We start from the raw sequence: 567639 nt of genomic DNA, 5'->3' as shown, positions 1-567639 counted from the left end.
AGGTAAGTTATTTTCCAAGAAAATCATTGTTTTGTTTACAATGCAATGGGTACAAAATGTTTTTGAAGGAAAATGTAATGATTGTTTATATGTTCAAATAACCTTTAGGTGATGTGTGCATATGAACTGCTCTGTGTTTTGTGAACGAGAACAGCGAGATAAGGAAACGTTTGCTTAGGAGGTGCAATGTCCTACCAGTCATTCTCCTCTTCTAAAGGGGCTCCAATGGCACCTGAGGGGGAATCTCATGGCTGTCATCCCAGAAAGCTTGCCACACTGATGCCTGGCTACCATCTGCTCCGCATATGAGCGAAAACAGGCAATTGCCTCAAAGAAGGCGCTTCAGTCACACTGTCATTGAACTAATATAGTTTAAGATGTTTTCTGGGTAGCTCTAGACAACATCTAGGTGGAATGTGTAAAAAAAACGCTTTTAGTGAAATGATTGAAAGAAAGGAAATGACTGAATGTTGCATGCGATGTAGGTCAAGCGCCTTTGAAATGTATATGACTAGCCGTGCCCCTGTCTTAACATGCACTTGGGCTCTGACAGTGAAAAAGGCAGAACAGTGGACCCTGTCAGCGCTACACTTCCTGTAAATAACCCCTGCATGCCTTTGGTTTATCATTCCCTGCAAATGATTCCAGGCCCCTCCAGAGTCGACAAGAAATAGCGTTATTTTATGGCATGGAAAAAAAAAGAGGAGATAAAAAGAGAAGCCAGGGAGAGAAAAAAGGGAGATGGGGCTAAAAAAGGTCCTTCAGGGAACATGGTGTAAATGAAGTTCCGGGAATGACGCAGGCAAGCAATGAGGCATGGATGGAAAATATACGCTGCACATCATCGGATAGAGATGCCAGTGGAAATGGCTTCATTGAAGTGTCAGTCCTCATCCATCAATCAATCATCCGCAAGAAACAATAACGCTGCAGCTTGGGGCAGCTTTTATGGGGCTTACTCATGGGTATCGGAAACAGCACTTAAATGTAGTTCTGACACTGGGAGAAAAACAGAGGTGAGGTACTCGGCTTATTCCACATGCAGGTAAAGCAGGTAGGAGCCGAGAGCAAGTGTGCGGAGCTCTGGACAGAGCACTTATCTGACAGCAGAGGTAGGTTTCACCTTTTCATGTCCTTTTAGAAAGCAAACTCAATACAGAAATAATGCAATTAATTCAATTAATAAAAGCTTATGAATAATATTATTGTTTTTTTTATATTATATTCTTCACAAAACATTTGGAAATGCTCTTAGTAACAATGCCAGCATTTAGTCATGACCTTATTAGATGAAAAAGGACGACAGAGACTGATAAGAATGTCTGTGTGTTATTGTTAATTTTAGGGTAATGTTAATGCAAGTATTTGGTCATATAACAATGTATTGGGCTGATGAAGTAAAAATAAGTCACTATAGGAAACAGATGAATGCAGTGAAGACTTACTAATTATGTTTTTTTCTGCTTTTTATTCTTACTTCATACATTTCATAAAGCTTTTCAGAGACAATTACTCTAGTCACTAATTAATTTTCTGATAATAAAATAAAACAAAATATTCCTAATGTAATTGGTTCAGTTACATTATAGAATAGTTTTTGTTTACATTTAATAAACGCCGTCAGAGCAGGAATTCCTGAGGTTCCTCAGTGAATTGGCCCTGAATGGACTGGTGACTGTCCAGGGAGCACACGCCTCTCGGCCCAAATGACAGCCGGGCTGTGCCCCAGCGTGCCAGCGACCCTTATGAGGACAAACGGTGGGGGGTCATTAGGCGGCAGAGCTGCCCGTAAGGTGCCGGGTCAGTAATTCTCCTGGTTCTTACCGGACGCATGAAAAAAACAATATATGTGCTGCTGTTCGACAACTGTTTCCTCATAGGACTTATTTACATATATTATTATTATATCACATAGCCTGTATTTAATAGCCAATCAGAATCAGATCAGATCCCTGTGGTGTTCACTCGCACGTGACCTTAACGGGGGGAAAAAAGAGAACAAAAGCACTTAAAGTAGAGCAACATGTCCTTCAAGGCTAAACTGTATGTTCACCATAATAAACAAGAAATGCTAAATGTTCCAACCGTCGCTTTTGCTGTATGCGAGCCTTTTGATTTCCCCAAACCAAGTCTCTTGACGACTTTTCTGCAACATGAAACATGACACGTCATCCATTATTCTGTACATGTGACTTGCTATCTCAGCCTGCTCCATATGGCCCCTCTTGTCTCCAGACACCCAAATCCCTTTCCTTGGGCCAGGGGCTGTTTGTGTGGGAACCATTACATCGCTGCTCTTCCTCAGAGGAATGGGGTGACGATGATGAGCAATCACAGCTACAGCAGACTCTCCGCCTCAAATTCTGACAGGATATTCAACAATTGACTGTATCTGCTTTTCTGGCCCAATTGCTAATTCATGCAAGTTGACAATCCGGAGGCAACAATTATGAGTGATGAAAGGGCTGAAAATAAGAGGGGAGAGCACTTAAGAGGAAGAATAAAAACATGAAGTTTACTTTACGGAGGACGAGGGAGGTGGAAGATTTGTGAGCTGCATTACAGAGGAGAAAGAGGGTGGATTAACTAAACACGTCCTCAGTCAGAGACGAACGTATCCACCAGCCCTAAACAAGCAAACACACACAGAACAGATGAATGGATGGGAGAGCAAACAGAGAGCAGCATTTGTGTAGCGAGTTGTGCTTTGGAACGGCTCAGTGTGAAGCCTTATTAACACACAAAACCTAATGTGATGAAAGAAACATGATAAGGAGCTGTTAAGACCTCAGGTGTTTTGTGCAACAACATTTCGGGGGAAAAAAACAATCTCAAGTGCATTTGCATGATTTGGTCTAATCTTAGCTCGTCCTGGTGAGGAAACAGTGCAGCATTGCCCGTTAGGGCAGTATTAGGTTAAGGTCTGGTCCAAATCTGGCAACCTTAGCAGTTTTCTGGTGTGTGACTCATCTTTTGGAATATTAATTTAGGGTTTTAGTCGACGTGTCTTAAAGAGAAGGTGCCTGTGGTCACATTTGTTTGCAAGGAATAAAATATAGGAAAAGACCAGTGATGCACATTTTCATTTTAGTTAGAAATTACAGAGAAAAACACAGAGACCAGGAGGTGGAGGAGGAGGAATTTAAAGGGGTCTTTTCCCATCTTGGGCCCATTAAAGGACTTCTGACACGAAGGCGCTCGCAGCCTCGTGGACACAGCATCCACAGTAACAGCGCGTCATGGGCTGTTGTTGACTGGCGTTCCTTGCCACGCATTTGCACTAAGTTTGCCACAGTGTCTGTGTGTATGTGCGTGGGGGGGGGGTGAGGGTGATGCTAAGTGAAATGCTCATTTTGCATTTGTGATTACCAAGGCCCATGGGCGGTATGCACTAATGTGAGCTAATGCAATAGATTACACAGTGCTGGCCCAGGGGAACAGACAGCAAGCAGATGTGGTCTACTCAAAGGGGGAGGAGGGGAAAAAAATCTAAGTTTAAAGTGTTCAGTGTGGTGAAGACTGTCCTTTGCAATTTGTTGTTTACAGAATGTACAGCCGTGATAGGCTTTGTCAGTCCTCTCCTTTCTTCAGTTCTTTAAGCAGACTTAAAACGTGTCAAGGGAAGAACCGCTGCTGTTGGACTACGTTAGTCCCAATGAGTAACGCCGCAGCAGGTGTGTTGAATGGAGACAACACCTGTGTGACATCATCAATTAGGTGTGCAGCAATTGTTTAGTCCTGTGTGATGACACTGACATTATAACATTTATTCACTACAATCAACACCATTGCATTTAAGTTCTATTCCATTTAGCCACAATGTACAGTTTTATAAGAAGCAACATATTTTGCAGGTGTGTTGTTGGATATGCAGGACTCTGATGGGGCTCTTGACTTTGTAAATAATGCCCTCTAGTGGTCAGTATGATTTAGCGATGGGAAAAGAACATTCACCACGACTTGCAGTTTAATGTAAATCAAAATACATGTTTACTTATATTATTTTTTTTGATGATTCATGCTTCTAAAATATAAATTGTTTTGTTTAGAAACTTACTTACATGTGCATTTAATGATCATACAGACTAATACAAGTCTGAATTATTTCCTAATAAGAAGCAAATATATGTTCCTGATTTTACACTTTCAGGGGCTCAAAGTCAGAACAATTTGTCCCAAGCTGTTGGTAAGTGATAGTAATGAATATTGGTAAAAAAAGAAAAAAAAAAAGGTTTTTCACCATTTTACCAACATACATAAATATATTTCTAATCAAAAAATGACCGTTTTTATGGTGTTAACACTCAGATGAACAAAGGCTGTGGGAAAAATAAAACTCATGTAAAGACAGAGAATGAGGCCTGCGACAGACCAGGTGAACCATCTGAATTAAAGAAGCATGAGCCAGCAGTTACTCCCCTCTCACTTTATTAATGAAATGTGTCATACAAATCTCAAACAATTTTGTAATTTTTATATGAGCACACATAATGTCAAGACGACAAATAACTTAACCAGAACTGGCAAAAATACAAAACCTATGCCTCACTGCTTATAAATACGAGTGAACCTGAGACTTGTTTTTGTTCAGTGTAAAATTAATTGAGCTGCCTTTGTATTTTTATCTTACGCCGGTCACAAAAAGGCCACTTAATGACAGTCTAGAACGACTGCTGCCACTTGAAACAAAAACACTTTCAAGAATATGCTTGGACTAATTCCTCGGTAGTGACTAGATCTGTCCAAATAATACAGTCAGCCCATTTAGCACACAAACAGCACTTTAGAAACTTTACAGCATTTTATAACCTATGGATTTGAGACTAACGCCATTTATCCATTTCAAGAGGACAAGTAATCAGGAAATCTGTTCTGTGTTTTAAACTGGGCTTGTAAAAACCAAGTAAATCAAAGAAACACAATACAAACCATGGTACAGTTAATTGTGTGTCACTGGTCAAAATGGCCTCAGACGTTGTGGGACTAGATAAGCTTGTGTTTTATGACAAACATGTCTGTCTAGTCCTACAAAACATCCATTTCTAATAAATAAGACCACTAGGTGTCATATTTCAGCTGACATGATACTACAGCAGCTTTACAAAAATAAAGTCTAGACCACAACATGAGGTAGACCCCGCCAACCAACACAGCGCTCCTTACTCTGGTGTATTTGTGAGCCACTGGGCCAAACAATCAAGCCATTTGACAATTCCCCACTCAGTGTTTTGGAGGAGAAAACAAATAGTGCATAATTACTGCCTGCACATCAGAGGTTAGTTGACAGAGCAGCAGCATTTCACACAAATTATTCTTAGGTTTACACTTAATACAGCTTTTTGTACTAAAAGCTTACAGACATATTTGCATTTTCCCACAAATTATATTTACTATTGTGTCACAGACACCTGCAGGTATTGAAACATTAGTGGGTCCATCATGGTTTCAGTACCAGTTCTGAATGGAAAGATATCATAGTGGAATACTAACTTCAGAGAGTGATGATCTGCACTTTTTTTATTCATTCAAAAACAGAAAAAAAGAAAAATGATGATCTTCAAATCGGAAAACAAACTACATTAGAGAAGACACATTCTGATCACAAAACATCTCACTCTCTAATCAGTACAATGGACATTGTCTCCAAAATAAGGTAGCAGCGGTTCAATATATAGAGGGGAAAAAATAGGACTTCAAACCCCCCCCAAAAAACCTCTTACCATGTTTATATGAATTTTTTTTTTAGGTAGTTTTGTCAGCGCTTCTATAGCAGTGATTAGAAAAAGCTGAGGGCTCTCTCCTTGGCAGGCTGGGCAAAGTGGGTAAGTGTTGGTACAGCACAGTTCTGCCTCCTGAGGAAGAAACCTTTAATGTTACAAGGACAAACTGCTACATTGTGCAGGTTTAAATCGAAGACTGAACTTTAAACACTGCCCTGTCTATGCCTACTTTGAACCAGTTAGCCTGCTACTTACCTGCTCTGGGGTTGGCCAGTCCTCCATGACTGGAGTTAGTTGATGTACTATGATAGAGTGACACCAGGTCATTGGGTGTGTAGGAATGCAAAAGGTTCATCATACTCCAGTCAGTGTCCAAACCGCCTCCAATAACCGTTGATGTATTCTTTACAGGAGCCAAAGCCTCAGAGACAGTGGATGGACCTGGGCCTTGTGATGTGGGTTTGACACTTTTGCCCGACATTATCAACCTGCTGGATCCACCCCCAGCTGGTCTTCTAAATCCAGGTTGCTCACTGGTCTCAGCTTCCCGGCCTGTAGGTGCCATGTACTTCAATCTTTTGCTGGAAGATTCACCAAAATCCATCTGGGGTAGGCTACCAAATTGGCTTGACAGGCACATTCTGGCAGCATCGGAGTGCCAAATGACACCACTTCTAACTGGATAACTCCTTTCGTCTATTCCCAGTCTGTCTGGGAGGCCTGATCGGTCCATTACATATTTGGTTCCTGTGTGCGGTTTCCTTACAACTGCTGTATACCTGGATGATTCCTGTCTGGCCCCGAAATCAATGTTCTGTCTATTGGACTGGGTTTCTTGGACAACATCATGCGGAGGGGCATGGACCAGAGATGGTTTAGAACCTTGAGGTGGGTTAACAGACGTCTTGTCCTGAGGTTTTGCTGTTTGAGGGGGTGGGGATTTGGTTCGACGAGGATGACGCCTGTCAATCACTGAAAGAGGGGTTACATCTTTCCCTTCAAGTGCAGGGGGGCATCCTGTGTAACGCCTTTGTTTCAAACCACACCCAAAACTATTCCTTTTTGTACTGTTGCACTTGTCTTTATGAGACAGCTTTTTGTGCATTATCAGAACCTCTGGGTACATGGTTGTATATGCACAAAACGAACAGGCAATTGGGATTAGTTCATTTCCAGGATCTGCACCAACACCAATGGAGAGAGACACTTTTAAGGACAAATTTAAAGGGCCCTCTGAGTTTTCTTCTTTTATGTTCTCGGTTTCCATCTTCAGATTAACAGGTGTGGGGAACTTTGTGAGCGCCTCTGTAGGTGAGGAGCTAGCAGACTTAGCAATGATTTTCTCATACATCTGAATGAGTGGTTTGCCAGGCTTGCTATCTATGCTATTCTCTGGCATTCCAGTGGTACAAGAACGGACTCCAGGAACCCAAAGTGTTGTCTTTGAGATGGGATTCTCATTGTCATGTGCATGTTTTCCATCATTAGGGGAAGGCATTGAAGGCATGGGTTTGCTAGGGATGTCAACATAAGGTTTGTCCTTGTGGCGACGATCCAGGTGATATTTCAATGATGTTTTCTGGGCAGCAGCATAGTCGCAATATGCACACTTGTATGGTTTTTCACCTGTGACAAAACCAAAAGAGTGAAGTATATAGGTAAAGCTTAAAAAATGATTCTAACATAATTAGAAAGTAATATACTTGTAAAAACTACACAGGAAATGCACTGATTGAGCAAAAAGTCCCCACCTGGATGTAACTAAGCAAATAGGTAACAGCTGTTATATTACCCTAACAGATGAAGTGAACACCGTCTGGTCATGGAAAATATGTTAATCCATTTAAGAAGGGTCAAATTATTGACATGCATCAGGCAAAGAAATTGAGTTAAGAACTATTCGATTACTAGAAACTAAAAAGATAGTGGGGAACCATCATCTTCATGGAAGAGTTGAATGATAGTGACAAGCTATGACTTGAATGACAGTAAGAAAAATATACAGGTGTGTAGCCTTAAGAAAACCACTCATCAATGATGCTAATCAAGAAGGAACATAAAGATTGGACTTTAGAGCAAAAGAAGGTCATGCAATCTGATAAGCTGAGATTCACCCTCTTCCAGAGTGATGGGCGCATTAGGGTTAGGCAGATAAAATGATGCACCCATCAGGAATGGTGCCTTCAGTAAAAGCCTGAGAGGTCAGTGTAATGATCTAGGGTTGCTGTAATAAAAGCTTAGAGCAAGCCAATAAAATATTAGTGTGTGACTTTCCTCTTAGGTGTAGGATCAGCAATGTAATGTGTCCAAAGAATGAGGTCAGCTGACTATCTGAATATACTGAATGACCAGATGGCAAGGGCAAGATGATAATACCAGGATTCATCAGGCTCAGATTGTGAGAGAAAGTATGACTTATCATTTTCTCACAAGGACTGACCACCAGAGTCTAGACCCAACATTGCAGAACATTATTGAAATGATCAAGTCAAATGCATGCTGGAATAAAAGCAATCATTAGTGTGTGACTTTTTTGGACAGTTAAGTAGTAGAATGTACCTGTGTGAGTCCTCAGATGAACGGTGAGGTAATAGCTGGATCTAAATGATTTGCCACAGAAGCTGCATTCTTTTGACCTTCCTTTCGATCGATCAGAACCATCTTCACCTTTGAAAATGACACAAAATGTATGCATTAATACATTAAATAAAATTCACTGGGTGTGTTGTAAACCACATCAATTCAATTTTATTTATATAGCGCCAAATCACAACAAGGTTATCTCACGTAAGGTTTAAGACCTTACACATTTAAACCAAACAGATCATCAAAAGCAAGAAGAGCAACATTTTTCATTTTACCACAAAAACATTATATTAAAACATGCGAATATAATAGCCTGAAAGTTACCTGAACCCAGGTTGTCAGTCAGTGCTGCCTCATCAAAGCCCTCCTCAGATCCTTCCTCTGCATTCTCCATTGAACCAGCTCTCGACAACTTTCCTTCGACAGAAGAAGTTGGACTCTCTTCACCGCCTCTCTCGCGCTTGTGCACCCTGGAATGGAGAACTAACTGGTGGTATGTCCTGAAGGTTCTCTGACACTCCTCACAAGTGGTCGGCCTCTCTTTGTCATTAACTTTTTGCATTAGGGATCTCCGCTGTAGTTTGGGGTTTTCCACTCCAGCCTGCTGCTGAGACTGTTGCTCTTTCCTAAGAGACTCTTTTGCAACCTTGTCGCCTTGACCCTCCTCCTTATCAGAATTGCAGTCTTCATTGTCCGTGCTGGCTTCCTGGCCGATATCTTTAGTATTACTCGGACCAACTGCTATTTTGCCCTTTGTAGCAAGTTGCCAGGCCTGATAAGTGTTAAAGGGATCTAGCTGGGGAATCCATTTTGATGATATTTCCTGTTGTAGACTATTTATTGCAGAACAAGGAACAAGATTCATACTTTGAAGGAAGGCTTCCTGTTTGCTTGTAGATTCAGGAGTGGCATGCATGTTCTCTTTGTCTGGTTCTACCTCTCGATTATGCACTTTACTATGCTCAGCTAAACTGTCATAGTCAGGGAAGAAAAACCCACATACCATGCACATTTTGTAAACAGTGACTACAGACTGTGAAGCATACTCTTGGGTAATGCCATTGATTGTGACTGGGGTCTCTAACTCTTGCTGTGCCTTATTTTTTGATTTTACATGCATCTTCATGTGGTTCTTGAGGAACCACGGCTCTCTAAACCGCCGTCCACAAACATTGCAACAGTAAGTAAAGTAATCCTTGTGTTTCCTCATGTGGGTCTCCAGCTCACTAGCATCTTGTGATACCTGACCACATACAATGCAGCTGTGAACCTCATCTTTTTCACTGGGTAGACTGCACGGTTTTGGCCGAGGTCTCTCTCCTGGGATTCTGAATTCTGCTTCAACTCGAAGCACAGCTGGCTCATAGAAAGTCGTAGGATGCTCAGTTAAAACATGAGGTCCTAGCTCATCTTGGTGAGAAAAAGCTTGATCACAGAACATACAGGATAGCGACACACCTCCAGAGACACCCTTGTCTATGTAGTTGTTGTGTGGTGTCATGCTAGACACAGGCATTGGAATGCTTGCACTGCTATTTTTTAGAATGTCCTGGGCAAGTCCATCGGGGCTCTCCACAAATGGCAGCAATGAGTGAGTCGGCATTGTCCTCTGAGTGTGGAGCAAAAGTGCCGCACACAGGAACACTCTGATTTAGATTCCTAATGATTGACAAAGAGAAAAAAGTTCAGTTTCAGACTCAAAAAAGGATCAAGCAGCTATAACAAAAGATATAAACAGCTTAAAATATACCTAACAGAGAATAGCCCTCTCTCATTGAAACAGGAAATATATCTTTTTAGCAATCAACTGCTAAGAAAACTCATTTCCTCCATATGCATACCACGGGTAAAATGCATAAAACTGTTTTCTTTTTCTTTGCTGCACAAGTTTTTTTCTAACTCATCTTTAGTACGAACAAAATCTCAAAATCATAACATAGTTGATATCGATGTAAACCCAAAGATTAAGTGGTTTTCATATTGCTAATTCCTTTATGTTCAAAACAAATATTTTGTTAACTGCACAGATTCAAAATAAGAGTAAGAGTGTAAATAAAAAAACATTTAAATAACAATCACATTGAATTATTAAGTGGATTTAGCCTGTTAATGTTTTAACATTACATTTTTTAATTTAAAAAATTACATAAAAATATTAAAGATCATTGTTTGATTGCTATTTCTCAATTAAACAATAGCTAGCAACAGCAACAGCAACTCAAAGCTGTTTGTTGACTACCATTGCAGATGTAGTTATACAATATGTTCTAGGTGTGGAACATGTTAGTTTCCCTTTTGGTTCGTAAAACCTGCTTTCTGATTACTTGCTTATGACTTATTCTTCATAGGCCTTTTGCCAGGTACAGTGAAATACAAACCAATTCGTTTGACTGATTAGTAACTGTAGAAGCTGGGACATCAGATATAAAGACTATTTTAAGAGACTACAACCTGTGGTGACATGGCTATATCAATTCCCCCAGTACACTATGTAAACACTGTAGTGTTAGAATTCAGCACTGTTGATGAGGGAATGAGGTGAATCCCTGCTGTAATGTTTTGCTTTCTATATTTTATTAATTTTTTCCTCAACAATATACATGAACGTACATAACGTCAAAAGTTTTTGACTTTGACATGACTTTTTTTGTTTTAATTGTTTTACATTTCAAATTTGCTTCCTTGTTTGTACTTCTGACATAATCCAGGTGAGCACAGGCAACAGTCGATACCAAGGCAGAACGACGTGTTTTTAGGCTCACGCATGCTTTGTGTGGAGCAGCGTTAACGTTAGCCACCTTGTTATTCACGTACATTCCGTTTACGCAATTTACTTGTGATAGGACGCACAAATTAACAGTTAACACCTCAGAACGAAGCTTACGGTTGGGTTTAAATTGATTTATATTTAAAGTAGTGGCTATTACATTACTACAAGTGCATAATAAACAGAGCACGAGGATATGGGTGATTTGAGTCACACTGATTAATATCAATCACGCTTAAACGTTACAGCTCGGAAACGCCATAAAAAGCTAAATTCGGCTAGCAGTATTGTTAAAGTACCGACCTACGGCTATAACAATGTTATTTTCATGACAGCTAAACAGTGCCAACGCGAACCACAACTTTTGTACTTACGTTCTTGCTTAATGACTCGTTTAACGCTGGATTTATAGTTAGCCCACACGAAATAACTCAAAGTCGCCAAGTTGTGATAAGCCATGAAGTGCAGCTCGGGTCAGTCGCCGAGTAACGACACAAACGTTAGCAAACTAACGTTACACTCGTTATCGCGACTTCGACCAAGGTGTAGAAACTCAACAAAAAATACCTACCAACTCTTAGTTTCCGGATTAATAATGATACTGATACTACGAGCGTCTGGAGTGAGTGAGCTTAGCTGCTGGTATGAGCTGCGTCTTCGTCTCACTGCGCGTTGCTGCCGGACACCTCATCTACTCAATTGTTTGAATGTGAATCATATTTGTTCTACTTCGCGAGACCTCACAGTGCAGCTGTTGAGTTCTGACGCGCGCTCTCGGCCATCCTTGGGGGAAGATGGTGCGCGTGCACGGCAGACCCAAAAACCCGTAGGACGGTCACGTGATCGCGAATAACAGAAAAGGATTAGCACAGGCGATCCCCACTGATACACGCCTATATTGCGTGCACGGAGCGCGTGCATCTGTCTCCAATATCCTTTTGATTACGTTCAAAGTTTGAATAACTCATCAGTTGTGTTATCAGGTATGGCAGTATGACATGTATTTGTATTTTCAGTTACCATTCCCTTTACTCACAGTGTTTATTTTTATTTAGTTTAGTTGTTTATGTCTGCACGTGCCGAGCTCTTGCACAGTGTCTCGGTAACCGCTTACACGCATAAACTGTCGCGAAGTTAGTGCTGATTAAAACGAACAGTGTTTGATGTGTGAAGAAGCATGTGAGAAGCTCCTTTAGCTGCTCCTCACGTCACGCATCAGCCACCACGCGGGGTGGGGGAGGGGCGCCTCGAACTTTTCACAGTTACATGAGGGTTTTTGCAGAAGCAGGTTGGTTGAGTCATGATAAATGACAGACTCTTCCTATTTCCACCGCGTGAAACACACAGAAACACCCAGAAGTCGAAGAGTTTCATCCCCCACTGGATTTGCCCTCATCTAAACACGCTTATAAAGCCACAGATTTAGTGGTAATTCATGGAAATGTTAGTTGATCTGGAGGAGAGTGGGGGTATTTTTGTAGCCAAGTGTTAAAGGAGTAGTTTGAATATTTCTTTATTGTATTAAAATAATGGTGTTAAATCATGTCAGGACACATGAGGAGGTTATTGGGTACGAAGAACAGGCTTATTTTTGTGAGATAAAGGCCATCACCTACAGTAACACCCACTGACTAATGTGTAGTTAAATAACAGCCCCTCCTCCACTCTTCAACTCTTTCCAAACAAACAGCTACTGACGGTGGCTTAAAGCCATACATCATGCAATCAATGAAGATATTCAGTTGACTCTGAAGTACACTTATTATTGAGACACAACCCCCCTCCCAGAGTCGCTGCAACGCTTGAAAGGAAAGAAAAAAGTTTATCAGTGACCACTCCCAGCGACAGAACAGTGAACAAAGAATGGAATATTCCGTTTGCCAAATGTGTCTCTGACATGAAGCTGGCTTGTTTTCCCCTCATCCGCTCTCATGTGCGGCTAATTAATGTCATGGTGGATTTTAAGATCTGGTTTTAACGTCCTCCATCCTATCAAACAGGTCAAAAACATGCGGTGTTGGCTGAGAATAACGCAGTAGTGGACATTGTGCTAGTGCAACCGTGACTCTGCATTACATGAGCTGTTTTTATTGTGTTTTATCATTAGGATTCATGCCCTGCTGTACACTGAAATAATTCTCGACCCGCTGCATTACTCTGATTCAGGTTTTGGCATTCTTGCCTCACCCTGAGATCCTGTTACACAAACAAGTCTAGTATGTTAATCAAAGGCACCACATGTGACACATCGAGGCCTCTCACTCGTTTCCTATTGTTCTGCGGCCACAAAGGCCCTGTGAAAGGCTATCAATCTGAAGCAGCAGTATCATGCCTCAGAGTGATTAAATTGCCAAGACATGTTGCAGCTGATTGTAAAACTTCCCCATTTGGCTTCTGATGGTGGTTTGTTTTTTTACTATATGCATTTTTAAGATGATAGATCGTATTGCAGTTACCTCAACAAGTGTCAGACGATGTTTGTTTTACCTGATTGAATTACATTTGTCCTGGTGTTTGACTTTAGGCTAATCTAAGATCATTGTCTCAGGTACACAATCTCTTCTTTGCAGAATGCAACATATGTTTTTGTATCAACCACAAGCAGTAAATTCTAAGGAGGCACAAATCAGCATTTCTGAAAATGAATAATTATGTGTTTAGCCGAGTGGATTAATAACGAGGACTGTGGTGGCTTCTTTGTCAGGAGTAGCTCAGTGCATTGTTCTCCTCTGGAATCACAGGCATAATCCTGGTGCCATCTCTGACAGACATCGATAGTATATAACGTCTTTTCTCACTTCACTCTATAATGTTTATTCAGTGCAACCAGCTGTTATGTTGTTGCTCATGCGAATTATTTTATCAGTCAAAAGCATTTGATTCTATAAAATATATAAATTTTGTAATCTAGAGATTTTTAACCCTATGAAGCATTGCCTCATTATGTCACTTTACTCATTATAAATAGTACAATTAAAAAGTGATTAGTTTTAGAAATCAAAACTGATCTTGATTTCCTTTCAGCGACTGCAGGTCTATTGCTCCTCTAACAGGATGTAACATTCCCCTGAAAGCCCAACACCCCAGAGCATCTGCATTAGAATGCCTTCCTAAGACCTGAAGCACAATGTGCCTATAGGAACCATCTGATTTACCATTGGTTAAGGTGAACAGCATTGTCTCAGGCTATAGATGACTGTATTAATTTATTATCAGTAGCTGTGTCTTTTATATCTTACTGGCCTTTAAAAGTGTTTCACCCTTGCCTGAAAACTTGCAGGCGGTGTCGTGATGCATTAGTGTTGACAGCAGGCGTCCCTTCCTACTGTTCCCTTGTTTCACCCCCATTGCATACTGGTGCATTCACACACACATATTACCTTTATTTCACCAGATCTCTCGCTTTGTTATCACCTGTGATGTGAGTGCAGAAAGCATGAACGAATGAACTTTCATAACTGTGCAGAACGCGCTCCTTCCTTTGTGAACGCTTACATTGTGGCACGGTGCCTGTAGGGACACGCAGCTGCTATCTTTGTCTGCTCCCGAACCCACGTGCATAAAAGGTTGGGCAAATTCCTAAATCATACTTAGAAGTAGAGACACCAGGAACTTGTGGTAAGGTTCAGTGTGAGTTTCGTAAAGACATTTATTACAAAAAAACACTGTTTATCATGATTTCCAGCTTGCTGATATGCTGATTAATTAAATAAATATGGACATTCTAGAAACTCAGCTATGTTTTCTCACTGTCTCAACCTTTGTCTCATTAGAACTGATTCGAAATGGGGACCTTCCATCAGCACTTTGTGTTTAATAATAAGCATTCAGACGTCGCAGCAATATGCACTGCGAATGTGCTGCACTGCATCTAATGTAATTTGCCACTCCACAGGGAGAAGGACAGACAATGGACCACATGTCTTAACTGTACAAGCAGCACCACCCTCGTTCCTCCTTTAGTGCCACAGCAATTACTTTAATGCGTAAATTTAAATGATCGCACCTATTACGGAGCGCAGTGCAAGACGACTGTGGCTTATTGATAACAAAGGAGCAGTGTGAGTTATGTCTGCAGGGGCCGTGACTCACTTAACAGCAGGTGAATAGCGGGTCTCACACCTCAGTGTCTGAAATGCGTCCTTTCACAGACGGCAAATTATACAAGTGACATCATTGAATGTAAATTTCGTTACTAGTTTGTATTTTAGCTGGAATATACATGCCTTAGGTGTGTCTCGTGGAATCTTTCAGTAGAAATGCCCAGCAGTGACCACTCTGTCTCTTCTCTCATCAGCCTGATTTACAAATGACTGTCAGATACCATGACACGAGGTAAGGCTTCCAGTGTGGCTCTGCACCCAACATACTGAACCGTGACTCACACACTAATAAAAATTTTACTACACGTAACCTTGAGGTAACAGGATGTCATGTTTATTTTTTTTTCCAAGTGGTACTTTACACTGATGAAGGACACACAAGTGGTAAACATGTTTATTGTCTTCAAAGACATAAAAATACACATATATTAACTGCACGAATACCAAACTCAAATGACAAAACACCACAAGACTTTAATTAAAACTTTTTGACACACAAAGTGCTGCTGTAAAAATGTTAAATCACAGTGATTTACTGTAAAATGAATCACAATAAAACCATTTCACCAACTCGCATGTTTGTTCCTTCCCTACAGAATAGTAAAGATTGTAATTGTCCCATATGGTCCAATATATGACTGTTAATAGATATATTGTATGTTCTTAACATAAAGGATGAAAGTGCACTTTGTTACATGAGCACACTCCTCTATCAGCTCTAATAGAAGCAGTTGTGATGTTATATACGTGTAAGTGCCATTAGCAATATCATTTCATACTGACCTCTGCTTTGCTGTGACTGCATCATTTCTTTATGGTATTAACTGTAAAAAAAAATCAGCAATGCGACATTGCATTTCCATCTAGCAAGCAGAAAAATGAATATACACAAAAGCAAAGCATGGTGCTGTGTTACTGAATAAACCCAGCGTGTGATGCAGGAGCGAAGCCAAGTCACTACAAATGTCTCTCAAACAGCTTCCACACTAGTTTTGCTACACTTGTCCATACATTTATATGATCACAATGATTTATATCTCAAAAACCACAATCAGTTTCACTCTTTGACCGTTTCCGTTCAACACTACTTGACGCTGTCTGCTCACTTCTCTGACACTCGCTGGTCACTTGCTTTTTATTTACTTATAGTTTTCCTTTGTGATTTAAACACTGACTAATACAAAACAAACAAAAAAAAAACGTTAAAGTGACTTTAAAGGTTGAAGAGATGGGAGAGAAGGATATTTATAAAGATTGAGTGAAAGCTACGAGGAGAGAGAGAGTCTGTGCATGGAAACCAGTTGCATTGGTTTTGGTTTCATTTGGCCTTCTCAGCTGCTGGAGCAACAACGACCGGCTCTGTCTGGACCCCGGCATCTATAGAGTTACGTTTCTGACCCTGAAATATAAGGGAAAAAGAGGTTTTTAAATAGCAGTATGTACGACTTTTAGGACACGTGAAAAGACATGTCACCACATCAGCATCAGTTGTAATGAGTTGTGCTGCCATCTGGAGGATGCATGAAGCCATATGAAAGGAAACAATGCTCTGTTTACCAGGTTTTTAAAGAACAGCTGGATCGAGTTCCTCTTCTCCAGTTTTTTGGGCACGCTGGCTCCAGTGTCTCCAGCTTGAACGACCGCTGCAGGTTGTTTGTTTTCTACAACTGCCTCAGAGGACTTGGCCACAGTCTTTGGTTCCTCCTTGGCTTTAGCAGGTTGGGCCGCTTCAGCCGCTGCAGTCGGGGCAGAGGCTGCTTTCTTGGGCCCGGTCTGAGAATTTTAACACACACAATAATCATAAAAAGACCTGCTGTTTCAAGACCTAAAGCATCTGTGTGTTGTTTAATTCCATTATTAAATGCACATCTGGTGTGAAGAGCCTGTGTGACTATTTCCTCTAGAGACAGTTGCTTCATCCTGCCTGGACTGCAATTCACACAAATTAGGGAATGGATTCTTACTTTAGGCTTGAAGAGATCGAAGGGTGATTTTGAAGCCGGTTTCTTTTCTTCCTGAGCCGGTGGTGGTGGTTCTGGCTTCGCAACAGCCTCGAGGGTGCTAGTTTTTGAGGGATCTAACCTCTTCTCGAAATAGGAGGGAGAAAAATGCACATTATGAGCACGTTTCAGGTCAAAGGCACGGTCGTGATTAAAGCTGACTCGTGTGAGTGCAGGATCTGCCACCTGGAAGGGAAAGAAGGGGTGTCGAGGGTGGGGGATAGTAAGCGTTCCACCAAAAAGACAGAAGAAAAGTCAACTGAGAACTGGTTGAGAACTTAGAACCCCACACCAGCAAAATAGAATATTGCTTAGTGTTCTGTTCAGAAAAGAATCAGGGCCATTATAAAACATTTTTTTTAATTCTGAAGTAAAACTGAATTTTCACTTTTTTCCAAATGTCTTACCCTCAGCATTCAGCCTCTTTTCTTTAATTTCTAGATTTTTGTCTTGGCCTTAATTCTGTTCTGTGTGTCTGAGATTGCCTTCTTTAAGAGGATTTTTCACATTCTGGGAAATGAAGAATTTATGGACGAGAAGCAGATCTATGCAGAAACGTAACACGACATCCTCATGATATTCCCAGTCCCAAAACACCAAACTCCTTTCATTTACCTCAGCTTCTACCACTAGCTGCTGTAAACCATCCACCACCTGCAAGGACGGAGACGTCGCCCTGTTACTTAAAGGCTGAACTCATGGGCTGATCTACAATGATCATGCTTCATATAAAGTTACTGTAACAGAATCATGTCAGACCTGCTCTTTCTGCTGATTTACCTGTTCCACTGACTGTTCAACCTCTTTTGCGATCTCCTGAGGTTCAACCTTGTTTTCGCTCTGAATGGAGGCAAATGAATCATGATATGAAAATAAAAATAACCAGACATTCCACCACCAAAAACCTTCACCGGCAGCTGATGCTGCGTGAAATCACTTTACAGACGCAGACTTAGAAGAGCAACAAGAAACAGGATTTGCTAACGCTCAAGTTACAATTCATTCCAGAGCAAACTGAAACTGCCAGTGAAATCTGTTAAATCTTCTGCAAACAGGTGCCTCTTACCGAGCATTTCACTGCTGTTTCAGTATCCACTTAAATGTCACCAACATAAAAAAGGTGTTAAACTAGTATCAACACCATCCTCATCTTATCAGTGAAGCCTTGTCTTTTTTTTGCACACACACTGAGGCTTAAAACGTCCATTTTTGATAAAGCTTGGGGCTTGTAGCCATTAGTTAAGCTGCTATAGACTTAAACCTTCACTGAGCTCTTCCCTTCTGTTCTCATCGGCACCATCGGACTCTGAGCGTTGTGTCTCTATTGTGCAACCATCCTGCCTGCGTTCGGCTGCTGCCTGTTGCCGTTGCCTCTTTGTCTGCTGTGGTTATTTCTGCTCGTATCTATCTTCTCACCCCAGGTTATCGAGGCAGATGGCCTTGTTTGCTGGAGGTTTCTTCCTCTATAGAGAGGGAGTTTTTTTTCTCTCCACAGTTGTGCTTTATAAATATACTGTCAGGTCTGTAAAGTGCCTTTAGATGACGTTTGTTGTGAATTGCTGCTACATAAATGAAACTGAATTGAATTTTTAGATGCCTTAACCACTTAACTGTTCACATTCACTAAGTTTGGTTTACACCACATTATAATTTACCATTGTACATGAAAGAAGCACTTGAAATGACGAACCTCTTGCACTCATTTACCTTTGGGCGGAACAATTTGCTGAATGAATTCTTGGCTGACTTTGCCTTCGAAGACGCGGGTTCCTTTGCAGCAGCCTTTGGTTCCTCCTTCGGAGCAGGCTTTGCAGACTTGGCAGCGAGTTCGCCTTTGATTTCCATTTTCGGTGGCTCTGGTGGAGGTGGTGGTGGAATAGACATTCCTTTGGGTGCTGCAGGTGGTTCAGATACCTGAGCAACCTATTGGCAGGAGAGAGAGGATGTTAAATAACTTTTTCTGTGGAAAAGGTGGACTAGATGTAATGGATCTTCATCAAAGAACAATTAAATAATACACAACAATTAAACCTTCTCAGGCTAATTAAGACAACTAAAGAAATAAAGTGCAAACAAAGCCTGATCTATCTACTCAATAGAACAGAATAGCATAAATGATACATAAACAAAACAATAAGGAAATTAAATTCATATTTTTAAAGTTAGTTTATTTGTCACCAAACAGCGCCTTCGGGACAAATTATTACTAATTTAGATTTCTTTAAATTATATTTATTATTAACTATAATTTGCTCATATATAGTAGATAAGGTATACATAATGTGGACTGTCAGGAACTGAAACCAGTTTTGCATATTTAATTTACTGCAAAATCTGTTACACAGATTAGACAACTCTGCAGTCTCTGTGCTCACAGTAATGGCTGCTGCTTGTTGGGTCTCCTTCTGCGACTATTAGGCAACACAGAAAAAAACAGCAGTTAGAAAAGTTATATAACTTAACAAAAATCTGCAAAATAAAGTTTGCACATCTTGGATTTTGTATTTAGTATAATTGTAGATTGTAAGTTATTAAAATCCAATACATTGTATATAATTGTATGTATTTATATATTTAAAGAATATGTGTTCACCTGATCTTTTGAGGCATCAGGAGTAGCGGTTTCCTTTTTAGACGTTTTAGTGGGAGCCACCTGCAACAAAGAAAAGAGAAATTCTTCAAATCAATTTCATATCCAAAAAAGAGGACAAGCAAATGCTTAGTTAGCAGTTTTTTGGTAGCGATTGTTCAGTGTTTTCAGAAACAGAATACAGCTAATGCAACTGACACAGATAAATAATTTGAGCCTTTCATGGATTCAGACTCGGGCCTTTATGCTAAGCTAACTGAGGCACACTGAGGTCCCTGACGGGGCGCGCACAATGCCACGCGCTGTTACTGGGACAGTTATTGTGCTCCGGAGATGGCGTAGGCCTGCCCTCGCTCCATCTTCGCAAATCTCCACTTCCAGCTGCACAGGCCTTCCTTGTGAGCTCACACTACGGCCGAACAATAGGCCGCTGCATTCCTGCATGTTCAAAGGCACGGAGAGCATGAGGCTGAGGCCGTGGTAACTCCTCAAAACGGCCGCCGTCCAACAGACAGCAGAGGTTTTCCATCAGGCGCAGTCATCATGGCAGATCTAGTTATGGACACCTTTAACCCCAAAGCTTCATCACCTCAGCATGGTTAGAAAAAGACCCATTCATTTACCAGAACATTTCCATTATGTAAAAGATATAGATTAGATATAAGAAATACCTTAATCGGCAAATTTAGCAAACATACTGATTATGATAATGTATTCAAATCATAAAATCTTCCTATTTGCTTTTCTGGAGCATTCAAATCTTTAAAGCCCATCACTTACTAGTGTTTTGAAGAAGTTCATAACTGAAATCTCCGCGGGGTCGCTCTGCTCCTGCTCTTCCTGAGGTTGGCTGCTGCCGTTGTCGGCTTCTTCGGCGGCTGCGCTCGCGCTTAGCGGCTCCGTTGATGAGGATTCAGGTTGTTGCTGCTGGCCTGCCTCCTATGAAGCACCACAGAGAGTTTAGCCTTTGAGTATGATGTTAGTGCAGCCCAGCTCGTACGCAGGCAGTCAGTGTCTTAATCGCAGCATTGAGATGAGAGCACAATTCCAACCATGCCTCTGCCTACTCGGGGCCGCGCCAACAATCAGCCTTTTATTAATGCTCGTGTCCCACCCCCCACTGATATTCAACAATGCACGAGAGTTATGAATTGAGAATTGTCAGGAAACTCAGATACCTTTCAGTATTTAATGTAATGTGGAAAATCAACAGTAGAAACTATAAAAATATCTATTAAGCTGGCGTGTGTGCATTTGGATATGCTTAGATTTGATAAATTGTCAATCATTTTTTCCTTTTGTTATTAAGGTTTATTGTGATTTTATTGATCATGAAACATACTGTAGAGCACACAATTCATTTTTTCACATGAATGGCATCTATAATACTGCGTCCCAGTGAAGACGGTTCCACTCCAGCGGGTCTGCGCGCTGATGCTTCAGTAACAGATGTACAAGCTGACGGGAACCTGTGGAGGAGATCGTCTGCGTTGGCATTTTGTGAGTCCAGCTCTAAGCTGGTTGTTGATTCATTCTCTGCCTCCCTGTCCAGCGCTCCTCCTCCGCGGCCGCATCCCGTTCCCCGTCTGTATCTTCATCCTCCGCGGTCTCTGGAATCGACGCTAGCCTTCCAGCTTTCGGCCGTGTCATACTCCACTCCAGCTCCTCAGCGGCGCCCGTGTCTTTGACTGGGGTAATCGATGCCTTCACAGGCCTCGCCGCTGCTTCTCCAAAGAGGCGTTCAAAGACCGTTGCAGTGGTAACATCTTCACCAGGATTTACATCATCTGCTGCAGACAGCTGAGAAGTGCTAGAACTGGATTCTAGGTCTTGAGAAAGAAAATTAAATGCTGGTTCTGCAGGATTGGGTTGTAGTTCAGCTGATTCTGCCTCTACATAACACACTGCATCTTCACCAATCTCAACGTAGTCAGGAACACCAGAGAAAATCCCATTAATATAATCCACCACCACTAACAGGGAACTGGGGGAGAGCTCCCACGGCAGAGTTTTCTTTCCACTTCTCTCTTCTCGGCTCCTTTCGCTAAATCCGGTAGCTTCATATTCTCTCTCTATTTGCTCAGATGTTCCAGCTTCTGGATGCAGATGAACATTTTCCTCCAGGGGTTCAATGATGACCATGTTGTCATCTTCTTCTTCACTTGAATCCATTTTCACGCAACCCTACGTTAATGTTTAGACCAAATTTAGGAAAGTTATTCCATTTATAAATCACCTTGGAAAACCATGTACTGAATCACAGAATCTATAAAGGGACTGGATGAAGTATTACAGTTCAACATGTTACTGAGACCTTATTACAGAAATTTTGGCCTTTTGAATGAAGATTGTATCAGGTCTTCTTGTATTGGATGCCTCATATTGTATGTTCCTGTTTCCTGTCAGTTTGTCTGCCTCTAGTGGCTGAAGATTAGACATTATAAATGCAATAGAAACAATCTCTAAAAGAACCTGAAAGATTTAGCAGAAAAAAACACATACTTAACTTGCACATACAGCGGAAAAATAATCTGATTTTTTAAAATATAAACATAAACTGTCTATGTTTTATCTGGAAAAGTCACTAGCGAGCGTGTTGAGTCACACAGGCACCTCTATGTGAATACACCCAGAGGAAACCTGCCCAGCACAGGGAAAACATTCAAACCTGGGCCCCTGAAAAATAAAACCATGTGCCCAGGTCCTTCTAGCACAAAGGTTTTCTATTTTAATATGAAGTATTATTATTGTGTTGCTTTTTTAAAATAGGGAAGAAATCGATCATTTAGAAATGATGCAACCACAAAAGAAGCAGTTTTATGGCTAACTGGGTGTTTTTGATAAAAAATATAATAAGACGTCCTACTCACAAACTGTGGATCAACGACGTTCGTGAGTTCTTCGTCTGAGGCAGCTTGTTTCTGAAGGTTCTTGGCACCAGCTGCTTTCTTTTTAAATATGTTACCAAAGGCCTTGACTTTTTCCTTCTTGATCTCCTCCTTCAGGTTGACGGTCTCAGGGATTTCAGTGACGACCTGAGCCTCCACAGGTTCAGTGTTGGTTTGGACCACCACACCATCGGGCCCAGATGATTCTGTGGACAGGCTCAAAGAGAGGGGCTTGCCATTTTGTTGGACAGTGACCTCACTTTTGACTGTAAATAAACAAATTAAAAAAATACTGTGAAACAAGCAAAACAATTAATCCTCACAAGAAAATCTCAAAATCTTCCTCTGATGCGCAAGATACAAAAATTGAATCCATAATTACAGAATAAGACAATTTACACAGATGCAGAAACAAAACATACACTTACAAAGCTCAAATTTCAAATCAGAGAAATGAGAACTTAGTAATATAATAACATAAACATTCAACAGTCTTATACTACTATAGGGAAGCCAAGTAAAACTTGATTAATCTACCTTAATGTGAATTTGTGAACCTGTTAACACAGTTATTATTGCCATTTATTGCATACTGTATGTACTGTACATAGTACTGTTATATACTTTCATGCAGTGTTGAACTTGGCTATGATTTTGCCTCGTGCAGTGCTAAATGAAGCAAACACACCCAAGGAAGTGGCACCAGTGTGCGCCGGTGGGAATCCTACAGCAATCCTGTTTCTACAGCGACAAACCACAGCATGACAGGTCAAACAGCTGTGCCCCGTGAATGCCTACGCCTATAGTTACATTGGAAGACTCAGGACACAGGCCAGATGGGAGTCACACTGTTTGGAGAGTCTTCAAAAGCTTTAGGAGATTTGCCCAACATGAAATGAAAACATCAGCTGATTTTGGGCTGTCACACGCTGACTCAGAACTTCCTCTCCATAGATACACTGGAGAATAAGAAAAGTCCAAACCAAATTTGCGCTCGCCTACAAATTCTCCAGAGTTGGTCCAAAAATAAATAAATAATAGTGACTGTATCTGAATTTACTTTTAAACTAAATGTTTTAGTTTTTTTAATTATTGCAATAGTAATAATTTACAAATAAAGATGAAACCTCCACTTACCATCTGCCTTCAGTCCATTGGGTGTGATACTTGCTGTGATGCCATTCACTGATCCATTTTCATGCACCTCAGGAACTGACCCATCCTATGGAAAAAAAAATCAGAATTGTTTCTTTTTACACTGTGTCCAGTGGAGAAACACACTAAGAATCACCAAACAGACCCCTGTTCAGCATCCAGCCCAGGTGCACGGGAGCGTGGCTCTTTTGAGACCACAAACTAAAGTATATTATTTAACATGTGGATGTATAATTATTGTTATTGCAGGAATAACCATTATAACAGGAGAAGTATGATTTTACCTTGTTCAGCTCTTCGCTCTTGGATTGCTCGATTCCCATATTTTTCCCAGGTGAGACGTAGACGAGCGCAGCTTTCAGCTTAACTCCCACTAACAAACTAAACAACAGGTATATCGTCTGTGTTTCGGTGCGCGGGAATATAGCACTGTGTGTTTACGTCTACAGGTTTTAGAGATCCACTCACTTTGGTGTCACTCAGACGTCTTGCCTTGTCACGCCTCCAAGTCAAGCCAATGATCTTCTCCTTAGGACATGGAGGGTGTCTGTCCCTGTCAGTGAGAGGGACACGCTCCTGCTCAGTTGTGTGTATATGAGCGGCTGTTAACAGGCTTTTGTAATGTGTGCTTTAAAATGGGTGGGACTGTTTTTAAGTAATTGATGGGATTTCCCTGACATAAAAGCCCGCCATCCAACCCCGCAGCACACGCTGGGTGATCTTCGTAAAAAGCCCACGATTAGCATTGCTGCGAACTCCTAATGGCGGTGAAATACCCAGACAATGTCACAATCAGGATACCCTCCAAACACACACTCAGAGACAGCGTGGTGCAGCACAGTTTTGTTGACAAACGCCGCTGAGAATTAAACAGGATGTGAATTAAGGATATTGGTCTGGCACACTGCCACACATAAAGTGAATATGCTCATACTTACAGCCCTGACGCCTCCACCTAGTTATTTACATTTCAGAGTCGGAAAGTGAATATTTTGATTGTTTCGGTTTGTACAGGATGCAGAGTAAAGGTTTGTTTATGCTATGATGTTTGAAACAGACTAAAACTGGCTTGATATTATTTCCTGTAAAAGCTTTAATTGAAGTTCAAGGAGCATGTTTTAACCACACTCTTAATCAAGACTGACAAAGACTCTGTGATGAAATCATCTGTGTTTAAATACATCCATTTAGTCAGTGCACACAGGACTATCTGAAAGGTCAAAGAGCTGAAAGAGGTTCATTATTTAAATTCATTCTTCTATTTTCTCCCATTTTTATGCCTTGTTTGCTGCCTTTGTGAGTAAATGTGCCTTAAACAGGAGCTTGTTGACATAAGCTTCTTGAAGCTCATCTCATTAAACTCCTGATAACCTCAAAGAACCCAAGCCCAAACACACTGAGGTTTGTATTGAGTTTCGCACTAATGCCTTTGACTAACGCTTACAAGCGTCACAGGAAAACCACTGATTTTTAGGAGAAAACTTTGAATAGTAAAATTCATTTAGCTTATATTAAAATGTGCCCATTATACTGTGAAAGAGCACCGTATCTTTAGTTTCTTGGATCCAGTGAATTCCCTGACATCTTCTGTACTGTAGTTAGTCTGGATTCAGATCACTCCATCATTGCAGATGTGTTCAGTAAATATTTGAACTTGGGTGTGAAACTGTTTGCTGTAGAAATATTTACAGAACAGGAGTTTCAGTTGATACAATAACTGGTCGAACTTAGTGCAAGCAACCTTGCATGTTTTAGAGGTAATTAAGAATAATAGTTAACTATAGGTTGATTATACTTTAGGCTTATAAGTGTTTAAAAATAATGAAGGTGTTATGCCTTATACTTTGAAGGAAGTTCCATATTATTTATACTATATATTATATTATATGAAAGTAGCAAAAATCTAATAACATAAAGGAACCAAACGATTATGATACTTGGCACAATTGACAAAAAAAACACTTGTCGTCTGAACCATTAAAAACACCCAGTACGTTTTGAACCCACTTGATGGCGCTGTCGGCATATCTGTGGTATAGGCCCGACTTTGTGTCGTCGAGGAAGTCAAGTTATTTATGCATTATTAAGGAAGTAAAAGTGTATCTGAAAAATAGATCAGTACAGTGATTCTGATGAACAAATAAAATAAGATTATAAGTACTTCATATGAGTATAACCAGTCTTCAATACATGGTAAAGTAGGTTTTGTTTTTGTTATCCCTGGATCGAATGTGGTAAGTAAAATGATTAATAATAACTTTGCATGCATTACATGAAGTGAAGCCTGCAAAAGCCTTAATAGGTTCAGATTCAAGTAGCTCCTTAATAAGCAAAAAATGCACAATATATAGTAATGAAAAATATTAAAAACATTAAGATTTTTTTGTAAAAGCAAGTATAATAGTCAAATTTATATGGATGAAATAAAGGTAGATTATAAGTATATAATAGTTATATATAGTTATAGTCATATAGTTAGTTCTATTATAAGTAAATAATAGTTAGGCTGTGATTTGAACATACAGGGCTCACTATGTGAATTGTAAATTGTGAATTTGGAGTGAGGGAAACCTTGGAACACACAATTTTCTTACATTTCATTCATACATACATTTCTATTGGTGTTTTTAGTGTTGTTGTTTTAAACTGTTGAGATCCGAGCATAAAGTAGTTCACCTAAACCACAGCCCAACATAGCAGGTGGCGGTAATGCGCCAGATGGTTGTTTGTCAGCAGCCGGAAAAAAAGGAGGAGAAGAAGACGAAGATGGCAGCGATCGTGAAGGGACCTGTAAGTTACAACCTATTGGACTTGGTTATTCTGCTGTAGATTTGTGACACGTTAATTTAAGACGGAAATACTCACGTTTTACTCAGGTGGAAACAAATAGCCCCTGATTACGACTACAGTTGTATTTAAACCCGTAGTATCAACCTCGTGTTTCATTCGCCCTCAGCTGTCGTTAGGCGTTGGCTAATACGCTAGCGCTAACTCACATGATGCCTTTGGCTGTATTAGTCCAACGGCCACTTTCGTGTAGTATCCGATCACTGACCTGCATTAGAAACTGATGAGTGGTTGCTGATAATCACCGCCCGGTAGAGAGGGAGGGTGGTCCACACTGCTAACAGGACGCCGCTCAGGGAGCCGCCTGCGCTGCTTGCTAATGTTAGCCATTTTTAATGTCTAAGTAGCACAACCACATCAGCTTCAACGAGTCATTGCAAATAGATATTTGTTGCTGCTACAGGGACAGAATGTTGTCTTTGCAAAATATTTTAATTGTGTCGCGGTTTTACTCAATTTCAGTAATAAATATTCACTGCACTACAGGGATCATACCTTTTAATAAATAAGGTAAAACAGACAAATTAGAGGAAATTAGAGAGGAAATTATTAGTACATATTTTTCTTTTGTTTGAGAAAAGCAGAGTTTTAGTATTCATGCAATGTAGTATTTGTGCCTACATTTGTCCAATTAGTCCGCTAATACACTGTTGTCTAATAATACTAACTTGTCTTTCTTGCCTCACAGGCTGTCGAAGATGTTAATGTCACTTTTGAAGACCAGCAGAAGATCAATAAATTTGCTAGGAATACAAGTCGCATGACAGAACTCAAAAGTGAAATTGAGGCAAAGAAAGTAAGTCGGTCACATTTGGCGTTCAGTGTGTGGTCAACTGAATTTATGTACCAGAAGTCTGATCATCACAATGAGAATCCAAACACGATACCCCCGTTATTGTTTCCTAAACACACTTACATTTGATCATTCATATATATTTTATTTGGTTTCATACAGTTACTGACGATTTGCTGATGTCTCCTTGCAGAAATCCTTGCAGAACTTGGAGGATGCCAGCGATGACCTAATGATGTTAGATGATGACTGTGTTTTAATCCCCTATGAAATTGGTGATGTGTTTATCAGTCACAGCCGGGAAGAAACACAAGTAATGCTCGAGTCTGCAAGGGTGGGTTTCTTTCTAACTTTTTATACTTTGGTTTTGGCTAACAAAAAACTCTAAGCTCTAACTTTTGGTTGTTATTTTGTAGTAGTGGATTGTGTTTTAGTAACCCTTTCTTGATCACCATTTTATTTTACAATTTTTTTTTTTATTGCAAGAGGGCTGTGTTGCTTCTCCAACTGGTTGTCTCCCTCTGCCCTACCCCAACCCCAACCCCCATGGGCTGGTCACAAAAGGATCTTAAGCTTGTTCTTCTGTCTCTGTATATTCATGTTTTGTAATTAGGAGACACTGGAGCGAGAGATCGGAGGCCTTGAGGACCAAGTATCTGCAATACAGAAAGTGCTGGGTGATCTAAAGGTCCAGCTCTACGCCAAGTTTGGAAACAACATCAACCTGGAAGCAGATGAAAGCTGAACAGCGAGATGCACCCTGGCAGCTGGCCCAGCATGGACTTGTGTCACAGTCACAGGAATTTAGTCAAACAACATACCAACGTGAACTGCTTTGTAACTTCACATATGTGTGCTCAGATGATGTCTGGCCTAACTATGTCAAACAGTTTCAAAGAGACAGGAAAGATAAATATTTGGAGAATAAATGAATACTAACATTTTCTGTGTTTTAATTAGCTCCTTAATACACTTTTACTTTGTTGATCTGGCGTGAGAATTAATTTGACTTGCAAATACATTGATAAGTTACTACCTACATAAAAACCCAATTGTCAACTTGCTGCATGTTTGACTATAAAGGTGGGATAAAATTTAACAAAAGCTCCCTCATTAATACACTAAGTTTCCTGATTTGTTTAAATCAAATCCCCCAAGCGCTGAATCGTAAGAACTTTGTAGTATTAGGACTGTCTTTGGACAAACCTAGGAACACACAGAGAAAAAAGGCATGGAAAGCATGCAAGCTCTACCAGCCAAACCTGAAATCCACCTTCCTGCTGTGAGAAGAGCTCACAACTAAAACAAATTATTCTTGAAATCAAAGCTGATAAATCAAGGTTAAGGTAGATTAATAATTTAACCTAAAAATAATTAGTAGTTTACGGAGAGCTAGAATTGACAAATCTAATAGTTTTAAATCATAGAAAATCACAAATGCACATCTTTAGTTTTTAAAATGTTTATATAGCTTAAATATCTTTGCTCCATTTTATAATTCTTGTCCTGTCCTGGCGTTTATTGCTTCCCAAAAATATCAATACACAAACCTCATTATATTGTGCCCTCTACTGTGGCCTGCACTAGCTAATAAAATGTCTGAAGTTAAAGCGGACTCCTCAGGAGGATCAGGATCTCAATTAACAAGTTTCCTGTCCCGGTAGGCTTTGTGCTGAACATTCATAGCTATGATTAAGAGGAACTCCACCCACACAAGGCTTGTCTTTATGCACAGCTTGTTAAAGCGTGGCTCAGAGGAACACGCATGGAAATGCCTGGACTCATTTCCCTGATGGGCTTGTTTGCATGCTCGGTCCCTCCGATCTTTCTCCGTTTGTTTGTGTCCTCTCGCTCCCCTGCATCTTGTCTAATGACACAGATGTTGATATGTTTGAACTGTGAGAGAGCGTTGGGAGCTATTTGTCGTTTTCTACAATAGTGAATAATTTAAAACACAAATACATCCAGCTTTACAAATTTAATAATTAGGTCAGGTGAGAAATATGTGCAACGAGCAACATAGCACTTACAGGTGCACTATAGGGAAACTGGTACATGTACAGTATGTGACAGTGATTCTTTATTATATCAGCTGTAATCATTGTTGAACTTGACCACAGGGTGTCTCTGTCTCCCCAGTTATTTTTGAGTAAAATTAAAAATTCTTCCAGGATGTTAGATATGAACGCATGGGATAAATACTGTATAGTACAGTCGCATCACAAATACGATCACGCCATAGATATTTACAAGAATCATGAATGGTGTTGAGAAGATTACACAAAGATGTGGATCTTCTTTACAAAATAAACAGTCCCACTACAATTGTTCCTTGTGATATTACACCCCAACACGATCACACCCTCTGCTCCCTCAGCGAAATGCCATCTCTGCTCCTGTTGTGTTGTTTCTGCCAGTAGCTGCCTTGCACAGACTCTGTACTGGACCTACAGTGAAGGATTGTGTCTCTGTACGTTAGCCTAAATGTCAGGAGAGTCAACCCAGACTTTGAGAAATCCACTGCGGCTACATCCATTCTTCATCCGTTCTTCAGCTGTTCTGTGTCATCCAGCTTTTATTCATTACAGAGGAGTAATCTCAACGCTTCTCAGAAGCACAATGCAATTCATAACGTGGCTATTAATACTCTTCCAGACAGCAGATTGGTCTTTTGCTGTGAGCATGTAGGTCCAATTTTCTTCAGCTACACTTTGCCTCTTAGGGATGACTAGAATTATTTTCATGTAAATGTCTTTTATCATAGAGCAGCTCACAGTAGAACAGGACAGGTGATGGAGGGAGACGGAGGGGCATGTCGAGCAGCTAAGGGTGGTCAGATTAAAACAATGGATTACAAAAGATAGTTCTTGGGGTTTAGACACCTTTTCACTCTTCCTACAGATGTTTTATTGTGAAAACACTTGTCATCAGATTAATAGTGAACACAGTCATAAGTGGCAGCCGTAGCTGTGTGCCACTGGGCCACCTGCATGACCCAGTCAACTAGATTTTTAAACCCCGGTGAGTGTGGGATATTAGGGTCCTTAGCCATGACAACTCTGCTGCAAGGTGTTATGAGGAAATGTCAAGTAAGCTACCGAGGGGATCACATTTCAAAGTATAAATCAAGATTGAATTCAGGTGGAAGGCCATGTGTCCTGGGCTGCGAGATGCACAGTGAGCATAACACCTGTTAACAAATGCCACTGATTGTTAGCGGACAAAAGGCAGCTCATAGTTTAAAGAAATTAACCCTTAATAGTCCCACAGTGGGGAAATTCAAGCTGTATTAATTTTGTAAACAATTATTTTCTTCCTTTGCTGTGGACGAGGACTCCGGATTCCTTCATGTGTGGAGGCTCAACACTACACTGGGACCTTCAGTCACTCATTTCATTACTGTTTGTCAAGCTGATCAGCCAAGATAATAAAGGCGATATTCCTCTGTGGCAGCGTATGAATCATCCAAATGATAAAAACAAGGCTTTGCGTGGACCCATCTCTCCGTGAGCATGTGTATGTGTGGTGTCAGTGCAGCAATCAGGACATATAAATGCTTTAAAAACAAATCTGTGTCCCTCAAGCCATTATCCAGTGATTTATTTTAAGATTTGTTTATCTTTCATTTATGATTGACGGGAATTGGAAATTCTCTGCCCAGAATGCGTAAAATGTGTGATGGTCTCAGTTTGTAAGTTTCTATCAGTTGTCTACTTTAATCTGAGGTCTGTAATAGGTAGAGAATATTACTTCACAAACACTATTTCCATATCCTCTACTGAACAATGGACCAAATAACTTAGCATATGAAAGACAGTAGAATGCCTCCAAACATTTCAATGAATATCATTACCAAAGACTAAATTTTTGTCAGTTACATTCTCAAGACCTTGAGGAAACTGACACCTTCAAGCTGTTTGAAAACCACGGAAGCGAATCCTCAAGAGGAGACGGACAACTTGAAACTCAGCAAATATTTGTCTCCGGTTTGTAAAGGCCAGATGGACCTTATTGAATCTATTGAACACTGGTGAGTTTAATTAAAGAAGTGCCAAAGAGGATGAGAAGCTGTACTAACCCGTGCTGATGTTGATCATCATCACTATTAATAAGATAATAAATAATTGCTTGTATATGGTTTGCAACATTAGTTTATCTCAAATGGCTGTGGTTCGAAAATTCATCATTGAACTGTTGCTCTCTGTTATACTTTACATTATTTGAACTAATTATATGCTCATGTCCTCCATCCTCCCATTAAATTATGACTTTTAAAAGTTTATAACTGTGTTAGCTTATTTAAGAACTAAAATGAGATATACACCATTTTAAAAGGTGCTACTACACTGTGGGTTTAGAGATTCAAGTATAATATTTTTTTCCAAATGAACTATTTCTGAGACTGTGCATTTTTCAAATTAGTTATTAGTTCCTTGTAACATCACTTTTTACTCACTAGTTAACTTAAGCATGAAGCACGTAAGCGTTTTGACTTGACGAGTTGCCAACTAGTATGCTGTACCAACATATTCAATTAGTAAGCGCTTATGGGTGAACTAATATATGGGCTCTGATAGCAGTGATATGTTATTAATGCTCAAAAGGATTCCCATAATGTTATAGTTAAACAATAAAATGCTCAGACAATTAATTGCAGTCTGTATGTAATCTAGGAAGGAGTTATCCCATTAATTAAAAAAGATACAAGAACTTAAATACCACCGAAAAGGAAGCTATTGTTGTGTGTTAAGTAGAGGTTTAATAAATAAGCTAACATAGTAAGGAACTTTTAAAAGTCATTATTTTCATGGGATGATGACATTAGCATATAATTAGTTCAGCCTGCTGAATGGCGCTGCTGGCAGTGGCTAAAAATAATTTTGCTAATAAGGTATTAAACTCACATGTAATCCCCCCCCCCCCGTGTTTGCTTTTAAGCATCCAGGCTCAGGGCGCCACAGTCTTGGTGTTCCACTCTCACTGTACACAAACAGTGGAGTGATGACCTCACGAGGCCCTGACAGAAGAAGGATGGATGCCTCAAGTTTACTGTGACAGCGCAATTCAAACTACTCATCCTTCAGCCACTGACTCATCACCGCTGACGCTGAATTAATGAATGGTGTGGCAAAAGCAAGCGACAACACAGGAAGATGTCACATAGTTATTCTTTAGAGTGACTTTTTTCTGTAATTACTATAATCCATTCCCTAAAATGTTTTTGAAAGATACAAATAGATTCATTATCGGTATAGAACAGGAAGAAGAGAAACTAATTGGTCAACATCAATTCAAAGTTTAAACAGGGTAAAAACTGCTGCTTTAATCTGTGTTTTAGTTTAAATCATCATTCAAGTGGTTGATGAATTCAATTAAAAAAGTTAAAACGAGCCTAACGCGCAGATGACTGTGGGTGGAGTTCCCCTTAATCCTGCTTCTGAGACCCTTGTATTAACACCTCAGTAGGTGCTGCACTGTGTTTTCACTTCACTTTTGGTTTCCACACTTGTGCCGGCTCCAGCTGCCAGATCTGGCTCTGACGCGTGCCAGGTAGCTAATGTCTTCCTGCCAATAAATCGCCTATTGAATACTTTCAATTAGGCCACTCAACCAGCTCAGAGGAGAATATCATCAGAAACAGAACGCAGAGGAATGCAGAATAATGCAGCACCGCTGGCTTTAGGTTTCATGGCAAAGAACACAATTAACAAGATCACAATTAAAACCATGGGAATTTTGAGAGTTAAGCGTATATGTATGAAAAGTAATATTGTATGGGCCTGATTTTTCCCCACCTACTTTAAAGCATTTAAAGGAATTTAAATTATAGTAGTTTAAGCAAAACAGAAAAAGTGCCAGATAATCATGAGTTTTGCCTGCCTGTGTACTTCCTCCACTCCCCCTTACCAGTTCATCAGTTCACAACATGACGTACCAGGTTACGATAGTGAAGGCAAAACGAAACTTGATGTGCTGAGCCACTTTGACACAGTTGAGCTGAAATCGACAAACTGAGCTGCACCTAAAACAAAATGCAATTTAATAATGTTCATAAGAAAATAACACTTATGTTAATAAACGAACCAACTGGGCTGTTCGACAGTTTCCATAGGTTCAGAACCCGGCCCTGCCTGGGCCGGGTTCTGAACCTATGGAAACTGTTGGACTACTGCCGAATCAATAACATCAATAGATTTCTTTGTGCATAAAAAAACAACAACAAACAAAAAGTAGCCGCATTCAATTAGCCACAGCCCTCTGAGCTAGGCTTTGATTCCAAGATGTCAGGGTTTTGAACCAACAGCCCAGGAGCCTTGGATAATGTTGACTCTGATCGTTTTGACGTTGAATCTGGTGGCTGTTAGAGATGCTAACAGGGAAGAACCGCCGCCTCATGTTTTAGGTCTTCATTCCCTGCTTGTGTTCGACCGTCCTAATTGTCCGTAGCACCTTTGATCCTGACACAGTCGGCTCTGCAAACCTGTGTCTGATGATGTAACATATTAGTGTAACAAACCCCGTTTTTATCGGTTCCACATCTACAGCGTGTAATAGGTAGTACCCTCATCTGTTTCGATGAGCCTGTCTCTATTATTATTCATCACACATTTTCTCCTGTAAGTGCAATGGTCCCAACTTTCAAAGTCCAAGAACAAAGACTACGCGGTGTCTGGAACAACAGATTTGCATTGTAAGAACATTTCCTCTAATCTTGTAGCGTTCCCTTTGTAGTTTATTGTGTTAGCGACTGCTTTGTGGAAGTACAGATCAATGAGGGAGCGTCTCTGCTTGTACTAAGATAATTAGCACGTTTCTGCTGTTCAGCGATGGAGTTGAACTCACTGCACAGCTCCATTTGATAAAATAGCTGTTGCTGTATTTCACAAGTAACATTTTTGAACATATACAAAAAATAAAAAAATATTTTTTATATTAAATATAATATAAATTAAAGTCTTTGTAATGCTGAGGCATGCTAGACATGTCATTGAGGGCCAAGCCATGCTACAGACACCGCTCTAAAGACAGGCTGTTATGGTGACTGTATTCTAACGATGCTTCTTCACGTAACTGTTTTGCACTCTCCATAAAGATGCTGCAGTTTATTACAATTATTACTTTCCTCTCTTTTCAGGGTGTAACACTCTTATTTGGAAGACACTAGAGCACTATGAGATCTGTCTTTACTGTATAATAAAACGTTCCGATGCATACTTGAATCCTGTGTCTTTGCCTTTTGTGGCAGACATTTAAGTAGGATCCATTAAAAATCCTCTCAGTCAGACACAGGGTTGTTTACGTTTAAATGAACCAATGAGTCAGTAATGGAAAAATAAATAAGTGAGAGCGCTAATAACAGACTGTACTTATCTGTTGGCACGGCCGCTTTAAACAGGGCACTGCCGTGTGTGAACACCAGCGATGAGACGGACAATATTTAACTTTATGAGCAGAACAACACATGAATATTAATAATAAAAATGAGTGAATGGCTGCACAAAAGAAATGCTGCTGGGAAAATTAGAACAAGTCAAAAGCCGAGTGTCAAATCAGGTAAATCAATCTCGATAGATAGATGTAACACATGCATCAATTTCTCTGACAAAATACAGCAGAAACAATACAAACATTTAAAAAAAAAAAGAGAATTTTTTTTTTTTTACCTTGGTCACATTTTTTACATTCAGACATTTTGTCACAAGAGGTCAAATAGTCATAGTTTCTCTCTTCATTCTACCACTTCACAGTCAGTGTGGCTCAATAAATTAAATATTGGACATTTTTCTCTTCATCCTCTCTCATTAAGTTGCTTGACTGTTAAACCTCTATTTTCCTTCAGCTAAATCCGACGTAGCTTTCTCTCGTCTGTCTCCTCCTTTGAGTCATGTTGTCAAGTTCGTAATTAACAATAACAAATTCACTGAAGGAAAAAAAGTCAGTGGTTATTCAGAGTTGCCTCTTGCAGCCGGAGCCCTCTATAATTCCCCCAGCGTCTCCTGGCATATTTGTGGCTGGGTGGAGGTGGGCAGCTTTTTAAGTGTGATAGATGGAGTTTTGTTTCAGTCTGCTGCTGCAGCTTCTTTCTCTGACCTAGCTGTCCCCAGAGAACCTGGGATGAGCCTGAGCCATAATATAGTTCTGCTGAAAGCCCATTGTTGTCGTTCAATCTGTTTTACAGAGAAAAGCTGCCCACCGACTACCTTCACTTACCTATTTTCCTTTTTGGTTGCATGCTGGAGGTTTACTATTTAAATATTTTATGTCTTTTTAAATATCATTAACAAAACTGTGCAGACAGTTATATGCACTTGTAGAAGTTAAGACATTTCTTTCATGTCAAAGTTCAGCTTCATGGTTTTCTATAATCCTATTTTTTTTATTATTTGTAAATGAGTTAATATATGAAAATTGAATGCTCGGCCCAGAACGACACCTGGAAAATGCAGTGCTGAGAATCCACATCATCTCCTGGGGTTTTGCACATCTGTGCTGTAGGACGCATTGTGCATCAACAGATCAACCTGATGTCAATATACCGATGCTTGGGCACGAGATGAGATAAGTCACACCAAGAGAGGTGCAAGTGAGACTGAGCTAGGGATTTTGCCTTCGGTGTGACAGGTGAATGTGCTGGTTTTTTTTTTGAATGCTAAGCAATTGCATGAGGGAAGGGAGTGGGTCTGTCTGAGGCTGAAGCTGAGGAGGTGGTAGATAGTTCAGATCATGAACGTCGTCTTTCTGACCCAGGTCAGGTGTGCTGGTCGTCAGTGCATAGGGCCTGTGATGGGCCGGTGACGTGCATCCTTCCTCCTACCTATATACAGTAACAGCTGACTCTATACCCCACATCTGTCTGAGGATAAAGCAGTTAAAGATGAGCGAGTGAGTGAGAGTTCTTACTGGGAGTGAGGCTGTTTGTGCAGAGTCAATTAACTCATTCTGTGACAGTGGGTCTAAAACAAGCTACACAAAATAATTATATTTTCACAATATTTGTTGTCTATGAAAACGCCACCTGAACTGTAGAACGAGTGAATTGGACGCTTTTGTACTTGGAAATATCTCGAGTTTAAAGCCCTCAGACGACCAGTGCATTTAAATTCTGCTCAGATATCTTAACTAATATATTCAGGATCTGTGCTCATCCTCCCTGAGAAATCCAATGAGAGAGTTCTTTACTCTGTTGACTAAGCTAATTAAGGTTCTTTTTTTAAATGGAAAAAAATGAAAATCAAAGCAACAGTGTGATTAATGAAACTTAAATCACATGCCCTCTAATCATCGTTATCTCAATCTAATGTTGAAACCCTTTTGCTGCCTCTGTGTCATTCAGGGGCTTGCAGTGTGTACCCGTAGGTGAGCATGCTCAGACTAATTTCAGTCCCTTTGGTGAATGGTTCATTATCACAATCTGTGGCTTAGGATCAGGAGCGAGCAGCAGCGTAAAGCCGTTCAGAATGAGCAGGACGCCAGCGGACGGAGGCGGCATGGCCCAGAAATGTAACTGTAAGTTGGCGCTTCTTTTCTACCGTTTTCAACTACTTCACCTGCTCGTACTGGGGCGGTCGGGGCGTGATGAACGACACTACTAACATACTTGGATGACATGTAACACATAACACTCTCGTTTGGTCGCCTCAGGATTCTCACCTTGCTGTGATTTTCCTCATTAGCACTTTTGAGCTCTAATTGTTTCACATCTCGCAATGACTCACTCTTGAAATACTGGAGATAAACAAAGCCATAATCCTTTTAATTGTTCTTTTCTCCACACATTGTCATGCATACTGTAAATGCCCATGTGTCAAAGTTATGTGAAATAGACGAATAGATAATGAAGTTGTATAAAATTATAATCATGTCTTTTAACCAGTCAAGACTTACATGAGAGTATTGAGCCTATTGTGAAACCTAAAAGGAATTTCCTCTTGCAACAACAGGCCGATTAGTCTGACTGGGTTCTTATCCTCTCCCTCCCATACAGTTCAGTTCTCCATCAGGCAGTACAGACCTTCAGATCAGCACGAGGTCACGTCCCTCTTTACCGACGGGGTGCTTGAGCACGTGTACCCAGCTTTCTTCAAGGCCATGCGCCACCCAGACCACGTCGGCATGGCTCTGAGCATTTCCATGGCCGGCTACGTGCTGGGAGGCAGCTCCTACTTTCAAGCTTTTCTCTTTGGCAGTGCATGGGCCGGCCTTATTTATTACTGCTGCCACCAAATCCACCAGGACTACCTAGCGGGGCGAATGCGTACAGACATGGCTGACGTTGTAGCCAACTACCTGGAGAAGCCAGGCAATGGCTTCTGGGTGGCGGAGGCGGACGTCAGAGGCCAGGCCAGGGTGGTGGGGATGGTGGCCGTGGTTGGGAGCACGGCAGAGGAAGAAGCTGAGAAGTTTGATGACTGGAACGGAGGAGTGATGCAGGGAGAATCCGACGACGATGCAGGAGATGGGCGTTTCGGCGAGCTGATGCACACGGTTGTGAAGTTTCCGTGGCGCCACAAACACCTGGGCTCCCAGCTGATACAGAAGGCCGTAGACTTCTGCAAAGAGCGAGGCTACGGCCGCCTGGTTGTGGACGTCAGCTCTCCACAGACAGCAGCCATTAGTTTGTACCAGACGCTGGGCTTCCTCCAAACTTCAAGCCACAGTGACACTCATGCAAACTGGTGGTTTTCCAAACTGGCCAGAATAATTGTTATGCGGATGGAAAAGTTAATTTAACCCAAAGTGGGACGACTCTGTATCTGATGCAAATTGTATTGTACAGCAAGATTATGTCAGTTCATTTATGCTTTGTGGCTCTTTTAGTGCTAAAGTCTCTTTGCTGAGTTTTATCTAGTCTCCAGCTCGCTATCATGACAGTCTGCAAAAAAAAAACACATTAAATTTCATGTTTTTTTTCCCACAAAGAAGCTCTAATGATCTCAGTTTCCTTGTATTTCTACCTGCCTTGATGTATTATGCATACACCTGCACCCCTGACAGCCCGATGCCCAAGCACAGAGAACAATAAGACATTTAGTGAACTTAGTGAACTCTATTTGGAGAAATTAATGAATATAATATAATATAATATAATATAATATAATATAATATAATATAATATAATATAATATAATATAATATAATATAATATAATATAATATAATATAATATAATATAATATAATATAATATAATATAATATAATATAATATAATATAATATAATATATTACAAATGGACATAAAACAAAACAAACTGTGTTCCAATTCAATTAACTGTTAGTCTCTGTCCACTAAGAATCATAAAAAAAAGAGAAATTGTGGGAAAGGTGAAATTTGGTCATTTGGAAGCAGTAGAAGTTTCTTTTAAGCCTCTTTTCAGGGAGAAGTTGAATCCCTTTCCCTCTGAGGAATTAATGCCAGCTGACTTCTAAGACCTCACAACTCTTTGCTTAAAATACCAATGAAAAATGCAATAGTATCAGGACATCGGGAGATTTAAAATTCTTCTGAGCTATAAGAGTGTGTGTGTGTGTGTGTGTGTGTGAGTGTGAGTGTGTGTGTGGCATGAAAAGAGGATAAAGAGTTCAGTACTGGATTGTATTCAGGCCATTGTACGCAAGTGAAATACGCAGATTATCAGTGCCAAACAATAGGAAAAAACAGGTGCTTCTATATTAATGCTGTTACAAAATGTTTACAACACAGAAGCTGTGAAACCTGACCAGTGTCTCAAACATGTAAAGGAGCTTCCTGTCACTTCCTGCTGCCCGAGTGTATTTCCCTTCTAAACTTTCCAGCCACAGCCACTGTGCACAATCAGCTCAACAACTTAGGGTCATTTTTGTAACATAAATTATCTCATAAATTTCCCGGCATTTTCTGGAATATTATCAATTCCGCCCAGTGGCTGCTCGCGTTGAATGAGCGTGTGTCCACTGGCAATAAGCCTGTAAGGAGGCGCATCAAGCAGCCAGTGTGTGCAGTGACAGGTGTGACCTAAATGAGTTTCAGGAGGCAGCTCTATGTGGATAAAGCAGTTTGGCACTGGCACGCTGAGCATCACAGGCCGTGGGGCATCAATCATTCGCGCTGATGCTGTCAGAATAATAATAAAAAAATATGTGTGGGACCAGCGGGCAGGCGCTGAACTAGCCGGAGGAAGATGGACCTCAATTCTGGCCAACCTGTTGTAATCCTCACACAATTACCAGTAAAACCGGCCTCGGGGTAATAACAGCTTGATTGTGATTCCACTCATACAGGACACACGCTCTGCAGATGAGTCAGTCTTTGTTTTGAGGTAATGTTTGACAAAAAACCTTTTGAATCACTCAATTGAAAGTCTGAATTGTTGTACTTAGTGGGAATGGAAAGAATTAACTATTTACAATGTGGTTTAGAATGAAGATTCATTACGAATAAGAAGTTCTATGCTTCACCTCCAGGTCTGTATTTAATAGATATTACATCAAAGTAATGTTCAGACTTAAGCAGGTGTTGAAGTTCAGCCACAGCACAAGGTCATGAGTGGAAGAAACCTGGAGCTTTTTACAAATCAGAAAACATCAACATGAATAATACTCACTATACTGTAGTTCACTACAGCACAGAGCTTTCATTGTGAAAAATAAAATCAGTATTACAGTTTTTATTGATTGCTTTGGCCTCTTTTAAGAAACTCCAATCAGGCTTCATCGTCACTATTCCAGCAGAGCCTCAGACACGTCATGCGAATGTGTAAACCTGTTTGTGTTCATGTACTTGTTTGAAGGCAAAATGAGCTTTTGTTGCATATTTCAAATGTTTTGCCACAGTCAGAGCGTGTCATTTTGACATTGGAACAGCTCTTTAGGCCTGTGTGTTAACTGTTCAGACAATGTGGAGTTTCAAAGAACATCTGCATCAAAGCAATTAATAGAAACTGTAAATCTCAACACTGTTTCAGATTTGTAATAAGACGGAGATGATGTGGATCATTTCTGTGGCAGGAGTCATCATCATCATCATCATTACAAATAGGTTTGACAGTGACAAAGTAGTTTGTTCAACAAAAACTAACCTACAAGTGTTTCACTCTAGTACATGCTGACTAACAAGTCACATGGACCTGCTAACCTGTATCACCTAATGCAGGACTTACTGTACAAACACTATATCATTTATTACAATGATTATTAGGATGAATAAAACAAAATGAACCAAATGCGATGAAGCCACAACCTAACCAAGCTGTCACATTCTGTGCTGGATGATGTCTTACTATACTCACCATCAGTGACATACTGTAAATATGCTCCACAGCCATGAATGTCAGATAACCCACTGAAACCTTTGTGTCACTCCACTGCCTGGACCATGACAAACAGAGACGGGTCAGTTAGGTGCTGAAGTCAATGGTCAAATGTGTGATACAATGTTAGTATGTTGCTACTGAGTTGCCATCATGTTCAAGAGTAAAACTACTACTTAAAGGGATCTTTATAAAACCATCCCCAGATTTTAATTTAAAATTTCCCCATTCTATCTTCCTTTTCTCCACTCTCCTTGACTGCTGTGTAGATTTAACTAAAAGATGGATGCAGCAGATTTGCTTTTAAGCACAATCAGGCCTAATCCCCTGAATACACTTGGATTAATCCAATTACTGTATGCGGTTTCTAAAAACAAAAGGTTAAACCAGCGATAATTCATGTGTGTCCTATTAAGGGCTACAGCCGCAGCAGCTCCACAGTAAAAATACGCAGGCCAGAAAGCAGGTTTGTAGCTTCATACCTGAGGTGGAAAGACAATGAGTAGCACAATGCCGTGGAATGACCTCAGAGCTTTCTCAACATCCCAACAATGTGGCTGAGCTGATCTGTGAAGATTCCACAACCCCGTCTGAACACGGAGCTGCAGGAAGTACGATCTTAAGATCATTACTGCCACCAACTGTTACTAAAACAACGTGATTACTGTCCCATCACACACACTGTTTATTAGGTGTCATAAATAGAGACATGAAAGTTTGTGATTAATCAGCTTAGAAATATTTGACCAGTTCACATTTTGGGCCCTGTTTATGCATAAAAGCTGGAAACAATCAGTTTTAAAGTCATGAAGTACAGGTGGGGTTTGGATGGCGCTGTAGAGGAACCTTTGCTTTCATGTGTCTGTTGATTGTGTCAAAAACTTTATTAAATCCACTTTGATTTAGTGTTGTCTAACATCAACACTGTCTTTGGGTGAGAACAGTGTGAAATTCATTTTTCATGGATGCATGCACGCAACAGCTGGGAGATAATTGGATTTCCCAGCATACCTAATAAGAGGGATTATTTTAAGGAGGATATCCACAAGTGTGTAGCTCAAGTTTACTTAGAAGTCCCTTTTGCTTGTCCTATTTTGATGGGGTGGGTTAAAACGTAACAGCACCTGAAGGCACTCCATCCTCATAACTAAAGAGGCCCTTCCTGTTTGAGATAACACGGATCGATGAGATACTGCAGGCAAACGCTCATCAAAGGATCAGCTCCAGAAATCTGATTGAAAAGCAGTGCTTTGTCCAGTGTGTGTGTGTGTGTGTGTGTGTGTGTGTGTGTGTGTGTGTGTGTGTGTGTGCGTGTGTGTGTGTGTGTGTGTGTGTGTGTTTTAACATCATGACTTAGGACTAATCACCTCAATCAACTCCCCCTGAACTCATTCACTATTTACTGTAGGTTTCCTGCAGGTCTTTCATCCATTGCTACTTGATCACTTGTTTCTGTGTAAGATCTTTTGCACTTGTTGCTGTGATTTGTCTCCCATTTGATAGCGTGTCGTATCCTTTGTTGGTGTTTGTGTTTAGCACTTGTTCGCTGCCTTATGCGTCCTGCCTTGCCCTGCCGTAGTTAGTATTCACTCCATAAGCAGTGATATTTTCTGTGTTTATTCTGCATGTGCGGTGAATTTATTCCATTCCAATTCAATTTCCTGCCGTGCACTGATGTACAGCCCATGCCTCTCTTTATGCTTATTATCCTGTTCTGGAATTCTTTATTATAAAATTCTTGTCTTTATTCATCTGGGTCTGAGCATTCAAGCCAGGTGTCAATTTAAAAAAAATGGTTAAATTCTTAGACTTGGAATTGAGGTTTTAAAAAGTCTGTTTATTGTCCTGTGGTAACAGTATTTTGTTAGTTCTTCCTGTCTGGAATTTGTAGCTTATCTTGATGTGAAGATGCTTAGTCATCCACATGAGGTTGTGAGGAAATTGAGTCATGGCATCAGGAGTTGTTGCTACATCTTAAGATACATTTAATTATACGTCTCAGAGTAGTAACACAGCAAGTAATTCCTATTACAAACTGTGGTTGTGAGTAAACAGGTCTGTCTCTTTTTACACAGTAGCTGCCCTGCTGAAAACATTATGGAGATTAATTGCATCAGGGTACCAGTTGCTTACATTACTGTATATGCTCATATCTGAAAGCCACAGTTAGATTTGCTGGGTTCATACATCATCACACACACTTCGCTGCTTTGCATAACCACTTTTCATCTTTGCTCTGCAGGAAGTTACTTTTAGGCCGAGCTGGTAAACTCCAATTACCTTAAAACATAAGTAACACAACTTCATCTGCATTGTCAATTTGCTGCTTTTCAGAGTTGTGACATTATGCAGAATCTGCACTTCTGCACTTTTAAATAAATGCTCAATTATTCACTGCATGATTCAGAAATAATAAATGTGTTTTTTTTCTGTAAAAGCAGGATATTAGACCTCACTGCAGAGTAAAAGACACTAACGGGTAAAGAATAGGAAACAGGGGAGTTGTGTTAACTGCAAGCTTTAAATCAAAACTTATGGTTCAACACTGGAACATGCATGAGAATGTGATTAGTGTCTCATTAACATTTGAAATTTGAATTGAAATTGAAGGAATGAATGTGGATTTGGATGCAGCTAATGAGTCGTACTAAATGTTTACACCACACTGAACCTTTACCCTCGAGACAAATGTTCCAGACAATGTAAGGCAGCGTCTTGTTTGCTGGGCACCGGCTTCGGTGCGAGGGGACTGTAGGGATTTGGTCAAGGAGGTAATTGGACACAACAACAACCGAAAAATTGATCACAGCTTGCTGTAATTAGGACAAATATGGGCCGATCAATTTCCTCATGTTTCAGGTTCAGCTGCATCTCAGTATACGAGATTCAAAAATTGCAATTGTAGGCCAATCCTTTTACTGTAAACTCTGCTTAAAACGGCTCTGCCATATTTCATGGTAATGAACACAGTGAAGCCAGAGTAAGAGAATGACTGTATGACAGCTGGAGCATCAGAGAACCACTCTATGCAGAGGCAGTGCAGGCCTAATTTTGAATATTTTGAACAATAAATATGGAAACAATCTCTATTTGTCAAATAGGCAGAATTTCAAATGATCAATATAACTACATGCCAGTTATTATAATTTGTGCTGTTGTGCTCCTAATGCCATGTGTCCACCTCTCACATATTTCCCAACAACATTAGAAAACAATAAGTCTCGATATACTCAGCAAAGCATTAATTTCTGATATTCTACACCATAATTGCAGCACATCTGAGATCTCTGAGGCGCAGAAAGAAGGGGATAAATTATTCCCATCACAAATGGCCGAGTGAAATCAGTCAAATCCGGCTTTGATTGATCTTTATATTAGCTCAACACTTCTGAAGTTATTTGACAAGGAAGTGGGGAGACAGTACTTTATCACGCACATTCGGTGACTCGCGGATTAGGCCGCGGCACTGAAGAGAGGTGGGGATAATGTCTCCGACTGCGCTGGTGAGAGTTGCGCTTGAAGCAGGAGGAGCAGACGTGTTGTGGAGTCTGATTTCTCCTGGAGGGGACGGATGTGAGGGTCCTGATGCTGCAGAGCAGGACTCGCCATCTGTTACGTAACAGTACCCTCTCTCCTGTTTGTGGGACCAGATATCTCCACTTACATTATTTACAGTATCGACAATTCCTGCTGTCGCTGCGCATTTTAAGACAAATATTAAAGTGTCAGATTAACGCTATTATTATGTGGGAGGTTGATATTTCGTAAATTATTGGTGAAAAAGCCAGGACAGCGTGTGTTTATATGGTTCACTCTGATTTGTAAGCTCTGTGTCTTCCTCAGCTCGATGTCACTGTTTGCACTGCGCAACAACACAAAACCCAGTGTGAGTACACAACGCGCAAGGTGAGCTGTGATCTCCAAAGTGAATAAAGCAGTTCAGGCAGAGTGTATTGACTGCCTTTGGAAGCTTAATGGGCGATTTAATAGGCCCAGACACAGAAACTACTTACATTTTTCATGATGCTGTTTCTCGGCACTATTAATGTTCGGACAAGCCGGAAAGTCCACACACTATAAGGAACGTGTGGTGGACCACAATTCCACAGTCTCCGAGGATCATTTTCAGGATGGAGTCTGTCTTCGCGAGCGGGGGGCTCAAAGAGGATTTCTCTCCAAATAAAAAAGCACAGAAACACCTGCGCGGCTGGAAGAGGCACTACAGGACGGTTTATGAGGGAGAGCCTGCAGGCTTCAGGTTGCGCGTGATGTTTCCGGCTCGGTCAAAAAAGAGGAGGCTGTGCAAAATCTGTGCACGAATGCTTCAGGTGCATTAAGTGCTGAGTGTTTAAAAAGGTCTTGAACCTGTTTTCATCCGCTTTCTCATCTCCAGTTATGATTTCTGACATGACTTCAAATTTTTCACTCTTTTTTATCTTTTCTATATGTTCTTCTTGCTTTGAATTGAGCCAACGGTGATGTCATGCAATTAGACTGACAGAATCCAACCCTGACAACGGTTGTAGGTTGGATCTGTACAAACCAAATCAATGATCTCCTTGGAAGTACATAAAATAAATAAGCATTGATATAGAAGTCGCATACAGATCATATTCCAAAAAAACTGCACAGGACACATCTTAGTGATCAGTGTAGGAAAGCGTGTGGTTCCTGTACCATTTGCTTAGTTGTTGTTCCACTTAATTAGCTTGCAGCCATTAGCCTCTGGTGAGCCCACATTCAAGTGTCATCCATCCTTTGTGCACAGCTGGAGGGTCCGACTTCATCATGAGGATGAGACCTTTGGAGATTCTTCACTGGGGCCAATGTTGAGCTCCAGTAAGTGAATGACAGCATCTGTATCTACGTGTGTTAAATCCATCTGTGTTGACAGGTCGTAGGCAGACTCTGGACTTGATAAAAGATCATTTTGACAGAGCTGTGATAAACAATGAGAAAAAAGTAATGTATATTTGATGCTACAAGCTTCTGGAATACACACAAGTGATGCAGTGTGAATAATGATTTTGGTCGCAACGGAGAAATAACAAAGTCAGTGCTCTGCAAACTACACTCGTATTTGTCTTCGCGGCGTCTACTGTCGTTCAATTTTGTAAAACAAACAAAAGGTGAAAACGGGAAATAGATTACAGAAGATGAAACGCAGCCCGTCTGCAGACTTGTGTCTCCGGCTGTGCTGGCAGCAATTTCAGCCATCCCAGAAACTCACTCCTCAGGGAATGGATTTAGCTGGATTCTAATTATCCAACTCTAATTTCTAAATCATTTTTTTCTGCCAGAACTAATAATAACAATAGACAGTGATGGATCTGGGGAGACTTAAATATGCTTATGAATAGACAGATTGTGGTGTATTCAAGTTGTCAGACATTAACACCCCCACTTAGACGGCCTTTTGACTTTGAGTGTGACGCACTCAGCGTGATTTACTCCAACTCCAATTAAGAATGAAAACCTTTTATATTTTTATTTATTTTTATATAAGTTACTGTGATACAGCCCAAAACATCCCAGCCTGCAACTAAAGCAGTTCTAGATAGCGGAGACCTTGCCTTAGTCTACAGCTGGGTAAAAGACCACCACTACACACACACACACACACACACACACACACACACACACACACACACACACACACACACACACACACACACACACACACACACACTATTACTACTGTGTATTTAACCATGCTACAAACCCTCCAACAGGACTCCAACCCTTAGAGGTGAACAGCATCCCAGCTACATGACTGTGGGCATTAGTCACAGAGAGGAGCAGACAGCCGGGCGTGTGCTGCTCTGTGTGCTGCTCAGAGACGGACCAGGCTGCTTTGGATCTATTGCTGTTTACCATCTCCGTGTTTGGCAGGGGCTCCTTAGTCGAGACCCTCTGAATAAGCACATCCTCCCGATCCCATCTCAGGAGACTTAATTGTTGCCGGACGCTGTCTGTGATTCCTGCCAAATTGCCAGAAAAGTTCCGCTCCCCTGCAGCTTTTCGTAACCCGGGCGCCGCAGGGTCCCACCGCTGCCGTTCACGTCGCATCATCTGATACATGACAGTGGAAAAAGCTGATGAGACCAAAATAACCAGAAGCTGAGTGGCACCATCAGTCAGATTATGTTCTCGGGGCCGAGCGCACAAAACCACAGCGTCTCCACTGTACGTGCGTCTTAAATTTGCCTCACTCAGCCTGTCTCGCTGATGATTTGTACACTTCATTACCTGGCAGAACTTTGCTGAACCGAAAGAAATGCATTTTGTCATACATATGTTGCTGTTGTTTGGAACTCGAGATAAGGAAAAATTCCTTTTTCTCGCATCTCCTGCATCTGTTGTCTGTAGCGTGAAATAATGTCGATTTTTTTGTGTTTGAAGCGTTCCCACATCCGTGTAATCGCTGCTGCAGCGCAGACGTATTATCACCGTCACCGTCTCACAGAATGGGGAGCAACACCTTCTACACTTGCTGCCTGTGTTGGCTGCAGGTCGTGACTCCAGTGGCAGCTTTTGTGCGGTCAGTGTAAAACCCAAAGTGGATCCAAACATCATTCAGTCATTACGCTGCTGCTGAAAAGTCCAATTTCTCCATCTACTGTATTTCTCGTATTTTTGCACACGCTGGCTACATTTTCTCCAATATGTTCTGCATCACCACCAGAAAATCCAGAACGGATTCACTGCCAGTGGAAATGCCTCAACGTATCACCAGTCTATAGCCCAACGTGAGGCCCTCTGTCTTTGCTAAAGACGCTGCAACATGTGAGCAGAAGGGAGAATGGGCTGAACCTCCAACTGTGGGATCGGCTGAACAAATATTGAATGTGGTTGCTTTGCTGCACATCTACACAGACAGCGTTTGATCCGCTGTCATTTGTAGAGTGAGATCTTAAGTGTGAGTGTAAGTTGCCTCATACTGCTTAGAAACCAGTGGTCATTTAACAAGTTTTAATTAATTAGTCATTCCTATTGCACCGCTGAAGAATTAAAACGCCTCCTAAATTCACTGCTTGATCCGATCTTGATCAGTGTTTCAGGTAAAACCACAATGGGAGTGTGAGAATCATGGCAGCACACAGTGAAACTGACACACTTTTATCTAGCCTCATATTTCTCCGCGGAGCGCACGAGGGAAATGAACTCTCAACATTACAGTAAATAAGCAGTTTCAGTTTCAAAGCACACACCTGAACGCATCGGCCGCGCGCCGCGAACCAAGGAGTTCCTTCTGTCAATCTCCACCCTGTTTATTTGTGTATCCTTCTGTTTATACACTATATATTTTTAACGCTATCTCACTGTGATCTTAATGTATTTCAAACTCAGTTATCACAGTACCACGTTAGCGCGCGAGCGTTGGGCTTCTGCTCCGCTCCACCATATTTGGACACGTTCCTCTTCCTGCCCTGCCCTGCCCTCCCAGTTTCACCAGGTCACTCAACATTCACCTTGGGATTGAAGCATGTTAACCTTTCATCCACTGCACTTCCCCTTCCTGACCCCCTCCACTCGCTGGGGTCAGTGGAGGGACCCGGCCTTCGCGGCCTGTGGGTCCATGCTGAGACAGTCTGACGGGGAAACACTGAGCCTCGCTTATTAACCCGGTTCTGCTTACGCCTTGCAGCCTCTCTGGTTTTGATCCTAGCCTGTGACCCAACTCCGACTCAGGCTCATCTCGTGTGCACTATTGCAAAAATAGACCGTGTTTTGATTCTGGCCTCGCTTCTCCCTCTCTTTCCCCGTCTCCAGTTTTGTCACGAATGGTGTTGGGCTGTTCCCTTTAGTCTGAGAATTGTGAATGAACCGTCCTGGAAAAGAATGGGGCAAATGAGCAAAATGGGCGTTTGAATGCATCAGAGTCATTAATGCACCAAAAGATCCAGAAGGTGGACTTTGCATAATAAGGGCCCCTGAACAAGTGTGTTATGTATGATCCCACTTGGTTTCCTCGTTATAAGACCAAAAATGTAACAAGCTATTATTTGTCCCTGTTGGAAGGTGTTTTTTTGTTTCTTTATTGAGTTAAGAAGGCGGTTGGTTTCTGTAAGGCAGTAAATTGCTTACAAGTGGTTTCTGAACTCACTCTAATCTCTCAATCTGGTATATAGATAGTGCCATAACGCCATGTTTGCTATGTTGTTTCATGCAAACAGACAGAGATAAGGTGCTGTGGCACACAGACATTTGAATCCAGCACATAATTTGCCAACAGCGAGGTCGCTCTGAGCAGAAGCAGGTGAGAGAAAGGCACATTTTATTTTTATTTAGCAAATTATACATGGATATTAACCTGTTCTAAGAGTCACCAGGACGGACGTCACCGGGTCCCAGTCACCCCCAGGGTTTTGAAATTGAGCCCCTGTCATTAATGGAAGGAGGTTTTCATGTGAAAGAGTCAGAGTGATAAATAAAGCCATGTCAATTTACCGACTTAATCGTTGTGACATGCTCATCTCTAGGAAACAGCTGAGAAAATCAGGTTTCAAATCCAGATACTGATTCACATTCGTTTGTTCAGACTCGTCTAACTCTTACAAGGTACTGTGACGTATATTAAGAAATGTTTTACAGTAACTGAGCTACATTTCACATTTTCTGTATTAAAAATTTGTAACCTAACAACAATTAAAAACCACAGGAAGCATAAAAAAGTGTTGTGGTTGTAGTAGTTGTGTAGTTGTGTTGAAGTGTTTTTCTGCCTGCTAAAATCAAGAGCCATCAATTCTGAATTATTGAACGTAAGATGTGAACGCGGTCATGATCATATAAAAATCCATTCAAACAGCTTGAGTTGTTCGGGGTGGCACTGAGCCCAAACAGTAAACAGCCAAAAGGGGAAACTGCCTCGTATTAGCATTTGTAACGTGTCCCGCGCAGAATCTCTGTCATCCTCTGCAAATATCTGAAAAGCTAAATGCTGTTTCAACAAACATATTCTAAAAATGGGAGAATCTGAATGACAGCAGTTGTTGCTGTTTGTGTTGTGAGTGTAACTGCGTGTTCTCAAGACTGTGCACATGAAACACTGAGGCAGAGCTGTTTAACAGCACAACAGCAACGTCTGATCAGCGGTTAAAAGATTGTTTCTGCTAATGAAGCACTAAGTTTTCCTTTAACAAGGTGAAATTAACACCTACAGCTGCAAAAGTTGTGCTTTGCATACTATTCTGACACACGTTGCATCAGATCAGAAGGTCTGGAAAATAAAAGCACTGTTTTTACTCTTAAACAAATCTAATGACTGAATTATGGAAAAGAATATACAATTATAACTAATTGCCTAATTGAGAAGTGATCCACGTGCTTTTGAATATTATTCCACTGATTTTTAAAATGATTAAGAGGCACTGTGATCTTTTGACCAAAAGCATACGTAACCTGCCAAGTATCATGATGATTATTAAAATCAAAGTGATACTTTTCTTCATGTTAGACCGATTTAGAGCAGATTACAAGCCAGCGACCTGTGTGCCGGTCCTGAGCCTGAGCATAAATACAGTAGGAGGGTTGTGTCAGAAAGGACATCCAGCGTAAAAACTTACCAAAACAACCATGTGAATCGTTCGAATCATGATGGGACAAAGCCGAAAGGAAGTACCTTAAGTTCCAATGTTTTAAAATCATGTCATTCACATTCCCAAATACTATTTTCCACAAAAATACTTATAGTAAGAGACATTTAACTCTGGTAACATTTAAATAAACCAGACGTACAGTAGACTTGAAGAGCTCTGCCTTGAGCGATCTCATTCCATCAAGGCAAAGATGTTGGTGCCAGCTGTAAAGGAAGCTCTGAATTGGTTATGGATGACTTTGATGTCTGTCAGGCATCAAACAGCATTGACTAAACAAATGAGTCACAGTTGAACGTCAGTGTGATGTCATGTAACAGTAAAACATGGTTTCACATTTGTTGAAGTGACATTAAAGCTGGTGACAGTGTCTCATTAACCTAAATATTGCAGCAGCATTCTCACATGTTACACACTGCATCTGTACATCCAGCCAGGTGAGACTTCATCGAGACGCGTCTTTATAGCACAAAACAGCAGGTTTTTGAAGACGTGATGGTTTTTCTGTTGAAGGCAACAATCCAGTCTATAAGAAATGACACTTTAATGTTTTTGTCATTAACATTTGCATGGAACATCATTGCTCCAAGTATTTTTCTGCTGTAAGTGCTTAGTTGTTTTCGGTGATGGGTTTATCAAGCGCCTTTTATGTTTGCATCCTAAATCTGAAAAGAGCAGCATATTTGTTTATGTACCATTCACTGCGGTTTTACTTCCCTTTTCTTTATTTCTCTGCCTGCAGCTCTTCTGTTTACTGGGCTTCCTGGCAAAGAGTTTAAAACAGGTGTGAGGCAGTTCAGTTTTACTTAGTCAAAGCAGAAGTTCAGTCAAAGCAGAAGTTCAAATCATCATCGTCATCATTTCCGTCGCCATCGTCATCATCATCATCATCCCACAGCACTAGATAATAATACAAACCTTCACCATCTGATAATCATAAATATTCAGTTGCAAGTGAAAGAAATTATTTGTCACAGCAGGAGTCCTAAATGGTTAAAAGAAGGTTCAGGATTAGTTTTAGTTAAGAAATAAAATCAATATCCTTCTAAGCAACAAATATGCCTAATGCCTTAATTGCTGCTTGTGGACATAATTTGTCAAGTGCAGATTCATTAGGTGACAACTTATGAGAATTAGATCATTATGTTTAGCAAATTTCCTTGACAAGTACTTTGACACCTGGCATATCAACCCACGTTACTTCATTAGAATGGAAATTAGTGCTGTATTAAAGTATTAAGATGGGGCTCTTAGGGAATCTCTACAGGAGACCAGAGAGGGAATGGATTCCTTTCTACTTGTGACCAAAATGGTTCTAATTTGATAGAATTTATTCTCTGTGAAAGTAGTGTTTTAAAGATGTCTCTGCTGCTTAGACAAGTCAAATGCTGACAAATATTCAGTGTGGGACAAATATAAATAAAGAGGTCAGTTATGATTTGCAGTTTACCCAGCTAAGATTTTATTAATCATATGCCACAAGAGTGGGCTTCATGGGAAGAATGATTTTCTTTGTTTGCTTTTTCCAGTTTTATAGCAAAACACCATTGGAGCCAGTGTTACACTATGTTAAGATACAAGTGCAAAAACAATGTTTTTTTATACAGTCAGGAACAGGTTGAAAGGTGAGAGAGGAATGCCGAAATGAAAAATATTCAGCACGGTGGACGTCAGAACCTCACATCACCAAAGTACAGTCGATGTACAACTTACAGAACTTCACAATAACAGTGTAACTAATTCTGAGTTTCTTCCTAAAACCTTTTCAAAAACAAAATCAGATCATGGATTATGTATGAAATTATACCGTTCTTTCATACTCAATCCTTGCAATCAGCTGAAGATGTTTCTGTTCTTTCTAAATGTATCATATCAAGGATCTGACACAAGCCAGCTCACAGATTAGCATTTAGATCAGGGACATCACATCGAAATAGAAGAGAAACCGTCAGGTCTAAAATGCACATTTAATACAAACCAGTCTTATTTACCTTTAAGGAGAGTGAATGAAGAACACCTGGAAGTAGTTGTAGTAATTACAATACTTTCCATATTTGTGACCTTTCATAACCTTCAAGCTTTCTGTACATGAGTCATATTTTAATTGATTATTTGTTCTATGTTTAAAATGGCAGATTGAGTCTTGATCTGTGTTTTTAAACACTCCTTGAAACAATAACTGGAACTAAGACCAGGAGGGACATAATAAACAGGTTTAAATAGAACTGAACAGGACCAGACAGAACTCAACAGAGCCAAGAAGCAAAGCTGGCAAAGACAGTGGCTCACATGACCTGGTAGCGGAGGGGTGGAGCGACATGGAGCATGCCGCAGGGCACTGGTCTGGTCACCAACCAGCAGGGGACAAGGGGATGAAGTGGAGTATTTAACCAGAGGCATTGGAAAAGGCACAGGTGAGTGGAAGTGCTGGTAACAGCTGGCAGAGGGGGAGATCAGAAAGGAGGAGGGGCTTGGGCAGAGGAAGAGCAAAAAGAGGCGGAGCCAGGTGGCAATCATAACAAATGCTTAATGTTTAGGGGTTCACAATAAAGGTAACAACGATCTTCATCATTCCAGCCATGTTAGCGTCAACATGCAGCTCTTGTCCTTCGATTATGCAGCTTGTCACATTCACAAACGCAGTCAGACGAAAAGTATGATATCCTGAGAGCTGGGCACGTCATCTGTGGTTAAAATCATCAAGACGAGGAGCAGTGAACAGTGATGTGGAAGATGACTGGGCCGCTTCTCTCTGCATCCTCCTAATGCAGTCAGTGCTTGATTCTCTGCCACACCCTGTTGCACAAAATTTTTTGGAACGGCTCTAAATGGAGCAGTGGAATGTTTGAGTTTATTTCTCAGGTGTAAATACTGCACAGAACATTGATTTATTTCACAGACCTCCGTCTGTTCCAGACGCCAGATGAGTGCGGTGCTTAAAGTTTATGTTATAGATAGTTTTTATGCATGAATGTTAATCGGATTTTTTATTGGATTCTCAAAATTATGAAGAAATATTTGTCCAAAGTGTCTTTTGTTTGTGAAACACAAACTGACACCTATGACACTGGCTAATGCAACACACATGCTACATTAATAGCGTATGCTGTATTCACTGACCAGGTAGATTGCACTGTTATCATTCACACTGCCCTCCTGCAAAACACAAAGAAAACACATCCATGAGGAATAGAAGGCCATATTGTTATTTCCCTCTTTTATTCTTGCTGTTCTCTTTTTCTGAGAATTGCTTTGCCAAAACTATCCAGCTTCCTCTCCCCAGTGCTCCGTCCCTCTGGATGCTGAACGGCGCGACAGCCGGCTGCAATCTCATCATATAGAGCGACTCCAGTTTCCCCGAGCCGCCCTCCGCTGACCCCAACCTCGGCCTCCGAGATTCACCAAATGAGTTTTTCATTTACTATTCACAAATCAGAATGAGCAGTGTTGCGAACAGAGGTGCTCTGAAGAGCTGCACCGGATCCAGACGTGGCTCAGCATCTGTTTTTTTTGACGTTGATTGATGCTCCGTTAAGGTTAAAACTTGATACATGCTTTAATGCTGTCCTGTCTGGTTTTCTGCGAAGCAAAACAAATTATTTTTTAACGATCAACACTTTGATCTGGCTGATGCATAATGCACCGGCCCTAACGACTCAGCTTAGCAAAGCTGATTAGAGCTGTCTGCAAAGTGAAGCATGCAGTGCTCAATTCAGAGAAGCTTCATTTTGTGAGCATGATGAAGACGCACATACGTCTGACAACCAGACAACTTTAACAATGCTAAAAATGCATAAAAAATGTTCACATAAAATCAAACATTTGCACTTTTAGAAACGTTCAATATTTGATTTTTGACCAATGAGGGGAATGGAGGACGTGAGTTGCAAACACGTAATTTGTTAGCACATAAATAAAAGTGTATTTGTGTATTTACAGATACAGACTGTTCATGTGAAAACATTATTATAATGCTGCTTTAAATCTGCCTCATTCATATCCTGCATCACATTGTACAGTAAATGCCTTATGTCAGCTTCACTGCTAGTTTTTATATAGTAGACAGGAAATAAGTGATTATCCTCTATAATCCCATCCTGTTGTGTTCTGTGTCTCCTGCATAATGAAGCATCTTCACTCCAGTCAGGTATTGTAGAGGTGGATGCCATAACAATAACTGTGTTCATCTTAAGTCCACTTGAGAGGATATGAAAAGCTTTAAACTTCACAAGTGGCGCGGCAACTTCCCAGAAATGAACACTAAGGGCTGTTTATCACGGCCGAATGCTCATCACAAAGAAAAACAAGCGCACTTAATTAAAAATAAGTCAGTTTTTTGTCAGAATGTGATCAATGTTTGAGGTCAAGCCGTGAGTCGATGTCGTTGCTACTGCTCCACATGAGAGCAAACGCTTCCACCGTCAGAGTCAGAGTGACTGGAAACGTCTACTCATCAGTCATGTACCTCTCATAATCATCACTTACTACCTGAAGCACGTAGCTGTCTCATCTGCAGCGTTGTTTACTTATTCAGGAACCAACTGATGCCTCCAGTCGCACCGAGCAGGCGATTATGAGGAATTAGCACCTAAACAACGCGGCGTTGCAGGCACGCTCCTTCTTTGGAGTCAGTGGTTGTACTGTACTTGAAGAGCGACAAAGCAGCGGCTGCATATGAGCAAAAATGATTTTTACAATATCTGTATCTGAGTCTATGTGGCAGCAGATGATGCTGTGATAGCTGTGATTCAACCACTGGTGTCTGTTCAACTCCTCTAGCTTAATAATGATCCACACATATTAATTTAAAATTCTAAGTATGTAATTTACTGTAGTAGAAGAACAGTGAAATTATGAGGTCATGAGTCTCAAGTCCCAAAATCTGATTAGAAAAAAAATGAGTAACTACTGTATGTTTCACTGATGCCTGTTCTCAGTTTAGAGGAGCTGCATGTTTTACCTGGACTAATGCTGAGTTCAGGGGTTGTGTGTCCCACTGGATGCAATCAGAGCGAACACTACGCTGCATATCTCAAACCAAGCGCTGAAACAATTTGAGCAAAGTGTTGCACTGTTACGAGACAAAATATTCAATCATAGCTGGTATTGCCCTGTGAAATGCCAGTAGAAAGGTTAAAATCACACTTGAAATTCCACACAGAACATCAGACATTGTACCACTGTGCTTCTTGAATCTTCTTTCCACAGCTACACAACCATCGCGTGCTATGAAACCCCAGCTACTGTACATTCGGCCATTTTCCATGTCTACTTCACCATGTCAAGTTCAGGATTTCAAATGTGTATTCTTATGTTCATGTAGCTCAGAATTTCATATTTCAGTGTCAATGACACCATAAATAACGAGTTATAAAAAGAAGCTTTTATTTTTCTTACATTGGTGAATACGTTCATACACTGTATTACTGTTTGTCTTCCCATCAGCGTAGTTTGGTTATGTATATTTATTATTTATAATTACAGTTTAACAATCATATTTTTTAAAGCAGACTTAAAGACTTAAAGTAACGCAAAATACATAATTAAGAGGCACAGTCATGATTCAACCTGTGGAAGCAGACACAAACAAAACATACTGAGATGTACTGTACACACAAAAATAGAGTTGTTTTAGATTTGCAAAAAAATCTACACTGTTAAAAAAAAGCAGGCTAATGAAATGTCACTATTGCCATTCTCTAACTTCAAAAAAAGCAGTGTTAGTGTTATTGAAGAAGCCCTGATTCTTTCAGCAACTGTTTGCATAAAGTGGAACTCAGCTCTGGCTTAACATTAAACACACGAGACAAACATTGAGCTGCGCACTCGCCTTCAGTCACATTTAGACGGAACTAATGGGAGTGTACTGTAGCTTATTATTTTATTTGTGATGACTTACAACGCGCCTCCACCAGATTCCCAGTTGATCCACTGCACCAGCATCACATGCTGCAGTGAAGGCAGCAGTGACACGTGCGGATGTGATGGCAGTCACGTACTGTAAGAGCTCATTGAGCTCAAGAGCAACAATTAAGGAGTTTATTAATTTATCAGATACACAGGCTGCCCAGTAGAAGATGTTAATGCTCTTGTGCCCACCACGTTAGACGAGTACTTTATGTACTTATATGTTTACCAGTTATGGTTCTCCTATTCTCAGTTTAACTTTATTTACATATATATTTAAAACAAGATAAAGAGAAACTGATTAAAATATGCCAGATTCAAAATAAACATATTTAATGACTTTGTCTTTTGTCAGTCAGCGATTTAGAAACTGCTGTACAGTGACTTTAAATGCAGTTTATTTAATCCTTTAAAATAATTTTCCAAAACAATCATCTTGGTAAATAACAGTTTTTTTGGCCACTTGAGGGCAACAACACACTGAAAAACACAATGGAATACACCGTATTATTAAGGTTGGAGTTGATGTTCTGAACTTGTAAGCGAACAGTTCCGTATTTACACATCCAACAAATTGATCAGAGCAACGTTAACATTCATGTGGAGCTGTAACACTGGCTTCTAAAAATTGCCTTTCTTTGCAGCTGAACTGCCAAGGTGACTGTTCTTGCTGGTCTGCTTTGCACTGGGAGGATGATTGTATGAATAAAGTGCATTATCAACAGAGCCCCCTAATTAAAGTGTGTGCTTAAGTGTGAGCCAAAACCTGGACCCATCCATAAAGTACAGTATCATCATTGTGTCCAGCCACTCAACAAAACCCAGGCAATAATTTTTTCTCCCTTCAAATGTGCTCAGCAGGAGACATTATTGGAAAATAAACCTTCTACTGTAAGACACGGGATTAATAAACATTTTAACTGCAAACTAGAAATCGTGAAAAGCAAAAAACCCGCTATTAGCACTGAGCCTAAATTATGTCAATATGTAGAGAAAACTGACCTCTGACCTCCATGAACTGAACCTACATATGAGCAAGACATCCAGACTGATGAGTGAAAGAAGTACAGGACAATGACTACATTTTTTCCCATCACTGAATCATTGTAATTGTTTAACATTCCTGTTACAGAAGTCCGAATGATGTAGTGTGAATATTTGGTAGGTCTTTGTCTTCAGCCTCCACGTCTCTGTAGATATTTTGTGTGTCTACTACTTTATTTTTACCCTAGTACCTTCAAAAAGTTGCAAACATTTCATTTCACATTTCTTCATGGATGCTCTTTGATTTAAATATGTTTCGTTTCCTGTACTTCCAGGTACTGTACGTCTGCAGTTCACAGCCCTTCTTCACATTCTGCGTGTTGTGCTTATTTTGTATTCCAGGAACATTTGGCTGGGGGATGTCCAGCGTTCCTTGACTCTTTGGCTGCTGGGCCGGTTCCCTAGACTAATCCATCCACAGTTCTGCTCAACAAAACACATATTGCAATAAGCACTAATCTTCTTTTCTATGAAACAACAATTAATTTGTTCAATCAAGCAACGTCGACAAACGATTTCCGCTAAAACACGCCGCTTTCACTCATCCCGCTCAAACCACCCCTGGTTCCAAACAGAAAACGCCCCCCGTAGCATAATGACAACAGCTGGTGGTGACGAGTACAGTACAACACAGGGAAACACAGCTGAAAACCCGCAAAGGCAGAATTACTTGAATGCAACGGTTGGCGTGAAAGAAAATCCGTATGCTAAACATATTCCGTCAAGTCGGAGTCGGAAAAGTTCTTTTGAGATGTTTTAGTGTTTCTCTGTGCGGCTGCTTGAGTGACAGCAACACAGAGCAGCGACGGGGACCGCCTCTCATCTGGATGGGGACTCGCTTCCAGAGAATGTGAATGATTCTCAAAGGCTGATTTCCTCTCTTTGTTGTAATCCATCTCCATCTATCATTGTTAAGCATTTGGTAAAATCCCACCAATGCGGCAGCAATGTTTTGATTATACAGTGACAACACATTATGAAGGAGTCAGTGTGCTTACAATCGCCTTTTCTTTTACAGCGGAAACACAAGAAAGCCGGAGAACGTTGAGTACTGCCATCCGCCCACCAGGTTCCCCTTCTCCAGCTTTAGATAGACTTTGTCCTCCTTCTCCAGATAAAGGAGAACTCCGTTGGTGGCCGCCTCACGGGTTACGTCTTTGTCACCTGCGAATGCAGAGATGACTGGTTTCCCATTCAACATCAAGTTCACCTGGACAATTGAATGGAGAAAACAATTAGCAGCCAGGACACTCTGCATGGTTCAGCACAGTCTTAATGAATGCTTAAAAAAAAAAAAGATTTAAAAACTTAATAAAAACATGAATGATACTCTGGAGTTCAGGAATAGTGATCAGTTGTGTGTGAGCAGAGCAGATGTGGTTACTTCTCCAATGACTGCAAACTAATTGTGACAGAAATGATTCATGCTGTTCATCCTTCATGATGGAGTCAACAGCTGAAGCTCGGGTTGCTTTGCTGCATGCTGCACGTTTGAGACAGATTACTGATGCTAGTGCAGGAATCCATGTTGGGTATAATCAGACACATGTTTTGGGCTTTAAAGTCAGCATTTAGAAGATCAAACTAAGATCTGGTTCAAAATGAGAAAGCACAAGGGAGACGATCAACCACTGTGATGTAGTCCAACAGTTACTGTATGTGTGCAACAGAATCAGTGTTAAAGAATGAAACATCTGGTACCTGTATGGTTTGACTCTGGTACACTTTTATGACATGGAAGTTAAAACTGTAGACGCCTTTTCTCGGGGACAAAAACACTGATTCAAACGTGAAGTAGTTTCCTATATTCACAAGAATCTGAGAGAGGGAGAGAAAGGACACAGAGACAAAGGTGTTCACGTTCGGCCTCAGGGTTGAATATGCAAACGTGAGATCAGACGTGCACAGACAGCTCATCCACTTCATCCCTTTCCACACGCAAACTCAATGCGTTTGGGTCTGGAACCTGATCCGTTTCTGTTTCTGTTAAGACTAAAAAGTGTGTAAAGAATCAGAGGCTGACCTGTCAGTCACTCATCCACTCTCAGTCATTACATACACCACCTTATCTTTACCAAACGCCTGGAGCATCAGCAGATGGAGCAAAAAAAAAAAAAAACTTCTTTGGGTCTGGTTGGATGGAAGCTGCAAGAGCTCCTCTTATTACCTGCAACATCTTAGACCTTGAATCCCACCTGCACGCCCCCCCCCCCCCCCCCCCCCTTCTCCTCCTCCCCGCAGACTCAGCTTTGACCGAAGCTGATTTCATAGCAACAACACGCACGCTGCACGCATCCGCTCAGTTGCAGTGGCTCATGGCAGCGGTGGCTCGTGTTACGCCGTTCAGACGAGAGGTCGGAGGATCAGCTGAGCGACGCTGCTACAAACACCCGACGCCCAATTGCGTTTACGTCGCGTGATTTGTTTGGGCGCATTAGGTCGGCGAAGGTGCGCGAGCGCGGGCGGGCGCGCGCGCGCGCGTAGATGGCCCGAGGCTGGCAGAGGAGTGCGCGTGCAGACTCCGCAGGATGCTCCCCTTCCCATCCCCTCCACGAACATAATCCAGTCTCTGCTCGCGTGTGATATTTGCGCTCGTGCGCGAACGCGAGCTGCGAAACCAAACTCTTGGGCTGCAGCTGAAATGACATGTCAATGTTGTGCATCACGAGCCATAACTGAGCTATAACGAGCATAAGTGAACAAATAATATTTAGTCATGAGAATTTAAGAAAAGTGTCGGTGTTAAACAGGTACGAAAATATAGTAAACCTTATTTTCAAATACCTATTGAAGGAAACTTTTTTTTAGAAAATGGGTCTTAACCTGGTCGAAGTAGATGATTCTGGTTTTGTTGCTCATCTCCGACGGCTCGTGGTTGTTGCTCCGGACTGCAGAGAAAGCCACCTTGGAGTTGGCGGCGCGCACGGAGATGCCGAGCGGAGAGGACGAAGCCTTCCAGTCCGTGGTCGGGTTCGAGTCGCACACCACGAGGCACTTGCCCTCCAGGACGATGGGCTCCGTGTCATTTTGCGCCCTCGCCACCTCCGACATCACGGTCCAGCTGAGCATCAGTACCAGGGAGTTGACCATGGCTCTCTCTCTCTCTCCCCGTGGCCGCTGTGGCGGCGCCGCTTCGATACGAGACCGTGTCCTGCGCCACGCAAGTTCCCGACTCCTTTCGCTCCTCTCCGCGCCGCACGCGCGTCTGACTTCGTGGATTCTCTCACTGGATCCGGAGATGTGCCATATCTGAGACAGGCGCCAGCAAAGGGATTCTCGTCAAGTACTGTACAAACCGTCTTTCGAAATCGACAATCACCGATTGTTAGGTCTCATTTTCAGCCAGACTTTGTTTGAGGCTCGTGGAGGAGACAAAAGTAGTCCATGTGGAATGTTTTGGGGTAAATTCTTCCAGTCTGAGAGGCGAATGGCTCGATAAATCGTCCACATCCCCTACTCCCACTCCGAAGCACACGCCTGACAACCGCTGTTCCCCGCAGTGAAGTGCTGCGTGTTTGCGCGCCCAGCCACCGACTTTACGCACGCACGTGTGGTAGAAGTTATAATTAACTATCACCGCGTAATTTGCCAAAAGCCTCCACGAGGTCTAATTAATTCTAAAATAACTTTCCAGTAAAGAATACGTTCATTACGTGTGGCAATTGTATGAAAAGCACTGGAAGCAAAGTGTCATACAAATCCAAAGAATAATTATCTTCAGACTGACTTCTTGTGATTTAATACTAGTGAAAGTACAGAATGCAGTGACTCAACATAATGGAACCAAATAACATCTGGCAGTTTTTCACTGTACTGCTTCCATATTTACGACATTCATAAGCATGAATGAATACATCAAGTGCTATAAAATGCAGCAAATGCACAAATCACCCAAAGTGTCCTGTGAAAACATTGACAAAAGATTAAAGATGTGGGTTTATCACCTCTGACCTTGTGTCACTACAGCCTTCAGTAAAGCAGCAGATCAATGTTAATGTCCTTCCTCTGACTTACAAAGTGACACAGTTTGGCTCCATCCCTCACTTTATTTTAATCTAAAACTACCTTGAAGCTTAAAAAAATGTGATTTACTGTCGGAAAACAACAAAGGAGTCTACTTTGTTTTGTTCGGCTCAGTTTGTTCCAGAACTCAGATTTGGGCTGTCACAACATACACATGACAAAGACTTTGCTGATAATTATTGTTTATGCAGCCATTTTTTTTATCACCACCTAAAATCAGTTGATAATAACTTGTACTCACCTGGATGCTGTCAGGGTGATCTGTTTAAAACACCTTTCACTTTTCATGCTTTGTTGAAGGTGATATAAAAAAAATCATAAAAATGTATTAAATGAGAAAATAAACAAATCCCCAACACAAACTGTAGCTCTCAGGGTTCAGGGATATTTTCTTGTTCTCTGTCAATCTATCACCCAGCAGGTTGTTTGCCACTTGGCAAACAACCTGCTTAAATTCGAGAAGTTCCAAATGTGATTTGTTGTCAGACAGTGTTGTTTGTTCTGGCCATCAGTGCGTGTTTAAATAGGATGCAATCTGAGAACATCACAACCCCAACCTGAACAGCTGCCATTTCATCACCCGGCTCTGACGAATGGGCCAGTGCCTAATACTGTGCATGGCAATATGTTTCTATGGTGATAAGGTTGTTATGAACCAAAAAGAAATACTACACACCAGGAAATAAAATGTCCTGAAGGCCGTCTGACGCGAGGACCCTGACCAGAGAAAACGCTTTGGTGTCCTGTGTGAACCTGTGAACAGAGCCGCTGGAAGACAACACTCACTGGTTCATTTTCAAGCGCTGACCTTTGGTTAAAAAGAAGTCTATTTGTGTTGTCACTGATAAGCATCAACACAACAATGGTGAGTGGTCAATACTCACATGCTTCACTTTTTTTGAGTGAACCATGGTCTGCTTTTTGGAGGATTTTTGACAGAAGATATATTTTAAAAACGAATTCATGCTAAAGGTCCAAAAACATCTATAGGCATGTTACCTTTTTTATAATCTGGAAATTTCCATTTTTATTCATTGTTAGGACGTCATACTCTCCAGCTGCCGGTACAGTAGCAGGCTTTTCCTCCCACGTTAGATGAAACTACCTGAGCATCAAACAACCTTTTCAGTTCATCTTCTGGAGCCACGCCCCCTCGTCTCTAGCCACTCCCACTTTCTGGTTGGCCTCAGTTTTGATTCTCCATCCACACTCACCTGTGCCTCCAGTACATATGCAGCCTCTCATTCATTCTGTCAGACCTGACACCTTCACCCACATCGTGTTCAAGCTGCTGTTCTTGAACTCTGAAGTCAGTTTCCTAAAACATACATCAAGAACTCGTTCCCCAGAGCTAATTTTAGCTATTCTAGTGTCCAGTGTCTCTGGCCACACATATGTCTTGTGTCAGTAATCGTAAAAGCAAACGATGAGCTGGAACACGGTAAAATTCTAATATTAATTAAACATTCATTGGATAAAACTGTTATTGAGCACAGTTTTACATTAATTTGCAGCTAGATGGAAACAGTTTAACCCTCACAACCTTCACTTCTGATTGAATTAGATTTAGTCCCAGCTGCCAGTTTAGTGGCAGAACACGCAGTCCAACGTCGCAGCACAGAGTTGCCACCGTGCTGCAACGTTCCTTGGATCAAGCACAAAATGTTTAATGTGACAAAAGGAAAATGAATGTGGTTCTTTGACTGTAGTTCTCTTTAAACATGAATCTAATTTCTCAGAGACAGAAGTGACTTGTGGCATTAATTTCCTGTCTCTTTTATCAATACACAGTTATCACTGTCAAAAATTACCCCATTTTTCATTCATTTGCAATTCTACAAACTAGAACGACAAACAAGATAAAGAGCTGTAAAGAAGACATTTAATGAAATAGTTTGGCATGTTTCCTGCTAATGAATAACACCTTTCTGCAAATGCAGCATTTCAATTAAAATCTCTAGTTTTTCCCCTGTACCTGCAAATGTTTTGATGAGATGAAATACCCAGAACCACAGCATGTTCGGAAAGCAAATACCCACCCAGAGTACCTCAGCCTCAGATGGTCCCTCAGGTCTCCTCTCATTTGTTTCCCCGCCAACAGAAAGCTGCGCTTATTAACAGTACACTTGAGTCTATGAGCGTTTCCTCAAACCGAGACATTTTGAAATCAAATTTGGCAGCAGGAAATGTGAGTAAACATGATGCCTTGCGACGAACGCAGGCCGACCTTCATCACCGTGTATAAATACAGGGGCACGTATGCATAAGGTAGATTTGTTTTGTACAGTATGTTCATTTCAAGCTCAGCATGATGCAAAACAGAATGTATGTAAAGATGCTACATGTGTCTACGCTGTACCATGTGTTTATATCTTGGCTCATGACTCATCATAATATGTGTATTCTGTTTAATCAAGCAGTGCTGCATTCTACAGTACATCTTGAATGGACAACTCATACGAGTTCAGCGCGAGCCCTCTTGAAGTCCTGGACGAACTGAGAAACGATCCCAAAGAGCTCCTGAGAGTCTTTATCCGCTGGTTCTCCAAATTTAACCTGAACAAGACAAAAGCAGAAATGTGAAGTTCAAGTACACTGGAAGTCTGAGAAACTAACATAGAAATGTTCCTGTTAACAACCGCAATCACTCCAATCTGTGAATCGGTGCAAGGACTGTGCATATTTTCTATAGCAAGGCTCTTTGAACATAATTGCATCATACGATGCCTCAGCATGCAATCAGCTCCTTGAGTACATTCACACAATTAGCTGGACATGTACTGCTGAATGAATACTCTCACCTGAGCCAGGAAGGGCGGCTGCCATAACAATGTTGGTAATTCTCAAATCAATTTTTGTCAGAAGAGGTCACAGTGGCTAAGTGCACTAACAAGCTTAAAGCATGCTGTTGACTGTGCAGGTTGGAGGTGCTGATTAAAGTGCAGACTCAAGATGCTGCTCCCTTAATTTATTTGAGCCTTTCTTATTTTTTACTAATTTTTTCAATGCTGTTAGCTGTTTTTTATTCTACTGATGTGAATTCCTTCAAACAAAGCATAACCTCATATACTGTAGGCCTTTAAATGTCAAACAAGTAAGATATGCTGTTGTTTTTTTCATCCATCTTGATACTAAGCTATGATTGCTCTTATTCATTGTCATTTGCATTATTAGAGTGGTCTGATTGATACGTACCTTAGTATATTACAGTATATGCAGCATAGTTACAGCAGGAGCAATAATGTGACAAGAGTTTCTGTTTTGGTGAAATTTTGTTGGAGCGATTCAAAGCCACAAGGCCACCAGTGTTGTGTGTCTAAAACTCCAACAGGTGCCTTTGAAATGATGGATTTCCAAATATAGTAGTCATTTTAGGTTGGAGTGGAGGCTGGTTGTGACAAAGACTGTCACTGGTCAGTGTTTGAGGTAATTAAAGGCCCCATCAAAGTCTGAATGGACGTACAGTTACTGTATCTGGGTGTAGATGGTGGATAATGATGGTGTATTCATTTTACCTGTTGAAGTTGACATATCACTGCTACACAAACTATCAGCTGAGTAGCAACACCCAGTCAAATGTACAGCGCATTTATTGCTGCGTAACCAATGCGTCATTAACAAAAGGTCGTACATTCCTGGAAGTGTTTATTAACCGGAGACCATTTCTCTCGGCAGAATCCCTGCTGTTGATTGGAATCATTGAGGTTAGCTTTAATGGAAACTGAGCGTTTTCTATCACGTCTAAGCTGCACCGTCACCCCTGGCTCTACTTCACAGATAATCTGTGAGCGTTAGGATTAATTTCAGGACGGTACTGTGTGTTTAAAAAGCCCTAGCCAGTCGGGCTCCTGCATATCTGTGATCAGCTAACGGAGCCCCATCACTGCTTAAAAGGCTCTACTTACGGCTTTAACATCTGGACCTAAGGGGAAAAGGTTTGTAAAAATATACTTGATAATCTCAGCTTCCTCTGTTAAACTGACTTTTTTTATTTCTCACTCTCTAAATTGGTTTCTTCATTTCTTAACCTGATGCACTCCACATGCTCCTGGCCTCATTATTTTATCAACATAAAATATTTGTGTGGATCTGTTGATTAAAAAATAATAATTAACGAGGTTAATAAACTGTCAGAGTAGCACCCAAAGTGGCTAAAACCCCTGAAAGCTGTTCCAAAAGCTTCACGTGTAATCTTTGCAGTATTGGCATGACTCTGTCTTCTGACATTTCCTGGTTTGCACAGGTGCAGACGCCTGTCTTCATTAGCATGGCAGTGATGCCAGCTCGTTACTGACACCTGTCCTCTCAATATATTACAACCGCCTAGAATTGTGCCAACGAGTCTATCTGCATCGTTTTCAACAATACTGACACGAATACTGTAAACGGCCTGTGAGCCTCAAGTGCTACTTCTATGGCAAGACGTTGGATAAGTTACAACATGGACGGAAACATGTTACATAAAGTGTCTCCTTCCATTCAATACTATTTCTAAAATCATGCCTCAAGAGTAAAAGCAAGAAAAAACCTTCCAAATCCAGCTCCCCCCAAAACTTTCATGAGCGTGTTCTATGTTTAATAAATCTGCATGTAAGCTTTTCAAGGGCATCATTATGAATTCCCCTTCTCTGTAACAAGATGTGACTAAATATGATGCCTTCTCCCCAACCTGCTTGCTCCCTCGCACAACATCCCCACCCAGCCACTTTCAATCCTTTTCTCCACCGCTCCTGAAGGGCTTTTGTTCTATATTCAACAGTCACACACATAATTAGAAGCTTGTGCCCACGCACCTACAGAGGGACGCAGGTGGATTTGGCTCAAACGCTGAAGTCTGGGTGTGATTCCACTGGGAGAAACGGGGCAAGGTCAGCTGTACGTTGAAAGGCCATGAATACTAAACCACCAGATGCTTCATGGGGAAGAATAATATCGGCTTCATCGCGGAGGATGTTCTCACTTCTTCAATTTGGGCAACGGTACTTGAGACAAATGAGAAGATCGATACCACTCTTATCTGCGGCGTAAGACGCAGCACAGGGGGAACTTTGCTCACCAGCATTCGGGACACATGTCTTCATAGCTCTGTGAGCTTGTGGACACATTTCAAGTACAAGCAGCGTTGTCAACAGCTCGTTAGATGCATGTAAAGTAACTCCTAGTTATGGCTTAAATCACACAAACTCAGATGTAGCTACAGTAAAGAGACGTAGAGGAGTCCCAAACTGGATTTTTAACAATTCCAGTATTTTATTGATTGTCTCCTCACAAATGCAGTCAGATTAACCACATGTAGAGAGTTCATATTGCCCATAGGTGTGAGTGTGTGACCCTGTGATGGACTGGTGGCCGGTCCAGATTTCACTCAAACAAAAGCTGGGTGATTTCTTTTCAGAACTCTCTGCTTTTGTTCGGTTGTGTGGGGAAAACTTCGTAACGCACAGGAATTTAATTGAGGATCCACAGCAGTATAAACACAATTGCCTACCAGGCCTGAAGCTCAAACCTCTACGCTGTTATATCGCAGCACTCAAACGCAGCAGGAAGGGAGAGATGATGATGGATCGTCCATAGTCATAAAAGAAAGTGAAAACGGGCACCACTTTTTGTATTGATTGTTTTTGGTGGGGACTCACTAAAAAAGACATAGCACCTGCTAAAATGTCAAAAACAGGGTTGGGCTCTATAAACCTAACCCTAATCTAACCAGGTTAGTGGTTCCCTTTTATAGACAATGTGATAGAAGAACACACAGAGACCGGCACTTCTCATAAATCTGATCATATGACAGAGGAGGATTTTTTACTAGAAAGCAAATGCTTGAAATACAGTGAGTGCAGTTCTCTGAGAAACAAAACGCATTTACCTGTAGTGTCCATCAGAGACCACATCGTTAATGAAAGCTCCAGCATATACACTGTTATGTTGTTATACCTGTTGCTGAATGAAAAGAGACCTAGGCCTGCCCAATGAGCTTAGAGCTTTTTTTTGGTACAAGGAGACATTTACATTATGATTATGATGTGTCTAGTTCTGAAAACTTGTGCCTGCAATACACTTGTTTCAAGGTAAATAGGATCTATAGGATGATGCGCTGGCAAAGAGGAGGATTAAGATGGACAGAGCGCGCGATGGCCCGACCGATCACAAAGCATTAATTGGATGCTGACTTAGCAGCACGGTCACACCCACCACGCTGTTCCCTGCAGACAGGCAAAAGGCACAGCTCCAACTCACTCTAGTGTGTTAGACCTCATGGGAGCAGCGTGGCTACGTACAGGTTATAAGAGTCCAAGCCAGATTCTCACGGTGCTTCACTGCATGGGGGTGAAATCTGCAGATGACCCCAGAAGCTGAACACTGGAATGCAAAAGCCTGTAACTGCTTCCTGTGCAGGATTTCTTGATGAATTATTTAAATTAAAAAATGCATATTTGTTTGTGACTATATTTCCTGTCGCTATATTACTTGTAGTTAGTTTAGAATATTTAGTGCGTCTGTATCTGTTTACGTGCTGTTGTTAGTTACAGTACATTAATACACAACAGCTGTACAACTACATAAACGCCTCAGTGACACGTTTGCATCTTTTGTGGACTACTAATGGATGTGACATCACACATTAAGGGTCATGATGAACTTGTCTCTCACACTTCCTGGATACAGGAGATATTATCTATTGTTCACTCATTCGCTCAAGTAATAACCCTGGGGAAGTTAGTGTAGCATATTTAAGGGCGTTAGCTCATCGGCGCCTGCCATTAGATGATGTGGAAGCCATATTTTAGATCAGATGCGCTGCTTCCCTATGTAAAGCCTCAAGGACGCCCGGCTCATGAGCAGTAACCTTGGGACCCTTTTCCTCTAAAATATACGGACTCTCCCAGCGAAGCATGACGAGATAAGATGACAAATAATTGAAGAGGGTCATCTAGACACCACGAGAACGGCGAACCATTCATCTCTGAAACTGTACAAAAGAGATATTGAAATAATAACTCAAGGATTACCAGTATGACAGTGTAGAGTTTCTTCATCTCCTCACACGTCTTCGTCAGTGCCGAGAGATCAGTGTTGTATTTCTCAATTGCCATCTGGGGTGTAAGAGAAAAACACAAGACGCGCGCTTAATTTGTTCATTTTGTAATTTTTAAGTTCGTTGTGAATCAAATATCATTTTTTCTGATCTAACTGTCAATAGAGATGAGTAATTCTAATGAGATAACTATTCTATTAAAGCACCAACTAACTGACTCGACCATACTTTACTTCCTGTTCTGTAGATTCTCACATATTTCACATTTGGTTTCATTTGATGGCAAACGCTGCATTGAATGAGTATCGTTACGTTGTAAGTAGACGTGTTCTAATACTCAAAGTCTTTTCTCTTTTACCTTCAGGTCTTTTGTGAAGTTCAGGGGCTGAGCTCCAGCATTTCTCTTCTTGCAGTTTTTCCTGTACTGAATGACTTTCTGCAGTTCATTCTTCAGGACTGAAGCAGCACACACACACACACACACACACACACACACACACACACACACACACACACACACACACACACACACACACACACACACACACACACACACACACACACACACACACACACACACACACGTGGTTTGTTACCATCCATCATATATCACCAGTGAAGGAAATGGCTGCTTTAAATCAGATGCTGTCTCCTGTGTGAGCCTGTGAGGTGCAGTTTTGTGCTTGTGGCAACTGTTTGAATGTCATCATATAGACAGTATATTGGCTGGAGCCCATTTACTCCCTAGACAATGAGATCACTTACGAGAAAGTACAGTGAAGCGGCAAATACAGAAAGATCTAGTAAATGTTACGATCCCACTTCTTCACAATAAGTCGCCTCAGCACAAAGAAGGAAGCTCAGTATTACAGTGATCTCAGCATCTTTTACATCAACAGTAGTAAAATGTGATCCACTCACCATCTACTTCTGCGGTCAAGCCTTTGATGGAAGCTAACCAAAATAAAGAAAGAAAAAAGTAACACACACAGAAACTGCAGCCTTCGCTTAACCTCAGTTCAAATGTACTACAGACACTTTTTTCAGCTTTTGATCAAATCTTGATTAGCCAATACCTCCAGGGACAGTTTCGAATTCTGCCAACTCTTGGGTAAAAGTGGCCAAGCACGGTTCATGCAACATGATCTGCTCCACAAGGGCGTTGAGCAAGGTGAACTTCTTGCCTCTCCCGCGCAGCTGGGAGAGCTGAGGATGAAGGAAAACACAATGAAAGGGGGCACGGACTCAATGCTGCCATCGAAAACTAAGACTAATCACAAACCTTCGTGTGTGTGTGTGTGTGTAGCAGCATAGCAGCAGTAACAATGATGCTTTTACATTATGCTTGCCTCATATAACATGATAAGGACTCTAGCATGCGAGCCATGTTGCATTTGTCATTGCCACATAATTGAAATGCATGGAGGGCATCTCCAATACTGTGATAGGCACTCATAGTCTTTTCTAGGTTATGTTGTTTACCAATTTAAGGTCCAGACAGGCCTCCAAGGGCCACATAAACAAGACATGCACCAAGTATTGATGCTCACAAGTAAAAAACAAGGCCCCCAGAAAAGATCCCAGATAACCTCCATGCATTTTTGTTGGAGGCAGTCAGCCATTAATTTGACAAGAGTCTGTCTCAAGCAGCAACAGTTTACTCTCCTCAATTAGACCTGCAAACACCTCTGAGGCAACACGAGGACTTGGCTTCATTAAATGCAGCGGAGGACTTTTTAGTTTTGTGCCCAGAGCACTGCCCCTTAAACATTCCCAGTAGAGGGACTTGCACACAAAAGAGCGTCTCGAACTAAATCCAAGGAAGGGCAGACAGCACTTGCAAGTCGCAGTGGACGGTGTGCAGTCTAGCAAAATGGCCGCAAACTTTGTGATGATATTATTTGTAGCTGTTTAATGTCTCTGGGAGTCTGTAGAGGTGAGGCCTGTGGTCTTTGTTTTTATCCATCTATCCATCCATCTATCTATTTATCATGTTATTGAGAATTGGCTAGACATTGATCAGACAAGTTGACAAGTTATAATTTTTGACAAGAAAGCCAATAAGCATGGGGCAAATGTCAACTACACATTTAAATGAACTAAACGTAGAAAGTATATACAAATTAAATGCAACTTAAAGGTGATTTGCCTCTAACACAAGCTGCCTTTTGTAGCTGCACATACAACAACTTATTGTGTGTCAGAATTCCTATTTTCAAAGACCTGCATGAATCTGAGCGACCGCAGCAGGAGAGACAAGGGAGAAAGTGAACGAAGATGCACAGAAGCCCTGCTGTGTATATCAATGAGTAGTCTCATTAGCCTATCGCTGCAACTCAATCAAAGGTCAAGGAACAGTGGTGGAGTCGTACTTTACTTAAGGAGGAGAGGCGGAATCCCTTGGCCTTTTCCTTTCCGGCGTTCTCGTTCAGGTAATTGCCGATGGCGAGAAGGTACTCCAGCACCGAAACAAATGACCTGCTGTTGTACAGCTGTGTGCACATTCTGATCTTCTGGTTAATCAGCTGGAACACAAACAGGGGCACACAGCAAATTGATTCTGCTCTATAATCCGACCACATGCAGCCGCTCGCAGTCATTCCACCCGCACAACCATTTGTATCAGGTTCAACCTTTCTGCACCGACACAGTACGGACAAAAATAACTCCAGGCTTCAGTGCTTCACATTATAAAGATGTCTCGCACAGCACCTCATTTGACCTCATAAAATGAATAATCAGGGCCTTGTTGTTACTTAAGATTATTATTTGGTATGCAATTGTGTCAAGTATGAATCTCCCTCTAGAATATTGACCAATTTCCCTGCTTAAGCAGCTCTCAGCACATCCTGTTGAATATGGATAGAAAGGGAAAAAAATGAAAGAAATGGGAGTGGGATTTTAGGTTTTGCCAATACTTTGTTGGAGGAGAGAGGAGTCTGCTGTGGGAATCAAAGTCCTTGACAAAGAGTTAGGTATTCCAAATAAGGTCCATGCCCGCCAGAAAGAACACTCCCACCATATGCTGCTGTTTTAGAAGTAGCCCCAAACCTTCTAGTGGGACAGATAGCGCATCCAGATACAATATTCAGCTGGCATCGTCATTCTTTGCACAGGTTCCTGCACCATAATGGCTTTCCCTCAAGCTCCACCTGCTGTGTGTCCTAGCGGTTGCCGTCCTGTACGGCTAAACTGCAAACATGAGCCTGAGCTTGTTGTGCCCATTACGCTGGTGTTGTGATGCAACGTGCCCTATGAAGCAGAAAAGCGCTCCATTTATTATAGGAAAACAAGTCAAGGAAACGTGCTGAACTGTCACAGTAAAAAAATGAATTTCAGGTCCAGAAGACTTAAAGTAAACGACTGTGAATTGGTTTTTAAGTCTAAGTGATGTATGTAAAATTCGTGGCAGTGTGGCAAAAGTCGACTGTTCAATACTTGGCAGCGTTTCTTCTATTTTTATATTACAGTTTTTCTCAGTCGCTTCAGTACAATTCTCAGATCAGAATGAAATTCTCAAACTATTTGTTCAATCTTCACATCATGATGTCACGTGTGCACATCTTATAAGCAGTTTCTCGCTACTTTGAACAAGTTGCAAATGCTTTGGTACATGCATTCAAATGATTATGTACAATTCACTGCTCTTTGCTACATTATCAAGTGTTTATGTCATGTTGATCGAAATGTATTATATAGTTCAAGGTGCAATAGTCTTACTCCTCAAAACATCTAGTCAGTAGTTCATCGTATAAGTCATTAACTGCAAAATGGTTGACCAACATATTTCTATACATCTTCATGTGTTTTTTTCTAAATCTGTCCTGATTTGATAAATTGCTCTCAGGTGACTTGACTTTCTCTAACAAAGGTGCATCTCAATAATCATCGACTGGCAAGTATATATATATGGCTGGAGCACAACACAAAGTTCTATCTCTGACCATGGTCTGCTTACTCATATTCCCATAATTGGTCCATACAACACAGAGCATCTTATCACCTTTCTAGAAACTCTCTACAGAGATCTCATCCCTGAAGAAGAGAGGGGTCAGAGTGGAGATCGCCTGCCAAAGTATGTGATAGTTTGGGACAATATGAGTTTTCATCACTCCAACATCATCAGGCATCAGGATGGAAAGTTTATGATCACCAGCCACATAAACAAATGACCCTCCTGGCTGCCATTGTCCAGTCTCTTGCAATCATACAAAAAGGTGTAACTTACATTTTACGGTAATTTTCATCCAAACTTTAGCCATAGTTTATGTCAGAACCTCCCTTCAAAGTACACAGTAATATTGACAGCATGACTAAGTAATTTGACTGTCTTGTTCGTAGACAATGACTAAAGGATTTGATATTCTGACGCCACTGACACGTTCAATGACATAAAAACTTATTTTTGAGAGATGAACTAAAGATTTTGAGCAAGTTACAGGCTTTTGCAAGAAATCTAAAGTGTTTTGCTGTTTGTACAAATTGTTCTGAGAAATGCACACACATATTTGCAAACTTCAATTCTGATCTGAGAATTGTACTAAAGCGACTGAGAAAAACTGTAACACAGATGCCTGTAAATGCCAGTGGAGCGGCTTCGCGTCCGCTGATTGGCCAAGTTGAGCAGTCAATCAGAGCGCTCTCAATCAACACTGGATCCACTGAAATCGGCTGAAGCGAGTCAAACAGTGTGGGATGCAGCATAAAGACTGGGCCGATGGCCGTCTGTGTATATCATGACCCGTCCATTTCGCTATAAAGCCAGAGAGCAAGCGTGTTAAAGGCAGTAAAACACACGTCAATGTTATATTGAGACATTTCTGAATTAGAAACAGTGTTTTTTGCCAAAAAGGTTTTCAGCAGCGGAGGAAAAACGTTTGCTGTGGGTGAGACCCTAGTGATGGATAGCCATTCCTCACCAGAGAGAAGTGTTTTATGTCCCTGTTTTATTATCCTCTGCCTTTTTTGTTGTGGAGCAGAGGATCTCATCCACCGCAGGTCCTGGGTGAGTTCAGTGGTTACAATACACAAATGTTTACTGGGGAGAATACATTTGTTGACTGGAGTCAAGGAGGAGGAGTCCTTTCTGAAATCCATAATAAACCTCCTTTGTCTGATGCCATTGTTTAGACTAAGCTCTGTATAATTGTGTCCTAAATGACTAAAAGGACATAAAGTTTAGAAGTAGAACACTGTATTGCGTGATGGTGGCACATGCTTTGTCATAGGTTACATTAACACAAATGAAAATGCTTGATTGAAAAATGTTGTAAATTCTTGTAAAAGGAAATGGAAAGAGGAACCAAATCAAAGAAGATAAAAAAACTAAAAGTAAATTTAATGAAACCGCTAATCTTTCTTTTTGAGTCATCTTTCCAGTCAGAAAGAAAAATTACCGCCACAGTCAACACATTACGGCGCCATCGCTCTCATCCATTGTTCTGCTTCGCACTCGTAGACAGTCAGCAGACGAGAGATTAGGGCTGAAGCACTCATGCTGAAAGGAACAGAAGCTTGAGAGAATCCAAAAATTAAAAGGGAAAAAACAAACAAGAGCAACAACAGAGGCGCTCAGAGGTATTCTTGTCTGAATGCAATATCTTCACACCCTGCAGGTCCCCGATGCCAATAAACAACAATCCTTTATCGGAGTGTTAACAATTAGTTCAACTAATGACAAACGTGGCATGTGTAAGATAGTCACACTGCACCAAGCTGCAACACTTGACTGAGTGTGTCAGGGTTAAAGAAGCACACAACAAAGCCCCTCGTCATGTGCTGTAACTTTTGCATTCCGTTTTCCCTGTTTTTATTTAAGTTTTCAGAGTCCACAATGAAATTCAATTAATGAATTTAGACAGATCCACCTTATAAAAAGCCCAAAGTGGGTTGAACTGTGTTTCCCTTAAGGATAAAAAAAACTTTGCATGTTCTACACCAGCCACAGAAAAGGACCTTGATTTGATTAAGATTCATCTTTTCTTCTCTTGTAAATGAAGAGAGGTGCTTTAAAGTGCCTCCCGTGCTTTCTGATTTCAAGACTCTTTACCGTCCATCAAACAGAACAGAAAATACTTCACCCGGCACTTCAGCGTAAAAGTCAAAGTGGAGGGAAAAAGCCTTTAATGTCAGTTTGTCCCCAGATGTTCTTTTCATTTAAGTCTCAAGCCACGATGAATTTGAACATTAGCATTTGCATTGTGGAATAAATTAGCATGTTCATCTTTCCTGAAGTGGCTTCCACAGCGGCTGCGGTCGCGCCCGCTTTGCCTCAGCTTCCAGAGACGGAGCCGACTCACACCTGGTTTGACCTGTGCTCTGAGTGTGTGTGTGTGTGTGTGTGTGTGTGTGGGTGTGTGTGTGAGGGAGCGAACTCACAGGCTGCAGGTCGTTCATGCTGGTGGGCAGCTCTCTGAGAGTCAGCAGCAGGTTGAGCTGCGTGCTCAGGTTGGGGATGTTGCACATCTGGACGGGGGGGAAAGATGGATTTATTACACTGTGTGCATACAAGAGGAGCGCACAATTACCACATCATCACACATCCTACAGCATTTCCATGCCATTATTCAGAATCATGTAAAAAAAAAATTCAAAAGAATGCTCCTGGGAGATGGAGCCGTTGGATGAGTGCAGCTCGTTCTCACAGATTCCAGTTCTTTAGTGAGATCACCTGAGGTGGGAGGAGGGAGCTGCAGGCCTGTCGACAGGCTGATTTAACAGAGAAACTGAAGGCTCGACACCTTGAAACGATTGGCTGAGCCGCCCGGTCGACCTTTGCGTCAGCGCTAACCTCTAATAAATCACTCCACATTGTCAAAGCGTCTCGCCTCCTGCCTCCTAAAGGTCAAAGGGCATTTGGCCCGATGGCTCGTTAAAGGGGGGCAGTCAGCGTTATAAATGCATCTAATGCAATCAACGGGCTATTTCTAAAAAGAGAACGAAAAAATCCAGTAGGTGTCATTCGCCAGCACCACGCTCCTTGTGTTATCACATTTCCTGACACGTTTTGATTTTCTAATAAGAGGTTAACGGATCACACCGATACCATGCCAAGGTAACACAGGTGTAATTTTATTCCTCCTGGACTCAAACTGTGCTCACAGCATTAGTCACCGGCTAATCACATTCTCAAGTATTTCTCCTGTATTCACCTACATGATGAGATTTGGGCTTTGCAATCAGGTCCAAATGCTCCAACAATGACGGGGACATTCTATTTTGAATCTTCGAGTCCCCCGCAATGGATTCTGGGACAAGCTCCACAGAATTCTCAGCGGTTTTGTCCATATTCATAATTATATTATTATAAGTGAAACGTTAGAACTTTCTGTCAAGTGCTTTGAGTCTGAAAGCTGTAAGCATAATGTTGGTCTCTGGTGTTTCTTCGATTCAGCTGTCACTTCTGTTCTTGGTTGAAGTCATGAAAAATAAGCTTCATTAGGAAGTATCCACAAACCGTACTGTGATCGTTTTTGAGCGGTATACACAGTACTTGAGATAGTGAATGAATGAATGAATGAATGAATGAATGAATGAATGAATGAATGAATGAATGAATGGGTGTGGTTTCAGACAGCAGGCTTCTCCTCAAACAGATTCACAAATGATATTTTATCTTAATTATTATCTTCATTCAAGAGCACATTTATAATGCTGATCAAGAGTCTTCAGCTTTTCCCCTTTCTCTCTTCATTTTCCTTATAAATTATCTAAGTCTCACATTTTTACACTCATGGATTCAAATCCTTGTAAGGGTGTGGCATTGTTTTAAATGTCGCACCCATTTAGTGTCACGCAAGAACAGAATTGTTTCACCATTGTCATCAGGTTTTTAAAAAATATATCATTTTAATTTTCTTCCTGTTTCTAAGAAAAAGACGACTTCTTTTAAATTAAAATAACTCTTTGATTGACAAACACCTTCAGTTGACGTCACATAGAGGACTTATCACTTCAGGTTTTATCTTATTTAGCTCAGGTCTTTCATTTTCATTTATAATTTAATAGGTTTTAAGAGGAGAATATGTTACATGAATGAAAATTGCAGCGCGTTAGATGTGAATATTTGAAAACCGGCCTTAATTGGCAGCCGTAAAAAGAGGATGGATCATGTTGTCTGTTTAACCGGCACAGATGGCGCGTGTCTCCAGAGGTACAGTACGTGGGGTTTCCATCAGCAGTGTCACCCTGTCTCTTAAGCATGAACTCCCTTATGTGCGGTGCGATACACTGTGGGCTGATCCTGCTGCTCGTGTGTTAACGCGCCAGCAGCCCTGAGCCAACCACACGTGGGTCCGATGACACGCCGTCACGCTGGAGGACCGTAATCAGGGCAACGATAAGAACCTGGAGGGAGCTAATGGTCAGTTTTTCTACATTCTGCCTGGGTCATTGTGTCAAAGAGTATAATTCAAAGAGGCGTTTTGGAGCATTTGAGAACAGAAGTGAAGATAGATAGAAGTCCAATCTTCCTTTTAAATCTTATTGTTTTTTTTAAAAAAAAGTTAGAAAATCTCGTAATTCAGGTCAAACCATACAAAGGGGCCTCTCTAGACTATGAGTCAGGTTGAACAGGGCTGTAACGTAGATGCACAGGTCACAGTATAAACTGTTCTCTACCTCCAGCATGTACTGGTCCACGATGTGCAGGTCTGTCACCGGCCCCTTGTACGATTTGTACTTTTCCACATCATCCAACGTGGGGACGTACCTTCAGCGTTAAAACAGAGAAACACGTCTCATCACATGTAGATACGCTCAGATTGCAAAACAGGAACAGGCAAAGAAGAGAGGATTCGGGTCAGACGCAGTGGTTTCCTTGAGTGTAACCTGAGTTTTCTGTGACTTCCTGCATTCATACTACAGTAGTAGGACTGTGACAATGAATGTGATCAGTCAGACAGGTCTGCAGGAACCTTTAGATTATGTTTGAGCAGAAAATTCTCATTCTCAAATTTAAAAAGTCAAAAATAAATATATATATATATATATATATATATATTAATGACAAAAAATTGTAAAACATTTTTATGTGAAAATATTTTACAGTAACAAGAAAATCCGGGCCTGAGATGTTACTGACTCATATGAACAGCTGCTTGCGCTGATGTTGCATTCAAGACTTTATGTTTTTAAAGGCCAGAACAAACAAACGTGCAAGAATATATGGGCCTGTCTTGTGATGGACAACTCAGAGGAAAGAGCCCACTCAGCCAGCGTCAGCCTGGATAAGCTTTAACTTAATGGACGTATGGATATAGATACAAGTTCATTTTAAAAATGTAACTTTCAATTGGCGACATTTCTTTTTCCGTCACATTTGAACCTTTGACCCTTCCTGCCATCATCTCGATTTCCCTTGCTTGGACTGATGCCATTACACTGGCTTCCAATGGCCTTTAGAAAGACAAGTGATTAAAAGCCAAGTGGCGCTGGTGCTCCTCGTCAGGTTCTATAAAGGAACGCTGCACTGATGGGAGCAGCCATCTACTAAGTTGCACTGGATTTGAACCCCCCCGCTTGTCTTAAATGGGACTTCCTGCCTCTGTCATTTCCATGCATTCTGACCTCAAACCAGAGCCATTCACTTTTTCATGAGCCAAGCTACAGCCTGCGCCACTAGAGTAGCACCGGTCATTAATATTGCATCACCTGTTGAGAGTGGTTCTTCCAAGATTGTATTCCTCAGCCCCATGCCACAGCGCATTAAAATATATATTACATTTTCATAGAATAAATAAAACCCTCCACATAGTATATTAGATCGCTAACCTTCCAGGGGAGTCAGCTTCCAGAGTCACTGAGCAACCTGCCAGTAGGACTCCCTAAGCATTTTACCTGCTTTCAGCGGTGGCTTATATTCTTGAGGGCATGTCAATAGTTTCCAACTCCATGAATAACCCGAGATAAAACTTTTATTAGCGTCCCGCTCTGGTAAAAGGCTCCGGCGTCTGCTCTGCTGCGTCCTTTGCACATGTTCTGGCTGTGGTTTTCCGTGTTTCATGTCGTCCTAAAGTTTCCAGAAGTTTTATGGTTGAACATGAACACACGCACACACACGCACACGCACACACACACACACACACACACACACACACACACACACACACACACACACTCACACACGTTTTGGTTTGACATGAAAGGGGTGAACGTGAACCCACAAAGTCATACCTCCTCAGAGAGGTGATGTGCTCATCAGATAGACCTCCATCTTCCTCGCTAATGATGAACAGTTTGTCCTTCAGCTCGCCCGGCTGCACTGGGAAACTTTTGAGGAAAATGTCTGGAAGAACAGTCAAGCAGTAGGTAAGAAAAATAAAGTCAACACAATCAATGGAACATGAAAGCTTTTCTCTTGACAGATAGTTTTCACATCCTGTGATGAAATGACTCAAAAAAAGTGTGAAAGGGTCCTTTGCTTAATTACTTTCCCTCTATGCTTTGGGGAAATGCACAAATTTGCATTTGAGTCAAAGCTGATGTAATTTTTTTTTAAACAGAAAATGCCTCCGCATATTTTAAAAGCTAGAAGAAGAATTCATTAGAAGTCAGGAATTTTAGACATGTTGAGCCAGTTAGACATTCAGGCATTGATGGTTGACACCATTTTCTTTGGCTTTTTGAAAATATCATATTCAATGTTCATTTGTTGGATTGCACAGTTGTCAAACCAGTGCAGAGGAAACTTTTTCTTTAAGTGGAGTTCATGCATTTTTCATGTCATGTCTTTTGTCATGTAGCTCTCCTAATGTTATGGTCTGAAACAAAACCTACACAACGTGTTGCACATGTAACATATTTAAAACATGCACTTCCCAGAAACAATGGTAAATGGAGAAATCCAACTTGAACCTAGGAGTGTTTGCCCGGAAGGGTCTAAATAACTATATATTGTAAATGGAATAAAACAGGACCCACTGCATTCATTTGTTTTCACAGGTGATGGTGAGACCGCGTTTTTTACAGCTGAATAAACTAGATGGATTTTGCAGGTACTAATCTGTAATCAGCCCATGGCCACATCCTTGAAATTAATGACCTCAGACAGTTATTCCCTCGCCAGGATCAAGCGAGACTCCTGTGTCACTTTTCGAACGAGGAATCACAGCAGCCCGAACAATGCCGAGTGCTACCAGTGTCATCAGAAGAAGGTTGGGCCCACACATGCACGCACGCATGCACGCACACACACACACCTACACACCTACACACACGCACGCACACACACACACCTACACACCTACACACACGCACGCACACACACACACACCTACACACCTACACACACGCACGCACGCACACACCTACACACCTACACACCTACACACACATGCGCACACACAGACACACATACACACACACACACACACACACACACACACACACACAACTGGGCAGTGCCCTGGCACATTAGAGTCCCGCTGGGCACAGGAATCCACGGGTGCACTTTTAATTACGAGTGCAACATTTCCACTCGTTAGATCCGCTTGAAGGTAAATGCCCACGTTAATCAGATGCACATTTAAAGGAACGGCGTACATGAAGTCGGCCTCATCACAATCCTATGGATCGATTTAGCCTGAACTCACTGCAGAAAGGCACCTGGGAATCAAACCCTCACACAGTATTTACCTGTACTACCTACAGTACAGTGCATAGTGTTATTTAACATGCAGCACTCTTATATTACACAGTATAATTATATTTTTTACAACTGTGTCCTAGTGTGTCGTCTTTCTTCCTGATCACTAACAGTAGCTGCTGCAGGAGAGGCCGTGAACTCTTGTTGCCCCGGGGTTGTTTGTGATATCGCACTAATACGTGCTGCTTTCTCCACAACTCCTGGGACATGTTAGAGCCGTGTTGAATGCTCTTAATTTGCAGTCCGCCTAAAAATCGACTGGTCCACAAATCGTCTCGTGAGCTTCAGCGTCTCTTGGTTCGAGCCGTTGCGCACGACTGTGAACCTGCATTCGAGATTAGACCGATAATCCCCGATTCTCGCTAATAATCCTAAAGGTTTGCATGTTTTTTATTATTCTTTTTTAGTTTCCTCTCGATTCTTTCCACATTTTAAATCATACGTTGCAGAAACAGCTATTTTTTCCAGGCCTCACAGTCGTTCAAGCTCTCCTGTTTACTAAGGCCAATAATTATTTACTTCAGAATGTCACCGCCTCACCTTATTGCTACGCGGGGATTTCTCCAGGAAGTGCAATAAAAAAAGCAACACGGCTACACTTTTTTCCTGCAGAGCATTTAAGCTGCTATAAATAGGTGCATGGATCCACACAGTGTTGTCCTACAGCACGAACACTGCTAATATTTGCCCACACGTGGAGAGGAAACTACCCAGTGCAGCTATAATGCAGCCTTGAGCCCCAGCTTCTCCATCTGTAAATTCACATTACAGCGTGAGATCCAGTTCTACAGCACCTGGTTCCTAACGAACACTCCTGAGATTATTGATCCTTTACTTTTACATTCACTGTCTGTGAGATTATCTAACAGAAGTGGGATCTGACTGACTGCCGAGCCGCTCCCGTCCCTGGGAAAACAGTGTGATGAGAATCTGCCGCAGTGTAATGGGATCAAACGAATAAATAGTGTGGCGAAGAACGAGACATGAGCTGAATAAACAGCACCAATTTAGGCAGGTTGGTGTCGATAAACATGCAAACAAGCACAGGCAGGGCTTGTGCGAGCGCGCCTGCATGACGAATGCCAGGAGATAGGCCGAGACGCAGAGAAACACCAGTGATTCTTTCTGCAGATTTCGCTCCAGTGATACCGAACGCTGAGGGAATACTGTGTTTTTATCTTGTTCCCAGGCAGACGTCACCTCTGGACTAATTATCTTCTGGTTTTATTATAAAAATACCCAGCTACTTATTCTTCGCTTCGGCCGCTGAACAGATTTGCAGCCAGTGATTTGGTTTTTATATTCAACAGAAGTAAATAATTGACTTTATTATTTTATCTGTATTTTACTGTACTGTAATTCTTACCGTACAAATACTCTCTAGGCCTATGGTAAATTACTTAATGTGGCTAAAAAAAAATACAATCCTATTTAAAACATTTGCTTGCTCTGGTTGACAGGTTGTTTAATATTAGTATGAAGAGCTCAAATATTCTTGTACAAAATACTTAATAAGAAGAAAAGACATGGTTGAAAATGCAGTATCATTATAGAGTAGTAATAGTAGTAGTACAACCTTTCCACGTGTACAAATATCTGTTTGATACTTTAAGTACTACTTATTGATGCCTGCATTTACTTTGTTTGGCTTTGGATGGTGATATAACCTATTTTATTCTAATTTATTTGTCCTCATTCCAGTAAATGCCTACTTCCACCTCCACCGCTGTGTCACTTTCAATCCGGGTGTTAATGGAACCAACGCAGCAGAGACAGCATGACAAGGTTTCCCTTGTTCTTCAGATGTCTATTTTTTTCCACCAGCTCCAAACAGAAGGATGCATGGCCTCAGGTTGCCTGCAGGCTGTCATCACAGCTCCTGACACAGCCCAGGTTTCCAGGTCAGGGAGAGGCGCTAACTCTGAATGGCGCTGTATTCCCTATCAAGACAGGAAATCACTGTCGTCGCAGCTCCTTTCGTCCATTCATATTTTATGAATGTGTGAACTCTAATTATGTCGCCAGTCTGCACTCTCACACTTATTGCGTTTAGCAGCGCCATCGCCAGCTCCACCGCCACATCTGTATCGCAGTGTCTGCGTCTGGGAGAAAAAGTTTCTGAAATGTTCTCCCTTGGCTCAGGTTTTGTTCTGCCGAGTCCACTAACACTAATCAAAAGTGAAAAGCCATTAGATGAGAAATGGAAGATATTTCAGCTCACAATAGCTCTGCATAGGGAAGTTATGGCGCTGCTAGACTGGTGATACACTGCCCCCTACTGGCACACGCAGGCATTCGCAATATATTAGATACAACAAGTTATTATAGCCTCAACCATATTAAAATTAATCTTTTATCACCATTTCACACCAGTTTCCTAAACTGGACAATTCGGATGCAATTTATGAAGAAAAAAAAAGAGTCTGACGTTAACAGTACTGTTGCTGATGCCTACTGGAAACGCTCTCAGTGTGGTGCTGCCCTCTAGTGGCAAATAGGTTAATTTTACATTTATTTATAGGAGGAACCAAGCTCCTCAAGGCAGAATGACGGCTTTTCATTACCTCACATAAATTATATTATTAGCTAAGGAACTTAAAAAGGTGGTTATTTATCCGTTGCTGCAGATATTTATGAGCAACTTCGCCACAGAAGATTTGTTGTTGAGCTACTCACTGAAGTTGTGTGCAATCTTCTGGTTGAGCATAATCTGCTGGGTATTAATCACGTCGGCCACACCAAACTTCGCTAGTTCTTTAACAGCGAACTGCTCCAATAAGCGTGACGTGGAGATCTGAGTCTTCTCGGCGCTGCCTTGTGTCCAAAATGATTTTCCAATCTGCAAAGAGGCAAATGAATTCCCTACAGAGTATGATTAACTTTCAAAAGCTACTGTACACAGCCAGCAAAAAGGGGAAATGAAATCACCATAAAACTGACATTTCTGTGTTGGTCGGTAATAGATTTAAAACCCGAACGAGTCACGCAGATTCATTAGAAATGAATTAGCATGATTACCGTCAGTGGAGCGTGGGGGGAAATGTTACCTTCTCTGAGCTGACTACGTCCCAGTGGAACGCTTTGGTGGTGGGTTTCCTCGAATTGGCTGGGCCCTTAAAGGGTAGAGGGGGTAAAGGAGGGGGAGGCGGGGCCCCGGGGGGGGGGGGAGGCGGCGTCACGGCGGGCGAGCCTGAGTCCTGGGGGAGAGGCTGCGGCGACGGGGGCGCAGGGGCGACGTGGGGGGGCAGGGGCGGAGGGCAGGGGGGCAGCGGCGAGGCAGCATCGCCGGGCGACTTGGGTGGGGGGCGGGGGTGGGGGAGGGGGGCGGCGCTGGGCTCAGCGGAGGAGATGCTGCCGCTCCTGCGGGTCTTAGGAATGGGCCTCGCGTAAACAGCAGAGGAGGGACTGGTGTCGCCAGCCAATGGACCTGCCCCGGAGGCGGAATCCGCAGGTGCACGGTCAACCGGAGGATGAATCACTGCCAGGTTCCCGGCACTAAACCCCCCGTTCGACTCAAGCTCCACGTCACTGTCCTCTCGTTCTTCGCTTATCGGACGGTTTTTCTTCATTTTTCTCTGCGCCGATTTCTTCTTCCAGTCTGAGCACAGTTTGTCGATGGCCTGAACCCAAGCGTTCCGTTCACTCTGAGCAGACTCGGGAGTGGTGTCCTCTGTTATGGGAACTCGGAATCTGCAAAAATAAAAGATAATCTTACTTTTTGACGGTTGTACTCATGGGTGATGCATTTATACCAGTATATGTTCATACGTAGCATTTATCATATTGCTATTATCTCAGACTGCTGACTGTGGTGATATTCAACTCACTGGTATTCGTTTTTGTGTGTGTTCAGGATGAAAGTGTCTGATCCCTGGGATTTCTGTATGCAAGTATCTCCATCTGAGAGGTGGATCACAATGGACTCCGGTATCACCAGCATTGCTTCCCCGTCGACGGGGCTTCGAATCCGCAGGGGGACCAGTGTCAGCTGGCCTGTCAGAAGCTGAGCCTCGTACCTGGAACACAATGGGAACAGGGCCGTTCCAAACTGTTCATATTTCGTCCTTTTACAGACTTATTGTAAGTTAGATGTATTTGCAGGACTATTTGCTTTCTATGGGCCTTATGATAGTGTTACTAGTGCAGTGACACGAGGGCTGAGCCGTACTTCACCCATTTGAACGAGGCCAGGCCACCCCTGTGCAGTAACAGGTTTCCTTTCCGAATGCTCTGAGGCGCTGGTGCTCGTGGACAAGAGTCTGAATTCCTCTCCTCAGGATCAGGATCACCGTATATGTTCTTATAAATGATCTGATTCACAAGTTGCAAAATCTGAAAGAAATCATGACGTATCAGTGTTTGCCCTGCTTATTTTGATATACCATATATTAAACTGTAGTGTTGTACTAGCTGTAGGTCTAAATTCACCTTTTGTTTGTCCTCCAGGGATGTGGCCTCCAGTTCGTAATCATGGCGCCCTTGAAAGGAAATGGTGAACCTGGAGCCCACTCCATCATCGCAACTCTTGACGATGCAGAACGGAAGGTGTCTCTTGACGATGCCCTTCTCTATGCTGCACACCATGCAGTTCTTGAAATCAATCTGAATTGAAATGGATTCATGGTCACATTAGTGCACTGGCATCTAGGCTGATGATGTCCTGCAAAAATATCCTGGCTGTACAGAGAAACGCATTTCCTCAAACCCACCTGAATGACTCTCTTCTGCCATCTGTGGTGACTGTGCTTATACACGCTGAAGTTGTACTGTAGTTGTTCCTGCAAAGACTATTAAGGAACCAAAAAAAAACCACAAAGTCACATATAAACACTAAAAAGGAAACGCTTGAACAATAGTTATGGTTTGTTTCCTTCTATGGTGCAGAACCAGCCGCATTCCTTCATAATTATCGCTCTCAGCAAAACAATCTGCTCAGCGGTGTCTTTATTTTTAAACCAATCCGACAGGCAGAGCAGCATTTAAACAAAGTGACACAGCCTTTAATGGCTGTCATTTTTAAAAAAGACACAGATTCACTATCAGAGTTTCCAAGTATGCATCCATCCATGCATCTTCTACCGCTTAGTCCCATGCGGGGCCGCGGGTGGTTCTGGAGCCTATCCCAGCTACACTGCACAGGTCACCAGTCCATCGCAGGGCAACGCATGGACCGACAACCGTTCACACCTACAGGCAATCTAGAATGAGCCTCGTGCACGTTTTGGACAGTCTTTAAGTAGATGTTTCAAAATAAAGCCACATACAAGAAGCTGCGTGCGTGTCTGGCTCCACGCGCGCTCACCTCGTCACCCAGGCTCTGCTGTCTCAGCAGCTTCTTCCGATCGTTGCTGGCCAGCTTCAGCGCATCCTCGATGGACAGCTCCCCGTTCTTCACCTTGTTCATGATGCTCAGCTGCATTTCATTGGTCAGCTACAACCACAGCGAACCAGCAAACGATCAGAAACATGTACATCATATAGACATCATATCTGGATGGAAAACCCATTGTTTTTACGTTATATTTAAGATTTGTTCAGGAGCTGAACCCCCTGTGCTTTACTTCATATAGGATGAAGTGAAGCGCAGCCCAAACTAATGACTGATTGATGACTATTACAGGGTCATTTCAAATGATGTGAGTTTGTCCATTGCATCAGACTAACAGACGCCTGCCTGTGTTTGTGTTTGTGTCACAGGAACTGCAATGAGGAACCACCGCATTGTAAAATACAATCAGCCTCTACACCTGATAAACACAGTCTACTGTGGGAATGTGGCACCTTCCTAAAACCAGCCGCTGCTGCGTTTCTGGGTAAATGAGCAAGAGTTCCTGTTGTGGGAAACCACGTACAGCAAACAAAGGAGGTTGAATTAAGGAAGTGAGAATGTTTTGACGATGTTTAAGTTATATTAATACGTGGTGCACAGACCTCACTGTAATGACAGCATGCTACAGTGAGGCCTATTCAACGGCCTCAGTGTTGCCTTTGGACTTAAAGCCTTACATACCTACTCACGTGTAGTACTAACATTGTACAAGGGGTCAGAAAAACGTGCTGGACTTGACCAGCCATCGTCTCAATTGGCTCAATTTAAAATCTCACCTGTGGCAAATCCAGCGCCGGTCTTTCCATTCTGGACGAGTCTTTCTTCTTCAGTCCTAAAGTCGGCATCTTGCGTTTGTAGCTTTCACCCCACACGGGCCATGCGTTCCGTGCTGCGGCAGAACTGTCGGCCAGGTCCGCGTCGTGGCGATTCCGTCACGCGAAGTCACTCACCTGCCTCGGAGCCGGCCGTTTAGAAGTGGCTGTGATTTGGGTTCACGCCCACTTTCAGGTCTGGTAGTGCTTCTTTCAAGCAGAAGGTTGCGGAGCCACTCCCACAACAACACAGCTCTCTGACACATGTACTCAGTGAACATGTCCCAATCAGGCAGACAATAGGATCTTATCTGCCGATTCCTAACCTTTGTTCATGTGCACATACAACAGGAAGTAGACAGAAGGATAGAGTGGGTGGGACTACAGAACGTAAGGCTAGCTGCTTCCACTATATTATATTGTTTTATATTAGCAGCTGATTGTAGAGTAGCCCAGCATGTGGAGTTGGCTGCAGGAGACTGGCATCCAGAGCAGCCAGCGAAGGTGCAGAGGGGCTTCAACATAGAGGAGGCCCACAAACTGGTGCTTTCGATGTTTCCTGTAACACTGTTCCCCATTAACTTTCCCTCCTCACATCCATCTGCGTGCTTTGTTTCTAATCCCATCGTTCTCTCTTCTTTCTCTCTAGTCTTGTTGTCTCTATTGTCACGTCTCTATCGTCACGTACCACAATCCGATAAGGCAGAGCATATCTGTGAATATCGTTTTAGACAGAATCAGAAAGAAAGAAAGATCCACAAAGTAATACAATAACCCAGTAACAGAAGAAGGCAAAAACACTACTTCAGTGTAAGTTTAGAAATTAAACCAGGAGGTCTAAATACCTGTTCATTATCTGTTGATTTGAATACATGAACAAAACATCAGACTTATCTAAACACTGAACTCTAACTAGGTACACGGTTTTAACCTCAAATGACCTGGACTAACCCGTGACTAACATGGTGTACCATTATTTACCATGAACAATATAAAAAACATAGAAAGCACAAAACGTGTATGACCTGATTATGGCAGGGTGACAAACCACATGTTCACCACCTGCAGGCACCCACTTCCTGAGGGCAGACAACGTTCAGATATCCAGAACCGGTGCAAACAGACCTCGCTCAGTGACATGAACGCCATTGAAGACCTAGCAGCAGCAGAAGGACAGTAACAGGTGTGAGGAACTGTGAGAAACTGGTGATTCAGAGCGAAATAAGAAAGGGGCGTGGTCCAGAACAGACCAGTGGGCGTGGCTTAGTGTGAGGGCAAAAGAGGGCGAGTAGTATTGACATATTACAGTTTTGCTTAAATTATCACATAACATAATTATTGTTATAATAAAATTCCTCGTCTTCCCAATAGTTGACAAGTTGGCTGAAAGTATAAACTGCCTCCTTCATTGGTTCTGTACAGAATTCTTTGGAACCTTCTGCTTCATCGAAGAATTTTTAGTATGCATTATAATCAATACAGATGTGACTGATCCTTAAAATATTTAAGACAATAAAGGTTTCCCTCTGAGGTGGTGAAACACAAAGTACTTGTCTTTGCCTTACTGTGTTCAATAAAATGATTAGTAAAGTAGATAATAGTAGAAAGTGAAAACAATGCTCACTTATCTCACTGTCACACTATGGGAATTCACTCATAAAGGTCATTTGCATCGACCCCAGTGTCATTTCTCTTTTCAATAGAACTTTATGCAAAAAGTTCCCTTGAATGAGAAGTTTACACCAAAGTAGGAATAAATGCCAGAATGCCAAGAATAAATGTGCAAGTGAATTCTAGTTTCAGCTCATGTGATTGTGTTGGCAAACGAATTGAAATATTGAACGGTTTTACACATGTAATATTATATTTACACGTTCAACACCTTGGACGACAGAGGGACATTCTCACTGATCAGATCATCCAGAAAGTCCCCTTCATGAAAAGTTTACGGGGAACCCCAGAGTATCTGTTGTTTTTAGTGTAGATGCGTTGAACAACGAAAACAATACAACACAATAGTAACTGCGACAGGCAGTGAACACAAACTGATTTCACCGCTTTAATGTGGAAATGTGTACTTTGTTGACCAATGCCTATAAAGCTGGCAACCCATTAACAGTAACTTGGTGGTATTAGTCACGTGGTTCTCGTGCTGTAGCCGATATAAGCCACTAAACCTTTAGGACAGAGCCCAAAAACCGCTCCTTCTGGGCATTTTGTGTCAGATGGGAGCTTTACAGGAAACGGTCAACAGACGTGAGGGGGAATTTCAGGCGCGTCACGCTCCTCCTCCCTGCGCTTAAAGACGGACCGGAGGCAGAGGCGCTCCTGTCGCTGAGCTGCGCGGACCACGTTCAGCTGATGAGAAGATGAGCTTCAAAATGCGCCTGTTTACGGTGACGGTGCTGGCGTCTTGTTTGGTGAGTGAGCCGAATAATGGGGTTCCATCTTATTGGTGATGAATGGAGACGACGCGTTTCGTAATTTGGCATCGGTCAAGTGTTTTTCATTCCTCAGGCGGTTGTCGGTGTAGTTTCTACTCAGCGTCTTGTCTGAATATGAAATCTTGCTCGAAATCCCGTGCGTTATTGCAAAGATCTATCGTGAAACGAAGCCCTTTCAGAACTTACTTTCACTTTCGTTTTCCCCGCAGCCGCATTGAGTAACGCGCGCGTGCCTCCGTCTGACGGGAAAAATAGCGATATTAATAACAATTAATTTTAAAAAAAGCCCCAGAGAAACACAGACGTGCACCTGTGGGAGCAATAACAGGGCGGTGAACGCACGGGACTTTCCGCCCCCTCACGGTCCGCTCTGAGGAAGTGGACCAACCGACGCAGCGCAACTGCGCCATTTTCTCACCGCGGCTGTGCGTTTCGCAGGTGGGGCCCGCTGTTCAGGAGGTATGTGACCCGTCAACGCAGTACGAGAGAGACGGACAGTGCTGCAAATTGTGCGGGCCGGGTAGGTGCGACGCGGCTCCCCGCTACACAACCTGTGACGGAGACAGCGTTTAACGCGCTGCATTTGTACGGTTGTGTTGTTGCAGGTACCTCAATGACACAACAAGGCACCTGTGCTGCACCTCAGTGTCAAGACTGTAAGGACCACGAGTATCAGGACGGCTACACAAGAGACACAAGGTGTAAACTGCAGCCTTACTGTGACCCACGTAAGTACAATTGCCTCCACACAACAGTTCCATGCTGTAAAAATTCATTTTTTGGGATGGGTCTAATCGTGTGTTCATTTCATTTCTTCATATAGACAAGAACTACGAGGTTCCTGACCATGAGAATAGGAAAAAGCGCAGTGCGTGTGTGTGTAAGCCGGGGTTCCACTGCTCCAGTGACGTCTGTTTGTCCTGCGTGCCGCACACGCCCTGTGAACCTGGACACGAAGTGAAGGCTGCAGGTGAAGGATCCTCCAGGTGGTGCAACGTGAGGACCCAGCGCTTGTTTTCAGTTTAAAGTTTGACACAACTGGTTTCAGGTACCCCCACGTCAGACACGAAGTGTGAGCGCTGCCGACGAGGCTTCTTCTCCAATATCACTTCATTCAACAGTGAATGCGCGCCATGGACAAAGTGGGTGTTCAGAACGTCTCATTCACAAAATAATCAGTGCTGGGTTTTTTCCTGTGTTTTTCCTCCCGGCCTCTTTAACTCTGCGACGCTTCCAGGTGTGCGCCTGGAATCCAGATTCACAAAAACGGAACGGCCGCGTCCGACGTCGTCTGCGGTGAGTCGTGTGTAGGCAGCGGCTCCTTTCACTTCTGACACGCTGTCGTGTGCAGCCGTGTGGTCGGAGGTGGCTCCACCTTCAAAGCGAAACGCACAGATTCTCGCTGCAGGTTGTGGTTTAGCGCGTGGCTTTGACACGTCTCACCTACACACGATGTACACACACGGAGCCCAGTAAAGAGTGCAGGGATTGTACAGTAAATATAGTGGAATGTGTGTGACTGTTATGTTTATATTTGTGGTTCATTCTCTCTCTCTCTCTCTTTTCTTGTAGGAGAAACTCCACGGACTCACACTTACCTGTGGATCGTTGGGTTTCTTCTGCTTCTTCTTCCTCTAGTCGCACTTTTCTACTACTTATACAGAAGTACGCTTTTTTTATAAATCCTCTCCTGTTCCATGTTGTATTGTTAAAATTTAAATGATCTCTTCACTCATGTTTCTTGTGTTTTTTATGTTAACCCAGGAAATGTACAGAACAAAATGAAGGTAAGCTACTTTTTCTCTTAGTGACAATTTAATGCTTCTAATATTACTATCATTGGCATCAGTGTGAATGTGAGTGCATGGGTGAATGAGAAGTGGTGTAATTGCCACAGTTGTCACTGTTGTGTATCTGGGCTTCTGAAACACTGTACATTTAGCACAGCTATGTGTGTACTGATGATCTGCTCTCACTGCCAGCAAGAAAGCAAATAATAATATTCCCCATAATACAAACTATCCCACTAAATTTTCAGAAGGCATATTCATTTCAGAAATGTTTATGTTTATTCTTTATTTCCTCTTCTGAAGTAATTTTGTGGAAGTAGTGTAAATATTATTGCAATACAATTGCATGCAAACGTTTACCTGTTTATAATTCACCTAAACAATGACATCGATATATTTTCTTACAGCACTATTTCTCTGACGACTTACATCATGGAAATGAAAATAAAGCCTGCAGAATCATAACCATTGAGCCCAACCAACTGGAAACACCCATTTTACAACAAATATCTCAGGAAGAAGGTTCTTCCTCAGAACCGGTGGAAGATATGGATGAGGAAATCCAGGGACCTGGTAACAATTATACCGACAATGGAAACTATGTGGTGCAAGAGAGAGGAAAGTCAGAAATCATCTCTCGCCAGGAATCCCAAACATGCACATTTACAGACTCAATAACCCCAAGTCTTAACTAATTATCGTTTAAGTCACCTTAAATCCAGTGACAGTGCGCACACACACACGCAATGGTCTTCCCTGGACCATATTGCATTGCATTGTGTGAAGGTTTAAACTGTAAATTGTTTAGCGGAGTGTTCCGTGTTGTGTGGTGTGGTGTTGTAAAACCCTGCCACAGTAGGTGGTGCATGTGGGCGTGACCCTCACAGAGCCTCCTCCGCCTACAATTAGCATCCACCAGCACACGCTGGCCATCACAGCATTACGCTGGTCACTTAGCTTAGCTAGCTCCCCTTCAGCTCCCTCTCACCCACTTGTGGAGCCCCGGTTCCTGACTGCGCTCGCTCCATTCCACGTCCACTACGACAAAGAAGCTGATGTTGAGGAAGTACGGAGAACTGGACACCTTCAACACATGCACGGCTCGTTCGGCAACTTTCTGCGTTTAGCGTTTCTGTGAACGCTGCAAATAAAAAAAAAAATGTGTGAAATGCTATTGCACAGACCAAGAAGAGTATCTGTCAGTGTGGGACAAAGTTTTTCTTATCGACCGTTACACAAAGCAAGAGTTCAGTGTTTTGATTCTTTTTTTATCAATTTTAAGTATTGCGAATACATCACCGAGTATTTGTGACTTATTATTTATGTTATTATGTTAGAGGTTGAAATCCTCAATGTTGAGCTTCTCCGATTTGATAGATTTGAGTGAACGGTCCACTTTCTTCAGAGGTTCATTCCATTTGAATGTGTGGCTACGAGCTTGCTTTGGTTGTATGTTTGTACATATTTAAATAAATTGAGGACAAAAAAATAAAATGACCTTATTCAACTATTTATTTTTGAACATTTTTATTTATAAGAATATTTTAATATAAGTATATGTAAACTTTTTTTTCTAAATAATACTATAAATACACTTATTTGCACAGTAAAAACTGCTCCAACTGTATAACAGAGGCTGTTTGTAGTAGCGCCGGATTTCCTCAAGGTGGCGGTAGTTTCACATTTGTTTGTCTTTGGTTTAAATCATAAAACAGTTCCTCTGGGACGTCCCATCCCAGGATAGAGCACTGTTAAACCAGATAGTAGAAGGACATTACACACATAAGATGTAGACGTTGACCTCAATCAAGTAGAGACTCGAGTTTATTATTAAAAAATCATCAAATGAAGATCATTTTCATTTGTAGAGTATTCATGAAATTTTGAGGCAAAGGTGCATGAAAGTGGGGTCATTTGATTTCGTTAGTCGTCCTTTAGCAGCTTTTTCCCAACGGTTCAAACTCCGTGTCCGATGCCGTCGCTGCGCAAATGGAGCGCAGCTGATGTGATTGGCTGTGAGAAGGAGGAGACGCGGATGAGCGTCAGTTTCTGGTGATGCTCATGTCAGTCGTTGTTTTTGGCTGCACGGAAATGCCACAACTATTGTACTGTACCTTTTTAAGTACACATAGTATAATGTATGTACACATGGCAACACTGGAGAGGAATCAGTGTGACGCCTCCCTCTGCACTGCTTCTGTCTAATTGTTAAAGAAGCAACCCCAAACATCAGTTGATTTTCACATCATGATGATAATGATTGTTTTTGTTTATATTATTATTATTATTATTATTATTATTATTATTATTATTATTATTATTATTATTATTATTATTGACCATAGATCTGGGGCATTTTTATCCTGCTGTCACATGCAAGCACCAGCACCTCAGTTAAACCGACCTCGTTGTAATCTGTCAACTAGAAAAAAAAGCATCATTTCGCTTGAGCTGAGATTTATTTAGGCAAAAATATTTCTTCATGATTAGACAAAGATAACATAATTTACAGGTCGATGCTGGAAAAAATATATCTACACTTATATACAGTAACACCACATCAGTCTTTGGTCTCTTTGGAACAGATTTTCATTGCATTGTAAACTTCGGGAACCAACAATCGGGTTCCTGAGGTTTGACAGTTTAAAGTGCAGAAGATACTGAAAAAGTCTTTTAAGCGTCTAATTCTCAACTTAGACGTGGCTGGTATAACATGACGGAACAAGCAGTCCGGTTCTGGCCCACTCAGCCCACAGTTTCCCGGCGGGATGGTAAATTTGGCTCAAAGGCTTCTTCGCAGTTTCGGACGTGGCGGTCTCCGCCAAGGACCAGATCTTGGGCTTTTGCCCGGCGTTCTCTTTGCCCTCCAGAGCGGACGTGTGACCCGAGTCTCTCTGCCCCTCCGCCTCCTCGTCCGGCGCGCGCTCCGCGCCGCCGTGGTCGCCGCTCGGCCGCGCGTCCCCGGTTTCCGATCGCTCCAACGCGCTGCGCTCGTCGCCACCGGCGTCCGCGCGCGCCACGTGCAGCTCAGCCCCGTCCCCCGCATCCAGCGCGTACTTCTGCAGGGGAGCGTCTTCCTCGTCGCTCTCGCCCTCCTGCTCCTCGTCCTCCTCGTCCGACTTCCCCTTGGACGCCCAGCTGACCCTGTTCTCCTTCTTCAGGCGTCGCCGGGCGTTGGCGAACCACGTGGAGACCTGCGTCAGGCTCATCTTGGTGATGATGGCGAGCATTATTTTCTCGCCCTTGGTGGGGTACGGGTTTTTGAGGTGCTCGTTCAGCCAGGCCTTGAGGGCCCCGGTGCTCTCGCGCGTGGCCACCTTCGCCACGCGGCCCGCGTCCTCCGCCGCTCCGGGGCGGTACGGCGCGTAGAAGGCTCCTCCGCGAGCCAGGAGCGCGTGATGGTACGGAGAAGCGGCCTTCAGGTCGAAGCCACTGCCCTGCAACAGAGAGGGAGGGGGCGTGAGCTGGGCAATCTGACAGATTCATATTTGGGTTTACCTCCAAACTTAAAATTGGTAAAATTGAAATTGAGTCAAATGTTTGAGAGTGGGAAGTTAAACATTTGGAATTATTCCTTGAGGCTTCCGTCACTCCTTGAAGCAGAAACTCACCATGTGTGCCATGTGTCTGTGATGCGGGTAGGGGATGAAGTTGTATCCCGGCAGTCCTGAATACGCGATGGGAACTCCAGCTGCCATCGCCGCCAGATGCTGCTGCTGCTGCTGCTGCTGCTGCAGACCCAGCACCGGGATCTGATATCCAGCCGACATGCCGACGTTCCTGTCCAATAGGAAGTTGCCAAATCCCGTTTGCGTGGCGGACATCTTCCCCGCGTCCCAGATTTCCAGGTTTGAGCGGCGTGCCCGCTCCCTGGGTCTATTTATGCACGGCCAGCTGCCAGCCTGTGTGTGCGGGGGGAGGGAGGGGGTGGGGAGGGCCCCTCGGACCTGACGGACAGCCGCGTTCAAAGGAGCCGCAGGTTTTGCTGACAACAAATCCCATCAAAGGAGGTTCGCTGTTCCTTTTAGCGTTTTCGCGGAGGGTTAAAGACATTGTCAACGCGGCACAGCGAGAGAAGCGAAGTTTCAGCTTCAATGTGTCGATGTGAAGTCAATAAAAGCTCAGCTCATGATGCGTACTTCTTATGCGCAATATGCGCAAAATACAATTTGAGCGTGTTTTTTTTTATTATTAAACTGCGGTTAGCGTGGTTTTACTAGTTTGAAGCCACGTTGTCACATTTAACACTTCGCGTGTCTGCCGCTGATCGGCAGGTAGACTCCAGTCTGACGTCACAGCATCCTGGCGGCCTGTGCTGTGTCTCCTGACACCTCATCACCTACACATCTGTAGGTCTGGGAATTAAATTAACCAATCGATTGCTTTAAATGAGCGCAATAAACTGTCAAAATGCATTTTTACACACGTAAAAGTGTGTTAAACCGGCTTTACTCTGCCTTTTCAATGAAGCACGTAGTCCGTGCTCCTAAACCGTTACGGTCAATGTTTCCCTTTGTTAATTTAATAATTGAATCATAACAAACTAAAGTTTTACGCGTGTTGTGTGGCTGTTGTGAGTGAAGCGCAACGTTTCAATGCCCCTAATTAAACGAGGTTAAGTGAAACAGGTGTTGACTAATGTATATGATAATTATCAGATAACAGCTGTGTGTGTGTGTGTGTGTGTGTGTGTGTGTGTGTGTGTGTGTGTGCGTGCGTGCGTGCGCGCGTGCGCGCGCGCGCGCGGTGGGGGTCGGGTTGTTTGAGATAAGAGAGGAAGATTACACTACTTATTCCACTGCCCCCCCCCCCCCTCTTAAGTTCTTCAAACGGCAGCTCAGTGTTGTGTTCAAAAAAGCACCTCTTCTTGTCTTGTACGCATTTTGATTATTATATTAACAACATATAAAGGTGTATCTTGGGGGGGGGGGGGGGGGGGGGGGGGGTTGATGCCCAAAGCCTTTATGTTTCAGTTCTCATTATATATTTAAAAACCACAGTACACTATACATACCCAGGTTAAGTTTGCTTTATATTGTAACACTTACAGTGCAGTCAGTGTAACTGGATGTGTTCCCGCGTTGCAGTGACAGTGACTTATTCAAAGTCAGACATCTGTTACACTGAGCTGCGACTGCTGCAGGCGTCCTGCTTCATTCAGGTGTTAACATTTGGTTTCTGATAAAACCCTTGTAGCGAGGCGTTGACTCCAGCTCAGCATGACAAGTTTAACATCTAGTTTGTGTAACTGGAATACACACACACACACAAACACACACACAAACACACACATGCACGACTTCAGTATAGAATGGTGGCAACAAAAGGAAACAAAAAAAATTATTAAATATATTAATAGAGATTTGTCACAAAACAAAGAAGTTGGTTCTAACTTTTTTCTCTTTTATGTGTTTATATTTCTATTGCAAAGACACAACCACACTCAACTAAGTGCAAAGAATTCAGCTGTAAGTTTTCTGATGGAAATTTATTTTATTAGCTGATCCACAGTTAAACGTTTATGATAACTGAATAATAATTTCAGTCAATAATTATTTAAAGGTGAAAAAAAGTATTTTACAGCAAAAGGATTTATCTTTTTAGAGTCAGACTCCGTTAAGGATAAAGAAGAAAACATTTGCATAATTGTAGAAAACATTTTATAGATAGAAACAAAAATAATTTATTATCACAGTAAAAACACAAGGCCAGTTCTTAGTCTCATGTTTTATGAATATTAACAAAATATTGACAATAGAATAAAAAATAAAGATTAAATACTTGTGATAATGACAACATGTCATTAAATCAAACCACCTACTGACAGATGCTTTTCTCTCTTTCTTGTGCTGTTTTCTGTTAATCTCCCTTTACCAATATTCCTCACACTTAGTTGCATAACCGTCAGCTGTGGTCGGAGAACGCAGGCGGGAGGAAGCCGCAGACAAACAGAGGGGATGGAGGGGTTGATTTGGGTGGGGTCCACATCCACGGAGCCTAGAGCAAATTTGTACAGGGGCGACAATGGGCGGCGTGGAGCGCAAAGACAAGGAGGCTTATTCCATCAGCTGCACAGCTCACAGCACAAACAGCCCGGGGCCCGGCTTTGTCCTGCCTGCAGAGGCTCCTCACATTCTCTTCCTCTCTGGGCAGCTCTGACACAATGCTGGCGTTGGCCCTTCTCTGACAGGCCCGGGCCGCTCCGTTTGCTTTTAGGATGTTGGCTGTTTACAAGGGAGAAAAGTGACCAAATGGACCACGATTGTTCTCAGCAGCAGGAGAGATGAAACGCAAGATAGCGAAGCATTTATCTCTGATACCACGCTGATGCCTCTGTATTGAAACAGGACTGTATGTCCCACCTGTTTATTCTACATTATAGCTGACCGCGTGTTGCTTAAAGTCCTGGTCCGATGAGATGCACAATGACGGCAGAAGGAGACAATGGATTTAAGTCTGAGCTCAATTACGGGCTATCGCCGACCTGCCGCCTCACAAAGGGACTACACACGCAGTTAGAAAGGCTCATGTGTAGGTGTGAACGAGACGACGAAATCCTAAAGTCAATCCACACAGGCCTCGACACCTTTTACTCGTTAGTTTATATTTAGAGCCGGCGCAGTTCTGGAGGAAGAGAAAGTAAAGATGGGTAGAAACCGAGTTGGAGGAGGAGAGAGGTTTGTTTTATTGAATTTAAATTCGGTCATTGATTTAAATTGAACTCATCCTTTTTAATTTATAATCACAACATTATGAATTAACAAGAGCAATTTAGTAAGAGAAGAGTCCGAGTCACATTTGCATGTTGAACGACACAAAGGGTCATTTGGCTATAGATAAATAATGGGCTCCAACCAGAGCTCCCAGTTTTCCTCCCTAATGGGATTTTCCTGGGGCACCAAACACAAATGGAGGGATGTAAGCAAAGTGTGAATGTTATCAAGCTCTCCCACCTCTTTACTATCTGACCCCCTCCTCACAGACCCCCTTCCACTCTTCATCCTTTGTTATTGCCCTTATCAGAACCATTCTGTCATTCTTCCAAAATAGTAGTGGCACTGAAACCACTTGCAAATTTAAGTATGTCTTTGTTTGGGGCTGGGCACTGTCCCGCCTCCCAGCTCCCTCCTGGGTGCGGGCTGATTGATGGCCCTCCGCTGGGTGAGTGACAGGCGGCGTTGGTTGGCCGCCGACGGCCGGCGTGACAGCTGCTGGTGCTGCTGCTGGTCGCCGCCTGCGTGGGGGGCCCCTAAATGCCTCAGCCAGAGGCCTGGCCCGTGCGCTGGAGCCGCATGCTGCTGCTGCTGCTGCTGCTGCACAGCATCCAGTTAGCTCGGCCGTCCCGTGTAGAGCGGTTAGCGCCGAACGCACTGTTATTGGATCAGAAGGTGCTGCAGACGTTCATACGTGTCACCCCCCCCCCCCCCCCCCCCCCCCCCACAGCTGAGGGAATCCTCCTCTATTAGTGTGGTCTGTTCAGATGGAGGGTCGCGAGACACGAGGTGCTATTTGTTCTGACCACTGTAAAGTCCCTTGAGGCAAGTTAGCGTCTGCTGTTGTAAGATGGAATCAATATCAAAGGGGATATTGATTGACAACCTGTTCAACCTGTAGAAGTTTTTGTGCCATATATTTAAAAAAAAAGAAAACGATGAGGATCCAAGTTTTCATATCAGTCTCCTTATGAGGAATAAAAGTCGCCTTAAGACAAAATGCAGCAAAAAAACATTATTTAAAAAGCAACAAATATATTAAGTTTTTGTTTAACATTAGTTCTTTTCTTTTTTAATTACTAACTTTACTAATTACCATTCACTACATGATTTTTTCATGATTATTTGCCCTATATTTTTGAAGCTATTTTATTTAAGTGGAGTTGTTCATTACATTTATATATTTTTTCAAATTCTTCGGTAAATCCGTAACTTTTTAAATCAGCCTCTAAAATTCATAAGAAAATGCTAATAAAAACCATTGTAACTGTTCATTAACTTCCATGAAGTCTTTACTCTTACTACTTTGATACTTTTTGTGCTAACTAATAAATATCCACGCGTCCTCATGAGTCCCAGAGCAGTTTGTTTTACTGCTGTGTGTTGGAAAAGTGTTTCCATCTTGATATTCTGTTTCTCAAACTCAGTTCCTGCTGTTAACACACTGAGCAGACAGTTGACTCACACAATGTTTTTTATCATTTATCATCACCCTGTGAAACTGAGCGTGTGGTGGGTGGGTGGCATGGATGTAACACATAAAGCGAACAAACTGAAGTTCGGCCTGTATTATTTTCTCCCCGTTGCCTCACAGAGAGCAGCTAATGAGGTTATTGGGCATCTGTGACGTGACATCTACATTTTGGCCTATTTGTGAAACAATGGCGACAAGGAAGCCCGGGACATTGGGCTCTGTGTTTTCCAACTCATAATAACAAAGCCAAGCAGGCGCTGGTGCTAGGCTGTGCTCTCATGGAAATGAGCAACCGAACCAACAATGTAGCGCCTAATCTCTTCAGAGAGAAGAATCAGTTACACAGCAGTATGCACCCGTCGATGCTTTTCATTAGAGTCAGCGTGCTATTGAATCAGTCACTACACTCCCCCGACACACACACACACACACACACACACACACACACACACACACACACACACACACACACCCCTTGTGTGTAGCCTCATACATGTACTAGACACAAGGCAGCTCCCTACAACAGAAGGGGTTGAAATAAGTGGGGCAGAGGGTGGTATGGGGGTGCAGGGCCTCAAAGCATCGGATTAGAGTTAATGTGCCCTCCCTGGGTTATAATCTCTTCAGAGGGGGACTTTGTTTGAGGGGCTTGAGGGCAGTAAGATAAGTATCTATTACAGAAACTCCCTCTTATCCCCTCCCCAACATCCCCGCTTCAAGAAAGAAGCACAAAAACACTTGCCTCGGTTCCCCTCTGTGTCGTCTGATATCTAAGACCTAAAAGCAAGTGCTGCCCTTAACAGCTAATCAGGAATTAGGGTTTAAAGCTGTATGGAGAGTAAGCAGGGCCCATATTTATTCCATCTGTAGCCCACAAAGTCAGGTAGTTAAAGTAAGATCAAAGGCAGCTTTAAAAAAGACAGCCTCATTGTACAGAGAGGAGAGTATTATCACAGGTCGGAGGAGTTGGAGCGTGAGCATCAAAGTTTCAGCAGAGACAGGAGATCTGACTGCGCTGATAATGTGTGACGCAGCGGAAATCAGGAAATAAATATAAAATAAGCATAAAATAGAGTTTAATGGCATAATGTCACAATGATGTAGCAAATAACACACAGCAGCGCAGAATGATTCATGATGAGACTGCGGAAAAGCTGACATTAATACAGCAACGCAAGAAAAAGGTCTAGAATTTGTTGTTATTTCATCTCTTCTGGTTTGTGTCTCAGATGTGAAAGTTCTAACTGTTCCTGTTTGGTCAAAACACTTGGTCTCATCAAATTTCAGGCTGATTTCCTTTCCCCCATGAAATCAGTGTATTATTTTAGTGCAAACACTTCTACTTTTATTATATAACTTTTATTATAAATTCCAAAATATAAAGTAAGTGGCGTCATTTAAATGTGAAATAATTACTTTATTTACTCTGTATAATAATCTTGTATTTGTTTGTCACCTTTCCTTATTTGCTTGGTTGTGACATGACACATCTTGAACACTAATTTCAATTTCAATTAAAAACAACATTTCACTGGTCACAGTTTAATTTCCAGATCCGAATGTTAAACAAGGCCGATGTGCTCTGTGACATAAAAAGAGAACTATCTAAAACCTTTCACAACTGTCTGTCACATCTACAAAACGCAAGGCGTGGTCTCATCTGAAGCTATAAGGCAACATTAACATTTATTAAGACAGACAAATATAAAGTAGTTATTCAAACAATACACATAAATACAGCTGACTGATACAGATACTGTAAACCTGCACCACACAGTTCAAGCACCTGCGTCAGTGATCTCAGCTGTCGGTACTGGACTCTTACCCATAATAAATATTCACCTTCAGTAGGAATATAGTTCTTTGGCATGTACAGGTGCATATTATGAGTCATAATAAATGTGATTTTGTGTGAACTACTTCTGTTAAAAGCAGAAGCGAGTCCCGTTGGTCGTCAGCGGGAGAATTTGCGGGGTCTGAACGGCGGCAGGGCCAGTTGGTGTGACGCCGTCCTCTCCTCCTCTATCGGCGCCAGCTCCTCCGCCGAGCCCCATTTCTTCTTGGAGTGGAACAGTGACACCAGCTTCCTGTTCTTATTCCGTTCTCTGACTTGGGTCACTTGAAACTCTGGAATCATAAGATCTCACTTTAATTCTCTGTGTACATGTAAGTACATCAAGCTTCCATTTTCCGTAAATTCAGATTTATTTTATTTAAGAAAGTCATCAAAACCTCTATGTAGCATTAAAACTAATAGCAATTAACACCTGATAAACTGTTTAGAATTAAGGAGCCAAAAACATGATACTCACGTAGATCACAGTCCTCCTCTGGAACCTCTGGCTCTTTAATGTTCAGGTAATAATAAGCAAGATGGCCACTGTAGTCCCTTAAATTCTCTTTAGCCCCTGATAGAAAGAAGAAAACTGATAAGTAATCAGAGGGAAAAAGTTAAACTACTTCACTGGCGTAATTCAAAAAATATCTTTAAAGAATGATCCATAATTAAAAGTAAACAAAAGTAACTAAGTGAATCCGTAACTCTGCTTTTATCCCATGAAATAATCAAATAAAAACAGAACATACACTCTAAACAATATAATGTAATGTTTAGGAAGGAGGTTTTTACCATATGTGTCTATGAGCAGGTCTACAATGTGCCGATGGCCATGCAACGCTGCAATGTGTAACGGTGTGTAGCCCTGAGGAACAAACACGCTGGAGTAAAACAAAAGGAAAACACGCCCCAAGAAACCGAGTTCTGTCCGGCGGCATGAAACAACACATGCAAACGCCAGCTGACTCCAAAACTGGCATTTGTCCTCAACATGGTGCTGAGCGGGTCCGGTACCTACCCCCTGGAGGTTCCCAGGCCCGAGCACAGCCAGCGAAAACAGCCAGGGAAACAATGCACAAATCAGCAAAAGGTTATGGAAACACCAGATAATGACAAAAACATAATTGTGCGGTAATTCACAGAAAATTGCACAGTTTCACGTCTCGCACGCTCGTACACAGACTCCCTGTTTTTGGGGAACAATTAACGTGACGTGACATGATTTATTAGCGGAGCGCTCCCGCGGCCTGACGCCGCGTGCTGTTGTAATACATTTGCACAGCTGGATCAATTAAAGGCGCATTGCGTCACTGAGGCGGCGCCGCGGGAGCCGGCGTCCAGTCAAATCAAACCTACTGTACGTACCCATCGCATCCCGTAACAACCCGCTACTCACGTGCTGCAAGAAAAAAAAATAAAATAAAAAATCAGTGACATCATCAAAGCTGCAAAACACGTCTGATGTCACTGTCACTTCCTCATCCTGTTCCAACCGGCTCTGGGAGTTTGTCAAATAGCTGCGACGCCACAATAAACAAATAGAACATGTAATGAGGTGGCACTCACCGACTTGGAGTTGACGTCGGCCCCAGCGTCGGCCACCAGCGCTGCCATGTCCCTGTTGCCGTGCTTGGCGGCCCAGTGCAGAGCGGTCTGTTTGAACAAGGAGAGACTTATTGGCAAAGCGCTCGGGCTCGGCTGAAGCTCTGCTCCATTATCAGGTGGTAATTGCTGTAGCATCATTACAAGTTGCCGAGGGCACAGGGCCAGCTGTGCTCAGAGGGGAGTGGACGGATGGAGGGATGGAGGGATGGAGGGATGGAGGGATGGTTTCCTGCCATCTAACGGAGCCTAATTACAAAACAACACGGCCCTGTGCCCACGGCGGGGGGGCCCTGCGGCCTGTCATCGGGGGAAGATTGATGATGTTGGTGTGACCCGCCGAGGGGAGACCCGCCCAGACATCACTGCACCGCTGTCAGCGCGCGTCAAGCGGGGAAACGCGGGCCCCCGAAAAGAGATGCACCCCCGCGTCACAGGATTTATTGAGCGTGGGACTCGAGTCACGGGCAAAACGCATCCACCTGCCGGAGCGGAGCTGTGATCTGCGCTGTTTGTCCACGGTGGAAGCTGCGTAATTATGGGCTATTAACAGGTGAAAGCTGGGTGGAGGGTCCAGTTGCTCCACAACCACCTCCATCCTGTCCTGACCCTTAACCCAGTGAATCACAGTGAATGCCTTTTAAATATCACTCATGCTTTTTAACAGGGGAAAGCAGCTAAAAGCAGCTCTGCCTCAGTTTTGAATCAAAAATAATTCAACGATTTAACCTTAAAGTTAACTTCAAATTAAAATAAAGCCTCTGGTCGGCTTCCAACCTACTGTAAGTAAGAGCTACATGAACCCGCGCTGACTCAGCTGATTCAACCTGCAAACCCTCCAACTAGCAATTAGCTTTTCCACTAGCAGCATCCTTTTATCCAACGTTACATCAAAGCTGAAGCCAAGCACAACGACAAGCGCCAACGTCTTTTCACAAGCTTTAACAAGGCTGGCATCCGGTCCAGAGGCTCCCGTAGGGTTTTAGTGGCCAACGTGATGGCAGCACTTGCTTTGGGTGCATTCGTTTTTTAATCAGAGGCATGAAAGGCTGGAACACGCTCACACTGCTGGTGTTAAAATAGTCCAATACTAAATGCAATGACAGCAGAAAGCTCCGCCGCATCCACTGAAGAGCCAACATGTAGCGACTGCACATCCCCGCGTGTCAGGCGTCTGGGAGGCAGACAGTGATAGACGCTGTCTGGCTCAAGTATCTCCATCTCTTTTGTCTGTCCGCCGTCACGTGTGAAGACAGATAGGCGGCGCTTTGACTGGCACCTCAGCAGGTCTCCCCCGTGGGCCGGAGTGATGGATGAGGCTGAACAGGATGCAGCGCCTTCCCTTCCTGCACCTCTCGTTTCTGCCGGGGGAACCCCCCACCCACCACATCCGTCAGGGACCACTCTGTCCCCGCCGCGTGCCCCCCGCTGGGCGAAAGGACGGCTAAAGAGGTCCACGCATCAACGGGAGACACAAAGGCCAGTGTGCCCGGCGCTCTCCTGGATGCGGAGGAAGACGGAGAGGAGTGATGGGCAAATCATGTACTTACAAACTGTGCGATGGAGGAAGTCCGTCACAGCAGGGGGCGAGGTCCGCGTCGCAGGGAGAGCAGGAAGAGAAGAAGTGAGATAAGCTCTGGATGTGTGGGATTCACTTCTAAGAACTGCTTTAAATATGTTTGAAGTGCACACCTCTAAAATGACCTGATCCCAACAAAGATGTGGCCGAAACGGGAACTTAAGTCCCCCGAGAATGAGGAGTAATCCTTTCAAACGGCCCTGGTAATTTGCCAAACTTAGCTAAACTTCAGTTGGAATCAGAACTCGGAGCATGTACTTTAAACATAACGTGTGCTGGTCTTAAAAACCTCTCAAGAGTCTTGTGACTTTCTTGACTTTAGGCATGTCTCTACACTATCTGTGGCCAAGTCGTCCACCTCTGGTGAACAGGGAAAGGCTGAAGGCTAAAGGGAACATCAAAGAGGCCTGAGGGGGACTTAGCACCTTCCCAGGGACACAACTAACATTGTTCTACAATTAATCCCAGCCTGCTCTATTACTTTCAGATTATCTTTAAGTGGGTGAAGTCTTTGTGGGGCATTAAGGCTCTCCCTAAGCCGCCCACTCCTCCTCCACCTCCCTGCACTTCAATGGCTGCCGTGCTATCTTGTCCGGGTGGGGATGGCAGGGGCTTAGGGCCGCTCTTAGAAGGTGGTCTGCCATGGTCACAGGACAGTGTGAGAACTCTGACACAGGCAAGGGACAACAAACATGAGCTCAAATCTCTTAAGCGAACAGGGAGACGAATAAAAGGATTTGGGTTGTTCAGGGGGGCGCAGGAGCTAAACAGCTATCTTTCATAATCCTTTTGATAGTGGACCTTTGAAATGCATGATCTGGATGTTTCAGCGCCACATTGTCAGGCGGCTGGAGGAGACCTCTGCAGAACGTGCACGTGAAAGTTGCAGAAGCAGAACTGACTGGGACGAAGGACGGCTGAAAAGCAATTTATTACAAGTTGGAAGTGAACTTCCCTTTTCTCGGGACGGCAGAGTGTGTGACGAAACTCACCCCCTGAGAAGGACGGTGGCAGTCACAGTGAGCAGCCGCGGAGCAAGAAAGAAAAATAAAGTCACGCAAAGATGGTCTCATTTCATGAACACTATTCAAGACAGCATGATCATGTGTGCAGCTTTTGTGTCATGCGACATACTCACTGAGGTAAAGTCCTGGTTTCAAAAAGAAAAAGAAAAGAATATTCATTAATATCACATCAAAGGATAATTTAATTTTCTTTTGCACATTTGTATACATTCTTTCTACTTGACCTTTACACTAGGATCACTCTAAGGTCAGGACACTGACAAGTAGACTCATCTGAAGGACCGCACTAGATTAAACTGGGTCATTAGTTCTGGGGCCAATGTTTTACCCCACAAAAAAGTCCTTGATCAGTTCCTGAAGGCCCAGGAACTATGGGATGGAGCATGTAGAGCTAAACGTAGGTCAGAGCCATGCAGCATATCGCACGTCTATGTTTGTTGTCACAGAGATCAGGATGGAGCAGGATGAGATGAGGAAACTAAATCTGCTTGAATAATAAATTAAAATCAACCTCCATATGTCATGTGACTAATGGGCTTAACCTTCCCAGGGCTTGGATCTGCTGTGGAAATGCAAATTCCATCACAGACTCCCCTGGACTTTAGGTCCTGGAACATAAAGGAACTGTGAACTGGAAAGTTCCTGTTTCTTTTTCCACCATGTTTAAAGAGGCGAGTTGTGCTGCACTACTCATGGGGTGTGCAGTATTTAATCAGGCTTGGAATTCTTGCTATGTGTTGTTATTGGTTGCATCAGTGCTGTGGTTGCTGTAAGTTCTATTATTATAATAATTGCATGTATGGAAGTTTCTTGACTCTTGTCTAGCTCAGTGTTTGTCTTTTGCTCGTTGCCTAGAATTATTAGGATCCAGCAGCCAAAGCAAAGGCGCTGGGACCCAATTTGTAGTGAAGTGTAATTATCCTTTAAGAGGCACAACAGAATGGTGCTACCTTCTTGTTGGCCAGCAAGGGGTCCTGCCTGAGCAGCTGTGAGAGGTCAGGGACACGAGCGCCAGCAGCAGAATAGATCCAGTCCTTCTCTATAGGATCCAGCTTCCACAGGGAGAGAAAACGGGTCAGAACACACACACACACACACACACACACACACACACACACACACACACACACACACACACACACACACACACACACACACACAGCTGACGCATTGATGATGATTTTTTTTTTTGTTCAGGACAAGACGTGAGGTGACTTACAGTGACGGCGGGGGGGTCCACGCTGCCCGTACCCTCCTCGTCCTGCTCCGACTCAGACTAGACACAACAACACAACACACAGACAGGTCAGGGTTGAGTGTAAAGTCACTTTCACACGTGGATCACGGCTGTGATGTTTTCCAGCCAGGCCAAAGGGCGTCAGACAGGTAAAGAGCTAATAAGACAGCGAGGCGAGGGCGGTGATTTCACACATCGGGGTGAATGAAGGTCAATCCACTTAACAATTAAACAAAAGCATCGCACCTCCAGTCGGGCCATGTGTCTCTGACACGGTTCTGAGTCCTGGCAGCGTGTAGCGTGGCCTGACCCACGTGTGACTCCTTAGAGGAGGACACAATTTCAGATTGCTGTCAGATCCTGCGGTGACTTAGTGCTAAAACATTCATGCCTTTCATGTGTCCTGCCACATGTCAGCACGTGGAGGGTTAGTGTTCATCCAGGCTGTGACACAGCTTTGTTCCTTTAGCAGGAAGAACAGAAAGCTAAAGAATTTTGGCAAACACCTCATAACTTTTGTGTTTTATTTTCATGCGTAATTACTTAAAGTGCTTTAATTGCCCTCATTTTTACAATGATTCTAGTCTTTCAATAGTTCTTCTCACTGAAAATGCAGAAAAATAGACCATTGTGACGCAAATCACAGCTCAGACTAAACTGAAACTTATCACAAAAGAAAAAGAAAAGCAGGAAAAACACACTAAAAGTCTGGATGTTTTTAAACTTGAATAGACTGTATAACATGATAATTGGAGCCTGATATGAAAAATAAAGGACATTTCCTGCCAAATATTTGAAAAATAAAAGCACCGTTATCAGCCTGAGCTTTAACAGCCACTGCTTTTATGTGGAGCAACTGTCAACACAGCGTCCCAAATTCAGAGTTCAACAGTGTAACTAATACCTGAAGCAAGCACACTTAATCTGATTGCAGTTCTATATTAAACATGCCGCCATATTTCATCTGCCTATTGTGTGTATCTGTCTCTGGGCTCACTCCCAATCTCTTTAATGGGCACAAATGATTATTATCGTTCTAATGAGTTCCAACATGTTGCTGCTTAACATAATAACAAAGGGCTTAATTTAAATGCAGATTTTTTACCGCCTTCTCCCACTGCTGCTTCTCCTCCCACTCACATTCTGCACGGTGGGCTACAAATCCAGGTAATTTACTTAGCACCACCTGGTGGGTGGCGCAGAAATCACTGCAACACAGCCTGAACTTTCCCTCAGTCACTGCTAAAACAAGTAATCAGATGACTTATATATTTTATTTTACTTTACACAAAAACTAGCAAAGGTAGATGAACAAATGCAACATTCTTAGTGTAAAATGAATTTTCTTATTAAAAAGGTTTAAATCCTGAATTCCCTAAACTAAGTGTAACATCCATTGCATTAAATATTATTAAATAAACATTATAATATTTACTTCCGAAATTCAATGAAACAGAAGTATGCCATAAAATTTCACGAAAACTACTAGAAAGTAGAAAGTTCAAAGACCCTAAAGTTGTATTTGACTAAACCAAGTACAGCAGTTTCTATATGAATCATCACTAGCCCAGTCCTGAAATTATTTATTATGAAAAAATGTAAAAATAAAAAAGGTTTCATGTGAGTGCTAAGCACTACAGTACATCCTTGTGCTGGTCTCAAAGCAGTACTGCAAATCCACTATTTTTCTATGAACTCAATAAAAGTAAATGTTAATTCAAGATAAATATTCTAGAAAATTACACTAAAATCTTGGATTAAACACAAATGCTATGAAACTGAAAATCTATTTTTACATTTACTTCCCACATTTTCCACTTTCTCACCTGAACTCCGTATTTTACGTATAGTTGAATTTTCTGGCATACGTAACAACACACACCACAGGTGTAAACAACACACACTGGTAAATGACCACAATATGCAGATGGAGACAAAGCAACATTGCTCCTATTCTACACAAGCTTAACGTTTGTGTCGACGGAGTAAATTAGTTTTTTTATTATATAAAATCTTCTAAGTCTATGATCCGGCATAGGTTTCCTGCAGTAACATTACTGTATGTGACTGTACTTGCAGTGTCCTGTATGTCTGTGCTTCAGCATACAAGGCTCAACCCATCTGACCTCCCCTGTCTCCTGCTGTCCCCTCACCTCTGCAGCACTACCGGGCTCTCCGCTGGACATGGGCTCCTCCTGCTGTTGCTTCTCTTGAGGTGGAGAGGCCTCCGGCATGTCCCACTGGGCGGTGGCCGTGGTTCTGGACGGATTCTGATGTACTTTCGCATCCACGTCCGTCCCGTTGTGTTGCCTGTATTTCTTCTTGAGGACGAGGTACTTCTCCCCCTGACGTTTGAAAACCACAAGATTCAGGTTTTATGAAATGTATCTTCAGTTATTGTGATTTGTTTCTGCAAAAGATTCCTCTACGTGCTCATGCCCCTAAGGAACACAAAGCTTTATCTCATCTAACACATTTATATCCGAATGTTAGTCTATTTCCAAATGAAAAAGAATTGATTCCAAAAATAAAACCAGATGGATAAAGGGACAACCTGCGCAATTATACATTGTTTCATTTTTATGTTTTATTTTTTAAGTGAAACCACTGAACTGTCATTACTGAGTGCTCAGTATTGTCCCACATAATGTCAAAATATTTGAATAGTTTACTTACATTCTCAGACTTCACCACAGCAATTTGATCAATAATGAGCTTGAATTCTTCTCGGTATTTAGCTGCGGGGGAAAATATTTGCCTTAGAGAACTGAAAACAAACAGTTGTGCATAAGTGACAGAGAATAAACCAACATTAAGGTTTTTAGTGGACCAGAACCTGAACCTGGGTTGAGTGTGATTAGACGAGCGAGCTACATGTTGCTCTCGTACTAAAGCATCTGCAAGACGAGCTAAAGGACAACGTTTGCCTTCCAGCACCTGCACAGAAACGCATGGATCCTGAGTCACAGGCAGGTTAATGTAAACCTGCAACCCACAGGCTGCGTTAAATCTACCAGGATTCGTTTGCACAGATAAATTACAGTGTGTTTGGTCAAAAGCTGGATCCGGGAGCAGCCAGAGGCTCCAGTCGGTCCTAGGTGCACATGGACGCGCATCTGAGGACAATTGGAGCGTTTCCTCTTCCTGACGTGCACATAAAGGGTATTTATAGTGGGCCTGAACAACAGGAAATCCAGAAGTTGCTGCTTATCTTTTCTTTTCCTCTCTTTCACAACGGCACCGTGCGTTACACAGCGTAGGTGGCAGTTAGCCATTAGCCAGGGCGCTGCGCTAACGGCCCACAGGCACCAGCCCTAAGCTTTGAGGCCTTTACAGCTCTGCCTCCAGCTATGTAAGTGGACTTAATGATGATTAACTCACTATCATCCACATGCTACAACCGCATGCCACGAAGGGCTTTAAATATCTGGGCACCACTTTTATAATTGGAGCGCTCTGTCAGATGGCCGAGCACGGAGGCAGCTTCCTAAACCTCTGTCAACAACTGTAATGCTGACACAGCATCTGGACACTACATGCTGGCAAATGCAGCGCAAGGTCATTGTGAATAATTATTTCATGAGGTTAAAATACGATTATGTTTTGACTGTGTCAAAAGTAAAGTCACGGTTCAATAGACCCGCAGCAAAATGCTAACCGCTAATGCTTCATGTTGTCTCAGAGCATGTTTGTTTAATATGGCTAACATTAGCTTTTTCTAACAAACTGTAAGGAGACATCTGTGAGGAGCTAATGCCATACTGTCACACTAACAGTATGTTTAGCTACAACAAATTTGATTTTTTCTTAAAATTTATTTTCAATGTAGTTCTTTTGTGTTTCTGCCACAGTCCTACAAAGGAATGGTAAATAACTACAGGAATACACAAATTGCTAAAAAGAGACGCTAATCAATAATATACACGTCTTTTAAGAGCTACATAATAACTACATACTAAAAGTAGCAAAACAACACAACAACATAAAAGCAAAGACAGGACAAAGAAAAGAGACACAAAATGTAAAAAGATGCTAGAAAGATGCATAAAATGACTCCAATTAGTAAACAGAGCAGCTAAATTAATCTGTACAGGCTCATACACTGGATGTCTCACACTTCAGTTGAAAGGCTCTGTCATAATATAGTGTGTATTTCAACAGATTCAACAGAAACCCAGCTGTGACCCTAAAACATCAGTGAGTGGAGATAACAAGCGCAGAGTCAGCAGTGAGTCAGGACAGATTGCATAAGATCAGTGGGTGGAGAGAGACAGCAAAAAGTAGAAAAAAAGCCCAAACGGTCAAAGATGCGCGCAGCTCAGATCATGAACCAACGTGAGCGGATAAACAGATATTAAATGATGACTGTTTCTCACGGGGCCTTCGTGTGACACGGGCCACAGGCAGGAAATGACACAAGCCCCGCTCACAGTCTCCAGGGGGGTTTAATGCGGGCCAGATGTGACGCCTCAGCGTCACATTTAAACAATGAGAGGACTTCGTTCGTCTCTCCTCGACTCGACTCGACAATGATTTACTCGCGGAGCGTTCAAACGTCCCAACGGGAGCGCAGCCGGGCGGAACGCGGGCTCCGACCGCTACTGGGCCGTCGGTGCTGATGCCGCATCCCGTCCTCCGCCACTTACCGCGTAGCTGTGGGTCGCTGTGGCCAATAAAAGGCTTGAACGTCCTCAGCATGTCTGCGTTCCTCACTTTGCCCGGAGCGCCTCCCGTGGAGTAGAAATAATCCAGCAGCGCCTCCTCGCTCACGTCTCCCATCGCGGACGCGCGTTTGCGACCCGGACGCGGTTCCGTCGGCCTGCGCGCAGCTTTTCGCCCCTCTCCGGGTGGTTCTACTCGGCCACAACGCGCGGCTCCGGCCTCATTTCTTAACGGTACTTGCCCAAACTTCACTCCACCCCAGACTCGCTGACCAGCGCTGCGCCTCCTCCTGTTTAACCCTTTAGACGCCGCCGCCGCGCGCTCTCCTCCTCAGACGTGGACTCAGACTCAGAGGACACGCGCTCCAGTGTGTGTGAACGTGTCACTGTCATTCTACTACAGCATAGTACACATGAAGCGCACGGCAACAGTATATATTAGTATAGTATCTAGTAGTTAACACTGTTGGCTCCTGGGTTCGAATCCCACGTCCCCCCTCCGTGGAGTCTGCATGTTGTTTGATTGGAGCGTCTAAATACATGTGAATGAGTGGGTGTCTGTGTATATACAGTATGAGGCCCTCCGGTGAACTGTCCCCCTCCTCCAGCATGATCATGATCTGAAATATGCTCCAGAATACAGCAAAGGAACGGCCAAGGCGATGAGTGAGTGACAACTGGACACAGCAATGTAAACATGTCAATTAAGCCATTCATTAATTCCCATATCACAAATTCAGTATTTTGTATTTATCTTATTCTCTCGAGGCTGATGCACTGTAGCATGGTTATGATTCAGTTGCAGCAATATAACGTAGGAGTCTAATTGTTGATCACGGCGGTCACTTTGAAACTTGTCTCTCATCTTACAAAATGGCTGAGGTTCCAGATGCTCACAAAGATTGAATAACAGAAAACCAAAGCACAACAATGAAGATGAACCAAAACTCACTGTTCAAGGCAGGAATAGAACAAACTAGTAGGAAAATAGATAACTAAAAGCCACTGCATAGTCAAGAAACAAAGAACAAAAAGGTAAAAGGAGACTGAGAAAAAGTAAACACAATCATCAGAACTAACTTGCACCAAATGATGCAAAATACACACTAACAACCTACTGGTGGTCAGAGCTGAGGTGAGGCCAGAACAGAACCCAAAGCAAAGCGTCTCCACAGGCCGGAGGTCCGAGTCCTAACACTAACGATGACCTATCCCATAAGATTCCTGAAAATGTGGTTGAAACTCATTATGTCCTGTTGTTTCCACATTTTCCTAAATGTTTAGTGAATTGACAAGTAAATAACAATTTTCAACATTAAAACCTATTTTTGATATGAATTCGCAGGTCTGGGTCACAACTTGCCCCCCTCACGGCACCCACAGAGACGGTGGCCCGTCAGTTTAGGTATTAACGCAGAACATATTGTCAGATTAATTATGTGATTGCACTGTAAATATTAAATGTGCCCAACTTACATGTTAATCCCTCTGTCCGTCAGGTGTAGTTCCCCTTTGAACGGGTTTCCATTTAATTTAGAATTGAGTGATTTGTATTTGGTGTTTCGGGGGCCGCTGCCCTAAGAACACAATATTGTAATTACAGTAAGCTTCTTATAAGCTGATACAATTATTGAGGAGTTTATATTGTCGTGTAAAAGTGGGACCTTGTGCTGTTTCAATTTAGAAAACAACACAACTTTTACAAGGATAAAGACATTTGATCCTGTGGCATATGCCCCATCTTTGCGGAATGAATTTATGCCTGACAACAGCTGGCGACGCATTTATCACCTCACCACTGCAGCCGTAATAACATGACACCAGAGACAGAGCAGCATCTCTGATTCAGTGGCTTCTTTGCAGCATATTGCTCAGTGCATGTTGACCTCATTCATCTATCATGTGGATGCAGAACTAGACAGACTGCAGGCGACCTGTGATTCTGATCTATGGTCATCTATGGAGACTTCAGCTGTTAGTTGAACTGCATTAAGGATTCAGAGGACATTTTGACAGACAGACAAGCGCATGCAGGGCCCTGGATCTGTTCACCTGTTTCTTCATTGTTTTCAAATGGAGATTTATGTAAACCTATAGCCCGACGTTCCTCACAAACCGTTGGGAGCAGAACAGGGACAGATGTTCCCGTGCACCAAGCGAAGGTCAGGAGCGTCTGTCCGGTGACAGTGTGCGGTACTGATGAAGGGCAGATGTTCACAGGGTGATCCGCTCCATATGGCTGCCGCTTGTCCACGGGCCTTTTCACAGCACGGCCCTTGTAAACACGCTTTAGCTGGCTGTTTTTTTCTTTTCCTGTCCCTGTAAAACACGTCCCAAATCCGATCACCTCGTCCCTCCGAAGGGGATGATGTTGATGAATGGGAATGTGATGTGTAGGGTAGTAGTGGCCTATAAGCCCCCGCTGAGATTACAGGCGGACATCAGCCAGCGAGGCCCGGCCCGGCCCGGCCCGGCCCGGGCACCAGGAAACCGCCACAGATTAAAGAGGGATTGTTTAGACAGACAATAGTGTCTACCTGGGTTTAATCCCTGCCCCAAAAGAGTACAGGGGATTGGCGGAGTTTAATAAACGAAAGTGCTCCTATAATCGGGATTTGCACAAAGTGCCCCTTTGTGTTAATCAGACATTTTTTACAGCATGGTGTTTGACATCTGCCACAGGAAGCGTCCTTAACCCCTCCGCCACCCCAGCTGCACAGTGTGACACATAAACAGCATTAACAGGAAAATGTGGACAACTTCAGCAAGGTGAAACCCGGAGGAATATTTAAAAGCTCCAATCTGGGTAAACCCTTCGTAGTTTTAAGAATCGACAGGGGGCAGACTGATGCCGACCTCATGTCTTATTAATAATTGTGTATGTCACCACACACTGGATGCAGGCAGCCCTCAGCATCACGGGGCTGCAGCCCTCTGTGGCCCGGCCTCACAGCTTCCAAGCAGCTAATAGAACCGGGATGTGTAATTACTTCATTGCAAAAAAATAGAAAGCTGCATTTTAATAATTAAAGTCTGGCGTATCGGCGGCAAAGCATAATAAAATAGTTTTAGAATCAAGGATTACAACATTAAATCCAGACGGGGCCAGATGTAAGGGCGGGAGGGGCCGCTCCGTCCTGGGACCAGATTAAATCAAATATCCCACAGGACCGCGCTGACTTTCTCTCCCCAGCTTAGGGGCTTGTGTGGGCTCAACATGCTGTAATCCACCGATTAGCTGCTATAATCACCTGTAAATACACCTTGGCCAGGAGGTCACTCCGGGCCCGCGGGCGCCGCTGCTGCTCCACATGTGCATGTGTTGCGCTCTCGACAGCGACAGATGCAGCCAGCGTGTGATCTGATGGACAGATGTCCCAGAACTGAACCGCAGCGATCAGCAGTGAACTCAGCTGCATCAGTGGATCAAACCAGTAAAACCAGGAGAGAAATGTTTAGTCATTTTTTTAATCTGTGAGACACATTAAAGTCATTCCTGAAATAGGAAACATGATTTTGGAGCATAGCACATCCCATGCCTGGAAAAAAAATTAAAAATTAAGACTACATCAACAAACAAAAAAGCAAACAAAATCATAAAAGCAAACAGTATAAACAACACGTTGTATATAAAACATAGCCGGAATAATAAATATTACACATAAACAAAAAGAAAAACTAAACAATAGGTAAACAGCGTTAACTTATTTGGTTTCGGCCAGAGTTTGGAAGAATCATTTACATCACTGCTGTGAAAAACTGAACATCAGTGTTAATTTAATTTATCTCATGGAAGAAGTGGTTCATCTAAAGTCAGCTATGCAGATTAACATGAACATCCACCTTTGTATCATAAAGAAACACACACACAGCTCAGGGCCCGACTCTGAGCAACACTTTGTGTTTTCCGTATGACCCCGTTTCTGTTACACACTCAGTATGTTGTTTTAATACATTTAAGATATATGGGGTGAGTGCACGCTCAAGCCAGAACACAGTTTATATATGAGTGAAGGGAAATGCTCAAAACGGCCTCAGGCACCCCATTCAGTCATCGCTTTAGGAAATATCATTAGCGCCACATAAAGAACAGCATCAGTTCAGTAAAACGGTAACAAAGACGTTCATGTCCGTGGTGATGGAGCTGTGGTTTCATCCCTGTCTGGAATCTACTCGTCTTTGGGTGCTAGCGTGTTCACAGGAGATGGAAAACGGCTTTGGTTCAGTCAAAAATCAAGGACTGTGTATTAAAAACCAATGTACATTAACACACCCATCCCAGCAACAGCTCACACACACACACACACACACACACACACACACACACACACACACACACACACACACACACACACACACACACACACTATAAATTTAACATGTGACTATAAATGTAAATTCACTCCACAAAGTGAGTCATCTACATACCATGAAAAGAATAACTGTGCAATTTTCATTTTTTCATATTTTTAGACGCAGATCATGAGTAGTACAAATATCCGGAGGACGTCTGAGGTGCTCCTTTATTTTCTCCATGCGCTGAGAGCAATTTCAAGCTATTCTTTTTATGGAGAAGTTTCAGGCTTCAGCACAACCTCCACTCCAGTGCAGACTGCAGCGATGGGGTTCCAATACCTCCATCGGGTCTTCTCTACCTGCAGGGGGCAGCATGTCCATGCCCTGCACCCCCCCAGTCCACCTTAAGGTTCCAGCCCCCCTAATGCTACTTCCATATGCAAAGTGCAAGCAGTTGAAGTCTCTCTCCCTCTCCCTCTCAATGAAATGGCAAGAAACAAAACAAAAGGTTTGCTATTGTCCATGTGTGAAACTGGAGTCGCTGTCCGAAGAAATGCGACATGAAGGGAGCGGGCGTCCGACGAGAGCAAGAGTGCATTGGTATGTGAAGAAATTCAGTTTATCCGCACACGAGTGTTGTTCCTCATAATGTCCACATGCCACTAATCAGCCAGTTGCGTGGAGTTGGTTATACCTCCCTGGAAAGTAAAAAAGGAAACAGTGAGGCAACTCCATCTTAATGAAAAATGTAAAATAGAGAAGTTGACTCATTATTACTTATTCGCAATGACAATATGCTCAAAGCAGCTAAATACTGTATGAAGCTATAAGCAGAAGCCACTTCAGCCTGAATCTACTCAAACTAACTTCTAACTAACCTAATTTCTGTGTGTTAACTGTGTTATTTTGAAAGAATCTATACTTACGATGCAGTGAGTGTGGAGTTTAAGACCAGAGTGGTGCGTATCCTGTACAACTGAGCTACTGTCAGTTTCTTGTGCTGCTGGGCTGGAGATTTCTTCTTTCTTTGACACGGTTCCCCTGATTCTCCAGCAGGCGCTAACTCCTTTTTCCTGTCCGAGGAGGCAGATGGAGCGGTTTCCCCATCTGAGGTGTTCCTCTGGGACCCGCACTGCCCTGCAGCTCCCCCGTACCGGTCCTCCGCGCCCCTGGGGCTGTCAGAGTGTTTGTCTGAGGGCACGCTCGCGCCCAAGCAGTCATCCGACTGGTGGAGGTCGCCGGGGACCAGCTCCACACAGTTTAGGCCCAGCTCAGAGAGGCTCTTACTGTGTGGCAGCGACGACACGTCCGTGTCTCTACGTTGCGGCTCCACAGAGTTCAGTGAGTGGGAGTGGGATATTGGGGTCTTAACGTGGACGCGCTGCAGGAGGTTGTCCTCGGAGCGAGATAAGGCTAACGTGGACAACCTTTGGAGGCAGTGGAGTCGTGGCTGGATGTGAGGCCGCCTGCGGGGCTTAGAGCAGGACTGAATTACAGACAGCTGGGACCCCAGGGAGGCAGTCTCCTCCTCCTCTTCATCCTCCTCCTCATCCTCTTCCTCCACCACCTCTGTGTCTGCCTCCTCCTGCTCTGCCTCTAGGCCCTCCCCTTCTCCCTCGTCCTCCTCTGTCTCCTCTCCTTCACTCTGGCCAGGCTGCGATTGAAGATCTCTCAGTAAGGACTCAGGTGAGAGGGTACCATAGGCGCTGTCCATGGAGAGAGAGCGACACTGTTGGTCGGGTTCTTTTCGCTCAGAGATTGTGGACACGTCAGAGCTGGAGTCTGCCTTAGTAGTGTCGTTGAAAGTCAGGATGGGGGTCGGAGGCGCTGGTTCATCAGTGTCCATCACTGACAGGGTCTCAGTGGAACCATCTGATTGGCTGAAAGAAGAGGGTGAATTGGTTCCCTTAATCATTGGTTCAAAAGCAAATGAAACAAATAGTGTAAAGGAAACATTAAATTTATAAATGGGAACTTTTTAAGTATGTTTCTATTCAGCATGAACATAGCTTTTTAAACATAACACTTTTAAAACACACTACTGAAGAGTGAAAACCTGCTGTGATACCTGGAGCTCATCTGCTCTTTGTGCCTCATGCATGGGGAACTGGCAGTGGAGTTACTGCTCTCGTCTCCCTCCTCGCCCTCTATACACGTCTTCAGACTGTTCTGCTGCCGCACCACCTCTTCATTGCGAAGCCTCTGGAGCTGATTCTGCACAAGAAATGTACAGACACACTGTGTAAAGCCACATGAAAGTGATAAAATATATACATACATGCTTGGCTACTGCTTAGTCAGTCTCTAACCTGGACATTGCAGATTGCATCTATCCAGCTTCGCCCCTGGGAGGCGCTGTTGGCCTGGAAAGTGTATGCTGCCACTGCACTCCTAAACTCATTGAGGTAGATGAGGATGAATGAACCTACAGAGATAAAGAACAAAATGACAGGTTACACTAAATAAAAAGGCAACTTCTGTTATCTGTTTTTTTTACTAATACCTCCTCATGATTACACCTTCAGACAAAGTAAACAATTAATAAAGTACATATTTACGTTTTTGCTGGTTGCATTTTATTGCAATCTACACTAAATAATTTTCAACAATTGGGAAAATAAGAAATTTTAATATTCTATTATCAAACTTTGCTCCAAGCTTCAAAAAACACATTAATGACTGGTTCCATTCCAAATCCCCATGCGGGCACTCACCAGGGTCTTTGAGCTCCTTACAGACAACATTGTGAATGAGGAGAGGCTGCCGAATGATTTTGACTTTCTCCAGCCTCTTGACTGGCTTAGTAATTAGCAGCAGATCAGTGAACAGGAAACAGTAGACATCCATCTGTTGGGGGAAATAAACTCGAGTTAAACTTGAGTAATGAGAAATAACAAATGCAGCGTTTTATAGGTCGACCGTTGTGTTTAAAATCCAAGGCGGCTGTAAATCAGACGTGAAAAACGCGGGCGTAAGCCGGACGTGCTGTAAAGATAAAGGCTAAAAGTCAGAGTGGCTCTTACTCTGCTGTCCTTGCCCTCTTTCATCCTCAGTGCTCCCTCCAGATGCAGCTGTCGAGTCTCCTCTGGTGAGATTCCTCTCATGGGAACCATAAGATCAAAGCGGTTGTACTCCTTGAGGATCTAAAAATTAAATAAAAAAAACAATTACACATATGGTCCATACAACACAGTGCTTGTTGAAGAACAATGTGCTGTTCTCACCTTCTCCACCTCTTCACTGCTGCCCTCAACGGTCTCATATGAATCTATACGAGCAGAAATGGTGGCCAGCTTCTGTTGCTCCTGGCGCTGGTGCATCTGGGAGTCCACACTGTTGATGAAGCCCTCCACTGTAGCCACCTTTAAGACAAGCTTCGTGTTAGATCTTCCCCATAAAAAAACTTCAAGACACGTTTGCTGACAAAAGCAGCATAGTTTGAATTTCCAGCATTCTCACCATGCTGAGGACAATGTCGCGGGCCGATGGCTCGTCAGTCTTCTTGAGAATGCTCTTCAGCAGGAGTGGATATTTGGTCAGTCGCTGGTGAGGCTTTGCCAGCATATCAGCCAGCTTCAGACGGTTGCACTGCTTATGGGTCTCTGCCCACTGAAGTAGCCCAAACAAAGACAGGAAATATCATGAGCCAAAATAGTGGAAAAACGCTACGGGGGGATGTATCAGTACAGGGTGTACTCGATGTGTGAGAATGGCTGAAAGGCCAGGGAGCTGTGAGAACTGACCGTTATGTAGGTCCTGAAGAGCTCGTTGTCCCTAAGAAGTGTGCGCATGTACTCCATGCAGCCTTCCTCCTCCATGCAGTAACGGATGTACGGCTGGAACCTGGAGCCGAACTGTCCACACACACGCATAAACAAAGACATTCGTCAGAGACATTACTACACAAACAGGAGGAAAAACCTATTTACTCCTGTCTCAGTCAGCAGCCAAAACTGTGACAAACATGTATACGTTCCAGTGTTTGGTCTCAATATAGTAAATACTCAAACATGAAAAGTTCAGCTGCAGCATCTCCATACAACCTCTAGGTCTGCAGAGAGTATACAGTTTATTAATCTTTACAGAAACTTACCGTCATGAAGCCGTGATGGAGTTTAGTCGGGTCCAGCAAAGCCCGGTCCTGTCGGGCCTTTTCCAGCACTGGCAACATGACTTGGGTCCACAAGGACGTATGAAGGCGGACAATCTCCTGGATGTTACTGAAGAGCTTGGCGGGCTCCACCTCCATCAGCAGGCCACTCTCCTGCAGGTTCAGCAGCCGGCAGAGGAACAGCTGGAAAGTATTATGAAATGCTAAATGAATAAATGAAATGAAATACACACTGGTGTACGATGAGGGGAAGCTTTAGTGTCCACAGACTACAGTAGAGGAGACGTCTTTGCACTTACATCTGTGATTACTCTGAGTTTCTTTATGTATGTGGCCTCCGTGTGGAACAGCTCCCATATCGCCTCCTGCTGGTTGGACTGCCGCGTTGTTAACGTCTGAAAACAAAAACATACAGATAAATATGGGCATATAAATATACCTTAGAGTTTTAATACCCTGCCCCTACTGACAGTCTGATACATTCCACTGATTTACACTGGCAGCCTGACTAGTGGTTGTCAAGCTTGGTTACTTGATAGTGTGTGGGACATGTATAATATGTGACATGCCCTGTTTTCAGAGCATCACTCTGAAAACAGGGCAAACGGGAAGCAGGAGGAAGTTATGCAGGTAAGGAAGAGATGGTAAAAGACTGAGAAGTGTGTCACATGAGCATCAGGCCTAGTCATGTGTAGAGGGGGCAGTTTGGGCTGACATTTTCAGGAATGGGATAATTAATAAGTTAATCATAAACCATCTAGACGTGATCTGATTTGTTTTGTGCATGTGTGTGCATACTCTACCTCTGAGTTGTCCAGTAGAGTCTGCCAGCTGTCCTCCAGCACCAGGTTGGTTCCCTCCTCCCCCTCCTCCCAGGAGTCCTGGTGGAAGGAGAGCTGCCGTGGCACTTTGGGGAACCCGAAAACCGTGTAGGAGTGAAGCTTGCTCTGAAGCTGCTCCAGACGGTCCACCTCCTGTAACAAGACAGGGACAATTAAGCAAACCCGGACAAATTGGTTCAAACGAGGTTAATGGCATCACGGTGAGACGAGATAGGAGAGTAATTGTTCATTTCTCTTCTTTGTTTAACAGTTTGCGAAGCACGGTCTGCGTGTTAGCATATAAATCCTGCCTTTGCTGGCGTTTAAATTCTTAAATTCAACAGTAGCAGCCATTCAACTCTTTGTTCAGGCTGACAGGCCTGATGTATTTATGAAAATGAGCTCTGTGCATTGAGACCGCTGTAACAATGGAACACAGGGCAGTGGGGGCAAGAGCTACAGCACGAAGGAGAAGAATAGGGCAAGAATGGGTTTTTTCTTCTTCATGAGTTCTGTTAAACACTGGGATGCTATGCAGCAAAACTGTGACAAATATAAAAGAACATTTTTTAATAAAATAAGTCTCATCACAGACAGTATTAGGAATCATTCAACCCAAACAATGTGGAGGCTACAGGAGTTCCAGGTCACAGAAGATGATCCCTGACCCTGAGGAGGTTTGGGGGATGATGGGGGTGGAAACAGAGACATGACTGACAGATACCGTCTCTATACGACATCTGCTGTCATGAAGGAAGTGGCCTCGGGAGGAAACACACAATGGAGAAGTGTGTCTGGGTGTGACCCCTTATAATAAATGGTGATTACTATTGTTGAAAACCTCTGATACACAATTAAATGGTAAACTGAGACTTTGCTTTGTTGGTAATTATTGGTCTTTTGAGAGAAAGGAGGCAGATTAAGCTGGGGTCTGTTTTAATGAGCAAGTCAACTTCAGATTGTGTGTGTGAGCGTGTTGGGTGTTCTCTTGACTTACACTTTTCCAGAGCTGCTGGCAGGAAAGTATGAAAGCCAACAAGTCAGGAGACTCTGAAGGGAAATTACCTCATCAGGACTCAGGGGAAACAACCTCCTGACCTCCTCCACACTGGTGCTGCCTACTGTTTTGTTAGCCTTTTTTTTCATTAGCAATTTGGAGACACGTCTGGACGACAAACCTGCTGCCCACAGCAGCTTTAACATTTTGTTGTTGTGTTTTTTTTTTTAAATGACTTCATGTACTCAAACAGGCTTGAATTCCCAGTAATCACTTCCTGTCTGATCAGTCATACCTTCCCAAAGGGCCCTGCTCCAGCGTTGGAGCTGAAGAAGCCGCTGAAGCGGCTGGCAGCGCGGTTCTTCCATCTGTCAGGACCGGCTCCGATGCTGGGCAGCGAGCCACTGATCTGTCCCAGAGCATCCGGGGTTGGAATATTCGTCTCCCCCAGGAACTCTGTCATGTTCTTCCTCCGTCGCGCCTGACCCTACAAGGCAGAAAGGACAGAGCAGGTTTCACACAGTGTAAGAGAAACAATGATGGGACACATAACAGAAAATGAAGCAAGGCAGACGGGCATGAGTGATTTTGTCATCTCAACAGGAAATATAAAAGTTTCCAGTCGGACGGTTGGTATGAGACAATACAGGAGAGCGCAAAGTATGCAAGGACAGGATAAACAGGAAGTCAGAGGGGAATTCTGCACCAGGGCTGACATCAGCTAGACCGTTAAAGGTGTCCTAATGGTCAGACACAAACAGGAGCGGGAAGGACAGACACTTCCTGCGAAGACTCATTACATCACAACAAGCAGGCAAGAGCTTGTTCCATAAGAACACGAGGCCCCCGTCTGGCCATTGTTCCCCCTCTATTGTAACCCTGTCAACAGGCCCGGCCGCGCGCCCTCACTCATGCAAGCGCTCACTTTACGAGCGGCAGCAAAGCAAACAAACAGCGGCTATCGCAGTATCTGAGGAAGCAGTTGTTTTTGCCTTTAGCTTGTGTCAGTGCCGAGGAATCTACTGGTGGGGATTGACCCCCCCCCACTTCAAACACAGTGACAAGAAACTTTACATTCCAGGATATGGACACTGTTGTTGTTGCCATTCCAATGACATTCTTGATTTTACTGAACTGACCTGGATTGTGTGTGTTACGCATCCCAAGGTCACCAACCTCGAGGTCTGTAGAGCTCACTGTTAACTATGCTTTCAAATCTCAGTCTTTGAGAAATCTTGCAATATAGACAGACACAGAGACTTACATACAGATGTGCAAAAGGGTCCTTAAGCAAGACACTGAACCCCAAATTGCCCGCGGCGTGTGCATACATGGGTTAATCAGACACTATACAAGTGCAGACCATGTAGATAGATACTGTCAAGAGAAAATGGTGGAAGCAACACACTCAACAGCCAGTGATATGGAAACAAGTAAAATAAAAATCATGTAGTGAAAAAAACTCATCTAGGGATTTTTTTGGTGGAATTATCCGTGTCAGCTGGAAACAGGTGACAGGAAGTGTTTGGTCTCCATGGACAAACAGTCTGGAGCACAAACTGAAAGCTGGTTCATTTTCTCTGCGCTGTCTGCACGATACAGGACCTGACAAAACGTTGGGTTTCACGTCTAAAAACAGGTAATTAAGGCAAAAAGAACCTAATCAGGAGGATTCCTGACAAGGACTCAACGTTCGACTCGAAGATGTGTCGGACAATTTTGAGATTAGATGCTCCACAGATCAGGATAAAGAAAGCAGGTACAGTAGTAACATTCAGTCTAGTCACTGGCAAAAAGCTGTAATTATGGAAACACGGAGACAGAAGCAGTCTGCAGTCGTAACATTTTCCGACGATCACAGTGCTTACCATTGAAGCCAGAGGCATGTCAAAAGTAACAAAAACCATCCTAGTCCTCCAGCTGGATTCAGGGATCACAGCCCATTCTGGATGCCAGCTGTTGCTCTCTGTCAACCGCTAACGTCCTCTCTGTCCGCGCCACGGATCACGCATGCATCCACCCGTCCACACAATGGCAGCAATCGATTCAAGCCGCTGGGAGTTGTCCCTCCACGAGATCCAGCTGATACAGGGGAGATCTGAGATCACCAAGCGGACGCCGCTGCCGCGTCCTGCCGAACTCCGACCACCACTTCTCTTTGAACCAGATGATGTGTCCGTGTCCCGTCTGCAGTGAAACCCTCTCACCGAGGTGCCCAGTCTGCCTGCATTTCATCCAGACATTGGTTTGAAGTCATAGCAACCAGGAGGTTCCTGCCTCATTGTGTGGGGCAGGAAACAGGAGGCAGGGCCGGGGCCGGTCTGAAGGAGGAGTCAGGCTGATGTCCCGCAGGGAGTTCCCTAGTCTCAGCATACATCCTGATGCTTGTGGAGGTGCCAAGTGCTCTTAGGTCAGATGAGGTAGAAATAGACTATTCTCCCTTTGATGCTCAGTTAAAGCAAAACTGGCCTCCATCCCAAGCAATTAATCGAGAAAAAAAAAGATGGTGGCACTTGATTCTTCACTCTTATTTGGACTCTTTTTTTGTTCTATTCGGTCAGTGTTTTGCCTGGAGACCTTTGAACAATGCCAGGCCAGTTGGTCAAAACAAATGCCCCGATAATGGCCTAACGGGAAATTCCCTTTGTTTATTCGCTTGCTTCAGCACCTTTTTTAGGCTCCTCGTGCTGAGCAGATAGGCCAAATCCAGCGGTGCACAGTACGAGCAACAGTAACGTTTCAATGCAATCTGCAACTAGTTTAAAAAAACAACAACAACAAAGCGCAAAAAAAAATGTTTAATCTTTGGATCATGAAAATGTGCAGATTTGCTAATTGTATTGGTTGAATGTCTTCAAAAATAAACACGTTTTGTTTTTTAGGATATAAAACAGGAAATTTACAAAATATGCAGTCTAAATTATTCTTCTAGTATTATAGTATTATATCTTCCCCTATAAAGTAATAATACTGTCCAATAACTCTTCAGCCCAGGCAAACCTGCCCCCACAGTGAACACCAGGCCACTCTAGTCAAGTCTGTGTAAGTGATTATGTTTACAAGGTTTCCCTTGTGCTGGCTGTGTAAACCTGTCAGTCAGAACAAAGGGCAACAGGATCCTGAGCTATCTGTCTTACAAAGCTACTCACTCTGGGAACTGCGACTTGTGGAGAATGTTGAGAGGCAGTCAGTGCAGTTAATGATATCAAACTCTGTGTCCACTCACGTCCTTATCTTATCCTGGGGTTTGTAGTATTAACCTTGGCCCGGAAAGGGAAAAAATCTTTGAACGTGAAAGGACTGTGTTTAGCAGCGACAAAAAAGGCAAAAAGAAAGCATGCCGGCGTTTTCTATGGCCTTTATGTTACTGATAACGGCTCCCCTTGATCAGGTAGGCTGATTAACGATGGGAAAACACTGTCCTTTCTGAAAGACTCACACGCATGCATACACACCTACGCTTGCATACCCAGGAAACAAAAACTAAAAGGACCCTGAGTTCAGCATTTCTAGGCCATTTTAAGGCCTTGTAGTCACAACAAACACTTTGAGTTACTTGACCCGGTCGTCACCCCCCCTAGCACCACCTCAGGTGATTTCAGCCATTATCATACTACACCAAATACACAAAGTGACACTCGGATGGGATTGATGATAACAAAACAAATTCAAACACCAATCAATGAAACATTTTAGAGCTGCAACTACATTCATTCATTAAAGGATAAGTCCAGCTTAAAACAGCAGTCTGGCAGTTATATACTTTGATTGCTGTAATCGCAGCGAACTCTAACTAAAATTTATAATCTCTTTGTAAAAAGCATTAAATACGCTTCATAGAAGGTGATAGAAGGAGTAATTATTTAATTAATGAATAAATAGTATCTATTTTGCGAAGCCCTTTTAGTGTGAAATTCCCATTTCTGCCATTTTCCTGTCAGGATGTGGAAAGAAAAAATAAAAATGGTATTTCTGTGCATCAATTGTGTCATCTGTGAAAAAAATATTCCTTGAATTCAAATAATAGGGTAAATAAAAGGTGGAACATTAAGGACCTTAACCTCTACCGGTCACCGTGGAATTTGCCTCTCCATCCCGTAGTAAGTGAGAGTATTTCCGTGTGAGCATGTGACCGTTTTAAGACACATGAAAAAACTGAGAAATGATTCTTCTTTTTTCACTGTTAAATCTGTATTAATGTAAAAATGTCACATACTGAAAAATGCTGCTTACTTTATCATAGGTTATTACTGCAATTAACTTGTCAGAAAGAAAAAAAAAGTTGAGTTGCTGTTTGTCAATGTGATTGATTGATAGACTGTGTAATCATGAGTTGTTTTACTGATTGCCCCTCTTATACAGAAGAGGCAAGTAACAGTGCTGTAGATGTTAGCAGCAACATTATACAAATCATGAACTCTGGAAAATAAAAATGTCAAATGTTGCAGAGCTCAAAGGAGGGACTGACACCACAAGCAGAATACATGTGACTGCACTACAGACAACTTTGCACCCAGATGTTTAAGCAAACCTCTCACCTGATAGTTGGCTGGTTCTGGGTTCATGTCAGTAGGAAGTGACTCCTGAACCTCTGACACTTGCAGCAGGTCCCAGCTGTGCCAGGATGAGAGGCGACCGAAACGAACCATTTCCCACAGAAACACAAACTTCAGCTAAAAACAACTCTGGAGATCGAAAACTCCAAACGACGGGGCTCCATTTGAAGCAAATTAGCAGAAGTGCAGAGTCCAACTAGTTCTGCTTGGAGTAGCAGTGTGTGCTGCAGGCCAACAGTCACACAAGTGACAACCATAAGTTACCTCCACCCATTAGACAACAGAGGGAAGTGCTTTACTTCACACACATACAGAGTGTTCAGATCACGGCTCCTCCCACACCATAGAAACGGAAGAACCTCCTGAACCTCATGTTTCACACAGAACAGGCTCATTTCACCCACATTGAAACTGTACTGTATGTAACAGTTTACAATATCATAGCAGTGTTTTTTTGCACATTTGTGCATGTGCAGGACAAAGTCTGCAGACAGTCAACACTCAGCGGCTGGATGAAATGGGTCATTAATATTAATGATGCTGCCAACTGGTGTAAACCACATCTAAAAATGATACTTATCAACGTGTTTATTTAATTTTGCACTTGCACAAAGGCAAAAAAAAAATACAATTCCGATTTGAGCTTCCAAAACAAGTTAAGGACAAATGACTTTGTCATGCACGCATACAGAGTTTCCCAGTTGTGGGGTTTCTGTTGCCCAAATAAACACATCGTCTATAGAAACCTGTTTTCATCCGGTTCCTGAAGTGACGCACTGTTGGTAATGCAGAAGGTAAGAATGCATGACACCGTTTCACAAAGAGGGAAATAAACAAATGCACGGCTTCCTCCATCCTAAACGGAGCAGACAGACTGCACTGTATGAGCTGACAGCAGACGAATGAATACAATATCGTTAAGTTGTTACTGTATCCTGGCTTCAGCCGCCACTCCCTTTACTCTCTCAGTGGGAGAAATGCTCATTGTGTCACCATGTTTCTTATGTTCTGAAGGTTTTTTGTCGTGTCTGTCAGCTCAGTTTTCAGAAATGAGTCGAGTGTATTATATAACATCTGTCTCCTGTTAACTAATGTTGATTTTCCTTTATGCGTGTCTGAGTCCAAAGATTCTTTGGTTGCTTTGTGATTTATTAATTGATTACTATATTAAAGCATTAACAGCACCCTCAATTCCTTATCTTTGTTATCTATGTTTTCTGAGTTACATTTTTTATATTTTAATGCCTAGAACAAAAGACAGCTTGACATTATTGCTATTAAAAAAAAAACTTTCAAAGAAGAGCCTTTCACACAGCTGGGCAGAAATATTGTGGTCTGCCTCCAGTATGTAAAAGTTTCCCAGATGTGATGAGAGTCTGTATTTTGGGGGCACTGACACACAGATGCTGGATCCATTACACGACATGTACTCCCTGGGAAAAGCAAAACGATCCAAGTGATCTGATCCTAGACACTCGAGTTTTTACAGTCGCTACATCAACTACATTATCCTGCCTGGGGTTTATGTATTTAACAGTCAGGATCGTGAATTAGCCTGTCACTTTAGTCTTTTTTTTCCTTGGGTTACTGAGGTTACATAATATAACCAGGGCAAACAAACAGGAAGTTGGGATCAATGTACTGGATGGTATTCCTGCAAATCACAAGGTCCCACAGAGATATCTTTATGGCTATAAAGATTGTAAAACGTCATTTAACTTTCTATTCCCAGTAAAAAGAAGGAGAACAGTCTGCGGACCGATAAAGCAGAAAAACCAATTGTGTAATTTGATGAAGTTTGCTGTTAGCTGGAAGTTAAGTCAGCATGTCTTACTGTACGTTTCAGAGATGATGTGATATACTGTCCATGTGCTAAGGGGATGTTTCATTTGTGTTGCAATAAGTACAAGGGAAAGACAGGTGGTGGAGTTTTATGGGATCTATCAGCGGGGTTGGAATGCAGAGCTTCCTATCAGGCAATAATCTGTCCTGATAATCAAGCTCTCTGCAGCCAATCACAGAGCTGCCAGACACTATTAAATGTAACGAACGTGCAATAATAATGTGGAACTATATTAAAAACAAATAAGACCAGGTTTGGCTGCCTGTTCTCTGTAGCCTGGCGCAAGTTACTGTGATACCTGTGATATGTATTTCTTTCATCAAATCTCTTGATTGCATAAATAGCAGACATGCACACCTACTAGTGTGACAGCTGCTGCTACAGAAACACAAACGCCTACAGTACGCATCAAAGAGCTGTCCCCTAAATATTAAAAAAGCTGCAAATAATCATATTTTAGATGCTGATTTAAAAAAAAAACTTTTAAAAAAGTTCTGTAACAATTTAAACAAATGGAACAATTTATAACTTCTGTATTTAAAAACAATAAGTCCCAAGATATTGAGACAGCAATGTGTCCGTCAGACATCATTAGTGCTGAGTACAGTCATGGGCTGCACATTATTGCCCCCCAGAGGACTAAGCTAGAGTTGTTTTTATCAACGATCTTACTGTTATTTCATTCAATAAACTGACTTCTTGGTTTCTGTCAGTTTAACTGTCAGTCATCTATCGTTACCTGTCACGATACTTTCTTGTAATTCTTTGGCAAAATGCCTATAAAACATGTAATTGTTGGAAGTGACGTTTCCCCGCACAAGCAACAGTTCCAACACAGAAGCAGGAAGTCAGAGAGGGAATGACTAGAACTCAGCTTTCCTCAGCAACCTCCACTGTTTATGTCTCTGCTTGATGACTACACTTAGTCACTAACCACCACAGATGGCGTTAAAAGATTCAGCTGAGCCTCTACTTGTTTCCCTCCCTTAAGCGATGATGACGCCATTAGGTCTGTATACAGAGTGCGCACGGAGGCATAATCAAACTCACCTGTGTCAGCCTCAACTTGCCTTAAAGATGTTTACCAATCAGGCAGCATGCAAAGAGACAGGTAGCCACGGCCCGAGTTCACACCGAAAGCTGTTGACTGTTCCACAACATGACAGGAACTGTGAAGCCCGTAGTTTATCTCACACAGACAGAGAGATTAGCACTAATACAGCCGCGCTGAGGAGCGCTGCCATCACTGCCTGGTGACTACATGCACATGCTTGTGTTACTTAAGGGCAAACCCATGACGACATTAAAATGAGTCAAGTGTAAAACACCTGGCATCAGATCATATAAGTGACAATGCAAAAGTTGACTGTACTGAAAATATGCCACTATCAAGGAACCAGTTTCTGGAGAGAACCTATGCAGTAATCTATAAAATGAATTACAGATGTAAAAGTTACACGTCTGCTGCTAATTGGCACAAGCCAGTGTATAAACTACAAAAATGCCTCTTCTGTTTCTCTATGTGTCCCATCGATAGCTAAGCAGGCACACAACAGCGCATTACTGAGTGAACCCATCATCATCCGATTCAAAGGCGTCGCTGCATCGACCGTGCGCATGATGCGTGCGACAACACAGGGAGGTGAAACAAAAAATTCAGAAGAACATTCCCAGGTTTGTGCAATGCAGATAAAGGTAACGGCAGACAATGAGGTCATGATGAGATTACGCCGGCCCAAGGCACCGCAGAGCTGGAGGATGAGGAGGAGAAGCTGAATAAACCAGTGAAGGGTGTGGCAAAACACCATAGTCACAGGGCGTGTGTGTCTGCAGTGTGTGGTTCAAAGGGGCGGCGTGTTTTGGTTTGCGTCTGGAGGGAGGTTTCATGTGTTGGTGAGCTGAACTGTCACATATACAGATATATAATTACTGTAAATCACACAGCTGTGTTGCTCAACCAGTAGCTCACCAGCAGATCTATGCTCTCTTTGCGTCCCAGGGATCCATGCTCCACCCGCTCGCTGCACGGTGTCACGATGTAGGGACTCTGGTTCCCAGAGGGCTTCATGTTGGGCAGGCTGAGTGACCTGGAGTCCTTCACACCCTGCTCCACCTTTAGCTCATCTCCTGGTTTTGCTACATGAAAGAGGAAAAGGACAAATTGTTAAGTAACTATTTGTGGCCTCTAAACAGTACATCCGGGGTGAGCCCCACAGGGTCGGCCTGTGTGGTGCTTGCTCTTCTAGTTTCTAAGAGCAATTAGTCATAATACTGGATATGCAGGATATTGGGACATATTTCATAGGTCATTAATACAGAAACTGCAGCTGCCAAGAACGAGCATCCGTCTCATTTTCCAGTGAGGAAAACAATCAGAGGGCAGAGTCAGTTTGTTGTTGTCGCTACTGACGCACTAATAAGCTTCACGTGAATGTTATATGAACAATATTGCCTATATGAGTAACACTGTTCACTCGTGGGTCTGATGTGATTCTCATTTATTTCCTTTGTCCTCCCAGTCACAGACATGCGTAAAAGGAAACTGGCCAACGCCATCTGTGCTACTCAGCGACTGCTCAACGCCGCAGACAAGAATGGCACAATGCCGCTAACGTACCACGTCTGTGAACACCTACTGGGGAATGCTACGCTAACGCTGGGGACTTTATTGTTCCGCTGAACGTTTGCTGGTCAATCTTTGTTCACCAACAAAAAAAAAAAAACAACAGAGCCATACATTATTTTTTTAGTCGTTACCTTCATACATACATATGTTTACACATTTTAAAATAGGTTTTGGCCACTTTAATTGTCTCCTCATGGGCTGGTCTGCTGTTGTTTCATTTGTTTTCAGACGTCTGCGTGAATATTTGTGTGCTCCCTTTTAAACTTCACAGCTAAACCACCCCAACCAACTTCTGATTTTATCACTACAGCTGTAGTTACAAGCAATATTAAATTTGTTGTAAAATACTTTGCTGGAACCTGTGTCTGATGTTCAGTCAGGCGCTCTGTGGCCCATTGTTCGGTTCGGCCTGTGCAGACCTGCTTGTCTGTCTTAAGGTGAGAGCCATTCCCAAACTGTTCTTTCCTTCTGTGTGCGAGTGATTTTACCTTTGACCTTGAGGTAGTGTCCGCCAAAACGGTAGGCTTCGAACTCGAGGGACAGGGGAGTGTTGGACTGATCCAGGAACAGGTCGACCCGGGACAGCTCAATCCTGTTCCTCTCAAACACAGGCGCTAGAATCTCTCTAAATTGCAGAGAAATTACAAGTGTATAGAGAAGCTGCTGGTAGTGGGTGAAACATTCTGTGGCCATTGCCCTTTTTTCCTCCTACCTCAGTGTTTTCTTTTTCATAGCAGGTACAATTTCTGTGTTTATGTCCACATTGAGGTCAAACTTGAGGCTGAAGCACTCCTTACTGGGGTCCTGCAAGAGGAGGGGATGCACCGTTAGCTCCCACAGGCTGAGGTCATGCTGCATGAGTGCTCCCAGGAGGTCCACATGGGGGCTCCTTCTCACCACACAAGCACCCAGACAAACAGGCAGGGGCCGACAATAATATTTTTTCATTTAAGGAGATTTAAGGTGACTGCCTCCTATGATTCCAGGAAAAGAAATCTGACCTCGGTCTCATGGGGGAAACTTGATTTCTTTTATTTTACAGTCTTCAGCCCAAAATGTCTGCTGCTCATACTCACATCAGTGTGCCTCCGTGGCTTCTTCTTAACCAGCTTCAGCCCCCCCGTTTTACGCTCCCTGTGAAACAGTTACCCACAACAGTGACAGCTTTACTATATAACTTCAGAAGAATCCGTTAAATAAAAAGCTGCTTGATAATATCCAAATTTCTGTCGCTGACACATTTCATGATTGTAACGTCTCCTACACTGTGGACAGTTCCACTGGAAGGCAGGAAAACATAAACATGAAGAACAGCGTGACACACAGGAAGGCTACTGACCCACGCTCAGTGCTCCCCTCGTCCTCTTCCTCTAGGTCAGATTGGGGGCTGGTACGTGGGGGACAGGAGCGTGTGGACACGTTCCGAGCCAGGATGGAGGCTGAGGGTTAAGAACACACAGCAATCACTTCAGTGGTAATAATCTTTAAGGTCAAGTCAAGGTCAGTTTGCACAATTTATAAATACAAATTATTTTTCAAACTATTTGTTTTACTATGTACAGTAGACCTGGCGTCAGTGTAAGAGGATGAAAGTCTACCTTGAGGTTGTAAGTCGAATCGCGGATGCCGGTCAAAGAGCATGTTCTCTGGGTTCTCTGAGTGGGAACGCGAGTCGCATGACTCACACAGGTGAAGAGGGCTCTTGTTATTCAGATCTTGGCAGTCTGGATGGTGGCAAACCTACAGAGGCAGTTACAGAGAGGGGGAGAGAGTTAGAACACCATAAGGCCCAAACAGATCAAAGACCTGCATTACACAGATTTGAAGAGCTTGGTCCAAAGTCCAAATGAAAGAGACACATTTAAAACACATCGCTGCCACGAGTCTTCCTGGTGACTCCCACCATCTGTCCCTCCTTTGGGCAGGAGCGCTAATTGACTTAAGGCTGGGTTTTTCACTTTGTGTACTGGTATGGGACCAGCTTACCCTTATGTAATCCATGTTTTATCCTGAGATCTAACACAAGGAGACCGAGCACAGGTCAGCAGCACATGACTTCCAGGTCGCACAGCTCCAACAGCTCTGTCAGGCGGCAGAAGGCTGCAGGATTAAGACTCTTTCTGTCCTGGGCCAGACAGATCCGACTACCCCCCTCAACGCGCCTCTACTTCATGTCCGGCAGTGATCTGGGAAAGCAGCGGGGAGATCTTCTGCATCTCTTCACTTCGCCCCGCATCCCCGCCTGCCCTCAACCACACCCGCCCCAGGAAGTGAGGATGTATGCGGAGATACAATGGAAGTCCTGCTAATGTACTTCCCGTGATTGTTTCCAATGTGCTTATAAGCAGCAGTGTGTCAGTGCATGTGTGTGTGGATATGTGTTCTTATTCACAGCAGGGGTTGGTGCCTAAACTGGGCTCACCAGTGTTCATGTCAACACAAAACCACGGATATATATAGAGTTAGGCGCCATCATCTCCCTATAACTACACAGTGTTGTTTCTACACATAAAAACGCCGTACCGCATCTAAACGAGTTCAAGAGCAGTGAAGTGGCTCGGATTTGAATACAACAAGCCCGTTCTGCCCCACCCCTGGTACTCTACCGTCATGTTGTGCGGCCGTGTGCAGGAATCTGTGGAAGGCGGCTTCACATCCATGCCAGCGGGCGCCCGGGACCCCAGTAACCATCCAGTCCTGCAGCTCGTCGCTCTGCAGCGTGCCACTATCGAGCCACGCGCCCGGAGCTGCCTTATTAATCCACTTCTCTTAAAGTCTAGCCAGGTATAATCACAGATTGCAACGACTGGGTCACGCAGACAGAGGGGGTGAGGAAGGGAGCGAAGGAGGAAGGGATAACGCTAGGGGAGGGCGAGGAGTCCCACTAACGGCATAAAGCCCAGGAAGGACGGGAAAAAAATGTTCATCCAGAAGCTTTTTAGAAGAACAAAGCCGCCTAATCTCGCTGCCTAATTGGTGCCTGTGTTGTGTCACGGCCATCTGACGCTCTTGCAGAGATTAAACAGCCCCGCTCTGCCAGCCAGGGTCTCCTCTCCTACCGCTCATCCGCTCTCTTCCCAGTCCTCTGCCACCGCCAGCACCAACCCCTCCCTTCCTCACATTCATCCACACAGGATCACTACACCCGAGCAAAGACGCGTTTTAAATGGAAGGAGACAAGTCTGTGTGTGTGTGTCTGTTGTGAGGCTGAGCAAAATAGGACGGTTGCCTCCCCTCACACATGACACACTGCCCTTAGTATAAATGCATTAGAGTTAGTGTCAGAGCTAGTTTTCATAAGGCCACAGTGACGCCACAATAAAAGTGTTTACTGTCAGCACTGTATGACTATCCACCATCGGGGTGATGCTATTTCTAGCTGAAGCAAGCAGCTAGGTCCATCCAGCAAGTTTTATTAACTGACAGTTTTCTCAGCTTTTCTCAGCACATTCCACACGTGTGTACTACAAAACATGACGCCAGCTACAAAACCGAACGCCAACAACAAGACATGAAGCCAACGGGGCATAGCAGCATCGAGACAAAAAGCTCAACGTACAGTAAAACCGTGAAACCAAAGGAGCACATTCTCAGGATATGATGTTAGAAATGATATATAACTGACTAGTAGATAATGGATACTGTAGCATCCATGTACATGTGTATATAGGAGAGTGTAAACTGGTCTTAGGTCTAACTAGCAGCTCTGCAGAGTTTACTTAGTAAACTTTACTTAAGGTAAAAAACTTCTGCCAACAGAACATAATTGAAAATTGAGAAAATTGGCTTGATAAGATTTTTTTTTTTTTAAGACCAAATGTTTTGTCTTAAAACAACCCGTTTTAATCTCAAGCAAAGTTACTTGTTTAGCAAATGTGTCTTATTTCAAGTATTATAAGACTATTTTACGAAAAACAAGACAAATAGACGTAGTAATATTTTGTTTTGCTGAGTGGGAAACCAGACATGGCTAGTTGCTAATTTGCTAATTTATCCAGAATGGCTAAACACAAAATTGAGCCATAGATGTTTTGCATCTATTTCGCTATGAATCTCTGGTGCGAGAGCAAAAGTTGCCAGTAAACCATAATTCGACTCTGGAGTCGATGACGTTCAACAGGCTGAGGAGGAATGATGAGTCTCACCTGCGTCAAAATCACTGAACTGAACTTCCCCAAAGAGCTTCAAGGCAGATGCGAACAAGTCGCAGGCGTCCGTTACAGCGGAGTCTAATTTTCCAAGGGTTGGGGTGACGTCAACGCCAGTGCATGCGCACACGTTTCCATGCAGTGCAGTCAAATGTCCCGTCACACGGAGGTGTTATATTCTACATGAGGTGTGGAGACAGACGGACGGGCAAAGAAGATGCCGTATTTAAACAGCAGTCTAGTTAAACCACCCACACTGAAACTATGATTAAGAAAAGACTATTTAAATGAACCAAGGCACGGAAAGAAACCATAAGCCTGTAATCTGAGGCTCAGAGCTGATACATGAGGATATATAAAGAGATCTGTGCTTCAACTCAAGATATGTGCTGCAAAGTTTGTTTTTCCAATTCCCAACATTCCTATCGGTTGAGACATATGATTGATACTTAGGTCTGATCTATAAGCCAAACTTTTCTGGATCTGAAATGTGTCTGACTGTAAAATAAAGATTGCTGAGTCACGCGTACCTTATCGCGCAAGAGTACAGATTTGTGCAAGACAACATGAGTAACGTGTTGCGTGTGAAGAACGAGCAGCCAGGAAACACGCAAGCACAGGTAGAGGATCCCACACACCTTCATTTCCCTCCTCAACAGCTGAGAACACGCACGCATGCACACACACACACACACACGCGCACACACACACACACGCGCGCACACACACACACACACGCACACACACACACACACACACACACACACACACACACACACACACACACACACACAGCACTAGTCCCACGTGGCGCCTGTTTACAGACCCTTCCTTTCACACATCCTGCAAACAAGGCAACCACATACACACACACACACACACATACACTCACATTCTCTTACAAACACACCCAGAGGCAACTCAATCAGTTGTTCAGCTGTAATTTTTGTTTCAAAGGTGTATCAGGGTAAGTCTCTTAAACATCTTAAACAGGTAAGCAACTTGAAAGCATTACAGCTCCTATTTACAGCGTTGGATTAATCTAATTCCAGCAGAAACGGCAAAAAGGTTAAATACTTCCTAAGTTTTACTAAGTTTTGGTTATAAACATCTCAAAAGTGATTTATAAAAAGGATAAGCTTGTGGCTTTAAAACAACAACGCTGCAGTTCATTTTGGCTGCAATCTACCCACCACATTGTACTCTCTACTACTCTGCACTAGGATGCCTAACCACAACCTTTCAAGCTTGGAAATCCACGGGTAATGATCCTTTCTGTATAAAATTATATGATGCATTGAGGGTAAGACCATGGATAAATTACAGATACAGACTCTATCCATCACAAGGCTGAAACCAACAAGTGAGCTGCTTGGTTCTCATACTTGGTTTAGTTAGACTCTACTGGATTGGACTTTCATCACCTTAAAGATATTTTATCATGTTATAGAGCTGAAAATATATTGGACCTATTCATTTCAGGGTAGACAGTCCATGCTGCTATTTAAACACCTGGAAACTAGCCTTGACAAAAGGCCGACATCACCTTTGTCTGAACCAAAAAGAACACAAACTGCAGCCAACAAACAACAAATGTTCTGCACCTGTGTGAAGAGAAACTGAGTTTCTGAGCAGGGGGCAGGAGTCTGTATATATCATTTAGCAAAGAAAAGCTACTGCATATAAAATATACTGTAAGCTACTGTAACACTAGCTCGCCATGGATGGTTTATGGTTACTGCTCCTCTCCAACTGAGAATGTGAGATCATTTGTTGTCAATGGAACTAGTGCTAATACTCCAGCAATAAAGTCACTGGCAGTGGTTCGACTGCTTCTAATTGTGCAAAACACATTGTAGAATCTACCACATCTTATTTTAGCTGTAGGCTGAAACATTTAGGGTTGAAATCAAAGAGCTGATCAAGATTTAATCTGTTATTTCCTGGTATTTACATCTGGATCTGATACACAACGTAGAAGAGAGCGACTTTTGAGCAAAAGTTGTGGAACAGACTAACACTAAATTAAAGTAGGTCAAAGAGAATAGGACTCAATATTCAATTGCAAATGCTTGGCTTTTAACAATCACTCAAGTCTGGGACACACTGACATCAATAAACATTTGCATTCTTGTCTTTAGCAAGTAAAATACATGATCTATAAAGACCGACCAGTATAAAATAATGAATGCTCCTGATAAACACTAGGAACTAGATTAAAAATAGAACTCAAACTCAAAGAAGTCAAGAAGTGAATGATAAGTAGCAATGGTCTGCTGTTGTGTTGTGAGGCATGATGGGGTATAGTGAGTTGGGCTTTAGGAGGTAGTGGGTAATGTGCAGCACCTACGATGACATCAGCAATATCTCCTTTTTTCCACATTATGAAAAGTGGAAAATCAGAGTTGTACTGTTCTACAACAACACACACAGAAGCACACAGCTGTTTGTCATGGTGGTGCCCACACCCACAGAGCGCACTAAAGCCCCTGTTATTGTTCCAAGCAGTCATCATTAACCTCCACACACAAACACACACTATAGAAACTATGAAATCAAAGTCAACCTGAATCAACACAAAACACAACAGCTCCATATCAGGGACAATGGACAGTAATGTTTGGTTACGCCGAGCACAAACTGTATTGTCTGGGTCCAACTTTCTGTCCAACACTAAAGGTTCTCAATGCATTTTAGCCTTCGAATGACATCCCGATTCGATACAGTGTGTTTAATCGCACAGGACAAGGACTTTGGTGCTTTCCATCACTTGCATCACCAGCATGTTGTAACATGCAAAACATCTGTGATGTAGCAACTGGACCAGAGTCCTGTCAGCTGTAAATTACGTTAGCATTTACACGGTTCCTTGTCAGTCGTGACGTCCTGGCGGCAGCTTTAGGCCGACCCGTCATTGTTGTTTCGCTGAAGAACGTGAAGAACCTGACATTTTCCCCATGGTTTCCAGCGAGTACAAAAGAAAACGCTGCAGCGTATCCCAATAAACACACCCACGCATGCAAATCACCGGTTAGCAGCAAAGTCGTGCACAGTCTTGTTTAAAGAGAATGAGCGCGATGAAGTCAGTCGAACACCCAAACGGGCTCGGGGAGGACGACTCATACGTCTACAAGACCTCAACTAATCACCGGTAATCTGAAGTCAGACACATGTACACATCACCAGTGGATCATAATCTATGACTGGGACAAGCAGCGTCTCATTTTCACAATCAAACACACCAGTGCACCCACTGTTGACCTACATAAGTAGAACATATTACACACGGGCACTGAACCATGTCGACCGCAAATAAAATAACTGTTGTTGATGGATGTGCTTTTTACGGGGTTTCAACCCTGATCTGATTTGAGACCAAAAATACATTAAGTGGTAAAACATTTGGTCTTGTCAGCACAAACCCCCCTACTAAAGACAAAGCAATAAAAATAAAGCTAATAAAAAAAGTTTTATTTATTTTTCCTAGACTTTAGCCTTACTTTTTAGCATTACATGATTCTTTCATCCTAGGCATCCTGCACAAAGCTGCTCATTCTGTTTGGGGTTTAATTGCAATTATATTATACTACAATACTAACTACTGCATCAGCCTTGGTTGCCAGCCAGGCCGGAGGCACCGCCGGTCAAATGTTACAGTCCGTCGCCCTTTCCTTTCGTCTTTTTCATAAGTCCCAGTTCAATTATTGCACAGTATTGCCATTTGCTGGGCCCAGTAGGTGAGACTGAAAGCAACGCTGTGAGCACTGAGGCTGCAGGAGATCAAAGGCGCAGCCAGGGCAGCGTGATTTATTTTTTTCAATAAATAAACAATGCATCTGTTGAGGAGTGGCATGGAAGCGGCTTTCTTGCGCCGCCGCCTGTCCTCTGGCCAGGAGAGGAGACGCGGGAGGAAAGCCAGGGCCCGGCTCCTTCACTGCCTCTGTGTAACAAGGCGCCTGTTCCCCATTAACAAGTGTCCCTCGCTCTGGTATGGTACAATCCCAACACCTCACACATGGATTCACTCAAACAGAGGCACTTGTTCGGTGTGTGTGTGTACGTACTGTGTGCGAGCGTGCGTGTGTGTGTGACATAAAAAAAAAAGATTCTGTGATGATTCCTGAGCAGATGTCAAAAAAGTGATGTCATAACACCTCTAGCATTGTCACACATACTAATAAACTATGTGAGTTTCACAATTTTCCATTTGACATGACAAAGGTGAGGTAAGTTATGAGCTGTTTGCCTTCTGAAGATTAGACCTCCTGAAAACATTTATGGTGCCTTCCCAGATGTCTTCAACTTGATTTACCTTCCTGTTGTGATGAACTGGAAATACATTGTGTGCATGAGATTAATTTATGGATTCCAGACCACTTTTTGCGACTTGCTTGTTTGGTATCACCGGGCAGCTCGGACACAGTGCAGACTGAAGCCGTGCACAGGATTTCATAATGTCGCCCTCCTCTTTGTGGTGACACATCGCTGCAAAGACGTGTTTGTTTTTCTCAGAAGTTGAGCGATTTTCGGTCACTACACGGTGACGTCACTTTCAGATTCACAGTGCGAGACAACCACAGACAGGCTTTCAGTAAAGGGGGTCATCAAGCACAGAGTAGTAAAGGTTTTCCAACTCCTGTAGTCTACATTATAGAACCTTTATCACTTTGAAATTGGAGTTTATTGGCTTAGTATCTCTATTTGGACTCTTTATTGTAATCTGTCACCTCGTTATAGTCAGTCTAAGTCTCTTTAGAGGCTTTGTTCTCCGTTGGCTGTGAATTGGCATCTTGTTTTGATCTTCTTGTTAATTTTTTAATAAAATGAAATGCACTCATAGGCACATTTAAAGAAACAGACCACTGTGTAAAATCCATAAAAAACGCCCTCATTCAGTGTCATCACTTTCACTTCTTCTTATTTAAAGATATTTTCAGGGTCATTGCTGTCATGTTGTCATTTATCATCTCTCCTTCCCACTTATAATAACCGTTTTCCATCTCTCTATAATCATGTAGTGGTTTAGCATCTTTTTCTGGCAGTTTCTTTGCAATAATCTTGTGTAGTTTGATATCAACAGACATGTTAAGATTCTTGTCATTCGGCCTCTGGGCCTTTGCCAGGTATGTTGACTCTTAACTACTCATTAACTCAGGTGAATAGTTGGCTTAACGGTGCATCTATTTACAGTACAACCCCTGTCACAACGTTATCTCTTCCCCCTCTTATCACATACTACACCAACCTTTTCAATCAGATGCCCAATGGCAGATCTAACAGCTCTAACACCTCCAGGTTTAAGCATTCACCACTAAAAATATCAGTAACTCAGAGGAACAAACAATATTTCCTGGAAAATACTGTAACTCCTTTTTAGTGGAGGTAGTCTATGCATTCCAGCAAAAGTTATGTTTCAACATGCACTGATGTTTGCCCAAGAAAATATTACCTCCTCAATTTTCAAAAGCTTTTTCCCTATGTGGATACTTAAGCAAAAGCGAAGCAGATTGAAATGTTCTTTGAATGTTTTCAGGTGTACATCTGCTAAAACACCAGTGACCTCTACCCCAGCACATATTTACACCCAAATGACACATGCCACTGTCACAGTATACCCACAGAAATAAACAAGCTGAAAACCCACTGAATCCTCTTACACCCAAAGAACCTGCTTAACGTGGTTCAGTTCGGAGCGATCAATACTACTGCAAAAGTAAAGCACCACTCACCGGCAGCTGGTCTCCCTCTGCTCTAACAAAGTCAAGTGTACTGACTGCTGTCTCAGGCAACACTGGCTGGACTGTGACGCAACCAGCCTTCCTATCCATAGCTTCAGGGCAGGAGAAAGAGAGACAGACAGGAAGCCGATGAACAAGACCAAAAAAGGAGGAAGTTATTCAAAGTAAGTCAGAACTTCAGCTGAATGCAAATCTGAACCGAGTTCATTCCAAATACCTTTACAGCCCACTCATACAGACAGAAAAATAATTTAAAAATAGCAAACATGAGGGCGTTACAGAGCCTCTAATGGGATGATGTCTAACAGTATATTTTCATTCTGCCTTTAAGGTTTTCAGCTGTTGACTGAACAAAAAAAGGTTTTTGGTCCAAGTCACTTAAAAATCCAGAAAACCACCTAATACACATAATACACTTAGTACGAATAAATTATATTATTCTAATTATATAGAAATGAATGTTAATATTAGTTAAAGCAGAACTTTACTTCAGCAAACCTTTAGCTTTTACAGAGAATAAATAAAAAACTGCACTAACAAATGCAGTGATGTGAAGTGTTTCTAGAAATCAGCATCACACTCTCAGTTCAGCCAAGATAGAAAGTATTACTGTGCCTTCATGTCAGAGGATCATAGACATTATTTACCTGCCATGCAGACTTCCATGTCTAAGGAGGGAAAGCAGCCCCTTTGAGTTTTAGTCCAAGAACTAATTCATATCTCTGGACAGACGATGAATATTAATCCCAGTTTTAGACCCAACTCACTCCTCAGTCCTAATCCTAAATTAATCTAACAGACAGAGACACAGAGAATGTGACAGAGGCAGAGGAGCTCACCCTATTTACTACAGCAGTCAACAGGGAAGATAACACACACACACAAAATATTAACCCCGCCTACCCTCTCAATCACACCCCCACGCGCTTAAACATCCTGGCTGACTCATACACTTCCACCTAAACTGTCGCTATAAATTTATATGACTTTATTTTCTTATTTAGGTCCTTGCTGAACTCTCTGACTTTATTTAGTTCTTCAGATGAACTATGACCCTGAAGAGACAGAAGGTCAGAGGAGTTCAGTTTACTTTAAATGTGCTGACCAGGGGAACAGAGAGAGTCAATCTGTGCAGACAACACACAAACAGCATCAACAAACACACAGTTATAATGGCATTTACTGTACTTGGATTGATTTTAAATAAAAATCCTAAAATAACAAGTTAGTTTGTAACTGTAACCCTGTATTAAGCAGCTGACAATCTACCAGTCTACCATCCAGCAGCTCCCTCGAAACAGCAAAAGAGGGTCAGAGAACGTGTGACAAAGTAATTGCGATGCTGTTCAATTCTGACACTGAAGAGGACGACTTTAGTGGTTTTAATGTGCAGAAGGCAGCGGTAGTTAGTGATCAATGACTTTTGTGGTACACTGCTGTAATTTCTACAGTATTTTACTTTAACCAGCAGTGTTAAATGCAATGCTTGTAAAAAAAACTTTACTGTATTTAATTAGAAGTTAGAAAAATCTTTCTGTGTGTAATATGAAAAAAATCTTTTCATAAATTAAAATGTGATGGGTGCAGCTTAAATTCAGATGCCCCCTATAGTCCGGAAATTATGGTAGTTATCTCTAACTTTTTTGGACAGTTAAGATTAACATTCCTCCCACAATAGTGATGTCATCAGTGTCACCCTGTTTGGGAAATTCTTATAATCCATTATTTACATGATGACTAGCCCAGAGAATATGCGGCTACATAGGCTATTACAGAGCAATGGAACATCCACACAACCTGCACTGAAAAGTATTTTATATTAATAATAAATGGTACATCTAATGTTCAGAGGATACACAAAATACATGGCCCAAATGCAGAAAACAACATGCTTAAACATTTTGTAACCTCATGTTAGTACAAGCTAACAAGGATAAAGCCCGGCTGGCATGACTCAGCTTCTAGACAGTCTTGCCTGAATGATTGGGTGTCTCACCCTAATATATAAATGGGTTTTGGTTAAAAATCTAAGCTTTGTCAGTCCCAGCTGACTCAGTTAATGTGAAATTTATGAAGTTCAATCAATTCCATGAATTAATGTAAGTCAACTTACATCTAAGTCAACACATCATCCCAGTGAAAGTACCACTTGGATGATGTGTTAATATTGTGTTACAGTACCTTCCTGTCAAGAACAGGTAACTGCTCTGACGCCAAATGATTCACAGTCTTACAGTCATCCTCAGCTCCGTCTGGTCTATGACACCTCTTAGGACTGGAAAGTACAGCTGCGTGGATGCTTTGCAGCAGTTTGTGTGTGTTGGTACATGAGAGGGCTGAGAGCCTGTTGCAACCGCCGCAGTGGCGGAGTTCCACAAACATAATCCGCTGGAGGAAAATGAATATGGAAGTATTTTGTGCGAGGAATGATTGAAAACAGGGAAGTTTTTGTCTGTAGGATAATCGTGACAGTTACATGCAAAGCGTGGGAGGTTATTGATCTTTAACATACCTGTAAAAGACAAGTTCAGTTCTTACTTTATTACTGACTTTAAAAGAAGCGTTTGTTTGCCGCTATTGCTTGACAGAGATGGTTTACACAGACCTGTCAGAGTAAACTGAATCACAGAGGGGTGATTAATAGTAAATGGAAAACAATATCCTAATGCAAGACATGTCCAGCCAGTCTCAGTGAGACTGCTGCTAAACACAGCTCAGAGCTGTCTGGAAACCCGCTTCCAGATACAGTAGATCCAACAGATCTGTGATGACTTTTAAATACATTTCAGCCTCACTGAATAGTCTACAAGTCTAATTAAACCTGGATGCATTGTGTGTCCTGTCAAACAAGCTAGAAACTGCTGATTCACCTCCGTTTATCTTGGCACATGGAGGCAGATTCTTTATGAACGTTGCACAAAGCGGACACATTTATAAAACGCCAAAAACTCCCATCTGAATTCTCCAAATGAGGTTCAAAGAGACAGTCAGGACAAATAGCAGATGTTAACGTGTGCCAACTGCACTTTTTCTTCTTTTTCTATAGTAATGTCATGAGTTTCAGTTGCTATTGATAGCCGTGCCGACTGGCGGTCTCCAGTTGTAGCTCACGTACATGAACCATGAACAGCAGCTTTGGTAAATCTCTGCTTCTTGGGTCCGGCACCACCAGACACAGCAAACAGTGATTTGTTGAGTCATCTGTAACATGACGGGTAGTGAGCGGCCTCTCTCGATCTGGTTTGGGTTCTGTTGCAATAAAGATGCTCCTGACTGCCTCTGGCCAGGTTGCAGCTCACACCTCAGCTTGTTTACAGTACATGTACGTCAGTAACCCGGTTTCTCTGCTATGTAAGCACGTAAACCAGATGACATAGTGTCAAGGCTGACTTCATTAGAAGATTTCTTAGACTTAGACAGTTTGCACTGTGAAGAAAATGGGAAAAAAACTTACACAAAAAAAGAGACTCTTCTTAGGAGTATGAACAATTCTTGTAAAAGAAGTCACAGGTTAATTATTTGTGGGTTGTACATTATTGAATCAATACCAAAAAAACATTCATGAACACCAGGAGAGTAAAAAATGGGGAGGCTGATTTAATAGTGTATCATCAGGCATGAGAAGCAGGAATTGCATGCGTGGCCTGACAGTACACCTGAGAACTGAGTGTACTGTCTAACTGTGTACGATGCTATGATGAGTAGCACAGTGTTCAGGGAGCTGCCTGTTCAAGGATACCACATAGATCCTACACTGAACGGCGTCCTTTAGACGGGGTTTTCTCAGTAAACAAAAAGGCAGAGGCCAAACTCATCCTTCCTTTGACAAGCAGCTAGTGTGCAGTGTCTCACTCAAGGACCTGGAGCCAGAAGCGGGGCTCGTAATAAACATCAGCAGAATATTCCTCAAAAAAACCACAGACCAAGGTGGATGAGGAAAGTGTCGAGAAAGACAGAACAAGCATGCAGATGTTTCAAACACATCCTTCACCCTGAAGCAGTGAGACCCTGTCGGCTGAAGGATGCGTTACGATCATGCAGGGTGTTGGTGTGAATGCGCGACACCTGGGGCATAATTCACCCCTACCAGGAAATGACACCTATTTCCTTGTCACCCCCTGCTCTTTGGCATATACAGACAGCGAGCGTCCGCTGCAGTGAGAGCTCTACCTTAGATGCCTTCACGGGACCTCGTCAGTGTCAGTTAGGTGAAATATTGGCCCGAGCAGATCGGTGGGACGGAGGCAAGATGTGAGTGGAACTAGTGTGGTTGTTAAAAGAAACCCACACCGTTCCTCGCAGGGTATGTTACAATGTGCAAGCCTGTACTAACCGGACTGTGATGATACGCTGTGACTTACTCATATGTGACTAAACGGGACTAAAAAGAGAGCATAGCTAATAACTAAATGTGCTATAAACTGTAAACATCTGCTGAATACAAGCCTCTGTCCACTAATATTTCCATTGCAAAATGTCAAATTTAGTTTTTTACCATTCACCAACTTGCAGCCAACAGCACAAAACTTTTCATTCTTTTGCGAGTTCCCTTCTGACTTTTAATAAACACACAGATGAACAGATAAGAGATGAATATGAATGTTCAAGAGAAAGGCAGAAAGGGCGCTGTTAGCCCTGTGCCTCCAGCTGTTTGAGTAGGGAGGGGCGCGTTACCACGGCAACCCACACCTTCCATCTCGTCTGGTTCTGTCTTGTCAAAATTGAGAGGAGGAGGGAAATAAAGAAGACAGAGACAGAGGGGGGGGGGGTGTTTGGGATCTTACACCTCATCAATGCTGAAGTCCAGCTCTGCAGAACAAGCTCAGACCAGCACTAAGCGCAGACAAGGACAATCAGAAATGAATCTCACCACATCAACCAAGCGCTATCGCCGCCCGCTCACGAGACACTTTGACCGTCCTCCAGTTGGGCACCGGCAGACGGGATTTAAATCCCAGCGACTTACACAAACCCACAGCAAAGACTCCCAAATCACAGGGAAGGGACGTGTCGGACCACGTCGACGTCTCCGACTGAGGCGAGGTGTAATGTGGTGACAGCATTAATCTATGGCAGCAGAAGTACAGAGAGAACACCTGGTGCCATATCAGTTATTAAAGTGCAGGTGAACTCATTAGGTTTCCAGGCTGTTCATGCTGTGACTGGATAAGACACAGCCCCATTGGGAGCTGATATATGGCAGGAGGAGCACCCAGAGCAGGCTTGTCTGGGAATACGCTTCTCTCTCTCTCTCTCTCTCTCTGTGTTTGTGTCTGCTCTGTGTCCTGCTGCCAAACCATTATATCAAAGGCACTACTCAGACTTTCAAAAACTCTTTAAAGGGAACCGTTTTCCGAGTAAAAACCTTTTCTTTGATGCGGCTAAATTTGTTTAGTTTGGGGAGTGAACAAAAGTCCAGTGATATATTTATGTTCTATTCATCCTAGGAATGTGTCTCTCACTTAACAAGCAGACTTGACCAAGCGGCGAAGCGAAGCCCGGAGGTCAGGGTTGCCGTGACATTGCCCCCTGCTGTTTAAAGCTAGTCACAGGCAACTATTGCACAACAGAGCTCAGTTTTGCATAATAAACACGGTGTCAGAACAGATCACGCTCCATAATTTTGACTGTTTCATAATATGAAAATGCCAAAACTAACATGACTCACTTTCTTACTGTCGTTGCTTCGCACACGAGAAGCATCAAGAATTGTGACACCTTGGAATTTTCTGTTTATGAGGATCAGCAATGATTAACAAGTGTAAAAGAAACAAAATGATGCATCATGATGTATCAAGTCGCACTTTAACAGCTGGTGAATCTGCATTTGGTCATAGTTGACTGTTAATAGACAGTTGAGTGTTTTCTAAAAATAGAGTTAAGATTAACATACTCATTCTCTTGTAAATAAAACGGACCAAAACACATTTACATCATATCATCATGTACAATCTGCTGTTTATCATATTTTTTGAAGATCAGTGGACCAGGGGATGGGGGTTTTGAATATAAAATTCCACTTCAGAAACCGGCATTAGATCAAAACAATGATAGTGGTATGAAAGCACCATCTGTGCTTCTACTCCCTCTGTCTGTCAGTGTGTCCCGTTCCACGCTAGGCTACAGGTCGTTCCCCAGTCACTTAACATCACAGCACCGACCTTGACCCGAGGATACTGGTGACGTCAGGAATACGTCGCTCTACATCATTTCCTCCGTGTTCCACAGCAGGACAATCCTCGCTAACACATACAATGTGCATATTTAGGTAATCCAGCACATGAATGCCTTGGTTCACACCTGATGCACAATTTTGTGAGCAAATCCTCAAAGCAAAGAATTCTGTGATGAGAGACCGCTGAGTTTCCAGCATTTGTGTGTGTCAGGGAAAGTAGGGTTGGAAGATTGAATAATGAGACCAGCAGGGAAGGGATAGATCAGGTTAAGCCCACTGACTTTCTTCTTCTCTCACTTTATTATTTTTAGTTACCATGGAGAAAAACTATATATAACTGCTTCTCTCTTCATGTGCTGTCTAATCTTTCCATCTTTTCCCTCTTTCCATTGTTTTCACAGAAAGGACAGCAGGGCACAATACCTAGACTTAAGTGGAAAATCCATCTAATGCTCACTTCATATAGGATGGAGTCGTGGGGTCAAAGTTGACAACCCATGACAGACAGACAGACACTGGTTTCCCCTGGTCTTCTGGCTAGACGTCCATTTTCAAAAACCAGCGGCTTCAAAGGAATAATTCATTTCACAGTCTAGTGGCCATGCACAAAGACCCGACATTCACGGCCCTTTTAACACATAAAAGAAGAAAAGCAGCTTTGCCCCTCTGGTTCACCTTCACTCTGTTGTAATAAACACACCATAGAGACGCAATAACCATCCTCAAAGGGCCGAAGCTTAAACGGAGAAACTGGACTTATGCAGACATGTTACAGGGTGATGTTATCTTTATTTAAAGGTTTTAAGTTTCTGTTTAACGCTTGTGGTGTCTTCTGCTGGTTTAGCAACGTAAGTCCTTCTACTGCAGATTTTCTAAGTTCATAACAATAGAATATTTTCATTGCTAGTCAATTAGAACATAAACATAGATCAAACATTTGACATGACTCATAGATTTAATTTCTCATCTTTTTCTTTCAGTTCTGGTCTCTAGTGTCTGGTCAAGACTAACTTTAAGTGGTCTCGAACCAACAAGGGCAGACGCAGCATTTGGGGGTAGGAATATTAAAACCTGTGCAACAACCTTGTGTTTGTTGTGTGGGTTATGGGGCAGAATTAGCACAAACCTGCCTTCAGGTTCGAGTACGTCTTACCTTTGATGCCCTCCGGCGCTCAGGACACTCTGGATGCTGGCACATCACCCACTCTTCCTCTTGAACGGGTTTGTCATCTAAAACAGAACACACAAGTCAACTTGACATCTCACCTTTTTACTACAACACCAAAGCTGCCAGCCAGTCAGCTGGAGATCAATTAACAATTTTTTGGGGAGGGTAAAGCTGTAAGAACACAACGTTGGCATCAATACTGAAGTCACTGCCTGTGTTTATCTAAGGAAGAAGCAAAAACGAAGTGGGGAGAGTGACTATGAGAAGAAACACTTGCACACAGTGCACACAAGAAGCAACTGTATGTCATGAAATGGAAAAGCCGTCGCTGCTTAAAGTGATTTCTTTCAAAGGAAAGCTCAGAGGGAAGAGGGTGTGGTGTTTTGTTGGGACGAGATCAGAAAGAAATGATAAACAGCCAGAGACAGGAAGAAAGTCCATTAAGTGAGAGGAACTCCTGATCCAGTTAGTTGTATGAAAGTGCATTCACCCGGGGGAAGCTCGCTGCTCCGGACTCCAATTCACAGTAACAAATCACCACTCCTCCAAAATCTACTTGACCAGTGAGCCAATGCTGCGTTGAAAGCAAGATGAAAGGCAGTGTTTACATCTAATACTTCTACACGTACACACACATGATAATGATATCATAACAGCGTGCCCCAGTGTTTATCTGTCTGCATAATGAGAATAACAGGCACTACATGCACAGGATCAAGGAGACTCCAGGCTTCAGATAACCAATTCATTGTAATGTTATCCTGTGTATCCCTTTAGTCAAATCAATATTGAAATACCATTACCAAATATTCAGTAATAGGGACAGGCTGCTGCTTAGTGGCTGAACTTTAAGGCCCAACTTCAAACAACAGTTTGCCGTAATGAGATAAGTTGTAAGGCAGCCGCTCTGGGCTCGTGTGCAGAAATAAGTCACCTTGAGTCATCCGCTTGGCATCAGCTACAGTCGCGGGTCAGGGGTGCTTGTCGGGAAGAGGGAAAACACTGTAATTGGTGCATACCACAGAGTCCTTGGCCTTCCTGGTGAGGAGGCAAGGGTCACCATGTCTACGTTCAATCTACTGGAGAGAGCCCGCGGTCTTGGCAGTGGTTCTGTTGAACTGTACTTTGACACCTTGGATTGTTATGATTAAATAAAAAGTAAAGCTGAGCTATCAGAATTCTGTTTTTTCTTTTTTTTAATGGTCATTTTATGCCATTTTTTTCACTTTTTTACTTTTCACTTTTCACAGCAGGTAACAATTAGCTTAGAATTATATTATTTAATGCAGTTCTGGCATATCATACGATTTTGACCTCATGGTGACACTACAGGGCAGGGTTTGCCAATGTTATATTTTATGGGTCATCCTAAGGGGGTTGTGAATGGCGTACCAAATATAAAAAAGTCCCCATCGCATCAAGACATCTCAGTGAAAGTCACAATTTTCAACCTCAAAGTGGTAATAAAAGATGGCTGGTCACCAAAGACAGGGTGGTTCATCATCTGGAAACTAAGAATTTAATTACCAAATGTCATACTAGTCAATCCTATAGATGCTAGTATTTTACACATTTGTAATCAAAGTGTTGGGGTGACTGATCAGCACTACCATCCAACCGTTAGGCTATGCTGCTATCATGGCTAAAGGCCCCTTATAACATTATACCATTCCACTAACACAGACCACCATTCTGTTACACCAATAAGGAGATGCGGAAATGAATCTCCTGTGTCTCTGCTGTGCCTGGAGCCGTCTAAGCACTGACTGCCAAAGGCCCTGAGGTCAAAGGTCGCCACGCGCTTTGTGAGCAGCAGACTGCAGCGGGGGCCTTGGGCTTTTTCAGCAGTGTTTGTCCCAAAAGAACAGAACCTCCTTACCACGGTCAGACTTCACATTCTGTCCTTTTGAGACAAATGTTGCTGGGCTCAATCCCCAAGAGTCAACACACTTCAAGCATCCTTGCTCTATTTGACTCATTTCCAATAAAGACACTTTTGTGTTCATAAAAGCATTTTTTAATTAACACTGAATATATTGTTTAACTGTACACCTACTATACACTGAATCAACATTCAAAGCTGTGATAGGAGTCTTAATATGATACTTTTCATTTATTAAATATTTGATTTGTCCCTCTTAGACTCCTGGGCCTATTCACTTCTTCCTGTTCATACTGTATCTTGGAAACTTCCCTGCTTTCTCTCCCTGATGAACCGTGATTCCTGAACTCAGCACTGCTGAATAAGCCAAAAGCAAACACAAGCGCATGCTCGACACAAACACCCGTGACAGCAGACAATGAGCAATGCACACTAAAGAGACAGTAGAACGTCCCATCTATGCAGGTCTCTGCACAAAGAGAAAAACTGCCTGAGGCTAAGTCCTATTAGGAACCCATGAGTGAGCCAAAGTTTCAAATGGTGAACACAACCAAGATATATTCTCATTTCTCAACCTCCAGTTTCTCATATTTTAACTTTATTACAATTACAATCTTCACAAGCTGTTTTACCCACAGCACACATTAATAATAGTTTCAAATAAGAATGATTATACATAAAACTGGCATCTTATATCTTCATTTAACAGGTTTTTTGATATCCACTGCACCATTAACCAATTGCCAATATGTGCAGCTTACACCTTCATGCCAGGAGATACTGTACATGTGAAACGGATCCTTGGAGACAAACACAGATGGCAAGCAAGCAGGACGCCATACGGAGTGGGAAAACTGGCAAAGAGGTGGTTGTCTCAGCAAACAGACAGGAGCGTTAAGCAGAGAGGAATGTGGCATGAGAAAAGAAAGGCAGCTGAAGATACCGGACATGTTAACATGCTGTGATTAATGGATTTATCACCCGGTCTGACCAATAAGACAAGGGAAAAAAGTTTATTTGTCTTGATTGCAATGACATCTAAAGAGTCAGGTGACTAAACAATCACACTTTTACAAACAGAATTCATCAGAACCTCAGAACATTCCTCAACAGGTGAATGTTTGGAGGCTGCGTCCGATGCAGGGGGTTTAGTAGTGAGGGCCTCACTGCTTTATGTTGTTCTACCCCCTTAGCGGTTAAATCACACACATGTTCATCACAAAGTCTCCCAATAAGCAGCCTCCATTGTTCTCTCTTCACCACCACATCTGAGCTAACCCAAGATCTTCGTGTATAAAACTAAAAAGCAACACATGTAAACTGTTCCAGAAAAGGGCGGAGAGGCTGTCGACTTTATAATTTACAAGTCAGGGACAAACTACATCTCATTTTTTTGGGAGACTCGCTTTGGCATTACTTAATTGCAGTGAACATAGTCCTCATCCTCCAGTTTCTTCATGCATGGAGGTCTGGGGTCTATATGTCATTATGATAGAGGATTAGCAAAAGACTCAGTCTCCTGTCACCATATCTAAGAGAGGCCACGACAAGGATTACAGCATTGCTTAAATGTTTTAGAGCATTTATGTCAGAAAGTACAGTAATTGGTCAAGTACAAATTGATTATTGCATAACAGCACAGCAGACCTGCCTTTTTATGGGCCTTATTAGCACTAAACTCCAAGCAAAACAGGGTCATATTCTGCTATTACTGGAACCCGTGGCTGAATAAGAATTCCAACGTGCACTTGTACACCAAGGATAATATGGGCGGCATATCAAATCCTGTGTACAGCAAAGAAAGAGGGAAAAAGCTAATATTCCGAAATTTCATGATAGATTCCTCTAAAAAGATTATTTCTCACCACAAAATCGCAAGGAATTCTGCTTTTTCTCTGTCTGAAGGTTGAGTGTGCCACGCATCAGTTATCCGCATTAAAGCCATCTCCGGGTCTGAATTCATTAACGTATTGTGCTCGTTGCCAGGTGAGTCAATGAATCAATCAGCTGTTCTCACCAAAAAACGTGTTAGGTTCTTTTTTTTAGGTTCTATGTCGCAAATACAACAGTAAACCTGAGCTTGTATACTGTACGTTCTGAAAGACAACAACCTAAGCTGAGAAGCTCCAAGGCCGAGTTCTCCAACAGAGGTCCGCGTTTTCAGTGGAAAACCGGTGCTTAATTGCATGGTGCAAAGGTAGAGCAAGGATCAAAGCTTCCCTGCTTCCTCTGTGGCATTCCTCCGCCCCAGCAGGCACTGTCCTCACGCTGTAGCCGAATTTTAGGGACCGGGAAGAGCATTCCTCCCCAGACCTATGATATCGCCTCCCTTTCACTAATGGTAAAAGTCAGGCAGCGCAGCGGAAAGCGAGTTCCCCTGCGGCACATCAAAAACGCTCAGAGAGGGGAGACGGAAGCGTTGCAATGTAGGGTTGAACTTCTTCAGTGGTAAATATTTTATGTCAGGCTGGTCTCATCTACTTGTTCCTTCTCACTCTTGTGAGGCTGTCTTCATGCCAGGTTCCTGAGTGCTTTCCACAGGAGAACAAAGCCATGAAAGTGGAAAGTGATTTCCATGATGTGGACAAAATCCTTAGCTTGAAATGCAAGTGAAGCAGATACACAGAACAATACGAAGCAATTTTAATCCACCTTCTGTGTCAGCCAGCATCGTCTGCGTGGATCAGGATTAATCTTAAGAGAGGTTGTATGTGGCCACGTGGTCATGATAGCTAAGGCGAAGGAGACAGGAGGCTGAATACTGCACTCATCAGCATGAAGTACCACCGGCTCATTTTGCTGTGATTACAAGAACACCTAATGATCACTGTGGTAAAAGCTGCCTTCAGGGGTCCTGCCTACCTGCTCCTACAAGACCAGCCCATGAGTGTGACCCCACCTACTGTATGTGGAAACGTCCCATCCACTTAAAGACACCTCACATCAGTTCTGTTCTGCTTAAAGGCTATCAAAAGCGCTTCTAGTTCTCCACAGACATCCGCCTTCTAAAAAATATACAGTAATACTTATTGAAAGTGATTTCAAAGCTAAGGGTGTTGTGTCATCCATACATTTCTACCAAGCCACCTTTATGAAGAAACCATACTTTAGCAATCCATTGCCTTTACATTAAAACTAACTCATCTGTTTCAATGTGAGAAACATCAAACATAAATCCGCCATTTAATCAGATGAGCCAGCTTGTTCCCCAGCTTACCGTAGAGGTCACCGATGATGTCCAGGGAGGAGGACCAGGAGAAGCACTCTATTCCTGCTTGGCTGAGTGGGGACGGCAGGGCCTCCAGCTCGTAAACGCCACGCTTCTTCCAATTTAGGAACATTGTCGCTTCTTCAGTTATAGTAACTAATATAACTTAATTGTTCAAATCAATGATCCCAAACCAATGTGTTGTTCTCACTCAGTGCATAACGTCACTTCATGAGATGTAACACCCAACCAGCCCCTGACCCGCATAGATCTTTTGCAGACAGTCAGTATTTCTCTCTCATTAACCATCGTACAATATCGAACTTGCCAGCCCAGCTCAGCTTCACAACCTGCCAACGGAGAACATGTTAATGATGCAGCCCTCCACCTGCACAATTACCTCATCCAGCTAAACCACAGAACCCTTTGAGAGTTCAGTCCAAGTCTGGTTCTACATCACGGCCGTTCCAAGACATCTAAGAGATTTTCCTTGAGTATAATCCATCGCACCTCCAGGGGACCATATTATTGACTCTAAACCTGGAATAAGCCTCAGTTTTTAAGTAGGAAGCAAGGGATATTATTGACCACACTTCAGTCCGCTCAGCAAAGACAGAGGATGTATTACTGACTAATGCGTCCCAGTCTAAATGGAAAGGTTCTTTTGATGCCTCTTCCTGTTGATTCTGTAGATTCTTCCTCTTGTCATCTTGTAAAAGCCATTCACCCAGAGCTGCTGCACTTTCTAATCCATTTACAGTCACTGACCTAATGCTGGCTAAATCACAGGCGCTGACTGCTAATTGATCCTGCAAATCTGCCCCCAGAAGCAAGTAAAGTTGAGCCTTGACTTTATCCACGGCAAAGTTTCACCAACTGTACAAAACCTGTGTGAGGCAAGCTACTGATGGTAAAGTCCAGTGTGGGATCTCCTGGCAATAGGGGGGCTTTCTGCCCACTCCGTCAGACAAGTGTTGTATTCATGCAGAAGTGAGTTGCATGCTGGGATGGGCAATCTGGGCCAATGGGTTTTTGGCTAAGTGACACAAAGATCTCTTTTAAACCTCCTCCTACATCCAGAGTGGACTTTCTTTATGTCGTGCGCAAAACTGTAAATGGCGGAAATTGTTCTGCATTAATTAGCGCCCTCACCCTTTATGCTCCCTGGAAGATTTATTCCCTGTTATGAACGCAGAAGCTCTGTTGCGAACAATCGCAGTTATTTCTGTGGAGGTACAGTAGCGTGCTCACAATGGCCTCATGGAGATGAGAAGCACCAAACGGACGAGAGGAGAACTGTTTACTTGAAACCAGCAACGTGCAGCGAGACTCGTCACATAGAGACATAATATTTTCCCCAGTGCTGCTTAACAGCTGATGCACTGCTATTATGGCTCTGAAATGGCACAAGAAATACTGTGAGAATATACTCGGCCGGCCGAAAGGAAGGGAGGGATGTTGTCACACAACGACCCACATGTCCAATTTTGGGATAAGAAATTAGAGGGTAGAATGGGAGCCGGTTTGCTGCTCAGCTCTGGGCTTTGCAGACATATGGTAATAATCTGAAGCAGCTTTGAGCACGCGGCTTCCCTTTTGAAGCTTCCCAATCACTTGAAGAGAGCAGTCGTGCAGCATGTGAACTGGGCTGCAAATACAAAGGGCAATTTCCAAAGAGGTTTTAAAGAGCCTCATGCATACATCATATCAAAGGAAAAACACATTTTATAACTTTTGTAAGACCCAAATGTACCTTTTCCCATTGTGATCCTTTTCTTATTTAAATGCATTGTGATCTGATCCAATGATTTTTATTAAGATATGTTACATGAATTGAGAAACAGCCCAGTGAAATGAAAATAGCACCTGCCTAATGGCATGTGGCTCATTAGAGACATTCATCCAGTACTTTGTTTCACTGGCAAAAAAGTGAGGAAAAAACTACACAACATAGTAATAATGACATATTTAAATCAGCAAGTTAGAGTATGAGACTAGATAACAGTGCAGCCAGCAGACAAACTGTGTCCCTAAACATTTTTTTTCTGATATTGTATAAAGCTCTCTTTATTGACACTTGGTTAAATCTCACTGTGAGACAGCAACCTGCACCCAGAAGAATATGACAAATGATGAATTAATTGAAATGTTTTTTTGGTGTTTTGAAGTGTCTGTTAATACCACTCAGATTTGTCTCCATTATATATGACGCCACAGAGGATTATCTGCCAATCATCAAGCATAAAACGTACAAGGTGGAACTGTTCTGTTCTTTGTATTTGGTTCCATCAAAAAAAAATAATACCATGAAACAAGTCATGGCCTCCAAAGCTCACTGAATACATCTCATTTGTTTGATCCACGTGCAAACTGGAATGTCAAACCAGCGAGCTATGTGATTATGGAGTCACCCAAACTCTCAGTCACAATACACCAAGTCTATTGGCCACGATGGAATAGTTAGGGCGTGCACGGCTGGATTACAGGATGGGACCAGCACCGGCCCCGGGGCTTAAAGATTAGAGACACTAAAGGAAGGAGACAGCTAGACAACCATCAGTACTGTATATCCAGTACTGAAATACTATCTATTTGTCATGCCCCTGGTACAACAATGGATTTTTTCAGTACTCCAGTACTCTTTATTCCCTCAAGTAATAGTAAACGGAGCAACATATTACATGTTATTTCCCTCATTCTCCGCATGTTCACTGATCCACCTCTAATTAGTTAAAGTGTGAGACATAAACAGCCCACACCGCCTCAGTGACAGATTCACACTCACTAAAGTATTGATGGGGTTTTGAGAAAGGAGCGCGTGAGCTTTCGCAGTGGGGCAAGGCTGTGAAGGAGCGTGTTGGAGTGTGTGCACTGTAGGGAGGCGGCGTACGAGCTGGAGCGTTGACGGAGTCGAAGGCTTGTGCGTGCCCATGTGGAGGAGGTCTGGGGTTATATTTAGCACGTTGGCCCATCAAACGGGCCGCTGTTAACCCTTCAGCAGCAAAGCCTCGCCTTGGAGCATGTTTAAACTTCCCTGTGAATCCTATCAAGGAAAACATGCAAATGAAATGACGTTTTCCACTCAAAAGGCTCATTAATGCTCCATTCTAAAACATCTCTACTCAGACTGTATTTCTCTCTCAGATGCAAAGTGTTTATTCATGCATTCACTTACATAACAGAGCTTTTCCTGCTACACTAACTAAGAGCTCTGAAAGCACACATTCAGGTTACAGCATTAAAAATGGGCCTTTTCACTGCATGTTCCATGGTGATTGTCTCTAACGTATTGGGGACATAAAAGTGTCACCTAAGCGAACGTGCTAGTGATACTAACAGTGGAAAACAAACTGACACCCCATAACACAAATAGGCCGGGTCAGTCTCAGAGTAGCTCCTTATTGTTATGGGTGTAACAGATCTGCAGTCGAGGCAAAAACCACAGTGTCACTGTTGCAGACACGTCGCCCGCTAATTATCTACAACACTCTTAGTCCTGAGATCTAAACTGAACTGACATCTCCTTTAAATAAATCCAACAAAGTCCAAATGGAACCTTTGTCTTTTATCTGAGCGTTTAGAACAGGCCAACTGGGACCAGTCCAGGATGGAGCCCGTCTCTGGTCCAGTGACAGCTGGGGTGGGCTCCAGAACCCCCACGACCCATTTGTGTGTAAGAAGTTTGAGTAATGGACGGATCTCAACAAACTGAGATCTACTGAAACACAAGCAAATACACTCCTCGGCGTCCCTGGACACCTGAAATGCAGGATCATACGACGGATTCACCTCACAGGAACACAGACCTTTCAGTCGTTCTTGACTGGGTTTTTGAAATGTTACATCCTGAAAAGAAATAACCCCCAAAAAACTTTAGCTACAACCGCAATTTACACAAAATGCAAAAATACAACATGTGAAACAGGAAGGCAGGTTGAACTACAGCACAGATGTACTTGGCTTCATCCAAATGCACCCAACATGAGTGCTTCGCTGCAGGAGAAGGGTGTGGAGGACTGAGTTTATTACTGAGCGACATCGTGTAATTTAACAACAGCCTGTCCTTAAACCAGCAATCACTCTTCGACTTGCTGATAGGAATAATCCCATAATTGAAACAATCTGGTTGAAACTGCAGTGGGGGCTGCTGTTGAGAAGCCAATAACAGAGGCAGCGGGAATCAAAAACACTTATTCCATAAAAGCACAGTTATTGACATGTGGAAACCTGCAATATGCATAAACAGTCATTGTGCTGGTGTGGAGGTTATAAGCAGAAGGATCCATGCTGAGGTAAACGTTTAGTGCTGAGAGTTGGAGAAGGTGCATTTGAGACTATTATGTGAGACACAATGAGAAAGAGGCGCATATGACAAAGTTTCAGATGTTATTTAAATATTTAAAAACAAAATCCCAATTAAATATATGAGGCTGTATTACTTTACAGCGTCCACATGCAAAACAAATGAAAATACAAAGCAGAGCCCAACGGTTTCTGCTTCTCTGTGAGCTGATGCAAAACAGCCGAGTGGGTGAAGGACGAAGAATGTGCTCAGGGCAAAAACGCAGCACACCATCTTTAATTTTAACACGCAAAGAATAAGCAACGTCACAGAACCAGAATGTCAGAGTATAAGTGCTGAGACTGCAGAAGGATATTTCCAAACACACAGAAGCAGTTGGAAGCAGTCAGATCATGTGTCATCCTTACCTGACTGACGCAAAGCAGTGTTTCAAACCAAATGCACGTTTCAAATTGGCTCTGGAGCTGCAGAAGCGTTCTGTCTAACTGACCCTGTCCTGTGAACAACATCGGACTCAGAAAACAAATAAAGGGTTGATGGATCGTGAGACTGGGAGCGTTGCAGTTAGGAGAGAAAAAACTAAAAGTGAGAGGAAACCAGGAAAAGGCAAAAATGCACAGAGAGGAAGAGAGAAGGGAAAAGAGTGCCAGGAAAAAAGTGGAACAATGGGAAGACAAACTTAAAAAGGAAGTTTAAAGTGTGACAAGCGATATGCACACACACGCACACACACACACACACACACGCACGCACACACACACACACACACACACACACACACACACACACACACACACACACACACACACACACACACACACACACACACACACACACACACACACACACACACAAATGTCATGTTTTCTGGTTTCCTCTTAAATACTGCTAAATAGACCTTGTGTTAATTTTTTTTTTCCCCATCAAAGACTGAACTTTGGTTTACAGACTGAATGGACGAGGGTTTTGCGTTTGAGGAAACTAAACCTCGTCTCTTAGAGGCGGCAGCGTGAGAGTGCTTGGCACCGACTGCCCTGCTGACGGCTGCCAGCACAGGTGCTCCACAGGGAACCGCTTTGGGCCCTTATCACAGGCTTTAGCCTTCACCTTCAGAGGTCCTGAGGGACTCTGCTTCATTTCTCTGTCCAACAACAGAGAGCACGTGTACCAAAGCATAACCACAAGTTTTCTAATTCAAAACGAATGTCCCTCTGGGATTAATACAGTTTCCTGATTCTTGACTATGAGCTTTAAACCTGGACAAAACAAAACAAACTAATGAAGGTCAAACTAAGAATCAATAAATCAAGAAAATGCTGGTGAATTAAAGACATTAAAAACCAGAACCAAACATCTAATTACCAACATAAACTGTTGGCACACGCACTCGTGAAAGGATCATGTGCGATTTCTACAGATGCTCCTATTTATGCAGACTGACATTTTAACACAGACACTGAAAACAACAAGCACCGCGCTTTGCAGCGTGCGCTTTTGTTTTTCGGCGGTGGACAGAGACCAGACAAGACATCTGGCCTCAGATTAGACCAGTGTGTTTAAGACAGGCTTAAGACTCCAGTGGCCTGGAACATTGAAGGGTTCCAGACTCAACCAATTAAGGCAGCTCAACCTTAACTCCGTGCTCACTGCAGGAACCTGCGGACTCCCCGTGAATGCGTCCAGACAGAGAGCTGCAGCCCCGGCTTTGATTGCTTTAGCAATTAGCTGAATAATTAGCAAAAATGCTAATATTTAATTGAATTATTGTTTGGACAGCGGTGTCTATAATGTGATGGTTAACATGGTTTATTTGGGGTTTGCACAACACAACTCACTAGTGTGATGGGTTTTGACAATTGTTAAACACATAGTACAGTGTTACAAAGAGTGTGGGACTGGTTATCACTCTTTATTAACAGAGGCCCATTAGAGTGAACTGGGTGTGTGTCTGCCTCCAGCTCACCAGATGCAGTCATGTGAACTAGAATGACTGGAAGAAGCCGTAATCCGCACATCTACGTCCTGGTGGTCAAAGTTACGGCAGCTGCTGTGTTTACATCCCCCCAGGAGTCTGACACTGGAATAAGGCGTCCAGGTGACTCACAATAAGGTGGCGACTGGCCGCTCGCTCACGTACTGCGTTCATAAGGGTCACTTCGTACTTACTGAGTCGTAATCGCAGACCAAGCCAGCTTCTCGGTGGCGACTTGTGCAGAGCTGAATTCATGGTCCGCTCGGACGCGGTCGGTGGCTGAAGAATCTCCCGCACCGGCGGCGGCGGCGGCGGCGGCGGCTCGGACCGTCGGTCGGTGTGGCGGTGGCGGACTCGGACTCGGGCTCGGTCGCGCTAAGCACGCGCCGGTCCTCCCCGCGGCGCCTTCATGGTCTCCCCGTTCCCGGCGTCGTGCTCGTGCGAACGGCGGCGCGGCTCGCGCTGCGGGACGTGGCCGGTGGCGAGCGCGAGGCTGCGCGGTGAACGTATGGAAAGAGTGACGAGAAAAAGCATCCCCCGGGTCCGCGGGACGTCAGCCGGGCGAGACGCTAGCAGCCACTGGGCGACCGCTCCACGTCGGCGGAGCTAAGCCGGTTAATGACCTGTTGCTGACTGCTCGCATGCGAAAAAGAAGCCCCTCGTCGTCCACGAAAAGGTCTTTTGGTGGAGCTGGTTCGGTGCGGGAACCGGATTCTCCCGGGGGGGGGCTTCTCCGTGGTACTTAAAGCGGCGAATCAACGCGCGGTTTTCCCCTCCAGACACTTCACACTACGTACACCTGAATTTGAAGGCATATCGTTCGCTGCTTCGCCCTCCCCGGTCAACCACTGGCGAGCCTCCATTCATTCAAACGAGCCGAACGCACAAAGGCTCGATGCGGTCTCTCTCGCGCCAGTGGCGCAGTGTTGCCGCTAGAGGCGCCAGAGAGTCGACTGGAGATGCGTTCAAGTCCCCAGGACATTCATTGAGATGGGGAATCCATGCAGTAAAATTCCAGAAAAAATGCTATTTAATTTTTATTAAAGTAGGTTTTAGCACAGTGGGTGTTTCAGTTTAAAACCAATTGTTTTAATGTAATATGAAAATTACTAATACTACTACTAATCTACTAGTTTGCTCTGCCAGTGTGTCAGAGGACATGATTTAACATGGCTACTGTATTACCTGAAAAATCCCCCCAAAATCTAAGCTAAAAAGGAGGTTTCACAACCTAATATCCCATTATATGACAGCTAGAGTAAATTTTGAACCTTTACTAATGACACAGATTCTGAATCACAGAACATCACAAATTTTTGTATGTGAAACTTGTTTGCTGCTTTCACTGCCTGGCTAGTATTTACAAGTGTGATTATTTGACCAAAGTATAAGCTGGTGAATAAAACTGTATGTAAAAAAATACAAAGTCTATAGAAAAGTTGTTAGTTTATTACTTGCCATGTTCATGTTTTCAGTGTCACCTACAAATAACAACAGGTTTACCCACTAAGGAATGACACGTTGTCTATGTGACAGTAAACACAAAGGCCTTCACAGTGCCATCAATGATATGTATAGTAGCTAATTGTATGAAGTAGTGAGGATACAAATAAACATAATAACAAGAATGATGCCGTGTATTTCTGTGGGCTGTGTTCGAGGTGTACGTTGTTGAACCGACGTGATTCCTAACCTCTACTCAGTTCGGGACATTCTAAGGCTAAACCTCACTGGTCTGCCCTCGATGTAAAGGGCTATAGGTTGATGTTGTTTAGAGGAAGTTATTACATCCCCACTTGGTTGGGTCTCAACATTCCCTTAAAAGCTCGCAGCTTTCCTGCACCGGTCAGATCAAAACTATAATCAGTGGTGACATATGGCACGTCTCCCTCAAAGCCAGGCTGAAACAGACACAAACAGGTGTAATAAGTCACACTGAAGGAAACCTTTGGACAGATGTAACAGACAAATAAAGATTGACTTGACTTGTCGTCTGACCTGTGCTGTGAGGACACAGAAAGGCAGTGATATGGCTCCTAGCAGGAGACAGTTGACCTTACGTAGAATAGAGGGATCTACGGGTGTCAGCAAGAAGTACAGCCCTCGAGCCATGTCAATACCTCGCAGCACGCCTGGAAACAATATAGGTCATCATGATTAAATTATACTTTACAGTCAGAGGTTTCGCTTCGTTTTCTCTTCCTTTAATTACAGGGTTTACAGCAAACACTGAACAGACACCGGGTGATGTATGACTTTAAGGTGTGCAAAGGTGCCCAACTGACCACTAACACTGACAGTAGCTGAATACTAACCAAAGCCCACACATGGACAGATGGGGGCCTGGGACAGCAGGACTGGACCCCCCCGGCTAGATACTTTTTCTGCTATGCAGCAGAGTCCCACCAGACTGGCATTGGCAGCGAAGAGCGTGTGACTCGGGGCTACGTCACAGTGAATCACACCTAAAGCCACAGCTGTATGCGGCACCTGTGGATACAGAACGGGGATGCGTAGGTGCTAATTAACACAGGTGTTCTGCATATAAAAATAGTTCTGTCATGCCACAATAGAATTTTGAGATGATGTAAAGGCTAATCCCTTGACATCAGGTCTTTTTTAAACATCGGTTTAAGAACAAAAAAATGTTACTGTTATGGTGACGTCACTTCATTAAAAGTACTGTATTTCTCATATACCTGGTATGGGGTAAGGCTGTGTAGAGGTCTAACAGGTCCAATATCAGGGGATTGCAGTTGACTAAGGTAGGCCAGCAATGACAGCTCCCTCTGTTCATTAGAACGCTGATGTTTCCTGTACAAGGTATAACAAGGTAGTATAAGGCACAGATAGCATGAAAAGTGGGTGACTGTGAATTATGAAAGCCTATCGGTGAAACTAAATGACCACAGTGGTACTTACGCTTTTCCTTGGCTTGCCACACCTTTAAAATCTGACTGGACAATTAGGTGGGTGTAGCTTCTGCGGGGACTGTGCGCATCTGAAAACTCGTTTAGAGCGGACTGAGAGGGCGGATGTGTCTGGAAGCCACGTGCTGTCCTCAGAAAATCTGGAGTGAGGGTGGGACACTGGGTGCTGCCACTGTGACCCAGCTGGACAACATGCGAGACTGGGAAGAAGCGAATCATGTCCACAAGCAGCTGCAATCCAAGCCCTGTGGCCAGCAAGCGGGAGAACAGGTTCAGAGAAAGTTTACGAGTACATGTAACATTTGTTGTGTTTTCACTGCTGACCTTTGACCCAGCCCATGGTGTTGATAATGACAGGGGTCTCTCTGCTTTGTGAATGTCTGTGCCACAAGGACTTCAGGGATTCCAGGTAGCGGTCTGGGTCTGACTCACATGATGACTGACCGTAATAGATCATGTGCTCTGGTGTGCACTGGTGTGTAAAAGGAGGGCCTGAAAAACAGATGAAATTAATGTCCTAACCATTCCTCAAATGGTACAGGGAAATATGTATTTACATAAAGATGAGCAATTTAGATAGTATATTTAGCCAAAAATTGAAAGTAAGAGCCACAGGTTTTTATCAGCTTAGCATTAAGTGAATACATGAAATGTGAAAAACTAATGTTTCTGGATGGCTAAAGTATGTCCCTATGTAGAGACAGAAACCTAGTAGTGTGCATGCAAGTAGAATTTTCTCTACAACAAAATACAAAAGAGCATATTTCTCAAATTGTTAAACATTAACACTCATTATTTCTACATGTATGTGTGGATACGCACTAAATTTTAGACAAAGAAAAACAAAACTATGTAACTAAGAACAATTATCCAGCATTGTGTGATTAGTGACGTTATGTGATAAAGAAAAAAAGACCAACCCAGAAGTGGTTCTCTGACCGTTGACAAAGACAGGCAACCAGCAGGAGTGAATTCTGTTTGACCAAGGTCCCCCTCCAAGTAATCTACACTAGTTGTGCTGCAGACATACAAAAAGAAAGAAAAATATATATATATATTTATAAAGTTAATTAAAAAAATTATATTATTATACCTAATAACTATTATATTATTACATATAATAACTGACTTTTGGCTATGTAATAAAACCTGTATAGTAAAACACATGATTTGTTTTTATTTGTCATACAAAGTGATTTATAAAAATAACAATACTGAACACTTACTGATTCAGTAAGGTGTTGATGAGAGTGCGGATAAATGTTGACTTGCCCACATTTTTGGTCCCACACACCAGAATAACTGCACAACCATCCATATCCCCTATGAATGAAAGGCGTGTTAACAAAAGCAAAAGTATTTAGTAAATTAGGACATATCCATAATAAAAGCTTATTGTGCTTGTACACGCTAAAGGAAAAGTCTAACCACATTACAAAAAGTTTCTTGACCTAAAAAAAAACTCACCTCTGCAGGCACTGACAACTGCATTTAGAACATCTCTATAGCTGATGGAGGTTTTCAAGCCCTCGATAGCATTGACCAGTGGAATTATCCCCAAACCATTGAGCGGCGTGTCGAGGATAGCAGAAATTACTTCACTCTACAAACAGTGATGAAGAGCTTCTTGTCAAAAACAGGCATATGTACGAGTTAATCCTGACTCAGGTTCGACTGCAAATGAATTGTTTGTGTTAGTTTACTTGCCGTTGGCGGACTGAACAATGTTTTGAGATTTGTGAAGCTTGACAGAAATCGTGTTAGGGGTGTCTCCATAGGCTCTATAAGAATGATGGAGGAGTTTGACATCACCCTTTTTACCAATTTCTTCCGTGATGCTGCGAAAAGCAGATTGAAAGGGTCATTAGAATATAAAGTCATGCTCTCCCACTAAAACATCCATCTCCAACCATACAAATACTTCACTCTCTTATGTCCACTCACCTGCTGACAAGTACTTTTGGAGGATGGTTCTAGCTTCTGTTCTGTCATCTCTGGTATATTCAGAGTTACCCAGTGCTGTAATTGTCAGTGGACAGTGTGAGGCTGGGGAGAACAGAGGATATGACTGCTGGCCTTCTTCAATGGTGAACCCCATTACCTCTACACGGCCATACAGACAGGTCAAAAAGCACTTCCCACGGAAACACAGGCTCTGCAGGAGAGTCACATATTAGAGAAACTCTACACAAATGTTTTTTTATTCTTCACTAAAGGATCTTGAAGCATACCTGATCTTTCTGCATGACAAGGACAGCGTGGTTGTGCAGAACACCTCTCTCTGCACAGTGATGAAGAGCCTCTTTGTCAAGTCTACCTGGCCGGGCATCCTCCACATCCCTGGAGGTCTCCACACCGTTCCCATGAACGGACTGAAAATATTCATTCCATTCCTGCGAGTCATCAGAGTCTTTGTCCACTGTAAACGCCGAACGACCATTAGCTTGAAATTCAGATGGAGGAGCATTTCTTTTGGAGTCAGAGAGAGACTTGGCTTTTTTCTTCAGTCTCTTGACGGTGGGCTTTTTCTTGACGCAGGCCTGGTGCTCCTGTATGACCCTGGCCATGACCGGTGAAGAAATGAGATCGGAGGAGCTGATGGGAGGCCTCAATCTCTTACCCCTCACATGTTTCCACTTGTCAGATTTTGCTTGGCCTTTTGACTGTTTGGCTTTGCTCACCTTCATAATTCTGTATTGACAAGAGAGAAACATTTATTACTCATTCATCTATTAATATTTCATTATTACCATTACGAAATATCAATAATTACATGGAACTGAATATTTCTAGGATGATAGTTATGGAATTATACTGGCAAAGCGTAGATTTCATTCGATTCTAGCGGGTGAAATTGTCGCAGAGACTAACTCTTCATCTGCGATCATTAAAATGTCCCCTGATCAGCAGACGTAGTTTAGATGAACGCAAAATTGGCGTCAATTTATTCTTCATCAGCTTCTACAACCATATAACATCGCCGTCTGGTTTAAATTCCCATCTTACGACTATTCGTAAGATGGAAACCATGAAAACTAGCTGTTGATTGATGAATAACGTAAAATATAACGGCAACTGTATTTTTATGCATCTGCTGTTGTCTGACAGACAATTGACAGCAAATATAATGTACGGTTTCTTAAGCTAGCAACGATAGGATAGGAAACAACTTCACTGATTTTTCCGATACATTATCAACAGTTACGCCGACTAACACATAAACTCACATTTAAAGACGAATCCGCTGTCAGGCAACAAAACAACATCAATTTCAAACTTAGGTTATCTGGATGAGAAGCCTTTATGACACCAGTGTTAGCTAACCAACATTAGTAGGCTAACTATGTAAAATAGAGGAAACCTACCCCCCAAAAAACACTAAGCTGTAGAGCTCAGCTTTAACAAATTTAAGTGAAAGCGCATAAAATTTAAAAATATATAATTTTGGAAAATCGGCCTGCTGTAAATGCAGCGGCGTTTACAAGATAGCTTAGCAAATCTACATGTGTGAGGTACAAACAAACGCTGTGTTGAGATGGTCGACTACGTTTTTGCCCGGAGTTTTAGTATTTAAAACAATGTGGTAATAGAAAACGTAATCCTTCTATACGTTGCCCGCATTAAAACTAAACATGTGCAAGACTATTTATTCACAAATAATACATTTGTATTCTTTAAATGTTGTCGCTAAAAAAAGTTGGCTTAATTGTGGACAACGTAATTCTTTTCCGGAGTTCGGTCGCATAAACAGCGTCACATCCTCTTCCTCGTGCACTTTTTAGGGGCCTACAAGAAAAGAAAACAAGGTGCTTGTAGCTAGTCGTAGTTATTTAATAAACTGTCTACATAACACACACCGCGGGAGCAGCTTTTCAAGAAACGAGCGTTAATAACCCGTATTCAACGTACGTGGTAATGTGAGTCTCCAAATGCAGCTGTCAGGTGAGTGCCACAGTAAGGGAGCGTCCTAAAATATGTGCTACAAGATAAACGTCTATGTCGTCTTTTATACACTAAACGAAATTCTCTCGAAAGACCTCGAATAAAGGTTCTTGCCTCCTGAAGATAGTAATATTTCTAATAATCTTTTATTGCTCTTCTATGGACATTTGTCTGTCAGGAAACCTTTCTGCACTATAAAAGGCGGAAACTATTTTTTAGCTATTTGTTTTAGTGTAAAACATAAACACACAAGATCGTATTGTGTCTAGACTCTTTAAAATGCTACATACTTGTAAGATACATTTGAGTAATTACCTTGGTTAGAGAATGGCAACTTGTTAAATTGCAACCACTGTATTATAATGTACCATGTCAGATTATTGCAAGTAACTGACTACGTCGGTGTCTGTTACTTTTAAATTTGTCATGCAGTTTAATACAGTTTTAAAATAATTCGAGCTGTAAAAGCAGAACAATAAAATAGTTTTCAAAGCAGTGTCAATGAGGTTGATATTTACTTCAAATGACATCGGCATTTTGTGGATGAACCCACTACAGTTTGATTTTGATCCTGCGTTTACAGATATTTGGAATAATGATGTTAATAATGAGTTTTCTTACCAAGCAGCAGTGGACAGTAGAGCTGGAGAGATGCCTGCACTGGAGAGCACACATGCACAGCGTGTCCTGTCCTCCCTCAACCAGCAGAGGGCAGTGGGGAGGTTTTGTGATGCAGTGTTAAATGTGGGAGACGGGATGGTCTACCTGGCCCATCGCAGCATCCTCGCATGTTTCAGTGAACTCTTACAACAGCCCGGCGTGCCCGCTGTGCCGTGCATGGAGGTTTGCCTGCAGGAGTGCCCCAAAGAAGGCCTGGAGCTGCTCCTGAACTTCATCTACACTGGAGAGCTGGAGTTAAACTGCGACAACCTGGACAAGGTGCAGCATGCAGCGACCAGCCTGTGTATACCAGAAGCGCTTGCACTCTGTCAGCGCTTCAAGGAGACCTCTGTGGATCCCGGGCCTGTCAAACGTAAAAGAGGCAGACCTCGAAAGACTGCACCTGAGACAAGCCTGCATTGTCCAGTCAAAGAAGAAAACACGCTGCCGGTGTTAAAAGACGAGTTCAACTTCGATAGTGCCACAGGAAGTTTAAGCTTGGCCCCCACTGCTACCAGTACCAATACCAGTACTACTACTACACGTTCTGGTCGTGTGGTGAAGGGCCCCAGGCGACTGGTGACTGATGAGAGCCTCATCAGTGATCTTACAGCCACTGACACAAACAGTAGGAGGGTCATTGACATCTCTGTGGAGAAAGACAATAGCGATGCTGTTGTGCACAGTCTGACCCTAGATGAGCCACCTGGTGAAAGAAAGGTACAAAGCATGATCGTAATAAAGTATTGCACCAACCAAGCATGATTTTAAAGATGATTATGGTGTTTAGAATGATTATTTTCTCACATTACTTTCAGATAACTGAACTGCATATCGACATAAATGACAATGCTGGTAGCCAGGTAATCGAAGAACCAGAAGAAGAAGAAGAAGATGATGATGATGATGATGAAGACAATGATGTGGGGAACTTTGAGACCATCACCGAAGGCTCAGATGATGAGTATGTGCCTGTTGATGAGTCCAGTCCCTCAGCCCTGTCCACGTCGACAGCAAGAAAACGCAAGTTCCAGAGTAAAATGGACAAAAATGAGACTGACCCCGCTGTGGACAAAGACTCCAAGAAGGCCTGTGTCCAGTGTCCCATCTGTGACAAAAGCTTTAAGAGCAAATATTACCTCAAAGTCCACAACAGGTACACAGTTTCTGTAGGTTACTTTTGAAATTACTATTAAACCAATAGCTGCTAATAGTTTTTTTCATATAGGCGACACACGGGAGAGAGACCCTTTGGTTGTCACAAATGTGGGAAGAAGTACTTCAGGAAGGAGAACCTTTTAATACATGAGATCAGAGACTGTGCCAAGGTGCAAGTAAGTAAAAAAGAAAACAATGAACAAATCAGTCAAATTAAGCCCCAGGATGCTCAACTCAAGTATGTTGTCCTATTATGCGCTATTCCAGATCTTCAGCTGCCCAACGTGCTCTTCCACTTTTAGTGGAAAAGAAGAACTGCGCTTGCACATCGTCTCCCACACGGGGGAAATGCCTCACAAGGTGCTGCTGTCATCGCCCCAACGTACTGTGGATGACATTAAAATCCAGCTTAATTAACGTGGCGTCATTTTTTTCAGTGTTCAACCTGTACAGAACAGTTCATGCACAAAAAGAACTTGACTCTTCACATGATGAAGGTCCATGGTTATCCCAAACCGCACGCAGTGAGTATTACTAGAACTCTGTGACACCCGCTGTGCAGTAAATAATGCAGACATGTTTTTCACTGATAGTCACATTAGAATTGAAATATATAATAGTGTCTTGTTTTGTAGTGTCCTCAGTGTCCCAAAACCTTCTTAACTCGGACAGAGCTGGGAGTGCACGAAGCGGCCAAACACCGCGGTGAAAAGCCCTTTGTTTGCGAGGAGTGTGGTCATCGAGCATCTAGTCGGAACGGTCTGCAGATGCACATCAAGGCCATTCACAGGTAGCAGAACATTAAAATGATAATAATATACTCATGATGTTTGTGTCTGAGCCCTTTCTTGTTCTGCCCCACAGGAACGAGAGACCTTTCGTCTGTAACTCTTGTGGTCATGCATTCTCCCAGAAGAACAACCTCAACATGCATCTGCGCATTCACAGTGGGGAGAAGCCATACCAGTGTCACCTGTGTGGCAAAACCTTCAGGACCCAAGGTCAGTGATATAAACATACGATTCCCATTATATAAAAGTGTGTGGATGTGAAATAGATACGATGGCTTTAAAACTGCGCCATCTGCTACTTTCGCTCCCAGCCAGCCTAGATAAACACCATCGAACTCACACTGGTGAGCGTCCCTTTAGCTGTGACGTCTGCGAGCAGCGTTTCACAGAGAAAGGAGCCCTCGTTCGTCACAAGGCCAGCAAGCACGAGGAGGGCCGTCCCCACTGTTGTCACATATGTAATAAAACCTTCAAAGGTGAGATACATCGAGCCGATTACATGTCAGTCAACGTGTTGTTTTCACCTGATCGCTCACAGATTGTCTTTGTGCTTTATGTTGTCACCAGCGAGGGAGCAACTTCGGGTTCACCTGCGTCGCCACAAAGGCATGAGGAAGTTTGAGTGTATAGACTGTGGCTACAAGTTCACGCGACAAGTAAGTACAGCTGCCTTTCATTCAACATTAAGTGTGTCTTCCAGTACTTTTCTCTTAGTAATCAGTGCCGGTCACTGTATGGTTTCCCAAACCTTTTGGTAAAGTCTTCAAAATCTGTTTTACCTGTGTTTCAGCACAGTGTGAGCTGTTCTATTACTTGATATATGACTTGTGAACATTTACCTTCCAGGCACATCTACGGCGACACATTCAAATCCACAAACGCACCGAGAACTATAATCCCCGGCAAAGAAAGCTGAGGAACGTGATAGTGCAGGAATCAGATGGAAACTCTGTTGAGAAAGCAGGCAAATCAGACGAAGCCCCACCTGTACCTGAAGAGACCGATTACACCACAGACACCAGTAACGCCCAAGAACCCAACCCAAAGCCTGACTCCATCACTGCTCCGCGTTCTAGCTGCATGATGGGGGCGATGACCGAGTCGAGCGACGGCACAATGGAGGAGGCGATGTCCAACGAGAACCTGGGGCAGGTCCAAGCAGTGGAGAGCTTCTCTGTGCCCGAGGTCCTGCAGCAAACACAGCTGGTAGCGGAGACGTACAGTACGAATCCACCATAGATATGGGGGGATAGTTGGAAGATGTCGAAGGGGTAAGACATAAGGTTTAAAATAGCTGATACTGACTATGAATAAAGGCTACTGTTAATATTATTCTTGTACATGCAAAGAATAAGAAACTACACCAACGTAGGACCACCAAAGCTTTCAGTTGTTTAAACACATGTGGGCTGCATGCTTATGGACTTAGCTTGAATGTTTGGGCTTGATTTATTTCACCTGTTTCCGATCATATGAACTCAATTTGAACTCAGTATTAAATTAACTCCTCCTTAGAATTTTGTCTTGTTTGGGTTTGTTAACCCACACAGGTCGATTCCTGGGGGGACTGGGTGCCTTTCTGTGTGCATGGGTTCTCTCCGGCTTCCTCCTACCATCCAAAAACATGCCAAGTTCATTGGTCACTCTAAACTGCCCGTAGGTCTGAGCATGTGTGTCTGTCTGTGCGTTGCCCTGCGATGGACTGTGGACCTGTCCAGGGTGTACCCCGCCTCTCGCCCATAGATAGCTGGTGTGCCTCCAGCCCCCCCACGATCCCACATATGGGAGAAAATGGATGGATGGATGGATGGAACTCAACCCTAAAGACTAGAAACCATAAAACAGTGTTGCTGTCATAACGATGTGAGGCTTTCCTGCTGTTTGTAACACTTAAATAAATATATAATACGAAGTGGTTGGTAAAGTACTGTACGTTGCTGTTGTTACCAAAGGGAACAAAAAGGTGTCTTATGTGGAACACTACACAGGTTCATGATCTTGTTAAAATATACAACTTTATTAGTGAATGTATTAGCTAATAATAATAAAAGAATATAATGCATTAATCTGTTCAAACTAACTCAGTTTATAACGTTCCAACAGCTCCTCAAATGGACAACAGCAAAATAAACTTAGACCTGCCTGCAGTTGAATTTATCACTCTGTAAACTTTACACAGTACATACGAGTTCAGAATATCGTGTCTTTACAAAAAACGATTCCACCTCACAAACATGAAAGAAAACTGTGCATTAACAAAACCATACAAACACTACTTCATTTAAAGCAAAACTGATTTGACATGAGATTCTTTTGCACTTCCAGTTGAGGGCCGATGTTGCACAAACATTAAATGTTACAGCTTTGGTTGTGACTGCAGCGGCATCTTAAGCAACCACAGCACAGAAAACCAGATCCAGAAACACAAATGTCAAAGAAAATGCTTCATGCACATTTCACTGACTGTTAGAAAGGTGGTGTAACAACCAGGTACAGTCAACATCACATGCAACCATAAGGCAAGGAGTATCACAACCCCTCCTACTAAGAGATGTGTAGAGTCCTAATATCAACTTTTGATTGTCTTTGGAATGTAAACAAATTATTGTTATTTTCCACTAAATTGTTGAATACTCACTGATGTAGCATCCATTCCTATAGCTATGTCAGACATCAGGCTGCCTGGGATCCTTTATAAAGAATCATATGAATACAGCAGAACCACAGCTGAAGCATCTATTTTATTGCGCACTTGTCTTGTTTGTTAACCACATACAGTATCAGCAACCCACAGCTACACCACTGCTAACAGAGATACTGGTACCCCTGGGATTATTGGGGAGTGCCCCAGCTGAACCAGCTGTGTATTTCACCACAGCTGGGACAATTGATTAGGGGAATTAAATTTTCATCTTGTAAAGTGTACAAGAACTTTGTCATATTATTTGCCATCCAGTCTCAGAGCACTAATGCACCATTTACAGCTGGATGGACCATGATTGAGCTGATCAGGAACCGGAAAGATCAGATTCACAATAGGGCTGTATCTACAAATATAGATTAGCAGAACCATATCACACTAACAAATGAAATATGTTGAACAAAAGTGACACTGATAGAACACACTAAACTAAAACTAATATTTATTTTCAAAAGTTAAATTATCTGAAATCAAATTACTGATTTCTTTTAGTAAAATGACTGAAATGATGAATAGGAGAGGTCAACATCCCCATCTCAAGTAACACACGGCAACTTCCCTGAGCTTTTCTACTAGAACCATCCCACAGTGTCCCATTAAAGCTGATCATTCATCAACTCAACAGACTTGAGTGAGTCTCTGCTGTGACGATGACGAGTTCTACGAGGAGGACTACACGGTAAGACGTCTGCTCTGCTGCGACAGCTCTAACGATGAGGCAAACAAAGAGTCCACTGCTGATCGCACAACCAGTGGGCGCAGACCACACATGCATGGTACCAGAATCGCCGGGTCAAAAGTCAGTGCGCTGGGTTGACGTCCTGGTTCTGGTTGAGATTGTTGTTGAGATTGTGGAGCGCTTGATGGCGATGGTGGCGATGCAGGTGAATGGCGTTGGACTCGGGCACGCTGGTCGGCTCAAACGAGCTGGAAACCAGAGGCATGAACTGACGGAATATGCTAACGCTGCCGTGCCAGAAGGTTGGCTGAGGCAGCCGTCCAGCGAGAGACCACGAGCGTGTGGTCGGGTCATAGGCCTCTACCACATCCGATAGCTCAAACGTGTTATCGTAACCACCGGAGACGTATAATTTACCGCCCAGGACTGCCACGCTGCCACCGACATGGACCTGGATAGAAAAAACAAACAAAAAAAAACCACAAATTAAAAGATCAATTAACAAAAAAATGTGCTTAAACGAAATGTATCTCTAAAGACTCCACATTCTACCTCTGCACACCTGGACCAGGGATCATGTTTTTGGTACTATTATTCAGCATTTACCTTAGGACTTACATGAATGGGGCTGACATTGCTATTTATGATGGCGTTACAGAGACGGTTTCCCATCAACCAAGCTGAGAGATATGAAATACAAACCTGGGTCATTGGACTAATTTTGTCCCATTCGTTCTTTAGAGGATTGTAAACATCGACCTCAGCGGAGTCATCCCTACAAATAGAAGCACAGTCAAAGTCAAGGCACTGCCAAGAAAATCATTGCTTAACATGTATTCACGGCCTCGTCAGTTCCTGCTGCATCAGTCACTGATTACCAAACGCCTATTTCTGACCTTTAATGTAATCAATTGTTTAAACAGTTTAGTCTATGTAAAGTAGATAATTAAAAGAAATATATATGATGGATACGTAGTGTAAGAAATGTTCTTTGTCTACCTGATAAAGTAAATGAGGCCGTTGAGGGTGACCGTTTTGGGTGTGAAGGACCATGGGGGCAGCTGTCCACAGTTGACCATTGACCAGCGGTTGGAGTCTGCATCGTAGCTCTGAATGGCCATGGTGTCCTCTCCAGTCAGGCAGCCTATAGCGTAGAGGCGTCCGCTGCACGTGGTGGTGGAGCAGTTGTCCATGGGGTGCAGCATGGCTGGTAAGGCTTCCCAGCAGTCCACAGCGTGGTCGTAGCGCTCTGTGCTGTCGGACGCCACCACGTAGAGCTGGCCTTTCAGCACGCAGGAGCTGTGGTACTCGCGGGCCTTTAACATAGGCGACGCCTCCGTCCACTCGTTGACGCTGGACTTGTAGCGCCACACGCCGTCGTAGAGGCGAGAGCCATCAGAGCCACCTAACGCACACAGTCATGTGGTAACAGACATTATGAATGAAAGATTTACAGTGTTTCCAGACTCTTTTTTTTCCCTGAGGATACTGAAAAGAAGAACCACCTGTCTTCAGACTTTTAGGTGAACCTTTACCACCATGAAATAGAGAACATCCTCACCAGCTGTGTCCATCGGACAGACTCTCCCCACAGCCGTTACGTTACTGAACTTCTAACTCAATATTCCATTGAATATTAGGGCCATAGTAGTTCCCATAAACAACAATAATAATTGTCAATAATACTGTAATCTTGTCATAATGACATGAACCTAATATAAACCTATTTAATAAACCTATTTCAATATTAAACTTTACTTCAAATCCAAATAAAATTCCTGCATCCCATTTGAAATGTAATGTAATGATGATATAAAGTTTAAATAAAACCTAATTCTCAACATGACCCAATCTAACAGTGCTGTCACTGTCGTCAGGACAGTGAGTAAACACTTCTAATTTTACATCAGGATGATTTCTCAGGGCACGCCTTTTTTCTTCAGGACCGGACGGACCCCGCGGTGAAGACGGCGATGACAACACGGTTGCTCTCCTGGCAGCACACCATGTCTCCTTGCCCCGTTCACACACAGCCACCGGCCAGGGAGCCTTCAGTTTATTTATAAGCACTGGTAAATGGCCATTTCATAAGCTGAAGGAGCAGGAATGGAAGTGTACTGACTGGAGCGTTCACTAATATACACAGCAACTGTTACCACTGCAGCCGGACTTTCAATATGGAGGAGAAACATGTGGAATCATTTACATATTTTACAACCTTCTGCTCCGATACTGTCTGCGTGTAGAAAGGTGCTAAATTTCTTACCTGTCACATACATATCGTTTCCGAGCGCAGCGATGCTGTAGCCACCTCCCAGGTGGTCAGGGAACTCTGCCAGGTAGCGCCACTGTCCAGTCTGGGGGTTGTAACAGTCTACCGTGACCAGCTCATCACAGTCCTGGTCACACCCCCCCACCACCACCAGGATTTCTGCCAACCCCGTGGACGGCCGCGGGCGCATGCGGTGGCACGGCCTGTCATGGCGGTCGTACTCGCACGACTGGAAGCTACGGGCTTCATTGACCATGCGGAGGCAGGTGGGCGAAAGATAGACAAGCGGGTCGCTTTCCACGTGAGCCAAGAGGAAGAACCGTCTGACGAAGGGGAGCCGAACCTGCTGGAGCAGCTCAGGCCAGTAATGCAGTCGCCGCTGGAGATCCGCCTTCACCCAGCGCACCGCAATTTGGTAGACTGTCTCCTCCTTGTCCACGCAAAGCTCATTGTCCGACACGAACTCAAGCAGGCGCTTCCACGGCAACCGCTCAAAGTCCGTCCCTTTAGCCAACTCCATGATGTTTTTAAGAACGAAGCGACGGGCGCTGGTCGCCAGCTCTCTGCAAGCGTAGGCCTCCGCAAAGTCCTGGATCTCCAAGCAGTTCGACACATCCAGACGCTGCTCTAGAAAAGCACAACAGGCCTCCTTGACTGAGGGGAACTGAAACAGGTCCGCCGTCTTAAGCAGCAGATCCACGTTGTCCTGAGTCACGGTGACTCGGCCTGTGTAGCAGAAGTCCACCAGCAGACCTAAAAGCTCCGCCGACACTTCATGTAGGACCACCCGGTCCATAGCGCTCTCCCTCAGCGTTCCGGCGAACATGGCTCGGAAGTAGGTGCTGGCAGCGGCCAACACTGTGCGATGGCAGTGGAACTCCCGCCCTTCAGCGCACAAAGTCACATCGAAGAACTTCCTTTCGGCGCGGAGTTCGTGGATGCCGCGCAGCAGGTTGAAGGCGTGAGCGGTGTCGAAAAAAGGCAGGGTGGAGGGTTGTGTCTGCAACACTGGCTTTTCCATCGCGTCTCTCTCTGGGTGTCTCAAACTCAGGTACAGTGGTTGTTCTCAGAATGGAGTTTTCATCTAAAAAATGAACATCAGACACAAGAAAGATCAAAACAAGAAACACTCCACAGAGGCAATTAGCTTCTGTCAGCTCTAGATACGTACAAAAAAAATCATCATTTACAAACTTCCACATTTCACCGATTCAGTAAGTAGTATACAGTATTCAGTAAGTGGTCTACGGTATTCAGTAAGTGGTCTACGGTATTCAGTAAGTAGTATACGGTATTCAGTAAGTAGTATACAGTATTCAGTAAGTAGTATACAGTATTCAGTAAGTAGTATACTTTAAGTAATTAAACTGCAAGAGGTCCAGGCAATTTAAAAAGATCCACCAACACAAATGTGGGAGTTTCTGTACCCTACCTGACGAGTCCGTCACAGTGTACAACAGTCTAGAAAATGCGACGGCACAGATCTGTCGAACGTACCCTGATCCTTAGCTACGTTTAAGAAAGAGAGCTCTGTGGCGCTCTGGGGCTATTAATACACCAGCAGTGTCCATTTCCAGGGAGGGGCAGGGGTGTCAGGGAGAACACCTAGCGTGCCACGGGCTGAGGCCGTGGGAGGATATTAAGCTCCCCCCGAAATGGTATGTCTTTGCAACCAGTCACTGTGAGTAAGTAGCATTTCACAGAACCAGCAGAGCCTGGGCCTCCTCACACTGACCACTGCAGACTGCAGGAAGACATGCTGCTCACTGCAGACATACAGCCTCTGCGTCAGACACTACTGGTCCAGAGCAGGCACTTGGAACGGGAAATGTTATGAATATCATGGAAATCATAAGATCATACGGTGTTGAGTGCTGTAGGAATGTAATGGGTCAATACAACAAGGACAAAACCAAATCAGATGTGTGCAAAGACACTGATGGTTCCCAGAGGATACATTTCATTATTTTAGGCAACCCACCTAATGGTTGCGTAACCATTCATCCTGAGATGAAGTTTCAAATAATGTGTTTTCTTTTCTTCTAAAACTATAAGAAGTTAACATTTTATGCACCAGAAAGCAATGGTTTATGTAATAAAACCCAAGACTGGGTGTTTTTTAGGCATCTGGTAAGGGTGTAAGAATTTATAAAAAAAAAAAATAAATCTATATTTAAACATCAGTTCTAGAGATATTTTTATTATATGAAGGAGATTTTTTTTTTTTTTAGAATAAGAACGGTCAAAACACATTAAGCGGTTTCTAAACGTCTGCACTAGCTTTTAAACACCGGCTCTTATGAAGTCAGTAGAGCTGAGCCGAGACCTATCCAACACTGCAGTCAATATTTGGGGATGATCTCAGAATACACAGGTGTCGCCTTACAGAGATTTGTTTAAAGGTTGTAATAAGTCCTTGGTTCTGAAGCCAAAACGACTTAGACTACATTCCACACTGGAGTTCAACAATGCCGCAGACCACATAGCTCTTTGAGGAATCAAAACTGCTCCACCAAGAGCAGACAAGGCCTCAAATCCCAGACCTACGCTGAAACAAAACCTTCCTAACTTCAATGGAAGGGAAAATCTTTGTCAGAGTAAATAACATTTCCTTACATAGAAATCATGAGTCTTCCTTTAACTACGTTGTGGATGTGATTTATTTCTACCACTTCTTCCTCCTGCAAAAGCCGACAATGTGGCTTCGTTCAGCTACATCTGTTTCATATCTTCGTGTTTGGGCTGATGATGTTTTACTGCGAACGGAGCCATATTCCCTCACAAACCTCCCACACATGGCCAAGCTCGACGCTCCAACGAGACGGGGTGTTTCGCAATTTAAATTCGACGTGCTTACCGAGCGGCTCCAGGAATAGCAGACAGAAATGTACACTCTCCAAGGCGAGACGCAGGGACTGGTGGAGGTGTGGAAACGGCCCCGCTGCTGTGGCCGAGGAGCACAGACAGAGCGGTGTAGCAGCCAGCGTATGAATACAAACCACCACCTCGGCTTCAGAGCACGGCTCTATGGGCGAAAGGGGCTTTGCTGTGATCATAACAGTCTCAAGTTATATTCAGTAAAGAAGCACTCAGACAGCGACGGAAGATGTCTAGAACACCCTGCTTCCAACTGTAACCACATACGTTGCAGCATCATGAATAAGATTGTTACAAAAAAAAAAAAAAAAACACCACTAAAAACAGTCAGTGTGTTTAATTTAAGCTGTAGAAACTCAACCTCATGGCATTTTTCATCTCACATAGAAGCATAAAGAACATAGAGAACAAGGTTTAAAAAAAAAAAAAAAAAAACTATTGCAAACTTCATAACTTTTTTTAGACCTAAAAAAAGTTTCCTTTCGCCCTGCCCTGACTCATGGGCCATTTTTACTCACGTTTGAATTCACTATGACAGAGGCGAGCACCACCTTGATGGTGAACAGGTAGATTGTCCTGTTGATGCTGGTGCCTCACTTTGCACAATGTTCAGACTCAATGATGGTTCTCTTGTATAACTCAGTATAACTCAGAGAGCAGGGTCTAAAGCAGAGGCCCAAACAATTTAGTCCAACAATTTAAGTGACGTGGGTCTTGTTGGATTTTCTATTTAGTTGTGTAAGGTCTTAATAGGATGATCAGTGCGTCATCCATCTCTTGGTGTCTAAGCAAATGCTGCCCATTACCAGCATGAGATTAGCACCAAAAACTATTTACATGCGTGCTTTTTTTGCATATCTGTCACCTTAACATCAACAGTACAGTATGAAACGTACACAATATATTTCAGTCTGCAGAAGGTCGACGTGGTGATTCGTTTTGATCCACACACAGCCCAGGTTTTGACAGACCACCGGCCGTGCTCAAACAGCTGCTCCCTCCTTTTTGCTCCACGCTGCGGAGGCCGAAGCACGAGTGGAGCGACGCAAACCCCCCGATTCAACGCAGCTGAACATCGTTTGGCCATAAAAAGGCAGCCTCACACTCCATTCAGGCTGCATGAGGCTGGCAGCTAACAGCACCCAGCTCCGAGTACAGCGTGAATGTATATATGAACATAAGCTTTAAGCTGAAACCTTAACATCTAGTTTCATTCTAGATGAATACATTCATTGTATGGCTGTTTGGGGAAATTAATTGTTAATTATGTTAGGAATCAGTTTTAGTAAAAGTAGTAAGTAAGTAAAGTGCTCCTTTATCCAATGCATTCCAATAATTTCTGCCACAAGTTATGATTTTGCAGCCAAACGGTGTTTCACGTTCCCCGATGTGTTAATATTATGTGCAACAACCCTCTGGTTCAAAGACATCTTCTATTCCCGTTTTAAGTTGGTCGAGCAGTTGGCGCAGCAGTAGGACAGCATAGCTTTTCCAAACGAACGCAGATTCAACAGACGTGCAAATTAGTCGCTGACGCTATCGGGAGTGCATTTAAAATATGTAATTTGCTTTTAAATCAGCTTGTTTTGTAAAAACGAGGAAACGTGGCTTTGTATGACCAAACCGAAGTTTTCCCTAATTTTCCCCTCAACTGTCGAATCGGAGGCTGGAATCAGACGCTGACTTCAAGCTCCATACCTTTACGTCGTCTATCTTAGCACACGGCGTACATCCTTTAATAATGTGTAGCAATAGTCACGTGTCGCGTATACGATGAGCGCTAACCACGAACGTTAAAACAGATGCTTCTATGTGCGAAGCTCGTAACATCATTTTCCTACAGGACGACGTCGGCGCAATCTGCTCTACGTTTGGGAAAAAAAACGTCGATCGTGAAAACAACTTAATTTAGTTAAATCCACTTACCGGTGTTCTTATCCGCCCAATCCCAATAGAGTGACACTGTAGTAAGTATTTATGCAGCACAATTCCAGCTGAACTGTAAATTGGACGCTTCAGACCCCTGTGGCCTCCTCTGCGCCATGATACCTTGCACTGTGACGAATGTTGCTTTCACGATCTGTCCGAAATATCTAGATCACTATAACGCCTAAACCTGAAGACCATAGTTCAGGTTCAGAAAGGAAACGGTACATAAGAGTTATTAGGTTTAGGTAGACGTTACTATGTTTTACTACAATATGTGTGATGAATTATTGCTAAATTAATAAATTCGTACTGTGTCCATGTCAGAACAAAAGTACAGTAAAACTCCTGTTCATGTGCGTGGTTGCAAGCAAACGCTCAAGAGGACTGTGAACGCAACAACTGAAAAAAATAGCCAAAGGAAAGACTCCTGCTAATTGTGGGGAATAGAACTACATGCAATTACAATAAATAATAACTACTGTACGTCTTTCAGGAGGCTGGTAGTAGTCTAGCTACAATCATTTTACATTAGTTATTTTATATCAATTTACAGTTAGCCGTCACTCAACACAACAGTATTGCTCGTACATACTGTTTTAAAAGCCTTTACTGGCATGTGGCATTGTGAGTAAAAAATCCCAGGATGATTTATATTTAAGTGAAAAAAAGAATGTAATGCAGAAAAGATCTGAAATTTGTGAAATAAATAATAATAAGCATTACAGGAATGAAGGAACGTAATTTTTATTTCATCCAGAACTTGGGCAACAGGTGTGTTCTAGTCTGACAACACAACACTGTTGACTGCATTGTGACATTAAATTATTATTTCTTTATTCGTACATTAGGTGTTCCTATTTGCCCTTTATCCAGCAGAACGCGTGGGGAATATCTAGCAAGGCTTCGACATTGTTAAATTCACAAAACTGTTTCAAATGCATTCCATAGAGGACACGTGTACATCCATCTGTACCTCTGCTCCTCATCCCTCACAGGGGGTTAAGTAGAGAAGAAAGAGATGATGGCCATGAATTCAAAATAAGATGAACACCGTTTGCAGTGCAAATAAAGGTAACCTGCTGTTGAACTTTCTCTGGCCTCATTGTGTCCCTCAGGCTGTAGATGTGGAAACTGCTATTAGACATTTTCCAATAAGGTCACAGTGACATTGTTCACATTAGGAGTTGATAAATGGCCTCTTAAGAGCTAATTCTAATACTTTATCACATTTGACTTGAATCATCATCTTGCTTATGAGGAAGCTATAATAAATAATAAATATTGTCTAAAACACACAGACTGACATGAGCTACACAAACATTTGGCAAAAAAACCCTGTAAAGTCTCGAGGGAAAGTCTGGGTATTAAGGTAATTATGTGACCCGAGGAATAGAGCAGTTCTTCATGATCACCAAAGGTTGAACTCCTTGCCTCTCTAGGCCATGTGAACATGTCCTTGAACCTTGAACAGGAAACTGGTCCTGAAGATGCCATCATACATTAGAAGCTGTCTGTGAACCAGTGCAAATTCTGTTTTACGCATAAATGTTGTTCTTAGTGCATATTTAAAGGTGCATGTGTGTGGCTCTGTGATGGACTGGCGACCTGTACGAGGACACAATGTTCAGAAAATGAGTGAGCGGGCTAAAAATAAATAAATACTATTAACACATGAACCTATTGAGTCACTAGATGGAGACATGTCACAGGTTTTGGGCTATAGCCACATTTAGCCACACATTTACACCAACAGTGCTCAAGACAATAATAATATCTCTAATTTAAAATTGAAAACATCATCGCATGATCCCAGTATTCCAATGCTTCGAGAGCTCCCTTTTTAAATTAGCTGGTCTCCAAGGCGTCCCTCTAAAATAATACATTTTGGAGTTCATGAGTCAGCGGTAAGTCAGTGACACAGTGTCTATACATCATTGTTAGGCTACAAACATATTTTTATTACATTTTCTAATATTTCCTGACTGGAATTCATTTCTCAATTTTTAATTTATGTTTTTGTAGTTTGAAGTTTTTTTTTTAAGCCTTTATGAAAGGTTTTGTGAGATGGAATTAAGTCCTTACTTTGTTCCAACTGCTTTAATCTCTAGCACCCAAGGTATCTTTTTTGGATTGGGATTTAATCTAATGCACATCTGTAATTATAAAAGATCACAAGACAGTTACATTGTCAAAGATGTTGTTAGGCTCCATCAAAATAAAGGCCCAGTGTCATTTTGTCCAAGTCCTCTTGATAACCAAATCTAATATGTGTGATGTGTGATCACAGTAACATAGCTGAGTCAGCCCCTGACTGTCAAGGCGATTTATAAATTCCATAACTTTAATGTCAGCATACGCCTAACCCTAACCCAGCTGGTTTGACAGCCAGCCTCCATCATTTCCATGGCGTCAAGGAGTGAGGGACCTGCTGTGTCAGTTAGTGATGCATAATAATGCCTTCAGTGCCAGTACTCAGACGCCAGATGAGAAGCATCTTCGTGTGATGCTGTGGGATGACAGTGTTTTGGCCACAGTACAGTGTGTTACAATGTTCTCCTGTTCTGCTCACGGACATTGCAATAGTTTATTTATGCAAAATAATGTTTGTTTACAACACATAATATGTTTGCATTAGTTATAATTCAAATATATATAGCATCTTATTAACACTGAGGCGTTTTTACTACTTTGTTCTGTGTTCTAATACACAGTGGAAAGAAGAAAGCAAATGAACTAAAAGGGGCGGGTGAGGTAAATACCCTGTGGCCTCAGGTGTCAGCATGCTCTCTTTGGGTTTTCTATTGGTGTTGCATATTTAAGGGCACAGCACAGTCAGTGCGTAAATTATTGATATGACTGACTGCAGCTCTGAATGTCAATACATCACCCTGGAGACAGAAAGCAAAAGAAACCCTGGTATAGAACTTTGATCGATAGAGACTGAAGAGCAGTTCAAACAGAAGTCCAGCGGAATAACAACACAGACAAAGCAAAAAGAAGCAGACGAGCCGTCAGAAATTAAAAGCATCTTTGCTCATGGGAGACAAAGTTCAAATCCTTAGGCTTGTTACCAAAAAAACTTACATACTACATGTAGCTTTACATAATTCACCTGGACGCTATTATGATAATACTCACCCACTTACGTTGTGTTACAATATCAGAGGTCAGGATGTGCTTCAGTTGATTGAATTCCAAATGTTCTGTTGCACAGTGGTGCCTCTCCACGGGGCGACGGCTTTGAAGGACTCGATCATAATGCACGCTGGGCTTGTTGAATAAATAGGTGCATTGTGTTCGGATCCTGGTTTCGGGGAAAAGCAAAACATCGGATGGCAGCGTAAAATATTAAACAAACTGATCTTCATTGTTCTCTTTGCTGAAGGTGTAAAGTACCATCCAGTAATTCAGGCGGCTGCTACAGTTTTGTCAGCACTCACCACTGATTAGTTAAATATAAGCAAAAAATCAAAAATCAAAATACAAAATCTTTTTTATATGAACTTCAGATTTGTATTATTACTGTGCGTACCATATTATTTGTACTTCAATAATATTTATGATTACCTGCAGCTTAGTGAGGATGATGAATGTTCAGATCCAGCATGCAGTGGTTGTTATGGTGGGAGGCCACCAACCGCATATTTATCCAATATAATTAGGTTCCTTTCTTGGAATTAGAAGCGCAGCCAAAAATAAATAATTTCCATCTGCTGGATAATTCAGACTATAAGCTCTATAAGGTTTGACCCACAGGCCTAAACACATGAATCCACTGTGAACTCGACAATGAAAATCTCAGCTCCACAGAGTTTGTATTTAGGACTCGGTGCCTGCTGGGGAGTTCATCACATCTATCAGACGGGCCTAATGGGCTCCCCTGTGTTCAAAGGTGATCCACATCATCTGTCTGTCAGTGACACATGCATGAGGGTTGTTACCAAAACTGACATTAAATACATATTAAACACAAATACAAATTTATGAAGAGTATAACATACAACACTTCACAATTTTGTTCTCCGCGAGTCTTTATTGTTATTGTGCGTCTTTCTGGTTGCTGGGAAATTCTGCGCAGAAGAACCACACAAAGCACAGTTTTCTACCTGTCAGCTTTACAGCAAGTGGGACTGAAATCAAAATGATGAAATGTGTTTCCCTTTGTGTTCGGTTACCTTACATCGCAGCGAAAGGCTGAGGGAAGCACAAACATGCACATTGTTGGCCCCAGTCATCAGTCCCGGCTCTGCTTGCATTTGCATATTGTAGTTTATCTTTACGCCGCGACCCTCGCGAGGACTAAGCGGCCGAACACGAGTGAGTTTATCTCACAGTTTATGTAATGGAGTTTTTTTCCCCACTGTGGCTCCACTGTGGCTGATGCAGCCTCTGCAGTAGAATGCTGGTTTATTGTGGTTATTACCGTGATCTCGCTTGCCTGGTGTTCACCGCCGACACGAAGATCTGCCGTCTAATCCAATCACACGCTGCTGATTAATGAAGCGCTACACGTGGATGCTATTTTTGCTGCCACATCTGCATCTGCTGACTGCACACTAAAAGACATATATCTGGAACTTGCAAAGTCTTTTCAGGCTTTCATATTGGCTGTGATAGTTTATGCGGCCATTACACAGACCATCAGTGCTCCTAAATGGAAGATTAGAACCCATTTATCCTTCTGAGATATATATTCTTTGGAGATTCCTGGACAGTGTTTTCCTAAGACATCAGGGAAATATTCCGGAGGTTTCATTTATCATTACACTCACTGCTGCTAAGAATAAGCAGTAGCTTCTCCTCCTTGCGCCGAGGACTCCTGACACACTGTATCCGTCGTGTTGCGTGTTTTGCCTCCAAACATGACACAATTAATCATGCTGTCATATAATCTATGCATGAGTGCTAGATGGCCCATGGTTGCCATGCGCAGAGTGACACCGTTAAACAAAGCAGAAGATGCAGACTTATTAAACTCATATGTGCAAAAACTAATTTGCATAATTAGCAGTGACCTGGAGACTTATCCACATGTTGGAGGATGCCCTAGTCATCTTTCCTTACGTAATCCTTTTTCAGTCTATCACTCAGCCTTTGTTGCATTGAGCTGATGGGTTCTTGTTTTGTGGACAGTTCTCAAACCTATAAAAGCTGATGACCCCAAAATTAACACAAAATCCTACCTTACTGCAACTCACACTGCATTAACACTGCTTCTTATTCAGCTTCACACGTTCACGGGCAGCTTAACTGGACACACTGTGGCCATTTGGGGGTCAAGTGTTTTGTCCAAGGACACTTCCACTGCCATAAGCCAAGACTAAGGTCTTCAGAAAATTTAAAATGCTACGGGCAAAGTTTTACGTAAATGACTGTACACCAGCCTTAGCTTCCATTCACAGGCTTCCTGTTAAAGTTAAATCAGACTTTAAGGTGAATCCAATGACCTTTGAACCTTTAAATGGTAATGCTCTGTTTTACTATATATATAGTATATTACAGTATATGTCACCTTACAAACTATACTCCACTGTTCAGTATATGGAACTATTCCCATGGTTAAATAACTCAGTTTGCTGCAGGGCCTATTGCACTTCCTTCCCTTGGAAGAACTTCCCTGCTGAGTTCAGACAGTCGGACTCCCCAGAGTTATTTAAATTGAAACTTCAAACTCATTTGATGCTTTTGAACTTTCAGTTGTATATATTGTTCATACTTGTCTCCAACAGTGGTAACAGGTAAGTCAATTTCAATCCTGGCAGATTTAATTTTCTTTCCCAATAACAATTTCTGTGCACTCGCTGTACATCCGTCCCTCGTCCAAACTACTTGGAGCTTAACCCAGATCATTGAGAGAGGAGCGGGATGCGTCCTGTAGGACAGCCCACAATTAGACAGGGCATTTAGATACTTCAGTTAATCTGACTGTGTGTCTTTGGACAGTGGTAAAAGATGAAGAACGAAGAAAGACAAGTTTCAAAGCGAGCGACTTTGCCCTTTACTTAAAAAAATAGACACATTCATTACATGCAGTTAGATCACAAAAGTGACTCAAAGTTCCCTTATCCAGCATGGATGTACAGTACTAAACAGTAAATCAACAGGTCAGCGTTAGATTCTAGGGTTTAGAGAGTCACAGATGTGACAACGCTTCATGAGTGCGACCGCAACTGAAAGAAATAATTGGATAATTCTATATTTGGCTCCATGTTTGTGCATTCCAATCCCGGACCTCATTTAATTCATCCCGAGGACGTGACTTATCCCTCACCAGCGCCCGGCTGAATAATTTCCACGTACGAGACGCCACTTAAACGGAGAAGTCATAACGGAAAAGCCGATTTCTGCCTCGCGCCGCACTTTGGAGCCCGCTGCTCCCCTCTCTGTGTGTGCAGCGGAAGTGACAGCAACACGGCGGCGCCCCTGCTGACAGAACTGTTCATTTTGGTGCCGTCTGTGGAAAATAATAAGACATTAAACCCTGGGAGGGCTGGAGAGCATTATGTTCCTTGCAGCCTGTTTTCAAATAGCGGATTTGCCTTTTCTTGCACCAAAGGCGCTTACATTTGCCCAATCCCACCTCCTGCCGCATCTGAGGCAGCTGTGTTATTATGGATAGAGATTACTGAGCGGTGGTGGGCAGAAGACAACCTTAACTGATTATTAGGGAAACAAAGGCCTCTGTTGCTAAAGGTGGCCTGCTGGATTGCCTCTTGAACACATTTCTCCTCTTCTTGAATACAGGGATGCTGCACAGCTCTATCTGGTGCTGTGGTGACCTCTTAGAGAGCTTAGCTGGAACTGGAGGCATTTCCTAATTACCTCTTATCCATCACTTGCGGTCAAATGCACCTGCGTTCATTTTCTTTCACGCACATTCATATATTTTTACTGAAAAGGGTTGGAGAGGCCGCGTTAATATTTGCGTGCGGCAGCAAAATAAATCCATCAACTGATCCCACATAATACTTTCAATATTTTTTTAGGATTCAAATGTTTTGGATATCGCTGACTGACGGCTGAGACGAGCTGCCGGATGATCGGCCGCGAACACTTTGAAATGGAATGTGTTCTCAGTTGCAGAGACAACAGTCAAGGCGGTGTTTATCAGTATGGAAGCAAATCTCACGCTGCTGCTCCACAGCCAGACATCCCATCATTCTGCCTCAATGATTTCATGCTCGGGGAGGCTGGGTTTAGAGTGAATATATCAGGTAGGAGAGGACAGTGTGTAACTCTGGCTGCTGGAGCACCTTCTGAACGCAGACTCGCCGTCATGCCTCTGTCCTTGTTCCTCAGCTTTACTGTCTTTCAGGACTGTTAATCTTCTAAATGATTCCATTCGTAATCATAGGATTCACTTATTTACAGTTTCAATAGTTAGAAATTCAGCAAATATATATATATATTTTTATTTGTACAATTCACTGTTCATGAATTTAGTCAATTACACTGTTATAGTGAAATGCCCTCAGTGCATCACAGTTGTACCTAATGTCCCTGAAACATCGCTGACTGAATATTGATGTTTCCCTTTTGCTCCTGCTACAGTCTCCACATTTTAATTTCTTAAGCCTGTGTGGACCTCTAGTTCAGTTGCCGTGGTGACTCCATCACATTTCCTCCTGTGGAATGAAAACAAGCTCATTTAGCTTGTCATCTCCGGCCTCTGTGCTGCTGCACCTGCTCAATACAAGCGTTTCTGCTAGGCCTATAGACAATATGGCCAGGCCATAAACAAGTTACGTATTAGCGGTAGATTGTTCGGTGGGCGTTTGGGACTAATAAAAGAGAAGATGTCTCCTTAATAACTGACACAGTGGTAGCTGTAGCAAGACACTCAGTATAATCACTAAGAACAATCAAGGGTTTATGCTAAGTCAGAAGTTATGTCCTATTTTTTTATGTTATTTGTGTTTTTTTTTTTCTTGTTAAGTTGAAACATTTCAGCCCAACAATAAGTTAAATTAAACAATAACTCTGAACGATAAGTTAAGTGTGAGTAAAAATCAATCTGATGGACCAACTGTCCTACAATGGTACTGTACCATTAAAGCCTTTCAAACTCACAGCCCTGAACTAAGCACTAATACCTTTTTATAATACGGTATAAATAATGTTTCTTTTGATTAACACTGCATACAATCACTGATAACAATGGTTACAACTGTACAAAACACTGGACATATAAGATTTCTACTCTAATCATTTTCATTTGGGTTAGAGCTTTCAGTGTTTATGTAAATGTTCCTGTGAATTGTAGTGTCCTTCAGCACCTTACTTTTGGGCTCCAGCTTTAAAAGCCGACCGTCAATGTCTCAGTTTCTCTGAAAATCCAGGAGAATAGATCAAAGACAGCATTGATCCTCCCTGCCTTCATTTGCTTTAAGAGCAGCTCCCTGTGGCAGTGATCTGCTGTTAAATGGAGATGCTGAGGTTAGTGTGTCCAACCTGAGTGCCCTTCTCTTTTTTGCTAAAGGACACCAGTTTTAGGATAATTACCAATTTCTAAGCCAATTCCAAAGCCACTAAGCAAAACTCATCGTTTGTGTGACTGCGGTTCATGAGGTTCAGCAAGTTGCTTCACCATCTGATGTGTTCTTAACTGTGTTATATTAATGTACTGTGGCATTAACATGATGCCATGTCTCTGTTCCATTAGGTTCTAAATCTGGTACTTTCATAAGATTTCTGTATGAAATCTTATGATTGAGGTTGAACATTTTTTAATGTAAGGGAATGGAAATGTTTGCTGCAAGTTCTTATATCATGTTTGGAGATCAATTGTAAAAGTATAGTACAGGTCTAAATAGTATAAGACATTGCCAAATATTACAGTATATCCAGTTACAAGCAGCAACTAGTTCTCTGATTATTGTTTGCTCATCTGGGTCCAGTTTGTGTCTGGAAAAAGTCCTAAAACACCTGATAACGCGATTGGGAGACACCATCTTTTTGATCACACACTGAATTTGACCAGCGCTCTTACTTTTCACGGAAATGGGAACGAGCCCCTTTGTGTTGAGCGATGCTCTGCGTTGACTGTTTAAGCAACGAGCGAGTGCATCACCAGGCTGTGGGATCCACATGCAGCTGCAGAGCCTTGACTCCACTGGACTCCATCACTCGTGCACGCTGCGCCGACAGGAGCTCAATTAAATACATCACCCCAGTGACACTCAGGACATGTGGAGCTCTGTTCTCTCACCTGGACACCGGAGGACAACGCTGATCTCTGTCCATCCTGCGGCTCATGCGGTTTCCCATTGTGTGTATTTTAAGTCACTGTGAGAGTCCAACAGAAATAGCACGTGTGTTTGAATGCAAATGCTGCAGGCTCGTGTGTAACAGTCACTGGCAGATCTATTTGTTCCCAGATCATCTCTTCATCTGCATTGTGGCTGCAGCGCATCATCCGTCAAATCCTGCTCACACAATTTAAGACTGTTACTAATGAGCTTAACCACGAATCCAAATAGAAACCTTCTCCTCGTCGCCCCTCAGCTGAAGAGGGAGCGTTTGACGCGCTCACGCTGACATATGCCAACGCACGCCCGCTTTATAATATAGAAACCCCCCCCCCGTCGCCCTCAGGAGAAGTTGGGAGGTGCTGGCGATGATTAGCATAGCTTTGACTGAGCCCAGCCTTTGTCTTGCGTTTGTCACGATGAATCAAGTTCAACATCTGCAGCCACGGGCCTGTCGTCGCCGCCGCCTCCGTGGCAAGATTTGCCGCGAACGAAGCCCATTTGCACATCAGACAAAGGGACTCGTGAGCTTCTTCCCCCTCGTTGGCCGCGAAAAATACGAGCGCACCTGCAACAAAGTTATCAATGGGAGCGTCGCGAATCTATTCATTTATAGACAGAACCTCTAATCTGTGGGATCTCTAGGCAGCAGGAATAAACACTTTGAGTCTCCTGGATTACAATTTAGTGCAACTCATAAAACTGAGAACAGTCACCTTGATCGCGGCATTAATACGCCATTAGCTCACAGAGCGCTTCTATTTGTTTTCTTTACAGCTCTGCTTTGAATTATTCAGACGTGGATGCACATTTATGCGAGACGCGATTTTGCGTTCTCTCTAAATGTACTTCATGAATAATTAAGAAAGACCATAAAATGGACTGTACGTTGAAATTTGAGGCAATTAATCAATGTTTTATTCTGTTTAAATTCTAGAGGGTAGCTTCCTGTTTGGCAGCAGCTGTGCCCCAATGAAAGCAACTGGGGATAATGTTTCTTCGTTCATTCGATTCTACATTTATATCTTCAGCCTCCACTGCCTCAGTTAATATTATTGCCTCTGTATGTTATTTGTGTGCTTCAGTCATTTATATATTATTCATCTGATAGCCTTACTGTATGAACTGTGATGTGACCTTTACTTTGATGGGTTATTATTTACAAAGTTGGACCTGCTTCCTGTTGCTTCTTGGCAGAGGTGCATTATTTTTTTTAATAGCAGGTCATTTGCCAGCTGCTTTAAAATGAGGCAGTATAAGTTAACTAGGAGCCCTTTCACGAGCAGCATCATCCGTCCGAGGCGCTCTGCATTCTCTGCAAGACCCCTTCTACATAAATTGATGGCAGCGAAAGTTGTTTCTCTCGTGGTGACGGCGCCACTAAATGGAGCTTGCGCTGAAAATTGAGTTCGATATTTGGCTTTAATAAAAACAAATGCATCACGATTTTGCAACTTTTTTCACTTTGTTTGTCTTAGCTTGTTCTCCCAGGTACTCCAGTGTCCTCCGACAGTCCAAAGACAGGACTGGCAGCCTGTCCAGCGTGTAGCCCACCTCCTGGGGCCTGCAATGCCTACAATGAAGCATCTTCAGAAAAAATGAGCGAGGGAGTGAAAGCCCCAAAGCTAGAACAGAACCAGCACAGGGATCAAAGATGCATTAGCTTTTATGAAGCTGAGTCCCAGCGGATATATTAAGGAAATCAACAAGTCACGCTTGTATCTACATAGTTTTCTACAGTCTAGAGGGTGGAAATCACATTAAAAAACAAACTCATGTATTCAGTTGGCCGTTTATTGTACAGATTGAACCAAGTCTCAACAATCTGTTGTGCTCATTCTCATGAGTTTCATCTGTGAGTGACACTAAGTGTGGGCACTTTTTGTCCCTGCCCTTCATTTGCTCTGTCTTCATACACACACCCTCATTATCACAGGTTGTAAACATGCAGGCATTACAATCAGAGCGGCGGGGGATTCGGCGGGTGGGAGGCGGCGAGACCTCGTAGTCACGGGTGGTTGAGCCCAGGGGAAATTTATCACAGGAGACACTTGACCTGCGGGGACCGGCCGTGTCAGTCGACCTGAGAAAAACAAGCTTAGTGGTTATTACGATGGGCTTTTAGTATGTGCACACAGTCAGAGAGGAGCTGCTGGTGGTGGTATTACACTCAGCTCAAGGGTGGGTTGGTGCTCGGTGATGATGGAGAGGGCGAAGCAACAGCCAAGTTGAGAGTGGGGGTCATTAGGCACAATAGGTACTGGCCATAACTACTGTGTGTTCTTTAATATGTGATGCAATAACACTAATTACTTCATTAACGAGCCTGTAGCATGTTCAGTCAGTTCACAGTCTTTTGAGTCTCCTTTTGACACACACCCATCTCTTACACACACAAGCTGAACTAAACACACCCACACACACACACACACACACACACACACGTGCACGCACGCTCAAGTCTATTCGTGTGCAAACGCACTTGAGAGCGGAGGAAGACGGAGGAGAGGCAGCCGAGGACGCAGGCAAGTTGCATTTGTCAGTGTGTCAGTGTGCATGCCAGCCTGCTGCGTCTGCGTTGGTGGGTGTGTTAGCCCCCCCTTGGCTGAGCGCACGAGACCGAGGATGCAGCTGGGAGCATGAGTTCTGACCGGGAGGAGTATGACATGGTCTGTCAGAAAGCCGTGACCCTAATTGTTGACCTTTGCCTACACAACAGCACGCTCTTGGATCAGGATACCTGTCAGGATTTCCTCTTCCTGCTGTCTGGTCCGAGCTCCGACCAAAAAGAACTAGGTAAGAACCCTAATTAAGTGTTTATGTGCACTAATGATTTCTAACGCTTGCTCCGTGTTGATCAGAGCAACGCAACCTCAGTTCTCAACGATACAGCAGCTGCAATTGTCTGTTTATGCAGTTTACCCTGTTTTACTTTTTGTTACCACATGTGCAGTCGCAGATGATTGATCAGGCAAAGCTTGAGGACTAAACATTCCAAGCTGCTAATACACCCTTAATGTGTTTTCATGACCCGAGGGCGACCTGGAGCAGTAGGTGCATAAAACAGACTCACCCCGACTCCCCAGTCTGCCGAGCTTCTGCACCATTAATAGATGAGCCTCAAGGCTGGCTGATGCCAGCTGATGCTGCGCTGACCGCTCAGGCTTACGCCGAAGAGACACGGCAGCCAGTACAATTTGTGCTACCCGAACGTGTGTTGCTGTGCCTGAGAAAACTCGTACCCGGCAGCTAGAGCAACGGTGGCAGTGTGTTTAATCTGCTTTGCAAAGTTTGCAACACCCTGGGTTTGAGTTTTGCCTAATTCATGAGCCAGCGCTGATGTGCACATCTGTTGCCGTCTTGAGCATCTGTTGCTTTGGCACTTGTAGCGAGCGTCAGCCTGTTTAAAGGAGCAATCCCTCCCTTCATTGTTAATGGAACAGCTCTGCGATTGCGGCAGACTTTGTGTCTTATAGGTTTTTGCGATGTGAATCAGCCTTTAAAACGGTGGGTGAGTCGTGTGAAAGCAGAAAAACAAACTTTCAGCAGAATGTTATGAGACAGAAAAGACTAACAGGACCAAAGAGTGGTGAAGAAGTGTAGCATTATGAATAAAAACATACATGAAAAAACAAAGTACAAAAAGAATAATAGAAAAAAATATTTTGTACCACTATACATAATAATCTTTTCATAATTTCTATGATAAAAGGTTCAATTTAAGTCTAGCGGAACAGATACAGGACTTGGTTGTTTAATACTAATTATAGTATCTGATGCCTGTTCACAATACACAGCATCTGTTCCTCCATTCAAAGAGTTTGTTGCATTAGATCCGATCTGATGTTAGTCTGCGCATTTAGCTTCGTCAGCAGGTGCGCGGCAACAAAAAAAACAAATGTGGAAGATCTTTTAAAGATAGCTCCCTGTTCACAGAGTCCACGTGACACCACTCCTGAGCAAATCCACTGTCACCTCACATCAACCTCCGCGGAGCAATTGAACGTACATCACAGCGCCACTGGCGTCCACGACTGAGCTGTTGGGACATAAATGCCATTGCATGTTATGCTGCCACTGATGCTAATTATGCCTGCCACATGAATGCTAAACGCAGGCCGCCTCTCATAATGCTGAAAGATGTGTAGGTTGGGGGCTATATGTATATAGTTTGCTGTTAATACAATATGCAGCAGTCACATAAGTGATGCCTGACATCACAGGAATTTCAAGGGCCGTGCAGGAATCCATCCATCCTGAACCACAGGATAACGTGTGGAGTGCTGAGCCCAAAGGATTTTTTAACATGACTCTTGACAGTTTGTGCAGGAGCTAGCGATGACTCAGCAGCTTTCAAGTAATGCAAATGAAAAGTGACGACTAGCGGGAACCACACCTGATGGCGGCGAGCCACTGTCGACGGATGCTGTGTTTAAACAGGTAATAAAGCGAATTTCAGAGGCAGCACGAATGCAAACAAAGACAGTGGGAAATCATGCAAATTGGAGCAGACATCTCCTGGAGAATGTTGTGTCCCAGGGCTGCTAATTCACATTATAGAGTAAAAAGTGCAGAGAGGTGGAAATAACATAAAGAATCGTTTCTGAGGAAAACATGATGAGTCTCTTAGATGAGCTACATGAACATTTGGTACATTAGCTGTCAGGAATAAATGCACTCAAACACTGTTACTGTTACAATAAAATGCCTAAGGAGTAAAAGTACAGCTCAGAGTACAGACAAAGCCAGTTGGGTCCAATCTGAACCACAGTAAAGGTCTAGGTTTGAGAATGTACTGGTAGCTTAGCATCAGTCGCTGCACCCGCTTGGTTACGCGGCCACGCTTTGCCAGTGAACTACAAACTTAACCGTGCCGTGGGTGCTTTTCCAGAGAGCAACAGGCTTAAATCACCAGCAGCTGATAGCTAATGCCATGCAAGCTTTGTAAAAAAACAGAAAAGTCTGAAGTGATGTGCCGAGAACGCAACTGACATTGACAGCGGTCTCCTAGCAACGCTGGCTCTCAGATGACAATAAAATGTCCCAGAGGCTTAAAGGTTTAATGAAAAATGGGCACAATAGCCAAACTATAATGATGTTTTACACGCAAACACCTAAAAAGTAAAGGGAATTCACGAGCCACTTTTACAGCACGACATAAACTCACCCAAATGCCTTTCCCCCCCACTTTGCTGCAATCACGGCTGTGTATTTGCATCTTTTATCAATTTGTGCCGCCATCATTTCCCCGCGTCTCCCCGCAACGACGGCAAATTGGCTAAACTCGAGAGATTTGACTGTTTGACTGAAAACCCGCCGCCTTCGCGTCGCACGGCGGCAGTGAACGGAGCGCGTCGGACGTGAGCACGTGCATCTGTTCAGAGAATATCTGCCACCATCACACTCAGAGCAGGAGGGCGAGAGAGAGAGAGAGAGAGAGAGAGAGAGGTATATTTCTCTTCTAAAGTCTAGTTTAAGTAACTGATGATAAAAAGAATAGAAGGGACGTAATTAGAACCCCCCCCCACCACCACCACCACCACTGGCCTGATGCAGCTGGGAGATAATAGCCAGTTGTCTTTATTGACCAATTTGTTGAATCCTGAGCCGGCTGATTGTATTCCAGTCAACGCTGGATATGTTGCCTGGCCTGACCCACCTGCTGCGCGTCGATGCAGGTCTTTTAGTTATTGATGTTCTCTCCAGGGCACTGACAGCGGTTACATTACGTTTCCCTTAAGTCCACGTAGCCCCCGAATGAAAGCGATGCACTTATAACCCACCTTCCACCCGCTTCTCCTCCGAACGCTCGCCCTCATTAACAATTCCGCCCTCATTATCAGCTGCAGCTTTCAGGTGTGTGGGCTTTAATTGACAAGGCTTATTTTTGATCACATTATTTCCTGCACGCCCCGTCTCATCTTGAGGTTTATTAAGCCGGACCTTAACTGGCAGAAGACATTAGGCTCAGCGGATCATTTATTTAGTCCCACTAGTCCGTGTGTGGTATTTGCAGCGATGGATGCTGCAATGCAGGTTGAATCCGAAACAGAAAAACAAGAACATCAAATTAACTGCACTATGGAGATTAGAACCCCATCCGAACCACTTCACCTTTCAATAATTCATACCCACTGTCTACTGTCTTGGCATTTTATTGATACAACATTTCACTGAGGGACCACAAAGGAACACAGGAGACACTGCCTGTTCCTGTTGTGAGAGATAACATGTAGAAGAAATGCCTGTCTCAGCGGCCCAAATGCCAGTCGTCAACGGCTCGCGTTGTTATTGCTGTAATCATTAGAGCAATAAAACGCATTTTACAGTATGGATTCATTAAGCGAAGGTGGGCAGGGACTGAGGTTTTAGATATACAATGTAGCTCCAGGTTTATGTACATTCACCCAGCGTTGTTGGGAGGTACAGTGTTGTGATGACACCATAGGTTAAAGATGTAGGCAGAGAGCAGGGAAACACATTTTTCATTATAACGAATGGGCTAAAAAAAGTGGCTCTGAATGCAAATGAGCTCTTGTTTAAGTCGTCTGTGAACGGCATTATAAATGGGAAACCCTCTTTGCTTTTTATCTAAATCCTTCTCAGGAATTTCCTCCTCTTCCATTTTAATTTCAACACTTGGTTACAAGCGGAGCGTCCCTGAAGGTACTAATTTCCAGTGATGTTATCTGATCCTCAGTTGAGCACCACTATGAATGTCAAATCCATCTCCATGAATAAACCATAAAGAATCCTTCTTGTTGGAGCGAATGGCGCAGACAGCCCCGCTTGGTGTCATGTCTTGTGTAAGCGTTTCACAGATCAATGCTCGCTGCAGTTTCTCCCACAAAATATATCAGTGACATTAATGTGTTGGGAGGCTGACTAATGTAGAAAAGTGCTGTGTCTTTGCCGGCGGTCCCCTGGACAAGGCCTGCTGGGCTGTGGAGGATTACCATTGGATTATTGATTAAAGCATCAGGCATCAAGTGAGCACAGCGTTGAGAGCCTCATGGAATGAAGAGACACAACAGCGGAGGACAATTTATTATTGCCATCTGCTCTGTTGGACCATAACCTCGCACATGATACAAGGCGTTAATAGTCCATTTGCCGCTGCTAATTGCATCAAGCTTTTTATTCTCCTCCTTGGAAAGACAACAAAAATCATCCTATTTAAAAGAGGTAGACAAACTGTAGGCTTAGCAACAAATGAACTTATGTTTACCTTCTTCCCACCATCCATCCATCCATCCATCCATCCATCCATCCATCCAGAAAGAGATCACGCATGTTGTGAGATGTTCATGGAGTGTAAAGAGTGTAGATCATTCATGTTTTAACAGGCTTGAAATCTACAATTAAGCAGAATCTGTCCAAACATTTTTAAATGGCGTGCAGGCTAGCTCTGCATAGCTACTGTTGCTAAGCATTTAATTGGTAGGGGAGGTGTTTGGTGAAAGGTCAGTTGCAAATAAATACACTGTAATCGGTCTAACTTTTTGCCAAGACATTAATGGGGAATTCACATTGAAGGGGAGACGTGGCTCAGTGGGCAGTGTGTTAGCCTGGAAAGCAGTGCATCACCAGTTTGATTCCTCCAGTGTGTCCTTTAGCAAGACACTTCACACTGGCTCCAATGGTAAAGGGAACTAAATGTTTCTGTGACTAGTGGTGAGTTGATTATTTGTCTATGTTGTATAAAGCTTGTTTGGAAAAGGACTGGGTTACGCTACTAGATGATTCCACAGTGTGATCCAAAAACATGTCAGACATTGCTTTCTATCAGTTTTGGCCTCACGGCAAGAGTTTATTTAGCCTCAGCTGACTTCCTCTGATCACTGATGTCGCCCTGACTTTTCTCCTCCTTTCTAACAAAGCAGCTCCTCTGTCTCTGTTTCACAGGCTGGTTCATTTCATGTAGCAGTTTTATCATAATGGCTGCTGAGCTGTCTGTCACGGTGAAAGCTTCAGGGCTCTGGGGCAGACTCTCCTGTCACAGTCTTGAGGTTGATGGTGTAGAATCAGACACGGTGCCTTAAATGAGAGCAACAATAATACAACATAATTCCAACAAAGGCCAAAAGCAAAACTCAAAACATAACACATAGTTTAGACCTAAAAACGTCATTTTAAACAGAAGTATTAATGTATAAATTGCTGTTTTGTTACAGCCATCAGAACTGTTCCACCTACAGTAACTAACAATTACTGCCACCGTCACTCATCTTCTGAACTGCTTTATCCTTGCGAGGGATGAAGGGTGTTGGAGCCTGTCTGCGCTTTAATCTCTGAGAGGCAGCATCCTCGCTGGACGGGTCGTCCGTCCATCACAGGGCTCACACCTACAGGCAAATTCATGTCTCCTGTTCACTGCAGGACTTGGGCAGAACCAGCACAGACACAGAGAGAACATTCAAACATCCATCATTACAACACGCAATGTGTGTGTTGGTACCATTTTCTTCTCAATGTCAATTTCCAAGAACAGGAAATCGTACCAATACAGTACGATGTGACTTTTCCCAGAAATCTTTTATTTACAGTGTCAGTGAAGATTTTTTTTACCTCCTAAATAGCTGCACTATTGACTCATGAACATCAAAAATACATAGAAGGCATAGCTGTCAGTACTTCTATAAGCTTTCATCTGGCAGCAGCCTGGGGGGAAATTCTAATATTTAGACAGTGAAAGTCTAACAAAACCTGTTTTCAGTGACAGCAATCCTGGATGGACGTTGTGTGGTGTTCAGGTTGCAGTTTTTTCTTATATCTTTCTTTTTGGTTCTTGCTCTGACTCTTTCTCAGTACACTCATGCTGCAGTCATGCTGATCACCTGAAGCCAATTAACCTAATTAGTTGTCAAATGATTCCTCCCATCAAATTCAAAATGAGCTAATATTCTCAATTTAATGCTAAAATGCTTCGCTTTCACCATCTGATACCGTTTATAGTAAAAAAAACAGTAAAATTGCATGCGCAAATTTACGCGTATGCAATTTACGCTGAGGCATTATTGGTAGAACTGAACGAAAACAACCAACGTGCTGACTCTGCGTAATGTCTGCTGGACATGTAGTTATGCATCTGTTTGCTAACAAAGCCGCTGACAATATGTCAGCGTGACATTTATTGCACAGGTTGCTCTGCTTTATCCCCAAGTGGCAAGAAAATCTATTAACACCACCCAAAATCAGCTCCGTGACCTTCATTTATCACCGTGTTCGCAGTCAGATTCCCGTGTTTTGCACAGATAGCTGGGTACGAGTAGCATGTGCTTGTGTGTATCCACCAGACTCCCTCGGCCTTAGTGGGGTTTTAATTCCAGAGGTGCCTGCGGGATGCGATATGTTTTCCTTCTACTAAAACCGTAACCACCCACTGGGTATAACAGGATAATGAAAGGCGATGTATTAAAACTTTATACACTAATTAGATAGAGATGCTGCACACACAAATCAAACACAAATACCAGTGCTTGAAAACAATGAGTAATATACATGGATATTTTTTCTGTTGCCACGTGTTTTGACAGTGATGAATGATGTTTCTGTTCGATTAGGTTTAGCAAAACTTTATATATAAGTTAATATATCAGTCTATTAAAAGTCTCTTTTTTAGGTCAATAGTCTTTTGTGTCTTTCTTTAAATCCTGTGTTCACGAGCTACCAGAAAATGTGTGAGTCATAGTCCACACAGAACACATGGCCTCAGGCTGTCCATCAGTGTGGAGCCTATCATTCCCGTTTCCTGGAATCTCTACCGCTTCCTATATTTTGTGTTTTCACTAATACTGCCATTAACTATCCCCCGAGGACACTCCACCCATAAGCAGCAAAATCAGGGAGATCGGGGAGGGACAAATTAAATAACAACCTCATGACAAACGACACAGAGGCTCAGAATCGTGTGTGTGTGGGTGCTTGTGTAAATGTAGGAGCACGTCCAGCTCGTGTGTAAGTAGGGTCAGAATGCACCACTGAGGTGATCATGTTTCATTAAACGTTAATTCCCAATCAGATTTTTTTCCCTTCTCTGCTCAGAATGGGGAAATAGAGGCGCAATCTGAGGTCTGTTGTGACATTTCATCCTGTGATTACATTAGTGGCCTCTGCAAAGCAGCCACTGCCTCGTCTGAAATTATGTTACCTGAGCTGACGAGAATTGATGGAATGACCTTACAGCTTGTCCACCGGCAGAAAATTGCTCCTTGGCTTCACTGAGAAAAGTAAAAAAACAGGAATGTACCTCTGTTGCATTTTTATCACTCTCATTACATCAGTGGAACAAACACAAACCTGAGACTCTTCAGATGAGCGATGAGCTCCTGTAAAACCCACAAAGCCTCTAGAAAAACGCTCCCGGTACAGGATTTTTGATATACAGCCAGACAAGTAGGTATAATCACCTTGTACTTGTACGCTCCGGCACAGTGTTTCATTATTCATCAACTGATGCATTCAATTTGCATATTCACTTATCTGCATATGCGGCAATAACTCTCCAAATACAGATTGTGTTCTTTGACAAAAGTGCTTAAAATTCATTCAGTCTGAGGTTTAGGTACATGTTCTACCCGGAAAACAATGTGGTCAGGATATGCAAATAGCACAAGTGGAACTTTTCGGAGACATATGAATAATTTAACAGGTTCACACGAACAACTTGCAACTTGTGAATTGCATTTTTCACGCTTGTGTCAGTCGTACAGTACCACAAGTAGCAAGAATATCACTATTAGTGCATTTCAATCTGTTTTAGACGCCCGTTTTTCTGTGTGGACAAACGCCGGAGAGCTCAAAACGAGTTTTGATGCTCGACAGGGAGCAGGGGAGCTGACGCGCTGAAAAATGAAATATGCGACCGAGTACCTGGCAAATAAATTCTGACATCCAACGGTATCTGATGCGAATGTCCAGCGAAGCTTCCACACGGGGGCGAAGAGGTGAAAAACCAGCAGCTATAGATGGATTTGACAAGAAGACAGTGACAGAAAAAAAAAACTCCCGCAACACTTGAAGTAAAGCTGTTTTTATATACAGTGAGTGTTGCCGCTGATTTGACCTTTTCCCCGTCTTGTGGAGAAAACTCTGGCTTTGAAGAACAGACCGGCTTTAATCAGTCATTCTGTACATATATGCTGCATTGCCACCATCAGCCCACAGTCTGAGGTTGATATATTAAGAAGACGGCATGACATCCGCTCCACTCCTCTCTTTGTCGGCTTACTCTGGAGCAGCTTCGGGCTGCTTTCTCGCATTTTTGGTTTTTGCACCCGCCAAAGCCTGCGCATCAGAGTGTCTCAGCTCAGGGCATGCGCGTCTGAGGCGTCTGCTGGACGAGCTCGCCGACATCCTGTTGTTTGCTTGCACAAACAGATAAAATCATTTACTCCTTTGGAGATAGCGACGGCCACCCGCTAAACACAGGGCTCCTGTGGCCAAGATGCCAAATCCAGCATGTACAAACGCAGAAACAGGTGAGGAGGTGAGTATCAGAATGACCCTGGTCTTTCTTAAATACAGAGAATGAAACTTCCAATAGGAGGCTCATTTTCACTAATTAGTCAGGACCTGCTTACCTCAGGTTACTCTACCAGGAGCATTTACCCCCCACAACATACAGGGGGATTCAGACACACCAGTTCCTCCACCATGAGAAGGTTTTTATGTGTTCTTTTATATTACTATGTATGTAATATAAATATTTTATTAGCACAGAAATATTCTACACAATCAACTGTGAAGGCACACGAGGTCAACCCACTCCTGCCCAGCGCTGTGCATATATAACATGACAAATACATTTATACTGTTTGTGCACATTGATATTGCACATCATAACAGTTTCCATGCGCAGGCGGCGCTGATTTGTTTGTGCATCACCAGGTAGATGGCAGTCACACAAATCATTTCTCTTCTCTCATATAGTATGAGCCAGTAAAGAAAGACAGACACTGAGCCACACTAATTTAGAGGCTATCAGCGATGACCCCGGGGGTCACTCAGGGAAATTTCTCAATATAAATACGTTTTCCAGATGGCAAATTATCCTCTGTTAGATCAGAGCCCCCATTTTGGTCAAGCTAATTCTCAGCCAAGCGTGTAATTAAAAGCAGAGTCCGGTTCGCCGGGAGTGCGACGCGTGACGTGACAGCGAAGCAGCAGCTTGTACCGTCAACATGGTAACGAACCAAATCAGCCACGGACGAGCCAGTTGGACGAGGACGAACCAGAGAGGCCTGGTTAAGCCTCAGAGTCACTGCTTATTATTACTACAGACCTTCAGTGCACGTGTCATGTGCACGAGGACACAACAAACCCTGATGTGCATTTTAAAGCGTTGCATCATGGGATTAGTCCAGGTTTGGAGCCTCGGGCGGAAGCCAGCCTTTACTGTGCTGGACCCTTTCTGCTGTATTACCGTCATCTCAGTGTGGCTGCTGCAATGGCACATACCTATAGAGCAGCTGCAGACAACCTCTGCCTCAAAGGACATTAACAACAACACAATGCTAGGTACTGCATTACAAAATGACCCCCAACTAAATCCCATCACATCATCAACAAATCCTTCAGTTTCTGAACTCCAGCCCCGAAACTGACCAGCATTTTCTTACCACTCCTTTTATTCCAGTGCTTAGATGAAGTTGATGAGTGCTGAGCTTCCTGTTGCTTTCCTGCCCACACAGATGGCAATAAAATAAATGCATCCTACAGCATGTTTAGACTCAATACAGTAAATGGCACTGGACCAAATGGCGCCTGATACTGAGTTTGTGACTCTGCATTTCCAGTGATTGTGCATTATTTACAGAATGACATAGCATTCACTTGGAGCCGTGTTTGTGGATGGACGTAACTCCTGGGGGAACGGCTACATGCTCCACCGTGTACACGTGCTGGTCCCTCACTGCGACTGTCTGCCCCTGTCTCCATGATGCATGCGGCTTCAAGGTGGCTGCAGACAGGCTGTGTCTGTTTCACAGAGCTGTCCTGCATTCAGAGTAGAGGCGCTCAGTCAAGAGAGGAAAATGGAAATCCCTCCATGGGCTGCTCAGACCTCTGGACGGGGAAGTCCTCCGCTTGAAATATTTAGTAGGATAATGTACTAATGCTCATTATGTTGTTATTGTTAAAATGATTAATAGAAGGTTAATGCCAAAGTGAAGGAGACCATGAAGTAATTTCTCCCTAATTAAAGGAAACTCCCTGCGTTTCCTCAGAGGCTCTAATCGTTCCCGCTGCTTTTGTTTGCAGTCCTTGAGTCTCTCCTCTGACCTCCTTCACATCCTTCCCAAGTCCACGCTCGGCTCCAGGTTCGAGTTGCTGAAGCGTAGAAGGATTTAGATATTTATTCTTGAGCCACCAGTCCCCGAGGAACGCATCTCCAGTGAGTCCTCTGGGCTGAGCTCAGTCGCCTCTTTGAACTCCTCTTGGATTTTCTGGCCGGGCCACCAGCCGTAAGCACATGTGGTTGGCGTTTAAAGGACAGGAGGCCTTTGATCTGCGGGTTAATAGAGATGAAATAATACAGAAATGTATTAGGGCACCACCAACTCAGCTGAAACAATGAACTGTTTACACAGATACAAAATGAACCTTATGAACAACACAAGAAAATGTGTCCAGGTGTGATGCTAATATCATATTTACTGTATGTAGATATTTGTATGTCAGGACGGTACAGTATGGTTTGTGAACAGGGATTTATAGGTCCTTCATGTAGGACCCATGAAGGACCTATGAACTCACTTCCTTGTCCTTCCCTTAAAAACCAGAGCAGAGTGTGCTGTGACACTCTGACCTTTCCATGATGCAGAGAACGAGGATGACACATGAGCTTGTGGCTCATCCTCTTCCATATTTTGTTGTGTTCGTTTTAAATTCTGGTGCTGCAGTGGATGATGAGGATGTTTTCTTATACATCTTAATAGCTAATAATACATTAATGGTGGATTGAACAGCAAACACTGTGATGTCTCACATAATTATACCCACATTAGCAGGGAACTGCTGACAGAGGGCTTCACACACTCTAAGTAAGTCACTCGGACAGGGATTGAATATTCACTCAAGTTCCTTAACATCCTGGGCGGTTGTGGAAGAAATATCCAGATCCTTTACGTGTGTAAATTACAACCCAATTACAAGTAAAGAGCCTGCGAGCAGGATCCCAGTTAAAAAACAGGTGCTATCAGCAAGATGTATTAACTGAAGTAAAAGTAATGTCGCATTATTGTTGTTGTGTGTTGCTACTATTTACTGGTTTAACTGGTTAAGATGGAGACACAGTATCTCACTGACTACTAGAAGCTTATACAAACAATGCAAACTGTCTGGCCGTGAACCTGCTGCTCCTGCTTCTAACTTGACTCAGAGATAGTGGAAAAGACAAGACAGCGAGGGCTGTGGATGTGAGAGTTGAGGTGAGTGTCGTCAAATCCTTCTGTCCGTTACCTGAGTGTAATAAAACATGAGAACGTGAGAGTGACAGACCTGCAGTACTTTTGCTCCAGGAAAACACTTTTACCAGCTCAGACATAAGATCACTTCAATATTAAGACTCCCATTCGTCCGTGTCCTAGTTGCAGTTAAGGTAAAAGTGAAATTCTCATTACTGGCAAATTATTAAATATTATTCCTGCCAAAAATGCAGTGTTTGAGTCCGACTGCATCCTGGGACGGCTTGATGTCACCTCAGCAGGTTTCCATCACAGGATTTTAGGTGAAATCAATCTAAAAAGTAGCTACAGCTGAAGAAAGGTTGTTGAGATTTAAATAGTTTCCTCCATCGCTGATGTTGTGCGTCCTTGACTTCATGGCCTCTACACACAGGAAGCACCAACTGTTATCTCCTTGATTGATTCTAGAGAACTGTTGTGTACCAGGTGCTGCAGTTTGTTTGGCCCCTCGGGTAGAAATCTAATTTACTAAACATGCACATGTTACAGCCCCTGCGGCGAAAGCCTCTCCAGCCTCGTAAGCCACTGGAGCTGCGTTTGTGGTTGCTGCTGTTTTTCACATATTTTATCCTGTTGTGACTTTGCTTTTGGTTGTTCATCACGCTGGGCTGCGTTTTTGTAGCGCTGGCGCGTAAAATGCCACCGCCGTCAAATGTTTACGTCTGAAAACCCGACAAGAAGAAAGGAAATGAGCCGGTGGACGGCCCATAGTGCCGTCCTCAGCACCATCATCATCATCATCATCATCATCATCATCATCAACCGATTCGCTGTTTGCTGATTGTTCTATTTGCTATTTTCTGGCTTACTGGTTCATCTCATGCTTTTTATCAGTTGAAGTTCTCGACAAACGCCTGCTGCATCGGTGCCTCGACTAACTGGCCGTACTGGAGGCTCATCAACACGCTGGTGAGGCAGCATCAACAAGGACCCACATTGAGAGTTAATGAGTTATTTTCTTTGTTTCTCAAATATCATGTATTCTCAGAAATGTGCTTTTCCTGGTTCTTTCTCTGCAGCACCGTTCCCCCTGCTGTAGGTTTATTCCACTGGGCCCATTACAGTGTTGGATATCAATGGCACAGAGATGCACAGAGACGCCTGACAGAAAGCATGTACTGTATGTACAGTAATTATTGTGGACAGGAGACACATACGCTCGTATAGGTCCCAGCACAGAGAATGCTGGGAGCCTGACTTGGAACGTATGGCCTCAGAGACAGTGTGTGCTTTGTTTGCAGAGCCCACAGTCGGGTCGCGGTCCTCATTACTCTTGGACGGAGGGACTACATGCCCGCTTTCATGCAGGAACAGCACAACCACAATTAGAGGCGTTGGGCTCCTTCACAAACAAAGCCTCAATAATGACTCTCTGAACAGAAGTGAATCTGGACGCTTCTGAGCTGATCAATTTCGCCTCAGCTTTCAGCCGTAACCCGCATCGATGGCCACAGTGGCACAGAGCAACAAACCAGGTTTGGATCACGGTCACAGTTGTCACGGGCCAGAAAACCGCTGCAGCTCTGGACCACGGAACCAAACACCCCGAAGTGAAACAAGGCATTTTACAGTAACTGCGAAGCCGATACATGTTATTGCCGCGCTGAGCTCTTAAAGGAACCTTCTGGCTTCTACTAAAATCCAGCCGATGTTTATAGTAAAATTAAAAGTCTAATTTAATCATACACCCAATGCACCTTCTTGTCATTATCTGTATCTAACAGCTTTTACAGGTGTTTTACCATCTGTCTTTTTGTTTCATATTCATCATATTGGTCAAAATGTCATTGTAATTTTTAAATTCAGCAGGTGGCTGCAAAAAAGCATATTTTAAACATTCAAAATCGCTCTAAAGATCTTATTTTAAAGTGGTTAACCAAAAAATTGAATCCTGCTTCAGGAAGAAAATGCTAATTTCATGGATGTCGTGTCATGAATTTAAATATATACACCCCCAGCCTTAATGTGTAATTGAGTAACAAATGAATCATATTTGGTGCAGACACTGAGTTCAGCTAAACGCATTTGGCTAATTCATCAGTCTACCTTTAGCTGAGGCATCACTAACTCCCTGCCTGCATCATTAATGCCCCATCAACTTCCTGTCTGCCCTCTGTCATCCAGCTGCCATGCTGGTTGCTTCCTATAAACCAATCTGTCACGCGTTGTCAGTGTTCAAAGTACAGCGTCGCGCTTGCTGTTTGCGGCAGCGACATCACAAGCGACAAACTTGATATGGATGTAGTTGCTGAATAAATGAAAGCTGGGATGCTTAACCTCAGAATCACAATAAGCTTCTTAGCTTTAAGTGGTTTGTGATGAAGTCACTAGAGTTACCTGCCGACATACAGTAGACAGACTCAGTCTCAGCTGTAACTGAGACGAACCTCAGTATGAACAGTAGCTACATGTTTTAAATATGTGCACGACCAGCTCTGCAACAAATTTAATTATAAATATTAAAAAAATTATCATTTAAATTTTATACTCTGAAAACATTTTTATTTGGCAGTTTTCATTTACCAAATTAAAACTATTGCTAATCCATTTTATACAAAATACATATATTTGGATTTTTCGTGCACGTGTGAATCTTGTCCCTTCAGGGCCTCTGTACCTCGACCAGCGCACTGTTGCTTTAACGTGTCGCCTCCTTGTTACTGCATATTTATTATAGTGCCACGGGGCTTTGCCTTTGAAAGCAAATACACCTGCTGATGTAGTTCTCTCTGTCCAAAACTCAACGTCTTGAAGTGAACATCATAGAATGAACGTAACAAAGTGAAGGAACAGGAACTAGGATCGCAAATTAGAATTGTTGCAAAGTACACACTTTCATACATGCGTGCAAAATTTCAAGTGCAGTAATGTTTTATGCATCTTCCGTGTTGCTTTGCAAACAGATTCCAGGGAGCTCCTGCAGTTGGAGCCTCTGGAAACTGAAGCAGTCTCTGCAGACCAGAGGCTGTTGAGGAACTGATGCTAATCCAAACAGAGGGAAGACTAGGGGGTAGCACACCCCCACCCCCACCCCTCTCCCTCTCCCTCTCCCTCACTCTCTCCCCCCGTCGAAGATTGTAGTGATTGTGCTGCAATATGTCGCATGACCATGGTCAGATCTGCAGGCTGAGGCGCAGTTCCTCGCATGCTTATTAAATCAGTGGCGTGTGTGTGTGTGTGTGTGTGTGTGTGTGTGTGTGTGTGTGTGTGTGTGTGTGTGTGCGTGCGTGCGTGTGTGCGCGTGTGCGTGCTCATCACAGCAGCTCACTGCGAGCTCTATTAACACAGAACAAAGCTGAGTCTTGCATGCGCCACTCGTTAATAAGAAAAAAATCCCTTTTGATGTCCCATTACTCATTTGCCTGATTTAATTTTACTTGGGAATAAAACAACCGTTGTTACGAGCGCTGAATGCGCTACCTGGACATCTATTCAAAGGACAGCTTTGATATTAATGAGGATGTGTTCATTAATATTCATGCTCCTAAACTTATGCATGTTTCTTCTTGTTTTGCTGCATTGTGTGTTGTAGGGAATAGATGAAAATGTCCCTGCTGGGTTTCTCTCTTTCTTCTCACATTCGCTGCATGTTTAGACCCAACAGTGTTCTCTGCTAGAAGTTGAAGTGGCTCGCATTTGTTTCAGCGCCACAAGACTGAAGTGTGAAGCTATTGAGCCTGTCTGACTGTTCGCTGGGCTGAGTGAGGGATCTGCCCCTAGACATTTGCACCACAGCATCCTGCTGACTTGCCTGCTTCCTCGCACTGCCATAGAAACAGGGTTCCAGAGTGCAGTGGAGGCTCATTCTGCTCAGGAGCAAGCGAGGGAGAGGACCGGGAGCGCAGGGTGAGTGGTGGCAATAAAAAAAAAAAAAAAAAAAAAGAGAAAGAGGAGCCGGAGCGCGAGAAAAAAGAGAAGCGGCGAGGAACAAGTAGAAGAGAGACTGTGGGAGAGAGGGAGAGAGTGGAGGATCCAGAGAGGGGAAGTGAGAGGCACTGGTGAGTACGCAGCTGTCACAGCAGATTCAATCAGTGCTTCGGATCTGATGCTTTGAGCCGCTTTTCCCCTTCTTCTGCCTTCTCTGCTTCTTGCCCATTGATTCCTCTGGCTTCGTTTCAGCGCGGCTGACGCACCGGGCACAGGTTGCACGTTGCCAGTTTGTTGTGGGACGTGCGATGCTGAGGCGCAGGCAGATTCGCACTCAGATGCGGAGCGGCGGCTTCGCCTTTGCTAATCACTCATTAATGCTGTTGTAATCTCTGTGTTTACTTTGGAATAATGCGTGCCGATGTCGAGCCCCTTCTCCTTTTTTGCAGCCTTTTGCAGCGCTATCATGGTCTTCTTTATCATTTATGAAGCACCTTGTTAATATTTGATCAGAGCTGAAGTCTGCAGCTGCACTTTCTGTCTCTGTCTCACACACCTCTGTCCCTCCTGCTGTCGGTGAGGCTGATGTGATACATTTACTTGTTGTTATCACAGGTGTTATTAATAATTGAACCCCAGCGTGCCTTCTGTTCAGAGCTGCACCTGTGCAGGCGTCAAATATTAGGTCAGGTCACTGTTTTGTGCGTGTGCGCTTGTTCTATATTTGAGTCCCTGTCTGTTTGTGTTTGCACATGTTTATGTCACTCTTTCTCCCCCCCACCGTTGCCACCCCCCCACCCCGCTCATGCTGGGTTTGATTAACTTGCATCATGACACTTTGATGAAGCGCCAGAGCTGAGGGGCTAATAGGGGGAGAGATGCAGCCCCGTGCCCGTGCGTTGGGGGGGAAACTGTGCTGTTGTGATCGCCTCACTGTTCAGGATTTGAGGCGCGTCAGGTGTGGTCGTAAACCCACATTCCTGCCGTGAGTTATCGCCGTGCACATCTAACGTACAACCTGTTATGTGGAGCTGAAAGTTAATCCCGCTTAGGGTTGTCTCTGCGGTTGGCTGGGATCCCCGACCTCCCTTCACCTGTTCCCGCAGCGCTGTTATACTTCCTATCTCCCCCAGCAGCAGTCGCTTCGGGGGGGGGGGGACGGTGGAATTAAACAAATCCGGCCGAGCTCATCAGATTCCAGTTGCTTCTCGCCGTGACTGGAGCCCAGTGGCTCCGCTGGCGCGTTGTGCATGTGTGCACTCCGCGTGTGACTGGGCGCACGCATGCATGTGAGTAATGTGTAGCTGACGTGATGGTGTGCGATCGGCATCGCCACAGGGGTCGTCTGTTTCGCTTCGTGCGCCGATTCTGGGATCCTGGCATTTCGTCTTCTTTTCTCCCTCCTGTAGCATGTTTTACAACTCCTTGTTAAAATGTCACTCACCGGTCAGGACTGTAAAATGTCCCTATGCGGGAGCTTAGTGCGAGAACAATAGTGCACAGTGGTGTGATAAAGCGGCTGAAGCACAGCTCTCTGACGGGCCCCTGAAGGCATCATTTGTTTCAATACAAAACGAAATTGGTCTGAATTTTGACAACCCCGTGGGCCGGATCAATACCCTAACTGTGTGTGAGGATGCATGAGGACAACGATGCTCTTGTAAACAGGCGGGAATGAGAGCGATTGCACTTGTGTGACGGCATCTTAAATAAAGCATCCTTGGAGGATTGTGTTGTGCTGCATCGCTAAGTAAAAATGCAAATGGCTGTTTTGGTGGAGTCCAATTTGATGAGCTGAAATGACTAATTAAGATCCACGGCTACAGAGGGAGCCGTTCAAAACTGCTGCGACCAGTCAACAGACACTACTCAAACCGGTTGACTCCTTCTCCTATGTTCTAAAGGTGTGAGTTTTTCACATCACCTGTAAAGTCACAGCATAGAATCCGCTGTGTGTTGGTCTGCAGTCATGTATTACGGTCACACAAAGCCTCCGCACCCAATCGGTGACTGGCTTGACCGCGATCTCTGAACTGGCATTTACATTCATTCGACTAATTAGATGCTGCGTTTGATCGCCCCCTCTCTCTCTCTCTCTGCTGCAGTAATCCGTGACCCATATCGCTGAATATAATCTGCTCGTGCAGTCGTGTCAGCTGATCGGCTTTCTTGCTCCGAAGGCCTCCGTAAATCCATTTATTGGCCTGATGTTTCGATGAAAACAAACAAACACAACGGAATAATTCCGTTTGTATCACAGTATGTGTTTAATGAATCCAGGCAGTTTGAGCTGAGAAGGATGTCCGCATATCTCAGTCATGCAGTGAATGAGGAGAGGTCCCTCATCCCCCATCCAGCATCTTAGACTAAGAGCTTGTGACGTTTGTGATCACTTGAGAGAGGAGCGTCGTCCGCCTCAGCCCGCTGCTGGTCACTGACCTGGAACCAGCCTCTTTCTGTACCGCGGCTGCCATGTTGTACAAAAAAGAAAAGATCATGTCATTTACTTAAATAAGAGATATGGGTATTGTCTTTATTTTACTGCTCATAACAATTCCAAAAAACATGATAAATGATGATAATGAATAAAATGATAAATTGCTTCCTCAACAACATTTACATCACTCTTTTAAATCAGATTATGCCTATTGTCTCCTTTTACAGACACCAATGCTCATCAACGTTCTCTCTCTCTCTCTCTCTCTCAAATACAATAATTACAATATTTGTAATATTGTAAACAATACACAAAACATAATTAGTGGTTCCAACAAATCAGTGAGAACAGGTGTTATGAAAACACTATACAGTTCTAGCAAGAAAGTTAACACCGTTTCAATACCACAACAGTGAAACACAACAGAGTGCTTACGTTGTCATGTCCGGGCATAATTTGTTACGTTAAGCTGCAGCACAAACACCAGCAGAGATAATACCAGGACGCCCTGAAGCCACGGTTTCCCCTGGTTCGCTGCACGGACGAATACAAATGTAGGTTTCTCCAAACCCACCCAAGAAATGGAGTGGTTGGAACAGAAATCACTGGAGTGGAAGAAAAAATCTGCACGTGTGAAGGCACTAATGTATGTGTAGCATGTGTGTTCATTTATTTCCACGTCGTATTTGTTAAAGCATGTTCGGCGCCACTCACGCCCACACACGATGTAAGCAGCTTCTGGACACACAATGTACTACTTTGCTTTAATCAATACTCATCAAGATGTAATAGACCGCCATAGGAGAAAAGGGTGGATCGCGCTGCTAATCCTTGCAGCTAACCTGCTTTGATGCTGTTGCCCAGACTCCTTTCCTCTTGTTCCTGGCCTTGATCGGACCGAGGACAGGAGGAGACTCGCTTGCCATTTGTGTTTTACGCTGCAGCAGTATAATGCATCATGAGGCCACTGGCTTCGCGGCACCCAAATGTCAGGCCTCGCTTGATTCAACGGAGTCATAGTGATGGATGCATCATTACCTCATGCTGACTTGTTGTTGGCTTCCATCATTCAGAACCTTACGTCCAAAGGTCAGGCCAGAGGTCCCGCTCCGCCCCTAAGAGATTTGATGTGCTGGCATTTTGTGCTCTGTGAGGGTTATTATTGAGCAAATACAGTCGATGCGTCCTTGAAGAGAAACTTGCCAAAACATATCTCCCTCTCCACTACTGTATGATTCTCCCACGTTATTCTGAATCTACTCCTAGGAATTAAGACACTTTCCACTTTCTCCACATCATAACACGTATAACACAGACTCCCTACACGCGCAATTTAACTCCTAGTCATATTTATTTTTGATGATGATCAATGCAATATATCAGCGCAACGAGCACAGCTCCCATCATGCAGCACAAGGCACTTACACCTTCTGTCGGTGGATCCATTTAAAATCCCCGGTGATGAAAATTATGACCGAAAAGGAGTTAAAGCTATTTTTACAGGGTCAAATATCAGTCCGTTAGTTTTATTCTCATTTGGAACCAGAACCGTCCACAGTGCTGTGGAGGAAGCATGGGTCAAACCCAGCTCCCTCTGTAGTTTATGCAGTGATACAGTCCAACCTGTGCTGCAGATCTCATTTTATGATCTACCTTTCCTCACATAAAATAGATCACGGAAGGTCATAGTCGATATAATATTTTGCAGCTCTTTGTATTGTGCAGTTAGCTGTTGAATGATAGGGAGAGTCCGTGATGGATCCATTGTGCTGCTGAGGGAAATCTGAACCACGGAGCGTAGTCTCCATAATCTCCTCCGAACAAATAACCCAAAAATGAAAAATATGTTGGCTACAGTATAAACACATTATGTTATTTATACAGAGTACACAGCATCTGTCCTGTGCACGGCCTAATGAACCATGCTAGTGCAACTCTGCTGCTCACTTCTCATGGACTTTTTTTTGTATGATTAGATGTTTTTTTGTTGAAATTTGAATATGTCAGTGAAGACCAGAAAACATGACATTTGTGTGTGTGTGTGTGTGTGTGTGTGTGTGTGTGTGTGTGTGTGTGTGTGTGTGTGTGTGTGTCACATGTTCTCGTGCCACCAGTGTTTCCACATTGTCAACTTATGTTATCTTCAACATCAGCTAATCTCAACTAGCGACTCTTTTTTTCTGGGGCTTCTCTTCATCACAGCAGTTATCTGTCCCCATATCTTTTTTCATATCCATTTTTTATGTTTTTCTCACGTCCTTCTCTACAACATGCAAATAACCCCTTTGACCTTAACCACCAAGCTAAACCTTGAATAGCTTTAATCTGGTAAATACAAACGCTAAATGTTTAATGTATGTACGTTATGAATCAGCCCTGTTAGTTTCCATGTTCAGTTGCTTGTTTGTTCATTCAAGCTTCTTCATTCAACATCTACTGTAGTCATGGTTCATTTCTAGCTACTGTAGTTAGTTAGTCTAGTAATTCAACTTGTTAGATTGTATTAGTTAGCCGCGTAAATTGTAATTTTTCCCGCTATCACAGTGATTTTGTATTTGGAATATTACTAAACTGTAGTTTTGATTCCAGTCAGTGACTTTCAGTTCAGTTATTGTGTGAGTCTTAAAACCTGTTTTTGAATGTTTTATTTAATAAAATTGTAACCAGCTCTACCTTTGGGTCCAAACATTTGCCACTTAGTCGTAACAGTATTTCCTTAAACAGCAAAGTGCTACAGTTTTACCTAATCTTGTTTTTCTTGAACCTTGAAACACTAACATGATTTAAAGTTCTGATCCGAGCAAACCTCACATTAAAGAACAATAAGGTTTGGTCACAGGCAAAGTCCTAGAAGATATTCATGGGCATTGTTTTCATCTGAGCTAAAACCCACAGGAAATCTCTAGTGGATTTGCCGTAGTTCCAGTGAGCAGGACTGCAGAGCGTAGAGCAGCAGTGGTTGGTGTTTGTGGGGCTTTTGTCCCAATAAACGCCAGGAACCGTTTGACTCATTGATGTGAACCAACACAAACAGCATTTGTACTTAACACTTGGAAAATGCATCGCAGCGCCAGGCCTAATCTCTATCTGTTTATGCTAATCTGTGATATTGTATTTGACAGTTCACTAACGGTGACTGAGGAGGAACACGATCACTGCACTGCAGCTTTCTGACGGCTGTTAAGGATGTCGATGCCGTTTCGCATCCTGAGGGTGCAGACGATTTCCCACCGGTCTCTCACAACAGCTGATGCATTTTTATTTTAGTAAATAAGACAAATCTCCAGACGTGTCACTTGGCACTGCTCGAAGTACTTGTACTTGAAGTGATAGACAGTTTTAAAACTATTTCAAACACATTTACAAGTGAACTTTTAATATACAGAATAAATCTAATAATATTCTAAACTTGCTTTATTCATTTTTCATTCATCACAGATACACAAAAACATTTAGAATCCATAAATAACTTAGTAATAACAGTAGTAATAACAACTTAATAACTTAATAATAACTGTAGCAACTGTAATGAGAACAAGTTTGTAGTTTAATAATAATAATAAATAATCATTTTTCATACATGTTGTGGCCTATTAAAATGCATCCATTAGCAATGAACTCAAATTTCTGTCTCTTATACTGTAGCTGACACAAACCAAAGAATGACCCCATAACCAGAATATGTAACAAAAAAAATTAAGTAACTATTATTGTTTGGTTGTTAATTTATTGATTCATCAGTTACGTTTAGCCAATTAAAAGGTTCTTTTGGTCCCAATGGACAAAGGGTGGACTTTCACCGCAGTGTGTTTCTAAATGAGCTAATGTCACTGTGCTTTCATTGCTGCATTATTTATACTAATTTAAAATCTATTGTTACTCATCAGGTTCTGTTGCAAATGACTGATCGGTCGTCGCGCCAATATACACTTGTTGTTTGCCGTTTGAAGGCCACGGCGCTCAAACAACGCGCTAATGAGAAATGGATCGAGTCTGCGCTCATTTCTCGCTTTACACGCGAAATGTAAACTGTAATCATCCACCATTTTGTCCCTTTCTTTGAGTTTCAAGTGGAATTAAATTTCCTCCCGAGCAGCCTGTGACCCTCTGCAGTCTATTTCAATATTTGCAAAACAGCCCCCGCTGGTTAAGGGAAACCTGGCCGCCTGAAAGCTGCGCAACAGAGATAGTGGCTCCTGGTCGACAGGCAGGTTAATTGTGTGATAGGACCAGATGTTAAACCTGAACTGAACTCGACAATCACAGCCCAGAGCGAGGGTCCCCTGTGTCCTTTGATTGGCCTCAAAACACAGAAATCCAATCACTCCTGACACTCGGCTCCAGAACATTTACTGGACGCCACATTTCCCAAGATTTGCTCGGGTCAAAACGCATTGAATTTGGTAATGGGGAGGACAAGTTGGATGATTTCCCATGACTAGCCTGTCGAAACTGTTAATCTTTCCTTCCTTAGGTTAATCGCTGTTTTTTAAGTTCTACAGTCTCATAAATTAGCCTTTTATTATATTGGTGGAAAATGTATTGAAGTTGAAGAATCTTCCCCAATCTCCCAGGATGATGGACTGAATTTTTCCTTCCTGGATAAACGACAACAAGCTCTGAACCGTTTGCGAGATTGGAAGCTGTGGAGGTGAAGGGACTCTTTGATTAACTTCCCTCTTTTGGAGGAGATAACAGCTTTATAAGAGTCTCTCCTGGGCGACTGGTGAGTGTGAGCGATCGCACATTGTACCAGCCCTCTGAAGTCCATTAGCAAACTAAGTCATTACATAGTGAGACCATGAGAATCCAGGAACACTAGAGTAGAGGATGTGCCTTTTGGGTGATGGAAAACGAACTGGGCGAACTGGGTGGTCATCACACAGGACTCCAGCCAAAAACTAGGATAAGATAATAACTTTAATAGGGAATCGGTCCAACACTGTTCCTGTGCCCATACATACAGTGCAGTGCTGTCCACAGAGGAGCTCAGAGTAGAACCGCTGCTCAATCAGATATGAAAAATGAAAAATGAACCTGTGAGTCTTTGAGCAGATAAAGAAGGTGCTGGGGAGATCAAGTATCTGGCCTGGGAACAGATGCCCCAGTGGGCAGCACACATGGACCCTCAGTATGAAGCCTTTATGACACTAATGTGCCATTCATTCATTCATCTTATATTTCGCTTCTTTAAGTTAGTGTTAAAAGGTGAAATGTGTTTATGACAGTTCACAGTTTTAGTTGTACAATTGTATGAACAGTCCTATTCACAGTCTTTACTTTAGACTAAGCTCGTTGGCTGTTGGTAAGAAATACTGTACTTCTTCTAAGTATTAGAAATAAATGTACGACCATAATATTTGTGTCCCTCGGCTGCACTAAAATCAGTTTCCTCAACTATTTCTGTGACATACTTTGACACGAAGGAAGGAAACATCATCTTGCCATAAGTGACAGCTTTCAAATATCCGCAGCGTTTTCCACTTGGCCTTGCAGGTTGGAGCTGTCAAGCAGACGGCACGACTGAGCGCACGAACAGGGCAAACGGCTCAATGTGGATATTGCAGAGCCGGTGCACTCCCTAAATAGTTTGTTTGTTGAATTTTAGGCAGTTTTTAATATTGAGATTTTTAAGTTCACATAAGGAAACATTTTCTTTTCTCATTATTGCCAACATATCTGAGCACTCACAAACCAAGGCACAATAGAACAGTGAATAAATGGTCTTTAGGTATTTTATTAAACTTAATTAAGAAAAAACATCCCATATTTGAGGGTTTTCGGTAAACGTCATTCCCACCTTTCTAAAGTGTGTTGTCTTCAGCCTCAGATTTCCTTCTCCAGCTCTTCTTCTGGGGTGTAAATTCCCCTTTGCATGAGGTGGAACTTCAGGCTTTGGGGATCTGGGGGATTATGGGATTTTCTGGTTGCTATGAAAAAGACACCACGGGTTACAGAAATCCAAAAATGGCTGAGCTACCCACATCAAGATTAGAGCATGTTATTTCCCCCCCTTAGGGAAAGAAGACAGGAAAGCCACCGCTGACGGCCTTGAAGCTGTTTGAGAAACATTTGCAATTCAAGAACATTGTAGTAAACTATAAAACCTCCTCTGTGGTGCAGTAAGTTGCAAGTTGCAACTTTAATAAACTTTTCCAATTTGATTAAATGTTGCTTCTTCCTGTTGTAAAAGTGCACTTTTCTAAACCGCTTTAATTTCCCAGGAAATTGTAACCATTAATAAAAGGCAGCTGTGTGTGTGTGTGTGTGTGTGTGTGTGTGTGTGTGTGTGTGTGTGTGTGTGTGTGTGTGTGTGTGTGTGTGTGTGTGTGTGTGTGTGTGTGTGCGTGTGCATGTGCGTGTGCGCGTGCGTGCGTGCGTGCTTGAGCGTGTGTGTGTACTAAGTGTTGGAACAACTGTTTGGGGAAGAAGCAGCACCTCAGACAATACGCCATATGGAACAAAGATGACTTTCTGTTCAGTTAAAGAAAACTGCGATTCACTCACATTTAAATGTTTTTTACAGCTTTTTTTTTACAGTGTAAAGTTAACGTTAGACCTGCAAGGGATGACTCAGTCTTGTCTGGTTACAGACCTGTTGTCCCCTTGGTCTTTTGTCAGCGATCATGGTGGGTAGTTTGACTTGACTTATGTACGGTAATATGTCGACTGTTAATGGAAGCGTATGACAAAGATTAGAAATTTATCCAATTGTCTTCTCATCTCAACTCAAGATGTCATTATTTACAGTACTGTAGGTAAAATATTCACTCTTTTGTTGTATTATTACTGTCACTTAGGTGAACTCACTGTGGTTCAGAATGTGTAACGAATCCTGTCCTCTAGTAGAGACAGCACTGTGACATCTCTGACCTGTGTGTATTATTCTCAGTGGAGTGGACTTTTCCTGTTGGAGGAGTCAGTTCATAACAGCAAACAGAGAGACTGCATATTCACTCTAATGACCAGGTTACTATGGGAACCAGGTTAGATATGAAAGGGACTGGACAAAGGGGGGGGGGTGGATTAAAGCCCCGGGGCTCCACTTTGCTCTCTCACTCTACTTCAAATCCCTCACTCACACACTCATCATCTGAACCGCTTGTCCTCGCGAGGGTCGCCGGCTGCTTCAGAACAGACCTTAAACACATTTCCCCGCGCTCAGAAGCGCCCGATGATATCGCAAATGTGATGCTGCGGCTCCTGCTGTAACGTGAAAAAGGAAAGTTGCCCGAAGTGGCAGAGGAGAGAGAGAGAGAGAGAGAGAGAGAGAGAGAGAGAGAGAGCGCTGCCTCCTCTTCACATCACCAACATTAGAGCTCAGTACCTGAACGCCTCATTTCTAAACCTAAAAGCAGTCGCTGCCCTAAAACATCTTCGATGGGCATCAGATTGAGACTGATTCTTCTTCTACGTGTTGATTGGGAACATTTTTCTCTCTGCTTGACGGACTCTCAACACGTCCTCATGCTTAACTGCTGGATAGTTGGGCTTCTCTCCTCTATGCCGTGGGTGGGATCATTAATAGTAGTCTATGCTAAGCCCAGAGGTGCGTGTGGTCTCACGCTGCCAGGGTCTGCTCCATTACCCATCTGTCTGCAGAGGAAGAACCACGGCTTTCACTCCTATCGAGTGAATCGGGCTCTTTGTCTCCGTCTAACTATCGCCGAGTCATTAGCTCGCTGCATATGTTGCGCGTCTCATCTTCTCACTTGAAGGCACCGACCGGCGTTAGCGGCGCTTCAGCTTCAATTCCTCTGTTTTTGCAGTCATTACCTTAGAAATAACTTATTATAGCGCAGATGCTTCAGGGATGGGGTTCTACCAGTAAACCCATCACTCCCACTGACGTTAGATGGTGACAGATGTACTGTATGATGCGGCTGATAATAACTGAGGCATTATGTTACACCGTTATCACCTTTAACCGTCACGGGAAGTTTCAGAAGTAATAAGTGTAGGTGTCACTTTGCAGCTGTGATGTGAACAAGAGGTCGTTACACAAACGCCCAACTTTCACCTGCAACTCTCTTCACACAGTCATTTTCTAGTGTTGTTCCATTTGTGAGTTTCTCACTGTTTTTGTGACCCATTGGAAGCTACGCCCCACTTTCAGCCAAGGCAGGAGCTTCTGTCTGGAAATGTGAGTTATTAGTATTAATTAGCTAAAATGTTACATAATAAGGCTAAAATGTCATTTTACATCCTCCCCTGCTGCCGTGGATAAAGTAATATGGTCCATTTCCCATTTCTGACCTGCCAATGCGTTGGAGAGCGAGATATTGTCACCAGAGACCACATGAGAGGGTCAACCTCAACGCGGCGTGACGGCGGATGAAGGCTGCAGGAGACGGTCCAGTCAAGGCGAGGCTTTGTGGAGAGCCGTGTGAAATCTCACATGACACGGAGCGGCCCGGGCTGTGGACAGCTGAGAAATCCTCCTCAGGCACAAATCCTCCAGACTTGAAATCTGGCTAAGCTATAAATACGCCTTAGTGGACACTCCATTAAGTTTGAATTTTCAACATAAAAGCTCCAAATCTGTGGAAAATATAGGAAAAAGTTAGACTTATTCTAGTCTTTGGACTTAAAAGCAGTAGTTTGCTATAAAATTTTTCACAGTACTGTACATATGTGTGCAGTTAATTTATTTGACATTTAGTACTGAGCTGTCAGTAAAGATTATATTGTTGTAATTTTGCAGTCTACTGTACTATATGGAGTGCAGTACTGTTTCTCAATAATAATTTCTTACAACAATGATTTTGAAACTCAACTGAAGCACTGGAAAGTTGTTTCCACCATCACTCATTGAGTCCTTTTAAATGATGAGTCACATACTGTACAGCGATGCTCAGATTTGATCCCTGTGAGAAAAGGCTGAAGCCAGTAAATAATAAAACAGAGCTCATTCAAGCCTCCGTGACTGAAGCAGCTCGCTGTCGTGTCAGAAGTGTGTTATGGAGACGGGAGTTCAAGGAGCCTCCGAGAGGCCGGAGAGACAGGTTTCAGGATGACTTATTGTAAATACGCCTGACGAGGCTGCTTGGGGAATGACTGTCTGGCAAAGATTTGGAGAATTCAGTTGTGAATAGTGTGAAAACACGAGCGTCAGCACTAAAATTGTAATTATTTTCAATCAGGCATTAAGTGATTATAGCGAGCCTGTCAGTGGCAAAGCCCAGAGATACTGTGCTGTTAATTTTCCCATCAGCGTCCGTGGATCCTTGCAGAGGATGCTGTCTTCACCAGCTCTGTTTCCCAGGAAGCACGTTCCACATCCTCCTCACTTCTGACTACCTTGTTTCCCCGAACAAACCACTGAAAACGAAAGAATCCAAACACGCTGTGTGTTACTGTTCCGTCGGACAATAATTACTTTTATATGGTCTCAAATATAATTCACAGCTACTGTATTTGTATGTGCTGCAGTTCATACGCATATTTGCATTCTAGACCTTATTGAACATTGAGTTGTTTTGTTTTCTTCTATTTTAGCCTTATAGACAAAAAGCAGACTGTATGAAAGAGAATCATGTACTAATACGTCCCTCTCTTTGTTTTTGTCTCTCTCCCTTCTCTCTCACCCCTGTAATCGCCATCTGTTTGTCCATATTGTGTTATCCTCTGTTTCTGGTCCCTGCGGCTCTGCCACCAGACGCTACTTTTGGCCTCCTCGTCGGTGTGTTCGTGGTCTGTGGCCTGGCGCTGCTGGGCCTCCTCGCGTTCGTCTCCTGGAAACTGTGCTGGGTGCCTTGGCGGACCGAGGCCCGGTTCCCCAGCGCAGCCCCCACGCCGGCCCGTGGCCCAGAGCACCGCCCGCTGCAGCCGCCTGTCCCGCTGCCCAGCGCCCCGCAGCCGCCGGTCTCCATGGCGACAGAGAAGGTGAAGGATCCCATGGGCTCCATGGGTTTTCTGGAGGCGGCGGTGAAGATAAGCCATACGTCCCCCGACATCCCCACCGACGTCCAGCTCTCCATGAGGGAGCACTTCCTGCGCCGCACACAGCGCATGCAGAGGCAAACCACTGAGCCGGCTTCCTCCACCCGGTCAGTCGCACACACTTGTGTATTGAAAAAGGGGGCGATGTGCTTTATGTGTGTGTACGTATGCATTCCCACGTAAAAGCACCATTAATCCGGGATGAAATAGAGAAAAAGAGCGCACCAAGTACTCATAATAGATCAGTAATGGGTGTAAACGATTTAGGCCATTTGGTGAATAGAAAGGTGATTATAATAAATACTGTGCAGTAGATCATGGTGCACTCTGCCTCAGAGGCAGGTCGTTATGCTAAAGCTAATTACGCTATTATGCTACGATATTGAACTAATGGAATACAAAAAAAGATTTATTTGGAGTAATACTTGTTAAAAAACAGACTTAAGTAATTATCTCTGCTTAGTATGACATCATATCAACATGATGCAGTTGCCCTGAGGACCCGTGCTTTTATTAAATATAAATATGTGTAATACTCTTTCTGTTTTACATTGGTTTTTGTTTGGTTTTTAATCTACATGTTTGATTTTATTGTCTTCCCTTCTTCTTATACAAAAATCAAACCATCTCACTGCAAAGCAAAGAAGAAGAAATGTGTTGATACAGAACACATACACTGTAACATATACTGTACTCTGATGGCATTGATCACTTCGTTCAGTTGTGTGACTATTTCTGTCGTCCTGTTGTTTCCGTCGCCGCAGGCACAATTCCTTCAAAAGGCACCTGCCCAGGCAGATGCAGGTGGGGAGTCTAGACCTCGGAAACGAGTACATGGTGGACAAGGATGAGAAGCCCACTGGCATCGGCCGCATCCAGCCGGAGCTCTACCAGGACAAGACCTCGGAGTCGGAGGAATCGTCCAAGAACGGCAGCAGCAAAAACTGCGGCAGGATTAACTTCTCGCTCAAGTACGACTATGAGAACGAAGCCCTGCTGGTCAACATCCTGCGGGCGCTCGACCTGCCGGCCAAGGACCTGTGCGGCACGTCCGACCCCTACGTGAAGGTCTACCTGCTCCCGGACCGGAAGAAGTTCCAGACCCGCGTCCACCGGAAGACGCTCAACCCCACCTTCGACGAGAGCTTCCAGTTCCCCGTGGCCTACGACGAGCTGGCCGCCAGGAAGCTGCACATGAGCGTCTTCGACTTCGACCGCTTCTCGCGGCACGATATGATCGGGGAAGTGGTGCTAGAAAACCTGTTCGAGATCTCGGACCTCTCCAGGGAGACGAACATCTGGAGGGACATCCAGTATGCCACCAGTGTAAGCGTCAACCTTTTCCAAGCAATGATTACTGTATACACTATATTAAGGCTCTGCTGTTTGGAAGATCAAACAGACCTTCGGCGTAAACTGTGCAGGAACCAGACGCACAGACGTGCTTGTTGCTGCACAGCTTGTGTCCTTGTGGCAGTTCACACGTGGTTTCTCCCACACGGAGCCACTCAGGAACTCAACAGCCTAGTGTAGTGCAGCTGAAGTGGCCTGTCCTCACATCAGACCCTCTCACCGAACACTCCAGGGATCGTTCAGTGTCAAAGTGTCTCTATTCCATACAGTGTAAGAAGTAAAGTGAATCGGCTCTTCAGCTTAAAAAGGCGGAATATTAGCAGAGTTTCTTCCACCTTTGCTTCCTGTGACCAGAGTACTGTGTACTCCACCTGTTTGACAATGTGATGTTTTTACTGTAAAGGACTAAAAGCTAAACATGGGGGCAATGAATGGGTGAACCTCCTCCTTCCTGTTATCCTCATATCTTTTTTTTCTGTAGGAGCTTCTGTAATTCAATCTCCAGCCTCCAATTTGAGAAATGCCACGGCATTAACAATGTGACCTGTGTTACAATTAGAGCTGAAATGCTACTGAATGGATTTTTATACAGAGCGCTTCACTCCCATTTTAAATATGTATTTCAATTGCTGCTTAATCACAATATAAATTTGATATGAATTAATTATGAACCCTTAGATACAGAAAACAAAATCACCCACTGGACTGAATAATGAAAGCCCGAATAAGAAAGATTCATAGGACGCCTCGTTGTGAGGGTGAGGAAACGAAAAGCGAAACAAATCAGTAGGACCACGTCAGGCAGCAAATCCATGACTAAAATTCAGATACCACGCTCTGTAATGTAACGCTCGTAATAATCGTAGGATTAGACACACTCACAATGTGTTAACACCCTGAGTGTGAACCGCTATTCCTGTCTCCCGCTGAAGCCGACTTGTGTTTCTGCGGCTCCGTGATGTCCAGGGGCCATTTCACGCCCAGCGCTCCACATCTGCGGCGCCCCGGTCGACACCTTGGAGCCTTCATCACTTTATCACCTTCCCGGCGCCCTTATATCTGACAGCACCCCCCCCCCCCCCCCCCCCCCCCCCCCCCCCCTCCGGTTGTTGAATTTGAGCTTACCCAAGGATTGTTCCGTAATCTCTGCGTTATTGCTTAGACGGCAGAAAACCAAAGGCGGCCCTGCTTCCTCCTTGGTACAAAGGCCTCATTGAGCCACTAAACGATTTTATGACAAAAGCACGTTAAAATCAAGATTGGCAACATTAGGGATGCACGGACGGTGGGATTTACATAGAGTCTCAGCTGAGGTAAAGACAAAAAGGCGAAATGAGGGGAAAAGAGGGAGGAAGAGTGAGAGAAAAGAGGCAGCAGCTTCCCTCAGCTCATACATCAAGGGGACAAGCTTATCAATAGTCAACAGGCTTTACTAAGATAAAGAGAGAAGGAGCTTCCTCATCGACTTCACAATATGTCGGGATCTAAGCAGACTGTGCTGGGGACATTTTCTGTGCTAATCTGTGGTGTAAATGGACGCGTCAACCAATCAGCCGGTCTACAAATGCTAACATTAGCATCGTTATACATACGCGCTGATGTTCAACAGTCTAATAATCGCAGTTTCATTTGTTTCCTTTACAAACTCCAAAAGACAACAAACAGGTTTTAGCGTCTAATGCAATGCGCAATGTCTTCCATAAATTTATGAGAAATATAAATCATTTTATTAATCATTAACTAATTCATAAATTAATTAATGATGGAGCCTGTAATTGATTAGAATTGTGTTTTTTTTTAATTAAATAACAGCCTTATTTTTGTCAGACCACCAACAGCCTGTGTGCAAACAGACACTCTGTGCTTTTACAACGCATTTAACTCCTGCTGCGCTCTCACATTATGGCTAAAACTTCACACCCTTCACACCAAATCCCTCCTCCTCCTCCTCCTCCTCACAGCACAGCAAGCTGAAACCACAGCCGTACAGCGAGCGAGGCGACATTAAGACTGCAGAGTGCAGACGTGGGGCTCTCACCGAGCTCCTTCACCGCGATTAGAGGACCACGTGACAGTAATGCTGGCTCTAGGACTCACACAGGAGGACTCTCAAACCACATGAGACTATTAGATGGACGATTGTGAGAGAAGAGAGAGTTTGTCAGAAGCCATTTATACACAAATTATTGATATTAAGCTTTAATAAATGTTTTGTAAAGTGCCCTTCCCACCTGAGCCTCTGCTTTAAGAGTCAGTCAGTGACAAGCAATTATCAATGACAATAAAAATAATAGTAAGTTATAGAAATTATTAATAAGTTTTTCCCATTTCTTTTTCAATCCTGATTAATGTGTTAATGAAATAATAATTATAATCTGCTAGAATACACTTGTCTTTGTATCCCTGCTGAACTAGTTTTAGAACTGACTTCAAGCCATGGATGCAAAGATCTGACCGGATTTTCCATATTTTTATTCTGCAGAAGAGAAATAGGCTCTAACAGAAGAACAGAATGCAATTAAGAATTGATTCTTTTAGAGAGAATATTAAGGCAGAATATTAGCTTTTACAAATCAAAGGTTTGTTTTTACGTGCCTGTTTTTTATGGCTCGGTGCTGAACCAGACTATAAACATTTTCATTTACATTTATTACACATCTCGCTGACTCGGCACAGCTCAAGAAAAGAAAAACAGAAAGAGGCTTTTTTGCTTATGTGTGTGTGTCTGTGTGTATCTTTCTGCAGGAAAGCGTCGACCTCGGTGAGATCATGTTCTCGCTATGCTACCTGCCAACTGCAGGCAGACTCACACTCACTGTCATCAAGTGCAGGAACCTCAAGGCCATGGACATCACTGGGTACTCAGGTGTGTGTGTGTGTGTGTGTGTGTGTGTGTGTGTGTGTGTGTGTGTGTGTGTGTGTGTGTGTGTGTGTGTGTGTGTGTGTGTGTGTGTTTTCATTATTGGCTTACGACTGCAATAACTCAAAGTGAACAAATCCCTCTTTGGATTTCCATTTGTGTGAGATACAATGAACAAACAGCGGCGCCTTCTCCACTGGCAGTTATTCATATTCAACACTTGCAATATTAGGACACTGTCAGCAATAGCAGCAGGTGACATGTTTTTTTAATCGACTGGCGTTCCACGTTTCCTATCTGTGTTTTTGAAAACGCTCATATCACTTGTAAAATGTGTCATTTATTGGGCAATCAATGCCAGATTTCAGGTATAATTTGGACCTAATGTGGCTTCATTCCTCCCATGTGTAGTGATGTTTTGTTGTTTTAAAGTGAGTCATTACGATCCCCCGGCGTTGAGGCATTTACTGTATCCGCCTGCTATTATTTCAATCTGTGCATCATAAACCATCAGCTATCAAACTGAGCCTGGGAGCGCGTTGAGTGATGGCGCTCCCTGGATTGGATTTAGACCCAGGGGGAGGCGGACGGGCCCAGCACAGAACCGCTGCCCCAGGAGGAAGGTTCACAGCAATAAAGACCCGCACAAACACAGTCACAAGCAGCTTCTGCCCCAGAGCCGCCACCACTTTCGTACCAGGCTGGAATTATTATGGCAGCTAAATACAGACAATAACGTGAGGAGTGTCCAAACAGAGTATTTGAGCACGAAGCCTTCATCATTCTCCGTCTTTTCCTCTCACTGATTAGATCCGTATGTCAAGGTTTCCCTCATATGTGACGGAAGGCGTCTGAAAAAGAAGAAGACGAGTATAAAGAAGAACACCCTGAACCCCACCTACAACGAGGCCATCATCTTCGACATCCCACCGGACAGCATGGACCACGTCAGCCTGCACATCTCCGTCATGGACTACGATTTGTACGTACAAGTAAAGCTAAGAATATTATTGGATGTGCTGATAATCAATGGTAATCGTTATCTTTAAAAATAAAACAAATATATATAAAGTTCAAACATTTTCATGACGCACAGCCCAGCAGCCACAGCAAAACCGTTGCAACATTAAAACCTTTAAGCTTTTTTTTTTTTTTTTTACAAAGAGGCAACTAAATGTCACATGTTGCAACCTGGACTTTTATGGATTTTAATTTATTTGAATATTGAAAAAATTAGTCATGTGTAGTCCTGTGACAGCATAGTGCAGTTTTTCAATGCTCACATTAAATCTGAGCTTGGTAGAGGATTTTTTTTTTTTTTTGCATCATACGTTCTGCAGCAAAAAACTGTTTGACAGGGAAGCTACAACAGGAATAAGAGAAGACAGAAGAACTACATGCACACTAAAGGTCAGACTGTGTGTATTCTTAGCAGGAAGGGACCATTACAAACCTGTCCCCTTGTCTTTACAGTTTTACATTAATCAAGTTAAACAAGTCAATAATCTAGACAATGCACAGTTAAATGCTTCTCTTTACACATTGTTAACAAAGGAACAATCTTCTTTGTCGACCTCCTTGAAATGACTCAATTCATCGTCACAGATCAATTCACAGCACCCAGATTCAGATTGTGCCTTTGAGTACAAAATGTCCTACGTGCAATTACAGAGAATCATTTGACGTATGAGTGATCCTGTCAGGTTAAGTCAGATGTGCTCAGACTTCATGTGCGCCTCAACAGGGTGGGTCACAATGAGATCATTGGCGTGATGCGGGTTGGATGCCACGCCGAGGGACTTGGCAGGGACCACTGGAACGAGATGCTGGCTTATCCACGCAAGCCCATCGCGCACTGGCACCCCCTGCTCGAGTCCAAGAAATCCGAAAAGGAGGTGGGTTCTGCGGCTGGAGTCATTTCCCAGGATTATTGTGCACATCTTTGAGGATGAGCAGTCATGGGGCTTAGCCGGTAATTCTCAGTGCGCGTAGCGAATATCGCCCCGGGGCAGAGGTTCTAAAGTGTAAGAAGAAGAGTTGCAGGGGAGAGGGGGGGTGGGGGGCACGAGGTGCTGGAGCGAAAGTGCTGCTTGAGGTTAAAGTGACAGGTGCCTGCCTCTGTTAAGATATTACAGTAACTGGAGGTTATAGTGAAGTGTGCTGTCAGTGGCTGGAGGCGCGTCAGTCGAATCGGAGCCACTCTTCACACGTTCTTATGAAGTTCCAACTCTGTCTAACACTTGTTTATCTGAAATATTCAATATGAATATGCTAATAAAATACTCCAGTGATTGTTTTCTACATGTACATGCTTAAAAAAAACACCTAATCAGCAAATATGATGCTAAAACAACACGTTAACCTAATTGGCCCTGTTTTGCATCTTGGAGGATCGGGGAATGCTTCCGAGCAAGCTGTTGGGAACATGCACCATATGACTCATTGCTTGTGTCTGTGTGTCCTGCAGTGGAAGGCAAGGACGGCCAGCTTCGACAGCCAAGGCTCATGTCCCTCACCCAGGCCTCCTGCTAGTCCCTGAGCAGAGCCACCTGTGACCCAGCGGCTCACAAGACGGCCTCCCTCCCTCATCCGCTTCCTGTCCGTCCGATTAAGGAGAAACACGAACCCCCCCCACCACCTCGATCGCCCTGTCTCTGTCTCTCTCTGTCTCCCTGCCTCCCTCGCGTCCCGTCCCAACGACTGACCTGAGACGCCCGTCGGTCAGTTGCCCTAGTTGTGTGGAGCGTGCAGGTTTTTTCAGGCTGAAGTTTTAGGAACCGCTAATCTAAAATGCGGGCTGTCCTCAGAGTAGATTAGCTGGACATTCGGTCTGCAGGCAATTAATACGGAGCTGCCCAAGCTGAGGGCCAACAGGCCGCAGAGACTTTTCAGACACTAAAGATTCAGCTCAGCACTGCAGGGACTCTCTCTGATGGAAAAACATGTTCACTCCCAGAAAGCAGCAGGTTTCAGAGAGGAGAGCGGGGACGTGGTAATGGGGGTTGAAAAGGACACGGCCTCAAAACAGACTCAGAAGCTGTTTTATATCTCTGCAGTTCTCATATGTTGTAATTTTACAGTGCTGTGTTAGTGTAAAGCATCACAGCACTGAGTAAAAGCACTCCAACTTCTGTGTGACCGTACTTTAACAGAAGTAAAATGCATTTCTAAAGTTCCAGCTGAGTTGACGTACTGGCACTTTCATAAACGTAAGCAGCTGTCTGATTATTGGATAAGGGCTGGAGCACAGTGACTTGTTGCGCAGCATCAGTGTGTTTTCACACGCCGCCATGGCAACCATCGTTCTGTAACCGAGAGGAGCAGCATCGGTGGTTCTCACGGGGGGAGAATCTGCAGAATGTGGAGGCAGTTTACGAACACGCTTTAGAAGGTTACGCGATCCGACACAGGCACAAATAGCCGAGACTATAAGTGAAAAAGAGGCAACTGAGGAAACGCTTCTTGTTTATGGGCCTCTGAAGGTTTCTGCGGGCGCACTTTACTCTACACACCCTTACCTCCTACTCTGTTCGATGGTTGCTTTTGAGTCAGTCTCACTTTTCTTCCAAATGCCAACTAACACTCATGTGTTCCTTCAGACAAACTGCTCAAAAGCACATGTTGGTTTCACCTTTTAATAGACTTGTATAGTTTCATGTACAGCTGTGCGTATGTGTGTGTATGTGTGTGTGTGTGTGTGCGTACGTGTGTGTTTTTCCAAGCAGAAAACCATACAGTAGGTATATATTGAAAAAATCCTGATGTTATATATATGTAGCCTTGTTGGTGGCCAGGTCTGAGAAAAGCTATGAAAAGAACTTCCTTATTTATTATTAAGCAATTTTCTTGACGTGTGTCCATTGTGCGCTGTCGTACTGTAAAAGGCCTACAGCGTGTTTCATTTTGTCAGGAACGTGCTTGATCTGCAACGTGCGGTAAATGGATCATTCTCATTTCTATAAACGCGATCGAGAAGCCTCTGTCTACTGATATTAAGTCGTATTCATTCAACAGGTCCCTCTTTTTATTAATTAATTGTGTCCAACGCCACCTAAATTCATGTGAATGAATTTTAATGTGTTCTATTTAAAACATTCTATATTCAAGGGTCGATACACGTTATATTGTTTGTGAAACAATGATTTGGTTTCTCTCTACCTGATTCCCAGTCTAACCTACTAGCAGTAACTTTGCTGTAAAAAATGGATTTCTATATAAGTGAGGCCCACGAAGGTAAAAACCCATGTTAAGTGTGGGTTTAAAATGTCTCTACTAGTATTGATCTGTTTTTCTTCTAAACTGTACAAATCTTGGGTTAACGGGGAAAACGTACTTTTATTTCCACGCAATACATATAATTTATTAACAATGTGTGAGTATGTTGACAATACCTTATGTAGAAAGTTGCAGATATGTCATATTTCTCAAACAGGTTTAAGATAATGTGATTTCTGTGTTTTGACTTGTCCATCATCCTGAACTTTGCCCTGACAGAGGGCTTGTGCATTTTTGCAGGTGGCCGCCATTATACAACTTGGGTAGAAAAGGGTGCATTGAGTTACTATTAATGAAAGAGGGTCAGGGCGAAAGCCAAAGTTGAAGTTGGTCATACATTCTATATACACTTTTAATATATATTTTTTAGGTTTAGTGTGACAATAGGTTCTCCTCCCCCGGCTGTCTATGCATTCCTAATGTTTTGGAACCCCTCTATACTGTAATCAAGGTTCCAAGTAACTTTGTGAGATGGAACATAATAAATTTGCATTTTTCAGGTTCTGTTAACAATATTTTTCTTCCAGTTTCAGGTTTAAACAGTCAGCTCATTTCACTTAGTAAAAAAAGCTAGAGAGTCAGTGAGTCATCGAGATATCAGACAGGAAGCAGTCACTCACTGTATTTAGTACAGGTTGTACAGATTTATTGAAAAAGCATTGGGTTTTGTATGATCTCAGCAGCAGCCGCTGGCAGCCTCACTCGTCTAGACTGCAGGAGAACACAAAACTCTGGGAGATGTCACTGAAAAATGGGGCCCAGATGTGAATTGGTGAGCAGATGCGTTGAGCAGACGCACACCCGGTCTGTTTAGGTCATTTCCTTGTGAGTGGGTTCACCCACAGCGATGTGTGTGTTTGTGCTGGGACTTGAGAGTGGAGGCACCTGACGGGAGGACAGGTCGGCGTCCGCAGAGCAGTGGTATTTCTCTAATTGGCACGCGTTGTAGTGAGAATGAGTCAGTGCATCATTGTTCATGCTTGACGTGATTCATTGTAGGATCCGCAAACAGATGTGACAGTTTGACATTTGCTTTCATTCACACACTTGTTTGAAAGGCGAACTTCCTCCAGGCTCTGGTCACTTATTCAGAATTATTGTCACCAACGTGTAAAAGCTCCAATAAGTTCAAATCATGACATCGTTTCTATGCTTCCTTTTTTATTGTGCTTTATGATGCTCATATCATTGTGGTGTTTCAAAGTGGATAAAACCTCTTCTATCCATTGCCTGTTTCAAGGACTGTTTCAAAACCTCGTAGCTTTGCCTAATATTGTAATGTTTCTTGAGATGAACTTGTTTCCCTTCCAACTGTTAGCGCAGCACTGACTTTCCAATTTTATAAAAGATTTTGTATTTGTAATAATGGAAATATTTGAGTGTCCTGGTAATTGATATCAATGGTTGTAAAAGTCTTTTATGGGTTTGTTTTACATTGTCGATCATTATCTGGACTCACAACACAAGTGACCCAATGTGTATAATAGAAATAGGGACAACACAATATTTCCAACACAAACTGTCATGGTTTTGTTTCAGTGAGACTGAAAATTAACAGCAGAAGACGCTTTGCTGTTTTTCTTCCACGGTGTGTGACGTGTTGTTGGTTCGTGATTTATTTATTTGTTTATTTATTTTCTATTAAAAGAGATGCAAAATAGACTCCTTCTCTGTTTTTCTCTGTGCCACAACAAACAGCATCTGATGTCATTTAGTGCCTTGATTGGATGAAATGGGCACAAGGGAAATGAGGTTTTGACTAAATGAAATGATGAGTGGACACAAACAGACCTGTGTCCTCGTCCTCTCTGGACAGATTTGCTGATAACTTTGTTTTATAGAAGAATCATTTTTATCGTCATTATCATGCAGGGTTTGGGTTGACGTATAACTCAATATATCAAGTATAATAACAAGTAACGGTACCTTCATGTGCCCCTCTGTGTTCTACAAAGCCTAAGTCTGACAATCGCTTGTAAAAATGCAATGTGTCACTTTGGAACGGGTTCCGCTCAGCTTCATGGTTCATCACCCAGTAACAAGGAATGAATCAAAAGAGCAGCCGGTCACAGTAGTCAAGTCTAAACACTGGTTTTGAAGATTTATATTAAATAGGCACTTTTTCAGAGTGTCCAGGAACAATTCCTCATCATGAAGAACTTAGATAAACATGGCCTCATGTTATTTGCAATAAATCCCAGCCTGACAACATAATATATAGTTATTCTATTAATGTATTTCCTGCAGACCTGTAAAGATGGTTCCATAATACAACAGACCATAATACAAAATTGCTTTATCAAAGCTGTTGCCGCCATCAGTAAGTAGTTGACAGTATATATACATATATTCTGTATATGTTTTATTGCAGAAGGGTAAACAGAACATTGTTCATTTTAAAAACCAAAGCACATCTATCAATAAAACCTTTCTTCGCTGCCAGCTAACCTGGGAATGTGAAGCTCACCCACTCCAGCACCTTAAATCAAAATATTTATTAAAATATTATATAATAAAAAAATTTTAAAAAGTCGTAACATGGACATTTTTTTGCTTGCTTTTTATAAAATCCTGTCCCCGCTGTCACGCCAGGAGCTTCCTTTTCATGCTCAGTCTGTACATAATCTGATAGCCGTCATCCCAGCCGTAGAGCTGCCTCTCCTCTGGGTTGTACTTCAGACTGGCGTGCGCCCCGTACCTCCTGGGGAAGTAGAGCAGAGGCGCCTCCTCCGCGACCACCACGTCGTTGACGTCGAACACGCACTGCACCCGCGAGCGGCTGGCCGCGCGCGTGTTGTAGACCACGTAGACCGTCCCGCAGACCACGAAGGCCGCCTCCGCGTTCTCCCTCGGGCACCGCGTGTCCCACATTTGCTCTATATCCAGAGTGCCGGGGTCCATCTTGGCCAGGTTGATGTTGGGCTCGGCGCCGCCGCCGGCGTAGAGGAGCCACAGGCCCTCGTCGTCCGCCGCCAGGTCCGCCGGCGTCTCCGGGTTGAGGCCGTAGACGGCGGCGCGGCCGTCCACGGGGACGATGGCCGTGTCCGTGAGCGAGCCGCCCGACAGGGGGTACCGGACCACCTCCACCGCGCCGGAGGCCTCCTGCTTTATGTAATACAGGGAGCCGTTATAGACGGCGCCGCCCGGACCCGTCCAGTCGGACGGCAGCCGGACCCGTCTGCCGCTGGAGACGCCGTCAGAGCGGGAGAGGTCGTGCACGGACTTGAACTGGAAGACGCTGTCCCCCGTTGTCCCGTTGAAGACAAAGACCTTGGACGACCTTGGGTCCCTGGTCCACATGCCCTTGGCACCGCCCAGCCTCTTCAGGATCTTCACTGATCGTATGCCAGAGATGATTTCCACACAGTCTACAGAGAGAGAGAGCCAATGAGTTCCTGCATAAAACATAAATCCTTCACTACAATCTATTTCCCCTTTTAATAAGGTTATTTTATGCGAAAGTACATAAAACACTTGTACAAACAAGTGAATTCTTCACTCGGCTCCATTCAGTAAGTGTGACATTAATGCAATCGCAGTTATTGAGTTTAGATGCATATGTGTGTGTGTGTGTGTGTGTGTGTGTGTGTGTGTGTGTGTGTGTGTGTGTGTGTGTGTGTGTGTGTGTGTGTGTGTGTGTGTGTGTGCGTGCTGTGTTTATAAGCCAACATTTAGAAAACAACAGGCCGCTCGCTGCAGTCGACTTCTGGCTCCGCGAACGAAGGCCAATTCAAAGCAGTCGGGGGGAAATTGGACACACGCCACCATAATGACAGGACGTATAACAGAGAACTAACACACACACTCTCTGTAAAACACAGGAACAACAGGCCTGGGCTTGATGCGTCCCGAAGCAGCGCTAACATTATGCTTAAAAATCTGAAGTGGGTCCGTACAACGCAGGGCGGTTTGTGTTGGGTCACTTCACAGACATTCACAGTGGATCAGTGTGTGTGTGTGTGTGTGTGTGTGTGTGTGTGTGTGTGTGTGTGTGTGTGTGTGTGTGTGTGTGTGTGTGTGTGTGTGTGCGGCTCATTCTAGTGAGTGGTGCCACCTCGGGGCACTTTCCTGTCCCTCCTCTCCGTGGACTCATGGCTCCGGACCGCAGGAGAGCTCTCACACACACAAACTAGAAGAAACCTTTATTATGCCTTCACGAGCCCTGCAGCATCATGCTCTCTTTTTAGAGGCTTCTCAGTTCGTATGTTGTTGATTATTAAAAGAATCTAGATTTTGGACTTTTTTTCCTCGTCGTTCCATCTCAACAGGTCACGACTCCCTGTACTGTGTTCCAGCGTTGCATGTAAACGCACACCTTTCGGGGTTTGAGGGCCCGAAAGACAAATGCTGTGCTCAAGCAGCCTCAGCACACGGGGGAGCGCTCCTGCTGAAATAAATGAGTTGCATCGAGCCACATTTCTCCTGGAAAACATGACTACCCACTGACTCAAAGCACTTTGTTAAATGACTTGTAACAGCACCGCACTTGTTTCCCATTTTCCAGTGGCTTGATTTTTCCAAGACAGCGACTCAGGATGCGTGATGGGACACGTCATGCAAAAAGTAACTACCGTATAGAATATATATTGCGTGTGTTGGAGGGCGATGTCGTGAATGAAAGCGGAACGTGAACCCTCCCGCTGAGAAGGTCCGGCTTCCAGCGCCGCTCACCCGAGACCCTGGAGTGCAGCTCCTCCCAGTCTCCCTTCTCATCCTCCATCCCTCTGCTCTGCTCCAGCTCCCAGGACCCCTGCTCCACCACTTTATCCGCCTTCCTCGCGCACGCCCGAGGCTGAGTCCGGGCCTCCACGCGGTCCATCTCCCCCTCCACCCTGTCCACTCGGACCCTGGCTTCTTCCAGGCCTTTGAGCAGCGCGCTGTGCTCTCGGCTCAGCGCGTCTACGGTTTCAGATGTTTGCTTCTTCAAATCCTGCAGCTCGGTGAGGGAGCGGTGCGTTTCCTCATGCCAAAGGTGCATGCGGTCCTTTTTTCAACACACGCACGCACACACACACACACACACACACACACACAAAACATAAAAAATAGAATAGTCACATTACTTCACTGTATGTACTGAAAACTCTCTCTATATATATACTTATATACGTGTGTGAGTCTGCATCCGTATGTGCCACACTGTGTTTTCTGCGCGGTGAGTGACACGGTGACGGGTGAATTCATCAGCGTGAGGTGTAATAACGGACGGCTCTGCCGCTGTCTCCGTTTCTCCGTTTCATTTTCTCTCTTTGCTTGCTGTGGGCCTGTGGTCGAATGGAAATGAAAGCTCTGTGACGACGCGGAGATGAATTGCCCTGTTTATATCAATGCAGAGGTAGAGCCCGCTTATTGGAATTGAGACTTGGGGGGCGGCCGCAGGGGGCAAAATGAGCGGGATCTGGCTGTAAATAGAAAGAGCGTTTCATGCGGATGACGGATTTAAGCCGGTTGTTTTACATTGCGGCTCCACAGCTGATAAAAAAAAGTTGAGTCCACTCATACAATTAAGAACCATATTGTGCAAAACTGAAGTTACTGTATGGGCTATAGTACTGTTACTGTCTATGGCTATGGGGTATAAATACTGTACATACACATGCACATAGACATGCATTCAGTCGATATAATGCTCCAGTTTTATGAGAACCAGCCTTAAAGCAGAGAAACACATGATGTACAAGGTCTAGCAAGTGTCAATCAAACCTCCAAACGCACCTAAGCTACTAAAACATTATGTCTATCACATATAACTAAACCAACTAAGAATAGAACCAGCAGTGTTCACAGTGCACAAACCCTAAGTCTGTTCTTAAGTTCCAATAGAAAGTCTTCCTCAAAATCTGCATGTTTGTGGACATAATGTCACCAATATGTTGAAAATAAGACTTGTTAAGGGCTGGATTTTCCTCAGGTTTAGGGCTGAACTTTTCAAGGGCTCTTTGGTACGAAGGGCTGCCTCACTGCGATGCAAAGTGCGGGCATCGCTCTGGAACCTGAGTCTGATTATGGAACATGGATGCCGTTCTTCGTCTGACGCGCCCTCTATTGACACCAGAGGGAAAAATGTCTTAGCCGTGGGAGATCTGGGTTCATGAGGCTCACCTGACTGAGATTTCATATGGAACACGTTCAAACAGATTGATGAGACCCCAAGTCCTACAGTATTTCTAATAAAATGAGTCTAATACAGTCACTTGAAAAGAATTATTGGCTCGATCTAATTCCTGTCCAAAGAAACCAGACGCATTTTTCATTTCTAGCTCACCCTAAGCCAGCAACTTTACACACATTTTTCTTACTTACTTTGATGACACAAGTGCTGCATTACAGCCTTCCTCCTCCTTCCCTGAGCCACTTTATTGTAATTCGGCCTTAGTCGACTGCACCATTCCACAACACATCTTTGTATTTGGCTGCTGGGACGTCTTAGACCAAAGCAGCAAAGGTTGAGCTTGTACTCATTACTGTTGTGTCATTGTGCCAAAGGCTGGAGAAAGCGTGATGTTGTCGGACAAACGCTGCCTGCTGTATGAAAAGAACAGCTCTGCATGCATCGCCTGATGTTCCCCAGTGGCCTTTGCAAAGTTGATGAGCTGGGCAGATATTGCGTTAATTGGATGGTATTAGTTAAACAGTTACATTTGAATAAAAGCATGAGTAGGAAGCGCTAGGAATTCAAGTGCACCCACTGGCACTTCACAGATAAGTGTGCAGAGAATACACTGAGCAGTTAATGCATTCAAAGTTGCTTTTCTTACCTCAATAGCCAATATTCTATTCTCCAAATATTCCATCAACCCCTGGTAGTAGTACTGCGCTTCAGCAAAAGCCCAGGCTGTGGAAACAAGGAGGACTAACACAGGTTTCATTGTTCAGCTCTTGGAGGACTGTTTCGGATTATGAGCGGTCCTCGGAGTCGCATACAAACTTCAGCATGAACACTTGGATGCAGAGTTGGAGAGAGGCCACTCTGAGAGTTTCCAATTCTTTGACCACTCTCGGTTTGCTGGAATGTTTTCTCTCGGGGAGGAGCCTTGCGCCTCTTGCCCCTCTCTGTCCTCTGAAAATGTACTCCACTGACTCCTGCCTGTGTCTTTGATTGTGTAAATATGGATTAAAGCAAAACAGGACAGAACTAAATGCACAGTTCATGTGAGGCTGTCATTTGCTCCTGCTACAGTGAAATTTTAAACACAAGCCTAGAATTTTTATCTTTTTAGCTCTATCTTGTTCTGTGTCCTAAATGCTTACACCTATATACAGTATGAGTACTTCATGTTTATATACTGTACACAGTACAAAAGCTAAAAACAGAGAATATTATAACATAGTCTACAATGCATGAACACAACAAAGGCTTCTAATGCTGTAGATTACTCAATTCCATTGGATACCTGCCTTGGCTTCAGGGAAACTGCCCTAATGGTACAATAGTCCAAAGGTGAAACATAAGCACAGCATAAGTGAAGCATGTGCTTCAATCTGCATGAACACCAACCTCATTTCAGATTCACCATCTACACCAGCCTGAAACCATCTACATCAGCCTAGAACCATCAACTCCAGCCTGGGACCATCAACTTCAGCCTACAACCATCAACTCCAGCCTGGAACATCAACTCCAGCCTGGAACCATCTACATCAGCCTAGAACCATCAACTCCAGCCTGGGACCATTATCTTCAGCCTACAACCATCAACACCAGCCTGGAACCATCAACTCCAGCCTGAAATCATCAACTCTAACTGCCTCCTCTGGTAATCCAGCCCTGATGCCTCCAACATGACTCATCATCATCAATAGGATCAATCAGGAGAGACATGAGTTGTTTTAGAAACTTTTGTCATTCTTGTTACTCGTGGAAACAATGTTGTATTGATAAAGGTTTTCTAATGACTGTTGCGTAATTATTCTTTTTTGATTCCCTCCTGCCCATTATCATTTTGGTGAGTCCTGAGCTGAACCCGAGACCCCCGTCTATTTTTACGCCAGTAGACAGCAGACCAGACTGTGGACGTTGTCATGGTAACAAAGTGCCGTACAGCTGCTTTTAGAATCGAAATAGGCAACCTGGAGTTTGATCTAATCTAGAACACATTGCCTGTCTGGAACCAACAGATGAGGGCAGTGGCCAGCCATCGACTGTAAACTAGTGTGTGTGTGTGTGTGTGTGTGTGTGTGTGTGTGTGTGTGTGTGTGTGTGTGTGTGTGTGTGTGTGTGTGTGTGTGTGTGTGTGTGTGTGTGTGTGTGTGTTTGTGTGTGTGTGTGTCTTCATGCCTCAGAGATTGTCTAGCTTCTTACTGATCTGAATAATTACACTTTAATCCCCTTTTATCTATTTTGCTAAATAGATTGGAAGCATAAGCTTTACTGTTTCCACATGGTGTAGATTTTTAATCTATTCCTAATTGTCTTAATTGCACATTGAGCAGTGTGATGTGATCATTTATGCCTTGCTAACCATCAGCATGTGGCAGTCTTAGGAACGTTTTGCTTGGGTTCGATGCACAATAGGAGACTTTAACCATTGCTTAGATATTTGTTGAGGAAAAAGTGTCATTGATTCCTTCTATTTCAGAATATTAACGACAGAAACTTCCTTTGCCTTTGGTGAATTAAAAATTGTTGAAAGTTTGTTTATAGAAGCTATCCACAAGATGGCAGCATCTTTCTTTGTGTGAATCACCTCCTCATGTGGCGACTACTGCTCAGGTCATCCATTTAAGTCAATACAGGGATAGATTTTGCCTCATTAATAATGAGTAACAATGTTACACATGATTTTTCTTTATGTGCATTGCTTTAATTTGAAGGTTTGATGCGTTTATGTTTATTTTAAGGATAGTGTGCAGAGCATTATATCTCTCCCTTTTTGATGATCTTATTCATCAAAATCCACAGTCATCTTATCATTCCAGTGAACAAACCTCTATTTTAAATAAATCTCTGGACTACTCCCTTACATGGTGAACATATGTACACGTACTGAACGTCTGTGTGTTGTGGGGACACATTGAGCAGCAGTCAGAACTTTAGTGCAATGACTGAAGGCTAATACTTGGACTTAATCATTTTACTCCCAAAAATGAAAAATCCAATGAATTTGTTTTATGAAAGAAGAATCCTGTGTATTCCTGCACTATCACCCGTTTTGGACGTTGGCAGAAGCTTCAATGGAAAAATATAGTATGTAAATAAAGTTTGCGAGGCGTCACGTCACAGTAGGAACGACCTGGGTTTAACTGGAGGTACGTGGTGGTATTCTCCACAGTCCAGACTTGCAGCCAGTTTGAAGAGCTCTGTAGCCCTGCTTCTCTGCAGCTTGTGAGTGTGTGCGTGCTCATGCAGAGGGTCTCATATAATCTCGTTTGTTTGCCTTCACACCGGGCGTCAGGAGCCACCCATAAAAAACCTCCTTCCTCTGCAGCTAAACAAAAAGTCAAACGCCCGTAAAGGCGGCGTTCTTTATTACCCGCGTTCATTGAGAAACGCAGCAGCCTGGTGCCAGGCTGCATAAAACTTCAGGCTAAATAGGTGCCGCAACATAAATCCTTTAGTCCCTTGTAAATAGCTTTAATACACCCGAGGCGCCAAATCACTTGACCTGCGTTAGCCCTGGTGTTTGGGGGCTTTCTGGCTGGCTGAGCAGGATGGAGCCAGCACTTCTCCCATTCTTTGCCTGTCAGCCCAGGTAACAGTCAAGGCCTCACCACTGACGCCTGCGCCGCCCGGCTCCTTCGCGGCATCTCATACGTTTAATCAATCACTACGAGTCACGTCTTCCTGTTTGCAGTATTTTGCCTTGTTGGTGTAGCTTTTAATCCCACCTTGGCCTCTTCCATTTTTTTTCACATGCCTAGTTCAAATCAAGAGTAAAGTGAGCAGTTGTCTATGTTCTGTAGCTATTACACTTGACCTTCCTCTTTTGTTGCTGGCCACTCAGTCCTGGAAAACTCACAGCTTTGTGTGACTACAAATCATCCATGAAGCATCCGTGAGTCATGTACTGTAACTACCAGGAATTGTGAAATGGTTTGAGGTTTAGCAAAGCCATATTCCAATGAGGTATGCATTATGTACACACATCAAGTACACACAGTTCACAGGTGTGTCTATTCCTTTTTTGGGGGGGCAAATGTGGGTTTAATGAAAAACAATTATTTCAGCATGATATCTAAAGTAGGCCAGGCCCTATAATGAAACCTGCCTCTCAACTTGAATGTTCATTTCTTGCCTCGACAGCCAACGTACACTCGCTTTAGCAGACGAGTGCCTGGAGGACTGTGGACAGCTGCTCGCATGGAAAAACTCCCAACAAAGATGCATTTATCCATGGTGGGAGCTGCATGGGAGCTTGACCACTGGAAATAAAGACACAGTATGTGAGAGAATATCCAAGGAAATGCCGTCACAGCCAGTTGTTGCTGCACAAGAGCACACAGCTGTTGGCCACACCGCTCCGTCTGGACGCTGCCCCCCCCCCACGACGTTACACGAAAACATGCTGGCGATCGACCAAAGAATCACTTCACTACTGAGTCATGTAATGTAAAGAATAGAATCATATTTTCCAAGTTTTGTCATCTAGTCAGGTACATGAAACTGTTTTGACCTACAGTAATATTATATTTTATATTATCAGTGACCATGGGTCAAGGGGTCATTTAACAGGAGTGCAGAGGCCCATTACCTGCAGAGCTGTAAGGACATTTGGTAATTAACAGTTTCTCCTTGAGCATTATTGTTTTACCCTGCTTATGTTTAGCTAAAGCTGCTGAACCCCACCCAACGTAAGACACTGCAGATAATTCCATCAGGTTTTGCTACCGTTGTCAGCTACCACCCACATTCTCTGTATTGACCTCTTCCCATTGCAGAGCAGTGGGCAATGGGTGAAGTGTCTTGCTCATGGACACACCTTGTGCCAGAGGCCGGGATCGAAACGGGACTTTCTGCCTCCCAGGCAAAGGTGATGCATTTGAAAATCGTTTGGAATTGTCATTCAAAAGTTACTTACTGCAGTTAATATACGTAGTGAATGGAAGCAATATACTGTAGGTAAACAAAGTTAGTTCCAGTTAGTTTGTTTTAGAAAAACATGTGAATACAACTGAAGATATATTTGGTTTGAGCAACTTCACCTACTGTGGATTTCATTTTTACACAACTGTTAACTGCAACTCGTGTTTCACCACCACTTCATCACTCACAATGACAATATCCCACAAAGTGTGTTGTTTAAAAAGAGTTAAACTTGTGTAAATATAACCCCGGAGGCCTAATGTCAGGGCAGTGCAGCAGGTTGTCACAGCTGCCGGGCATGCTTTTAGTCAAAACAACGCAACTACTCGACCGTGTGCCCTGTAGAAATCAAATAATATTGCCTTCACGCTCCACCAACCGCTCCTCGGGCGCTTCATACGTGTGGGTCTCGAGCTTGTCTTCGTGACATGTTCCGGCATTGTTCTTGTTGCCGTTTCTGCCTGTGGAGCTGAGTGAGGAGACATAGCGAGAGGCGGGCTTGTGCATACCATTATCTCACAAAGCACTCATTACGGGAGAGTCTCCCATATCCTCTATACCAGCAAAACATGTCACCTCATGCTCTCTGACTTACTCTGAACCCCGCAGCACTCAAACCCAACATCTCTTTGGCACTAGGCTTCGCTCTTACCATGACTCATATGAGTGAAATGCCTCAAACATTGCGGTTGCCAAATTTATGGAGCGAGCAGAAATGTATGCATGGGGCTTTGCTGTAAGAAGAGGATTGTGGGCAGCTTGTTGCAGCCCACCTGCAGACTCCCCTTGATAAAAACAGCAACACCATGTTTTGCTACCATACATCATAAGCATATATAATTTCATTTAGTGTAAACACCAGAGTGAGGAAAATGAGGTAATAGTCTATGAATGAGGACACCACAGTGCAGCTGTTATAACTGCACATTGTATAGGCTTGGAGCACTGACGATCTGAATTCACTCACTCATCAAACTAAATGCACATATCATCCACTTACATTTTGTTGAATGATCCGAGTGCATGTAAACTGAGCATCTTTCTTTTATGAGATAATTATATGTTTGGTGGCTCCATGTCTGGATTAGTGAAAGTATGAATGTATCCTAACCTAAGAGTTATGTAGAGTTGCTCTGTAATTATAGCACATCGCATATAAAACCCTCCATTGCATCAGGTTAGACCTAAAACCTGTGATCACGCTGATAAGCAGCCACAATTAGTTGCATTACATAGCTGCACGATGGAAACAATGTGTAAAGGTTCCTGGATTTGAGTAACATGACGTCAGACGTAGGAGGAAACCTGTTTGGCGTCGCAGTTCTCAGGCCATCACCGTGAGGAACACTGTGTCCTTATCCCTTATCCAGTAGCGTCGCAACAGGCCGAAGCACGGAGCAGGAGAAATGTGCCTGTCAGCAGCTGTTTCTCTCCGTAGCGCGGTGTGGAAACGGCCTGTCATGGCCCACCTAATGGTAATTGTTCAGAGTCTGCATGCTGGTATCTGAGGAGCTTGGAGTGGAGGCAACAGCAGTTCGTGGAGGAGGGAGGTGTGATGGCGCCGTTGTTAGCAGTGACACCCTCTGATATTCCTTCAAAAATTCTTATTTCTACTTATTTCCGTTGATTGTGCAGAAATTTAAGTATGTCAAGTAAGTATAGTCAGGAGAAAAACTCAACTAAAGCTGGCAAATACACGAACTGTGAAGTTACTGAAGTGTCCAAGTTTGGATACAAGCTAAACACACAGTACAGGCCTTAGGACGGAGGTCATGAAGCGATGACCAATGGAGGTGGAGACGTCTCTGTCATTAGATGAGAGGGAGGTCTGCATCAACACAACACCTCCTCTACAGATGAATGTTCTTGTTTGCTTTTTAAATATTAGTTACATTATCTATTCTTTGTTCAAATGTGTGTCATCTGCTTTGTTTAAATAAAACCAACAACACAATAACACCATGCATAAGTGTGTAAAACACTTTTTCATATATTAAGTTTTCTTTTCATCTTAATTATTTATTTTTGTGGCTCCAACTCCAACATTTTTACATAAAAATGAACTTCAGTTAATAAATATATAGGCACATGAAAGAAAAACATAATAGATAAAAATGGAAAAAATATTAAAAAGTAAAAGAGACTATCAAAATGAAACAGAAGCTTTGCGTCTCTTTCCTCTTCTAGTAATTTTCCCACAGTCCCTAAGATAAGAACAGAGGTGAGGAAAGAGGAAAACTTGGAGACAGAGAGGAAAAGAGGGAGCAAAAAGGTCGGGAAGACAGAGAGGTGGCGTCTCAGGCAGACTGTCTGGCTGCACCAGGATCTCCAGCACTCAGCATCATATGATGGTGGGGTCAGAGGTTATCCCCACTGATGGATATCAGGCCGAGCCTTCTCTCCCTCACAAAGGCGAGGGAGTTGTTTTCACTCCCTGGGTCTGGAAAATTTATTTCAGGAATCCATCCAAACTGTAAACTTGTCTCAAGGCAGAAGAATTATAACTACAAATATTACTTTTTGCACGGTTTTATCAGTCTGCCAAAACATCTATGACGCTCCTCCTCATTGAAATGCATCAGCGTGCGCAACTACACAGCAGTGAGGGAATAAAGGAACATACAGTAAGCGTGTTTCATTAATAATCCAACATACATTTTCAGGATTTCTAAGATTATAGTTTGCAGTTGGGACTGTGTGAAAGAACGCTGGTGTTTGTGTTCATGCGTTCACACTGAACATCTCATCGCACAAGTAATTTCATAATATCCCAAAGTATTAGGTTGTTAATACACCAGCTTTACAGGCACAACTGATGAGCATAACTGTTAGCCGTGTTCCACTGCTTCTTTGCCTAAACATGGCCTTCTAGTTATTTTAGCTTTTGCCATTGTTTTTTTGTAGATATGCAAAACGAAAGAAATCACAGGACATTTCAAAATACACTGTCAGCAGGAATTCTACTAAAAGCTTCTGAGAGATTATAGCTGCCCAGGAGTGACAAGTGTGATATATGAGATCACACATGATCAAATGGATGGCAGAAGCCTGGGCATTTCTGAGCCTTGACTCAGTCTCCACTGGGATATACACAAGCGTTTGACAGGATTCATGTGAGTAATGAAAAACCACACGGGCTCTGCCTGCCTGCAGAGTGACGAGGGCTGGTCCCACGGAGGAGGAAGAGGAGGCTCCCGATGAAGGCTGCAACGGCAGAAATGCCTCCGAAGCTGGAGGTGGTGACAGGGTGTGGTCAGAGTTGGAGAGAGGGGCTTATGAACAAATACAATGAGAGAGATTCAAAATATTGAAATATTGTCCTTTTAATTCACGGAACAATTTTCAAGCATTAGTGGGACTCCAATTATGAAGTGGCTGCTTCTTTGCCCTGGGGTCCCTCAGCCTCACCGCATCTACCTCAGACTTGCTGTACCACACCCAGAGACGGGAGCTGCCAAGCCGTGACCCGACTGGCGGATCTGTGGGCTTGAAAACAGAGGATATTTTCCATTCTGAGAGTAAATAGTGGAATTAAAGGTCTAATCTTCTGTCCTACTGAGAGGCACATGTCATATTCATGTCTGACATGTCGTCCACAAGCAGCTCTGTGTTGCTATTGCATAAGGTGAACTGAGCTGTGGTTTCGCTTTTTTATGTTCTTCAGTCGAACCCAGAGACGTTCTTCTTGCTCAGACATAATGATGTTTGGTTTCGCACCAACGCCGGCGATGTCTACACGCATGTATCTGCGGCTTAAACGCCCTAAGCGCCTCCCAGCGGCGTCTAATTATTGCCACAGCTATGATGAGACCGGTATTAGCGTCCTCATCCCACTGTTGGACACCCACAAACTAAACATTCTTTTAAATGTCAAAATAGTCGTTTAACACGTGAACACGTACAGACACAAGCGGTGCAGTGAGCCATGAGCAAAGTCAGACGAGACAGGTTCCAAATGAGCACAATGAGTCTCGAGTCTGCATGAGCAATTGTCCCTAATTATGACAATGATTCGAGGGAGCTCCGCATTCCAATGCCTCTTATGGTTTTGCTGCTATGTGTCTCGGAGCCTGTGGAGCCATTAACACGATACCAATCTCGCCAATGGCTCCAGTTTGGGCCTCCCATGGCCTCTAGAATACAACCTGTCCAGCTCCAGGGAGTCCAAACATTCACCCGCTCCCTCTAGCCTCACACACTCGTGTCCCCGGGGAGGTGGGCATCAGGACAAACAATCGAAGCCAATGACAGATCCACGTCAGACGGAGGATAATTATGGGAATGGCTTTCTGAAAGACACTATGTCATTAAAACCCACCGTCTCCACTCCAAATACAACAGAGTCTTTCCTGCTGCCTGTCTACATCTTGAGGTGTGTGTGTGTGTGTGTGTGTGTGTGTGTGTGTGTGTGTGTGTGTGTGTGTGTGTGTGTGTGTGTGTGTGTGTGTGTGTGTGTGTGTGTGTGTGTGTGTGTGTAAGGGTCTGCTGTCGGAATGTCCAATCCAGTTTTTGTACAGTAATGTGTCCCGTGTCCTCATATAACTTTTAGTGTGTAGCTGTAGTAGCTGCTGGGTGAACCAGTAATGGTGAAGACGCAGACAGAGACATCAGACATAATTCCAGCTGCCAAGCACGACTGAAGAAGGCCTCAAATATTCTTGACAGCTAGAATTTGAGAACTGAGTAGATAAAACAAGTCTTACATACAGTACAGTAGTAGTGGCTGTCTGGTTGTGAACTGATTTTCACCCAGACTTCATAAATGAAACATTATCACTCAGAGGGAGATACAACACGTTCAGATCGCTAGGACGAAACCCGCCACGACACCTTATTTGCCAAAGTACATCACGATAAAGTCCTCCAGGCACCACATAAAGACATGATCAGTGCTTGTGTTTCTCTACGTCTTCTGGGCAATAATTATCTAGCTGGGAAAATAATAAATCACGTGAAAGGAACAGCTAGGAAGAAGTGGATGTGTAGTAAATTTTGTCACTTTCAATGTAAAGCCCACTGGCGTCAGTGAATCAATCAGCAACACCAGTTGTTCTACTTTATTACCCCGATTAGAAAATAAACTCCAAAGCGGAGCAGAGAAATAGTGAAATAATATTGTTTTCCAAATCAATTTTGCAATAAAACGAACAGCGCTCACCCAACACAACACCAGGATTAAAGTAAATTACTAAAGTAACCATTGTCATTTTGTGAATCTTAGTTTGTGTAAACTTAGCAAGTGTCTTGTGCTTCACTGTAACCAGATTCTGATGATTTCAAAAGCTCATGTTCATGTTTTATTCACAAGTTATTTGGCCCAGATTCAGCATGTCTGCTTTCATAATGGTGCATGGTTATTTGACAGTAAAAGGGCCCCTGTTACGCAAAATACCACTCATTTTGGTTAGATTCTCTGACTCTGGGCTGCATTCATGCACAGTTGATTTTCAGCTTTTTCACTATATGGAAAAAGTTGTGATGTTGGTTGTTAACTCAAACTTAATATCAGATTGTGTAAAGCTTAATATCGATACAGTCGCGTGATCAGTGGCTTTGACGCAGCCGTCCGGTCAAACAACACATTCTCTTAACAGTTCACACACAGGTCTAAACAGCAGCTCCAATTTCATAATCACACACTTTGTTTGCAAAAGGTTCTAACTATATCAAAACACTGGAAATATACACCAAAAACATATTTTTCCGTCAAACAATGCAAGTTGCAACCAAGTATATGAACATGTCCAATCAGTCATCAGTCAGTCAGCAAAATACAAACCACTGATCTCAGTGTGAATCAGTGCTTCATTGATTGTCATTGGAGCCTTTTGCTCTTTGTTGGCTTTGTAGTTTATGTCAAAATTACCTTTTATGCAAAGAAATGGATCCAGATGAAGAAATGCTTTGATTTATTGAAGCCATGACATTCATTTTTCAAACTGTGGCAGAACACTGAAATATTGTAAATATTACAGAAAATACACGTAAACCAAAATACAGTCAAATCTATTGGAGGATGAGACACAGCCGCTGTTGATACTCAGTCTCTGCCTTAGACCTCCTCCATCCATGCTGTAAAGAACAACACAGACCTGGCAAAATTTTAAGGTCTAAAGACTGATTGAAAATAGAACATTTTTGTGGAGGAGTGTCAAACAGATGCTATGGTGAGTTCATACTGGTCTTACTGGTTTCTAATAGTTAGGAACAGATGGTTTTCCTTGGGTCACAAAGCTAAAACAATGGAGTTTAGACTGTTGGCGTCAGTGTTAACTGTTTTGCAAAAGGGAGGAGAAAATGTGTCTTTCCAATGAGAACAGGTTTATACATTTGCTTCATGTGTCTGATGCATTGCTGTAATAGTGATGATGAAAATAAATGGAACCTAGTTATGCAAAACAGGTCAAAGCGACCGATAAAAACTGTAATCATCAGTACATGAGTAAGACACTTGTCATCACATGCCACACAAGTATCCACTGGTAAAATCTATTACAGTATATTGGTATTTGTTTCATAAAATTTCAAACTACTATTATCATAAACTATAATAAACTGCTAAATATGACTAAAGGGATGATAAGCAAGTTTTTATGTTTGCCTTGAAATATTGTGACATTAGCACTGTAAAATATAAAGTGTTATATTATATATGTTATTGATATAAGTAATCAGTTGCTTTACACTGAATTTATTTTTCATTTTCCCCACAGAAAGGATTGTATCACAGCAACTGATTTGTTTAGGGCAGCCGCGGTATCAGCAGGGCTTCTGTTCTCTGTTTGGAGTAACTTAGGCTGCTGTGAAAACATCCAAGGCATGCTGAAAACATAATACATCCCCACAGGAGCCTGCCATCCCTAAAAGAGAGCCTCGCTGTCTGCGAATCTCTACAGGTAGCCATGTTTGGAAGTCCTGACAAACAAAGAAGAAAGACAGAATGCTCGGGGTCCAGGCCGGTCCCTGGCTCCTCGCCAGAACCTCACATCCCTTCATATTTGTGCTCAAACTATGGCCAACTTTCAAGTTAAGTTTAATCATATGTTTGGAGTAAACGCTACACTTAACAATGACTTAAAGTGATTCAGGATTGAATTTCCTACTTGTTATAAATTAGATATATAAGATATTGTGTTTTAGTCAATATGTGGTCACATATTGTTCTGGCAATCCTTTGCTCACAGGGATTTGCTCAGACATCAGCCAGTGAGTCAGTCACTAAGGTAGAAGAATCTCAGAATTAAGGCCTTATTAAAGCTCCACAGTGCAACTGTGTTGGTTTAAAGGGCAGACAGAAACCTCGCCGATTCACAATGGGGGCATTCATAATACCCGACTTCGCCGAAGGAAAAGAAAAGTTGCTCTTAGCATTTGAGCAGATGTAATTGCAATCACTCAGCTTGTCTGATGCTGATAATGGGGCAATGGGAAATTCCTGTCAGAGTCACGGCAGAGGGTGGTTTCGCAAGCCGCTTGGCACACGCCGCGCTCCACTGCAGGGCAGCCAATGCGTTAAGGCATGTCCACATAGCTGTCATTAAACACGGAAGAAGACAATTAAACCCACAAGTGTGTGCCATTCTCTGATTTATTCCTCAATAAAAACGCTAATGTTACGTGACAGGCATTTTCTCAACATCAAATACTGTGTGACAGACACATAGTCGCACTGTAGCAGTCGCTTTCTCTGGTATTTCATGCAAAATTTCAGAATTAGGCTGTTGGGAATAATGAACACATCTTAAGTTGCAAGTCTAAATGTTGGCTAGTGCATCTCTAATAAAGGTAGTGTGTGGATTCCAGGCTCCTGTCTGACACGAGGGGGCTGAAATGGCAAGTGGGTGCCACGTTCTTGCGGTTGGTTCTTGGGTACAGCATGTGACACTTGGCATCTCAGCAACGCTTCCATGACAAGGCTCTATACAGTAATAAAGCGTTCATCCAATGATGGTAATGAGCTCATTTAACCGGCTGAGTAATAGCTTTTGCTGTAGTTTTCCAAGATTGCCCTGTGAGACCACGCAAGAAACAATAAAGCAACAGAAGATGTTTTTTTAATAATCACCAAGAGCAGCAGTAAAGTCAGTGACTCCAACGGGCCGAACCACCACTGCTTGGCTGTTAGTGTAAACCATTGGGTTGAGCTCCGAAAACATATAATACTTAATGATGTTCTGGCTAATAAAAAGAGTAAAAAGATATAATTTTATTATTGCAAATAATCTGTGGTTTCAACAGAATTTAAATGAACACACATTTGATACAGACATAAATACTTCCCGTTGCTACTGGTCTATCAGTTATGATAAATTACAAACACATGTAAGAAAATATAATACAATAAAAATGTATTGAGGATAAATGATAACACGAAAGGTTCCTGTAAAAATATTGACTCTATCAAAAGAAGTTTATTTTACAGCTTTGTGGATTCGTCTGCTTAATTTAAACAACACTGAAGCCTGGTGTCATTGTGGCGCCATGAAAAGTAAATAGTGTGCTGAGCGTTCAACAGAAGAACTTTATTTTTCCATTGTAATGTGACCAGGCCATTGGCGTCCTCAGCTATGCAAACATGTTTATGAGAACCTTAGCAGCAAGCATAACGACACAGCTACTGTAACATGCTGATGTTTAACAGTTCTAACATTTACAATGCTCATCATTGCATTTGTGACTGACAGTCTACCTGGGATTGACTCTAGCAGCACCCTTACAAAATGAGCAGTTAGCATTTTAACATTGCTTATAATGTTCGAAAATGTAGCTTCACTGCCAAATATTCATTCTTAGATTCTGTAGATAATTTCATTGCAACACAACTTAAACAGTGATGAACTGATGCTCTATAAACCCATACAGCTAACATAGCTGCATGGAGCATGTATTGGAGCTACTTATATTTTAAAATAATGGGCCATTTTGTGTCAATTGAGTCTTTTTCCATTGTCCAGTGTACTCACAGAGTCTATGTACCATATAACTTATATAAATGTGAAATTTAATACATCATAAAAATAACTATAGTTTATGCGTATACATCATGTAGAAAAGCATCAGCAATATAAAAACACACATCTCCCCTAGATTTGTACAGTATCCATAGAATATAAAAACATCTGAAATGAATTTGGGGAAGTGGAAGTGCACTGTGAAAAGCAAACCCAGTCCTTGAGTTCTTCGAAATGTCCTTTAACCATCAAGCATTTAAGTCAATGTAAGACGTTCTTCCTTCAAACCTCCCATGCGGTTGGGTTCTGGTTGATGGTGCCCGTAAGCAGTCAGTCCACGGGTCAGATGGAGCCCTGTTCACATACAGGCTATACACCGAGCAGCATGCCCATGAAATCGGACCCATTCTGTATTGTGATGGAGGCGCCGGCTGCATTATCCACAAAGATAGAGGTGTACTGGCCGGCCTGCAGAGTAAAAGACAAAGGGTGAAACACCAACGGGGAGGCAGCACAAACACGGCTGCTTCCTGATTCATGATATAAGCACGTACCTGTAGCTCCAGCAGGCCCTGCACACCAACAGTGAAGATCTTGCTGTTACTCTCCAAGCCAACAATCATCTCCAGTGAGCTGCAAGAACAATGAAATACACTAAATCATACATAAACAACTGGCAAAATATACAGAAGCACAGTTTGACTCTTTAGTTTGCAGTGGAGGTTGATTCAAATATGAATATGAATATGAAAAATCACTGAATGAAGGTTTATAGTTGATTTATAGAAGTGAGTGCATGTTGATTCAATCACCATCCATTCATTTCTACCGTTCATCTTTTAATCTTCATCTGGGCCAGAAACTAAATCAACATATTCATATTTGCCACATGTCCAGCCTGTCCTCCAACGCCTCAGTGACTCAGAGTTCATCAACGCGTGCAGCAGCCGACTCCAACCACACAGTGCGAGCGCCGGCTGCCCTCAAGTGGAAAAGGCTCCATTTTCACGGCGAATCCATCACGTTCGTCCACGCGTTGGGGTTCGTTTCACATTCTCTGCATTTCCGTGCGCGAAAGGGTGAGACTGGCTGAGGGTTTGGCTTGAAAAAGCAAAAGCCAGAACCTCCTCTGGGTCGGGTAACCCGTCATAATAATATTATTTATACGTTCCCCTCATTGTACCACACTGGGAGGGAGGCTGCAGAACTCCGCGCTGTCTGGGGGAGACTTTGGGGAACAATTTATTTCAGCAATTTTCACTGACTTCATGTAAATAGAAATTTTGAAACACTGGAAAGAATTCCGACGCTGCTCCCAAGTGGACCTCTACTTTTTCTTTTTTTTCACCACGGAGCCCTGCTCTGCATCATGTACTTCATTATCTGTCTCCCACATCCCAAACAAGGCCTTTTCGCTCTCCTGGTAAATACGGCAGAATGCCTGAGATGTCAGAGGTCAATCTATAAAGATTCGTTAGGGGACAGTGATGAGGTTTCCAGCTGTGATGATCTGCCCTGCGTTTATGCAGGAAATGCCAAACTGGTTCTATAGAAACTGTACCAGAAAACACCTTTAACTGCTCATAAATTGTGGAAGTCAAAGCAGCATTAGACACCAATAACATATCTCAAAGGGGAAATAAACAGTTTTTTCCCAACAGGAATGTGGAGAATTTGTCGACAGATTAATTAGTAAATATTTTTTTATTGGTTAGAGGTGGGGGTATCAGTTACCTACATGTGTCACTGCCATAGCAAATGAAAACCACATGGCTGCACTGGTGTCAGAGAACAACATGGAAAACCTACGTGTATCTGTGACAGAGCGATTCAATGCAGATCAGCACTCGGACGTTGTCCCTGGCCCTCAGCTGGCTCTTGCTCTTCTTCACCTCGCTGTGGTCTGTGGAGGAGCAAGGAATCTTTGCAGTCACATTAAAAAGGAGGCTGGCCCATAAAAGCATACCACACATTGCTTTTTCAGTAAAGCCCCGAACGATTTTCATCAGTCTCAGTCTAATCCGTGCTCTGCAGTTCCAATCAATATTCAGTCAGTGTAAATGTTGTGAATTGAGTAATTAGGTCTTATGCATGTGCTTGATTCAGTGTTGCTGTTATCTCATTAATATCTGCCTCAGTGTTTACTCAAAGAGCTGCGTTGGAGCTGCGCTGAGCTGTTTTTAATGTAAACCAAACAAGCGTGCATTAAAAGCACTAAGCTGATGAAATACAAATGGCACAAAACGTATTTATCACGACGGACGTTATCTTTTTTGTGTGGTTAACATTCCATCCGTTTTAAATATAGCACGGTCACGTCTTAACGCTCGAAGGAAGAGCCAAGAAAGCTAAGAGAAGGAGGAGGGGGTCAGTCAACACGCACAGGTTGCCAGGCGACCGGACAGCATCAGTGGCTGCAGGGCGCCGCGCGCTGTTGGTCTAAGTCATAGAAGAGTTACTCTGATTTACCGATGTGGACATTAGCCGAGAACTGGTAGATCCCTGTGATGGGAGCTGTGAACCTCCCGGTGGACTGGTCCATTCCCGAGCCTCTGAGGAAGGCTCCTTTAGCAGGTGGCTGAAAGTGGAGAAAATCGGACTCAACAAAAGCAATAGTACAGAAATGTATGTAGGTCATCAGTACTGAAGCCGTCAGACCAAGCTAGCCCTATGTTAGCGTGTTAAAACGCTTGGCAAAGCTTGGCCAATCCTCCCTCCTGAAGCTTTGTTGGTGTGTCCCACCACATCATGCTGCTCCTAACAGCGTCTATTTCTGGCCTCTACACACTTTATTCCAAGGCAGAGACAGAGTGCCTTTTGTGTGTCGCCCAGAGGCCGAAGTGTAGAAATGAAACAGTGACTTTTAACCAATGAGACGTTCAGCACTCTGCCAGTCCCAGTAACTAGCGGGTGGATGAGCCTCTCGGAGTTCCTCCACATATGAACTGAGTGATGGTTACCAGACACTCTATCTTTCAAACCCAGTTAGGCCAGAAAGCTCAGACCCAGTAAACATACCGTTTGGAAGTTTTGCAGCTCCACTAGCGTCTTCTTGTCCACCACCACCGGTCCCTTGAGCTTGCAGTGGAAGGCCTCTTCTATGCGCTTGTAGGAGGTCATCCCCTCCAGTGTGAGCAGAGCTGTGGGTATTTGGCTGGGGCTGGTCTGTCTGTCCAGCGCTGCTGTTCTCCTCTCAGTAGCCTCTGACAGAAATGCATTTAGGTTATTGCAGTACACAACGAGCTCATTTTTATCAGCCACATGGTAATAAACAGAAAACGTGTTCAACTGGGGACACTTAGGCTGTTAATACACAAGTTTAGGTTTGGTATTTTAGCCAGAGTTTGGTACATGGGTCTATTTGTTTAGTGATGGTGCAGATGGCCTGCACTGTTTACTGCACCATGAACAAGGCGCACAAGCATAAAGTTACTGTACTTGACCACTGGTGTTTTCAACAGGTAGTTGTTTAAGTGAGGAAGGCTGCAGGTGTGTCACTGATCTAGAGAACAGTATGTAGCAAAAGCATGGACGTAGAGTATGTACAGTATCTAGGTTTGCTTCTCAGTCAACTGGTACACCCCTAAAATAATGATTAATATACTGTACCTAACCATAAATTATGAAGATTACTAACCACCTATTATGAAGCTTAGGTTTGTAGGTTTGCAAAATGATGATGTTTCTACCTTTAATCATGTCTTTAAATTCCTGGAGAAGAATTTCCTGCGTCACTTCTGCTCCAGGTGAGCCAGGAGGTCCCTGTGGACCCGGAGGACCAGGTGGACCCGGAGGGCCCGGCTGGATAGAAGAACAAGATATTCATTTGTGAACCACTGCAGTTCACTCCAGTAAATAAGGAACTGGACCAATTGTCATTAAGGTTTTTTTACATCTGATTTACATCGGATTTACATCAATTTACCAGAGGTCGTTTGCGCTTGCGGCACTTTGCAGGGAAGTTACCAACAGGTCTTTTGACAAAGTCCATCCATGATCCCAATGGATCCACTCTCTGGTGGTCGGAAGCCTGGAGTAGAAAACATACAGTTTAAGAAAGCTGATTCCAGATGATTTTGAATTACAAAACATGTTGTGGTCCCAATATTGGAAAGCAAAATTGAAAAACAAGGAAGTTTTTTTTTCTGTGGAGCTCCCACAGTGTGCTTTTGTTTTAAAATTAGTTTGCCCAATTTAGACATACCCACAGCTAGAGCCACTGAGTTGTTATTTCTTCCTTTAAACCATCATTGGAAAATCTTTCCCTAAATTACAATTAAATGGTGCCAGACATCAGGAAAGGTCAAACAGGGAAAGCGCAGCTTTGAATGCTAGTCTGTTGCGAGAGAAGCACAGCCTTTAGACGCAAGGTTAGTCCCCATTCTTCTTAGTTCATCATTTTTCAAAGATAAGTGATAATTTCCATATTGTGAGTTCTTAAATGCCAGCTATGCTGAGATGAATGTAAACCATCCCTGTCAAGGACATGTTTTGGAAACAAAGGGAAATTTCCATTGGTGCTCCAGTGAAAATTAGCACGTGTGATTTTGGGGGTGAACTGATTTAAGATGGCTCATTTCCCAACACAGTGTTTGCTTGATCGTCTTATCTGAAATAATTCACTTATGATAGAGAATTTAACCCCAGCGCCTTCATTTCAAGCAGACGAGGAGCTGAACATGAGCCGTGGAGGTGAGCTATCTGAAATGGAATCTCTTCAGGTTTGGCAGTGGGTGCGTATCACTTATCGGCGAAAGCGCCATGTCGTTTTTTAGCTGTTAAAGACTCGCCTTGTGTTCCCGTGCAACAAAGTGACTCTTTGTTTGTCTTCTCCGTGTGCTCAAGAAGGTTTTTTCACATACGTTTTGCAGCCGACCTCGTTCGCGCTCTGTGTGTTTGACAGCGTACAAAATAAACAGCTTAACAAGCGCTGCGCCGGCTGCGTGTTGGATCACTCTGTGTTTTTCTTGTGATTTTGAGGCTTGGAAGGAGATAAAAGCAAGACGGATCTGGTCAAGACAAGAATACTTGTGTGCTACTCATTGCTGTGTTCATAAGACGTGGGGACTGTGGGATGAACTGATTTTTCTTCAGCCGTGTACATATTTTCTTCTCGTTAGCGTCCCAGTTTCGTAAGAGTTTAGCAAAGGTTGGGAACTAGGAGCTTATTAAAGATATGTCAACTCAAGAAACAACATTAGAATTCATTTTAATTGCATTTCTGTCAAATTGTTAAAAAGCTGTCAATCATTACTTCAAACGGGTTTCTATGATCTAAAAGAAACAGATGTCGCCATAAGAGCCGAGGTTTGTTCTAGAGTTGATGTGAGTGATCAGTGATCACACCTTAATTTGAGCTTGTCATTGTCTTTGATACGCGCTGTTGTGATGAGCAATCAAGACGTTGCCCCGAAGGTTTTTCTGTTCTGAAGAAAGAAAAGCTGTGATTTGAAGATCTTCATTACGCTTATTTCTGAGTTCAAACAAAAGCAAACCTTTGTACAGATAATAAATTGTCAGCTTATAATATGTCTGACTATTTTAATGAAACAGTTTTTCTATCTGCTGTGTCTAAATGTTAACTTTCAGTGCATACGGAACAGGTGATACAACGTGCCATCACTAACTGTGATTCACCGTCTCATGGTGAGTCTCTGCTTCAGCGAGATCTTCAAACACGCACACATGAAAACCATACTGCTTGATGCCACAGAAGACGCGTCAGAAGCACTCGCCTCCACTCAACGTGGTGATAAATAAACTGTAGATTCCCTGCATAGCTCTGTATGAGCACGTACAAGTCGTGAACAAAGTTGGGGGGGGGGGGTCGAGGCGTGGGCCTGAGACCTGATGAAGAACACCGGGGATCTGGCTTTGATCACTGCTGATGTGTGGGAGCCTCAGTGTGGCCTCGTCTGTCAACGGGTGCGAGCGCACGCCTTTCCACCACAAACCCACAGCGTGGCCGCTACTCGGGCAGTGGAGAGACTTTAAGTCTGCCTCAAAAAGTTTCTGCTTTACTGATGGGGCTGATGCTTCCACACGTTACCGAAGCTCAGACCTTCCAACCTTCAACGTACACATGATCTTATTATTAAAGGTCTTTATTGTTTTAGTCACATGTAGCACCAGGTTTTATAAATTCACCTGTTTTAGATTTAGTTTGATTTGTTTCAGATAGATACTGACAGTTACTGTTTTAATACTAACTGAATATCACTGACATGCCATCAAATCTTGGCTTCTGGTTTATGTCCAGTACGGTTTAATGACTTGCTTTCAGTCTGAATGTTCGACCAACATTTTTCCTAATGTACTGCCAAACACGTTCTGTGACTCAAATCTCATGATTATTTTTTATTCATTTTTACTGATTTGTTAAAAATAATAATGGAAACTGAGGGAATGTGACGTGCCTTGCTCGAGGGAACACCAAGGGTCAGAGGCGAGGGATCAAACAGGAGACGTTCTGCTTCCCAGGCTGATGCTCTACCTATTGAGCTACCAGGCCATAACTGCATGTGTTATAATGTATGCAGGAATTTGAGTTTGACTTTCATTGATTAGACATAGATTCACAGTCAAATAAGTGTGGAGTAGTAGTACAACCATTTAACCATGCCTAGTGCAAAAAAAAAGTCAGCAGAAGTTTATTAACCTAGAAGTCTGTTTGGAGCTTCTAGATTAATTAGTCCTAATTAATCATGATCATTTACAGAAGAACAGGAGCTTTATATCCCAGAAAGGACTGGCTTGGACCTGGGTAATCCTTCTAAATGCGCTGCTTTAAGTGTGTTTGTCATGCAGTTTGGGGAAAATTAGGTTGAATTTATTTGAGGCAATAAAATGGGAAAATATTTCCCTGGGGCCGCATGCCACCAAAAACACAAACACAACTGTTAAAACATGTCTCTGGGGCTGCAACCAGATACGGTGCTCCACTACAGGCAGCTCCTGAATTCTTCCATGTGTGCAACAGAACTTATCTTATTTTCATTAGCGCCTTATCTGTTTTTCTGCCTTTCCCTCGACACGCGAGACAACGTGAAACTTCTCGCTGCTGATGAAACGTCGCACGGGGAGGTTTAAGCTGGGGCAGGATGATGGAGCGCCTCCTCTAATCCCTTGTTTTCACATCTCCGTACTGCTCCCTGTGCAGTCGTCCGTGCATGGGTGGACGGATCCCACCCCTGGAGGCAGGGAACCCCGGGCAGAGCGGGAAGCAGGGGGTCCTGCTAAGCTAGGTGCATCCCAGGCATCATGCGTACGGTGCACCTCCGTGTTCCCCATCACTGCACATCACAGAGACAGGCTGCAGAGGATTTATCGCCAAAGAGCTGAATACAGTAAGGAATGCGATGTTGACTCTGGGCCTTGTTTACAGTGTTCTTACTTAACTGGTGAGAGCCGTGTGCATAACATAATCAATCTGTCGCACTTGGAAGTTTTTTTTCAGAGAGACAGTGGATACATGTGTTTTTATGCTTAAAAAATCACTAGATCCCTGCAATCATGAGCTTGGCTTTCTTTAGATATAAAAAGGCAATTTAGGCGGAAAAACACTTTGATCATGGCATCACATCTGTTTTGTGTACAAATTATAGCTTTGACATTGGAGTGAGTGCTCATTTACTCAGTGGTAGGTAAAATGAGCTGTTGAAAAGCACGTCACACACAGATTTGCCCCGTGACCTGATAAGGACAAGAACATTTTATTCAGAAGTCATTATATTTCTTGGTATACATGTATTTGTGGTCTTTGAACTTTAATGGCTACATTTTCTTTTTTCATTTTTTTTTCCATAGTTTTTTTTCCTTTTTCATTTTTACTGTACAACAAAGTGAGTTTGTTTTTTTTTTGTTCACAGAATGTTTGTACAGTAGGACTGCACTCATCCAAACAGATGTTCTTGGAATCAGCTGGAGCCTCTTGTAGGTTAGGGGTCATGACACTGATGAGTGTTCTGGCTACTACAGGAAGCACTGGTGCCTTCACCCTTCACATCTGTTGTAGCCCTTCTCTTAAACTAGCTCTTTATATTTCTCAAACTTGTCATTCTCTTTATTCCAGTAGCGGTCATCACCTGGGAACTATGGATCTACATCTACTGTATCAGTATCTTTTTCTCAAATGCTATTTTCATCCTGAGACCTCCAGCCCATAATTGCAGATATGCCTGTAGTGCTCACTATGCCAGTCCCTTGGCTATGGTTATCTATGTACACATGGAATGTGGTAACCATGGCGCCATAGCCACATATGCATTCAGCGCAGGCTCTGCATATGTTGGACTGTACAGCCTGCACCTGGTGTGCAGTTGATGTCCAGCTGCTGCGTTGATTGGACTTTGCTCCAGCTTCTATCAGTTTCTAGCAGATCTGGCTACTGTTCTGGCCAAGCCAATGCAAGAATATTCCCATCGCTTGTAATAATTCTTACACAGATATTGTTGGCTCATTCACACAGTAAAGTTCTTGCTGTAAAATGAAATGATTCCCAATCACTTGTCCTCCTTCAGTGAATGCATAAACTGCCATTGCTGAATTGTTACGTTTTCCTTCTTCTATGTTTGACTGATACGTTTGACTACAGTATGTTAGGCTTCTACAGTATATTGTATATACTGTATGTATATCCTTTATATCCATTTTCTTAACCGCTTACTCCCTAGTGCGGGGTCACGGGGGTGCTGGAGCCTATCCCAGCTGGCTACGGGCGAGAGGCAGGGTACACCCTGGACAGGTCGCCAGTCCATCGCAGGGCAACACATAGACAGACAACCATTCACTCACACACTCACACCTACGGGCAATGGAGAGAAGCCAATCAACCTAATGCACGTCTTTGGACTTGCACTTTGGAGAACGTGCAAACTCCACACAGAAAGGCACCAGGGCCGCCTCCGGGAATCAAACCCTGAACCTTCTTGCTGTGAGGCGACAGTGCTACCCACCGCACCACCGTGCCGCCCTATCCTTGATATATATTCTCTAAATGCTTTACACTTAAAACAAAGCCACCAAGATCAACGATCATTGAAAATCAGGAACAAAGGTTTGTCTGCTTAAAGCCTCAGTTGGTCAGTTTACAGTAAAGTGTTCTAAAATCACAGTTGCAGTAACATGACCAGCGCATGATGAGAATCAGGCGAGATTAAGGGATTTATATAATACTGGCATCAATCTAAAGCTATTACAAATGAAACAGAATCCAAATAAAGCACCAGCTCTATGTCCGTGAGGTGAACAGTCGTAAATTTCATATATTAATACAAGTCAACTCTGTTGCCAATGAAGTTGGAAGATATAGATTTAAGTCACATTCCTCTTTTTATTTCTGTTTATACGCATTTGTAATCACCTTTGACCAAGTCAATAAAGGTTTGTAGGATATACAATATACGCACCCTTACAAATATGCGACACTAGCAAATCACTATACTGTAAACCTAAACCTATTTTATTCCAGTAAGCTTTTAAATCTTCGTTTTCATGCGACACAGACTATAGGTACAGTATTTGACCCCACTGGCATCATAGCAGTGTGTGCTCTCACGGTCTTTCTGTTTCCTTTGGGGCTCAGGCTGGTGTCTCATGTGTAGGTTGATCCAAAGGGTCCCACACGCAGCTATATTAATCATCAGTGGGGATGCAAGAGAGGAAAGAAAAACCTTCACCTCGGGCTAAACCCAGCCATTACTCAACGCACCAGGCCTGATGTCTGACACGACTCCCTCAATTACAGCCATCACTGATGCCTCACTCCTCTCCACAATGACAGATTCCTCTCATTTTAAGAGTGACGGGCAAATAAGGCTTACAATCTTCAATACAGTAGTAGAGCATGTGACTCTCTACCAACAGCCCCAATGCAAATGCCATCATAAGAATTGCTTCCACTGTTTCTAATGGGCACAAGAGGAAAAAATCATAAAAGTGGGGTGTACAGTAAATGTTTGGCTTCTTTGAGAACACAAACTTCTTGCCAAGACTGCTCCAGCAGACGTGATGTTTTCTCTGGGAACCAAGAAATGCATGTTTACAACTCCTCCTAGTGCGTGACACACTGTTTCTCACAAACCTCTCCCGCAGATTCAAGACTTGAAGGTTCGGTTCTTGTCAGAGGTGACAATGTTTGGCAAAGGCGCTATCTGGCATAACACGGAGTCTTAAGAGTAATCATGTCATTACCCACTGATTGTGTGAGATGAGATGAAAAGAATGTTGGGGAGGGAGGTGCGGGGGGCTAATCCATGCCGAGGTGTTCTGTTTCAGGACCCTTTCTATGGGGCTTTGTGAGGGGCTTACACGGCACGCTGCCCCAGTTTTCAGGGCTGCACCGCCCCTATCGGATGTCCCAGACACAGCGGAGTCGGAGCGGCCCTGTGAATGACAGAATGGGCGAGCTGGGAACAACCTCGCCATAGGTCTTTAAATATCTGCCCACCTCACTTTCCCAGGAGTTACATCACAGCACAGGGCCTGTAACGAACCTCGGGGGGACAGCGGTGTTTGCGAAGACAGCGAATTCCCAGCGGAGCGCGGTCCGCCGCAGGCTCGAAGGTTGACATAAGGTCATTCTTCATAGGCGCTACTTTTGCACAACAAACCAAGTTAAATAAACACCACCGGGCCCCAACCACCTACAATGTGTTTGTAGAGCTACAAAGGAGACCTCACTGCTTGGTTTCAAGGGGGAGGGAAAAAAAGCACTGGAGGTTGCTGTTGGAAATGTGCAAACTGGCTCCTGGTGGGAGTTGAAGTGACGGCTGGTGTATAATGTGGGCCAGTGAGGGTTCTATGAGAATGCCAACATTATGGGTGGGCTGAAAGCAAAACAAATAGCCTCTTGGAAACCCACGCAAATATGCAACACTAGCAACAAACCAATAAATAGCGATGTCAAGGGCCAACAAAATAGATTTGTAATACTGTAATGCTGATTTGTCTGTGATTCATTCCCAAAACAACAGAAGCAGTCTTCATACAGAGCTCTATTTGACAGTTCCCTGAAGCCCTGCTTGTTCTACTTCACTTGCCATTCGAATTGTTTACCTGCAGCACTGATAAAAATCTTATATCAAAAACTCACATAGTCTAGAAAACTTCCCCGCGAATTGATGCATTGATCAGTCTTCAGATGTCCACATTCCTGGCATATCTCCGGAAATCACCCATTACGGCTTTCACACGTCTCGCTTTCCGAGGCTTGACCCGCTGTAGTACCACTCACCTGTCCTGCGCTGCCTCCATTCTGTGCTGACAGCTCTTCTTTATTCACTTACAAACTTCTCAGGTTAGTTTTCACTGTTACTACTTCAATACATTTTAGTACAACATCAGATTTTGAATCATTACCTTGACGCTTCCCCCGACCTCTTCACTGTTGGAGAGGGTCGCATTGTATGTCTCTGTGTGCTGTGGAGTGGCCTCTTTTGGCCTTTTCCTCTCCTTCTTGGCATCCACACTATCCAGTAGGACACAATGAGTCCAAAAAACTGCAGCCACCACTGCCAGAGGCCCAGCCCCACACCACATCTTCACGCTCTTTTAATCAGCACCAGAGTTCTTGCAGGAGTGACCCAAAACCTCAGTAAAGGTTATTAGGCATAAACTGAGGATGCCCACGAGGCTAAAGCAAACACAAAGTCCCAACTGGGAGAAGGAGACCAGAGGAATGCAGCTTCAGGGACTCCCTGTCCAGGAGTCTGTCAGACTGGCTGCTGCCGCTGTTGCTCCACTCTTGATGAGCTCTCAGCCTCCACTGTTAACTTTTGCCAGAAAGCCGGGAGAGTTACTCAACTATGAAATGTGTCAAGCAGAATGGTCCCAGGGAATGACAGATCAATGCAGATCTGACAGCAAATAAACCCATTAGTGAGATTTTTCACGCTTTCTGCTCTGTTGGGAGGTGAGGTGTGTGGAGAGGGAGGGGGTGGGGTGCAGGGGGCAAAAGAAGAAGCAGAGAGGAGGGGCATCCAAAGCTGAGGGTGGGCTTGAGAGGGATGTCAATATTCTCTTTTTGCCCCTCTGCTCTTTCCTGCTGTTTCTCACACTGGGAACTGGGGATCCAGCTGCAAAATCCACAAAAGTCGGGCTTTCACCAAAAGATGCAGTTCAGCCGATCAATCTGTCGGACCCATGTCAGAACCCAATAGAAGACAGATCGATTCCGCCTGTGGTGTTTGTCCGAGCTTCCTCCCTTCTTCCTGAATGATAATCGGTTCCCACACAAAGCAAAACAAACAAAAGTTCCCAGGGAGCACTGGGCTCTTGTAAGTTCCAGTTGACAACGCAGGTGCTCTCTGCTCAGAAGTTCAGTCTAACTTCTCCTCCTCACTCCCAGCTCCTCTCGGCTGCTGCTTTGCTCCCAAACTGAGAACACAAGTGGGCTCAGAGTGGAGTTTTATCATGTCCCTTTCTCCCCCTCTTCCACTCCCTCTCTCTCTCTCTTTCGCTCCCTTCCCTCTCTCCATTGGCTTATTCAGCTCTGTTTTATTTCCTATATGAAATGCTTCAGCTGAAGAGGGTCTTTGGCAGAATGTCAATGCGCATGCATAGGTATTCATCCACGTATGGAAAGGCAAAGAAAAGTACACGTGTCTAAGACTCATTTACAATGTATATGTTCAACTTTCACTTTTCACTATTTAATTTCTTCAACTCCACTACACATGTTCAGATTGCTATATATTCTAGCTTGCATTATTACATTTTACGACAGCGCCACCCGGAGGCAGGAGACTAAATCACTAACAGCTACCTTTCCAATATGGCTCCGTGCTGGTACCAACCTACTTCCTGTATTCGCAAGGCCTCATAAATCTAGCAGGTAGAAGTCGGACACGCGATTCAAATAAGGAGAACTAACCTTGAAACTGGATGTCACCTTTGAGTTTTAATGAAACAACATACAATATACCATATTTATACGGGTGTTTACAGGAAGTAAACACACCACCAAAATATAGGGGCGTGTTTTTTTTTTTATCATAAAGCGTTTTGTGCAGCATTTCCCCAGTTTTTTTTTAAATTTTTTAGAAGTATATTTTTTTATTTTATGCATATGTGTTTAGTGCTTTAGCAAAGCCACCCATTACGCCTGTTTAAGTTATTACGTTTAGTTAGGCAGCCTATTTGACGTTCTTTTATAATCATAAATTTAAATATTTAATCAATGAGGCCATTATCTGTTTATTTTAAATATATGCCTTTTGTATTTACCTCTCTTAGCCAGAATTTTTAATGACAATTTGTTTTTTTTAATTTTTTTAATTAATTTTAACGAACCTTTTTATTATTAACTTTACTTTGGAAATACCCTACCGGAAATATTACGTAAGAATACGGCTTGGCTAGTATAACCTATCAGATCAAGGTTAGAAGATAGCCCAGTACTGTGGACGGCATGTGTGAATCCCTGTAACCTACGTGGAACATCCTCAGGGTCTGACGAGTTTAACCTGAATTACTGAACTGTCGCTTTAGTTTGTGTCTTCTCACGTTTCGGAGTGCGCTGTTGTCGGTGAGCCACGTGTACAGGAACTGCATCTGACAGCTCGATTTGCTGGCTGGAACTAGGGCAGGTCTGCGATACTACAGTAGGAAGTTGTACCCCAACCTGCGGTAAGTGCATTTTAGCCTTAGCTCTCTATCCTTTCCAAAGTCCCTTTCACGTTCCCATTGACGTCCCCCTTTTACTCAAAGCAGCAACCTCTGTCGTTCCGTTTTCATTAGCCTTCCCAAGCTAGCCGCTTAGCAGGGCTACGGTTAAAGAGCCATTGCGGTGATGTGACGAAGCTAAATGTACGACGCACTGTAGCTCGTTACCTGCTATAAAATATTGTTTCACTGTCCTGATTTGGTCATTTGTGACTTCCAGTTACTACAATATCGGTTTAACGACTATAGTTTCTTTAGTAAAGTAATTTGCGTATTGTTGTTCTTTACATACAACTTTACCATATAACAATATGAAATCTGATCAGGTATGAATACTGTAATTGTAAACTGTACTAGTCAGTTACATAGCTTAGATTAGCATTATTTTCCACTTGCCCTCTAGTCCGTTCACTCACAACGTTTGTATTCTTTCCTCTACAGGCAATCATGGCTGTTTGGAGGAAATTGTGGTGCAGTAACCTTCTAGCCGTGTGTCTGCTTTTTTATCTCCTGCTCCACACCATGGATGTCCATGCACGGCCAGCCAACATGTCGGCCGCTAAGGATAAGTCTCCGGTCAGCAAGGACGAAAATGAAATTCTTCCCCCCGACCACCTGAATGGAGTGAAGATGGAAATGGATGGCCACCTCAACAAAGACTTCCACCAGGAGGTTTTCCTCGGGAAAGAAATGGAGGAGTTTGAAGAGGACTCCGAACCAAGGAGAAATCGGAAGAAGCTTATTGAGATTTTCACCAAGTAAGACATGCATAGCATTTTGTAAGTCTTAGTCATGGGTGACAGCATTCCTCGAATAGATGCCTTCGAAACAATTCACAGACAGCTGGGGGAATATCTCATTTTAATGCAAGAAGTTTCGTATTCAGGGATACAGATAGCTTTAGTTATTACCTTAATTAATCAATGTGTTATTTGGTTCAAATGTTTATCAAGGATTTTCTAGCACCTCAATAGATTCAATTTTCTATTAAATACAATGGCACAAACCTTCTTTTAATTCCACTACTGCAGAGTTGATTTCAACAAGGACAGGAGTATTAGTGCCAAGGAGATGCAGCGGTGGATCATGGAAAAGACAGAGGAGCATTTTCAGGAGGCCATGAATGAGAATAAAAACAGTTTCCGTGCTGTTGATCCAGATGGTGATGGTAAGAGAACGCTAATGCCTTGTTTTGCCATTGTTCTCTCGACTGAGCTAATATTTACTGCTTACATATAATCCCAACATTAATTTTATGCTCTGCTTGCAGGTCACGTGACATGGGATGAATACAGAGTCAAATTCCTGGCCAGTAAAGGTTTAAATGAAAAAGAAGTTGCTCTTAAAATAAAGAATAATGAAGATCTGAAACTGGATGAAGAAAGTAAGTTCACAATGTTATGGTTGATGTCATGTATTACAATAAGAATATTCACAAAATTAAGATCTGCATAGTAAAGCTATAATAAATGTACTTTTCTCAATCATTGCAGCTCAGGAGGTTTTGGAAAGTTTGAAGGATCGCTGGTTTCAGGCTGATAACCCGCCACCTGACCAGCTGCTGAATGAGCAGGAGTTCCTGTCTTTCCTCCACCCTGAGCACAGCAGAGGCATGCTCAAATACATGGTGAAGGAGATTGTGCGAGACTTAGGTACAGTTCATATATTTATGGCAAACTGCGATTGTGTTGAGGGCACCATAAAGCAAGCTGTAACCACAACACATACTCTTATCATTAGCTTCTATGTTGACAGTTAAAAAAGTAAATACGTTGTGGCAGTGGTCACTTGGCACCAGGATATTCTAGGCCATAGTTTATGAATACCTTTGTGGTTGTGTCATCTGCTTTTCGGCGGTACATCTTGAACACGTGGGTGAAAAGACGGGCAGTATTAGCTGGGGCAGGGAGAGTTGGAAAACCAGCAGGACAGTAGCTCTCGAGGCCTAGGATTCGACATCTGTGGCTTAAACAATATAGTGATTAACAAGATCATGGATTGCATATAAGTCCTTGTGTCTGTGATGATATTGAGGGTAAATGTGTCTAAGGTTGTTCTAAAATAGTAGGTTGTCTATTGGTATTCAAATATGCATTTTCCTTAACACAGGCTTTATGAGTTGTATTGTATTCAATGTATTAACTTTTCTTGTACTTTTTCTTGTACTTTTAGACCAGGATGGTGACAAGAAACTGACTCTGTCAGAGTTCATCTCTTTACCGGTTGGTACTGTAGAGAACCAACAAGCACAGGACATTGATGATGACTGGGTTCGAGAGAGGAAGAAGGAGTTCGAAGAAGTCATTGATGCAGATCATGATGGCATTGTCACTATGGATGAACTAGAGGTATGTAATAGGAAAAGCATTGCAGTCACAGTACCATGCATCCAAACTGGCTTCAACCTCCAATTAGATTAAATTTAAACTTCTTTCTTTCTACTCCCCATGTGTGCCTTGCAGGAGTACATGGATCCGATGAATGAGCACAATGCTTTGAATGAAGCCAAGCAGATGATTGCTGTAGCAGATGAAAATCAGAACCATAATTTGGAGATGGACGAAATTCTCAAGTACAGCGAATACTTCACAGGCAGCAAGCTTATGGATTATGCCCGAAATGTTCACGAGGAGTTCTAAAGATGAATCCACGCACCCTCTGTTGGCTCAGCATGCTGGGAAACAGGACAACCTAACCATAGGATGCTCTACTGTGCAATTCTGTGTTTAAAGCCTACCCTGAATGGCCTCTTTCACAGCTGATTCTGTTATTGTTATTAGTATTATGATTATTATTATAAATAATATTATTATTATTATTACTTCAATCTTCCCTCAAGCCTGAACTGTCTGCCAGCCATCAACATTAACATGACTGCCTACTTGCATTGGACATTTTGACTTTAAATGTTGAGGCACTGCATCAACGTCATAGCTGTTTTATTGTGAAATGTGTGTATATGAGGATTTATTTGCCCATTTTATAGATTTTCGGTGGATAAGAGCGACTGTGCAGCTAGTCGAGCTATTTGTACTAAAGGATTTATTCTTTTTAGCTGGTTTGATTGTAAACAATGGAAATAATCATTGTCACATATTGATGTGGCTGAAAATAAGGAGAATGCTGCTGGAAACAATGATCCTTCTTTGAAAAAACATGACTCCCTAAATGTAGGAGAATATATCTGCAAGAAACTTAATAAAGGTCACGCCTGTCGCTAATACCACAATATCACTGGCTCCTTAATGCGGCCATAAAAAAGTCTTACCTTTGGACTTCAGTTTAAAACATCACTTGTGGTAACACTTTGTCACTTTGACGGCTTTACAGGTGATTTAATCCATGTTGTAGTTCATTTAAAATCTATTTATTTCACCAGTGTAAAAGTGCATATACGACTCTTGCAGGTTTGTACTCCGTTTCGCGTTGTTGCAATGCTGATCTTTGCGTCCTTCTCTTAGTTCATAAGGAATGTTTTCGTTTTGTGCCCTTTGGGAAGTTCTCCATCTCTTCCCACTCGCACCACGTTTTAGATGCATGACCAAACAATGGAATTACATTCCTCAGTTTTGTATTGTTCAGATTGTGCTGCAGTGCCCTGTAAGTGTTATGTAAGATAAGATTTAATATAACAAATATATAACAAACATACTGGTAAATACTTTGTATCGCATCATTTGCTCAAGATGCTTTTTTCCCCTTGATGACTGCATTCTGAACAATGGTAGAAGTAGAAATCGCAATACATTAGTAAAAGAAATACTTTAAAAAGTGACAATCCAAATTTGGAACAGTAATATTGTTTTGTAAATTGTAGATACATTTTAATTTAAATAATCCATTATTTGATGTGTGTTTGGGGGGGTGATTTGTTATATGGTGCTTGTGTATAACGCTCAATCAAAAACATTTTGGTTTTGAGAAGATTTTATTGCGTACATACGGATTAAGGTTCATTGTGCGTTCTATGTAATGCAGCACTTCACAACACAGCAGGATTGTAAGAACAACCATAATTTCACCAAACTGATAATTTGTTAAGAAGCAGTAACATATTGAACATCAATTCCTAGTTTTATAAATGATGTTGGTCAGATTAGGTTACTCACAGTTCCAACTTCAGTTGTCATCTAGATGGCTTTGACTTGTACACGATTAAGTGGGAGATCCAATCTGGTTTCATGTGCACTTGACTTCACAGACATCACTTCACACGACAAGAGTTTGAAGTTTCCCAATATCAGAAAGGTTTTTTGTCGTACAAAATAAAAGCAACGTAATGAACCCCTCTGCAGGCTCCAGTCTGGTGAACACCACAGCAGCTGCAGTTCGCGGAGCTAGCCTGAATGCTACATGTACTCCATCTTAAACACATGCAGCCTTAACTGTATAAAACACGCTAGACTACACCGACAGAACAGGCCTCATTCAACAGTAAACGTTTAAATAGAATCGAGTGGATGGTCGATACTGAAACAGAATGGAAAACATGGGAAGAACACAGTGAAACACCATTATACAGTACAGCTTACATTTGTTCTTGTAGGACACAAAACTCACACCCACAGAACCTAAAAAGACAACAGAAGTTGGTTTAATTAGTTAATTAATTAATAAGTAAGGCTCAACTCAATTTAACAACAGCATAGTGATAATAATAGGAGCATGAACATCGCGCTCATTTATATTGATGCAATAAACCTGAACCTAAAGCTGAGCATTCATCTCATGACAGTGTTTTTCTCTTGAACTTAAACTCAATTCTTCTCAGCATTAAACCAAAACACACTGGCCTTGGTTTTCTAGTAGCGCCAGAAACAAGACCCGGACACTGTTAACACACCGGTGTAACTTAAACCCCGAGTGCGAATAGCTTTTCAAAATGATGATTAAAATATTATTACATTATTTACTTTAAAATAATGAGAAAGTTTTAAAACCAATAAGAAAAGATAAAGGGTTCAACTGAAACGTCCAATCATCGCCGACTGTGTCGAGCTTGTGCTCTTCTCTAGTCTCAGCATCCTTTTGGTTTTCATGCTTAAGCGTCTCCATCAGGACCCCGGTCCTTACAGGTAGGGATACTGGAGTTTGCGCTGGTAGGCAGCCCCAGAGCGGTGTAAAGGCTGCCCTCCCAGCTGCTGCTGCTGCTGCTGCTGCTGCTGCTGTGGGTGGTGAGGGTTGCCGTACTGTCCTGCAGCAGAGCCTCCCAGGCTTAAGCCGCCGCTCTTCTGGAGCAGAGCCAGAGAGCAGTAAGCCCCGGTCGCTCTGCCGCTGTGGGACGAGCTTCCCTGCATCTGGTCCACGGCTTGAGAGACGGAGGCCAGGGCAGCGGACGCCGGGTAGGCATAGAGGTTGGGGGTGGAGCTGAACAGGGTGTTCTCGTGAAGCCGGTACGATGAGTGGGAGGACACGGGAGGGTATGTGGGCTGTCGCCTCAGGGAACCAGTGCTTCCTGTTTGGTCATGGGATGACGACATTACAGACTGCTGTACCTGCACAGACAACATTGTGGCAATCAGCTCCTGAATGAGTGAGTGATGTCAACCTTCACCTTGACTTCATGTAGTTATTCAGGCTTACCTGACTCAGGTTGAGGGGCTGAGATCTGCTGGATGCAGCCCGTTGGTGGCGATCAGTGTTGGAATCCGCAGGGCGACTGGACTGCTGAGCGGCCGCTTTCCTGGACTTTCCAGAGACAACTGTGGCTTGATCTAACATCACCAACCACACAGAAGACAAAGAGTTAGATCACAGGCATGCAGGAGTTACAGTGGAATCCGTTGAACTGATGACAGGGTTTCTCAAGTCACATTGGTTCATTTCTTGATTGAAAAAAGCATTTTCCAAATAAATAAGTTTGTCGATCAAAACGGAGGAGAACAGAACAGAAGGGGATGTCTTCCCCGCGGACCTGGAGCTGCTGGAGCTTTGTGTGTTGTGCTCTCTCCAGGCTGGCTCTTCACAGAGGGCATGACGACGGCCAAAGACTTGCTCGGCTGGGAGCTGGCCTTGGGGCTGAGGGGGCTGCTGGTGGATGAGTCAGAGTCGTGGGAGTCATGTACCGTCACGCAGCTTATCACATTGGTCCTCTGGCTTGTCCCAGAGCTGCGAGACAAAGTAGAGTCCACGCTAGAAAAAGTCCCTCTGGACGTGACTGAAATGAGTGCAACGTGGGGACGCGCTCACCAGGCAGCGGGGAACTTCCTGTCATTCTCGTCCTCTGAGTCGCTGTGGATGGTGATGATGCTGACGGCAGGACTCGGTGTGTCAGAGATGACGATGGGCTGGGACTGGTCACCAGCTGATGTGGAAGTGTTGTGCAGCACAGAGGTGGCGGAATGCACGGACGACACAGGCCTGCAGAGGAAAATGAGGTCTCTTAGTTCTAAATCTGAATACATCCATTTCTAGCATCTATTTTTTTTTCTTAGCTACCTGGCTCGGTTCTCAACATGTCGAGTCTTGGACCTCTTGCCCTGTTGGGACCTTGCGTGCGTGGCCCCTGAGGTGTGGTTTTGAGACGCAGTGTGATGGCCCACGCCAGAGTCCTGCAGGCTGACGCCATCATACTGACCTCCATGTCGGCCCCTGACATAAGGAACGATACGTTTACATTTTGACTGCATCAGTTATCAATATGCAATATTATGATAAAGAGTCTCTTCTGACTACGCTCACCTCCAGCCAGAGGCATGTTGACTGTCGGAGGTAGACGCTCCCATGGGTGAGTTGGGCACTACGGCCTGGCCAGGGTTATGGATGGCCACACCTGGCATCTGCTGCCAGGTGGAGGGGATGAGGATCTGCTGTGTGCCTGCTGGCCAACCCTGCTGTAACACAGGCACATACGAACCAAACTAACTAGCACACACAAGCAGAGCTGTCCCAATGCATTTGCTGAGTACATTTATTGTTACACAAACACACAGATTCTCCACGACCAGAACATGCCGCAGTGAAACTGCAGACTCATTCCTGTGCAAAGAGAGAGATATATATGTTACAAGAGAGGTAAATGTGCTGAAAGCAGCTTAAGAAAAACACGTTTTCCGCCGACGCCAAGCGTGCAGCCGTACAATGGCACTCTGTGGGAATATTTTGGGTCTGTTTGACTTGATGACTGACTTTTGTTTTTTTTACATTTTAGAAAGTGCTAAAGTTCAAAATGTTATTGTAATTATGTTATGTAATTATATTTCTTATGTCACACCATCTATAATATTATAATATAATATAATAATACTATATCTACAATATTTAAGATGTCTATACTTTCTCTGCATGTTATGTTTTAGTGTAAAACATTCCCACACTCAATTGCATGACTGCTCGTTCATTACCACCATTTGTAATTTTATGTCAGTCTCTTTTGTTTCCTGCTCAGTCTCTAATAAAAGCAGCAGGGAAACAGGCGGGGGGACTTTTATTGTGAAACAGCCGCAACAGACGGAACGCATGACCGCTGAGGTTAATTCAGACATGTGTCCACGATGCTGCTGATGACGAGAGTAAAACAGCATGAAGGGGCAGCTATGGAGACATGTTGGATGAAGAGCTGCTCAGTCGTGTCCACTGTGTGTCCACTATGAAACCACTGAAGTTCTGTCGGGGGTCCTACCTGTGCCAGCATTCCAGGCTGGATGTGAAGAGACTGGGATGAATGGTTCTGAGGAACTAAAGGTACAGAGTTTTCCATTCTCACTGGATAACCCGAGGGTTTATTGGAAGTTTGAAGACCTGGTAGGAGAAATCGGAGGGTCATTAGGTTACAAACTAAAAAAAGTACTGCATTCGTACTGCGTACTGTCAAATTAAGTAAGTGATTAGTCAACACATGCCATTCTCACCCTGTATGGTGGGCGGGCAAACTATGAGTGTTTGTTGGAAGGGCTCCGCCTGGGCACAAAGCTGGGTGGGCCTGGTCTGCAGGGGCACCCCCTGCTGGGTCAGGCCCGGGATGTTGATGGTGGCCTGCTGGTAGAGGCCAGGCTGGTAGTTCAACAGCGGGACGTTGCTGCTGAGAGACAGGGACTGGCCGCCCGCCGAGGCCATCTGGAAGACACGACGTTCACAGGTGTTACATGATTCAAAGACGGCGCCTAGAAATATGTCCTATATGTCACCTGATTATGCTGGTTTAACTGGCTACTGAAGGTTACGGTGAGGTTGGTGGCGGCGCTTGGGCCACTGTTGCTGGCGAACATATTCTTTCCACTCTCGAAGGCGCTGCACCTGCGTTTGCATATATCCATGTTCTGGAAGCAGGACTTGACGCTGCAACATAAGACACGTGTCAGAAAAGACCCATGGAGGTCCCGTGCACGCTTGCACTGGCACTGGTTGGCTCCTGTCGGCTTACTGGGAGCTGTGAGGGAAGTGCAGCAGGTGCGTCATGGTAACAAAGGGGTGGTTCAGCGTCTTCATGGGCGTTATCCGCTTGTCTGCGTCGAGGGTCAGCATCTTCTTCAGCAGGTCGATGAATTCCCGTCTGTCGGCCTTCTCTGCCAAGATGTCCGTCCCCTCCAGGTTTATCATGTTGACCTGTGGAGCGACAGACAGGTGGCATCTGCACAGCAGTCAATCGAACACACTGCACCGTTAGAAACGTCGCCTCCTCACCTGCATCATGTCGTCAAGGCAGTTGAAGATATACTTTCTTGCCTCCTTTGACTTGATCCCCATCTCGGCCTCGTGCTCTGCGGGCGTCTGCAGCAACAGAGGGGCAGAAGTCGTCGGTGCGTTCGACGCTAATGGACGCTGATGTGATCTGAACGTGTGAAGTCGCTTACCTTCAGTCTCCAGAGGGGATAGCTGGAGTCGGGGCCTCGGTTGAAGAAGCGGCTGGTCTTGGTTCCCGCACTCAGCAGGTACTCAGCTGGCAGGCCCTGGGTCTGAGAGATGTAACGAATCTGGGATGGGAAATAGAAAATAAGATCAGTGATGCCCTTTGGATGTTTATGACACTCAACTAGCAGTTTATCACATGGTTACAATATAAGGCCTGTCCTGATTTTACCCTCAGTGTTGCCTCTCTGCCTCCGTTCACTCAAGCTACACCCATTTCCTGATTTTTCACCACCAAAATCTAGTCTAGTAACGTTTGAGACAAATATGAAACATGTCCACATGGGATCTGAATCTTCCGATGTTTCATTATACAGCATCCAAATTCTGAATATGTAGTGCACACATACACAGTAGTATAACTGAAAGTGCTGCAGCTGACCTGATCATACTCTGAGGCACCAGGATAGAGAGGCCATCCTAAAAACAGCTCAGCAATGACACATCCCAGTGACCACATGTCGATGGCTTCACAGAAAGGAAGACCCAGAATGATCTCTGGAGCTCTACAATGACAATAACTTTAGTTGTTATTACACAAAATACATACACAGTGGATGATGATTCAAAGTCCCCGTTGTACATTCTCACCTGTAGTATCGTGACTGTAGGTAGGTGGAGCAAACTGCTTTGGATACATGGCTGGCAGAGCCAAAATCGATCACTTTAACCCTGTAGGGCTGCCTCAGGGGGTCCACCAGCATAATGTTCTCAGGCTTGAGGTCGGCGTGGATCAGCCCCAGGCTTTTCAGCTTCATCAGCGCCGTCGCCACCTGCTGCAGAATCGGCCGAATGCACTTGAGCAGCAGAGGACTGAACTTGCTGTGCTTCAGGAAGTCATAGAGGTTCTGCTCCAGCATCTCGAACACAAGGCACGTGTGGTTCTTGTGCTGGAAACACTCGTACGAGCGGACGAAGTTGAACTCGTCGGCATTCTCTGTGCTCAGACGGCTAAGAATGCTCACCTACGGAGAGACGGGAGGAGACGGCGTCAGTGGAGGCACTAACATCATAATGGACCCCTCAAAGTAGAAGCTTTTGGCTGTTTTCATTGCCCTAGTGTTTCTCTAGGCTCAACCTGCATGCTGCTTACAGTATTATACGCCCGCAAACACCCATGAAGCTGATCTCATCCATCAACTACTGTCCACTACAACCTGTCATCCTGTCTTTATGATTCAATTCCAGTTAAAGTTACTACAGTACATTGTCACTCTTTCCAAAACATTGTCAATCTGGTTTACAAAATCACCGTGCTCCATCTCAACATCTCCATGCCTCCAGTATTTCATCTGAGCAAACAACTTTTCCATTCGTCAGCCTCCTCTCCTCTCTCACCCTAACTAATCCATCCCTCACACTAGACACACTTGCCATGTTCCCATCAGCATCCTTCACTGGTTCCTTTTGTTTTATTCCTCTGTGTTAGCTGCAGCTGAACATAGGAACTTTTCTATCAATAATACTAATAATGTACATACATGTTTGAGACGCTGCTATAGATTGAAATAATTGAATAATTAACACCACACTATAATATTTGGAAAACTAGTGAGTCATCATTGGCACAGTCAGAATGTTCTATAGGCAGCTATTAGAATAGAATAGAATATAGAATTACTAGTTTGGCTTCACAGATGTGTGCATGTTGCTTAATCAGCTGCTTGTGTCTCTAAAAGTGAGTTTGGAGTGTTGTTTATTTCATCTTTAGAACGTCGTACTTACTTCTATCTGACCTTGCCGAGCATAAGAAGGGTGGTTCTTCAAGATCTTAATTGCCACTATCTCGTTTGTCCCCCGCTTCCAGCATTTTGCCACCTGGCCGAAGGTGCCGCGTCCTAAAAACTCAAGTACCTCATAGCTGTTGGACATTGAGCACAGAATCTCATGCTGCACCAGCTGGTAGTCACCCTCACTGTGGGAGTTGCTGCTCTTTGTGGTCGACGTGGAATGTGCTATGGACTGCGCCGTGGTGGTTCCCCCTCCGGCACCGGTGCGGTTCGAGACCACGGGGGCCGAGAGCTCCTCCAGGATCTGGACACTGTCGCTGCTGTCCACCTCCTCGCTCTTCCGCTTCAGGCTGTACTGCTTGTTGTAGATGTCACAGGTCTGGGAGGAGGATTCGGCATCCTTGACGCGTCGGCTGGAGGACGAGGAGGAGGAAGCGGATGAAGGAGGTCCATGAAGGCTGCCTGTGCTGTCCGCTGCCCGGACCACGGTGTGCTCTCTGGAACCTGCAGCCGGTGGGTGCATCTGGCTGGCGTTGTACACTGGGTTGAAGCTGGAGCCCGACGTCGAGGGGGCAGCCCCCTGGGTGGGGCTCTGCTGGTAGTAACTTTCCCCCAGCTGGCTGGACACATCCCAGGCAGGGTTCTCCACTTTGAGCCTCTTTGAACGAGAGTAGGCACTGGAGGACACAGAGGGAGAGGAGAACACCTGGAGCTGCGACGCCATGTCTGTGGACAGGATTAAATGATTACTAATTATGATAATCCCTCGGCACTTTTATTTTGAAATGAGTGAAAAAAATAACAAGTTTCTATTTATTAATAATTTATAAATAGTTTAACAATATATATCACTGTCTCCCACAGAGCAATTATACTCATCACATTTATTTATTTTAGTAACTTAGCACATAGAGACATCAGATGTGCTTTCTCCATTCCTTGTGGCTGCTCTGCGCCCCACCTGCGGCGCACATCTGGGCCAGGGGTTTAGCGCCGACGTCGCTGGCATAACACTAACAGCTATTTGAAGTGACATTCAATGCCAGTACCTGTATGTGATGCCTGAACACGCCGTAGCAGATGTGACATTAAGGCCTCGTCATGCCGTCGCCGGGGTGCCCTGCGCCGCTGCAGCCGATCAGCTGCGCTGCTAGCCGGCCGCAGCTGGGAGGCTGCGCGCTAACTAAGCTAACGGCTAAGCTAACGGCTAAGCTAGCGGCTAAGCTAGCGGCGAGCGTCGGAGTCCCGGTGCCGCAGTCACATCGCGTAATCCGCCGAGCGAGAGTCGCCTTATGCCGTGGAAGTGTCGGACGCCGTCATGGCGAGCGGCGTCGCCGGGAGAGACGGTCGCCCATCACCGCTGGCCGTCTGGTCGCCGGAGCCTCGCAGGACTTCCCACCGCTGCGACGTAACGCCGAGACCTGACAGACGTCGACGGAGCCGACGGCCGCAGTCACTCAAAGATCGTCTACAATTCGCAGTATGTTACTGTGGAAATAATCTACTGGGCCAGAGTTTAAAACCTGCTTCGAGACGTAAACACTAGTCAGGGCAGCAAAATCTGAGAGCCTGCTGCAGCTGCAGCCGTCTACTCTAGTACTTACGGTAAGTAATAAATTACCTCAAAGCAATAAAACCCCAGTGGTACAAACATTTGGTCCATTTGTTGTTAATACATTAAACATAAACAAACGACATAAAGTTTAAATTATATTATAGGATAATTCGTGTAAATTTATTATTTATTATGACCTAGGACACAAGCTCTCATTTCTAAGGTAATGTAATGAGGACTTAGATCAATTGATTTTGTTCTGTACAAAAAGAACTGCGTGCACTGTCTCTGCTAAAAAGAGAGTGAGACGGACACTCCTCAGACTACTTCTTATTCAAGGTTTTTTTTTATAATATATATAAAAATAACCATTATCCTGCTTTACTGTAAAAGATCAACTCTGACAGTGTAACAGCCCATTTATTGCTGATGGATGGTAGACAAAATTTTCGCACAAAAACACTAGATGACGCTGTTGTATTAGCTGCAGTAAAGAAATACAAAGCACTCTACACCTTTAGAAACAGAATTCTTCCTTCTCTTTATTTCCAGTCGTCATTCACCAGCGTTCCTGCTCATTCAGATATATTATTTTGCTACCACAGCACATATACGGTAACATTTGCACTTTATAGTGGTATTGTAAAGTAAAAATATTACAACAACTACACCAGCATAGTCGATGCATAGGATATTCATATAGAAATAGACCCAAAATAAGTCTTTCAGATGACGGTTTGGTGAAGGTGACTCTTTTTAGCCATAAAACATAGCAAAATTCAAGTTTAAATCTATAAAATGTAATGGAAATTAATGCATGCAGTAAAACATATGTCAGATATTGATGATGTTTCTTCAGTGAGACACTGATGAGAATGAAACAGAGCAAGCAATGATTTCTACAAAAAAAGATTAACAAAACAAGTGCTTGACATTTTTTGTATGAAAGCAATTCTATGTACATAAACATACTGTGTGAGGAAAAGACCAGCAATCCTCATGGAATAAAAGCATCTTAAAACAAAAGGTGAAACAAGAAGCATCATAAAGAGGCCATGACTACTTTACATAAGTGCATTTAAAATGATTGAATACTGGAGTAAAATAGACCAAATATTGTATGCATGTGCAACTGTATGTATGTATGTATGTATAAATTCTGGGCCATAACAAGTTCAGGTTTCCCCTCTACATCAGTGTAGATAATATCTGATAAGTGTCTGTCCCACTTTTCAAGTACTGTATGATGCCGTTCCTCCTCAGACGCTGACAGACTACCTGAAGGAGTGTCGAAAGTGCACACTCCTTCGCTTGAGCTTCTCTGGGTTGTGGGAGGCCATGTGGGAAAATTCTCTAAAGATGTCAAGATATGTGGTGTCTCCTGGTGAACAGCACAGAGGGAAAAAATAAAGAAAATTATTCCAGTTGTTGCACGAAAAGCCAAAGTCAGCTCAAAAAATTAATTTTTATAAACTTCTTCCTAACTTTTACTTTGTACTTAAAGCATATGCCGTTCGAACTTTGATATCCAAGTGTCACAGAAAGAAGTTCTGCCACAGCCACCAAACAGTCAAGCGCTCTTTCACACGAAAGTCAGAAACCATCAGAGAACCGGCAGCAGAGTGGGTCCCCGTAAGAAAAGCCCAATCAATGAAGGAGGAAACGCTGACTGAGGCACCGTGGCGCTTCCTTCTTTCAGCTTTTCAGACACTGAGCCTTTACTTTTCCGTGGTCATGGTAACCACTGGCATAACAAAGGCAGTTGAACTCCTTTGTGTCTCCTGAGAGCTACCAGGCCAGGCTAATTAAAAGGGGGAATGAACATTCCAGATTTTTTTGTGTGTTTGTGTGTGAGTGGGGAACGGGGAGAGATCACTGGGTTCAAACCATAGGACTGTTGCTTCTCTATGAGTGGTAGAGGAGCTAAATAGGAAACAGTCAGTGTATGAATGCACAATTCATTGGTCTCTATTTCAGTTTTTATTGTTTGCATGCCTGTATTACAGTACTATACTACAGTATGTGGTGAAAAGTGTCATAGTATAGTGTATATAGTAATTCAATTTTGAAGTGTCTTCTATTGTTTTGGATAATTCACAAATTGTCAGGTGAACTGGTAACAGGTGGGATTTGTGTATAAATGATGATGAGATATAAAATGATTATTTATTATTTACAGTTTATCTATTACGTTTACACTTGCTAAAGAGATTAAAGTGAAAAATGTATTACTATAAATCAGATCTGTTTGTTTTTTTGCTTCCTAAGATTAATGATTTGATCTAAAACACTTATTCATGCTCATCCAAACATACAACTAAGATTCTGCCTGCATGTAAATACCAAAAGTTAGACTGTAGCTCATGAAGTTAGCATTGCGTTAATTGTGTTAGATGTGTTTTAGTAAATGTAAAAGTTATGCAAAGAGGGTTTAGAAATGAAGAAAGTGGTTAGTGTTTAGTCACATCTTCAGTTTATTTTCAGTAGCATTTTAGAAGACACAAAGAAGTTATAGAACAATAAGAGTCAAAAACAAAAGACAGGCAACAGGGAAGTGTTAATAAGTACAGTATACTCAGAGAAAAACATTCTTTACAATATTCAAAAGAATTATACATAACAATTTAACAGTCAGAGACAGAAAATAAACAAAGTTAAAAATGTCATGTTAGAAGCAAGCAGTTAAAGTGTTGATTGTTTAAATACACAAACGTCAAATTGTTGACATATTATACTGACTCACACACTGCAGACACTTTGTACTGTACAACACAGTCCAGTGATGGCCTGATGTAAATGATTGTTTGGTCAGTGTTTACTTCATTCATGTAGTCAGATCTGTAAAGTACTGCACTAAATAAGAAAAGGCTGAATTACAGTAATAGCAATTGTGAGATTTCAAAGTGCTTTGAGTCTATCACTGGCAGGAGAGGTGGAGGGCGCGATGAACACAAGTAAGGGACTGTACACAAATTATTAGGCATTTTTACCATTAACTACAACTTATAAAATTAGGGTGTGAAGGAAATATTTTAAAAATAATTTAGCTTGGAGGGTGGTAGATAGAGGACTATTCTACAACAGAGACAGTTATGACACAGTACAGTATACTGTACATATTGCAAGCTTAAATTTCAATGTTGCTTGAACATACTGTTTCACCTACAGTATTAGTGGTAATTGAGGTACTGTAATATACATGCAGGATCCCTGAGAACAGCCATTTTATGAAGTCAAACCTCAAAGGTCCCTAACAATGTCTTTTGTGTACAGTCTCTTAAACGTATAAGGGAGTCCGTCTGTGTAAATTGACCATTACAGCATGAGAAAAAAAAACAGTCGTGTTGGCTCTCTGACAAAGTCTTTGGTTTAGTTTAAACCCCAGCAGTCCTCAACATGTGTGAACGTGAAATAACATCTTTGGAAAAATACTTTTCTGACTTATAATGTTTCTTGATTAGTATCAGCTAGAAAACTAAACAGTCAAAGAAGAGGAGGTGGTCAGACATGATGTCACTGAAGAACATAACAGTGAACACAGTCATCCTGCTACTGTTCACTGGCATCAAGAGTTTCTGCAAGTTCACCTTCTGCCTGTATTGAAATGAAAGCCAGTGGGATCTATTTCTGCTGTATCTGACATGAATGTCCGTCCATGCACTGTATGGCAGCATGTGGATAATATGAATATTAACCTTATTCAATAAGACAACATGGCAAAAATTCATACAAACTGGATACAGACGTAAAGAAAAGCAACTGGGCTGAGGAAGACCTGAGCAACAGCTGCCCATGCACTACACACTGGGAATAAATCTACTGTACTGTAGGCCTAGTCCACATCAAAGTACCATGAACAAGCCTACATTACAAACACTGTACATACCTTTAATACATTAGTGTGATTTATCAAAAACACTGCAGTTCGTATGGTAATTATCCATATTATCAAACTGACTGTTGGCTCTATTGCTGAAAATGAGATCATGGTATACTGACATTGTATGAGTGTGGGGCTCCAGTGAAAGAAAATCCATCAAAATACAGTATATCATGCTTAAAAAAATACCTTCTGCATTGTTGCCAAACGTAATACAAAAAATACAGATTATCTGTGCTGAAGTAGTCATTGCACTATTGCTCTGGGAATTAAATAAAATTACCAAAGCATTCAAAAGAATTCTGAGAGGAAAAATAATTAACAGAGGTAAAAGTAGATTCTCATTACTGTTAGTAAGAAAAAGTGCATATTACGCTTTTAATCAAACATAAAATATTTGCTTGATCAATGCAGAGAAATCCCTCTGTCATTTACTCTCAGTCACAGCTATGGGAGCCTCTCAGTAACCTCGTCATGAGCAGGAAACAGGACGCAGCCGGTCCCATTCTGCATTCTCATTTCCTTTTGTCTTTGTCAGGTTTCTTTCAGCTCATTGAGATTTGTCTTTACAAAGGCCTGTACAGTAGGAGCCAGAGCCCTGTTTATTCCACCTGGGATGTACTGTAAACATGGTGAAATAACATGACTGGTGAAATTCACCCATGACTGGCCAACTTTTTGAACCTGAACATTTAGTTTGTTGGGTTTTCAGCTCTATTATTGGATGTTCCTGCTATAATGAATGCTGGTATTTGCTGTTAACATCTACAACAGCATTATTACTTTGTCTGTACAGACAAAGAATTTAGAAAAAATATCCCGCTGTTTTTACTTCTGAAAACATTTTGCAATACAGTAAAAACAGGATTAAATTAAACGCAGTGATGATAGAGGGATTAGGTCTTTGGTTCACTCTACACCCCCCAGTAACAATAAATAAAAGAACAGTTGGTCCAGAGTTGATGCTAATGACGCTTTGTGACATCTGACTTCTTGATTAAATCTTCAAACCTCAAATCTGTCTAACCTTTGCCTGGCAATGACCTCTCATCTCTGCTGTGTTCTGCTGACAGACATTACTTCAGGTCTAAAGTCAAAGTCAACAAACTGCATTAGAAATATTTGGGAAATATCCAATGAACTGTTAAGAGGAAGTTAATCTGAGTGCAAGAAAAAGTGAACAACACAAGCTTTCACAATCAGTTTGAAACTGTTTAACCTGACTGGTCTGGATTCTAGTACCGTGCTATGTTTAGACAGATAAACTCCTGAATGCATTTCTTATACTGTTGTTCAGTGGGGCTGCTAATTGGATATTGACCTGGCTGTCCAAAAGGTCCCTCCGACTCCCGCATCTCCTCGTTCATCCTGGCCAAACGCAGCCTGAACAACAGAGAGGGACAACAGGCTTTTACATCGGTGACAATAAGCCTCAGTGAACATGGACACTATAGATACTGTAAATCAACCTACAGTGTTACTATGTCTGCATTGGCCTGCTGAACAGCTATACTCAGAGGATCCTGGCCGTCCTCATCCTCGTCGTTCTGTGTGGCTCCCCGTTTCAGGAATAAACAAACCTGCCTGCAAATGAAAGACGCATAGAAGAAACATAGCTCTGATACATCTTTAAATTCCTGTGTCAAGGAATGCCACGCTGCGGAGCTCTAAGTCCCTGAGAAATCCCCAAACAAAGCAATAAAGTGCTAAGCGTTACGTCTAATGCTAGGGGCAAACAGCTGCTTCCTGCCACATGCCTCACCCTGTGTGGCCCAGATACGTGGCATGATGCAAGGGGCCCCTCCCTCTGGCGTCCCTCTGGTTGACGTCAGCAGCATTCTGCAGCAGGAACTCACAGGCAATCAATGAACCCTAAAGTAAAAGAACACTACCGGTTAAATTAGCCCAGGCCCGACATGATGCAAAACAAACAAACGCTCTCTAATTCCCCCAGACTGACTCACCCCAGTCACAGCCTGAATGAGGGGGGTCTTTCCTTCGTCTTCCTCGGTGACCCGGTTGATATCAGCGCCATGAGCTAGCGCCTCAGCCATGGCCGGAAGGTTTCGGGCCTTTGAGGCTTTATACAGCAGTTCGCCCGGATGAAGGTCCCTCACGTCCTCGGGGTCCGAGGTCTCCGGCTCGGCCTCCAGCTCCGCCTCGCCGCTCGAGTCTTCAGAGATCTCACAAGCTGAGGACAAGGCAAATCAAAACACGGAGTCCATGCGTTGTAGCTACTGACGCAAATGCAGCTTTATATTAGCATGTAATACCCTGTAATGTCATTAATAGTGTATAATACCAAAGGGACCATCTGTGCACAACTGGACTCACCCTCCTCTGTGACGCTGTCCACCACTGAGCCGAACACCAGGATGTCTGTGCTGCCGTCTGTGCTGCCTCCCAAACCGCTGTCACTGCTCAGACCTGCAGGACCAGCGGGCGCCACCACATGGACACATTACACACAGGTACAGTGTGCTTTGCATTTTATGCTAAGACGTCGTTGGAATAGTGATTCTCTTACTTCGAGGCCCCGATCCTGTGTCAAAATACGAGAAGAGGGTGTCCAGCTCATCAGGACAGAAAAGGGAGTCTCGTCGGAACTTTGCAGCAGCTGTGAGACAAATATAAAACAAAGTGGCAACAGTGAGATGAGCAGATAAAAACTATTAAGCTCTCATACTGGAGAAATAATAGAAATAATTCTACAATTAAATTTAATAATATGGCAAAATATGCTTTAAAAACATTAACTCTAAGAAAATATGTTATGATTTTTTAATATTTTGTAAAAATAAATAACGTAAGGTCTGTTTAGGTCTAGTTACCTGCCGACAGGGTGGATGGAGAGGTACTTCTGGGCTCTTGGCGGTATCTCCGCCGTGTTTTGGGCACGGTGGTGGCGCTGTTGTGTCTCCGACACTTCTTCCCACTCCACCGTCGCTCCGACTTCCTCTCTCCGTTGATGAGTATCTCTGTGGAGCCCAGTTTCTTCAGGAACTTCTTCTCGACGTACTTTGCCCTAATCCAAGCCTCTTTTTCCTGCCTGGAGGAAAACACAACAAGATCAGATGTGGAAAAAGTGCATGAGATCATGTTCATGTGTGTTGTGTGGTTTTCACAGACTCCTACCTTGAACTTGACGGCAGTGGTTTCTTTAGACCTTGGTCTTTGTATGAGCCTTCATAGATGTGGTTGATGACGCTGTTCCCAAGCTCACACATCAACTGCAAGGAAGAACAAGCTGACTGTCTGAACCTTTGTATTGCTTTTATATTGTTTCTCTTACAAAGGAGACCGTTAGTCAGTGAGGTTTTTGATAAAATAAAGGTTTATATTATTATTTTTGCCAGAAATGAAAGCTCACTGAGACTGGTACTGATCCTATGTTGTAAACCGTGAGACAATATGTACCTTTAATAATTCTGGTTCCCATGAGTCCAGTGTGAGTGAGCGAACTTTTGAACAGTGAACCCCAAGACTCCTGCAACAAAGAGAAATTTATACAAAATGTGCTGTTTGTGTTCTGTGGCTATACAGTTAAAACTAATACGAGGGGAGTTTTACTGATGAATCAAACACTGTGTCACTGTGGGATGACCTGATCTAAGGGGAAATGAGGAAAGCCGCTCCTAATGTCATGCAAATCACCAAGTTCCTATAATTAAGCGTTTTGGTTTCCTGGCAACAGTTGAACATTAGAAGGAAAAAATGCTAGTGTTTCTGTCCCCTTGAAGAGACAATGACTGATCTCACTATGAGAAGATGCGGTCAAAGGGGGAGCATGAATATTCAACGGGTGATACGGACACAGGGTCTGAGGTTACGTAAGCTGTTATCGTTACACATCTCCCGAGGGAACTTTTCCCATTGCACGTTTGAGAGTGAGCCGCAGTGACGCAACAGTGTGATGTAACAAAGCGTGACGGCGGCTCATTGTCAGTAGCAGGATGCGCTCATTCAACGGAATCATCTCAAAGAATTAGACTGTTCAAGGGGCTCCACAATGCGTGCACCTCTGCTCTACCCCCCCCCCAGGCCAAGCCAGACTGATCCCCTAAGCAACGCACTGCACTTAATCTCCACACAGTGTGTGGCTGAATGTGAGCAGTGCCTTGAGAATCACAGTGAGGAGGAAAAGATTCAGACGCCTCAACTCGAACATGATCCTATTTCTACTTCACTTTCCCCATTGTTTTCCTATTACTTGCTCACTTTAAATATGCGTGCACAAATTTAAATATTTATATATCCATAAACAAATCGAATTAAAAAAAGAGCTGATGTGATTTGACTTTGTGCTTTGGTCGTAGGGATGGAACGAGGTTCTGAACCTGTGGATGCCCGAGCACTCGATGCACAGCAGGATGCCCAGGTTGATGGAGGCCCAGCGGGGGTCAGCCTGGCCGCAGTCGCAGCACTGCTCGTTGCCCGGCAGACACTGGATCCGCTGCAGGATGCTTTCGCCTCTGGTGCTCCGCTCCCGCAGCTCGCTGGCCGAGTCGATGCTGCTGGTGGACGGAGAAGCCGTTCTGTCCAGATGCTGAATATGAACACACACCTGTTTGTTAATAGAGTTGCACAGTAAAACACAACCTATAACTGAGGCCAAAGTCCAAGTATTGTAACTATCACCTCTGTATAGTAGTTGTCTGGGCTTTCTCTGTAGGCCGAGGCGATGCTAGCTTGTACTGCTTGAATCCAGGCTTGTCTTAGCTTCTCAGATTCAGCCTGAAGCATACAGCTCCTGTAAAACAAATCAAAGCAGTGTAGTATATTTTAGTCAAGATACTGTTCAGTACTTCAGTCAAAACCAGACAGTAAGTCTCATGGAGCTAGAGAAAGGTCAAGGCCATTAGAATTTATCTTCTGGAGAGCATGACTATTTGTTGAGTGGAACAAAGTGACAGAAGGTCACTGCATGCAGCTGATGTTAGACATCGTTACTGAGAGCGTTCCTTACTTGGAGGGAGAGACAACCTCAAAGCAGAACCTCCTCTCGATGTCCTCAAACGGCTTCACTGAGCACAGTCGAAGGTCTTCCACCACCACCGTCAGAGAGTCCTGCCGACACACAAACAGCCGCTCGTTCCTCCTCGTTTGCAAATGCAACGCTGAAACAGCGCTTTTACCCTGAAGACATTTAAGTTCCCTGCCTCAGATTACCTGACCACACACTGATGACAGGTGACCTGGAAATCACAGTGGCTTCTGCTCAGCCAGTTCCAGATTAAAGAGACCTTCTGATTCACCTCCAAGCAGCCGACGGGTGGAAGTCACCACAACATCCTCCCTTATTACAGTCACACTTAACCTCCTACAGCCTGCTTTACCCTGGAGGTATCTGGTATAAACTTGCCTTGAGCTTCTTCTGATATACCAGCTGACTGTTCTGTATGGAGAACCACCGTCTACAGAAAGAGAGGAATATTGTGTTAATGCTTAAGGATGAGTAAGAAACATTATATAAACAGCTCGTGCTAAATCTACATTGTTTAAGTGATGTGTGCTTTGTTTCAGGAAATACAGATTTGCCATCTTCTTCACCTGTTCCATGTCTTGAAGGCGTTGCTGGCCCTTTTGAACAGGTACCCCTCCATGACTACGCCATTAGGAGCGTCCACGTTGAACTCCACCTTTAAATCGTCGTAGGCAAAGTCCTGAGAGAACGAGACCCAGCTGCATTAACCCTCTGTCCAGGTTCAGAGGAGAAGAGGCAGCGTGCACGCTCCTCCTGCACCAGTGATGCACTGTACTGTACATAGCGTCCATGAAGTCATAATTCATGGGACCGGCCGCATGTTAAAGGTCACTTGTAGCCTATGTATGCATTGGAGTTTCGTGCCATCTCCCTGTGTGTCACACAGGGGCAACTTGACAATGCGAGCGTGACGCACAGTATTACATAAACAGCCAGTGATTGATGTGAAATTACTCTCTTGACCTTTTTCCCTAGCGCAGCACTTTAGCGTGAGCCAGCAGAGGGAGGTGCATGCGGGGCTTCATTACTAAATAAAAGGCTTTAAAAGCACAGATAAATCATAATCTGCAGTGTTTTGATATTTTCTAGGGCAAATATGACTTCTGACCACACACACACACACACACACGAACACCACTTTAAAACTAATGTATACTGCATGAGGAGCAGAATATTAGTTAAATTATACCTACATTTTATATGAATACTGCGTATAGCCCTGAATAAAGCCCCAAACCTCGTTTTCCCACAGGACTCAATTTAGGCTGCAGAGATATACCAGCCATAAAAAAGCACTCAAGCCATGAATACATGCAGGTGCCTGCTGGAGCTACGCAAATGAAAATCCCGTTTCATAAGAGCGTCCGTGTACAGCTCCCTGGGCACCATTAACTACTCATTGCACCTTTCAATAATAGATCAACTTTCTGCTCTTGACATCTCACCATTTTAACCTAAAGGATGATTTCTCACAGGCGTCACTGTGTTTATTACAGACACATCCTTTCTGTCCTGAATTATATCGCAACAGATCATACTAAGAACACAGTCAGAGGAAAAAGTCCAGTACGAGACAAATGTGAAACACCGTAATGAGTCACTGACAAAACCTTCACCACGTGTGATTTCAGCAGCACAGAATGACATCGCTTTACAGATAAATACAGATCATGAACTACAAGATGCAGTAGTTTAAAATGCCTCATCTAATTCCCAAAAAACACTTTCTTTCTATTGTCAGTCCACTGCTAGTTATGACATAAAACAAATATAATGATGATTAAGTAGGTGCAAACTGCAGTAACAGTTACATTAACAAGCAGCCAGCGTGATGCAACCCACCGAACTGTGGTCCCACCGACAGAGGATCTTCATTTTCAGGATTTCAGTACAATCCAACAACATCGGAAAATCGTACAAAGGAAAAAAATAATAATTTAAAAGGAATTAAAAGACAATTTCAAACAATTCCAAATGGCCCAGCTCGCTAAGCAGAAGCATGTTAGTCCTCTCTCTCCCCGCGCCGCGGCTCTCAGCACTGTGTCGCTGCAGCGAGGAGCGTAATTCCTCCCCTGACGTGTGTGCCCTCTGCAGCCACCTGCCCGCTGCCCTGAGAGCCTCAGGATTAGGGCTGATTAGCATACAGCTGCCAGTGCATCCACAGCAAGGTGCTGGGGAACTATAGTGGGCCGCACTGTGCCGTACTGGAGCTGAAGCCTGAACGGTTGACGCACTCTTGACACTTCAAGGGTGACTTTCACAACTCTCCAAACTCAGCTCCTTTGCTGAAGACAGTGGAAGCTTCGCATGTTGACCCAGTGACAGACTACCGAAGGTCCCATTTACAGGAGTCAGCAGCTCTGACGACCAAAAACCCCAATCTGGACAAAGTCAAGTGCGCGCAGCTTACCTTCCTTCAACGCGTCCCATGACAGACACAGCGAGTGAACAAGGCTGAGCGTCAACACTGTGGTACGCGACTCGAAAAAATCTCTCAAACCCGCAACAAAGATCATCTATTTTTCATCACGCAACGTCACAAAGACAGAAACTGAACATCGGTGAATTATTGAGCAAGCAGAGACTTTTCAAATGACGGCAGAGCAGCAGGAAGGAAACGCACACACACACACACACACACACGCACGCACACACACACACACACACACGCACCTGCTGCTTCACATATGCATTGCTGCTGAGCTGCAGGACCTGCTGGTGGCACTGATTACGCAGTCTGCCGCCAACTGTTGTCTCCAAGATCCTTTTGTGCTTATCTGTCATTTGCATCACACTGTAGAGTACGTAGTGTACCTGCCCCGCATCTGCATCAGTTATCTAGTAAGTACTGTAAGTAATCCTCAACCCACCTGGTGGACTTCACTACTAACTTACTGAATGCAGACGATCCAGCTACAGTAGGACACGTTTTCTACATACACGATAATATAGAGCATCAATAGAGTTTCAGTTGTTATTATTAAAAAAAATCTATAAGAAGCTTTTCAATATCTTTTATTCTTTTGTTATTTTATTAACATTTCAAGCTCTAAAAATAGAAGCAGTGACGGAGAGAGGTCTAGCTGCGCTGGTGATGTGAACACAGAGTCAACCACCATTGAATCTGCTGGTAAAAATAAAAGGCCTGTGAGCCTGTGGGTGCTCGGCCCGTAATAGTGACAGTTGGAGCACTTTAACTCCATTTCTACTTCCCCTTGTTTTCATCACACTGGGCAAGGTTTGCCTCATTGCTTACACAGGGGTTACAACCTAATCAATGTGGGAAAATAGAATAGAAACTCATGAAACTGAAGCTGGACAAAAGGATGAAACAAAGCAGCACAGAATCGAAACAAGAAAATATTAAGTCAAAATATCTAAAACCTGTGATTACCAAGATCAATGGAATGATGTTTCTGTTTTAAACTCTGTTCAGTGCTTCTAAGTGTCTCCTATAAATGATTTAGGGTGGACGTAAACTTGCCCCTCAAGGATTTTACTGCCAGAATGAGAGGGATCCTCTCATTCTATGTAAACGCTTCAAGCTATGGGGTGAAAATTAAGATTCAGATGGAGGAACAAAAGGCGTACTCACCTGCATTAGCGTCTGGAGGAGACGGCGGCGCCGAAGCAGAAGGCGAACGGGACAAACGGAGAGCAGGGTTAGAATCACCAAAAGTAGACAGATTTAAAGGAGGATAATACAATAAGCTCTCAGGTTGGGTGCGTCGTATTATCCCCCACCAGCAAAGCTCCCCTTCACCCTTCAGCAGCAAAAAACTCACCTAACTATCACAGCATCATAATATTTCACTCAATCAATCAAACCGCGAATTCAACCCGTGACCTTGTTTTTCGACTTTTACATGGCGCTCGGTTCATGGATGGAGCTGAGTGTCTGGCAGCGCTGGCAAAAACAGATCAATAACCCTCCACACATGTGACCCAGCGCTTCCCCACGGCTGCAGACCACGGATCCAGTGGTGGGCTGAAAATGTGTTTGAGTCATTGAATTGAATTTAGAAAATTCTAAATAAATGAGAAGTGCAAAATTTATAGATTCAGGTTGATTTCAAGTTTTAAATATATGCACACCTGCATTCAACATCACCAATTTCAAATGGCTGTCACTGAGTTCCTGCTGGTCTCTCACAGGATAAGTTAGGGTCACCATTCAAACTAACTAACTAACTAACTAACTAACTAACTAACTAACTAACTAACTAACTAACTAACTAACTAACTAACTAACTAACTAACTAACTAACTAACTAACTATCAGTCGGTCATGGGGCCACTTATACACACAGACAACCACTCACTCTGCCCACAGACAAAGCAACACTGCACATCCTGCACAAGCCTTTAAAACCATGTTTTTATCTACAAAAAATCAAATCAGCACTTTACTCCACTGAGGTCTCCAGACAGCAGTGGGATTAATATCTCTTTAAAACACTTAATTCCACCTGATTTAATGGTTTGTCAAAGTCTGCGCTTTGTTAGGCAGATTAATCAAACACTTCCCAGCTGCCCAGGTCTAATCCCTCCCCAGTCACAACAGACTGGTCCCTGCGGCCGGCTGGACGTGAGCACATTCACACTCTGTTAGCTCTCTGTCACGCTATCAGTGCCAAGGAGGCTTCTTCAGTGTCTAAATGAAGGAGCATCACTTTGACCAACAGAGGAGGCGCCCAACAAATAAATGATGCTGTCAAACACGGGAAATGCAACAAGATGTTTACAGTTTGAAAATATAAAATGCTGAAGCTGCAGAATTAAAGAAAATAATTAGCAGCTCACCCTCTGCTGAATGGTTGCATGTTTATGCTCCATTTCCCTCTTCTCCATGGCCGAATCAATCACCAGCTGATCCAGCTGAACGCCGTTGCACACGGAAAGATAAAAAACAGGTCGGGTATAGTCATGCATCCTCGTTATCGCTGTTTACTAGCAGAGCACAGCAAAGTCTAGAGAGCAGCTGATTGTATGTTGTATGCTTCGCAATGGAGCGCTGATGCAGGTCACGCAGAGAGAGGACGCTTTTCCTAGTGTGGTGTGAAAACCCGGCGGACAAATTATGCAACAGGCTCTGGTCAATAGTCCAGTCGAGGACGCTGCTCAAATGATGCTCTGCTGCTGGAGGCGAGGTTGCTCCACTCACCTCAGCAGCCAGCTTCTTCATGTAGGGGTCCAGCTCGTGGAGCAAGGTGTAGCCCTGCTGGAACAGGGAGCACTGGGCGTGCATGAAGGACAGCATCTGGGTCGGACAAGCGAGGCCGAGTTAAACCACATCCCTCTGGTCGGATGTGGGATGTACAGAATATGCGTGAATGTGCGCTCTCACTCACAGCATCGAGGATCTCGAACTTCTTCTTTGCCTGTAAGACGTTAATCTGTAGGAAAAAAGTATAATTTCTATCACATTTGAGTTGTGCAGTAGATGATCTTCTTTCATTAAGACTACAATACAGAGACTCAGCTGCCAGCAGACAAAAACAGGCACGAGCCCCACAATGAGCTGTGCTGTTTCCTCAGATCTGACTGCAGGAAGGTCACGAGCCGGGGGACAAACAGGGCCATGACGTGTGATGAGAGCACAGAATGTGTCATAGAGGCACAAGGTCGACGCAGACACTGCTGCATAAAAATGGCCTTCTTGTAACAGTAATGACGCTCAGTTAAGAAAAATGTATTAATTGAAAGTATTATTTCCACATGGCGCCTCCTGCTTTGGACGGAATTTGACCTGAATGTTCTCTGACCTGCAGCACGTAGTCCAGAGCCAGGTGTCGGAAGCACTTGCGGGTGATGCTGAGCGCGCTGGCGGCGTCCTCCACCTCGTGAGGCTTGTTCCTCGGCGCCTGGGCGTTCTTCACCTGCGCTATCTCCATGTCCTCGCGCACCCGGTCGAAGTGCTTCTTGGTCTCCTTGAACTTCCGGACATCCCTGACGGACGGGCACGATTCAGGTGAGAATATGAAGCTTTGTGTAAAATTAGTCACTGTAAAGTCAATGTCAGCTTAAAAGTAACTCATGAAGCGCCTGCAGTAAAATATCCTGGGCGGCAAATCAGTTCTCTGTTTAATATTTCATAAAGATAAAAAGGATTTCAAGGGTAAGGGCATGTCTGACTTTTTGTACCTGTGTGTGGGGATAAATTGGAGGTTTACTCACTCCTTCACAAAGTTGTGCAACTGCTGCTTCACAGACCGTTGAGCCTGATCAAACAGTATCTGAAACACAGACAGAGCAAATCAGCATTTATCATTATTTTTAAATCAAGTGTTTGGAGTAAAGGTGCAACATCTCCCTGCAACATATTTCTAACCAACAGAGGGCGACAAAGGACGGCCTTTTCTCACCACCTACAATCAAAGGAGGCGGATGAGCCATCGGTGGCTCAGACTGTGGCTCTAACGGAGCAGCATGCTGCCTTCAGCTAGCACAGCGCCGCATCCCTCCTCCTCTCCTTCAGCCTGTGAGCACATCAGCCTCTGTGACCGCCTCTGAGAACGTGCAGCGGCTGCCACTACTAAATAGGTCACCCGGGCAGATGGGGGGGGGGCACTGAGGAAGTAGAAGACCGAGCATCCAGAGGAAAAATATGCTCCTGTTTGAACACTTGGATGTTTGATTTCATATAGATACTAGAGGTTTCCAAGTTTAACTGAGAATCGTGGCTCTAAAAGGCCTTTAAAGCTCTCAAGCATGTTAAATGTGCAGTATATGCCTTAAGATCAGTGGGTGCAGTGATGTGCAGTGGTCATCCGCAGCACATTCCAGTCTGCATTTAGGCTGCAGGCCTCGTTTGAGCGCCTGGTGGGTGTAAACCACAGTTTTCATTGTCAAGTCAACAACCGCGTCTTGGTGATGACTGGTTGTGGGAGCAGTCGGGCCTAAAGCATTCCAGCCTGTCTGAGTCCGTGCTGTCAGTGGAGCGGGTCGTCTCATATGAGAGTCCATAGAAAATAGACGGTTATTAACACAATGGCCAGCTGTCAGATTTTCTCCATGATGTTAAGACACACTGATCACAGGCATTAAACAAGACATCAAAAACCAGAGTGACAGTTACTGAACATCTAAGTAGACACTAATAGTGCGTCCAGAACTGTCCAGAACTTCCAGTGGTGAAGCTCCATGTCCACACTGCTTATAATAAACCCTCTGGTTTCTACAGCCAGCCATCTGCTGTTGCCACTAAGTAGCGTTGGTCACAGGCCATGAGTGATCGTTACATCAGATATCTCAATTTGTGATCCGACACTGTCACACACACAAGATGTTGAATGTTAAACATTCAGGGCGATATCCAGATCAAAATTCCATATCCTGCCTAAAGATTCCCTCTTTGCTTTGCTCATACTGTATTTGCTTAAATAATGCTACCTTGAGTATCAGACACGTTTGCATGTTTGGTTCCGAAGAAGCTGCAAAGTCAGTGAAACAAATAATAAACAGAATATGGAGAATGCATCACCTTTTGATGAATTGCTAATATTTTTAATCTTAATTAATTTTTACTTCCTGATGACAGGATGTTGCTCCGGTCTGGAAGCAACGATAAGACCAGTGATTTCAGCCTTCCTACTGTGCCGCATCTTCTTTTGTTTTTTCGGTTTCCATTTATAACCAAGAGACGGTGGCGGTGGAGTACTGCACCACATGGGAATCCACTATATGCACAGCCTCCCGCATGAAAACGCTCCATAGGGATTCAAATTCATAATATAATCTAAATATTTACATTTCGTGTACAGCACAATGCTGAGAATGTATTTGGAGATAAGATGAGTAAGTATGAGTGAGGTCTGCACACATTCACATACATCGCCTCCTGTACAGAATAATCCTAAACTGCTCCACGCATGAAGCGGCTGTGATGCTAGACTCTGCATCTCTGTGTCAATCTCTCCTCATTTCTAATGGATGTTCTGAGGGTCGAACATAAGTCAATAATTTATTGAGTATTCATACAGCGCGGAGTTTCAAGCTTGAATTAAACAGAGCCTGGCCTCATTCCGCCGATGCTTCTGCCCATTTCAAAGAGAAATCTATTGTGAAATCTCTGGAACGGAAAAGGAACTCAGACTTAATAAAAAGCGCTGTGTTAGAGCCTGTTTGTTGAGTGGTGTGGTGTTGGACGGGCAGGAGAACCGAGCTCCAGAACCCCCCCTTACCTCACACGTTCATGTATATGTTCACGCATGAGCCCTGTTTGTATTTATTCCATGCATTTTGAATCGGAGCATCCGCTGCCCTCCGGAGCAGCTGGCACTCAGCGCTCCCACATGTACCACGCCATTTACTGTCCCTGAGTGTCGGCTGTGCAGGGCGTGCACGGCGGCAGCTGCTCAGAGGGGCGTCGGTCACAAGTAGCAGATATAAGCCATCATCATGTCTTATTCATTGAAGCACTGCTGGAGACCCTTAGCTGAAGGAAAGCCACGCTGCTACATGCACACGGCGCTCGTCCTGATTCAGCTACGAACATACAGTATGAGCAATGATAATGGTTTAGAGAAAATATCTCAAATATCAGTTCATTGTAACTGATATTTTCAAGTCTATCAGTCGTGACTACTGACATGCTGAGGAGCTCTGTAATTGTAGTTTGTAGTTTCCTTTTCAAACCGTTTAAGTTTGGTTGATTCTTCCAGGATGTAGTTTGTGGTGCTGTTAAACTGTGTTGTGCCTGCTTTTAGTTCTGCTCTTAGCCGCCAGTGACTCTGAAGGGAAATATCTGGACTTTTACTGGCTGCTCACCACCTTGTTATTCTTGTCTGTCTGCTATGTGCTCAGGGAACGTACAGGAGGTTGAATGAAAAAGAAATGCTAGAATGGAAAAGAAATGCTGACAGCTGCTGCAGAAAACGTGCTGAGGTAAGTGAACCAAAACAAAGGTACAGTTATGAACCAGCAGCTACTGTAGAAGAATAAAGGTAAAGGGGAAGCAGACAGCATGATGCAGTAACAAAGACACATTTTACAGGAAAATGCAGAGCAGACTCAATGAGATCATCCAGGGGCAAAGTAAGGGTAAGATAATATTAATTGAGCATTTTAATGCACAGTAGCACATGATGTTTGGACTTAGTGGCCAACAAGTGTGCGGTTTCTAATATATAGTAAAATCCTGTGGGTTTTCTTGCTGCTCCTGTTTCTGCCAACATGGTGAAAGAAAAAGTAGCCAAGTGAGATATTTACATAAGAATTGAAGACTAGAACAAAATGTTAATACTGTGCAGTATGTAGTGTTCTTGTAGCAAATGAAGGTTATATGGGGTCAGTATGGTCCAAAGGCTGCCTGACTGAGTGACCCAGGCCATTAGCCCTCTATTTGTAATGCTGACCTTTCCAGCACGAGCAGGAGTGAACGTGGTGGAAGGAGTGGCTGATTTAGGATGAGACGCTGTGGTTGCAGCTACAGAAAGGAATGTGGGAATGCGATCCCACTCACACGCACGCATGCACAGAGTACAGGCGAATGGACTTCAAAGGGCAGAGCAGGGGTCAAAGGTCAGGAGCCTCAAGGGCAGAATGGGGAAACACCACAGCAGTAGAGAACAAGTTTGAAACAAACATAGATATAGAAGTCAGATAAGTATGAGTGTCAAAAAGGGGTTCACTGTGGAGATCTGGTAGGAAGAGAGTCTGGAGAGCAGGTTTATTTACCATGTGGTAGTTGATAATTTCCTGGAGGCTTTCTCCACACTTTTCCAGGCACTCCTACAACGAGAACATCACAGAACATTCTATATTAAAAAAGAAAATTCTCATAACAGTAACTATATTTGTTTTATAAGTAAAAGGTGGAAATATGTCACATGAATCACAGAATTTATTTGAATTCTAGATGGAAGAAAATGAAAAGGTCCACAAAGGTAAAATTAAGTCAGAGCCGGTTAATGTCATCTAAGTATGACATGATTTTTTACCTTTTATAGGACAGAGAACTACTGTATAATTGCAGGGCTGATTCAGTTAGTCTATACTTACTACGGAAACTACAAATATGAACAAGTGAACTCAATTAGTCATACGGTTGAACACGAGATGTCTTTTAATAGTACTTAATGTCACAAGCAATGAATATATTCCAGGGCACTGGTTGTGAGCTGAGCCGGGAGCGTTTCCAGACCCGACGTCTTAATAACATGTTAGTAATCACACACCCAGGGATGAGGAAAGTTCCTAGACCCCTGGAGAGAGTGAAGACTGATGCAAATATAATAAATAAAGGCAATAAAGTCATATTAAGGCCATGACGGTCGAAAGGGGGGCGAGATGGATGATTTCACTAGTTCCCAACTCACCGAGATCATCTCGTCCTTCTTGCACTGCTGAGTCAGATCCCGGACGCCGCTGACGAAGAGCTTGTTGGCGCCGACGTACGCCTTTCCTGCTTCAATCATCCCACTACATAGCTTCACCAGCTGTGGAGGGACAACACACACATGAAGTGGAGGTTTTGATGTGCAGTGAGAGAGGTTTCAGGTGGTCTCCATGTGTGAGGGTCATCTTAGCCAGGCTTGTATTACTGTAGATTGATTGGCAATTGGGGCATCTAGTGTCTATTGTGCTATTTGAAGCTAAAATAAAATTCATATCAAATTATAAAGTCAGTACAATTACTGTATGGTACTGTATGTGTTTTCTTTCTATTCTAGGACACTGGCTTGTGACAGCGCAAAAGTGAAGGAACAATAGCACAGACATCTAAGTGCTGCAGCATAAATGGAAATAACTTATGTTACCTACATCTGTACATGTAATATTTATGTTTTGTGAAGATGACTAATCAATCATGTCCTCAACCAGGAGCATTTACAGACGACATGCTTTGAAGTTTCAACCCACCAAGAGAAATGAACCATAACATTAACAAACCAAATGTCATACCTTATCTAGTTTTGCCTCAATCTCCACCACCTCTGTCTCCACCTCATCAATATTTGCCCTGAAAAGCAAAAGCGAAGGAACCATTAGTGCATTTGTTTGTGCATTTACTGTAACTGACATAATTTCCTTAAAGGTCATTCAAAGGTCAATCTTCCGCTGGTTGTGTTTTCCCATATTCTCAGAAGGCGCCTGTAGAGATTATAAATCACGCATGACATGTGCGAGGAGCGCTTTAAGTGAGGCCGACGCCGACCGGGGAGCGGTTGAGCTCTGTGAAAACAAGGTGACGGACACGGCCTCCGCTCAGCGGGACGAACGTGGCCGCCTGGCTCATCCCACAGCCCTCCAGCCCCACAGCCACTGTCACCACCAGCACCACAGGTACACACGGAGCCTGCACAGCTGGTGGGGTGTGATTTACGGCCTATGGCTAAAAAGATGAATGATGCAGTCCCCAAAAGCAACACACCCACAGTAACCAGCTCGTAACATAACATAACATAAATTATCTCCAGTCTAAAGAACATTATCTGAAGCTCTCAGCAACGCTGCTTTACACACATCACTGACTTACAAATCACACCTCAATGAGAATATGTGTGGAACGTATCCTCTGTATAACCTGTATCTGTCTGCTCTCGGTCTCTCTGACCACGGCTGGAGTACCCTACTTGGCACGACTGCAACAGGCTCAGGGGAGGAAGAATGGCACATGCTTACAGTACAGTACAGTAGATATGGTCCATATTCATATCCAGAGAGGAAATATTAATCAAACGCTCAGACCTGTGCAGCTATACAATTAATACCATACTGTCCCACATGGACGTGTGCTATTGTAACCTCAGGTAATCTACTCACAGATAATCTTGCAGTGAGTAAAGCTGTTTTCATTGCTGATGCCATTTTTTCATCTGCCCTTCTAATGTAATCATGTGGAGCTTAGCAGGTCTCTTGCCGTTAAAGCTTTTGCCCATTCTCTCCTGCACTGCAGCCGGGTGGACTTACAGTAGTTTGTGCTATTACAGTGTTATTGTCATATGTCAAAAAATTGATTTTAATCCACATTGAGTAAATATTTTTAGACATCGATGTATCTATTCCTGCAGATCAGTTTTGTCAGACATCAATAACGATCCTAAGGAACTACAGTATAGCAGCGAAAGGCATTAAAGAGCTGCAATAGGCTTCAACATGGTAGCAGTAAAGTCAGTTCCTCCAAACGTGGACACAGCCTCACAGGACAGCTGCTGCCGCTGAAACAACCCCGGGGCTGCCCTGTCTCGCTGCACATGCCTCCCACACATGCACACATGTGCCCCAGGCCGGTAACCACAGCAACCGTCTCCAAAGTGGGCCACAGAGGTCTGCGATATGTGCTTGTGAGTTGACCCTCGTTCACACCACGGAAGCCAGAGTAGCTGAGATAATAACATGAATCACCACCAAACCACAGTGGCGGGACACGGCCGCTGCATCATTAAAGGCTCCTCATGGGGCTTTTACACAGCAGTAAATCGACCTCTGGTTCACATGTCCTCAACTACACCAGCAACCGGCTTATAATAGACAAATAAACACGCAGTCTGTGATCACGACACCCATCTAGGCAGCAAGAATGGTGCATCAACATCTCATACATTTAAGTCACATTCAGCTTGTTCATTGTTATAATATAACTTTTAAGGCTGTTTCTGGTGGTTTCTCCTGGCTCGTACCCAAGTGCTGCAATTGTTTTCTACTACTGCCCACGGCGTCTTGGCTGCTGTGTGACGGCTAAGAGAGCTGCAGCTGGGCTCAGACCCTCCCGAGGGCCGTGTTTGGGGGGGGCGAATGCAGGCGGGGCTGGTGGTGTTGATGGAGAGCGAGCAGGTGGGATGCTGCGGACTGTCCAACAGCAGCAAACAGCGACCGCCGTCAAATTCAGCTGCGGCTCCTCCACCCAAACGCAAAAGCAGTCACCAGCTGGGGCCGCGACAGAACCCACAGACGGCGGCCGCTGGGGACGGCGAATTAGCCGCTGAGCGACGCAGTGGTCTCTGCGCTCTGGTCCCTGAGCCAGCAAACGAAGGACAACAGCTGTGGAGCAGGCTCACTGCTCAATCAAGTGATCCTCAGTGATCAGCACGGTGTTTGAAGTCAGTGCGATGCTCTCCTCAGCATCTTGGAAAAGTGTGTATTGGTTGCATGTCTCAGTATCACGGTCCTAATGATTTAACAATGACATTGGCGTCTAATCCGTAGTCACCCACTCAAGGTGCAGAGTGAGTCTGCAGTAACACCCTCCACTACATGTGTTTAGAACCTTCATTATTGTTTCATGGGCCCAGGTTTTTATTTCCACTTGAAAGCTTAGAGGCCCCTCATATTTAAACAGCACTGCTTTTTTTGTTTTCTATGTCTTCATGCATCTTCAGCAGCACACGTCACTTCAGTGAGTCTATTCATTGTGTGATGCAGCGATTATTCACCACCATGGGGACATTGTGTGTCATCTCTCTCTTGTCCTCTGCTGAGCCCATGGAGGGACAGATCCTATGGACCCTGTCTTGTTTAGTCGAAACCAACATTCCAAAATTCATACCCTAGTCTAATAATGGGGTTTAACCATGAAGCAAAGCCTTCTTTAACCTGAATTTAGCCTTATGGATCCTGTAAATACGACAGCCTGTGCCCCTCACTGCCACCTGACCAAAGCCATCGCCCTGAAAAAGAGAGGGTCTATTTAAGTAGCAGGAGCACACATGGACCTCCTGTAGCAACACTCATGACCTAATAAATCACAGACACGGACTAATGTAAGCCATGAGCACAAAACCCACCAGTAAGATCTCTAGGCGACAGAAATAGAAGCCAAAATGAACTCTTTTAAGCTAATTTTGCTTCTTGTTATTAGAAGCAATGAGAAGTCTTTGAAATGCAAATTAGGTCCGACAGCGCTGCTTAAAATAGATAAAGTACATTTGCTTCTAATATTTAGCCACGGCACAATTTTCTCACACGTTAGTGAGTTGTTCCGGTTTTATCCCCCCAAATTTACAGCAACGCGTCTACACTCCAATGTCAACTACTGAACACCACCATACTGCAAAACAGGAAGCCCAAGCATTCAATTATTCAAAAGGACTCGTCTCATATAAGCCACCATGTCTACAGGATCCCTGTCTCTGCAGTATTTCAACCACGTTTCTCTCACTGTGTCTGTATTTTTGAAGCTTAGGCTCCATGTTCACTTCCACAAATAATTCTCCCAACCCCCAGAAAGTTGGATGCAGTATCTGCATGTACTGGAAATGATGTGGAAGTCGGGGAAACAGGACAGGAAGAGTACAGGAGCGTCTGTGTTCTGCTCCTCAGTGCACTGGACCGTTCCAAAGGCAACACTCCGATGCTTTTCTGTGTGTTTTAATCTCGTCTGGCAGCGGGTCGAGAGCTCCGCCTCCGATAACCGGTCGGCCTGACGGAGGTGAACTTTTGCCTGTCTGTTCCTTCTCATCCAGCCTCCGTCTGTCCCTCCTACTCTGAGCGGGTTGGTTCTGCGGTGCTCCTCTTCCTACAACAGACCGCGGTGCATAAATCCTGAGGGAATAAAACCCCAGAGGGACTCGTGTTCCTTCAAACCAGACAAAAGGAGGACTAACTACTCACAGAAGGCAGCTTCACCCAAGCGTTACTTGAAAAATATTATTTGAAGTATTTAAAAATATATACAGTACATTCTGAATGAGTCCTACTATTAAAACAAGGCTTCAATCTTGACTTGACAGCTTAAGTGCAGAACTAGAAAGAGGAATTAAAAGATCCCATCGAACAAGATTCAATGTAGTGGCGGTTGAAGATCATGTGATAGAAGAACAAACAACATCCTCTATTTGATAAAAGGCCAATATTGGTGCTATGTCAAGCACCATTTTGAATATTTATAATTTGCTAGTCTTTATTACACTACTGCTGCGTGCCCTGCTTCCAAAGACAGTTTTCACTGCTGTGAATTAGTTACATCTCCACCGAATTGACCTTCATCTAACAAAACGTTACAATTTTTAAATCAATCCCAAATTATAAAAACGCTAGACAACTGTCTCTTATTTTAAAAAGTTGCCTAAAAAACAAATGTTTTCCCAAATTGCACAGTTAAATATAAGGAATAAACCAATTTCTTAAAACTGATGCAATGCTACGTTAAAAAAGTAGTTTAAACTCTCATTTCTTGTTATCCGTGGCAAAAGAACACTATTTACATTTGAATAAATATCCTCTTTGCTGTTATAAATTCTCCTGCAACCGTATCACACAATTTGTGTTTTGCTGGACTTTCAGGAGCATGTGGGAATATTTTCAGACCCTCCCTTGGCGAGAGACATTAGTCGTGGTGCTGTCCGGTGAGCAACAGTTCACAGGCAGTAAATCAGCCAGTCGCTGAGCACACAGCAGCGAGAACGCTCCCGTCTGATCTGAGGAGATGCAGCTCATCTTCACCGTTCACACAAGGAGAGCGACGAAAAACAAATTCCTTCACACAAAAAAATGATGTCTTAGAGGTGATGGAAGGTGGATTTTGTCCAGGGAACAAGCAGCTGCAAAGTCAGGCACCACTGAGGTACACACAGGCCAGAGGAGGCTTTGGCTGCCAAGAGACAAAGGGACTCTGCTGTTGATCCAAGAGCTGCAGAGGCCTTTTCTTTCCCGCTTGTTTAAACCCAACTCATTTAAATTCGAAACAGTCAGACGAAAAGATGAAACCACTCAAGACGTCCACTTAATTGAGACTAAAGCCAACAACATATTTACATGATTTGCAAAAGTGACGACTCAGCGAACGATAAAAGTTTCTTTCAAGTATAAAATATGCAAATGTGACAACTCATGCTGCCTTCTTCTCACTGATTTCATCCTCTGAGATCTAAAGCACCAAAAATAACATGATTTCCATTCAAATGTGTCTGTATTGAGGATTTGTGCAGCAGACAAATGGCAAAACATCTGGATCCTCTAATTTTAGCTTCCACTCAGACAGGACATTTATTTGAGGATATGTGACTCACGTAAAGCTGGAGTTATTGCCCCAATGTTCAAGCAGAATTTTCAGTTTGCATTAAAAACAAAGGGAGGCCTTTTAAATTGCACAGTATCTGCCAGCCAAGACTGCAGAAGTCAGTCCTAAGTTTAATTCATCAAAGTCTAGACTAACTTACAGTACGTTAGTCTAGACTTTATGTGGTTTCGTCCTTCACCAGTTTTTTCCACACACCATTCATGTTCCCGAAAGCCTCTGGAACATTTGTGGTTAGAGCTGCATTAGCTGCTAATACATCCCCCAGTCTGAAGTGAGCACTGCAACCACAGAGCAGGAGATTAAGGGGATGCTGTGGGTCAGGAGCAGCTGATGACACTTGGTCCAGACAAAGAGCAAAAATCTACTGCATGAAAACAGATGATCAGAGCGGAAGACGTATGAAGGCAGAGGTTTCTATAAATAGGCTGTTCATTTAAACTTCCAGTATTTACAGTGGCTCTGGAGCCGCCTCCTGAGCTTCCTGCTGACGTTCCAGTTGTTGAATGTTGATGAGGAATTCAACAAAAGACACAATGAATGGGATGACGGCCAATGAGTCCTGCACGGCCTGGAGTTTAAACACCCCCCCCCCACCTTGATACACAAGAAAAGCCAGCTTTAATGGACACACCAGTGTGATGGAGGACCACTGCTGAAGTCTGACTCAGGGACATGGAGCCAGAGTGATGCAATAGAGTGTAACTACAACGTCGCCAAAAATCTGTTTTTTTTTTAAACAAACCAAAGCATTTATTGCTTTCTGCAGCAATGGTGGGGAAATGAATCAACAATTACACGGAGAACATGATTAACTGGTAAATATTCTGACGGTGAGTCAGTGGTTCATGTTAGGTAACGTGGTAACATCTTAGAGGTCGACCTGTTAAGTCATTTTAATGGGGGAGAGGGCAGCACAGTGAGTGATAGGCTTTAAACCCAGAGTTGCTTTGATGCTTTCTCTCGCAACCTAAAGCCACGCAGTCAGGTCCAATAAAGAATCCAAACTGTCCGTACATGTGGGTTCACCTGGTGCCAGCTGTTTCTGGCCCAGCCCCACCCACAGGTGGCCACTTGCTTGGTCTGTGGGGGTGACCTAGTCCTTTCTTGTTTCCAGGACTCACTCATGGTAAATCATTGAACGCTTGTAAAATGTGACAAACAACAGGAACGGCTAATATTGGCTGCAATTAGGCTTTTAGACGAACCAACTGGGTGTAGTGACCATGCATAATGCAGTACCAACCCCCAGCAGCTGTGGGGGTGGGGAGGGGCTCACACAATTAGGCCACCACAAACCGTGGGGAGATGGCACTTCAGACACACGGCACCACAACAATGCCGCGTAGCATTAACACCGCCGCTGCATCGTAAACTGAGTGGGTTGGGCCTGCGAGTGCTTCCTGTGCATCATAATAAAGGAAACCGAGCTGAATGAAAAGTCCCACTTTGCCTGTTTATTATGACATAGGACACAGTGGGAAATGGGAGAAGGCCGGGAAAAAGGTCAGCAAAGCAAAGTTCTCAGTCTGCAAAGCAGGTTTATATTAACCCAGGGTGGTCCAAGACGACTCCAATGCAGAGATGTCAAAGGAGATATTTGGAAGAAAGAGCACGCAGAGGATCCAGAGGAGGCCTCGCCTGTGAAAACGGGCCTGGACAATGTTTCATTGAGGGGAGGACGACAATAAAGCTTCTCAGAATAGAGCGGCGCTCAGTCCTACAGCGTCTGCGCTGACATTTGGGTGAAATCTGCGTCCGGGGAGCCTTCCCGCCCGGCATTCTTGTGGGTTCGACGCGCAGCTCGGCTTGGCAGACGCCGCCAGGCCTTCGACCGTTTCCTGTCTGAGAGCCCGAGAGGCGGCGCGCTCAGGAACAACTGTTCAAACAACGGGCCGCTTCCATCCGTCACGCCGTGACATGACGGCGTCAGCGCAGCGACGGTCGGAGAGCACGCGCTGGGACCGCGCGCTTCCTTCCAGGTGCTTCCTCCTGTCTGCAGTCAGCAGCGCGTGCATGACGTCGGCTTCTGACCCCGTGCGACAGCTTCCCGTCAGTCTGTGGACCTGGACGCTGACGCGATGCTCTGCAGGGATCTGAACAGGCCTGGTCCGGTCGCTCAAGCGGAGATGGGATCCGAGCATGTGGAATTTCAAACACAGCAACAGCTTTGCCTTTGATGAACCCACACATTATGTGAGAGAAATGCGTCTGGATGCCAACGAGGAGAAAAAAAATCTTCAATGACACTTGGAAAAACAGAAAAAGATGCTGTAATGTGCAGGAAAGGCGCCTGTCGTCAGTTAGCGGCGCTGGAACGGCACCGAGAAAACGGGTCTCGGGAGGATCCCAGCTCCATGAGTTCCACTGGAGTCGCAGTGATGAAAGAGAAGATGTGAAGGGTTCCCCAGATCTGTGAGGAGAAGGGACGTGGAGCCGCGTCTCGTTGGGTTCCTCACTGAGCCAAACGCTTCAGAGAGAAACAATCGCCAGCGACAGCCAGAAACAAGTTGAGTGGAATGAGAAGACAGGCAGACAGTAAATGGCCTAATGGACATTATCCAAACGAAGCCAATCAAAAGCGAAAGCATGGTGAAGGAAAAAAACGCTATAACCTAACATTTACAGGGAAGTTATCCATCACACTTCACTTGAGTTTGACCTGAACGACCTGAAACCCGACACCAAACATTTGAGGAGCTGTAATTGAAAGAATAACGTCTTAATCTTAAATAAAACAGCTGACATGGGCCCCTATACGTTCTCGTATGTGATGCTGTTGAGCATCTGCGCTGTGACTCAGGGCCGGTGTCAGAGCCTCCTCACATGCACCGTCTCTCCCGGGTTCTGCCCTTCACTCTGAACCTGCTTTTAATATATGAGCCATCTGACGCATTTCCTGACCCGTCCCCAGACACGACTAAACGTCTGCCCCCGCACGAGGGAGGCGGGGAGGCTGCGGAGGGGAAGGGAGACGAGGAGAGTGTGAAAGAGGGAGTGGGACGGATGGAACTAATCAGAAACAGATGCGTGCACACGTGTGATTCAGCAGTTCAGGACGGAGCAGAAGCAGCGCTACAGTAACTGGAGGTATTTCATCTCATCACACTCTCAGTGGTAACGGCTTCGTCTTCATATTGGAAATATGACCTCATCCAATTTCCTACAGGGACGATAAACATAGATAAAATAAAATGATGTGATGTTGACACACCTGGAAGGTTTCAGAAACATGGTGTTAAACAGTGAAATCTGTGAGTCACGTCTCTTTTTCAGTCGTTCTACCTCCATCCAACACAGACCGAGGCTCGTTTTCTTCATCATGAGAGAGAAGTGGTGCCGTGCGGCCAAACACAGGACTCGATGTCTGAGTCAGCTGATGAATGAATCACAGACGGCAGCAGAACAAACGAGAGGACAGTTCCTCACACGCTGCCGTAACTGTAGGAGCAGAAAAAAAAACAGATTTCCTTCGATGCCGTGTGACGAGGACGGATGAGCTGAGGAAACTGGGTATTTTCCTGCGAATGTTCTAACCTAAATGTTAAACAATCTGATTCTGATTAATCTGATTTCTAATGCACCACGTGCACAGATGGCTGTGTGGTGTCTGGAGCCTATATAAAGGGGTTTAACACTTGATGGGCTCTGCTGGACTGAGTTTGGTGCTGTCTTTTGTTGTCCGTTGTCCATTAATCACGCATGTCGATGTTTCACTGGGGAAAATGCTAAACGGGTTCCTCTAGCTGTCGCCACCAATGGCCTGGTTTCTCCACATGCATCAGTGAATCAGTTTAAATTTAGAAAAATCCAATTAACACTAAGCCAAATGCCAATTAATTAACAGGGTAAATGTACTAGTGTGTGACTGTTTGTTGTAAGCCACGATTCACTCAAACCATTTTTGTAAGCGCAAACAGACTGTGGTTTGAGTGGTAAACACCCACTGAGTAGCTTTTAATGTCATTCTGTTAGATACAAGGAAACAGAACGGGTAAAACTGACGGATCTACTGACAGGCAATAAAGCACAGAAGGTTGAAAGCAACTTTTCTGGTACAAACAGATGTTTTCAGACGTTTCCTTCTTTGACTCTGAGTCACAGAGAACAAAACTGGACGTGACTCCTGGCAAATTGGTGGCACTCCCTCACAAATCAGGGGGAAAGTGGATTTGCACAACAGTGCGTGACGTCTGATATCTGCAGAATTAAGCTCAGATGTTCAGTCCTCCATCGCCGTAATCCAGTCTGCTAGTGAAAACAAGTGCCAGTGTGTGTGTGTGTGTGTGTGTGTGTGTGTGTGTGTGTGTGTGTGTGTGTGTGTGTGTGTGTGTGTGTGTGTGTGTGTGTGTGTGTGTGTGTGTGTGTCTTCTGATTCCCCTGCTTTGCATTAGTCATCACTGATTCCATTCACCACACGTTGTGATATGAATACTAATGCCACTGGAAGACTACTCATCCTTCATCCAGGGCTCAGGCCGTTGCCATGGCGCTGAATCAATGTCTGCATCCCGGCATGTGCAACCGGTGGCGACACCGGATGGTTAATGCGCGAGCAACACAGGAGGAATTGAACTCGGTCCATTAGGACGTGTTGCACCGAACAAGCGCTTCACACACTCCTGCCGGTGGTGTCACAGCAAATCCAAGGCCTCCATAAAAACCGAAACAAATACAAAATATCTAACTTTTAGCAGGGATAAAGTAAGAAACAGCAGCAAACACTTTGCAACTCGTCTCAATTGTGAGGAGCTGAGAGCTGTTATCTCCTGAGAACCACCCTGAAGAACCCCGTGGGCTTCATGTGAGGAGACTCCTTCAACCCCCGTGCTCCTCCATGAGCACTGACCTCCCAGCAGCTGCTCTACAGGCTCTGGAGAGCGCCGAGCGCTGAGTTCCAACTGGCACGAGCTCGTCCATCTGGTCTCATTTTACAAACATGAACGCCCGGCGTTCTATCGAGCGGCGCGTGTGCGACAAGGCTGTGATAAACAAACACGGCAGAGAACGGCGCGCAGTCGTTAGCTCTGAAGCCCGCTGGACGTTAATCCTCCAGGTGTGACGCCTCAGCATCCGGGCCGGAGCTGAGGAATGTGGGCCAATCCCTGATTAAGACACGACCGCCGACCAAATCCATCACTTTCATCACCTGGAGATGTGAGTTCATCATAAACTTAACAAGATGCTGAGCCTCCTCCCTCATTATATCAAGGCTGCATCTCGCTTCACACCTGTGTCAGACACAGTCAGAGGACACAAATGAGGAAAACGCTGACGAGGCAAAGAGAATAAACACGCACCCCGAGTGTCGGAAGACGCGGCCCTGGATTAACAGCAGAGCCACTGAGGGCGATTTGAAATGGAAGGAGGTCAGGTTGAAATAGAGCAGAAGCAACGAGAGCACACAGTAGAACAACTCGCAGAGAGATGAAACGTCCCAGCCACAGGATGCTCCCAGAGTCCAAGCAGACAGAGCTGTAGACACAGGTCACATCAGAGGGGATTGTTTCTACTTTGCTTCCGTCATTAGTGATATGTAGAAGGTGAGATGATGACAGTGTCTACAGACTCAGTTTCAGAAGCTTTATGTGTAAATCCCACCATAAATATCTTCACCCTGAAGAAAAGTGTGGGTATTGTATTATCTTAAGATATATGAAATCCAACCACACTATGTGTTGGTATTTAAACAGGGTCTATTTGAAATGAATGAGCAGGTCCGTCTCCGCTTTCATAATGGATTTTATCACTGTCTGAGCGCGTGTAGTTAATCGAGTCATACAGCGCAGGATATTGAACCAAACAGCATTCCTTCCTTCTAGGAATCTTGAGGAATTTCCAGGACCACGCCCCCCCACACACTCATAGAGTACAGTATATGTTTGTGTCACACATCCATCCGTCCAGTCGTTTTCTCACAAGTAGGACGTGCCAGAGGTCAGTGACCCCCCCCCCACACCCCACACCCCCCTCATCTGGGCTCTGTCTATGCCCTGGGCCATTCAGACGCCATCAGCCAGACTCACAGCGGAAGCAAGATGCTCTGTGGACAATGGTCACATTCTGCTGGATGAATGTCAAGGCGGGAGGAACGACCGATGATGTGAGATCACAACCTCCCAATACAGAGACTGGGACAAACCATCAGGATTAAAGGAGCAGCACTTGGATAGTTTAACTCGCATGAACTGAACAAATTCTGCTGTTCAGCTTTGGAGTTCCGCAGGGTTCTGTGCTCGGCCCAGCACCATTCACTTCCTACCGACTCCATTAAACAGTGTCTCCTTCCGGTAGCTCAACCTCCAATTAACGCGTCAGTGGGGAAAAAGGAGCTCAAACACCGCGCGTCCCCAGTGTTGTGCCTCGGCAAACACAAGCACGCGGGTCCCTGGGACTGAGCGGTCGTCACGGAGACAGATGGGAACAGGCTGCAGCCTCGCATCTGTCGGAGCATCCGCGGGGAACGAGCCTCGGGGCCCGAACTGAACTGATCACCGCTGTTTCCTGATTCTCATTTAAATGTCCAGTATGTGAAATAACTGCATTGCCGACGCATATCGTGACTTTACACACACAGGAAGCGATGTTATGTCAGTCCCAGCAGTGAAAGGCCTTGGCTTGCCCGAATTCTGGGCCGCTTCCTACGAGCCTGTCCACCTCCAGGGTCGTTACATAACCGGCGCGGAGCCGCTTTCAGCTGCTTGAGAGCAGCTCTGAAAACACTGTCCGAGGCTTCGTGGCCGTTTCTGCGCCACTTCTACTTGTTCAAACATCCCGAGCAGCAGGTTTTTGAACGTAAACTGGGAGGAAGCTCAGTAACCTGAGGACACCTCCGTCCCGTGGGCGTTGCGGGGCGAACGTAGAAAGCTCTGCGCAGCACAGGAACGTGTTCAGTGGGGTTTATAACCAATCTTCTTCAAAGAGTGAAGTGTTTCGGATCCCTGAATAATGTGTCGTAGGTGCCGGCAGCGCGCAGCTTGTCTCACTGCTCAGCTCTTTCTGACATGTGCCTCCCTCCTGCTCCAGATGGGAGTCATTAGGATGCTGCTGCCAACTACGGCAGCAGAGTAACTAAGTAACTATTTACTCAAGTAGCCACACACACTATGTTTACTTCAGTGCTACAGTATAATTACTGTGAAAGCCCTGAAATAAGAAATAGGACAGTGTTCATTCCGGCCTTTTGTCACGTTCCAGACCAGAGTATTGAAAAATTATTAATAGTAAGTTTTGGGTTTTTTTTTTCAAAATAATACACCCAGTCTAATGGTTTGGATAATTCTTTTGAATGGACTTCAGCATCTCAGTTCCCTCACATTTTATTACCCAGATATTAACCACACACAGATATGAAAACAATGAATGAGATATGAATTTAGATCCATCCACTACGTTTACATTTTTAACATGCATTAACTGGTGAGTTTACATTGATTACTATAGCAGAGCAGATGGACCTCAAACGTTGACTTTGATCAGCAGCTCCCGCTTCGACCACGTGACAACGGCCGCGTCGCTCATCATCACGGTCGTCGTGTTCGCGTACACTTCGAACAGGCGCCCCGACCCGTTACCGTAACGCGACATCTACGGTGCGTGATCATCTATCGCCGCTACCGAGATTGACGGCCAAACGCGGCGCGTCGCGATCCCAGCGAGGCGTCCGACGCCCGCGACGAATGCCGCCGATCCAACGGGGACCCGTGAGAACTGTTCAACAGTTCCAACGGACGCGCCGACACGAGTTTCGGGGCTCTTACCTAAAACGGGGGGAGTCTTTGATACAGTCTTCAAAATCCACCGTCATCTTCTCGGCTGAAGTTCACGCACGGTTAAAATACGGATTTCATGTCCACAGTGAGTTGAAGTAAAGATGCGCAATAAGTATCCGATCCTGCGGTTTTCCCTCCAGCTCCGGCTCCTTCAGTGTCTCTCTCTCTCTCTCTCTCTCTCTCACGCCCGCTCTCTCTGACGGTGGAATCGCGTAGCTCACTAGTGGAGCATGTGCTGCCTTCACGGGAAACTTTTAAAGTCGAAAATTTAACTGTCATGCTTTGGACGCTCATGTCCACCTTCATAGCGTAGGAAGTACAGCTCATTCATGTCTACTATTCTAATAGTAATAGTAACAAATCATATGTATGTGTCATATAATGTCCAACTGCTGTTCTTTAGTAAAGTGCAATATCACTATTTTATTAACCATGCTATGCACAGAGTAGTTTGTCTATCATGTCATTATTTCTTATCAAAGTAAGCAGTGTGTCAAACATGTGACATATTGGTATTGTGTTTATTTTTTAAATTATACTATACTTGATCTAAAACTCATCTATAATGTTCAGAACTACTGTTAGTCCAAGTTAATAAAAAATAAAAACAATAGTAAATGCATAAAATAAAGCCCTTGTGTTCCTGACAGCTCTTAAAAGCAACACATAGCCAAGATGTTCACGTCACTTTTCGTTATACGTGAATTTTAAAAAGGCAACACATATTCCTCCTTCGGGCTTTTTTATCAAAAATTTAAAAATATAGATATACCAAACAAATTGTGTCAAATAATTCACTCAATTATAAGTTAGCACATCATTACATGATAGTAAAGTATTTGTATATCAATCAATGGATAAAATATTATAATAAAGTTTTTATCAATATCATTAGTGTAATAAGGTCATGACTATAATGTACTACTCTGCTGCGGTGATAATTATCATGAGTCTCATTTTGTTTCAGTACATACTGTAAAATAAAAATATTTCTTTATTGATAGATTTTTGAGCTATTTACATCTCCTCTCTAACCACAGACATAATGATGCAAATACAAACCACGGCTTCCCTCACAGCTCGCAGTTGTGCTCAACACCTCATCTGGCATGTCTTACTGCAGTTGGAATAGTTGCATAAGCCTGACTGACTGAAGCTACCGGTGTGATTCCTGAAAACCTAAAGCCTTTGTGTATTTTACCACTTTGCCATGCAACGGTTAAATGAGGTTATCTTTTGTGCATTCTTTTCCTCAGCAAGCCTATTTTTAAATGGCAGGAAACGGGAAAGCTGGGACAAACGGTGTGCTTGGGATTTCACGGCAGGTTTCATAGATGGCCATTGTTCCTTGCTACACTGGCTCTAAACAGGCTGCAGTTCACGCTATGAATGAAAATGACCTCATCTGCCACCGGCACCCATTTAAATAAATAAATAAATAAACCAAATCAGAGACCAGGACCAAGTTTCATCAGCTGTTCCACGGGTCTGCATGCGTGAAAATATTGCTTCCTTGGCTTTTTATCGACTCCCACCAGGCAACTTGAATTTAATTTAGTGAAATACACAACTAACTGGATTAACTGACAGAAACGCTGAACCAGGCATTTATATCAGTGTCCTGGCTTCAGTGAGCTCATAACATTCCAGCCAGTGTCACCATTACATTAACATTTTTATTAATCGGATAGTCATGAAACTTCTTAAACACATTCGTGCCCCTGCTGTATGTGGATGGAGTGTTAAAGCTGCTGGCCTCCTCACATTTGGCTTTAGCACCATCATCAGGTCAGGATTTTAAACTGACCGTGCATTAGTGAGCAGGCCGGTGCATTGAGGGGTCTTTACATTCCAGATCTGTTCTTCTGTGTGCTGCTTTTGCATGTTTGCATCTGTCCCCAGCAGGCAAACGTGCAGATGAGACCCACGACAACAAGCACGGCAAACCCAATATCTGCATCTCCATCTGCAAAGCAGGTGCTCCACCGCACCAGCAGTGCTCTCGCGCTTCGCACTGCCCCCACCTTTCCTTTGCCTTTGTTTCACCCCCAGTTCCTTTTAATGATTTGAAACCAAAGCACAAGCTGCTGATTCAGCAGTCGCCTGAACTTGAAAGTGCACACTGCTGAAAAAAGTTAAGAGCAAAGTTGGCAAAGTGCACGCTGCTCTGCTCTGGGTTGTGTTACTGTAGTGGATGTCTATTGTTATTACAGTATGTATTAGCTTTAAACTGCCCTCTTGATTCCACTTTAGGGGGATAAATATGATTACTTTGAAAAGCATGCTAGCAAACAGGTGAGCTTGGATTGATTTGAATGTATTGTAATGACAGCAATTGCAATTGACTGAGGAGTCTTAATTCTCCGTAGGTGTGAATGTGCGAGTGAGGGGTCGTCTGTGTGTCCAACCGTCAGCTGAGATTTGGCTCGTCTGCAGACTAGGAAGGCCTTCCACTAGAATCAGCCCTGCATTTAAATAACGCTGATTCTGTCAGACAGACCAGCCATCGCGTCCACATGAGCCGCGTTACGCTGCTCTTGCTTCTAACGTCGTGCGACAGGGATGCCTTTTTGCAGCGAGACACACAGGCAGGGAGCTGCCGGCTCTGTTTTGGATTCCATCACGGCCCCTCACGTGGCTGACGCAAGCGCTGCTGCAGCGTGGAATCACTGGGAGACGTGTGTGGGTCTCTGGGATGCTGACCTACTTTCGCTCCCCTCGTTGGGGCTGCTAGACTGAGTTGAGCACGTAGCTTGTCATGTTATCTCTCCTGACTGCAGGTGTAAAGCCGTACAAGCCGCCACCAACGAGGCACGTGCAGATGCTGCATGAGCGTTCCGCATTATGGATGCATATTGTGTTTCAGCACTCGGGTCTGTTATCGAGTAATTTCGCTCTCGCTGTGCCGTTAACGCAGCTTAGCTTCAAACGCTTAGTCTTAGCGTTGCTTATAGACCTCGTTCCACTGGTGAATCTAAACATACTGGATGTGAACCGCATCATTCTCATTTACTGTACATTTCACACGATTAACAATTGTCCAAGCTCAGCTCGTAAACGTTTGCTTGTATTTGCAGCAATATGTGGATTCAAAACCTGATTGGGTTCATGAGTCCCACAGACAAGGTAGAGTAGTCAGACACTTAAGTCTTTCACATTCTTCAACCACAGATGTTGTATTTATGAATTGAACATACTACAGCACTACTGAAGCCAACCGAATACACAGGGCTCTTATTAAAAGGGTCTGTTGTCTCTGTGTGGAACACTGGACTGGATTCCATTAAAAGCAAATGAGTGTATGAGCTGGATCAAGGATTAACAAAAGTATTTTTCAAGAAGCCCGTTTCAGTTCGTCAGTGACTGGTATCAAATATCCAAATCCTCAAAAGAACTAAATCACCACAAAGTGTAAACATGATGTGGAGCAGGACCAGGATCAGGGAAGCAGCAGATGCCTGGCTACCAAGAACATAGACACGTAGTGGTTGTTGGTCTGTTAATGAAAAGAAAAAATAATTTGAAACTGACAAAAGTACTAATAAGTCAAAAATTTACTGAAAATTAACCACTGGAAATCAGACACAGGCTTTTGATTTGTAGCTAAAGTGAATCATTAAAAAAACTCATGAAACAGGCCTGGATAAAAATGATGGTACCCCTCAATGTTAACATGACGAAATCATAGTTTTGATGAAGTTCCAATTTGTATTATTAAACACATCCCTACAAACCTCAAGGTTCCGCATCAGTAGGTTTCCTGTGAACCTTATTGTCCAGTTGTTAGCACAATGCTGCCACCTTGTGGTCACTGTGTGTTAAAGCAGCCTCAGCTGCTGTAGCACTCTTTCAGCTGTCTGGCTTCAGCAGTTTATTCCTTCTTCGCTCCTGTCCCTTCATGTCTGTGTAGAACACGAGAACGCATCATATTGAATATCAAACAATGCACAACAGTGAGGTTTTGTGCAGGTGAAGTCGCAGTGGATAGCTTACTGCTGGAATGATGGTGCCTCTTGTCTGTAGCAGACGCAGGGCTTGAGGGTCGCAGCAGGTACTTGGGCACATGCTGGGGAAACAGTGACATTAAGCAGTGTTCACAGACGTTAGGGCACCTTTGAGCAAATCAACAGTCAAATGAGTCAGAGGCTCACTTTGACCCAACAAATGCAATCTGAATTAATACATACAGTACATTACAATATAGACTAGCTGCAGATTAATGGATATTTAACCCTGAAGAAACCCCCAAACTATGGACTGTAACTGAGCTAAATCATCTGTCTGCAAAAAAAAAAAAAAAAACTATTAGACAAGCACTTGTGCATGTTGATTACGTTCACTGTGAACTCTTACATAAGAAATAGAAGCAGCACTGAGCCACACTGGTAAACCAAACAGGGCCAAGACGATTTCAGTCAGGAAGTAACCGCATACACCAGCAGCCCTGTGTCACCTACAGTACACACACCACCGCTTCTGCATGAATTATAAGAGTACACGTGAGCCAAGCAGTACGTGTACAGTTAAAGGTATGCGCGCAGTTCTTCTCTTTTCACTTACCCTATTAACAGTACAAGTTAGTGACGAGCTTGAAGTTACCAAAATGAGTCCGACAAAAACAAATGAAGGACGTCTGCACGTTCACTTCATGCTGTGCATTGAGTTCATTGACAAACTCACCCTGGCAGTTTGAGCGTGATGGTTAAGCTGGTTGCTGATTCTGCAGCGAGTCCTTGCGCTACGTCGCCGTTCTGTGGAGCTGCTGGGATCATTTACGGTGGAGGGTCGAAGGCGACTGCTGGTAGACGTGGATTCAGTTTCAGCTAGAATGTCCATTAGTTCTCCTTCACTGACATCCTCCTCCACTTTGGAGCTATCTGCAGAGGAATGACATCACAAAAAAATAAAAATCTCCTATCAATAAAACTTTCAAATACATACAATTACTTACAGAATAATTAAACATCAAATTAGGATTTCCCCATTTTACAGTGTCTGAGAACTAAAGCTTCTACCTGTTTACTTCATTTTAGGCTTTTGAAACAGAGAGCAATTTAGAAAGGGGTAGCAGATCTGAAGATATGCCCACATGCGGTGCACCTGTGCAGTCAGCAGTCTGTAGATGGGTAAGACGGCTCAGCAGCCGAGTTCAAAGAGACACTATCACTGAGCAACACTGACATTACTGAATATTAACTGACAGAAAAACTAAAGCAAAGAGGACTTACACACAGTTATAGACAGTATATACATATTTTTAGTAACTACTGAATAGAGCGGTGCAGTTGTATGTGATACAGGCCTGATATGTGCCTGTGTGACATTTTAAGTTCACTGTGTTATTTGGGTTAAGCAGAATTACATACTATTACTAGGTTCGGTTACTTGAACAAACATGCCTCCTACAGTAAATGTATTGTCTGATGCTGTGTGTAGGTGAATGAATAAAGCACTACATTCATAAGGAGAGATGTTAAAAGTCATTGGTGTGGATAAAAGGCAAATAATGTGTGCGAGTGATAAAGCACAAAGCTGGGTTCAGGCCATGGAAGAAGCCATGGCTAGAGTTGAATAAATGGACTCTCTTAAAATGTTAATAAAGACATTGTGTGTGAAGGAACCAATGGGTCTGGATTCGTATGGGTGAACTTAACTAAACCTAGAAGACAATGGTGCATCTCCACAACTGAAAAGCTTTGTGTAGATTAAAATTCACAGAGCTTCACCTTTATCTGTACTGAGCCCGTGTGGAATTCCTGAAGCTTTTCACCTAACAACCCAAATTCAGGCACCCTCTTAATCAACTGTACATCATTACCTGTACAATGATGGCTCACACAATCAAGACAAATCCAGTCACCTTCGGGACGTGTGTTTAATGATGGTGTCAAACAGTCCATATGATACCTGAAAATAAAGTAACACTGTGATTAAACAGGACGATGTGACGTTTAAATAATTCCATTATGTGATTCCGTACCCTGAATCACAGCCTGTGCACATTAGAAGCCGGTGCCTGCGGTCGCTTCGTCCACATTCCTCACAAATAACAGCCTCAGCTGCCTCCTCTTCATCGTCATCCTTCTTTGGCAACTTCACCTTGATCTGGAGAAGCAAAAAGTCATAAGCAACCAGTTCTATTTGTGTAAGCTTGGCAGAAGGTGTCCCACATGCACCTTTTTCTTAATGGCCCCTGAAGGATGCTGTCTCTGGTGGATGAAGGAGAAGGTGCGTCGGTCCACCGGGCACGTGTTGGACATCTGAGGATCAAGACACAGCAACAGAGGTCCCGTTTCATAAATGTTGCTATTGTATTGCACCAAATGCATTAAAATAATCAGCTGACCAGCATAAAATAGGTTGATTACTTAACCAGACAAAACTTTGCAGCATTGCCTATTTTATTACGTTTTACACCATTTGTACTTTAAGAAAGCTAATTATACAAAGCAAAAAAAGAAAAATAATCAGTTGTACGGTAGATGCAGACGGAACGTGGGAGTTGTGTTTACCTGGCACCACTGAAGGATACAGTCCAGACAGAAGACATGCTGGCAGTTCTCCACAGAGGCCACAGGCTGTCGGTCAAACTGGCTCAGACAGATGTAGCATTTATCTAAAGCTACACGTGCTTCTGTGCGTAACGTATCCATGCTTTGGTCCTGGCGTCTGCTTTTAAAGATGCTCACCATGAAACAATATCAAGGATTACGATCAGATGTTTATGCTGTGTTGCTAGTTGCCTAGTACATACCGTTTGGCTAGCTAGCTTAGCTTTGTTAGTGGGTAACATGACGTCATGACCACATTTTTTAAAAGTTTGATTTATTTGATTTATAATAAAACAATGTCTAATAGTTTCTTGTTAATGTTTAGCAAATATTTTGTAAATTAGGTAGGACGTACTGTCTGTTAGCTGACCGTGTGTTCCGTTCTGCTGTACACTAACCACTTCCGCTAAGATTCCTTCAATATAAAAGCGTAAATTGCATTAATATCGTTTTAGCACAACACACATTCGTTAAAGAATGTGTGTTGTGTAGAAACTTGTGTGTTCAATTTTAGGAGTTGGTGTTGAAGATAACATCTATGTTGACAGTGATTCACAGGAAAATATGACTATAATAGCTGCTTGTGCGTATCATCAGAAAGTGGAGGCCTCATTTTTAGAAATGTGTGAGAACTGGTACTGTATCTACATAAAAACTATTTTTTGCATGAGCATGAGATAAAAACACATCAATCAATCACTGTCACTGGATTTTCACATTAACCCTGTTAGTTTTACTTTTTATTCTATATATACCATTTTAAAGTAGATTTATTATTATTATTGGATACATTTTGCATGTTGTGAATGTACAGTATATAATATTTCAACAACCTACACACTGTTTTACTGCAGTGGGAGGGGGGCAATCGTGGATGACTTTTTACAGTCATGCATTGGTTTCCTGCCCTTTTCTTGAATCTACACCTACAGTGCACCGAAACAGGAAATAAAGAGCATCTTTCCCCTCAGTAGACGGAGAACAACTGCACGGAGCTCAACAACTGCATGTGACTTTATCTGATATGTTTTTGTAGTGTAGCGTTCAGAATTCGAGAATAAACAAAAGGTGTATCTACGAAGCTTGGTAAGTGATTTCTTTTAAATACTTAAGGTTTGCGCTAATATTTCACAATACAAAAAATAAATGTATTCTTTTAAAAAATCAACAGCCTTATGTAAACACCAGCAGCTGCCACTTCTTGTAAAGTCACATTATATATGTATATACTGTATAACAATAGTAGTTTTTAAACTGTAAGTTTGTGGTCAGTGGTTCTCTGCCATGTTTCACATCACTCTTCTTACATAATCACTTAGTTATACAGTATAAAGTTTGTCTATCATTTAAAGCTTTTTTGTGAAGAATGTGGAAAGTTTAATGTGCTCAGTTTCTAGATTTAAACCTTCATGGCAGCTGAAAGATCTTTTGCCATGATTGTGTGAAACAAACTGGAAACATGTTTGCGATGTCTCATTGCAGAGCCTGCAATGAAACCGTGTCTGTGAGAATAAACCTGGACTCTGACTTTACTGACTGCCTTTACAAAACACTCAACCGACCGCGATGAACAAGACGGACGGCTGCAGCATCCCTGCGGCAGAGTACCAGCTCTATCTCTTCCCAGCGGCCTACATCCTCGCTCTCCTCATCGGTCTGCCCGGAAACCTGGCCGCCCTCTTTGTCTTCACCTTCAGGATCACGCCGCGTACGGCCTTCAGCATCTACATCAGCAACCTGGCTGTGGCAGACATCCTCCTCCTCTGCGTCCTGCCCTTTAGGATCCACTACCACCTCAACACAAACCACTGGGTGTTCGGGGACATCGCCTGCCTCATCACGGGGGTCCTTTACTTCGCCAACATCTTCATGAGCATCTGTTTCATGACGTGCATCTGTGTGGATCGTTACGTGGCCACCGTGCATCCACACACCTACCTCAGGCAGCGGAGCTCCTGGTGGGCTCTGGTTGTGAGCATGCTGCTCTGGTGTACCGCTGGAGTAGCCATGCTGGTCTTTATTTTCATGGGACCTCTGAAAACCAATAGCAACTTAATTGGAAGCCACAAGTGCTTCGAGGACTTCGCCAAGATCGAGTGGGACTCGCGTCTTATGGTGTACAGCCTGCTGAGCCTCGTCTTTTGCTCCCTCCTGCCCTCCCTGATCATCCTGGTGTGTTACCCACTGGTCGCAAGGCGCATCTCCAAGATCGAGACGAGAGCTGGCCAAAGAGCTGTGAGGGTCATCTACACCATCCTGGCCATCACGCTGCTCTGCTTCCTGCCCAGCCACGTGGTTTATTTCCTGCACCTCCTCCGGCGGATGGGCCTCATCCAGAGCTGCTCCTCGGCCAACGCCATCTACCACGCCAGACGGGTCACCATGGCCCTCGTCGTCCTCAACACATGCCTGGACCCTGTGCTTTATTACGTCACCACAAGCCACTGGAACTGGAAGTACTTGAAGAGGACGTGGATGTGTGGAAAAATCCGGAAGAGCAGGGGAGTTTATACAGTGTCCTCTAATTGAACTAGGAACGACAACCATACATCTGTACTGTAAATAAGCTCTGTATATAACTTCATCACAGGAAATGGAACTCTATTATAAAAAAACAACGGTTTTTATTCAAATTAGCTTTGTACATCAAAATAAATGAGATATTAGAATCCAAATTTCCATTTTTCTTATTTGTCTTGTGTTGTTCAGTGACGAGATAAATTAGTGTCACCTACAAAAACTGACCAGTCCTCCATAACATTAACACTATTTTAACATGCGGGATGAGGTTTAGAACAGGCATCGTTGTGGCTTCCTGTGGAGGAAGCCGAGGGTAATTCAGTCTAGACGCTATCAATGATTGTTGATCTTGGTTTGAATTCTCTGCGCTGACGTTTGTAGCCTTCACAAACGCAGCTTTGAAACACTGTATGAATTACTTAAGTGTTTCAGCACAGTCCAGATGGAAGCCCTTTTTTGAGCAGAGCTGAAAGGAAGCTCCCCAGATCCTCGTCCTGACAAAAAAAAAAAAAAGAGTAGTGTGAAAAACACAATCCAGTGTATTTGCCTTTAAACACCAAAACCCTGATTCTACTTTGTTAAGTTCCTTGATAGGACCAGTAACACATCTTAAATGACAACGAAGCCAAAGTAAACATACAGTATTTCTTTCTTTTTGACGTGTCTCCGTGCCTTGCACGGAACACTTGAACCCACAGAAACCGCTCTGCTTCCATTGTGCTGTCAGCAGGTTCCCCCACCTTCTGCTTTCACTTTATTTACCCCACCAACTCTCCACTCGCAAATGTTTTTACTTCAGATGGCACTTATGAGCCCAAATTATTGCAATTATTATTATTATTATTATTATTACTATTAATTATTATTATTATTATTATATCAAAACATCACAACCACTTCCCTATCATACATTTTTATCTATAGTAATGAAGACTTATTGACATGTGCTGCTTATAAAGGCTGAAAAAGAACATTTCAAAGCCCTTTTTCTAAAGACGTCTAAGAAGTTGCTTCTATTCTTACTGGTGTCTGATTACAAATTAAGAGGATCTTTAATTTCCACTTTTACATTGAGTCCAAAATGTAAAACATGGTGAATAGTCTGCATACTGGCACTTTGACATTGCTTCTCATTTACCCATTCATACACCAGCATACACACACTCACACACCAGTGGCAACTTGGGGTTCAGTATCTTGCCCAAAGACACACTGGCGCCAGGAATCAAACCACAAATCCTATGACTGGCTTCAGTCCCCTGTAAAATAAATGATACACAGGCAAAGTTTTACCTGATAACTCCAGGACAGTAGTATGACCTTGGTGTTCGCATCTTCAGGAGTGGAGGAGACTTTGATGACAATGGACTCCACTATGACGGTGCCGTCAGGGAGGTGTTGGGTGGTATAGCCCTTTAACACACTGAAGCACAGAATGCAGAAAAAATAGGTCATTATCCATCACTTAATATAGCACGTATATATATATATAGCAGATCTGATACAAACAAATACGAATGATTACCAGTAGATTAATACATTAAATACATAAATTGTCACAGCCCTTGAAATCAGAAATAACATAATTTCCATTATTAAAGTGTGAATAATGGTAGAAAAAGCAGATGTTGTAAAAATAAGACATAATTGTTAGTTGCATTAGGACCTATGACCTCCCTCTTTCTGCGGTAACACTCTCACCTCTTAAGGTGTGTGTAGATTCTGTGGAGCGTGTCCGAGTCGCTGTGCGGGTCCTGGAGCTGCACGCGGCAGGTGAAGCGCAGCTGATGTTCATTGAGGCCCAGCTCCTTCAGCGCCTGCTCTGACGACACCAGCTTCAGGCTCTGTGCGCGCATGAAAACAGCAGGAGAAGAAATGGTGACGTGTGACTCAGGTTAACTCCTGTAAGTCTGAGCACACTGCACAAAACACAGTAACTAGCTTTACTGTAAGTCAAAGTGTGACGACCTACGTTGTCTTTCATGATCAGAGTTCCATGCATGCTGCGAGGTTTTTTGGGATCAGGCAGAGACCCTGCAACACAGTACACAACTATTTATAATCCAAGGTCAACATAACTCTCTTCATTAGTCATACATTCTGCGGTCACTCTTACTGTGAATAATAAAATAGTTAAAAAATAGTCATCTAAGGTATTCATGAGGTTTGATATGATGTTTTTGTACACCTTACTGTATTTGTACTGTAATTCTTAAAGGCTGTCACCAGAATGATATTGTTAATGTTGTTAGCAGATTAAAAAAAGAAACAAGTGGAGCAGAACTTCAAAACTACACTAAACATTGTTACCTTACGGCATATTAAAATCACTGCCCCACTGTTCTGCTGAATGTTGTCCTGTTCTTACAGTACATATGGCATTTATCAATATGTCTAATCTGGGTCATGATATTTACAGTAGTTATTGTAGGTAGGCAAGGGGCATGACTACTAGCTATGTAAAATGCACTAAATAACCACTTCAATTAAAATCAACAGTAATCGAAATGTCAGGGTTAACAAGCGCCCTTCTGAAACTGAGTAGGCACCGTGCCCTTAAAGAAACACTTTTTGAAGCTGTTCTTAATAGAACATGCTTACACAAGTTACATTTAAGGTCACTGTGCACATACAGGTAGGCTGCTATCAACAGGCTCACTAAACTACATTTTATATGGTTTAGGGACTGTTGAGTTTCTTTGTTTTTGCGTTAAGCTTGTGTTTTCCAAAGATATAGTAATTATACACAGTGTAGTTATACAAACACATGATCTAGTATTCATTAATATTGGATCCACGCTGTGAGATCTTTTCCTGATGTAAGCATCTCCTCCACATGACACTTTCTGTTTCATTCATAATCTGATCAGTTAGCTGTAGTCGTGTAGTAATGATTTAGATTCACCTAATATGAACTAAAACAGTGCTGGGAGAGTCTAAAAAGCAGAAGAACAATTCCGTTTACGTACAGTACATGTAGTCACTAAATTCTAACAATAGGAATAAAATTGAAAAAAATTGGCGAGTTCATAATTTAAGGAAAAAAATCCTGAACACGACAAACCTCCTAGAGCCATCTCCCTCTTGAGCAGGTTGAGTGAAATATCCACAGGAACACTGGGGTTTGTTGTCACAGTCGCCGTCTCTCCATTGGCTGGCATGTAGCAGTCTATGCCTGACGTTTCAGAAGCAAAGCAAAATAATGAAGCTAATAATAATGACAAAGCATGTATCAAATACAGATACTGTATGTAGATTCTGTCTAAGCCTGTGGACTGACTCGCACTTACTGAATTCCTGTTCAATCTTGCCCTTAAGGAATTCCATCTTCACTGCCTCCCCGTGTACCAGCAACATGTTGCGAGGCTCCGCCATACGAATGAGCTGCATGATTCCTTTAGCATCTGCATGGGCGCTAAAAGACATGTACTCCACCTGCAGCTTCACATCCAACTGCAGGAATCAAAGCAGAAAAGGCTAGTGTTGTTGTTCCACATAGATATCAAGAACAAGTTTTTATCTAAATAGTTTCTCAACTGTTATCTTTTAGTAGAAAAAGCTTAAAATAAGAAGAAGACAAAAAAGGCTGATACAAAACAAAAAATGAGAGAAACAAAAAGAGAGAGAGAAATGAAGCTTACTGTTGCTCTCCCTTCCACCTCTAACTTTCTCTGCCCGTTTAGGATCTTATGACCAATTGTTCCTTGTACACAATATCCAGGCATGATTACCTAACAATAAAAAAAATTGTTAATCCTTGGTCATATTAAAAACATCTTCCACTTTTTTCCATCTGTCTCACCATGTTCTTCTCATTGCCTGCCCATTTCTTAAAAATCTGCAGAGACTGACCAGCGTGCAGCATACCTGGTGTGGCAAACACCACCTGAAACACACATATGTTTCAGGCTTCTAATCAGAAATATTGAATATTATATAACCCACTCCTATGTATAAGCAAACTGACTCACCATGGGCCCGGGATTATCAGCATAGGAGCGATCAAAAGCCTTGATGTGCTTAAATTCAAACATGTTTCTTTGTACAAAGGTTTTTCGGATCTTCTGGTTGGTCCATGTTATGAACAGCTTGTAGTAATGATTGGCCTTCTCTGTCAGACCGGTAGAGAAGTAGATCGGGGCCTTTAGGTTCATTCTCTCCCTGTGTGGTGAAATTGTCCAACAAAAATATCTCACCATTATTTTACTAAGAATAATACAATGAATACAGCTAATACTTGTTCGGAACAATTGAAGACCTTTTCTATTCTAACCTTTTGTGATTACTCTACAGCAACAATTTTGAAGAGGGAAAAAGACTTTTATTGAACATCACTTAGCCTGAGAACGGCCTGTTATTATCTTGACATATCACAGTCGCTGCTCTCGCTCAAAGCTATAAGAGACACTTTTACAATACTTTAACAGATCACTAAAAGAGGAAAAAACTTGCAACTTCTTTAAAATAAAAGGCGCAACCCTACCAGAAGGTTTCCAACAAGATGCAGAGTTCCTGTGCTCTTCCAAGGGCAAAAACAGGAATGAGAACCTAAAAAAGTCAAGGAATACAGTCAACATAGCCATGAGCAGCAAAAAGAAAATGTATTAAAACGTCTACAGTGAGATTAAATATTTAACTCTTACCTTCCCTCCTCTTTCTATGGTTTCGTGCACTTTCTTCAAAAAGTCCCTCTCTCTGCATCTCTTTGAATCACGGATGGTGGTGGCATAGGTCGACTCTGAGATCAGAATGTCTGGGCGACACTTATCAATCCATGCAGCACTAAGGTTAAGATAGAAAAACCAAACAGGAAGAAAAAACTTTATGTGGTATGTGCCCAAACACCATAAAGACATTTTTAACGCAGTAAATGGTGCTCACCCTAAATGCCTGTCTGGTGTCATATTATAGTCACCCTGAATACAAAAAGACATTTTTGTGAGATCTTAGCCATTCGTTCCACTTTGACAAAAGGCAGACTGGTTCTCACTTACAGTGTAAACCACAGACTCTGATCCCACTTTGATGTGCACCATTGCAGCTCCCAGGACATGACCTGCATAGTACGCCTTGATCTCCAGCTCATCATCCACCTGCCATCAGCAACACAACAAGCGGATTTGCCGTTGAAATAAACCAGAAACTGGCACAGAAATGGTGAGTAGATGGACATTATTGTACATCAAACATGAGACCAGCCGTGCACCTGGACAGTTTGATGCAGGTTCAAAGGGACCACTTTCTTCATGCAGTCCTTGATCATCTGCGATGTGAAGAAGTTTGTTTCTCCCTTTTTGTCTACAGTGATCTTGCGGAAGTCTTCCAACAAAATGGGACATATGGCTTTGGTGGGATGGGTCATGTAGATGGGTCCATCGTAGCCAACCATCTCACTCATATAGGGCAGAGCGCCACAGTGGTCCAAGTGAAAATGGCTGAGAATGTAACAAACGCAGAGTGAAAACTCTTTGTCTTAACATTTATGACATAATGATATAAACAGATCACAGAGTACATCTTTGAAACACAGACCTTATAATTACACAGTCCAAAAAGTCTGTCAAACGTCCATTCTGGATTATATAAGAGAAGTCTGGGAATCGTCTCTGGAATGATATGAAAATACAGACTTGCATTCAAAGATGACACAAAGACCAAAATAGAGAAAACATTTTAAAATAATTGTATGTAAAACTATTTAATTAATGTAGTGTAAAGAAGAATATAGTTTTTGTTTCCAAGTGTCGAGGTCACCTAATGGTCTGAACTTGTGTCTCTAATATTGGGAGAAGTGATAAAAGGATATTTAGAAACTAGAGGTCTTTTGTACACCCTCCTTTACTTACGTCATCATTGTATCCCATGTGCATTCCACAGTCCAACATGATGTTTTTACCCCCGATTGAGACAAGAATGCAGCTGCGACCGACATCCTGTCCAGCACCTGCGAGGGAACGAGGAGACAAAGCTTGTAAACATACTCTGGTTAGCCACCACAGCTAGCTAGCGATCTTTACAGCATCGGTTTAAATCTGCAAGTTCTACTGCACCGATGGAAAAGAGTTTGCCTTCTAAAACGTGCACGCATAACCTCAAGTTTATCTAGCTAACGCTCAAATGTACTAAATGTTGACGGAAGTAGCTTGTAGCTTGCTAGCTAGTGACGTGCTAGCATTACTCACCAAGTGGTGTTACTTTTATTTCAGGCATGTTTATTTCTCATTAGAGCAAGCGATTGTTTAGACAGACAGGTAAAACCTAGACAGGCAAAAAGGCGGCAAAGAACACTTAATTAGAAAGAGTGTTCTATCTCTAACTTAGAAATACATGTGCATCATTTCACGTATGAGTAGCGATGAATGTGCACACGTCCGGTTTGGCTTTCAAATTAAAACTCAAACTTTGCTAAATTCTAGTCATTTGAGAGGGGTACATTGTAAATATTTATTTATTTATTTTAAAGTAAGTTATTTAAAAGTAAACATTGGCTTTGAATGTAATGAATACCTGTGTATAAAGTAGTTGAAATTGGTCCATACACTACCAGATGGAATGGTACTATACTATGCATACATAACTGTAATTGAGCAAGCATTCTACTGTACATATATTGTGGTATTTCGAGCCATTTTAATACCACTAATACGAGTACAAATACAAGTATCATCATACATAATACTACTTATATCGTCACTGTTGTAAAAAGCCATTTAAACTGGCTCTTAACTGTTAGCACATTTTAATTAAAACTCCTTTTTACTGGTATTACTGGTTCACCCTACGAGTTTTATTTTGAAGACACGATGTGCCAATTTCCGATGCTTTCCAGTTCGCGTCTGCGCAGTAACAGCAGATTAGTGCAGGAATTACTTGTCGGTTCAGTCAGACGGAGAGAAATGTTTAATTGTCTTTTTACTTTGTTACGTCCTTCTTTATAGGTAATGTTCTGTTTTTTATTGCATGCTGTGCTTACACGTGTGGTGACCTTCGGTTTGTTGATAGACGTTAAATACATTTGCTACCTTTCTGTCGACCTTCCTTCCTTATAGAAAACCATGGCTGGTTCCGAGGACCAGAAGTTCAGCCTACTAGAGGTGCTCAACACTTTCAAGCTGTGTCTTACGGATAATAAAGAAGTCTATATTGAACACTACGTCGCTGGTTGGCGTGGTCTTGTAAAGTATGTGTTATTTACTATAAAATCTAGTTGTATATCATTAACTTAGACTTGTAGGGCTATTGTTACCCTCCCCGTCCCAATTAATCAGCTTTTACGTATGTCCAAATAAGTTATGTACTGTAAATGTCATGTAAATGTAGATGTCAACATTTTATGTCTTTATGTCTTCATTAGGTTTTTAAACAGCTTAGGGAGTGTGTTTGGCTTCATTTCTAAGGACGCCGCGACCAAGATCCAGATTCTGATCAACTACCTGAATGGAGAGAATGGGTCTCACTATGTCACTGCCCAGTCAATGGTAAAATATGAGCTGGAGAATGAACTCGTGGACATCACCAAGCGAGGCAGCCATCCAGAGTCGGGCTGCCGTACTCTACTGAGGCTCCACCGGGCTCTCAGGTGGCTGGAGCTCTTCCTGGAGCGCCTTCGCACCAGCACGGAGGACAGCAAGACCTCAGTCATGTGTGCGGATGCCTACAATGAGTCGCTTGCCCAGCACCACCCTTGGGTGGTGCGTAAAGCTGCAGGCATGGCATTCTGCATGCTCCCTGGACGCCCTGCTTTCTTTGAAGTAATGAATGTAGGCTCCCCAGAGCAAGTTGTGGCCGTGCTGGGAGAAGCTCTGCCTTTAATTTCCGAGGTGTACCAGATCACAGAGGCTCTTTACGCTCAACATAACCTACTTGACTTACCATAGAGGTTAGGACGGTCCACCGTTTGCCACTTGTGTACACTGGCTGCTGAGCTGCTACTGCTGTTTGGTGATAGTTGGGTTTTACTGTATATTCTGCTCATTGTGTTGGGTGCATATAATTCCTCATCATCTACAGAAGCTAATCTTTATGACATTACCAGTTCTTAATTTAGGGCTACTATTATAATGCAGTGTAGTTGTATTATATATAACATCTATTGTAATTTAGGTCTTGCATTAAATCTAAATACACAGACTCACTACTAAAGTCTTTTCATAATTTATCACAAAGTCTAAAGAAAAAGAAGAAAAAGATTTTAACTAGAAGTTTCATTTTCAAAATAAAACATATTTGAATAAACAAATATTTGGTTGTTTTAAGTTCACACAACATTAATTGAATAATTTATTGTTTAACTTGGTCTCAAGTTTTAGTATGTTAAATATTCATTGAATTTGGCAACCTATTCAATAATCAATTTGGTCACATAAAACTCTGGAGCAGTGTCTTTTTTTAATTGATGTTAATGTTATTAACTAATACCAGTCATGGCTTTTTGTAATTTGGGAGATATCTGAAGGGTCAATAATACTTTGAACTTTTTCATTACCATAAATAATAGTGTGTATGGGCTCAGTGCAATTTTCCAATGTATAAATTACAAAATATGTAATGTCAGTACTGAATGTGAGGCAAAATTATTGAATTTTGGTTTGTAGAGTATTTTGACTCCTTATATTAATAAATGTTTAGGAGTGTATTTAACTCTACTGTGATGCAGTTCCATATGTTCAACACAAGGGGTCTCCCTACAGATGAGTACAGGCTAGTGTCATTGTTGTCACGGCAACGAGGCTGCCATGGTAACCACTGACGCTAAATAGAGAGACTGAACTGGCAGGAAAGCTATTGAGAAGTAGCTAATGATCAGAAATTACAATTTATTAGTCTTACACGTGCATATACTTACATTAATTAGTGAGGACGCTTTCAGTCGGACTTGTTCTAACGCTTGCGGGGATTTTTTTTTGTTCTTTTTGCGAAGGACTGAAAGCAGGAAACTAATGGGACCAATGCGAGACAGACTCTCAACAGCTGGTTAAGGATGTATTTAACGAGGCCAAAGTCCTCCAAAGGACGAAGCAGACCTGCTGTGAACAAGCCTATTTATGCAGCCGAGACAAACGGCGCCCAGAGACCGCCCGTGCCTCCGGAGGCTCCCGTGCGCAGCAGCAGACCGGACGGAGGCTTCCGCTCCCTGTCCCAGCCCGTCACGTGGCAGTCCAGCCAGCTGAGCCAGGACGAGGTGCTGCTCATGCGGAACCACGCTCCCCCTGCTCCGGCCGCGCCACAGACACTCAACAAGTACAAGGTTCTTCCATCCATAGAGAGGAGGCACTCGGAGGTGAGTCCTGGGAGGAACCAGGCCAGAGACACGTCCGAGCTCAGCCTGGCTGATGACGGCGCTCCGCAGCAAAGCCGGGGGCACGTGGTCCCCGGACCAGCCGTGGTCGAGCATCCCACTTTGCTCCTGGCTGTGCGAGCACCGTGTGGCAGGAGGTTTCAGCAGCACTTTGAGCCTACTGACACTCTTTGGACGGTGAGAGCCAGCGCAGAAGCCAGATTTGGAGAACAGTATGGAGAAGCCTCTATTGAGACTATGGATGTGCCACGCAGGAGCTTCACAGATATGGACATGACTTTGGCCCAGTGTGGCATCATAAACAAATCAGTGCTGTGCATCTCTCTTAATTAATTTTTGAAATAATATTGCAGAAACATCATCAATGAACAGATTGTTTTCATTTATAGCCATCTGATAAAATTAGGACACCATAATCTCAATTTGACAATACAGAGAGGTTAAAGCAATTGATCTAAGCACTTAAACCATGTGAAGGGATTTTCTATAAAATGTAATTTCACAAAGCAAATTCTAACTGAGGCAAAAGTTAGGACACCCTCACACATGTTCCCTCTTAAATTGGCTCAAATCACACACAGGTCAGACCAAGTTCACATAATTGGTAGATTGTTCCTTAGCATTTTAAATGAGGCTTGCCCTATCAGACATTTAGTTTCGTGTGCTCCTCACTGTTGAAGTGAGAGTAAGCACCATTTTAAGAGCAAAAGAGCGGTCAGAGGCCTTCAGAAAAAATTTGTAGCATCCTGAGTCTGGTAAGGGATTTAAAAACAACCTTAAAAGAATTTGAAATCAGCAATTCCACTGTCTGAATGATAGTCTACATCATGATAATCATCAGTAACAATGTAAATCTGAACACAACTATTTTGAAATTATTTTATACACTTGTGATAAAGCCAGGCATTTTTTTGTTCTGAATGCATTCTCAATTACTTAATTGCTTAAAGACAAAACCATTTCTGGGAGGTACTCAAAGAAAACTGTATTTAATAAACAGAAAACTTCTGCTCATTACAAATTTTATTAAAACAATCACAAATGTACAAAATGAGGTGATTTTTTTTAATCTTCAATAAAATATCGAGGTCCATCAAATGTGAGAACTTTTCAAAGACACCCAACAGAATTGTCTTTGACACAGGCAGAACCCTTCTAACCGGCATATGAAAAGAACAAACAATGACTTATTCATTTTTCTTATCTACAAAAAAAACAAACAAAAAAAACACACAACACAACCACCACCAAATGCAACAACAACCAAATTCAACACCACCACCACCACTCTTGAAAGAAGTCACATTTGCAGAATTCAGTTCAGCTCATCAGCTTCTCCATTTCTTCAAGATTGCTTGTGTCAAGCTTTGTGATCCTCCTATCTGCGGAAGGGGGGGGGGGGGTCATTTTAGGATTGCTGACAAATTCTGTTTGATACTGAATAAGAAAGAAAAAAGCCAGAACATACTGAAATGTGTCTCTATTTGGTTAATGATATCCATGCTGTATTTGCTGTCAACCATATTAACAGCAAACCCTCGTCGACCAAATCGTCCCGTGCGACCAATCCGGTGAAGGTATGTCTCATTATCTGCATTTCCATCCATGTCCACAGGCAGGTCAAAGTTCACCACAAGAGACACCTGCTCCACATCAATACCTGTGATGGACATTGGTACGTGGGGGTTTGCAACACTCACTATAATAAATGTTTCACTTCTGACACTAAACTGTATCTAGGACATGCGCTCACCTCTGGAGCAAACATTTGTCGTCACAAGCACCTTCTCCTTGCCACTCCGAAAACGCTCGATCACCGCAGCTCTCTCTTCCACTGTCATCTCCCCACTCAGCAGCGCCACCTGGTGGCCCTCGTGGATCAGGTGCGCACACAGCCAAGCAGCCATCTTGCGAGTCTAAGAAAAAAAACAAAACAAAAAACAAAACTGAGTTGTCTTATGAGCACTAACAGTAACGTTAGCTAGGAAGTAGTTACATTAGTCACTCAAGATACAGTAATTTAATAAATAACAGTAAATAAACAGTTTTACCTCCGTGTTAGCCCAATGTCCCGTCATGTTGCACTTACATGACAGAAGATCATTGCCTGAGCAATCGTGAGGCTCCCATACAAATTACAGAGTGCTGCAAATTTGTCCTCCTTCTCTCTACACAGCACATAAAACTGTTTGATCGTTTCCAAAGTTTCCTCTTCACGTCTTAGCTTGATGACATTGGGGTCAGGCACAACATGCTCTGCAAACCTCAAGACAGACTCCTCGAACGTTGCAGAGAATAGGAGCATCTGACAGTCCTGACTCAGCTGCCTGCAAGAGTGTGAGCATACGCGAAGTATTGTGGAAAAAAAAAAAAGGAAAAGATCTTTCAGAAACATGAACAAAGACCATTTTGTAATACTGTGGTTGCCACAAAAAATATATATAAAAAATTATAACAAAACAATATACCTATGTATTCGAATGCTTTGGTCACGATGCCCTTGTGTGGCAATCATCACATCCGCTTCATCCAGGACAAACATTGTTATCTTCTTGGCGTCAATTATCTTGTACTTAGAGCACCAGTCGAGGAGTGTGCCTGGGGTCCCTATTACAATGTGCTCTTGTATCTTTTTTCCACGCTCCACTGAACAGAAAGCAGAGGACAGGATACAGCAATGTAACCAACACTAACTGCGCTAATGAAATATCATTGGTTGATGCAAATCCTTACACATCAAAAAGGTTCTTACTTCTGTTTCCACGAATGGCATAAGCCAGTTTCACCTCTGGACAAAATTTGCCCATTTGTTCAACTACCTGACCAATCTGCAGGGCAAGCTCGTACGTTGGCGAGATGCAAAGGCACTGAAAGTAAACAACATCAAAATGTTACAAGCACATCTGGATGCTGGGAAGATTTTCTCCTCTGCTCATGTTATGCTCACCTGAGTCCACTTATTGTCTGGGTTTACGTGGCTGAGCATGGCCAAAGAAAAAGCTGCCGTTTTACCTGTGCCAGACTGTGACTGGGCAATCAGATTCTGAGGTCTGTAACCAGAAAAGACATGCACACAAGAACATGGTGAAGGGGTTATAGCCAGCTTCTTCCCCCCAAGCTGTGTCTGAAGGCACCATCACAAACTCAAACCAGTCCCTTGCTGGTTTTCCAACTCTCCCTTCCCCAGTGCCTGCTGATTACCTTGATCGGGTGTGTTCAGTCAATCAGCAGCTGGATAAGCCACACCTGTTCAAGGTGATCAGCAGGGAAAGTTGGAAAACCAGCAGGGAGGACTCGATGTTTGACATCACTGACATAGGGGAAGGACAGTAAAAAGTAAAGTGAAACAGGTGTGCTGCAATTTACTTTATTGAATTTTTAATTTCTTTGATATTAATATGTAAATAATTAATGTTCAGTATGATTAGTATGAAAAGTCAGACCGGATGCAATTCAAGGTTTGTCTTATGCAAAACTGGCAAATAAGACTGATTCTTAAAAAAAATCATTCTTAAAATAAATAAACACTTAATTAAATGAAATTGTTGCCATGTCTCCGAGGATGAGCAGTTTCCACAGGCAACAGATAAAGGATTCCTTTCATTGTACTTGTGTTTATGATGAACTCACGGTTGTGCCAGCATCATGGGCAAAGCGTTCTCCTGGATCCTGGACGGTCTGTTGAAACCCATGTCATACACACCCCTAAGAAGCTCAGGTTTCCTATTAACAAACAGAGGGAGTGCATAAGAACGACGTTTTTGACTTGATGAGTCAAGTAGGACTCAGTTTCAATCTCATGAGAATGAATGAATAATCATCATCATCATCATCATCATCATCAGATTGGGGGTCAAGGCAACACTCACAGCCTGAGCTCCTCAAACGTTTTCACAGAGTACAGAGGGGAGGTGGGGTCGCGCTGAAGAACCTCCACCTGGTTTCGGTTCCTCACCAGAGAGCGGTGGATCAGTTTATTTAACAGGGACTGCTTAGCCAGGTCCACTTTGTCCTCCTCCTTCCACAAGTCCGCAAAGTCCTTCTCCGGCAGAACGTTGCCTGCACATGCGGACAATTAGCACCAGAAAACCATCATGAAGTAATAAATAACGAAGAGGAACGTGTTACGTTACTATTCACGTCTTCCTTCATGGTTAATGGACCACGCACTCCAGCCATCGTCCGTGGGAAGTCAGGCTAAACATGGGATATAGAGTTAATTAGCATTAGCCAAAGGCTACAAAAAAGGCGCGTTAGCGAAACTGGTAAGTAGCCAGTTAAGCTAAGCTAGCCTGCTAACGACCACGCAGTGAGCCAGAACCCCGCGTTTGACGGTACCTTTGGACCCGCTGCTCACCTTTGCAACTTACCTGCGACGCCGAACTTGTTGCCTCCTGGGCGTCCAGGACACGGTCCCACAACTCCTCGGACATTATAAGAGATTAGTCTTGTACACGGTTTTGAAAAGTTAGCTGTCAGCGTAATAAAGCCATAACCCGCTATCGTGGGCTGACCCGACTATTACCGAACCACATCGCCGGCGCCGCCTTTGTTGCGTTGGACGTTTCACGAACGCAGGCAATGACTCGTTAGCTGCTAATTAGCCCGCGACTGGAAACCTGCAATTATTACACGATTTGCAGTTTAAGATGAAGTTAACTACAATTTACTGGCTTATGCTTACATGAAAATCTTCCTAACGAAAAATTAAATTCACTTGTACTTGTACTTTATAAAAGCTACAAAACATTTTTAACAAGTCTACGGATTTTTTAATAAACACACATTTGCCGAAAAAAATAAAAATGGCCAACACAGGTTAAACAGAGCTATGACACACAAACAATGTACTGTACTGAACATGGCATGTGTACAGAACAGGCCATGAAACAGTAGGTTTGCAGTATTTTGAAATGTGTTGCTTTTCTGTCCCTGTGTGATTATGAGGAATATCAAAATGTTTTTATTTTATTTTAGACATTATTATCTGTTTAGAAATGTTCCATTGGACACTTCTCACCACAATATGAACTAAATGTATTTGGAATTTGCTCTTAGTGCCTCCATTGTTTGGTTGTCATGCAAAAAAAGAGAACACAGGTGATTGTGCATGATTGTGTCTGAGAGGCTGAGAAACACATAGGAGACGGATGGCAGCCGGAGGGAGGGGGTGGTGGGGGTTCAAGCGTTTTATTGGCTGCAGGTTAATTCAATTTGGAAGCGGATGCTGAGATTCAGCCATTCCTCTCCTTCTCTCTCTCTCTCTCTCTCTCTCTCTCTCTCTCTCTCTCTCTCTCTCACTCAAAATGGCTTTATAAATAACTGTGCCACAAGGAACACATGGACACAAGCCGAGTGATAACAAAAACACACCGACAGCCGAATGATTTGAAAAGTTAGGGGCCGTCCAATGGGTGAGCGGAAAGGCGTTCGAGCTGATGTGTGGGAGACACATGCTGTAGTTCTCCGTCACCCACACATCTGTTCCTCGGAGGCTTCGCTTCCACTCTCCTGGCGCTACGGAGTGTTTCATTCGCACAGGTCCCCCTGCTAATAGGAAGGGTACCTGTTGTCATCGATATCAGTGGGGGCTGGAGTGAGTGGGTGGTGCTGGCGCTGTGAATTCATAAAGGATGGGAATGTTTATTGGAAGGATGGTCTCAGCCCCCAACCCCCTCCCTCTCTCTCTCTCTCTCTCTCTCTCTCCCTTGCTCCCCCTCCCTCCCTTTCCCTCTCCCTCTCTCTCGTTCTCTATCTGTTTTTGTAACCACATGTTGCAGTGCTCCATTGAACTGGCGCTGCAGCTTTAACCCACCTTCCCTCTCTCTTTGCATTGTAGCTCCTACTAACAATGTGGCTGCTGCATCTGTAGTTCCTGCCACCTGTGGCAGAGCGTCTATTCCCTCTACGCCACAGAGAGCGGACGGATAAAAAGAGGAGGAGGATATCTTTCATGACAAGTGGACTTCTGACAGAGAGAGATCCTCGCTGCAGACCCAGTTGACACAAATGCAAGGTAAGATGACGAGTCTGGTCCCGCGCCCACGTCAGAGGGTCTATTCAGTTTGCTTTGTCGCGCTTATGTTGCACGTATCGAACATTCGTGTCATCCGTGCTAAATCCAGTAAAGGTCATCCATTTAGATGATGATTACAAGTGCCATTCACACATGCTCTGCACAGGAAACACTAGAACGCTGAACAACAGGTTGCCACCAGCAGAATGCGCTCCCTGCTTTGGCACAAATGAGTGGAAGGAAGTGTGGCAATGCTAGAGTTGATGCTTGGGTGGTGTTTTAGCATTACCCCCCCCCCATCCCACCCCCCAGGGAGGGTATCGTGTGACGAGACCCAGCCACAAATGAAGCATCCCGGGATCGTCGCTACGAGCATCAATTAACAGAACAAGCTGAAAAAAACGGGAAGATGAGAAACCTCTGAGGAAAATGTGTTACATTAAATAATAGTTAATGAGAATGTACATGATGCTTCAGATGCATCAGTCATTTTAAATTCATTATTTAACTATGCTCTCTGTCTAAGAGACAGTTTCATAAAAGCAGCGGATTCTTGTTCGTCTTCAAGCTGTGGTTGATTGAACACATGACGTGAAGGCAGACAACAAAAGCATATGTGACCGTTTCCGCGCCATAAATAACAACTGGACCCAAGTTTTTGCTATTAGAAAGACCGTTTGAATTTGCACCAGAGGAGCTTCTAATGCAAAGTGCGGCTCAGAGTGGGAAAGTTGTGCCCGTTTTCAGTGGCTTGGAGATTGTTTTTCGCGTTCTTAACTGCAACCAGTCGCGCCATCGCAAACATCGGCACACTTTGGAGATGTTACTGGTCAGTCTGCAGGCAAGCAGCCAAGCAGGCAGAGCTGTCTCTATGGAAATTGCTTTCGTCATAACGCTTCCTATCAAGGCTGCGCCGGGGCTCTGGTCGTGCGGCAGACACAGACCCCTGACAGCATAAAACCAAGATTGGTGATGGAGGAGATGACAACAATGAAGCACAGTCCCAAAGCCACTCATAATTGCTTTGTATAATTTACATAATTACCAGTTCCTTGTGCCTTACTCTGCATTTTAATATAATGTATTTGAAGTTTCCTTTTTCTCTCACGTGGCCCCGGATGTGGTCTTTTTATTCTATTTCAGCATATTTGTGTGTTGTAGTGTAATTTGCTTTATTACTGTGACCTTACCTTGAGTCAGTCTCTCCAGGCTCCTTGGTTTTACATCGCATCATAGACATCATTATTGCAGTTCGAATACTATAAAACCTGCTGAAATTAACCTACAAACGTTCTTTAATCTCATTTTGGAGCCTGTAATGAGACACTGCTGCGTGTTTGATGTTATTACTGGGTCACAAAAGTGACTAAAAAAGGAGAAGAAAGATGCTTTTATTGAGCCTCAGCTCAGTTTATAAGCTCTTTAAAATCTATCTAAATATATATGTTAAAGTATTACTTAAGTCATCTTTAAATGTTTTACTTTTATATTAAGTCAATTAGAAATTTTTAAGAACTGATTGTCGCAATACAGTAAACAATGGACAAAAGTTTGCTTAGAAATGTATTTCAAGATATAAAAGCAGCCATGTGGATATAAGCCAAAAGGGTCACATTATGTTTGATGATCTTATTTCATAAAATCACAAGACTATGTGATAATTACAAAACCCATTTGCAGTAAACATGTTAGCATGTTTGACCCCAAGTGAAGTTTGTCCAGTTTCACTGTCTTTATTTATTGGCGTTCCCTAAAGTAAATTCATACAAGTCTGTAAAAAGAAAGGACAAATCTCTGTGAATTTAGAAGAAGCTTTTTTTATCCCAAATACCTACTACAAATATGACATCCACCAATCAGAAGAATCAGAGAACTATGTCCATTTGTTATTATTGTGTGGATTCTCCTTTTGCTGCTAAAACAGCCCTGACCTGTCAGGCTGTGGTATCTGAAGGTAGCAGCAGATTCTAGACGTCACCAGGTGGGTCCTTCACGGATCAGACTTGTTTGTGCAACACATCCCACAGATGTTGTGCTTCCACTGCTCTTTTTTGGACTCCGCTCTTGTTTCCAACGCTGGCTTACTTGCAGGTGTGGGAACCTGCACAGGTGCTGTCTGTTATGTTCACTGTACATGTATGTTTTGCGTTCCTTTATTTGTATGTTTGTTTGTTGCTAGCGTGTCATTGCTCATCTTGTTTGTTTGAGAGATGGCAGGTATAGAAAAGCATCTTCTATAAAACATTCAGAAAAGGTCTCTAGCCAGATTTCAACTGTATGTTGTGGTTAATAAATGCTCTACATCCTTGTAATAGTTTATTTTTGTGTTTTTTTTTCCATGTGACAACAAACAAGAATCCTGAAATAATTGCTACCATGCCTGGTCTCATTAACAAGGGGAATCGGAGTGCCCTGCCTCTCAGTGTCTCTGACATCACTTCCTGTGTTAGAGGTTATACTCTGGCTCTGACAACCTCTATGACCTATGAAAACATTGAGGATCATGCAATCGAGGGTGAGTGTGAGCACGGCATATGGCTAATTTGTTTAGTTCAATTATGTGAAGCCTTGTCCTACAACCATTTTAGCCGCAGCCTATACTCTGCTGTGAAATTCATTATTATCGACTGAATGTCCAGTTGCTTGTTTACTGGCTGTGGTTCACATTCTTGTTTCACTTTGGGTTGTTTTTTTTTCTCCCTCTAGGGATCTTCATTTATCCACTGGAAGAAAACTCCATTGTTGTGGGGTTCGAGGCTATGATATCCAGTCAGATTATAACACTGCAAATCAAAGACAAGGCAAAAATTGAGGATTGTTACCAGGATTGCTGCAGTACGTCTAATGGAGCCATGCAGAGTGGCAGCGGTAAGATTAAAGCTGCTATTATCAACATCGTCATATCAGTAATAAATAAAATGTAATATTATTATTATTATTATGATGGATCACATGACAAGAAATTGAGTTGCCTTTTAGGACATAAAACAACAAAATATTGGATCTGAATTTGTTTAGTGGATGCAAACATGACTCCAAATCAGACATTTGGTAGCATAATGTATTGTTTGACTTAAAAATGACTCCCAGCTTCATTAGTTGTCCCAGATCAAGCTTGTGACTACAAATAAGAAACGGAGCCTGCATTTTAAACGCAGTTTAGGGTAGAATGGCAGACAGAAAGGTTTGTCAGACCAAAGACACAAATTTGAAACACATTTTTCTGTACGTTTTATTTACAGTAAAGGACTAAATGACGCATGCTTTAATTTAGAATGTTCCTTTGAATGGCTCAACACCAGCAACAGCCATGGGCAGAGACGCTGTCCCCCCAAATCTGTCCTGACCGACTGGAATATCGGGAATATTAGGACTGAGAGAATAAACATACTTGTAGTCCATTTAGGTGGACTGAAGTCAAACATCGAGGTCACCTTTAGTTTGTTCTGTTAACATTCAGTCTCAGCACCACCTTCAGGAAGTTTCATTACATTTGGCACCAACAGCTGTACTGACTGACACATGAACCACCTCAATTTAGAGTAACTGCTTGGTTAAGTGAGAGCAGCAGTTGTAAAATTGAGCATAAAGAAATAGAAGGGAGAAGTATGAGTCACACACATTTCAGTATTCATGTGTGTAGTATGGGCTGGGATAGGGAACACGTACTGTAGTTGTTCAGTAACCTAATGTGGTGTTACAGGACACATAGTGATGGATGAGGACTTGGAGAGGACAGTGCTGGTGGTTAACCTTGGGATTATCCCTCCTATGGAGACGGTCCATATTCTGGTCAGCACCTCCTCTGAACTACCCACCCTGCCCAATGGGGGCATCAGGGTGTCGTCCCCATCCGTGTGTACTCCCAGGGTGCAGAGGACAATAAACGAGGAGCAGGGACTGTCCCCAAATTTCTCTAGAACGTAAGAAAAAGCGACGAAAATCTTGTTTGTATCACACCTTTCACCTGTGGTTATCAAATTTACAGATTATTTTATATTTTTTTATAAAGAAAACTACAAACCTGTTTATATGTTTTGTTCAACTGTAATTATCCTCTGACCTGTCTAGGCGGGACCGTCATTCCAGTGCCTCCAGTCCTCACAGTCAAACTCCCAACTCTCCCCAGCTGTGGTTGGTGTCTCTGCTGGAGGAGGAGGCCATCAACTCCATGGATTACGAGTTCAACTTCCAACTGGAGATACGGGCTCCATATCTCCTTGCAGGTCAGGGATGCACTTATCAAGTGTGGAATGCTGATTGAACGGCATAACAGATCCAATCACTTGAGCTCTGTTGTAATCAGGCCCAGTGTTTCAGTGCCCCTCGACACTTCTCACATGCACAGTATAATGGTTTGTGTGTCACAGATGATGCTCGACTAAATTAATTCATGCTAACTGACCTTTTTTAATTGGGTTGAATGAGAAGATACTATCCTCATGTTTGTCAGTTTAATATGGAAACGCAGCAATAGTTGACTTTATTTTATTAAATTAAATTTAATTAGCTTTGCACAAACTAGCACAAAAATTGGAATTAGTTACATTTTTAATTTTTGTTTTACTATTTAAACCAACAACACATACTGTAATGTGGGTTATAGGCAAGAGCCTGGTTAGTTGTTTCCCTTTTTGATGCTAAGCTAAGCTAATTGTGTAACATAATATTTATACCACAGTGTTTAATGAGTTACAGGTTCAGGGTTCACGGTTGCTTAAAAAGCAGCAGCCCTTGAAGGCATCGCTCTAAAGTCTTCCTGCTACTCTAAGCTCCTGAATTCGGGCGCCATTCGCGGCACCTGCTGGTTCCTCGTTAGTCGTTGTGACTGGAGGTGAAGCCGCGGGCCGACTGACGTGCCGTGGCTGTTTCCCTGCGTAGGCGTCGAGAGCCCTTCTCATGCCATCCGAGCTGATGCCGACCCTCTGGCCCGCTCCGCCACCAGCATCGTCATCACTCTGGCCGACAAGTACACGTATGACTGTCCTGTCAACATCCTCATCTACCCCAGTGGTAGGTGCACACTTCAAGTATTCACTCCACAGCTCTACAATTTGCCTTTTGTCCTCTGTCAAGTACAATATCTTGGAATAATTAATTCTGACTGTTTTTCATAGCATCTTTGCATTATGGAGTGTGTTTATCAATGATAAATAGGAAAATAAATGTTGCCCTGTCACTTTATCACAAGCCAGCAGGAATAATATGCTTCTGTGTGGGCGTGAATCGTCGCCTTTTCCCCCCATGCAATCGCTTCTCCCTCGCTGCCATCTCGACCTGCACTGTGTGTGGGCCAGTTGTCTCCCAGAGGCAGCAATGAGCCCGTCCCCGCTGATCCAATAGGACCCTTATGAAGGCTTTGTTCGCAAACAGACCTGCGGCCAAAGCCGGACAATTTAATTCAGCTCGGGAAACGGTGCTGCCGTTTCCCGTCGCAACATGGACGCTGAGAGACGGAGGTAAAGGACGCGAGCAGGGCGGAAGTTGTGTCCGTCTTTAAACCATAGCAGGAACAGGTTTTAATGTTTTCTATTTGAAGCAGTGATGTTAAATAGGAGCGAAGACCTCTGGGTATAAGAGAAATGACAGTGGAGATCCCCAACGTTCCCTCAACTCTCTGAGCTCATTTTGTTTTCTTGAGACCCAGCTGTGATCCAGTCTATTGTGTTGTCCCATTATTTATCCACTTTAATCTACTATCTTACAATCTGGCTGCATTATACGCAATAATGTCCTTGTCCTGAACTACTGTGTCACTTTAGAGCCTCATCTGCCACATGTTCTCATCGAGAACGGAGACATGACGCAGGAGGAGTACGATGAGTATCTCCACGGCCGCAGCGACTTCCTCAAAGCCACAAAGAAGGATTCCAGCAACGAGAGAAAAGTGAGTGTGCGCAATCAGAAACATGCACCTGAGCCAACGGCGCCGCCTGAGGACGGAGCGGCGCGTTGAGGCTAAATGGTGTTATTTCTTTACGCCTGACGCTGCACAATGCTTTAGGATTCACAGTACAATGGAGCGGAATCAACTCCTTTCTGTGTGAAAAGGCCCGTTTGAGTGAGGGAGAGCGTAAACCCAGTGAGCTTTCCAGCGTTGGCCTTCGGTGCCAGAGGACAGGATCAGGAAGTCAGTAGGCCTCCACTTGATGGATCAACTCTAATTTGGTTTAGTGACTTGGGACCAAACGGGTGACTTTTTGAATTTCCTCTCACAATGAAGCTGTAATCGGGTTGACCTTTCAATCGACGTTTTCTGATTAGTGTGATTGAAAGTACTCTCAGCTCAATGGAATTACAAGGGATGACCATCAGAACCAAATGACCCTTTAGTAAATCACACCTACTGTACATTAGTTTGTATGTGGTTCTTTGATCACTTATGTAAGAATGTCACATATAAAAGAATATATAAAACCTATCACATAACAGTTGGGCATGAAAGCACAGTAACAAACCACTTTAAGTGGTTTTAATAACTAAATCCACCAGGTTCAAATGAGGTATTGCTTTGTTTTCTTACAGTGTCTTTTCAAAATGCTTTTAATGCTGAAACATAAATCAAAACATAGGGACCTCACGCCTGAGTTTTGACACAAATCGCTTTAAAGGCATTACTTTTTCATATTTGCCTCCATTAGCAGCACATCAGTGGCTGTAGATAAACCCCGGGGAAATATCTAAGGTATCCCCCGAACATATGTAATACAAGCCCCGGGAAAAGCAGGCGCGCTGCCTGTCCAGCAGCGCTGGCGGCTCTTCAGCTTCATTCTTTCCAGCGTGTCTGCTTAAACGGCTTTGTTTATGTGCTTAGGAATCAGGTGTGTTTCCATTCAGGCCTCCGCTGTGGCGAGGTTGTAAGTGACCAGCAGACCTAAACAGAAGGAGAGCGAGCACTTAGCCATAAAAATGGGTTACTATGGAAACGCTCCAGAGGCTCGCCACATTTTGCCGCAAATTTCTTGCACATCTACAATAATTGATGTGCTCTTTCTATCGACCGGATGACTTGTCTCTTTCATTACCCCCCCCCCTTGTCTGAGTGTTAGATTAAAACCTGTTCACATCCACAAACCGCTTCAATCATCTCATGGCACCGAATCCTCTCTAATTCATGCCTTTGCTCTTGATTCCTGCTCTTAGGTAGAAATCATTCGCAGACGGCTGCATAAGGACATCCTCCACAACCCCGTGGTCATGTTGAACTTCTGTCCAGACCTGAAATCCATCAGCTCAGACCTGAGGATGGTCCACGGCGAGTTTATCTTCCTCATCGATCGCAGCGGCAGCATGAGTGGGGTCAACATTAACCACGTGAAGGTATTTCACTCTCAGTCTGGTGTCATATTTCTCGTATGGATGCAGGTGCATTACATACCTCAAGGCTCTGATTTCCATATAAATTGCTGTACATTTCACACGATCACCAGTTTAAATGATGTTTGCAGATTATATTGCACTGTATGTGCGTGTTGTGGATGGAAACACATTAAAATAGGAGGAGCTGTGTCTGTTTCATAGACTGCTATTATCTTTGTGGAGAGTATAGACGTGGCTTTGCCAACTGTGTGAAGGGCTCATACACATAAATATTGATCAGACAAATCGTTCATTATTCACCAAACGTCTCACAGTTGCTGGGTTTTAGACAGCAAGCCTTTTAAGTCTTCACGTGTGCTTTCTTTAATGCCTTTCCCCGACAACTCGGGGTTCCTTCAAGGGTGATCATTTTTAATATGTGGGTTTGGTTTGTGCGCTGACTTTGCCCTTTTATGCGAGTCAGGTTTTTATTGGACGTGTCTCCTTTTAAAGAGTCTGGTCATAACATCAGCAAAGCCTGATAGTGATGTCATGACTGTTTACCTCTCATCCTTCAAGGATTCCTGAAGCATTATTTCAAATATATTTTTAAAATCTGGAGCTTTATGCTTTTCATCATCTGACTGATCTTTTAATAAGGTTGATATTAATGAAGAAATGGCCCTTATGCTGTAAAAGTACTGGCCATAGATGAAACAATACTTTCCACCCACTCCGCTTCCTGAGAACATATGCTGTGTGATGATGACAGCTACATGCTTCAACCTCACATCATTGCATGAAGCCAAACTGCATTAGAAATGATGGGAATGCAGTGAGTCGTTAAGCACCTACCTAACGAGCACAAGAGATCTGTCTTCTCTTTTCCTCAAAAGCTTCGCAGCCTTTAACTGGACGTGACCTTCAGGCGTTCTCTTTCTCAGGATGCCATGGTCGTGGTCCTCAAGAGCCTCATGCCCGGATGCTTCTTCAACATAGTGGGCTTCGGCTCAGCGTTCAGAGCGTTGTTCACAACCAGCCAGAACTACGAGGAGGTAAAACTTCATCATGCTTTATATAAATGCTTTGTATATTCAAACTTCAGCAGCAAAGCGTCCCGTCCTCCTTAGACCTCCACAGTTCCACAGAACCTCATATTCTGTTTACGTTCCAGCAAACGCTCCGTAGCTTAGAACCAAAACTCTTAAATAAGAACTCATCACATTTATTTCTTGTCTTTCTTGGCCCAAACAAGTCTCTTCTGCTTGTTGTTCTGCTGAAGTAATGTTTTTTTGAGGCATTTTTTTGCACCACAGCCTGACTCACACTCCTTTGATGTGTGGATGTGTCTGACTCCTGAATTTTTTCAGTTTGAAAAATGAAGCTTTTTCGGTGTGTTCTCATCTGAGGCTGGTAATTCCAGCCTTTGTATTTCCTTTCTTGGAATGGTCATCATGAGAACCATTTTCAGCAGCGCCCTGAGGTGCCTTTTGTTGTGATACACATAAATACATAAATACGTAAATAAATAAGTGTAGAAAGTGTAAATTACCTAGGATTTTATGGTTTCACTGACTTTGATTTCTGATGATGATTCTTTTCTTGCATGGGCTGCTTTTCCTGTATTGATTTGTATGGTAGTTGTAGCACAGTAGCTCTTAGAGGCCTGTAAACTGACCCCCACCCCCTCCTGGACACGACAACTGATGGTCTAAAGCACATTAAACACAACACTCAACACTCTTGACAGTTCAGACCATGAACTGAAAACCATTCCAATTATATCTGATGAGACTGAAGGGCTGTTGTGTACATGTGACTCTGCTTCTGTGTTACACCCAAAGATACTGACATTACAAACAAGAGCAGCATGCGTCACACTGGGGAAGGGAAGATGAGAAACTGGACAGTTTGAAAAATTAATTAAAATAACTGCTTATTGCTTCTCTGCCAGATGACTCGTGTAATAATCAACATCTTTACTGCTATTTTATGTGAGTCTATTTAATGACAATTAGTTAATAAATTAGTGTATAACAACTTAAGAATAATCTGATAATAAAATGCAATAAAAGCAGTTGTGTCAAACATATACATTACATATATATATATATACATTACGTGCATGCCATCCATTTTCTGCTCCTCTCTGGTGATGCAGGAGGCCTTGGCCCTGGCTTGTGACTACGTCAGGAAGCTCAAGGCCGACATGGGGGGAACCAACATCCTGGCACCCCTCAACTGGATCCTGAGGCAGCCAGCCATCAGTGGACACCCTCGTCTGGTCTTCCTGCTCACCGACGGGGCCGTCAGCAACACTGGCAAGGTTATTGAGCTGGTTCGCAGCCATGCACGCTATGTCAGGCAAGTAAACTACCGCGCTATTGTTAAACACCCGTTGTGTCGCTGAATAACACTACGTTGTGTGTTACTGATCGTGTGGACCGTCAGGAAGCTCCAGTTCAATCTGCAGAGCTCATGGAGGGGATAAAAACCACATCCAGAGATCGCCACGGCGAGGGATGTAACACCCGGCCAGAGCTATAATTCTCTCCAAATGAAATCTGGAAATGTGCAGCTTATGTTGCGTCAATGTCAAACATTCCACTTTAAAGCACTACAGAGGCTCTGAATAATCTCGAACTCAGTCCTTTGATTTTGCAAAGCCCACAGACAGGAAGCGAAGATGCTGTCGCCTCATGGCGAGCGACAGTACTGTAGCACGGACACAAATCATTTAATTTGCCACCTGAAGCCTCGGCCTGTGAGTCACTGGGAAAATGACTTTTGTCTTCCCCCTTTTAATGGCTGAGTGGCCACAGATGATTGCATCACTGCACGGTAGCTGCACGCAGCGTGGCCGTTTCATCAACGCGTCAGAGGTCATCGTGACACTTACAATCAGCACTGTTAAACCTGTGTTCTGTTCTCAACTGTGTAGAAGGCGACATTTCCATTTTAATCAGGTGTCTGGGATCTTATTAAAAATGCAAAGGGACTTGCCTGATGCAGTGAAATTAACCAGCTCATCCCTGTATGAAAATATTGTAATAAAAAGTGTTTACAATGGAGCGTCTTTGGAGCTCTGTGGAGAATTCTGATAAGCAGCAAACATGCCTCCACTCCTCCATGAAGATCATTTCCTGTTTTATTCCCTAAGGTATGTGTAACAGATTAGATTTTATAGATTGCATAGCTGCACTGCGTTTCATTAGACACAGTATCTGCAGAATGCGAGCGCGACGCCCGTCTCAATCTCCTCATGGAAGCTGCGGCGTTTGATCTGTTTGTGCAGATGCTTCACCTTCGGCATAGGACAGAATGTCTGCAGGAGGCTGGTGAAGGGTCTGGCTACAGTTTCCAAAGGAACAGCGGAGTTCCTGGCCGACGGAGAGAGGCTGCAACCCAAGGTACTCCTTTTCAGCTTTGAGAATTGCTCCTAATGGCCGACAGCCACTGAAGAGCCATTAGGCAGCAATTTCAGACCACTGCTAGTTCACCATTGATACCAATTAGGAAATCATTTGTGGAGTGATGCCATTTGCTTTATTTACTAGTTTGGGTGGAAGGTGTTCTTTATTTCTGAAAGTCTATTTTAGCCCACTTATTTCCACTCCACAGATGATAAAGTCCCTGAAGAAAACCATGTCTCCGGTACTTAGTGACATTTCAATCGAATGGCTCTTTCCCGAGACCAAAGAGGTGCTGCTTTCGCCTGTGGGCAACACTTTCCTGTTCCCAGGGGACAATCTGATTGGCTACAGCGTGGTCTGTGACACCACCCGCTACCATGCGAACCCTAAATCTGTAAGTGCCAGACTCCTGCTGAAACATAATGAATGGTGACACCACACGCCGAACGCACAGAGGAGCCTTTTACCTTGAATCCCAACAGGACAAGAGGAGGAGATACAGCATGATGCGCTCCATTGAGTCGGCCAGCTCCGTGTTTTACCACTCTCAAGAAGAGGACTCGGTGAAGTCAAGTGGTGACAGTCAGGGCTCCTACAGGGACGCAGCCCCTGGTCCTCTCTATGACTCCAACCAGGACCCCATGACTGACAGGAGCCCTGTCACCACAGAGCAAGACTCCATGGGTGAGAATCTGCAGAACATGCAGCAGAAACTAAACGAGCCCACCTCCGTTTGTTTAGACTGTGTACTGTGGCGTAAATCGTAATATGTGTTCTTATCACAAGTTCCACTTGTTGCAGCTATAAAAATAATAAATGAACACCATGTCCAGAGCCACGTTATTGGAGGCTTTAAGTTTTGTGTGAGTGTGAATGACTGTCTGTAGATGTGGCCCTGATGGACTGGAGACCCATTCAGTGTGACAGCTGGTGTAGGCTGCAGCATCCCTACTAGGATGCATGCAAATGGTTTGGGTGATGGGTATGTGATGGATATATATTTTTAGAAATATATTCCATCCCATGAAGCCCCACATAGAGCGTCAGCAGCAGATGCTTTAACTAAGTGCAGAAAGTTTAATGATTGCAGTGAGCGCAGACACGACAGGGACTGACAGTTCATTACTTTAACTGCAGCGGTTGGGCTGTTATCGGTCTGATATGTGTGGACAGCTGTTAGCTAGCATTAGCTCCCCAGCATATAGGCAGAGCCAACGCACGGTTGGTTCCACTTTAGCTTCACACCTCAGAGCCAAACATACGTCAGGTTTTATCCAGTCACGCTGCCTTTCAGACCCAAGGGGTCGTACACTGAGTCCCAATACTTTCCATGATATAATCTCTATTTCCAATCGATTATTTCCATTAAAAACGCCCTAGGGTTGGATAAGACGTCTCCCAGGAGGCGCGCATACAGCACCAACCAGATCATGGAGTACAACCCAGCAAAGAAGGTCTACACCCCCAGTGACCCCAGCTCTGTGGCACCCAAGAACCCACTGAGGAGGTCCAAGGTCCAGGAGCTGATCGGCCAGATGAGCCCCGAGCACGAGACGCAGTGGAAGAACGACTACCAGGTGTGATTCCGTTTTGTATTTGAGCTCGCAGTAAAGCAACAGTGGCAGGAGGATCTTAGCGTGTGTGGAGAAATATTATCTGTATTCAAGCTGTGAGGACGCGTTGAACAGCCGTCTGACCCGTGCGTGGACCGGTGAATAATGAAGACCAGACTAATGTGCTCTCCTCGGTAATGAAGGCCAGCATTTATGAATTGTAATTAGGTTTGAATATCAGTCAGGGGAGTATCTTAGTTGAACTAAACAGTATTCACCAAGCCTTTGAGAAACTACATCATCTTCAAATGTAGCTATACTTATACCATAGTGTTTAATCTGAGGGTTAAATATTATAAATAATGTATATATTGAGCCTTCTTAGATTTTGAGGGTGAACAATTCTTTCTATTTCATACATGAAGGTAATGTAAATGCCTCTTTGAAGGAATCTCATCGGTCAAATGAGCAGATTTAATTTTTTTTTTCCTCCTTTGACTAAAGCCCACGACTGCTCTCCCTTTGGTTTTCAGCCACAGCTGGCGAGCCTGTGCGCCGCGGCTCCGAGAGGACGACCCGCCAGCTGCCACAGGCCGCTCCCTCAGCAGGAGCCGCTCCTGCAGCAGGAGGTCGACGCGGAGCCTCATTTCCATTCCCAACCTCCGGACAACCCTCCGCCCGCCAGCGGCGCTGCGCAGCCTGCGACCCGCGCGCCTGTCGGGGAGGATGGATCCAGATCGTCCACCGACAGCCCATCTGTTGGCAGCACCGGAGACACTGGTGAGGCCACCGGACCAGCCATGCGTTATTAGACTGAGCCGCTCCTCACTCACAGTGGATGTATAGAGTTTGACTGGGGCATTTTTAGTGGTTTCTAGTGTTTTTTTTAGATTTTGGTCATATTAACTCATCTGCTGAAAAATGAGAATGAAAAATATTTATTGTTTGCCTGAATCTGAAAAGCTTCTAAGCCAAATCCATAATCTCAAGATATAATTAAAATGTTTTTTTGTTTTTAAAGCAGTTAAATCTTTGCATGAATAATCAGTTTGAGTTCACAGTTTGAAAAAAATAATTCTTATAGATTAAATATTGGGATCTATCATCATACTTGTATTTGCTCACACATTTAAGCACAAATAATAAAAATAATGATCTTTATTTAACTATTCACTGTGACGGCCTGGTTGTAAAAGGAGAGACTAGACTTCTACCAGTCAGATATGTATGTACAGCAGGGCAAACAGCAAATGTTTTTGGAGCTAAACCAGCTATTTGATGTGTCTTTAGGCAGGTAAATACGAACAGTTCCTGAATTAACATATCACTAATCCAAGCATGAGGATTCTGGAGGCAAACAGCAAATCAGATCGTGTTTCTGGCACGTTTCAGACGGTTACGGACACCAGCTATGTCAGGCAGAAACCCCTCAGGAGGCCCAGGCGCCGGATGTGAGCGCAGCCAACCAGCTCACAGGAAACTGCAAGGCGGTGGTGTCCGGGCTGCTGTGCGGAAAACCCATGAGGTGGGAGGTGCTCTTCGACATCGAGCCGTTCCTCCACGGCCGAGAACGCGAGGAGAAGGTCCACGAGGAGCTCTGGAACGAGACCTTCCACCACTTGGCCGGAAGCTCCATCATGCAGGACTTTGAGCACATGGTGGAGAAGGAGTGTGAGATTGAGCACGGTGAGCGCCGCTGTCATTTTGTGTTTTCATGATTGGACATTCTGATCCTTTCATACGTCGTCATTGTCCTTGTTGTTATTTACAGGCTCTGGCAGGAAATACCAGCTTTATGCTATTCACACCAGCAAAGCCTGCAATATACTGAGTAAATACACAGCGTTTGTTCCCATCGACCTGGACACCAATGAATATTTGCACACATGTATTGAATACATAAATCACAGTAAGTCCCTATTTGATCTAATATAATACTATACATGCTTCTTGTTTTTGAACAGTATGTGAATATACAGCCTTGAATATAAATTAAGATTCTGGTCTATAAAAGCTTGAATTAGAAATTAATTAGAATTTAAATTTTAATTACGGTTTCATTTATGATTCGCATTAGTAGCTTGACATTTTGAAGAATGCCCTTGAACAGGATTTAGATGACTAGACTGATACTGAGTAGAGTGAGGATTAACCACAAGCTGGAGCCAGGAGGTGGTCATCTTATCTTAGTGAGTCTGGTTCTTTGGAATTATAAAGGATTTCATTAAAAAAATTCAATTAGATCTTCTGACTTCTTCCAAATCTGTGGCGATCAGACTAACTTTTCCGAACATCCTGAATTATTTATGTAATTGTTCCTTCCTGTTTATTCTACGGCCTTAATCTACACCTTCTGTCCACCCATTCGCATGGGAAAGCCACTGCCTGTTGACTTGAATACAAATAAGCAGTGTTTGTTCGTTAGGTGAAGGCCTGAAGAGGGGCTCCCACAGCAGCTCTCGTTCGGGGAGCAGGAGGAACAGAGGTTACTCCATCGGCCTGGGGCGCTCTCAGTCCGACGGCGTGTCGGAGGAAGACGCCCTGCTGCCCAACAGTAGGCTGCGTTTTGAACTCACACACCTAATATATTAAACAGAAGCGTTAATTTAATATCAACTAATTAATGACAAATAAAGTGCAATTCAAGAGGTGAGTCCATATAATATAATAATAATAGCGCTGTAGACTCGCATCCACTGCGCGCTTTGAGATACAGAGCCCTCAGAAGGCTGTACATTAAAAATACTCCAACTTCACAAGATTTAAAATTGGATTTCAGTGGTAGCATAGCAACAGCAGATGCTTGAGCATCTGCTTTGGCATTGCCAGTTAAAAAAAAAAACAACAACAAACAAATCACAGTGGGCACAGATGCAGGGCTGATGGTGATGACTTTTTAAAATTACCAGTCTGGGCCTAAGTAAAAAACACCTGAAAGTTAATTTTCTGTCTCGATCACTGTCTCAGGTGTGGAGGACGGCGCCTCTCCGTGCAGCACGCCCTCGTCCTCCGGCTGGGAAAGACGCAGCTTCCATGAGGGTGAGGCGGCGCCGCAGAGCCCTGACGTGCAGCAGACTGTCGGGCTGCCTCTTGTCATTCTCCAGACAACACCGTTGCCCTGTTTTGTATATGAAACATGGGCTCATTGATATTTTAGTCCCTCCTCTTGTGAGTGATGACAGTATCTACACAGGTTTCTGGCTTGTATTGACAAACGCTGTCTGAACCTTTATAACGGAAACAATGAGCTTGTGGCGCAGGCACAAATAGACCCACAAAGACCAAGTGCTTTAACCTGCAGAGGAGAGACAGCTGCTGGAATATCCTGTACAGTATGCTGTCACTGCAGTAGCTCTGTGGGTGTGTTTCCACTCTTTATTAAGTCACAGTCGCGTAGGAGAGCGGCCTAAATGGCCTCGGTTGCTCTTGTGTAACTCTTGTGTGTTTCTGTCTCTAAGTTTCCCAAAGGAGTCCGTCTGTGACCTCGGACCAATCCCAGAAATCGGTGGAGAGCCTTTTTTCCGCCAGGTGGGTCACTGGAGACAGACTGGCAGAATAATTGCTCCATATCTGTGGTCCCACTGCGCGAGCAAACACCCGCGATTAACATTAATTTAATCTGTTTCTCAAATCACATATTATAATATCATCTAGTTACATACTGTAATTAAGCACATTTACCCAAGTGCTGGAGGTACAATTTTGAGGTACATACAGTCATACACATTTTGCTACTTTAACTTTTCTAGTCTAATAGTAATTTTTAGATCGATTATCGATTTATTTCCTTTAAAAGGCAAAAGTAAAGCGCAGCTGTGCTACAGTACAATAGAACTACAGTAGCTGTAGTAGCTCATACTATGATTCATCACAGAAAGCCAAACATGGGGATTATAGCACATTCAGATACTATTCAGACACTTTCTTCTGGGTACATTTACTGTGTCATCCCCAATTGCACAAAAGAATTTTTGAATAGAGCTCTTTAATAATGGTCTTTAATAATAGTAATAACTGTGTAATTGTGGTTATATTTTGTTATTAGAGCAATTTTGGAGCTCCATCTCCTGTGACCACGATCTTCTGCTCGCCTCATGACACTGACGGTATAATTCTGTCCGCGCCGTACGAACGCGCGGAGTCACTCACCGTTCTTCTTTCCAGAGCCGAGCTACAAAGCCTCTCCTGCCTTTTCTACGAATCTTTCCATATCCCCAGTCGCCAGAACCATGTTTCTCTCCCGACGGTTCAGCGAATGGAACCCCGCGGCGGTACGTGCTGCATGCGCTGTGCGCTGACTTAATCCTCCGTGTCCCTCTGCTCCGTTAGACTCGCTCTCAGCAGGACTCGTCTGCTGACCCGAGCCGCCAAAGGATTCATGTGTCGATCCCATAGCAAGTCTGGTGATTCAATTGGAGACAGCGACAGTGAGAACAAAGACTACATTCCGCTGGTGAGTAGCAGCGATGACTGCTGTGTCATGTGTTTTGTTTTCATGGATACTTATTTATTTATTATAGAAATCAATATAACCGATATAGCTTAGTAACAACTGGAGGAGTTTGTATGTCTCCTATCCTAAGTATGAGCATAATGACTTTGTTAGACATCAATACTAAACTATTTCTTTCTACTCAGGTCTTGTTGCAGTTGGCCAGTGGTGCTTTTCCCCTGGACGCGGCACTCTGTGATGCCATTAAAGTGCCCATGGACAAGTTAAAATGGACGTCCCCCTTCACCAGCCACCGCACCAGCCTGGGCCCCATGTCCCAGTCCAGCAGCCGGCGCGCTGACAGCGCAGAGGACGGCCACCGGTCACCGTGCGAGCCTGAAGCATGGCGGCAGCCTGCAGAGCCCGGCGCAGGCGTCCAGGATCAGCCCGGGAGCGCCTGCACGGATGCGCCGCGAAGCCCCCCTGCGGCCGCGCATTCCCACACGGACGGCGGCTCGGGGGTGGCGGAGCCGGCGTCGCCCGGCGGCGGCGGCCCCCGGAGGATGATGGAGCCGGAGGGCATGGTGTGGGCCACCGCCGTGGCGCTGGCCTGGCTGGAGCACAGCTCTGCCAGTCATTTCATCGAGTGGGAACTGCTTGCAGCCAAGGCCAGCATGTGGCTGAGTGCGCAAGACATCCCAGAAGGCCGCGATTTAGCCTCCATCAAGGCGGCGGCCAACCAGCTCTTCATCATCCTCAGACACTGGGATGAAAACTTGCAACTGAACATGCTGTGCTACAACCCCAACAGTGTGTGAGGCCACTGACAGCTCTCCACATGATACTATGCTAACTAGCGATGCGCTACTCTCTGTTCTGCGGTACGTCCTGCGAGGTCTGGTTTTGCCGTCGCAGTCGTGAACGTGTGTTTTGTTCCTTTCCGTGTGCCGGCCTCCAAACATATCACAGGCTCTTCAGAGGCATTATGTGCAAGCTATTACCTCGCTGGTGCCACACTGTAGCCCGACCACTGTTAGCAAAGGATCCATTCAGAGTCATGCCTCAGATTCGCGTTTCAAAGGGGAGAATGTCTGTTCATTCAGTAGCATGCCGGACCCCGACCGTCAGTATCTGAAAAAAAGCTGCCATCATATTGATGTTGAGGAACGTAGAGAAACCTGTTCCACTGTTCTACACATATTGTTTTTACATCTTCACAGCATTCTCTTAACTGATTGTTGACATCTGGGTACTTGCTGTCTTTTCTAAAGCTCGTTAACATTACAGTGTTATGAATATTTGCCATTTTTGATGTTTCAGTATAAAAGCATATGCAAAAAGAAAATACAACATGTATGTTAAGGTTTGATTTAAAAAAAAACGTGTGGGAAATGAGAATATGCATCACACCGGCATGATTAATTATGACAGTTTATCTGTTTTCTCTTGTTTAAGTAGATCTGTCTTAGAGGTTCAGTCATGTATCAGTAACCTGGAGTCAGTTGCACCATCTGTTTGCAGATTGCCTTAGCTACATTTTACTAATGTAAGTCAGTATCTTTCCCAGGAGAAGCAGTTGATGATGAATAGATGGATAAATATTTTCTCATCAACTGTTTATGTTAAAGCAAATGCCCCAGACAAAGTTAAGATAAAGGGTTAACAATGACACTGGAGGCGTTTATTTAAATTTCACGAGAAAACACAATATGCTTGAAGTTGCAAATGCTGCAGTGTTTAAATATATATTCAACAATTAATGTCATATACGCCTTCAGGCTTTATACAGTCTTACCATTGATTTACAATAGGCCTAAATCCTCAAGATGTCCAGCTCCCATTAAATCTAAAAACACTCTGGTCAGACTTGACTTTGTAACGACTGATGATGAACTACTGTATGATGCAAATCGCTGCCATCATCGTCTAAATTTTTAAGTAGCTCAATGTCCTCCACAACTGAGGCTGCTCATGCTGAACGCAGGTCGAGTCCCCATCACTGGCTTCCACCAGCACACGCCTCGCTCTCTCTACCGAACACTGAGGCATAATTAAGAAAGTTCTCCAGCAACCGATCTACACTCGAAACAAGTACAGTGTTTAATAACGACGAAGATATTCGTGAAGTTTCCCCAAGAAGTTCACTAAGTCACTAGTTTGATTTAGCCATTGGTTGACAAGCAGCTGGTGCAAGGCAATGCATATGTGAGTCTGAGAGGAGGGGCCCCTCCTTGTTTGGCTCCTGTCACTGATCATTTACCACAAGTGCCTAACTCACATTTAAGTCAGCAGAAGCTGCAGATCTGCTCGCTGTAGGTTAATCGGTGTGAATAGTGATAGGACCCTCTCGTGATCCTGTCAGTGGCCTATGCAGGCATGTTTCACTAATCGTTTTCTCTTTCTTAGTCCATCCCAGTGTTGCTTTACTCAGGTATTTGTTTGTTTTCTCACTCAGGCTGAGTTTCATATATTCTTCTGCATGAACACGTGTTTATGTTTATGATGTTTAATGACTGAATCGCCAGATTAGAGCCAGTAGTGCAGTATTTTGACCTCTCAGCTGAGAAATAAAGTATAGTAATATGGTAATATTCTAGTGCTGTAACTGCAGTAGTACTTGTGCAGCTGTATTTGTAACAGGTCGTGTTTTTATTTTCTGGGTCAGTTACATGGTGTGAAATGGTTCATCCTGCTGCGTGTGCCTTTATAAATGATTGTTGACTGTTGAGGCTGTCCAAAGCTTCTGTAATGTCTTAATAACAGTTGATGCTATGAGAAGCTCTACAGGTGCATGTAATAAATAACTACAACACACTTGGCTTCTTATGCTCTGTCGCCTGTGGAGGCCACTCGGTTTAGCAGTTGTTTACTTCCAGATATTGTGGCAAATAAATGTTAGTATTTTGAGCCAGTTTGAAAAAAACATTATTGTGTCCTTATGTTAAATTAAAATTAAGATTAAGAAGACTTAGAAATGTAACAGACAACAGGCAGTTCCTCTGAAACAGGTTGTGAGATTTGTTAAATACTTGTTGAACTACAATGTCCTATATTGTCAAGAGCAGGTCTTGATATAGTATATGGAAAAATAATACAAATACAGTACTTTTTTCATCACATACATATAACTTTTTTTCAACATACTGTACTATGACTATTTTTTCACTGCTTACTATACTATGGACATCTTTATGTGTCCATGACACTAGAATGTGATGAAAAAAGTGAAAAAATAGGAATAGCTTTATTAGTCACACATACAGTACATCGTCATTAGATTTGAACAAAGAAAAAAACAAAGCTGGCGCATTTTAATTAAAGGTGGAGATACTTGAGCACCTGAATGCAAAGTGTACACAATATAAGAATGTACTGTAAGAGATAAAAAAGAGACAGTGGGTGAGAAGTGTACGTTCGATGATTTTTGCACATTTTAAATATTACACAGCTTCATAAATGCCAAATGTGTAACACAGTTTTCAAAATAATCACCAAGGTTGCAGGTTTCAGCTGTTACTGAAGCTGCTTTTCCTGCAGTGGGTGAGAGTCATGGTCCAGAATAGAGCAGCTTTTCCAGAGCCAGTTCAGAGCACAGCCCAGGATGGAACTGGACTTCTTGATGACCCTGTGCAGCCTCTTCCTGTCCCTGTCAGTGGTGTTCGGTCCCACCACAAAATAGCATTGATATTTTCTGTAGAAGTGTGTTTATAAGTTAAATAATTTAATACTAAAATAAACAAAAAAAGTAAAACCAGCAAAATAAAAATGATACTTCGGCTGAACCCTGTGGGCATTGTAGTGAAGCACAGTCATAGAACGTCTGCCACACAGTGGATCGTGTCAAGGTGACACCAACTTGTGAGGGAGTGACATGGCACATGTCTCGCTAACAGAAGCCGCCAACGAGTGTGTGGGTAATTAGGATGACATGACACAATTCACACCAGCCGCCTATTATGAAGCAAACATGCCCGAGTCTCAGACTGGGTAAGGGCAGGTGAAGGGGTGGGGGGGGGGTGCTGTAGGCAGGACAGACTGTGGTGAAAGAGAAATGATGGTGATCATCAGCTTATTACTGTGGTACTTATTATTACCTGCACCCCTCAAACCGCTCAAACAGAACTGATGCACAGTGATGAAAAGCACAGCAGAGACAACACAGGTGTGATATTATAAGAGGAGACAGCAAATATACAGTAACATGCTTACTAATATCCCCAGTATACAAAGGAAAATTACAGAGTACTGTTGCTAAGCTACTGACTATAAGGCATAGGAAGGTATGTAGCCTGAACTGTTGTCTATGTTTGCTCCATGTTCTATGTATAGAAGTTTAATATGTGCTTTTACAGGCCTTCTTTTGAGTCTGCACTAATGGAAGCAGTGGGTTAAATCAGCCTCTGTGCGAAAACATGGGCACTTTCACTCCTCGCTCCGTTCACCTTTTTATCACAGAGGTTTGTCCACAGTGGCAGCGACCGTTATTCTCCCACAGCTACTTGAGCTCCGCCGGCTTAAGATGGGAAGCGGACTTCTAATTGAACCCGGGCCATGATATCACTGTACTTTAACAAGCGCACAAGTGAACGGGGGACAAGCTGCGATGGCGCTGCGTGGCTCCCAGCTGGTCCAGAAGTAGGTCGAAGGCGAGAGTAAGTGGCTCCTTAACTCCAACTTTAGGGTGCAGAAGTTAAGAGGATGATTAGCCGTTCCCATGGAAACGACTGGTGCTTTTTCAGCGTGGTGTACCTGGAGCCTGGAGTCTGGTCTGAACGACATGTTGTTGGATCACGTTGGTTGGATTCTATTGTTGAAAGATGTGAAAGCTGTGCATACGATTGTATATTAGCCACAAGGCTTGTTGTGGGTTTTTGAAGAAAGTCTGAAGTAAATATTTTCTGAATAATAATAAAAATCATCATCAACAGCTCTGTGGTGCCCTTGAGCAAGGTTGCTTAACTCCAGCTGTACTGCGCAGCGTCCAGATGTGTAACTGCGTGAATTGGGGGGGATTTACCTCAAGGTCAGCTGGTGCACGTGCACTGAAATGTGATCTCTTTTAAATTGCAAATGTGGACTGGTGTGAGAGCGTCACAGTGTGGTAAACATCTCACCTTCATCATTAGGTATTAACGCGCGGCTCGAGCTCGGTCCTCCTGTGGCCTTGACATTCAAAACTCTGAAGTGGGGAATAATAAGGGGCACGTCTTTGATGGTTTACTCACTGTCGGTACAGTGACAGCTCCTGCTGCTAGAAGGACCTCAGGCCTCGACTGAAGGGTTTCCATGGTGTTGGACCAGAGCGGCTGCTTTCATGTTTTATACAATGGGGAGGAGCGTTTGGTTAATTCATGACTAGCGGTCAAGTCGCACATAAACATCATTTTCACAAGTGAGATATTCTGATGTCATGGCTTGGTTTCTATGTTTGTTAAAATAGCATTTAGCAATAACATTTTCTTTTATATTAGTGCTGAATATCATCAGTTTTTTCACTCCTGAACAACTGATAATAAATGAGTCTGCTGGGTTTCCTTTAATGCTCTAATAAAACCAAGGTCACAGTGACGCGTTAAATAAAAGAGGATTTCATGCAAAACTGATAGAATGTGATGAATAAAAGGACATTCCTCTGTGACAGACACCTCAGGAGACAGATATGAATCCTTGCTGGTTTAAAACCACATCACAACAATACTTTACTTTCAAATCGGCTTAAGATCTCTTTTCCAAAAGCAATGATGTCTTTAGAGACGCTACGCGGGCGACGTGAACTGGTGATCAGCATTCAGCTGCTCGCACTGATGCAACACGTTGCATCACGTTTTCATGTCTATTCATCCGCTCTCATTTCTCATCCTCCTCTAAGGCGAACACCCCCCTCTTCTGGCAGAACACCTTCCTCCTCATTCTACACAGTGACTGTGATCTTAACAGCATTAGCTCTGGTTTCTGACTAAAATATTTTTATTTTTGTTATTTTTTTATATTTGCTGTTAAAGAAAATAAAAAGCTTTTCAACCACATTGTTCTAGATGGTTTAACCAAATTTCTATGTTACTAGTACTTTTATATTTATATTATATCTTTTGCCTGGAAGTGATACTGTGATGGTAACAACATTGGTTTATTGGACTGTTTCTTTCCATCCTAATTGTTTTCTTGTTCACATCGTTATAAAATTACAGGATAGGACAACATGCATGTTTGTTAAAGTCAGTGGTTTGATTTGAGGTTAAACATGTGACGTTGTCTATTTAGAGGCGCTTCAGACAACATTCACAGAAAGATCAAAGATTTTTTTTTTAATTGATTGATTGATTTGTTGAATCATAAACAATACTTTCTCCTTCGTGAAAATAAAAAGAATTAAAATTCCTTTATCAAGATTAAAGCTTCAACTCTCTGTCATGACAAATTACAGATTTTTAATTGGGTTTTAACATTTTGGTGATAACTAAAAAGTGCAACACAAATCAAGTCCTGTTTATACTCTTTAAGTATATTTCCATTAGTACCATGATAGTAGAATGTTGTGTAGGTACACACTGCATGCTTCTTCACAAACTCCTGTATTGATATGGGCATTAGCTGTTGTATAGAGGAACCGCCCGGTCGATAGTTGCCCTGCAGATGGGGCATTTCTTTGGCACAGGCAGAGCCTCGTAGCACTGTGTGCATGAACACACGTGTCCACACTCCAGAAACACGCAGGAGCGTTCCCGGCTCAGGCAGACAGAACAGCTGCTGGGGGACACGCTGCTTTCCTCTATGTTGAGTTCACGCATCCGTTTCTTCTGCTGCTCCTTGAACTCCTCCAGCGTGCTCCTTTCCTTCTTACTCTGTTTGTGCTGCAGGTACCGTTTCCACAGGATATAGAGGAGCGTGGAACAGGCGGTGACGCCGAACACGATCGTCAGGATCCTCCACACTTTGACGGCGCTCCCCTGCTTCCGCAGCAGAGATTCGTAGTCCAGTCGGGTGAGGAAGTAATGGAGGTCCTGCTTGGGAGGTTGGAGTTTGATCAGGTTGTTGTCCAGGACCAGCTCCCCCACGCCCGTCACGCTTTCTCCCAGCCGCAGCATCTCCTCCGTTTCATGGATGCCCTTGGGTCGTTCGCCGCTAATGAAGTGGCCAATAACACTGGACAGGGACTGAACTGTGGGGTGGAAGTTCTCGTAGGTAGTCTCCAGGTCCAACTCGGCAGCATCCAAAGGACGAATGACCCTAACTGTGGCAGTGACGTCTTCATCATGGGAACCAAGGCCAAACGGTACAGTGTTGGTGCGCTGATGGATAACTTTCTCTGTGCTGTTCCTGTTCAGAAATATTACAGTGATTAATGATTCTTGGGCCATGAACTAATAATTATTGTTTATAAAGGATAATAATGTGTCATAACCAGGTCCCATGTCTCACAAGCATTAATTAATATGCTTAAAATGTCTTAACCTTTAACGTTTCCACATCTATCTACTGCATCTATTTGGAATTTTATATGTGATAGACCAACACAAAAAGGCTTATTACTGTGAAGTGAGAAGAGAACAGCATTCATAACCTACCAAATAATACATCTCCTTGTTGCACTTTCAATCTTCTGGCATGTATTGTATCTCTACTAACTTTGCAAATGAGTGATTTTTCTCAACAGCTTATGAAGCAGCTTAGTCAGATTAGATGACGCAAATCCGTGAACAGCAACTTTCAAGACATGAATAAGCAGTGAGTTGAATTGAAGACCAACTGGTTTGTTCACCTTTGAATCAACTCTGACCCGCTTCCATGTCCCTTAAGGAAAAACATGCCTTCAACAAGAGGCCGCCGCATCATACGCTGGTGTGTTCAGGGTCACATGTAGCGTTAGTCTTCACCAGAGATCGCATTTTGCATTTAAGATTAATTTTGGTCTCATCCAGCCAGAATGTCTGTTACAGATTTGCTCTGTCCCTCAAACGGCTTGTTGCAAACTGTAAACAGGACTTTCAACAACGTCTTCCTTCTTGCTACTCCTGCGTGAAGGCAGAAGGCCACATCCTGCCGTGGCAGTGGTAGAAACACTTTCTCCTCTCAAATGTGTCACGTTCAAAGCTTGGGATATTTTTTTTTCTTTTAAAAAGCTAACCCTACTGTAGATTCCCTCATCTGTCTGGTGTGCTCCTTGGATTTCATCATGCTGTTTGTTCACTAATGTTCTCTAACAAACCTCTGAGGGCTTCGCAGAGCAGCTGTATTTACACTGGGATTAAATTATTATCTGCACAGGTGATTGGTTCTAACCGGAGTTCAGTTAGTGGGACCTGAGTAAAGGGGGCTAAATGCAAATTCACACTTTTTATCATCCTCCTTTCACTTCACAGTCATGTGTCTCTTTGTGTTGATCAATCACTTAAAATTCCGATAAAATTCATTTAGATTTGTGGTTGTACTCTGACAAATTGTAGACGATTTTCAAAAAAGGCACAAATGCTCTTCTTTTACTTTGTCTTCGTGACTTACCAGATATGAGTGGTGCGATTCCAGACCATCTTTTCCTCCTTCAGCGTCAGTCTTTCAATGACACCTTTGCAGTTATCCACAAACTGACTGCTCAGTGTTTCCTTCACAGTCCTCACAACCCCTACAATGCGCAACAAATAACAACGACAACAAATACTGTTAAAGCTAAGGGAAATTAAACTGAATCCACAATACAGCTACATTACTTCAAACCTTCAAGGTGTCACAACCCACCTTCTATAACAGCATACGGGATACATCTCCCAGGGGTTTCAGACAGAATACCTTTGAGTTCCTTATCAATAGATACTTTCTTAGCTTCCTGAAGAAACAGACATTTAAGATTAACAAACGGAAACAACATTAAACGTGTGTGAGTAGAAATATCTGTGACCTTTAGTCGTGCAACGGTCGTGGATCTGTTCCTGTAAATGGAGTAGAAGATTGCAGTCAGGGCCGAGCTGGTGGCTAAAACCACAATCTGTGCAGTGGAGGGCTTCCCACTGGAGTCCATGCTGTGGCCGGCAGCCTGTCAGTGCTGCTGTCAGTGCTGCTGTCAGGGAGGACAGATCACCCAGTGGCTCGTGCTACACAAAGCAAGGTGCAAACTAAAGTGAATCTGCTCAATGTCTACGCAAGTTCAGTTCTGTATTAATACTTCAACTCAGGGTGTCCATGTTCCGTTTATATTGTACTTATATCAAACATCGTTTAACCAAGTTGGCTGCAAAGATTTGTAGCATTGATACAATTTAACAGTCACTGCACAGACACTAAACGTCATCCACAAACAGTCATTTAGCACCGATGGTACATTGGAAGCACTGGATAATATTCTGGCCACTTACTTAGTTAGCCAAAGCTACGTAAGACGTCCTGAAGTTTCGTATGGCGACGCTTCCCTTTGTTCGGCGTTTTTAATAAAATGTTTCCAATTTTAATTGTGTGAGGCCCCAAACCTTGCGTCATTACTTGTGTTTAGCCAGCTAGCTTCGCTAACTTACAGTAAGGCACTTCATTATACCTATAAAGCTAGCTAGCTAGCTAGATTAGCAGTCTGCTAGCTGTACCCGGGGTATAATAACGTGTCTTACATAGCTGTCATGTTGCAAACCACTGTACTGCCATGTTTAACGGAGGACTAATACAAATGTCATATCATACCTACATATGGACCCTCTGTTCCAGAGCTTTAACAGCGGCCGCTGTCCCCACTTCAAAATAAAGACGGTGCAGCCCCGAGGTGCTGCTCGTCTCCGCCAGTAGGTGGCGGTAAACAAACGCCAATGGCTTCTGGCAATTATTACACCGATCCACTAATTGAACTAACTTAATTGCATTTAATACTGTTTTATATACAACGTGGCTCAAACACTGAACGTGATATTTGATTGAACAAAATTCTGATGGGCTGATTTTATGGCTGCTTCATCTACAGATGTATGGTTGAATGTCGCAGCATTTTTATTCCATAATTTAGGCATGTGCCAATAAATTAGCACCTTAACCAGTTTGTGCTGGGATCAAAGATCAGTGCATTGTGGTCATAGTTGGCTTCAAGCACAACCATGTGGTATCTATACAGCATCCAAAGTATCACCTGTTTGATGGCAAGGCGTTCACTTGTCTAAACATTACATTATTATATTTTCTATCAGATCAAATATCTTTAAAGTCTAATCTTATATCGCAGCAAATTTTGCTAACAAACCTTCCTTCAGCCAAACTCCCACACTAATTTCTAATCCACTGTGCTGTTGTATGTTGGTAAACTAATCAAACTCTTCTTAAAATCTGTAGAATTTATAAACTTCTTGATAAATGTATGCAAATATCTAAACATTAAAATTCCACCCATAACAGAGGACCTTTGAGCCGTGTTAATTAATCCTTGCGTTGCAAATCACCTGTGTATATTATTCTTCTACACTGACGTGTGAATGCTGTACTGGATGCCTCATCTATAATCTATGTATATCAAATAAATACATCGTCATCAGCCATTACGTCTTCACTGTTTATTTATTCCAGTTATAAAATGGTGCCAATAGAAAATAAATCATATGTCTGCATCAAGAGAAAGTTTCGAGCTGTTGGCTTAATACTACTTTTAATAACAAAATTAAACAAGTGCAAATTCTTTAAAAATCACAGCCTATATTTACACATTTTAATGTATCCACATACAAAATCGGTTGTAACACTATCTATTTCACTTCAGAGTTGTGTAGGGTCATGTTTATCTTCAACCAACTTTCAGAAAGAGAGGTGTTAAGTTTAAAGTAAAAAAATGCTATAACTGAATTTGGTAAAATTACCATAGGCAAAACAATGTGCCAACATGAAACAGTGCTAATTATTTAGTATTAACATTAAAGTACATTAGACCCTAAATTCAGGGTTCTTGAACTCAGTAAATTAGTAACTCACAGGAAAACAAGTCACATAGCAAGTCACACAATGAGCTGAAATACTTAACTATTTGCATTAAGGCATATGAATCATGCCCTATTTATAGGCACCCGTCTAGGGTCTGTGTTACAGATCCTAATATTCTTTCTATGCTGGATGTTGAAATTCAGAGGTTAAAGGAATCGTTTCAGCTACGGCAATGATCTATTAGACACTCAGTTCAAACAGTTCATTTTTTTTTCCAACAATATTTATTTAATCTCAACTGCTGCATTTAAGGTCAACCATGTTTTATTACTAATTTTGGATTTAGAATGAGTTTTGGCTATTTATATAACTTGGTTCTAGCATTTGACTAAACTGAGCTCAGACATGTAGTGCAAGAGTTCAAAATCAACTGAGTTTGGGCTTCAGCCATAAATCTAGTTGCTTCATCATTGCAGAACAGAAAAGCTGCTGAAAGCCTTTAAAAAGGAAAGAAGAATTCTTGAACATTGCCCAAGTAAAAATGTGCCTGACTGTTAACCAACAGCATGTTAAAGCATGAGCAAAAGACTGAGCTTGAATCTTCAAACTTAAATTCCCAGTGGAATTAAAGTTCCAGTGGGCATGCACGGCATGAAAACATTCACCAACACTCCATGAATGACTTCCCTCTTCTCAGCAAGTCCATTTTACATCCAGTTATATTCAATCAGCAACGGTCCGACGGTTGCTAGTAAAAAGAAAACATGCAAATGAGACATATGTAGGCAAAGTCTAACAGGCCAATTAACCTGCAAAACACACATCAGCCAGGGTGTTATTTGAAACAGCAGCAGCGGTCTGACAGGTCAGGATAATGCATCATGATAATAAGAAAGTGTGACAAAAGACATGCATGTTAGAGAAAAGCTACAATCTGTACGTCATCAATACTCAAACAGTAACACAAAAAACACCTTTGAATGTTTTCCACTTTCTGATCTTTCCGATCACTTTCTTAACAGAGTTCAAAAATGCTTCGTGAACCATCTTCTTACCAGCTCTTCCATTTGATCTCCCTCATCTTTTGCACCCTTGGGGGGAGAACCTCTCCGAGAGCTGTAATTTAATCATCACTGGTCAGCACTAATAACTTTGTAAGACCAGACAGAAGCTATGGGAGTTGAGGGAAATCCAGAAAAACACCAGCTTAACCCACAAGCGTAAAGAGCACCATCCTACCAAATGCCACCACACAAACACACACAAGCTCTGCCTGCCCCCCACCTGCAACTACTGCACTGATGACACAGTTCTTCACGAAAATATACATCATAAGAGCCATAAGGGCCAGATTGGTTAATGTATCTATCACAAGCAAACGTTGATGTCTGGAGGTAGAATTTTATCAGAGTAAATTTGGTCATTTGCTCATACTCTCTACTACACAGTACAGTACACTACACACAAAAAGCCCATGTCCAATAAAACAATGTCCTCCATCACTAACATTTCCAGTAAAGGTGTGACATCAGCATGTTGCAGCTTCCAGGTGAAACATAAAACTTCAGGAAAGAGGAAAAGTAACTTCACTGAGAAAGTACAGACTGCGCTGTGACTCAACAGTGCTCTTATAATAACATCATCTGTATAGAGATTGTTGGTGAAGCACATTCCACTCATACTGTATCTCAGAGATCGTCTTCTCAGCCAAAAGTAAGACAAAAACCAATTAGCCAGTTGTTCTAATTAATGCTTTTTTGGGGGGGGGTCTTTACTTGCATCTGTGCTTCCTCATTGGACACCAAGCATGTCAAATCAGTGGTAACACAACAGAAGACAATGAACTCAGACAGATCTTCATTTAGTTTGGGTTGAAAGTAGTGTCCTTTCAGACAATTTACCCTATAAAACTCGCAAGGCTTATGCTTTAGCAAGTGTTATTACCATGATCATGCAGCTAATAAGTGAATTTGAATGTGTTTGGTTCTTGGAAATCAGAACTTTCTACAGAGACTTGGGGGTCTGTGTAGGAGAGAGCTCTGACAACACAAGCCGCAAAGCCTTAACAGCCAACTACAGCCAAGAAACATCAACATAAACACAAGGTTAGAGAAACCACGACTAGGATTAAGATCTGTTAATGTTTGGTCAGGGATGCAAACAGAGACAGGGCAAGTAAAACCGTAACCATTTAAGTGTTAGTCTACACAACCACAAAAAATGGTTTACCCTTGGGTTTTCTTATTTTTCATTTTTTTGCACACGAAGATGGTTGCAACAAGTGCTACAGTGCCTATTTTTAATGAGAAATAATGACGTTAGATCATGATTTAAAACAAAAGTCATGAGTAACATGATATTTGCCTAAAATAAAAAATACATAAAAAAAAAGTATTAATACTGTTATCGCTTCGCTTTCATTACTACGTGCACCGTAGTGGCTGAATGAGTCATTCCACCATTTATTGTAACACAACCATCATGATCTGATATTATACAGGCCTAACATTCAGAAGAACAAACTTACCAAAAATCACACCCACAACCACGCCAATCACAAGGCCGCTGTCTGTTAAAACAAGGGAGTATGTTAAAGAAAAAAAGATTAAATCAGAACTAATAATATTTGTTTAGAGACTTACTAGGCTGGGACTCTTCTTCACCATCTCTGTCATTTTCTTAACCAAAAGGAAAATATCACTGTTATTTAATATTGAATTTAATTTAGCAATTTAAAGATATAATTGTTATTTGTTACTCTTCAGTATTTGGAATACCTTTAATGTATTCAACTGCTTTGTTTAGGTAAATGATCTCACTACCCAGAACAAAACCCTAAAACCAGGGATCTACTGGCAATAAAGCTGCAATGTCATGCTAGTTCATCTAACTAAATGACCTCAGTGTAGACTTATGGCCATAAACATAATATGGCCTCTACCTATTGGTTTCTTCTTTGTGGTGGTGCTGGTGGTAGAAGTAGTGGTGGTAGTGGTGGTAATCCCTGATAAAGAACCATAAAAATATGATTAAGTACAAAATGATTGTTTGTGGTCAAAGGCCACATTTTCAGATGATTGTGTCATTCAGTCATTCATTCAGAGACTCTTAATGACAGGTATTTGTTGATACAGTATGTTCAGCCATGCAGAAAAAGGAATGGGTTGCAAGATGAGTGACCTGCTCCTTATACAAACCATCTACATGTACATCCTCAATAGGGTTAGGTCTACAGACCTGAGCTACAAACTGTGAGTCACAAGTCTCTGTCTGTGAATACTGAGTGAAAATCTGGTAAATAACATGGAACAAGAGTTGCAAACGTATTTGGGCAAAAAGTACACCTCAGTGTCTCCCACAGAGTTTGTAGTTTTTACACACAGGCTGACTTCACCTATTGCTACTGTACCAATCTAAGTTACAGTAAGTCAAAAAAATAGGATACAGTTACACATTTGTGCAACCTTTCAACATGTTTCAATAGACATATTACAGTAGTGTAAATATACATGCAAGTTTGCAAGTTGGAAAGGAAATCAACATTTCTTCCCACAGTCAAAGATTATATAAGTCAGTATAGTAATACACCATAACACAGTCTGGACTGAAGTGTGCCCAGAGACAGTCTGAATAGTTTTGCATTGCTGTTGTTTTTGTAAAAACACTGTAATTGCTCCCCAAATAGAATGCACCAACACGATAAGGAACCAGAGTTTCAGAGAAACAAGTACTAAACAAAACATCTAGTTTTCATTTAATATCATTTTTGGTGCACTGTTAAAATAGAAAGATGCAGTATGGCCCTATATGCAGCTACAGTATACTATATCTGAAAAACAAATTATTTGCCTGCTGATTTATTTTCAGATTGTAATCTATAATACAATAATTTATTTAACACATTCGCAATTAAAATTCAAACATAGTGTGATTGACCGTTTTGTTTAGCAAAGCTCTCTCACATTTGTTCCGAAATAGTAATTATACTTTGGTACTTACGTTCACATGTGGGAAGTCCCGGTGACCAGTTACCAGTTTTGTCACATGTCACTGTTAGGGATGACCCTCCTTTTGAAATGTATCCATCCAGGCACCCTATGGTCACTGCAGACCCAGGTACATAAGGGGGATTGCTCGGCCACCTAGCATTGGCCACAAAAGGCTCATCACACTGAATCACTGCAGCAAAGAATGACATTTAACTGCTCATTTGTCCACATTAAAATAGTTTTGGAACGGTTAAAAGCAATTAAAAAGAAAAACACTTACAGGTACATGTTGGAGCATCAGGCTTAAATGTTCCATCTTCTGAACATGTTCTTGATTTAGATCCAAATATTGTATAACCATCTTTACACCTGTACTCCACAACATCTCTGTATGTATACTCTTCATTGAATGGACTGAAGGTGCCATCTACAACCTTATCTGGAGTTTGACAAGTCACCACTGCAAAATAAAATCATGTATACAATAAACACAGACACTGAATTTATTTAGATATTCTCTCTTGTATACAGTAAGCACACACCACCAACCTTCACATACAGGTGGCCTGGTATTCCAGCCTTGATCTTCACAAATCAATTCATTTTTACCAACCAATGTGAAACTAAAAAAAATATCAAAAAATGCTGGTCAAGAAAGATCAGACAAAAGGCAACACTGAATATTCAGCAAGTCGTAGTGAATACCCACTTGGAAAGCATTGAAATTCAATTTAATACAGTACATTCACTCACTCATTTATTAGAACTGCTTCATTCTTATTCTCATAATATCATCATAGGGGGAGCTGAAATCTAATGCCACTATAGTTTGGGCAAGATATGGGGGACACCCTGGTCAGGTTGCCAGTTAGTCACAGGGCCAAATATGCAGACTACAATCAATTGCACTCACACCTACGGCCAATATCGAGTCTAATAGTAACCCAATGTCTCTGGAACCCAGAACGACTTGAAATAGACAGAGGGAAGAAAACGTAAACTCCACATGGAAATCAAAGAGGGTAACTTTAAAAAAGAAAACACCAAAAACAGCGCTAACCGCTAGACCATAGTGCCAGCAACACAATCTTACAGTATTTTATTACTAACCCAGTGTAGCATGTGACAACAGCCTTATCACCAAACTCGATCCCATCTATGTAATCAACTTGTCCATGTAGCACGTCAGCAACAGCACCACAGCTCTTCCCTTAAAAAACATAGAGACATATAGACATAAATGTAAAATATATACAATTATGTATGTAGTATAAAGTTGCATTATTATTTTATTAAAGTTCAGTTAAGTTTCAACTTGTTCCTTCTGTCATCATGCTCTAGATAAATATGATGTGAAATATGTGTAAAATAATTTATGCTATAGTGAGCTACTACTTGTTTAAATGGAAAAAACAAGAATTAATAATTACTTTCGCATTTCAGCCTTACTGTACTCCATGTGCCAGCTGTACAAGTAATAGATAGGGATCCTCCTGCAGCCTGATAGCCAACATTACAGGAAAAAAATACAGTAGTCCCCGATGAAAATGATTCTTGGTTAATAAACTGGTCCCTTAAGCTCATGTTGGGCCCTGGCACAGGTTGTCTGCAGTCTTGAGCTATAATAAACAAGAAAAAAAGATGAGAATTATATGTGAGGACAGGTTCATTAAAGGCCAAACACCACCTTGTATACCTAATCACAAAATAAGCTTATCCACACTCACCTTGAACCGTAATAGCAAAGCCAAGGCAGCTCAGTAGAAGGAAGTAGGCAACACCCATGATGACACTGACTGTAGTGACTGAGTCTTTCTGGTAAAGGAAAACACAAATTGAGATCACAGACCTGTTACAAAGTGTATACACAGCAAGTTACAAAGATAAATGTTAGAAAGCTTATGACAAAACGCCTCTAATACATCTTATGTATAATGCTCACTGGTTCATTGTTGAATATAAACACCCTTCACGCCACACCTACCAAACCTACCGACCTAGTCTGACCTCGCTTGTGATTGGTCGAAAGTCGTGTCATCAAAACAAAGCCCCGCCCTCGCCTACATGAAGGAGGAAGAATCGCTTCCCCAGTCCCCACGTTCGCTAAATGAACCCTTCCAGCCGGTTTGTGCACCAACACAACGCTATCGAGTTATCTCCGAGTAACAACTCTTTCTATCGCCAAATACAAACTGTGTTCAAGCAAGACCGACACAAAGCTCACACCGACGTGGACTGTATTGATGTTAGAAGCTATTATCACGCAATTTGCGTTCTCGATTTCCTTCGTCATAACGTAGTTAGTGCTGGGCGTAACATGTCGCAGGCGAACTAACGCAGCTGTCATTTTAAAATACGACGAGGGCCGAAATCACCAGTTTTACTCGATTTACCTGATATATTTTTATAATCTATACTTAATTAAATGCTTTGCTTCAGATCTGGCAACTAACTGGCTCTGGCTAACGATATGTTTGCTAACTAATGGCTGGCTAATGTTGACTGACGCCGCATCTATACATGTTTGTAATTCACTGCTCCTGTCGTGTGGACGGGACGCGGCCGTTCTATCATACGTTAGTTATCATAGTTAAAGTCGTCGAAGCGTCGTATACATGGACATAAACAGTCAGAACTCACCTAAAGGAACGCGAAGAATGGCTGCTCTCGACTGTGGGAACGCACCTTCCGCGTCAAACCCTGTGAATTCATGACAGGAAGGGGCTTGGCCTTCAGGGGCGTGGCCTTTAGTGACGTAGCCTCTCGTGCCCCACCTCACCTCCTCCATGACTTTGAGAAAAATAAATATCTATATAATATACGTGATTATAACATTTGTAACCTACTAACTATCCTAAACGTCTAATTTCACATACAGTCTTATTGCATTATTAGGTTCTACATGTACTACAAACATATAAGATGTTCTTTACTCTTGTGTAAACTGTTCAGCCAGGACTTTGATATAATTTCCATTGTAATATTGTGTAAACAATCAGACAAAGCATTAATAAAGACTGACGTAATGGACTCAGCCCAGACTTTGGCAATGTGAGGAAAGCCAAACATCTGGATACAGAGGTAATAAATGCAATTATACAAATACCATATTTTATTATAACATTATAATCATTCTAACAGACATGGTAATGTAATAGTGTCAGATATATTTCTACATACAGTGTCAATAGCTCTGAATCAAGAATCTACAGCTTCTCTTACCGACATACTATAAAAGTCAAGAGATCATGTACAGTGTCACACCCATTGTAAAAGTGGAAACTGATTTCATCTGTGTGTGGGTGATATCACTGGAATGTGATTTCCTGTATTGCTCCAAGGAAGTCAGTTTAACTAGAAGTTCACATACCCCATAAAAATACACGTGACCACTTACCTCACTTTTTGACATTAAATCTGACTAAATCAAACAATAATATATATATATATATATATATTTTTTAAAGAAACACATGTCAGGTAAGCTTAAGGGTTCGAATAGGGTGTTTACGATCTGTGAGTTTGGTTTCTCCACAGGAAAACACATGTTTCCTCTCATTCATATCAGTTGTGCTTGATTTTGGTGTAAAGTGAGGACAAGTAAGCTCTCAGTGAAGGTCCGTATCTACTGTACTGTATTATGTATGTAAACTTGAGTCATTAGATTTATATGAAAGGAGAGAATTCACAGGAGATGCCAACACTGTCAGCCTAAACAGCCCTGGCATGTGTAGCTCCCAGCCTGACAAGCAGCCCACTGTTCAACACACAAATATTAGAAACTATGACTATTGCAGTTATGTGAGATACGGTAGACAGTACTGTATCCACTGCTGGAATACATCCAAGCCAACACATGTTGGAACATCAGTCAATGTTCCATTATTCTAAGTAGCACTTTATTGTCTGGACTGAAGGTGCCATCTACAATCTGAGGTGGAGGATCATAAGCCACCACTGCAAATTCTTTATTTAGAAAATATGTAAATAAAACTCTTAATTAATTTCTTTTGTCGTCATGCAAGATAAATATTAAAAGAATATGTAAGATAGTGTATGTAATATTAATGTTATTATCCACCAGATGTACAAATAATAGATGGAGACCCTCCTGCAGTCTGATAACCAACATTACAGGATGAAGAAATGACAGAACCTGGTGGGAATGATTGTTGATTAATATTTTGGTCATGTTGGGCCCTGGCACAGGTTGGCTGCAGTGTTGAGCTACAATAAACAAGACAGAAAGATGAGAATCATATGTGAGGGCAAGTTCATCAAAGGCCAAATGCCACCTAATCACCAAATAAGCTTATCTACACTCACCTTGAACAGTAATAGCAAAGCCAAGACAGCTCATTAGAAGGAAGTAAGCAACACCCATAATGACGCATAATAAAACTGACAAAACTGTAAAGAAAAACATACAATAATCACAAATCTGTTTCAAATTATATTCATCTGAAGCTAAACAAGGTTGATATCAGTTATACTCTATTCATTTGACTATGTATTTTATAATGTATACTTAATTAAATGCAATACATGAAACCTGGATAAGGAACTAACAGTTTTACAAATGTTTATAATTCTGCCGTATTGACTCGACATAAGTTATTCATCGTTGATTGGCTACAGTACACCAGTTCTTTTTTTACATTTCCTGTTTTAGATCAGTTAGGATCAGCAAATCATTTCTATTCGGCAACTGCTGAAATAAAATCAACGTTTACATACATTAGGCTTGTGTTTGCCAACCTTTTTGAAACATGGCAGATATTTTACGAGAAAAATCTCAAGGCACTATCGAAAAACACGTCAGAAAAAAAGTATATATTTTTGAGAAATCTTGTCTCGATTTATACTTCGGGTTTCACACAGATTAAGGCAACTGAGACAGATCAGATTGACTACTCTTTCTTTTTTTATATATTTCTCTGGCTATCACCAGTGGCGCTATCACCTATGTAGTTTCGTATTTAGCTCGATACTGCCCTCTAGTGGCGGAACATCTAATTGTTCTTGCGCACAGTGGTCGGGTAACACTGCGCTAGTGTTACTTGTGAAAGCTCAGATGTCATGTCACATGCACCTATCATCATGAATGCATCTGGAGGCATGTCTGACTTTCCATATACTTAAAGGTACCATGTGCAGCATAAAGTTGTGGAAGTATTTTGCTGCAGGAAAGACTGGTGCACTCCACAAAATAAATATTATTATTTCCAACAAAGATTGTGTAGACAAATTGAAGTAACCTCCCAAGCCATGTGTCAGGAAGCTTAAACTAAAAGCCAGTTTGTTTGCTCAATGGACACTAGGATGTATTTTGGGTTGTTTCATAAGCAGCAGGATGTGCAAACAACAATAATGTGGTCTTTGCAGAAAACATTGTGCAGCTGGAGCATGTGGTCGTCCTCTCCTATGGCTGCACGGCCCATGAGGTCCCTCTCATATTGCTAAAAGGCTGTAATGCAGCAACAATGGGCTGTGGGTCATGCCCTCATTCAGACTTCTGTATCTTGGCAATAATGGCATCAGCAGGTGTTGAATGTGGGGTGAAAAGGTTCGCCTTGCATTCAAACTTTTTTTATTGTGTTGCAGGATTGCTTCAGGCGTCCTCTTTGCCCCTTTGCAAAGTTCAGGTTCCCTAGGCTTTGTGCTCAAAAGAGGCACATTCTTTGTGTAGGATACCACCATGGCAGTTTTGGTGAAGGCAAAGACAGATGACAAAATCTGCCTCTGTTGCAGCTAGTGCTGAGGCAGATGTGTTCAGTCGACCAGCAGCTAACTGACACACCTGATCAAGGTGATCAGCAGGGAGAGTTGGAAAACCAGCAGGACTGTAGCTCACGAGGACCAGGATTGGACGCCCCCCCCAGCAGCAATATTCACATTTTGTGAGATACTAAATTTGTGGTTTTCATTAGTTGTCAGTTAAAATCATAATTAAATAAATAAATATTTGAAATATATCAGTTTGTGTGGAATGAATATACAAGTTTCACTTTTTGAATAGAATTAGTGAAATAAATCAACTTTTTTATGATATAAAAGAGTTAATATACAGTATATCAATTATATGACCAGCACCTGTATAATAAGGCAAAGCTCGTCCATATATAACGGAGATATGCCATGGTGATGTAATGATTAGAACCAAAGCAAGAAAGTATTTAGAACTGTGGGAGGAAACCAATGCAGACATGCAAACTCCACACAGGAAGGGACCTGGACAACCCTGGAATCGAACCCAAGACTCTATTACTGACTACAGCTGTGAGACAAGACGCTATAGGTCATGTGGGGAAACAATTACGTAAAAATTAAATAACAGATCTGCTGCAATTGCTTGTTTGTGCATAAAGTGAGCATCTCAGGTGTGGATCTTCAGTATACTGTATTATAAGCTTTTAAATATTGTATAAATTCTTAATGCAAACACAGGGGCAAGTCTTTTTGTTTTTAAATTACAAAACACCAACATTAACAGTCACCACAGACATTCTGACAATATTTAATAAATAAAAATACAGCAAAAAGCAGAAATTGGCACTGTCAAAAAGAAATAAGGTAGAAAACATACTACCTTCTAATCTTCACAGTAAAAAGACGCTGGAATTGAATGTGATAAATCAGCAAGGCACTAACCATTGCTTAGCATTTTGTACATATTGATAACACATAACACATTCCTTAGTGAATACTAAATATAGTTTAAAGTCCTGTTCATAACAGGGCTACATAGAATGACCAGCTGAGCAGTAACATGCAGTGCAAATAATTTGTTTTTTAAAACAGAATCACGTGTTTCATGATGCTGTAAAAAAACAAACAAAAGAAAACATCACTAAACTAATTGGTGCAACAGGAAAGATGTTCCCTGCCAAAGATGCATTTCATTATTAAAGAAAAGAGGCACACAAGGATTATTGAGTGATCCTTAACTGACACAGCATTCAGATCTTCATTCGTCTTCGCCACCAGTTGACTTCAGAAGGACTTGTGAGAGACCTGAAGCAACTAAAAATTAAAATAAATTAAATAATTTCAGGAAAATAGAGCTCTGGTCTGTGTGTGGTTCATATTCCAGATGTAGAATGGGAATTTGGTCTGCTACACATGAATAACCTGAGATCAGCTTCTTACTGAGAGAGCTTGGAGCTCACTGGACTGCTTTGTTTCATTTTGGTTATGAACGTTTTTTCGAGAGCTGTAATGAAAGAACAAATGATCAACACCACTGCTGTTATTTGACAAATGATAGAAAACTAGGACAGTATGAAAATACACAGGCCTTATTGCTAGAGGAGTTTGTTATTGCACAAAGCTATTTTATAATAACACATTGGAGTGCTTAGCATAAAGCTTCACAACCTTGTCCTGAGGTACTAGGACTGTACAGGAAGCTTCAAGGGAGTGAGAAGCACTAAAGCACCTAGACATAAACTCAAGCACTGTAAAAGGTGCAGTTCATGATTTTCAATTCTCGAAAGTAACATCTCGTCTCAAAAAAAAAAAAAATCCCTTTTTCGCAACTTGTACTTTATATCTGATGACCATAGTGAAAAATGAACACATGTAGGCTCTAGTGAGACCACTGCAAGAATTTAGTAAGTTTGTACATTTCAATAAAACATTTTACCGTTTTCTCTCCATCACTAACTTGACCAGTAGTGTGACTAAAATACCAACCAAGAGACCTGTTTTGAAGACAATAATTCATGATGAGAATGTAAAAAACAAACAAACACAGATCAAGAGCATGTAATGCCATTCAACTGCCTGAAGACATCCTAGCACTCGTCACTCACTCATCATCTGAACTGCCTTTAAGCGAGAGGTGGGCTAAAGCAGTTCAACATGGAGCCCTCACTCACTCTGCCACTCACACATACTGTAAAAAACTGAAATCCTTCCTTTGATCCGATTTCAGGGAACATACGACAACCGGTCAGTAATGTGTAATAACTGTAATATGTTCATGCTAAACAGTGTTTCACCAGTAGTGAGTACTTTACAGTAAAGTACAGTGACTAGGTAAGTATTTCTTTTAAGATTTTTGTACTTTTCTTGAGTTTTTATATTTCTGTCAACTCTTACTTCAATTACTTCAATTAATTACTTCTACTTGTTCTTTCTATACAATGAATACATTCATGAAAATACTACTTTTGTTACTGTACAGCTACAACAACACCGTGCCTCACTATTGGAGGATGAAGCTAAAACTTACCTGCCAAGAAACACAGTATTAAGTGCAAGGTATGTCTATTTTCTGTAAAAAAAAAAAAAAAAAGAAGAATTAATTTAACAGAAAGATAATTATCAAACAGCGTCCTCGGAATAAGCTTGTTTATGGTAAACACAGTACTACTGTATATAACAAGACCATCCCCCTGCACTATTTCACAGACGTACAGTACACAGATGATGGGGAAACTAATACAGTGTATTCACTAGCTCTCTTCTACTTTCACTATGTACAGTCTGTAAAGACACACTACACAACACAAGTGTTAAATCAAACCTTATATCCAACGCAATACTAGTAAACAGGATACATGTGAAATAAAACTTACTTTCAGGAGTTTATCTAGCTTTAACATGTGAAGAATATATGAACAAGATACGAGTTAACTAAACTAAGTATCAATGTTCCTTATTGCACTTTAACTATTACCTAAACACTATTAGTCAGCTGTGCTGAGCTGTCACTTCACACACAAATCCTTTAGGTTCCCTTTGCGTACACCATGTGGTGATTTGAAAGCACTTAAGCATTTCCAGTCAAAACCGCTCACTCAAATGAGCACAGCTTGAGCTCAATAAGCACACAACCCCCCAAGAGTCATACACACCCATCAGACTCTTCAGATGATGAATAAATTGGCCCAAATCAGTCAATCATCAATGTAAGAGTTTGGGAACAATGGTTCCACAAAGAAATGAAAAAATAGGTTTGAGGTGCGAAGAGTGAATTGTTTTGATTGTAGAGCTTCATTTTGAATTGAAAATAAATTGTCTAGGGAACTGGGTGAGGATTTGTATTTGTGTTTACCGTTTTAAGAATACGAGGGAAAATATACTTCATGTCTCACATTTGTAATTCATCTTTTTAATTGACTTACGTTCACATGTTGGAAGTTTAGGTGACCACTGACCACTTATGTCACATGTCTGTGTTTGCTCTCCTTGTAGAGTGTATCCAGATCGGCACTGGAATTTCACTGCAGACCCCGGTTTATAAGGGGGGTTCTTAATCCAGTCAGCATTGGCCACAGGAGGCTCTTCACATTCAATCACTGCAGCAAATAATGTGGGAATTTACATTCAGCACAATGGCTCATCTGTACATATTTAAACATTTCTGGAAAGGAGGGAAATAATAATAAAGAAAGAAACACTTGCAGGCACATGTCGGAGCATCAGGAGTGAATGTTCCATCTGCTGAACACGTTCTTGATTTAGAGCCAAGTGTTGTATAACCATCTTTACACCTGTACCGCACAACATCTCTGTATGAATACACTTCATTTTCCGGACTGAAGGTGCCATCTACAATCTGAGGCGGAGGATCACAAGTCACCACTGCAAAATAAAATCATGTATCACAATAGACGCAGAGTTTAGTCGGTCATGTACTGTATGCTGTCACCAACCTTCACATATGGACAACCTGCTGCTCCAGCCCTGATCTTCACAAATAATTTCATCTTTACCAACCAATTTATAACTAATTAGAAAAGAAATCTGATATTAGTTTCAAATTCTACACTTTCAGTTTAAGAACCAACAACAAAAGTCATTACTATTTCAAGGCTCTTTGCACAGGTACAGTACTGTATGTTTAAAATCTTACAGAATTCAAAAATAAAAAAGTATTGTATAGGAAACCCAACAAATACCACTTGAATAGGAAAAATATTGGGTCCTGATAAAGTATGTTTTGATAATACAATTCTCCAGAACATGAACCAGAATGGCTTTTAGTGTGTTACTAACCCAGTGTTACATGTAATCTTAGCTTTATGGCCAAACTCAGTCCCTTCAGGATAAACAACTTGGCCATGTGTCACTTCTCCGGCAGTGCCACAGTTCTTCCCTGAAAACAGAAATCTATGAGTTCAAGAGCTAAAATAAGATAATGCACAAATAAAACTGTTCACTACACAACACTCAAAGCCTGTAAATGTTATCACTGTTATTTAGAAAATTCAGATTACAATGTCAATTTAAACAGCCGTTCATATACTGACTAATTACTAATTTCTAGTGGACCTTAATAACTCAATCACTAATAATACTCCAAGTAAATACTCACTCTGGCATTTTAGCCCCACAGAACTCCAAACTCCCAAAGAACAAGTAATGACATCTGACCCTCCTGCAGCCTTGTAGCCAACATCGCAGGCAAAAGAAACGGTGGTCCCATGTGGGAATGTTTGTAAGAGAGTGCTGTTGCCCTTTAAGATCACGTTGGGTTGTGGCACGGGTCTGGAACAGCTCTTAGCTATGATAAAAACAAAACACATGACGGCAGAGAGCGTTGTGAGACCAGCAGACAGTGGCCTTCGAGGACCGGAGTGGCCCACTCCCATTCTACAGAAACGAGCCACAAATAGAACTGAAATGTTCTTATTTAATATTTAGGAAGTGTTATTGTATAAGTTTAGAATCTCGTTCAGTATTGAGTTGAAAGCTTCTGTTCCTCTCAGTAATTTGTACAAAGTAATGTATGACTTACGTTCACATGTTGAAAGTCCAGGTGACCATTGGCCATTCATGCCACATAGCTGTGTTTGCTCTCCTTGTAGAGCGTATCCCGGTCTGCAATAGAGCGTCACTGCAGCCCCGGGTCTATAAGGGGGATTCCTACTCCAGTCAGCATTGACCACATTAGGCTCTTCACACTCAATCACTGTGGAAACACCAGAAAATGAAGTTTAGCACAATGGCTCCTCTGTCGTTTGTCTGTAAGAATCAAGAAAAACCTCTTACATGCACATGTTGGAGCCTCAGGCTTGAATGTTCCATCTTCTGAACATGTTCTCGATTTTGGTCCAATTAATGTGTAATCCTTTTTACACCTGTACCGCACAACATCTCTGTATGAATACACTTCATTTTCCGGACTGAAGGTGCCATCTACAACCGGAGGCGGAGGATCGCACATCACTTCTGCAAAATAAAATCATGTCTTAAAATAGACACGGAAGGTTTTATCATGTTTTTTGCATAGACACACAGAGATCACCAACCTTCACATACAGGCAACCTGCCACTCCAGCCTTGGTCCTCACAGGTCATATCACCTCTACCAACCAATATGTAACTAATTAGAAAACAAAGACAACAAATATCAGATAAGGCACTTTTTTCCCACATGACAACATTGACTGGTAAAAGAAATACATACTTCACGGCTCACTAAATTTTCAAAAATGATTCTCTGAACAAAAAACTGTTTGTTGAATACTAACCCAAGGTCACATGTGATTATAACTTTATCACCAAACTCAGCCCCATTTTGGTAATGTATTTGTCCATGGGGCACTTCTCCAACAGAGCCACAGCTTTTCCCTGAAAACAGATTAGTGCAACAATAAGCACCAAAACACTGTATACAGTACTGTTATTGTTTATTAAAATAAACTAGAAGAATAAATAAAAGTTCCATATTCACTCTCGCATCTCAGCCTCACAGGACTCCAATTGCCTGCATTACAAGTGATGAGTGTAGACCCTCCTGCTGACTGGTAACCAACTGCACAAGCAAAATAAACCTTGGTCCCATCAGGAAACATTTCCAGGAGAATGTCGTCGCCCCTTATGTGCATGTTGGGTCCTGGCTGAGGTGTGGAACAGTTCTGAGCTGTAAGTAGGAAAAATGAAAAACGAGCACAGGAAGTGTGAACCTGTGTTCCGTATTAATGGCTGACCACATTAACTGGCGTCGCCCTTCCAAATGCAGCACTGGGTGCTTATAGTTACTGCAGCGCTGCTTCTTCTTCTTCCTTGTCAATGTTTTGCCAATATCTTGTATTGTTTGCATGATCTAAACAAGCTAGAGTTTGACAAGAAACAACCAGTGCCTGTCCGTCAAGGTCTAAACATCACCTTGTGAATAACTTCATGCACTGTACACTCACCTTGGACATTCATAGCAAAGCCCACACCGCTCAGAAGAAGGAAGTGCACTACTCCCATGATGCAAGCTAAAATCACTGACCGCTTTCTGGGGAAAGAAGCACCAACACAACACAGTGAATCACAGACCTGCATCTACAGAACAGTAACAGCCTATGAACACCCTCAAGTATTCATTTAATTAGATACAAATACGTTTCGACTTGTTAGGTACCTATTTGCATATTATAGAAACACGAGGTCAACAGACGTACACAGATCTTTGTGTGGTGCATGTCCAGTAGAACAAGAAGAAAGTGGCGATTAAAGTCATTAATCATCAAAGTTGACTGTAAGGGCCATATTACAGTATGGCATGATACTAAATACTGATAAATCCTGAATTGTACAGTAAAAGTACACAGATCTTTTTGAAGTTATAGTGTACAGTATTACCTCTAGTACAAGGACATACTGGTGTGAGTCTGGCATTATGGACCTAAATCATCGTAATCAAAGCCAAACTAATACTGCTTTTTAGCATTAGATGCCAGTTTAAGATAATAAACTTTTAAAACACAGTAAAAGCAATATTTTCTTTCGTAGTTTATATCTTTTCAACAGATCAGACGCCTCGTTATGAAAAGAGGAAGTAACGAGCGTGTTTTGTGCTCTGCCGTAAAGCGCATAATACGGACGCATGACGTTTTTGAAGTGCGTGAACGGCTTATCTGAGCGCAAAAACAAACACTACTGGAGCTGTGGTGGCGTGTCGCTGAAAGCTACTACGCTTAATCTACAATATGATTCATCTTTAACGGTACAAGTCGCGTCAGTGTAGCGTCACATTTGTAAGGTATGAAGGCTTAGAGATAACTTACCCGACCAATTTCACGGGAACAAGATCCGAGCTACTGAACCGTGGCTCCTTTGTAGATGACGGGAATGGGCGGGGCCTCGGCAGTGACGTATTTCATGTCCTCAATTAAAGGTCACGTTCACGTACAGTATAGCATTATTTGCTGCATTCAACCAGGGTATTGTATTGCCATCTTGCATCATTCCTACTCGTCAATAAAGGTTATTAAAAAAACGTTCACGTACAGTACAGTACGGAGTGATACTATTAATTCCGGGGAAATACCTTCAAGGTGACTGTCAGCTTGACACCGAATTTCCTGTTGCTCACACCTTGAAGTGGGACCTGTGACATGATAGCATTACTGTAATGAGTGATGTGTATTGGTACATCAAATCAAATAAAAAAAGTCACTTGTTCGTCTAGGAAAGCTATTTATTCATTTACGTGGAGGCGATTGAACACCTCCAGGTTTAGAACTGAAATATAACTTTTTGTAAACCACAGGGGGGGGAAAGGGGCAGAAGCTTGTGTTGTGTGGTGGGAATTTCCCATAAACAAGCAGATGAGAGAGTTGTCTTTTGTGTGATTTATTATAAAAATAAAGGAAAATAAAAATAATGGGGAAAGCAATTCAAAAACATGGATGTTGATTGTGCACATCAACAAACAAACCAAAAACCAGCTGGTGAGATCAGTGCACACACCACAGAGGTGTGATGCAATCCTCAAGCTTCTGCCTTTTAACCAAGGTGGAATGTCTGTCTAAACCAATCAAATTACATGCACCATCTCATCCCTGTCACCGTGTGTGTAGATGTTTACATTCTCACACCTGCATCACTGGCGTCTGACTATCAGAGAGGACGGAGCACTAAGTCTCAACAGACAGAGACACAACTCCCCGGCCTTGGGTTTGGGGGCTAGAGTCCAGCGTCTATCAGGCAGAGACAAGCATTGAACAATCTGAAATGTCAAATACATAAAATAGATGGAAGACAAAACATATGCTATTAATTGCAGAATGCAAGAAACTATTTTTCCATTACAGTTGTTTCATAGTAACAGTATGACTTCATTCACAGCGGAAGGAAGAGGGAAGAAGAGGAAATGAAAGTGACAGGAAAGCTGAAAGGTTTACCATAGAGGAGCTCAAGAGAGATCTGCCATAAATAGGTAAATAAGCACCAAACCCACAGCAGTAGATGGTATATGCTACTGTACATTATGATAAAACATTTTGTGGAAGGAAGCAGCCATTATCCCAATCAAAAACCTGGGAAATTTTTTCTCATAGAAAAGGTTTATTAGTCACACTGTATAATGTGAGAGTTTGTGGAATGTTGAAACGTATCTAGTTTCAGTTCCTGCTGTAACAATTACAACAATGGTGTTGTTTAGGGTTAATAATAATTGAGTCACAAAAGGAACTGTGTATTGGATCTGTTAAAACTTCAACAATCTGTGGCGTGAGCGTCGAGGTGGGAGTCCTGCCATTTAATCTTAGAGAGAAACACCTTGTAGTAAATTACTGGATAAACTTAAAGGGGATCAGTGAGAGAAAGGAAGTGCTGGGAGCGAGAAGAGGGAATGAAATAATTAGCTTTGTGTGGAAAGAATGGGAATGGCCAAGGGGTTGGGAGTAGGAGACAAGGAAATGGTTTAGGATTAAAAAAAATCAAGAAATTATCAAGATTCTTATTTATTATTCAATATCTGAAGAGTCATCCGAAGCGGGTGAAATATCATCAGGAGTTACTGTTTAACATACAGTAATACACACGTGTGGGTACATTACATATGCAATGATATACGTTGCATTGCTCTAGTTGCTCCATAGATTTAATTATAGGCGAATGGACCAAAGCGTCATTGTTTCTCGTCTTAAGCAACGACAGGATCCTGATTTTTGACTGGCTTTTCAACCTCTGGAAAACACAAGTGCACAGCGTTAAACCGCAGCAGTCGACGTTGCCCTGAGCGTTTCAGTCACGCCGCGGCAAACTATTCTACCCGAAGAGATGAAGCTGATGTGTGGTTTGCTACAGGTGAGTGAAACACTGTCCAATCGTGTGGCGAGCACTTCCCCAATGGTCACACGAGGTCAGCTGACCACCAGAATCTGCTTGATTCTACTAGAAGCTGCCATGACAGGAGCTCCAGGAGCTCCAGCTTCCCAGGAAATCCATGTTTTTACCAGACACTGGTACGAACATCAGACTGTGCTGAAGTACTCACTGTCTTCTAAATAATCTACAACAGTATACAGTTTTAGTGCTATAGGTGCGAGGGAATACAATGGCGGACGGAGCAGTTTCGCTGCAGCATGCTGGCCCCGCCCCTCTCGGCCTAACCACGCCCCTCACGCCTGGCCCCACCCCCCACTTAGCCTGACCATTGCTGGGGCAGGTACAGAGGAAACCAGGAAGCACTAGTTGTAGTTTCTGAGCCTATGGTCTTATGGGAGGAATAAATGATAAATTCTCTGCATAGAAATTATGGATCAATCTGAGTGTCTTTCCATTCTTAAATAGTACCCGAGGTAGTTTTTCTTTAAGCAATGAAAATCAGACATTGTGGTTTAACATTTTACAAACTTATAAAACGGGCCTGGGATCATCTGTTTGTGTGGACCTTGGAAAAAAAACATTAGCATTTGGAACCAAACAAAGGGCAAGTAGTCTTCACTGAACATTTATTGACCACATAAAGTGAAACTGTCAATCTTGAGAGGCTGCTATGATTCCAGTTGGCCACTATATATCACTGTTCTTAAACTGAAGCTTTGAAGGCAATTTAAGTAAAAGCCTCAGAGTTTCATAGGCTTTATCTGCTTATCAGTGGTTGTCACACATCATCTGTGGACAGAGTTTCATTTCCTCTCCACCAACTATAAGCTGATCTGTGTTTGATCCTTTTGCTGTAAGGTTTTATGATGCTTTTCTAGAAATTTGAATGGAAAGTGTGATGCACATTTAGACTCCCCATCCACCTTCATAAGGATGTTATTAGGAAACAATGTTGGATGATGTCAGAAAGAGAAGTTTTAACATTGTGTCAGTGCAGAGGAAGCCACCACAGACCTGCGAAAGTGGGGAATTTGCATTTACTCTTAAAAACGCTCTGTCGTCATGTTTAAAAATTAAAACACCAATAACATTAGGTGTGAGACAGATACAGAAAGGTCTTATGCATAACACAACATTCTTCCTGACAAATACTGCGTATAGGTTGAAAAATGACAGATATCATTAAACACAATAGTAAAAACATCTGCATTAGGGTGTAATGGTACAGCAGTAGCAGTGATATAAGTCTAGCACTCGCACACAGGAAGCTACAGAAGTGGACAGTTGTGGCTGAAGCTTCCTGTAGGTGCGCTGTGGCTTAGAGACAAATGGTTCAAATTGTTATTTTGAGTTATGCAGTAAAGGTCATGGGGATTTAATAGTTTACTGTAGCAGCGGCTTGTGTCATGTATAACTTTTTGTTATACTTCACCATAGAGCCACTAGAGGTCACTGTGCTGCTGTTGCAGTGTCCACCACCTGTTGAATGCGCTCAGGATCATCATCATCATCATCATCATCATCATCATCATCATCATCATCATCATCATCATCATCATCATCAGGTTGGGTCAGGTCAGGTAACATACTGGACATATGTAAACATGCATTATAGAATCATATAAATGGACCAGAATGTTTAAAAAGTCTTAAATGAAGTGAGGCTTTTTTCTGTGAAGAGTTTAAGTGAGTCGTAGGTTTGAGTGAGTCGCTCCCCACTGGCTCAGAACAGCAGGATTTTCAGGATTCCCGTGCCTCTCTTCATCCCTCCTCCTCCTCCTCCTCCTCCTCCTCCTCCTCCCCACAGCCCTCCCTCACGCCTCCCGCGTGTCCTGAATGTCGCCCGACGAGCCAAACCGCCTGCTCGGCTCTAGGAGCAGACGTTCTGATGCATTCACTCGCGTCTCGCTCCGCTTGTGGGTGTTTCCACGCCTGCGTTGCCTCTGCCACACTGTCGCGCAATCGAACACCCGGGTGACTTTAGGACCCAGTGGGAGACACCCAGGGGGCGCGGCAAAATGTCTAATCTGACCACAGAACCTGTTAGCTTACTCTTGCTTCCTCTAAGACAGTTTGCATGCCTCTACGCAATAGTGTCTTGTTGTGAGAGCCGCGGTAGAGAAGTGATCTGTGCGGCTGTTCCCCATGGCCTGTGGACCGGGGCCTTGTGGGACATGCCTGTGAATGGTCCCCTGTTCCAGGCAGGCTACAGCCAGTCATGGAGCATCAGGCCTGGGTTCTGAGGAGCCTGCTGGCCCAGCTGGAGCGACAGGAGGCTGTGGACCAAGAGGCCCCCAACGGCATCGCGGGAGAATTCATGGTCAGTCGAGTTTCCTCTTACTGTATGTTGGATGTGAGTCGTTTAAGTTCTATCGGGTGAAGGATTTTTACAATACAAGGATTTAACAAGTTGCTTTTGTCAGCTCTAATAGAAAACAAAAGTAAAAGACAGAAGGTTGAGGGGCGCAATGTCCTGTTTCGAGCTCGCCAGCTTCTTCCTCTTTACTTGTCATTGAAGGTCGCAGAACAAGGAAGTCCCTTTAACACCTACCAACTGCAGCAGCCGACGAGTCATTCGTCTGACCCCGGCGCCTTCGTTCCCGTGCAGCTACGCTCACACCTATGTATGTGCGCAATAGGAGCAATGAGATGATGTCATACGTGACTCGCCGCTACGGCGAAGTGACATCGTAGCGTTGGAGGACAGCACGCATGTCCTCGCACGCTGCCCCGATCAGGCCCAGAGACGAGGGGTCTGTTGCATCACTTCCTTTAGGGGGACAAAAAGCCCCCTGTGGCGTGAGCCTCTGCATAGAAACACCAGTGTCCGGTAAAAACACGGATCTGCCGGGAGGCTGGAGCTCCTCCATGGCAGCTTCTAGCAGAATCATGCAGATTCTGGTGGTCAGCTGAGCTCGTGTGACCATTGGGGAAGTGCTCGCCACAGTATTTGACCCCGTATTTCACTCAGCAAACCACAAATCAGGAGCTTCAGCCATTGGGGTAGAATAGTTCGGGTAGAAACGCTCAGCGCGACGTCGACTGCTGCGGTTCAACGCTGTGCACTTGTGTTTTTTCCAGAGGTTGAAAAGCCAGTCGACGAAGTACCGCACCGACAGGACCTACCCCTCCAGGGCGGCGGAAAAGCCCGAGAACATCAAGAAGAACCGATACAAGGACATCGTTCCCTGTAGGCTTTGCTAAAAATGTGTACTTGACTCACACTTCCGAGTAAGACGACGGAAATGATAACATGGCGAACGTCTGACGAAAATCAGGATCCCGTCATTGCTTAAGACGAGGAACCATGACGCTTCGGGCCATTCGTCACGCTTTCTATAATTAAATCTATGGAGCAACCAGAGCAATGCAACGCATACCATCGCATATGTACATCTCAGTTTCCACTGTGCTCTTTCTCTTTCAGTTGATCACAGCAGAGTGAAGCTCACTCTGACCACATCTAAATATGACAGCGACTACATCAACGCCAGCTTCATCAAGGTGAGTTCGCGTCGCACGCCATCGCCGCCAGAGCCGCCTGTTCTCACGCGCGCGCCTGTGCTGTGTTTGGGCCGCAGGGAGCGACCCACTCCAGGGCCTACATCGCCACCCAGGGTCCCCTGGCCCACACGGTGCTGGACTTCCTCAGGATGCTGTGGGAGTACAACGTGAAGGTAACGCGCGCGCGCGCGGACAGCGAATGCGGCCGCGCGGTCAAAGCGTTCAGCGTCGTGTGACTCTCGCGTTCTGGCGTCTGTTTGACAGGTCGTCGTCATGGCCTGTCGAGAGTTTGAGATGGGAAAGGTAACTTATGGGGTCGGCCTTCACGGGCCACCACGCACAATCCGCTCTCAGCTGGAGATTTAATTGCGTTCGTGTGTGTGTGTTTCTGACTTTTGTGTGTTTCCAGAAAAAGTGTGAGCGCTACTGGCCGCAGAGCGACGAGCTGGCGTTCGTCTGTGAGCCCTTCACAGTTTACTGTGTACGTATTTACTGTACAGCCGCACTTCCCTATTTTCATGGGTTCCTTTGACTGAGACATGACACATGCAAACGTGTTAGTCCCATATCACGTTTTACAGTGCAACATTTGATTATTGTATTATTGAAATAGAAAATACATCATCATGCATGAGCATTTACATTGAAGATGCGCTGCCGGTCTGTTGTATTTTAGGATTCGGAGGAGGAGAGAGGAGACTATCTGACAAGGACGTTAAGGGTGACTTATCGCAACGTAAGTACCTGTTTACGCCCCGACCGGGAGTCACATTCTCATTGAGACGAGCAGGAGATCATCCGCTTACGTGTTGTCAGCTGCTACATACAGTAGACCTGATGCATAACCTCTGCATGTAAATGTTCAGCTTCCAGGCCGTCACACACGCGTACGACCTTGTCGTGGAGGGCGTTCGCCTAAAGCGTCGTCACTTTTTTTTTTACAGTGCAGCCGAACTTTGAAGCAGCTGCACTATGTGAACTGGCCAGATCACGGTGTACCGGACTCCATCTCCCCCATTCTGCAAATGTTAATTGAGATGCGTCAGTACCAGGCCCACGATGACATTCCGATCTGCATCCACTGCAGGTCAGTCGGACTCCACTACACAACCTAATAACACTAATGTGTGGACATATTGTTTAGACAGGTTTTGAGCTGTCGTTCTGCTTCATTTGCATAATCAAATGAACATACAGCACTATATGATTATGTCATACACATATCTGGCTTTAGTTGAACTACAGTAGTTTTGCTTGAGGACATTGTGGTTCTTAGGTGTATTTTTGCACTTTTTTGCACGTCAAATATGTATAAATATGTAAAAATAAAACACGTAAAGGGAAAGAACTCACTGGACATGAAGGTGATTTTAATAAACTTTAATTTAGTAAGAAGCTAAACCACCACAGATGATACAACACCTTCCAGGCTGAGCACGCACTCGCTGCTGGTCAGCAGCGCTGTGGCTTTGCTTTTCCGTTGCATTGAGTGAGAAACCACGTGTTGAACCACCAGCTCCGGCTAAAACGTCACCATAAAAACTAGTTCAATCAGAAGCAAACTGTTTAAAACTTCAACTTTAAGATACTAGTGATGTTACTGAGACCACGTTGAACCAGCAGCTCATTCATTTGTTAGCTGCAGCTCGACTTCAGAACTAATGAAATAATTGAACTACAGATCAAAGTCGTCTTTAGTTCTTCAGTCGTCAGAGTACGACCATATTTACACTGGCTACATTTAAAACGACAGGTGTTTCAGTTTCCGAGTACTTTTAACACCTTCAGACCAGTCGACTTCTCTGTCTATGTCAAAGCTATGAGGCATCAGGTGATACAGTAAATATGGCAGCAGTTCAGGCAAAGAAATGTGCAGATGTGATTTCTAAAAAAGGACACCATCACCAGAATCAACATTTATCGTTTGTCTTTCCTGTAATTTGTGTTGCAGTAAACTGCAGCTAGACTTGTCACTCGATGTGTGAAAGGACAGTAACCGTGAGGACTCAGTGAGGACGAGTCACACTGTGGTTCTGGCTGTTAGCTTGTCGCTTGTGGCCAGCGTGCCATTAGCAGGTAGACACCTCTCAGCTTTCTGACAGACAGGAAGTGTGTGTAGGTGGCTAGAAACGGACCCGGCACATTCTATCGTAGACATTTCCCCTACATGTTACCAGATCTTACACAGTGGCTGATTTTAAAGACGCGTTTTCCATTTCACTGATATATCATCAGGTTAAAGGAGTTTTACAAAAACAAACAAAAACAGCTGAGGGGGAAACATTTTGGGGTGGAAGAGGGGAACATGTGATGGTGTCATGTGTAGTTTAGTCATATTAACATGGTTTGATCAGTGTGTGTGTTGACTATGTCAAAATACGCTTCATTGTCCCTTTATTCGGAAACTACACAAGACTGTGTGGCAGGAACTGAAACGGAAACCAGGATGATGCACAAAGACTGACTGACTAGAGCCACTAGTCACTTACTTGGAAAGTTTCGTATATAATACACTTTGTCCTTTGAAAATGCTATACAACATGTGGTGCTGTCGCGTTTGACTGTATGACTCACCTTTTAACTAAACTGGAAATAAATAAAGGAGCTAAAGGTGATATGAAAACACTGTACAGTGTGACGTACCCACGTCATTTGGGGGATGATGTGTCACGGAGGGAATGTTTAGTCAGCGGCGGATTCCTCTGCACACACAGACGCTATCACACAGTCATTACGAGAGGGAGATCGCTGCCACACGTCTGTTGACAGTTCAGTCAGATACAGTAGTTTTTAAAATAGTCCCATTATTTTAACCCGTTATTTATTAGGCTTTAAATAGCCTAATGATCATTATAATTATATATAACACAGACAACAGAGGTGTTTTCTGTAATAATCAATGATGATGACAGCAAACAATAATGCTCGGTGTTACTGTAGAACGGAACAAAGTCATTAAAGGATGTTATGTTTGTACTGATGAGGTATAAAGTGACGTTCAAAAGGGAACTGGATATGTAAACTAATACATGTGGGCCACAATTTATATTGTAGCTAATGTACAGTATGTACTGTAGACGTGCTGCTTCTAACGCATCATGAGCAGCTTCTCAAAACCTCCAACAATAAACTTTATAGTTTTGAGTCTTACACAGCTTTTATTTATCAATATATTTTACAGTTGCAATGTTATTTCATAATAATCCACTCTCTATGATTTTTTGCAGTGCCGGCTGTGGAAGAACAGGAGTTCTGTGTGTCATTGATTACACCTGGAACCTCCTCAAGAAGCAGGTGACGTATTCCAGCTTTAGCGCCCTGCGTTCGTACTCCTGTAGTAAAATGTCAGAGAGAGAGCTCCAGCCGTGACGTGCTGCGTGTGTGACTGCTTTTAGACGATCCCTCCAGACTTCTGCATCTTTGACGTGGTACAAACCATGAGAACTGAGAGGCCGTCTGTGGTTCAGACCAAGGTGAGTGCCCATTTATCAGGTCAAACCCATCGCGTAGACCATTTGCACTTTCTTTTAATCTTTCAAAGGCGTTTTAATGATTAATGTCCCGTTGGCCGTGTTGAACATAACCTCTTTTTTCATTATTTACACCCAGGAACAATACGAGCTGGTCTACAAAACCATTAAGATGCTGTTCATGAGATATCTGGAGTCGATGGAGGCCCCGGGCTACATAAACGTGGTGGGTAAACAGCGAGCTGACGAACACACAGCAACTGTGGCACCAGCAGCAGAGAGAGCGGCGGTGGCAGGGTTTCATGTGGTTTCAGTTGCATTAATACGGAACGAACGTGTGATCGTAGTGGAAAAATCATCAAAACGCTGAAGACGAGTCGTTAGTGACGAGTTCAGTTACAGCCCTTAGATTTGACTCAATTGAAATGTTTGTTCTGCTTAACTTAATTTTAACCTCTATTCGTGCCTTTGCCGCCTCTCTTCCGCGCGTCCAGCCGCCCCCGTGGCTGCTCCCCGACCCGGACGAGGAGCCCGACCTGCTGCCACAGCTGCAGCAGCTGCTGGCCGAGGAGCGCGCGCTCCTGGAGCGCCGCGCGGCGCCGTCGCCGTCGCCGCCCGCCTCGGAGACGCGCGCCGGCGCCCGAGACGAGCGGGCGCGCGAGCACACGTGGCGCCCGTCGCAGCCCTTCGACGACGCCCGGCGCCCCGCTCCCTGCGGACCCGTGGAGCTCGGGCCGCCGCCGGGCCCCGCGGCGGAGGAGGCGAGCCGGGAAGGCGACACTCCACCTCTGAACCGCCCGCCGTCCCCCAGCGTCTCCCAAACGGTGTGTCTGATGGTGGAGGACCCGTACTTTGACGCCTCCGTGAGCTCCCGTTCATCAGAGGCCTCAAAAGACCCCGACGAGGACGTCGACCAGTGGACGACCACCCCTGTTTTCAAGACCCCCTCGCTGTTTTTGAACGACCAGACCCTGGATCTCCCCCCCGAGGGCTCAGGTAAAGGGGCATCTTCGTGTAGATTTTATGATCAGAACCGTAGACAGCCCATGACGTCACTGACGGAATTATTCTGGCAGGTGCCGTCGCCGCTCGCGCAGACGAGGACTCGCCTCCACCGCTGCCTGAACGCACCCCCGAATCCTACGTTCTGGCCGATGACGCAGGTTGGTGCCGTCGCTCTGAAGCTGTGACGTTAGCGTTTTGTGGCACATTCTGACGCGTAACGCGACGTTGTCCCACTCAGTGCCCCGTCAGGCGTTAGTCATCATTCCAGCCAACGCTGCTGCCGAGGCCCTCAGGGAGCTGGGAGGTGAGGCGTTGGTGAAAACTGAAGCTCGAAGCTGCTTTTCCTTCACGTAGAACAAAAATAAACACATTATATTTTTCCCAAATTTTCCAAAATGAACTAAAGTCTCATTTACGTGGTTTTAGGCAGTCCCCCTTCACCTGTTCCCCCGCTGCCAGAGAGAACACCAGAGTCCTATGAGCTGGCTATTGATGAAGGTACAGTGCATACTCTGTATAGAATTAATCATTATATTACACAGTCTGTCATATATGAGCATATTCTGCTCACAGTGAATGTGTGATTATGCCGTGCTTTGATCCCGCTGGCCTTTCAGCCCCTGTGAAGCCCAACTCAAACCTGGCCCCTGGGCTGAGCCTGCACAGAATAGGAACGTCTTCCGAGTGGTCGGGAAACTCAGCACCAGCCGCCACAGACGCTCACAGCGAGACCCGGAGCTGGATGAGGAGTAAAGTAAGAAAAGCTAGTATAGCTCCACAGTAACACAAACATAGCGTAGCGTTGTCTATAGAAACATGAGTCATTTCGTCCCTTTTTTATCTAAATACCACATCCTTCTTTTTCTTGTAGAGCCTGAGAGTAAAAACAAGCTTCGCAGGTAGGATATGTATAGTAACGCACGTCATCTCATGATGATCTCATCATGGCGTCACCCTGTGTGCTGACTCGAACTTCTTGTATCTGCTTGTGATTTTGCAGCCTCAGCACCAAGTACACATTTTGATTTTGCACAAAGCCCATCTTCGGCCCCTCGGCCTCTGTACCCACCTCTGAGCCCTCTGACCCCGGCGCCACTCCCTCACAGTAAGAACAGCAACGACTACTCCACAAACATATCTATGGATTTTTTTAGCTGTAGACATATCATACTATCTCAGAAGAGGAGTGAAAATGTTCTGGCTATTATTCAGGTTGTGCAGCTGAGAACAACGTGATAGCTGCACTGCCTGACAGGACCCCGGACTCCTTCGTCCTCAGCACAGAGCAGAGTGAGAGCGCGTCCTCCTCTTCCTCACATCAGCGGCTGCAGCACCCGCTGCTTCCTACAAACCTTCTTCACTTATTCCGCTTCCTACCGACAGATCACCAGCCCGCCGTGAGGAGCGCCCAGACCCTCTCTCCACAGGTGGGCAGGTCGTCTGAGTGGGACGGCACCTCTCAGCCCAAGAGGTTCCTGGACGTGGTCAAGAGCAGGAGCAAGGTAATGAGGCTGATCACTCCCTGCATCACATGCTACATTTGTGTTCAGATCGTCACGCGTTCTGTTGTTTCCTCCAGAGCGTTCGAGCTAAAACCTCAACGCAAGGTAAGAAAACGGTTTTAAGTCTGTGCTTTAAATAAATGAGGCTACTTTGGTTCCTGGTAAATCTTTGTGTTTTTTGTTGCCTACTTCGTTATTTCTCCACGTCGGTACACTTTCGCCCTGTAGTTCATTAGCGTTTCGTTTCCTGCAGAGCCCCTCGCTGCCTTTCGGCCGCTCACTCCACCTCCTGTGCTCGTGGCTGCAGCAGGAAGTGGTGAGTAGCTTCAGACAGTCAAGGTGTCGCACTGCCGCCCTGACACACGCCATCATTGAGACACATGTCAGTACTTGGTTTGAAATAAATGAGTGTGACGTCCAGCCACGTACGTAGTATTACAAATCTAAACAGGGGTCACTGCAGGTTATACAATGAAAACCTACAGATTATAGTCAGCGGCGCAAGAGAAGAAAAGGTGCATCAAAGTGACAGAGTCAGTTCACTTCCTCTGTTTCTGTTCTCGTCAGCGCCAGTGGAGCCGTGTGACGTGAGACCATCCCAGAGCTCCGAAGGGTCCGCAAGCAAAGCAGAACCAAGCAACGATAAGGTCATGGGCAGAACAAAGGTAAGAAAAAAGATACAGATACAGGTCTGTAGAAGTAAACCGGTTTAAACGTCTTCTTTTTCTTTTCTGCAGAGTTTGAAGTTCTTTAGACACAAACTAAAAAGTAAGTTACTACAACTGTGACTCAGTGAGAGCACTGATCTCTGTACAGTTTGTTTAAGACTAATGGTGAAAATCATTCCATCAGTTAAAACGGCTCCTCCTCCACCTCCGACTCAACCTGTAGCAGCACCTGATGTGTCTTTACCTGCTTTCTTTAAATTTGGTAGGTCTGTGTCTTCAACCCTTTTTGTGACACATCTATATATTTTCTACTTGAACATACTTTCACGGTGCATTTCCCTTATGACTAGGATTTGGGAATCGCTTTGGAAAGCCAAAAGGCCCCAGAAGTTATCCTGAGTCCTGGATTTGATCCTTGAAGGCAGAGCTTTTCTGCACGTGATGAACTTGCTGGGAGGTTTGAGGGCCCCTTGAAGATACAGTAGAATCCTCTGGATCTGAAAAGGTCTGAAGGCTTCAGCACAGTCAGCGCAAACAGGAAACGCTGTGTCACTAGCTTCAATGTATTTATTCATAAGCATAAAAACTAAATCCAACCAATGCCACCTTGAACAAAACAAACTCTGAGTTTTGAATATTTAATCAAAAACATAATTTCTAGAATGTATTGCTTGAAGAGGTGTATGACCGGCAGTGATGTTTCAATGCTCGAGGCAACGCTGCAAAACCAGCGTGAGGAAATGTTTATGTGCATGTGTGTTTGTGTGTGTGTGTGTGTGTGTGTGTGTGTGTGTGTGTGTGTGTGTGTGTGTGTGTGCATGTGCGCTTTTGGAATTCCAGTGCTTCTGGGTTATTCAGGATGTTATAGCGTTTAGGTTTATCTTGTTCATGGTCACGTGCTACGACAGTGGATGTTACTTTTTTAAAATAATAAATGTGTTTCGCTGAATGTGATGCATATTAAATATGCATAGAATGCAACTACTTTGCTAAACTTTGTTACACAGAAAATTAATTTATTAAAAATGCTGAACTCCAATGTTATTCGTTTTGTTTGTTCATACTGAACAAGGAGATCCACAAAGTATGGTTAAAGACCTCGAGAGAACATAAAAATACGATAGCATATACAGAAGAAAGCCCAAATGAACTAGCTCTGCGCAACAGTGGGAAGAAGCCCCCCCAACAGAAAATGTCCTGTTCAACACTAAAACCTTTAAATTTTGTATTCCAATCTGACTGAGCTTTTATAAATCCAATAGTTGTAAATTATCCTTTGTTAAGATGATAACATTCAAAATATATAAATTCCAGAGATAAAATGATGAATCCCAAAAGGAGGAAAATTGAACTAAATCCACAGTAGTACGGTTCCAGAAAATTAGTAAATTCCCAGAGGTGAAAAGCTAAGTTAATCCACAGTAATAAGGTGAGGTTCCATAAAATTAGTAAACTCCCAAAGTGTGGAGTCCAAAGCAGTAATCCTCATGTAGGAAAAATGACTAAGTCCAGAGCAGTAAGGTCCAGGTTTGACAAAGCGTTTATTCCCCAGAAAAGTGACAGAAGACAGGATCGACTGGGACTTTTTGGTCACAAAATCACCTCATAAACCTGTTGCTCACGGGGTTGGATTCAGCTTCCCGGACGTTAGATCATCATCTTGATCTTTTACGGTGTTTTTCACCATTATTCTATTATATTTGTACCCAATCATAATGGTCTTGGTGGTACTACACTTCTGTTGCACATCAGGTCTCCTCCATCAAACACATGACCCAGTGGGTGCTGTTACCCTCACATGCCACAGTAGGTGCTGTTTTATTCTGTAACCTTGTCTTCTTGAATCTCAGTTACTTTATAAACTTTATGAATTATTACACAACCAAAGAAAGGTCAAAGACTATCAACATATCTCTAGGAAGGTGTAGGAGAGGAAGACGCACGAATAAGGGAGAGAAGAGACAATGGTGTCATGTAAATGAATGAAATGAGGAACAGTGGAGAAGCTACAGAAGTCGGTAACTTAAAACTAAATTCCTAAAACACATACGACCAAAGGCTGATGTGTCACATCTTTTGATTTATTTCCACATTGATTTATTATTTCCAGGTCGTGTGATCGCTGACAAACAGAAAGAGACACTCTGCTTTTGTCCAATGTGCACGAGGGGCATGGTGGTTTCCATGGTTGCAGGCGACATGCAGATGTGGAAAGAAAACACAGTCACGTGATTTGCTTTTTAACGTAGTGAAAACTAAATACATCAAAGTCGCTTGACCGACAGCCGGCTGAGTCGTCTACAAATGAACACAGTTAAAAGCAAGGCTCAATGTATACAAGGCACTCAACAAAGTCAGTGGTGCTCACTCACTTTATACAGAACTCAGGAAACATCTGCGAAGTTTAAATCGCCGTTCAGGTTAGCTGATCTTCACCTTTTGCAACATTTTTAAAAGGAATTCATTGGTGTCGTTGTTTAGGTTTAATGGACATCCTCCTCTGACGTGACATCTGAACTCACAAACGACCATGGGATCTCTACAACGGTGCCTTCATCAACCCAGTGGTTGATAGAACTGTGAATGGATTTCAACCAGATGAAGAAGTAGTGCACGGACAACATTCACACACCCCCAACTCGAACACTAGGATACGCTAGAATATTTACACCAAAATCTGAGGATTCAGACCATTATTGCTGCCCCAGCTCTGGTTCCTTTGTCATTTAGAGGAGCTCAGACAGTTACAAACCTATGGTCATATGTTGACTTCAATCTTAAGAAAATAAATAAAATATCAAAATACTTCTGACAGTAAAAAAAGGACATTGTATAAAATTACTTAAATTAGAAGTGATTTAACTTATAAAGCTGAACCAATGTTTTAAGTGCTTTGTTTGAATATAAACGAATGGGTCTCATCTTCAGTCCCAAATATATTTCCTATTTTCCTGTATTCACTGTTTATGGCCAACCTGTGAATTCCAGTATGTGTAACGTAATACTATACATTTATAAGACCAAAAGACTATGTCCCCAGTCTAATGAACGCGATCGTCTGAAGAATGAAAGAAGGAATGAAGCAGCGTAACGTCAGTATCGGGATATTCAACACAAACGATCAGTCTACCTGCTTTTGTGACGTCCGTCGTCACATAACTGTACAAAAGTCACAGCTAAAGCCTAAACACACATTAAAAAAAATGTCCGCACCAAAACAAGCGTGGACACTTTTTTGTCAGTTTTAAAAATAACATTCTCTTTACATGAGATAGTAGAAAGTTCCAGTTTAGACGCAACCAAACATGAACAATACACAGCACACAGTTCAAATAAACATACTTGAAAATGAAAAAACACATTTGAAGATTAAAGATTAAAAAGTTTAAGGTGAGGAGTTTCCTGATTGACATAAATGTCAGTCTTAGTGTAAAATCCTTCCTCCGGCAGCGGACAGGAAGCGGGAGAGCAGGTCATTTGGGAAAGGCTGCAGAGTGGCCAAGCGCTTTAGGAACAGTGGCTTCTTTTGCAGATGTACAACCAGCTCGGTCTGGCGCCAGATAAAAATGTGGATCCTGGTATGTTGGGGGCGGATGGGTGGATTTGGTGGGTTGCGGGGGGGCCGGCTGGGGCTCCTGGGGAGGTGTCGCCGGCCTCTGGAACTCTGGCTCCTCGGTCGTGGCCACGCCTCCGTTGATGCTCTCGCTCTGAGGCCTCGCGCAGGAGACGGCCTCGGGCCGGGCGGGCGAGGAGGAGAAGGCCGGGTTGAGCCCATTGGGCTGCTCCTCCTCCTTGACCTTCTCCTCCGGCTGGTACCGTTTGAGCCGGATGTGCCACGCCAGGCTGCAGACGGCCGACACCGTCTTGAACTGGTGGATGACGTTGCGCGGGATGAAGTAAATGTCGTCGTCGCAGAGCTGGACGCGCACGTAGCGGATGCCCTCTCGCCTCAGCTGGTTGAGCTTGGCGTCATCCACCCACTGGACACACTGCACGGAGACACAGGGCGTCTAAGTGTTTGAATGGTCCAACGCCACACATTCTGTTTAGTTACATGAGAATCCCACTTCTCACCTGAGACACCGGGGGCTCGTAGAGATCCAGCTGCAGCCTCTGGACCACTTCGTTGAAGTCGCCAGCATGGAAGCACACCACATCTTTAGTTATCCGAGGTCGGCTGTTCCTGTAAGAGATTACACAGCAGCGCAATTTATCATCCACGCTCCTTTATCCAGTTACATATCAAATTAAAGTAAAAACGAGCAAATCAAAAGACACTTGCCATTCCCCGAACTGCACTGCCTTCAGTACCCCCACAGCAGCAGTGCTCTGCCAGTCAAAACTCTGGCCTACGTGGTCGGCGTGGGCCTTGGTCCGGTCCTCAAACAGAACTTCTCTGGGTTCGCTTGCTCTCGGCAAGTAGTGCAGATTTTTGATCTCATTCATGGACCTGGGAAGAAATAGGAAACAGATGTTTTGCTGTACATGTACGTACCTAATCTGGTACAATCTGACAACATGATGTTGATGTGGTTCGTTTTAGCTGTGCTTGTACCTGCGGCGCTTAAAGGGCGACTTGGGCATGTCGGCGGTGGGAACCATTTGTTCTCCGGGTCGCACCCACATTATGGGCCCGTCATCACTCTGAGAGCGACAGTCCATGGTCAGGCTCGACAGGGTTCCCCATGGCAGGGTCATCTATAGGGACACACAGAGGCACAGCTGTGAGTTTCAGCTCGAAGCTCATGATCAGATTTAAAAGGCAAATTGGGATTTTTAATTTTTCTAACGCTTTAGGGAAGTGAGAGGAGATGTTGATATGGACTACACTCAGGTGAAGTGGGTTTAGTGGAACATCCTTTTACTTGTGCCCTGGAGTCGCCAAACTACTGTTTGCAAGACTCTGCTCGGCAAACAAATGACCAACGTCACATGACTTTGGGGTTTTGTGGTCGGAATTAAAGAGGAACCTGACCCCAAAAGCAAGAAGTACGAGTAATGATACGTGCCTCAGCTTGACCTTAATAAGGGTACTGCAGGCAGCAATGAAATAACACATTGTATGGTGAAACAATACCTTTTTGTATGAATTATAGCAGTATTTATTTACTGTAAGCTGATAGAAAAGTAACCCTATTCTATATGTATTACAAAGATGTAAACTTTATCAATTTTATCCAATATTCGTCCCAGTTATTCTGCAATTTTCTTTGGCATATTACACATTATACATTACATGTATATATAATAATATAATGAAATGATTCCTGTGAGTAATGCCTTCTACCTTAAGGAAGGGCGACTCTTCCAGCATGTCAAGGAACTCTGGGAAATAGTCTCCAACTTCCTCGTCCACGGCACCCACCAGGCTGATCTGCCTCATGGGTCCAGCCCGGTACGTTCCTGAACAGTAGGTACGGTTCACCTTGAACAGAAGAGGCACATTAATTTATTTACGTCATTCAGTGTCATACGTCTCACACAATCACGTCCAGAGATGAAGGTCATTGCTACATTTAAACCCAAATTTCCATTTTCAACCCAATCAGCAGAGTCTCACAAAATGACAACTGCTGCCAGAGGGTCCGTGACCACAACCCAACACTTTAAGGCCGGAGAGACCAGCTGTCGCTGCACATACAGTACCTGAGAGTGGAAGTTGGCGATAGTGGTGGTCTCGATGTCTTTCTTGCCCAGTATCTCCACTTTCACTGGCGTGCTGGGGAAGTTAAAGGCAAAGTAATCCAGGAAGTCAGGTAGATAGGACGCCGCCCTGTGCACCACCGTCAAAGCGTACTTGGCCGCGCCCCGCGGGCTCTCCGCAAAGGCCAGCTCCAGGAACTCCCGGGCAAAGCCGTCCATCTCGGCCGGAGCCAGACAGGCCAACTCGTCGGCGTAGGCGTGCAGCACCGACCCCCCGCCGTTGGCCTGCTTCTCCTCGTGCATGAAGCGGCCGTACCACGAGCCCGTCTGCAGACACGCGCTGCGGATGCAGTGGTCCTGATGCGAGAGGAAGGGGCCGTGTCCCAGTTTGAGCGCGTGGAGGTAGGACTGCTGCTTGAGGCCGTCGTCGCGCTTCGCCGCGGCGGACGGCGGCGCGTCGGAGCCGAGCGGCGGACGGAGGTCGGCGCCGGCGGTCTGCACCGCTTTGTTGCGCGTGCAGCGCGCCTTCTTGGCGCCGTGCTCGTCCTCGCGATGCTTCTTCTTCCTCTTTTTCTTCTTCAGGAGATATTCCTCCAGAGTCAGAGACTTGACGTTCTCATTGTGAGGCCTCGGTTCTACAGGTAAAGAAGGAGAAGTCACAAAAACTGTGACCAATACAAATAAGTATTGATGATACTTCACACTTTGTTCCACAGATATTCCCAAACCTACAATTTTCCCAGACCACAAATGATTAATTACATTTTAATTACATACAATTATAAGACCCAATAATGAAAGGTGCTATACAGTAAAAGTTACAGGTGACTGAAATCTGTTCCTAAATCCTCTAAACTGGTCCCTACATTTATTCTTAGACGCTCCCTAAAGCCTACAGACTTTTTTCATCACTGTAGAAGCACCAAACGACAACACTCACCCTTGTTTTTATTGAGCTCCACGTGCTTGACATTCGCGTTCTCCGCGTTCTCCTTCTTGGGCTTGGCTTTCACCTCCGCGTCCCTGGGCTTCTCCTGGAAGTCGCGCGGCTGGGCCTTGACCACTTTGAGGGGCGTGAAGGTGAAGAGCGCGGGCGGCTCCGACGGCGCCGCGCGCCTCTTCTGCAGCTGCTCCGCGGGCTTCCGCGGGGAGGGCGAGGGCACCGCGGGCTGGAGGCTCTTCTGCGCGCCGTTGCTGAGGCCGTGGCCGTGCTGCTGCTGGTGGTGGCGGCTGTGCAGCACGCGCTCGTCCCCGCTGAAGTTGACGGCTTTGGGACTGGGCTGCAGCTGATGCGGCTGGAGGCTCCGGTGCTCGCCGTGCTGGTGGTGGCTGTTGTGGTGGTGGTGGTGGTGGTGATGGAGCTTCACTTTCTTCTCCAGCCTCTCCCGTTTGTCAGCGGAGGGCGACAGCTCCCGTTTCTTCTTTTTCTTCTTCTCCTTGAGGAATCGATCCAGACTGCACCTCACCTTTTCTTCTGACACTTTCGCACGGTGCAAGTCGACTTGAGCTGCCATCTTTGCACGTACTGTACATTTAAAGGACTCAGAAGTCCTACTGCGCAAGTCCTCGAAAAATTGTAGTCCCCCTGTCAGTAATTTGTAGTTTTTGCCAGTATTTTGGATCTGTTGCGCACGCGCACCGTGTGGAACTGTGGTTGATGTAGTTGGCTGAGTAGCAAGGGAACATGGGAGTTGGCGTGTATACGGTGCCGAATGCGTGCGGCTTCGCACGCACTCACTCCCGGTCAACTGACGTCATTGCCGATTTAACCAGAGCCGCTAGGGGGCGCTGCTACACGCTCTACAATGTATTACATTATGGCATGAAACGCAAGCAAGTTTATTATCTTTTGAATAGAGTCATTTTACAAAATGGTTACAAAATGATAAAATAAAATATAATACTAGTTAATAGACCCACCATTTAAGTTGCAGAATTATTTATATATAAAAAGGGGAAAAAATAATATTATTACATTTTAGTTATTTTTTTACGAGTTTTCTTACTTTAGTATTTTATTTTTCTACCAGAGTAGTTTATAGTAACAGTTTGTTACTTTATAAATATCTAACCCCATCAATAAAAGAGCACAACATCTGTTGTATTTATTCAGTAAACCTTTATTCATCAGTGCATGAACAGAATGCCATGAACAGATTCTTTTGACCCCCTTTATATTATTTCCTCTCAGTTCTCTTAAAAAAATAATGAAACAATTTACAGAGGATTTTTTCTGCATGAAGGCAATATTTTTTTACAGGTGCTATACAATTTATAAACATTTACAACTACAACATGATGTCAAAACTAAAAGACTTGTATATGCTAAAGCAATGCAAGGCCACAGTATCATACATGATGAAGATGTGGATAATAAAGAATACAGTAGGCCGTCATTCAATAACAAAATGGACAAACGATTCGGAAAAGCAGAGTATGAAGCACTAGATGGCGCTCTACTCCACAACACATGAAATAACTAAGTCTGGTGTTCTGAGCATTGCACACACGTGATCCCAATAAATAATTTCTTTTTCACGAGACTAAGATCACTGTTTCTTTAATATAGTCATTTCCTATGATCCTTCTAAAGGACCAGAGCTATGCACTAAAGTCACTTCCTTCAGCAGGAAATGAGCTGCTTACATTTGTATAGATTGAGAGTCATGACCCCCTTGATTATTATCAAATAAGCAAAAATATGAATACAACTTTTTTATTATCTCGCATTAAGGGTGATGTACTAAATAAAGCATTCATTAAAAAATACATTTGTAGCCTTTTGTGCCTATATTTTTTTGTATGATGATAAAAAATATCTTCTCACAATATCGTCTCACTTCTTACAATCAAGTTCTGTTCTGATCAGCTCAATAACATACAGTATGCGTCAGTACAGTATATGCGTTTTAGGTTGTGCTAAATAACATAGCTTCCCGAGTAAGTAGGGTCAATGCTACATGTACAGCAACATCTAAAATACATAGGCCTACCAGTCAGCTTGTATACACACACACACACACACACACACACGTAGCCAGAGGACGTAGAACACACCTGCTAACAGTAGACATTATGCATCAGGCTTGTGTCACTGTTTACACATGATAAAATCATAGAAATAAAATGTATAGATTGTTTAGTATTTCACTTATCTACACATTCTATTTATTAGGTTTAAGTCCACATCAAAAGTGAAATGACTCAGAATGGATATGACTACTAACAGATTTGTTTACATATAATTTCAATAAATTACCTTATGCTTTATAATTATCACACATAACAAACGATTGAACTATAACCACAAGTATCTGGTCTGCTGATTGATGCATATAAAGCTCCGGGATAATCTGTCCACCATCTGATGAGGTTATGGCATCAGAGTATTTCACAGTCTTCGCATACATGCGAACGCGTGTCTCACGAGCTGCCAGGCTACAAAGACCGCACAACTGTTTGAAGACACTCTGTCACCCTCATCTGGGCTGATTTTTAAAAAAAAGTTCTTGGTATCAGTGACAGCAGCGATGACTCAGTGTCACCAGCAGAAGCTTGAGTGATTGCATGGATACGATTCAAACCTCCCAACCTTCAACGTGACGAATAAAGAATCCTTCATTGATGTGGGTAAAGAGGTTGTTTTGAGTTCATCCAATTACCTACGAACCGTTCTCACAGTGAGTGCGACGCGAAGCAGCTTCATCGCAACCGGAGCGCGGCGTCCGAGCGCCACGGAACCCAAGGCTCCGCCCCCTTCCGCCGCCAAAGTACAAATACTCCTGTAGGTAGAGTCACGTCATGAGCAGCTTGATGCAAACTGCCGAGGCAAACATGGGTGAACCGAAAACCAAACACACACACGCACACACGTGACCGTAAGCAGTGAGAAACTATGACGCTAGTTACACAGTGATCTGCTTTCTCTGACATCGGAGAAAAAAACAAAAACAAAAAAAAAAAAAACGTAAAACTTGTAGAGGCTCAGCTTTTTTTTAACGTGCGTGGAAAGTTTTAGGAAGATCTCACACGTCTGCATAGGACGTCTCCACTTGGGACTGGATCTTGGCCGTGCTGGGGACTTTCCACGGGCCGGGGGTGATGGGGGCCTTTTTGCTGGCGCCGGTCCCGTTGCAGCTGGGGTCCTGGATGCTGGAACCTCTGGGGTCCTTTCTATTCCCCTCCTCAGCTGTCCCGTGGTGTTTGCTCTCCTGATACTCTCTGTCCCCCCTCTGCCGCCCGCCCCTCTGGCCCAGGGTGCCGCTGTCGCTATCAGAACCGGCCCCGGAATAGGGCTTTTGTGCCGCCGCTGCTTCTTGTTCCGCCCTTCTGCCCTTCCTGTGGCCGTCGCTGCTCACCCAGGGTTTGTCTGCACCCTCCGCAGCCTCCGCCTCCTGCCAGTAAGCTGCATCCTCGTCCCTGAGCCTCCGGTTCTTCCCGTCCCTGGAGGCCGTGCTAGGCTGCTGGCCAGCTGGATGCCTGGGGCTCTGGGGTTCTTCCGGGCCAGGGTCATTTTCCCTGGCCCGGCGATCTCTCTGCCCTTGGGCTTTCCTCTCCCTTTTCATATCTTCCAAAGATGCGCTGTGGCTTCGATCTATTTGTTGTCTAGGGCTCTGGGAGCGCTCCCCACGTTCGGCCCAGTCTTCGGTGGCTTTTTTAGGACTAGCAGCCTTGGGGTCGCTCCAGCTTGCTTTTCCAGTCAGAGCACTGGGACTGGTGGCGCTCCTCTGGTTTTGATGGGACAGCTGCTGGCCTCTCGACTTGTTCGCCTGCCCAGCGCCAGAGGACCCGGGTGCCCTGGGATCCCCTCCACAGATCTCATCATAGGCGGACACATTGGGTGAAGACGGTGACAGCTCCGAGGTAGAGAGGGAGACAGAGGACGGGGAGGCTGGAGATGAGTGCACGTCGGATGCAGAGAATCTGGGAAAGCTCGAGGTTGGAAGGGTTACTTTGTCTTTTGAACCTGGGAAGAAGGCAGCAGAGGGTAAGAAACAGCCCCGGATGAGCAAACAGGTAAAGTATCTCCCATTCGAGATATTTGATGAAAGCTAATTATGTGTGTCATGCAACTGAAGCAAAATATCCTGCAAAAAAACGTTTTCCATCTAGCCCATGTTCTTAAATAAGCCTCTGCTAGATCCTTCTAAATATTTGCTTTGCTTATTTCCTTGTTTGAGATCTATATCAGTCATCAACACAGCCGTGAATGAAAAAGGTGCCAGTATTCACCCAACACTGACATTTCAATTTTCCCCTGAGCCGATAAGAATTGCACAGCTGTGATCGAGGCAGATATGTGCAGCGGAAAACCAGCGAGGGTGATGGACTTAGTGGCGCTGAAATGAGCTTTTGGATTTCCAGGAGCAACAACTCATAGAAATTCGTTCTAATTTGGTCTTTGGGTTGAAGGTTTGATGCCAGTGAACGCACCCAGATCCTTTAACAGATAGCCACCGATCAATAACTGCTTAGGGGACTTTGCTTCAGGTCCCTGTCGTACTTCACACTCAGGTTGAGGTGTGCGTTCAGTGGCACCAGTGGAACAGAAAAAGAAACAAACAAACTAGTTGAGGCCCTGAAACCTCCCAGGGCTCCTGCAGGTCTGTTCATTCTTCTAGGACTCACTGCTTTAGTTCAGCCCTCCAGAGAAGAGTCCAGCTCTTGCTTACACGTTTACCTAACTGCTCTACAGTATTTAGGATTGGGAGAATGGGAATGAAGTACAAGACAGAAAACAACACTTAAGTCTTGGAGATGAATTATTTAAAAGGAGATGTAGTAGCACAAGGTTTACCCAGATTATTAGGGACAGACCAAGAAAAGCAGTGAGGCCTTTAGTGATGCTCTGGTTTCATGTAGAAGCACAGGGTGGAAGAAGAGTTCAGACCTATAGGAGGAAAAGATAAATAGGTAGAAAACAGACAGGCGAAAGCTGGTGCCGGTGCAGAGAGCATAGAAGCAAGCTAGATAAAGAGCACAGGAGGTAGGTCGCGACAGATACCGCAGAATGAGAGAAAACGCTCGGGAGAAGCTGCCAGTACATGTACATGCATGAGATTAAAGGAGCTCAGCTCCCTGTCAAGCGTAACCATACGAAAGCGCTGGTAGATGTTCCGTGCTGCGTGGATCTACGCGCAGCGGACATGCAGCCGTCACTCACTGTGGTCCGGGACCAGGCCCTGGCCGGGCCGCAGCAGCAGGTGCACTCTGTTGCCGCCGGCCTGGATCAGCTCGATGGCCCGCGTGTGCGTGATGCCCTGGGTGGCCTCGCCGTTGATTTCCACGATCTGATCTCCAACCTGTGGCAGTTCACAAGCGGAGCGCCTTTCAGTCAGACCAGGGGTTTGAGGAGTACGTGGTGCAGAGCGGCAGAGATAAGGCGCGAGGGGAGAGCGACAGCCCCAGAACATGATGGCATTTCACCATAATAGATTAGTGATCAAAGATTGGCTGCTCACAAAGATAGAGACACGCGCTTTTAGATTCAAAGTCAAGTTTCCAGCAGCGTCTAAAATAGTCTCGTCTCTGAAGCAGTGACTTACATGTATCCTGCCGTCTCTCAGGGCGGGTCCGTCCTCCGCCAGGCGCAGGATGAACAAGCCCATGTTATACTCCTTCCCTCCCCTCAGACTGAAGCCGAAGCCCCGCTGGCTGCGCTCCAGCTCCACCACGAAGCAGCCCTGCACAGCAACACGCAGCGGATCACTGCCTGACAGGCGCACGCCGACGCCCCACTAGAACCTAAAAGGCCCCTTTTCACCCCAGTGACTTCAAAGAGCAATGATGGGATCAGATCGTTTGCGAGATCAAGGCGGTAGAATCTAAACAGGGAGTGGATGTGCCTTTGGTTTTACCTGCTTTGGGCCTGAAGTGATGAGTGTTCCCACGTCTCCTTGTGGAAAAGAGGTCCTCGCCTCACTGTCACTGCTCCTACAGCCAGAAAAACATGCACCGCTTCAGGTTCTGAGTCATGCTACTAGCGATGCTTGTAACAGGATATATATTTATTTATATATTTATATATACATTCATATATATATGAAGGCAAAGAGTGGACACAACACAAGCCTCCATGTGTAGATTTCATTATACTACACACAGAGACCAATAGAAATCCTCCAATGGGCCGTGTTGCTTTTACAGTTTAGCGGCAGATAACCGGGGCACGCTTTAATGCTTCACAGAGCTCATTACAATGCCTTTGTGGGAACTTAGCTGTGCTAACACACCATCTGAAGACTATAGGCTTTCCTAGCAGCTCTGGCATGGAGAGCAGTTTACACACTGTGCGCTGCCAAGCTGACAGGCTCAGCTCATATCAAGCGCGGCCTGACCCGAGGCATGTGCTGGAGATTAGACTGGAAATGGACAGAGGGCTAAATGGGGAGAAGGGGAACACATGCTTATAGACAGCGGGCGAGGGAGAGAAACGATGGCGGAGAATTGCTGCCACAGCGATGGATTAAAACGTCCGACACAGGTAATCTCGTCTGAGGAGCGAGATCAAAGAGGAAGTGGAAAAACCATACTAACCAGTCTCTTTTTCTTTTGCTAACAAGACACTGACCGTGAGGGGATTTACTGTCTGGATAAAAGGGAGCGCGTCTCCACAAGACATAGTAATGGGAGACATCACACTGGAGGCACTGGGGCTAATTTATGGTTCAAGTGGTAGAACGCGTATTAAACTGTCTCCATTAGCGTTCGAAGGAGGCTGTGGGTGCAACGACGTACCTGTCGGCGTAGCCGGGCGGCTGCTGGCCCACGGCCCGGTGCTGCACCGAAGGACTCTGCTTGGCTGAATTCGCTCCGGACGGAGGCGTGCTGTCTGCAGGAACACAAGTCACGGCATTCAGTGCGACGCGCAGGTAGAGCACTCGCCGTTCGTGTGTGTGTGTGTGTGTGTGTGTGTGCGTGCGTGCGTGCGTGCGTGCGTGCGTGCGTGAGACCCACCGTCCTCGGGCACCACCGTGAGGGTGACGGCGTTGCCGGCGTCCTTGATGAGCTGCACGATGTCGTTGTGCGACAGCTCCATGATGGACAGGCCGTTGACGGCCGAGATCCGGTCCCCGACCTTCATCTGACCCATGCGGTCCGTGGGGCTGCCCTCGATGATGCGGCCGATCTTGTGAGGAATAACTGAAACGGAGGAACACATTTTAAACTAAGCCACACAAGACTCCCATTCATTTACTATACATGGATTAGTTCCCATTCATTCCTGACCTCCAGGTGGGGGCTTGTTCTTCGAGGTCAGGATGACGAACCCAAAGCCCTCGTTGTCTTTGCGGTTCAGGGTGACGTCGAAGCACTCCGGCCGCGAGGGCTGCACGGCGCCGGGCGCGTTGGGCCCGTCGGCGCGAGGCGCCTTGGGGGAGCTGTTGATCAGAGCCGAGGCGACCTGCTGGGGCTGCTGACCGCCCTCCTCCCCTCCACCATCTGGACAGGACGTTAAACGTGCGTTTTCACAGCTGTTAGTGATGCCATTTCGAGGTTCATCCGCCAATAAGCTAAACCGTGTCCATGCAGAAAGTCCTTGTGTTGTATTTATTGCGAACACATAATGCAAAGCTTTAAACTCCCCTCAATCCTTTATTCATAGGACAAGCTAATCTAGCCCAAACTCCCCTGGTCGGGTGTTTGTTTTGCTGAGTCCCTGTTTTGTCAGCCGGCATCAGTGGAGCTCTTTCTAAACCCCTGCTTTCAAAGCATAAACCCTTACATGATTGATGCTTAATTTCTGCATCGTGATCAAAGCTGCTGTTGCAATACATTAAATCCAAAGTAATTCAAAAAGTGCTTGTAATATTCATGGGGTGATTATTTGTCGGGGTAAACAAGTCTGAATGCAGCAGCGCCTCTTTTTTTTTGTGCTGTTGAAAGAAAAAACTCAGCATATTCTTTTTCCTCAGTCCTTTGAGATGCAAATCAACTCCACCAACTGATTCGATCTCCACTGCCCTTCACACAACTACAATCATGCTCAAAAAGATAAACACAAACGACATTTGAGCCTCGCACCCTCGCTTTGGTTTTCCTGGAGTCATCTTTACCTCCACATTCCTGTGAAGAATGTCAATTCGGAATCTTTTTTTATTTTTTGAAAACTTTCTCTTCAGGAAATTTCGCGTCGAATAACATCCTGAAAGTCAGTTTTGCTCCAACTTCATTTATTGAGATTCATCCCCGAGGAAGTCATGCAGAACAAATTTAAAGGATTAGTGGGAAAAAATCCCAGATCAAAGCTTGCGCTCCGAGGTTCTCCTCCAGCATACTGAGCAGAGCACGCGGAGTGGAAACAAGGAGCGGCGCTTCAGAGGCGTTCAGGGGCGATCAGAGGCACACCCACCTGCGTGTGTGAGCTTCCTGCGGACCGTGAGCATCACTTGGCCGTTGCGGGCGGCGTTGGTCATCAGCTCCAGCACTTGTTTGTGGGATTTCCCCTTGACCGGCACGCCGTCTATGCACAGCAGCTCGTCCCCCGCCCGCAGCCGCCCGTCCTTCTCCGCCGCGCCGAGGGGCACGATGGCGCCGATGTACACCTGGAAACAGGAGGAGACACCTTACTCCTGACTCGGCGTGAGAACTGGCGGAGCGTGTGATGGGACGCCCTCTTGCTTGACCGCAGCATTTCACTTTGCAAAATGCGGGGTTTTGGGGTTCTTTTAAGCGTTATTCTACAGCTGTAGCGACCGTTCAGGCTATTAAAGTAACCGACTGCAGCTTTAATATTGATTCGCTTTGTGGAACTGAGGATTTGGGATTGCAGCCGCGCGCTCAGCCGGCCTGTGAATAGCTGTGCTGAGCTGGTACCTACCGGCTGATCTGGGCCCTCGCCTCCCAGGACCCTGAAGCCAAAGCCCGACTCCTGGTTCCGTCTGATGAACACATCCAGGTCCTTGGTATTGGGAGCTGCAGCGAAACCGGCAGAGACAAAACAAAACCTATTAGTCACGTTTCTGGCTGTGCTTTGATGTTTGCCGGCTACGCGGAGACAACGATTGGTCGTCCGTCCACGTACGCTTGCTGTTCAACAGGGCCCTGGACTTGAGGTAGAGCTCAGACGGGTCGGGTTTGGGCGAGGACGAGTGCAGGGTGCCCGCAGGGAAGTGGAGGGGGTTGGGGGGGATGTCCTGCTGAGCGAGGCCCTCCGCGTTGTTGACGACCTCCTGCTGCTGCGTCAGCGGCTGGGGCGGCTGCTGGTGTGTGGGATGAGGAGCCTGCTGAGGCCCGGGCTGGGCCATAGGAGCTGTGCACTAGGACACAGAACAAAGGAGGAAGCTTTGGCATGACGAACAAGAGATGCTGTGGATGTGTTGTAAATTCTTTCCGTTTTGCACCAAATGATTCCACCTTAGAGCAAAAATACACAACATAATTGTATGTTGTACCAACGGAGCAGTATGAGTAAGCCTGTTGCTGCCTCAGCTCCTCTCTATTTTAGGAGTGGAGGAGCAGCACAGGAACAAGCTGTTGAGCGTGGCGTATCATCTTAAACACCCGTACACAGAGGGATGTTAAGTTGCTGTTTGCCAGGAGCCAGCATATTTACACGCATGCAGCTCCAGAAATAACAGTCTCGCTAACGTGGGCTCCCTGAATAATGCAGTGGAGAACAGGCACACGCGCATGCACACACACACACACACACACACACACACACACACACACACACACACACACACACACACACACACACACACACACACACACACACACACACACAGCAGTTTTATTACTACTACAGTCTTTTCTTTTTCTTCCTAAAGACGAATGGAAAAATGACCAACGTCGGCTTCAACTCACCGGTTTTAATGATTTCACAGGAGACGTCTGACCTGCAAGCAGAGAAGGTGAAAGCTCAAATCATTAAGAACATAAAGGATGAAAGCGTTAAATGATGACTTGTAACTGGTCTTTTTTCCACTCGTGGCCTCACAGCGCTCCCTCTCCCGTGCGCTCAGTGACCAAAGGCTTTGTAATTATTGTTTTTGGCTCTGCGTGCGTGAGTCGAGGTGTGGTGTAGGTCAGCCAGTAGGGGGCAGTGCACTCCAGTATAGAAATGGTTTACGCCACGGGATGGGAGACATTGAAATGACCGTGAGCCATGGGAAAATATTCCTTCTTGTTAAACCCACACTTAAATGACGTTTTAGTGAACTTTTGTGGGAGGGTCCTTGAAGTTTTATTACTGTCTTTTCCAAATAATGATAAATGTCGTGTCTGTGTCATTCCATCCTATCCTGTCATACCATATCTAAGGCAGAGTGAGGACATCCCATGGGGAGGGTCGCTGTGTCTCATTATCAGATGTTAATGCAGAAGCGGGGAGAAAATATAATTATCTGTTTGTTCATTCCTCCCTGCTGCTGTCATCAGAGGGGAGCTCTACGCCTTCGCTGAGAGCAACACCTAGCCGGACCCGAGGGGAGCCCTGCAGCACGGTTCCCTTTACTGCTGGAAAGACGTGATCTCCCGCTCCTGTTGGGCATTAACACATCCGCGCATGCACGCACACATCGATGACGAACCCCCCGGAGCTCAGCACAGAGCCCAGCTGCGCACATCTGATGTGTGGGGGCAACACCGGTCTCTCTATCTAGGCTACTGCACTGCAGTAAAGTCAAAATGGAACGAGCCCTTCAAATCAGAGGAAGCCTGAAGTATGAAGAAGGGCAACCAGTGCCCACCGTGCTCTCTCTCTCTCTCTCTCTCTCCCTCTCTCATCTTCCTTCTTTTTTATTTTTAAGTAGCAAGTGAATCACCCAAACTGCCTTCTCGCTGTGCCTTCCCAACGCGGCTCGCCATGTGACTAAGCATGACTTACTCCCCCTTCGAGAAGGCGCATGGTGGATGATGCAGAGTTGCTGTGGACCCGAGCGTGAAATTGCTTTATTTAAAACTGGGAGACTCTGTGTGTCCGAGCAGTATCCACAGAATGCCCCCATTCCGTTATTTTAAAACCAAAACATTACATGCAAGTTCACCAGGGAAGATCTCGGTCCGCACTTGTTAAACCCTGCTGCTCTGAGGTGCCCGTCTTCTCGCTACATGCTACGCGTTGCACGTGTTATCAGAATGATGGGAATAAACCGGCAGACAGCCCCAGGTTCACAATCCCACCAGCTGTGACGCACAAGATTAGCTGCCTGGTGCGCGTTTACTCAGGCTGCAGCCGCGTGTGTGTCTCATTTCTGCCAACTCACCTCCTCTGAGCACCAGCACGCTGACCTCACTGCCCACAGGCAGGTCTTTGAGGATGTCCACCACCTGGGAGTGGCTCATCGTCTGCACGTTCTGCCTGTTGATCTCCTTGATGACGTCGCCCTTCAGCAGGCCGCGGCACCACTGGGCGTCCAGGATCATCTTGACCTTTTGGCCCAGGGGGCAATCTGCGATGGCGAAGCCGAAGCCCCCCGGACCCTTAACCAGCGGCACGCTCACTAGCTCCGGCTGCAGCAAAGTGGGGTCGGGGCCTTCGTGGGCGTGAGCCTGAGGAGCAGGGTGCTGCTGGTGGTGGTGGGGATGGGAATGATGATGGTGGCGCCCTCCATTGGTCATAGGCGGTACCGCAGCAGCCTGCCGGGAGAGGGCCCCTCCATCCGGGACCGTGTAGTGAGGGTCCTGTGGCGTGGAGGCCGAGGGGGTGGGGGAGGCGTCCTTGGAGGGGTCCTCGTTGCTGCTGGAGTCCTCAGGCAGCGGGTAGCCCCGGCACAGGACCATGTCTACGTACTGGTTGACTGGGATGCACTGGAACATCTGCACCACGTCGGCATGAGTCTTCCCCAGCACACACGACCCGTTGATGTCCACAATCACATCACCTGAAGAAGAACGAAAATCCCTTACACACGAAATAGACTCTGGACAATAAGCAGTTGGACGGTCGGTCTTTGAACTGCACATAATGGCGGATGTTAATGCAGATGGAGGGAGTAGAAAACAAGGCCAGTGATGTGACTTTTCCAGCATGCTGGGTCTGCATAGAGCACACTCTTCCCTACGTCAGGCCCACAAACTGCTGACTGGCGAGTTGGCTGAAAGCCCAGCGCAGGACTCAGCCCACCTACACAATCGATACCTTCTCTTAGCAAACACCACCAAGGCTTCACTCCTGAAATGAGCTCCGTGTCCTAATGTAGAGGCTGTTGAGAGTCCCTGTAATTACTTATCTAGTAACTGAGCATCCATAAGATAATGGGGCTCCAGTGAAAGACAGTCTCAAAAAGACATTCTACGTCTAACTTAAACAAACGGCCTCCAGGAGAAGCAAAGCGGATGCAGTCCACTGCCTTCAACTAGAACCTAATGCAAATAATTACACGCATTCTTTTTCAGATTTATCAATCAATTGCCCTTTGTCTCAAGGGAAATAAAAAATATTACTCTGTTCAATTTCCACATGTAGAAAGGTGCCGTCGACGCTACCGTAACGCGGACGCTGCCGCCGACAGCGATTCAAACCATTCACGTGGAATTTACGGGGCCGCTGCGTGTACGTCTGTGTTAAAGGCTAACGCATGCATTACAGGCCCCTTCCCCTCCTCCAGGCAAAGGCGACGCGGCTGCACGTCTCATAAAAGCCTAATTTACGGCCACAAATAAAAGCCGGGTGTCATCCATAAACTGAACACGGGCTTTATTGACACGAGCGTCCCGTTTTCACAGTTGCGCCGCAAAATATCGCCTGTGCACATTTGTCTTTGCCCAGTCGGGCAAGGTGACATTTGCAGTGAAGCATCTGTTGTGTGTTTTTTCTCCAAACGCGCCTGTTTGTGTGTACACAGAGTACACAAAACTGTTGTCTTATTTTTAAGTGCACAAGCGCAGGCGCCAAACGCCGAGTGTCACCGCACGGTCAAACGGAACGTGACACCGGATTATTTTTCCTTTAGGCGAGTTCGAGGTGCTTATTTATCTTCACTAACTCCTCTTTGTCGGCGTTTGGCCCTGGATGCAGCAGGACGGCCTTGAACTGTTAAGATGAAGCACAATCCTGTAATCTAGTACGAACAGCCAGCGGAGGCTCACCTGGGGCGATCTTGTTGTCGTGCGCGGCGGGTCCGTCTGGAAGGACGTTCTTCACCTGAAGGAACTCGTCGGGTCGGTCTCCCCCGATTATGGTGAAGCCGAAGCCCTGGGGACTTTTTCGAAGTGCTGTCTGCAGGATGGAGCCCTGCAGCTGAGCTGGGTCTCGTGTGAAGCCCCGCGGCCCCACAGCAGGTTCTTCTGTCGCAGGAATGACTGTGGCGAAAAGGAAAAGTGATTGACAAGTGCTAATGGACACAAACATTTAGAAAGTATAAATAATGCCCTGATTACTATAATTAATAGCTTTTGTTTTCCTGATTTAACATGTTATACACAGTTCTAGTGTAACAATGAAATCCAGATTTTAAATTAACTTATAGTTATAATTCTTCAGTTCAGTTCAGTTCAGAGGTTTACGTGCTGTGACTAACTATGTGGAACAGGAGTGTGTGTGTGTGCGTGTATAATAATGAAGACTTTGGGATTTGAAGGGAAACAGAAAAGCTCGTCCATAAATTACCGTCTGTCCCCCTCACGAAAAGTCGAGGCAGCGAAAGCGCGTGTGACAGCGCGTCACTCACTGCCAGTACTGACACCAGACTCGCTGTTTAAATCGAACACACGCACAAACACATCTTGGGACTCGACTGTTTTGTTCGCGAAGCCAATGAAGACGCAGTTATTGCAAAATGCCTATAATTTGCCTCAGTAACCTGCAAACAACCGATTCCGTTGGCCGCGCTGATAAATCCATCCTGACGTTTCCCAGGTAAACCTTCGTTGCAAATTTCCTCCGCGGCGCCTGCAGGATGTGCAACTGGAGCAGGTTTTATAGGAGACAGGAAGGGAGGTGTATTGAACGGAGTGTTAGACGCAGACGAGCGGAGTTAGCCGTGACAGGCCCCCTGCGGTGCGAGCCTGTGAGCCAGGGAGCAGGGCACGCTGGGCTCCTGCTCCGGCAGTTCCCACACTGATAGATGGCGGGACAATAATCTCATAAGGGGAGGGTAGAGATAGAAGCCCCCCATCCACCCCCCTCCCCGCGCTTCCTCCATCGCTCTCAATGTGTCATGGTATTGTGATTTGCATAATTGCATTGCAATTGGCAGATTAACGTGGCTGCGCTGAAGATAAAAAAAGATTATGCCGAGTATGATTAAGATGACATTCCTGCATCAGACCCGGCCCAAAAATATATTTTTGACATTGTCTACTGTAAATCCAAACCCTAGATAAAATCTCTGCACAGCAAGTGTGTGAGAGCGAGAACCAACATATGAAATACATGAAAAGCTCTGCGTGCTTTTTAATATTTACTGGAGTCTCATTGCATTTGACAATCGATACCATCAATATTTACAGCAGCGCTTGGAGGTTTATGAACCATTTTGAGCAGTTACTTTCTGCATAAAAATGTCCTCATATGTATGAGATAGGAGAGATGCAATTTTATTAGCTGGTCTTATTAACAATTTGATTCCGGAGGTGTTTATCGTCCCTGTTTTCAGCGTGTTAGAGACGAGCTCAGGGACATTGGCTGACCTTGTACGAACTGCTTCTGGTCTTTCCACAGCATTTCTATAAGAGTAATGTAATTCAGGGGCGGGACGTCTTGCTGCTGTTACCTCAGGGTTCTGACCTTTGGGACTATCACTTACATGCCCTGGTCCTGGTGAGACCTGACTGCAGGTCATTCATCACATGGAGGGCAGCAGTGTTAATAAATGGTGGCGGTGGAGCTCAGACGCTTTAGAAAACATTTTGTAATCCTCCCCCGCTTGATGAGAATCAACTATTGTTCCTGTAAGGTCTCAAGCCATGACGCATTAACCCAGTGTGACAAAAAGGCAAAGATTTAGCTTTAAATGAGGCCAAGCGGCTGTTTTCTTTAGTAAATTAAAGTATCACATTTTAACTTTCGATTGAATTGGAATGCGTTTTTCCCCCTTCTAGTAGGAAACTAAATTGTGTTTTAGGAGAGAAATAAAAGTGACTGTCAGCCAAGTTCCATCCTGGACATGATCGCTTTGCCATCGGCACTGACAGAGCAGCAGAGAGAAGGCGCGAGCTGGATGGAGAGGGGGTTCCTCTCTAAACCCGTGTTTACATGGTCCCGACTAAGCCGCGGGCCACAAAGGGACAGTCTGTGTTCTCGGGGGTGAAGTGATTATGCGAAATGTCAGGCCGGATTGTCGGGCGCGGTAATTACGGCGCTCCGCTCGTTGTCTGGGAGGTCAAACCCGCGTTCAGGAGCCACGGTCGCGCGCCCGCACGGCACCACCAGACGTTCGCTCTCATTAACGAGGGGCGGTGAGGTGCAGTGGAGGGAGCTGGAGGCTGGTGAGAGAGGCTCAGCGGTGAGAGGAGCCGGAATGCTAACGCGCTCCCGCTTTGGGGTCAGAAGATTCGTCCGCGCGCGTCGTTACGACATCGCGGCCTCAGAAGTCTATGAGGAGGGTGATCGGAGCAGTCAAGAGGCGCCATTCACCACAGGCTTATAAATGATGAACCGACGACCCAAAAGCGGCGCGCTTCAGGCCGCAGCCACCTCCTCCGCCTCTGTTCTAATGACAGATCTTTGAACTGTGGCGGAGGACTGGAAGAAAGGCATTTTCAAAGGGTCCTCACAGCCCTGCCCATCGCATATCTACTTGTCGGAATGAATCCCGCTGCAGCGCCGCTCCATAACTCAGCCTGAACATCATAGCTTCACAGGCAATGGGGCTGTTTATCAGAAACCTGTCGTCGGTTAGAATATCTCCCAGACAGACATCTCAGCGTGGAGGAGGCGATAAAAGCGCTTCGCTGTTTGTACAACACAATTACGACCTTGTTATAGCGTTCTCTCCTGTGAATAAAAAGCTATAACCACGACGTTAATACCGCTGCCGTCTGAGAGGAGGAGACGCGGGAGCGTGTGAGAGCGCTGTGGGCCGAGCTGCTGACACCACTCACTGTCAGCGATGCAAATCTGCCGGTATTAGCTGAGTTTACTACAGTAGGTTGTGGTTAATTAGCAGTTAACCCAAAGAGGAAGAAATGTTAATGTAGTCAGCTGTTCATGCTACAGTATTGTTCTAAGGTCATAAATTAAATCATGACCTGGACAAGTTACAAATGAAAATGGGTTGTTTACTGTAGGCTAGGCTCAACTAAGCTTCAGTTATGGTCTATGTCATCAAAGTAATGCACCCAGTAGACGTTTCAAACTCATATATATATATATATATACACACACAAACATGTATATATATATATATATACATATGCATATATATAAACTCATATATAAATCACAGGAAGCCAGGATGTGGGTCTGTGCAACCTCGCCAACGTTCGCCTCACTACATTTCCTCGTTCCCTTATGGCCACTTAGAGAAAAATGTCCTGCTCTTATAATTTAAATATTCCACAAGCTGAATTAGGACCAGGTTGAAACCACAACAGCCTTATCTATGAAGCTAATTGGCTCCACAGTCGAGCCTTTCTTCGCTTTTAACAAAATGTCACCTCTCAGATGTTTTGCCCCAATCCTGCGACCTGCTGCCGTTCGCTCTGTACGGACTTCTTCCCACCGCGCGTTGTTTGCATGCGCTTGTGACAGGCTGCCGTGTTTACCCACTGCGTGCGCGGCCAGGGCGGTTACCTGAGGGCGTGGCGGCGGGTTGCGGCGCTGCCGTGGGCGTGTCGACGCTCAGCTTTCTCTTCGCCTCCATCACCGGGTTCTCGAACTGGGTCTTCTGGTTGATGTGGCTGCGGCGGGGGAGCAAACGACACCAGTGAGAAACACCTGGAACGCAGCCCGTCCTCGCCCGCGCCCCGACCCTTACCTCTCGGCCTCGCGCTCGCACCGCTCTCAGGCCCTCATGCAAATCTGTAATTTGACTACGAGGGCGTGACGTCGTCCGCGCTGGATAAACAGCACGTCATGTACGGGCGCGCACACACGCCTCTAAAAACACTAAACCACAAACCCAAACCGGTCTGTGGCCAACACATAGGCAACAAGCAGCAAAAAGATGTAATGAACTGTTGTGGCCTTGACGCACGCAGATGAACAAATGTTCAAATGTTTCCCAGAATCCCACAGGACAAGCAGCGACACCTTGAAGATTTACCACCCAACTCCGTCTGAGGAGTAGGAACCACGAGACACCTGTGTGCTGAGACGTTTGCTGCCACCGAGAGTAATGTCCCTCCACCGTTAGACGGTAATGGGGAGAGGTAGCTCATCTGCGTAATGAGCGATAACGGTGGTAAATCCCGGTCATGACAGCACCTTGGGAAGACAAAAAGCACTGATGCGGCACAGTGAATCAGCCACATGCTGAGACACTGACGCGATACAAGTGTGTGTGTGTGTGTGTGTGTGTGTGTGTGTGTGTGTGTGTGTGTGTGTGTGTGTGTGTGTGTGTGTAACAAAAACTCCTCTCGCTGCGTCTGACTCATGCACAGAGATACCCTCCCCATTATGTCTGAAGAGATAAACATTCCCCTCTCTTTCATTCCCACCCTTTTCATTTCCTCCGTCTCACTTTCTCGCTCCCTGATTGCTGCGCCTCGCTCTTTGTGCGGCGGTTGAGGGAATAATGAGACTTTGTGTCACGTCGCCGCGTCGGGGTCATTCATTCACGGCGAAACTTGCCCGACAAAGACGCAGAGACGGGGGAGGCACCCTCTCGGTGACCCAGGCGCACAGATAAACCCCCCACCCGCCCACCATCAGCAGGTCTCTCCCACTTTATCCTCAGTAATGGGACTAAAATAAAACATTGTGCTCTTGTTTACACTCGGAGTGGAACTCGTCCTCATTTCCCTCTTTGGGACCCTGAACCTTAATTGTCTGTAGTCTTCACTGTCTTTTACACACACACACACACACACACACACACACACACACACACACACACACACACACACACACACACACACACACACACACACACACACACACACACACACACACACACACACACACACGTAACCTTCAAGCGTTATCAGTATTGACATAATTGCTTTCTGCAGGACTGTGGGAAAACTCCTCTATGGACTAACTGCATAATATGCCACCAGTGCACGGTCCACAAATCCCCTAACACACAGCACCACCACACATGGAATTCAGTATTAGCGTGTTAAGATGCAGAACTATGACTAAATCCAACATGGAGACTTGTAAACATGCACAATCACCACATTTCACATCTGTAGCCCTCTGGAGGCGCAGGGAGCTGTTTACTCACTCGACGTAGTAAGTGCCATACTGGGGGTCTTCAATCTTCTCCCAGCCATAGGGCAGCTCTGCAGGTGAGACGCACCAAAGAAGAAGAAGGAAAATCATTTTGCATGCTGCTGTGCCACAACATGGACAATTGAATAGACGCAATGAGGTGCTGAGCTTTGACTGGCAGCCTCACAGTGTGGTTATCACCTGCAGGGGGGGCTTTTATTTGTCACCACGCGTTCAGAGCTTCAAACACACCACAGAGGAGGAAGGAGACGGAGGAGGAAACGCCACCTCACAGGAAAATAACAGCCCGTCTTTACAGCGGTGTGTATGTGAGCATCGTATTGGGTTTGCTGCTGCCGTTGCTGCTGCTGTGTGACAAACACACGCGGCGCAGAGGAGATCTTTACGCAAGAGGGACCCCAGGAAATTGCCTTTCGAGAGATGCTACACTGATGAGGTCCCCGCGTGTGTCCCAGAAGAAGCCATTAAGGAGAAGAGGGGGCAAGATGGGAGCGGGGGGGCTTTACGTCACGGGCACGACTCTGACCAGGCTCGCTGATCTGCTTAATCTGCGTCTGTTAGCCAACGCTGTGTGTGTGTGTGTGTGTGTGTGTGTGTGTGTGTGTGTGTGTGTGTGTGTGTGTGTGTGTGTGTGTGTGTGTGTGTGTGTGTGTGTGTGTGTGTGAGATCTGCCGGTGTCACCTCACCTCCTTCGTCGCATTTCTCAGGAGGCTTGGCCTTCTTGGCGAGGCGCGGGTCCAGCCAAGTGGTGGTTTTGCTGTTGTGACTGGAGTGAGGAAAAAAGGAGACAGAGCTTTAGGCGAAGGAAGAATTAAAATAAACCGTTAAAAACACTCTTTTATTCTGCAATTAGCAGAGGAAGCTCTCAGGAGCCCCTTCACCCAGGAGCCGTCTGACTGGCTCCAGCAAATAAACAGGAGCGCCGTGAATTCACAAGTGTGGCTAACAGCTAATCGTGTGGGATCAAACGGCTTATTAAGAAAGGCTTTTAGATATTAGTAACATTTAAACAAAGCTCAACAAAAGGCACAAAGAGAAAAGGAGGGAGAAAGTGAGCGAGCAGCTTCAGAAATCACGAGGAGAGAGCGGGTCTGAGGAGCTCCATTGAGCCCCTCGTTTCGCTCCCCGGCAGAACGAGCTATTGATTCAGCCGTGAACAGCAGCTACGACGGGCCCAGGTGAGCGACGCCAGGCCGGCACCGAGCACGGGGGAAATAATGTAAGACAAACACGGGCAGCGCCGCTGAGCTTCCAGACAGCGGGTCCATCACCTGGTGTGATCCCGCTCAGAGGAACGTGGGTGCACACAGATGGGCCAGGCGGCATATTTGGGTTACGACGGGTGGAAGAAGACGGGAGTAGTGGGAGGAGGGATTAGCACATTGGTGATGTAATAGGAGAGAAACAGGACCGGGGACAGCAGGAGGAAGGCTACTTACTCTATGAAATAGACCATGCCCGTCTCCGTGTAGGCCATCTCCCAGTTCTTAGGCAGGGGCTCCTGGCTCTCGTCCTGCGCGCTCCACACATGCAGGTCCATGGCCCCGGCCGACTGGCTGTAGCTGGGCACCGTCTTCCTCCACTCCGCCTTGTCTTTATGCTCTGGCACCAGGCAGGGCACGAGGGACACGGGCATGGAGACAGAGAGGGGAATGGGTTGGGAGTGGGGGCACGGGAGGTGGTAGAAGGAGAACGAGACGGGGGTTGAGATGGTGGCGCCATTGGAGCTCCTCTGGGCTCTGTGCATCGCTCCCCTGTTGCCGCCGCGCTCTCCCTCTGCTCACTGGGCGCACGGTCGCCTCCGCGGGGAGGGGAAGGGGGTCGAGGGAGGGGAGGCGAGCGAGGGAGGGAGGGAGGGAGGGAGGGAGGAGAGGCAGCACCCGGCGAGAGGACGGAAGCGCAGCGACCGCCGTCGGACTTGCATGTCAGCAGCAATGTGTCGGGACGCTGCCCCGCGGGCGGAGGCGGCGCCCGCGGCCGCGAGCGCACCGCGGCTCTGTTAGCGTCACGCAGGCGGCAGCGTGCGAGTCCGCCCAGCCTCCGTGTGTGTGCGTGTGGGTGAGGCTCCTATCTGCAGGTTTTCATGTGGCCGTGCGTGACCTAGCTTCGCCGCGGCGCCGAATGCGCGGCCCGTTTGTCCGGGCCAAGTGAGTGGCAGGGATGAGAGTGACGGCTGTTGACTGGAAGGGGTCGAGGGCTTTTTGTGCTAGAAATGGAGGCATCCTATTCACGAGGGGGGGGGCACTTAGATAGTGAGAATAATCGACTGGATGCTGATGTTTGCCGTGGGCTATGACGTCTTTAGACCCTCGCAGAGAAAGATGAAGCGACCGTTCCACACGCTCCTTCACGTGTCCAGATCCCCATCGTTCGATCCCTCCGCGTGCTGACAAACGCACAATGAGCCGCGCTCGCGACGGCGTGATTCGCGCGCGCGAGAATTAAAAGTGACATCTATCCGCAATGAATGAATTCTCCTGGCGGGGCTCCGCGCTGTCATCATCGCGGCCCGAGGCCGCGGAGACGACGCATTTACGACAGCGCTGCTCCCTTTTCCTCTTGGACGCGAGACGAGCGGCGAGTCCCCCCCCCCCCCCCCTCGAAGGGGAGAACCTGCTACTTTAATAAGATGGAGGTTCGTGACGAGTGAATGGGAACATGTTTACAGACGCATCATCGTGTCATGCATTGGCATGTGATTATGACTTACTCCACCCTCAGGCCTTTACTAATAGCTTTCACAATGAGCTCAATAATTTGCCATTAGCCGGACCGCGGTCATGCTTGTTTGGCCCAGTCAGTCGTGGGGGAATTAAACAAGCGCAAAGTCTATGCATTTAAACTAGGCGCTGCTTCCATTGATCTCAGAATCAACTCGGCCATCAGCTCGCGGGGCTGTAATTTAATGCTGATCTTGCGTACAGAACAGCTAATCCTGGGAATGTCTGGAGGATAGCATGATAAAGGGGAAGGAGGACATCCCGCTGCTTTGCGTTTCATATGATGCATTGGCAATGCAAAGCATAGTTGACTTAAAAGCTGTAGATGCGGTGAAAAATGTGCCTCACCAGCCAAGCCATTGACCATAGGGGGCCTCTCTTCCTCCTCCTCTTCCTCCGGTGCTGCACTGTCCTTTCTGTCCATCTTACTGACGGAGGTGGTTCGTTTACGCTGGACCTCCGTGTCGAACTCCTCGTCGAACAGAACCTGGTCCACCAGGTCGGGCTGCACGGGGCTGGGCTCCGCAGAGGGCTTAGGGGTCCCGTAGTAGTTTCCTGTAGCAAAGAGGGGGAGACGCGGTAAAATGTACTCATTAACACAAATGTCCACCCAAATCCTGCTTCCAAGCATAAATCTGAGAGCAGAGGGCGGAATTGCAGCCATGTGTCAAAGTTTTTTAACCCGTATTTAGCATAAATTTAGCTTAGCTCAAAATTTGGATTTAGCTCAAAAGTAGAAAATATTTAAAGAACCATATCGCACCACATCACAGAAAGCACAAAACCGCTCTTGCGGTACAGAATGAATGAAAAACAAGCATGATTTGCAGCAGTTGTTTAAATTTCTGTTACGTTGTACAAGAGATTGGCCGTTAGCTGGAAATCATCCCCGACAGAGTTGTGCTGCTTGGAACAAAGTTACAGTAGGCCAAGCTGTTGGTGCTATAATTCTTTGGCTTTGGAGACGTCTCCCAGATGAGACGAGGAGGTTTCCAACAGTTTTGGGAGCTGTTATTGCTGCCAGATGCTCCTTTTGCTGACGGATCTACCGGATCACGGTAGTTTGGCACATGTGAGTGAATTTTGAGTTTTTTAATGTTAATGTTTCACATTTAGCTTTAAATGCAATCGATTCTTCCACATTCCCCCCTTTCATGGTCCATGCCTCATGGTTTACTGCTGCAGCCGCACCAGCCTTCCGACGGTGACAACTCCCTGTATTGTCAGAATCACTGATTCCCTCCCTGAGGAACTGTGACTACAGCATTTATGCCAAGGTACATTCTCGAGCACTTGATTGCCCCTTTAAGTCTATCAGCCTGCCTTTGCTGTCATGCCGGCGCCCAAGGCAGCAAACAGTCTTACTCCACCAAGCAAATCTTTCCTCCACCGCTGGAGAGCGGTGACCCATTTTAGCGCTCGCCACCGTCGCTCTCCGTGCAGGAAAATAAGACGTGGCAGAAAGGATGAAAACTCCGAGGAGCAGGAGGTGACAAAATGGTTGTTAAACACACTGATTCACTGGCGCTTTCTCTACGTGGGGCAAACCTGTCATCCGGTCGAGGACCTGGACATCGTCCACTGGGACACAGTGAGAAACAAGCTGCAGCCAAATGTGTGTGTAACATATTGCACTTAACTTTTATTATCCCACCTTTAACATAACGTCACGGTTGAGCTAAACATTTACCACAACACTTGAACAGCCACTGATCTGAGCATTATATTAAGGCATACATAATAAGAGCTTAAGGTAATTACATTGATGTTTTTAATTCACAAGGTATTATTAACGATACCTTATTTAAAACCATTAAATCCTTTACTAGGTCTATAATTAATTGCAGGGTTAATGATGCAATGCAAATTGAGGGAGTTAAATTAGAAGTGGTAATTTACTCGCTGCGCTGTTCCTGGAGCTCACACGAGCCCCTGTTAGTCTCCGTTAGCGAGGAGCCGAGAGGCAATTCCCACAATAAAGCTGCGCACCAAGATGGATCGTGTTGTAATTACACTGTACTTTATGAGCCTCGGTATAAAAAGCAGGCGTTTGAGGGAAAATGTTTTACTTCATTCAGTGCAGACGCGAAACCGCCAACACCCACAGAAAGGAACGCGAAAGGCTGGAGGTCGGCTGTGATGTTACCGTGTGTTGTGTGAGAAAGTCCAGTGTTACAGCTCATTTTTATTTTAAGGTAATTAAAACAACAACAACAACAACCCTGCATTTATACTTTGTCTACTTTTAAAATCCTGTACTATATCAGGTTGTTTTGTAATCAAATAATATTTACAATTCTATGTAAACAAACCATCTGCAATAAGGATTCTATAATATTATGGCCCAGTGTATACTATGTTACACTTTAAGCAACCCACACACAAGCATGTCAGCTACATTATACAGTCTGAGCATTTTCAACCTTAGATATACAGTAAGGTTAGTATGGAATGACCACAAATAAAAGTCTTCAGGTTGATTTACAGGTGAACATTTGTGCAGAAACGATTTTCACACAAAACCAGACAAAGGAAAGCCAATTAATGGCCGATTCATTGATTCGTGTAGTATTTTAAAAAACAGCTCTTTGCAGCACAGCTGCAGATTTATGTAAGTGAAGCCAACTGGATGCTTTGCATGAACTGCTTCAGGTCGTTCACTGCCTACACAGAGCTAAAGGTTCATGCACTAAACATTGTTCTAGAAATTATTATTATTATTATTATTATTATTATTAGAAATAGAGTAACTGGTGTTTTTAGGGCCCCTTATCACCGAACATTAATTTATTCATTCATTTATTAACCAAGATGTTTGGTTCTAAGTGTCCACAGAACATCCTACTAGTGAACTTTTAAAGTTACTAGTTCATTTATTCAACTGGGCTTCGTTTATCTAGTTTTAAAGCCTGCATGGAAATCTGTTTACAGTATTGTCATGTGATATCACCTGAAGGAAATCACCACAATACAGTACAGTTTCAACCTCAAAACAATGATCAGAATACCTCCGTTTGCCATCAATGGCTTATGTAATTTCCATCTCACTCCGCCTTCGTCATGCAGAGAGTAAGTCATGAATAGCAAATGTAGCGAAGCTAAATGCAGCAGAAACAGAGGGCTGGCGGTTTCACCGCAATGTTATTACATTAGAGCTCTTTGTCGCTTCCTGAGTGGATGGGTGAATGGTGTGAAGCCTAAGCAGTCTCACTTTGCTGCCAGTTTTTAAACCTACTTCCTGTTTTAATGATGCTGCGTACTCAGTGTGTGTGTGTGTCTGTGTGTGTTTTTGTGTGTGTGTGTTTTTGTGTGTGTGTGTTTTTGTGTTTTTGTGTGTGTGTGTGTGTGTCTCTGTGTGTGTCTGTGTGTGTGTGTGTGTGTGTGTGTCTGTGTGTGTGTGTGTGTGTGTCTCTGTGTGTGTGTGTGTCTGTGTGTGTCTGTGTGTGCGCTCTGCCATGTGTTCCACTCAGCAGCTGCCACCGTGGCTCATCTACGACGCGCGAGGATCTGAGCGAAACGCCGGAATAACCGCGACCGCAGCGAGACGGCACCTCTCTGATCTCCTCACAGCGACGTCTCCACCTCGGCAGCGATGGAAACGCAATTCAGGAACAGCTAATGCACCCACCGTCGTCACGGAATGTGATGGATGCCGGCAATTACTTTTGGCGTTTGTTGTGTTTTCAAACGCGAATAGCTGATTAGGAACTGGACACGGGCCTTTTGTCATCGGGGGGTGCAGGGAAAGCTTGTGTGGAGAGCTAACGCCTTGGCCCGGCCTCCATCTCTGCCCCCGGAGGCCTCTGCCCCCTCCATCAGCCTCGCGCTGTGTTTATGCCACAATCAGTCACAATCACATGCTCTCATTAATCATTGAGGAGGGGGCTGAGCTCTCTTGGATCTGCCCTCTCCGGCCCGGGCCCGTCGCTGACGGCCGCTGCCCCCGGTGGGTGAAGCCCGTCTCCAGCCTCTGCTCCGGCCTTGGCACGGGGCTCCGGCGCTGCTTGGCATGGATGCCGGCACTTCACAGGCCGACCTCGTCACGCCTGCGTTCCTCCGCTCGTGCTGCTCTGTGCGTGTGAAGCACAGCTGCACAGTCCACTGTTAGAGATGATCTGCCGCTAATAAATAGACTTTCTTTGTGGTTCGTGTTCGTCAACCTAACAAATAACATCCTCCCTATCTTTACCTTCATCCTTATTTTTCTTATTGAGCTCCTCTCATCCGTCCTAATCCCTCTTACTTTACCCCTTTGTTCTTTGTTCTTCCATTTTCTCTCTCAGCTTTTCATTTTGTCTCGTGTTTTTTTTTTAGAAAAAAAAAAAAGCATTAATCCAACTGCTTTGTATCAGAAGAACGGAGCTGCTTCCTAATCTTTCGGTTTCGGCTGCGTCAGTTCTGAGGAGTGGGCAGCTGCTACTGTACCAGTGCAGCACCTCATCTGTGACTTCTGGCCCAGTGCCCTGCCTTTCGAACCCGCAGCCAGAGTACGAACCCGTCGCTGCGCAATTTTAACGAAGGCCACAAACACCTTGTTCTAAAACGGGTATGATGAATGTGTTCCGGCAAAAACTAGGGGACGGTAAACGCTGATTTCGTTCCACGGGATGGATTCCGCACTGCCCTAGCAATAGGGTCTCATCATCCTCCTCTGTCAAATTATCCTGCAGCTACACTCAGAGCAGACAATGAAAGCGCCGTACTGCTGTCCTGTCAATAAATCATGTCCTCTTCTCTTTGTTCACGTCGTTTATGCTTCACTCATGGCGGCTCCTTCTGTATGATTCTATGTATGATTCCATGTTTCCAGCACCTTTACAACAGGCCGCTGACCTATGACGCCATTTCGAGCCTCCAACACAGACTCAGCAGTCTTCTCACATGTCACTGAACCTAATGGGGTGTCATATCTACATGGTGTGTGTGAAATGTGGCCGCTGACTGATTTTCAGCGCCTCCATTCCAGCTCCACGCTTCGGCCTTGGATGATTCACACCCTTGGCTTTTCCTGTACCATTCACTGTACGAGCCCACACTCTCCCCGAACACACGCAGGTCTTTTTCTTGAGCCGGCCAAGGTAACAAGTATTACTCACACACTGACATGTGAATCACTCTGCTAAAACAACCCAATCTCTTTGTTGTAATGCTGTTTTGACGTCCCTGAGCGGAGTCAACTCTGCTGCCGGAATGCAGCGAGTAAAAAATGTAATGGATTAACGCCGCAAGAATGAATTCATAAACGCACCACATTTCCCTCTCTCTTGCTTGGTTAAGAAGTGAAATAGCTTTCTATTAGTGGTGAGCGATATGGCAACCAATCTGTGAAACGCTCATTGTTTCACATATTGGCTCCAGCAGAGCGGTGGGAGCGAGTCGTCCCTGGTTGCAGATTAACTGCGGCCACATCAAGAGAGGTTCACAGGAGCCGAGGATTAGTCACGCGAGGTCTCACACACACACACACACACACACACACACACACACACACACACACACACACACACACACACACACACACACACACACACACACACACACACACACACACACAGGTTCAACATGCCTGGAAGAAGCTGGCCATGTCACACGAGATGACAGATGAGCGACAACGCACACTAAAATAAAACAAGAGCCAGGTTCTCCCTCGACACTTGAAGTTCAATTCAGTTCAGTCGGGCCCACAAGCAGAAAATTCTATTTGCAGCAATGAGCCAGAAATGAAAACAATAAAAAAAAGTGTAGAGCACAGTGAAATATGATCACCAAAACACAATAAAGCTAAGACTTGCTGTGGTTAAAGCTGCTACTTAAAAGAACAAATACATTCAAATTTTCATGGCACTAGTTGATACAGTCCGAGTAAAAAGCTACCAATCATGTTCCCTTGATAATATTTATAGTGACTGATCTGTGGTCACGGACTGAGCAGACTGCGTTCAGTGATTCCTCTGCTTCCAGTGTCAACCTCTGTTTGTGTGTGAGGAGGTTTTCTGTACAGACTCACAGGTCAAAGGTCTGAACATTAATAATTAACTCTGTATCTGCGCCTTCCACACACACTTTGCTGTCTAACATTAAGCCGAGGTTCACGGCCTCTGCATTATTCATCCTGTGAACTGGGTCATAGGTGGTGGGGTTGAAGGGCCGGGCCTGGGTCGGCTCCGTAACACAATCACCCGGGGAAACACTTCTCTACACTTCCGTCACTTTTACGCCGACAGTTCGATGACGCCGGTTTTGTGTTGATTGCACCTGATGACCCGAGGTTCACACAGCTCAGCAAATTCACAAGAGCAATAACCAGTGCGTTGATGGGGATGGGGACCCTCTTTATTGTTTGAAAGTAGCTTTTATGGCTTTTATGTTTTCATCTACATCTGGAGGAGGCTGGAGGCATGATGTCAATGTTTTCAGGAAATATGTCCCTATTATGTCAAATAGAACACAAGAAATTGCTGATCTGACTTTAGTAGTCAAAGGTCAAAGGTTAAGGCCCACATCCAACTCAGCTCACTGGAGAAACAAAGGGGCCTTCCTCACACCTCTTGAGCTACAGCATGTTTATTATTATATATCTACTGATATATAATAATATTAGAAACTGTGAACCTGTGGTGTGATCCAAAGCAGTCTACTGTACTAAGACCACTGTCTGTGGGGGAGTGTGTTATTGTGGGTTTGTTTGTTGACAACAAAAGTCTAAACTTATTGTGTACAGTATTTATTGGAAGATTACTTTGTGTGCCTGGGAAACAAATACTGTTTTGTGTCCTACATGTTTTTTTTGGCATTTCCTCATAACAGTAAATATCTTTTCTGTTCCTCTGTATTCACAGTTGATGCTGTGATGTGATCAGATGTGAAAGCATTCAGCATGAGACATACCATCATAGGTGCCACTCTCCAGCAGAAGTCCACTCTCGTCCAGCTCCTGGAATTCCTCCACGCTGACGAAATTGTAGTCCACTCCAGGAACCTCCCCCTCTCTGGGCTGTCGAGTGGTACCTGCCAAACAACAGCCACAGTCTGAGACGTGGAGGCTCGCGAAAAACAAGTGGAGCGTGCTGCTCAGCTGATTCAGATGGGACGGCAGAGACTGACACCGTGTGCCACGCGCCTGCGGGGACGAGATTCAAGACCCAACACAGCACCCGGAGAAGAGTCCGAGTCCACATCATGAATAATCAACAGAGCCGGGAATACAAAGCTGCAAATTCATTATTCAAATACGAAGCAGAGGAAAAATAACCTCCACGCGGCAGCGCGGGTGACAGGATAGAAAGGAAGATAATGCTAATGAACAGCTTTCAAACTTCACCTTTCACTTTAACGCTTGTGCTCAACTGGTACCACTTTTATTCCTTAAGGAGGCAATTAGAACCTATATTAATGCAATAAATAAAAAAGATGAGGTGGAGGAGGAGGCTTTACTTAGGTCTGTGGAAAATAAATTCCATATGCTGCTTGGTTTCCATGGCAACATAATGGAATCTACTGCACTTATTTAAGATGCAGTGGTGAGTTTCCTCCTGCTTTTTGGGAACATCTCTATTTGCAATCATAAAAGAATGAATTTATGACCTCGTAAACGTGCGTCCCGAGAGCGGCGCTCCTGTCAAAGTCCTCTCCAATAACAGATCGCAGCCTCACCGCTCGCTTCCAGCGCTGGGGGGGAAAAGAGTGCTCCGAGGTCATCGGAGTAAAAGTCAGCGGCATGTTTTACTGCGCGTTGTCACCTTGGCGTCAGCAGTTTGGGTCAAGGTCGGTCCAAACGGACCCCCGGGGAACAGTTACAGTAAATCCTCCATGATTTCAACTTTTTAATAATTAATCTCTACACTGCATTTCCACTTCCTGCAAAGTTAAGCCCTTAAATAAATAATCTGCCGTAACTGCTGCATCTGGGTTTAAAAAAAAAGTATCATGTTCCCTCTCGTCCACGCTCTCATCAACTAGACACTGAAAACATACTGTTATGAAAATGATTTTACGCCGCCTGGCACGTCAGCTCTGCTTACCGTCGTCTTGGATGTAATCAGGGCTCTCACTGTACCTCAGCTGAACCCGCGCCGTTATCTGGCTCCGCCGCAGGCACCGGGGATTTTAACTCGCAGTTTAATAGGAACCTATCCCCATTCTTTATTTCTCTCCATGTCAACATCCACCCCGACTGCAGCGTGAGCCACCGCCATCTGTAACAGCTTAGTCTGTTGCAAAGACCATCTTTTATTCTGTGAAACAAAGCAATCGGAGCGCGGCTTTGGATGACGACATACTGGTACATGCTGATGTTTATTTGTCTACTCGACCTGACGACTTTCAGCCAAGGAGTCGCTCCACTTTGTGCCTAATGTAACTTCATAATTTGACACTGAAGTGTGTAACATTTGTGCAAGAGGAGATGGAATATATTAAAGTTTGTAGTTGTAAGAGGGCAAAAACTAAGCTGGTGTAGTTGCATTGATCATTTTGCATCATCTGAGGAGCTGCGAGAACATACGACGAGGGGAGATCTGCCTCCAATCCCCGCTGGAGAAAGAGAACGCGCTGTTTTAACAGCTCCTCACAAGTGGCTCTCTGATGAGATGAAGCAACCGCACGGAAAGAAAAACAGGACCAAAGTGTCAAAGCAAACAAAATAAAAGCAGAGCCAGAAGCAGTTTTCAGGTTTATTGTGGCTCAAAGCAACGGGCGGCTGTGCAGCGGTAGGTGTGAACCGCGTCGTGCGCGTTTCCCTCCGAGCCGGTTGAACGCCCACTCAGCGGGGCAGCAGAGGCCAAGTAACACGTGTCTCCCAAAAACAGGGCTCGACAATATGAACAATAACAGTATAATTATCCTGACACACACTTGATCAGACAAGAACGACTTATAAGTGCTAGAGAAACAATACCAGAAAGCAGCAGCTGCCTGATGCACAGTAAAGCCTATAGTACAGTGTGTGTGTGTGTGTGTGTGTGTGTGTGTGTGTGTGTGTGTGTGTGTGTGTGTGTGTGTGTGTGTGTGTGTGTGTGTGCATCATAACCAAATCATTTATTACAGATCCCATGACAATACGTCTGACATGCAGCCTTCAGCTTTCCCAATTAGCACATTAACATTATGATCAGCTGACCCCGACGCTTCGCAGGGCTAATAAAACAATTAGCACGAGTACATAAACAGGAGTCGCGACTTGTGAGGCTGCGGTGGGAGCAGTTTCTTACACCGGTGTCACGGTATATTGCGGGGGACGTCAGTGTAACGTGTTTATTGGTTGCGTAGGAAATTAAAAATCAAAACAGGAAATTAAAAGTCAGACCAATGCTTCTCTGCAGTGATTAGTCAGAGAGCCTGACCTTTGTCTAACAAACCAGTACAGATACAGAAGGCCCCCAAATCTACAACGAGCATCTTAATCGAGCACTAACGTCTGCTCGGCTCCGTGTTTAAAATTTCAGCATATGAAAATGCTTTAATACTTAATAATCCTGTGTTGGGGGCCATGCCTGAGGGGCCCCAACACAGCGTCTTTACATTGCTAATACTCTGATTCCCAGGACAACTCTACTTTAAGCGAGCACACAGTCTTTGAACACACCATTACAGATTGAAACCGCTGGTGGAAGTAAGGGACGCCTTGTGTCTAATGGCTGGTTCAACCTCTTAGCAGCAGCATCTTCAAACAAGCACTTCTGCATTAAAACCTGCACAAGCGCAGCTCAGACTCACTCTGATGCCACTGTCTTTAGTTTCAAAGGCTTTAAACTCATTCTGCACCTCTGTTGGGCTGAGCTCTGTAAATAGATGTACTGTACTTACAGTAAGTACTACAGAGGCAAATACAGCAGTTAAACTACTTTAAACTCAAATGAATTTAATGGAGCACCTATAGAAGCTTTTACTGTAGGATGTGATTAATAGGACAATATACAGCGACAAGACTGAAAGTGAGTAATTGATATGTGACATTAGTTGGTAATGGAAGGTTGCCTTCTGGAAGGTGTTGAAATCAGCTTCATGTTTACAGCTGCAACAGTAAAGTAATGGATGCATCAATGCATCAGTTATTTTGTTCCATTAATTCCTGGACGTGGACCTGAAGTTTCTGTGAACGGTTCCTTTGATTGACTTGTTTTAGCCACATTTTGAACTGAGAAATGAAATTGTAAAAATAGTAATAATAATGATAATATAATGATTAAATGTCATTCTGAAGTAGAGTTACTGTACTTCAGAGTTGTGTCCTACTGACCTTCACCATCCTGACGCTGTCCTGAGTTTCATCCCCACGGTCATTGTGTGGACTACACACAGCTCTTGGAATTTTTCCATTGCAAATTCAAGCTTAGTTTCTCTGTAGTGTTGTGGACCATGACTCCTGCATCATAATTTGCATATGGTAAAGGATGCATCCTCTACTTATGTAACCCACACTGGACAGTAAATGCTTGAACTTACAGCATTTACTTTACTAATGTTTTATACATGGAATACAGTATGTTGTCTTGGCTCAGAGGCTTAAAAACTTTTTTATACACATTTTCACAATCCTTCCTTATTTTCTTATTCTGCCCTGATGCTCCTGGTTTTAATTGCTGCGCTGTGATGATATTAATGCTCAGCACGTGGGTAGTGGGATCGGGGATATGGCAGCAGGCTTTAGCCAAGCTCCAAGGATCCTGCGGTGCCCTGGACCGCGGGCCATGTCTCGAGCTGCTGTCATCTTCTGTGAGTGGCAAGAGTGACACGTAATGAAGCCCCAGTGCGAGTAGATGGAAGGAGCGAGTCATGCTTCTCTCATCGCTGGATGCTGCAGGGCTGCTGTAATGAGCACAGGCATCGTGCTGCAGTGGCTATTTAGGCTCCTTGCAGGGTCACTCAGGGTCCCAGCGCTGCCATCAGCCACTGGCACGGGCCTCGGCGAGCAGAGTGCACGGGGGACATGTGCTAAGCTACTAAACACAGGCTGCAATGCGTCTCATGGGATATGCATGGACCAACATTTCAGTGTGCAAAGCAAATTGCCAAGGTTTACTCAAATTGGATCAATATTGGACCCAATGCTTGATGATGATGATGAGAAGTGGCATTTGTATGTATATATGTAACCCTGATGCCTCCTATGGTGTTTCATATTGTACAGTAAATACATTAGTACAATTAGTTTGACAGCAGGTGAGCGGAATCAAAATGAGAACAGAAGGCCTTTCACAATTAATCACTGTCTCAATGTATTGTACATTAAATGCAACCTTTAAAATATGCCCTGAAATGACTGTTCACATAAATGCCGCGATGCAAAGTGTCACAAATAAAAGCTTTACAAATGCTAAATGAGCGCTACACAAACAATAAAAGGCCGTCTGGTGGCGTGATGGAAAGATAACAGAATGCATCTGTTCTCTCCCTGACGGCCTTGTGGTCCATTTGGAAAATCACAATCACAGGTGCAGGACGCAAACGGAATACGTAGCTTTTGACTTGGTGGTTGTTGCTGCTCTAGGTTAAAATATACAGTGGAGACGACTTTACCGCATGTGTGAGATAAAGAGTGTCTCGATTCAGAAATATAGTTTTGATTAGATCAATATTTTACTGTACAAGTCATTTATAATGTATAGGGCAGAAATTCAAAAGTAATATCTGCTAAAATTAATATAAATGTGTTTTTATCTGAAGGCATAGAGTAAATAATGCAGAAAGGGCAAACCTACAGTACGGTCATATGGTGTAGCTGGTTGTACAGAAGAGACCAGACTCCATCTGGAGGGGTCACGGAGCAACAAAGGAAGCAGCGCCCAGACAGGAAGAGGAGAGTGTGGAGCCTACTCACAGGGAATGGTCCGCAGGTACAGGTTGTCCCTGATCCTCTGCTGCAGCTTGTGGTCATAGGAGCCCTTCTGGAACTGCAGGCTGAGGTAGTGCCGCAAATCAGTATTCAACACCTTCCCTGGAAGAAAAGGAAGCGAAATCTGGGTCAGTCCAACAATTAAGTCACGTAGGAGGGCATGTGCGTGATGCATGCATTTAAACACCCACTCCGATGATGTGACAATTAAAAAAACATTCTGACATTTTTGTTCATAACATCCCCATAATGACACAAACTCTACGAGCCTCAAATCAAATGTCTGGATGTTAATAACGTAAGCGGAGGAAACAAGCATCAGCTCTGTCGTTTTTTTTTATTTTTTGTTTAAATCAAAGTCTGAGGTAGCGTAGAACTTTAAAGAGGAGGTAGATTTAACATCCTCCTTTGAGTGACAGCTTCTTAGACACTAATACACACGAAGAGACACTGAGACACACACACAATCCCTTTGTATTTGCAGCCGGTTCACTCCAGACGCATGTGAAACAGGAGGCTGAACACGTCAGATGTGCCCGGAATAAAGACATCAGACACGCGGTGGGACTTTGCTGTTAAAGCTCCTCAGGTCCACAATTAACCCTCTGCAGCTCATCGGAATCGACTTTTATGTTCTACATCTGCTCTTTTTGTTTTGCGCAGCGTCAGTTACAGAATGTGGTGATGTTCGCAGTCACAGCGTGAAGAGCCCGTAAATCTCCCCCACGGCCCAAAAGCGCCGACAAATCAAAAAGGGAGCATCCAGGATCCAGGCTGGCAGTAATGTCACCCCGGCTCCAAATGAGCCCTGCGATTAGCAACGAGCACCATCAGTCAGAGAGCTAACACTGGTCTCCCAGCCAGTAACCTGAAGAGGGGGAGTTTAAGTGCACACATTCCTCATTGGTGACTAATTCTGCTTTTGGCAAATCTGTTGATGAATATTTGATCATATTACACAGATATGAGCCACGGTGCCAGACACTATTTCGTGATTCTTCACACACACACACACACACACACACACACACACACACACACACACACACACACACACCTCATTCATACAGTAGAGGGAATTAAACCAACCACCACTCATCCAGCAAAATGTTGCTGATCTGTAGTATGTTATTGTAGCCCTGGTAACATCTGCCACAAATATTTTGACTGAAGCATTTTTTAAGTTTGATTATTTCCTTTTTGGGTCAGGAAATTCATGTTTCTCTTCTGAAGGCTGGTCCATTTTGTGGCTTGTAGCCTGTGTGTCGCCTGCCGCCTTATTTAAAGCAAAACGGTCCACCGGCTCCAACTCGACAGAGGCCCCAGTGAGGACGCGGGGCCGAGAGGAGCACGGTTATTATGTAACTCTATAGACTTTTTACTGTCACACAATGAATGTGAGGAATTTAGGTCAATATAACAAAAGCCGGGTCTGGCTATGCATCGCAGCTTTGAAAGCCACAGGCCTGTGGTCCGTGTTCCCAGAAGCTATGAGACATGAAGAAAACCTCAGCACCCGCACAAACAATACCCACTGGGCCAGGACTGTTCCCATGTTAAGAGGGGATGGGAATGATTGCAGGGATCACATGCTTTTACCAACAACAAAGACGGGTACTAATTGTTACCACAGGATTCCTGCATCTGCAGCGCCAGTGCCCCGCTGGGTCAACAAAATCAATGCCTCCCGTACGCACGTACCTATAGAAAGTCATGCAAATCACTAGCACGGCCCAGAGCAGACTCCCACTCAAGTGCTTCTAACAGGGAAGTCTTTGTATCCGCCTGTCAGATTGTGTTAGCGTGCTACATCATATCTCTAGAGATGAGGGAGAGAGAGAGAGAGAGAGAGAGAGACAGCTTCCCACTCGGCTACAGGGCAGCACATCACTGGTCGCCTGGCTGGTAGTAGAGAGGCATGAGGGTCACAAAGGAAGCTTTGTGCCTTGTCGTCTGTATATTAGTCTCTCTCTCTCTCTCTCTCTCTCTCTCTGAGGTAGGGATGGGGGGCTACAGTGTCATTAAAAACTGCAGGGGACAGAGGGAGCAAGGAGTCAGGTGATGTTTGCAAAGGGGAACTACAGTATAATAGTGGGTGTGGAAACGCATCATCGTGCCCCCCCGACTGTGGAGGCTCATCGGCCCCAGCTGATCATCCCACAGCGCTCCACATCACAGGGGGCCGGCTGAACAGCTCCACCACTGTTTCCTCCCATGCCTAAAGACTCTTCTCGGAGCGGAGTGGATCAAGGGGAACGAACAAGAGGACAGGAGAGGCGAGGTTTTCCTCAGATGTGTAAAATTAGGAACATACTTGATGGTTGCACTGACAAAAGACATTCTTTCTTTCCCTCTCGCTCTCTTTTTCACACACGTACAGTAAACAAAGCACATGCTGCTGCCCGTCATCCTCCCCTCAGTCCCTCTGGACACATACATTCTGGTATCTGTCATGGGAAACTGCTACTTCTCAGCTCACCTCACCATCTGTCATTTTCAGTAACTGGTGTCAAAACATTTGAAGTGTTTTTTTTTTTCTTTTGCTAAACGACCAGACAACAACTTCAGCCATTCCATCTTATAAAAGAACAGAGCTCTGTTCTTTGGACCCAGTCCCACGGTGTCAGGTAATTACAGTATATTTCCCACATGTTTTCAGTCAGGCCCAGTGCTTGAAATTGGTCAAATCAGTAAGTTTAATTTTGAAATTGTCTTTCCAATTCTCACTGTAGTGGTTGGAGATATTCTCATGTTGACGTGCTGCTGGCGTTTCATAGCAAACATGCACAGATGAAGCATCAGATTGAACGCTGAATGGATCTGGCGTGGGAATAAAACACGTCAAATACTTAAAGACCCGTCTTTCCCTAAATCTGGGCAAGCAGGCACATTTCCTGGCAGAGCAGCAAGTCCCCGCTTCAGCTGGGTCAAAATAATTGACTAGCAGCGCCGATATTTACCCAGCAGCCAGCTAACAGGCAGTTAAATTGTAATGGCTTTGCATGGACACAATGCCTCTCCGAAAGCAATGCGGAGCTGTCACCAGCAGGGGTGTCAGTGGGCGTCTAATGAGGCAACTCTCTGACAGTGCTAGCGCTCCAGACGCCGTGAGAAGGCCCCCGCCATCTGTTAATTACCACCTTGTTAGGTTCACTTGGCAACTCGGGGCAACAGAGTGTCCTCTTCATTCTGCGTGACAGCCAGACGCGGGGAATCAACAGTTTATTCGCGAACCAGGCGGCATCCGGCCTCGCCGCCTTCTGAACGTCGGCGGCTCTCGCGGACGCTCTCATCAGGTGCAGCGACAGGTGGAGACAGGTGGGGTCCCCCCCCGTCGAACGCCTTGGCAGAGGTTTGGGGCGGTTTCTGGTCCAGTGCGCCATGGGTTCTGTAGCGGCCTGTTAACGGGGGCCAGTGTGAGGACATTAATTGTGAATGCACGTAAGCTTTGGGATGAGGAGGGTTCCATTTGCCGAATCACCCCTTTCTCCCACTTTTAAATCCAATTAGAGCCTAAGGTCAACCTGCACATGACAGCTGACGGCCGGGTTCCAGCGAACCTCCTTATGCAACATCAGCTCCTTTTACTCTATCTGGGCTCTGCTGAAATACAGGAAAAAGAAATCAATCTTAACGTAATACATTTTCCAAACGCTTTATTGGAAAATTAATTAATGATAAGGTTGAGGTTTTATAGGAGATGTGGCTCTTAATGAGACCAGTTTGAGCTTGTTGGATAACGGCAGCAGCATTATCCCCGGATCATTGGCAAAATAGCTCGATCAAGTCTTTTAGCGCGTAATTGAAAGAAATCGCCTTGCTGCGCGTTGTGTGCTGGCTTAATGTTGCAGGCTTATTCCAGTCAATATGATAATGATCAGCATTCTTGGCGAACGGACAGATGGTAACCCGCAGCACTCCGCATTTAGAACCACTGTGCACACGGTGGACCGCCCGCTATTGACGGCCGGCCGTGCTAAATATTCATTAGTTACAGTAACTGCACATGCTGATGCTGATGAACATGTGACGGCACATCAGGACAACCAGCGTCTGCAGGTTCTCTGTCCTCCCAGCTCACCCTCACTCACCCGTTCAGCGCTTTCCCTTCGCTTTGGACCTTGGCGGCGTCCTTTCTAATCCCATTGTGGCTTAGAGGGGGACATTTAACAAAAAGCTGGAATAAAGCTAGGATTGCGCCTCCGTGACTTTAGCCGGGGCATGGAGGTGAAGGAACAGTCACAGCCACCCTGCAGTCACCCTGAGCAGGCGGGGCCTTGCCCCCCCCCCCCCCCTTCTCTTTGAAGCATCCTGTGATGTGTCCTTCCTCCAGTGGTCATGTCCAATTGCATCCCCGGGCCCAACTGTCTGCCCGGCAGCCGATCAGATTCTGCACAGATGAGGCGATCGATGCGTCCATGGGATGAGACGCGCTCCCGATTGTGACACTAATGATTCCTTTTACAAATGTACTGCGCTTGTCTACGGTTTGTCCGGTCGGCCCCCCTCAGAGACGTACAGCAACAGACACGGGGCTCCCACTGCTTGGAGTGGGTCACTCAGAGCATTGCAAAAACAGAAACAAACATAAAACTGGGAGGAAAGAGCAGGTCAATAAAGAAATACAGGGTTTAACAAGCCACAGACACTCCGCTGCTCATTTCCAGATTCACGACCGGGCAGCGGGCGAATGAGCGAAAGCACGAGAAGCAGGATGAAAACAAGGACGATTTTTAAACAAGGTGTATAGTACATGGGATGTGCTCCTGTCTCTTAGCTGCTATCTCGCTTTCATCTCCGTGCTCCAATATCCCAGCAGCTCTGAAACGCACAGCTCCAAACCTCAAACAGCCAAGTCGGGCTCCCTCTGCTGCATACAAACAACATGAAGTAATAGCCGAGGTGATGCACAGAGGTCGGGAGGGGAGAGGGGCGGATTATCTGCCCGTGCACGTCAGGCTCTGAGCACATTTCCTCCCCATGCTACTGGCTATCGGGCTGATGTGCTGTGTGGCGGCTGCAGAGAATGGGAAGCTCCCGTTCGCACTGTGGACCCTCGCAGGGTCGCTCCTGTTTGCCGTGGCTATAACTTGAAACCTCAGGCTGTCTATTCTCTCTCTCTCTCTCTCACTCACACACACACACACGCAGCTGCTGCACCGTGGGCACCAACAAACACGGCCATGCGTGCGCACTCAGACGGCTTGAGATCCGAGGAGCAAAACGAGGTTTTCCACCTCATCTCCATGATAGAGAGTGAGTCTGCATCGCTGTTGTGCGGAGAGAACGACAAAAGGCTTTCATGTCAGGAGTGGTTCATAGAGAATGGAGATGCTACATGGAGAGAGATCAATCAGTGTGTTGTTGCAGGATCAAAGAGAGAACACGCACACAGACGCGGGTGGATTGAGTCAAACGAAAGCATTAGCTAAAAGATGTTCTAATAAAGCGGTCCCCACAACCTGGAGGTTGGGGACCACTGCTCTAAAACACTATACAGTTCTAACTACTGTAAATCATTTGTTTTAGTTTCACTAAGAGGAGAAACTGATTGCGTGAAGACCTCCAAGCCCAGATGGGCCACAGTTTGATTTCTTACTCAGTGAATGCTCTAGAATAGCAGCAGCAGCGGAGGCAGGAGGAGCTTTAGCTGGATTACAGCTCTGCAGAGGAAGTAAAATGTGATGCACTCTTAGCCTCAATAACTTGGGCTGTCACTGACAATACGGCGCCCAATGCATTGAGAAGAACCCATAAAAGTCTTTCTTCTTTACTGTATATTGTTTTCCTTTGCTTCCTTCCTCCCTCTCTCTCTCTCACACAGACACACACACAAACACACTCTCACACTCACACACTTAAACAGTCTGCATCAAAGGCCTTGTATAGTCAGCACTGATGTTTTAGGCACATCTGCTAATAATATGCACAACCAAGCAGAAGGCATTATGTTGGAAAGCACAGCCTGAGGAGCTGCAGTAGCTGACGTGATATGTGCATCTCTTGTGGCCAAGCTGACCCAGATGCTGCCTCGATCCTTGACTCAGACAGCATCCTGCTCGTGCGGGCACATGCCAGGGCCAGATCTGCATCCGCTAGTGTTGAAACCATTCAGCACGAAATTGTAATCTGCATTATTCGGTTGTAAAAACTGAACCTTTGCCATCAGAAAAAAAAAACAAACAACCATGTTTTTCTTCATTCACACTGACTTTCGTACACTAAGGGCTGTGATTGAATTAGGAATTAACCAAAAATAAATTCTGACTGTTCCCTGCACTAGTCCCTGAGGCACTCCCAAATAATGAAAATTCCACCACGAAGTGTACAACTTCCACCTTTTGAAAATGCAATCTGTTAAAGAAGATCAAGAAAGCCTCAAAACCGCCATGATGTCGAGGTTTGTCAAGAAAGTAATATTTGAAAAAGGCATTTTCTCACACCCACCCACCACCTGATCCTAGTCCATCTGTAGCCAGTCAGAGAAGAGAAGCCACTCTCCTACATTACAGCCATCCATCATGTGCTGCTGTAGAACATGAGTCTGCAGGACATTTCAGCCACATACTGTAACATTTGCCTATAGAGATGCACATCTGTACGAGCGTGACTGCATCACTTCACCTTAGTGAGGCCTATGGGCATTAGCTCGGCCACTGGCCGCTGACATTTAGTGCTTGATTTATCTGGGCTTCTTTGGACGCACGCACAGGGCGCTGTTCAATAAGCTGGACAGGTGCAGAGGGAGAGGGAGGCAGCCGCATCAGTCACTCACAGCAGATGAAAAGGGCTTTAGCAGCCAGACGCCGCCGAGAAGACGTGACGAGAAGCTGAGGCAGACGTCAACCGAACGTCTGCCTCACGCTGCTGGAGACGCGCCCTCTGACGACTGGAGCCGGGCTCTTCCAGTTGCACATAGATGACATTAATTATCTTTAATAAACCATTTTTCCACATGAACGGGGGGCTGATGGATGGAGCCGCCGGGGGACGAGGGGCTGGTGTGGTGCAGGGGTGCAACGGAGTGAATCAACACCCAACATCTGTGCACTGAGCTGCTGGTAAAAGACAGAAGGACGCGTGGTTCTGCCAACACGCGCACTATAAAGTGTGTGTATGTGTTTTATACAGGAGGTGAGTGTCAGGTGGCGGCTTCCACCATGCCACCATGACGCAGCGGAGCCGCAAGCTTTTCGTCCTTATTAGCATCTCGAAGCCATGAGAGGCCGTAATGACACCGAGCCCGAGCGGGTGAATCATGATGCTGCAGCGCTCGGGAGCGGATCCAGTCTGAAGTGATTCTGATTTCTTGCATGTGTGATGGCTCCAGTTGACTCACGCCATATGACATGTACTGCATGTAGTCACACAAACAAATAAAAGCCTCAGCTCCACACACCGCCTCTCCCAACAAAGGAACCACAGAGACATTATTTCAGACATATTGGAACGTCAATAGCTGGTTGAGGACATCGCTCCTGACCACAAACACCATTTGACCCACTATCAGCAAACCATCTCTATGACTATGTGAAGGGCGCTCCTCTCGTACACCCGGCTGGAGATAAGCCGTGGTGTAAAACTGGGAAAACCCAGAAACAAGAAGTGGATGTGGACGGCGTGCTGGCGTCCATGTCCAACGCGCCCCGGTGCTTCGCCGCGCGTTCACAGCCCTTCTCACACGCTCCTCCGGGTTCGTCTTGACAGCTGAAAGCCTCGCCGCCTCTTAGCGCCGAGAAGTGTGTCCTGCTCTGGCAACAAAACAACCCTGCTCCCGTGCGTCGGGCGCCATGAAAAAACAAGTCTGGTGCTGGCGGCGCTGACGGAGGGGAGAGGGGAGCGGTGTGACAGCACGGATACACAACTTAGAGTTCTTAAAGTGGATGCCAGCACCTCTCCGTGTCCGAGGTTTGGGTTGTTCTTTGTTTTTTTTTGCTTTCAGGAGCCACAGCAGGCACTTATTGCAGGGACCTTGTTGTGCTGTTGACTAGATGTTTCTTCTTCCCAGCTCTCCTGAGAAGAAAATTGTAGTTATTATCTTCCAACATAGACATAATTAAGGAGGCTATAAGTAAGTATGTTGTTTTTTTCTTTGCCACATGAGAGCGGCAAAGCAGGAAATGTCTTGGTGACATTTGAATTCTTTTTTTTGTGCCCAATTAACAATGACTGGTTGCGCATAGTGGTGTGAAAACGGGCTGTCACTCATAAAAATATCCCTCCTTTTTCACTTCAGTGTGTTTGAATGAAATGCTATTAGACGGCACAAAATGCTGCGTGTGCGTGTGTGTGTGTGTGGTGTGTGTGTGTGTGTGTGTGTGTGTTACGTAACTGTGAGGAAGGGACTGCTGTGGTGATATTTGCGCACACAGAACAATAAACGCAGGCTCACCAATTAAGCGTCTCCCTCACACACTTCACTGACAGGTGGATGAGCAGATAAAGGACATGAATCCCCAGGTGAGGGGAAATCCATTAAGTTTAATTACTCAAACACTGCGTCGCTTTATTCCAAGACGCATCCCAGCAAGGGAAAGGAGAAGAAAGATGCCTTTGCCGAAGACAATGATGAATTTAATTAACTGTGAGATACAATCTATGGTAGCAGAGAAATAAATACCAAATGCGCAATACTTTTGTGAACATCACTTTCAAATGGGGATGGAGCGAAGAGCTGGCTGCTGGATGGACTCGGCTCATTGGCATCGGTGCCGTATGTGTGATGATGTTCAGAAATGTATATTCATTTCTCTGAAGCTCAGGCGTGAGGACGGCACACAAGAGGTCAAGCGGACCAGGATGTCGAGTCTAATTCGTCTTAGAGGCGTTTACTGCCAGATGAGCCAGTACTTAGGACGTATTCCTGTGTTTCTGATTGTCTTCCAGAAAGTAGCAGTGGTTTTCTATAGTCTATTTTAAATCTATGTGCCACTCAGGAGGATCCCAGCTTACTTTACTGATGCCTAAACTACGAGTTGTCCTGTCTCCAAAAAACTTTTATAAATAAATAGTTTTTGATCTATTCTTAAGTCTTCAGAATAGATTTATGCTCTAGTACTATCTATATACTGAATGCTCCTTTCACTCTTTTGTGAAAGAACAACATGGGACCATATGAGACGTTTTAGGTTGTTTGTTGCATTTACATCCTATGAAAATAATGAGGAAACTGGCAGCTTTGAACAGCTGGCAACCTAGGCAGCCACAAAAACAAGCAAACCCTAAGCAGACTGTGGGTACGATACACGAGCTTCAGCCAATGCTCCTTTTTCCCTGTACACACTACATCAACCTAGTGGTACACACTCCACTGCTGGTCTGGAAAACCTCCAGTTTAGGGGTAGAAAACTGTCATTTCAGTCTGGACAGGAGGCCAAAACTGAGAGAAATACAGTATGAACGCATTGTCTGATGTAAGAGGGGGTGTGATCTAGACTTTCTCACCCTGCCAGCGTTGGAGAACAAAGTGTTTGCAGACTTCAGGATCTTTGGGGGACTGGAAGGTGAGCGCATTGAGGATTATAGGATTTAATAAAAGTTTTTATAATTCACAACTAATTTACTGATTTTTTTAAACATGTCCTTTGTCTTTCCTCAATGACAAAATGTTTTATTGTCTCATCTGTTACTGTACACATGTACTCTAACTAAGCTGCAGTGTGCATGGTGTCATAATAAAACTACCATCATCACACTCTGCTGATTATTTCCATAGCTTTGCATGTGGAAGGTTGATGCTACTGCTCACGGCGTGAATGACAAGTCTGTCAGGAAGCAGGTGTGAGGAATCTATTAGCTGCCAATGAAGAGACAGCATGCTTTTTGCGCCACAACCCGTAATTATCAATTACAATAGTGAATTAATAGCAGCAAACCCAGGTGGGGCCTGTGATTAGCTAATCTACAGAAGCATGCATGATGACATCTGTTCCACTCGCAACCTCGCGCCAGCTTGGCCTGGTTAACAAACTGTAGCAAGTGGCTGGATCAGGGGGAGGAGGAAGTGATGGGAATATGTTTATCATTCACACGTCCTATATTAGAGAAATGGAATGTCACATGAGGATGTCCTTATTCTCCCACGTTCGAGTCACTACCAGTAGCCGAGAGAAAGAACAGAGAGTCGATTACAAGCCAAATTTGCTGAAATGGAGCGACGACATGCAGCATCTTGGAATCCTCTGCCCCCGTGAAGCCTCTCGTGGGAAACGCTGACACGTGGGCAAAAATTTAACTCCGGCACTTCAAAGCCATTTTGCCACTTAATCAAGTGCATGAACCAGCGGCAATAATGTTTTTTTTTTTAACTGTTTCACTAGCGAGTGGACAGAGTTAACCGCACACATACTGTACAGCCAATCTCCCTAATAGGAAAGGAGGGAAAGCTGAGAGCAGCCACTAATTCAGGGGAATAAATACATTTTCAATTAGCCAACAGTGGCAGCGAAGGAGGCGCCGTTACCAAGATGTCCGGTTTTCATCACAAAGGCCAGCCCGAATGGAGGCATCGCTCGCTGTGGTGTTAATGACTTTTAATTAATTGAATCCTGTCCCCAGGGCTGCTTTGACATTAGATCAAACGCTGCACAAAGAGGACAAGAGGACAAACTCTGGGTGAAAAATGTATTTAAACTTTCAGATCTAAAACAGGCTCCACTATTAAAGCTGTACTAGTTCATTTGGTACATCTTTGTTTTTGCGTTTCTCCATTTGCTCTCTCGCACTGATGGAGTAGCATCACGTACCCAGCACACCACCGAGCACAGCTCTAAGGCCTAGTATGAGAAAACTTTAGATTTTGTCACACTAAAACAAATATTTAGCCTCAAAATGTTAGAACAGTGACAGAAAAACAACAACAAAACAGCTCAATCACAGCCGAACACTCACCATGAAACCATAAGACCCAGATCTATTTGCCCACGCTGAAAAGACGCTGCCTCCCTGTCAACAGAGATAGCCGTTTTATTTCGTGACCCCTGGGTCAGATACGGACGCAACAAAGCGGCGGGCCGTCGGACCGACAAAGCACGGACGAGAAGAAAAGAGCCGGCTCTGAAGAGGAGGCAGGCACGGGCTGTAAATACCAAACATGGGACGAGCCAAGCGATCGAAGCCACTTACACCCGTCCTCCCGTCCGGCCCCGGGCGAAATCACGCCGAGCACGGTGTGAAACGAACGCAGAGCCCCACTGGAAATACTGAAGATGCTGTTTGTGATGAAGAATAGGACACAGAGGTGGCAGAGTATCAGACATCGGCGTCTTCTGAGCTATTATATCGCTGGGTGTCAACAGTCTGGTGCAACTCCACATGCGTGTTCAAGCTCATTCAGGCTGTTCGCGTGGCTGCTCTGCATGCCGCCCGCGTACTCTCTTTAAATATTACATGCAGCGCACATACAGTAGAGCTGCAAAGCTGTCTGATGCACCAAAGACAGACGGCCTCAAAGGAAGGAGAAGTGGGAAAGTTAAAAATACAGGTGCCAAAAACAGAAACACACACACACAAAAAAATACCCATTCGAGTAAGCACTGACACAGTGACGTCAGATTTGCGTCATGATGGAGGCTACAGGTTGTAGTTTCATCACCAGGCTGCTTTCACAGCTAAGAGATGCTGGGAAGAGACAATGAGTACAGAGAGGCATCAGTCATTGCGATGCCTTCAGGGCACCTTAAGCCTGGTGAGGGAGCAGCTTGCAAAAGCATTGTCCTTCATTATGCTGAGAATGAAAAGTGATGCACATGCTAAGTGTTTGATTCTGCTTCAAAGTGGGTGACTGTGTTTAAAGAAATCTATTTCAAACCTTAAATCACCTACACAAACACTCAAAGAGCAGCAATTATGAATCAGATGTTTGGGTACTAGAGGTGAAAAACGGCGTTGGAGAACTAAACTGCTGCATTTAGAGCCGCACACCTCTAACGACGTCTCAGTGTGTGCTGAAAGTTTCTCCTTTGAGAAAGTGGGAGTTCACTTCACGTTACCTTTCATTCGCACTCCTCTGCAGTCAGACTTAAAAAAAAAAAAAAGGCAACTAAAACAAGGAGCTTTCTGTTGTTTCCCCAGCATCGGGAGAGTAATTCTATGGATACACAAAACCCTTCAGGGGATTAGAGTTCCTCTTAATGCTGCTACTGTAGCGCGGCGGCTGATAAAGTGCTGCTGCAAACTGCTCAGCTCAACCTCCAGCTAAAACCTGAATGCGATACACAAATCACAAGGACGGGCCGCTGTCACGCAGGCGCATACATATGATTACCGAGGGCTGGATGTAGTGTCTCGCCATATGGCCTAATTCCCCCTGCTTGTACATAGTAGAATGATTGATGCTGGAGTGCCTACAGTATACTTTATGCACAGATGAGAGGCTGCAGTTTGAGCACTTGAGGCCAATCAGACAGCCTGCCTGTGTGCACAGAGAACAAAATGACTTCTGCCTGTCCTTGAAAGCCGCCACCGTGCTGCTTTAAAAAAGTCACATAAAAGCTGGCTGGATGAGAGCAGCTGGAAATTACAACCAGATTTCTGGGGTTTGCAACGTGTGTGCGGAGGCTTATAGACAGGTCATGAAGTCATTAGAGCCCACTCCCCAGCGGTCGCTTGGGCAATGGGCTGAGCCGGACCGGAGAGACCCGTGTTAAAGTATTCCAGCAGGGCCGTGACATGTCGCCCTGCTCCGAACGGTCGTATCGCTGCAGAAACGCAGCGTCGGTAGATGGAAGCAGCCTCTTCCTGCAGCTCAACGAGGTGGACCCGCCGAGTTCTAGTAACCCGCTCCGAAAAAGGCACCATCGGCGCGAAACGAAAACGCCGCCATGCCCCAATTAAGCCGGAGCGCTACAGGCAGGCAAACACTTCATTATGGCTGAGACTGCGCTCATGCTCAAATAAGCAGCTCTTACCTGATGTGGTCACAGTCAGGTTAGGAATCCATGGGAAGAAGCAGATTCACATGAAGAAAAAAAGAGAGAGAGAAAAAGTCCAGTTAATCATCAACTCAAGCTTTTCTTTAGTTTCCAGGTAATATGGTTTCAGTCAGCTCTGGCTTTCAAATCTAACATTTGACACTGACATTTAAATAATAATTACGCAGCCGTGTGTGGGACAGGCAGCCAAAACAGCATTCGTCATTAGCATTCATCAAGCCACCTCGAGACGGCACCTGGAATATCTTCCCTGACAGAGGTGAAAAGAAGAATGGTTCTTATTGGTCTCGAATTAAAAATTCAGTCCACCTGCCACATGAGAATAATGCCCAACGCCTCCTGATATTATGCAGAGGATATAATACCTTCCGACGCAAATCTGGCGGCGCGATAGTATTCCCGCAGCCTTTATTTGATCTGCCCTGAGATCTGCCACGCGTGCGTGAGCTGCGGGGAGGCTCCCGAGCAGGTTTGCGTGGAGCAAATTACCGAAGACAACAAACACGATTCATAACCCGCACGTTGAACCGGCAGCTGCCTTCAGCCGGACGTACGGTTTATTGGATTCTACAGGACGAGTAATATCGGCGCTCGGTGCAGGCCACTGCATCAAAGTCAGTTCAGGTGTTGTGTGAGTAAACAGACTTAGGTGAAAAACCCTTTTTGAACCTCTGACCTCCTTTAATGGATAAAACTTTACTAACTGTGGAAAAACATGACTTCTAAAATTCTATCCCCGCTTAACTCGAACCCTTACTGGTGGTACCGATGGGTTCCATTGGTTGGGTCCACCTTTTAGGTAATTCCGGTCCTCGAGGGTCGCCGTCCTGGGTGCCCAACCTACATGCGATTACCTGATGTATTCACGTCTCTAACATAATCTGATGTGGTTTGTAGATAAGGTAACCAGAATTGCACACCTCTCCTCCCACTATATCCGGTACGAATACACGCCATACCAGTATCTCCGACCTTTGTGTGGTGACTATGGTCCTTATCAGACAGGTTTTCATGATAACATCTATCGCGTTTTATTAGGCATCGTGTTTTCGGTCCCACAAGTGAGATATTAGATGTCAGCTGTTTTCGGCGCCCCAAGGGCTTCTGTCAACTTTCTCAGAGGTGCGGACAGCTCGGAACAATCACAGACTGCAGACAGCCTCTCTCATCATTACGCTCAATGAAACTAACTCGGTAGGGAGTGTTTTTTTTTTCTTACCCTCAGCAGCAGGAATCCCCCCCCCCCGCTCCATCTGCTGGCTGTCCCTCACACTCATTAATTCTGCCCATCCCCAGGTGGCTGCTGGCTGGTGCGATGTGATTAAGCTCAAATGAACCACCAGGAATAAATAGAAGCATGAGCCCCGCAGAGAAAAGAGCTGAGAGAGACTTAAGAGGAAATTCGGACAGATGCTTCTGATCAGGAGGTTGCGAGGGAATGCCGACCGATACCAAACTGTGGATTTAACTTGATCATAAGGATTTCTTTGAGGGCTTCTTTGAGAGAAGATGAGCTGTGATGACTCACTGGGACAATTTGATGAGTTCAAAAACCTGGATGACGGTGTCCTCTGATGAGGAGGTTCATCGCCTGTCAAACCCACGCCCCGTGTTCCCACCCATGCGCGTTACCCCTGCATTTCTCCGTCGAGGCTATTATTGAGTGACTTTCCAAGCTTTGTCGTCATTTCTCTGAGGGCTGCTACATTCAGGCCTTTCTCTCAAAGGCCTGTCAACCCCACTCTCTACAGTGACCCAACATATCGACAAGCTGTCTGCCAAGAGGCTGGGCCGTACGAGGCACGCGTCTCATTCCAATTGGGTCTGCGAGTGCAGATACCGGCCTGGCCTTTTGAAGGGGACGTGATGGAAATGATATCAGGACGGGCGCATCTGTCCTGCAGGCTTTGGTGTGTGTGGCAAAGCGAAAGGATGGCGTTCGCGGTGATGGCTAATATGTCTCCTCACTGTAGCTCCGGGGAGGATGGAGAGAAGAGGTGCTAATAGCTGTGCTCCTAATGAAATGAGATATATGAACACTTTCTAGTATGTTTGTGATCTGTCATTTGGCATTTCTCCATTGACTTGAAAGAATGAGAGGTTGGAAGGTGCCCATCACAGACCCAGAGGCCAAAGTCAGGGTCTTTGTTACATACATACATCGAATGAAAAGCAGCGTAATTAACCAAACACTGTCTCCTGTGATGAGGGAATGTACAACAGTGGACCACTGCCATGGAAGCGTTGTTAAAAAACAGATGGACCTGTGATCAACACATCTGCTAGTGGAAATAAGCACGATGACTGTGGCTTTAACAACCTGTCCGTTAAGTCAGCTCCACTCAGCCAACCCACCTATTCTTCTCCTTTCCTCTTTCAAACAGTATTCAAGATTCCTGAAATTAGTGCAGGCTGACCTGCTTCTCCTTCTCCTCCTGCAGGACTTTGATCATCCCTTCAGCCTTCATTATACGGTACCGCTCTAGCCCTTCTAATCACAGCCATGTGGGCCACTTTTCAGTTTGGACTGTGCTGCCGCAAGTTTGATCTCAGATTTGTGTTTAAAATCCCTCTTAGGCTCAGTAAAGACTATTAGTTTGCATGTAGCAGCTTTGCTAGAAGAAAAGAAAACGCTGATCACTGGTCAGCAAACTGTACAACAATAGCACCTCTGTAGGACACCACCAAAGAGGCTTCCATTCACTCTGCATGCACATGAGCCTTGAACCCACAACCCTGTTACCAGGTGTCCTTTCCTGGAGTATGTGAAACATCCCAGAACAGTTGTTTTGGAATTTTGTGACTTTAGGACTCTACTCTACTCTTACAACACATCACAGTTATTTAGCAGACCTACATACTGTACCACGTGTAAGCAGGTGCTGCTGTAATGACTGAACGAATAATAATAATAATAATTGCTAATGAAACTGATTTCACTTCAGCAGCATGAAATGGGAGCGGACAACAGACACAATACCTGAGGTGTGCATGCGTTTAAAGTCGCTGAAGGCTCTAAGGGTCAAAAGGAGATCCACCTCTTTGGTCAGACATTAGGATCTATCTGTGCTGCAGAGATCCATTTCTAATTCTGCAGGTTACTGCGAGTTCAATAAAAATGTTAAAATCGCTAACCTTGAGCAGACATTTTGTTTCTTTCGCACTTTCGGCATCAGGAATTCAAAGATTGTGACACTGTCTCCACTTGGTTGCAGGGTGAGATTTGTTACTATAAAGGAAGGAGCCCTAGAATAACATTTAGAGAGCTGACCTTTGCCTCGCTGAAGGGAAGATCTATGACAGGAGCTGTACAGCAGGGGGCAGACAGACAGTGAGCGCGCCACCATGGCAAGCGCAGTCACATATAATTGATCTGTAAACCTGAGAAGCGGCACCTGTGGAATTCGATGCACTGCATCATGCTCCCGATCTCTGTTGTTTCTGTCTTTCTCTCACAGCAGCTGCCACTTTGCTACGTTTCCCAACTGCAATCTGAGCAGGCCTGCGATTTTATTGTTACACTCCGACACCAAACCTTGACCTCTCGCCAGGCCCGTCCTGTCAACGAGGGCCCAAGGATGTGCGGAATGCACACGTCTGCCACCGCGTTGTGACCTGAAACCTAAACTGGTCTGATCGAGAGTAAGCCAAGGGAGGAACTGCAGCAGGAAAGGCCAGCCGCTCCACATTCTTTAATTCTCCACACATTCCAAATATTTAAATGGGAAATGAATCTCTACCCCCGCATTAGATGAAAAAAAGAGGGGAAAGGAATTGGACCGCTCCGAGCAAGGCGGAGTGCTCATTTATCAGAAATACACGCACGCAGCTGCGTTCGCGATATCTGGTATGTGTCATTAAGATCAATGTTGAGTGGAAGTGCGGCTGTGCGTAACGAGCCAAAGGACGGGTTCTGAAAACAGCTCATGCAACGGCTCCGATTCTCATTCAGGAAACGCGACCTTTGCGAACGCGAGCGCAGAGCTCAGTGGGTACAAAAAAACCCCCTGCCATAAATCACAGCGTGGAGCATAGACGCTTACGCTCACACCTGCTTTACTCACATTAACAGGCTTTACACTTGTAAGAGAACGCCGATACCGACGCGGACGCTGACACGCTCACAGTGGAAAGTTCCGGAGCACAGTTTGAAGGGATAACGGTCCCTAGAGAGGGACAGAACGATGTCCACAGCTTATTACTGCCCTCATGTACCTCAACACTAACAGGATGCTGATTGATGCCAGCCATTAGCGCACATCATTACTCTCACCTCAACTCTGGGCTAATGAGACAAACTAGGCTGATTTGGACTTCAGTCAGTAAGGGGGATTAGCCAAGGCGTCGTGGTAGGGTCTCGGTGAGGTAAGATCATGCGATGGAGGTCCTGTTTAGTGTTTTGGCAAAAGGCTCCAGAGTGAAGATGACAGACAGTGAACAGGGCCTGTGGGTGCTGCCTCACTGATGCAGTCACATCTTGCCCCCATGCAGCGGGATGCAGTGGTTGCCAGCAGCATCCGGGGGGACCCCTACTGCTTCCCCTCTGCTTTCTTGTCTAATTGTACCGTGAGAAAACACCACAAATTACTTCATTTAATGCTACAGCAAGCGCTCACAAATTGAACGCTAGCTTGATAACATAGAAACGGGAGGAACAATTCATCCCTATACACAGAGGAGGGCTTTCAAGTTAAATCCTGTACGCGGTAAACAGGTGCAGTGCTGCGATCTCCATCCTTAGCTGAAAACAGAGAGAGGAGCAGTGTTTTCCAGCTGATGCGTCTCCAGAGACAAAAGGTTTAAAGGTCATATATGTCGAGACCCGTGCATACTTCAGACTTTGAGGTAAAGGGTATGGAAGAAAGCACGAAGGCAATACACGAGGGAGTGAGGCAGAAAGGTAAGGAAGAGAATGAGTCAGAGATGTGGAGAGAAAAGCACAAGAAGCACAAACACACAACAAAGAAGATAGTAAGAATTGTGTTGGCATTGTATTGTATTAGTAAAGATAATAAAAAACTGCAGGTCCTTAGAGATAAAACTACAAGCATATCCTGGTTTCACCATGATGTTGGTGTTGTTGTTGAGATACTTAATGCTGGTGCAGGAGAAAAAAAAAAATCAAGGGATCCTCAAAGTCTAGAAAGCATGAATGTTTCAGGGCATAAAGTTCAATAACTGGACTCAAGTGAGCGTGAGTAAGAGTCGGCGCTGGTCGGAGGGGAGCGCAATGCGAAACAGCATCCCGCGCTGCACTTCCAAGTATATCTGGCTAATTCATCTTAAGACGCCGCAAAAGAAACAAGGCTGAGATCTTAATGACTTACGCAAACCATTTTTGACCCAAATAAACCATTTGACGCGTCTCACAACCTATAGTTAGCGGCTTCGCGTGGCATGAGAGCAAATATGCAGAGGTTATAAGAGGAGAGAAGCAGCTCGACAAACAGGGGAGGGAAAACATTTGCCTTCTGGGTTGTTGCTCATCACGGTGAGTGACTGACAGGTGTAGACAGAACAGCTGAGGCTCCGCTACAGACATAATCCTATATTATGTTTATAGTTAAATCCTAAATCGCAAATAAATCAAACGAGATCTGATGTCCGATGCCACGGTAACAGCCACAGCCAGTGCTAAAGATGCTAAATGGGATAATATATGCCTGACAAGTCTGGCCATGTTTTATTTAGATATGCAATTATGCCAATTACCACCCCACCGCTGAGCTGCCGTAGACGCTACCGTACGCGGTGCGGCCACGCCACGCATTTGTTTTCACGCGCACACGGATCCTCGGCTCAGTTCAGCGAAGGCACCGCGACTCGGCTGCTATCTGATAGGCCGTCATTCAGCTCGCGCCCTGGCAGCACTAAGAGCCCTCGGCGTCCCTATAATGTGCCTTTCCTTCTTTCTTTTACCCTCCTCTCTGTCCCCTGCTTTCCCATTCCCAGTTATCTTGTTCCTGTCCACTGCATTGAAAGGTTTTTGGTTTTTTTTTTACTCCATGCCCTTTCTACCTCACCAGCTCTTCCTCCTGAGCATCAATCAAAGTCGCCACTGCACTGCGAAAATTCTTATTACCCGTGTCTTAAGATGCCATTACGCTGCAGAATCACGACATGAGCTGTGAGTCGATCCAACCTTTACTTTCGCGTATCGTGTTTATGGTGTTTTGCTGGGATTTAATTCCCACTCTGACGGCCGTCATTAGCTAACGAGGGACTATACTGACCCATCATTATGCAATAGAAGCCATAGCTCTCCTAATTAAGCCCCCCTGGTGGTTTACGCCTCAGGATTTGTCCAGTTCTAGTGGCACTAAAAATAGGGACGACCCAGAGGCTCCGACACTCTCCGCCCCGCGCAAGTACACACACAATCTGCTGCCTAACCGACGGTGTCCTCAGTCAAAGGCGTCAACGTCCTTGGGAGAGTGGCATGTTGGCTCACTTGGCAGCTAATTCTCTCTCTCTGTTTATCTCCCTCTCCCTCTCATGCCCTCCCCTCCCCATTATGCTTCCTCCACAGCAGGCTGAGCAGACAGACAACAGAACACTGCTGGAGAGGGCAAAGCAGAGATTTGGACGCGGACGCCTCCTACGTATACCAGATGATCCTCTTTATCGGGGCCCGATGCTTGTCCCATATTGAGAGGAGACTTTCTGGCAAAACACAAAATGGAATGAGGCTCATTTATCTTGCCGAGCTGCAGCGGTTGAAGTTTGAATTTTTTTTATTTTTGGACCCCCGCTTCTTGAAATAGTTGCGTGCTCAGAGATTAAGCAGCAGTTTGCGTCGGAAGGAATTTGAGATATTCTACAGGCAGAGCTGTTGAGGCCGTTTGCCTAAACATATAATCTAAAAGGTTCAGAGAGGCAGCCTCAGAGTGCACACACGCACAAAGGCTGACACAAACAATCAGCAGTTTCTAAAATGTGATGGATGAACGTTCTTCCAGGATCGAGCCCTGCAGATCAATTAAATCATCTTAAAACATGCCCCACATGACAATAAAATCTGGAATACTCAAACAATGGGTGCCTCCAGGCAAGGCCGTGTCTGTTCCTGCATGTTTGTGGCTCCATAAATAGCACAGAATTAGTGAGGGGTCAAGTTACAGGCAAAAGTCAACAGATGCATACGGAGATGAAAGGACAGTATGTGCGCACGCAAACAACAGCTCTTTGAAATGTTGACTGAGGGTGGTCTGATTTATTCACCTCGCTAAACCAACCGTTACATCACCATCAGTCAAATAAATCCTTCATGAAACGGCTCTGAGTGGGACTCGGTGCTGCAAAACGAGACGAGAAGGCTCCTCCGACATCGACGTTCGACTCCTGGGCAACGCTTTGTCTATCAAGCGTCGCCTCCGTTCAATCACACTGCGTCTGGGGGAAAGATTAACAATCGCACCGAGCAATAAACACAATCATGTCGGCAGAGCGTCATATTCATATTTTGATCGCCTCAACCAAAACACAAATATGACAAATCAAACCTTCGATCCCCCCGAATCTCCAGCCGAGGCTCAGAGCTGCAGCGGCGACGCTAACGTGGTGCCGCCGCGCTAATTCCGCTCACGGTCTGTGTATTTTAGCGCGCTGACACGTACGTGTATTAATTAGCATTTAACACGGGGTACGGCTTTCTTCTGCTGATGTGACCTTGTCACATTAACCAAGCAGAAACAACACACAGTAATCAGCCGCTTACTGTAACTAAATGACTCCACGCACGCAACACAATTAGAAGTTCATTAACAATGGGAGGCGGAGAATCCGTATCAAAGTTCATATTATTTAACATTTCTTTAACATGTTCTTCTTCTTGCAGCTCGTTTGCCTCTAACTGACTGAGCAACAGATGGCTGAGCGATACCCATCGCCACACTGGATGAGAAGCCACAAAAAAAGGTTGAGACGTTACTGTGGCCAGAGAAGCAGAGTTACTGCCAATGGCAACGTCCTTCTTTTTCTTTATGATTACTGTATTTTAATTCCATCCTTTAGCTCCACAGGAGAATCAACACAGTAGCTGCTTTGGTGCTAATATTGCTGTGGTAATATTGGAGCTCCTGGGAAAAGGGAATTACGACAACAGATGTTATCAACTATATTAAACTGCTACGGCTGCTTTTATTAACACGACTGTTCTCCAGCCGCTCTAATCCTGCGCAGAATCTTTTATTATACCAGTATTTATCCTCACCCCGCAGTGAGCGCTCGTCTTAACCAAACTGAGGCGAGCCACCGCCGTGCTAATTGCACACGCATACCATGAGGAGGGGGCGACTATGCTAACTGTTGGCCTGCGAATACCAGCTCGTGGATACGATGGGATGTTTGTTTTTTGCCCTTTCAGAAACAGTAGATCAGCTCAACGCGACCGGTATTTAAAGTCAAACAAACCTCAGCAAGACGGAACAACAACAGCCTGGCGTTTCTGACTCTCACACGGCGGCAGAAAGCCATCCCGGCCTCTTCGCTAACAGCAGCGCTCTTGTTTCTTCTTGCACATGCAGTTGACAGCTTGCGCCACACAATCTCTTGGGCCGCCTCATTTCGCCCCATCTGAATATTTATGAATGTTGTTGAGCGGCCACATTCCATTATCGGGGAGATTGCCTGGCATGGGGCTCCCGAGCCTTTCACCCCGCTCACGTCTCAGTCTAGAAGCCTCGCACTTCATCCAATTGCAGTGTGTATTTCACCGGGCCTGGCTGCCACCAGTGTTGCCGGTGTTATGGGGAAAAATGGGGAGGGAGGAAAAATAACATGGGGGGGGAAGAGGGCAGCCAACACTGGAGTCAAGAAAATCTATACAGGACAGATGAATCGCGTTTTCAAGGTTGAACAGCCTGAACCGAATCGACTAATTTTCTGAGGTGGAAGCGCATGCTGGCTCCGCGCCCCCCATGATTTAAGGAGAGAAGTCAAACTTTGGGGGCAAAGGCGAAACAATAACGGGAGCCGTGGGTCTAGGTCAGTGTATTTACACTCGAGTTCCTTCTCAATATCTATACTTCCAGTAACAAGACACTCGCTCTGAGATTTATTAGCAGTCGCTGCCGTCTACAGACCCGAGCCAGGAAGAGGTGGCCGAGGAACAACGGGGCCTCCGCTGCTGCACAATGTTCCCATTGTTCTCCACCTGCTTCCAAAGTGGGTGTATTTGGCTGACATCCTCTCTTAACCCCGCTGAGAACAAACACTGACGGACTGGGAGGGAATGTCTGAACCACAACTGCCTGATAAGAATCCAGTCCAGCGCTCGCTCATTATCCTGTTCTGTGGTCGAGGGCAGATTTCCTGGGAAGATGTAAAACACATAAAGGTGAAATGTTCAGAATGTTCCTTCAGGTTTGCAGCCAAAGACGTGAAGGAGTTGTGGTCAACTGACAATGAACTACTTGAGCATCTACTGAATGAAATGATGGGAGTCCTATTTAGCCCAGCTCTGGCAGGATGTGATAGGTTTGACCTCACAGGTGTAACGGTGATCACTCACTGATTTTCTATTAAACACTCAATGAGAGGAAAGCCCCCCCCCCACACACACACACACACACACACACACACACACACACACACACACACACACACACACACACACACACACACACACACACACACACACACACACACACGCCACTGTACCGCGTGCAGGCTCCGGCTGCTGTTGCATTTTTTTATATACTTGCTTGAGAAACACAAAGCGACAAATGCTCTTATCGTCCTACTCACATAACCCAAAGCAAATAAGCAAGCGCTGATGAATGAATACAACGTGGCAAAAATGGATCCGTTGACACGGTTGTAATAAAACGGAGGAAATCACAAAAAGAGCCAAGAATACACCATACATTTTCTTTTTCCCCAAATGTGAGAGGCGTGATTTCATCGACATCAACCGTGACGAGCCCCACTGCGCTTCTGCAAACGCACCCTGTGCATCCCTCGTCTGCTTGCTCTGCAATCCACTTCCAGTGTAACCTATATGTTGTGAACGGGAACGTGAGAGTAAGTTGAAAAGCAACCCCAGGCCAGGGGTGAATTCAAAGCGGGAGTTGAAAGAGGAGGCCGTGATCTCCCCCTGAAGACAGAAGCACATGAGAACCTGGAGACTTTGCACTAACACACGCCGTTACGCCGTCAAGGTCTCCACGCAACGCTCCCCGCATAACAAAACCCCACTTTGTAACCAAAAGCACACGCTCCACGAATAAATGCATAAACATGGATCTCCCTGAACTCCTGACACGCACATATAGAAAAATACACCCGCTGAAGCACATTTAATCTAATCAGCTTGTCAACAACCCTTCGCGCGGCTTCCGAACGCGTCAATCAGATGTAAATGTGCGTGTGAGTGCTGAGGTGTGCAGAGTGCAGGGCATGCGCGCGTTCCCACCAGCCCCCACGTGTCGACAGCGGGAGCGGGAGGTCAAGCCTGCGAGGGGGCGCATGCGTATCCGGCGAGAGCGCGTAATGAGGTGACTTTTGCATGTGTCGGCGGCAGATCTCCCGCTCCGCCGCGGCCCTTTTGCCGGCGACGCCGCTCTAATTTGCTGTTGCTCTTTGAGGAATGACCTTCCCAAAAACGCCACAAGTGTCTGATGAGGCCTGGTGTTTGTGCAGCAGCGAGATAAGACGCAACAATGCTCCGTCTGCTTGTAATTAATGGGACGGGGACGGGTGTGGGGTGGAATGTTAAGAAGGGCGTGGTTGGAGGGGAGCGTGGATTCAGACAGGCTTGGATTACGCCGATGCTGCAGGAACCTGGGCGACCCATGACCCAGCATCACGGAGGCCGATATGACTGTTTAGCCAAAATAATCTGACACAGGTCGCGCACGTATCTGGGTGGAAAACACAGATTACCATCAGCGGCGCTTGCTGAACAGCAGCCACATTTACAGGTTCAAGAACATAGGAATACATGCAGTCGACTCATTCTAGAGCTCATCAGCGAAAACAAAAGACCCAGGTCATCACTGGCGTTTGACTGTGGCCCTGTTCTGCCTCTGCTCGCGCTTTCTTCGGCTGTGAAGAATGACGATCGCTGCTGAGCTCTTAGGTTTTCTGCGGCGCGACACAAACACCCAAGAGGTACTTAGCACAAATTAAAGAATGTCCTCTGGATCTTGCGGTAAAAAGGTTGAACGGGCCGGCGCAAGCGCCCGGTGATCTGAAAGGGCCGTACGAGCGGCGCTGAAGTGATTGCGTCTGGCAGCGGTGACCCGTGAAAGACAGAGCAAACAGAGGGAGACAGGCAGCAGAATGAGGCTCTGCTGTGTGATAAGCGGGGGGGGGCGAAATCACTCCTCACTCCTCACATCGTGGTCTCTGGCCTGAGTTAATTGTCGCAGGGTATGTTATTTTGCAGGTGCATGAAAAACTGGTACTGTAGGTCACTCGAATAAATAGTTTCAGTCGATCATCCATCCTCACCCGCTTGTCGTACAACACAGTGACCGATTGATCGACTGCTAATCTGTCTGCTGACGTCCGGGTGCCCACAAACCCAACACACACTCTACAGAGCAAGCGACTGGGGGTAGGATTGAATGGGATTATTAAGCAGCTCACACCCCTAATGCAGGTCTACTGCTGTAAATCCTATTCCTGGCAATCATGAGGTGAACATAAAGTAACTGGTTACATTCTGCGGAAACAAGCGGCCTCCGCTCTCCTGGAGTCAGTTCTGTTCCTCAGAGGGAACTCGTGTTACAGAAAAACAGCGTCTTACAAAGCCAGGAAGGAAAACTAGGCAGCGCCTGGATCTGAGCTCCGACAGCGGCTCAAAACACCAATGCAACAATAATACGATTACATTAAATGTCCCCGAGTGAGACAAATTACAGTTATTGTGAAGGGACAGAATGCAAAGCAAATAGGAAGCCAGGTTAATTATAGAAGACATACAAAGTTGTTACACTGCAGAAATAAGAGTTTTCATCTGAGCGTAAATATGTAAACAGTAGCGTTCAAAAGTGTGTTTTTAACTTGAATCCCAAATGAATCACATTCAACTCCACAGTGGTTTGGGTTTGTTGAGGTTGTGCCAGATGTTTCTTCTTAGATCTGAATGTTGCTTGTTGTTTAAAAACCTGCTAGCAAATATCTCACTGAAGAATTAAAGCTCAGATGACATGAGTGTGCTTTCAAAACTATATTAAGCTAAACAAGCTCCAGCATCTCACTCCTGGGCTCTGCCCTGTCTTCGATTCTTCTTCACATTCAAACAAGACATTTATGTATAAGTTATAACCAACAACAATAAACAAGGATGGAATTCCTTCAGGGAAAATAAGTATATATTTCAGTTCAGGCCTTGGTTTGTTGGCAAGTGCATGAATTACAATAAATATAGGGATGACATTGGTATTTTACAGTAGTATATTAGTTTATACAGTAATGTAGGTCTTTATATTGTTGATCCCATATCCACTGTATACAGAGAGAGAGAGTGAGGAGATCAGAAACAAAAGCTCACACATGAAGACACGCTCGGGTCAGTACGACCTCATCAACTCCTAAATAATGACAGTGGACCAGACACCACGTTGGTAATGAGACAATTAACTCCTCATCTAGCATTTCCATCCCCACAGCTCTTGAGCAGTCCACCAGCCAGAGTCAGACCGAAGGTGAGGGTGACGGGGAGGCGATGGAGGCGATGGAGGCAAAGTGGGGCCAAAGGAAAAGCAGGAAATAAAAAAAAGGAAGCGATCAAGACAAATAAAAGGAGTCAGCACAATATCTGAAGCAATTACCCTCCATGCCACGTTCCCGTTCCTCTGGGCGGAACTCAAAGAAGAGGGATGAATGTGGGAGATGTCAGCGGTGTCTAAACTCATCACCGGCTGCACGGCTCCTGCGTGAGCTGCAGGACGCTAGGAGCGCGTCGTTGTCCACGCAGGCGTGGAAACAGGCAGGAAAGAAGCGCATAAAAGGTCAAAGACAAACAGCAGCAGTGAACCTATTATCTTTGGCCACTACAGCAGCTGTTAAGTCGACAGCCACATCAATATAATGACTCCCTAAACCTCAAACCTTCAGTTTGCACAGAACCCACATTATTTGCTGCTAAGGACGTGCTGTTCTCAGACATATTCATCATTTGTTCAAGACTTTGAAAGACTCAAAATGGGGCTTAAAGTAAAATCGATTAGACTAACCTTTTTACTTTACAGGTGGCAGAGGCACACAAATATCCAACACTACAAGAAGGTTCATTTCAGACGCCCACGTTAAAGAACTTTTTTAGTTTATTCAAGTAATAAAATTATATTATAACCTGAATGTAATGTTGTTGAGAGTGTGAAGGTACAAGTGCTTAGAATCTAAAATGGTTTTGTTCAGATTCAAGAAGAGAATCAAATTTCAAAACACTCCTGGGTCAGTGCTCCACAGGTTTGTGCCTGGACATGTCTGCATGGACACGCATGAAGGAGGCTCTGCTGCTGCTGCTGCTATGACAGATTCTAGGGAGGTTCATAATCCTGTTTCAAGGCAAGTTAGGAAACACTGGGTCTGGGTTGCAGGAAGCCGTGTGTGTACGGATGTTTAATCGATCTGATCCCTGGTGTCAGACGAGGATTATGGATGTTTGCATGGTGAAGAGAATGGATTGGAGGACGCATGCAGGTTAGACAGGCCGACGGTGAGAGAGGAGGCCTGTTTGGAGCTGAGCCCAGTTACAACCCAGTTTGGACAGACAGCATCACTGGGTTCAGTAAATCTCCGCTGCTCATAAAAACAAAATGCACAAAACGTAGATGATAGAAAAAAAGCAAAGCAGCAGTTTGTTTGTTCGATATTCTGCCGCCTCACGCCTGCTCCCGTTTGCTCATCGCGATGACTGAGGGAGAGCATCACAGACGCACAGATGGGGAGTGACACTGACCAGATTGCGTATCCGCCGCCTAAAAACCCGCGTCCTCCCGGGATTACTGACGTCTTGTTTTTGGCCCGATGCAAAACAAACCCAACGGGATCATTTTCTAGGACTTCATCACGCGCGGCGACTGTCCTTTTAAGCCGCGTCCGACGCACGTTCCTGTCCTCGCGCTTCGCCGGCCGCGGCCTCGGGACATCGATCTCACAGACGCTATTAGCCAGCCGGGACTCGCCTTGATTACACAAGAGCCACATTAGAGATGCGAGATAAGTAATCCTCCGCAGATAAACGATGAAAGGCTTCAGACGCGTATACACTCGGATGAATCTTACTGATTTCCGAGGAAACATTTATCAGCCGAGACGTGATTTATACTGACATTTTAAAAGCATCACCCACACTCATGACTAACTGGCTCTTCACACTCCTGGGCCGTGCAACCTAACCGAGTGTCTTGTTCCATAAGCTGGTTCTTATGGTCTGGACTAACGTGTCACACACTCTGCTGGTACAATCAAAGCCTGTGTCCCTGCAACCTTTGCTAATTCCAAGGCTCCTTAACCCCTCGACCCCCCCCCCCGCTCCTCCTCTAGAGTCCATTCAACAGATACAGTAGAGTGGCCCCCACACTGTGAGTAGAGTGACCCCTGCCCTCTTCACCTCCACTGCCCAATTAGCCCAAGATTAAGAACGATTAAGAGTGGGACATATGCGCCAGCGTCTCCTGACATGGCTGCAGACGCCCTCACCCCCACAGCCAAAGCCACAGTAGCGGGCGACAGATGAAGCAACAAGGACAAAGAGGCCCAAACGCCCCCCCCCCCCCCCCCATCCATCCGTGGCACTAGACTGTTGCAGGCGTTTTAGCATGAGCAGCGGCTCCCATCGCCCGCTCCCCTGTGCGCGGTGCTGGGGTGCAGGTGCGCTGCCACGGAGAAGGCTGTGCATAAATAAGGCGTCTTTGAAGGGCGAGGAACAGAGAGGTTCGCCGCCGCCGCCGCCGCGTCGCCTCTCTGATGCTCCCCGTGTGAGACGGCTCTGATTCTGCAGCACCCGCCTGCGCTGTCCGGAGGCGCTGCTCAAGTGCCGGCGCAACACGTCTGCAGTTTGCAGGGAGGTGCAAGAAAGGGGAGACGGGAATTACACGATCTTTTCCTCCCTCAGTCCAGTCCGCTGTCCTCTTTCATCACCCCCGAGCCAGCAAGATGCTGCTGAATAATAAAAGCTGCCTCCGAGCCAAATGGCATGATGGAGAGGGAGTCGTGAGCAATGATTAAGGCACAGATTGCACTTCGTGACCTCTCGCTGAGGTCTGAAAGTCAGAACGTGGCAACCTTCATGGCGTGTCAATGAGGGATGGCTAGATCTGTCTTAAGCTCACACGTCTATTTCTGTTAACGCTGTGACGTTGCCCCAGATTGTTTGTTCACACAGACGGCCGTTACCTCTCATTCTCACCGAATCCATTTGATTTCGTTGCATCTGTAATATTGACATCATCCCCCGCAGCTAGCTGCATGATGTAATGAGCGCCATCCATACAAACCGCCCACCCGCTCGCTCGCTGAGGGGAATCCTCCACGGACAACCGGGGCCGATCCCGTTCACGCATGCAGCTCGCTGAAAAGTGTGGAAGAGGCTCCGGCTGATGAGACTCCTCCGTTGAGGCCACCATTGTCCTGGTCACCAGAGGTCAACGTAAGCAGGGCAGCTGAACATCCAAAGGTCAAAGACTAATTTAGACGGTAACGCGAGAGAGAGGAAGCACATCTGAGCACAGGCACCAGCACAAACAACACATAACATTACTGTAATGAGGCCCAGGAACTTTTTTTTTCCCGCCCCCTTTGTTTATTTCACACAATCGCCTTGGACAGAATCAATACAGTGCGTGCAGCCGCTCGGTGGCCAATGCAAATTGCGTTTCCGCCTCACACCAGGTCAGGTGGAGAAGAATGGAACCAAAGGACCAAACCGAGGCGGCTGCATCAATTAGATCCCATCACCGCGCCTGGAGACCAATTTGAGCTGCGGACTATCGACGGGCCGTCTCAAATCAGCCGGTAGTTTGAAAAGCATCACGGTGCAGCTCGCCAGCGGGTTTTCGCTCATCACACTAAAGCGGAGAAGTCAATAACTGGCTTTGTTTTTCCTTCATGGGCACCAAACAAACTTTTCAAGTTTATTATTGTGCAGCAGGCAAATAGCTTGTTATGTTCCAATCTCCTATTTTATTACAATACACGTCAGCACTAACTTATTTAACATCAACGCTACACTGGAAATAACTCCATTCCACAAAATCAAGCCTCAATTAAATTTGTATGGATTATAATAAATCGGCACGGAGAAGCGGCCTCTGCTTTTACAGCACTTGAGGCTTCGCATATTTTCTCTTTTGCTCAATGTGAAGAAACAGATAACATAGAAAATGTCTTAACTACTTGTACAGTAGGTCAAACTTCAAACAAACTTACTGTGGTCACTAAGCAACTACAGGAGTAAAAACCTGATTATTGGCACTTGGGGGTTGAAAAAAAATGCATTTGCTTCGCCTCAAGGCCTCAAATTGATTTAACGCTGTCCGGCAGAAGCCTTGCTGTTTGTCTTTTGACACTTGAACTGCACAACGAGCCCGGAGGAACAAAGCACTATTGTTGAGAGGCAGGAACGTACAGGACGGCTCCACAGCTGTTTGTTTCCCCTCAGTGCTCACATTCCACCGCAATGTGTCGTGAAGTTAGACCTCAGACAAGTTTGGAAACTAAATGAGTTCAAGGGAAGCGTGGTCAGCAGCTTGTTATGCAGTGAAAATGAAAACTATTATAAAAATAATCATTTCAAATTTGAAATTGCTGCCGTCGTGTTTGTGGCAGTGCGACAGACAGGGATCGGTCCACAAACCCCGAGCCGCCCAGCCAAAACCTCCAGCGGGCCCTTTGCAGCCTAATGTGAGCTTCCCCACATCCACCAGCGAGACGAGGCAGCGTAAGTAAACAAACACATTCATCACTCTGATCGTGATGATCCGTTTAAGCCTGGACCAGAAGAGCTGCGTCAGAGGAGTTGCTAAAGTGATTTAACCATATGTGGATAAATATGGTACATCTTTGCAACTGAAAAACCCCAGTGTACAGGGTAGGCTTTTAGCTTTAAATCCCACTTGCTTCATATTAAAGGCCGGATAATACTGAGATATGTTACGTTTCTTTATTTTCTCAGTGTCTAGGGAGGGTTTCTCCTTCCACTAATTAATCCCAGCTGTGGCGTTCATCTCCTATGGTCCAAAAAAAAAAAAAAGTCTCCTCCTTAGGACATTATTGCGAGTGGCACTGATGCTGCGGGTCGTCAGCAACGAAAAGAATGAGGCAGCGCTGAGGCATGCGTGGAAAAAGGCCCTGAAATCAGCCGCCCCTCGATGCGGGAGCGACCCCGGAGGCACAGATGTGGGTGAAAGGACACGTCTAACACACTCACACCTGTTAACTGCCGGACCACGGTGACCATTGGCTCATTCATTAAACAGTACGGTGCTGCACCAGTGGACTGTCCTATTTGGTAATATGTGAAGGGGCAAAGGAGGCGGAGGGGTGAGATGAGGCACAAAGCTGCATCAACGCTTCAGTTCACACACGCTTCAGACCCCTCCAACACACACATAACTTTGCCTGAGTAATAACAGCCCTGAGCAACTGCCCAACGTTTTCTGAGGGAGGAGATCTTGGCCCAAAGGCACCAACAGCAACCGTTTGTCTGTCAGTACGTGCGAGCTGCTCCTCTTGGCTCGAACACTGAGTGTGAGCATTACTAAATAGTGCAAGAGCCTTATTTCACTTTCTTTTCATTTTTGCACAAATGATGTAGACGAACAAAGTGCTCATCTCCCAAATAAACAAAAAAACACTATTATAATCATTATAGGATTATTTACAAGAGCTCTGATTAAACTTTCACACATACACCACTCATTAATAAATACAAACTCATCATCCATCAAGGCCACTGTGCTGTGTCATGCTGTGCCAACTAAATAAATTGACTCACATCAGAGCGTTGGAGAAATTAAACGCGCTGCTTTCAACCTCAGCATTTCTGACGAAAGCATCTCTCGAGTCAAACCCTCTTCAAAACGCAGCCACTTCAAATAAACAGGTTCACTGCACCAATTGGCTGTAGGGAGAACTTTGGGCATGTGCTCCTAATCAGGCTCACGTCTGCTGCAGCACCCCTGGATGTGACCGGCTGGAACCGCCGGCTTGAACCGCCCCGTGCCCGACCGGCGCTGACCTGAGGTCAGTCACAGGCGCGGGCTGAGCCCACATCGCCGACGCCCGCGTCGCACGCGGAGCTGGCTGTCAGTCAAACAGAGCAAGGTCCACACAAACACACGACAGCGGAGAACACGAGCAGGAAGGAAGTTCCACAATGAATGTAGGTCACACCTGAAGTATGAAACGTGCAGTAGCTGCAGGCCAGGAAGCAAACGGAGCTTCACCTTGTAGTTGTGCTGGAGTTTTCTCACTACGAAAGGACCAAAGCGTGTTCCCTGAGAGACCGCGTGTGTTTTTTGGGGAGAAGTCACTGTGTAAATACACGCGCGCTCCAGGCCGAGCGTCTCCTTCCAGAGCAATTACTGCACGGCGTTAAAATCCAGCTCATAATCACACACATCAGGAGCCTGAACAGCGGCGGGGGGGGTGACACATTAGTCAGCGAGTGAATTTAAGATTAGAGTGGACTTTGATAAGTGACATGAACACAAACGACGCCCACACGCAGAGGCCTCCGCGCCGCCTGCTGCTCTGCCCGGACGCCGCCGAGAGACCGGAGCTAATAAACGCACGATTGTTGTGACATTTGCAGCCACACATTAACCGCAATTGGCTGTAATTCAGTGCCGACGGCTCAATTTAGCTGGAGACCGGCAGCACGGCTCATCTGCTGCTGGATGGGGTGCGGGGGCTGAGCTCGGGACCCCCCCCCCCCCCCATCCTCCCCCCCATCCTCCCGACTCCTGCGCTCAGTGGAAACCGCCCGTAGCTCGCGACAGAGCGCGTCAAACGCCTTCTCATCCTCATTACAGAGTTTCCCGAGGCGCCGCTCTCCGCGAGAAACCCCATTGTTTTCTCGAGCTCTTCCGCCGCGTTCGCCCCTGTTGTTACCTCCTAAACACAAAAGCAAACATTTCAGTCAGAGTGCAGAGTTATTGTCGTCAAGCTACATTTACATATATATATTTCCCCCCACATAAACTCTTCACACTGGCAGTTTTGCTTATGTGTGACAGTGCGGCCGGGTCGTCATCAACTGCGGCTAACGCTGCGGTTACAAAGGAACTATATCATTAATGCATCATCAAATGGTCTTTGATTCCGCAGCATCGGCAGCGGAGGCTCAAAATAGACTACACAAGGCACCTTGAGGCTGGGTTAATAAAGAAAAAAAAATGAATGCTGGATGTGAAGCAGATCAAAGAGGCGCTTGAAAGCAAAACACTCACAAGCTGACTGTGGGAAAAAAAAAAGCCACAAAGCGAGAGCGTGTGGTTTGACAGAATATTATTTCACGCTGCAGCGGGCGCCACGCGTGTCTCTGCAGCCGCGTCCGCGGTTGCGCGGCCTTCGTTTCCCCGCGTCACTGTAACTCCTGCCCTCCTTCCATGAATCACTAAAAAGGGGGAAAGAGGATACGCCGCATCCCGCTGCTTGGATGTCACCTGCTAATGAACACCCGGCGATAGTTCCGCACCTTCATCTGCTCCGCGCTGCCGTCACCTGCACCGAGGGGACCGTCAGAGGCGGCGGCAGGACCCGAAAAGGATGTAAAACAGGCGCCGAGATGTTTCCCTCCGTCTTTAATCAGCTGCAGCGCCTCCAAGTGTCACCGGCGCCACGACAGTCACCGTCGCTCAGTCTGGAAAAACAGGCTGCAACTGGAAATACAATAGCGCTCAGGAACTCCCCGAAACCGGCGAACGAGTGCGGCTAGTTTTACCCACAATGCCAGGGGGCAAGGCCTCTGGGGACAAAGAGGACGCCCGATGAGACGAATCGCCGCACCTGCTCACGTTCATGATGATGATGATGAACGGCGTTGCTCAATCACAACTACAGGTTCACGGAGCACGCTGGGTTCTGGTGCCATTTACGCGCACTCCACCGGAGGAATTGGCCCCGTTCACATAAACAAAGCCCCACAATAACCCGCACAGAGACCACAGATGAACTAACGAAGAACAGGAGGACAGAGGAGACAGATAGAGGAAAAATAAAAGGAAGGAACGGAGTGTTGGGGGGAGGGGGCGGGGGGGATTGCGGGGCCACTTACGCGCCCTGCCATCCTGCATCACAGAGCGGCCAGTGACGGATGAATAGGAGCACATCCCAATTATAGAAACGACTTAGGCACAGAGTAGAATCATTAGCTGAGTAACAGGAGGCTTTTGAGGAATCGTGAGAGTACATGTGCCTTTAAGTATATACAGCGCGCGCACACACACACACACACACACACACACACACACACACACACACACACACACACACACACACACACACACACACCTATAATATGCATATGCTCTGTTCTATCTAGTTCAGCGGGTCTTCATTTGTCACCCTGTTCAGCAGCACACCTGCAGGGGTTTTGTGCCAAATGTGTTTCTAAAGTAGAATCCAGGTCTGACGATGTAAGTGGAAACTCCGATTCCACAAAATGACGTTAAAAACGCGGCGGTACTTTTTAAGACGCGAGTTATGTTACTTTTGTTTGGCCTCGTTACCGACTCCCGCTCATCAGTTATTCATGCGAAGTCGGGATCACGCTGTTATTTGCTGGAGACAAAGCTGGTCGTGCATTTGCATATCGTAGCGGCGGCGCTCACTGTAGCATGGAAAAAAAAAGGCAATAAATCAGGGTAAACAAACAGATGGCGGAAACAAACAGAGCACCAAGACAACAGAAGGGGTGAGATGGAAAAGAAAACACAGGTATCGAGGACCTACACGGCTGAGGACTCACCTGCACACACTGACGGCTTTCTGGGTTTTGGACCATTAGCTTTAACAAAGATTTCATAAAATGGAACATTTTTGTTTAAAGAATCAGGGACGTCTGCGTTTACACAAGCTAAGGCGTGTGCACTAAAACCTCGATCATCATTCACGATCAGATACCATATATGAATCACTGCTCTGTTTAGCTCTGTACATCATCTGGAATTCTGATCTGATGATGTCATCTCAGTGTTCCGACTACACAGGAGGCATCAGGATGATGTTCTGCTGAATAAGTCTTATCTAGACCACAGCCTTGGTCAACCTGCTCCTCCTCCCATGCAGATGATGTCATCCAGTGGTGCTTATCAGCTAGAGATGTTTATTGCCATTCGTATATTTACACTCCTCAAATAGAAGCATGAGACGCTGATTAGACTTGACAAAAGTGTTCTTGTTTTGGCCACTACTGTATGTAAAGTAAGGGGGTTTAGATTGGATTTGATGGCATCGTATCGTATAAAATAATACATAATGGCGAGCTTAAAACAACTGCACAACCAACACATAAGTAAAATACAGACATAAAAGCAGTAAAATAAATAGGAAAAGAAAATGACAATGGAAATAAATGCTTTGAGTGAAACAACTACAAAGTGGTGATTGCCTGAAATGTGGAAAACGACACATTTTATAAAACCATTAGACAGCAAAGTGTTCAATGGACTAAAACACGAACAAAATTGACTTTTAGCTTCGATGCATCATCTACAGAGCCCCAAGGAGCCGCTGACAGCAGCTCTGACGTCAGGTTCCTGCGAGTCAGCGTGGACCCGACCAGGAGGACATCCCCCTCATCCACCAGCTGCCACTCAGCGCACGGCTGACGCACAGCATCACAGAGCCACCGCAGCAGGGTTTGAGTCACCAGCACCCTGTGTGTGTGTGTGTGTGTGTGTGTGTGTGTGTGTGTGTGTGTGTGTGTGTGTGTGTGTGTGTGTGTGTGTGTGTGTGTGTGTGTGTGTGTGTGTGTGTGTGTGTGTGTGTGAGACAGGGATCAACTAGCGGAGCCCTCCTGTCGTTTGAGCCGACACCGAGGTGGCGGAGGAAACGGGTGCTGCAGTATCTCGTGCTGCCATATGTTTGCATTGGGTTTGTTTGGGGTTTTACGTCTCAGAGCGGAGGTCGGTGGATAGACAGGCTGAGCCCAACGCTGAAGCTTAGACGCTGCTGCCCCCATTATATCACAGTGAAAGCGTTTACAGAGCGGCTCAGTTTGAAGTTTTGTAAAATAATTGGAGTTTTTCTCATGCTATACAGTACATGGACTGCTAAACAGTGGGTCACAGCCTGTTTACACAGACACCAGTACTGTAAATGATATTTGGCCAGTGAGGTCGTCAGTGTCGTCAAGGATTTAAACCCTACCTGTCACCGGTTCGCACGTGTCACTGCCTGCGCCTGTATTTACTTTTCAACCTCGCTGTGGCGCCTGTCAACTTGAATCTCGCATCAACGTGAGCCGTTCGTGCGCGAGCGACTAAGGAGCCCCCCGACACACAGCTCTCAGGAAGCTCAGGCACCGGTCCAGACGAGGCCCGGACCGGTCCAGACGAGGCCTGATAACATGAAGGCTGGTGAGGCTGGACACGGGTCTCCCCAGGCCCAGCTCCATTCAACTCTCGCCAAATGTTGGACCTTTCATGTCAGCAGATTTGAGCCAGTGTTGATGGAGTTTCAACATTTGCTCAGCCAAGAAGAGCGCTTTGCTCAGTTATAGGATCTCTGAGGAGTCTACAACCAATCTGTGCCTTAAAGACACTAAAGACTGGATGAAACAAGCCTGGTAGCTGCAGTTTAACAGGCCACAGCGCTACAGTATTTTCACAGAGCAGACGAAAGCACATTGTCCAACAAAAAAAAAAAAAAAAAAATGAAAAGCAAGACCAGTTTAACCACATTCCTCCTCAGCAAGTGGATCCTGCTGCGATCTAAAAGTAAGTAAACACGACCTGCGAGTACAATGGCTCAAAGCTGACTTTCAGTGTGACGGCTCAACTGGAATCACAATCAGCTGAGTGACCCTGAGGCTTCGCCACCGTTCATTTGTGGGACACGCGCCAGAGATGCGATGAAGGAGTCGCATACAAATGATGGGCCTCGAATGATCCCTGATGTGGTTCTGATGCAACACCGCAAAAGGTGCAAGGATCATTGGCAACTTGGACACAGAGGACAGAAAAAAGTCGTAATAAAAATTATTTCTAACCATGTGAGTGTAATGACAGCACAGGTTGAGAGATCCTGGTGAAACAACAAGCGCAGCCTCAACTAGCGACAATGTTTGCTCAGCAAACACCCAACGAGGCTGAAGGTGATACAGAGGACAGCAAACGCAAATAAACACAAGTTGTAGATGAAGATTCTAACTTCTAACAGCATCGAGGGCAAAGTGTGACCAAACACTTGACTCAACCTGGATCCACTCTACAAACTGGGCCGTCATCGTCACCTGAAAGCTATTCAACCTATGTGACTGGCTATTGTTCAGCCTGAAGGACTGGTAGCAGTAGATGCCCCGGCGGTTGCGTCACAGCAGCGCCAGGATTCCAGCGAGACACGTCCTTCTGCTTTCTGTCCAGAGTGACTAATGTGCGTGTGATCTGGAGTCAATCTGCCGGCAGGTGTCAGGGAGCCGGCGATGGGCCGTCTGCCGCCCGGACGGAGCCCCGGGGCCCAGGAGGCGAAAAGGTCTCCGTCTCCGAAAGGTCCGACAGCTCGCCGAACGTGCGAGACCGGCTCATTAGCGGAGGCTGAGAACGGGGCCGATCGGAGCCCGAGAAGGTGGGCTGTCGGAACTGCACGGAGCCGCGAATCGCATGGACGCGCCGTAAACGAGCGCTCCTCCCGGCTTCCTGTGGGCGCGTCAGCCGACCTGACGGGCCCGATCAATAAGCTGTTAGCGGGCCTGAGGAGCAAAGCAAGCTAAATTGGCCGGGCCGAGATCCCGACGCCCGTGAATGCTGATGAGATCTCATCCCAGCAGAGAGGTCGAGGTAACCTCAATTCGGGCAGAAGCCGCTGGTTCTGCTGGTTCTGCAGCGGTCGGGCAGAAACACCAGCAGGTTGAAAGATCACAGGCTCAGACCGGTTCTCTAGGGGTGGAGCACCAGGAATGAGGAGCCGAGTGGGCCGAGCCGGCACAACAAAGGCCCGTCAGCGACCCGGGGACCGGACCCCGCGATCGAATCTTCTCAGCTGATTTATTACCTGAGCGCAAAGAAAGATCTGGGCTGAACAAAGGGACGTGTAAGTGCACGGCGCGCAGACAGGCGATCCATCTCCGTCTTATCTCCCCTCCGAAATAAATTTCTGATGTCTGCGGGAGAACCGATCCAACAGAGCCAACGCACCCCCCCCCCCTTTACATCCTCCTCCATTGTCACGGAAAATAGATCTGGGGAGAAATATGATTACAGGGAAAAGCAGGGAAGCACATTGTCTTTTCCCGCGCCCGCGCTCGGCCTCGAAAGGCGATCGGACCAGAGGTGGGAAGCGGTCCAGACGCGCCTTAATTCACCATGATCATGCGTACGTGTGCAGCGGGTTTGCACGCACACGCGACTGTGGGCTAATGAAAGCGAAGCGGCGGCGGCGCAATTATTCCAGACGGACACAAACTGAGGACCAGCGGTTATTGTGCCGCTTTGTAACAGAACCTCCTTCATCCCCGTCTTCCTCGTCGCCTTTGTCCTCTCCACTTTTCAGTTTCCTCTCCCGCTATTCTTGCTGCGTCTTCCTCTTACTCCACGCACTCCTCCCCTCTCTGACCCCATTTTCTCTCCTATAAACCTGTGCATCATTGTGCTTTCTCCTCCCCGCTTAAATCCAGTATATGCTTCAAAGGAGAAGCCTTCGCGGGGAAACGCACCGACGTGCCAGCTGCTTCCCCTGCAGCACCTTAGGGATGCGTCTTACAGCTCCAGCCTTAAACAAAGTCCCCGAATAGGCTTTCCTCCGAGGCCAGTTAGTGTGCAACTGGAGGGAACCCGCTTCAGTCAACTCTCACACAATCCATCTTCGCTCCTTCTATCCATATCTGCTCCCCTCGCATGGATTCATGAAAGTCAATTCCCGTCACACTCTCCATTTCCCTTTGCTGCTTCACAAAGGGGAAATTTTCTTTAATGAATCGACCTGTAGCCAATAACTTTTCACACACACACACACACACACACACACACACACACACACACACACACACACACACACACACACACACACACACACACACACACACACACACACACACACACACACACACACCAATGTTTGTCTTCAGGCTTTTTATCATCACAAAGATAACTTTATTTCCAGCTGTGGTCATTACTGTTCTGCAGCTACATGGCAGCGTAAAGGGGACATCAGTGTCAAAAACATGAGCTAAACCCATTTAGGTGTTTATTGTTGCTTGTGATTTACATGAAGCGCTGCCAGGCCAGGCTGTTTAGACATGGGCCTGATCTCATCTCAAAAGGCATAAACAGCTGCGGGGACGGCTCGCTGTTGGAGATAGACCAATTAGAAGTCAAGCTGAGGAACAGAGGGCAGGAGGCACCGACGCCAGAGACGCTGTGTGTGTGTGTGTGTGTCTCTCTCTCTCTCTCTCTCTGAACTACATGTCCAACACGGGGAGAATCAGCACACACTCGGCTCCACTCGCCGCCTGTGAACCACGTCTGCCAAGGCAGGGCGCCTGCCAGCCAGAGGAATGGCTCGTGTCAAAACGCTATCTTTGCTGTTGGCCGACTCGTTACCGCAATGCAGCTTCGTGGACGGAATTAGAAACGAAGAACAATGAGGAAGCGACCCCCATCCCATCACTTCACACCTGGACTGGAAAAGCTTGATGATGAGACGAAAAAACATCATTCACTCTTTCCCCTCATTGGCCTCTGTTCATCCCCAAGTCAAGAGAGAACAGGCGGCGCACAAGTTGTTGTTATTCACGACGGCCGTCATCATGTGGGGGGGGGGGTGTTCAGTAGATCTATGGGCTCAGCCCTGATGGGCTGGCAGAGCGGAGGGCACAGAAGTGTGACGGCTTTAAGGGAACAAGCCAAGAGAGCAGTGGGAGAGAGGTCACGTCAGGTGTACACACACACACACACACACACACACACACACACACACACACACACACACACACACACACACACACACACACACACACACACACACACACACACACACACAGCTCCCCTCCATCGGCTTAGGAAGCACCCGAATGCACCACGGCGTGACCTTATTACGCTGCCAGGTGCAAATGTTAACCTTAATATGATGCCACCAGCGAGAGACAAAGGACCTAAAGACACGCTGTCTGTTCTGGAGAGAGGGAAAAACTGTAATAAGAGAAGGCGTGGACCCATAACTATGGGTAATCCCACCTGATCTGAACACAGGCTATATATACAACAACAACACTGCTACAAATAATAATAATCATCAGAACAAGAAGAGCAGGCTTAATAGCAGTGTATGCAGCATAATAAGTAGCTGACGCTGTCCTCAACGTGCATCTCACTGCTGCTGCTCACCGTGCGCTGCCACTAAACGCATGCTCCAAGTTGTGTTTTTAAATTGTGCGACATGTGGAGCTTTGTCGAAGAAGGATTCGTGCCACCAGCGGGACTTATCGTGCGTCCATTTGTTTAATTGATCGAAGACGTTATGTCACAACGCCCACTATGTGAGAGGCTGAAGCATCAAACTCCATTTAGCATAATAGCGTATGCCGTTTTATTTTTATACATGTAGTTCTCAGATATTTCTCACAGCCCATAAGGAAAAAAAAAAATATTACAATAAACACTCTGACTCCTGATGAGTCCAGTTCCCTTCACTTCTTTTCCAAATGTTGGCTGTGAAAAATTAATGTTATTATTATCCATCCTTCAGACTTGTATGAGAAAACCCAGTGTCCATTATACTGGTGCATCCATTAAGCTCCGCGAGGCTAAAACATGCAGGTCTCATGCAGACACCGCGCTCTGGGATGAGGACGCGGGGTCGTCCCCTCAGCGTGACTCCCTCCTGCCCTGTTCAGAGTGGGAGCTGCACTGGTTGGTCTGCAGCCAGAAAACCACTCAGGAGAAACTTCTGGGGTTTTGTCTCGACTGACTCCAGAGATGATTTAAAGAGAAGGTCTCTAAGCAAGGACTTAAAACCGTTTGATCCACAGGCTGTGGGATTAAATGTTACGGCAGGTACGTAACGAGACTGCCTTCAGTGGGAATCACTACAGGAAGCAAAAGGAAACGCACAGTTTACGCATCGTATACGCATGTGAAACCAACGCATGAGCGACGTGTCTCCTAAAAAACTCACCCAAAAAAACTAGTTTACACACCTACTCCAGTCGCCGACATCTGATCCACCCACGGGCTCACCTCATCTGGGCACCGAGCGGCCATAAAAGATGGATGGCGCATGAATTAAACACGGGGACGGGGGACAGAGACATAAGCACACAGCAGGGAACCCGTGGGGGGGGGGGGGGGTGTCAGTGGAGCCTGAGCATCACTGCACGACACGAGGTCAGGGGGAACCGCCAGGGCGCTGCGTTCACGGCACAGCAGAGGTGTCTCCAGGGGGGGGTGTGAGGATACGGGCGTAATTGCCTCAATCAGGCTCGGCCTCACCTCGACGCCGCCAGCTAAGCCGGCGGAGCAACTGTTAACAAATCCCCGCAAAGTGTTTCCAAAGCGCCCGCGTCAAACGCAGCCATCCACGCGAACACGCGCCGAGACAAACGCACCTCAGACCCCGTAGAAATACTACCAATGGAAACACTACTAACTCTGCAGGCGCCGCTCATACCGCTCCACGCGTCACGCCTGTCTCTTAACATTTCGGGTCGCTCTCCCGGAACAACCCGTTTTTTAAACGGGGGCATCATCATCGTCGCTGTTGACGAGCAGCATGGGCGCACGCACCTGGTTTGACGGTCTTGAGGCGGACGGGCTGCCCGAAGTAGCGGATGACGGCCAGCGTGTCTCGGTTGGTGAGTCCGCTCACCGAAGTGCCGTTCACCTCCAGCAGCACGTCCCCGCTGACGGGCAGCCTCCCGTCGCTGCACACCGCCGCCTCCGGAACCATGTGTCCGAGGTGCGGGAACTCCCCCAGCTCCGCGCCGCCTCGCACCTCCACCGCCGCCACGAAGTCCCCGGATCCGGCCCACGACACGGTGGACTCTTGCACTTTCGTGGACCAGTGTTTCTTCTTCTTCAGCGTCTTGGACATTGTTGATGCTGAACCCGAGAGCAAGTCCGACTGCGATTGTCCTTCAGCGCGCGACCCGCTGTGACCCTAAGACGCAGTGACGCACGGAACAATCATGGCAGATTCTGGAAGTTGGGGCTCCTCGTTAGGTCGTATTACATCCCGGGAGCAAAGCGCTTCTCCCGTCAAACTCCGTCATCCGACACCCAGCGCTTCCGTAGAATCAGCCGAGCATCACCTGTCTGCGACGCGGATGCGAGACCGGCCTGCGTCAGTGTCGCATTGAAGAGGAAAGCGCTGATTCTGATGCTGAGGCGCCTCGATCCCACACCCCGATCCGCGGCGGCGCGAGCTGCGATGGAGCCGCGCGTGATGAAACGGCGGAGCGCGTGCGTTCCCCTGGCGTGGAGTGAACGTACGTTCCACTTGGCGTGGAGGGGGCAAAAAAAAAAACCGCCAGGTGAATCGGTAACACTGTGCAAGGCGGAAACGAAAACACCGAAAAGACTGGTTGAAAAAAGTTCCAAAACTCAATGAATCAGCTGTTCACGGTTACTCCTCGGTTCTTTGTCCAAGTCGAGCGAAGACGTAACTTTATGCTGCGCACCTGTCCTCGTTCGCTGCCCTCCTCCTCCGTGACATCAGCAGGGCTGTCCCTGGAAACGGGAAAACATACCTGGTCCTGCCGCGGTCCGGGCGGGTGCCAGATCCCTTTAAAAGCCCCGAAGCGCTGCTCCTCGGAATCCGCCGCGCGCTCTGCGCTCCGCCCCGCGGCTCCGCGGACTCGCTGGGGATTTCTTGTTTATTAAAAAACTACGCAGTAACATGCAACAGACGCGATCCGATTAGGCTTCGCTCCATAACTTTTTTTTAATCGTTTTCCGCGTCGAGCTGGTGACTACGACAGCTTCGGTCCAATCAGATGCGAGGGGTTGTCCTAAAGCAACGGCAATCAGCCAATTGGGAACGGCAGGGGGCGGGTCTTATTTGATTCGAAGCGCCGGAGTTTGGTTTCCATGGTGTGTTAAACAAGGCGGAGTTCCCTCAAAGAGACACATATTTTGTCGTAGAAATGTTGATTAAGCGCTTATATTCTGAAGCTAACGCAATAGGGTGCAACTTCAAAGGGACTATGAAGCTCTGTTGTGTAGATTAGAAGTTTGGGGTTTGTTCAGAGGTTTGAAACGTTCCCTGTCCCAAACCTGAGGCGATTGTTTGTAGAAAGGGTTTGTTGTGCAGTGTCTCCCTCTTGTGGCTGTATTGAGGCATTACACGTGCCTATCAGCAACACTATATGCTACTGTTACAGTCTTAGATAATTTATCAACCCATACATTTATGGAATTGTTAAAAATATTTTAAAGCCCAATATTGTCAAATTCTCTGCACAAAAAATTATATATATATATATATATATATATGATGTACTGTTGACCCTTTACAAATAAACATCAATAATGTATACCCATGAAGTTAGTCTTTGAGTTTCATACAGTGAATTCTTGTTTAAGTCACTCCAGGTTCTCACACCTAGATTTGAGTTTATCCCATTTCTCCACACTACGTAACATAAAAAGCAGCCAACACTTTGCACGTTTGCCACAGTTTAATCAGTGAACTCCAGTGACGGTAACAGTAGGCGTGAGATCGGCACCTGTTGCTGTTATCATTCTGTCCTTTGCTAATGATTAACATCCACTCAGCTTTCCAGCTCAGCCCTCCGGTCAGCGCCCTCGCAGGCAGACACACAAGGACGAGTCGATATTCTGAAGGCAGCTGATAACGAGGTCGCCGCTGTTATGTTTTAACTTCTCAGCTTCTTGTCGGTTTCTTTGTTTATATTATGAGGCTGGAAATGGCTGGTCACACGAACTCATGGGCACCGATGGTCAGGTAGGAAAAGACTGATAGCAGCTACAGTTAATTCATTCATGGTGTATTATTCCATTGGTTTGACTTTGTGCAGGGCGTCGTAACCGTCTCCGCTGTTGATGTTTGAAATCCTCCTCCTCATGGACGCGGAGGCAATCTGTAGCAACGATACGTCACTGCCCGTGTGCTGTAAGACGGCTGCACTGTAAACAGCTGGATGATGCGCCTCTGCTACGTTTGATGATCTCTCATTACTTCTGTCCCTTTGTCCAGACGAGTCCTCGGGCCCGTTCACCCTGATCTTCATCCCATCCCTGTTGGCTCTCGCCACAGTATTTGTGGTGTCTCTGATTTTCTGCAGCCTCTGGAAGAACAAACGGAGAGGGCGGAGCCTCGACTCAGCTCACTTTTCAACCGGTGCGAACCATTCAAAGGATCTTCAAAATCGAGTGTTCGTTACATGAGTCAACCTAAGAACGCGCCTGTCTGAACAGAGGAGCAGGTCATAGCAGGTCGCTATGGCCCCATTTAAAGGTCTGCTGAAGACGCGGGATGGAGCTTCAGCCGCTGTGGTGGTTAAAACCCTCAGAGGTGCGAAGGAGGTTGCAGCCGGCCTGGTGAATCATTCTGTGGAGCCCAGTTATTACCAACAGACTAAAATAACATGAGCTGATGTCGTTCTGTGATGCAAACATCACTGTGCACCACAGAGGATCCACGTTCCTCCTATGGAACAAAGGGGGACACGCAGAACACTGCTTCACTGCAGTGCTGCTGCCGCAGATTGATATATTTGGGCCGTAATTGCCTCCCCCCTCAGGATTACCTGATGTCGGAGCACAGGCTGGTGCACGGGAATGCCGCTGCCAGGAACGTCTTAATTGGCTCGGGCCTCTCGAGTGTCTGGACTGGGCGTGGCGTTTAGCGGACGCAACGCGGATCCGGCAGCGAGGCCGAGGGCGGAGGTTCCTCTGAAATGGCAGGTTCCAGAGAGGATTATGATGGAGCTCAGCATTGACAGGAGCGACGTGTGAGGGCACACACACACACGCACGCACGCACGCACGCACGCACGCACGCACGCACGCACGCACGCACACACACACACACACACATACACACACACACACACATTTTTATACATGTATGTCTGTTACCAATTTAATGAGTCATTCGTTAATGTTTCCCTTTGTCTAGATGGTCATTTGGAATCCTACTCTATGAACTGGTTACTTTAGGTAAAGCATTGTGTCTATCGTCTGTTTAATATGTTATATCTTCTTCAGGAGTTCCCTCTGTTTTTACTTCAGGCTCTCCTCCGTACCCAGACGTGGAGCCTGTGTCTGTGCTTCCAAAGCTACAGAGGTCTTATCGAATGAAAAGGCCAGAGACGTGTGGTCTCTGGACTCTGTAAGTAGAGCCACCTGTGCACCAACACAAGCCTCTTGACTTGGACTGACAGTGGTGCAGTGGGAGAAACCTTTAATTTAGCCACAATCATAATAAACAACAATTTTTGAAATAATCATAAAATAACTATTAAAACTTTGAGCTGAGCAAAACTTGTCTTTGCTTTATCTCCTTTAACTTATTATATTATTTTAGGTATGACCTGATGAAGTACTGTTAGATGTGGAGTTTCAAGGACCGACCTGCTTTCTCAGCCATCATGAACCTGTTGGACTCATCACTGCACCTGGCTGATACTAAGCCCATACATGTTACTGAGGTCATAAACATATTAGAGTATAACAGAAAGGCTGGGCTGATCTCATCAGGATGAGCAACCAAGTCTGACAACCCAACAAGTCATATTTTAATATAATGTAATGTAATGAGTTCTGCCCCACATTAAACATTACAATTTAAACAGTGACATATTTATAAATATATTTATTTTCATTTCACAAATGTACAAGGTTACAGTAAAAGCACACATATTAATGTTCATACACATTCTTCATATAGAAAGCTCATGTTTACATTAGTGTAGCTTTATAGTGTGTAAATCCAAACACCCACAGAGGAAAACTGAGTGTGCTACTGTAAATGTCCGGAAGTTAAAAAATGATATTATATGGATACGGACTCAATCAGTATTTAAATATTAATTTCACACACACACACACACACACACACACACACACACACACACACACACACACACACACACACACACACACACACACACACACACACGCACAGTTCTCTCATGTCCAGCCAAATAAAATAAAGGTTACTTTACTAGATATTTAAGAAGAAATATTCAAAATGTGTGGAATATGTGATTTCAAAATAGTGTGTCCAGCCGCCACATAATCACATTCAGTAAAAGACTCTAAAAGTTCATCTTAAAACAGGACAGGACCAGGATAGGACTTGCAGGCTTGATTGAAAATGCAGAAAAAAAAACAGAAAAAGAAGAAAACACGGATGTTAATTTTTACCAGTGACATTAAAATATTCCTCCTAAGCATCATTCTCTGAGGCGCTCTCTCATAGAGATGTCACATCGGGACCGTGCTGCTGGTGCTGCAGCGCGTTCAACCCAGATCGTCCTCAAACATCCTGTCTGGAAGCCACCGTTCAGCCAGAACACAGAGGGAACACTACTGTTCTAGAGCCTCAGACAAAGTCGGTTTCCTCTTTACACTTTTCTGCTCCAAAGGGATGTTGGGAACAAAATATAGGAGACAGACCAGAGCAGGTAGTAGATGCACGCAGGGGAGAAGGACGAGCAGAACAACATGACGACTCCTGGAAATGTGGGGAGAAAGGAAGCAACTGAGTCAAAGCACAAACATCAGACACATGTTTGATCATTATTATCCTCAAACATCACTGTCACTAAGAACCAATCAGGAAGCAGGACACAAGACTAAAGGAGCTCCAGCTGCTCAGTCTTTTAGGAAAAGCTGGGCTAATAGCTATTAGCTGATTGCTAATAGCTGATAGCTAAAGCTAATAGCTCATTAATCCAGAAGCAGCTCTGGCATTTTTGAGGTCTCTACGGAGGTCTCACCTCCAGCGTACACCACTTTCTTCCAGGCCTGAGACTCCAGCACTCTGTCGTGTGGGTAGAAGTTCTGACGGATCATGAAGAGGATCATGGCCACGGCGATGACCCGCAGCACGGCCATGTTGGCGCCCGACAGCAGCGAGGCGCTGGACAGAATGGCCGACGAGTAGATGCAGGGCAGGCCGCGGTACATGAAGGGGATCCCTGAGGCCCAGAAAGGAACGGGTCCAAAGTGGGCCAGTGGAGCGACGGGGGGGGGGGGGTGTCGACGGAACTTACCACTGGAGAAGAAGCAGAGGCGGACGAAGACGGAGAAGGCGTAGCACATGCACAGGACGTTATCCACCAGCTGGGGCGTCCGCAGGAGCAACGACGTGGCGATGCCGAAGGTGGTGAAGTCAGCGAAGTCGTCCAGCTTGGCCCCTGAGGGAGGAAACAAGGAAGATGTGGACACACGCAGTGACAGACACACGTCAAGAAACATAATGTGGACGTATCCTGTTACTTTAATTGAATCCCACATCGTCTTATTGACCCGCTGACCTCATGGAATCTCGTGATCTCTCTACAGCACGTAGCTGATTGAGCGGTGATGTTGAACAAGGTTCAAGGGGGGGGGGGGGGGGGGGGGGGGGGGGGGGGGGGGGAATTTCCAGCGTCAGCTCCACAGGCAGCTATTCAACAAACAACATTCTGCGTCTTTATCCCAACCGGCTTGTTTGGATCGGACGAGGAACGAGGCGACGCGGGGGCGACGGCCGGGCGGCATTCCCGCCGCCGGGGTCACGCATCCGAGCGATTCCAGGTACGCGGGGGAGTCAAAGCGTCGGGATAACGCGGACAATTGGAACGTGAGCCGGTGGAATTAGGCCGCTCGGTCACAACGCGGGAAACACACAGCAGGGGGGCACGACAACATCCAGCCGCGAAGTCATGCGGAAAAAGCTCCGGCGGGGCAGAAAACGCACATGGCTGCTATTTTAGGCATGCGACGGAATGTTTGGGCCGTGAGTGATGCTGTGAAATCAGCTGTGAGGACCTGAACGCATCAAAAATAAAAAACAGAGTAGTAGAAATATAAAAGTTGGATAAAAGAATACATCTGTATATGATTATATACTGTAGTATGCATCACTCTGCCAGACGTCTGTATGTGTGACTCTGTATGTGTGAGACTATTCGAGAACATCTTCTGCCGGTTTCCCCCCTTGTTTATTACTTTCTGGAGCCCCGGACACACAGTCCAGACAAAAGGGCCACACAGCGAGTCCTGCCAGCGTCCCATAAAGTCGATCTTCTGCTCAGAGCCCGCCACCAAAACACTTACCGAGCGCCGAGCAGGCATCAAGTTGCCTGGCAACCGCCCCGTCTGCCAAATCCAGCAGGTAGCCAATCAGGACCAGCCAGCACGCGGCGTGATGGTGCCTGAATGAAAAGGAGCGAGCGTTGGGTTGAGCTGCGTGACGACAGCAGCCCATTCAAAGGCTAAAATAGCTGCAGCTTCTTGCCAGTGGAAAAGTGCTGAAAGGATCGACAGCAACACAAATAAAGCGAAAATACTGATTCTCCTGTAAAAACCTTTCACCTTTAGGCCTTTACACTAAAGTTAATACAGTTTATTAGAGTAGACATGACTCACTGGAAGCTACAAAAATGTTAGTACTATTATTACCATTGAGTGAATTGTTATAGTTATTGAAAATCGGTGCTCACGCACCCGTTCAGGCTGCACAGGATGGAGGCCATGCCCATGGCCATGTTGGCAACCGACAGAGCGTTGGCGGCGTTTTTACGCACAAACTCCTTGATGTGCAGCGCCGTGAGCTTATCGGTCAGGACGAGCTCGTTGGTGCACTGGAAGAAACCTGAAAGCACACGACAGCGGTGTCGTTAGTTAGAGGTCTGTGATCCCCATTCTGCACCAGCTGATCCATGAACGAGCCTGGGTGGGAGTCATTCAGTGCTTACATTTATATTCATCTTTGAATGAAACTTCTGGGTAAAGATTATAAAGTATCTTAATGGTTTATTTTATATTATAGCTATAATTATTATCATCTCATTGAAAAGAAGCAGAGAACTTACAGGGAATCATGATTATTACAGAGGCGCACTCACCAAAACGTATTTGTTACTGATCATTCAAACGTGTGCAGCCTGGTGTGTGCAAAATCAAAGGTTGTCTCATGAATCTGTCCAAATATTCTACATGGGGCATTTCAACAGCAATCCCTACATTTGGACATTTTAAAATGTCAAAGGTGTCAGTGTTACATCAAGACGCGTGTGATGTGGTGATCAGGGGTCTAAACACACGGGTACTGACTTCGTCACACACACCACGGGCTGGACTGACACATACTGTACCAGACGTGAGATCTGAGCAAACGGAGCCTGAGTGAAGGACACAGTGCACACCAGCCACTGTAACTACACACGTGTCAATAGAAGACAGTTAAAGGCCATACATGACGTTTGCTCACATACAGTTTACTATCGGTCGCTCTCTTGGTGGGAAATCTCTGCTGTATGACCTTTATTCTGTATATTCATTATCCCAGTCAGTAAGATGGGATAATTGCTGATGCTGTGTTGTTCCAGCTGAACTCTGCCTCTGCCCCCACTGAGCCGCGGTGTTTAGATGAACAACAACAAACACGTCTTTGTTCTCTGGCACTAAATATTATCTGCAAAGCTGCAGTATACAGGTTGTTGCATTTGTCACGTGTTTCTCCGCTCACTTTTGACAGTGTGTTGGTCACCAATGGCAAATTCAAGCAGGTCACTTTTTATTTGTTGCCGAATGAGTGCAAAGCATGATGGGAAACCCCTTTTTAAGTAATTGTCTAGTATGTGAAGTCAAAACTACTCACAAGAGGAATAATTATTAGCTAATGTATTAAAATGCATATTATTCACCTTTAAGTAGTTATAAAAAAATATTCATGTTTATGTGCACTTTAATAATAAATATTTAATTTACAACAAGATTCAGTTTTATTTAATTGAAGCTATTAAAAGACACCGGTGCCTGCTTTTCTGCTCAGTTCGATCTTTAGGTTCTGGCTCTGATCCAACCTGCGGGTAGTTTACATCATGAGATGAGATTGAGAAAGCGGTACCTACCGGAGGAGGGAGTCAGGAGGATCATGATTCTCTGGCGCGAGGCACAACAAGCTGCAAGACAATTTGACCTACACATCATTATGTACATCAGCACAAACCTTCTAACTACATCATCGCGCTACACATGGTTGTTAATGATGACCCGGTTCTAGCAACGAGGAAAGTGGTGTTTCCAGATACGAATCCGTTTAAATGCATCACGTGTTATAAAGTTGATCTGCTTTTATTTTTCATCACTTTGAAGCCCTTTGCGCAGCGCCTCGCGCTCTTCTCGTCCCCCGTTGCATCCTTAACGGACAAAATGACCAGAGGCATCGTATAATTGATCAGAGGATAAATAGATAATAAATAAGAGCAGCTCTACGTTGTTCTGAAATGTTGCGAATGGCGCAACTGCGTCTGCGCCAAACGACGCCGCTAAGCCTCATACCTGCATTTTTAAATAAATACTGACCGTCCACAATTGGAGAGAAGTAATGGCAGCGTAAGCAGCTCATAAAGTGCATCTCATCTTACCTCAGTGGAACCCAAAAGGTGTTTTATGAGTCTCTACAACTTTGAAGTGATGGGGATGCCTCCAAACCACGCTCCCTAGTCTCCCCCTCTTTTCTTTTCTGTCTTTCCGGCGCCTCCTTTTAAAGACCAGGCGCAAATCAGCTGGAATATTCCACGGGAAGCCATGCTCCCATAGGTTCTGGGGCTCTGTAAGGTCGGCGTTAGTTCCCAAAACTTGGGAGTAGTGACGTCACCCCGTATCTCCGGGCAGCCAATAGTGGTTTTAGGACGGAGACATCACTATCGGATCTATCAGGATGGAGGGGAGGCTTTAAATAATTCTAGTGTATACTTTTAATTTATTGGTTCTTCATTTAATTGCAGGCCAGTAAAGGTGTACTGGGTACACTGGATAGATTAGGAAATGAAAATCCTAAATTCCCAGAGTGATCGTCCTCTCCACATGCAACTTTCATTCATCCATCTAATCTAATTCATCCACCTACAGTTCGGTACAATAGAGTAATAGTGCAGTTTCTGTTAACACTGACCTGTTGCACACTTTATATTAGTAAATAAATATCAAGTGAGCGTTTTCTTTAGTGGAAAAATAAGTTTAAATTATGATCATTTACTTATCTATCATCCAAGGGGAGGCACTGTAGCACAGTAGGGTACATGATTAGCACTGTTTACTAGTGAGACTCTGTGCCCAAACCACCCCCCAAGTGAAGGAGGACAGGGATGCTCTACAACAGCGCTGTTCCTTAAAACAACAACACACATTCCAAGTGCAACATCAAAAGACCAGTCAGTACCAGAATCCTACTCCATCTATCAGTAACCAGACCCAGAGTCTGTCTCCATAATTCTTACCAAGGCTCCACCAAGCACCAAAAGACAACAGTTGTAAAACTTGGAATGTGGACTCACTACAGAAAGGGAAGACTTTCAGTTGGACCCGAAGTTCTGAGTTGGACACAGCGGAACCTTCAGGTGTCGTGAAACTGACACCATTGTGATCAGTGGACAATACGCTTTCATTTGATGTGACTTTGGATTGTGTGCGATATTTATTCACTAATTTACAGATGTTCAAGGAAAATACCAGAGAGACAGGATTGGAGGACGTGGAGCAACGTTGCCATCCGTTGGTGACAATAACAAACATTTCCCAACGCGTTTCTTTGTCTGACTTTTGAAAGTTAAAACAAAGTTGTCATATTCTTCTTTTAAATCTGTGCGTGATTCATACAGTATATACTATTATGTATATTATATGTTATTTGTGTATGTTCTCACTGTTTAGTACTAGATAGTCACAAAACAACTTATCACGTGATAACATTTCATCCATCTGAGGCTTCAATACTCATGTGTATTTAATTTTCATTGTTTGTGCATAAGCCTCTTCCATCTTCCTCTGAACTACTTAACCTAAATTAGCCACTGAACTAATTAATTTTGATTAATTACAAAGTCAATTAAAGCAACACCAACTAAACTGAGATTTTCATTCAACAGCCGCAATTTTTATTAATTATTTTTTAATGAAGTAGTGTAAGTCAACAACTCTGGCTCCGGTCATTTTTACAGCTTAAGCTGAGAAGAAGCGCTGTTTGCTCGTACCCAGCTGATGTTCTCACGTGATCCAGGCCTGATTCACTGAGCCATAACCAACTCAGGCCACAAGATTCCACAGTGGGACAACAAACCTGAAGGGGGCCTTCCATATTCATTAGGAACTTTTAGGTATCTAGAGATTAGTAACAAATGCCCATTTCGCTTGCTCAAATTCATCATTCATAGGTAATAATGTTCAGAGTGTGTATTGTTCACTCATTTATTACTTGCTTTCATCTGAATATATTCATATCTATTTACTCGTATATCCTGTAGTATTAGTATAATAAAACATTAAAAGACCTGGTTTTGAGTTCATCGTTCTTTAGACAACGACAAAAGTGACTCACACTGTGACAACAACTCATGACACTAGAGACCGATTTGGTAGGGTAAAAGGTAAAGGTAATTATTATTAATCATAATTAACTCATTAAATTGATATCTGGCGTTTGACTAGATTAATTACATCTTGGTACAGCTGAAATACCCGGTGCCCCGACGTTGTGAAATATTATTGTTTCTGTTCTTAATATTAAATTCTTAATTTAAATCTGCTACACTCATCAGACCTATAGTTCAAATGGGACGTCCTGTGTGTTTTGTTTTATACTTAGATCCTCCTACAGTAAATGATGGCATGAATGGCTGCCCCTCTCTGTATGTTGGATGGCCCGTGTATGTTACACTTGAAAATGGATTCACATCAAAGCTAGTGCCTCCAAGTTCATCACAGGAACACAATGAAAACTCAAACCATTACAAATAGCACATGAATTTTGTTTTTAATTAAGAAACACAGAGGGGAGGGGGAGCGACCTTTCAACACTGGCAATGGAACAGTCAGTTCAGTTTGACATGGACAATGTTTCATTTGGTTCAATTTCAAATCATCATCTTTTTCCCAACCTTTCAGGATTTAAACAATAACTTTAAAAAAAATCACCATTACTAAAATTGCACCTTTTATGTTGTAATGGTGTTAAAACAACCCAAAACGTAACATTTGGCAACATTGTGCAGTTTTTAGTATATATGAAAATCCAGTTGAACAAAAGGGGAAGCACACGCACCAGCCTGCTCTTCTTTAGACCTACCAGGAAAAAACGATTGTCTCTTCTGACTCGTCGATGATGACACTATTCTGTTTAGGTGCGTAAATACGAACAATGAACTCGTTGCATTTGGAGCTAAGACATTTTTCATCAACAATAAAACTATTTCATCAGGCAGCTCCACTCAGGTATAAGGTATTAGCCATTAACAGAACCGCATTGGGGTGATTTCAGTCATGTGGGGACAAAAAGTAAGGGCATGTGGGAGGCAATACACAAAAACCAGCAGAAAGGTAATAGCAAAGAACAATGATCGCTCTAAAACAGCAGAATCGAGCCTTGAAATGAAAGTGATGAAAAAAACAACAAACAAAAGGAAATAAATAAACCTGAAGACCAGTCTACTGTAGGTGAAAGGTTAGTGCTCATTAAGAATATGAATACAAATATTCTAAGCTTAAAAAAAAAAAATCAAAAAAAGGATTTGTGAGCCCAAAGTGAGCGCAGCTGTGGTTCTAAGGTGTCGACTAGAGCCAGACGAGCATGCTTTTTAATTCCTCTCTGATCGCACAATTACACAGCAAGAGGCGTTCACTGCAGCTACACAGGAGCAAGTGACTGAGTCTCACTGGGAATGTCCCAGTAAGGGGGTTACCGTGGGACGAGGCGCCTTATATCCACAAGAACCACACCGGAGGCTGATACGGATATCTACCTGACTGGCAGATAGTTCCACACATAGAACAAATGAACGACGCAACATTCTGCTCTTTTGAGATCTACTCAATCATGAAAGGCGGGCGAATGCATCAATCCATGCCAATTAGTCACACAACCAACCTGGAACACCATGCACAAAAACCAGTGTGATGCTAATGTGAACTCCTTCTGCATCTAATTAACCAGGAAAAAAAAACAGAATGTATCTATGCTTGACATTAGCACCAAGGATGTTAATAAAAAAACCAAACAAATACTGTAAAGGCACAAAAGCCACAACAGAGCTGTGAATGACTTGTGTAGGAAAAAACGTGGGTTGGAAGCAGCAGTTTGGTAGCGATTCGCGCGCGTTGGACGACCTGAGTGGACCAAAGCTGACCGCCGGCTCCTCCTCCGAAAGACCGCAAGCATGTGCTGGCGCAAAGTAAGGTTCCTCTACAGAAGTGAAGAAAGAAGGCCTGAACGTCTTCAAGTATTAATAGTCCGGCCAATAAAGAGCCCTGAACACAGTATTAGAACCCAGAACATCTCTGGGGACGTTGAAAAGCAGTTATGGTTAGTTTGTATGTTTCCCCCCACAAATCTTATATTTATATGTATATAAATAAAAACTCAGTGCTGTAAAAATATCTCCAACTCCGTAGGATCTGAGCCATCGTAGACGGCCTAATGTGTTTTACTCTTCTCATGGCTAAACTACTGCATGAAGTACGTAAACTGTGCTGGTTCTCCTGTGTTATTAGTCCTTCATTGAATTCAACACCGAGGAAGAGACTTAATGTCGCTTCAGGTCTCGTGTCTATTTTTGGTTTTGCTGCACACAGACATTTTTTTCCCCCATTGTTTCTGGTTTTGTTTTGTGTTTTTGGCAGCGGCAAAGCACCAGGTTTGCGCCAGGCTCTACGTTTGTAAGTCTGTGCGTGTGTGCGTGTGCGTGTGTGTGTGTGACATCGCTCCGTAGTCTCTCTATGTGTGTGTGCGTGTGTGTTGATGCTCTAGGAGGAGCACGGGTGCACGTTGGTGCCGTGGACCGCGTGGGCCTGCAGGTCGATGGCCCGCGCCGGCTGCTGGCCCGGCCGCGCGTTCATCAGCGTCAGGTTCCTCAGGCAGCCCGTCATTCCCGACACGTACTTCCCCCCGGTCATGGCGCCCATGTTTGGGGCTCCACCTGTCACACGGGGGGCAACATTCTTTAATATTGTTTGGCCATTTGAAAGTACAAGAACTGTACCGCATTGAATAATAAAATAAAAAAATATTATGTTGCAGAATAGTATGTTCATCCAACTAACTGTAGATTAAATAAAAACAATATTAATTATCTGTGTTGTATATGTGTTATTAATTTATAGAATGAAATCACTACATAGTCTCATTCACTTTTCTCAAACCCTCTTGTCTGTTTTACTCACCAAGGTATATGCTGCCTTTGGTGTTCACCATGAGGCTTTTGCCTTTGGACTGTCCGTGCAGCGCAGACCCCCCGTCGACCCGGATATATCCGTCCTTCCCAGTCCTGAGGATCAGAGCAGCCCAGCATGAATAAAGCCATACAACACGCACATACAAAAACATACATAACACCTTACAGTACCGTTGAAAAGGTTCCTGTTTGACACTGGAAACCTTTCAAACAAACTGTACGGCACTTCAGTTTTCTAAGTGACTATAAGTGAGAAGTGATTACACAGAACAATGTGAAGTGTCAACATTTCTACAGCAAGCGAGTGTCGGCTGCGTCTTTATACCTGACCGCTGTGATCTTATGCCATCTCCCATCATTAACAGACCTCTGTGACAAGATGTTTGCTTCGCCGCTGCCCAACTGGTAACTGAATATCAGACGGAGAACACTCATTACTACGTCGTTTCAGGCTACGAATAACACGGCAGACCGTAGCTGTGGACAGAGAGACGGCGCTGAGTCACCTGAACACAAGATGTCCGTTCTGCAAACCCAGGCTGATGAAGTCCTTCCCTCTGCCGTGTTCCCCGGGTTCCTAAAAATACAGGAACGCGTCACACAGAACACCATGACCTGCTTTGTCAAGTGCTATAATAACAAATACATAAATTCAAATGAGTTATATAAATGTTCCCAACAGTATTGGTGTAAATAACAAAGGCATCGTGCACACTGTGCAGCACAAACACAGGTACCGTTTTCTCCAGAATCATCTCAGTATATGTTATGAAACATGACAAAACAGCCGGTACCTTTTTACTAGCATGCACCTTTCGTAAATTGCGAGAGCCAGTGGTCTCCTGAGGGAAATGGAGGGCGAGTTAGACAAGCAACATGCACTCATTTAGTCACGTCAGGTAGAGCTGGTTCACAGGCAGCGTGCCCAGGGAAGCTTTAGTGGCATGAAATGAAAACACAGCACAGCAGTATCATAGTGAAGTATAATAATGCCTATGAAAACTATTCACCCTCACAGATGCTTCACCGTTTATATATTTATACTGACATTCGAAATCAGCTTTGAGCAGCTTGAAAAATGACCCAAAGGGGGCGAATATTTATGCAAATTCCTACTTAATCTTCCATGTTTTTAATTCATTGACGTCACTTTCTGGAAGCCTGATTTCACGTTGACTGGTTTTGTGAGTACAAGGATGAAGAGGGTGAATACTTTTTATAGGTAGTGTAATTAATGTGGACATTCCTGTGAGCAACTCTGCAGTGGCAAAGTTAAGGTGCTGATGAACTGATCAGTGGAATTTGTGAGAATTAGGTTTAAGATTAGAATTAAACGTGAAGGTGAGAGTGTCCCACAGTGTCTTACCACTCCCTGCCAGAGGATCAGGCCCTCAGCCGACCTGGTGTTGATGTCCAGCTCAATTGTCTCTGGTGAGTCATGGGCACTGTACAAGCAACAGAAGATGGATCAGTTCACCCTCGACGTATTAGCTCAACGTGGAACGTGTGATTGTAGAAAAGTAAAGTGCACTCGCCTGCGTGGGAACACGGATTTGGGCAGCGCGATGTATCCGTCGTTCTGGAAATGAGCAGCGTACTGATAGGGGGAATCTACAAACAGCCACAGAGCCATTAGTCACTGCAGGGAAGTGGATACCTCCACTTTGATTGTGCCCTCCGGTGGTGAAAGCACAGAGAACCTCTAGTAAGACAGGGTTGGTTACACAACATGGAGGACACATCCTTCCACCAGGCGTCACGTTGCTCTGTTTGGTGTTTAAAGTTAGACTGGGTAACGTTTAAAATGGTTTGAATGCACTCACGCTGCCGCAGAGTTACATGATCAGGACCCGTGGCCATAATCAGCCAAGGACCAGGACCAAAGCAGCTACTCTATTATTTTATTCTTGCAAACTGAGGTGAGCAGCCTCTTATCAGACCGCTGAGGCGACATCTAATCGTTCCAGACCAGAATACTGTAGGTGAATGACTTTAACATTAGTTACCACTTACGGCGAGAGCATTCAGGCTTCGATTCTTCTCCCTAACATTATACAGTCTAACTTTAAACATGTTTATGACATAACATACAATCATCCATGGTTTCATTATGTGCCCGGATGCAGTTTGTTCACGCTAAACCGATGCGGACCCATAACTAGCAACGCGTTATTTGCCATTCCTCACACTCCTCTCTGGTATCTGCCGAGGCCGGGCTGACCTCACCGACACCACGGCCCCATGCACGAGTTGTTAGTACGTGTGTGGGAGCAGTTATAAGGGCTCTTGTTGCAACAGGAGGCAGTTTTACAGTAGGTCATCACAGACATAGATATAAGACAAAGGGAAGTCCGCATTTGTAGCATTTCCACAATGGAAACGGTGGCAAATATCCCAAAACAGGCAACAGAAAAAAATCAGTTCATCTCCCTCTTAGATGCAGAATTCCCATCTGGCAACGTTCCAAAGGGAAAGAACCTTTGTTTCCAGACAGTTGGGATTGAGTTGGGAAGAGACGCGGGCCGCCCCGAGTTCAGACGGGCCCTTGTTAGTCACGCTCACGTCAGGCATATGGAATATTAGCATACTGTACCATTAGCCTCGCTAGTTTCCACACTCCTCCGGGCCTCTGGGAAACCGGAGCGCTGGCCTGTATGTGCGGGACATAGCCACGAGAGCGCAGGGGTGAGACACACGTCATCGTTTCAGGCCGGGGCTCGCCACAAGGGGGCAGCGCGCCGCCGGGCGCCGCACCAAAGCCGGCGCGCGTCGCGCACTACTCACCCTCCTCGCAGGTGGCGCCGGCGTATCCGGCCGCGCACGCGCACCGGCCGCCAACGCAGCTGCCGCCGTTCCGGCACCGGAGGTCGCCGTGGCACGCGTCCTTGGCCGTCTCGCAGCGCTCGCCTGCGGGGACAGCGACAGGGTCGGAGGGGCGCACGGGGGACGAGCTGGCGGCTCCCAGCGTTCCCACTCACCTTCGAATCCGTCCCTGCACAGGCACTGGTACTCGTACTCGGCCGTCAGCATGCAGCGGGCGCCGTTCAGGCAGGGCCGCCGGTCGCACGGGCTGCTGTCCCTGCACCTGCGGATCAGCCGGCTGTCACTGAAGCTGTAGGACAGATCCACCTTCTTGTTGTTGATGGAAACCTGAGCACACGGGCGGACATGTTAAGCAGCCTTTAGTTTCTCTTTTTCCATATTTCCTATCATTCACGTTCGGATCTCACCTCTCCTATGCAGCCCTTAAACATCTCGCTGACGTTAGCGGGCTTGGGCAGGATCTCCATGTCGGGGACTCCTCCCAGGTACATGGGGGTGTGGATGTTGAGGCCCTGGGCCTTTCCTGGAGACATCCTCCGCTCCACCACGCCCTGGTCCACCTGCAGGTTGCCAGCTCTCTTGTTCCGCTCGGCCACGACTCTGTGCCACTGTCCTAAAGTCACTGGCTCAGGACTGAGAAGGACCGCTTGACCTAACATTCCCATGAGCTTATGTTAGTAGTCTACTGGTTCTTTGCCAACGGCTCACAGTTAATAATACTATAACACACATATAAAACAATGCAACAAATGGAAATCTGCAATATCTACATGAGTAATTGTTTACGTCACCTGTTCCCAGCTCATATCTGAACTCAACATGTCCATCCACCATGGAGATGGCGACAAAGTCCTCCACCTTCACTTTCTTCCCTCCACAAAAGAACATGAGGCCGTCTCTCTCCTGGGGCTTGAATTCCAGCTCAACGCGCAGGTCGTCGTGGATGTTGGTCAGGGGAGGGTAGGCGATGTAGGACTCCTCACCATCAAACTGTGGGGTGGTCACCAATTCCCCTATTTTGGGGGAAAAACAGAGACAAAAAGGAGACTGTGAGGGAAGTTTTATATCATTGAACCTCACGATAAAACTATTTTTCAGCACGTTTACGGGAGGCGAGTGGGATTCTGTCTTACCAGCCATGCACTTGTCTCCGAACTTGCCGAGATGGCAGCGGCAGTCGTAGCCCAGGCCATTGGGGCGATTGATGCAAGTGGCATCTGGTCCGCAGGCCTCTGTGGAAGTTACACAGATACAGTTACATAGAAAAAATATCTCAAATGGAAACTATTTGTGTAAGTTCCCATAATAAAGCGCTCTGACTACCGGTGCAACTGTTTACCTGAGTGGCAGTGGAGGGATGAATGATGCTGGCAGTTGCTGCCAGTGAATCCTTTGAGGCAGCTGCACTTATACAAGCTGCTCTCTGACACCTCACAACTGCCGTTGTTCTGAATAACATGTGACAAGTCATCTTAATGCACAGTATAGAGCAGTTGAACACAGGACAACATATGGTCTGATGGATGACACTGACCTGGCAGGGTTTGTCTTTGCAGGTGGGACAGTTTGTGACCCCAGTAGAGCTACGGTCAAGATCTTTGAAAATGACCTCCTCACCCTGGATGATCAGCTGGCGGATGCAGCCTGCACAGCACCAGTGTTCAGCACCAACAAGTCATCACAAAGGTAAAAACCTTCCTATGAGGGGCATCTTACCAACAAATCCAGTCTTGATGCCGGCGGTTTTGGCAAGAGCTGTGTAGTTGGGGTAGCCGCCCACATGCAGCTCCTCGTTTAGATCCAGACCCTGGAACTTGCCCTGAAAAAAGGAGAGGAGCCCGATCAGCCAGGGCCGATGGCAGCGGTTCCTGGGGTCAGAGTCACACACAGAACCTGTGAGCTGCCGTTGACGGGCTCCCCTCCGTCCACGAGGATGTAGCCCAGGGTGTGGTTGCGATGCAGCTCCACCGTGTGGAACTCTCCCAGCTTGACGGGGTTGGGGTCGCGGATGGCGGCCATGCCGGAGCCCACGTCGAACCTGAAGGAGGGCAAATCAAAATGAAACGCGTGATCGCTTGCTCACAACGCCGGAGCCTCGGGATGAACGGACCTGAACTCCAAGCGGCCGCCCACGAGTCCCAGAGAGATGAAATCGGCCCCCATGCTCTTCCTCTGGCCGTTGTACAGGATCATACCTGCACCAGAAAAACAGCATCAGTGAGCGCAGGTAAAAGCATCCTATAACAGCATCCACCCATGGACAGTGGTCACACAGAAGCAGCATGCTGTGATAGCTTGAAGCTAACCAAACCAGGTTATATAGGAGCATAACGGGCATCAATGGGAACAAATGCAAACAGCCACATTCATACAACCAGTTGAATTCAGGCTTTGTCCACATGCTTAAACTGTATAAAACACAGGATCTCATGAGGAAATGAGCGCATGCCTTCTTCGGCATGTTTGACATCAGTGCATTCCATTAAAAACTAACATGTGGTCAGATAGTGTTTTTGGAATGGGTTGGCAGCTTTTACATGCAGTTTGCAACTTGATTATTGGGACAGTAACAGGAAACCACTGCGGAAAATAGCAGTGACAGAGGTGGTGACGGATGCAGGGAAGAGGAGCAAACGCTCACTCATCGTCTGAGCCTCTCGGGCTCCTCAGCCTCACGGCCGTCTCCCTGCAGCCGTCTGAGTACTGCAGCCTCGACAGGGCCTCGTGAACAGACAGGCAGTCATTTGCACCTGCACTCCCGCCTCCAGGCAAGCCAGTGTCCTGACCGCATTCCTTCAAGGAAGCCACAGAATCCAGGTCGCTACAACACCGTGTTGCCGATGTTGTTATACAGTAAATGTTCCTAATCTCAGCTTCCCAGAAAACAGGCTGTGTTTGCTACCACATCATAGTCATAGACATCAAAGTCTTCAAAAATAGAACTATGTCAACAAGATTCATGTGGATCCACAGTATTCGACCTAAAAAACACCTAATAATAATAAAAATGAAAACATAAAATACCTTTTTGCTCTTAAAATAAAAAAAAACAATTACAAATAAAAAATACATATTTCTAAAATACGGAGCAATGTATCATAAATTGAAATAAATTGTAATGACTGTACAATGTCTTATGTTTCTGTCCCCAAAATCTGTCACGAACTGCAGAATAGTGTAAAAAGCCAACACCAACGTCTGCACTAAAGCCAAGCAACGTCGCGCACGTCTTTCGCAGCTTTTAAATACACTCTGAGCTGGATGCATTAGGTCAAAGTCTGATGCAGCCAAGAAGCAGTTCTGCCAACATCAGGCTGGAGCTCCTGTGGATCTGAAACTCACCGGCGTACAATAGGAGACCTGCCCACCAGTGGTGAGAGGAGGCGGGGGGGGGGGGGGGGGGGGGGGGGGGGGCAGAAGACGCAGCGACATGAGATAATATGACCACAAAAAGCAACACAGCTTCAAGATGTGACGCACAAGCGCACAAATCAGAGTTGCTCACCGTCAACGTTGTCTGGTCTGAAGTTGATCTTGAGGCTGAAGGCCTTGTAGGCGTTTTTGATGGTGGGCAGGGTGAGGTAGGAGACGGGCTCCTGGGCAAAGTATGGCATCACTCTCTCTGAGGACACAGTTAAAACTCACAGTTAAAAACCGCCCGCTCAGCTGTTAACGTCTGCTACTGCAGCGCTCGCCACCTGAACTAACCATGAACTTGAAGCGTGGTAAAGGCTTCCACCTTGCCCTGTTTATTGGAGGCGGTGCAGACGTACGTCCCAGAATCCTCCGGGGCGACGCGGGGAACCGTCAGGACGTTAACGTCCTGGAAACACTTGGGGGGAAGCTCTCCGTCGAGCTGCATGCAGGAACAAACGCAGCTGTGACAGTCAGCAGCTATCAACAGAATGGGACTGGCCTGGACGCTTCTGTTCCTTACCTTGGACCACTTGATCTCAGGTGCAGGGTACCCCGAAGCCACACAGGGCAAAACCGCATCAGAGCCAACTGTCACCTCTTTCGTTTCAGGGAGTGCAGCGATTTGAGGAAGAGCTGTGGAAGCACAGGAATTAACTCAAGAATGCCTGGAATAAATCTCAGAAGGAAAGAATGGTACAAATGTATATTCTAGAAAAAACAGATTAGGTTTTGCAGGTCAAAGGTCAAAAGACGTTGGTATTTGTATGGCAAAGACTAAGGAGTTTCCTCAGATTTCACAAAATTATAATGTCATGTTCACATAACATCTGTCTGAAAGTCTGAAACATTGGGAGGGAATTTCATTTAGTCCATTTGTCTTTTTCTGCCTTGCTTCAGGCCTTGTTTCACTCACACTGCACGTGCAGGACCACCTGGGACTGCACCGAGCCCACGTCGTTGGTGGCGGTGCAGCGGTACTGCCCGGCGTCGGCCTCCGTCACCTGCTGGATCCTCAGCATGCCGCCCTTCACCGCCACGTGCGCCGGCAGGGCCCCGCCCACTTTGCTCCACCTGACCGTGGGCTCCGGGTCCCCGATGGCCTGGCACTCGAACTCCACCGAGGTCCCGATCATCACCGTCTGCACCGACGTGCGCACGTTGATCATCACCTTGGGCAGCGCTGCGGGGACGAAGAGGAAAGGTCGGGCTTCAAATCAACGCATCCGATTGGTCGGCGTGTCTGACGGACGACGCAGACCTTGGATGGTGAGCCTGGCCGTGTCCTGAGCCTGACCGTACACGCTGCTCGCTCGGCAGATGTAAACGCCTTCGTTGCTTTGCTCAAGGTTCTCGATCCTATGGGGAAACATTCAAACAAGCCCTGGTTGAGTCCTAGTGCCGGCACCTCACCACCAGACTGCGCCTGGACGCTTGACTCGCCTGAGCACCCCGTCCTTGATGTGGCTGTTCGATGGCAGGGCGCCTCCTTCCTTCAGCCACTCGACTTTGGTCTCGACACCGCCTGCAGCTGAGCAGGTGAACTCCACAGCACTGCCCAGGGCCTTGACCTCCACTTGGGGGGACACACGCACGGCCAGAGGCGCTACGCAGGGGAACAGATACACAGATGAACGGACCAACACACACAAGCAGCCTTCCAGTCTGTGCTTTTATATGATCAACCTCACTCACATCTGACTGTGACTTTAATCACCACTTCGCTGTGGCCCACGCTGTTGCTGGCCACGCACTTGTAGCTGCCGGCGTCCTGCGCGGTGGCCAGGTTGATCTGCAGGTCGCCCTCGCTGACCTGAGCCCTCGGCGGCAGGTTCCCGTCCACCTTGGACCAAATGTAGGTCAAAGGGGACGTGCCGTGAGCCAGGCACTGCAGCCGGATGACCTCGCCCACGCGCACGGCGACGTCGTTGGCCAGAGCGGTGGCGTAAGGAGGAGCTAGAGGTCAGCGGGAAACACGGCGTGTTTACTTTGTGTTCTAGTTATATGACATGGGACACATTTCCAACTTGAAGTTAAAATAATGAAGTAAACATGCGGACAACGATAACTCACTCTCTACATCGAGCACGATGGTGACCTCGCTGGTGCCCATAGTGTTGGTGGCACTGCAGATGTACTCTCCAGAGTCCTGGCGCCCAACGCTGGGCAGCACCAGACTGTTGTTCACCACCGTGTGTCTCCAAGGCAACGGAGAGCGCAGCTTGGACCAGGAGATCTTTGGAGGTGGGAAACCTACGGGTAAAAGCTCATTTTCAGCTCAGACTCATCTGAAAAGTAGGAAACCTGAGTAAATGAAAAGTATTTGTTTGAACTAGATCCACGGCTGGTCATTACCGTGGGCTTCACAGCGCAGCGTTGGGGTCTCTCCCTCCACCACGATCATCTGTGGCACCGGAACAGAGGCTCTAGGTGCTGATGGCGCCTGAAAGCTTCCCTCAACCGTGACCTCCACCTTGGTCTCTGTAGTGCCCTCGTTGTTGCGAGCTATGCACACATAGATGCCGCTGTCCTCTGGACGTGCCACCAGAATCTGCACAGGAAGGGAATCAATTGATTTCATATAATAAAAGGGCCACTTAAGATTTTCTATGCCTGTTGTTATTATGAGTTGTAACGGTGCCTGCATGACGGCGTTGGACTCCGTGGGCACTGGGCTGCTCAGCATGGTCCTGCGGTTCGCGTCCAGCCTGTGCCACGACACCGACGGCCGCGGTTCTCCTGACGCCTGGCATTCCAGGTTAATGGGTTCACCCACCCTGACCCGCACAGGTCCAACGGGGACGACGGCAGCAACAGGAGACTCTAAAACCACAGAGAGGAAACGCTTTTCTCCATTGCTGTGCACACAACTAGCCACTAGAGGGCAGCATTTGCCTAGACTTTTGTTGAATGGGAGCTCATGGTTGAATCTGAAGGATTCTGCCTCAGATTCAAGCTCTAGGGTCACAACTCAACATGATACATAACGTTCATATGGGGTTAGCGTTGGGCACGGCTTCCTCACTCTGAAGTTGAGGGAGACCTTACCTTTGACAATCAAAGACACGATGGTGTGGGTGATGCCGTAGAGGTTGCTGGCCACACAGCGGTAGGTGCCGTGATTGACAGGGCGGACGTGGTTGATGGTGATAACGGAACTGTCCGAGCTGACTTGAACATTTTCTGCAGAACACAGAACAAAGAGGCCGCTACATACTGTGGTTCAGCAGACATCCATAACCTTTCACTTTGTTAAAGCTCATCTAGAAACTAAAAAGAAAAACATTCATATTAATTCATTGATTTAAACTGAACATATACCCTTTGTGTCATAAAACCCTACCAGGCATTACTAATATCATCAAAAACCGCCAAATTATTTAAATTAAACATTAAATGCAATAACAGAGGAGCACTTCATGGGTGGTTTGCAATAGTAACTGCCTGTAAATAACGCCTGCATAACATCAGTAGTCATCAGGCAGTTATTCCTCAGAGGTGCTCTGTGGTTGTTACGGTACCTGGCAGCGGCTGGTTATTGGCCAGTTTCCACTCCAGCCTGACGGGAGGCGCGCCGCTGTACACTCTGCACCTGAAACTGGCCGACTCGCCCACTCGCACCGCTGCGCTGTGGGGCTCGATGCCGATGATGGGACTCTGAGGGCCTGAGGGAGATCAGCGGTTTGGACAGATCGGGTATGAATAATACAGCAACGCGGTCTCACTTCATTAGGCCGACGAGGCTGCTGAGGTCCAGGAGTGAATGAATGAATGAATGAATGGCTGTGAGATCATGGGACAGTAGTGGGGAAAACTTATTCTGAGGTCACACTGGAAAGTTGGCTCATCAAAGGAGGGAGTGTTGGTCTGAGGAGAACATGCCGCCATGTTATGCTCGGACCAAATTTATTTAATTTCCTCAGTGTGAAGTCAACTTGGATCGAATCCTTCATCTTTAAAGTAGAATTCATTGGGGTTAAACAGGACCTTTAGCGTCGACAGACTTACGAGACAAAGGCGACGTGACAGACACAGACACAGACGCCTGCAGGGCTGCGTTGCCGTCGGCGACCTGCACGCGGCAGATATACTCCCCTGCGTCCTCTGGGCCGGCAGACAGAATGCGCAGCTGGCTGCCGACAACCTGCACGCGGGGGACGAGGCGTTAACACTCACACCCGCAGCACGTGCGATAGGACGCACGACGCACGTCTCTGCATCGCTACCTGGTGGTTGGACGACAGGCTTCCGCCCGCTCTCGACCAGGTGACGCGAGGAGGAGGATTCCCGGGGGCGAAGCAGTTGAGCTCCAGGTCCTCGCCCTCCTGGACATCGGCCACAGAAGGCTGGATGGTGACCACTGACGAGCTGGAGTCTCCTGCACGAGGAAAAACACATCATCACTTCAAGGTCCTGATAAAGAAACGCTACCAAACCGTAAAAGCGTAATATTAGTCATTGAATATTTAGATATGGGGAGATATTATATCATATGTTGCTTTTTTACACACTCACTGCTGTCTGTGATTAAACAAATCACCTTTGAGGACAGTGACTTTGATGGGAGCACTGTTTGAGCCAATGCTGTTGCTGCCGACACACATGTAAGTGCCAGAGTCCGACAACCGGAGGTCGGGGATGAAAAGAGTGCCGATGTCGGTGCGGTCCATTCGGGCCTGGACAGGACACATTAGGAGGTTAGAGCAGATTAAACACGAGTTCACCATCTGTCTACCACAAACAGCACGGGTCACTATATGACAACATGTACAGCACACGAATCAAACAATGCAGTGGAGACAGAGTGCGTCACTTACCGGCCCCGTGTTTGAAACACAAACGTGACACTGCGTTACGACAGCTCTACTGTAGCTACCAGCGACACAGAAGCACTACAGCGGAGGTCGTGAAGACAAGACAAGCGCTGCTGCTGCGACTGATCAGTCACAATTAGGTGAACTACGCTAGAATCTTTATTGCAATGAATTGATGATTACATGAATCAATGAAAATATTAGGAGAGTTAGAATCGACTGTTTGTGACGCCGTGATTTGAACCAGAGGTTACTCAGTATGAGTTTAAGGTCCACAACCAACCATTAGCCTCTGCCCTGAAAAACAAGATATCCACCATCAAATGAAAGCAAGTACCAATAAAGCAACACCAGGGTTTAAAAACTCTCATGACTTTGGGGCTCCTGATTGATCAACAGCTGGTTTGTTTGTGCACTGCTCCACGTGGGAGCTTTTGTAGAAAAGTTTGGAAAGACCTCAGGGGAGAGGAGAATGGGGGGAGGGGGGGTGTCGGGTGAGGGATTACTGTATCCGGGGGGCGTTGGGACATCCACGGACAAAGCTGCTTAGCTCCGGCCCGTTCAACCGTGAGGGAGGCTAAACGGAGCAGTGGCTGAGGCCGAGCCCGGCTCAGTGTGCGTCTGAACCCATTGACGGGCTTTCAAAGCAACCCGTTCGCCAGAGCACACACAAGAGCCCGGCTCCCCCTGGGAAAGGCTGACACAACGCAGCGGCCCCCCGAGGCGGAACTAAACGGGCCCCGGAGCCCTCCAGACCAGACGGGCACAAAGCCCCCCGAGGCGGGGGGGGCAGAATACGCCTCAAATACCGCACCTAATGTGCTCTGAGTCCTGTTAATACACTCCATGAAACCAGGAGGGTCAAGTGGGCGCTGAGACCCCAAACACGCCAAGAATGGGATGATGTGGGCAGTCCAAAGCCGGGACCGGTTGGGTTTAATGGGCCGGCGTTCGGCACCGGCTCTGGAGGCGCCGAAGTCCGACATGAGACGCGCGTCGACGACACATATGAGCATGCACTTAGTGGACGGCGTGCAAGGACAGGGTCAGTAGCAGACACTGGATATTAACTGTGAGACAGGACGGACAGACAGCGGACAGATGGACAGACCTGCAGCTCCTCAATACGTCTCTGTAACACATCGACACTGTTGCTTTTAAACTGATGGAAACCGTGAGAGGGAATGGCCTGAGCAAACGTAACAGGATGGGTTTAAAAACAAAAAAAGGTGGGGGAGGGGGAGAAGACAAACAGAAGGGAGGGGGAAATAAAGGTAAATGGTCAAAGTAGTCAGAGAAACTGACAGTATGCAGAAACACCATCGGCACCGGAGGTCCAAAGCACTCAACCCGTGTTAAAGCTGCCACTCAGGCGGCCGCAGGGCAGCGGGTCTTACCCGCGAAGGGATCTGCCCACCGTTCTTCAGCCAGGTGAGCGTGGGCATGGGGGACCCCGATGCCCGGCAGTACAGCCGCAAGGTTTCCCCTTCGTGGGCTTGGACGTGCTGGGGACTGACTTGGACCTGGGGCACGGTTCCTAGTCCGCTCGGATTAGACCCTGATGGGAAGAAAAAAAAAAAACACATCAGTAACACAAGACCAGGGCGACAGGACACACAACGTGAGCCTCAGCGTACTTTGCACAAAGAGGGAGACCCTCGCCGTGTGCTCGCCGTGAGTGTTCAGGGCCTTGCAGGCGTACTCCCCCTCATCGGCCGGGTCCACTGCCCCGAAGGACAGCGCGCCACCTCGCACCACGGCTCTGGGGCTCATCCCGCTTCCTGGACCGCCTGCAACAAGCACAGTTACCACTGCGGAGTGGACTGAACCCTCGCACTGGCGCAAAAATCACCCCAGATGAGGGGTTGAGCTCAAGATGAGGATGTGGGTTTTAAGGCGGTCGTACCGATCCACTCGATGGCGGGAGGGGGGTTCCCAGAGCCCGTGCAGCGGAACTCGGCCCGCTGACCCTGGTGGACGGTCAGCACCGAAGGCGTGACGGTAGCCAGAGGCTGTTCCCCCTCTGCCGCTACGGAAGGAGACACAAGGTGACGTCTATACCCACTGCCTGGACGTGTGTACATGCACTGCGTGAGTGGTGGGAATGTTGAATATAGTGAACTGGCCGCACTGGGAGGGTGCGGGACGGCCTCCGCCGGGTCCCCCACCCTCACCCTCGGGAGTCTACACGCTCAGCGCTCACAGAGCAGATGGGATGTGGCAGACCGGCCTGGGCACGGCCTCCGGGCACACAGCTGCCTCCACCCGCTCGGCCGGCCTCCATACCTCGTGTTCAATCGATCACCGTGTGATCCCGGGGCGAACGAGCCAAAGAGAGGCCTCTTTCAGCGGAGAGGGAGGAGCGCGAGGCTTTCTGAGCGCCGTGGAAACCAGAAGGCCCAGGCAGTGACTCAGTGACCTTAGTGATAAAAATACCCCAGCGCAGAGAAACCTCACGTGGGACTTGGAGAGGAAGTCTCTACTACAGTAAATGTTAAAACATTCAACTGTGGAACAGGATTTGCAGGGATTTTAGGTAAAATTGCATTATTAACTACTCTGGGACAAATAAAACCTACTTAGTGGCTTCAGTGTCTAACTATTCAGGACAACACAACGACCGGCAGATTATTCTGTGCCGGCAGGGACACACATCTGTGCCTGCAGACGACTCGTGTTGCAGATCACATTTACTTTAGAGAACATTTCCAGCTGCCTTTCTGGACAGAAACGAGGCGTCTCCCGTCACTGGTCGGCCGCTGGCACGGAGCTGCGATATAATGAGGGCGCCATGAGATGTATTAAGCACAGTATGATGTTTGAAGACCAGATAACAACATGTTTCCTGAGGAGGAAAGGAAAGAGCAGGGAGCAGAGAGAAGGCAGAAGACAGAACACCTCCTGTAGTTGAATGTGGAGACTCTGACCCTTTACAGTTACATCTAGAAGAGACTTTTGGTCGTTTTACTTGGACTTTTTAGAAGTCATAAAATATCCACTTTCATGGGTTGCCGGAGAGAACAGCCCATTAACTGAAATAACAATGCAAGTAATGAACACAATTCTACAATATCCCAGTTTGTGTTGTGCTGTGAAGTGCATTTTAAAAGTAGACAGTGTTTTTTCGAGTGGAAGTGGACTCAACATTCACAAGGAGCTGACCAGAAGAATGAGCATGCACATATTCCTGCTGTGATGGACCCCAATGAACCCAAAGAGCTGAAAAGGAGCCAGTAATGCCCATGTACAATTATATAAGCCTTTATGACATTTAAAAAAACAAATATTTGTAAAACTAAGTAAAGGTGACTGCGTATGAACAGCGGAGCCGTTTAAGGTCGTCGAAAGCTTGGTTAATTGTACATGGGCGCTATCAGGCCATCAGTATATCCATGCTGCAGAAAATGGGTGCGAGCGTGACAGAGAGAGGAGGGTCCAGGGCCGTTGTGGGAGGCCGGCAGAGAGGAAATCATGCCCATGAGGACTTACGCTTTCTGTGTCCTTCAAACATTTCATAGGCTGTGTAAAACATCTGAGTCTGTGAGGCCTCTGGAGATGAGGGAGGGGGAGGGAGGAGGGAAGGGAGTGGACAAGTACACTGACAGGTCAGTTCTCCAGGGCATCAGCTGTTTACCTCCCACACCCCTGGAGAAACCATCACAGCTAAACATGCTGAACCACCTTCATTTCACCTGGAACCAACTTCACATTAGGCTCAGACACATTTTTATTTTACCTAAATTTGTTGATTGTCGTATTTAGTTTAACAATGTATTTTGTCAGTTGGTGCCATTTAATTCAGTCACATGCATTTACTGTTCATACTTACGTGCGGAAATGCAGCAACCCATGAACAGGGCGGTGAAAATGAGCATGTAGTTTAACACATTTAATTGTTATTCCACACTCAACACAAGTCAAGATCAACAAAATACAACAGAGCTCCTCTAAAATGCATTTTAGACAGTAAACAGGAAAAGCTACAACGCATACAATGACAGGGTCGACTATGAGAACTGTGCAGCAGCAGAGGAGGAGATGAGGTAATGAAGAGCTACACGAGTCATGCAGGTTAGTAGAAAGAAGACGTTAAAACACTAGGTTTGTGTCAGATGTTAAAAAGCTGACATACAGCTTGTGGTGTTCCTGAAGTAACCAAAGAGATATAGATCAGGAATTTAAAAATCAATTTCAAATTTGGTCATTATTTTAATCAGCTTTTTCTTTTTCACAATTTTTTCACAGTTAAGATAAATACACAATGTGATGATTGGATGCCTTTCAAACAGGAGCATTAAAAGAATCCTTGTAGAGGAACCTTAGGATGTATTTGCAGTGTGTGACAAACAAATTTAAAAATGCAGGTACTGTATGTTTAATATAGATCAAAGGGATAAAACCCTTTTAAAATTTGACCTGTGAGCTGTAATGTGCTTAGATATATATATAAATTTTTTTCTTATAAAAACAACTGAAATCATTTTCAAGTAAATGTAAACATAAGATAAGATACACTGTAATAGCATTCATATGTGATTACATTTCACTGTATCATAGTTCAATCAATCAAAACAGAAAATGTGCTAACAGCATTTAAAATGATGTAAATAAAAAAGACAAACGTGTGACAAGTAACTGACAAAAAACAGGTTGAACTTTTAAATGCAGGTTCAATATCACAATAGTACAACATTTAGGTAACTGTATGGCTGAAGGCGCTGTTTATTCATTGGCTTTCATCATCAGAACAAACATCATTTAGACGAATACTGTAATATGCTCAATAACATACAGACACAATGCAACAATCAGGAGCAGTCGGCTTCTTCCCACTCCTATTTTTCCAGATTCACTGAAGTCCTCTTTGAATGTCACTTAGCACCCGTCATGGCACCCCCCCCCCGCCTTGTCATTACACACTGCAGCTCAGGTAGGGAGGACACCGCAGGAGCCCAGGGTTAAAGACAGAACCCTGCACCTCGCTCTAACAACAGCAACCAGCGCCTCTACCAGTGACTGAGAAGCAACCAAACCACCACCAGATTAATTAAACCCCGGTGAAATAGAAAATAATCTGTGCTGGCAAAAGCATGACCCACAAATCACTGATTGAATTAGCCACAGTCTAGAAGGATGTTTCAGATTTGTGCCTGTCTATAAGTTATTGTAAATGTAAAACTGGATTTTTGACCCTATTGGAGCGATTCTGAAGCTTATAATTAAGCTAAAACCAGACCCACAAGCTGTATTTCATCATCTAAAGCCCAGAACATCCACTGATCACACACATATTAGACAGCGAATTAAACACAAGCAGTGAAAGAACTGGCAGTGTGATGTTAACAGGACTCAACGCCAGCGGGCACAAGCATGACGGGTTAGAGCGGCGGTCTTATTTTGCTGAATGTTTACAATGCATGATGAGCTACTGTATGCAGCCAAGCTGAGAAGCATGCACCATTCCAAGCCGAGCAGTAGGACTAGGGTTTGGGGGGTTTGGGGGGTGGGGGGGTACTATGGTAGGCAGAGGGCCGATAGGCAACGGAAGGGCGGTGCCGGGGATCACAAACCTGGCACGTAGAGGTTGGCCTCCTTCTCGTCCATGTCAAACATGTTGGAGCCCGTGCAAACATAAAGGCCCCCATCCTCAGGTTGGACGTTCTGGATTGTCAAGATGCCATTGAAGTCCATGGCCCGGTTGGGTAGTTTCCTATTACCTCTCCGAGTCCACACCAGGGTGTAGGCTGGTGACTGCAACGGACGGAGGAACGCAAGGACACAAAAGTCACAAGCTGCATGAAATCAAGAGTTTTTCATAATCATCACAGAATTTTCTTAAATTCCACCTTTTTCTCCATTTGCAGTCTTTAAACTATGCTAAGCTAACAAGCTAATGACTACCTAATAGGAGGAGCCCTGTATTACCTTGCTCTTTGCAGTGCAGATAAAGCTGACAGTAGACCCCACTCTGACAGTCTGGGCCTTTGGCTCCTCGACGGTCACTTCAATAGCTCTGGATGGCACTAGTAAGACGCAGACAAATAGCTTAGTACTGCATATCCCAATGCCCAAAGTCTATGCAGTGGACTCGAATAAACGACATGAGAGGAATTTGCTAATAGAAGAGTTATACGCACTTGTGACAACAATTTCAGCATGACTCCTGTTGGAGCTGTGTTGGTCTCGGCAAGTACAGATGTAAACACCGGCATCGCTCAGCTGGACCCCGGGGAAGTACAGCTCTGCTCCTGTGCACGCACATTAGCAACAGGCGTCAGATCTGCTCACAGGCCGGCCCAAAAGGAAAACATTTGGAACCTGCAGACACACAGGTCACAACCAAAGCAGGCACCTTGATTGCGTCTCTCAGCGCTGCTAGAAATGGGCCGTCTGTCCTCTCTAGACCAGAAGAAGTGATGCGGAGGGTAGCTGGACACCTCGCAGCTCAGAGTCACGGGGCCACCCTGAGACACCTTGATCTTTGGCGGGTTGACCTTCACCACCAGAGAGCCTGCATCTGCAAAATGCAAAAAGGTCCAAACGTCACCAAACAGGTCACCACGACTTCTGAAGAACAAGCACTTATTTCCTTTATGTGAAAACACTTGTCATTGCTAGATAAAGAATACTATTCATTCAGATTTTAACTAACCCTCACCAGTATATGGATGACACTTCTCTCTCTCCTGTGGGTTGCCAACATATCCAGGAGCACAGCTGAGGATGGAAAAAAAAACACTTCAGACATATGAACTGGTTCAAACTATTTTAGAAATTGTTCTGGTAACCGTGACCTGAAGTCACATCTAGAAAACGTGCTGCTACTGTTTGTTACCGTTCACAGTATTGTCCAGTGTAGCCAGGCTGGCAGGCAGTGCACTGGTAGCCTCCATTTCCAAGGCTCTCACAGGTGGGAGAGAACCTGGTACAAGTTAGAAAACACAAACAAGTAACTTAATTTTGCTTTGGAAACATGATGTTATCGTTATGTTGTAGCTGTTGAGCTGCAATCAGGGGCCATGTTGTGCAGACTATATGAGCTGGTCTTGAGCTACACGGAGGTGGAATGTGAAGTCTTGGCGTCTGTGCCAGCACTCACTGGTTGTCAGGGTCAGTGTGAGGGCAGGCGCAGGGCTGACAGTCCTCGGGCGTGCCAACCGTGGGGTCACCGAAGAAGCCTGGCGCACACTGATCACAGAGCTCACCCTGGGTGTTATGCAGACAGCTCTGACGGGAGAAGCATATCATGTTTAAATATCAGACCCATGTAGGCGTACATGTATGCAAGACAACTACTGTACTGTATAATCTAGCTACAACAAGATTAGTCATTTTCATACCGTGCAGGTGCCAGTCTCAGGGTGGCAGGAGTCGGAATGGCCGTTGCACTCACAGAGTTCACAGTGACCCAGGTATAAACCTCCTCCAGTGCGGGTATATCCAGGTGCACAGTCCTAAAAAGGAGGCATTGTGTGATACACATGAAGGAGCATTTTACTCAGACAAAAAGCAATAAAAAAAAAAAAAAAAAAGGTGAACGCCCACCTGGCAGGAGAGTCCCTGGTATCCGGGTGGGCAGCGGCACTGCTCCACCTCCAGGGCCTGTGCCAAGCCACTGTAGTTGGGCACAGCGACTTCCATGCTGATGTCAGAGATACTGGAGGATCGCATCTCACTGGCGTAAGATGCTCGGATAAGGACGTCATCCAGATCAGCCAGAACCATCATCAGGTGCTCCCGGGTGGCGGGCATTCCATCAGGACGCCGCCAGTATTCCTGTGAAAAACAAAAAAACAAGCTTTACTCTGGGAAGCATATCGCTTCCTGGCACCATGAGTCCAATGTGTTACTATGAGACACTCACCTCCCTGAAGACAATCTCAAACTGATTGCTTTCTCTGCTGCCTTGCTGCTGCCTCTGCCATGGCAGCCGAGCTACCAAAGTGATGTCGTTACCCTGCAAGAACCCCACGGCCCAGTGAGACAAAACCATGTGCGCGGAATAACTGAAGAAAACAGTCAGTGCATACTCACAATGATCTGCACATCAGGATCCTCAATCAGGGTTCCCCTTGGACCCGCCACATACGAGATGGTGTATTTGAGTTTGCCACCGTAGGAACCCACCTGAAAGTGAGGCAACAATAAGAAGCTTTAGATGTTTGACCGGGGGGTTAAACAGAAAAACCTGCATTTCAAGCTGGAGTTAGTCTGTCTAGTACATCTTGAAGCTTCTAGCTGAGACCGTCAACAACCACATGGCAATGAAACATTGAGGGGCTACTGTAGGTTGTTGTAAGAAGATCGTTGTTGTCCATTACAGTGACAACTCCTTTAGTAGTGACCCACATGAGTAAATGCAGACGCGAAAGGCTGCAGCTCTGGTGGTCATACACAGAAAAGCCCAGGGGTGCAAGGTGTATGGGGAGACTATGGAGGACTTGTGGCTGGCTTCAAGAATGTTGTAAATGCAGGTTAAGTCAGGTAATTACAGCGGGTTGTGTGTCAGCGTGTGTCCACCAGGGGGAGGAGGCTTTCTGTCACTGCCTGGGGTTTTGATGGAACATAACCACTGCACATTTGAGACAAACCTACTGTACAGTAGTTTCTGTACCAAAGGTTTAGGATGCTGAAAGGTGCTGTAATGTGGTGGATGGATGCCTGGATTACCTACTGCAGCAGGGTGTTGAAGTACATTGATTAGGACAAGTATTAAAAAAAAAGCATCTTCATCTTAATTTTGTGACCCTAAACCTCATAGAAGTAGATTGTCTGGTCTGTGGTCTGTGGCACAGGATGTGTGTGGTTTAAAAAAAAAAAAAAAAGAGACTTTTAGTTTATATGGTGCTGAATTGGTACAAGCCCTTTCCCCTGTTTTTATTACAGTGGACAGAGGAAATGCTGGGATGAAGTCATGGGGCACAGGGAGTGTGGATAGGTGGGGCACTAGAGAAAACATGGAGTGAGGACTGAAAAACGTTGACAGTACTGATGGAACGCTACTTGAGGTTTTGTAAAGGCTGATGGGTAACGTTTGAGGAGGAGACACCGCCATGCGTTGTCACGGTTACCTTGTTCCTCTTGAACTGCACTGGGAGCTGCCAGTAGAGCAGATCATCGTGATGCAAGCTGAAACCTTTGTAGACCAGAGCATACTGAGAAGCAAAGAAGGAAGGAGAGGCAGAGAGAAGTGGAAGACAGCGAAAGGAGCAGTGAGCGGCGAGACAAGGAAGCAGGTCAGCATGTCAGGGAGCAAGGGCGACACAGCTACAGTAGTCGTTCCAGCACGAACGCTTTCAAAAATTCACTGACAGTTTGACAACGCCATAGAAATCGCCCCGTTCTTTCTGACAACTACAACCACAGCTTCCATTGTGTGCAATGAAGAAATGACAGCAAAAGATGGGCCTGTTTTAAAAGGAGTCAACATCATAATAAGACAGCCACTGGTGAGACAATGAGTGGGAGATCTTTTCTTAACACACAGCCCATAAAATGATGTGAATTTTTAACCAGAACATAAACACACTACAGACACACTGAGGACATGACTTTTCTTTGTGTAGGAGGAGGACAAAAAGTCAGATTAAGATGTCCTGAGTCTGTTGACCCAACACAGAGTCAGGCCCCTATGAGTCAACTCACAGACTCCTCTGATTGTTTATTGGTTCTCGTTTTAATTTTGCTGGATTGTCAAAACATATAGTGAAACGGTATCGCCGTTATATTAGTCTATTGGCTGAAGCATGACTTAAATCAACAGATCCAAATGTTTGCAGTTAATACTTCAACAGCGTGGCAGCAACACTAAAGTTTTCCATAGATATTTAAATATGATTTTCAAATGTTTGTTTAAAATTATATTTTTCAGGTTAAAAATGTGTTTTCAAATTGTGAAATTTTAGGTGTTTCAAATTTTCTGTTTTCACTCCCAAAAAGAAAGATGTCACCAAAAAGGTAGGCTCATAACTGACTGAGTGTACCTGCGGATGAGGAGCGTGACCTGGGGAGTATGGTTGGGGTCTGGTAGGTCTAACTGAAGAGGGGTTACCAGATGGAGGAGAAGGGGGGCTCAGGCTATTCAAAGACCATCGAGAGGTTGAAGAGGAGGAAGGGGAAGTTGGGATGCGAAAGGAAGAAAAAGAGGAGGATGATTTAGAGGAGGAGGTGGGAAGGTGCGGAGGGGAACCCGTTCGTCCGTTAGAGAGGAGAGCCCAGACCTCATCGTCCAACTGTCTGACATCACGCTGCAGAGGCAAAAAGTCCGGCACCATGGAAACAGTCAAAATGATGGAGACACTAGTCCCTGTACATACATCTATGAAGGTGGACAGTGTAGTTCATGCTCTGATCCTTTGATGTTGGATATACAGTATGTGGTATGTTAGTCAGGCAGTCACTAGGTAATGTACGTGAACAAAAACCTGTTAGCATGCACTTCAGATGCCTCCTTGCTGTCAATAAAGACAACATTTAGATTTGAAACAGGTCTGCAGTTGTACTGTGTGTAGTTGTCACACCATTAAACACTTTTTTAGTTTACACATGCAAAAGGTCACAAATAAACATGACACCAAACTTGTGCCGAGTTATCCTCCGACTAACCAAGCTGAACGTGCACATCATAGTGTACCTGGCTAGCTATTTGAGATGTGTGGGAGTCTTTACAATCAGAGGCCATTAGTTTCCGAATGGAAGCATCCTTCCTTAGCTGCTCCTCAGGCAAATATGCATCACTCTATTACCACGGATAAAAGCAGCTCTTTGATCACGTTCCTAATCACTGAGCTCAGGGTATTTGGGAGTTTTAGGGCAGAGTTACTGAAGCAGAGCTAACCTGTGTGAAACTCCTCAATGATCAATCCATTTAAATAGGCCATGTGCAATTGGGTGTAGTAGGTGGTTTGATCAGCTTCAAACATCATGCCTCTTATACAGTAATGTGTCATTTCAATCAAACATCAAGAAATCCATTATAAAACAAGTTAAGAATGGGATCAAGTATCATGCCAGACAGCACAAAAGTCATCAGATTCTAAACTGCTAAACTGCATTCACAACATGACAGTCACTGACGTTACTCTACCTGTTGTGCTCGTTTCGCACGAGTAAATAAAGGAGCTTTCTAAAGAAATTGACAGAACGAAACAGCAAAGGTCTGCATCACAAAGAACTCTTAATGACGCACAATATTTTGCCCTGCAACAAAACAACACACAGCAATAGACAAAGAGGTTGCACACAGAAGGTAAGATCTGCATAAAAAGGAAATAGCAGCAAAATAGAAAAAGCAGCAGTAAGAGTGGTCTACGTGTTTCTGATGGAGTCAGTCCATTATGAAGCATCAAGGAATTCCTGTTTCTGCTTTGGTCCACTGACTCAGCCATTGTCCTGTGTGTGCTATTTGACACTGACCTTGTCTCCCTGGTAAACCCCTGGAAGCTGCCAGTAGTTCGGCTCCTGTCCCAGGTAGTCAAAGTTGCTGTAGGACAGCTGAGTGCCTTCAGTGGAAACCTCCACAGAGAATCCAGTGGAGATGCGGTTGGTGCGCTGGCGGTTCACCAGAGCAAAACCCTGGAAGTTCCCTGGAGAGAAGACTGAGGACACCTGCAGATGCACGAGAGCATGTAGCTCCAGTAAAAAGTAAAGTAGTGGACTAGTACCAACTGGATGAACATTATTAGACACTATTATATTGAGTAAATAAACTAATGCATCTTATGAGCTTGCCACAAGCACACTTCAAGGTCCTACCCGGTCTCTGTAGTAGGTAGAGCTGGAGCACTGCTGAGTGACCCCCATACAGAAACAAGACAAGCAGCCGTCTTTGTTTTGCTGGCTCAGATGGAAGGTTCCAGGCTTACAGCTGGAGCAAGACTGACCTTCAACATTCATCTGTGAAACAATATCAGAGGAAAAAATGATGAGGAAAAACAAATGTTTCATGCCAGAACAAACAAAATGTAAAAACAGCCAGAGGTGGAAATAAGAAAAAGTGCTCGTGAGATCACCTTGCAGCGGCACACACCACCACTGCAGCTTTCGCTGCCGCTTGGATCACATCTATAGCAGTTACCTGGGTACCAACGGTGCACATAATTATCACCCAGATTAAAGAAATAAAGTAAACTTCACAACTTTTATTAAACTGGAAATGCAAAACTAAACAAAGCTCAAAATAACCAATGTACCATTGACTTCATTGCTGACTTTGCATCTCTGTCCGAGCCGTGGGTTTCCAGTGTATCCTGGGGCACACCTGAAACAAAATGAGACAATGTGTCTGAATAGGTTTTTCCAGTCAAGGAGGACACAATTGATAATACAAAGAACAATGAGACAGGAAGCTGGGGAGACTGAAAACGTGATGAATAATGTCCTTGGGAAGTCTCGTTTCCAAGACAAGTCTCAGCGATGGAAAAAAAAATGATTCATACCAACAAGTACAGACTATTCTTTCATTCATCCGGTAAATACAACGTTTATGTTCAAACTGGTTTGATATTATTCACACGTCCCAAAACTTATCAACAACATGTACAGTAACAATTTTCTGAGAAAAAAAACAAGATAATGAAACAGTGATTGAAGTGGAGACAATTGAAAAACAGCTACATCTAAAACAGATGAACAGAACATCTCCTTTCCTACGAGATGACAGAGCTACGCTCTGTTGTAGTGAGGGGAACACCTGACATTCAGTCAGTCTAGAGATTTAAACAAAAGATAAAAATAAACAGACAGTAATAGAAACATTACTACCCAGTCATCAGGGATAATATTGACAGGACAGACCAGACTCCCAAGAAGAACAGAACTATGTAAATTTGTTTATTGTTTGCAGACAGATACTTTTAAACGCTCAGGCAGAATCAAATGTCTTGCTTGCTTAAGTACTGTAATGTCTACGGAGCCTTTGTTTTAGATTGTGTTCTTGTTTTGGAGTTCTCTGCAGTTCTATCTTTGGGAGTGGGAGTTATTCTTTCCTTAGGTGTCATTTAAGCAAAATAACTGTGTTTTTGAGGATCATCATGTACAGTAAATGCTTATCCTCATTTGTGCATCTGAACCACACTACACACACACACCGCTACTTTTAACTGGCCTGGTCAGATTGTTTATGCAGCTGAGGAGTTCTAGGAGGCTTTGGATTGTGAAGTGATGGATCCAATCAAAAGTTGCTGTTTAATCTCTCCTTTAACTTGCTTTGGCTTTGTTTGCTTTGGTTAAGGGCATGCTTATCTGTCACAGTGGATGCCCTGCCCTCTGGCATTTTTCTGTCAGGCATCACTGTAGTTTGAAGGTTACCGTAGTTTGAGACACAAACCTTGGCTCATTCACGGTTGTCTATAACAGCATTACATCCCTTGTTGAGACTTGATTTTTCAGTAAGTGACTAATTTGACCCTTTTCATGTTTCTAAGAGAGTTAAAAATTAAAACCCAATGGAAATAACAGTGATGTTCTAATTCACTTCTTTGTATCTAGAAACAGATCAAGAATAGTCAAGATGATGCCCACTACTAGGAATTTACTGGACTGAGCGGTACGACCGTCAGATGCAGTCAGTGAAGTCCTATTAGAGGTAAAAGATGGTGTCTTTGTCTATGTCAGACAGTCTCTGGTGGTAATCTTCATCACATTCATTAGCCACACAGGAGACCTCTTACTGTATATGCATATATGATAATACCAAAACGCTGAGCAATGTCCAGACAACACTGACAGGAAAACAGACAGACGTACCTTTCACACTGACGGCCAGCGTACCCAGGGGGGCACTTGTCACAGGTCGGCTGACCATCAGACTCCAGATAACAGGTAGGGGAGAACCTGTGAGGTTCACACACAAATAATCACGTTCACATGTGACCTGATCTTTTGTTTTCGAACCATTTGAGTAAAGCGGCTTATGCTGCTGATCTGCACAATGTTGACTTAACCTAATGTGGCATTAGGCACAACAGTTAGTAGTGGTGCAACAGAATTAATCAGGTTACACTTGGCATGACTTTTAGACCTAAACTCACTGGGTGCTGGATGACGTTCCAGGACAGGGGCATGGCTGACAGGCCTGAGCACCACTCGCTACAGGGCTTCCATAGAAACCAGTCTGGCAGAGATCACACCTTGGCCCAGCGGTGTTATGGAGACATTGCTTTCGATAGGGAGCACACACAAATGAAGCAGAGGGACAAGTAAAGTACATCCAAGTGATGATATGTTCCCACATGTTGGGGTTTGATTAAATTTCCAATTAAGACACCAGAGCAAGCTGTGTTTTGGCAAATGGTTGAGGGTTTAAAAGAATGACATAAAACCTACCAGACATGCGCCAGTCTCTGGGTCACAGCTGCTGGCGTGGCCATTACAGTCACACCTCTCGCATGTGCCCAGGTACAGGCCAGAGCTCGTCCGAGTGTAACCATCATCACACTCCTACAACCACATGAAGGAACAGCAAGTGATTACGAAAGAAAAAAAAAAAAGTTTCTTTTTTCTGTTTCAGATCTATAATGAGCCAGGTCCCATAGAGGTGACATGGTCAGATCCTACTATACCAGGGTGGTCAACCCAGGGTTGGCTACCCATGTAATGTACTGACACTTCACAGGGCTATTAAGCCTTCTAAATGACAAATGGCGGTGTAAGGTGTAAGATGTTTCGGTAAAACTAGGTAGAATTTACAGCACAAACGCACCTGGCAGGAGGATCCTCTGTAGCCCTGGGGGCAGGCACAGTCTTCCACCTCCACAGCAAGTTCATTCCCAGTAGAGCGAGGCACAGCAATGTCCATCTTTATGTCCATGAGGCTATTTAATGCAAAAATACATAATTAAAATGTGTTGTTTTAAAGGAGACAAAATTGTTTATTGTAAGGTATACAGTATAAACAGGCTGGGTGCTGTGAAGAAAAGACTATACCTGCTTTCTTCCATGATTTCTGCGTAGGTGGCTCGAATCATGAAGACGGTGACATCAGCCAGGGCCATCAGAAGGTGCTCACGAGTGCATGGCTGCCCATCAGCGCGACGCCATTCACTCTATTAATCAGATGGAAAAGAAAAAAAGGTTTATAATTTATAACATTGCATGAGGATCGACATTCAACTAAAAGGCACTGCGCTTTTAAAAATCACCTCTCTGAAGGTCACAGTGATGATTTGTGGTATCCCAGGTATCGCCTTGGCCTTGGAGTAGTGCTCCAGGAAGATGCCATTTCCCTGAAGAACCACGTCTGGATGGCTTTCACTCACCAGCGTGCGCTCAAATGCTTCAAAGCGCACTATGTACTGAAGATCCCCACCATAGGCCGTCACCTGGGAGCAACATTGTAGAAAAGAAGGTTTATCTGACAAGATTCAACAGTGGAATGATATTTCATTAGTATGAAATTTGGGGAAAGTGGTAAGTCAGACACAAGCCGCTCATGTTGAACTTGTTGGGCATCATTACTCATTATTTCCTCTCACCTTATCGCCTCTGAAGCTCTGGGGCAGAACCCAGTAGTAGGTATCATGGGGGATACTGGAGAAGGCGCGGTAGACTACTTCAGATGAGCCCCTCTGGAAGATGCCTTCGGAGATCGTTCTAGTGTTGGCACTGTTGGAGAGGACATAGAGTTGTCCATTCACCCCTCCATGCACCTGGGACAAAAAAACATTTGTCAAAGTAGGCGTTAAATTAAAAGTATTTATATGCATGGAGCGGTATTATTAAGTATCTGAAAGTACTTGCTGATCTGGCGGAACTGCACAAACACTGTGTAAAACATTAATAAATGAAAATAATCAGCTCTTCCTTAACAGCTGGCAAATCACCTGATCTCTACTCCAAGTAGAGCTGGCACACTCTTTGGAGACGCCCATACAGAAGCAACGTAGACAGCCTTCAGGGTTGGTCTCAGACAGATGGAAGAACCCAGGCTTACACTCTTCGCAGTGCGCGCCTGCCACGTTACTCTGCAACATATTCACAAATATGTAATCCATCTGCTTGATAAGCTAATGAAAGATGACGGCCAAAGAAATAAAAATTTAAAACGTGACAGCCTCACAAATCACAAATGTGGTGCAGATTACACGATAGATGTTTGTAATTAAGTCCCTCTATTGCATTTTGCAGATGAGCGTTTATACCTTGCAGCTGCACGGCCTGCTGCTGGAACTGATGGTTCCTCTGTTATCACAATTGACCATTTCTGCAGAAGGAGAGCAGGGGAGAGAGGATGACATATGGAGAGGAAAGTTCTCCTCCAGTCAGTTTGCATTCCTGAGCTGTGACCACATACTAAAGTGCACTGTAACACCAGGGAAAATCCTAATGGTAGTCATTATACAGGGCTGGACTTTTTTGGTGCTGTGTCACTGGATGATTGAAGTGTACAAAAGGTAACACAATCCAGGTGCAGATGCTGTCAACGTCATGAATAGAACTGCAAAAAAAAAAAAAAGTTCTCAAACAAATACTCACGGTTACGAACACATTTTCCATTTGGCAGCATGGGGTTGCCTTGGTAACCGGGAGCACATCTGAAATTAGACAAAAGCTCACAAAACTGGTATGATCAACCATTAGCTATTGTACTTCCTGTGTCAACCACTAACAGAGGCACCACTACCACACATCACTATCATACTGTATGTAATCTGAAGACACTTCACACTACTGCTTCTAATGTTCTTACTTGTCACAGCGTCTGCCTGTGTAACCAGGTCTGCAGGCATCACACGTTGGCTGTTGATCAACATCCAAGAAGCAGGTATCAGAAAACCTACGAAGGAGAGAGAAACAAAGCAATTCATTATTGTTTATTGGAGGTCAAAGAAATATTATATTGATTCATTATTGACAGTAAATGTGTATCTTGGGTCTGTAACCTTACCGCCGTGAGGTCTCGGAGTACGGGCAGGGGCAGGGCTTACAGTCATCGTGCCGACCTCGGCTCGGGTCACCAAAGTATCCTGGGCGACACTTGTCACACTGAGACCCTTCTGTGTTGTGCTGGCAGCTCTGTGTCCAGGAAAAAAAGCTGATCATTCCCTGAAACTACCCCTGACAAGTGGACACCTGTATGCGACTTATATTAATCCATGAATAAATTAATGTTCAAAAATGAACATTGTTTCTCCTTAAACATTTGACTGTGAATGTGAACTTTAACTTAACAGTAGAATTTACCAGACAGTGTCCACTGATTGGGTCACAGGCGCTGGCGTGTCCATTACAATTACACCCAGCACAGGTGCCAAGATAGAGGCCATCAGGGACACGTTCGAAACCAGAGGAGCACATCTCACAGGACAGGCCTGTATATCCAGGCGGACATCTGGAAAAGACAAATTTAGCAAAAGCCAAATTACGCCACTAATAGTACAATTACGCCTCAAATTAGCTTCACCTCTGGGTATGAAGCCTCGACTTTGTTCGTTCTTACCTGCACTCTTCAACGTCCTTCGCTGGGCCGCTATTGCTGAACTCCACCGTGGTGGTATCCATGACGATGTCACCGAGACCCACGCTGACCATGTGGTTGTCATAGACCGTGCGGATGCTGATGCTGTCCAGGTTGGCCAACGTCATCATCAGATCCTCACGGCTCACAGATCGGCCATTCGAATGCTGCCATTTATCCTACAATGTAACCATCAGTTTAGGCATGTTATTAGTGGAAAAAAAGTGTTTTTGTTCTCTTTGGATACACAACATTATTTGTATTACTTACTTCAGTGAACATGATTTGTTTCTGGTTGACCACTCGGGCAGGCGTGCCGCTGCCTCTGCGGTACACGAGCCTGTGTCCATTGCCGACCAGAATCACATCGGGCTTCTGCACAGGCTCAGACAGACCGCGGGCCAGTGTGTACCGCACCTTGTACTTCAAGGACCCTCCATAGGAATCAATCTGAAATTTAAGGGATTTTCACGTATAAATGTGATAAGAAATAAAATAAAGTGATATAAACCCTTGAGCCTTTACCTTGTTGCCCAGGAACTGGCGAGGCAAAGTCCAGAAGGACTCCAAGTTAAGAAAACGACGAGAAAGGTCGACCAGCTGGAACTCCTCCATTTCTGGGTTAATGAGGAGCTGAGTAGAGGACAGAGGAGGCGTGCCTGGCCTGGATGGGTAGGTGACATTCACTCCTAGGTGTAAAGTTAAATAGTCTAGGTCAATCTATCTTACCTTGTAATCATGATCACACTGTTAGGTCTATATTGCATCAGTGTATAAAGTACAGCTACTTACTGTAATGTCAGCCAATACTTTCAATACCTTTAAAGTTTTCCTCTTCAGTGAACTGCAGACTAATCTGGTCACGGTAGCGACCAGTGCTCTTGCAGTTTTTGGTGATTCCAGCACAGAAGCAGGACACACAGCGGCCCCCCACACTGAAGTGACCATCAGGGCAGTTGCCTGAAAAATACAATACAAGATGAAATGAGATGATGGGTGCCAATTCATGACTTCAGTCATTGTTTAGCTATGGCTGTGTCTCTGACAAAAAGGCTCGGTCTAATGACTGTGTCCGTATCAGTACCTGGATTTGAATTGGACGTAAGTGTTAGCACTCCGTCTGGGATACCAAACACCAGACCTTTAGCATTGATGGCCTCGCATGTGTAAGCCCCCTGATCTGCCTCCTTTACATCACTTATGGTTAGGGTGCCGCGGCCATTCTCGCTGATCATGGAGATTCTAAGACATAAAAATACAGCACACATTTACAGTATAGCAAGAACTTCAGCAAAAAGATTGGATCCACAACACTAGAATCACAACACACCCAGATGTTCCTGACTCCCACTGTAGTCTAAGGCATTACTATTATACAAAATAATACCTAAAATTCATTTGTGAAAGACAAACCACACACTCAGCAGGCGACGCCCGGAGTGAATATTCTGATACTGCAGCCTTTGGAAATGTATTTCACCATAAATACAGGAATCACAGAATCTAGATTTATGAGGCAGTGTTGAAACACTGATAAAAGGGGTTGTGTGTCTATGGGTATATTGAAACAGTATGTTTTTCTAAACATAGTATCTGAACTTTCAACTTATTTTGCTTTGTACACTCTTCTGTAAAGTCATAAGTTTGTTAACTACTTTAAATTACAATATTGATCACTTCATATTCCCATCAGCCCCACCTGCCGCTGGCAGGAATGTGTCCCCAGTTGAGTCTCCAGGTGATAATTGGTGTTGGCACTCCAATCGCCTGACAGGTGAACCTCACAGTTGAACCCCGTGCTGCTAGAATTGACTCTTCAGGTGGACTTGTCACAGAGGGAGGGGCTATATGGAGTCAAGAGGATGACAAATAAATGTACAAAAAGACTAAAAAGGTGATTGTGCATCCATAATGTATTTTTGAAAAAGCAGGGATTATTTCAGACCATTTTTCACTGCATACAAAGCAACTCAGACAGTGTCGCATAGATTCTGTGTAATGGCTAATGCACTTGCTTTCCTTCTTGAAAATGTTTCATCTTCCATTCAAAAGGCTTCTTTAAACCTGTTTATATACCCTGTGGATTGTTAGGTCGTAAGTGTTCAAGTGTTCACCCGTGGGTGGGTTGTTGTTCCAGCTGACTTTGTTTGACTGAGGTCATCTGCTTCCTGGAGGCTTTGGATGACTCCCAGTTTGTGTTTGAGACGGTGGTGAGAGTTAAAGTGTAAACACTGATGAAGACAGAAGGCTCAGCATTGAAGTTTACAGGAAACCCACACACGTAGATCAGTGTGTAATGCACAGTGTGAAGGCGGTCGAGTAGCTTCCTGCGACACTACCTCGGGTGAACTTCACGTTGTTGAATAGAGTTTTAGATTTAACCCAGGTATCATATACTGTACAATATCGCAAAAAAAAAACTATATACTTACTGCAACCATACTCATCGGAGCGATCGGGACAGTCTGCCTCTTCATCACACTGGTAACTAGCCGGGATGCATCTGCGATCGCTCAGGCATTCAAACTGTTCAGGAGCGCACCTATCACCAGGACGCTTGGTGGCTGGAGTCAGAACAAAATAGAGATGTTCACCAACTCGTTAATCATCTTGCTTCGTGTTTTTAGTAAACGTCTCTCAGTTTGAATTTAATGAGAGGTTTCGATCATCTTTGAACTTACGGCAGTCTGTTTCATCTGAGTTGTCCTCGCAGTCGTTGTCTCCATCGCAACGCCAAAGCTTGAGTGCACAGCGACCATTTTTACACTTGAACTCATTAGGTTCACAAGGGGATGGAGTACCTGTGGGAAGGTAGAGTACCTTTGAGTATTTATATTGCTATCTATAAAGGGTCACACACAGAAGGAAACAGCACTTACCACATCTAAATTCATCACTTCCATCTGAGCAGTCTGTCTCTCCATCACACACGTAGTCTCTAAGGATGCACCCGCCACTCTGGCATGTGGCCTGATCAGCTTTGCAGGGTCCTGGTACACTAGGAGGGCGTGGGGGCTTTCTTGTAGAAGTTGTGGTGGTTGTGGTGGGGAAAGTGGTAAAAACTGGAGGAAGGGGAATTTCACCTAAAACAAATCACTGATTAAACTAAAGCAACATTGCAACCATTACTAAGACTACATTTCAATGCTATATCTGATGGTCATAGGGCTACACTGAAGCAACTCACCACAATTGAGCTCATCGCTCATGTCTCTGCAGTCTGGCCTATTGTCACACACGTACTCCTTCAAGATACATGTCCCATCACCACAGCGGTACTCATCAAACACACAGGGTCTCATGTTGGTTTGCACTAAAAGAGGTGCAGAGTAGAAGAGATGGATGTTTAAGGGATCCAAGACGTGCAAATCAAGGCTACAGTACAACCGGTTCACTACATTTTTACAGATCCTTGAGCTGCACAGCAACTGTTTGTTTTGTACTACAGTATGTTGTTGGATGTAAAACAGACTGGGCTAAAAGAAAAAGAATAGAGACACAAAACAGACTGGACAGATTAGACGCAGACTAGGCAGATGTGCAAAGCGCAATTGACAAAGCACACTAGAGCAGATAGGAAAAGACAAAACAGACTTTGAAAGAAATCTAGTTTTACGAGACTGCATAGACTAGATAAAAAAAAAGACAAAATATAACTTTACAGACTAGACACTCCTAAAGAGTAAAAAAGACTATATAAACTGTACTAAACACAGACTACATTTGAGTGAACAAACTAAACTTAAAGACACAGTCTATACAGGAGTAGCAGGTAGAGGGTAGATGCTATTACAGTGCAGATAAACTATATGCCTATAAGCCTGCTGCCATGTCTGAGTGTGGACTTGGTGGAAACTGTACCGAAAATCTGGTTTAAAGCAGCATTCGTGATCAAACTTATGCCATGCACAGACAATCTGGTTCTTGACAAAAGTTCTAACAAACTACGAGGATTGCCACATTCACAAGCTTATTTACATCTGTGGTCCATGCAAAGCTATTCTCAAACCACAAGTGTTTACACAATCCATGGTTATTTCAGCACAATAAGGAAAGAAGTGTGTGATTGTTCTCTCTGAAGGCATTACAGCCCTCCTACTGTTTCTGCAGCACAGTCAGCTCAGTTACCATGCAGCAGGCATGGCACAGTACAAACCTGCTATCGATAAAGTTTCCTCTCGAGGCTGAGATTCTAGAAACCAGAAGGAAATGTTAAGGACCCTGACCAATACGCTACTTACCGGAGAGCAAACTCTTGTGCAGAGTAAATCACTTCACATCTGTGTAAATAGATGTTCTTCTTGAGGTCTTACCTTCCCCAAGCCGCCTGAACTGAAAACCCTGGATTGACGTGTTATAGGAGGCGATGGCTCCTTCCAACACTACGTTGTACAGCACACTGCGGATCTGCTCATCGTTGCCGTTGTTATCAGAACCCACGTCCAACTCAACAAATATGTCCACGCCATCGTCTCTTATGATCCTCCTGGAAATTAAGGACGAAATGCATAATGGGAATATGAACTGTAGAAAGAGACCTGTTTAGGCGTAGGCTTGTTTGGTTGCTTTAAATGTCACAAAGTGTGACTTAAAAGACTTACTTGATGAGAACCACGTTAACTGTCTGGACGCCTGGAATCCTGTTGTACTCTGACTCCAGCTATGGAGACAAAAGCAGAAATGATTACATCTCAGTCACACATTCTTAAATCGGCCAAATCATAAATTACATGTCTGATCCTTATAAAAGGTAGCCTTATTGTCCATGAGGACTATTCAGAGTTTAAGCTACAAGGCAAAGCACATACTGTGTCCACTACTGCTTCAGAGATCTCAATAAATTCTTCAGAGTTGATGTCCTCAAGCTCAGGGCCATAGACCAGGGAGTCGGTGAAGTTCACTAGGGCTCTGTAATAAACTAGAAACAGAGAGGCAGCAGTTAAAACACACTACAACATGTGTACATTAATGCTGAGGTTGCTATGACTGGCTGTTATAGAGTTCATATATTACCATGAAAACTAGGCGTGGGACTTGACGCGGGACCCTTTTTGCGACTTATAAAAGAAGTAATTCTTCAGTTTTCAGTTTCCAGTTTTTAAAAATGTCTAATCAAAGTTGTGACATCTGTTCAACAACTGCAACACTGCATTAAACATATCAGAGAGGCACTGATGGACACAACACTGAAAAGTATAGAATGCATATACAGTATAAAAAAATCCTTGGATATGTAGACACATAAACAAACAAAGGATCAGCCATGGCCAAAGCTGTGTTGGCTTTGAAGCACTGTGACTCTTCTTTCTCAGTCTTCCATTTAGCTGTGCCCAAAAAAAGATTAAATTGAATCAATTCATTTACAGTTTGCGAGTTTAGAGACAACTTTGACCCAGAGCTGTGCCATGCTCTATGGACCCATCGTTATGAAACATCTCAAACAGCTTTATGAGCAGTGCCTTAAAAATGTCAGATGTATAATTAAACTTAAAATAGCTCCGGCCTTGAGGCTGCCCTGTTGTCACTCTCTCCTGCCAACACGTTTCTAGGAGAGGCCTGCCAGCCAGATATTTTAGCCTGGCACTATGGGCTTAGAGAGGAAGTCAATATTTGCACTGTTCCTTGCAGTGTGATGCTGCTTGCATCTGCCAAACAACAACAAAACTTCCCAAATACTTGCAAAATATAAGATGTTTGCAGACGTTTGCCAAAACTCGACACAGTGGCGCAAATCCCCCTTCTCCTACGCATAGCATTGACGCAACAAAAGTTTTTATTTCTTTACAGAGAAAGACTCAGTTATAACAAACTGAAGTTACTGCTGCCTGTGAAGACACCGAAAGATGTGAACGTGCTTTAACAGAACTTCCAGCATTAGCAGTGCTAGCCTGGCAGGCTGCCTAAGTGCTTGCTTCACAGGCTGTTACTGTGATTTTATAGGAGTAATTGTTGCTAAACCAAAAGACAGGGAACTTCAAAGTTACTCATCAAAGCAACTCAGCTGACCCGGACATAATCTAATCACTTCAGTGGGTCCTCGTCGGCGGTTCAACGGCAGACTGCTTACTGCCCCGCTTTGACATCAAGAACTGGCAAGTGTGGGACTGCTGCCGCCCGAGAGCCTTTGATTGGCGATCCGGGTTGTGCCCCGCTGCTAACGAGCTGCTCTTTCCCTCCCATGTCCATTCTGCTATACTGTACATTGCTGACTGGTTCCAGTGTGGGAGAGAAAGCCCCTCATCAAGCTCCGCAGCCATCAAGGGTTCACGGGCAAACATGACGAGCAGGAGTGTGGAAAGAAAGCATTCCACACTCTTTATTCGCAAACTTATTTTGTCATTAAAGCTGTTCACCAGAACTGTGGCGGCTTTGTGCAGTGGGCCCCCTCTGAGCCCGTAGTAGTCCACACACCAGACAAAGACTTGATTGAGCAGAGCGACCAGCCTGGCCTTTAAAGCCCAACTACTTCGGGTTTGACCTTCAACCCCCAAAGTAGCACCCACGGCATCATCCCAACCACTAAGAGAGAGAACCAGAGAAAGTCAGGCTCTGGAAGAACAAGTGCCAAACCACACTTCATTAATGACCTCATCAAAAACCTAGTCTTTCCCATCTGCTGGTATTTCCCTCTTACTTATCTCCATCTCTTTGTTTTGCTCACGCATAACATATGCCAGCTGTCTTTTTCTCTAACTTAACTGGTGTAGGCAGAACCTGCTACTTCAAACTTGTGCTGGTGTCAAGCCAAACTACTCTGTCTCAAGGATTACTCACTGCACTCTAGTGAACTCTTGAGAATAACTAATTTTCATTTTAAGCTATCCCTGTTGAACCCCCCCGCACCCAACATAAGCATAAAAAAACACTAAAGTGTATAATAAAGCAGAGTTTACACTCCTGCTGGGGTGATTCTGTAAAACAGCTGGTTTGTATTGGGATGAGTCATTTGCAGGAGGCAACTATTACTAAAAGCACTTAAATTAAGTAGTAAAACAAGTTTTGCAGGTGTTGGCCATCAACAAAATTAAATAGTTACATGACTCCATAATCTCTACAGTGTTTTAGCAGGAGATGCCAGTGATGTCAGCTGAGTAAGATGAACTCTGTTACTGGATGGAACAACACTGATTTTCCATTGGAATCAAAACACACTGGGAGACACCTGCAAGCGTCACTGAACACAGACTGTAGGTGAGCCGTAGAATGTAAGTCAGAGTACAAGAGAAATAAACAAGTGACAGTAGACTCAAGGTATGAGAGAAAGAATAGAATTAAAAAAAAAGAAGAAGAAAGAAGGTCTCGACTTACTGGAAATTGGTTCGACTGGGCTCTTTATGCTCCCCATATGTGAATCCTGCCAGTGTACTGTGGAAAGCAACGCAGGGCAAGGACCAAAAAGCAACAGACAGAGGGTAGAGACATATTGCAGAGGTTAGTGGAGCATAAACGTGAGTCAAGGGTCAAGGGCCAGAAGGAGAAAAGCGACAAAAGGAGCAGGGAGAAGGATCCAGTTAGTTAGACAGGTGCAGAGAGGTTTAAATATCCGAAGTTAAGAGTTAAAAAGGAAAAGGGTAAAAGCGAGCAGAGAAAATAGAAAGTGGTGATCAGAAACTGGCAAGAAAACAGGAAATCAGAAAGAGTAGCAGACATTATAGCTGTACAGTATGTTGCTGAAATGAACATTAGCTAATGTAATAATATAGCAACAAGAAAATAAAGTTGTGATCATAATTTCACGAGTCACAAATATCAGCTTTCATTTTATGATATCAACCATCCCACTAATCATTATGTGGGATGCTGTGGACAGCCACGCTTAATGGGACAATGGGTTTGTGGAGACTGTGGTTCCTGTCGACTGAGACGGCTTAATGCAGACCCCTGCAGTGTTAAACCAGGGGTATGTTGGTGGTGGGGGGGAGAGGAGGCAAAGGGAGTACAACCAGTTTCTGTCTGGCAGGAAGTCTGTTCGCATGACAGTATCAAGGAGAAAAGGTTAAAGGGTATCTCCTTAGAAATTACTCCTCTTCAGTCAACGAGAACAAAGAGGATATCCTTCAAACCGCACACACACTTCCATACACAGCTCTTCACCAGGACACACACATCCACCCTGGGGCTTTGCAGCGATTCAGGGAGGAGCCGTTTCCTGTTTTTCCTCCTAAATGGAAAGAACCATGCACCATTATGACATTTCTAACCAAAATGTAAGATTCTCTGCAGTTGCACTGCCAACAATGACCATGTTCTCTTGGGACATTCTAAAATGTCAACTGAGGAGGCCTCTGTTCCAGTGAAAAATGTGTGTGTGTGTGGGTTGTATGAGTGGGGTCTAAGTGCAAAGACAGATTTCTGGGTTTTTGGTACAGTAAAAACTGGTGTTACTTGGGTTGGGGTTTTGTGTTGACCTGGCCAAGTGTTACCTGATCTTCATGTCATTTGTTGAGTAGGTGGTGTGATATAGATCGCAGGTTTGCTGGTTTTCTAATTCATATAGCTGATGAGAGCGCATCTGCAAAGGGTAAGGGTTAGGATGAAAACCAGAGATTTGTCACAGCCTACCCTTTGCAGATGCTCTCTCATCAGCTATATGAAGCAATTTGGCACTAATGTATTTTGAAAGTTGGTTGTTGTTAAAGAAATAGTGTGTGCTGAAAAACTGCAAACTAGTAAACAACATTTTGAGTCTAGTAAGATTCACAGCGGAAGAAAGGAAATGGTTCACAGAAAACGTGCCCAACCCCAACCATTTAAGGTTCCCCACAAGAACAGTGACCCAGACTAATTAAAGCTAATGAAGCATCCGCTACTTCAAAGTCGGCTGATATGTTGTGATCTACAGTAAGTCAGAAATAGAATGGGCGGAGGAGCCATTACTCACCACGCTATTATGTTCAGAGCACACACATGATCAGCGACTATAACAAAGCAGTCATTGTATGAGAGCAGAAGATGATGATTCAATAATTATTGAAATAAACTCTCAAACACAGTTCAGACAGATGTTAAAGCCAACCTTCACTATGTGGCAGTGGAAGGCCACCTCGAGGGCCCTCAGCAGTGCAACCACAAAGACCTCATCAAAATAACTGCAGCTGCCGCCACTCGTCCCTCCGTAGGACGACCCAAGAGGCTCCCTGTACATGACAACCGGCGTCGAACACAAACACACACACACACACACAGTGCCACTGAGAAAACGCACGATGCCAACTGCGTGTGGGTAAAGCTGGAAGGCCGAGTGGGTGGCCCAACATAGTCTGGCCGCCGCCCGGGCCAAAATGACAAACAGGGAACATTACCCTGATGAATTGTTCACCTACTCTGCAACATCTGTTCTCCTCCTGAGACAACAGAGGAATCGGAGCATGAATTGTGATTTGTCAGCCAGAACCCAGTAGCCACTGATACGATTAAAGGTAAGTCCAGCTGAGGCTACAGCAGTAAGTTGACTGTGAGTCAGCCTCTTGTTTGCCCTCATGTTTAGAGGGCAGCCTTGCTGGCGAGTATAAGCAAAGCTCTATGAAGACTAAACACAAAACGTATCTCCCTGCTAATCCATCTCCTGAAAAGGGTACATGTTTAATGTCACATTAACAGAAAACCACAGCACAGAACAAAATATAGATGGGCACTGCAACGAAAGGTCACTTAATCAGGTTCTGAGAAGTATAGTCATTATTCTCTTCAGACTATACTGACAGAAACACACCTGTAACAAACAGAACAAGCTGAATGTAGGTCAGAACAGTTCGCACCCTAAGTACTAAACAGAAACCCTTCACATCGTAAAACAAAAATCCAAGCTGTGAAGTTCAAGGAACTTTCTGTAGACCTTTGAGACGAAGCGTGGCGTAGAGTATAAACACCATTTATTTGAGTCCTCCCAGGCTGGGGTGACATTGAAGACATCAGGACTCTTTCTAAATTTGGATAAAACTGAGTGGGTAGGCAAAGAGGCCTGCCACTTCCCTCTGGTGTGTGTGCAAACTCGACTCGCAGCCCGACTGCATCCTGGCCACCGTTCTGGGCACCACTCAATTATGAGCTTCAGTTTCTTGTAATTTATCACTTAATATAAATATGCAGATATAACCCCATAACATTAAACTTTGTCTTTTGTATCTAAACAAAGTGACCAATATTCTCTGTGAAGGAGAAGGTCTGTAATGGAGCTTGTGGTAAAGGAAAAAGCTGAGATGAGATAAGCAGGATTTTAGCTGCCAGGAATCTCTTTGGGGCCGTTAACGTAGAGGTCAAGACACGAGGTTAGGAGGACATGGGACGTATCTCCAGAGAAGATTCCAGACTTTGATTAGAAAAGACAATGAGCACAAGAACAAAGGAGGTTCAAAATAGTATTACAAAACATCAACAGTTTAGACTCCAGATGATTTTTTAACATAAGTTTATGGGGTTAAGAAGTGGGAATTCCTTTCCTAACTTTCAGCGAATAGTGACAAAACAGGATGCACGGTTTAATGGAGGAAACTAACACCTACGTCTTCTGGAGGGGGAAGGAAGGCAGAGGCTCGGCTGAATGGTCTGGACAGCCGATGGGATAGAGATACTCAGCAAATGTATTCAGCATTCAGCACAGGAAACCGAATTTCCTTCCCAGCCATGCTCCTATCTAAATATGGAACTACCCTGCCACCTCCGAGTGCCACAGAGGGTAGCATGCAAATGTTTAGCCATCTTTAAAATCAGATCATACATTTAAAATGGTAATAAATAATATGAGCCTCCTGTTTAACTGCCACATTAAAGCAACACTGACCTTTGTGTGGGTACGAAAGGCAGAATGTTTATGGAACATCAAGCAATAAACCAAAATGTTTTAGGATAATGTATTGTTATAAATTAACAAAACAGATTTTCTCGATAAAGGCTAAATTAAGATAATAATAATGTGATGCATCACAACTGAATGCTGTCAGCAAAGACACGTTAACATCGTCTGTGTTAAAAGCCCGTCCTGCTCCTTTAACCCACCCCCAAATTCAGAAAGGCCTCACAGCACTGCTATTTTTGTGGGACAGGCACATGATTCTTTGTGGTTCAGATCTGATGTCAGCTTGCAGCACAGGGACCAAAACAATTACTGTGACATGACATAATCAGTTCCACTAACCTGTCAGGAGCAAGCGTCTCGGGCCACAGACAGATTTAAAAGGGGCGGTTTTATTGACCAAACATTTGTGGCACTAAAATGCTGTACAAAAACAAATGAACGCTGTAGAGTCTATATGGCACACTAAACTGATTTTAATTGTGTGCAAAAAAAAAAACACATAACCACAGCAGCAACATACTGTACAGCTATGAGGCAGGTCTATGCAACTAAGAACAACTTTGACGCTTTGCCATATTGATCTGTACCGACAGTTGGTTAAATGATGGTAGAAAGGTCCTGGGCCATACTCACTGCAGGCACCAGGTGCAGGACAACAGAATTCAGACATCTTTTGGTGAAAATTTTAATTAGCTGATAAATAAAACTAAATTAAAAAAAAAAAAAAAAATAATAATAATAATAATAATAATAATCTCAAAAACTTTTAGCCAAGAGTTTTAGTGCAAAGTTTAAAACTTATGACATGATTTATTGAACTCCCTGAATATAAATATTTTTCAAGTCACCATAAAAATAAGAAGAGTTGGGGAAGGGTGCAGTAGTGAGTGGAATGCAAAACAGAGGAGCTCTGCTACAGCTTTTATTGTTTGTGGTTTCACGCAACTTATCATGCTGTCACCTCCGCTGCTGGGCAAAGGGATGAAAGAAGAGAGGAGATGTTTGTCTCCAAGACAAATCTGAAAGCCAGTGTTATGACCAGACTCTGAGAAGGTGTAGCAGGATGCAACGGCATCATCATTCAGGCTCAGAGAGAGGCGCACACACACATACACATACACACACACACAAATAAATTCTAAGTTATTAGATTCATTACATGTACTAGTCTCTTACTTGTGGTGTCGGAGCCTGAGGGCCACGTTGCACTTCCATCCTCCCCTCCATGGGGCAAGTCTTTGCACATAGAAACACAGATAATGGCATATAGTCAGTGAGTCTGTCCAACATATGCATTACCCACTCAGAGATGGGAAACACTAACAAAAGAACCTCACCTCCTGAAGCTTCATCAGCAGCAAAGTCCTCATCATCATCCAGTAAACTTCGAGACGCTCGTACAGCCTTCCCTACTTCCAGGTCTTCTGGCAGAGGAACCTCTCCCCACACCTTGGATGCCTGAGTCACCTGCAGCAAACAAAGATATTTATTTAGATTTAGGCATTGATAAAGAGAGTTAAGTGCTGGTGCTATACATGGACCCTGGAAGGGAGGAGTGAAAACAAACCCTGAGACAGGAAATCGGGCATTGTTGTATGTTTACTTATACAATTTATTATCTGTCAGAGTCCTACTTAAGATTTGCATGCATATAAAAGTTCATGACAGCAGGGACGGCAGTGCCTCAAGGCCGAAACTTTCAACAGAGCATGAACGACAAAAGGCGACTTAAACTCTGTGCCCCTGGGTACAAGAGAACATTCCAGCATACCATGACTAGTCCTTTACAACCAGCTCCTCGCTCTGGAATTAGGAAGAAGACTATCACGGAAACTTTAGGTCACGTTCAGCAGCATGAAGCACACCTCAAATAAACACAGGTCCTGTGAGAACAGGCTGTGTCATACCCAGACCATGACCACCTTGTCTGTTAGTTTGTTATATGAAGGGGTGCAACTAAAGGACAAGAGTGAAACTGAAATGTAGTGCCTAAGCAACTTTTTTTCCTTGCACATTTCACCTTGTAGCACATTTACTGTGGAACAAAATGACGACACACAATACAACACAGACGCTAAACTTCAACTACATCCTCAAACTATCAATACCGTAAAAGCCATCCTATCCATTTATAATTTATTGTTTACGGTCTTTCTGGATTATTTTTAACCACCAGACACCAATGTCATGAATACAAATGGACAACTATCTCAACAGGATCATATCAGTTTAGAGGCCTCTCCCTGAGAAAACCACTCCACATCTAATGAATATCTTCCTGTAGTATACCTGACAGACCCATAAACCCTCTCGCTAACAAAAAGCTTAGCCGGCTGCCCGCATATCTGATCATCTTGATAAAGCACACCATGCCAATTGAAGTGGAGCACAGTGTGGTCTCACCATCTTAGCATGCAGACTGCTTAGGCTCCCGCTATAAGTTTAGCTACAACGCTGGCAGGAAGCCATCCGCGGCATTTCCAGTTGGCATGGCCTGCCAGTTCCTATTTCCACCCGACTCATCATCCTAGATTTCCCATTTAAATGGCTCCAGCTAATAAATAACTCGATCTATCCCCCCAAATCCTCTCTTCCCTGACTGAACGCCCTTACAACAACACTTTGGAAGCACTTTCAAAAGGAGAAACCGCTGACTCACCAGGTTCTTTTCAGTGGTGCCAACCAGCCAACCATTGGTGTAATCATTATCTCCTGCTTCTCAGTCCTTTGGGATGTGGTACCATCTGTGTATACACATACACTGAATACCATCTGGGCATAGCCTGTCACAAATGCACAGTAGGCCACAGACCGTACTGTATTTGCACCTCATCTTGATGTTAAGGTCCATTTCCCTGAGAATATCTTAGCTTCAACTTATAGGGAGTTGGAAAACCATGTTTGACTAAACCTGCTACTACAATTTAGCTCCACGGTGACCTTTACTCTCAGTGCAGGAGTTGAGACAAGTTATCTCGACTTGGAGATAAAGGTCTCCACCAAGTGTGTCATGCTTTGGACCCCACCCTACCCAGAGGACACTGGCCTTGGTTGCTCTCCTTGCTCCAGTAGGCCGTTAACATTCTGTGTTAACAAGAGAAAGGTATTTTGTTGAAGGCCAAAATATCAAACACACAAATGAACACAAACCTTTCAGCTCAAAGGGATTCACTGCCACCCTATGAATGACTCTGCTTACAAGAAATGATAGTGGGGAACCAGAGGATCCATTGATAATCACTGACAGGTGACACTATGCAGAAACTTGAGCACAGGCTTTGAGTTTGTCCAGCTGTTGTTTGGTGTGACCCTGGGAAAACACTGCATTGCAGTCTGTTACTAAATGAATAAGAGGATAGGGGCAGAACCTACTGGGAGAAGACTAGTCAGCCTAAAATAACCGAGCCAGGATCCTATAAAGGGAACCATAAGGACAGTTGCACAAACTTGCAGATGGGAACCTCCTTTCATCTACATTACCAAACTAAGACCCAAGACCAGAAGAATGGTCCTTTGAATTAACATACACATGATTTATGGCACACACCTACACTCGCATGCATACATGCAAAAACAGACACATTCTCACACACCCACACTCTGGCATCCCATCATGGTTACATCCCTGCGAAAGCCAAAGCCTGTCAGAGAGACAGCGTGAGAAGAATTCTTCAGGGAACTTGATGCTCCCACTCTGCTAATAACCCCACTGATGCAGCTGCAGGACAATCTGTGAGAAATCTCCTGCATGCCTGTGTTTGAGAAAAAGGGCGACTGCACTGGGCTCATACTAGACCACGAGGAGTGATGTCCTCCCACGAACACAAAAGTTTGACATTTTAACATTTCATCCCCTGAGCTCCCACAACCTCACCTGATCACAAAAAGATGCAAGACACCATGCCTTAATGCTCATTCCTCTTAGCTTATAGCAGATTTTCCCCAACCTCTTTGACCTTCCATGTGAAGAAACAGCCAATATTAACCACAAATGGAATGCAAACTAACACTAGCCCATGAACTGCACTTTTTCTCCTCGTAAGGTACAGCTGACGAGATGGACAAGGAGAAGCCCACCAAGCACCAGCAGGCACCAGAGGTCTGACCTGCATAATGCCCTTTATTTGACTTGCAGCTATCTGTGAAGTAGGTGCAACAGCATCAGAGGTGTGCTTACATTGTGTGCTACATTAGGATAATATGGGCAAAATATTTTATATTATAACAGTGTCATGGCTCGTTTTTGGAAAAAATAAAATAATAAAAAAAGCTCACATTGCAACATTGTACTAGTTGGTGGATTTGTGCTCTGCCTTTGTGTTGTGAAAGAGTGCTGAAAGCGCAGGGGGAGATTGGATTAGTCAAGAAAAAAAGAAAAAGTCCTCTTTCCACTCGCACAGAATGTATCAACGGAGGCAGGCATCCATCATCGTCTGAAAGGCTTATCCTTGTCAGGGATGCGGGAAAGGCCGACATCTCCAGACTTCTCTCTTTTGTGTTTTTGTGGAAACAGTGCCGGTTTGTGTATGTTTTGTGTGACACAGACAAGCTTTTGGATGTGTTCGACCCTTGCTTGGAGTGGTGGGTGAACTGATAAACTGCCACTTCTAACACTAAACCTCTGCCTGGGCCCAGCTGCATTGAAGGGCCCGATGAGTGAGGCCCTCCTGCTCTTTGCAGATCTTTGACATTGCTACAAGATTTAATGCTCCGTGATTGGTTGAGAAGGAAGTGGAGGGGGACCCTTAAGTCAACAGACAAAAGCCGTATTTGACATTGTGTTCCATGAAGTGTCCGTTGACTAATACTGTGGGCACAACAGAAAGCAGGATTTTGTGGAATGGAGAAAAGGAAGAGGATAAGTCGCATGCTTGGAGCTCCCCCCAGCTCATTCATTCCCTTTCCCACACATGCCATGCATTTTACAATAAGCTTGGTCCCAATGCAGCTAACTGCAATGTACAGATGCTTAATGTTACATGTGTAGACATTCCAATGAAAGATTTGTGGACTGATTAATCTTAGATGCATAAGACTCAAAGCTGAAAGACCAGCAGGACCTCATCACTCTGCATCACTCCTTTACACCGTGTGATGTACAGTACAAAGCAGGCTTGAGCAAACACTGCCTGGAGCTACTCAGCATCTGCCACACAATCTTATACCAACATGCTGTTTAGGGAGGCAGGTCAAAATAAGCAGCCGGTCTGCATAAGGTTCGTGGTGCAGCCAGACATGACGCGAGAAGGTGACTACAGAGCAATTTGTGGTTTCCAGCTTTGCTCAGTTTGGATCAAAGAAGCATGAGGGTGACTTGTGATTCCTCCCATGTATGCACTTGTACTAACTTGAAAAACCTTAATACCACATCTAACTAAAATAACATTCGCAGACAAACCTTGGACTTTACTTTGATCTGTTACATCAAAAGCTGAACATTTTCCATAGCACAATAAATTTCACAAATAAATAATTTTCAATATACTTGGGTAAAAATGGAAAACAATTTGCAATTGCACATTATTTCACAATAGTATCATTGGGGCTAAAGGTCACAGCCTGGCGACAACATGGCCGGACAGAGGCCAGAGATCATAAGGGGGCTGGGAAACAAGACACCCCATCTAACACTAAGTGAAACACTACCTCGAGTGGTCATTTTCAGCCATACAGCACACACACAGCAGTGAGGAGCACTGACTTACATTTGTTGTATGATTTTAGGTTTTCAGAGTTAGATATTGCCAAATGTTCAGTGCTCGATTACAGTTTCAAAGTGGGTGGCGCAATACTGTGAAAACATTCTGACGTCCTGGAGTGCGAAGGACCAGTTGACACACACAGGAGCCCGTCTTTTCAATTACCACGCCAGCAGGACACACAGACCACCAAGAACCAGTCGGTGCTCACCCAAGACTGGAACCTGAACAAAGGCCCTTAAACCACCCTCTTTATTTACACACGAAGATAAGGAATGCACACACAGGTGGCTGCACACGTGATCACAAGCACTGGAAACACACCTTGTTAGCAGACTCACGACAGGAATGACCGTATTTTGTCACCGGGCTCTGTGGTTTTTGGAACAAGCCAGTTTGTTACAGTAGAGATTTAGCACTTAAAACTGACAGAGCTCACATTTATATGTTCTAAGGAATAAAAAAGGCAGACATCAAAAGCTGGAAATGCAAAAAAATAGCATAGAGAGTCTGTTTCACCTAATCTGAAGCACCTATTAAACAAATAGGAGAATAACTTGCAGCATTTATAAATAACGTGTGCTTCCAGGAGAGGCAGAGGCAACAGCTCCAGTTCCCCCAGACGACAGCTGAGAGGTGAGGTGCTGGGACTGGAGGCAGACTGGAAGAGAAGAGCAGCCCTGTTTATCTATTACAGAACACACTGAAAGCCATGCTGTCTTACCTACGACTCCCCCCTTCCTCCACACTGTAAAAAGGTTCAGGAGTCTGAAGTGGCCCAACCTAGCTGACACTGCAATCCAGCAACATATCAGGACAAAGACCTACTTCTTCTCCTGCAGCTGCAGCAAATTAATGCATAACAACTGCAGACTTTTTGAAAAAGAGCTAGTCACATCCATCCATGAGTAGCTACAGTACAGAAGCAACATTCACCACTGTCAAAGTGCAGTACATCCAGAGCTGATTAGCATGTTACTGGTTTGGTTATATTTTGATTATGAACAACTGAAACCAAGAAAATATTTAAATAAATGAGAGTTTTCACACTTTTGATTTGAGCACAAATGAGAAAAGAAGCCACAACCTTGTGACAGTACTAAAGAAAACCTACCCAAGTCATTACAGTTAGTCCTGTGGAGACCTTTAATGTCTATACCAAATTAAATGTTTAGTTTCATATGTCAGACTGGGCATCCAGTACCACCAGGATGATTCACAGGGTAAGTGGATATTCTGTCCTCCTAGTGGTGCTAGAAGTAAAGTCAGTTAGGATTTATCCACTGCCAGATTCTGCTGGGCTGATTTAAAGCAGTTAGACTTTAAAACGGAAGTAGCAGCAGCTGTTTGATGGCTCTGGTTTCTTTATGTTGATAGCGGCAGCAGTGTTAGATTTATTCCCTCTCATTTCCCCTCGCTCATTTCTCGCCTCAGGACCAACAAATCTAACGCCACCTGTTTCTTTGGCCTTGTTCACATTGTCCCACATAATCACAGACCAGAACTAGCTCAGTCTGTCAACTCACCCCCCCTCCTGTGTCTCACATTCAGTTGGTTGCTCGTTACGCTGGGTTGGAAAAGGAGGCCAAGTAGACCGACTGCCCCTCTCACACACGCGCGCTCTGGAATCCTCGATACTTTAGGACATTGAACAGGTGAGTCGCATACATCACATGGAGCTGCTCCTGCGAGCCCCCGGGTCCTAAGTCTGGTGTCAGAATGAGCTGATGCAGGGTTTTTTCCATGTAGAGTTCACCGGTTATCCTACCATGCAATCGATGCACAGGGAATAAAACTTTAAAAGTATATCTATTTATCAGAAGCTTTAACAGAAGCTATTCAAGGCCCTTTGACTATGTCCTCCTGGCATCTTGTCTGCAGAGAACATGATTGAACTGATGTTGGTTAAGCCACTTTCCACCAGTTCCCAAGGTCATGCTATTTGAGATTGCAATCCCATAATTAACCGGGATTTGGCAGGATATCATGCTGAAGCTTTTGGAACGCAGAGCAGTTCCAATAGCTTGACCAACTCAAACCATGAGTTACAAACAATCTTTGTTTGGTAACCCAAGATGCATTTTGAGATTACATTACAAAAATCCTGTCGAAAAGTAAACGGGTTAAACTTTTTGGATGCCATTTATGCATCAACGTCCTAAATTCTTTTCTCACAACTTATTAATGAATTCTTAACTCTGTTAAAAAAAAACAAAAAAACTTTTCTTCAGATGTGGCTAGCTAAAGTCATAAATGGTATTCATAGCTGTTCATTTCATTACGGTAAACATAATGACAATCACAGAATACACGGCTACGCTTCTCTGCAGGTGTTCTGCATCAAAGAGCAAAAAGAGCTGCATTTGGATGTTGACAAAGTCATCAAAGAGGTAAGGAAGGGATGGTGTTCAGGGTTACTGTTTTCAAACGCCTCCTCCATCTTCTCCAGTGGAAATTACCTGACAGCTGTTTTTGCTCCTTTTTTTTTTTTTTGCTGTTTTTGGAACGCCATAAGTGGGAATAGAAAAGACACTGGGGTGAGAGGAATCAGATCCGACCTCAGAACAGCACGAAATATCCACAGGCAACAAGAAAATATCCACTTTCTTCACAACCCCCACAGTCAAGTGTTGTTTAATATTATCTCAATTTATTTTTTAGTATCATATGTTTAAGACATTGCTAAAAGGAAAGTACAGTAGAGCACCTACAGTAACAGTGATACAATAAATCTGTTCCACACTAAACAGTACTATTTATACATTTGCCATTCATCTCGCAAATAACAGCATACCTTCCTTCTGTTTTGGTCTCAACACTGCTTTTATTTTGAAATAAGGTTTCATACTGTATTTGCATTTTATAACACTAAAACAACTAACTATCCTCAGAGGCTCCACTGTAAACTTGATCCAACAGAGATTTAATGCGTCCCAGGAAACGTAGAAGGCAAGCGTTAAAAAATCTGTCATGGACCACTGCTGACTGTGTTCCCATGCATTAAGACACAAGATCTCGGAAGAGAACAGTGGTGGAATTCTAGGGGGAGATAAAAATACCTCAGATCTGAGTAGCTGCAGGAATTATTACACCCTACACCACAGGCGCTGCACTCAGAGTAGGTGCAGGTTAGAATAGGCAGAAGGCTTCAGGGAAAGCACTTCTCCAGGACATTTCAGCCAAGTGGTATTTTAAAAAAACATTTACTTTTACAGAATGTTTTATCACTAAAATACTTTTTGCCAAAGTGCAAGGTTAAGTTATGTGGTCACAACACAAGCTACCGGTGTTTAAAACTGTTGCATTAGATTGCTTTGTGTATTAACTGAAATACGTTTAACCAGGATTTTCAAGGATACTTTTGCACATGGGTCCCCTCCATGTTAAACTGTACATATTCAGTTACGCTTCAATAAAGTGGAGCGCCTGTGGCTACGGCTGCCGAAGCCGTAATACCTCTCCCCACCACTCCACATCTGAGGCTAGTGCTGGACAGGAACCAATAAACACTGAAGAAAGCCATGTTTTAGAAAACGCTCTGAGTGGTAGCAGACCTGACTGTTATGACCGACTGTTGCACAGCGCACATGTTCACAGCCCATGAAAAACTAGTAAACATGAAACTCGGACGCTCCTGGTCATAAAACTTACACCTACAGCAACAGAACGGGAGTCTGCAAGATGTTTCACAGCACATGGGTTTCCGGCTTACCAGTCATTTCTTTCAAGATAAAAAGCAACTTAGCAGCATTTTTCTTAACAGCATTCGAAATGTAATGACCAAAAATAGACATGAATGTTTTGAAGACGATCCACCCACAAGCTTCAGCCTAAATGGGGACTTTCCTGCACGCTGCCTTCTAAGCTTGGTCAAGGAAGTCATTCGCACACAACAATCTAAAGATCAACTCGTATATTAACCCCCCCTTCGAAAAAGCGGGGCTTTACTGGTTTCACTACAACCGAAAGCAGAGAACATCCCTGCAGCCAATAATTGGGTATGGAGAAAGAGAATCAGGTGCAGTGTATAAATGCAAAATGCCCACTTTCTCCATTCTGGTAAATCCCTAATTTTGACTCCCTCTGTCTGAGGGCATGACACCTGCAAAGAATGGGATTATACTCTGGTGGATAACTCAAAGACAAGGATCTGGGAAATCCCAGCAGTTTGAATGTTGTACTGCACTGCTCCAGGTCCAAAACACTAGTTGGATTTTCTTTCTAGGCAAAGCAACTACACTATATAGACAGGTGTTTAAAAATCTAATGTTTCATATGGCTGAAACTTTTAACACGCTTTGGCAGCTGGTGTTTTAATTTTCCTGACTCTGACTTTGGACAACATGTATTAAAAAAAAATCCAGGCAATTTAAAATGCATTTCTGTCAAAAGAGTGCAGGATGAAGATATGGTTATGAATACAAGTCAGGGGAAAAGGCTGTTGGATGAGAGATAAACAGTAGTCCTATGATTTGTCCAATGTCAACAAGTGCCTCTTGAGGTGTTTCTGACTTTCCCAGCATCATTTACACTCGTACAGACCTGAAGTCTAGCAGAATCAAACAATTAAAGTCGCTGGGGTTTCTAATTTTACACCTCATATCAAATTTAACAGCTTAAGGACTGAATATCACACCTTGTTATTGCTTTAAATAGTTTTCTTATCTCTTCACTACATATCCTGTTTAATGTCTGACGGCGGCGGACGGATGGGGTTTTAAAATCAATACTATTCTGTACAGTATTTCCTGCTTTGTCTGCAGAATATTAACTCACCTGAGCCGCCACCATTTCTGTCGACATCATTAAGGGGATTTTTTCTTTTTAACTAGTTTCACAATGACTGAACAGAAGGTCATGGATTGACCTGAATCAAAAACTAATGAAAGAAAAATGTAAAAAACCTTCTGGAACAAACTGATTAATGCAATAAGCCAATTATCTACATTTCAAGCACAGCTAGTGTATTACCTCAGAGCAGCAGCTAATCCCAGATTTCAAAATTAAAAACACATTAGCACAGAAAAACAGGCTTAATTAATATCAGCTTGTAATTAAATATGGCATCATCATTACCCATAATTCAGGATATTTAAGACATTTACACAATAACAGGAGCCTTGACTCCACAAAGTAAAAAAAACACCAATTGAGGCACGTGTCACATTCACTCTCTATATTATACAGCATTTTTCCTATTGTGTCACATGTTGCTGATTAACACATGTGGAGTCCTAAACATGTTATGGTTACGATCAAGACCACGTGTAACTCATTTACCTAGAACCTCAGCCACTACACTAGAGCCAAGCGTGAACAAGGATGCACTCTGTCACTTCAGCCACTTTAATGACAGTCTACATCTAAATGATACAGGAACTGAGGAGGAGGATGGATTTGGCATTGTATCAACATAACAAACGCAGCCTGGAAGTATTTCCCTCTCAACAGTTGACAGATGAATTTCACCTGTCCTCATAATTCTACTACAGGCCCTAATTTGAAGGTGTGCTCACACCTACAAAGACATCTGTTTGCCAGGGGTTTATGCAATGATACAAGAAAGCAGTAGAGCTAACCTGCCTATTCATTGGAAGCAGATGTGAGGGTTATATTTCCTACTATTATCAGGAGGTAATTATAGGGCATGGGCCCCCCGAGTGTTCATGTGAAAATACATGCAGCTCTGGTGATTAATCAGAGGAGGGAACCCCTCAGGTATACAGAAGAGAAACTGCTGTTTGCTCCATGAGTGACTCATTACTGTGCTAATGGAAAAGCAAGCAGAAGCCAGTTTGTGATGTCTCATGAAAGAAGAGCAGAAGCTTCTACATGCAAGGTAACAATGTGTTTATTAGTGCTCTTACAGTACACTACGATTACAAATCACACTACGCTATACATATCAATGACCCTGGTTTTGACCCATATACTATTTAGTCCTCAGCTTAGGTTTCTGCCTACGGGGGTCAGTGGGGAGCATCTATTTTTATGCCTACCTGTGGAAATACACATTAAAGTCTCAATATTAACAATATAAGCTTTAAAAGCAAAAGGAGGATTTAGGATTTGTTACTTTTTGCAAGTCTTAGCAACTGTGTAGATTTTTATGTAGGCTTTATATCCAGACAAGCCCTGGTCTGAAAATGAAGCAGTAACTACACTCCACTGGAACAGAGCATTCAGGGCTCGTCCTACTACTACAACAACATAAACACAAATCGGTAAATACAAGTTTTGGATATGCCAAAAACACAAAGACTGATGTCTGACTGCAGTCTAGTGTTAGTGTTTGTGTTACCCACACTTTGCTCCCAATCCCTGCATGCCCACGAGGTCAGAATAGAGCCACAGCAGGTAGAGCTGCAGAGGGAAGACATGGCCTCTTCCTGGCACAGCTCAAAGAGTTACAGTGCTCCTAAAATCACCCGAGGAGGAACCATTTAATTACCCCTTTTATAGTCATAATTGTCTGACATGGCTGAAGGCGCTGCTTTCATGACAACAAACAGAATGTAATGTCTTCACCATCTGATGACTAGAAAGAAGAAACATCAAAGATTTAAGAAACAAGAGCTGTAATTTAGTTTAATATATCCAATATTCATTTCGTGCACACTTTAAACAGTCGTGCAGTGATTTAAAGTACTTAACAGCAGCTCTTCCTGCGTGTCATCTGTCACGTATCAGGCTATGGCATTGCTCTTAAACTATATTGTGCATATTAAATTAGCATAGGCCGACTCACGATTGCCTGGTTGGGTTAAACAGCGCCATGTCCAAAACATGACATGCTTGAAGTCTGATCAAATAATTAACATTAAGCTTATCTATTTGTATAAATGAGCTTTACAGATGCATTTAGAGGAGTCCTCATTCTGTGGAATTAACAGATGGTTTGGGTGGAGAGAAAATTATACACCGACACTTTCGTCAAAAACCACAGAAATTCCCTGTGCCTTACCAGCTGTGTTACAACTCAGCCCCAGACTTCAGGCCTGCCAGGTATTGGACATCATTGCTTATAGATACTAATTTACTATTAGTCAGCACGGTGGCTCTTTGTATTCACTTGGCAAGAGTCCATATGAGTGAAGATTAAATGCGAATTCTCAGGTCCCAGACAATGACCTGGAACAGCTTCAAGGGAAGTGTGTAAAACACATCAGAGGGCAGAGTGGTGGAGGTTTGCAGCAGCATGGAGGACTGTGAATTCTAACTTAGTCACAAAGTCAACCACCAGCAGCGACCACATTCCACTATTATCAATGGCTTGATTTTCATTCCCATGAGTTCCCACACAGAAGCCTAGTGTATCCCGGCTACACCACCGGCCTGTCTCAATGCCTGTCAGCCTTCACCCACGCTAAACTGTTCCATAGAAACAATGCCACATTACTGTAAGGCAGTGAAATACTTATAGTTTATAGGTGGTTTAATGTAATTTCTAACTGCTTGGTGGATTAAAATCTAGTGAGAAATGTTTGGTAACTAGGATGCAGGGATACATAATATGGTCAATTAACAACAGGTTATGATTATAATATGATTTTTAGAAGGTCATATTATGATCCAAGTTTTGACTATAGATATAGGATTTCCGGTTCAAATCCATTGGTTTCTGGATCTCTGTAGTTTGAGATCAAGTCAAAGTCTTTGTGATTTGCTCATCAGTCGACCTTCTACAAAAAAAAAATGTAGCATGTGAATGTGAATGGAATGTTTTTATCCATTACAGCACATTTTGGCTCATGGCACAGAATACGCATCTTCAAAAGCAGAAAACCTGGCTGGAAAATATTTCCATCCAAGCGGCTTTGCTCAGTTGAAGCACACTGTGATAAATTCAAATGTGACTAGCTGTGAGAGAGGGAGAAGCAAAAAGGAGGGCTTATGCGTTGGCATAATTAGGTCCAGGGGAATTCATTAATCCTTAGTTCCAGCTTGTTACTTGCCAAGTTATAAAAGCCTGTGAAAACTTCTGTGCGGCTTTGCAGCTACGCTGCGTGTCCAGCTGACGAACACACCGTGACTGCTGTGGAAGATATGTTACTGCATGACACACAAGGCTCATGCTGTAATAAATAAACATCATAATGTACAGATATCCAGATGATGTTTTTATTTTCCAAATGTGGACGTTCCCTTAACAGAAACCACAATCATGCGGAAAAAACAACAATTACTGTAATGTTTTCTTTCAGCATGTACGGGGCAGGACACTGCTGCAGGGAAAGCGGGGTCCTGTGTATAATTCCATGTTTCATTTCCTCTACAGGATGGCGACTCAGACGTTTTAGACCAGCACGAGCTACTGCAGCAAAGCAAATCAGACATACAGTACAGAGCGCATCACAGGTACACAACGCCACTGAGGCATTTGTCAGTCAGGTGGCGTCTAACAATAAACAACAACAATAACGGTTCAGCACTCGCTTACAACGGGCAGGGATTTCATACAGTAGATTTAATCAACACAGAGAGTGCAGAAAGAGGAAGGAGGAGGAGGAGGAGAAAACTGCAAAGGAATTCCCCTGAGAACACAAAGTGCTTGCGTCGCAAAGGGGGGTCATGTACTTATAACAAAGAAAAAGATGTTGTGTCTTGTGAGGCGGCAGCTGACAAGATAACACAGACCAGACTGACGCTGCTCTCCTCCCATCCCTCTGTAAGAACCACAGACGTGAAGTGTGTGCAGCAATGTACCTGTTGCTGTAGATTACACACAGTAATCAGAGTAAAAGTAGCCTTTTCACTGGCTAATTAGACTCTTATGTGGTGCAGAAATGGGAAGAGGGTTTAAGAGCAGCTTTTAGGTGCAGTTGCATCTTCTTAAGGTTACAATAACGTGTGGCTAGAGAAATGGCTTCGACTTTCACATGTAGAGGCATGTACTGCAAGGACGTGGAGGAAGCATGCAACTAGTCTGGGCCCAGGGTGTGAGAAATCCTCCGTCTGATAAGAGGCCATCAGGGTCAAACCTGGCTCCCAAAGACAATGGAGAAAAAAAAGGGAATGATAGCATTCCATCAGTAAAGTTATAGTGTCCTGAAAACATCTATTGTCTTCACAACATGCCAAAATACCTCTGGTGAAAAGGGCAGCACCCCCATTAGAGCCACTGTGGAAGTTGGGAGGGACTGAAAAAGACAATGCGCCACATCCCTCGACTAGAAAGTAAAACGTTCAAGTGACTTCCCATCAAATGCCACTGGCAGCGATTCAATAGGGCACAGACAGCTATAGAGCTCCTTTAAAGACAAAGTGCCATATAGTTAGCATTTCAATGACTCTCTAATAAGTGGAAGCCTCTGTGTGACCTGAGGACAGCCTGTGAAAATCAATTATGTTTTGTTCTTTCTACAAAGGTGTCGACACAGGTTTGATTTAAAGTAATGCTCCACTTCTAGTACGAAAGAAGGAGCAGTAAATTCTTCAAGTATCATGGACAGAGAACCTGTTAGTTTGAGAACAGGGTTTTATTATAGAAAGTAGGTTTTGTAGACCTGGAAATAGTGATAGTAAATCTGATTACATCAAATAATGATCCATTCAAAATTGTAATTTTAATCTCATCTTCTAGGAGATGCAAGAAAAAGTGGACGGGGGACAGAATGAGACCCAACTGGCACAAGCTTCAGCCTCTTGCCAGAGGGAGAAGAATGAGGCAGGAGAGGGCAGATATAGACGTGTGAGGAGCTGTGGACGGAAAGTGTGGGACACCAGTTGCAACAGGCCACGCTCGGGAGCATGTGCGCTCATGTCAGCACATGCACGACGGTGCCGCTGTACCAGTTGAGGTGCAGCTGTGTTTAGATTGGGCTCTTCTGTCTGACACGGACGCGACATTGGGCATGAAAGCGCAATGAGAAAGAGTGTGTGTGTGTGTGAGGGTGCGTCTCAAAGTCAAAACCCCTAAACATATTTTTTCCGTCTTTAGGGCTTTGATGCTTCTCTTTGAGCCATTCCTAATTTCCCCCAGAGCACATTCAGCACATAGAGCCTGAGCTCGTTTGAACCAATAACATAAATGTATCGGGGAAAAAAAAGCAGCTTTCAACGCAGTAAAGCCTAAAATCTGCAGCATCGTTAGCAGCTCTAACACTTTCCTTTAGCTCAGACACAGGAGGACGGGGCTCTTCTACCCGAACTGACCGACCGGCTCTACCAGAATCAATAAATTGCTGATCTCCCTGCTTTGATGGCTGCAAAAAAAAAACGAATTTGCAAGTCAGCATCTGTATCCAATGAATTTCTTTTATTTAAGTCCAATAATGCTGGACAAATGTTGGTCCTATTTACCACATTAGAGCTTTTCCTCAATGATATGTCTCACAAAAAGCTGTCGAGATGTGGAATACGTAGCTTTGTATAATAAACTGTAAAACAGATGCACTAGATGTTTGGCTGGACGCACAAAATAATGATGATGAGGGAGACTGGGAAAGTGAAGTGACAGGCACTGGCTGTGAATAACTCACGAGGGAACCCTCCTAAGCCGAGGCAGAGGGTCAGGTTCAGAGACCTGAACCCTATATTGGCTAAAGTCCCACCTCAACACAAGATCAGCAAACGCCTGGACTCCATATGTGCTAGTGCGCTTGGCCCGTCTCCTGGGGCTATAACTCAACAATGAAGTGTTTACTGAACACCTCTTTGAGCCGCCCCGTGAATGGGTCTAAAGGAGGAAGACCTTCCCCACTGTGCAAACCGTGGAGTGGAGTTGTGTTTGCGCCGCTGCTCTTTGAAACCCGCAGGGTCCTTGTGAATGGGAATAAAACACCAGTTAGCCATGTCTGCAAAGACAAGGCGCCACACGGGGGAACGCCAGCAGTGGCACCCAGCTGATTCATTACCCAACACAGACTTAATAGATCCAATGATCGAGCCATCAATGCAAAGGTTTAACATGGAGGTAATAGATATTCACACACCCTGCACCTGACAAACTACTAGTCTATACTAGTGCCTACACAAAAATCAGTATTTCTCACACTGCAGCCAAACCTGTAAAAGTACTTGACTTGGGTAATTTCTCACACTACTGGTGGTTCACAGCAGGCACCAGGGGCCTTTTGTGATGGAAAGCTCCTATCCACGGAGCGATTTTATTGACTTGGATTGTTTGAGTTAATGCGCATGAGACCCGCACACCAGCGGGGAGAAAGCCGAGGCCTGTAGTACCACCGCCACATGTGCTAAATTGAATCAAGACGCCCCCGCTGCAGCGCGCAGTCGTGATGCAAGAAACGCATGCTTGTGGTTTCAGATAATTAAATTACGTCAGGGAGAAATGTGGTGAAAGTGTAGAGGCCATCTCCAATTACCATCTAGAGTTGACAATGGATGATAATAGTGGCTCCAGTGACTTTTGTGGATCAAACATATCGAAGAACATGTTTTGCCTTTGAAGACATAACTAATGGTATGTGTTTCGTACCCTCCCATTTCTGATTGTCTTGTAAAGATGGCACTATTCAACAGAATGCTACTGCTGGATGGTAGATATACCTTAAAGACCTCACAGTAGGACCTCCATAGCTTTTGAAATGTCAAGCACATCACCAGTAGTGAAAGATTTATATCTGCTGGCCACCAGAACAACACTCCATCATTCAAAAAGGCTTTGCTTCTGATCAGATCAACCGAGAGCGGTCTCACAGATACCTCAGCCATGACAGCTCTGTTTATTGAAGGGCATACTGTAACAGTCAGAGACCAGACGGGATTTCTAAAAGGGTGTAGATGGAGGGGGGGGGTCTATTCTCAGCAGTGAAGCAATCCTCTATATGAATCATATACAACAAGCTATTTGAATGGGTGTATTTTTTTAATTTAATTGCAAATAAACTTTAGTTGAATTCCCTTAATATAATACAGGTGAATACTGAATGAATGAATGACTCAATCAATCAATCAAAAAAATATTTGGCACTCTCCCAATAGAAGTAGCTTTTGTGTGACAAACTGATGCTGCTTTACTAAACCTCTTAAATGTAACTTATTCTGGGAGAGAAGCGACCAATAAAGTCAAACGGCAAATGTAGTGGAAGTCGATCCACGAGTGGGAATAAAGGCACATTTGCATATATTAGGTGATTTATCAACCAACAGACTGTGGCCTGAGTCCGTCCGTGTGGTGGGAAGAGCCTCGGACTCCGGGGAAACTATGAATAGCTTGTTTCTGTGGACCAACTTAGCCTCCTCCACTCGACGGGAGCTTCTAGTTTTCAAAAGTGTCTTTACTGAACGTGTCGATATGACTGTGTGTCCCGGAATCCGCCCCGCTGCCCACCTGCACCAGCGGGCATCACTATTTACTGAACATAAATAGCAACATCCACGCGACCCCGTTTGCCTTTAACAGGACATAAAAGGAGCTCCGACGCGTCCATTAGTTGCATTTCGGGGTTTTTGGTGGAGTGAATAAAATGTTAATAAAAGTTTAAGCTCACTTACGGTCAGCAGCTGGCACGCGAGGATCAGCGTCAGGGTAAGTCCACGGACCGACGCCGCCGCGGTGCCCATTTTCCACCGAGCCAGCACGGGCTGCGACTGTGGGGGAGAAGACGGAGCCGACGTCCCTCGCTCGCCTCGTCCCGGCCGCTAGGCTGCTGCTGGGTCGCACGCGCCCCTCTCGCGCTTTCCCTCCGCGGGAAGAAAGTCGGCCTCTCCTCTGCGCCCACGCACCCGGCGGGACTTCATCAACAGGTAAAAAGAGCGAGTGGGCTCATTCGCGCTTTTTTTAAAGTGACGCGGACGAAATGAGAAAAAAGAGAGAGAGAGAGAGAGAGAGAGAGGGGGAAAAAAAAGTCGAGTCAGAGTTGAGCTTCCGAGCTTCCACGCGCGTGCTGCTGCGTCTTCTGCTCCAAACTTGTGACTTTGTGAGCTGAGCGCGGTCCAGCACGGTGCGCGAGCTGCCGTAAAGTAGAGCGGAGCGGAATCCAGACAGAGAGAGAAGTGATCCGAGCGCCACCTAGTCCGGGCTGCACGCTCCTCCTGTGTGGGCTCCGGAGCACGCGCCGCTGTTGCGCTTGAACCCCGTTAGTGCGTTTGTTTACTCGGCCAGTAAACGCACCGCAGACGGTCATGAAAGAAAGAATATTACAGCAATACAGATTTAAACCATGTTCCGAGATGAAATCACCTGGAGGAACTTATTGGTTCGAATGACGTCATCTGGAGGAGTTTCAGGTGAGCAAATGTTAATGACATCAGCTGAAGTTCTTATATTTCACCTAGAAACGAGAAGAAGGAGATGCTTAAAATGTACATGTTCGCCAAAGCATTAACCCCCAGGAAGCAAAGGGAACGTCTGTGAAGCTGAACTGTGATGGTGGAGGTGGTGCCGGCTAGTTTAAAGACATAATCATGCTTGAATTACCCCACATACCTCGGGGGCAAAGGTCACGGGATCCATGCAACATATCCTAAAAAGACAAGCTAGAAGCTATAAAGTGAGCCCAAACCACGTCGCTATGACAACCCTACTGTCAGCTGAGATAGGCTTCAGCTTGCCCGTGACCCGTGTGGAATAAACAGCTGACGAGTGAGACTCTTGAGATGTCTGCAGGTGTGTGAGTGAATGATGGTCTGTCTCTGCATACCCCTGACCCCTACGAGGCTAAAGCAGCTCAGTAAATTGTGTTTATTCTGCCTCAAACAAATCTTTTTTAAAGTAAAAAAACAGTTAAAAAAAGTCATCCAAGGGGATTTGTCATTTTCCTTAAAGCATCAACCGTGCTCTACACCCACAGAGCAATTTTCAGGCCCTCAGGTCATGCATTTCCGAGCACTTAGGATCTCCTAAAATAGATCTAGTGAGCCCCCTACTGGACACACAGAAGACCTGCATCCATGTCTGAAAGACAGTGGACACAATGGACCGATTGAAGCATCAAGTATAAACAGAGCTCTGCGAGAATTGAGCGTCCCGTGTTGCTGTCGCATCAGAGACGTGCTGCAGTAAATATAGGCCACGCGTAGACCAACGCGGTGAGCAGCCTGCCCAGACAGAGTCTGTGTCCAAGCGTGTGACCGGTGTAAAGATTGTGTACTGCACAGAGACTGAGACAGAGACTGAAGAGGACAGCTGTTACCAATTAAAAGCCGAACCACGAATAGCAGCAGAGATGAGCTGCTCTCATTTACGCCCCAAAATAAACCAAAAGGAGACTCGCATAATAGGATCATAGGGCGGTTGGTATGTTATTAATGCAACAGTTGTGAGATTCAGTGCTTTAAATTGGATTAAAGGTATACTTTAAAAATGGTTTCATGTCTTCAATATACATACTACTGGAAGAACTAATATTAATATTTATGAATATATAAATGAGAAAAAGGCCTTTATTTGCTAAATTAACCCTAGATATTCTGTATGTTTCTTAAGGAGTCCCAGATTGGAGAAAGTGTAGCAGGATGTTACCAAAGAACAGCTGTATGAGCAGCCAATTAGCCTGAAAATGTGATATCCTTTTCTTTTAAGAGGGCGTCAGCAGCCTTGGGGCCTGGCACTCGTCATGTTGCAGTGGGAAAGGACATACAACAGCGATACCCAACACTTTAGATGTGGATGTGTGAATCTTCTCTCCAGTTTCTCATGTTGCTGGTGACAAATACACCGCTGACACAAGCCTCTGATGTTTGACAAACACCACTTGAAAAGGCAAATTGCACAATTCATAGATGCCATAAATCCATGCTTATGCATGACGAGTGACATTGAATTGTGAGAACCCCAGGGAGCCATGTAACCATCCAAGAGTTTGGACCCCCAAGAGAGAACTTTATTAAAAGTACAATCAATAATTAATAAATTAATAGCATCAAATTGTTTTTGTATTCCAGATGTCAGTTTACTTTAAATGTTCTGGCTCCGTTCGTGGAGGTTGTGTAATGAATGCTCATTCAGCAGGTGTGGCCACGCTAATGTAATGGTGTGATTGCACAGGTAGCAAACACAACAGCTGACACTCTGCATTCTCTCCATCTGTTGTGCTTGTGCCTCAGCCCACATCCTAATGGAGCTGTCAATCAAACCTAAGTAGGAACAGCTTTCCAGAACAACTGTTTTAGGGGAAGAAGTTCACTTTTGCAAGTTAATGAACTTTAGGTAGCCTACTTTGAAAATGAATCCGCTACAACATTTAGTAAAAGTCAACCTGAGTCTGTTTATACAGTATTAGATAGGAACAAGAGATTAAATAGATATATGTCTTCCGGCTTTTTGTTACTTTATAAATAAAACACATGTATTCCAAAAATAAAACTACCACATATAGAAAAAAACAACAAATTATTCTCACTAGCATCAAATCATCCACACAGTAATTAAATTATTCTGCTTTCTTTCATTCAAAAAAAAAAACAAACCAACTGATTTATAATCTCAGGGTTGCATACATTATAAAATAATTTGTGGTTAATTCATTTACTCAGTTTGAACAAGGATAAAAAGGATTAGTATGCATTTCTCAGGATTAAGATGTAAACAAAACCACCAAATCCATAGGAACTTTGTTTAAAAATGTATTCCATGATATGCTGAATATCTTAAATTCATTTACGTATCAACACTGCAAAGGCCAAATGTCACAACAGTGTCAAAAACTGCATTATGGCTATATAGGACATGTATTGTCTTTAAATCAAATGTTTAGTTTTAACATATTAAATTATCAATAAATCTGTTGCTGTCTTAGAATTGAAAGTTTTTATTGTTTTGTTGACCATTCAGTAATATTTCATTTTTGGGAGGACGCAGAGCATTTCAAAAAGGAGGTTTGCACCGGTCAGTGCCGTGTTCCCTGTTAGAGAAAGAGAAGCAGAAACATATAAGGTGTTAAAAGCAACATGACACACTGTATAGAGTGTTCCATGCTGCAAACATGTTGATTACCTGTAGTGTCGTAAGGTGGAGACACCTCCACCAAATCACATCCAACCAAATTCAGACCACGACAGCCACGGATGATCTCAACTCCCTATTGTATATCAAAAATAGTGTAAATATTTACCCCACAGTGTCCAACATAACTTATAGCAGAATAATCATAGAGGTTCATGAAGCTTCTTACTGACCTGTATAGGAGTCAACCCCGCTATCTCTGGTGTGCCTGTTCCAGGAGCGAAGCCCGGATCAAGGGCGTCAATGTCAAAACTGAGGTAAACTGGCCCAGGTCCCATCTGAGCCCTGACCTCAGACATCAAAGGTGCAAGGGATTTGAACCAGCACTCTTCCACCTGGACCACACGAAAACCCTGAACAAAAGGAAATTTGTCTTATGTTAAAACATTATTAATCTGCAAAATTATTATTGACCAAATATAATGACCACCCTGGATTTAACACAGTATTAGGTACCTCACAGAATGTTTTGTTTTTTTGGCAAATTTTTGACTTTGGATCTGGACATCTGTCTTAAATTATCTGCTGCATTACTACAACAATAACACCTACAGTATTTTATCAAGTACCTGGGCCCGGCTCCATTCATATGAATCTGCAGAGTAACCTGAACCACGCAGGCCAATCTGGACCACTCTCTTACAGTCCAACAGTCCTTCCTCCACACATCGTCTGAACGGCGTCCCATGTCCAATCTTCTCCCCCAAGACCACATCACTGGTATCAGCATGAGCGTCAACGTGGACCAAACCCACTGGGCCGTGCCTGACCAAACATTCCAGAACAGACTGATTTGAAGTGGGCAGCTATAAATTCCAAAGCAATATACTAGACAATCGTGTAAAAAGGCCAGTTTGGCAAACATGGGAGCTTGACAAGAACAATTGTTTCAATAAGAATAATAATTATGACAGTATTCAATAGACTTCAGGTACAGTTCTGTACATGAGTTTACCTCTCAGCAACAGCTTGAAGGATTGGATATGCAATTGTGTGATCACCACCTGCAGATAACAAAAGCTCCTTAAAATCCGACCTTCGACCAGTCAATACAGTAATAACTGTAAAGATGTAGCTTGGCTCACATTTACTCCTTTTCTGTAAATCATTAACCGAGCTGGACATGTTTGTCCGAACCAAACAATCCTCCTTATCACCCCGGTGTCCAGCTGAACCCACCCATTGTCAGAGGGATGCAGCCGGTTGCCAGGATCTTCCTGTAGGCCTCTCTGATGCGTTTGCAGGTGTCTTTCAGGTCGTAAACGTTCACGTTGACGTCCCCGATATCGGCCACCATGAGAGACTCATAAGGCGCCGCCCTGGTGCCGCTGTTGTAGGCCCTCAGCATGGCAGACTCCACCCTGATCTGACGGGGACCAAACCTGGGGTTGCACAAGAATAAATGTATTCGATAATACTGCAGTGATTTAGATGTAAAAAGACAATATGCAACTATGCAAAAGGCGAGCAGTGACCCAGTACCCAACATATATGCACTGTGCTCAGCCTGCAGCACATGACCACGACCCTGTGACTACAGAGCTACAGCAGCAGATCCAGATGTTGCAGCAGCAGGGGAAAACAACCACCTGGCTCCGGGTCGGTTCGAGGTCCCGGTGTCAATGGGGACGCCGACGAACGCGGCGTCCAGCCCGTCCGCGGCGTCCCGGTACGGTAACTTGGCCATGGTGGGGATCCCCGACACGCGCGCCACGAACTCGGCGCTGGGCGGAACGTTGTAGCGCGTCCCCGAGCACCTTCTGCTGGGGATCCCGCGCGGACACGGAGCCGGAGTCTGCCGCGGCTCCAGCGGGAGGAGGTGCGACGGAGCTCCACGCGAAGCGACCGCGCGAGTTGCAGTCAGGCTTCTGAGAAATGACATGTTTGCTTGTTCTTCAGTGCAATGAAGAGTCAACGTGAGGGCGATTTCCAAACTTGTACCGCTACTTTACATGCGTCTTTGTAAGCTCGTAATATTCTAAATCTGACAAAAATCACGTCAGGGACAGAGTGTAAGATTTAAGTGGTCCGACTTCACTGCGTGTAATGCACCGCGTCAGGCATTCAGTAAAGGTTTTACAGTAATTCTCATTAAATGTTATAAATTACTACGTTCCTAGTCGGCTGCTTTTCAAAGTTACGACACGGTGGTGACCATGAATGCATCATGGGTTGACAGGGTACTGGAGCAGGGGGGCGGGGCTGTGGTGCTTTGGGTGAGAGCCCACAAACTGAAGAGTTGCGACAGTGGGGCTAATTTTAAATTATTTATTATTATATATTATTAAATATCAAAAACACATTTAATATAAGTTTTTATTTACCTTAAACCTGTACCATCTTTATAAAATGGTTTCATTATATACAATATATTGTATTACACATATTACACACGGGCCTGTTATATGATTTAGGACAATTTGGTCAGGCATTAGACTTCAAGTCCAAATAGAAATTTATGAGATTTGAGTGTTCTGTGCAGTGTCCCATCAGAGATATAATAAATAATAGCCGCACAGGCAAACAGCAGCTCAACACTAACATTGTCATTCATTTGCTTTAATTGTCACTACTCTGAACTGAAAACATGAAATACTGGTTGGACAAAATAAGACAAGAACAATTGTTTCAAGTATTTAATAAGAATAATAATTATGACAGTATTTAATAACTTTCAGGTACTGATTCAGTTCACAAACCTACCTCTTTGGATATGTAATTGTGTGATCACCACCTGCAGACACCAAAATCTGATTGAAATCTGACTTTTGACCAGATAACGGGTAATATTCCTCTTTATCGCCCCGGTGTCCGAACCCACCCATTGTCAGAGGGATGCAGCCAGTCGGAGGCACAGAGTCGGAGACTGCTGCGGCTCCAAAGGGAGGAAGTGCCACGAAGCGCTAAACGACCGCGCGAGTTACATTCAGGTTTCTGAGAAATGGCGTTTGTGGAGACGATCCATCCCACCTGACAGGTGTGTGATGATGCTGATTAGACAGCATGATTGTTGCACAGGCGTGTCTTAGAGTGTCCACAATGAAAGGCCACTCTGAAATGTGCAGTTGTACCACACAGCACAATGCCACAATGCTACGGATGTCGCATGTTGAGGGAGCGTGCATTTGGCCGGCTGACAGCAGGAATGTCCACCCGAGCTGCTGCTCCTGCATTGAATCTTCATTTCTCTACCTTAAGCCTTAAGTCCCCAAAGGTGTTTCAGAGAATTTGGCCGTACATTCAACCAGCCTCACAACCACAGACCACGTGTAACCTCACCAGCCCAAGACCTCCACATCCAGTGTTCACCTCCAAACTGGTCTGAGACCAGCCACTCGCACAGCTGCGGAAACAATGGGTTTGCATAGCCAAAGAATTTCTGCACAAACCGTCAGAACCCGTCTCAGGGAGCTCATCTGCATGCTCGTCGTCCTCATCGGGGGCTTGACCTGACTCCAGTTCGTCATTGTAACCGCCTTGAGTGGGCAAATGCTGACATGTGATGTCGTCTGGCTCATGGTGGCGGTGTGGGAATGGGTATGAGATCCTGAGGCCCATTGTTTTGCCAAAAATCCAACATCCCATCATGTTGCAGCGTGACATTGCACGACCACATGTTGCAAGGATCTGTACATCCCATTATCTGTACATAACTCTTGGAAGCTGAAAACTAGAAAATGTTTCAGCTCGTTGCGTTCATCTCATTAAAAATGGGAGTGTTGCATTTATATTTTTGATCAGTGTAATTTATTATACAAATGCTTTATTAATGACAAAAACATGATTTCGGTTATGTGCTATATGACCATTCAGCCAGGCTTTGGGCTTCGCACGTCCACATTACGTCGTTGCAGTGGGTGTTGAAAATGCGTGCACTTCGCCCGTTCTCCTCCAGAGGCAGAGTGCGGCGCATCGTCAGACCAGCTTCACACAGCGCACATCTCAGACGCGAACCCTCCTCAGACTTGTCTTATTACATTGCATAATATCGACGAGCCATCATGGTAAGTGCACGAACGTTTTATTTTTTTGCAGATTTGCTGTTTCAAACGTTTAACCCACGTAATTAAAGGGAATGGGGAGAAACTAGGTCATCCTCATGCCTCTCTACTGTTACCCATTGTCTTCTTGCATTTTTTACCATATAAATGAAGGAGCGTGGCTACAAAGGGATTAACTGTCGATATTTCTTCAGAGAGACAATTATTTGGATAATGATATGAATGCGTTTTCAGGTAACGATGGATTCTCACATTCCCGCACGACTAATGTCTAATCCAATTCCCACCGTAAATCAGCTTACACCTTGTTGTTTCAACACCTCACTCCAGTTACCAAATTCCAGTTAAAATGATTTTTTCATTCATTTTGACCATTAATATTACGTTCATCCAGTGCACCTTGTCATCTGGATGATCATGAGCATTTTATTGTGAAATTTCAAATTCCTCCTACGGCATTTCATAAATGTAAACCCCATGATGTCACGACTTACAAAATTGAAAAAGAACCTAAATATCATGAGGCATAAAATGGATGAAAAGCGGTGCATGTGGCCCTTTTAAAGAGACAGCACTGCAACGTGCCTGACCTAGATAATCCCTCTGCCTACAGTAATCCTGCAGTTTAATGTCGCAGCACAAAATGCCTGTGCTCCAGTAAAAGAAATGCTGAACTGGGCCTCAATGCGACACAGTATCAAGAAATTGTGCCAGCAAAATACCTATTGTATTAAATTTCAGTTTTTCATTTTATTAAAGACGATTTTGGATTCTGGTTCTTAAATCAGAAGTGCAGCCTGAGACCCACCCTCCTTCTCTCCTCTGCAGCGTGAGTGTATCTCCATCCACGTTGGTCAGGCCGGCGTCCAGATTGGCAACGCCTGCTGGGAGCTTTACTGCTTGGAACATGGGATCCAGCCCGATGGACAGATGCCCAGCGATAAGGCCATCGGTGGCGGGGACGATTCCTTCAACACCTTCTTCAGTGAGACCGGAGCTGGAAAGCACGTCCCCAGAGCCGTCTTTGTGGACCTGGAGCCCACTGTCATTGGTAAACCCACGCAATCTACCTCTCACAGCTTGCTCCTGTTTTATTTGGGGGGGAACCCATCATTCCTGATTCAACCTCTCTCTGCAGATGAGGTGCGCACTGGGACCTACCGCCAGCTGTTCCACCCCGAGCAGCTGATCACCGGTAAGGAGGACGCTGCCAACAACTACGCCCGTGGTCACTACACTATTGGCAAAGAGATCATCGACCTGGTGCTGGACAGGATCCGCAAACTGGTGGGTCAAAGCAAACCAGTTAGTCCCAGAATGATAATGAGCCCACTGAATCTTACAGCCTCCTCTTCTTTCCCCAGGCTGACCAGTGCACTGGGCTTCAGGGTTTCCTGGTGTTCCACAGCTTCGGAGGTGGCACCGGCTCCGGTTTCACCTCCCTGCTGATGGAGCGCCTGTCTGTCGATTATGGCAAGAAGTCCAAGCTGGAGTTCTCCATCTACCCAGCTCCACAGGTGTCCACTGCTGTGGTGGAGCCCTACAACTCCATCCTGACCACCCACACCACCCTGGAGCACTCCGACTGTGCCTTCATGGTGGATAACGAGGCCATCTACGACATCTGCCGTAGGAACCTCGACATCGAGCGTCCCACCTACACCAACCTGAACAGGTTGATCAGTCAGATCGTGTCCTCCATCACTGCTTCCCTCCGTTTTGACGGTGCCCTCAATGTTGATCTGACTGAGTTCCAGACCAACTTGGTGCCATATCCCCGTATCCACTTCCCTCTGGCCACCTACGCCCCAGTCATCTCTGCTGAGAAAGCTTATCATGAGCAGCTGTCCGTGGCTGAGATCACCAACGCCTGCTTTGAGCCCGCCAATCAGATGGTGAAGTGTGACCCCCGTCACGGTAAATACATGGCCTGCTGCCTTCTGTACCGTGGCGACGTGGTGCCCAAAGATGTGAACGCTGCCATTGCCACCATCAAAACCAAGCGCTCCATCCAGTTTGTGGACTGGTGCCCCACTGGCTTCAAGGTGGGCATCAACTATCAGCCCCCCACCGTAGTTCCCGGTGGAGATCTGGCCAAGGTCCAGAGGGCTGTGTGCATGCTGAGCAACACCACTGCCATTGCAGAGGCCTGGGCTCGGCTTGACCACAAGTTCGACCTCATGTATGCTAAGCGAGCATTTGTCCACTGGTACGTGGGTGAGGGCATGGAGGAGGGAGAGTTCTCTGAGGCCAGAGAGGACATGGCAGCTCTGGAGAAGGATTACGAGGAGGTGGGGGTCGACTCCATTGAGGGTGAGGGGGAGGAGGAAGGAGAAGAGTATTAGAACAAGGAGCTGAACACAGTTGTCTCCCTAAGTACACTTCACAACTAAAATGTCTAATTAATTACTAGTCTCAGTTAAAAACACAAAAATGACAGATTGGTTTGTTTTGAATAAACGTCCTGTAATGTGAAGCTGTTTGTGTGTCATTTATCAAAACCCTTCTTTTGTACAACCTGGAAACACTTCATCTTATATTATGTCTGAGGAAAAATTGTACTTAGCTGCAACTCACTGTAGGAAGCTCTGGCTTACTTCAGAGTTAACTAACAAATCATATATTGTCTTTCATTAAATTAATTTTTGTTAGTTTTGTCTTGAATATTTCTAAAATTAATATACACTGCATTAAGCATAGAAATAACATTTCAAAAAGCCACGTTTCAGACACTTTTATTTTGAAACCCATCCCAAAAATATTTCCAAATCTATACTTCATTCAATTTTATTTACATATATTCTTTATCTTTTATATGATAAATGGCTTCTAAATTAAAATTAATTCACAAGAATATATTGCTCTGTAAGATCACAATAACAATAAACATAAACAAAGTGCAAACCAGGAACACAGACACAAGAAAATGACATCTATTAACATAAAGTGTGAACTGAGCTATCGATCAATGATGTCACATGCATTGCCTGTGCAAAGCAAATGTAGTGATTGACACTGCTGACGGAAGTATAATCTATAAAATGTCAGGGGAGTAGACTCAACAGCACAATATATACAAAACTGTGCTGTTTATACAATACACTATATAGCTTGATTTACTTTTCTATAAAAAAAAATCTGCATTGGCCTTTATAGTTATCCATCCCAGGCGTATACACAGTCCAACGTAGTACCAATTACACAGGTAGTGACAGCTGTGTGTGGGAGGTTTTACCTGGCAAATAACCTAAAAGTGCATTAGCGCTTAGAAGAGAAGATATTCATTCTTACAACAGAATTTCCAATAGCTGCTGGTATCTTTCCACAAACTCTACCTTCAAGTAAATTAATATGTGGAGCAACTAAAAGTAGATACAGTCAAAAGAGTTTGACCCAATGTCCAAAAAAAGATAAGGGATATTACATAAAGCACTTTCCTAGTCATGCATGCAGTGTTGAAACACAGACAGCCACATATCACGTGTAACATACAACGCTGCTTCAGCCATGAGATGTAAAGGCTATGACTAGGACAACAGTGTTAACTACACACGCTCAGTATATCAAGGGCTTAAGTGGACCTATGCAGACAAAATGCAGGGCTGACGTTGCTCTCGTCCGTACATGATGAAGCCCACAGCAGTACGCAGCTCCTCCAGGTCCAGGTTGGACAGGAAGCTCCTCTGAAGCTCTGCCTCCACCGTGTTCCCACTGGGGCCCCTGCAGCCCTTCAGGAGAACCACAGCCGACTGGTGAAGCAACCAGTCGGTCAGCTTTTTCATGTCAGCGCTGTCCCTGTTGGCCACTGCCTTTCTCCCCCAGAGGTCGAGGTGCAGCATGTTAGCAGCAACGCGTGCACTGGGTCGCTGCAGAGGAAGAAACTGTTGCTTTACTTTGTACAATAAAAATAAGAATAACAAGCAAAGCCAGGGCAAACATTTGACGCGTAGCCACAAGCCCAGGTTCCACACTGACCTTGCTTGGGTTCCTCCTGAGGAGCAACCGGATCACTAACTGCACATTAGCGGGAACACTGGACGGCAGAGGAGGGAGCTGCTTCTCCTGATAACTCCTGCTCTCCAGACCCACCGGTCTATAGAACGGGTTGTGCTCTCCAAATATCTCGTAGGAGATGGCAGCCACCGCCCAGGCATCTGCCTTGCTGTAGTCAATCACCACGCCACATCCTGGCACTGCAGTCACCACCTTTGGACAGAAAAATGTTAAAATTATTGCTCAGAGTAATGTTGAGTTTGAGGAAATATAACAATTGTTACAGTTTTTATCAACATCATACAAGTAACTGTTATCAGTTATCAATCTGTATTTATTTCAGCCCTTACAATCTGATTTAATTAGTTCTAAAGCCACAAATGGTTATGACCCCACTGGTTTTACTGCATTTATACGACCCACTATGAAGTAATAAGAGAGTGAAGTAGAGCTACAGAAGAAAAGCCAACCTCAGGCGCCATAAGGGAGCTATTTCCTCCTTTGCAAACCCATCTGCTGTTGTAGGGCAGCTGCAGACTGGAATCACTCTGGACCAGGCAGCAGCCAAAGTCAGTAATCACTACACGAGGACAACCACCTACACGAAAACATCACACTCACATTTTAACACAGAGGTGTGGAAAATAATTGTTTAAATGAAATGTCTCGTGCTCATTTTCTGACCTGAGTCAAACTCCAATAGTATGTTGTCTGATTTGAGATCCCTGTGAGCAACACCCTGCCTGCAAAGATGGTCGACCCCCTCCAGCAGCTGAAGCATGATCAGAGAGCCCTCCTTCTGGCTGGGTGTGGACACTTTCAGGTACTGTCGCAGTGTGCAGGGGTAGCTATGAGACAGAAGACTCAGAATGAAGGCGGTGACATGTTACCACAGCATATCTTTCTTCCTGGATAAAACTTGTCTTACTTCTTCATGACCAGGAACAGAGTACGGTTGCTCCCCACACCATCAGGGTGAAGCCTCGCAGGCAGCACATCTGGATACTCCTCCCTGGCACCAGGTAGCAAGGGGACATCTGCTGTGAAGGCCCGGTACACCCTGATCACATTAGGATGCGCTGACACTGTTTTGGGCAAGACTCCAAATTGTCTGTGGGATTAAATCAGCGCCATACGTGAGCACTTTATCCTCAACCCTGGTCACCACCACAAAACTAGTACACAACAATAAGAGAACGTTTTTTACCCATCCAGGGGAATTAGGCCTTTTCCTTTATTTAAAGCCAAAGGAGTTGCTGGCACCAGCTCGTGTGACATGGATTTGATTATAGCCTCGTTTGATGAACCCGCCTGCAAATCCACAGCATGAACAAAAGGGCTGATGTGAGACTATCGGCTGTAAATAAAAGTGGGAGGAGATCAAACCGGCTGTAAAATGCTCACCCCCATGTTCCACATCATCTTAATAGCCAGAGGGAAGTTCCTCAGCGAGCAGCACATGAGGGACCGAGGTGTCTCCTCCTCTCCGTCTTCCTCCAGCCGCACCTGGGAGCGCGAGCTGTCATCCCCCTTCGGTGGGGCGAACTTCGCCGCGGCCTCGTACACAGCTGCATTGGAGCCTTTTCCAATCTGGTTGCCGATAACGTAATCCTCCAGCCTGTACCCGGAGGTGAACGACTGGAGCGGGCTCTGGAACCTTTTCTTCCTAAACACAGCCTAAAGATGGGAAACAGCACAGTAAATGTGTGGGGATATCGAAAATTTGAAATAGGAAAAGCATCAAAGCCTCAGACTGGTCAAATAAAGTACAATAAAGTTCAAGCTGCAGGTTTACCAACACATATATTAGTTGTATCTGATGTGTTATGTGTTTATTCGTAAAAGCAATACCTGGATCTCCTCACATGTTGTCGCAGTTTTCCTGTCATCCTCCAGCTGCTGTTCGATGAGTCCCACGCCGAGACCGAAAGCCAGGAACACGGCTCTGTGTCGCGGGGAGCCGCCGGTGAAGCCCCTCCTGAAGGCGGCGGACTGCAGCTGAGCGGCCAGGCCCCGCAGCGACGTGCGGTAGTACCGGTAGCGGGACGGCAGGAAAGCCCGAGGCTGTGCGCTGCGGACCGACGGGCCTGCGCGAAGGCGGTCCGCGCGGAGCTTCGCTACGACCCGGCCGCACGACTTGAACAGGCCGAGCTGAAGCACCGAGCGGCCGAACGCGAGCCCGCGGCCAATGGCGTGTTTTACGGACATTACTTACGTAATCTGGCTTTGTTTTAACTTTAAAATGTGCCCGCGTTCGGCAGTGACCGTCAACGTGTCCCGTGTTTACAGAAACGAGGAAGGACACAGACGTAAACAACACGGACAGTACTGAGCATGCGCAGGAATGACAGCTAACCCACATTAACTGTTCAACTATTTTGAAAACACGCATATACTGTAGATCAATAAATCACAAGAAGCAGCGAGAAATTACGAACAGATTATTATTTATAACATTCTTAAATGTTGGCTTCACGACCCTAAATACATCTCCGACTCACAGACTTCAGTAGTTTACATTTAAAGGGGTGATGGAGAGATGGATGTTCACTGTTATTTGATTAAAAGTGATTTTTTTAAATATTGCTAAATGGCACGGGATATACTAATGTTGGTTCATTTTCAGTTATGGGTGACAGGCAAGAAATGATTGAGGAATAATTTACATGCATATTAACATAGCAAACCTCTTAACAAAACTAGAAACCTCAATCCAATAAATGATTAACCCAAGGTTAGCATCACATAAACAGTACACACTCAAAGCCAACTATTACAAATAAACTAATGCATTTGTTTTCAAAGTAAATACATCTAAAAATGTCCAGCCATCAAGGATCATAACGTCTGTCTATGATGTGTCATTATCAATAAGCCAATTTATCCATTGGACATAGCTCCGTACTCGAGTGTACACTCCAGGGTAATATGGGTTTGCACAGCTGATGCCCCAGGAGACGATGCCTTCAAAGTAGCCATTACAGACAAGGGGGCCACCGGAGTCGCCCTGTGGATAACAGGCAAAAAAGTTAGTTCTGCAGTTCTGAATGGACCACTGTACTGTATACAATGTACAGTCCAGACATGTGCTGAATATACAGTCAACGCATGCAGACAACGTCCATCGTTCTGTACCTGGCAGGAGTCTTTGCCGCCCAGTGGAGATCCAGCACACACCATGGTTGCGGTGATCCGTCCCCAGTAGTAATAGCTGCACAAAGGCTGTATCTTCACATCCACAGAGCGCAGCACGGGAGAGAGGTACCAGCTGTAAACCTGCGTCACGCCCCAGCCGCTCACTGTGCAGACGTCATCGGACAGCGGTGGGGTTTGGTCGTCCGGCATATTGACTGGCTGGACGTTGGCATTGAGCAGTGCTGGGTCGCTCAGCTGTACATGACAAAAGGATGACACCACATCTGTCACATCTGCATCATCCGCAGCTTCTCAGCAAGTGGCAGATAGATATTGCAATGTTAGCAAGGCACAATGCAGTTAATATGTTTTATATATACTGACTCACTATTATAAAGTTACGTTATTTATTAAAATAACACATACCTATGTATATGTTATGTATATAATGCCTAACAAGTATTAAAGTTGCTGCATAGACTGCAACATTCTGCTTACCTTGATGAGCATGATGTCATTGTTGAATGTCTTGTAGTTGTAGTTGTGGACAAAAATCTTCGAGACATTAAAGACCTGTTCAAATCTTTCTACTGTGACTAAGCTGTGTTCGCTCAGCACCACCCTCATCAGGTTGCTCCTGAGGACCAGAATCAAACTTCATGTGCTTCATGTGCAACATATACAGAGACACTGTACTATAAGCATACTATATTATAACATCTAAACTCTGCTCAGCCCTTTAGTGTCATTACTTACGGTCTCCAGCAGTGGGCAGCAGACACCACCCACTGTTGCGCCACTAAAGTTCCTCCACAGTAGTGTTGGCCGGTCTCGGTTTGCAGGGAAGCCTGATATTTGATAGAGTACGGCACAACCTCCTGACCCCCAATGATCCTTTGGGCGAACGCACCTGTGCACAGGAAGAACAGACATAGGAAACACTACAGGTTACTGTTGTCCATGTGTATGACAGACCACAGCAAAGGTCACAAAGGTCACAACACCCAGGATTTGATACTGCACATCTGAGGCATTTCAAACTGCTTTTAAACTGTAAAACTAGGATTCATGTCAACAGTCACAGTCAAGGATGTTGCTCATCATATGAACAGGACACAAAGCTTTGAAGAGCGAGGAACTTACCTCTTGCTGAGAGCACCAGAAGCAGCAGCACAGTGGACATCTGCAGTGGAACCATATTGTCGCTTATCAACTGTAATGTGAAATCAGGACTTTTAGCAACGTTTGTTGTGAGGTTAATATTTGTATTAATAATCTGTTTCTCACAGAAGTGTAATTAAATCTGTAGAGTATTTGAAACAAACAAAAGAGATCTTGGTGATTCAGTGATTTATTCTATGTAAAAGGATATGGTTAGAATACAGACATTGACTCACTTGTTTTTTATTATAATACAAATTTACCAACTGATCTACTAATGAGTGGAAAATCGTTATGAGCAGGAACTAGAAATTCTCTGAATGATACTTTGTAAAGTTACCACATATTAGACACATTATTTCTAGTCTCTTTTTATATTATAATTAAAAACACCATCATCCGTTGAACTCAACAGGCTGTTAGATATTGTTTATTCGTTTTGATTGAGCAGGGTTACAATCCCTCTCCACTTACCTTGGTCCAAACACAGCAGCCTTCAGAGAATCCAAAGGATTGGATTAATGTTTGTCTCCATGCTTTTATATATAATGTAACTAAATCCTTATTCAGCTCCTTTTGTGATATTTATCTTTTCGTCTTGTTGTGTCCTCCAACCATCTCACGCTGCAACAATGACACTGACCTATTACTTGCAGAGATAAGAAGTTCCCGTGTATTATTTCTGAGCTCTGGTTCTTGCACCATGGGATACAGTGTGTTATTTAGGCAACACCTCAGCACGATCATCATCCTAAACAGCACCACATACTGTAGCTTCATAGGTTACAGTATAAATCAAAAATAATAAAATTACACGTCTTTTACTTATTATAATCTTTATTATAGATGATATTATAGTTGATATAGTTAGTTATAGTTAGAACAGAGCAGCATCATCCTTGACTGTGGAGACAGCAAACAGCAAAGCAATTTGTTATGTGTGTCCCCACCATCAACAGACTAGTAAATAAATAGCCATGTAACAGATCATTCTTTTTTAATGGGTTTAACCCTCTCATGAGAATGATACTGTTGCTCTATAACTCAGAAGTGTTTTTTATGTAATTCTCATAATATTTATTACTGTAATAAAACTGTTCAAAAGTCCACCTTGATAGAAATTGCATTTAATTGTAAATAAAAATATCAAATGAAACTCATAATCTAAGCTTTACGTAAAGCATTTTGAATCAATCAGTGTTGTTTAAAGCTAAAAACCGAGTACTGGTCAGAGGTGTCTGATTTAATAAAGGTACATCAAAAAAATGCTAATATAATTTATATTATAATCATTATATGTATTTTAAGACAGATCCTTTTCCTCTTGAAGGCTTTCTCAAATGCATAGCGTGACAGTGTCTTACCTCCACCCAGCGCTGTCTCTCCACAGGGAGGTCATAAACACAAGGAAGCACAAAACCTTTTTTATGTGTTTTGTCTGCGTTTTCTATTTCCCTATGACCCCATAGGGACGCGTGTTTAGATAACATCATTGTGTCACACGAGAAGACAAAGGCAGCAAAGTGTCAGCAGATCATTTACTGTAGTTTGTCAGACTTATTCAAACTTAAAGTAATATTTTTTTATAATGAAGAGAAAAATTGCATTAAAAAGCATGAAAATAACAAAAAATGACTCAGATCCCACAGTTATTTAACTTTGAGACAAATTCCCCAAGAGAAGGATAAAAACAACAGAGAATGATCAGCATCCAGTGTATTAATTAATAGTTGTTGCTGTGATGTTGAATTTCTATATACTGGTTCTTCTTACACCTTCATTCCAGTTCCCCAACCAGAGGATAATGATTTTACACTGAGAGAGTTCATTAAAACATGCCGGACAGTTGTGGATTAGAGTGTTCTGGTTTATGATGTACAGCTCAGGCGTTTCCAGTCTAGGGTCAGACATGTGAAAGGAGGGAGCTGACAATCAGGTGATATAGTGGCAGCACTTGCACTGACGAATGGGTCGTGCAGAAATAAAAAAGCAGCGGTCAGCTGTCGGGGGCGACGACCGAGGCACTGGCAGCTCAGCTACAGCTATCAGCTCAGCAAAGCCGGCCATTAGCCAGCGGAGGTCAGGAACCTCACAGAGGGATGGTGGCAGGGAGCGTGCTCCATTTTTAATGATCCTCAGTTACAGAACATCAGAACAGCAGCCAGGGCTGCTGTTCAGGGTTGTCATCGGTCCAAGCCCTCATTAGTCCGCACTGAGGAAATCAATGAGGGAGGGTTGTTCAGTGATCATAAGAGACCTCTTCTGTCTCAGCAGCTCGTTTAATGGACGCCATGAGATTCATGTCCAACGCCGCACGTGCTGAACGTCGGAGCTGGCGGTGGCAAATAAACAGTGCGCGCTTCATCCCTAATGTGACGGGGAACGGGCAAACAATGAAGCACGCAGTCACAGTGCAAGGCTGGGGAATAATGGCAGCACACAACAGCTTCCTTGACCGACTAGGAGGTGAAACCGGGGACTGTGCCGGGAAGATTCAATTATATATCGGTATTGGGCAAGGTGGTGACCATGGAAACGGAAATAAGAACTATAAGAAACCCGAGAATGCAGGTGCGATGACTCCCCGTTAAGATTAGAGCAGCGGCGCACAGGTGAAGCGACGCTTCCCATTGTGCGACCATGGAGCTGCTGTCACTGCTTTGTGCGCTGCTGAACGTCTTGGCTGTGAACTGTAAGTACGCTTCTTTAGCAAGAATGTGTAGTTGTACTGTATGTGTCTAGTTAGAAATGAGTCAGTTGAAGTTAAAGTTGAGGAACTGGACGAACGACGTGAGGTCAGGAATAAATGAAGAGCGGGTGAATATCTTTCTTGCGTGTTGGTTTGATCCCTTCTATGATTTGTTAAAAATATCTCTGTCAGCGGCGCCACTTTGGCTTCTGCTGCTCCCCTGAGATGCAGCACTTTGGCCAAAAGTTATGTCTGGGATCCGTTTGACCCGGACATGGCTGAGCGTCTGAGCTTGAGCCCGCGGATGGCACACACTCGCAGAGTAATGAGGAAATCAGGATGAAAAGAGTTATTTAGGAGAGAACTTGAAAAAAATTAACGTATCTGTCAAAGTGACTATTTGAAACCACAGGATTAAACAAAAAAAATTAATAAAACCAATAAGGAATAACAGCCAACACCTGCTTTTGTGCTCAGAAGTTATATCACATGGGTAAATTATAAGAAGAGACTTAATTAATAATTGTTTTAATTATAGACTGGGATCAACTTCTGTTCCATTGAGTTATGCTTTCAGTGTTAATGGCGTGTGTGAACTATGCTGCTATACTTTTATCCTCATCTCCCTGTTTGTGCTGTTCTCCCCTTTTTCTCACCACTAGAAAAAAATACTGATGCTACCCATTATTTTGGAGTAAACGCCGGGCCTCAAACAGTGTAGAGTGGCTTGTTTGGTTCCAGTCCACGTCCTCTTACACAAGGTGCAGGAATTGTAAAGTTTAATGACTGCTGGAAGACATCGGCTCCTGCGTTGCTCTGGGGAGCCGTTGGCAGTGATGAGCCTCTGGCTCTGAGCTCCTCGGTCCAGACAGCGCGCTGTGTGGAGGCTGGACAGGATTCAGAGGCAGCATCCTCCTCTGCACCACATGAACGGGTCGCTGCCCGACCAGAACAAAGCCAGCCCTCCTTTTTATTATCACTGGACCGGACCCTGACACATGTGGATGCTGCAGATGTTGAAAGACTTGATCTTTACTGTACATATAATGCAGTGGACTGTAGCTCTCATGTTGACTTTACTATCCACTTTACTTTGACACTTGCTCACATAGGATTTATTGGGGTTCCTATAAAATCCTATATACCGGTACTCATTTTGTTATATTTAAGTTCCTAAATTGTAAAGTAGTTTCACAGTAGTAGTTTAAACATGTCTCTTTTTAATACTGCTATGAAGGGTACAAACATCTTTAGCATACTGACAGTAGAAATGTGAGTACAGTGACTCTTCTTCTGTGAAACTGTCTTTTATTGATTTGTTTAGCCAGAAGCATATTTGCAGCGAGGTCCTCTGTTGTTGCTGCAGCGGCAGTTATGAAATACTTATGGGACGCACCTCATCTGTGTGTGTGTGTGTGTGTGTGTGTGTGTGTGTGTGTGTGTGTGTGTGTGTGTGTGTGTGTGTGTGTGTGTGTGTGTGTGTGTGTGTGTGTGTGTGTGTGTGTGTGTAGGTCTGGATGCTGCACAGGAGCGCATAGTGGGAGGATACGCACCAGTACCACATTCTATCAAGTACATCGTGTCCATACAGACCACGGACCGTCAGCACTTCTGTGGGGGATCCTTGATAAATAAGTACTGGGTGATCACAGCAGCACACTGCAACAGAGGGTGAGATCTCTCTCCTCTCTTTGATTTACCTCTAACCACAGGCAGATGCCTCATAAAACAAGTGTACTGGGCAACACAGTGTTTTATTTGACACGCGTCGCCCTCAACTTGACTTCTCTCCCTTTAAAAGTGCTCAATGGGATTTAATTAGAAAATCGTGTAATTTCACGCCATTTCTGTGGAAATCAGGACTGAGGCCTTGAGGCTGGACACGCTCGTCATCCATTGTAGGCTGTTCAGATTAGACACAGCCTTGCATTAAATGAGCCGTAATCTTCCCTCGCACTGTCCTCAAAAAGCACACGTGCGAGCTGAGGCCTGGACAGGTGTCTGTCCATCACACACAACAACACGTGAGGCGCCGGAGCCCGACTCAGCTGTCAACGGCCACATCACCAGCGCTAATAAACACATGTAGAGACAAGCAAACATTCACACTCGCCTCAGGGTCAAATCTCACCCACGACAACGCGAAACACGGTGCGACCCGTCATCGTTGGGACCTCACGGTGCATTCAAGGCCCCGTAGCCCCGAGGTCACCTGGGTTCAGGCCGTCCAGCGGTTTGGGTCGGGCCCGGTGCGACCCTTCACCCTGACAGACCTTTCTTCCTGCTGACGGTTTGTTGCCACTGATCGCTGCTCGCTGGTGAAAAGGTGAAGCTCCTCAGTTCCAGGAACCTTTCATGAACACGCACGTCGGCTTACTGGCTCCCTGCGATATTACTTACACCGCGTTCTAAAGGTTCAATGGGCCACGCTGAAAAGACAACGCACGTCATTAGGCCTTTTCTTACTCGGACCCTGATTTGTCTCAGTGCATGAAGCTCAGATGATACTAACAACATTAACAATAGCTCATCTTTAGTGTTTTTACTACTCTAATTAATATTAACTTACTCCTTTAAGTCGTACTATGCTCCCTTCCATTTACAGTCAATGCCTTTAATTTACTGTTTTACATTTGTAGACTAAACAACATGGTGATAATAGCGGGAGATTACTCTCTGTCTATCTACGAGGGCACGGAGCAGGAGATCACGCCCCACCTCCTGATCCCTCACCCCGGCTACAACAGCAGCACCAACGACCACGACATCATGCTGATCAAGGTGAACGCGGCTGCACGTCAGCACATGCTGCGGCTCAGCTCCCCCCCACCCCCACCCCCCCCCCCGCTCACCGCGCCGTGCCTCCACCGTCTCCGCAGCTCAGGGCCCCCGTCTACCTGGACGGCTACGTGTCCATCGCGCTGCTGCCCCGGCAGGGCGCCCCCGCGGCGGAGGGCGGCCTGTGCCGGGTGTCGGGCTGGGGCTACACCAGCTCCGTGGGACAGCAGATCCCCTCCACGCTGCGCACCGTCACGGTCCCCGTCGTGTCCGCGGAGCGGTGCAACGGCAGCGGCGCGTATAACGGCAGCATCACGGACAACATGCTGTGCGCTGGCTACACCGCGGGGGGGAAGGACGCCTGTGAGGTACGGAGAGCAAGCAGGGTCAGACTGATGATGTGGCTGAGCTAGCACTAAATAGCACATTTCTTGGTCTTGGTGTTCCCTGTGCTGGTCCAGGGGGACTCTGGGGGTCCGCTGGTGTGTGAGGGCCGGGTCTACGGTGTGGTGTCCTGGGGCCGAGGCTGCGCTGAAGCTCAGTATCCTGGAGTCTACACGGCTGTGTCCAGGTACCGTCGCTGGATAGACAACACTATATTCAGCTACTACAGCAGGTGTAGTAATGGTTAGAATGGGACACATGGACCGCTCAGCTGCTGCTTTACTAACCTGCTCCGACGTAACATGTACTGTACTGTATGTTCATTTTATCACATGCACATTTCATAAGATGATGGTGTGTTCAGGGATTAGTTCAGCATTTTGGGATTGTTGGCATTGTTCCTTTAATCTCTCCTTTGGATGCTACTGTAAATGATGCATGGAGCTCAACCAGAAACTGGAAATCTAAATTTGGGCACCTTTACAATGCACAGGTTTTGTTGTTTGTTTGCATTTTGCCATGATGACAACATTTCTCCCTTTCTTTTGCTTTCCCATCGCTGCATTTCCCAAAATGTTGCTTTAAAATTGTCAGGTTTGAGCATTTATTGTATATGTTAATGATCTGTTTTAGGCATTAAAAAAAAAACACCTCACAGGATTATCCACCAGTCCCACTAACGACCACATCATTACGTCATCCAGAATGAGGTGCCAATCACTGCTTGAACTGTTCAGTATCAGTGCCTCCAAAACCTTCATGTCCCAATGAAGCGCTCCCACAGCTGCAATGCAATATTTAATACAAAGATGAAAAAACAGTAAAACACCACACAGGCTGGTCCATTCGCACATCAGCACCATTAGTAACATGTAACTGGTGCTTACATGTTTAGTTAGACTGTAGATCAAATCATTTAACGTGATGGGGGGTTTATTTGGGGTCTGGGTTCAGTCGTCGGGTTTTCTTGGGCTTTGGGTGGGAATGTACTAACATAAGAACAGAAGTCCGTTTTTCTGCCTGTTTAAAATAAAAATATTTGTTTTCATTAAAACACAGTTTGTGAATTAATTGTTGATGATTGCATAAACAAAAACACAACGTAACATTTCCTGTTGTCTGGCATTACAAAACAAAAAAAGACTGCATGTCCGGGGCTTGTTGGCTTTTATTGGCTTGTGAGTGAAGACGTCAAACAATGGCTTAGACAAACTGCTCACATGAATAATCCATGTCTGTTTTTCCTCATGCTGTGTCCTTTACACAACACGTAGAAAGAGCCATCACAGCGAGTCAGTCAATGCCTTGTAGTTTGTCGCCAGCCTCGCTGATGATTTATGCCTGATGTGGAATACGGTCATAAAATATGCATGGGGCCAGTCTTCCCTCCGAGACGCTGCTGAGCCACTTCCTGCTCCTTGCATTAGCAGTGATTCCTGTAAAAGCGAGCTGATGTCTGGCCAGGTGAAATCAGCACAGGCTGCGGCACACCTGATAGGTGCAGTTGTACCACAGCAGAATAAATAGTTGATGGCCTACTTGGGAGACGTCTCCGGTTTCACTGCTTGTCCCCGGTTGCTCTCTGCTGGCGGCTGCATCGGAGCCCCGTGCGGTTGATGGATTCCAGAGTCTGGTGCTTCTGATTTTCCAGGCTGGGTTACATGAAGGTGCATTCATTTTGTTCCGATGCGGAGAGCGGTGGGTTGACATGTTCTCTATGACTCTATTGACTAAGCTCTCTATGAGCTCGCTGGCTCACAAAGGGATCTTTCCCCCGGTTTGTAAGTATCGATTGAACCATATACAGTAGAATGTGTCCAGTCCCTAAACTGCTTCTCCCACTGGACCAAACCTTTTGTCCTGTACAATGAAAATGGATTGCTTTCCGAGCTAAACTAGGCCACTTTCTTCCTATTCATTATCTTCCCATATGTATTATGTTAGTTTATAAATAAGCATAAAAAAGCTTTAGCTTGTTTATGTAACGTATCCTCTGAGGACAGTGGAACAACACGGTGGCCTGGAGCTCAAAACAGACCGAACAGACACAAGGTCAGGAGATTAAGGCTGATTATAAGGTAAAATACACTGTTTTAATACAGAGCCTCAACATAAAACTATGATTGTGATGATGTGCTGAATGTGGTCTCTTTAGATGTAATTTGTAACATAATAATGTGCATTATTCCAAACCTCAATAAGTCTGTGCCGCAGGCCTGTAGAGAAGCAGGGGAGTACTTAGATGTATGGTAGATGTCTATATGTAGGAATAAGTCACTTAAATACTCACCTGCAGTTGTAAAGTACAGTATGTATGAATGTTGGTACGTCTGGGTCGACGTGCCTGAGCCGAGCCAGCAGAGGGCGCGTGATCATTACAGCACAGCGAGCAGGAAAACAACAGATGAAGTGCAGGCCTGCCGGCACTTCCTCCTCCTCCTCGCCTCCTGTTTGATTATAATAAGCTCTTCCTCTGAAGTGCTGCGTCCGCAGATGAAAAAGTTACATCATATCTCCGCTGAAATGATTATGACCGTAGAGAAAAGCTGGGGAGAACGGGGAGGGAGTCGTGTCCCTGGTCTGCTGCTTTTAGTTTGAGGTTTGGGGAGTCTTGCAGAAGAGGGTCGAAGCCTCCAGGCATGACAGACGCTTATTATACAGTCCTGTCTTCAGAAATCACACAGGCATTCATGACTACCAACTTTTTATCTCCTTATTGCCTTTCTTTGTCTCACTAATTCTTTGACATGTCTTCAGCCAGGAGGCCTTTTCATGAATCTGGGACAACAGGCATGTGCAGCATATGCACAAGATGGCCTGACTGGCTTACAGGCAAAGGCTGAGTGAGGAGCTCTTATTTTTTATAGTAGGGATAATCATCAACATGACTTAGGGGAAATGGACAGAGAAGATGCCTCGTGTTCTGTATCTGATGTGGTATTGGTTCTATAAGTGGGTCAAGTCCCTACACCTATAAAGACCCGGCAATGGGAAGGTGTAGACACACACTCACACAAACATAGACGTGCATTCAGTTCCTCTTTTACATTTCCAGCCGGCGAATAGGTCAAACTGAGAAGCACCTCATTATGAAGCACTAACGAAGGCTCGGGAGGTGTCAATCACATCCGCTCCCTCTTCAAGCTCCACCGAAGCTCTGCCTTCTGGAACCTGTGCCTAATTTGGCCGTCACAGTTCACCGGCTTCAGAAGCGCCGTAGCTAAACAAGCTCAGCACAGAAAATGCAATGTTGGCCGTGAAGACCAGCACAAAAGGCCGGTCCTTGCTGTTGTGGAGAGAGAGAGAGACTCTAAGTGTGATTCTGGGCCATGTACTGGAACTGTGGCACCGGCCACTGATGGCTTGAAGGCAGAGTTCACTTACGTCATACCTGTCATAGCTGAACCCCCTGCTGAGAGCAGTGAAATATCTGGGCTCACTCCGTCAGACTGAAAGCATAGATATGACTGTAATTTCAAAAGCTATTTCCAGATGTGGAAATGGAGAAATAATGTGGTCACTTCAAAGTGAGTCATTGTGCTGAGTGCGTGAACACTGGCTTAAATCACTTCAGTCTCGCAGGTGTCTCTCAGTTCTACCCAGACGCGTCAGATTATGTTACATAAGACGAAATCCTCAGACAACAGACATCTGCTCAACTGCCGTGGGATCCCTCAGAAGAGGGAAGTCTGGGACACAAGTAATTAACACTTGGCTTGGATGGATGGATGGATGGATGGATGGATGGATGGATGGATGGATGGATGGATGGATGGATGGATGGATGGATGGATGGATGGATGGATGGATGGATGGATGGATGGATGGATGGATGAACAAATGGTCGAATGGTCGAATGGTCGAATGGATGGATGGATGGATGGATGGATGGATGGATGGATGGATGGATGGATGGATGGATGGATGGATGGATGGATGGATGGATGGATGGATGGATGGATGGATGGATGGATGGATGGATGGATGGTCTCAGTCATCTTGTTTGTTCATTGACTGGGAAAACGTCTGTTTGCGTTCGGCCTCAGCGCATGAAGAATGAATGACAAGTCATTTTGAGCGGCTGCCTCCATCCGTCCTGCTCTTTATCCTTGTCTTCCATTCGCTTTTACTGCTCAGTAGATTTATCAAGTATCCCCTCAGAGGATTAGCAGAAAGTAGAGCACTTTAATCATGTTTCCTAACTTAGGGCTGCCATCAAAGCCAGGCGGTGCTTTGTTCTGTTGCTTATAACCCCCTCAAAGCATTGGATCACAGCCCCCGACACGATTCATACGTACATACAATAATTAAATACACAAATATGAAAGAAATTACAAAAAGCAAAAAATTAACTTATAAAAAGACATATCCCATGTTTATACTGCTTATGACCAGTGTCATCGTCTTCCCCTTCAGTCAAAGATGATTTTTTCACTCATGTCGCGTCACCGTCAGATGGTTGGAGAGGGAAGAGTTCAGGCGCAAATGGAGACGTGAAGGGGAGGACGACAGCGACGGAGAGGGGATTCAACGGGACGTCCAGAGCCCGATGATGGGAGCGGACAGATGGCGTCCAAGCGGCCACTGGCCTCAGCGTTCGCATGAGAATTACTGCCACTCTGTTGGCTTTAATGACACGCGGACGCTGCCTCCTGTCTAATCAGCGAATACAATGCAACGCTATGCAACGGGGAGGCAGCGTCACCACTGTTGTCAGCGTGTCCTTGCACGTCGATGCAGTGAGAGGAGCATGTGGTGGGTGCTCAGGCAGCCACTGGAACAGTGATTGAAGCACGAGACGCAGGTTTGTTAAAACACAGGTTGAAGGAGGACGGAGTGGAGAGATTCATCTCCACGTGAGCGGAAGCTACGCTGTGTGAACCTGATGCTGCTGCTCACAGGAGACCACATGGAGGGAGGACCTCCTCTCGTCTCAGTCTGAGGGAGGGCGTCAAACCCTGCAGAGCCGCCGCGACCGACAGGAGGTGAAGATCGGGCGACTGGAGACTTTTCCATCTGTGATCTCTGTCGCTAAGGGAACAAAGCAGGAAAAGCAGCCGTCACAGAGTCGGCCTCAGCGGCCGAGTTTTACTGCTGATCAAAGAGACACCCCCTCACTGTTTGTACGCGTTCGTGTGTGTGCAAGCAGAAATCCTTCAGCTCTCCCTTCTGTCCAGAAAGAACAATGATTGAACAGGACAGAGGGCCCCCCCCCACACACACACACACCCACACACACCCTGTAGACACCACGCAGCACTTCCACAGACTCCATCTCATCCGCATGCAGGACGCGAGACCCGCCGTTGCTCCCTCTTTGCTGCCAGGTGATTACTGGCAGAGAGGATGTGTGTGTGTGTGTGTGTGTGTGTGTGTGTGTGTGTGTGTGTGTGTGTGTGTGTGTGTGTGTGTGTGTGTGTGGGGATCAATACGTTGAGAGAGAAACTGATGGGATATTGAAGTACGCCGCATCAGTCTGAGGAGATCCACCTCTGGGCCCGTTACAGATGGAGACAGGTGTTGGAGGCTCGGGCTGACGCACCGGCCGCTGCTTGATGATGTTTCAGTGAGCGCCGGAGCGACGAGAGACAAATCGCTGTCACGATCGCCCGTCACAGCTGTTAAGCACTTCTTCATGTTCTCCGCTTTGAATCGCATAATCGAGCGGCGCATTTCCTACTATTGCGCATGTTGCATACAAAGGCGTGATGGAACCCAAGAGAACGCTGCATCAACATGAGAGGCAGAAAACACCCGAAACGCTGGGACTCCATACATTAACTGACCTCTTTATTAAAATTCAATATAGCAGCTCTGCCACTAACTCTTCCCACAATATTAGAAATGTCATCATTCTTCCATAAAGCATGTTTATTATTGATTGCATTAAAGGAGAGTATATAAGGAAATGGTTCTGTGTTTTGTAGCAGAATTAATATTCATTATCTGTATTCCTGTGCTTTACATTATGTCCATGTATCACATAATGACTCCTAGTAGAAACACACAACCTCTATCGTCTGAGGGGAGGTTCTGCTCGGCCTCGGTTCATTCAACCACCCTGTCCACAACCAAACGCAGATCTAATAGACATCGCATCGTATTTTTTTTAATGGGAAAATTAATATTACTTCAAAAAGCATTGCTGGAAATCGAAAATTAATGACAATTGACGAACGAGCCTCTGATTCTTGTCTTGGCGGATCCAAACCTTCTCAAACATCATCGGTCTGCTGAGAACGAAGGCTTTGACCATGGGCACGCCAAGCAAGCTGTCAGTACACACTGTTGTCAATTACAATAAATGAAGCACGATCTGTTTATCTTCACTTCCTCTTACATTTGTTATGAAGGTTACGAGTGATGCACCAGTTCTGTCCATGTTGTGCCACAAACACAGAGGATGCAGGACGGGCTGAAGCCACAGCCCATTTTTCCTTCTGATGATATGTTTACTTTTTACTGTTACAGCAGTTGTTACTGATTTCATAAACAGTACGGTCATAAAAGATTTTTTGAAGGGGATGAGTATATATTTGTAAATAACAAGGTTACATAATGTTAATTTGTGCAGTATTGTTGAATTTTTTCCTCCCGTCTCACGCTCCACTGTCACTTTGATTCAACAACACGCTCGGCCACTTGATGATGATGCTTGATTACCGAATAATTCATTCAATGACTTTCCGGCAGCATGGGTAGATTAACTGCCAAGATAGTCTTTTATTCATTAGCATTTTGGCTTCCGCTTAGATTAATGAGCATTCAGCCTTCAGGCCAACTGTATCTCTCCATCACAAGTGCAAACAAATGTCCTTGTGAACTGCAGCAAAAAAAGTGCTATTCAGAGATATTGTTATATTTGGAATTTTCCACGTTTTAGTAAGTTGCATTTGCTGCATTACAGGAGCTGCTTGAGATCAGAGCGTTATCGTGAAGGTGAAACAGAAGAACTTGTGCGTCTGTAACAGCACAACAATGACAACGATTGCACAACGAGGCTAATGGCTTCATTAGAGGAGGACACTAATTAGGATTAATGGGGCTTTGTCCTCAACCCCCCCCACACACACACACTCACACACACACATACACCTCCATCTAAGTGCATCAGTCCGATTCCGCCGACCGGTGTGACACTGATTTAATCTCCTCATATTTGTCCACAGGGAGGTTATTTAGCATCAATACCCGCTTCATTAAGAAGGTGTTGCGTGCAACAGATTATGCTGAATTAGGTGTTAATTCGTTACTTAGTTTATTGATTTACACCAGTGGAATGACATTTTGAATAATATGCTTATTTGCTCTCCTGCTGATACAGTAGTTTGGAAAATCAATGCCACTCATGGCTGTTGGTTGCTCTGCTTAAGATGAATTTACGGATGCATAATGGCCAGCTCACTAATCAATATATTAAGCTTTAAAAATATGGATCGACTGACCTATTGATCGATTGATTGATTGATCAGAAGTCCGTTTAGGTCCGGTTTTGAATTAAATATCTGGGTATTCAACTGTATGACTGATCGCTGGAAGTGTCCTATTTCCCCGTTTCTACACTTTCACCACTTGGATGGTGGCTCTGCGTGGGTTCAGTTTTATTGGCTGTGGATGCTGCCAGCTGGTATAATATCATCACCGGTAGTGAGACACTGCTGCCCCCTCAGAGAATCCCCAGTTCCAAGCTGCGTTTTCGTCTTCATACTCCACAGAACTGTGTTTACACTAACTCTGTCCTCCCTGTCATGTGTTTCATAAAGGCTGAACCCTCAGCAGCGTGCGTTACCACCAACAAATGATGCGTGAACCGATGGCCGCCGACAGTTCGATTCATCCAAGTCAGAACATATGCTTGTCTCATACTTTTAATTTGAAAAACCGACAGAGCGCACGGTGCTGATACGTTTTACGTGGTGGTGGAAAATTGCTGGCTCAGCTTAAAGTCCCCAGTGAGGATCCTGAAAAGCTGAGATTCTCCAACCTGCCGTGGAGCACGTGCTGAAAACAGAGCAAAGGTTACGGATTGAGAGCAAAGACTGAATTACGTTACATATGTTTTCTACCCGCAGATCTCATCACAGCACCTGGCTGATGATTTCATTGATTTTCTGCTGATGAGAAAAGACCTGGTGTGGCTCCACAGAATGAGCCGGAGTCTGTTGTCCAAGGTCTCAGATCAATGTGTTTCTTTCATACTACATCCCTCAGCACCGACTGGAAGGCGTCCGCTCTACTCTCCTTTCATGTTCTAAGCAACCTGCTTCTCAAATGCTTTTCTCTGCTTGTTTTTTGTGTATTTACCTTTATTGCAGTTTGGACGAACCCACCGACACACAACCCTTTAAAAGATAGAAGCACGGATGTATTCTGGCCATGTCCCCCGTTCTTCATGTGTCTCATCATAATTATTCACAATCAT

At 44.4% G+C, this 567639-nt stretch overlaps 40 protein-coding genes and 1 long non-coding RNA gene across 94 annotated transcripts; 15 read left to right on the top strand and 26 right to left on the bottom strand.

Moving 5' to 3' along the window:
• Positions 1-4411: 4411 nt before the first annotated feature.
• Positions 4412-9938, bottom strand: znf217 (zinc finger protein 217). The gene is made up of 4 exons (XM_029156969.2): positions 8631-9938; positions 8280-8387; positions 5976-7346; positions 4412-5852 (listed from the first exon to the last, which is right to left on the bottom strand). The coding sequence occupies exons 1-4, from the start codon at positions 9907-9909 to the stop codon at positions 5743-5745; spliced, it is 2868 nt and encodes a 955-aa protein (XP_029012802.1). The 5' UTR covers positions 9910-9938; the 3' UTR covers positions 4412-5742.
• Positions 9939-15488: 5550 nt separating this feature from the next.
• bcas1 (brain enriched myelin associated protein 1) lies at positions 15489-26978 on the bottom strand. Of its 4 annotated transcripts, none has more exons than XM_029156894.3 (14): positions 26865-26978; positions 24278-24362; positions 24094-24190; positions 23792-23876; positions 22637-22920; positions 20547-20705; positions 19770-19829; positions 19552-19587; positions 18884-19099; positions 17957-18016; positions 17792-17830; positions 17141-17260; positions 16734-16949; positions 15489-16575 (listed from the first exon to the last, which is right to left on the bottom strand). In XM_029156894.3, the coding sequence occupies exons 3-14, from the start codon at positions 24130-24132 to the stop codon at positions 16495-16497; spliced, it is 1395 nt and encodes a 464-aa protein (XP_029012727.1). In that variant the 5' UTR covers positions 24133-24190; positions 24278-24362; positions 26865-26978; the 3' UTR covers positions 15489-16494. The 4 variants fall into 4 exon arrangements, with proteins under 4 accessions (XP_029012727.1, XP_055366272.1, XP_055366273.1 ...); XM_055510297.1 differs by having other exon boundaries at positions 26675-26948; XM_055510298.1 differs by lacking the exons at positions 19552-19587; positions 24278-24362; positions 26865-26978 and having other exon boundaries at positions 24094-24256.
• LOC114859234 (putative N-acetyltransferase 8B) lies at positions 25229-38357 on the top strand. Its single transcript, XM_055510300.1, has 3 exons — positions 25229-26043; positions 36873-36956; positions 37435-38357. Exons 2-3 carry the CDS (start codon positions 36908-36910, stop codon positions 38178-38180), a joined length of 795 nt encoding a protein of 264 aa, XP_055366275.1. The 5' UTR covers positions 25229-26043; positions 36873-36907; the 3' UTR covers positions 38181-38357.
• pfdn4 (prefoldin subunit 4) lies at positions 26406-28390 on the top strand. The gene is made up of 4 exons (XM_029156900.3): positions 26406-26599; positions 27345-27452; positions 27643-27783; positions 28063-28390. Exons 1-4 carry the CDS (start codon positions 26519-26521, stop codon positions 28192-28194), a joined length of 462 nt encoding a protein of 153 aa, XP_029012733.1. The 5' UTR covers positions 26406-26518; the 3' UTR covers positions 28195-28390.
• A 17342-nt stretch (positions 38358-55699) lies between the features above and the next one.
• On the bottom strand, positions 55700-61289 carry cbln4 (cerebellin 4 precursor). The gene is made up of 4 exons (XM_055510355.1): positions 60106-61289; positions 58984-59100; positions 58281-58492; positions 55700-58184 (listed from the first exon to the last, which is right to left on the bottom strand). Exons 1-3 carry the CDS (start codon positions 60370-60372, stop codon positions 58295-58297), a joined length of 582 nt encoding a protein of 193 aa, XP_055366330.1. The 5' UTR covers positions 60373-61289; the 3' UTR covers positions 55700-58184; positions 58281-58294.
• A 1876-nt stretch (positions 61290-63165) lies between these two features.
• On the bottom strand, positions 63166-87178 carry LOC114858863 (uncharacterized). The gene is made up of 17 exons (XM_029156518.3): positions 86091-87178; positions 85288-85416; positions 84695-84772; positions 84414-84587; positions 84154-84317; positions 83813-84001; positions 83033-83675; positions 82662-82824; positions 78515-78626; positions 76961-77051; positions 74720-74806; positions 70714-70866; positions 69418-69547; positions 69263-69295; positions 68700-68797; positions 68316-68399; positions 63166-63861 (listed from the first exon to the last, which is right to left on the bottom strand). Exons 1-17 carry the CDS (start codon positions 86157-86159, stop codon positions 63760-63762), a joined length of 2499 nt encoding a protein of 832 aa, XP_029012351.1. The 5' UTR covers positions 86160-87178; the 3' UTR covers positions 63166-63759.
• A 1162-nt stretch (positions 87179-88340) lies between these two features.
• Positions 88341-91872, top strand: cd40 (CD40 molecule, TNF receptor superfamily member 5). 2 transcript variants are annotated; one of them, XM_029156519.3, is made up of 9 exons: positions 88343-88546; positions 89009-89090; positions 89176-89298; positions 89394-89540; positions 89619-89712; positions 89808-89866; positions 90143-90235; positions 90335-90357; positions 90768-91872. In XM_029156519.3, the coding sequence occupies exons 1-9, from the start codon at positions 88496-88498 to the stop codon at positions 91053-91055; spliced, it is 960 nt and encodes a 319-aa protein (XP_029012352.1). In that variant the 5' UTR covers positions 88343-88495; the 3' UTR covers positions 91056-91872. The 2 variants fall into 2 exon arrangements, with proteins under 2 accessions (XP_029012353.1, XP_029012352.1); XM_029156520.3 differs by lacking the exon at positions 89009-89090 and having other exon boundaries at positions 88341-88546.
• A 928-nt stretch (positions 91873-92800) lies between these two features.
• Positions 92801-94197, bottom strand: irx7 (iroquois homeobox 7). The gene is made up of 2 exons (XM_029156523.2): positions 93972-94197; positions 92801-93797 (listed from the first exon to the last, which is right to left on the bottom strand). The coding sequence occupies exons 1-2, from the start codon at positions 94182-94184 to the stop codon at positions 93054-93056; spliced, it is 957 nt and encodes a 318-aa protein (XP_029012356.1). The 5' UTR covers positions 94185-94197; the 3' UTR covers positions 92801-93053.
• Positions 94198-99606: 5409 nt separating this feature from the next.
• On the bottom strand, positions 99607-110776 carry LOC114859010 (ankyrin repeat domain-containing protein SOWAHD). Its single transcript, XM_029156826.3, has 11 exons — positions 110474-110776; positions 108504-108565; positions 107981-108172; positions 105810-105866; positions 105541-105642; positions 104704-104715; positions 103537-103539; positions 101945-102037; positions 101177-101249; positions 100860-100955; positions 99607-100674 (listed from the first exon to the last, which is right to left on the bottom strand). Exons 1-11 carry the CDS (start codon positions 110604-110606, stop codon positions 100502-100504), a joined length of 996 nt encoding a protein of 331 aa, XP_029012659.1. The 5' UTR covers positions 110607-110776; the 3' UTR covers positions 99607-100501.
• A 3162-nt stretch (positions 110777-113938) lies between these two features.
• On the bottom strand, positions 113939-159230 carry plekhg5b (pleckstrin homology domain containing, family G (with RhoGef domain) member 5b). Of its 5 annotated transcripts, none has more exons than XM_029156642.3 (21): positions 158527-159230; positions 146953-147029; positions 131337-131478; positions 131078-131177; positions 130815-130872; positions 130451-130542; positions 130227-130363; positions 129082-129248; positions 121009-121200; positions 119699-119869; positions 119195-119290; positions 118878-119078; positions 118528-118638; positions 118244-118393; positions 118009-118146; positions 117808-117927; positions 117499-117631; positions 117094-117209; positions 116853-116998; positions 115711-116664; positions 113939-115482 (listed from the first exon to the last, which is right to left on the bottom strand). In XM_029156642.3, the coding sequence occupies exons 1-21, from the start codon at positions 158585-158587 to the stop codon at positions 115473-115475; spliced, it is 3372 nt and encodes a 1123-aa protein (XP_029012475.1). In that variant the 5' UTR covers positions 158588-159230; the 3' UTR covers positions 113939-115472. The 5 variants fall into 5 exon arrangements, with proteins under 5 accessions (XP_029012475.1, XP_055366153.1, XP_029012477.1 ...); XM_055510178.1 differs by lacking the exon at positions 158527-159230 and adding an exon at positions 152067-152868; XM_029156644.3 differs by lacking the exons at positions 146953-147029; positions 158527-159230 and adding exons at positions 139616-139716; positions 140272-140466.
• Positions 159231-159761: 531 nt separating this feature from the next.
• On the bottom strand, positions 159762-165319 carry nol9 (nucleolar protein 9). 4 transcript variants are annotated; one of them, XM_029156311.3, is made up of 13 exons: positions 165172-165319; positions 163494-163953; positions 163207-163417; positions 162970-163100; positions 162730-162865; positions 162489-162585; positions 162183-162280; positions 161587-161754; positions 161255-161507; positions 161032-161146; positions 160648-160822; positions 160331-160464; positions 159762-160233 (listed from the first exon to the last, which is right to left on the bottom strand). In XM_029156311.3, exons 2-13 carry the CDS (start codon positions 163947-163949, stop codon positions 160117-160119), a joined length of 2091 nt encoding a protein of 696 aa, XP_029012144.1. In that variant the 5' UTR covers positions 163950-163953; positions 165172-165319; the 3' UTR covers positions 159762-160116. The 4 variants fall into 4 exon arrangements, with proteins under 4 accessions (XP_029012144.1, XP_029012145.1, XP_029012142.1 ...); XM_029156312.3 differs by lacking the exon at positions 165172-165319 and adding an exon at positions 164926-165039; XM_029156309.3 differs by lacking the exon at positions 165172-165319 and adding an exon at positions 164490-164894.
• On the top strand, positions 165042-169725 carry zbtb48 (zinc finger and BTB domain containing 48). Its single transcript, XM_029156307.3, has 11 exons — positions 165042-165204; positions 165833-166584; positions 166683-167020; positions 167093-167198; positions 167290-167382; positions 167460-167546; positions 167658-167812; positions 167887-168023; positions 168125-168289; positions 168381-168469; positions 168660-169725. Exons 1-11 carry the CDS (start codon positions 165192-165194, stop codon positions 169050-169052), a joined length of 2328 nt encoding a protein of 775 aa, XP_029012140.1. The 5' UTR covers positions 165042-165191; the 3' UTR covers positions 169053-169725.
• Positions 169726-169809: 84 nt separating this feature from the next.
• Positions 169810-178428, bottom strand: klhl21 (kelch-like family member 21). 3 transcript variants are annotated; one of them, XM_029156315.3, is made up of 6 exons: positions 178269-178412; positions 176323-176490; positions 173460-174549; positions 172193-172598; positions 171896-171968; positions 169810-171644 (listed from the first exon to the last, which is right to left on the bottom strand). In XM_029156315.3, the coding sequence occupies exons 3-6, from the start codon at positions 174484-174486 to the stop codon at positions 171315-171317; spliced, it is 1836 nt and encodes a 611-aa protein (XP_029012148.1). In that variant the 5' UTR covers positions 174487-174549; positions 176323-176490; positions 178269-178412; the 3' UTR covers positions 169810-171314. The 3 variants fall into 3 exon arrangements, with proteins under 3 accessions (XP_029012148.1, XP_029012146.1, XP_029012147.1); XM_029156313.3 differs by lacking the exon at positions 176323-176490 and having other exon boundaries at positions 178269-178428; XM_029156314.3 differs by lacking the exons at positions 176323-176490; positions 178269-178412 and adding an exon at positions 174898-175665.
• An 11704-nt stretch (positions 178429-190132) lies between these two features.
• Positions 190133-228380, top strand: syt6a (synaptotagmin VIa). The gene is made up of 7 exons (XM_029156532.3): positions 190133-190315; positions 217947-218337; positions 218995-219556; positions 222329-222449; positions 223254-223425; positions 224188-224338; positions 224911-228380. The coding sequence occupies exons 1-7, from the start codon at positions 190159-190161 to the stop codon at positions 224980-224982; spliced, it is 1626 nt and encodes a 541-aa protein (XP_029012365.1). The 5' UTR covers positions 190133-190158; the 3' UTR covers positions 224983-228380.
• A 140-nt stretch (positions 228381-228520) lies between these two features.
• Positions 228521-233710, bottom strand: olfml3a (olfactomedin-like 3a). Its single transcript, XM_029156533.3, has 3 exons — positions 233477-233710; positions 231390-231702; positions 228521-230086 (listed from the first exon to the last, which is right to left on the bottom strand). The coding sequence occupies exons 1-3, from the start codon at positions 233585-233587 to the stop codon at positions 229302-229304; spliced, it is 1209 nt and encodes a 402-aa protein (XP_029012366.1). The 5' UTR covers positions 233588-233710; the 3' UTR covers positions 228521-229301.
• Positions 233711-245927: 12217 nt separating this feature from the next.
• On the bottom strand, positions 245928-259091 carry c1qtnf12 (C1q and TNF related 12). Its single transcript, XM_029157323.3, has 8 exons — positions 258051-259091; positions 250618-250722; positions 250382-250493; positions 249711-249895; positions 249162-249270; positions 248502-248595; positions 247247-247325; positions 245928-247160 (listed from the first exon to the last, which is right to left on the bottom strand). The coding sequence occupies exons 1-8, from the start codon at positions 258228-258230 to the stop codon at positions 247062-247064; spliced, it is 963 nt and encodes a 320-aa protein (XP_029013156.1). The 5' UTR covers positions 258231-259091; the 3' UTR covers positions 245928-247061.
• A 943-nt stretch (positions 259092-260034) lies between these two features.
• On the top strand, positions 260035-263585 carry sdf4 (stromal cell derived factor 4). The gene is made up of 7 exons (XM_029157308.3): positions 260035-260318; positions 260796-261112; positions 261386-261522; positions 261625-261738; positions 261848-262006; positions 262527-262702; positions 262817-263585. Exons 2-7 carry the CDS (start codon positions 260802-260804, stop codon positions 262991-262993), a joined length of 1074 nt encoding a protein of 357 aa, XP_029013141.1. The 5' UTR covers positions 260035-260318; positions 260796-260801; the 3' UTR covers positions 262994-263585.
• Positions 263586-264263: 678 nt separating this feature from the next.
• Positions 264264-272430, bottom strand: hipk1a (homeodomain interacting protein kinase 1a). Of its 2 annotated transcripts, none has more exons than XM_029157289.3 (16): positions 271981-272430; positions 270927-271657; positions 269793-270166; positions 269584-269707; positions 269147-269266; positions 268977-269063; positions 268717-268898; positions 268481-268631; positions 268205-268409; positions 267976-268094; positions 267036-267184; positions 266793-266945; positions 266544-266714; positions 266269-266462; positions 265938-266068; positions 264264-265849 (listed from the first exon to the last, which is right to left on the bottom strand). In XM_029157289.3, the coding sequence occupies exons 1-16, from the start codon at positions 272018-272020 to the stop codon at positions 265424-265426; spliced, it is 3357 nt and encodes a 1118-aa protein (XP_029013122.1). In that variant the 5' UTR covers positions 272021-272430; the 3' UTR covers positions 264264-265423. The 2 variants fall into 2 exon arrangements, with proteins under 2 accessions (XP_029013122.1, XP_029013121.1); XM_029157288.3 differs by having other exon boundaries at positions 267036-267187; positions 271981-272427.
• Positions 272431-273002: 572 nt separating this feature from the next.
• LOC114859267 (arf-GAP with coiled-coil, ANK repeat and PH domain-containing protein 3-like) lies at positions 273003-305257 on the bottom strand. 3 transcript variants are annotated; one of them, XM_029157290.2, is made up of 25 exons: positions 305069-305257; positions 292256-292313; positions 291670-291789; positions 291029-291082; positions 287528-287586; positions 287116-287299; positions 286702-286746; positions 286515-286610; positions 286154-286228; positions 284946-284957; positions 281917-282029; positions 281729-281780; positions 281333-281433; positions 281005-281116; positions 280704-280912; positions 279784-279853; positions 279502-279596; positions 279198-279415; positions 278894-278983; positions 278701-278802; positions 278331-278557; positions 278129-278238; positions 277840-277950; positions 277688-277749; positions 273003-273867 (listed from the first exon to the last, which is right to left on the bottom strand). In XM_029157290.2, the coding sequence occupies exons 1-25, from the start codon at positions 305113-305115 to the stop codon at positions 273761-273763; spliced, it is 2529 nt and encodes an 842-aa protein (XP_029013123.1). In that variant the 5' UTR covers positions 305116-305257; the 3' UTR covers positions 273003-273760. The 3 variants fall into 3 exon arrangements, with proteins under 3 accessions (XP_029013123.1, XP_029013124.1, XP_029013125.1); XM_029157291.2 differs by having other exon boundaries at positions 278701-278793; XM_029157292.2 differs by lacking the exon at positions 273003-273867 and adding an exon at positions 274937-277453.
• Positions 300287-300948, top strand: LOC129604290 (uncharacterized). The gene is made up of 2 exons (XR_008695065.1): positions 300287-300398; positions 300585-300948. It is a non-coding gene; the product is annotated as an uncharacterized LOC129604290 (long non-coding RNA).
• Positions 305258-306736: 1479 nt separating the features above from the next.
• LOC114859284 (PHD and RING finger domain-containing protein 1-like) lies at positions 306737-312086 on the bottom strand. Of its 8 annotated transcripts, none has more exons than XM_055510048.1 (9): positions 311987-312086; positions 311593-311749; positions 311257-311340; positions 311061-311185; positions 310899-310987; positions 309761-309957; positions 309074-309146; positions 308815-308982; positions 306737-308576 (listed from the first exon to the last, which is right to left on the bottom strand). In XM_055510048.1, the coding sequence occupies exons 2-8, from the start codon at positions 311731-311733 to the stop codon at positions 308930-308932; spliced, it is 762 nt and encodes a 253-aa protein (XP_055366023.1). In that variant the 5' UTR covers positions 311734-311749; positions 311987-312086; the 3' UTR covers positions 306737-308576; positions 308815-308929. The 8 variants fall into 8 exon arrangements, with proteins under 8 accessions (XP_055366023.1, XP_055366020.1, XP_055366022.1 ...); XM_055510045.1 differs by having other exon boundaries at positions 311593-311764; positions 311987-312042; XM_055510047.1 differs by having other exon boundaries at positions 311593-311752; positions 311987-312039.
• LOC114859283 (P2Y purinoceptor 1) lies at positions 312019-314164 on the top strand. The gene is made up of 2 exons (XM_029157324.3): positions 312019-312717; positions 313114-314164. Exon 2 carries the CDS (start codon positions 313198-313200, stop codon positions 314158-314160), a length of 963 nt encoding a protein of 320 aa, XP_029013157.1. The 5' UTR covers positions 312019-312717; positions 313114-313197; the 3' UTR covers positions 314161-314164.
• Positions 314165-314239: 75 nt separating this feature from the next.
• Positions 314240-320525, bottom strand: ints11 (integrator complex subunit 11). The gene is made up of 17 exons (XM_029157298.1): positions 320334-320525; positions 319998-320095; positions 319684-319757; positions 319358-319586; positions 319146-319244; positions 319033-319067; positions 318795-318933; positions 318635-318699; positions 318123-318312; positions 317954-318037; positions 317793-317882; positions 317442-317604; positions 317216-317326; positions 316124-316185; positions 315853-315995; positions 315445-315574; positions 314240-314645 (listed from the first exon to the last, which is right to left on the bottom strand). The coding sequence occupies exons 1-17, from the start codon at positions 320359-320361 to the stop codon at positions 314580-314582; spliced, it is 1806 nt and encodes a 601-aa protein (XP_029013131.1). The 5' UTR covers positions 320362-320525; the 3' UTR covers positions 314240-314579.
• Positions 319985-322791, top strand: cptp (ceramide-1-phosphate transfer protein). 2 transcript variants are annotated; one of them, XM_029157337.2, is made up of 3 exons: positions 319985-320122; positions 321201-321331; positions 321506-322791. In XM_029157337.2, the coding sequence occupies exons 2-3, from the start codon at positions 321207-321209 to the stop codon at positions 322026-322028; spliced, it is 648 nt and encodes a 215-aa protein (XP_029013170.1). In that variant the 5' UTR covers positions 319985-320122; positions 321201-321206; the 3' UTR covers positions 322029-322791. The 2 variants fall into 2 exon arrangements, with proteins under 2 accessions (XP_029013170.1, XP_029013169.1); XM_029157336.3 differs by lacking the exon at positions 319985-320122 and adding an exon at positions 320643-321089.
• A 99-nt stretch (positions 322792-322890) lies between these two features.
• Positions 322891-324734, top strand: ubxn10 (UBX domain protein 10). Its single transcript, XM_029157335.3, has one exon. The coding sequence runs from the start codon at positions 323132-323134 to the stop codon at positions 323780-323782; it is 651 nt and encodes a 216-aa protein (XP_029013168.1). The 5' UTR covers positions 322891-323131; the 3' UTR covers positions 323783-324734.
• On the bottom strand, positions 324501-328068 carry ddx19a (DEAD-box helicase 19a). 2 transcript variants are annotated; one of them, XM_029157304.3, is made up of 11 exons: positions 327820-328068; positions 327583-327646; positions 327319-327508; positions 327080-327172; positions 326397-326499; positions 326202-326316; positions 325918-326095; positions 325539-325776; positions 325203-325365; positions 324918-325109; positions 324501-324831 (listed from the first exon to the last, which is right to left on the bottom strand). In XM_029157304.3, the coding sequence occupies exons 1-11, from the start codon at positions 327880-327882 to the stop codon at positions 324770-324772; spliced, it is 1461 nt and encodes a 486-aa protein (XP_029013137.1). In that variant the 5' UTR covers positions 327883-328068; the 3' UTR covers positions 324501-324769. The 2 variants fall into 2 exon arrangements, with proteins under 2 accessions (XP_029013137.1, XP_029013138.1); XM_029157305.3 differs by having other exon boundaries at positions 327807-328063.
• vwa5b1 (von Willebrand factor A domain containing 5B1) lies at positions 327506-348976 on the top strand. 2 transcript variants are annotated; one of them, XM_029157287.1, is made up of 23 exons: positions 327506-327714; positions 329289-329465; positions 331821-331980; positions 332172-332333; positions 333169-333388; positions 333537-333691; positions 334347-334478; positions 335228-335352; positions 336609-336785; positions 337709-337819; positions 338926-339128; positions 340060-340174; positions 340386-340571; positions 340660-340861; positions 341558-341754; positions 342264-342510; positions 343123-343416; positions 343502-343639; positions 344156-344284; positions 344698-344769; positions 345189-345258; positions 346060-346183; positions 346369-348976. In XM_029157287.1, the coding sequence occupies exons 3-23, from the start codon at positions 331842-331844 to the stop codon at positions 346978-346980; spliced, it is 3810 nt and encodes a 1269-aa protein (XP_029013120.1). In that variant the 5' UTR covers positions 327506-327714; positions 329289-329465; positions 331821-331841; the 3' UTR covers positions 346981-348976. The 2 variants fall into 2 exon arrangements, with proteins under 2 accessions (XP_029013120.1, XP_029013118.1); XM_029157285.3 differs by lacking the exons at positions 327506-327714; positions 329289-329465 and having other exon boundaries at positions 331628-331980.
• A 3540-nt stretch (positions 348977-352516) lies between these two features.
• Positions 352517-355793, bottom strand: mul1b (mitochondrial E3 ubiquitin protein ligase 1b). The gene is made up of 5 exons (XM_029157322.3): positions 355510-355793; positions 355056-355248; positions 354896-354983; positions 354662-354782; positions 352517-353479 (listed from the first exon to the last, which is right to left on the bottom strand). The coding sequence occupies exons 2-5, from the start codon at positions 355173-355175 to the stop codon at positions 352750-352752; spliced, it is 1059 nt and encodes a 352-aa protein (XP_029013155.1). The 5' UTR covers positions 355176-355248; positions 355510-355793; the 3' UTR covers positions 352517-352749.
• An 871-nt stretch (positions 355794-356664) lies between these two features.
• On the bottom strand, positions 356665-363799 carry LOC114859279 (membrane cofactor protein-like). Of its 10 annotated transcripts, none has more exons than XM_029157309.2 (13): positions 363670-363799; positions 362757-362844; positions 362460-362648; positions 362140-362239; positions 361579-361652; positions 361310-361489; positions 361040-361219; positions 359982-360044; positions 359683-359718; positions 359568-359609; positions 359270-359333; positions 358096-358156; positions 356665-357788 (listed from the first exon to the last, which is right to left on the bottom strand). In XM_029157309.2, exons 2-13 carry the CDS (start codon positions 362812-362814, stop codon positions 357768-357770), a joined length of 1068 nt encoding a protein of 355 aa, XP_029013142.1. In that variant the 5' UTR covers positions 362815-362844; positions 363670-363799; the 3' UTR covers positions 356665-357767. The 10 variants fall into 10 exon arrangements, with proteins under 10 accessions (XP_029013142.1, XP_029013143.1, XP_029013145.1 ...); XM_029157310.2 differs by having other exon boundaries at positions 359270-359330; XM_029157312.2 differs by lacking the exon at positions 358096-358156.
• Positions 363800-367530: 3731 nt separating this feature from the next.
• Positions 367531-374185, bottom strand: LOC114859273 (complement receptor type 2-like). 4 transcript variants are annotated; one of them, XM_029157302.3, is made up of 16 exons: positions 374040-374185; positions 373182-373267; positions 372716-372904; positions 372513-372612; positions 372291-372364; positions 372031-372210; positions 371777-371950; positions 371354-371542; positions 371035-371134; positions 370692-370765; positions 370441-370620; positions 370161-370334; positions 369266-369307; positions 368675-368732; positions 368161-368242; positions 367531-368052 (listed from the first exon to the last, which is right to left on the bottom strand). In XM_029157302.3, exons 2-15 carry the CDS (start codon positions 373237-373239, stop codon positions 368167-368169), a joined length of 1668 nt encoding a protein of 555 aa, XP_029013135.1. In that variant the 5' UTR covers positions 373240-373267; positions 374040-374185; the 3' UTR covers positions 367531-368052; positions 368161-368166. The 4 variants fall into 4 exon arrangements, with proteins under 4 accessions (XP_029013135.1, XP_029013136.1, XP_029013133.1 ...); XM_029157303.3 differs by having other exon boundaries at positions 367531-368043; XM_029157300.3 differs by having other exon boundaries at positions 368179-368242.
• Positions 374186-378122: 3937 nt separating this feature from the next.
• Positions 378123-387274, top strand: ptpn22 (protein tyrosine phosphatase non-receptor type 22). 2 transcript variants are annotated; one of them, XM_029157295.3, is made up of 26 exons: positions 378123-378406; positions 379168-379276; positions 379514-379590; positions 379668-379763; positions 379855-379893; positions 380000-380071; positions 380267-380326; positions 380535-380677; positions 382818-382884; positions 382986-383063; positions 383200-383286; positions 383555-384056; positions 384137-384223; positions 384304-384369; positions 384492-384563; positions 384683-384819; positions 384937-384964; positions 385066-385170; positions 385278-385355; positions 385449-385567; positions 385645-385672; positions 385821-385883; positions 386135-386232; positions 386305-386335; positions 386420-386501; positions 386586-387274. In XM_029157295.3, exons 1-26 carry the CDS (start codon positions 378305-378307, stop codon positions 386632-386634), a joined length of 2475 nt encoding a protein of 824 aa, XP_029013128.1. In that variant the 5' UTR covers positions 378123-378304; the 3' UTR covers positions 386635-387274. The 2 variants fall into 2 exon arrangements, with proteins under 2 accessions (XP_029013128.1, XP_029013127.1); XM_029157294.3 differs by having other exon boundaries at positions 378126-378406; positions 386420-386497.
• On the bottom strand, positions 386991-393466 carry LOC114859269 (lysine-specific demethylase 9). 2 transcript variants are annotated; one of them, XM_029157296.3, is made up of 7 exons: positions 392819-393466; positions 391882-392543; positions 391523-391660; positions 390791-390933; positions 390518-390685; positions 390310-390418; positions 386991-390224 (listed from the first exon to the last, which is right to left on the bottom strand). In XM_029157296.3, exons 1-7 carry the CDS (start codon positions 393390-393392, stop codon positions 389709-389711), a joined length of 2310 nt encoding a protein of 769 aa, XP_029013129.1. In that variant the 5' UTR covers positions 393393-393466; the 3' UTR covers positions 386991-389708. The 2 variants fall into 2 exon arrangements, with proteins under 2 accessions (XP_029013129.1, XP_029013130.1); XM_029157297.3 differs by having other exon boundaries at positions 391882-392513; positions 392819-393465.
• Positions 393467-393977: 511 nt separating this feature from the next.
• On the bottom strand, positions 393978-467678 carry magi3a (membrane associated guanylate kinase, WW and PDZ domain containing 3a). Of its 3 annotated transcripts, XM_029157284.3 has the most exons (22): positions 466548-467678; positions 425702-425818; positions 420772-420891; positions 414232-414438; positions 412603-412765; positions 411850-411929; positions 411156-411213; positions 409559-409665; positions 405913-406125; positions 404088-404705; positions 402688-402719; positions 401903-402137; positions 401699-401793; positions 401231-401423; positions 400108-400320; positions 399835-400020; positions 399616-399709; positions 398736-398811; positions 398424-398561; positions 398042-398180; positions 397676-397768; positions 396707-396844 (listed from the first exon to the last, which is right to left on the bottom strand). In XM_029157284.3, the coding sequence occupies exons 1-21, from the start codon at positions 466852-466854 to the stop codon at positions 397716-397718; spliced, it is 3444 nt and encodes a 1147-aa protein (XP_029013117.1). In that variant the 5' UTR covers positions 466855-467678; the 3' UTR covers positions 396707-396844; positions 397676-397715. The 3 variants fall into 3 exon arrangements, with proteins under 3 accessions (XP_029013115.1, XP_029013116.1, XP_029013117.1); XM_029157282.3 differs by lacking the exon at positions 397676-397768 and having other exon boundaries at positions 393978-396844; positions 466548-467634; XM_029157283.3 differs by having other exon boundaries at positions 396701-397768.
• A 1511-nt stretch (positions 467679-469189) lies between these two features.
• Positions 469190-470901, top strand: si:ch73-206d17.1 (tyrosine-protein kinase STYK1). Its single transcript, XM_029157338.3, is given in 6 exon segments — positions 469190-469322; positions 469526-469599; positions 469601-469735; positions 469903-469943; positions 470016-470115; positions 470311-470901. Coding segments are annotated over 6 exon segments (627 nt in total). The 5' UTR covers positions 469190-469223; the 3' UTR covers positions 470489-470901.
• tmem269 (transmembrane protein 269) lies at positions 470584-475542 on the bottom strand. The gene is made up of 7 exons (XM_029157333.3): positions 475367-475542; positions 474851-474901; positions 473442-473589; positions 473052-473149; positions 472004-472147; positions 471728-471928; positions 470584-471462 (listed from the first exon to the last, which is right to left on the bottom strand). Exons 2-7 carry the CDS (start codon positions 474873-474875, stop codon positions 471353-471355), a joined length of 726 nt encoding a protein of 241 aa, XP_029013166.1. The 5' UTR covers positions 474876-474901; positions 475367-475542; the 3' UTR covers positions 470584-471352.
• A 2185-nt stretch (positions 475543-477727) lies between these two features.
• On the bottom strand, positions 477728-538031 carry hspg2 (heparan sulfate proteoglycan 2). 12 transcript variants are annotated; one of them, XM_029157270.3, is made up of 88 exons: positions 537626-538031; positions 520805-520934; positions 520644-520703; positions 515981-516037; positions 513481-513590; positions 513274-513332; positions 512986-513158; positions 512829-512864; positions 511860-511985; positions 511552-511755; positions 511354-511473; positions 511105-511236; positions 510372-510516; positions 509757-509914; positions 509492-509632; positions 509198-509361; positions 508943-509122; positions 508655-508851; positions 508399-508546; positions 508103-508230; positions 507905-507991; positions 507691-507749; positions 507357-507418; positions 507039-507179; positions 506691-506864; positions 506358-506537; positions 506143-506261; positions 505919-506030; positions 505543-505656; positions 505248-505375; positions 504964-505050; positions 503409-503476; positions 503229-503293; positions 502972-503112; positions 502633-502824; positions 502304-502342; positions 501201-501464; positions 500289-500372; positions 499252-499344; positions 499082-499174; positions 498763-498993; positions 498558-498671; positions 498317-498444; positions 498053-498139; positions 497876-497934; positions 497570-497734; positions 497355-497465; positions 497143-497240; positions 496788-496968; positions 494707-494766; positions 493124-493246; positions 492855-493007; positions 492615-492775; positions 492329-492406; positions 490944-491079; positions 490630-490781; positions 490412-490547; positions 489925-490068; positions 489452-489586; positions 489045-489226; positions 488759-488954; positions 488477-488656; positions 488099-488359; positions 487847-488009; positions 487665-487762; positions 487320-487586; positions 486927-487039; positions 486698-486845; positions 486495-486611; positions 486332-486349; positions 485100-485184; positions 484883-485027; positions 484706-484808; positions 484524-484633; positions 484329-484437; positions 484123-484221; positions 483781-484002; positions 483397-483641; positions 483145-483316; positions 482951-483073; positions 482760-482816; positions 481702-481777; positions 481533-481611; positions 480961-481008; positions 480673-480743; positions 480492-480575; positions 480156-480259; positions 477728-479911 (listed from the first exon to the last, which is right to left on the bottom strand). In XM_029157270.3, the coding sequence occupies exons 1-88, from the start codon at positions 537692-537694 to the stop codon at positions 479739-479741; spliced, it is 11139 nt and encodes a 3712-aa protein (XP_029013103.1). In that variant the 5' UTR covers positions 537695-538031; the 3' UTR covers positions 477728-479738. The 12 variants fall into 12 exon arrangements, with proteins under 12 accessions (XP_029013103.1, XP_029013108.1, XP_029013106.1 ...); XM_029157275.3 differs by lacking the exon at positions 482760-482816; XM_029157273.3 differs by lacking the exon at positions 480961-481008 and having other exon boundaries at positions 537626-538030.
• A 2835-nt stretch (positions 538032-540866) lies between these two features.
• On the bottom strand, positions 540867-543036 carry agmat (agmatine ureohydrolase (agmatinase)). The gene is made up of 7 exons (XM_029157307.3): positions 542666-543036; positions 542256-542458; positions 542032-542080; positions 541646-541841; positions 541250-541429; positions 541068-541152; positions 540867-540975 (listed from the first exon to the last, which is right to left on the bottom strand). Exons 1-7 carry the CDS (start codon positions 542956-542958, stop codon positions 540902-540904), a joined length of 1080 nt encoding a protein of 359 aa, XP_029013140.1. The 5' UTR covers positions 542959-543036; the 3' UTR covers positions 540867-540901.
• Positions 543037-544923: 1887 nt separating this feature from the next.
• On the top strand, positions 544924-547553 carry LOC114859275 (tubulin alpha-1B chain). The gene is made up of 4 exons (XM_029157306.2): positions 544924-545080; positions 545906-546128; positions 546216-546364; positions 546442-547553. Exons 1-4 carry the CDS (start codon positions 545078-545080, stop codon positions 547420-547422), a joined length of 1356 nt encoding a protein of 451 aa, XP_029013139.1. The 5' UTR covers positions 544924-545077; the 3' UTR covers positions 547423-547553.
• A 243-nt stretch (positions 547554-547796) lies between these two features.
• Positions 547797-551412, bottom strand: pink1 (PTEN induced kinase 1). Its single transcript, XM_029157299.2, has 8 exons — positions 550922-551412; positions 550475-550747; positions 550278-550381; positions 549999-550181; positions 549755-549918; positions 549541-549668; positions 549053-549283; positions 547797-548943 (listed from the first exon to the last, which is right to left on the bottom strand). The coding sequence occupies exons 1-8, from the start codon at positions 551276-551278 to the stop codon at positions 548659-548661; spliced, it is 1725 nt and encodes a 574-aa protein (XP_029013132.1). The 5' UTR covers positions 551279-551412; the 3' UTR covers positions 547797-548658.
• Positions 551413-551509: 97 nt separating this feature from the next.
• LOC114859285 (trypsin) lies at positions 551510-553475 on the bottom strand. Its single transcript, XM_029157331.3, has 5 exons — positions 553349-553475; positions 552962-553115; positions 552704-552842; positions 552206-552460; positions 551510-552077 (listed from the first exon to the last, which is right to left on the bottom strand). The coding sequence occupies exons 1-5, from the start codon at positions 553401-553403 to the stop codon at positions 551922-551924; spliced, it is 759 nt and encodes a 252-aa protein (XP_029013164.1). The 5' UTR covers positions 553404-553475; the 3' UTR covers positions 551510-551921.
• A 2450-nt stretch (positions 553476-555925) lies between these two features.
• On the top strand, positions 555926-560355 carry zmp:0000001088 (trypsin-3). The gene is made up of 5 exons (XM_055510345.1): positions 555926-556058; positions 557567-557726; positions 558695-558836; positions 558935-559201; positions 559295-560355. The coding sequence occupies exons 1-5, from the start codon at positions 556007-556009 to the stop codon at positions 559463-559465; spliced, it is 792 nt and encodes a 263-aa protein (XP_055366320.1). The 5' UTR covers positions 555926-556006; the 3' UTR covers positions 559466-560355.
• The last annotated feature ends 7284 nt before the right edge of the window (positions 560356-567639 follow it).

The sequence above is a fragment of the Betta splendens genome, chromosome 7, assembly GCF_900634795.4.
Source record: "Betta splendens chromosome 7, fBetSpl5.4, whole genome shotgun sequence".
Lineage (NCBI taxonomy): Eukaryota > Metazoa > Chordata > Actinopteri > Anabantiformes > Osphronemidae > Betta > Betta splendens.
The sequence above is the reverse complement of the archived record's forward strand: the minus strand, read 5'-3'. Positions and strand labels throughout refer to the sequence as shown.

Excerpts from the sequence above, each read along its gene's own strand:
- LOC114859285 (XM_029157331.3), bottom strand. The coding sequence starts at position 553,403 with ATGGTTCCACTGCAGATGTCCACTGTGCTGCTGCTTCTGGTGCTCTCA. Across the intron at positions 552,461-552,703 it reads ATGACATCATGCTCATCAAG|CTGAGCGACCCAGCACTGCT; the intron begins GTAAGCAGAATG and ends TGTCATGTACAG. Across the intron at positions 552,078-552,205 it reads GCGGCAAAGACTCCTGCCAG|GGCGACTCCGGTGGCCCCCT; the intron begins GTACAGAACGAT and ends TGTTATCCACAG.
- magi3a (XM_029157282.3), bottom strand. The coding sequence starts at position 466,854 with ATGTCCAAGACGCTGAAGAAGAAGAAACACTGGTCCACGAAAGTGCAA. Across the intron at positions 425,819-466,547 it reads CCTCAAGACCGTCAAACCAG|GGAAGGTGTTGAATACTGAT; the intron begins GTGCGTGCGCCC and ends CTTTTCTTCCAG. Across the intron at positions 398,181-398,423 it reads TGAGAGACGGCAGGATACAT|GTTGGAGATCAGATCGTGGA; the intron begins GTAAGTCACTGC and ends GAACTGCCACAG.
- olfml3a (XM_029156533.3), bottom strand. The coding sequence starts at position 233,587 with ATGAAACCTGTGTTAGTCCTCCTTGTTTCCACAGCCTGGGCTTTTGCT. Across the intron at positions 231,703-233,476 it reads ATAGAATATTGGCTATTGAG|GACCGCATGCACCTTTGGCA; the intron begins GTAAGAAAAGCA and ends TGTTGAAAAAAG. Across the intron at positions 230,087-231,389 it reads GCTGCACTCCAGGGTCTCGG|ACTGTGTGGAAATCATCTCT; the intron begins GTGAGCGGCGCT and ends CTCTCTCTGTAG.
- mul1b (XM_029157322.3), bottom strand. The coding sequence starts at position 355,175 with ATGGACTCCAGTGGGAAGCCCTCCACTGCACAGATTGTGGTTTTAGCC. Across the intron at positions 354,783-354,895 it reads CCCGTATGCTGTTATAGAAG|GGGTTGTGAGGACTGTGAAG; the intron begins GTGGGTTGTGAC and ends TGCGCATTGTAG. Across the intron at positions 353,480-354,661 it reads AATCGCACCACTCATATCTG|GAACAGCACAGAGAAAGTTA; the intron begins GTAAGTCACGAA and ends ATTTCTGAACAG.
- irx7 (XM_029156523.2), bottom strand. The coding sequence starts at position 94,184 with ATGTCCGCCACGCAAACGGGATTTGGCAACTTCCTATTGGACAGGAAC. Across the intron at positions 93,798-93,971 it reads ACAGACACATGGCACACATG|GGCAGTGGCTTCGACCTGAA; the intron begins GTGAGTTTCTGC and ends TCTCTGTTGCAG.
- zbtb48 (XM_029156307.3), top strand. Across the intron at positions 167,199-167,289 it reads GAGACTGTGCCAAGGTGCAA|ATCTTCAGCTGCCCAACGTG; the intron begins GTAAGTAAAAAA and ends GCGCTATTCCAG. Across the intron at positions 167,813-167,886 it reads CACATCAAGGCCATTCACAG|GAACGAGAGACCTTTCGTCT; the intron begins GTAGCAGAACAT and ends TCTGCCCCACAG.
- hipk1a (XM_029157288.3), bottom strand. The coding sequence starts at position 272,020 with ATGTCACATCTGCTACGGCGTGTTCAGGCATCACATACAG. Across the intron at positions 267,188-267,975 it reads AGCCTGGAATGCTGGCACAG|CAGGGTTGGCCAGCAGGCAC; the intron begins GTAGGACCCCCG and ends CCTGTGTTACAG. Across the intron at positions 265,850-265,937 it reads AGCCCCTCAACCTGAGTCAG|GTACAGCAGTCTGTAATGTC; the intron begins GTAAGCCTGAAT and ends TTGTCTGTGCAG.
- ddx19a (XM_029157304.3), bottom strand. The coding sequence starts at position 327,882 with ATGTCCGAGGAGTTGTGGGACCGTGTCCTGGACGCCCAGGAGGCAACA. Across the intron at positions 327,173-327,318 it reads ACGTTTGAGGAGCTCAGGCT|GAAACCTGAGCTTCTTAGGG; the intron begins GTGAGTGTTGCC and ends GTTTGTTAATAG. Across the intron at positions 325,366-325,538 it reads AGGCAATGATCTTCTGTCAT|ACTCGCAAGATGGCTGCTTG; the intron begins GTAAGTGCAACA and ends TTTTTTTCTTAG.
- ints11 (XM_029157298.1), bottom strand. The coding sequence starts at position 320,361 with ATGCCTGAAATAAAAGTAACACCACTTG. Across the intron at positions 318,934-319,032 it reads ACACCAGACAGGCATTTAGG|TGCTGCATGGATTGATAAGT; the intron begins GTGAGCACCATT and ends TCTTAACCTTAG. Across the intron at positions 317,605-317,792 it reads AGGTGGAAGGGAGAGCAACA|TTGGATGTGAAGCTGCAGGT; the intron begins GTAAGCTTCATT and ends TGATTCCTGCAG.
- LOC114859269 (XM_029157296.3), bottom strand. The coding sequence starts at position 393,392 with ATGGCAGCTCAAGTCGACTTGCACCGTGCGAAAGTGTCAGAAGAAAAG. Across the intron at positions 390,686-390,790 it reads TCGCCCTTTAAGCGCCGCAG|GTCCATGAATGAGATCAAAA; the intron begins GTACAAGCACAG and ends ATTTCTTCCCAG. Across the intron at positions 390,225-390,309 it reads ACGAGCCCCCGGTGTCTCAG|TGTGTCCAGTGGGTGGATGA; the intron begins GTGAGAAGTGGG and ends GTCTCCGTGCAG.
- tmem269 (XM_029157333.3), bottom strand. The coding sequence starts at position 474,875 with ATGATCCTCCTGACTCCCTCCTCCG. Across the intron at positions 473,590-474,850 it reads CCTCCTGACTCCCTCCTCCG|GTTTCTTCCAGTGCACCAAC; the intron begins GTAGGTACCGCT and ends GTGTGCTTTCAG. Across the intron at positions 471,463-471,727 it reads GAAAGTGGTGTACGCTGGAG|GAGTCGTCATGTTGTTCTGC; the intron begins GTGAGACCTCCG and ends CCACATTTCCAG.
- syt6a (XM_029156532.3), top strand. The coding sequence starts at position 190,159 with ATGAGTTCTGACCGGGAGGAGTATGACATGGTCTGTCAGAAAGCCGTG. Across the intron at positions 190,316-217,946 it reads CTCCGACCAAAAAGAACTAG|ACGCTACTTTTGGCCTCCTC; the intron begins GTAAGAACCCTA and ends CTCTGCCACCAG. Across the intron at positions 223,426-224,187 it reads TCCGTCATGGACTACGATTT|GGTGGGTCACAATGAGATCA; the intron begins GTACGTACAAGT and ends GCGCCTCAACAG.
- ubxn10 (XM_029157335.3), top strand. The coding sequence starts at position 323,132 with ATGTATTTAACGAGGCCAAAGTCCTCCAAAGGACGAAGCAGACCTGCT.
- c1qtnf12 (XM_029157323.3), bottom strand. The coding sequence starts at position 258,230 with ATGTGGTGTGGGGCTGGGCCTCTGGCAGTGGTGGCTGCAGTTTTTTGG. Across the intron at positions 249,896-250,381 it reads ATTTAAAGACATGATTAAAG|AGGCTACTGAGAGGAGAACA; the intron begins GTAGAAACATCA and ends CATTTCTGTCAG. Across the intron at positions 249,271-249,710 it reads AGCTGCAAAACTTCCAAACG|CCACCTGCTAAAGGAGCCTT; the intron begins GTATGTTTACTG and ends CTCCACTTTCAG.
- LOC114859273 (XM_029157300.3), bottom strand. The coding sequence starts at position 373,239 with ATGGGAGTAGTGCACTTCCTTCTTCTGAGCGGTGTGGGCTTTGCTATG. Across the intron at positions 371,543-371,776 it reads TGGACTTTCAACATGTGAAC|CTAAGAGCTGTTCCAGACCC; the intron begins GTAAGTCATACA and ends TTTTTATCATAG. Across the intron at positions 368,243-368,674 it reads TTAGTGATGGAGAGAAAACG|CTCTCGAAAAAACGTTCATA; the intron begins GTAAAATGTTTT and ends CTTTCATTACAG.
- LOC114859279 (XM_029157309.2), bottom strand. The coding sequence starts at position 362,814 with ATGGGTGTTGCCTACTTCCTTCTACTGAGCTGCCTTGGCTTTGCTATT. Across the intron at positions 362,240-362,459 it reads AGTAAGGCTGAAATGCGAAA|GGAAGAGCTGTGGTGCTGTT; the intron begins GTAATTATTAAT and ends ATGTTTTTTAAG. Across the intron at positions 361,220-361,309 it reads TGATGCTCCAACATGTACCT|TGATTCAGTGTGATGAGCCT; the intron begins GTAAGTGTTTTT and ends TCTTTGCTGCAG.
- sdf4 (XM_029157308.3), top strand. The coding sequence starts at position 260,802 with ATGGCTGTTTGGAGGAAATTGTGGTGCAGTAACCTTCTAGCCGTGTGT. Across the intron at positions 261,523-261,624 it reads TGTTGATCCAGATGGTGATG|GTCACGTGACATGGGATGAA; the intron begins GTAAGAGAACGC and ends CTCTGCTTGCAG. Across the intron at positions 262,007-262,526 it reads GGAGATTGTGCGAGACTTAG|ACCAGGATGGTGACAAGAAA; the intron begins GTACAGTTCATA and ends TTGTACTTTTAG.
- ptpn22 (XM_029157294.3), top strand. The coding sequence starts at position 378,305 with ATGGAGCATCAGGCCTGGGTTCTGAGGAGCCTGCTGGCCCAGCTGGAG. Across the intron at positions 384,370-384,491 it reads GGCCCTCAGGGAGCTGGGAG|GCAGTCCCCCTTCACCTGTT; the intron begins GTGAGGCGTTGG and ends ACGTGGTTTTAG. Across the intron at positions 385,673-385,820 it reads AGCTAAAACCTCAACGCAAG|AGCCCCTCGCTGCCTTTCGG; the intron begins GTAAGAAAACGG and ends CGTTTCCTGCAG.
- klhl21 (XM_029156313.3), bottom strand. The coding sequence starts at position 174,486 with ATGGAAAAGCCAGTGTTGCAGACACAACCCTCCACCCTGCCTTTTTTC. Across the intron at positions 171,969-172,192 it reads GGCCTCATTTACTTTATCAG|GGATGACTCCGCTGAGGTCG; the intron begins GTAGACAAAGAA and ends TTCTATTTGTAG. Across the intron at positions 171,645-171,895 it reads AAATTAGTCCAATGACCCAG|GTCCATGTCGGTGGCAGCGT; the intron begins GTTTGTATTTCA and ends TTTTCTATCCAG.
- pfdn4 (XM_029156900.3), top strand. The coding sequence starts at position 26,519 with ATGCGCCAGATGGTTGTTTGTCAGCAGCCGGAAAAAAAGGAGGAGAAG. Across the intron at positions 26,600-27,344 it reads CAGCGATCGTGAAGGGACCT|GCTGTCGAAGATGTTAATGT; the intron begins GTAAGTTACAAC and ends CTTGCCTCACAG. Across the intron at positions 27,784-28,062 it reads TAATGCTCGAGTCTGCAAGG|GAGACACTGGAGCGAGAGAT; the intron begins GTGGGTTTCTTT and ends TTTTGTAATTAG.
- bcas1 (XM_029156894.3), bottom strand. The coding sequence starts at position 24,132 with ATGGGAATCGAGCAATCCAAGAGCGAAGAGCTGAACAAG. Across the intron at positions 19,588-19,769 it reads CTGATGCCTCAAAAGATCAG|TCGCAGAAGGAGACCCAACA; the intron begins GTGAACACATAT and ends GTTGCCTAATAG. Across the intron at positions 18,017-18,883 it reads GCAAATTGTTCCGCCCAAAG|AGCGAAAACAAGGTTGAACC; the intron begins GTAAATGAGTGC and ends GCCTCCATTCAG.
- LOC114859284 (XM_029157326.3), bottom strand. The coding sequence starts at position 311,772 with ATGGTGAGCATCTTTAAAAGCAGACGCCAGGACCAAAGCATGGATACG. Across the intron at positions 309,958-310,898 it reads TGTGAGCCATCATTGTACAG|ATAGCTCCAAAGTGGAGGAG; the intron begins GTAATGATGTAC and ends ATTCCTCTGCAG. Across the intron at positions 309,147-309,760 it reads ATCACGCTCAAACTGCCAGG|CATGTGCCCAAGTACCTGCT; the intron begins GTGAGTTTGTCA and ends CTGTTTCCCCAG.
- LOC114858863 (XM_029156518.3), bottom strand. The coding sequence starts at position 86,159 with ATGCCGACTTTAGGACTGAAGAAGAAAGACTCGTCCAGAATGGAAAGA. Across the intron at positions 84,002-84,153 it reads GCCTCGTTCAAATGGGTGAA|GTACGAGGCTCAGCTTCTGA; the intron begins GTACGGCTCAGC and ends ATTGTGTTCCAG. Across the intron at positions 70,867-74,719 it reads GCATGAACGACCTGCAGCCT|CTGATTAACCAGAAGATCAG; the intron begins GTGAGTTCGCTC and ends TTTGTGTTCCAG.
- zmp:0000001088 (XM_055510345.1), top strand. The coding sequence starts at position 556,007 with ATGGAGCTGCTGTCACTGCTTTGTGCGCTGCTGAACGTCTTGGCTGTG. Across the intron at positions 556,059-557,566 it reads GAACGTCTTGGCTGTGAACT|GTCTGGATGCTGCACAGGAG; the intron begins GTAAGTACGCTT and ends GTGTGTGTGTAG. Across the intron at positions 557,727-558,694 it reads GCAGCACACTGCAACAGAGG|ACTAAACAACATGGTGATAA; the intron begins GTGAGATCTCTC and ends TTACATTTGTAG.
- hspg2 (XM_029157270.3), bottom strand. The coding sequence starts at position 537,694 with ATGGGCACCGCGGCGGCGTCGGTCCGTGGACTTACCCTGACGCTGATC. Across the intron at positions 492,776-492,854 it reads GGTCTCCCTCTTTGTGCAAA|GGTCTAATCCGAGCGGACTA; the intron begins GTACGCTGAGGC and ends TCTTCCCATCAG. Across the intron at positions 490,548-490,629 it reads GCCTGTCGTCCAACCACCAG|GTTGTCGGCAGCCAGCTGCG; the intron begins GTAGCGATGCAG and ends CCCCGCGTGCAG.
- cd40 (XM_029156519.3), top strand. The coding sequence starts at position 88,496 with ATGAGCTTCAAAATGCGCCTGTTTACGGTGACGGTGCTGGCGTCTTGT. Across the intron at positions 89,541-89,618 it reads ACACGAAGTGAAGGCTGCAG|GTACCCCCACGTCAGACACG; the intron begins GTGAAGGATCCT and ends AACTGGTTTCAG. Across the intron at positions 89,713-89,807 it reads GAATGCGCGCCATGGACAAA|GTGTGCGCCTGGAATCCAGA; the intron begins GTGGGTGTTCAG and ends CGACGCTTCCAG.
- LOC114859234 (XM_055510300.1), top strand. The coding sequence starts at position 36,908 with ATGAGCAGGACGCCAGCGGACGGAGGCGGCATGGCCCAGAAATGTAAC. Across the intron at positions 36,957-37,434 it reads CATGGCCCAGAAATGTAACT|TTCAGTTCTCCATCAGGCAG; the intron begins GTAAGTTGGCGC and ends CCTCCCATACAG.
- LOC114859010 (XM_029156826.3), bottom strand. The coding sequence starts at position 110,606 with ATGGGAGACGTGAGCGAGGAGGCGCTGCTGGATTATTTCTACTCCACG. Across the intron at positions 108,566-110,473 it reads CAGCGACCCACAGCTACGCG|CTAAATACCGAGAAGAATTC; the intron begins GTAAGTGGCGGA and ends TTTCCCCCGCAG. Across the intron at positions 100,675-100,859 it reads AGAGGAGGACTGTGATCTAC|AGTTTCAAGTGACCCAAGTC; the intron begins GTGAGTATCATG and ends TTATGATTCCAG.
- znf217 (XM_029156969.2), bottom strand. The coding sequence starts at position 9,909 with ATGCCGACTCACTCATTGCTGCCATTTGTGGAGAGCCCCGATGGACTT. Across the intron at positions 8,388-8,630 it reads GACTGACAACCTGGGTTCAG|GTGAAGATGGTTCTGATCGA; the intron begins GTAACTTTCAGG and ends TCATTTTCAAAG. Across the intron at positions 5,853-5,975 it reads ACTGGCCAACCCCAGAGCAG|GAGGCAGAACTGTGCTGTAC; the intron begins GTAAGTAGCAGG and ends TTTCTTCCTCAG.
- LOC114859267 (XM_029157290.2), bottom strand. The coding sequence starts at position 305,115 with ATGACGGTGGATTTTGAAGACTGTATCAAAGACTCCCCCCGTTTTAG. Across the intron at positions 292,314-305,068 it reads AAAGACTCCCCCCGTTTTAG|GGCAAATATTGATGAGGTGG; the intron begins GTAAGAGCCCCG and ends TTTGCTTTTCAG. Across the intron at positions 286,229-286,514 it reads TGAAGAAGCTGGCTGCTGAG|CTGGATCAGCTGGTGATTGA; the intron begins GTGAGTGGAGCA and ends AACGGCGTTCAG.
- cptp (XM_029157337.2), top strand. The coding sequence starts at position 321,207 with ATGGCTGGTTCCGAGGACCAGAAGTTCAGCCTACTAGAGGTGCTCAAC. Across the intron at positions 321,332-321,505 it reads GGTTGGCGTGGTCTTGTAAA|GTTTTTAAACAGCTTAGGGA; the intron begins GTATGTGTTATT and ends TGTCTTCATTAG.
- LOC114859283 (XM_029157324.3), top strand. The coding sequence starts at position 313,198 with ATGAACAAGACGGACGGCTGCAGCATCCCTGCGGCAGAGTACCAGCTC.
- LOC114859275 (XM_029157306.2), top strand. Across the intron at positions 546,129-546,215 it reads CCTGGAGCCCACTGTCATTG|ATGAGGTGCGCACTGGGACC; the intron begins GTAAACCCACGC and ends CTCTCTCTGCAG. Across the intron at positions 546,365-546,441 it reads TGGACAGGATCCGCAAACTG|GCTGACCAGTGCACTGGGCT; the intron begins GTGGGTCAAAGC and ends TTCTTTCCCCAG.
- cbln4 (XM_055510355.1), bottom strand. The coding sequence starts at position 60,372 with ATGGTCAACTCCCTGGTACTGATGCTCAGCTGGACCGTGATGTCGGAG. Across the intron at positions 59,101-60,105 it reads GAATCATCTACTTCGACCAG|ATTCTTGTGAATATAGGAAA; the intron begins GTTAAGACCCAT and ends TCCCTCTCTCAG. Across the intron at positions 58,493-58,983 it reads ACCAGAGTCAAACCATACAG|GTGAACTTGATGTTGAATGG; the intron begins GTACCAGATGTT and ends TCAATTGTCCAG.
- pink1 (XM_029157299.2), bottom strand. The coding sequence starts at position 551,278 with ATGTCCGTAAAACACGCCATTGGCCGCGGGCTCGCGTTCGGCCGCTCG. Across the intron at positions 550,182-550,277 it reads GGCCTAATTCCCCTGGATGG|ACAATTTGGAGTCTTGCCCA; the intron begins GTAAAAAACGTT and ends TTAATCCCACAG. Across the intron at positions 548,944-549,052 it reads TCAGGAGGAACCCAAGCAAG|CGACCCAGTGCACGCGTTGC; the intron begins GTCAGTGTGGAA and ends CTTCCTCTGCAG.
- vwa5b1 (XM_029157285.3), top strand. The coding sequence starts at position 331,743 with ATGTTGTGGTTAATAAATGCTCTACATCCTTGTAATAGTTTATTTTTG. Across the intron at positions 336,786-337,708 it reads TCAACATTAACCACGTGAAG|GATGCCATGGTCGTGGTCCT; the intron begins GTATTTCACTCT and ends TCTCTTTCTCAG. Across the intron at positions 340,572-340,659 it reads ACCATGCGAACCCTAAATCT|GACAAGAGGAGGAGATACAG; the intron begins GTAAGTGCCAGA and ends GAATCCCAACAG.
- nol9 (XM_029156311.3), bottom strand. The coding sequence starts at position 163,949 with ATGAAGGTGAGCAAAGCCAAACAGTCAAAAGGCCAAGCAAAATCTGAC. Across the intron at positions 162,281-162,488 it reads ATCAACACCTTACTGAATCA|CACAACTAGTGTAGATTACT; the intron begins GTAAGTGTTCAG and ends GTATGTCTGCAG. Across the intron at positions 160,823-161,031 it reads ACAGCCTTACCCCATACCAG|GTGCCGCATACAGCTGTGGC; the intron begins GTATATGAGAAA and ends CTGTATCCACAG.
- agmat (XM_029157307.3), bottom strand. The coding sequence starts at position 542,958 with ATGTCATTTCTCAGAAGCCTGACTGCAACTCGCGCGGTCGCTTCGCGT. Across the intron at positions 542,081-542,255 it reads CTGCATCCCTCTGACAATGG|GTGGTGATCACACAATTGCA; the intron begins GTGGGTTCAGCT and ends TGTTATCTGCAG. Across the intron at positions 541,842-542,031 it reads CTTCAAGCTGTTGCTGAGAG|GCACGGCCCAGTGGGTTTGG; the intron begins GTAAACTCATGT and ends ATGTTTGGTCAG.
- plekhg5b (XM_055510178.1), bottom strand. The coding sequence starts at position 152,190 with ATGTTCCTAAATTGGAAGAAGCGTGGCGTTTACGAGCTGGAGGCCCTG. Across the intron at positions 130,364-130,450 it reads ATGAAAAAGAAAACACTGAG|AGAGATTCTAGCGCCTGTGT; the intron begins GTAGGAGGAAAA and ends TCTGCAATTTAG. Across the intron at positions 116,999-117,093 it reads ATGCAATCTGCAATGTCCAG|AATCAGCTCCAGAGGCTTCG; the intron begins GTTAGAGACTGA and ends TTTCTTGTGCAG.